At 43.5% G+C, this 576716-nt stretch overlaps 2 protein-coding genes across 3 annotated transcripts; one reads left to right on the top strand and one right to left on the bottom strand.

Annotated features, from left to right (window-relative positions):
• The first annotated feature begins 119910 nt into the window (after nt 1-119910).
• LOC143980535 (uncharacterized) lies at nt 119911-127561 on the top strand. Its single transcript, XM_077479010.1, has one exon. It carries the CDS (start codon nt 119946-119948, stop codon nt 123222-123224), a length of 3279 nt encoding a protein of 1092 aa, XP_077335136.1. The 5' UTR covers nt 119911-119945; the 3' UTR covers nt 123225-127561.
• Nucleotides 127562-179289: 51728 nt separating this feature from the next.
• On the bottom strand, nt 179290-391623 carry AVPR2 (arginine vasopressin receptor 2). 2 transcript variants are annotated; one of them, XM_077479008.1, is made up of 3 exons: nt 391396-391623; nt 203436-204312; nt 179290-186685 (listed from the first exon to the last, which is right to left on the bottom strand). In XM_077479008.1, the coding sequence occupies exons 1-3, from the start codon at nt 391606-391608 to the stop codon at nt 186483-186485; spliced, it is 1293 nt and encodes a 430-aa protein (XP_077335134.1). In that variant the 5' UTR covers nt 391609-391623; the 3' UTR covers nt 179290-186482. The 2 variants fall into 2 exon arrangements, with proteins under 2 accessions (XP_077335134.1, XP_077335135.1); XM_077479009.1 differs by lacking the exon at nt 391396-391623 and adding an exon at nt 391181-391360.
• Between the last annotated feature and the right edge of the window lie 185093 nt (nt 391624-576716).

Below are 576716 nucleotides of genomic sequence, written 5' to 3'. Positions count from 1 at the left end.
GCTCAGATGACTCTAATAATTCTCAAAGGATTCTGTGAGTACACTTACACATCTTTTTTTCTTACCTGAAAAATGACCATTACCTTTGTTTCCATTAATGCCAAAGGCCTCAACCACCCTGTGAAACGCTACTCGCTGTGGACAGAAGCTCAGAAATTGAAAGCAGATATTTTATGTGTACAGGAAACTCATTTTCAACAGGACAACCATCCTAAATGTACACATAAAAACTACCCACATATATTCCTGGCAAATAACCCGAATAAAAAAAGCGGAGGTGTCCTTCTTGCCATCCGTGACACGGTCTCCTTCCATCTCAAGAAATCCATCACAGCCGACAATGGTCGCTATATTATTCTTCAGGGTGATATTAATTCTAAACCGTACACCATTGTATCTTTATATGCTCCAAACACCCGACAGATTAGGTTTATAAATAGACTACTCCGTAAAATACAACCTATCCAATACGGCAGTCTCATTCTTTGTGGCGATTTTAACATCATTGTCGACCCACAACTTGACACTTCTAATGCTAAACGCAACAACACCTGCCTAAATACGATCCTGCACTCTGAAAAACTGTACGACGTCTGGCGATGCACACATGGCAACGAGAAAGACTTTACCTTCTTCTCCCATGTACATGGGTCTTATTCCAGAATAGACTTTTTTTTGTCCGATCAATGGACCTTACAAAATGTTTCATCCTCTGAGATACATGATATTACGTGGTCTGACCATTCTGCCATATCACTTTCTATTCATGAGAAGGGTGTCTCTCCCTCTTCACCCATCTGGCGCTGCAGTGTTAGATTACTACAGGACCCCGATACCAAAGAACTGATTTCTCAAAACCTTAAAACATATTTCCAACAAAATGAACATTCAGTAGAGAGTCCCTTCACACTCTGGAACGCCCACAAAGCGTTTATTAGAGGCGTCCTTATCCAGCTAGGAGCTAGAGCTAAAAAAAAGTATACTGCAACCATAGACTCCATTACTTCCGATATCCACAATTTAGAAACCCTCAACAAAGCATCTCCCTCTCACCAGCGGACTACCCAAATAACCTCTCTTAGAGAAAAATTGAGAGAGCACTTGGCCCAAAACTATGATTTCTACCTTAGACGCTTGAAGTTACGTACCTATGCCTGTGCGAATAGAGCAGGTAAATACCTTGCCAATAGGATTAGAGCAATACGCACCAAAACTAGGATTTCCCATCTGATACACCCTACATCCCTTCATAAAGTAATCAATCCTCAAGAAATCGCAAACCAATTTGCACAATATTATAGTGAGCTTTACAACCTTAACACCGACCCCCACACTCCTCAACCCACTGTTCCCAAAATCCAGCATTTTCTCAAAGATTTAGATCTCCCTAAACTCTCCGAATCACAGCTTGAATTGCTGAATTCACCATTCACAAACCATGAAATAACGTCAGTCATTACTTCACTCCCTCATGGGAAATCCCCAGGTCCTGATGGACTAAATAATGAATATTTTAAAACCTTTTCCACTATTCTTTCCACATATCTCCAAAAGATGTTCACACAGGCAGCACACTCAGCATCCTTTCCAAATGAAATGTTAAAAGCATACGTGACCACTATACCCAAACCTGGTAAAGATCCCACTACCCCTAGTAATTTTAGACCTATTTCTCTCCTGAACACAGATATAAAGATCTACGCCAAACTTATAGCCCTTAGACTATCAGAGTTTATGCCTTCTTTAATTAAAAGCGACCAGATGGGCTTCATCAGGGAGAGACAAACTTCTGATGCTACAAGACGTATTATTGACATTGTTCATTATGCTAATTTAACTAAAACTCCTTCTCTGCTGCTCTCCATAGACGCAGAGAAGGCGTTTGATAGGGTGGAGTGGTGTTATATGAAGGAAGTTCTACAAAAATTTGGCTTTCAAGGTTTTATCTCTAACGCAATGTTTGCTTTATATTCCAATCCATCCGCCCAAGTCTTAACAGCTGGAATGCTTTCTACACCTTTCCCTATTTCTAATGGCACTCGTCAGGGGTGTCCATTATCTCCAACAATTTTCAACCTTATGATAGAGCCTCTGGCGGAGGCCATTAGATCCCAGGCCGATATTGCTGGACACGTGTTAGGATCTCGTAACCACGTTATTAACCTGTTTGCCGATGACGTTGTACCGATGCTGACAAACCCGACCAGATCTCTCCCCTTAGTCCATGAAACTTTAAAAAACTTTGGTGAGATTTCGTACTATAAAGTTAACTTCGCCAAATCATTGATTCTAGATTTAGGAATTGACAAACGTATCAAACTCCAACTTCAAACCACTCTTCCATATGTATGGAAAGAAGATGGCATACCCTACTTAGGTATAACAATTACTAATTCCACGAAAACTCTAGTCTCCGTCAATATTAAGTCATTGCTTCTAAAGATAGATGAAACGCTCAAATGTATAGCCAAGACCGAATTATCCTGGATGGGCAGATTGGCAGCATGTAAGATGTTAGTTCTCCCTCTCATATTGTATATGTTCAGATCCATACCTATCCCAACCCATTTCCTTAAAACCTTGTCTACTACTCTGTGGAAATTCATATGGAATGGTAAAAAAGCTCGCTGCTCTCCTAGCAACCTGATTCCGCATAACCGAGTAGGTGGAGTAGGACTGATTGAAGTTTCTGATTATTTATGGGCATCTAGACTGGACCAACTCCAACACTGGTTCAAAACTATAGATTCACCACCTTGGGTTGAGCTGGAAAGGCATATAGCCCCAATACCAGATCTAGTGGCATTACTCGCGAGTGATGTCTGGAAACCCTGGGCTCTCCATTCCATGGCTCCCACCCTTATAGCCTCCCTACAAGCATGGAGGTTCTTCATACATCATACCCATAACTCTCAAAATGCTGTGGAATACAAATTTCCGCTTAGCCTGCTCGAGCATAAAATCCCTATGCTGTCCCTAAAACAGTTCCCCAACCACGGTATACATACCATCCAAGACCTATTGTCTAATGGTACAGCTCTTTCCAGCACACAGATTATGGCTCAATACAATCTCCCCAATAAGTACCAGTTTACATGTATCCAAGTGGCACATTTTCTAAAACGTAACCCTCCCCCTACTATAACAATGCCATCCAGTGCGTGGAACTTCTTAACTCGAGAACGCCCCACCAAGAAAGGCATTTTGCTTTTTTACTCCCTTCTACATGCTAAACAATCTTTTGTGAAAACAAAACCGATTGCTAAATGGGAGACGGATTTAGGGAAATCATTTACAGATGATCAGTGGACAACCACATTTCGAGAAATCCAAAAAGCCTCCCGTTCTATTAATCATTGGGCAATGACTATTAGAATAATTAACAGGTGGCAATACACACCGTGTAGACTGGCAACATTTTTTCCATCTGCCCAAAATACATGTTGGAGAAATTGTGGACAGCTAGGACATCTACTGCACATGTTTTGGGAGTGTCCCAACTTGGTTAGTTACTGGAATCAAGTTTTCCAACTTATAACATCGCTCACGGGTATTGTCACTCGCCCCAATCCATCCCTAGGAATTTTACATATGGGTATTGAACAATTTCCGCATGATATGCGGATTGTTATTTCCAACATCCTTCTTTCTGCTAGATCCATGATATTACAACATTGGAAAACTGCCATGACGGTAAACATCTCTGACCTGATTAGAAGAGTGAACCAACACCACACTATAGAGCGTGCTCTTGCCATAAATGCATTGAAGTGCGATCTATTTGATAAGCAATGGAAAATTTGGACCAACAAATATAAGAATTCTGTGAACTAGATCTTAACCCTGATAAGATGTATCCTGTGTAGTAACCAGTATTTGCATTATTGTTTATGTAACCACCTACTTACCCGTTTCTTTTTCACCCTTTCTTTCCCTTTCCCCTCTTCCCTCCCTCTATTACATTGACTGTTAATTACAATTGTAAAAGTCAACATGTCCTGTACCACTCACCTTTGTATATCCTTTATAAACTAATAAAAATTTATTGAAATAAAAAAAAATGTGCTGTATTTCCATCAGGGCGGAAATGTCAGTGTTGGGTCTCCTTACTGCATCTATCCCAGCGGTACAGTGGGCACGCCTCCACGCAAGGGATCTCCAGCAAGCAATTTTAAGAAATTGGTCATACGGAGAGTCCCTGGACAAATTTTTCAGAGTGCCTCCCCGGGTTCAGAGGAAGCTCTGGTGGTGGAGGAGCCGCTTGAACGTAGACAGGGGCCTACTGTGGTGTTTCCCCATAGACAGGAGGTTGACAACGGACACAAGCTCCTGGGGGTGGGGTGCCCACCTGGGGGGACAGATGGCTCAGGGAAACTGGACAGCCAAAAAGGCCAGGAGGTCCTCCAATTGGAGGGAACTAAGGGCGATCCAGTTGGGACTTTGGACCTTCGGGACACTGGTTCAGGGTCTCCATATTCAGGTCTTGTCAGACAATGCCACAGCAGTGTTTATATAAGACAGGGTGGCACAAGAAGCAGGGTTCTGCTCTCCCAAGCAGGCCAGATCCTGTCCTGGGCCGAAAGCAATCTGAAATCGCTGACAGCGACACACTTAAAGGGCGACCTGAATTCTGTAGCAGACTTGAGCAGGGAGAGGATTCTGGAGTCAGAGTGGAGCCTGAACCCCGTAATTTTCCAAAAATTAACAGAAAGGTGGGGATGTCCCCAGATAGACCTGTTTGCATCCCGCAAAAACACAAAAGTGGAAACCTTTTTTTCCCTAAACAGACTGGACTGCCATAGAATTAAATTCATAAATTAAATTCGACCACCATGCCATCTTTATAATGAAAAGACAATTTTTTTTTCCTTCCCTCTCCTTTTTTCTCTTTTTTTTTTAATCTATCGGAACTGATTGTATGACTTCAAATCACAGGTTTTTAGAGGTGATCTGTAGGTGACCCGGGGGGGGGGGGATAACTTCTGTTTGCTCTCCTGTGCCACTTCCCCTCCTGCCCATCCTGTCCCCCCTCTCACCTTTTCATATTTTCTTTTCCCCTTTCATAAGACAATATTAGATAAACTTGATATATTAGATGTTCAGGGAGGGGGGTGACCCAGGGGCGTACTAAGTGGGGGGGCGGGGAGGTGTGCCGCCCCGGGTGCCACACACTGGGGGGGTGTCAGGCCAGCGCCCCCCCCTCTCCGCAACTGAAGTGTCAGACAGCGCCGTGAGGAGCCCGAGGCACTGGCAGTGGGCAGCATTGCGGGGGGGGGGGGGTGCGAGCAGCACCCGAGTGGAGTGACATCTGCCGGCTCAGTGATCCGGGACCCAGCTCCCCTTCTCTCTGTGGTCGCGTCGCGCTGCCGTTCTGATCAGTCTCGGGCAGCGGCTGTCACTCACAGCCGAGCAGAGTGAAGCCGCCTCCCCCTCCTCCATGCACAGCACTGTGTAGACAAGGAGGGGGAGGCGGCTTCACTCTGCTCGGCTGTGAGTGACAGCCGCTGCCCGAGACTGATCCGGGTCCCGGATCACTGAGCCGACAGGTGACACTCCACTCGGGTGCTGCTCGCACCTCCCCCCTGCAATGCCGCTGCCTTGGGCTCCAGGTACACTAGGGGTTCTTTACTGTGGTGGGTCCTGCACTGTAGGGGGGGGTCCTGCACTGTAGGGGGGGTCCTGCACTGTGGGGGGGTCCTGCACTGTAGGGGGGTCCTGCACTGTAGGGGGTCTGCAGGGGGGTCCTGCACTGTAGGGGGGGTCCTGCACTGTAGGGGGGGTCCTGCACTGTAGGGGGGGGGTCCTGCACTGTAGGGGGGGGGTCCTGCACTGTAGAAGGGGTCCTGCACTGTAGAAGGGGGGTATGTACTGTAGGGGGGTATGTACTGTAGGGGAAGATTTTGCACTGTAGGGGGTCTGTACTGTAGGGGGTCTGTACTGTAGGGGGTCTGTACTGTGGGGGGTCTGTACTGTGGGGGGTCTGTACTGTAGGGGGGTCTGTACTGTAGGGGGGTCTGTACTGTAGGGGGGTCTGCGCTGTAGGGGGTGGGTCTGTACTGTAGGGGGGGGGTCTGCGCTATAGGGTGGAGGGGTCTGTACTGTAGGAGGGGATTCTGTACTGTAGGGGGGTCTACACTGTAGATGGGGGTCTGTATGGTAGGGAGGGGGGTCTGCACTGTAGGGGATCTGTGTAACATGCAGAGGGTCCAGAGCTGTGAGGGGCTGTGTAATGTAAAGGGGTGCAGAGGTGCAGGGTGCTGTGTAATGTAAAGGGGTCCAGAGGTACAAGGGCTGTGTAATGTAAAGGGGTCCAGAGGTTCAGGGTGCTGTGTAATGTAAAGAGGTCCTTAGGCGCAAGGTCCTGTGTAATGTAAAGGAGTCCAGAGGTGCAGGGCGCTGTGTAATGTAAAGGGGTCAGGAGGTTCAGGGTGCTATGTTATGTAAAGGGGTCCAGTGGTACAAGAGCTGTGTAATGTAAAGGGGCCCAGAGGTGCAGGCTGCTGTGTAATGTAAAGGGGCCCAGAGGTGCAGGCTGCTGTGTAATGTAAAGGGGTCCAGAGGTGCAGGCTGCTGTGTAATGTAAAGGGGTCCAGAGGTGCAGGGGATGTGTAATTTAAAGGGGTCCAGAGGTGCAGTTGTGGAGAGGGGGGTACACAGTAGTGACAAAAAGATATTGAAGGATGCAGAGGTATGCAGGGGACACGGTGGGTGTTTTTACATTTTATGGTGGGGGGGGGTGCCAGATATAGGATCCGCCCCGGGTGCCAAATGCTCTAGGTACGCCCCTGGGGTGACCTAACCATACCTGGAAAGTGTTTTTTCTCTAGTCTGTCTAGGACAGCACTAGAGGCTCTACCTCCAGAGGCAGGAAACACTATCACTCTTTAAAGGTCTTTTCCCCTTCAGTCTTTTGTGTTTCCTCCACTGGAGGAGGCTGGATTAAGAAGCTATCCTTCTCCTGACACTGGGAGAGCCCAGGAGAGATGGGGAAGGAGGTCTGTGTACCTGGCACAAGATGATGGACATTTGGGGTCCCCCAGTCGGGTTGCGTGCAGCTGTGAACCGGCATCCTCCTGGATAGCCTGGGGAGAGCTGGCATTTCCTGCCTGACGATCGGATTCGGATTTAGCACGAGTCAGGCATTTTGAAAGGGTCCGTTTGTGTGCCCCCCCCCTCCCCCTATTTTTTAAAACAGGATCCGGCTAGCGTGTCTTGTGAATCCTGTTAGTGGCTGGTGGGGTGCACATGGGTGTTTGAAGGCATCCTATTTTGCTAAGGTTATGCTGATGTTAGCTGGTCTGTGTTCCCCTTCCTTTTCTTCTCTCCTTCTCTTAGGCTCTGCCCAAAGAACCAGAGAGGTCAGGGGAGGAAGAAGAGATGTCCTACATGTATGAACAAATTTAAAGGATGGGTTAAGCCCCTTTTGCATAGATAAATTGGTCTATATGGAGGCTATGGCGGCTTGTAAGGAACTGATTTCTGGGGTATAGAAAAATGCAGTCCATCAAGACAATGCTAGCGAACCTTGAGACCCCAAAACCAGCCACAATCCCCCCTGCTTCCACCCCAAAGGGTGGTGACGAATCGGGGGAAGAGGAATTTGATTTTCTGGATGGCCTAAGTGAGGCAGCATCATCCAGAGATATTCCAACTCAAGGGACAAGCTCTCCCAGATACAGGCTCACTCGAGGAGGTTAAAGCCTTATTGGGGGTTATTTATGAGACGCTCGAGATTAAAGAGGAGCAGGTCTCTGTCCTTGCATGACTGGATGTATCAAACCCTGAAGGAAGATTCATCCAGGGTTTTTCTGGTTCACAGCACACTGTGGACTATATTAAGAGAGTGGGTGGAACCAGGGAAAACAATTTTTTTCTAAAAATATGAAGAGATTTCCTTCAGCGAGAATCCCACCTGTGTCTGGAACAAAGTACCTAAGGTGAACGCAGCCTTCTCCCAGTGCGCAAAATCAACAGACCTCGCCTTTGAGGACATGGGTGTCCTCAAGGAACCCATGGACATAAGGATGGAGGTGCGGTTAAAAAGGTCATGGGAAGTAACCATGAACAATTTAAAACCTGCAATGGCCACAACAATAGTGGTTCGCAACCTGGAGGTCTGGCTGGAACAATTGCAAGGGCATTTGGAAGGTGTGACCTCTAGGAAGGAAATCTTGGATTCCCTTCCTATGCTGCACAAAGCAGCAGGCTACATGGCAGATGCCTCTGCTGAGTCGGTCAAACTTTCAGCAAGGACCGCTGCCCTCGTAAATGCATCTTGCAGGGCACGATGGCTAAAATCCTGGTCGGGGGACCCAGCTTCAAAAGTGAGGTTATGTGGTATTCCCTTTGAAGGAGACCTCTTCGGGCAGGATCTAGAAAAGGTTCTGGATTGCACTGCGGACAAGAAGAAAGCCTTTCCTGTTATAACTAAAAAGGCACCAGGGAAACGCTTTTTTCGTCCTCGAAGACCAGAACAGTCGCAGGGACAGACCCCTAAGGGCTCAGCTCCTAAAAAAGTCAATGGGGGGGAAACGGAAAAATATTTTTTTTCCTCTTCTAAAAAAAACAGTAAGTCCCAGTGACTTGTTTCCTGTGGGGGGAAGACTGGGGCAGTCCCCCCCACAATGAGAAAAAACTACCCCAAATACTTTTATTCTGAGGAAAATAAGGGATTACCGAATACAGTTCAAACACACCACCTACGAATGGCGTTCCTGTCGCAAATAGGTGATTTGGTAGACCAGAGGGTTCTAGTACCAGTGCCAGACAGGAGATAAACCACGGTTTCTATGTGTTTGTAGTGAAGAAACTTTCAGGCAAATCCCGGTTAATTTTGAATTTAAAGTTGCTAAACAAGTGGGTAACATACAAAAAATTCCGGATGGAAACAATTTTTACAGTGAGGTCAATCCTTCCTCCAGATTTTCATCCTCCCTTGATTTAAGGGATGCCTACCTACACCTCCCCATTCACAAGGACAAGGAATTTTTGAGAATAGTGATTCAGTGGGGAAGGCAGACCCAATACTTCCAGTTCAGGGCCCTATCTTCCTCCCCCAGGATATTTACCAAGGTCCTGGCGGAAGCACTGGCTCCCCTGAGACTGAATGTCACGGTCATATCGTACTTGGACAACCTTTTACTCTTCGCCCCCTCCAAACTCCAACTGCAGGGAGACCTGAGGATAGCTATCTCCTGGCTAAAAAGACTGGGGTGGTTAATAAACAAAGAAAAATCGCACTTGACACTGACACAGGTCATACAGTATCTGGGTTTCCTGGTAGACTCTGTGACACACAAAATATTCCTCAAAAGGGGGAAAGCAGAAAGGGTGAAGGCGACGGCCATCTTTTTGCAAAACAATTGGGCAATTTCCCTCCGCTCAGCTATGTCAGGACGGCATGTTAGTGGCAACAATTCCTGCGATTCCTTGGGCAAGGGCCTGTTTCAGGTGCCTTCAGGCAGACAGCCTGAACAGCTGGGACGGAAAACCAGAATCCCTGGACAGGATGGTCCACCTATCCTCAAAGACCAGAAAGTCTCTATGGTGGTGGAGGAAAGAGAACCTAGTACAGGGTCTATGGTGGTCTCCTCCAGTGTCTGTCTGCATCACTACGGATGCCGGTGCTTGGGGCTGGGGAGCCCATTTTGGGTCAAAAATAGCCCAAGGACGCTGGGGGAAAGCACAGTCCCAAAGGTCCACCAATTGGAGAGAATTACAGGCAATCTGGGAAGCAGTCCATCTGAAAGGGGTGGACAACCACCTGGCGGGTTCAACACAGTGTGCGAATCAGAATGGTCCCTGAACAGGGAAATCTTTCAGCTGATAATGCAGAAATGGGTTTGCCAGAAGAACGAACACAAAGGTTCCAGTGTATTTCACACTAGAGGGAAGCGGGGGCAAAAGGGATAGATGCTTTTGCACAAAGTTGGGCGTTTTCGCACTTGCTACGCTTTTCTCCCATTCAAACTGATTCCTATAGTCCTGAGGGAATTTCTTCAGGAACAGACCACAATATTGGTGGTTCCATATTGGCCAAAGAGACCGTGGTTCTCAATGCTGCTGGGCCTGACAGGAGCCTCCCCTCATGCTGCCCGAGAGGGAAGATCTGCTGTCCCAGGGACCAGTTTTGTTGCCAGAAATAAACCCAGAAATTTATTGGCCTGGCGTCTGAGGAAAGTCTCTTGAAGTCTAAGGGGCTCTTAGACAGGGTGATAAGAACACTTCTTTCCAGTAGAAAGGTAACCCAAGCAATTTATGTTAAATTTTGGAAGGTTTTTTTTTCATGGTTAGACACTAAGTGTCTGTAGGTATCCCGGCAGTCTTGGCCCTTGTACACACGGTCGCACATTCCGACGGAAAATGTTCGATCGGACCGTGTTGGATACTCAGACTGTGTGTGGGCTCCATCGGACTGTTTCTGTCGGATAAAGTTTTAGAGCTGGGCTATAAAACTTTCCGATTGGACATTGTCCGATTGTAGAGAATGCCGATCGGACAAAGTGCCAAGCATACTCTGATCAAATTCCTAGACCAAAGCTATTGGCTACTAGCCTGAACGTGGTCCCGTCTTAACGAAATAACGTTGTCACGTTACGTACGATCGGATTTTCCCACAACTTTGTCCGACCGTGTGTATGCAACACAAGTTTCGGACAAAATCCGACGGATTTTGTTGTCGGAATGTCCGACCGTGTGTACAAGGGCTTAGAGTTCTTACAAGATGGCGTGGATAAAGGACTGGCCATTAGTACTTTGAAGGTACAAGTTGCAGTCCTGTCAGTGTTTCTAGAGCAACCTCTGGCATTCGACCCGCTAGTTAACAGGTTCTTTAATGGGTTAGCCAGAATTAAACCTGTTCCTTTTTAAAATTTTACCCATACTTGTAGCACAATTGACAGGTCTCATTTGGGTAAAATGGTCACAGGAAGAGTCCTCTTTAAAATGATCACGCTCAAAACAGTGTTCCTAGTAGCTATTTCCACAGCTAGACGCATTAGCGAGCTTCAGGTACTTTCTATGAAAGAGCCGTTTTTACAAGTTTTTGAAGACAGGCTGGTGCTATGCACAGACCCAGGATTTTTTGCCCAAGGTAGTGACAAAATTCCATAGAACACAAATTATTTTGCCTTCATTCTGTGGGTCCCCACCAATCCAAGGGAAGTAGAATTCCACCAACTGGATGCGAGAGCCTGTGTCTTACAGTATCTGGAGATGTCAAAGTATTAGAAAATCCAATGCTCTATTTTACATGCGGGTAAAAAAGTTGGGTCGCAAGCGTCAAAGAACACAATTGCAAGGTGGATAAAACGGGCTATTGTGGAAGTTTACAAAATTATCAAAACTGAATGTCCTTTTCCCCATGGCTCACTCCAAACGGGCACTATCGACCTTTTTGGCAGATCGAGCTGGAGTGACGCCCGAACAAATTTGTGGAGCAGCAACATGTTCAAACTACTCTACTTTCCTGAAGCACTATAGATTGGACCTTATCTCAGCGCAAGTCCAGGCGTTTGGGAGAAAAATCCTTCAAGCGGTTCCCCCCTAATCTGGTGAGTTCTAGTTGATCCTCTCTAATGCTGTCCTGGACAGACTAGAGAAAACTAGTTAGACTTACTGGTTACTCGGTTTCTAGGAATCGTCCAGGACAGCAGGGATTCCCTCCCTATATGCTGTTATGTTGGATAAGTGTTTTTGTTACAGAAGCCGCTGCAGGGAAGTTCTCGGTTACAAGACTGAAGGGGAAATGACGGAAGCAGCCCTTTAAAGATTGGTATGTTTCCTGCCTCTGGAGGTGGAGCCTATCTCTTTAGTGCCAAGTCTAACTCTAGTTTTTGTTTTTTTGATGCTGGTTAATATCATGTTTAATTATAAAGAGGGGGAGGGAAGGGAAATAAAAAACAGGAAGTAAGACCTATTTTTGGTCTGTTGTGCTGACATGTTTTTGACACCCCAGTATGTAGCTTAAATACGATCTGAGCACTTCTATTTTCCCCTGCATTGGTATTTTTTTGCCTCCCAGTGCTCTCCCTTCCTAGACTATTCTGGGCGGCGACCACAGGGGTGAGCAGGCTCTGAAAAGAGCCCCATTAGTTAACTACTGGCCCATTCACTTAGGGAAATCTCCCAGAGAAATGTCCCCTATATCTTATATCTAGGGAAATTGTAGAGGTCTTTTGAGAATACTATGTCCCTCTATATAATCTGCCGTCTAATTTTCTGATCGATCAGGGGCTTCAAAAGCGACAACTAATTGGGGATTAACTCTCCTCATCGGGATTACCGTCAATACCTGACAATGCGCCCCGAATTACTAAATGCTTTGATTTCAACCAATGAATACATGAGGTCGATTAAGCTGCTAAAACCCCAGGCCCAGGTGTGTACATGTTGGCCTATTATAATGCATTTACTCCGACTCTAGGTCCTAGATTTACAAAAGCATTTTCTTCTGTTAGAAGATCAACCTGTACAATGAAAGATACTCTAAGGGCATATATTAGTCATCCCTAAGGAGGGTAAGGACTATGCTCAATGTAACAACTACCGAACTATTACTGAACGTGGATCTAAAAATGTTAACACTGATATTAGCCTCAAGGTTACAACCTCACCTTCAAGAGATCATTCACCCTGATCAAGGAGGTTTTTATGCCTACTAAGAAGGCAAAGGACAACACTATTAGAGCCTTTGAGCGAAATGGATAATGTCTTTCTCATAAAATACCCTTGTGCTTGCTATCCTCTGCAGAAAAGGCTTTTGACAGGGTGGACTGGATATTTTTGAAGGAGACGTTGACCCATATTGGCATAGGGAAGGCGTTTTAGAGGCTATATATTCGGTCCCATCAGCAGCTGTAAGAATCAATGAGGTGACCTCTGTATTTTAATTTGAGTAATAGTACAAGACAGGGATGTCCTCTATACTCACTGATCTTTATATTCACTTCAGAACAATTTCCCCGACCATGTTTGAAGTACTGATATTCAAGGTTGCTGGATAAGTTGGATCATAAAACTGCGGCCTTTGCTGGAGACATATTCTTAATTACATAACCAGAAACCACATGGTCAAACTCACTTAATTTTGGCAGTTATACTTTCAAATTTTTAAAATTGACATCCAAAAATTGGAACTACTTATTACGCTGGCACCTGCACGAGTGCGAGCTCTTCAATTGTAATTCTTTCTCATGGGCATCTTCATACCTAGGAGTCAAATTGCGGGAACTCTCCTCCGATCTGGAAACATGGAATAAAGGTCTCTACACATGGATGGGTAGGAATACTATTCTTAAAATATTTACCAAGAGTATGGCATCTTTTTCAGACTATACTAATAGTCATCACATATTTCTTGCAATCACGACGTAGTGCTTTTATTAGATTTATCTGGGCAAAAAAGCATCCATGTTTGGGTTTTTGGAATTGCCAAATAGTGGTAGGACAGAGAGTTATTGCTTTTCCATACCCGATTAGATACTACAAGGCAGTGCACCTTGCTAGGGTAGTAGCTTGGTGAAGACAGGGGACAAAGCCTGGGTAGCCATCAAACAATTGTGTACAGAGGTCCCACTCCAATGTGTGCCACGGCTAAGGCCAAGGGTACTGGGAACATTAAGACATCATCCTCCTCATGGAGGCAACCCTGAGAGTAATTCAACAAAGCCATCTTTTTTTCAAAGATAGATGGGGTAATTACTCGGCTCCACCCAGTTGAGGGAAATCTGGCCTTCCCCCCCAGGCTATACAGATAGCTAAGATGAGGTAAATTTCGTCTAGGCGATTACCTTGAGGAATAAAGGTTGAAGACTAGGGCAGAAAGACAGTTGCTGTTTAATCTGTCATTTTGGATCTGTTGGATTCAACAGCCTACCCACTGTGAGTTCCTTTCTTCGGGGGGAGAGATCAGACCATTTAAACACACCATTGGATAAAATCCCCCTCTACCCATGGGTTATTTGAGGTGTACAAACTTAACAGATCTGCCTATGGGCTCTGTTCCTAGATTTCTCCTGAAATGGGAAACAGACTTGGATACTACATTCTCCAAAGGGTAACTGAATCATATTCTATATTTTGCCCATCACTCCTCAACAGCTAGTAAATATCAAGAGCTGTTATAAAATTCTTGCACAGTGGTATAAAGTTACATCATTACAAAACATTTATCTAGAAAAGGCGAATACTTGCTGGCGTTGTGGAGAGGTTGAGGGAAATATGCTAAATATCTTCTGGCCCTGTCAGAAACTAGAGGACTTCTGGTTTAAAGTGTTATAGGACAATTTTATACATCTTCATCTTTCAAAGCGTAAATACAGAAACCTTGATCGCTCAACTTCTGAACGCAGCTAAGGCCTGTGTCCCAGCTCTGTTAACAGGAATCGCTTCCCTCGATCTCGCTGTGGTCTAAATAGCCAACATATATTCCATGGAAAAAGCCACCGCAACCTTGTTCAGTAAAGAGGAGAAATTCAATAAAAAAAAAGGATAAAATGGTCTGTCTGTACTAGGGAATATGGCTGTGCATTTGTGGAGGGGGAACAGGAAAATTTAAAGTGAGGTTTTTTTATCATATTTGTATAGGATGGACGTGACGGTAAAACGTATATATGTCAAATTTCAAGACTGCCGTAAAGAGAATTGATCTATGTTAAGATATACTGATACACATGCAAATTAATTGTTTATGTAATAAAATGTGTTAAAGATTTAAAACTTTTTTAAATTCTATATTTTAAACAGCTAAAGAGTATTTTATTGAGGATTTCAGATACTGTAGGACTGAGTGGGTTGTATATCTCTTAGAATGACCTTGTCATATTCAATATGTAGGAAGGACCACTATGGAAAAGAATTAAGAACATACAAAGAATATTAAGTGGGTTTACAAAACATAGTTTATCCAGGCATTATGCCCATTATCCTAATAGGGATCCTTCCTCGCTTGTGTGGTATAGAAAAAACAAACACCACTGGAGGGGTGACAATAAAATTATTTAAAATCAGTCTGAATCTAGATGGAGCCACAAGTTACATTGACACCACTAAGGCATAACGTGGAATTTGATCTTGACCATTTTATATGTGATTTTTAATATTGATTTTATATATCTTTGGCTTATATATATATATATATATATATATATATATATATATATATATATATATATATATATATATATATATATATATTTTTTTTTTTATATTTCATGGTCTTCTAATTTTGATTACTACACCATGGAGCCCTGTTTTTATTGAATGTTAACTACATATGGGAAGGAAGAGCATGTTGAGGCATTTATAAGCGGTTATCCATCTAGCTGGGTGTCCCTGGAAAAAGGGTTAGATCATCGTAGAACCAGGAGTTTCATTTATACAGAGGCTTGACTCGACTTGTAGGGGTCTGTTCAAGGTGAGAGGCTGGGGCAAACCACTGGCGCACAACGGATGGTGGAGGCATTTGGACAGATGGGATTTTCCTGCTGTTTAGCACAAGCACTTTATTCATATGAACTTTATAATTGGGCACATTCACATTGATTCACTGTATCACTTCTGCAATTATTTTTTATTATTGAAGACAAAGTGTATCAGTGTTTGCACCTTTATTGAAGGAAAAGTTTCACATTTTATCATTATTTGTACTGTATTGTCTTCAGGTATTGGTTTTGGATTATTGCACTATATTGCATATGTAGGATTTATCTTAGTTGATACTATTTAATATTTGGAGACTTATATTCTTTTAGAGTGAGCGCCACGTTATTCATTTTACTATTAGCACTGTGTGGGTATGCCATTTGTTGGCAATCGCTGAATAGTTTTTATTAGGTTTGCGAATTGGTGCTTCTCATTTGTATAGCACATAAGTGTTCAGCAGAGCCAATTGAGATAAGTATTAGTATACCAGCGTCTGGCCTTATGGCCAAATAAGTACGGTGCCATCATCAGGTCATTGAAGTCTACCCCTCCCATGGGGGTTCGTGAGGGGCTTTTCAACACAAGTCGCCATTGGAATTTGAACTGTATCTGTGTAAATGGAGGACAGAACACAAACATTCTGTGTTCCTTTACTTCACTACAAGCAATTTATTACTTTAAAATAACAAAGTGAGTGCAGTGCTAATGTGAAATTGTTATGGCAATAGGTGATAAGGAATTGAATATTTTATATAAATGGTGAATTCATTGAAAAAAAGAACAAAAACCTAACCAAAAAGAAAAATATATTTAAAAGAAATAAAACTAAAGCAATGTCCCTTACAGATAATCGGTAAAAAAGTCTGAAAAGTTAACCTCCAGAAGAAAAAACTAATTGCAGGAAAAAGTTGACACCAATCTTCCCAAAAATCAAACGTTCAGGTCAACACCCAGGTGTAATGTAGCTTGCTTACCAAAGAATCATGACTGCTAAGTCTCACCTAGCACAGGGAATTTACAGTCTCTCCAAAATCATTAGGTATCCAGAACAGCCGTTGATTTAATGTTGCTCAAAGATAGAAAATAAAAACTCCCATGGTACAGTATATCAATTCAAATAAGTTTGCTCTTGCAGGAACGAAGTATGGTAACAGGCAGTTGTCATATGCGAGCCGCGGCGTTTCAACTTTTCCTTATTTACTATATTCGTCTCACCACTGCCGTGGAAGGATAGCGAAATGTTACCACCGGAGGCTCCACACCACACGTTTTGTCACAAATGGGTGTCTTCTGTGGATTGGCCGAATGGATGTGTCATCACTACGAATGGTTTTATATGCCTTCAGCGCCATTTTGACTAATGGCAGCCGGAGCTGCACAATAGACTAATATAGCGGCTCCTCCATTTTAAGTGTTGGCTGTTAATGGGAATAGGGGAATACAGAAACTAAATAGCACTGCCATCTAGTGGCAACATTTTTTTTATAACAGAGTGGATAACAAACGAAAGGAAAAGGGGGAATAGTGACGCTGTCTGCTTAATACAAACATGACAACATTAATGTAAACTGCCAGACAATGTTAGGTTCCTGATATAACAATATTTAATAAACATATATTAAAATGTTAAAATTACGTAAATAAAATTAAATCTATATATAAAATAAAGGGACACTGATTTCAAAATAGAGCAATACTAAAGAGACCAAAATTAAGAATTATAGGATAAAGCAATTTATGTCCCAATCAACACTGAGGCCAAAAGGTACAAAACTTTTCATTCTAAAAATCCATCTGGTCTCAAGTCTTTAAATGGATCTGACCATATTTGTTCCCCTCCAACGTGGGCAGATGTTATCAAGGGCCGTAAACAGTGTTCCTTATAATTTGTCCAGACATGATAAACATGACCTACAATTAAGTTTTTAAAACCTCATTTAATATTACCCACATGTTCAGCTAATCGTACATGTAATTGTCTTTTGGTGTGACCTATGTACTGTTTTGAACATGGGCATTGAAGCATGTAGACTACAAATTGTGTAGCGCAAGTTATGAATGATTCAATATCATACACTTGTCACAGTAGATTAAAAGGCCTCACATGTGCGCCCTCTAAAGGAATTAATCTGACAGATATTACATCTCTGGCAATGAAAAAACCTTTCATAGACTGAAAAAGACAGTCTTTGGAGGGTCTATAACATTAGGGGTGATATGTATCAAAGATGGAGCACCCCTATAAAGACCGGCCTTTCTGGAATAGTGCTAAGAACCCTATAGTTTTATAACATGCCCCAATGTTTCTTGAGAATTTTCCTTATGGAAAAATGCTGATTTAGAATATCGAGTAACCATTGCCCATACGAATTTATCAGGTATCAAATGGTTCTCTCCTCCCACTGAGCATGTTGCTGTTATCCATAGCTGCAACATTAGAGATTGTTTCATCAATTTCATATTCTTGATGACCCTTGTTTAAAAACCTGTGTTTCAGAACTGATGCCTGTACAATTCCGCCTGATACGCTGAAATTGTCCTTTAGTAACAGCAGCTAACAATGATTTATGATAACTGGTTAAAGGGATAAAAGCACTGTGATCAGTCTCTTTAAAGTAGGTGCTAGTAGTAAGATGACCATCTTTAACTGTAATATTCAAATCCAAAAAATGGATGAGTTTGGCTTACCTCATGTTGCAAAGAGATGCCTCTATCATATCATCTCTCATTCTGATTTAATTTCATAAGGAACACTTCAAGGGGGGGAAAACGAGGAAGATGCTGAATAAATATCAAAAGGTCAGACTTTTAAGGCATTGAAGCAAATAAGTAGCAAAAAGTTTATTAGAAAATATACAATGTCATAAGTGTTCAAAGCAATATAAAAATCATATAAAATGGTACAATTTGTACATTGAGCCCTTGTGCGTCGCATCTACACCTTTTTCGCTGTAAAGACTTCCTCAGGACATGGAAAAAGGTTCAGACTTGGCAAGAGAGCAAAAATCTCACTATCTAAAATGAGATAGATCAGAGTTAAAATTCAAAACGCATATATACATATACTTTGCATTGTATGTCACATTTGAAAAGCATGTGCTCAACTATCCAGAAAGTGGAGGCCAACATAATAAAAAAAACGATGGAAGAACAAAATTTGAAAAATGCCTTCAACTAGGCTGCACCTCAGGTAAAAATGTCATGGCAACACTGACAAATCCAAAGATATGGAGACAGTCAACCACTCTGTGAGAGTAGACAGCAAGTGGCACGTTCTGATGAGTACTAATGTAAAAGAAAAATAAATACAAAGACTGATAATAAATGCCATCTAACTTGGGTGTGTATATGTATGTAAGTGTGTGTGTGTATATATATATATATATATATATATATATATATATATATATATATATATATATATATATATATATATATATATATAATTTGGTTGTATGAACAGGATACCTACCAATCAAAAATTGGTAGTTGCTTATAGCCGGGGCAGGAAAGAAGTCTCATTCATTATTTTACCATCAATAGGGACAGCGAATAGAGGACACAATCCCATCCATATATAGCTTAGTAGATGCTGGTGACATAGTATAGTCAGGCAGCATATATAGAGGCTAAGGGTAAAAGCCTGCAATTGTGAAAAACAAAAAAGATGACCACCATATCAACCGCCATAGTGAAGTAGGTATAGTCCATATACAAGTACATTATTGTAGACCAGGGGTCCTCAAACTGCGGCCCGCGGAGCGCATTTACCCAGCCCGCCGGGTGTTTTAGCCTCAGGACATCCTTGTGTTCCGAAAGATGCTTTCGGAACACAAGGATGCCTCTGCGAAGTCCCTGCGGCCCGCGTTTACTTTAAAAACGCGGGGACCGCCGGGAGTAGGCGCACGCAGCGACGTCACTGACGTCCTATGCGTGCGCCCATGGAAACCGAGGCGGAGAAGCGGAGAAGAAAGGACGCGCGCTGGAGGTAAGTGTTTACCAGCGGCGCGTCCCTTCGGTGTTTTGACCACCGGTCCTGCTATGGCCGGAGCGGTGGTCAGAAGGAATGTCCCGATACCAGTATCGGGACTGATACCATGCCCGGTACATAAGCCCCGCCCCCGCCGTTACCTGCTGTCCGCTGCTCCGCTCCGGCTCCGACTCCCCTCTGTATAATGGCGGCGCATGGAGGAGCATGTGATATAGACGTCTATGTGACGTGTATGTCACATGCTCGCTCCTCCATGCGCCGCCATTATAAAGAGGGGAGTCTGAGCCGGAGTGTCTACTAAAGGGAGCACTGTCTACTAAAGGGAGCACTGTCTACTAAAGGGAGCACTGTCTACTAAAGGGGGGGGACTATACTGCACCTAATGTGGGGGAATGTTGCTGGTATATTGTTTTTATTGGTATTTTACTAATAGCAATTTGGAATCCCTAGGAAACAATGATGTCAAGAAAGAGAAAAATTGACTCTGAGTGTAGGATATTCAAAGAACAGTGGACTTATGATTACTTTTTCATACAGTACAAGGAAAGAGCTGTGTGTCTGATATGCCAGAATATAGTGTCCTTTTTTTAAAGAATACAATTTGCGTCGACACTATGAAACTCAAAATAAAGATAAATATGATTGGTCGGAGAAGTGAGAAAAGATAAAATATTAAAACTGAAAAATACATTGACAGCTCAGCAAAATACTTTTGTGAAGCAGAAGCAGCTAAATATTTCATCACTGAGAGAAAGTTTTCAAGTTGCCAAGCTAATGGCGCGCACTGGCAGACCATTCGCGGAGGGAGAATTTGTTAAAGAATGCCTTCTTTCTGTTGCCAAAGAGATGTGTCCAGAGAAGGCCGATTTATTTAGTACAGTGAGTCTTTCAGGACCTACAATTACACTGAGGATTGAAGAAATGGGAGACAATCTGTATCAGCATTTACAAAACCTGACAAAAAACTTTCCTATTTTTCCTTGGCACTTGACGAAAACAATGATGTTCGTGATTCTGCACAACTTTTAATTTTTATTCGTGGGACAAATGACAATTTCGAAGTCACAGAAGAGCTTGCTGCACTGCAAAGCATCAAAGGAACTACAGGAGAGGATATCTATGAAAAGGTTTGCCAAACTGAATGGTTTGGAGCTGGATTGGGCTAAACTAGCCAGTGTGACAACTGGATGGTGCTCCTAGCATGGTGGGGTCTAAGAAAGGAGTAATTGCTCGCATTAACCAAGAGATGGACAAACATAATTATTCTCATCCAATAGCCATACACTGCCTCATCCACCAACAAGCGCTGTGTAGTAAATCACTGAAGTTTGACTCTGTTATGACAATTGTGGTATCTTGTGTTAACTTCATTAGAGCTCATGCACTAAACCAAGCTAAATGCTGACTATGGAGATGTTCTGTACCACACAGAAGTCCATTGGCTGAGTCGAGGGAGAGTTTTGAAACGTTTCTATGACTGACTTCCACAGATTACAGCTTTTCTTCTTTCAAAAAACAAAGTACCAGAGCTCAAAGATGCAGAATGGAAATGGCTTTCTAACAGATGTAACAGAGCTACTCAACAGTTTCAATGTGCAACTTCAAGGAAAAGGGAAGCTTATCTGTGATATGCAATCACATGTCAAAGCATTTGAAGTAAAATTAGGCCTCCTCATCAAACAAGTGAAGGAGGAAAACTTCTGCCATCTACCCACAACTCAAAATCTGTTAGCGGAAAAACCATTGGTTGCATTCCCAAACAAAACATGTGTGGATTCACTAGAAAAATTGCAAAAGGAGTTCGAATTTAGATTTAAAGAGTAGTGATGGACGAACTTCCGACGGGACGTTTCGCGAACGCGAAACGCGAACGGACACAAACGTTCGCGAAAACGACCGTTCGCCGCGGGCTCCATTGACTTCAATGGGAGGCGAATTTCGCAAACCTTTAGGTCGAATTTGCGGCCACGGGGTAATTATTAGGGGGTAGCACGTAGTCCCACCACCTGGACAATAGCATAATACATGTATGAGGTGAATTTGGGATCGATAACTACAAGCATTTTTTTTTTATTTGGGAAATTGTTCTGACAATTCAGGACTATGGAGCTAATGAAGGCAATGGAGGAGAGGGAAGGTCAGGGACCAGGGTAGGCAAACAAGAGGGTGCAGGAGATACAGAGCACTGACAGCAGCACCGTAATACAGAGCACTGACATCAGCACCGTGACATACAGCGCTGACAGCAGCTCCGTGACATACAGCGCTGACAGCAGCTCCGTGACATACAGCGCTGACAGCAGCTCCGTGACATACAGCGCTGACAGCAGCTCCGTGACATACAGCGCTGACAGCAGCTCCGTGACATACAGCGCTGACAGCAGCACCGTGACATACAGCGCTGACAGCAGCTCCGTGACATACAGCGCTGACAGCAGCTCCGTGACATACAGCGCTGACAGCAGCTCCGTGACATACAGCACTGACAGCAGCTCCGTGACATACAGCGCTGACAGCAGCTCCGTGACATACAGCGCTGACAGCAGCACCGTGACATACAGCGCTGACAGCAGCTCCGTGACATACAGCGCTGACAGCAGCTCCGTGACATACAGCGCTGACAGCAGCTCCGTGACATACAGCGCTGACAGCAGCTCCGTGACATACAGCGCTGACAGCAGCTCCGTGACATACAGCGCTGACAGCAGCTCCGTGACATACAGCGCTGACAGCAGCTCCGTGACATACAGCGCTGACAGCAGCTCCGTGACATACAGCGCTGACAGCAGCTCCGTGACATACAGCGCTGACAGCAGCTCCGTGACATACAGCGCTGACAGCAGCACCGTAAGCAGCCCCAGGAGGAAGTCAGCACAGCACAGGGATGGTGTGATCCCCTCATAATAAGAACCCCCAGGAGGAAGTCAGCACAGCACAGGGATGGTGGGAGCCCCTCATAATAAGAACACCCAGGAGGAAGTCAGCACAGCACAGGGATGGTGGGAACCCCTCATAATAAGCAGCCCCAGTAGAAATATGACACCGCTCAACCTCTTCAAAGAGGAGGGTAGGGGCATATAGTACGGTGTGCTTTTTTGGGTCAGGGAAGTGAGCCAAATGAATTAAGAAGGTCTGTGTGCTTGATTCCAAAAATTGTTTATAGACATATACATGGTCTACTGATCACATGTGTTGAATTCCTCCGAGATCCATGCCTCATTCATTTTTAGAAATGTGAGGTAGTTAACACTGTGGTGAGCTAGGCGAGTACGCTTATCGGTCACAATCCCCCCTGCTGCGCTGAACGTCCTTTCGGACAGGACACTGGATGAGGGGCAAGCCAACAGTTCGATTGCAAATTGGGCAAGCTCTGGCCAGAGGTCAAGCCTGCCCACCCAGTAGTCTAGGGGTTCATCACTCCTCAGAGCGTCCACATCGGCCGTTAACCCAATGTAGTCGGACACCTGACGGTCTAGGCGTTCCCTGATGCTGGATCCGGATGACACCTGTCGATGGGTCGGCTGAAAGAATGACCTCATATCCGAAGTCACCAACACATCTTCAAACCGGCCTCTTCTTGCAGGCGCTGTTGGATTGGTACCCGCAAATCCTTCTCTGGGAGTGGGAATTGCTCCTCTGCCAGCGCACGCAAAAGCAGAATGCAGCATTTCTCGAAGCAAGGCCTGGAAGTGCTGCATTCTGACAGCCCTCTGCGACGGCGGTAACATTTCCGCCATTTTGTGTTTGTACCGGGGGTCTAAGTACGTTGCCACCCAGTACTGGTCCTTGACCCTCATGCTTTTTATACGGGGGTCCCTATTAAAACACTGGAGCATGAAGGCCCCCATTTGCACTAAAGTGGAAGCGGTGTGGTGGCCTGGCTCCTGCTCATCATCCAGGATAATGTCGTCCTCTTCATTCTCCTCTCCCCATCCTCGCACAACAGGGATCCCAGAAAGGTTTAAAGCATGCTCTTCTTGCTCCTGCTCATCCGCCCCGGCACCATCCTCCTCTGACTCCTCATCAGACTCCTGTTGTTGACTTGTCTCAGATAGAGTAGCCCCCCCTGGGAATTCATCCAGCATTGCGACTTCCTCATCTTCCCGCTCCTGCTCCTCCACAGCCTGATCAATGACACGACGCAATGCACGCTCCAGAAAGAAGGCATAAGGTACCATGTCACTGATGGCGCCATGGCTGCGACTGACCAGTTTGGTGATCTCCTCAAATGGCCGCAGAAGTCTGCATGTGTCGCGCATGAGCAGCCACTGGCGCGGTGAAAAAAAACCCAGCTCCCCAGAACCGTTTCTTTCGCAGAGTTCATACAGGTAGACGTTAACTGCACGTTTCTGCTGGAGCAGCCTATCAAGCATATAGAAGGTTGAGTTCCATCGCGTCGGGCAATCGCAAATAAGACGTCTGACCGGCAGATGGTGTCGCCGCTGAATGTCAGCAAGGCGAGCCATGGCCGTGTAAGATCTTCTGAAATGGGCCGAGATTTTCCTTGCCTGCCGCAAGATGTCCTGGACCCCAGGGTATTTGACAAGGAATCGCTGCACGACCAAGTTTAAGACGTGTGCCATGCACGGCACGTGCGTGATTTTGCCCTGTTTCAATGCGCTAAGCAGATTGGCACCGTTGTCACACACCACTTTACCAACTGTCAAATTGAGCGGTGTTAGCCACTCATCTGCCTGTGAACGCAAAGCTGAAAGGAGTGCCGGGCCAGTGTGGCTCTTTGCTTCCAGGCACAACAGACGCAGCACGGCATGGCAACGTCTCACCTGGCATGTGGAATAGGTTCTGGGGAGCTTGGGCGGTGCAGTGGAAGAGACGCTAGCAGCGGAAAAGGAGGAGGCAGCTGAGGAGGAGAGGGAGGAGGATGGAGTAGGAGGAGGAGAAGAAGAGTCAGGCCTGCATGCAATCCGTGGCGGTAAAACCAAATCTACACGGGTGCCACGGGTTACATGCTTGACGGCCGTCAGAAGGTTCACCCAGTGGGCAGTAAAACTGATATACCTTCCCTGCCCGTGTTTGCTAGACCACGTGTCTGTGGTCAGATGTATCTTGGCACCGACACTGTGTGCCAGAGATACATTCACTTGCCGCTGAACATGGCCATATAGCTCTGGGATGCCCTTCTCTGAGAAATACTTCCTTCCTGGGACCTTCCATTGTGGTGTTCCAATGGCCACAAATTTGCGAAAGGCCTCCGAGTCCACCAGTTTATATGGCAGTAGTTGGCGGGCTATGAGTTCTGACAAGCCAGCCGCCAACCGTTGGGCAAGAGGGTTATCCGGCGTCATCATTTTTTTACGCTCAAACATTAGGCCCACGGAAGCCTGCCTTTTTGCAGAAAAATGTGAGCTTGGCGTGATGGAAGGTGGAGTGGAGGACAATTGTGAGGAGAGAGGAGAAGGAGAAGTAGAAGACGAGGCTGGACGGTGAGAGCCTGCAGTGTGGCTTTGTGTGTTCCGTTGCTCCCACTGGGCTCGGTGATGGCTGCTCATGTGCCTTCTTAAGGCGGTCGTCCCTAGGTGAGTATTGGGCTTACCGCGACTAACGCGTTGACTGCAAAGATTGCAGATGGCAACGCTATTGTCAGCAGCGGACACGTTAAAAAAAGCCCACACTGCGGAGCCATGTGCCGGTGTCCTGGGAGCGCCAGATGTGACCGTACATGGTCGATGACTCGCTCCTGATACATTTGCAGTCTGCTTTGTCCCTGCTGTGCAATGTAAGTCATTGCTGCTTCTCCTCCCTATCTGCTGGTCCATATCTCCCTCTGAACTCCCCTCCTCTTCCTCTCTTGTGGGCACCCACGTGACATCACTAGACACGTCATCATCAACGTCACCTTCCCCACCGCTATAAGTAGAGTAGGCAGCAACACCGGGGACCAACCTCCTCCTTGGGCTGATCTGGGTACTGGCGTCAGACTGCTGAGTAGCGCTTGTTGCTACCTCCTCTTCCTGATCCAATACCAAGAGTGGCTGCGCATCAGAAATGTCCTCTTGATATGGATCGGAAAATAATTCCAGTGACTCAAGCGGAAGGTATGTGGTGGTGGTGGTGGTGGTCGTGTTGTTGGTGGTAGTGTCTTTGGGGGTGCACATAGCAGAGAGTGAAGAAGAGGGTGCAGATCGAGAGGATGAGGAGGGTGCAGAAGAGTAAGGCTGAGCGAGCCACTCAACCAAGTCTGGTGCATCCTTTAAAGTAATTGAACGCACCTTCTGCAACTTCCCACTTTGGCTCAAGCCTGTTGCTCCTGCCCTACCCCTACCACCCCTGCGGAAGGGCCTGCCTCTTCCTCTGCATGTCATTTTTTAAATGACCCTGTGACAAAACTCTTAGTCCCTATACCGCTGAAGGACTGCTGCAGTATAGGTGAGCGGTCAGCAGTGGTGCACGTCAACCCTATCTATTGTGGACCTATAGCGGTCCTTACAGAACAGCAGACTGTACCGCACTCAAGCCTATGTACCGTAGCACCCTATACCAAGTTACCAGTCCTTATAAGAACTTTTGTGGACCAAGCAGGTTGTGTATTAGTGTTTAGCAGACTGTACGTCAGTCCCTATACCGCTGAAGGACTGCTGCAGTATAGGGCAGCGGTCAGCAGTGGTGCACGTCAACCCTATCTATTGTGGACCGATAGCGGTCCTTACAGAACAGCAGACTGTACCGCACTCAAGCCTATGTACCGTAGCACCCTATACCAAGTTACCAGTCCTTATAAGAACTTTTGTGGACCAAGCAGGTTGTGTATTAGTGTTTAGCAGACTGTACGTCAGTCCCTATACCGCTGAAGGACTGCTGCAGTATAGGGCAGCGGTCAGCAGTGGTGCACGTCAACCCTATCTATTGTGGACCGATAGCGGTCCTTACAGAACAGCAGACTGTACCGCACTCAAGCCTATGTACCGTAGCACCCTATACCAAGTTACCAGTCCTTATAAGAACTTTTGTGGAACAAGCAGGTTGTGTGTTAGTGATTAGCAGACTGTACGTCAGTCCCTATACCGCTGAAGGACTGCTGCAGTATAGGTGAGCGGTCAGCAGTGGTGCACGTCAACCCTATCTATTGTGGACCGATAGCGGTCCTTACAGAACAGCAGACTGTACCGCACTCAAGCCTATGTACCGTAGCACCCTATACCAAGTTACCAGTCCTTATAAGAACTTTTGTGGAACAAGCAGGTTGTGTGTTAGTGATTAGCAGACTGTACGTCAGTCCCTATACCGCTGAAGGACTGCTGCAGTATAGGTGAGCGGTCAGCAGTGGTGCACGTCAACCCTATCTATTGTGGACCGATAGCGGTCCTTACAGAACAGCAGACTGTACCGCACTCAAGCCTATGTACCGTAGCACCCTATACCAAGTTACCAGTCCTTATAAGAACTTTTGTGGAACAAGCAGGTTGTGTGTTAGTGATTAGCAGACTGTACGTCAGTCCCTATACCGCTGAAGGACTGCTGCAGTATAGGGCAGCGGTCAGCAGTGGTGCACGTCAACCCTATCTATTGTGGACCGATAGCGGTCCTTACAGAACAGCAGACTGTACCGCACTCAAGCCTATGTACCGTAGCACCCTATACCAAGTTACCAGTCCTTATAAGAACTTTTGTGGAACAAGCAGGTTGTGTGTTAGTGATTAGCAGACTGTACGTCAGTCCCTATACCGCTGAAGGACTGCTGCAGTATAGGTGAGCGGTCAGCAGTGGTGCACGTCAACCCTATCTATTGTGGACCGATAGCGGTCCTTACAGAACAGCAGACTGTACCGCACTCAAGCCTATGTACCGTAGCACCCTATACCAAGTTACCAGTCCTTATAAGAACTTTTGTGGACCAAGCAGGTTGTGTATTAGTGTTTAGCAGACTGTACGTCAGTCCCTATACCGCTGAAGGACTGCTGCAGTATAGGGCAGCGGTCAGCAGTGGTGCACGTCAACCCTATCTATTGTGGACCGATAGCGGTCCTTACAGAACAGCAGACTGTACCGCACTCAAGCCTATGTACCGTAGCACCCTATACCAAGTTACCAGTCCTTATAAGAACTTTTGTGGAACAAGCAGGTTGTGTGTTAGTGATTAGCAGACTGTACGTCAGTCCCTATACCGCTGAAGGACTGCTGCAGTATAGGGCAGCGGTCAGCAGTGGTGCACGTCAACCCTATCTATTGTGGACCGATAGCGGTCCTTACAGAACAGCAGACTGTACCGCACTCAAGCCTATGTACCGTAGCACCCTATACCAAGTTACCAGTCCTTATAAGAACTTTTGTGGAACAAGCAGGTTGTGTGTTAGTGATTAGCAGACTGTACGTCAGTCCCTATACCGCTGAAGGACTGCTGCAGTATAGGTGAGCGGTCAGCAGTGGTGCACGTCAACCCTATCTATTGTGGACCGATAGCGGTCCTTACAGAACAGCAGACTGTACCGCACTCAAGCCTATGTACCGTAGCACCCTATACCAAGTTACCAGTCCTTATAAGAACTTTTGTGGACCAAGCAGGTTGTGTATTAGTGTTTAGCAGACTGTACGTCAGTCCCTATACCGCTGAAGGACTGCTGCAGTATAGGGCAGCGGTCAGCAGTGGTGCACGTCAACCCTATCTATTGTGGACCGATAGCGGTCCTTACAGAACAGCAGACTGTACCGCACTCAAGCCTATGTACCGTAGCACCCTATACCAAGTTACCAGTCCTTATAAGAACTTTTGTGGAACAAGCAGGTTGTGTGTTAGTGATTAGCAGACTGTACGTCAGTCCCTATACCGCTGAAGGACTGCTGCAGTATAGGGCAGCGGTCAGCAGTGGTGCACGTCAACCCTATCTATTGTGGACCGATAGCGGTCCTTACAGAACAGCAGACTGTACCGCACTCAAGCCTATGTACCGTAGCACCCTATACCAAGTTACCAGTCCTTATAAGAACTTTTGTGGAACAAGCAGGTTGTGTGTTAGTGATTAGCAGACTGTACGTCAGTCCCTATACCGCTGAAGGACTGCTGCAGTATAGGTGAGCGGTCAGCAGTGGTGCACGTCAACCCTATCTATTGTGGACCGATAGCGGTCCTTACAGAACAGCAGACTGTACCGCACTCAAGCCTATGTACCGTAGCACCCTATACCAAGTTACCAGTCCTTATAAGAACTTTTGTGGACCAAGCAGGTTGTGTATTAGTGTTTAGCAGACTGTACGTCAGTCCCTATACCGCTGAAGGACTGCTGCAGTATAGGGCAGCGGTCAGCAGTGGTGCACGTCAACCCTATCTATTGTGGACCGATAGCGGTCCTTACAGAACAGCAGACTGTACCGCACTCAAGCCTATGTACCGTAGCACCCTATACCAAGTTACCAGTCCTTATAAGAACTTTTGTGGACCAAGCAGGTTGTGTATTAGTGTTTAGCAGACTGTACGTCAGTCCCTATACCGCTGAAGGACTGCTGCAGTATAGGGCAGCGGTCAGCAGTGGTGCACGTCAACCCTATCTATTGTGGACCGATAGCGGTCCTTACAGAACAGCAGACTGTACCGCACTCAAGCCTATGTACCGTAGCACCCTATACCAAGTTACCAGTCCTTATAAGAACTTTTGTGGAACAAGCAGGTTGTGTGTTAGTGATTAGCAGACTGTACGTCAGTCCCTATACCGCTGAAGGACTGCTGCAGTATAGGGCAGCGGTCAGCAGTGGTGCACGTCAACCCTATCTATTGTGGACCGATAGCGGTCCTTACAGAACAGCAGACTGTACCGCACTCAAGCCTATGTACCGTAGCACCCTATACCAAGTTACCAGTCCTTATAAGAACTTTTGTGGACCAAGCAGGTTGTGTATTAGTGTTTAGCAGACTGTACGTCAGTCCCTATACCGCTGAAGGACTGCTGCAGTATAGGGCAGCGGTCAGCAGTGGTGCACGTCAACCCTATCTATTGTGGACCGATAGCGGTCCTTACAGAACAGCAGACTGTACCGCACTCAAGCCTATGTACCGTAGCACCCTATACCAAGTTACCAGTCCTTATAAGAACTTTTGTGGAACAAGCAGGTTGTGTGTTAGTGATTAGCAGACTGTACGTCAGTCCCTATACCGCTGAAGGACTGCTGCAGTATAGGGCAGCGGTCAGCAGTGGTGCACGTCAACCCTATCTATTGTGGACCGATAGCGGTCCTTACAGAACAGCAGACTGTACCGCACTCAAGCCTATGTACCGTAGCACCCTATACCAAGTTACCAGTCCTTATAAGAACTTTTGTGGAACAAGTGAGTTGTGAATGTTTAGCAGACTGCAGCAGAAGGGCAGCAGTCAAGTATAATATCCTTTCTATATTTGGAAGAAAGAATATTATACATGTACAAGCCTATTACTGTACCACTGATACCAGTCCTGAAAAGAACCTTTGTGGAACTAATAATAACAGCAAGTCTTTAAAATTACCCTCACTGCCTGACAACACTGCTTCCTTCCTGTCCCTATACAAATTGGCAAAAAAAGAGAACGATTAGTGGTTACTGGAACAGCTCTTTTGTGGACCTTGATAGTAACAGCTAATGATGATGATGATGATGATGATGATGAAAGACTAATCTGGCTGTCCCTGTAGCATACACCGTCCTTTCCCTTTCTCTAAACTAACAAAAGACACTCAGGCTGCTGCAAGAATCAGCAGCACAGCAAACCTATCAACACCTAACACCTATACCAGTCCTGAAAAGAACTTTTGTGTACCAAATAGCTAGTGGTTTATCTCTCCCTACTCCACACAGGAACCTGTCCCTATCTTAACAGAAGAAAGAATGTAAAATGGCCACCGGATCGGGTGTATTTATAGGTTAGGGGGAATGTACAAGTGTCCATGTGCTGTCATGTCTCAATTGGCTGTCCTGTATCACATGATAAACGTGTCACCAAAGGTTAAAGTTCTTGTATACATTAAACACGTAAGTCCGCCGCGGCGAACGACGGAAAAAGGCGTTCGAACGTGCGGACCGCGAATGTCGGAAATTCGCCGCGAAACGACCGCCGGGCGAACCGTTCGGCCATCACTATTAAAGAGCTTCATCTCCATGAACAGGACATACAGCTTTTCCGTAACCCATTTTCTATTGACATTGAAAATGTGGATACAATTTACCAAATGGAACTGGCTGAACTGCAGAATTGTGACTCTCTGAAAGACGCATTCAAGTCAAGCAGCCTTCATAGTTTCTATGCATCTCTCCCCTCTGAGACATATCCTCATCTCAGGAACCATGCACTCAAAATGGCAACCATCTTTGGCAGCACTTATGTCTGTGAACAGACTTTTCCAGAATGAAACATCTAAAAAACTCCAACCAGATCTAGACTAACAGATGAACACTTTCATTGTTACGACTAGCAGTGACAAATATGGAACCAGACATTGACCATCTCATTAGCCAAAAGCAGGCCCATAGTTCCCATTGAAATACTGGTAAGTTTGTTGATTTAACTTTACTTGTTCTTCATTTTAAATATTGTATTTATTCCCGTTTTGTTTCCTCACTTCAAAATAAGATATATGCAGTGTGCATATTTGTTCATAGTTTTTATTTTTTTTAACTATAGTCCGGCCCTCCAACGGTCTGAGGGACCGTGAACTGGCCCCCTGTTTAAAAAGTTTGAGGACCCCTGTTGTAGACAATAAAGGCATACCCCTGGGAGACAGCCCAACACTGTGCTCGCTTTGGGCTGCAAGTATGGAAAATTTATAGTAGGCGCCCACCTGTATCGTATGATGCGCACTAATCGGCGATCATACTGAGCAAAGTGAATTATGGGGATTGTAGGCCAAATCCAAAATGAACGCCACTCAAACCACGCATGCATGTCAAATATCAGCAGGGGAACCAGCCAGGTCACCAGAAGCATGTCATCCTATCAAAGCTGCATTATGGGGATTGTGGATAGAATATACAAGGGGCATGACAAACTTATGCGTGCACACAGACATACAAAGATAGAATGCCTTTGACAAAGAACACCCCCTGTTCATGGCAGCACAGTAAGCGCCGACATATACAAGCGCCACATAGAGCCAAATGGGCCACAGCCAATTCCCCTCCCATAGAATGATCACGTCATCAATATATCTTTTGCATAGGCATAGCTCTCGGGAGGTTAAGATCGATACATTTTTGTTCCTATCGGGCCATGAATAAAAATGCAGAAAAAAATCTCCACCAAACCCAAAGTAATTGTGGCTTGTTGCAAAATGCAGAAGTTCCATAACAATCTCTCTGCAAAGAGAAGAATAAATCTTGAAGATAATCTACCGCTTCAAAGCCATGTTGATGGGATATAATGGTGAATATGGAGGCTACATCAGCGAATGCTAGAATGCAGCCCTCCTTCCAGTTATCCATCCAATATGTTTAAAACCTGTGTAGTATCCCGCAAATAGGCAGGAGTGGTAGCTAACAATGGTTGAAGCTGTCCACATATTTGCCAAGCCTCGCAGTTATGGAGTTGATGCCGCTTATGATGGGGGTGCCAGAAGGTTTGGTAGGGTTTTTATGAATTTTAGGCAAGTAGATGACCGGTACCCTTGGGATAATGGGAATTACTTTTTCTTAAGGATTACTTGTTTGAAACAATATTCAATCAAGTTGGAGTTCTTTTCTAAATCTAACTGTAGGGTTAGAGGCAAGAGTATATGTAGGGCAGTCGGATAATCTGTCCATTTCCTCTACATATTGAGATTTGGTCAAAATGACAATACCTCTGGCTTTAGGTATCTTTAATGCTATCATTGTACCCTTGAGTACAAGCTCTTTGAATACCTGAAGTGAAAGGGCAATAAAAACCAGTGGCTTAAAAAGGGAAGCATTGCTAAAATTGGTATGTCGGATTGGGACATTAGCATCTCCTACTATACCATTCTGAGAGGTAGAACTAGCCACATGATTGGTAACAGATTGAATGGGTACCCCATGAACAATTTGGCTACGATTCCTGATAGGATTCAGAATAAAGTCTCTTAATCACTTTCCAAATGAATTTATGCACGTCAATAAATGTCTCAAATTGGTTAAGTCTGTGGAGGGGCAAACGTTAAACCTTGACTTAAATTTCTTTGCTCACCTTCAGATAGAAGTACCTAGCTCAAGTTAAATACACCACTGTCTAGTGGTTTCTTTCTTTTGGCCATGACTCCTTTTTGGTAAGCAAGCTACCTTACACTTGGGTGTTGACCTGAACACGTTTGATTTTTGGGAAGATTGGTGTCACTTTTGTCCTGCAATTCACCCTTAACTTTGCATTTACTTTTTTGCTGATCATTATCTGGATGGGATGTTGCTTTCGTTTTTTTTTTAACCACTTGAGCCCCAGAAGGATTTACTCCCTTCCTGACCAGAGCACTTTTTGCGATTTGGCACTGCGTCGCTTTAACAGACAATTGTGCACTTGTGCGATGTTGTACCCAAACAAAATTTGTTTTGTTTTTTCCCACAAAGAGCTTTCTTTTGGTGGTATTTGATCACCCATGTGGCTTTTATTTTTTGCACTATAAACAAAGCGTGCCAATTTTGAGAACCAAATTTTTTTACTTTTTTATATATCCCCAAAAAAATATATAAAACAATTTTTTTTTACTCAGTTTAGGCTGATACATATTCTGCGACATGTTTTTGGTAAAAATCACAAAAAGCACTTATTAATTGGTTTGCGCAAAAATTATAGTGTCTAAAAAATAGGGGATAGATTTATGGATTTTTTTTTTTTACTAGTAATGGTGCTGATCAGAGATTTTTATAGTGACTGAGACATTATGGTGGACACATCGGACAATTTTGACACATTTTTGGGACCATTGGCATTAATACACGATCTTTGCTATAAAATTGCATTGGTTACTGTAAAAATGGCACGCTTGTGTAATTGGTAAGTGGTACCCCTTTCTGAATAAGTGACACCAAGTTCCAAACAATCTTGCCGCTGCTCCCTATGTATTCTGGGCAGGTGGGGGGCTCCACGCTGCTCTTTTTTTCCCTTGTAAACCAGAAAACTAGCCTGTGGCCCTGTCAGAGCTTATACATTTTAACCCCATATCTGGCGCGCTTGCTGTGGAGAAACAGTTTGAAAGCATGGCAGCCGGAAAACGTAATCAGGGACTCAATGCAGATCAGGAACAAGGCTGCAAACTGCTGGTTGAAGTGGTTTGAGTGCCCTAATTTTGTGGAGCTTACATCCAGGGTCACCTCGAGGATTACCGTTGAAGTGCATGAACTGCAAGATTTGCTCATATCTAATCCTGGAAGCAGAGAACATAGGCATATGGTGAATTGGGTCAGTGGACCAATATAACTGCAACTCAGCCTTTTTAGTAATGCCCATGAGGAGCAATAGGCCCAGAAAGGTCTTAAATTCAGGAACAGTTGTATGTTTCCAGGCAAATTCACTGGCAAGGGTCAAATTTGGATTTGCGGCGATAAATTGACCGGTGTACAAATTGCTTTAGTCCACAATAGATCTTTACAGATCTGTGAAAAACCGATCATAAGAGTCAAGGGTACTAAAATCCGCCGTTTCCACCTGAATTCCGGGTTGGTCAGTGAATGTGGAACGTATGGTTGAAATAGAAGTGGTGGGCTGCCAATCAGGATTTGCAAATTCAGCGGGAAGGGCACTATGGTATGGGCTCTAGGGGCCTATCTTTGAATATTGGGTGGCATGCTGGGCATTACTTGTGCTAGCCCCCGCACCAGCTTGTACTGCACTTATGTGACTCTCCACATCAAGTGTTACTGCAGTGCTGGTTTGTCTACAGACAGGACATACTATGCTGCAGGTGCTCGCCAGTACACCAGACGTTTGAGTGCCACTAGTACTGGTTCTCTGCTGCATACGAGAACCATGCGGTTGTTGCATCTTGGCAACAGAAGAATGGGGTGGGTACATCTGACCTTAGCAGGGACCACTACTGTCAAAGCTATCTGGCATGGCTACCCGGCTCTCTATAGGTTTGTATACTGAGCCTGAATTTGACATGCTTCCCCTTCGCTCTCGGTGATGCTCAGCAATGTGTATGTCTCTTCACTACTGTACCTCTGGACATTTTGACCACTAAATTTTATAGGTACAGCTAGCGCGACTCACAGGTAAGAGCAACTGGTTGTCAGTGACTGCTTGAATTGCTATAAACTATAAAGCCTTGTACACACGATCGGAGTTTCAGACGACTGTTCATCTGTTTCTGAGCATGCCTAGTTTTGGTCTTACGATCTTTTCGAAAGAAAGCTGTACGAATTAAATCAAATGTTGAGTTCACGTCTGACAAATTTTATACACTACACATCCAGCTTTTGTCGGATAATAATATTATAATAGAATAATCTTAGTCGGCTGTCGAAAGTACCATACGAACAACACAAAATTGTCAGATTGGATGAAGTTTTACTTCAGATTTTCGTATTGTGTGTACTGGCCTTTAGTGTTAGCAGGGATCATACTTGACCCTAATGCTGCAATTTTGTGTGCTGTTTTGATCTTTGATCATTGATCTATTCATACTGCGCTTGGCTGGTGGGAAGGACTAAACGCAGGTATTGCCAGTTGTCTGGGCTGATCCTGCTAATGCATTTTTGGGAACACTATATACTACTGGGGACGCTAGTATAGATAAGATCAGAGCTTGATCCGTTCAAACACTATACTAGCAAGGGAGGGGGATGGTGTGTGCGTGTTAGCGCTACTGACAATCAAAGGGTTAAAATCTGATGCTGTCTGGAATTGACTCTAACTGACACTAATTGGCATCACCTGTGACACTAATAGTGACCAGAAAAAATATCTGTACACTGTACTGATGCCACAGTGACAGGGAGTTAGTGTTAACTGGGGGTGATCAGGGGTTAAACCTTTAGTAGGGACTATATAGTGGGTACCCTAAACCTATCTGGGACTACCACTAACTGCCCTAATGCTGATTAGTGTCACAAGTGACACCAGTAAAATGATCAGTGAAAACTACACTTGGTGGCACTGTGACAGGGAGTGAGTGTGAACTGGGGGGGGGTGAGAGAAGTGTACTGGTGTCAGTAGTGGTGTTATCACAATAGATGTCTTTTCCTTGCTCGCTGGAACCTAAAAATGGCTCCAAGAGGGGAGACAACATCCATTTTCTCTGCCTGTGTTTACATTACCCAGACAGAGGACAGGCTGTCATTCGCCAGAACCAATCAGCAGGTCCAGGCCAGAAATCATTGGCTCATTTCTTTAGCAAATCTGATCGTTGCGGGGATGGCGGGTGCCCGCCCGACTTACACCTACGGAGATTCATGCAGCCATGACAACCTGCCGTAATATGACGGCGGCTGGTTAACTGATGCATAGAATGCATTAAGATAATAAAAAGTTTCTGCCTTTACAACCTCTTTAACCTTGGCTTTTATGGTGAGCATTTTTCCCACTGTATTTTGAGGACTGTGGTGTTGCCTATAGGAAATGATTTAGGGGACAGGGTCTCTTATTGTATGGTTTAAAAACACTTTAACCAAATCTTAACTTCTTATTCCCCTTAGGGCTGGTAAATATACAGTGCCTTGCAAAAGTATTCATCCCCCTTTGGCATTTTTCGTGTTCTGTTGCCTCACAACCTGGAATTAACATGGATTGTTTGAGGATTTTTATCATTTAATTTACAGAACATGCCCACAACTTTGAAGGTTGTTTTATTATTGTGAAGAAAACAAATGGCACAAAATAACAGAAAAGGTCAATGTGCATAACTATAACCCCCCCCCCCCCTCCCAAGTCAATACTTTGTAGATCACCTTTTGCAGCCATCACAGCTTCAAATCGCTTTGGATAAGTCTCTATGAGCTTGCCACATCCTACCACTGGGATCTTTGGCCATTGCTCCTCGCAAAACTGTTCCAGCTCCTTCAAGTTGGTTTGTGCTTGTGAACAGCAATCTTTAAGTCTGACCACAGATTTTCTATTGGATTGAGGGTCTGGGCTTTGACTAGACCATTCCAACACATTTACTTGTTTCCCCTTAAACCATTCAAGCGTTGCTTTAGCAGTGTGGGGTCATTGTCTTGCTGGAAGGTGAATCTCCATCCTAGTCTCAAATCAGATTGGTACAGGCTATGCTCAACAATATCCCTATATTTAGCACCATCCATCTTTCCCTCAACTCTGACCAGTTTCCCAGCGAGGGCTGGTGCTCAATTTTTGAGGTGGCTCAACTGAAAAATCCAGAAAACCCATTAAATGTGGCGCCTGTGCACTCTCATGGACGCACTGCCACTGGGTGGTACATTGTTACTGTGGTCCGGGCAATTCAGTCACACACAGAGATCACTGCTGATGGCACAGGCAGGCTGCATATGACGGACACTGGTTAAGCTGCTGGGCCTTGGAAGGCTGCATGACAGGCACTGGTGGGGCTTCTGGGCACTGGCAGGGTGCATAAGACAGGCGCTGATAAGACTGCTGGGACACTATTGGGGTACAGCAACCCTCTCCTCATGTCTGACAGCCCCCCTGCTTGCGGCTCTGACATCTCCCCACAGGTGGTCTGGTAATTACCATCAGTCCTGAGTCCACCAGAGTAGCTGTGGCAGTGAGGATGCCTGTCCTTGTCTCCTCTGTGCCACCTCTTCCTAAGCGCCAGGCATCCAATAGGTAGCTAGATATGTGCCTCCTTGCCTGGTCTGTGTTTTGGTGTGTGGCCATCTCTTGGGAGGTTTGCTGTTGTGCCATGTGCTTTCCATTTGGTTATAATAGATTTGATGGTGCTCCTAGGGGTGATCAAAGATTTGGATATTTTATAACAACCCTGACTTGTACTTGTACTCAACATTGTTCCTTGTTTGGAGAGGTCCTTGGTCTTCATGGTAGAGTTTGGTTGGTGGTGCCTCTTGCTTAGGTGTTGCAGCCTCTGGGCCCTTTCAAAAAAGTGTGTATATGTAATGACAGATCATGTGACACTTAGATTGCACACAGGTGGACATAATTTCACTAATTATGTGACTTCTGAAGTTAATTGGTTGCACCAGAGCCTTTTATGGGCTTCATAACAAAGGGGGTGAATACATACGCACATGCCAATTATCAGTTTTTTTATTTCTGAAAAATAGTTTTATGTATATATATTTTTCTAATTTTACTTCACCAACTTAGACTATTGTGTTCTGATCCATCACATATAATTCAAATAAAAAAAGAAAATTGACCAAAAGACTAATGTAATAAAATGGGAACAAAGCCAAGGGGGTGAATACGTTTGCAAGGCACTGTATAATAGATTTTTTGAGCAGATAACTCTCAAACAAAAAACCTGTAGATCATGGCGAAAATTCAGTGTCTTGTATATAGTTGGAAAGGTTGATGTCCATAAAGTTTTAACGGATTGTGCATTTTGCCATTAACATTTTGCATATCCCTGTACATTGCACTTCCTAAAACTTTTTTTTTTTAAATGCATCTACATTCCCTGCTGAAAACACCAACTGTGGGAGGGGGGGGGGGGTCCACATCCTCTTGTGCATACCATGTTATCCCAAAGAGTAATTAATCTTCCTAGCTCTTTATCTTGGGACTACAGAATGATTGATTAATCTTTATGCTATTCAGGAGGATTGGGATAATTTGAGCAGTTGGGCAAAAGAAAACTGGGCAGGGCTGCCACCCCTTAGTTCAGAATACCGTGTGTTGTAGGCAAGCAACAGGATGTCAGTTCTGAGGTGCTTTTTCTGGAAGATCTGGTGGACACAGCATGGTGCCGATCCTGGGAGGACTTCATATGTCTGCCCAGGATAACTGCTGTCATCCACTTGGTCCGGGCACAGTGGATGAAAGATTAATGTACCGAACTGCAGATGGTACCACTATGACCAATCACCGCAGATTACATTGAAATTGTACACAATGGATGGCTTCTATTCATTGTGTACTATTGTGCTGATCTCCGATTGGTCACAGTGCTCACATGGTTCAGAGACAATCGCAGCCCATCTTTACCATGTGATTAGTTGTGGCAGTGCAGTATTACTATGGTAGCACTGTATAGAGTATGTGTAAAAAAAATCAAGGAGAAAATGGTATGCAAAATTGTTATAAATTTACATACAATCACTGAACCTGCCACACCTGTTATGATGATGCTGTACTGGTGACAATATGTAAAAAATATTCTTCCCAATTCATTTTCACAAAAAATGACATCAAACTTGCTTTGCCTCCAACTACCTTAGACTGTCTACTTTCCAAAAAGAGGTCATTTGTACTATCCTGGCATTTTTTGGCCTCAAGATATCAATTAGTGTCAATTTTCAGATGTATATCGGTTTGTTGACTCTTACAGACCTACAGTTCCTACAGACTAATATACACTGATTTTGGTGATCTTTACTAAACGTAGCAGTATACATTTTGGCCCAAATTTATAAAAGAATTTGTTATAAAATTTAGCAAATCAAGAAAAATGTTTTTCAAAACTTTGTCTGTTTACTTAGCAAAAAAATTCTGTATTGTATGAAAAAAATTATAAAAATGTAATTTGTGTACAATGTTGCATGACTGAGCAATTGTCCAAAGTGTTACAGCGCTAAAAGCTGAAAATTGGCCTTGGCAGGAAGGGGGTAAAAGTGCCTGGTATTGAAGTAGTTAAGCAGGTATTTTTGCACATGCCAACAGTGTATTGCACAAATGTACTGCATTTGTTTTGTTTTTCTTGTCCAAACATGTACTAAACTACCAATAAGGGTTGCCTATGGATCTGTGCAAATGGGTGCTTCAAAAATTTGAAAGGCAAAATGAAGGATGAAAGACCCAAGTTGGCCATTTTAGTAAATGCGCCATGTAGTAAAAGATGTGCATTTAAATCTTAGACTTTACTAATCGTGGCTCTAGCATGAGTTCATGGGGTGAACCAGCTAATGAAGAGCAGCAGACATTGAACATAAAAGGAAGAACGTGCTCAACACATTCAAAATTCCTCGGCATCCAAATATTTTTGAGTAAATTATCTTTGTGCTACTGTAGATCCGTTTTATGTGAAGATATGAAAATCCGCCTCCCCTGGTTGCTTTCCTGCCAGTTTCCAGGAAAATCTGAGAAGTCTGTCTATTAAACTCACCCAGATGTTGCCATCCATGGACATCTTCCACCCTTTATCTACCAGAGCTACTGAAACATATTAAACACATTTACTGTACCGATTCCTTGGTAGCTCATAGGTTAAGAGACTGAGATGAGACATCCAGCATGTTTCAATTAATAGGAATTAAGGCAACACGGGCACCTTCGTTTTACCCAGTAAAAATAAAAAACAAGTCATAAACATTCAAATTATTTTCCCCCCTTGAAAGTAAAGCAGGCCTAACAGAGCAGCCAGATGTTGAAATTATGTAATCTGTTTTCATTCTGTTTGACATGTGATATTGGTAGTTCTTATGTTGTCATCCACCATATTCATTCACGAAGCGTGCTACTCGTTTCCATTTCTCAAGAAGTATGCTTTGATGTGTGAAATGATCAAATTACACAACAGAGAGCCTTAAAGCCAGAAATTGACCTCATGTACCCATTGCTGAGAGACAGATGTTCTTTGTTAACAGGGGGCCTGAACATAACAATAGATCACTTAAGACTTTAGCGTTACAAACAGATATGCTGTTTGCCAGGCATTTCTTTGGTGCACATCACTTACATGGAATGGAAGCTCTTAGGCCGCGTACACACGCGCGGACTGTTCGCCCAACTTTGTCCGTCCAACAGTTTCAGCAAACAGTCCGCTCAAAATTAGCATGGACGGACATGCCCACACACGACGAACGAACAGTTTGCTGAAACCGTGCGCGATGACGTGAACAGCACGTACGACGGGACGAAAAATACGACGTCCTATACACTGCATTATAGCTTTCGGCGTGAAAATCCTTTCTGAGCATGCGCGCAACTTTGTTTGACGAACAAGCCTACACACGAGCGGGCTGTTCGCTGAAACAAGGTTTCAGCGGACAGTTTTTCGGAAATTCCGAAAAACCTTGTCCGTCCAACTGTCCGCTGAAACTGTCCGCTGAAAGCCCACACACGAGCGGACTGTCCGCCCAAACACTGTTCAGCGGACAAAGTTGGGCGAACAGTCCGCCCGTGTGTACGCGGCCTTAAAGTAAAATATGCAGTCTAGTCTATAGTATCCTGACATGATTGCCTTGTTATGGTTGGCTTGTCCCTCCAAGGACAATGAGCACCTGCTTATGAAAATTTCTTTATTCAACCTTAGAGGCTGGGGGCTGGTCAGGGTTGCAAAGGAACTCCCAATCTAGGTAATTCCTGCTACAACATGCAGCCTAATAAGAGCATGCAACTCTACTACTGTTTAGATCAGAGCTTACCCAGGCTTCAAAATGACATGCCTGCTTAGACGCATAAGCCTAAAGCCATACCAATATGCAGGGCTTTTTTTGTCAGAATACATGCTGAAACTCAACCTCCCCCAATAGAGTTCCCTACTCCCAACTCTCCCTACACTATCCACCCCCTCCCCCAGTACTGAGTTCCCCCTCCCCCATTTAGAGCTCTCCAATGGCCCCAGTATAGACCTCTCTCATCCTATTCACTCCCAGTATAGAACTCCTCCCTCAACACATCCTCCAGTATACAGCTTTTCCACCCCTCCCCCAGTATAAAGATCCCCCTCAAAGTTCCTCCAGTAGATGCCCCCCACCCATTCCAGAGTACAGAGCTTTCCCATATTCACACCATACAGAGCTGTCTTCCCCTCCATTTAGAGAACTCTACCCAATGTCCCCAGTACAGACCTCCCCTATACAATACTCCCCCAGTACTGAGCTCTCTCATACCTCTTCCAGTACAGAGATCCCCTCTCCAAGTTCACCCAAGTGCAGAGCTCTGCTCCAAACCTCCCATTCTCAAGTACAGAACTCTCCCTCAATACTCCACTTAGTACTAAGCTCTTCTCCCACTACCCCCTCAGTACAGAGCTCTCTAGTCAATACTGCCCAGTGTGGCAGAGATACTTCAGGTACTTACCAAGGGAAGTCCTCACTAGGGATGGGCGAACAATTCGGGCCGAACTTTGTTGTTCGGACGTTTTGCAAACAGCCAAACCAATGGTTTGTTCACCCCCCCCCCCCCCCCAAACTGACCACAATGCAAGCCCTGATTGGCTGAAGCAGTGAAAGCTTCAGCCAATCAGGGCACGGAGCAATGTCAGGCATTTTTGGACACTGTCTTGGACTTTGGACTTTATCCAATCATGGCTCATTCCTGCCCCACAGTATAAAAGTATTCTTTCAATGGCAGCCGTTTTCAGTGTGCTTTCGGTGTGGAGTGAGAGAGAACAGGGCTCTGTTCATTACTATTAGTTATATGTATGCTATTTTGCTTTTAATTGTCAATGCAGAAGATTGGTAAACATGTGCAATTTGTTTGGTAATGTATTAATTCGGCCGAATTTTGCATCTTTCGGACATTTTGGATGCATCCGAATAAAAAATAACATTTCAACTAATACGAAAGAAATTATAGCAGATATATAACGAATAACTTCGACATGATTCTGTAATTCGTTAAAGATCTAATGAAACAAAAGGTCAACTCAAAGTAAATCTTACGGTCCAATCAACTGATTTTATCCTGAAGGTTGGCTTACTGGCAAAGTGAATTCCTGAGAACTGAGTGAGAAAGGTATTGTATTTGAGCAGAGAAGAGATGTTGTTGTGTGTGTTAATAGATTCAATAGACAACTTTCCAAACTATGAATCATTATCACGAATATATATACATAAATAATGAATTTCAACTAATACAAAAGAAATGATAGCAGTTATAACAAATGCATTTGACATGATTCGATATACAGTTACGAATATCGACACACTACAGAAATTATCTGAAAATTAACGTAACATAAATATGACAGAACAAAATGTATGTATTTTACTAATGACAACGAAACAAAATTTTCCATTGTGCACAAGTCTAAATATTAGTATAGTGTGAGTGTAGTGAGGACTATCATTCAGCTTTGCATAGTGTGCAGCTAGAGTAGGGACAGTTCAGATAGTTCCACTGTAGTGTAGTGAGACCGTGCCATTCGGGCAGCTCAGATAGCTTGTGTAGTGAGACTGTCAGTAAACTTAAGATTAGTGCATAACTAGAGTAGGGACAGTTCAGCCAGCATCAGTGTAGTGACGGATGAACTTTGCATTACTGCCAGTTTAACACCATATAGTTTAGTGTTACTGCAAATTTAACGTCGTTTACGTCTGTGTGCATTATTGCAAGTTTAATGCCATATAGTGCTGTGCATCACTGTACGTTTGGAGCATTATATTGCAGTATATTATAGTGCAGTGATGGCGAACCTATGGCATACATGCTACAGCTGACATGCAGAGCCATCTCTTTGGGCACGTGAGTGGGTCCAGGTTTGCGGTGGAGAGATTGCGGCAGCAAGCAGTGGTGAGGTGCAGGAAACTGCTTGTGTGAGTGAGTGGGCGTCCCTGCAGCCTCTGCATGGAAGGCTACAGGCCTGACAGCACGGGAGGGAGAGAAGGGCTTCACCGCTTACTTGACGGCCGAAGAGGGGGGGGGCAGCAAGTGCAGCCCTAGTGCCTTCCGGAGCCTGGACTAATCAAGCCTCATCAAAGGTGAGGCCCAGGGAACAGGTTGACTGTGGGCCCGGAAGACTAGGACAAGTGGAAGGCGCAGGCTGTGAGGGAGCCACTGGAAGGAATGGAGTAGAGCTCTCCTGGATCAAGGACAGACAGGTACCAGGCACAATTATACACTGACTACATGCAGACACTGTGGCAGGCAGAGCAGGAACTGCAGAATAGGACAGAGCTAGGTGTCTCTCTCCTCTCTCAGCCCCCTCTTTTTCAGTGTCCCCCCTCTGTCCCCTTCCCTCTCTCACACCCCTGTCCCCCTCTGTCCCCTTCCCTCTCTCACACCCCTGTCCCCCTCTTTTTCAGTCCACCCTATTCCCTTCCCCCTCTCACACCCCTTTCTCTCGGTTCCTCCTCTGTCCCCTCTCCCACCCCTCCTCCCCCTATCTCTCAGCATCTTACATCCCGCTCTCCTGTCTCACTGTCTCCTCTCTCTCAGCCCCCTCTTTTTTTTCAGTCCCCCCTCTGTGTCCCTCTCTGTACCCTTCCCTCACACCTTTCTCTACCCCCCCTCTCTTAGCCCTCCTCCCTCTCCCTCTCTTATAAGCAACATCCTCTCCCAATGTCTGGGAAGACCACAAGGAGAGGCAGACATTACCTCAGCACTGTAATGGGGCCAGCAACAAATGTGTCCACAGGCAAAGTTGGACATGGTGGTCAGTCCTCAGGCAGAAAAGAAAGAGGGCGCACCAACCTAGTGCATTACCACTAGTAAAGCTTTATTCAATAAACAGCAGAGTGTATACTCACAAACGAGTATTGCTAGAAGGCATTATCAATAAAGCAAAATCCTCTATTCTGAGCATCGACAAGCCAGGACCTGATGAGTGGATCAAACAATACCTCAAGATGGCTGACACGTTTCAGGGGAGAACCCCTTTCTTCAGAGCCTAAATGGGCAATCGTATACACTTTGCTGTTTTTTATTGAATAAAGCTTTACTAGTGGTAATGCACTAGGTTGGTGTGCCCCTCCTTTTCTTTTTTGCTTTAGTATATGGATGCCCATTATTCAGAGGGCTGCAAGACATCAGGCATTACTATGTGAAGCTGGTTACACCACACATTGAGGAACTAGACACCAGAGCGCAGGAGATAGCATTTGTCTGTGCTATACAGCCTCAGCGTGCAGATGAAATGGTGGACTAGCTTACTAAGTTTTCCTCCTCATCCTCTGGCATGCAAGCAGAGACAAGGGTGCAGTCCCCTGTAGTTGCCAGAGTGGATAAACCTGCCTCCTTGTCCACATTTATTCCTGCCATAGCCCCAACATCAGCCATGCCCCTTGATGCCCAGCCATTACTGTATTCAGATGTTGCTTCTGAAGTTGAGGATGATGGGACATGAGTCGAGAGAGAGAACACTGGTAGACAAATTGGCATTCATGTTCCCCCAGCCACAGCGTATTGCCAAGTTGTCTCCAGTGGTGGTGATGGAGATGATATCACTGATATAACTTGTATGCCAGATGGAGCAGAGGAGGAAGATGAAGGTGAGGGGTCACAACCCCAAGGAGGCTGACATCAAGAGAGTAGCGAGCAGCCACCCTATTCAATCTGCAGCCATCTCCCGGCCAACTCCCCAAAGCTCAGCTGCCTGGGCCTTTTTCAGCACATTGCACTGTTGCCATCTACAAAAAGTGTCCCAGGCACATGAAATATGGCAAAAGCACGAGCCATTTGGGTACCACATGCTTAAAGCAGTTCTGCACTCGCTTTCAAAAGTTAGGCTTATTCGTTAGGAAACGCAGCAAAGAGTGCACAATGGCTTTTTTTTTTTTTTTTTTTTTTTTTACTTTTTTTCCATACCCTGCAGCTGTGGGCGGTGTTTATGCGGGTATCCGCATCATGTCCAGTGAATGCCGCACTGTCTCCTGGGATTACGCCACTGTAGTGTCACATCGTAGAATGCCCTGGAAGTGATGTTGCGGCCAGAAATTTTGCACTGCGCATGAGCGATGCGTTCCAACCCCTTGCGCCATGCGTTCCAAAGGATTTGCGGCAATGCAGTTCAGTGAAATTAAACTTTAGACAGAACGGAGAGCAGCAGAGAAAGAGAGCGAGTAACCGTGGCTTGGGGAGGGGATTATCTGACAGTTTCAGTGGTTTGCATTGCCGCAAATCCTTTGGAACGCATTTCGCATGCGCAGTGCGAAATTTCTGTCCAACGTCACTTCCTGAGCATTCTACGATGGGGAGCAAGATATGACACTACAACGGAACATGGAAGTGATTGCTTGTGGGCTTCAAATGCCCACAAGCAAGAAGACATCTGCAGTGCTCGATTTTATAAAGTGTCGATTATACCAAAAAACGGACCTGGATGCCGGGCATCAGCAGTACAAGTAAGTCTGGCATTAGAATGAAATGCTTTTTAAACAGTACAAGAAGAAAAAAAAAATCAGTGCAGAACCGCTTTAAGGCATTTAACGTCCAACCACTCGGCCCATTGGCAAGTGCACCTAAAAGTCATACAAAAGGGGCACAAATCTGTCCCCCCTCCTTCTCCTCACCCACTTCAGTCAATGCTATACTGAGTCATTACCTCTCAGCAGCCAACACTGGCAGAGATGATGGTATAGCACAGGGTGTCCTAGGTCCTAGCAGCACATCTGCCAGCAGCACACCACCAGCTGTAGACAGTAGCTGGCAAATTTCTCAGCCCCATCTGCCCCCAAAGTCTCTGCCACCCGCATGCCCAGCGTCTAAATGCAAGCTTGTCAAAGCTGTTGACTCTCCAACTTCTGCCTTTCAGCCTTTGGATTCTGACCCCTTCCGTGAATTCACACAATGTGCTGTACCACAGTGGCGGGTTCCCAGTCGCTACTTTTCACGTAAAGGCAGTTCAATCTCTCTACCATCTGTCAGGACTGGGCTCAGACCTTCCTTCCCAAAGCTGGCTGCTCATCTGTTGGCTAATTGCCAGCTCCTTTCTCTCCAGTGACTCACCTGTTGATGATATCCTGCTCGTCAGTCCTGCCTACTTAAGCCACCCAGATGATCTCTGCCTTCACCTTGGTCACATCTCTAGAGATGCTCTCTTGTGTTCCTGTTAAAGACCTCCATGGCTGACATTACTTCTGACTCCAGATCTTGCTTGCTGTTCTGCTACGCCCATATCTGGCTCCCTGACATTTTGGCTTGTCTGACTATCCATTCTGGTTCCTGAACCCTGCTTATGTTTTGACTACGTTTACTGTTCAACTTTTTTAATATTAAACAAGTGTGATTTAACTGTACTTCTGTCTGCCTGATTCAGGGTTTGATACCATCATATGGAAGGGAATGTTCTGGCATTGTTGGGCAAGGTAGTCGGCCTTAAAATCCACTTTACTGCTGACATGTAGTCTAGCAAGCATGGGCAGGGACTTTATATGTCATTCACAGCACACTGGGTAACGCTGCTTGCAATTCAAAAGGATACAGGACAGGGCTCTGTGCTTATCGTGCTTATGCAGTGATGTTAGCTCACCTTCTCCATGTTTCTCAAGAGGCCAGCCACTTCCACCTGGTGATTTTTATAACCCCTCTAAGCATGGCCCCATCCCAGGCCCTATCGGGGAACCCTACATTAACCTGTGCATTGCAAACCAGCAGGGCTGATCAACCATTGTGTATTCACTGTGTTTGGCTTTCTGGTTCCTGCTTGCTGTGTGCTCTACATTTGTCTGTTATCGACCTTGGTGTGTTCTTGACGATTCCTGTCTGCTTGTGACCTTGACCTTTTAGCATGTCCCCAACCATCCCTGTCTGCATGTGACCCTGAACCTTTGGCGTGTACTCTGTTCCTGTTTGCTAGTTGCCCTGACCTCTGCCTTATCCCTTTACTATCCTTGTTGTTCCAGCCTGCTTTTTCCTTCTGTAGTTTACCGTGAGCTGTGGGACCCTAGGGGCCGTGACCTGGAGCCAGATTGCAGTGAAGTTCATCCTCACCACTGGAGGCTCTAGTGAACACCTGGCTCTTAGACTCTGCACCATGGGGAATCTATGCTCTAGCTCCCACTGGGATCTGTGTTAATGATCCAGTAGACCTGCATCCTGAATCTCCCTGGGTACAATCCGCGTCAGTTCTAAGGTCCACTACCTTAACACTGCACTTCCGACTCCTACGGAGTGCATCTGTCACCTGGTCTCAGGTGACCTGACAGTGCTGCAGCTTGTTGTACCCCCACCTCAACATACAGCTGGTTGTGATGCCAGACCTGAGAGCTCAACCCCCTCCTCCGCCACCTCCATGCCCTCCTCTGCAGAATTTGAACATCAGGAACCCCCTAAGTGTTCAAAGGGCTATTCCCAGAGTCAGGCTGAAAGGTGCCATGCAATGCTTTAGCTGGTGTGTTTAGGGGACAGGAACCACACCAGAGCAGAGATTCTTGCAGCTCTGCAGGGACAGGCCCAGAGGTGGTTCACACCATGCCAGCTGGAGCAAAGAATGGTGATGTGCGATAATGGCTCAAACCTGTCTGCCCTTAGACGGAGAAAGCTGGCACATGTAAGTTTTGTGGTTATGTATCCAGGTTTGCAATATGTGCTAAAGCTGGCCAGAAGAGTCTGTAGCCATTTCAGGTGGTCAAACACAACCAGTGCTCGGTTGGCTGAAATTGAGCAGGAAATCTACCTGCCCATAAACTGATTTGTGACATGCCCACCAGGTGGAATGCAACTTTGTCAATGCTGCAGCAGCTATACATGCAGCAGAGGGCCATCAACTAGCTCCTGTGTGACTACAGCACATGACAGGCTCACTCCGCCTTTTTTTCCCCCCATGCCAATGTTTAAGGATGCATGCACTCTATTGTCACCATTTGAGGCCACAAGGATGGTGAGCCATGACAGTGCATGCATCAGTGACAGATCATGGGTATAGCAGATCATCCCTCAAAGCAAATAAAAATGCCAATGACAGTCCGCGAGACCTTATTGTTTCAGGGTGAGAAAGAAACCCCATCTCAACCTCAGGGCATTCGCCCTATTGCCAAATTCAACAACCAATCTGCAACTATCAAAAGAATTTTAAACACCCACTGGCTTATTCTAATGCCCTGTACACATGACTGGTTTTCCTGTCGGAATAAACACTGAAGGTTTTTCCGACAGAATTCCTCTGAAGCTGTCTTGCGTACACATGATCAGAAAGTCCTCCAGGTATAGGCCAGATGGATCTTTAAAGGCAATCCATCCTCCAGGAATGAATGATTCTATTAGCTACTCCCCTTTTCTGTAACTATGCAATTCGGATTGCCGCCTCCATCTATTTTTAATTTGGTAATGCCACCCATCTCCATGGTGGTTGAGATAAAGTATAATGCCCTGTACACACGATCGGAAGTTCCGCCAGCAAAAGTCCAATGTGAGGCTTTGGTCAGAAATTGCAACCGTGTATGCGCTCCATCAGACTTTTCCTTGCGGAATTCCCACCAGCAAAAGATTGAGAGCAGGTTCGTTATTCTTCCGACTGAAAAAGTTCCGATTGGAAATTCCGACCATCTGTATGTAATTTTGCCACGCAAAAAACGCATGCTCAGAATCGAGTATGAGACTGAATTGCTCGGTCTGGTAAAACTAGTGTTCGTAATGGAGATGGCACATTCGTCACGCCGTAAATTTTTGGATCTTTTGTTCCTTATAATGCTAGAAGAATGAAGTTTTGCTGCTGTTCAGTTCTGACACTTATTTCTTTAATATTTTGTTTTTAAAGCCATATCTCCATAATGTTTAGAATTGTTAGTTTTTTTATTTTTTCTTTTTTAGTTAAATCAAGACCTCCTTTTTTTTTTTTTTTTGATCATTTTAAAATTATTTTCTAGTCATCTACATCATTTTTTTTATGTGTCAAGTTAACACAACGTTATCTTGTATTTTTTAGCCTCAAGGAGGTTGGTGTCCCTTAATTTGACATTGTATTTTTGAAATGTACCTGCCTATTCACAAACTGGCCTTTTTTAATTAAAACACATAGGTAAGTATTTTTTTTAAAACAAAATTGCCATTTATTCTAGGTCATAACAGAGGGAATGTAATGCTGGAGAAACTGCAGAAATTTGCGAGGCCTTTGGACCCCAGGGCAGACATTAACTATTTGAAAAAAATAAATTGGTAGCCTGAGAAGTCCATACGATAGTGAGCACAATCTGGTCCTGGACTCAGATCAGGAACAGCAGCAGATGACATATGTCCCCAGGCTGTGGTACTACAACTGCCTGCATCTTCTGTCAGACCAGACTGTACCCAGGCCATCACTTTCTTGTCTTGGCTGTGTCTTAGTTCAAGTTGTGGCAGGAGGAGGAGGATGGACAAACTCGCAAAGGTGTGTATTTTCTCATTTGGGCACTCAACCCCTTATTTAGGGTCTGTAAAATTATGTTCTCACATAAGAGTCGTTATCCCTCCATTTCCTGCATTTTTGCTGCTACTTGCAGCCATAGCCCTCTTGAATGCCTGGGGCATTCTCTCAGGGTTGCATGAGCATCCCGAATGAGGGCAAGTGCTGCCTCCTCAATGTCCCTCCCCTTCCTGGGCTTTTGGGTGGAGGGGAGAGACTTAGGATTGGGTCAGTCCACTGGGCCCAGCCACCTCCCTGCTGCCACATTCCAGACCCTCATCCTGGCTGAGGCTTTCCTGTGTATAAAAAGGATGTAGTTTTAGTTTTTGCTTCATCAATCACAAACAATTTTCAGCTCATGACTGTTGCAAATTTAATGTTGTTAATAGAAAAGACAATCATTCTGACCCCAGCATTTTTCATTCTTGTCCCAATCATTTTTGGCCACTACGATCTATTGATATGTAAAACACTTTTTGTGCAATCATTCATTTCTTATAAATATCTAGTTAACATAATTTTAGGACAAGAAATATGTACAAAAATACTATACCTGCATCAAGCTGGGCTCCTCCACTTCCTGGCTGGAATACCCAGGTTGGTCCTCAGAAGCCTCAGCTGGGGTGGAAGGAAGTGTGAAAAGTGGTGATCTCACTTCAGTCTGGTCTTCCAGAAATCGCATTTAGTCATAGTACCACAGACTGGGTACATACACGTCCTCTGCTGCACCTGACCTCTGGGATGCCAGGGCCTTATTACACTCCTCCTTGTGCTCTTCAAGCTACCAATTTTCTTGTCCAAAAAATCACTGTCTGCGTTGGTGACCCCTGTCTTCATAAATTCCAACAGTTTCTCCAGCACTGCCTTCTTAGCTGGCCTGTTATGGTATAAATTATGTTTGACTTGCCACAAACTGGGCAGCTCCCTGTACCTATCTATAAACTGGCTCATAAACTCCAGCTTTTTGAAGGGATTGATAATTTCCGCAAGACAAAATCAAGAGAAAAATCCTAATGTCAGGCTAAACTCTCATAATTTTATTACAATATAGGCCTCAATCTAGAAGCAGTATAAGCCACTTATGCCCCAAGTTAAAATGTTACCTTTGTTCTCACCGATCGTACGTCTGAGGCTTTATATAAACTGCGCATGCTCACATTGCCCGCCCCTGACATTCTTTCTATATTACCCCCCCGTCTTTCGTCTGAGTGGGAGAGGAACATGGCGGAGATGCAGCAGGTGCGTAATAGCAGTAAAGAGGAGGAAAGCCCGGAACAAGAAACATCCCAATCCAGGAGGAGATTTAAGGGGTCAAATATGTCCTTTGGTGAGATGGTTGCCATCTTGAAGAGGAACGACTGATGGGAAGCATGGACCATACCTAAACCCAAAACTTAGAAAGGCCAAGATCATGACTAAAGTTGTGAAGAGTCTGCCAGAATTTTGGGGTACGACGATCCAAGGAGCAATTGAGAAACCGCTGGTCAGACCTGAATTTGAGGGAGCAGGATCAGTACAGAAGGATCAAGAAAGGGCTTCTAAAGTTTTTTCTGTGTGTTCGTGTTCCTATTATTGCATGCAGCTCCATGTGCTTTTCTTTACTGAATTAGTTTTAAATGGCTGCTTTCATGTTCGTGGACACAGTAATTGGTCGTAGGAAACATTGTTCATTTGCCAACTAAATACAATGTTTTTGGCAGATACAGGGTTAACTACACTTGGTCATGCTAATTTTTATGAAAAGACGTTTAGGACATTGTTTAGATGTCTTTGAAACTAGAATGAATTGCAAACTTGATTCAGTGAGGATAGGACTCTCAGCAGCTGTTTTCACATCTGGACTCACTGTGGGACACAGAGCAAAATTTTTAGGGTGACCCACACAGGTGCTCCAGTGGATAATTGGTGTTTCCATGTGTGAAACTTGTCCAAAAAAGGTAAGTATTCCAGCTTTGTTAAAAGAAAATCATGTCTTCAGCTTGGAACTCAAGCCAAAACAGACAATTATACCCCACTTCCAAGCAATGTTTCATATTCCTATTTCTGGCCTCAAATATCTGTGTGCTAAGTATATCTTTTGTATCATTCTAATAGGGGAGAAAAGACTCGGGACGTCGGAGGACAACAGGAACCCCTCACCTCCTGAAAGAAGGGGAACAGAGAACACCACAACCTCAGGCGGAAGGAGAGGTGGAAGAAGTGGTTGAAATTGACACCAACAGGTCAGTGTCAGACACCACAGATTCAGGTAATAATGTATGCCTGCATATTTATAATGTTTTTTTTTAATTTAGGTGATGTGCATGCTAATTCAGGAACTAATGGTGTGTAGTCGGGATTTAAATGACATAAAACAAAAAACAATGATGAACAAAAACTGAAGAACATGATTGATGTATTAGGGAGAATCTAAATAACTACATGACACCATTTTCTAAATATTTTTTTGGAGACTTTTCCTAAACTTTTTGTACATTTTAAAAGCCAAACTTCCAAAATGTCTTTCAGGACAGCACCCGAGCAATCATGGTTCCTCCTCACAGGAAATCCCTCATCAATCAAGTATTTAATAGGAGGCCTCTGCGCTGCTTTCTTCAGTTTTGTTTCCTCCAGCTGATGGGAGGCATGATCTCTCAGGGCTTTCCTGGGAGACACCGGTTCTAGTCTGTGAGTCTTTGTTAGAGTGATCCTTCCACTTGCCCCTTGATGGTCCCATGGGCTTCCTCTTCTGTGCTCAGAGAGCCGGTACGACTGTCAGTACTGTTCCCCCCTTTTTCCTCAGACAGGTGGCAGTTTTTTGTTTTACCCACCAACTCCTGTATCGTGGGATGGAGCAATAGTGGCCGCAATTGTTCTGGTGGCCGAGGAGAGCCTTGGTCGCGTCCTGAATAGGAAGGGGCAGTGCTCTCTGGGTCGGCGCGCAGCATAATTTCCAGCTGCAAGTACAGGGAGAGAGGGCAGGGGTCACCTGGTGCCTTTAAAATTCTGGTTCCAGGTCAGCGCAGTGGCGTTTTCAAAACTGGAACTGGCAATTCTCTTCACCATGCATCTGCAAACTGCTATGGATAGAGATGCAGCAGATAAGGGGGCAAGCCAAGGCACCAGTAAGGCTAAGGTAAGAGACTGTGATCTGTTAACCTGGGCCATTTTCTACCGTGGGGGGGGGTTACTCGCCCACCCCCCCACCCCCATCTCCCTGGGAAATATCTGCTGCAGTGCTAGTACTACATTTCTGATTAGAAATGGGGGACCTTAGTTGATGGCTTGCTGGGCACAGGGAAGTAAAGTGGTCTTTCCTAGTGCACTTGGGTATTTGCACTGTGTAGCATTATTTCAAGCGTGGTTCCTTTTTCCTGTTTGTCCAGGCCAAAAGTTCTGTCCAACCAGTTAAGAGAAGGTGCCCTGTCTGCAAAAAAAATTGGGCGAAGCTTGGACTAAAACACTCTGTGCAGTTTGCATTGCAAATGTGGTCAGGGAGGAGTCTCCATTTGTGACAATTTGGTTACAACCATAAAGGGTGAACTCTGGGCCACCTTTCAAGCATTTAGGTCAAACCTAAGAGGAACCAGGTCCCTGATGGTATCCTAGGGTTCCGCAGCCATCTTCTCAAACCCCAAGGTGGATCCCAGGACACTTCAAGTCTGTGTCCCTCTATCCAGATGAATTTGATTCTGAGGAGGAGGAAAATGACAGAGGCCGCTTCTAAGTACAAGATGTCGTTAGAAGAGGTGGGGGGACTCCTGAAAGTAATTCATGCTACTTTGGGGATAGAAGAGGAAAAGGCACTCTACCCTGCATGACTATGTACGCTGGTTTAGGAGATTTAAAAGGCCGTTCTTTCCCAGTCCATTCAATTATCACAGATATGATTGTTAGAAAAGTTTTAAATGTTTATTGTGTGACTATTAGAAAAACAATAGTCCTGAGACTGATTTGTTAAAAAGCTTACTTCTGAGCACATTATTGTATTAACTCATTGTATTGTTTTGTCTTAATTAACTCCATAGTAGGTAGGATGATTAGATTTAACTTAATATGAGCCTAAGAATGTACGGGAACATGAATAGCAAATAAAGTGCCATCCTGTGCCATGACAACGTTATTTATGTTCCCTCAGCCAATAGAAGCATAGAGGTGTTATTCTTGTAGGGTATGAGGAGAGAGAGAGATATTCTTTTGTTGGGACTTTTTTCTGCAGCTTGTCCTGTAAGCATGTCTCCCTGTTGTGGGCCACATCAGAAATAAATTGTTTGCTTCTCAAATACATCTGGAGTTTTGATTGATCACAAGGGAAGTTCCTAACATTTTTGGTCCTCTGAGCCGGAAGCAACACGCTGGTTTTCAGATCAGACTGCCCCGACAAAACTTCGGTGAGTATTGGACTTTGAAGCTCACCGAACGATTAAAGTCCCCCCATTCAATGTTATTGGTAAAAAAGGGGCGGGGGCAAAAGATCTGGATTCCACTGTCTGTTTCCGAACCTTGTGTGATCCAGTCCAGGTGTTTGAGAGGTAAGATAATTTAAATTATTCTTAATTCTTTCTAAGAGTGTTTTCTTCTCTTTCTCTTTGCTTCTGGTTTAATGTGTTGTAATTGCCGACATTGGTATTGATCCTATAATATTCTAGGTGGTCCAATGCTCATAGACAGAGACACTTGGGGACGTTGTCTAAGGTAAAAAATTACGTTGCCTGCTGTCCGGACAGATGACAAAAAGATTTGAGTTATACCGAATGTCAGAGGTTGAATGCCTGACTATTTAAGCGCTGTTTAGTTAAGTGATCTAAAAAGATCGCAAGGCTAACTTTCTTCTGTGTGTGTTTACTTTATCTTTGTTCATGTTTAACCCTTTTTGATTCTCTCGATAGTGTGGGGAGTGCTGATGTTTTTTCTCTTGTATTGCTTTGTTCGTTTACATGTTTTTGTGCTGCGTATTTCTAAGAAGAAGATAAGAAGCCAAGGCACTGAACTCTCTCCCCCTCCCCCTCCCCTCATGTAAGGATTGCTCCTGCCAGAAGTTGTAAAAGTTAACCCTTGATTAGCTATGACAATACAGAAGGGTTATATTGTAAATATTGAAACTTAGCATAAAAGAAAAAGAAGGTACACTGACAACACCAGGTTGCTTTATTATTTTAGCATGCCACGGTGTTACAGGAAGCAAGTGGCAGAAATTGTTTATAGTTTGAGTAGCTGGGAAAAGGTAGATTGCACTTTGGAGTGAATAGAATGTTGTAGAATTATCAGGTGGCTTGATGAATGTGAAAAGAAAAGAAAAAAAAGGCTGAGAATGTTTTCATTACTATGATGGTCAAGAAGCTGTTTCTCGGAAACAAGAAAATGCACATTGCCTGACAGAAGTCAATTTGTGCATCTGTGAAAATATTAGGACTTTTGGTGGGAAAGAAAGTCTGAATAATAGTCTTAAAGTAAATATTTATATTGGATTGGAGTTATTTTTAGAATTCACAGACTTTCAACTGTGAAGTGTTAATGATGCAATGCTGTTTATATTTGGGTACATTTATAAAGTCAAAAGGCTAAGTTCTGAATCAGAATACTAAAAAAAAAAAATTAAAAAGAAAGAAAGTTCTATTTTGGGGCCCTGTGGATAAGCTTAAATTGTCAGGACCCAAAGTTCAAAAAAGGTATGGGTTGGAAATGGCGGAGTATTGGCTTCAGCATGCTAGAATTAGGGTAGAAGGAAGAACAAAGGAAAAATGCCAAGCCCAATTGTCCCTAGTGGACAAAGAGGATGATCTCATCTGCTATACCCAGAGACCACCTCCTTATAATGGTCCTCCCCCTCAGGTGCAAGTAACTGCCCAGAGTAACACCTTCCCTGTGACATCCACCCCTGTCAAAGGAACCGCCTCTGAACAAAACCCCAACTCCACTTCCTCAATCTCTCCAGACAGTAGTTCAGTCCTGGAGATGAACAGATCGATCCTTGAAACATTAACTGACGCCATAACTCATGCACTAGGTGCCCCAGCAAATGCACAGGGACGGGGGGGATCCATTGCCTCCAGAAAGCCCAGATTTAGGGAACAGGTTGACTGCCTTACTGAACAGATGCCATCTTAGATGGGTACAACGGACTGATTGGCAAAAAATAAATATGACAGTACAAGAAGACAAGGAAAGTGTCAGTGACTACCTAAATAAATTACGAGAGATTTTTAGAGTGTTCTCCGGGCTCCCCGAAGCTGAGGATGTGTATAGTGCATATTAATAACAGCTAAAGATTGTTTTTTTTAAATGGATTGAAACAGGATCATAAGGATTACATTGTTAAAAACATGGTTACTTACCGAACTGCATCAGTTTTAGATGTTTTACAATATGCTAAGCATTCTGAGAAGTATTTGAAAACAAAGGCAAAAAAGAATGTGAAAGTAAAGGTTTTTGTGCAAGGTGATGAAGGAGAGGAGGATGCAGAAGAGTACACTGCTGAGGCAGAACCAGAGGGGTCTCATAGAGGAAGAGGCACAGGTGGTTTTAGAGGAAGGATTACTCTACAGAATTAGACAGTGCAACGAGAGTACTTCCACACTGTGTACAAGCACTGGTAGCATCAGCGGTGTAGTGGTTAGCACTCTCGCCTAGCAGTGAAGGGGGTCGCTGGTTCGAATCCCAATCATGGCGCTGCCTGCCTGGAGTTTGCATGTACTCCCTGTGCCTGCGTGGTTTCCTCCGGGTGCTCTGGTTTCCTCCCGCACTCCGGGGACATGCAGGTGGGTTGATTGGCTTCTGTCCCGGGTTGGCCCTGGTATATGAATGGGGACGTTGGATCCTTGGGGGTGGAGAACGATGTGGGTGTACAGGGGTAGGGGCTGGACACTCACTCAGGCTTAACCGGATGGACTGGTGTCTTTATTCAACTTTACTAACTGAAAAGGTACCACATGCAGTGTCTGTTATCCTGTTACAACAAAAGGTATCACATTTGAGCCCAGCACGACACTTTTCCTGCATGACAATACTCTTGACACAACCTCACTTAACAATACAGAGGTGTACTACATTAAAACCATCCACACTATTACTACTTCCTACTGATGGTCATAAAACATGACTGCGCTGCTGCCATCACTGAAAAGGTACTGCCACGAAGTGATCTGAAAGATGTACCATTATCTAACCCTGACATGATACTTTTTGTTGATGGTTCTAGTAAGAAAAATCCAGATGGCACAAATGCAACAGGATATGCAGTAGTGACACAGGATGAGATTTTGGAAGCGGGGCCACTACCAAAACATTATTCAGCACAAGTTGCAGAACTTGTAGAACTGACAAGAGCATGTATACTGTCAGAAGGAAAATCTGTAACCATATACACTGACAGTCAATATGGCTTTTCAACAGTACATGTTTTTGCACAACAATGGAAAAACAGGGGGATGGTCACCTCCAGTGGTAAACCATTTTCACATACGGACTTCATTTTAGAACTCCTAGATGCAATACAGTTACCAAAAAAGCTTGCAATCTGTAAATGTCAAGCACACACAAAATATACGGACCCCATCTCAAAGGGAAATAAAAGGGCAGATGAAGCTGCCAAAATAGCGGCACAAGAAACACATAAAATAATGACGAGAAATCATAGTGATAGATCATACAGTCCTTACTGATATGCAGCAAAATGCCCCCCCCCCCCGGGGAAAAACAATATTGGAAAACAAAGGGTTGCACAATAATTGATGACATTTACACATCACCTGAAGGGAAACCGATATTACCAAAATCTTTATTTAGGGATGCAGCAGTATTGACACATGGAGTAACGCATGTGTCAAACAGGGGGGTGACTGAGATGTTAAATAAAGTATGTACAGCCTATGGATTCACAAATTACTCAAACTTTTTGCTCTCAATGTCTTATATGTGCAAGACACAATGCTCAGGGAGGTATAAGACCACAGAAAGGGAAGTTCCCTATGCCACAATATCCATTCCAACACATTTGCATGGATTTTATTGAATTAGACAAATGTGAAAGGAAGAAATATTGTTTGGTACCTAGGCACCCTGACCAAATGGGTGGAGATATTCCCGACAGGAAGTGCAGATGCACAGACTGTAGCCAAAGCATTACTAAGAGATATTATTCCTAGATTTGGAATCCCTGAAAGGATTTACAGTGATAATGGACCCCATTTTGTAATTAAAAAATATACAACATTTGACAGAAGTGATGAGAATTAAAGGGAAATACCATTGTGCCTATCATTCCCAATCAGCTGGATTGGTAGAAAGACATAATGGCATTCTAAAAAGCAAACTGAGAAAAGCTATGGAAGAAATAGGTAAAAATAATTGGATGTATTGCCTACTAGTAGCTGTGACCAGTATGTATATCACACCCCCAAAAGAAGATGAAAAAGGTGCATGTGGGAGATTGGGTCTCAATAAAAAGTAATAAGAAAAAAGCAGTGGTACTCCCCAAGGTGGGATGGTCCTTTCAAAGTCCTTTTTAACTACCCCTACTGTGATAAGGATTGCAGAGAGGTCTACCTGGATTCACCAGTCCCATTGTAAAAAGGTTTTACAGGCAGAGTAGGGCCAGATGGCTACCAGAGGTTCAGAAAATCCGGCTACAAAGGGAGGTCTCACACAAGGTGGGACTTGTCTCAAACCGGTGAAGTCTCTCTCCCCTTCCAACTCCCCTATCCTATCCGCTGGAACTCTGTAGCTGGTTAGGATGAAAGGGACAGTAATTATCCTTGGGTTACTGGTGACTCTAGGAGAGGCATCCATAAGAGGGGTTATACATTATGGAAGAGTAGAGGAACCTTTGAATTAGGAAAGAACAGGAAAAGCATTAAATCTAAAACTTTATAGAGGGAATAACTAGCACTATACTGGTAGACTTCTGTCAGATTGCAGATTGTGGGGATACAACTGGGGCTAGAGGACTTCTATGGGCAGATAAATATATCTGCTGGCTCTGGAATAAGACAGGATGTCAAGCATGGGATCGGGCCCTGTGGACTACAGCACATCAAGATTGGGGGTATAATCAACCAGGGGCTAAAAAGAGTGGAATAAAGGAGAGACTCTTAATCACAAAAGCGGCCAACTCCCCCTGCACACATAGTAAGAACTGTAACCAACTATTAATAACATTAAAGGAGCCGAGGAAGGAAGATCAGCGGTTGTATTCCATGTGAGCATGGGTGTCAGGAACTGACCCCTCAGGAACATTTTTCCTTGAGGTATTACCACCTAATAAAACTAGACAACAGGAAAAGGTAGACTCAGAAGGGAAAGAAGAAGGCCATGCTAAAATAGAAGTTCTGAGTATAACTATAAGATTCACTAACAATAGAAGATGCCATAGCTTTGGAGACGGGCGACCAAGAATAAAAAATGAGTGGTTACAATGGTTGAGGTTAAAACTCTGAAAAAGGAAAACTGTTTAGTTTGTGCCGGAGCCAGACTACATTTAGCAACCGTTTCTTTTCCTCTAGATCACAATACAGATCCAGAAGGTTTAAAATGTATGTTGCAATTGTATAATAAGAGCTATAAACCTGAAGCAAATTCTACTTGTCACACATTGAGTTTGTTGTTTCCCCCAGTACAGAGACCTCAGATACCTCCAGCGGTTACCGCTTATCCGGGCAACTTTACTTGTTTTGCACTCCCAGGGACCCGTAGCGCGGTGGATCTTGGGTCACTGCCTGATGACTACTGTGTGGAGAGGATTAACACGGACAACGGTGATTGGGTTGGACATGACATTCAGAGAGCTGATGTCTGGTGGATGTGTGGGGATAAGAAACTGCGAGCTGGACTACCAGCCAATGCCCAAGGGGATTGCGCTATGGTCCAGCTGGCTATGCCCCTGAGAATCCTGTCAGAATACCCGTGGACTAAGAGTCACCGACAGTATCGTAGGGACACCTCTCCCTTGGGGTCATTTGACTCTCAGATCTACATAGATGAGATTGGGGTTCTTTGCGGGGTGCCGGACGAGTTTAAAGCCAGGAATCAGGTGACAGCTGGGTTTGAGTCTCTTCTCTGGTGGGTGACTATAAATAAAAATGTTGACTGGATTAATTATATATATTATAACCAACAACGATTTGTAAACTATACTAGGGATGCTGTGAAGGGCCTAGCAGAACAGTTAGCCCCCACATCTCTAATGGCCTGGTAGAACCGAATGGTTTTAGATATGGTCTTAGCTGAAAGAGGAGGGTATGCAAAATGTTTGGTAGCATGTGTTGTATCTTTATCCCTAACAATACAGCTCCTGGAGGGACCGTGACCAGAGCCTTGGAAGGACTGACTGCGCTATCGAATGAATTGGCGGAAAACTCGGGTATTAATGATCCATTCACAACTTGGCTTGAAGGATGGTTCGGTAAATGGACTGGATTTATCACATCATGTTTGATCTCAATCGCTGTGGCTTTGGCTGTTTTGGTTACTTGCGGATGCTGCTGCATTCCCTGTATTCGAGGACTTTCACAAAAACTCATTGCAGTCTCAAGAACAATGTATCAAACCCTCTCTACCTCTGAGGAGACCTATGTGGACATTGAAGCTCAACTTAATGACATACAGTCCGAAAGTGTATAACACAGGGACTTTCATCGAAATGTGTTGAGATAAAATAGTCACACAAAGAGGAGGGAATGTTAGAAAAGTTTTAAATGTTTATTGTGTGACTATTAGAAAAACAAAACAATAGTCCTGAGACTGATTTGTTAAAAAGCTTACTTCTGAGCACATTATTGTATTAACTCATTGTATTGTTTTGTCTTAATTAACATTGTCCTGTAAGCATGTCTCCCTGTTGTGGGCCACATCAGAAATAAATTGTTTGCTTCTCAAATACATCTGGAGTTTTGACTGATCACAAGGGAAGTTCCAAACAATGATTAAGAGTGGCTGGAACCTGAGAGACATTTTCCCAGGCTCACAAAAGATGATTTCCATTTGAAGATAATCCAGACTTTATATGGAACAAAGTTCCAAAATTGGACTCCGCCTTTTCTCAGGTCTCAATCTACAGACCTCGATTTTGAGGATATGGGCACTCTGAAGGAGCCCATGGATAAAAGGATGGACCTGCTTCTTAAAAGAGCCTGGAAATCTGTGATGAATAATCTAAAACTGGCAATGGCAACAACTTGTGTTGCAAGGAATTTAAGATCAAGGATCACTAGGTTAACCAGTTGAAGGCCCACATTACAGCAGATTCCCCAAAACAGGAGCCCATTCAAGCAACATTAATAACTAACAAGGTCAAACCCCTAAAGCGGTGACAAACCTCTTCATCTGGGTGGTTTGGGCAGGCAACTTTTCTGAAGGCTGATGTTCCTCAAGTCAGTAGCACATGCCTCAGCGTAGAATTTCTCTGGAGTTTAAGCCTCACCACTTAACTTCACTGTGTTAACTTCCCCTTTTTGGGCCATGTTTTCATCAGTCAAGGCTCCCTTTGACTAGGGGGAGGTTTAGGGCCATTCACTCTGCTGGAAAAAGGTTGAATGTTAATGTTATAGAGAAGTTAGCATTCAGTTTTATTGGGAAACATTAAGGTTTCAATTTTAGTTTTTTTATATTTTTTATGGCATCTTGAATGGTTTTTTTCTCATATCGTCTTCCAGGACAGCCTCTGAGATATAGGGCTCCTCCCTCCGGGACAGGAAACACGTCAACCCAATCAAATAAAAGGTGTGGTCCTCCAGGCCCTCCTCAGTTTTTGTGTTTCCTGCCGGACGGGAAGGAGCACGTTGGAACTAGTAAGGGGAGCTCCTTCTCAGGGGTTTGTCCTGGGGGGAGCACCTGGTGGACCTGACCCTTAGCACCCCTCGGTCCGTTCGGAGGGAGGAGAGGGTAGCTATCAGTCCCCGCTGCCATTTAAACGTTCGGAGAGAACGGGACCCCGATGGGCGGCAATCTCCCCCCTCTGTAGCGCTAACCGCTCGTACCTGGTCGGTCGGATGGTGGGCGAGAGACGTTCATTTCACCGGCTGGCGTTCAGGTACTGTGGAGCGGTGCGTTCGTAAGGAACGCACGGCGTTGGGGCGGAGTCTTTGCGTTCCGGCATCCGGAAGTGGGAGAGACGCACTTCCACCGGATTCGCGTCATCTGGGGGCGCCGCAGGACCTGTTCCAGTCCTTTGGGCGCGGCGGTGTGACTACAGGGTTGCCTGGAGCGGTGTGAAGGCTCAGAGACTGAGTGAGACACAGGAACCATGGAGGGTGCAGTTGTGCAGGTGGACTCCGGTTCAACAGGCTCCAGTACCTCTCAGGTAAGCTTGGTGAGGGCAGACCAGGACTTACACTGGGGGGTGGAGGGGTCACTCTGACCTTAGTACCTTCCCCGGGTGGAGAACCTGCTGGTGAAGGGGGGCACTTCCTAGGCAGACCCTAGAAGCACAGTGGTGTGGTCAGGGGTGGTATTGTAATGGGACCCTGTTTTTTCGTTGTTTTTTAGGTTAAACAGGACAGAGCTCAGATACCTTTGCCCAGAAGGAAATGTGCCGTGTGCGGGGCTAAGTTAGGCACCGGTTGGGAGAAGCTGCTTTGCCCGGATTGTGTCAGTAGCCTGGTGAAGGAGGACTCAGTGGCAGCTTGTCACAAGGTTTTGACGTCCGTAAAGGATGAGATAGCATCCACCTTCCAGTCATTTAAAAGCATGATGGATAGGGTGCAGGGTCCTTCTGTCTCTTTACCCAGGGCCGTGAGTATGCCCTCCTTATCCGAACCAAGTCAGGAGGAGGAGGTGGATAGGGAGAGGTTACCTAGGTCATTAGCCTCCTCTAGGACAGAATCTACTTCTGAGTCAGAGGGGGAGGAAGAATCCATTAGATCAGCCAGATACAAGCTGTCTTTGGACGATGTGGGTGACCTCCTCAAGGCTATATATGACACTTTGGAGATCAGGGAAGAACAGGTCCAGCTTTCAAAACATGACATGATGTATCAGGGGTCGAGTGTGCTGAAAGACAGGGGTATTCCCCGTCCATAAATCGCTGGTTGAGGCGATTCTGCTGGAGTGGGAACAACCGGAAAAAAGGCAATTTTTTTTCAGGTAGCCTTAAAAAGGAGGTTCCCTTTTGAGACGGATGCGGTGCATCCCTGGAACAAGGTTCCCAAATTGGATGCTCCCTTGGCTAAAGTCTCTAAGAAGACAGATTTGGCCTTTGATGATATGGGTTCACTCAGGGATCCTATGGATAAGAGGGGAGATGTGCTGCTTAAGAGAGCCTGGGATGCCTCTTCCATTGGGCTTAAACCAGCCTTAGCAGCTACCTGTGTGGCCAGAAACTTAGAGTGTTGGCTTACACAGTTACAATCGCATATTTCTGCGGGCACTTCTAGGCAACAGCTGTTGAAGTCCTTTCCGCTACTGTTCAAGGCAGTGGGGTTTTTGGCCGATGCCTCTGCAGAATCAGTCAAATTGGCTGCTAGATCTGCAGCACTAGTGAACGCTGCCAGAAGGGCCGTTTGGCTTAAAACCTGGTCAGGTGACGCAGCTTCAAAATTGAAGCTATGTGGATTACCCTTTTCAGGGGACCATTTGTTCGGGCCTGGCCTGCAAGAGGCGTTAGAGCGCACGCAGGATAGGAAGAAAGCTTTCCCAGAAAGGAAAAAGAGACCTGAAGGGAAGCGCCTTTTTCGAGGCCCTAGGCAGCAGAACCTGCAGGAAAGGGAGGTTCGCCCCAAAAAGCATTGGACGGGTCACAAGGGAAGGGGCAGAGGAGGAATCTTATTCAATCCTCCTCAACCCTCCCCTAAAACCCAGTGACTCCTGTGTCCCGGTGGGAGGAAGACTGGGGAAGTTCCTCCCACAATGGGATGCTTCAACCGAAAGTCCGTTCATTCGAGATGTAATAAGGAACGGCTACAGGTTGGAGTTTGGTTCAGTTCCCCTCCCAAATTTTCAAGTAACCAGGTTACCAAGGGACCAAGAGAAGGCAAAGGCTCTGGGTCTTCTCCTGGGGGATCTGGTGGACCAAGAAGTACTGGTGCAGGTGCCTCAGGAGAAGCAAGGCTTGGGGGTTTACTCCCACGTATTCGTGGTAAAGAAACCTTCGGGAAAGTTCAGGCTAATACTGAATCTCCGCCCCCTGAACAGATTCATAAAATACAAGCGGTTCCGGATGGAGTCAATCTTCTCGGTAACCAAGTTTCTGTTTCAGGGCTGTCACATGGCCACCGTGGATCCCAGGGAGGCATATTTGCATATCCCGATTCATCTGGAATCTCAGAGATTTCTCAGGTTGGCGGTGAGGTTGAACACGGGTGTGTTACACCTCCAGTTTCGAGCTCTCCCTTTCAGGCTTTCAGCCTCACCAAGGATTTTTACAAAGGTTCTGGCAGAGGCACTGGCCCCGTTAAGGCTCAAGGCTATAACAGTGATTCCATATCTGGACGATCTACTGTTCATAGCCCAGTCGGCCCAACAGCTGCAGAAGGATATACAGGAGGCCTTGGGTTTCCTGCGCTCACTGGGGTGGCTAATAAACCAGGAAAAATCCCAGTTGACCCCCTCACAGGAGGTCCTGTATTTAGGATACAGGATTTCTTCGGTGGAGATGAGGGTATTTCTTCCTGCGGAGAAGATCAGCAAGCTAGAACAGGCGGTAGCCCAGCTTCAATCAGGTCGGGAAGCCCAGATCAGGGCGGTTATGAGAGTCCTGGGGTTGATGACATCATGCTTTCCAGCGGTGGCCTGGGCAAGGCATCATCAGCGCCCTTTACAGAGACTCATGCTCCGTTGTTGGGATGGAAGGCAGCAGAGCCTGGATCAGGTTATGCCCCTATCCTCGGCAGTCAGGAGGTCTCTGTGGTGGTGGCGGGCCCAGGTCAACCTAGACAGGGGTCTTCCCTGGTCCCCACAAGCTACGGTGGTGGTCACGACCGATGCCAGTGCGCTGGGTTGGGGTGCCCACCTAGAGGGAACCTTAGCCCAAGGTACCTGGTCGAATCTAGAAACAGGTCGTTCCTCAAACCAGAAGGAGCTTCTGGCGGTTTGGAAGGCTATAGAAACCTTCCAGTCCCAGTTACAGAGCAGGGACCTGCAAGTTCGTTCAGACAATGTGGCAGCAGTAGCCTACCTGAACAAGCAAGGGGGAACCAGAAGCCCCGCGCTGCAGGTGATTGCGGACAGAATTTTCTGCTGGGCAGAGAAGAACTTGTCCTCAATATCAGCCATTCACCTGAAGGGAACTCAGAATTTGCTGGCCGACTTTCTCAGTCGCCAGAAGATGGCTCAGGACGAGTGGTCCCTCAACAAGGAAGTGTTCGAGGAGATTGTGTCATGCTGGGGAAGGCCAGAAATAGACCTATTTGCAACAGAAGGCAACAGGAAGGTGACGCAATTTTTTTCGGTTCACCCACAGGATCGGGCCAGGGGGATAGACGCCCTTGCCAATCCATGGCTGTTCGGCCTGTGTTATGCCTTTCCTCCTGTAAGGATGGTGGCGGAGGCCCTGCAGAAGTTCCGATCGGAAGCTACGGACCTCATTTTAGTGGCTCCTTTTTGGCCAAGGAGACCCTGGTTTGCCAGCATAAAGAGATTGGCTGTTCATCCTCCGCTGTTTCTACCAGTCAGGGAGGATTTACTTTCCCAGGGGCCGATCCTGTATCCTCAGATAGAGAGGCTCAAGCTTGCGGCCTGGTATCTGAGGAACAGATATTAAGATCACAAGGTTTTTCAGAAAGCGTGGTTAAGACCTTGTTAGAATGCCGTAAACCAGTTACTAGAGCAATTTACGCCAAGATAGGAAAGAGGTTTAATTCCTGGTTGCGAGAACAGGCGATTGCAAGTCCTGGGGTCCCGGCAGTCCTAGATTTTCTACAAGCAGGGGTAGAGCTGGGCCTATCTATCAGCACTCTAAAGGTACAGGTGGCGGCCTTAAGTGTTTTCCTTCAGTCCTCCCTTCAGCAGAATCCCTTTGTCAGGAACTTCTTCAAGGCTTTATCTAGATCCTGGCCTGTGAGAATGAAAACCTGTCCTACTTGGGATTTGGCCTTGGTTCTTAGGGCTTTGACCCAAGATCCATTTGAACCATTAGAGGGAGCATCACTTAAGTGGATGGTATTAAAGACTGTGTTTTTGATAGCGATCACGTCAGCTAGAAGGGTCAGTGATCTGCAGGCGCTCTCGGTCAGAGAGCCATTTTTGTTAATTTTAGAGGACAGGGTAGTACTTAAGACTGACCCTAGTTTTCTTCCTAAGGTTGTGTCCACTTTTCATAGGACACAGGATATTATTTTACCAACATTTTTCTCAACCTCAGGAGAGGAGGAGGCGAGATCTTTAAGTTTGTTAGACGTCAGGAGAAGTCTATTAATTTTTTTAGAAGCCACTAAGGTCTTCAGGAAGTCAGACTCACTTTTTGTTAATTTTTCGGGCGCCCGCAAGGGCTGCAAGGCGTCCAAATCGTCTATCGCCAGGTCGATACGAATGGCGATAGTTAAAGCCTATGAATTAGAGGGGAAGCAGGCACCCTTAGTTAAGGCACACTCTACAAGGGCGGTTTCCGCATCATGGGCAGAGAGGGCTGGAGCCTCTCCGGAGGAGATCTGCAAGGCAGCAACGTGGTCCAGCTACTCAACGTTTGCAAGACATTACCGTCTGGATTTATGGTCTGATAAAGAGCAGACTTTTGAACGTAAGGTCCTTCAGGCAGTGGTCCCGCCCTGACAAGGTGAGCTCCTTGCTTATCATCTCAGAGGCTGTCCTGGAAGACGATATGAGAAAACCGGAGTTAGACTTACCGGTAACTCTTTTTCTAGGAGTCTTCCAGGACAGCCTGGTTTCCCACCCAAAGTTGTTTAAGTTGGACTAAGTGGTGAGGATGTGTACTAACGTGATTGTAAGTGTGTTATGTCTTTCAGAGCCTTCCGGCGGTTCTTGGAGTAAAACTGAGGAGGGCCTGGAGGACCACACCTTTTATTTGATTGGGTTGACGTGTTTCCTGTCCCGGAGGGAGGAGCCCTATATCTCAGAGGCTGTCCTGGAAGACTCCTAGAAAAAGAGTTACCGGTAAGTCTAACTCTGGTTTTTTCACCCAAGATTAACCCACTGTCCTAATCAAATCTTATGTGAGCTTCAATTGTGTGACCGTTGACCTGAAAACATTGATGAATGGATCTCTTAATTGTTTGTTTTTCTTCTTGTTCAGAAAGCTCTGTAATGAGAACTACTGCTCCTGGTGCCAAAAACTAACCTTGTTTATGGTCTGCATGTCTCAACACTGCAAGAACACCTATGAGGGCTAGCTAAATGGCCCTATTGAACTAAACCTCCAAAATACATTTTACAGAATTTTGTGAGCCTGTGAAACTGGTCCTGCAGACACTTATGATCATAAGTCTTAAATTACAAAAATGAGTGCCAATTTTTTAAAATTATGTAATTACTTGTGCAACTAATCGTTTTTTCTGTAATGGGCAACGTGTCTTGATGGTGTGGACACAATAAAAATGTCAATTAGACACAATTTTGAATTATCAAAACCAAGTCCCATGTGCCATTTTAATTTTGCACTGGGTTCGGTGTTTTGTCCCAGTGCCATTTTAAACCCAACTAAGGGGGGGCCTTTTTTGAAGATAGTACGGTAGGAGTTTAAAACAAAAAAGCATCCCTGGCTACAATATCCATTTGCTCCCAGGTGTTTATCGCTCACAGCAACTTAATTCCACCACTGGATGTCTTCCAGGTTAGAAAGATCAATGACATTCTGTAAGTACAATCATGCCATAGACCCGTCGCATGAGGGACATCACCACAATGCCTTGTACTAGGAAATCTCTAGAATACTTGGCTCTATCAGCTGGTCATATGTTTAATTTCTGTTTTAAATCAATCATTTTGATTTCAATGGCACAGCATATAGTCTATTCACTTTAGTTTATTGCTCCATCTTCACAGAACAAATCTATGTGCACATTTCAATGGGAAAATGGCTATGCCAATTCTTTATAAGTCGATCACTGTGTGTAAATCTGTTTAAAAAAAAAAAACCTCTCCCAAATAAGTGATCGCATTAGGCTTGATGTTTTGAATGCTTTTAAGGGATTTGGGGTCATATAGACCCCAGATCTCTCCATAAAGAGTACCTGTCTCATATCTCTTGCTGTCACAAGGATGTTTTCCATTCCTTGTGACATCAATAAATGTGATGAAACCGAAAACGTAAAGCAACAGTGTAAAAAATCAAAAATCTAAAGTGAACGCTGTCAGTTCTGCACACATGGGAAAAAGATTGTCCCACACATGAGGTATCACCGCGAATGTCAGATCATGGGCAGTAATTCTAGCACTAGACTTCCTCTGTACTTCTAGAGTGGTAACCTGTAAAGGCTTTTAAAGGGTCACCTATGGATAGTACAATTTACGCAGTTTGTTGCCGTTGCACAGGGGTGTGCAATTTTACTTGGAGTAACATCATCATTGTGACCATACCCGGGAGAGGGGCTTTTGGAGAGGACTGAATTCTAGCCTATTGCCTTGCGATTATGGGCCCTGCCATTTTGGGGAATGGTGTCCATGTCCCCCAAGATGCATATTCTGGGAACCCTATATATATGCCCAAAGACTATTCTTGGTTGTTGATTCTGAACGCAACATGTTAATTGAGAGAGCTGATCGCATTGTCCTCTGTACAATGTAAGAGACGGGCCGACTCCTAGTGGAGCTCCTGCTATTGTGACAAAATGTCTTGTGGTTGTACTTATGATGACGTATAATCTACTGTGTGAAGCTCGTGACAACAAGTCTGACCTGTAGTGAAGATCTGATGGCCACAGAGTCACATTGGCTGCTTAAAGGGATTAGTTAATTGGCTCAAGTTAATTTGTTACAGGTGTATTAGAGTAATATGAGCAGGAGGGGGGACCGCCTCTTCTACTGTATAAAAAGACTGTATTCTGGTTCTAATAGTCTGTCAGCAGCTAAACAAGTCTTGTTTTGTGCTTGGGAACGGTTGGAATATCTATCTATATTCAGACTGGGAGGAAGTGGTAGATGATGAAAGCACTCAAGCAGAGTGTAGGGACATTTTGTCAATCATTTATATTTTACAAAAAATTGGGTTATGTTTTTTTTTACATTAAACTTAATAGTGTATTTTTCGAAAATTGCATTTAAAAAAACACTGCGCACATACCGCGTGACATAAAAAATTGGAAAGCCCATCAATTTTTTTTCCCTAGGGCCTCTGCTTTAAAAAATATATATATTTTTGGGGGTTCTAAGTAATACTGATCCATGTAAACAAAAAGTGCCAGAAAAAGGCCTCATCTGGAAGAGGATATACAGGAATAAATTCAACAAAACTGTTAAAATTTTGTAACGCAGCAATTGCCAAATGGGTGGTATATGGACAAATTCCTTCTGGTATGACAATGGAGAGACCTGTGGTTAATTTGAACAATGATTTTAGTTTACATTTTACCTTTTTAAAGGAGTTTCTAACATTAAATTATTGAATATCACTTGGATGGGGGATGTAAATGCAGGCATGGGAGGTTTACTCAAATCTGAGCACTCAGAATATAGTGCAGCTGTGCATGGCAGCCAATTGGCTTCTACTTTCAGCTTGTTCAATTAAAGGGGTTGTAAAGTCTGTTTTTTAGAATGCATTAAGGTGAAAAGCCTTTTGTGGTGAAGCTGCCCCCTTTGTACTTACCTGAACCCGATGTTTCCAGCAATGGGGTTGAGCACTGCATCTCCAGCCACTGCCTTGGATCTTCATTGGATAGATTTGAAAGCAGGAGCCATTGGTTCCTGCTATCAATCAAATCCAGTGACGTGGGGGTTGGGGCAGAGTCCTGCTGTCTGTCAAAGGACACAGCAGCAGGACTTGGGAGTGTGCCCTCACTCGAAGAGGAGGGTCCAGGACCACTGCCATGACACCCCAGAAGGAGTGTCGGAACCCTTGCACAGAAGAGGCAAGTCTGACTTTTTTTTTTTTTTTTTTATCAGAAAAAACCCAAACCTTTACAAATCACATTAAGCTTTGACAATAAAACCTGGAAGCTGATTGGTTTATATGCAGAGCTGCACCAGATTTTTCACACTCCAGTTTTAGTAAATCTCCCCCATAGTGTCCTCAGGAACGTGCTGAAAAACCTCTGGAAATGACTCTTGGAGCCATAAATTGTCACCCCTTCCACACAATTAAAGCTATATAGGTTGGTGAATATATAACAGCTGGAAGAAACTGTTCCGTTATCCTCTTTAAAGAAGAAATGGATCATCTAGACAGATGTCTTTACAAAAGAAGTTATGCCACTTGGTCCATCACAAACCCGGGGGTTGCATCAAGGAGCTTGAAGTAAGATCTACTGATGGAAGATGGAATGGCAAAAGGGAGAGGAAGATTTGTAGAAAAGGCATAGACCAGCGTTTGACTACATTTTTCTAAAGAATCAGATACTGAATATTAACGACAGTTTCCAGTTTTATACCCAGTTTGTATATCATACAATGCATCTGGTAAGTATTCACAGCCTTATTCCAAAATGGATTAAATTCTTTATTTTCCTCAATTCTACAAACAATACCCCATAAGGACAACGTGAAAGAAGTTTTTTTTTTTTTTTTATAAATTTGCAAAGATTTCAAACAAACACATTTACACAAGTATTTACAACCTTTGCTCAACTTTTGCACCAATTACAACTTCAAGTTTTTTTTTGAGTAGGATGCTACAAGCTCGGCACACCTATCTTTGGGCAGTTTCTCCCATTCTTATTTGCAGGACCTCTCAATCTCCATCAGGTTGGAGCTTTATTCAATCTGATTGAAGTCTGGGCTCTGGCTGGGCCACTCAAGGACATTCAGAGTTGTCTCATAGCCACTCCTTCATTGGTTTTCATCAAGGATGTCTCTGTACATTGCTGCATTCATCTTTCCTTAAATCCTCACCAGTCTCCCAGTTCCTGCCACTGAAAAACATCGCAACAGCATGATGCTGCCACCACTGTGCTTCACTGTAGGAATGGTATTGGCCAGGTGATGAGTGGAGACTGCTTTGCTTTCCTCCAGACATGACACTTGCCATTCAGGCCAAAGAGTACAATTTTTGTTTGAGACCAGAGAAATTTGTTTATCATCGTCAGAGTCCTTCGGGACTTTTGGCAAACTCTAGTCCGGCGGTCATGTGCCTTTTTACTGAGAAATGGCTTTCGTCTGGCCACTCTATATACTATACATGCCTGATTGGTGGAGTGCTGTAGAGATGATGATACTTCTGGAAGGTTCTCTTCTCTACAGAGAAACTCTAGAGTGCTGTCCGTGACTATTGGGTTCTTAGTCACCTGATTGCTCAATTTGGCTGGGGTGGCCCGCTATAGGAATAGTCCTGGTGGTTCCAAACTTAGTCCATTTATGAATGATGGAGGCCACAGCTCATTGGGACCTTCAATGCTGCAGACCTTTTCTGTACCCTTCCCCAGATCTGTGCCTCTGAGGTCTACAGACAATTCCTTGGACTTCATGGCTTGGTTTGAGCTCTGACATGCACTGTTAACTGTGGGACCTTATACTGGTGTGTGCCTTTCCAAATCCTGTCCAGTCAACTGAATTTACCACAGGTGGACTCCAAGTTGTAGAAACATCTCAAGGATGATCAATGGAAACAGGATAGGATATACCTGAGCTCAATGTCAACTCATGGCAAAGGCTGTGAGTACTTCTGTACATGTACATTTTTAATACTTGCAAAGATTTTAAAAACTATTTACATTGTCATTATAGGGTATTGTTTGTAGAATTTAGAGGGGAAAAAAATTTAATCCATTTTGGTATAAGACTAACATAACATTGTGGAAAAAGTGAAGCGTTGTACATGTTTTTTTCTAATATATAGTACATCCCCAAAGTATTCACAATTTTTCTAGGAGAGCCCCCACTTTAGGTTCTGTATTTCACCTAGTTTGAGTCTAAAGCAATTTGGAAAATATGGTTAACCACTGTGGGGTGCTATATACAGGTATGTGGGTTTAGAATGTGTAGATATTGCTAGGTACACACTAAGGAAGTTTGATTTTTCTATCATTGAGAGTTAGGATTGGGGAACACTGTAGTGGACAAAATCTGCGTCTCAAGATTCTAATGTCTGTAAGCATATTTTTGGCAGAACATTCGGGAGACGTGTCTTCATTCTCCTTTCATGGTTTTGAAAGATTGTTTAGTAGGGGAGATGAGCTATGCCAAAGGCTCCTAGAGTATGAGCAATACTGGATTTTTAGCTTATGCTCCAGGATGCCATCTGATGTAGATTAGCGCTGAGGTGTCAATTTACATGATAAAATTGTTTTGGTTATTTGGAATTATGTAATTCTGTATTTTAAATGTATCTGTTCACTAAATTTTATATGTTGTAAATTTATATAGAAATACTTTTACAATATTTCACTTGATTACTATTCCTCTCTCCTATGTGTTTTGTGTAGGTAGTTGGCTATAATTTGGGTCTCCCTGTAGACTGAAACATGTTAGTAGGGGGTGTGGTCTGGACATGGCAGAGTAAGGAAGTGCCTACGGAGCTCCTGGCCCTTTTCAGTCTAACCCAGCTTTTATCCTTCGGAATCCCCCAGCATGTACTCTGCCGGGAAGCAGAAGCGAAAAGACATTTAAGCCGCAAATGAGTGGAGATACAGCAATATTTCTCAAATACACAGGGAGCCCTCTTCAGTTACCAAAATGGCAGCGATGTTCAGCCACCACAAGGGCCTGTCATCTCAGGACACCTCTAATTCTCTGGTGGCCTTGAGGGCTTCATAGGCAAGCTTGGACAAACCAGCGGTGTTCCGATTGGACCAGGGTTCACAACACCTGCCTCTCACCCTAAGAGCTGTCACTGAGTTGCAGGTGCTGCTGCAGGCCTTACCTATGAGATCGCATATGAAGGCCCTCGTCGCAAAACTTAGTGTCCCACCGCAAAGAACAGCAGTTAAGGATGTGAAAGTACTCTTGGATCAGATGGGGTCGGATGAGTCCTCGGTGGCAGCTCTGGAGAGATGGATGCTTGTGGTGGAGGCCCAACAGCGCCGGCTTGAGGAATTTGAAGATCGCAGCTGGAGAAATAGTATGGATAAGAGGCCTCCCGGAAGCAAGGGTGACTGAAGACTTGGCAGCATCTACACTAGCCATCTTCTGTGACATAGCGGGGGGTGCCTTCCCTCCCACTATAACTCTTGATCGGATCCACAGGGCCCTAGACCCCCAATCCCCTGACATGGACAGGCCCCAAAATCTGCAGGGTTCATCATTACTCCCACAAAGGGCTCATCCTATGGGAAGACTGGGTGACAGGGACATAGACTTTGAAGGAGCTTCACTCCGGATCCTGCCTGATCGGTCTAGTGACCCTGCAATGGCATGCACTGGCGTACCCTTCCCTCTTCTAAGAAAAGGTGCCCTTTATGCAAGGCGTCCCTTAAGGTGACCTGGGCAAAGACTCTATGCAAAGACTATAACCGAAGTGATAAAACAGGAATGGCTAAATGGCCCCAAAGCTTGGATCTGTTGGTCTTCCTACAAAAGTTTACTGATAGGTTTCAATCCTTCCGCTCCCTTTTGGACAAGCACCCAGCACTCCAATCAGAGAGTCAGGCAAGTGTACCCTCCAGTCCTCTGCCATCCACTGCAGTATCCAGGGAAAAGAGTGATTCAGAGGAAGAGGATGTAAGCAGGGCCAGTTCCCCCCAAAGCCTCAGTGGATGAGGAACAGGGGGTTACAGAAAAGATTGTCTAGATCCAAATTATGCTTGGAGGAGGTGGATGATTTGATTAAAACCATTCATACCACCCATGGTATTCAGGAGGATAAGGTTGATTTATCCCTGCATGATAAAATGTTTGAGGGCCTTAGAGAAGCTAAACAAAGTTTTTCCAGTACATAAGGTCCTTTCAGAGGCTGTCGAATGACCCAGAGAGGGCTCCGTTTTTCTAAATCCCTTAAGCGGAGGTTTCCCTTTGAGGAAGACAAGTAGCATGTGTGGAACAAAAGGCCAACGTTAGATGCAGCTTTTTCCTAAGCTTCTCGCAATACTGACTTGGCTTTTTAGGACATGGTTTTCTTAAAGGATACCATGGATAAATGGGCCAACTTTCTTCACAATAAAAACATGTCAATGGCCAATCTCAAACCGGCTATGTCCGCCAGAACTTCGGCCCTGGTAAACGCGGCACAAAGGGCTCTCTGGTTAAAAACTTGGACCAGGGACTCCGCTTCCAAAGTGAAGCTCTGTCTCCCTTTTAATGGGGATCTGCTATTGGGCCCATACTTAGAGGCCATTTTGGATAGGACCACAGATAAGCAAGGCTTTTCTGGCAAAGAAAGACACCCCTAGTAAAAGAATTTTCATTCTTTTCCACAAACCCAGGCCTCTAAGGAAACAGGTTATAAGAAACCCTGTAGTGCACAAAGGAGGCAAGGCAGTGCTGGAGTTCTGTTCAGATGACCTGAGCAGGCAGCTAAAAGCCAGTGATGGTAGTCCTGCTGTGGGAGGGAGACTTCTAACCTCCTCCCTCAGTGGAAGTCCGTTGGTCCTGAATGTCATCTCCCAGGGATGTGGACTGGAGTTGTCGGAAAATCCTTTGAACAGTTATTTTGTAACCCAGAGCGCAGGACAAGGCCCTAACATTTAATGTTCCTTTTTAAAGGACCTGAGGCAGCAGGGAGTAATTATTCCAGTTCCCCAGGAAGAAGGGCTAGGGTTTAATTCTCACTTTTTTTCTAATAAAAAAAAATCCTTGGAAATTTCGGTTAATCTTGAACCTAAAACTGCTGAATTGATCCATCCGCTACAAGAAGTTTCAGACGTATATGATTTACTCCATAAGGAACCTTCTCACAGTGGGGTGTTTTATGGCTTCCATCGATCTTAGGGATTCCTACCTTCATGTCCCAAAGGTTTTTTGTATCTGGCAGTCAGCTCAAAGGGCACAATATCCCATCTGCAGTTCAGAGCCCTGCCCTTCGAGTTGTCCTTGGCTCAGAATTTTTACCAAAATCATGGCGGAAGCTTTGGCGCCTCTGAGGCTCCAGGGAATCATGGTAGTTCAGTATCTAGACAATCTTCTGTTTGCTTAATTCAGGAGGCAACCTAAGCTTTGCAAGTGGTGTTTTGTTCAAATTTGTCAGCAGCTGATCTTTTCAGCTGGCAAAGTCGAATCTAGTTCCTTCCCAAGAGAAGGTTTTTGGGTTACAGCATCGTCTAAATTCAGCAAAAGTCTCAAAGGCAAGTTCCTGAGGGTGGGGAGCATATCTGGAAGGTTGTTTTGCCCAAGGTGTCTGGTCAAGCTCAGATGCAAAAAGATCATCCAATTGGGTACTAAAGGCAATTATTCGTCATCAATCCGGCTCCAACTTTCTCTCATTGCAGTTACCAGATCAGCTTTGCAGATTGGAGCCTTGTCATGGACTTTAATTTCCACCATAGATTTTCAATTGGATTAATGTCCAGACTATTTGCAGGCCATACCATTGACTTGACATTATATGTCTTTCTTGAAAGAGTTTTCACTGCTTTTGCCCTATGGCAAGATGCATTATTCCTAAAAACGTCATCACCAAACATCCTTTCAATTGATGGAATAAGAGTATCCAAAAGCTCAAACTTGTGCATTTAACGGTCATCTCCCCATACCTGACATGCAACCACATCATGGATTGTGGAAATTCGTTTTCTTCAGGCAGTTGTCTTCATACATTTTATTGGAATGCAACCAAACAAACGTTTCCACAATCACCCTGCCAAATGCAGATTTGTGATTCCTTACTGAATATCACGTTCATCCATTCATCCAGTCCATGATTGCTTTTCTTTAGCCCACTGTAAACCTTGTTTTTTTAGTTTAGCTGTTATTGATGACTTTTGGTTTGACTTTTCTGTATGTAAATCCTATTTACTTTAGGCAATGTCTTAAGCCCCATACACACTGTCAGATTTTCTATGATTTTTGTCTTCATATTTACCAAAACCATGTAGTGGAGGGTCCTGCCTGATTGCATACAAATTGAAACTCCTAAGGTTTAACCTCATATTATATGGTTATGGTAAATCTGAAGACAAAAATCAGCAGAAAATCTGATAGTGTGTATGGAGCTTTACAGTTCGGTCAGACATTGACTCCAGTTATTGACCATTTGTTCCTCATTTTTGTGCATTTTCTGTTTTCAAGGCATAGTGCTTTGTTTTCTATATTGACGCTTTGTCTTCCTTGGTTTACCAATATGCTTCCCTCTAACAACCTTCCCATTTGATTTGTACTTGGTCCAGATTTTAGACACAGCTGACTGGGAACAACTACCTCTTTTGCAGCATTCCATGATAATTTACCACCTTGAAGTTTTATAATCCTCTCCTTTGTTTCATCTGACATCTCATGTTGGAGGCATGATTCATGATCGTCACTTTGGGTAGGGGGCCTGTGGATCCCAGAATCCCTTAGAGGTTGGGGAAACCCCTATTTCAGCTCCCCATGCACCTCTTATGTCTGTCACCCTGTGTCCGATAACCCCAGTCTGATCGGTACTAATCTGACTCTCTGTACAACCACACTGGAATGGTGTGTGTATGTGTCAGGAAATGTTCCATCCGCTGGTAGTATCTGTCTTTTGGCGTACGGTACTGAGGTCCACCAGCAGGTGTCTCCTGACAGTTTGGAACTGTCAGAGCTTTTCCCTGCTGATCTTATGTCATCTTTTGGGCTGCAGTACTGGCATCCACCAGTGGATGGATCCCTGGCAGTGTGGAGCAGACAGCACCTCCTGCAATCAGGTGTCACTTGAGGCCAATTACAGGCTTATAAATACCTGGCAAGCACTCACATGTTTGCCTGTTTTTGTCCTTGAGTCCCGACCTGCATCCTGTTACCCTGATCTTAAACCTTGATTCCTGAACCTGTTGTACCTGATCATGTCTATTCCTGCATCCCTGGAACCTTGTCCTGCAACCTGATCCCTTTCTCCTTGTCCCCCCATCTGCTGACCTCCTGTTTGACCATGGCTTGACTACGATTCAGGTATCCCCTTTGTTATATATACTGGTTTGTTTTCTCACTCTGTTTGGTATTGGTGCATTTATCTTAATAAAATCACTTACTTTCACCTACTTATGTTTGGTTTACTGTGTTGCAGTCAAATCTGGTTTGTGTGTGTGTGTGTGTGTGTGTGTATATATACACACACACACTTGTATATTGTCTCATGCTGTTGTGTACTCTTTGGGTCATTTGGCGTGTGGCCGTTTTCCATTGTTTCTGTCCACCTTGGGATGGGTATGCGTTTGCTGTGAGGAGGGAGGGGGGCGAATTCCTCCAACAGCTCTCCTTGCCGATTGGACAGTCTACCCTTCCCGGAATGCAAAAAAAAAAGGGGGGGGGGGGATTACGTTTCATGTTTAGCAGCCAAAACTAGTACTGCTTAGTTTGTGGTAGTCAGCGGAGCACTTGAGCGGAGTGTGGGACGTTTTGTTTTTAGCAGAAACCCTAAGGAATAAAATTGCAATTGCAATTTATGTCACATGGTATCTGCGCAGCGGTTTTTCAAACACAATTTTTAACATGTCACGCTTTAATCGCATGCACTCATGGAATGGCAACAAAATACAGTACTTAAAGAGGAAGTAAACCCTGATGAGTTTCATTCCCTGCAAAGGCAAAGCATAATGGACTACTATGCATCGCATAGTAGTCCATTATGTGTCACTTACCTGAAACAGGAGCCAGCGAAGTCACCGCTGTCCCCTGTAGTCCGCTGCATCCATCTTCTTGGTGGGGTCTCGCAGCTCCGCCACTGTCATTTGGCGAAGCTGCGATGACTTAACTCCCGCGCATGCGCACGGGAGCCGACACGCGCGGCAGCTCCGTCATTGAGAATGCCGCGCTCAGTGCGCCGCTGTCTACGGCGCATGCGCCGTAGACAGCGGTGCCTGTTTTCAGGCAAATATCTCCTAAACCATATAGGTTTAGGAGATATTTCTTGGACCTACAGGTAAGCCTTAATCTAGGCTTACATGTAGGTCAAAGTGGTTTGTAAGGGTTTACAACCACTTTAAAAATCTCCATAGGTAATGCTTTAAACATTTTTATAGGTTACCCATTTAGAGTTAGAGGAGGTCTAGCATTAGAATTATTGCTCTGGCTCTAACGTTTGTGGCAATACCTCATGTGTGGTACAAACAGTTTACATATGCATGCGCAACTTGCACATATGTTCGCTTTTGCATGCGAGTACAGGATGATGGGGGTACTTTTAAATTTTATTTTTTTATCAGTTTTATTCCTATTACAAGGAATGTAAACATCCCATGTAAAAGAAATAATAATGACCGGTCCAATTTATGGAGAGATTGTGTCAAAAAGACCCCAAATCTCTCCTTTACCTTTTAAAGGCAAAAGATCAAAGATTAAGAAAAACACTTGTTCACTTCTGCCCTAGGTCAGACATGAGGTAATGGCGTTGCTCCGGTCCTCAAAGGCCATAGAGGCAATCTGGTTTCTGTCCACCTCTGTAACCAGCCGGCAGCAGTCAGATAATGTCTCAGGCACGCCAGTAAAAACAGCCCGAGAAACATCAGTGACCCAGCAGCTGAGCTGCTCAAACCGCTTTCATGAGAGCCGGCTGTAAAAAATTGGAGTTATGGCTGATGGCTTCAGCCATAACCCCAGTAAACTACTTGCAAACGTACTGTGTGTGTGTATATATTTATTTAGTATGTATTGCTGTTGGCAAATGATTAATTGAAAAATGTTGACTGAACTGTGGTTACATCCTATCAGATGCAGTAACTCTTCCAGTATTCACGTAGCTGCAAGTTTCATGGCTGCTTGAATTCTTTAGCTGACAATAAAATGCAGTTTAGCATGGATGGAGAAATTAAGGTTTGTATGGCTAACCTTAGTCTACAGCAATGGATTGTGTGAAGCTGATGCCTAACATGGCTCAATGCACAAGTTTTGAAAAATATCCCCAAAAATATATTTAAAAAAGTTTTCCTCCTCAGTTTAGGCTATGTAGTCTACATCGCAATAAGTGTATAGTGATTGGTTTGCGCAAAACTTATCACATCTACAAAATCGAGTATAGATTTATAGCATCATTTTTTTTTTTTAACTAGTAATGATGATCTGCAATTTTTATTGTGACTGTGACATTATGGCGGACACGGACAATTTTCACACATTTTTTGGGACCATTGGCATTAATACAGCAATTGTTTAAAATTGCATTGATTACTGTAAAAATGTCACTGGCAGTGAAGAGGTTAACTGTTCCCTGGGAGGTGATTCTAACTGAAGGGGACTGACTAAAGGAAATGACAGATCGTGGTTCCTAACTAATAGACTATCTGTCACAACAGGGAAGTGTGTTTACACACACTCGTCCCTGTTCCGTCTCTCCTGCACAATCGCTCGTGGCTGGAAGCCATCGTAACCATCGGCCACGAGCATCAGCGATCTCGCAAGCCGACTTATAGCTACAACGGCTTGTGCAGGGAGCATAACTGTAGCGATTAAACTATTATAAGATATTTAAGCAAACCACTCCTTTCGTTATTACCTATAGCCAGAGCTTTCAATGGAATGTCAGCTTGGCCAAGTCTAAAAGCATCAACATAAAATTATAAATCGCATTCCTGATCAGAACAGGTTATTGACCAATGGGATAGATCTGATCCACCATGCTTTTTAGGTTTTTCATTGGCAGTCTGGTATGGGATGCACTACAGTTAGTTGCACTGTAACTTGGCCAGCTTGGTAAGTCACACTGTATTCATACACTTCATGTAGTTTTGACATTACAACTCAATCGGTTTTCTAAATGAGTCATTTAAGAATCTCTTGTAATGTTCATAATTTTGTGTATTTGTGGCTATTTTTAAATCATAGGTACAGATCTGCATAGACACTGTTTTTTTTTTTTTTTTTCCCCTTATTTGTTGCATTAAGAGAGGGAGACAGAGGTCCAAAGAAAACTCATGGCTATTGCACACCAGCTGTTGAGTTACAACACAGAGGATGGTGCAGTCCAGCGGTATTGCTGCAGTGGCAAAACAATCTTGGTGCATTACGCTATATATTTTTTCCATTTATTGGAAATGTCACATTTCAGTAAAGTGGATATAAACCCACCCTCATTTATAAATTACTTCCATAGTGCTGATCTATAAGGCTATACATGTATCCTTACCTGTTGAATATCTGCCCTTGGACTGTTTGGAGCCCTGCGGGTCTGTTGTCTAGAGCTTGTGGGCGGAGTCATGATGTCGGTAACTTCCCACCCACCTCCACACTCCCCTTGGCCAGGCATTGATATTTCTGAACTTCTGCTGGTCTTGTGCCTTATACCCCATGATCACAAACATCCAGTCAAAACCCAGGAAAGTTACCACATGACTTCAGCATGCCCAATCATGCTAAGGTGTGGAGCAGCCAATCCTGGGAGAGCTGGAGGGGATCTGAAGTACACAAAATTCCTGTCTCATAATCCTGCATGAGATAAGGAAATCACCTGTCGCTTACAACAAGGGGGAAGAAATTGACACCTATTTCTGTGTCTGTTTTTATCTATCTGAACAAAGATAAGAGGATTGTTCAGAGCTGGATTAATTCTTGGTGGCAAGACTGGCCACAGATGAAATTACATTCTCTGCTATAACCAATATGAATCTTAAATTAAAAATTTTTTTTGGCGGTTTACATACTTAAAGTTGAGGTGATGAATTGCCTTACACTGGACCCCCCCCCCCTCCAAAAAAAAAAATACTGCATGCAGTAGCCCTTTTTTCAGTACACACCACAACAGGGTGGTGTGAACCAGGCACACAGGATGAGGCATTTCACCTTCTCATGCAGTGGGGACTGCACAGGAACAGCCATCCAACATAGTCCCACCACACCTGGTGCGAGTGAACCCTAAACCAGTTGCATAAATAAGTTGCATCACTAGCAGAATGAATTTAAAAGAAGACGACCCACCCCACCCTACAATCTCAAATGAAATTGATCATTTTTAAACATTTTGACTGATCCACCACTCCTTGTTGGGATCATATTATTTAGGACATGGAATAAGTGATTATCCTCAAAGACTACACACATAGCACTAACATGTTAGACTCAAGATTTTTATTTGATACGTTTAAACAATACATTCAGCAAAAGAATAACTACAAATGCTTTAAAAAAATGCAACATAGCTTTTACTATATAATATATTCATAGTTTGGGACACCATAGTCTAGATGAAGGATATGTAATTAGCAGACCTCCAGTTACAGAACTTTGCAACAGCTGGAGGTCTGCTAACTGCATATCCCTGCTCTATATAGAAAGATTAGCATTACAAGCAAGTTATTTACCATAACGAATGTACTAAATAGCAGGGGTCCTAAGATTTTTATAAATTTTTTTTTTAAATAAACCGCTAATTCATTGACTACCAGAATGTTGGGTTCTAAATTGGCCAGGAGAAGAGTTTTAGTGAGAATAAAATTACCCTAAACTGGTAGTCAGGAAAAGTTCATGTCAGTGATCTGAGGGGGCAAAAAAATAGGATTTTTGTACTCACCGTAAAATCCTTTTCTCTGTAATTCACCGACCGACACAGCTCCTCTCTGTAACTAAATGAGTTTGTTAGCCTGCCATTAGGAGAACTAGGCTGTCAGGCTAGGTGCAGATAACAAGTAACAGTTCAGGTGTGCTGATTATACAAAGAGTTCAAAGCACATACCATGAGCAGGTCTAAGCAGAGCAGGTCAGCTGGGACTTGTAGTACACCGCTGCAGACGAAGGTAGGTGATTGCTGGACCTTGTGGTTCACTGCTGCAGATGTGGGTACTAGTAGAATCAGGCAAAGCGTAGTCTAGGCAAGCTGGGTCATACACAGGTAGATCAGAATCCAAACGGTACAGAATCAGAAGCAAGCAAGGAAGGTCAAACAAGCCGGGTCAAACAAGAAAGTCACAGAGCAAATATCAGCTGGATCAAACACAAGTGAACTCTAACACGAGCGCTGACTGAATGCTGATACAGGTGATTTAAACGTGAGCTGGCCAATCACTGTTGTTTCCCAGACACAGGCTGTGTCAGGTGAGTTGTGCTGGGTCCTAAAGGGATTCTAGTACTGACATAGGCAAAATCGGGTGCTGTCGGCCAGTGAATTACAGAGAAAAGCATTTTACAGTACAAAAATCAGATTCTCTAATATTCACCGACCGACACAGCTCCTCTCTGTAACTAAATGGGACGTCCCCAAGCAGTGCCAAACGAGGGGTGGGAAAAAACAGCATTAAATACTTCATCCACCATGGCAAGTGGGAACTAGTGAAACTAAACCCACAAAAGACAGCAGTGCATGGAAAAAAAACACACCGCTATATAACTGGGTATTCTCAATAGGAGAAATCCCCAACACCGCAAACTTTATGCGGAAGTAATGCAGCAGTGCATTAACAAACAGTACTGCGTTTTTATTGAAAAAAACAGGAGAAAAAAAATCTCAATTGCAACTACATGGCCGCCTGCAAAACCTTGCGCCAAAACAGGCATCAGCCGATACACTGACATCTACCTTGTAGAACTTGATAAATGTATACACAGACGACCAGGTCGCCGCCTTACACACCTGAGCGACCGACGCTTGGTGGCGGAAGGCCCAAGACGTTCCGATTGCCCTTGTAGAGTGGGCCGCGACCGGAAAGGGGGAACCTGCCCCTTCAAGGCATAGGCTTGTACTACAATCTGTCTGATCCACCTAGAAATGGTGGCAGACGAGACCGCCATACCCTTCTTTGGACCAGCCACTGAAAACAGCGAGTCTGACTTCCGAAAGGGCTGTGGCAGACAAATACACCTTTAGAGCCCTAAACACGTTGAGAGTGTAAAGGGCCACCTGTTTGGGGTGCTTTGGCTTAGGACACAACGATGGCAATACAATGTCCTCATTGATATGAAAGGACGAGTCCACCTTAGGTAGAAAGGACGGTTGTGGACGCAACACCAACTTATCCCTGTGGATGACCAGATAAGGCGACTTGCAGGACAAGGCCGCCAATTCCGAAACCTTCCTAGCCGATGTTATGGCCACTAGGAAAACCGCCTTCTGTGAAAGGGTCAACAAGGGAATTTCCCCGATCTTCTCAAACTGAGGCTTTTGAAGCGCCGACAACACAAGGTTCAAATCCCACGGAGGTAACGGTGGATGCACTGGAGGGACTACATGTCGTACCCCCTGAACAAAGGTACTCACTAATGAATGAGACGCTAGTGGTCGCTGAAAAAGACAGCCAGAAATTTGCCCCCTTAATGGTGCTCAACACCAACTTCTGGTCTACACCTTGCTGAAGAAACAGCAGGATCCTGGCTATAGAAAAGGAGCGCGGATGCCACCCTCTCTCCTCACACATGGAGATATTGGCCTTCCAGGTATCTTCCGTGAAGATTTCCACACCCTCAACATAGTCGGGATCACCGAGTCAGACAGACCCCGGTTCCTCAGCACCTGGCTCTCAATAGCCGTTAAAACCAGCGATGGTAAAGCAGGGTGAAACATTGGACCTTGAGATAGGAGGTTCTCTCGCAGTGGCAGCCGCAAGGGAGCGTCTGCCACCAAGATTACTGTGATCCCCTCGGCTTCCTTTAGCAGAGGAAAGATGTAGATCAGCTGGTACTGATCCCATGGAGCCACCAGCACGTCTGACGTGTCTGCCCACGGATCTCTTGTCCTGGACATGAATCTCGGCACCTTCCGATTGAGGAGGGAGGCCAATAGATCCACCTCTGGTGTGCCCCATTTCAGGCACAACTGCCTGAATATCTCCGGGATGCAATGCCCATTCTCCTGGGTCCAGGATCTGTTGACTCAGTCCGCCTGCCAATTTTCCCCCCCAGGATGTAAATGGCCGACAGGGCCAGAACGTGTTGCTCTGCCCACCGAAGTATGCGAGCAACCTCCCGAGCAGCGGCTGAGCTTCTTGTTCCCCCTTGGTGATTTATGTACGCCACAGCCGTAGCAGTCCTGACTGTATCCTGGTCGGACGCCCCTGAAGACACATTGACTATGTGTGGAGACACATCATGATCGCTCTCCATTCGAGCAGATTGATCGGTAACTTGGATTCTTCCATCGACCAGAGGCCCTGAGCCTACTGAATCCCCATCACTCCACCCCAGCCAGACAGACTGGCGTCCGTAGTGATCACGTCCATTTCAGAGGAAGGAACGATTTTCCAGACTGAATCACCGTGGACCTCAACCACCAGATCAAGGGAGTCCAGGTGGGCCAGCCAGTCAGGGATCTGCCAATCCAGGGCCAATGGGGATTTGTCCCATTTTTGTCAAGATCTCCTTCTGCAGGACTCTGGTGTGGAACTGGGTATAAGATACTGCCTCGAAGGAGGCTACCATGAGCCCCAGTACTCGCATGCAAAAGCGGAGCGATGACCACTTGCGGTTATTCAGTAGTCTGACTGCAGATCTGAGAGTCTGCAATTTGTCTGAAGGGAGAAAGATCCTTGCTTCCCTGGAGTCCAATAGTAAACTTAGGTACACCAGACACTGGGTCGGCACAATCACTGACAACTTTAGGTTCAACAGCCACCCAAATTCTCGCAGGGTATGCATGGTGATCACCATATCCTCTAATTCTGAGGCGGAAGATGCTCTCAGGAGAAGATTGCCTAGGTAACCCACGATCGCGATCCCGCGTTGGTGCAACAACACCAACACTGGAGCCAGTACTTTGGTAAAGACTCAGGGGGGCTGATGCCAGGCTAAAAGGGAGAGCCACAAATTGGTAGTGGGCTTCCCTGACTGCCAAACGCAGAAACTTTTGATGCCGAAGGCATATGGGTATGTGCAGGTACGCATCCTGGATGTCTAAGGATGCCAGGGAGTCCCCTTGATGGAGTGCGACTACTGAGCGAACTGATTCCATTCGAAACCGCTGCACTTTTACAAAGTGATTGAGGGCTTTTAAGTCCAAGTTCGGATGTACCCCTTCCTTCTTGGGAACCACAAACAGATTTGAGTAGAACCCCTGGAACCGTTCCGATTACGGAACTGGTACAATCACCCCCTGATTCAGCAAGTCCCTCACCGCCCCTAACAGGGCCTCCTGGCGAACCGGGTATGCTGGAGGGGCCAAGAGAGAAACTATCTTGTAGCTTATGGAAATCAGGTCGCAGACCCATTTGTCGGATAACCGGGAGGTCCACCGGGCTGCAAACTCCCGAAGGCGACCCCCCCCACCCGAGATAGGGGAGGGAGCAAACCTTCATGCAGTAGCACTTTTGTTCGCAGGCTTGCGGTTCCAGGGAAGCTTCTGACCATCCATGGACGTCCTGTCGGGTTGGGAACGTTTTGTCGAAGCAGCAGGCGGCCAAAAGCCGCTTGTGAACGGAAAGAAGGCCCTTGCCTGCGGCGTGGCTCCTTAGCCTTCCTGTCCTGTGGGAGTAATGTGCTCTTACCACCCACCCATGGCATTTTTAATAATGTCATCCAACAAAGCTCCAAAGAGTCGGTCACCAAGGAAGGGAAGATCCGTCAGGGCTTTCTTGGATGCCTGGTCAGCAGACCAGCATTTTAACCAAATCAGGTGCCTCAGCACAGCTGACACTGAAGCCCTGGATAACAGAGGAAGGTTATCCAGGGCCACGTCACAAACGTACTTAAGGCCTTGCACCAGTTGGTCTGCTACTTCCTGTTGCTCTCCCAATTCACGGTGCAAAAGTTTTGCCCACTGTCAGTGTCTGCGACACCAGTGTGGATGCCAGTACAGGTCGCACGGCTGACCCCACAACCGTAAACAAGGAACAAGCCTTGGCCTTCCTATCCGTAGGATCCTTTAATGCAGGAGTCCCCTCAACCGGGATCGTGGTTAGTTTATTTAACCTAGATACTGGGGGGGTCCACGACCGGAGGAGCCGACCACTTCTTGAAGGCTTTCCTCAAAGGGGTAACGCACCACCATGTTTTTGGGGACCGAATAGGTTCTTTGCGGCCGACCCCATTCCGTGTAGATGAACCTGTCAAAATAAGTCAAATACGGAAACACCTTAGGTGAACATGCTGGCTTGCAGGACCCAAAAGGGACCGATACCTCAGCAGAGGGATCCGCTGGCTCCTGGATCTTCAGGGTATCACGCACAGCTGTGATAAGTGCTCCAACAAGCTCTTTGTCGCACCCGGAAGGGGAATCACCCTCGCTGTCTGATAGGTCAGAGCAGGGGTCACCAGCGGCAGCAGGGCCGAGTCTGCATTAGAGCTCTCCCCAGAGGATGGGGGGGGGGCAGGGGCCTTTTTACACGCACCTTTCTTTCCATGCACCGCCTCTATTTCTGCAACAAAAGAGTTAAGGACCACCGTTGGGGTGTCTATGGGCACATCGCTATCCGCAGGTGACCCGGTTGCACTAGCCTGCATTTCAGGGGAAGAAACGCCAGTTTCTGAAGCCATGCTGACCCTACCTGCCACCTGAAAGAGGACTTGGGACAATGAAGGTCCCACCCTCCTGCTGCCGCCTGGGGTTGGGGGTTCCTAGCACCAGACTCTCCACCCAGGGGCGTTCTGTGATGGTTACTAGCCATGCCTGTAGTCCCCAGGTTACCTAGTTGCAGAGTGAAGAAACTGTCGGCAACAGCTGTAGAAAAGAGTGGTGAAACGATCTGCAGCTTGCACCAGCGTTCAGGGAATGGCCATCCGGCGTCCTGTATACACAGTGGACACAGGAAACCGCATGTGATAGCACATGGCATGCTGTCACAAGAGAACTGCAGTGAAAAGAGCGCTCGGGCTTCAAAAAAAAAAAGTCTGCCAATGCAACTAATAGGAAAATACCATAGAAAATGGCCGCTAAAGGCTCACAAGGGGAACCTGCTCTGCCCTCGGCCAAAATGGCCGCCGGACAGTGCCATGCAGTGACAAGAAAAATCCCAGAACAGCACTGCCTTCAACCAGCAAAAATACCTCCACAGACACCTTTTGGGACCCCCCACACCGGGACTAGGATCATCGCTAGCCGCACAGACCCCCCCTACAGGTGAGAGACCCAGCGATCCCCATACACACACTGCCCGCAGCACATGCAGCCAAGGTATGTCGTGGCCTGATAAGCCTTAGCTGCGACCTGCACACGCTCGATGGCTGGACTGGGGGACTACAAGGTTAACTCAACCAGCCTGTCACCCAGCCGGCAGTTGATGAAAGATCCTGGGATCTTCTATCTTGCGCAAAAGTATAAATCCTGCATCAAAAAAATGGACCAAAGGGCCTGCAGGGTTCCTAGGTAATTCTCCTTCACTAGGCAAAATAAAACTGGGTCTGCTGGGGCAGCAGGGAGGGTTGTTAGCACAGGGTCTGCCTCCTGGGCGGTACTGACAATTCTGTGTATTGTGTTACAATTTTGCCTAGTTCTCCTAGTGGCAGGCTAACAAAACCATTTAGTTAGAGATGAGCTGTGTCGGTCAGTTAATATAAGAGAAAAATACCCCATGTATTGGTCAGTCATAGTAAAAAAAAAAAATTAAGTGTTAAGGGTCCTTCACGCTTCCAAAGCCTCACTTCCATAACATCATATGTCCATCTGCAACATCAGGTTTTCCAGCAGGACAGGTATTAAACCCTTCCCACCACCTTAAGTGGATCCATATGCCCAGGAGGTGGGCAGAAGGACTAGCTGTCAGTGGCCACATAATCAAGAGCCGGTCTTGCTGACGCCTGATCATAACAAGGGACTGAGCAGTCGGAAAGCTTGGTCACTGTGCTGGGTGTGTACAGCAAATGTGCTCTCAGCACAGAAATCTTGGTTGTCCATGGACACATGTGGAAGCATTAAAGCCCACCCTCTTTGCACATAACAGTCGTGCTACTTACTTACCTCCATTGTTTACAGCCAGTCTGGCGAACCTCTTTTAGCACTGGTTTATTCCCTATAGTAAATCGAGTATATGGCTGTATTCAAGCCTTTGTTGTACCTGGGTGCAGGCACAGTTGGCTTTGAAGAGATTTTTGTCAGAATGATTGTTACTAACACAAGTAAATCAACACCTGACCGAATATTTACATGTCCAATATTCTAGAAAAGCAAAGCGAATGCTTTGAAAGGATTCCCAGACACAGATCTGGGCTGTATCCTGAAAGCTCATTTCCACACCTGGCATCAACACACCTAGCTGCCTCATGTTAGTGAGAGACCTAGTTTGTTTGGGTCAGCTTGGCGCAAATGAACTATATAAAGTGTATAAAAAGCTGGAATTGCGCTTTAGCTGAGCAGGACGACGATAGAATCTGGTTGCCATATGCAGCTGCACCAGATTCTGGCTGCTCCAGCTGATAAGTTGCCCCCAATGTATTGTAGGAACAAAATGCTTACCACTTTACAGTACATCCTGACCAAAGTGTTAAATGTCTCATCAACAGTTGCTAGTTTTTGACTATTCTATTGAAGTTCTTCCTTGGGCTTCATGTACAATAGCAATTCCTAAATTTAGGAGATTTTACAAAAACCTCAAACGCACCACCATAACAGCCTAGGTCAACGTACACATTTGCTTTCGGCAGAGTTTAAGAGCTGCTGTGGCTAAAAGCAGAAAAATCATGTTAAGGATAGAAATGTTTTGACAGCTGCCCGTGGTTAACGCAAAAACACAGCAAAATTGTGGCACAATTTTGCTACATTTTGCGTTTTCCCACAGTCATGGTAAATGACGGCCAAGTGCACATGAGAACACCTCTGATTTTCACATTTAACATTAAATGTGAAAATCAGAGGCGTTCTGTCACATTAGCAACCATGTAAGGTCAAGCAGGTTTGCTGCTTTTAAAATTTAACATTTAAACAGTCCGGATTTACAAATACTGTATTTTAAGCATATAAGCTCCGTTTTGTGTTGAATATAACTGAAATCTAAAACTCCAGTTGGTGTAACAAGATTTGTCTTTTTTTTTTTTTTGCTGATCCGATCCATGACACGATCTGATCAATGAGTTTTTTTATCTGTTCCACCCCTACTGTAAACGTGAAATTTTTATCATTTTCTTTGCACAAATAAAGCTTTCTTTTGGTGCTATTTAATCACTTTTTTTTTTTAGCAAAAAATAAACATTTTGAACATTTGACAGTAAATTTTGTAAATAAGTAATTTTTCTCCTTCGCTGATGGCTGGCACGAACATTGGGGAAATGGATGTAACTGAAGTGAATTTTAAATGTGTAGCTTTGCTTTTAAAACCAACTCCAAAAACTAAAAATTCTGGACTGCAGTGGGTCAGCTCCTGCACTGCAAAGACTAACCACTTTGAGATGGTTAAACACTTATGTACACAAATCCCTTACACTAGAGCAGTGCGCTTGCAGGACATTAGAAAAAAATCCCTCTACCCCAAACTCTCTCATCCATGGCTTTATGGACTTTGCTTTGTGCACTGAACTCATTTGGTGGAGGGGGGGGGGGGGGGGGGGGGGATTATGATATAGTGTTATGTTTAGCGGTCGACTGATATGGGTTTTTCTCTGGCCGATGCCGATATTTAGAAATCGCGGTGGCCGATATATGATGCCAATTTTATTTTATTTTTTTCTTTTGGGCTAAAAATAGTGCCTGTAAATTGCCTTCAAAAACGGCTCCCCTGCAGTCTGTGTGGAAGCCAGAGTGCTTTCACAATGAGGAGATGCGCTGGCAGGACGCTTAAAAAAAGAAATCCTGAAAGCTGCATCTTTGGAGCGGTGTAAACCGCTCCTCCACCACTCCTGCCCATTGAAATGAATGGGCACCGCTGCCGAAGCTCATGCAATGCGATTTGGCAGCAGCGCTTCACAAGCGCATTTAACCCCTTCCTTGGCCACTAGCTAGGTTATAAGTGCCCCACTAGCAGCCGAATAGCACCGTTAAAATGATGCCAAAACTAGCAGCGTTTTACCGTCAATGCCTGCCCACTCCAGTGTGAAAGCAGCCTTCAGTAATAAGTGATACAGAAAATGTCTTACATTTAAACATTTATTAAACAAAACAAACCTCCAATCAGTTCACGTGTATGTATAATTTAGATAAAAGGAGAAAAAAAATAAAAAATTAAATACACAAAAACAGGTACTCTAAACTTTTGGACGAAAAAAAAGGGCTAACTTTACTGTTTTCGTTTTTTTTTTTTTTAATCTCTATTTTTTTCCAAAAAAAATGTTTTTGAAAGACCTCTGCGCAAATACTGCGTCAGATAAAATATTACAACAACCGCTATTCTATTCCCTAGGGTCTCTGCTTAAAATATATAATTTTTGGGGATTCTAAGTGATTTTCTAGCAGAAAATACAGGATTTTTACTTGTAAGCAACAAGTGTCAGAAAAGATTTAGTCTTTAAATGAAACTGAGAACTCAGTTAAACTGAGAACTCAGTTAAACTGAGAACTCTACACAGGGAGTTCAGCCCATTGAAGAAACATTGTATCTCTTTGATCTTTTCTTGGCAGACTGCCCAGAGAGGAGGAAAGTCACTTCACTGATAAAAAAGCAAAAAAGTAACACTACTAGGAGGTTAGAGTGCTGCTCACCCCTAGGTTATGATTGAAAAAGGAAAAAGAAAAATATCCCCTGTAGTGGGGTTTTTTGGCAGCAACACAATATCTGTAATGGGGTAAAAAAGTATATTTATACAAAGTAGAGATTAAACTACTAATAAAAAAGGGGGATATGTACATCCAATTCTTATATTATGTTTTAACTGTCCAGTGGAGTTCAATTTTTGACTACTGTGTCACTTATATCTTTATACTTTCTTTTTTATATATTAATAAACATTTATAAAAAAAATAATACATTCACCTTTTTTTTTATTAGTAGTTTAATTTCTACTTTGTATAAATATACTTTTTTTACCCCATTACAGATATTGTGTTGCTGCCAAAAAACCTCACTACAGGGGATATTTTTCTTTTTTCTTTTTCAATCATAACCTAGGGGTGAGCAGCACTCTCTAACCTCCTAGTAGTGTGTTACTTTTTTGCTTTTTTGTTATAAATTCAGGTGGTTAAACACCCTTTCCCCTTTTTGGTAACACAAGAGAGTCAAAACATGAACTCAACTACACGTAATGATATGCAATACTGAATTGTGGCACTCTATTGTTGCATGCGGTTGAATTTTTTTCAAATATGAATACATTTCAGGGTGATGAATGGAATAATCTAATGTTGGGCTATGAGACAGAGTTTGAAAATGGTGATCGAGCAGAAACAGAGATTTCTACTCTCTCTACGAAATTCACTAAGGTGCTTGAGAAAAAATCAGCACTTTTTTGGCATATTAAATCATTTGACAGGTATATTGAAAACAAAATTAACCTTTTGGGCCTTCGGGTCCAGATCTTCCCCAATATGGACCTCATTGGGAGTGAATGTAAGGCTGAATGGGAAGACAATCTAAAAGTCTGTTCTCAACAAATGATGGCCATTCTCATTAGGGAATACAACAGACAAATAGCACTCCTTGATATCGAGATTGACAAGTTGGAAATGTCCCTCAAACCCTTTGCGCAGCATGTACGTTATTTGGATCTACAGGCCAAACTAGGTGATGGCCTGTCGACCTATAATCGGGACATCCTGCGCAAAAAGGAATCAAAATTTTGGAGGGATAAAACGACCTTTTCGGAAGGTCGTGCCTATAGATGGAATACAAACATACCCGGTCAGAAAGGTAGTAAAACTAACACTAAGGATATAAATGTACCCAAATCTAAAAATATAACTACTAGCCATCCAAAGCCCAATATACCAAATAAGGGACGAAGAAAACCAAAAAGGAATCGTAATAAGGATTCACCTGAACATGATACAAAGAAACGTATCATTGATACTGAGACTAAAGGGAAACTAGATAACAAACAAGCCTTGAGGACTAACACCAATGAGATAAGAACTCAGGATGAGCCCCAAAATGTGCAAGGAAACAGGTTGGTTACAACAGTTATTGCAAATTCAATGCATTCTGTGGATGACCAAAATATTGTAGTACATCCACCTGAGATACGACACAATACTTTAAATGCCATGCGGGGACTTTCCTCTCCCCTACTGAACAGGGGAACAGGAAATCTGGACGCTTTGTCACACGGATTCTACCGAATCCCTTAGTGTGATCAATTTGTCATCCAATGTAATGTCCCGGTAGAAATTAATGTCCTATCACGAGGTTTGACCTTCTGTCCACAGGAAGATTTTGACACCTTTGAGGTGATCACTGACATCCAACTTTTCACACGCAGACTCCTCCCGAAGAGTTTGTATGCAAAAGATAGTACAACTACGGATGTCTGATTGGCCGAAACTTAGTATGAAGGAATTTAGAGCCCTACGGGATCTAACACTTCTATTTGAAGAGAACAACACCTTAGATCTGATAGATCAAATAGACCTGGAATCCCTTTTGGATAATACCAATGATTCTACCAGATCCAAACTAGCTCTGAAAAAACCTTCTGGCCATTTCCCCCCCCCCATTAAGTCTTAATCCAAGTATTGAGATTTTTGTGAAACAAGTGTTGAGGGACATCCTGACAATCTAAGCGATGAAGAATATAAAGCCATTCAATCGTTATGCAATAATGTCAACATCATTATCAAACCTTCTGATAAGGGAGGCAATGTGGTTTTGATGGACAATGCTAATTATGCGAGTATGTGCCAGGACATATTGGATAATGCAGACTGGTACAGGACTATTCCAAGTAAACTAATACAATCTTACCACCAGAAATTCCATGAGCTTATTGAGAAAGCTCTGGAAACAGGTAGTATCACAAGAGACCAATATTTGTTTATTAACATCAAATTCCCAAGAGAGGCCACCTTCTACTGTCTTCCAAAAATTCACAAATGCTAATCCCGCCCACCGGGTCGACCTATCGTCTCAGGAAGGGGGGGGTAGCAGAGAACCTTAGCAAATTGATTCCTTTTTACAACCTCTTGTGGTGTCTATGCCTTCCTTTTTAAAGGATACTATACACCTGTTACAGATTCTCGATAACATGACTCTATCGACTAACGCTTTTTTGGTAGTGATTGATGTGGAAGCACTCTACAGCTCGATACCACATACCAAGGGAATCGAGACTGTACGAGCCACACTCCACCACAGTGGCAAATATGACCAGACACTGAACGACTTTATCGTTCATGGCCTGGAGTATATTTTACACCACAACTACTATGCATTTAACAACTCCCACTACCTCCAGGTGCAGGGCGTGGCCATGGGCACATGTTGTGCCCCGGCCTACGCCAACCTGTACCTGGGGGAGTGGGAGAAGTCCCTCCTGTATGACGAGGGTCTCGAGTATACGCGCCATATTTCATTATGGCGGCGGTACATCGATGACATCCTCGTCTCATGGGAGGGCCCGGAGGATCAATTGTTGAAATTCCTGTCCTATATCAATGTAAATGATTACAATTTAAAATTTACCATGTTATACGACTATCACCAAATTACATTCTTGGATGTACAAATTGGTCGTTCTTCTGCCAATCAAATTTTCACTACACTCTATCGCAAAAGTACTGCAGGCAACACTGTCCTTCATGCAGATAGCTTCCATCCTAAAAATTTGAAACGTTCCATTCCCTATGGGCAGTATCTGCGCTTGCGCAGAAACTGCTCAAACGATGTCCTCTTCAGAGAGGAGGCTGCCAAATTACAAGCGAGACTCCTAGCACATGGGTATAGTCGGGCATGTCTGCGAAGAGCATACAACAGGACGGCAGTACAATCTCGCCGTAACCTGTTGCTCCCTAAAGGGGCGAAGGACGGTTCTGGTTTTCAGGTAGCCAGGATCGTCCTCTGCTTTTCCAAACAACATACCACTATCCGCAACATTGGTCAATCTTAAGGGACGACCAAAAAATTGGAAGTCTCATTTCAGCACATTCGTCAATCACCTATAGATGTGCCACTTCATTTTATGACAAACTGGTCCAAAGCGAGTATAAAAACGAAGCAAAACAAGCCGGACATTGCTCGGTCCTCGGCTCCTTTCCCTGTGGTCACAGCTCTTCCTGTAGGTACATTAGAGACAGAATTTTTCACTTACCTAATGGTGCGATGTTTCGTCCTGCACATTTTGCTAACTGTCAAACACGGGGGGTCGTATATTTTATGGAATGTGAATGCGGTGCATACTACGTTGGGAAAATCAAATTGGAATTTCACAGAAGGATAGCCAAGCATATCTGTAGTATGGAGATTGGCAATTACTATCTGCCTATAGGGCGACATGTGGTCGCCGTACAAAATTATAAGATGCCCAGGGTATCTTTTGCCATACTCGACCGCATAAACATTCCTAATCGAGGAGGGGACTGGAATAAGACCCTCCTTCAACACAGAGATGGATGTTTAAACTAAATGCTACCATCTACCCTGGGTTGAACGAAGCTATTTCTTTCACCCCATTCTTAAAGGGATTCATCCCGGCAGGACACAATAGGGATCTTTCTGATATATGGCTTGCAATATATCTGTTAAGCCAGTATACTCATGCGTCTATATTTGGTTGCTTGCCAGAAAAATAACTCCTTATAATCATTTCGGCAATATTTCAATAGTTACGATTTGTTGTGTTCATGTACATTATCTGTACAATATAAGTACTAATTGGGTGAATTCTTATGAAGTTTGGCACACTTGTAACTAATTTCGCGCATTTCTCTCTTCCTGCCTCTAGATGGCGCCTCTGGCTTCTACTGCCGCTGTTCCAGGAAGGGTGGACTTCTCTGGTATGGCTTCCCGGCCAGGGGAGGGGACGGGCCTATGCGCGCGCGGGCTCCTTCCCTATGTCCCCATGGGTAGAGTGGGTAGGTACAGCCCGCTCAGTTGGGGAATGTCTCCTGGCCGGCGGTATTCCGGGACAGCTCCGGACGCTGCGCCTCACTGTGCATGCGCGAATCCCGGGGTGTGCGTGACGTCACGCTGGTGCGATGGAGCTGACGTCATTTCCGGAACGCCGGGGGGACCACATGCGGTCGGCCGTTATGGCAACCATACAGCGCTAATCAGCATTAGGCGGAGGGATGGGTGGGGCCCACCTGTGGCCGATTTTGGGCACAGATGCACCTAGGCGGGGGATATATACACTATATATACCCGGTATTTATTCCTCCGTCCATAGGAGACCATTTTTGCTGACTGTTCACTGCACTGGGGGTAAGTCACTTGTTTGTTTTTTTTTCTTTTCGAATTCAATAATTTTTATTGAAGATTTTCATCAGAACAATAAAGATGAACATTCCTTGAAACAGACAATATCCACCTTTGCATATATATATAGCCACTCTAGACAAACATAGACCTAGACTATAACATCACATAACAGGCCTGTAAAACAATCAGGCATTATATTGATACATCAATTGTATTGTCGTGCACCCCTATCATCTAGTCAAGTCCTCTAAAAGAAGTATGTCCAGTCAAAGCACACAGGCCCCAGTCCCCCGGCGCCCCAAATGGGATCAAGCTGCTGACCAGGGTTCGGGCCCGCCCACTAAAACCAGGGTACTCCCATCCCATCCCCACAGGGTTACACTACCTGGGGTGCCGATAGGTATTTTGGGCGACTAACTAGCCCATAGCATGGCTGCTGTCTTGCTTAGGACCCCATTAGGGACACATCACGGAACACCAAGGGAGGTGCCAAAGAAGGAAAGAGAGAAAATGTGTAAGGGAAGAGAAGAGAGAGTATAATATGCTATTCAAGTGCTACCTGCCTTGGAGGACAGATTACCAGGCTGCACCCCCGGAATAAGAAATATTACACATCCTTGCCCAAGGTTCCCAGATCAACCGAAATCTCTCCGTTTTGTCATTCCATTTGGCCACCACTTGTTCTTGCACCATAATCCAAGTTACCTTAGTTCTAAACATCTTAAAGGAAACCGTATGCTTCTTCCAGGCCTTGGCTATTGTAACTTTGGCCCCAAGAAAGATATAAAAAAAAGTGGCTGAAAATGTTTGGGTAGAGCCGGGATGATATGATTTAGTAAGGCCGTACTGGGGTGTGGAACTAAAGTGACCCCCGTAATGGAACTAGCCGTGCAAAAAACTTTCCGCCAAAAAGAGCGGATGCGTGGGCAAGACCACCAGACATGAAACATGTCCCCTTCCAGACCACAACCTCTGAAGCACACTGGCGAAGAGCCCGGAAAAATTCTAGCCAGCGTGGAAGGAACATAGTACCACCTAAATAAAACTTTGATACCTGCCTTGATCAGCGAAACATTAAGGATACCTTTGTGAGCTCCCATCGAGGCCCCAAACCATTGTTTCGACTCCCAGGTGCAGCCCAAGTCAGCTTCCCATGCCCGGGCATAAGGGGGCTTGTTATCTGTCTTCATAAGAGCTGTGTAGATCAAGGAGATGCCCCCCCTCTGGTCCGTAGCCTGTGCACACCATTGTTCATATTGCGTTATAGAAGGGGGAAGTGGCTTAGAGGTCCAAATGGAATTTAAATAGTGAGAAATTTGTGTAAATCTGTATAGTTCCGAATCAGGCATATCTAGTTTCTCCCTGCAGTGTGTTAAAGAAAGAGGGCCGGTATGGGAAAAGAAGTGTCCAATTCTGTATAACCCCTTGTCCGTCCACCATTTAAAGGCTTCTATATTTTCCCCCGGGGGGGGGAAATCCCCCATTATGAAAAATGTGTTAGCGGTCTCAGTGGGGAGATCAGCAAGTCCCGTTTTTAAATAGGTTGGAGCTCAGCACCATGGAGTGTGAAAGGGTGGGAGCCAGAATCGCAGGTCTACGTTTGGGGTCGCATCCCATCAGGAAATCTATTGTGTAGTGGGGAATAGACTGACGTTCCATCAATAACCAATCCGGTTTCACAAAACCAGAGAAAGCCATTGAGATCTGGGCCAATTGCGCTGCTTGATAATAACCCCCATAAGTTGGGAAGACCTAACCCCCCTTGAGATTTCAAACGATAAAGTGTGTCTGAGGAGCATCTATAACCTTTCTTCCCCCAAACAGGTAAGTCACTTCTTGATCTGCTAGGCACTTGTGATATATCTGAGGTTTAGATGTTCACTATTTACATCTATTCACAGATTAGGGCTTCTTGGTGCCCCATTGGATTTATATCGTATATGGGCGCAGGGTGGGTGTCCACAGGACCCCTGAGGCTTGGATTAGAGACATCACTTCCCCGTTCTTGTGTTTTTCCTTGGTTTACCTTCCAAGGAATCTTCATTCACTGAATGACCTATACAGGTAATAAACAAATTCACTTCCAATATTCCCTTTCACGTTCGGGTGACCATGCACTTTGATCTCTCCCTCACTTTTTTCCTATTCGTAGTGTGTTTTCCTGTTTTTTGTCCTTCCCCTCTATTGCATTTTCTTTTTATTTTACTCTGTTCAGCATTTTCACGTCTTTTTCGGGATGGTTGATGGGGGGGGTGTCTTCCTCCTTCTCTCTTCCCTTATTATTTACAAGCACACTATTGGACCCGGTGGCACACCCCCCATGTCAGCTGTTAGGCTCTAACTATATACATGTATCATAGCTGTGGGGCCCTCTCCGTTATTCATGGAGTGGGCAGCACTTAACTGGTTGTTTTGCGTCCAATTCTGCTGCAGGTGCGTCCTCACCATCTCTAGGCTGCTGATGCCTGTATCCCCTCCTGTGGATTATACTGGGGGTGGATTAATGCATGTGATCCCTCATAAGCCGCACCTTTGGACTCCGTTCCCTTCCCTTCCCTTCCTTTCCTGGTTTGGTTACAGCGACAGGTGTTAACTTCATGATCTGTGGCACATATATGCAGGGCGAGAGAAAAGTGGTTTGTACTACTTGTGTCCTTAAAAATATGATCCACAGGGGAGATCGTCTTTAATCGCTTGTGATGTACATCAATTGGTAATTATACTATGTTGTGATATCAGATACATGTCTTGTTTACAGTAAATTGTTTTCAGCACATTGTGATAAGTAACTCCTTGTATATCTATTCATAGATGTTTTTTTTCTTTCCATGGTAGACAAATCCTCTGAAGAAGACTCCTGTGAGGGTCGAAACGCATCAGTGTCACATCTCCACTGTGTATACAGGTGTACAGTGCTCATGTGATAGAACAATTTTGTCTATATATGTACATCCTATTCTTATATTATGTTTTAACTGCCCAGTGGAGTTCAATTTTTGACTACTGTGTCACTTATATCTTTATACTTTCTTATATACTAATAAACATTTATATAAAAAAATAAATTCCACTCTTTTTTTATTAGTAGTTTAATTTCTACTTTGTATAAATATACTTTTTTTTTGCCCCATTACAGATATTGTGTTGCTACCAAAAAACCCCACTACAGGGGATATTTTTCTTTTTCCTTTTTCAGTCGCTTCACTGATGAACTTCAAGCAACTTGCACTGACTTCTATTACAGAAGTCTTTTGTAAGTCGCGTTGAACCTATAATCGGCCTTTTTATCAGCACAATCGGGCCAATGCAGATTAATTAAAAAATGCCAAATATCAGCCGATATATCGGTCGACCTCTAGTTATGTTCCAGGGGTTGGGCTTGGCCCCTTCATTTTAGTGAAGGGAACTCCTAAGGTGCAAGTATACCAAGACATTTTGGACAATTTCATGCTCCCAACGTTGTGGGAAAAGTTTGGGGATGGCCCCTTCCTGTTCCAACATAACTGCTCACCAGTGCATAAAAGCAAGGTACATGAAGAAATTGATGAGTCACTTTGGGGTAGACTAACTTCACTGGCCTGCCACAGAGTCCTAACCTCAACCCAAAAGAACACAGTTGGGATGGATTGAAGACTAAGCCAGGCCTTCTCATCCACATCAGTGCCTGAACTCAAATGTTTCTGGAGAAATGGTAAAAAATTCCCATAGACACACTTCTAAACCTTGTGGACAACCTTCCCAGAAGAGTTGAAGCTGCAAATGGTGAGCTAAATCAATATTGAACTCTAACTAAGACGCTGTTAAAATTTGTATGTGTATAGGCAGGTGTCCCAATACCCCGCCCCCTCCAAGAAAGATAGGGACTTTTTTTCTTTTTTATTTTGTACTTTACATGCAAATCAAGGTGACCGCTGCCTGGCAAAGTCAGGCAGCCCAATACTTTTGGTAATATAGTGTATATGTGAACCTAGCCTAAGGCTGGCCATACATATTACAAGTTTCCTTTAGGTTTACCTTCAACTACATAGTGAAAGAGCCTGACTGCATGCAATTTGAAAGTGTTTAGGTTTGGCCTCATATTATATGGTTTTGGTAAATCTAAAGTAAAATTGTATAGTGTATGGCCAGCCTAAGGGTGTAGTGTAGTGAATTTTTTTTCCTGCATCAAAAACCCACAGAAAGTAGATTATATGGTTTTCAAACGTTGCATTTTTTCCTGCCCTGCAGCATGTCCAGACTGTGCTTCTATCGTGTAAACTTTTTTTTTTTTTAACCACTTAACCATACTTTAGGGCAGTGGTCATCAAACTTGTCCTCAGGGCCCACTAACAGGCCAGGTTTGCCAGATAACTGAGATACATCACTGGTGATTTTAATTTGCTGTTCAGTAATTGCAGTCTACATCTCCCCAGTGTAATACATCAAATCTGGCCTGTTAGCGGGCCTTGCGGCCAGGGTTGATGACCACTGCCATAAGGCGTCATATGAAGCCAGCGATTCTGTGCCCGATAAAAACGATCATAGCGACAGTTCCACCACTTGATTGTCCTTATAGGCAACGGCAGGGGACATTCCCCCACTTCGGCGGGGGCCCAGACAAAGAATCGGCCAGCGCTGGATGACGAGGATTGATTTTCATCTCTATGGCTGTCAGAGGCTCAGGCGCGAGGTTATGATGTCACGCCCAGGTTCCCGGAATTAAACAAAGCCGCTGGCATGAGAGCAGTGAATTATTTTTTGTTTTCCCGATCTCATGCTTTACAGCAGGAATATGCATTTAGCAGACCTCCAGCTGTTGCAAAACTACAAGCCCATCATGCCTCGGCCTCTGGTTGTCATGCTTGTGGCTGTCAGTCTTGCTATGCCTCATGGGACTTGTAGTTCTGCCACAGCTGGAGGTCCGCTAATTGCATATCCCTGCTTTACAGCCTGGAGGAGAGATGTGGGGATCTTATTAACCCCACATCTCTCCACAAAGGACTTGTCACAATAGATTACTATTACAAGGGATGTTTACATTCCTTGTAATAGGAATAAAAGTGATCCCAAAATTACACAAAAAAAAAAAACACGCCCCTGTCCCCGGTAGCTTGCTTTCTGATGCGGACGCATATGTAAACACTGTACAAACCAGGCATGTGAGGTATCGCTGCATGCATTAGAGCATGTGGAACAATGCTAGCCCTAGAACTCCTATGTAACACTAAATTGGTAACCTGTAAACATCTTCAAACGTCGCCTATGGAGATTTTTAAGTACCGAAGTTTGGCGCCATTCCATAAGCATGCGCAATTCTAAAGAGTGACATGTCAGGTATCTATTTACTTGGCGTAACATCATCTTTCACATTCTACAAAAAAAAAAAAAGTGGGTTAACTTTAACATTTTTTTTTTTTTTAATTCACGAAACCATTTTTTTTTTTCCCAAAGAAAGGCGTTAGAAAAATTATTGTGCAAATACCGTGCAAGATAAACAGTTGCAATGACTGCCATTTTAAGCCCTAGAGTGTCTGCTAAAAAAAATATATATACTGTTTGGGGGTACTGAGTAACTTTCTAGCACAAAACTGATGATTTTTACATGTAGGAGAGAAACGTCAGAATTGGCCTGGTATTGAAGTGGTTTAATGCTAGAGTCCAGCGTTTTTTGATGCATTTTGCTGCATTCCAGTGCAGAAAAAAAAAATGCAGCATGTTTTTTTTATTTTTTTTCCTGTAATTTAAAAAGCTTTGGACCTGATCACAGTGGTGTGAACTATGCCATTGGAAACCATATAACCTACTTTACATGTATATTGATGCAGAACAAAAATGCACCGGACTGCATGTGGTGTGAACTGGCCTTAAAGAGCATACTGTGTTTTTTCTTTTTGGTTTGTTTTAGCTGCACTTCACCATAGATGTCTGAGATCCTGCCGTTTCAGAACACTTTCAAAGCCATAGGTTTTATTTTTAGGAACTTTAATGACTGTAAAGCCCCATACACACGATCAGATTTTCTGCTGATTTTAGTCTTCAGATTTACCAAAACCATGTAGTGCAAGGGCCTGCCTGCTTACACATTGAAACTCCTAAGGTTTGACCTCATATTATATATGGTTTTGGAAAATCTGAAGGGGGAAAAAAAATCTGCAGAAAATCGGATAGTGTGTATGTGGCTTCATCTAATGTCCTCAGTCTTCCATTTGAGTGTGCTTTGCATTATTCAACCTGGAAAAATGACAACACCTTCTGGCTGAATAGAAGTACGGGGCTTTATATTACCTCTAGCCCAGAACCATTGTTCTAATGGCACCCACATAGACTGGAACCTACGGTGTCCCTGGAAGGGTGCAGGGAGCTTATACCTGTGTTTTCAGTGGAGACAGGAGCCTATGCGAATTAATTGGCTGCTGTGCCTGGGCAAATATGGTCACAGAGAGACTGCACAGCCGTGAACCGAAGAGAAGCCGCTCAGCAGAGGTCACCCTGTCCATCCCTCCCTATACACACACTGACACAAGATTCACACTGGAGCTCAGCCTTCCACCTGTGAGGAATGAATACAAATCATACCCTGGCACCTGAGAAGTCACCCTGCTATTTCGAACTACTTTCCTCCTGCATGTGGAGCAGGAGCAACTTCCAGGTTTCCGTGCGTCGCACACCAGTGACGTGATCACGCAGCGGCGGCCAAAGCTGCCGCGCACGCTAGTGACGTGGCAATGCAGGCCTGAGACCGGGCTGAGGGGAGCGTCGTCCGCCCGGAGAGCATGCAAGTATCTGTCCGGTGTGATAGAGGAGGACGGGGGGGGAGGGGATTTCTCAGCCTTTATATGGAGTGCAGAGCAGGCTGAGAGGGAGGAGGTTGCCGAGGACAGCTGTGTACATCAGGGAGAGAGTCATCAGTCTCCTCTCCCTTCATTCTCATCCCCCAACTCATTGCCTTCCCTGTATCCCCTCCCACATTTTGAATCTATATAATCTGTCATATACATTTTTTATATATATACACACACACACACACATATGCACCATTAACCCCTTCCTGCCCCGCTTCCCTTTACCATCGTCCGGTGCGTTTCTGGACTGCTGTTGTTTGAACGCACTCTCAGGGCCAAAACAGAGCGGGCACAGAAGGTTCACCGTCCAGACTACAGATCGGTAGATGCCGCGGTCACATTATTATTATACAGGATTTATATATCGCACCAACAGTTTACACAGCGCTTTACCATGCAAATAGGAGACGTTAGAGTTAAAATTTAAGAGGGCACTGCTCAGAAGAGCTTACAATCTGATAGATGATCACCGATCCTACCCCCACAAGCACCACAAGCTTTCCGAACTGTTTGAGGCTCTGGTAAAGCGGAGTTCCACCCAGAAATGGAACCAGCGCTGTCCGGATTCCTCCCACCCTCCGCTGTCACTTTCGGCACTTTTCAGGGGAAGCAGATGCCTGTCAAATCCAGGTATTTGCTCCCCCTTCCGGGGAAAATTGCTGCAATGCCAGGCAAATCCCCCCCCCCCCCCCCGCGCCTCTGTCTTCTGGGAGACACACAGGTCCCAGAAGACAGGAAGACAGCAGGGACCAATCAGAACTAGAGCTCCACCATTCTGGCTAAAATGAGAATCGCATTTTTATTTTTATTTTTATTTTTTTTCTTAGAATAAAGATCACGATTCTCGCTTTGTAATATCATATTTCACATTATACACACACAAAAAAAAAAAATGGGCTAACGTTACGGTTTATTTATTTTTTTTTTTTGATTCAGTGAAGTGTATTTTTTCCCTAGAAAAAAAATAATTGCATTTGAAGGACCACTGCGTGAATACAGTGCGACATAAAATATTGCAACAATCGCCTGTTTATTCTCTAGGGTATCAGCGATGTCGGCACTGCAGCTCATGTTTCCATCAGCTGTGGGGTGTTGCCACCGCATTGCAAGAAAGGAAGCCCAGCAGTGTAGCCTTATGGCTTCAGGCCGGGAACACTACTGCGAATGCACGAGGCCCCGCTCCTCTCTTCTACTTGGCCCAGTGACGTCATGGGCCACGGCACGGACTCCCGGACGTGGGAATAGGACCTTTCGGGGGGGGGGCAGGATACCTCAAAGACAGGTATCCTGTCGTCCGCCCCCCTCAAAAGGTGCCAATTGTGGCACCGTAGGGGGAGAAAAGACAAATGAGCGGAAGTTCCACTTGGGGTTGAACACCGCTTTAACTTTGTAAGAAGCAAGTGTCAGAAAAAGGTCTGGTCTTTAAAGTGGAGGGCCACCCTGGAAAAAAAAATACATTAAAATGTTGCAAAAAATTTTTTTTTTAAACTTACCAGAAATTACTATTGCTAGGCAGATCGTCCTAATCTGCCTCTTCCTACTCCACGGTGATCTTCAGTCTTCTCTCCTCCTCGCATTGTCTTCTGGGAAATGGGGAGCGATGTGTTCTGGGAACTGTGTGTCCCAAAACACAACGTGCCCCATTCACAAAGCGCTGCGCAACTCGCACATGCGCAGTAGGACCGGGCAGTGAAGCCACAAGGCTCCACTGCCTGTTTCCCTTAGATAGAATGGCGGCACTGGGACCTGGGAGCTGAGGGATGAGTCGGCTTGGGCAGCTGACTTTGCGGGCGCCCTGGCCAGGTAAGTGCGCTTATTGAAAGTCATCAGCTACAGTGTTTGTAGCTGCTGACTTTAAAAAAAAAAAAAAAATTCAGATGGCCCTTCCCTTTAAGTGGTTAAACTTCCCTCATTTACACACTGAAGTTCATCCCTTTTGATTTAAAAGTTACAATGTTTCTAGTTCTCTAAGAGAGCTGACAATATTGTGAAAAATTTGTCAGGCTGCCCGGATTTTTTTTTAACAGCCGAGTGGGCAGAGAACTCTCTATACTTGTTAGATGAATGAATCCAGAAGTTCTGCATAGAAATCGTGAGGGGGGTTGAATGGAGATTGCAATTTATTTTAAACGATTAATCGCGCAGCTCTAATCAGAACGCGCAGCGCGACTCGCACATTGTGCAGTAGGGATCTAGGAGGGAAGCGGAAAGTCTTCACTGCCAGGTTCCCTTACCAGGATTGGCAGCGGCAGCACCTGGGAGTTGATCCAAAGATCGGTTGGGGTGCCGACATCGTGGGCCCCTGAACAGGTAAGTGTCCATATATTAAAATTCAGTAGCTGCAGTATTTGTAAATGATGATTTTTTTTCTTTTCCGCCGGTAGAACTCCGCTTGAACAACTGCACATTCCAAGAATAACTTCCATAAACACATGACCCAGAGCACGTAAAAAAAACTCACTTTGCGGTGCAAATATCAGTTAATGGCACCCCTAACACACAGACAGCAAAACGCATGTTTTGTCACACAGAGCAAAAACAAAAACAAAACACCACAAAGCTCATTGGGGTCAGTTCACTAAGATAAATACCGTGTGCATTTTTGAGTTCATATAACTTGTACAGTATTTATCTCAGAACTAGTCAATTCACAAAAAAAATGCGTTATTTACCAAATGCGTTAAACATATTTATGCTTTGCAATATTTAGTGCCTTAAATTTGTGTTATTTTTGGTGTTCTTTTTTTTCACAATTTATTTTTATTTTTTTGCCAGGCTAACGGTGCACCAGAAGGCACTCAGCAATATTATGAAACTATGAAAATGTTCTAGGGTGCTTTTCATTCACAAAACAATCTCCCTTTGATGAAATATATTTTCATACCTGAGCTTGGAGGAGAATTTTTTTCAAACTGATGCATTGGGGGTTATTTACTAAAGTCAAATCCAGTTTGCACTACAAGTGCAAAGTGCACTTGGAAGTAAAGTCGCTGTAGATCCAAAGGGGGACATGCAAGGAAAATAAAAAACAACATTTTAGCTTGCACATGATTGGATGATAAAATCAGCAGAGCTTCCCCTCATTTCAGATCTTCCCCATAGATTTACAGCGACTGTACTTCCAAGTGAACTTTGCATTTGTAGTTTGCACTTGCAGTGCAAAGTGGATTTGCCTTTTGTAAATAACCCCCAATGTATACTTTAAATTTCCTGGCCAGTGCAGAGTTCCTCTAAGCCCTTGTACACACGGTCGGAGATTCAGACGGAATGCGTCCGATCGGACCGTTTTGTCGGATAATTCGATTGTGTGTGGTCTTCATCGGACTGTTTCCGTCGGAGTATCCGATGCACCAAGTTTTCCAACTCGTCGGTAAAATTTTCCGACAACATGATCCGATCGGACCTTGTCCGATCATGTGTAGAGAATTCTGTTCGGACAAAGTGCCACGCATGCTCAGATCAAATTCCTACACCAAAGCTATTGGCTACTAGCCTGAACGTAGTCCCGCCGTAACGAAATAACGTCATCACGCTCTGAACGATCAGATTTTCCGACATCTTTGTCTGACTGTGTGTATGCAACAGTTTCGGACAAAATCCGACGGATTTGGTTGTCGGAATGTCCGACCGTGTGTACAAGGGCTAAGGGCCTTTTTGACCTGTACAAAATCGTGGAAAAATCGCGTGACTTTCCGCCTGAAATGATACGTTCACGTGTGAATGCAGCCTAAGGCTGGCCATAGATTATACAATTTTCTTTAGATCTACTTTCAACTATGGTAGTGCTGTTTTAGTTTTGACCTCAAATATGGTTTTTAGTAAATCTAAAAGAAAATTGTACAAGATAATTGAACATATATGGCCAGCCTAAGGCAGTGGTTCTCAACTCCTGTCCTCAGGACCCACTAACGGACTAGATTTTGGGCTCCGCTCACATCTCTGCGGGCGGAATCGCCACGATTCTGCTTGCGAATAGCCATAACAGCGAATCGCGGGACGCTCATGTGTTTTTAATAGCACCCCAAACGCGGCATGATTTTTCCACGATTCGTCAGGCGACAATTGCAATAAAAAGGCGTGAACAGAATCACTGGATGCCTGTCACTCAAAAGAAGTACATGAGCTTCTTTTGGGCGACAGGCATCCTGTGATTCTACCACGATTGTCGCCCCCATACGCTTAGATGTGAATGGAGCCTTAGGCCTGATTCACACCTATGCAGTTTGCATTTTCCAGGTGCATTTTGCATGCTTTTGATCCATTGAAGTCTATGGAACCAAAAACCAGAAAAAAAGTCCCTGGCCATTTCCATAAGATGCACAGATGTGAACTACATCTATAGGAAGTCATGTTACATGGACTGTGGTGTGTTTCTGCAAAACTGAAAATGCACTAAAAAAAGGCATAGGTGTGAACCAGGTCTTAAGTATTACCTTGGGAAGATGCAGACTATAATAATGCAATCGCTGAGCAGCAAATTATATCACCTGTGATGTATTTCAGTTATCTTGCAAACCTGGCCTGTTACTTGGGCTTGAGGACAGGAGTTAAGATCCACTGATCTAAGGCCCCTTTCACAGGGACTGTCCGATCAGGTTCGCCTGTCGCTTTCTCAGGCGGACCTGATCAGACCCTCCATTCACCCTTATGGAGCGGTGGATGTCAGCAGTGACATATCCATCTGGGGGATCAGATCAGATGAAAACGAACAGGCGGTCCATTTTCACCTGATCTCCCGATAGAGGAGAACAGGACTGGATCCGTCTCTGCTCTGCACCATGAGGGGAGACATCCACCTGCTCAGCGGAGCGATCCCACGCTGAGCAAGCAGAGTCCGTCCAATGAAGGCACCCATTTGAAAGGGGCCCAATTGTTATTTTGTACATTTCTAAAATACTGACAAACACCAGATGATGAATAACTGTGTGTGCTTTTTAGTGAATTTACTTTTTTCTTAGATGCCCACCTAACCAATTGTCCCCTGGGTCCTGTTCCCTCACAACTACTATGGTCACCCTCTTATTCTATCCCAGTGTTTCTCAACTCCAGTCCTCAAGGTGCCCAACAGGTCATGTGTTTATGATTTCCCTCAGATTAAACGGCTGTGGTAATTACTAAGGCAGTGAAACTGATCAAATCACCTGTGCATAAAAATGGAAAGCCTGAAAACATGACCTGTTGGGGCAGCTTGAGGACTGGAGTTGAGAAACACAGTTCTAGGCTATGCTCCATCACTCACATCTTCAATCTCTCCCTATAGTGGCACCTTCCCCTTCCCTCGAAAACAGGGGTGCCCAACCTTTTGAAGAGCAAGGGCCACTTAAGCGACTTGGTAGCCGGTTGCGGGCCACAATGAGCAGAGCAGTCGGATGACAGGTCCATGCAGAGTGGACAAGGACACAGCCCACTATACTCTACGGGTCCTCCAATCCGATCCACCCTAACGGAAGGGGATTGATCCCCCTTCTTTTTAGGTAGACAGGTATAAAAGGACACAAATCTGTTTACATCTGGCGTTTCATAGAGGTGAATGGAGGGTTCCCATTGAGTTGGACCGATTGTGTGAAAGGGGCCTTTTACACTAATGCAGCGCAGTGCACCTGTGTCTTTCTTGCGGGTTAGCTACACTTTGCCATAGACTTCTATTATATCCTACAGGTGTGGTGCACTTTCTGAAAGCTCACCAAACCCGCAGGTAATAATAGAAGTCTATGCCTAAGTCAGGGGTTGACAAATTTGCTTGGAATCTAGGAGCCAGCTAAAAAAGTTAGGAGCCAGGTCCGTGACGGCGATCTGGACCTGTCCCTGGCCTGACATGGAGACGAGTGAGGGGAAGATAGCCCCCAGCCCCCCACCTGTCTCCAAGTCATTGCCCATAGCTCTTAGAGGGACATTTTTAAATTGCATTTTAGTGTAAATATGAGATGTGAGGTCTCTCTGACCCCAGATCTCATATATAAAAGAGGACCTGTCATGCTTTTTTCTATTACAATGGATTTTTACATTCCTTGTAATAGGAATAAAAGTGACACACATTTTTTTTTTTAAAAGAACAGTGAAAAAAATAAAAATAAAAGTTAAAATAAGAAAAAAAAATGTTTTAAATGCGCCCTGTCTCGCCAAGCTTGCGTGCAGAAGCGAACGCATATATGAAAGCGGTGTTCAAACCACACATGTGAGGTATCGCTGCGATCGGTAGAGTAAGAGCAATAATTCTAGCCCCAGACCTCCTCTGTAACTCAAAACGTGCAACCTATAGAATTTTTTAAACGTCGCCTATGGAGATTTTAAAGGGTAAAAGTTTGTCGCCATTCCATGAGCGGGCGCAATTTTGAAGCGTGACATGTTGGGTATCGATTTACTCGGCGTAACATTATCTTTCACAATATAAAAAAAAAAAAAAATTGGGCTAACTTTACTGTTGTCTTTTTTTTTTTATTAAATAAAAAAATTTTCCCCAAAAAAAGTGCGCTTGTAAGTCCGCTGTGCAAATACGGTGTGACAGACAGTATTGCAACGACCACCATTTTACTCTCTAGGGTGTTAGAATAAATAATAATAAAAAAATTATATATATATATAATATAATATAATTTTTTTTTTTTTTTTTTTTTGTTTAGGGGTTCTAAGTAAAGGGATGGAGAAAGAGACTGGCAGGCAATCCCATTAGCATTGTTGGTTGTAATTCCAACGGCCACCACAAGAGGGCGCCAGATTCCAGAAGGAACCATAGGATCACAGAAGGCCTCAAAGCCGGGGGCTCAATTACCGGCCGCCTGCGGCGCGGCCCGACGCGATCGCGCGCGCGGGGGGGGGGGTTCAAGGAGACGGGATACCCCCAGCTATGCTGCCCCAAGCGCAAGGTCGCTGATTCTAGTCGCCAATGCGACCTGGCGACCGGGTTTTGTCGAGCACTGGCCTAAGTGCAGGTAACCAGCAAATGAAATTCAAAATACTAACCACAACATACAAAGCCATTCACAACTCTGCCCGAGCTACATCACCAATATTGTCTCCAAATATCACCCAAACCGTTCTCTCCGCTCCTTTCAAGACCTGCTTTCAAGCTCCCTTGTCTCCTCCTCCCATGCTCCTCTCCAGGATTTCTCCAGAGCCTTTCCCATCTTCTGGAACTCTCTACCTAAACCTGTCTATCTCCTACTCTAGCTGCCTTCGCTTATTTGCCTCCTCCCCCTCCGCTGCCACATTTGGTTCCTTTTGGGGTGAGCGGGTACCTGGTTTTGAACTGTACCCACTTCTGAATATCTTCACCGTGGCGCACTTATCCAGAAATTCGTTCCCCTCCTCCTTCCCCCACCACTGGGCCATTCAAAAGTGCAGATCGCTTTGTGCATGCACTGTAGGGAACTGGCTGTCGAGCCGCAAGACTTCACTGCCGGTTTCCCTTATCCAAGATGGTGGTGGCAGGACCTGATAGCCAATTGAAAAATCAGCTCAGGTGAAGACATCGTTGACAGATAGATGTCCTAATGTTAAAGCGGAGTTCCACCCAAAAATGGAACTTCCGCTTTAAGGTAAAGGGACCCCCCAGGACATTCCACATTTAGCATGTAATTTTTTCGGGGGGGGGGGGGGGGGAGGAGCAGCTCCCACTTCCAACACACCCCAGCTCCAGATGCAAGTTAACCTCTCCCTTTCCGCAATCATCTGGGACACATCACAGGTCCTAGATGATTGCCCGGCCAGTCACAGCGCGCCATGCGGCTCGCATATGCACAGTGCGCGCCTGGCTGTGAAGCCGGGCGCTCACAGTGACAATGCTGGTGCCACAGGGAGGAGGGGAAGATGAAGCGGGCTTCGTTCGCCGCATTGCTGGACCATGGAACGGGTAAGTGTCTGATTATTAAGTCAGCAGCTGCAGTATTTGTAGCTGCTGACTTAAACATTTTTTTCTGAAGGAGCCTGGAGCTCCACTTTAACATGTATAAGCTGGCCTCAGCCTTGGACCGCTCCACACACCATGTTCTCTGACATGTTTCGCCCTATCCAGCGGGGGCTTAGTCTTAAAGGACCTCTATGACTAAGCCCCAATGCGTGGGGCTTAGTCATAGGCAAAAATGAATGCTTGAATTAGTGGAAGCTTCTTTTGGCATATTTGTAATGCATAGGGTAGCTTATTCAAGTGAATAGGCTGCACTATACATGTCGCTCAAAAACGCATGTTTGCGTGACACACAGATGTGAATGGGGCCTAAAGGACGCCAGGGTAAGTGGGAAGGTGTTAAACAGTTCTCAACACCTGGGGGGCAGAAAGGATGGACAATCATGTGACCACTGCGATAGCAGTCACATTATCAACAATCCTTCCCATCCTGTTTCCCAGGTGTTGGAAACCTGAGCTCAGATGATACAGAGGTGAAACAAATTCTCCTACATAATAAATATCCTACAACTATTCCAAGGGCAATATTCAACTTTAGTCAAAGCTGCACAGTTTGCTTTGAATGCAAAAAAATACAAGCAGGCAGGCTCTTTATTGCAGAAGAGACATGCAGTGCAGTTCATTTACTAGAACTGGAGTGCAAAATCTGGTACAGCTGTGCATGGTAGCCAATCTGCTCCAGCTTGTTCAATTAAGCTTTAACCAAAAAAACTGGATGCTGATTGGTTTTTATGCAGGGCTGCACCAGATTTTGCACTCCTTTTTAGTAAATAAACCCTAATGACTTTCCTGCAATAAAATAAACTTGGCTGGCTTACCTGTGTGCAATCCTCCCAAGAATGTAAGTGGAACTGCGCATGCATAGCTCCGTTTACATTTCCGACAGTGTCGGGATAAAGGACTCCCTCGGAAGTGATGTTGTCCCACACCAGCCAATCAGTACAGTTGAAGAACAGCACCCAAAATAAGCAGTGAAGAAGACTCTGGCATGGGACCTTGCGGGGTTTAAGACCCTTGGAGCAAAGATATTTCATGTTTAACCACTTGCCGCCTGCCCTATTACAAATTGACGGTGGCAAAGTGGTTTCATAATCCTGATCAGACGTCATATGACGTGATCAGGATTATGAGCCTCTGCGCGCCCCCAGGGGCGCGCATCGCGGCGATTGTTGTTGCGGGGTGTCAGTCTGACACCCTGCAACTACGATCTCGGTAAAGAGTCTCCGACGGAGACTCTTTACCACGTGATCAGCCGTGTCCAATCACGGCTGATCACAGTGTAAATAGGAAGAGCCGGTGATCGGCTTTTCCTCACTCGCGTCTGTCAGACGCGAGTAGAGGAGAGCCGATCGGCTGCTCCTCTGACAGGGGGGGCCTGTGCTGATCGATTATCAGCACAGCCCCCCGAGGATGCCCACACTGGACCACCAGGGACGCCACCAGACCACCAGGGATGCCCAGGATAAGGTATGCCACCCTAGACCACCCGGGATTCCAGTCAGTGCCACAATGGATGCCAATCAGTGCCCATAATGGGCATCACTGATTGGCATGCATTATTGTTTGGCACTGATTGGCATCCATTAGTACAGTATATTATAATACAATGCCGCCTATCAGTTCCCATCCATGCCCACCTGTGCCGACTACCCATGCCCACCCATGCCAGCTATCAGTGCCAATTTGTGCCACCTATCGGTGCCCATCAGTGCCGCCTTATCATTGCCCATCAGTGAAGGAGAAAATTTACTTATTTACAAAGTTTTGAAACTGAAACAAAAAAATAACTTTTTTTCAAAATTTTCGGTATTTTTTTATTTGTTTAGCAAAAAATAAAAACCGCAGAGGTGATCAAATACCACCAAAAGAAAGCTCTATTTGTGGGAAAAAAATGATAAAAATTTCATTTGGGTACAGTGTAGCATGACCGCGCAATTGTCATTCAAAATGCGACAGCGCTGAAAGCTCAAAATTGGCCTGGGCAGGAAGGTGTTTAAGTGCCCAGTATTGAAGTGGTTAAAGCAAACCTTCACCTCAGCTCTTGTGCTGCTCTGCCTTTTCCCCCCTCCCTCTCTTACCAATAGACATTTTTGTCCCCAGAATATACTTTATTCCTTGCCGAAAACAGCACGTCCACTTTTCTCCCCTAAACCAGATGTTCTCCTTGTGTGGGTGTTCAGATGTACCTCAGGCCTCAGCTTCCCAGAGAGTCCGGCAGCACATTTGTGCATGTCTGTCGGGTTCCCAGCCATTTGTGCACATTCAGGGTGTGGCACACGCACAAAGACTAGCAACAGTGAAATCCGAAACCTTTTCTGTCTTTGCGTGTGTGCGCATGCGCAGCTGAACCAACAGGCTCTCAGACCTACTGCAACTGGGAAGAGAACACACACAGGAAGGTTTGAATCGGCTGGGATGGTCATAGCAACATCTTAGCAATAAGGCAGGACAGGATGATGCTATCCCTGGGAGTTTTTCAGCCATACTTCAGGAGGTATGTAAATGGCCTACACCTATTGCAAGGGCATTATTTAATTTTGAACAAAGCTGCACAGTTAGATTTTACCCACAGCACCCCTTACCTACAAAGGCATTTTTTGGTGAAGGTAAACAAACCCTTTAAGCTTGCAATCACAGTAGAGGGTAGTCGTGGTGATTTTGAAGCGTTTTATTTTTCAGGTGTATTACAGGGGGCATAAAATCGTTGTATAGGAAAAGCATAAAAAAAGTATTTCCCCTTAAAGAGGGATTCCACCAAAAAAAAAAATATTAAAAGCCAGCAGCTGTAGTATTTATAGCTTTTAATAAATGGACACTCACCTGTCCCGGGTTCCAGCGATGCCGGCAGCCGAGGCCGATCGATCGCTCGGCCCTCGGCTGCTGCTGCCACCATTCTAGGTGAGGGAATCAGGAAGTGAAGCGAATCGGCTTCACTTCCCGGTTCCCTACTGCGCATGCGCGAGTAGCGCAGTGCAATAGGAATTCTCCGCGCTGTCACTGGGACCCGTGTGTGTCCCAGCAGACAGCGCGGCAGGACAGGAAATGGTGTAGACTCCCACGGGAGTCTATGCCCGGAAGTGAGTGTAAATACCTGTCTTTGACAGGTATCTCCACCCCCCTCCCCCCTGAAAGGTGCCAATTGTGACACCGGAGGGGGGGAGGGATCCGATCAGCGGAGGTTCCACTTTAGGGTGCAACCCCGCTTTAAAGTCTATCTGACCATAATGCCTGAATATGCTTAAAAAAACAAAAAAAATAAAACACTTGTGTACTTTGGGTGTAGGGTGTGGAGCATACAACAGAGACATTAAGAGGGCTTTCACACGAGCCGCCGCGGGCTATTTGCCCGCTAGTGGGGCGGTTTTAACCCCCCACTAGCGGCCGAAAAGGGGTTAAATCTGCCCCGTTTTGCCGGCGGTATCGCAGCGCTGCCCCATTGATTTAAATGGGGAGGAGCGTGCTCCAAAGAAGCTGCCGGCAGGACTTTTTCTGATGCCCTGCCAGCGCACCACTCCAGTGTGAAAGCCCTCGGGCTTTCACACTGGAGTTGAATGGAGCAGTAGCGCTGTATCGCCTGAAAAACGCTGTCAGCGCCTATCATTTTGCCATCTATGTCCCATTAGGAAGGTTTTATTTCACTTCCTGTCTCATAACCAAAGCAGGAAATGAGGGGAAATCCATTCAAAGTGAGGCAATCCCTTGTCACCAGAACTACCATTGGAAGACTTCCCATTTTTTCCTGTTATGGTGACAATCCAAAATGTAGGATTTTTTTTTTTAAGTCATCAGAACAGAGGTTGTCTCTTCCCAACAGGGACAGACAGCAATAAATAGTGACGGGTGTTCTAATGCCTCTTCACCCTTTCATAGTTGGACTCCTTTCACACTGGGCCCCTGTTCGTGGTAAAGTGCCGCTTATTTTAGTGGCACTTTACCGCTGTTTAAGTGGTGCTTTTTGACTGCTAGTGGGACACTTTTAACCCCAAAGAAGAGCTTCGGAAGAGCTACCCATTCATTCCAATGGGTAGGGCATTTTGGAAGCACTAAATACAACTATCTCAACACGTGGCAAATATGCTGCTTGCAGAACTTTTCAGAACGTCCCTCAAGCACACCGGCTGAGTGTGAAAAGTCAATTGAATGAGTGTAGGTTGAAAGTCACAAGTCCATCTAGTTCAAGTAATTAAAGAGGGGGGAGGGAATCATACAATCCCATATACACAATCTATACCCACAGTTGATCAGAGGAGGGTAAAAAAACCCCAGCAAAGTATGATCCAACAAAATTCCTTTCTGATCCCCCCCCCCCCCCCCCCCAGAGCCATTCAGATATTCCTTGGGTCAACTTTACCTATAAATGTTAGTACGCAGTTATATTATGTAAATTTAGGAAAAAATCCAGGCCTTTTTTAACCACTTCGCATCCAGGCCAATTCTGACATTTCTCTCCTACATGTAAAATTCATATATTTTTTTGCTAGAAAATTACACAGAACCCCCAAACATTATATATGTTTTTTTTAGCAAAGACCCTAGAGAATACAATGGCGATCGTTGCAACTTTTGATCTTGCACGGTATTTGCGCAGCAATTTTTCTACCACGTTTGTTCAGAAAAAAAAACGTTTCATGCTTTTAAAAAAAAAAAAAAACAGTAAAGTTAGCCCAATTTTTTTGCATAATGTGAAAGAGGAGGATACGCCGAGTAAATAGATACCCAACATGTCATGCTTCAAAATTGCACGCGCTCGTAGAATGGCGCCAAACGTTGGTATTTAAAAATCCCCATAGGCGACCTTTTCCATTTTTTTACTGGTTACATGTTTTGGGTTACAGAGGAAGTCTAGAGCTAGAATTACTGCTCTCGCTCTAACGTTCGCGGCGATACCTCACATGTGTGGTTTGAACACAGTTTTCATATGTGGGCGGGACTTACGTATGCGTTTGCTTCTGCGTACAAGCTCACAGGGACAGGGGCGCTTTACATTTTTTTTTTTATTGTTAATTTAATTTTTTTTTGTTTGACACTTTAAAAAAAAATTGATTACTTTTATTCCTATTACAAGGAATGTAAACATCCCTTGTAATACGAATATGGCATGATCAGTCCTATTTACAGTGAGATATGGGGTCAATAAGACCCCACATCTCACCTCTAGGCTGGGAAGCCTAAAATAAAAAATACATAAAAAACAATCCTGGCTTCCCAGCCAAAACGGCGCCAATTGTCAGCCTAAGGCTACTTTCACACTGAGGCGCTGGCGGTAAAGCGGCGCTATATTTAGCGGCGCTTTTTGGCCGCTAGCGGGGCAGTTTTAACCCCCGCTAGCGGCAGAAAAGGGGTTAAAACCGCCCGCAAAGCGCTGCTGCAGCGGCGCTTTGCAGGCGGGTTTGGAGTGCTGCCCCATTGTTTTCAATGGGAAGGGGCGTTTTAGGAGCGATAAACATACCGCTCCTACAGCGCTCCAAAGATGCGGCTTGCAGGACATTTTTCAGCGTCCTGCAAGCGCACCACTCCAGTGTGAAAGCCCTCTGGCTTTTACACTGGAGATACAGCAGCGGCTGTTTGAAGGCGTATTGCAGGCACTATTTTTAGCACTCTAGCGCCTGCAAAGAACCTCAGTGTCAAAGGGGCCTAAGGACCAGAGGTCTTTTTACAATTTCACACTGCACTGCTTTAACTGGTAATTGCGCGGTCATGCAATGTTGTACCCAACCGAAATTTGCGTCCTTTTCTTCCCACAAATAGAGCTTTCTTTTGATGGTATTTGATTGCCTCTGCGATTTTTATTTTTTACGATATAAAAGGAAAGACTGAAAATTTTGGAAAAAAAAATATATTTTCTACTTTTTGTTATAAGAAAAATCAAATAAACTCAATTTTAGTCATACATTTAGGCCAAAATTTATTCAGCCACGTCTTTAGTAAAAAAAAAAATGTCAATAAGCGTATATTTATTGGTTTGCGCAAAAGTTATAGCGTCTACAAACTAGAGTACATTTTCTGGAATTTACACAGCTTTTAATTTATGACTGCCTATCTCATTTCTTGAGGTGCTAAAATGTCAGGGCAGTACAAACCCCCCCCCCCAAATGACCCCATTTTGGAAAGTAGACACCCCAAGGAAATTGCTGAGGGGCATGTTGAGCCCATTGAATATTTTTTTGTCCCAAGTGATTGAATAATGACAAAAAAAAAAAAAAGTTTACAAAAAGTTGTCACTAAATTATATATTGCTCACACATGCCATAGTTATATGTGGAATTACACCCCAAAATATATTCTGCTGCTTCTCCTGAGTACGGGGATACCACATGTGTGGGACTTTTTGGGATCCTAACTGCGTACGGGACCCCGAAAACCAAGCACCGCCTTCAGGATTTAAATATAAAACAATACCAAAAAAAACTGTTAGCGATCGCAGGGATCAGGCCTGACTCTGCAAACGCTGGAGTTATGTGTTTAGTGTTTTGTGACAGTGATCGATCGATACTGCACTTGAGTGGGCTGGGCGAAAGGGCAAAACGCAGGTGCTAGCAGGTATCTGGGCTGATCCCGCTAACAATGCGTTTTTTTGGAACCATAAACTGCTGGGGACGCTAGTATAGGTCTGATCAGATATTGATCTGTTCAGATACTATACCACTACTGGAGGAGTATTCTTTGCGCGTGGGTGTTAGCGGTACTGGCACTAACCTAGCGCTGCCTGGGGCGACACAGACCCCATCTGACCCTAAAACCTAATTGATATCACCCGCCGGGTGATCAGGGGGTTAAACCTTTATTGGGTAATAAATGGTGGGTGCCCTGATGCTATAAAAAGCAAACTAACTAACCAGAGTCACCCGTAACACTTATATGGTGATCACTGGTGAAATGGTTAACTAGGGGCAATCAGGGGGTTAAAACCTTTATTAGGTAGTATATGGGGGTCCCTGACGCTATATAAAAACCTGACAGGGAACCTAAATAACTAACTGGCTAACCAGCATCACCAGTGACACTTATACGGTGATCACTGGTGAAAGGGTTAACTCTAGGGGCAATCAGGGGGTTAACATCTTTATTAGGTAGTATATGGGGGTACCTAATGCTATAAAAACCTGGCGGTGAACCTAAAAACTAAGTAGCTACCTAGCGGCACCAGTGACACTAATGCAGCGATCAGAAAAACTATTGCTTAGTGACACTGGCAAAAGGGGTTGAAAGGGTTAACTCTAGGGGCAATAAGGGGGTTAAAACCTTTATTGGGGGGTAGGGGGCTACCCTGGACCTAACACTAACTGCCCTGACAGTTTTTACAGTCACAACTGACACTAAATGCAGTGATCAGTAAATAAATGATCACTGCAATCAGTGTGACTGGGAGGGGCGGGGGGTGATCAGGGGGTGACAGTGTGCCTATGTGTACCTACATGTCAGTGTAGTGTTGGTGCACTTACTATGTCTTCTCTCCTCGCCGTCCGGTCAAAATGACTGCCCCGAGGAGAGTGACATCACTTCCTCTTGCCTGTGTTTACACTACACAGGCAGGTGAAGCTTCCCATTCGCCAGGAGAGATCGAGAGGGGATGGCCAGAAACCAACGGCCATCCCCTCATCCCGGATTGCTCCTGAAGCAAAAACGAACCGCCGCAGCCAGCGGGAGGGGATCCGATCGGACCCCCCACCCGCTGGAAGGCAGGCACGTACGGGTACATGATTGTGCCTTTCCGTGCCATTCTGCCGACGTATATTTACATGCGGCGGTCCAAATCGCAATCTTTTTCCCTTCCTGATCTTCAAAACAGCCTGTCACGATTCTTTCCAACAAGTGCAGAGCGTTCTCACAGCTGGGGAAAAAAAAATAAAAAATCCGGGCAGCTTGCTCGTTCTTTTATCAAAAGGAAAGAACTCCGGCGTGTAAATGAAGGAAGTTTAACTATTTAAAATTTGTTGCTTACAAGTAAAAATCATTATTACTATTTCTGCTAGAAAATGAATTGGAACACCCAAACCTGATGTTTGTTGCAGTATTTTATGTCACACCGTATTTGCGCAGCAGTCTTTCAAACGCAATTTTTTTTTAAAAATACACTTTAATGAATAAAAATAAAATAAAAATTTAAACCAGTAAATTGGCCCAATTTTTTTGTATAATGTGAAAGAAGGTGTTACATCGCGAGAATCTTTATCTTTATTCTAGGCAAAAAAAATGTGATTCCCATTTTAGCCAAAATCGTGCAGCTCTAGGTCTTTGTACAGGAGCAAAATATCTCTCTCTGGATCCTTATTGCAAGGAAGAATTTTGCTTGCTTTGGAAACCACAGCTTGGCATTGCATGCTATTTATTAACCACTTCAATACAGGGTACTTTCCCCCCTTCCTTTCCAGGCCAATTTTCAGCGCTGTCACACTTTGGGTACAGTGTTGCACGACTGCACATTTGTCATTCAAACATTTTTTTGCCACAAATAGAGCTTCCCTTTGGTAGTATTTGATCACCACTGGGATTTTTATTTTTTGCGCTCCAAATAAAAACGAAAAATTTTAAGAAAAAAAAGTTTTTCTTGATTTCTGTTACAAATCTTTGTAAATAAGTTTTCTCCTTCACTGATGAGGCAGTACTGATTAGCACTGATGATGAGACACTTATATGAAGCACTGATGGGCTCTGATGAGCGGCACCGATGGCACGCTTAGGCAGCACTGATCAGAAGGCACTGACAGGCATCCCTATTGGGCACTGATTGGCATACCTGTTGGTCATGGGTGGGCATTCCTTTGGTCCTGGGTGGACATCCTTAATGGGTCTGCACTGATAATCAATGCGCTGATTATCCACACAGACGCCCCCCCCCATCAGTGTGAGCGGAGGAAAAGCCAATAAATGGCTCTTCTTGTTTACACTGTGATTGGACACAGCTGATCACATGGTAAAGAGCCTACATCAGAGGCTCTTTATCGAGGTCGGTGTGTCAGACTGATACACCACACCAGTGATCGCCGCGTTGCAGGTGCGTGATCGGGGCTTATCCTGCTGTACATCATATGATGTCCAGTTAGGATAATTAAACCACTTTGCGCATGTTATATTGCTATATGGTGGGCAGGAAGTGGTTAAAATGGATGTAAACCCTCACATATACCCATTGAAGTGAACAGCCTCAGATGATACACAGAGATGAAACAAATCTCCCTACATAAGTTTTACATCTATATCTGCTGTCTTCATCTTTCTACATTATTTAGAAAATGCATATCATGTTAGAAATGATTCTTCCTGTTTTCAGCAGTGGGAGGGAAATCTGGGCATACACTGTGTGAGAGCTGATTGGAGGAAAGGCCCTCCCACATAGGCAGAAGAATGAAGAAACTCGCAGAGCTGTGTGGGGAGAGAGGGGATACATGCTGAACATGCTGAACATGTTGCATAACATGTTCAGAAAGGTGAAGTTAGCCTTTAAAGTGGACCTTCCAGCAGAAGCTTCCATAATTTAAGGATGTATTAATGATTACAGAGGTGTAATTATTTGTGTCTTTTTTTTATATATCTGTCTGGAGTTCAGCTTTAAAGTGGTTGTAAACCCTTACAAACCACAGGTAAGCCTAGATTAAAGGTAAGCCTAGATTAAGGCTTACCTGTAGGTCCAAGCAATATCTCCTAAACCTATATGGTTTAGGAGAGATTTGCCCGAAAACAGGCACCACTGTCTACGGCGCAGGCGCACTGAGCGCGGCATTCTCAGCGACGGAGCTGCCGCGCGCGTCGGCTCCCGTGCGCATGCGCGGGAGTGACGTCATCGTGGCTTCGCCGAATGACAGCGGCGGAGCTGCGAGACCCCACCAACAAGATGGATGCGGCGGACTACAGGGGACAGCGGCGACTTCGCTGGCTCCTGTGTCAGGTAAGTGACACATAATGGGCTACTATGCGATGCATAGTAGTCCATTATGCTTTGCCTTTGCAGGGAATGAAAGAGGAAGTAAACTCACCAGGGTTTACTTCCTCTTTAAAGTAGGGGTTGACCGATGTAGTTTTTTCAGGGCCGATACCGATTTTTCAGCTGCCTTTCAGGCCAATAGTTGATATCCGGTGCCGATATTTTGTTGATTTAAATTTTTACTTTTTTTTTTTTTTTTTTTTTACACTGTCCCTTGTGACAGTAATAGGTAGTGACAGGTACACTTTATGGAGGGATCTGGGGTCTATAAGACCTCGAACCCCTTCTTTGCACTTAAAAGTATTTAAAATACGTCAAGATCTGCGTTTTTTTTTTTTAAATACTTTCTATTTTTTTTTTAAACTGTCGCATTTAGGATGCTAGTAATCCAGAAGTGATGATATGACATTGCTTTCGGGTTACTAGATCCAAGACCCGCATCGGTTGTTATTGCAAGAAGGCTGACCATCCACTGTAAAGGATGGTACTGGGGTAATGCCTGCCACTACAAGCATCCCCCCAGTACAACTCCTTGAAGCAATATCGGTAAGTTTATGACCCATACCAATTCTTTAAAGTAGGGGTCGAAGATTATCGGTGCGGCCGATATTCACTTTTTTTAAGTTAATCATTTAGTCAGTGGAATCTAGAAAATAACCCCCATTTCTTGTCTTCGTTATCTCTTAGCAGATCCTTCAAAATGGTGGGTGCACAGGAACTGGAGGTACAGGCATCTTCTATACAACCACAACCCCTTGTGCAACCTGCAGAAGCTAGTAGCCATCAGTATGAGTGCCTGGAGTGTGGGAAAGTCTTTAAATGGTCTTCAAGATTAATACATCACCAAAGAACCCACACTGGAGAACGTCCTTATAAATGCTCAGAGTGTCCAAAAGCTTTTAAAGGCTCCTCAGCCCTCCTTTATCACCAGAGAAGCCATACTGGAGAAAGGCCTTACAAGTGTGGAGACTGTGGTAAAGCTTTTAAGCGCTCCTCTCTTCTGCAGATCCACCAGAGTGTGCACACTGGATATCGCTCGTTCAAATGCAGTGTGTGCGGAATGGCATTCAAGTGGTCCTCCCATTACCAGTACCACATGAGACAACATACAGGAGAGCGACCTTATAAATGCAACATCTGCGACAAAGCATTTAAGAATTCCTCCAGTTTGAGGAGGCACAGAAACATCCACACGGGAGAGCGTCCTTATGTGTGTACGGTGTGTGGAAAAGCCTTTACGCAGTCCACCAACTTAAAGCAACATGAGCGGATCCACACGGGTGAACGGCCTTACAAGTGCACTGAATGCGGTAAATCCTTCACCCATTCGTCTAACTTGCTTCTTCACCAGCGTACACACACCAGCGGGGCCACACACAAATGCGACCTGTGTGGAAAAGTGTTTATTTCAGACACTTTCCTGCAGAAGCACCTGCAAACTCACACCATTGAACAGACGTTTGTACAAGCAGACGCCGAAGTGTTCCTGACTACCACCAGCGAAATCGAGACTGTGGAGATGCTTTATAAGTGTGGCACTTGTGACTTGACCTTCAAGGGTGAGGAGATGCTTCTTGAGCACCAGCAGAGCCATGTCGAGGAGCAGAGCTATTCTTGTACATTATGCGATAAGACTTTTAAAAATGCCTCAGGGTTGTCCCGCCACCAATATACACACTCTAACGAAAGGCCTTATAAATGCTCCATCTGTGAAAAGACATTTGTGCAGCTCTCTAACCTCTTGATGCACCAGAGAACTCACACAGAAGAACAGCAGCTCATCCAGACAGAGGCAGAGGTGACCTGCCCACAGACCATTGAAATCATTCCTCCCTTTACCACCGCCACCCCTGCTGAGACCGTCGAACGGCCGTACAAATGTACAGACTGTAATAAAGCCTTCAAAGGATCCTCGGGACTGCGGTACCACATGAGGGACCATACTGGAGAGCGCCCTTATAAGTGTTCAGAGTGCGGAAAAGCTTTCAAGCGCTCTTCCCTTTTGTCTATACACCAGCGGGTTCACACGGGCGTCAGGGCATTCAAGTGTGCGGAGTGCGGCCTTACATTTAAGTGGTCCTCACATTATCAGTACCATTTACGGCTCCATACAGGGGAAAGGCCTTACAGTTGTACTGAGTGCGGAAAGTCCTTTAAAAACACTTCTTGCCTACGTCGCCATAGGCAGCTCCACACAGGGGAACGCCCATTTGCCTGCGTTATGTGCGGCAAGACCTTTACGCAGACTTCCAATCTACGTCAGCACGAGCGGACCCACACGGGAGAAAAGCCTTACAAATGTGAAAAATGTGACAAAACATTCACACACTCTTCGAATTTGCAGTTGCATCAACGCACACACTCCAGCGACCGACCTTACAGGTGCACCATTTGCGGCAAAGGTTTTGTGATGTCTTCTTATCTTCAGAGACATCTGCGCACCCATTCCATAAACAGCGGTGGAGATGGTGACTCTTCCGCACAAAGTCTAGCTCCTCAAAACGGGCAAGCTGTGCCAGCTAGTCAAAAGGTACAGCTTGTGCCCGACATACCAACCATGCTAAATGTTGAAGTCTGCAACCAACCCAGCACCTTAAATTCACAAACCTTTTTTTTGGTACAAGTCCCACAACAAAACCCTCCTAAGTTTATACTTGTGCCTTCTTCACAACTTTTGCAGCCTCAGCAGAAGGTTCCTGTAGCGTCCAGTACTTCGAACCTAGTTACAATACAAAGCAATGCTAGTCAAAGAGCTCCACAGAATAAGGTCTTGCGAAAGAAGCCCAAGGCGAAAGCTTCTAATGCGGTCACTAATTTCACTAGTCCTAACAAAAACATTCTTATCATGCCCAACACAAGCCAAACCGTTCCTAACCTGCAACCTCTTCAAATACAGACTATTCAAGGCTTTCCCAGAGCTCAAACACTACCCATGGGCCAAAATATAATTGTCTTACAAAATATGACGGATCGAAGTCATCTGCAGCTACCGACTATGCATATGAATGCTATTCCATCTGCAACGAAGACTGCAAACATACAGATCCAACAATTGCCCAGTACACAAAACATAACTATTCAAAGCTTGCCTGGTGCTGCTCAGGAAGTGTCCAATATTCAAATGAAAGCAGGGGAACTGCCCGGTATTCAAACTGTATCTAGCTCTCAAAACATTGCTAATATGCATATCCACCAAGAACTATCGAATGTGCACCTTCAAACAAGTCCAAACACCACTCATCTTTCAGATATTCACATTCAAACCCTTCCAGAGCCACAGAGCGTCTCTAGTTTGCAAGAAAGTCAGAACTTGATCGTTGTACAGAATTCTCCAGGAGAGGAACTCCTAAGCTCTGAGAGTGTAGAAAACTTGCAGTCAATAGAGGAAGTTCAGGATGTCCACTTTGAAACCCTTCAGACGGAAGAAGGTTTGCAGAACGTCCTCGTCTTGCAAAACGCGGATGGGGAGCAGACAAGATTGTGTGTGCAGGGAGTGGAAAATATTCAAGGCATACAAGATGTTCCTAATGTCCAAATCCAAACCATGTCTAATATACAAGAACCTGGTGCCACGGCTCCGGAATGTCAAAAGGTCTTTATTATCCAGAGTTCTCAAGGAGAACAGACGCTTCAAATGGTGGATAACTTCCAAAATGATCCGAATCTGCACGTGGTTGAAAATCTTCAAGGTTTGCAGGCCGGGCAGAACCAGCTTCAACTGTTACCTAGCATTCAGAGCCACAACACCGTCCAGCTACCACAGAACATGCAGCTGAGGACCGTACCTGCTAACCAAGGCCTGCAAACTGTTCAAAAGTTTCAGGGACTCCAGAATATACAAACGGTGGGTGCCGGGAACCAGAACGTTCAGACAATCCAGCTAGTCCAAAAGAATTCTGGTCAGGGATTACAGCATGTATTGCCATTAATTCAGATTGTCCAGGCCGCCCCAAAAGTACAGCTTGTCCATACATTTTAATGTAGAAATACGGCAGTGCCTATTCTTCCTGTTTATGAAGTAATCATGATCGGCTGCAGATATTAAAATTAGGACATCTGTGCTAGGTTATCATCTTTCTATCACATTATCAGTTACTTTTGTAATGGCACTGATTATTTCTTATTATAAAGGGTCAGTTAATTACAAATTCTCAGATTTTAAAATGTAAAGTGTATTTAAACTTAAAATCTAAAATGTAATCTATTGCTGTTTCCCAGTCCTTAGATATGATCGTTTCTATTTGTCAGTCTTGTTTCCCTCTATTTTCATTTGCATTGCCACCCAGGGCAAGACTTTAAATAAAAAGAAAAACTCCCCCTCTACTGTACCTTTGTTACAGTAGGGAGTTCTGTTATAAGGGGGTTGTGTAGTTCATAAAAAAATCATTTGGAAATTGTTTAGCAGTTCGGTACAGGATCAAAAGATATTGTATGTATTCGCAAAAAATATAAGTGTTATAATATACTTCAAATATATAAATATTGCAATGCAATAAAAAAAGGAAACTAATCGGAGCCACTGCATCTAAGGAATAGTAGGCAGCAATATATGACATTTGTTTTTGGATTTCCACATGCTTTCATTTTAAAATCTGTAGAGCAACAAGCTTTCCAAAGTCAGAAAAATTGAAAATGAAGTACAATACTTATTGTAACTTTCCTTTCCTGGTACCGAACCATGGCGCATACTTGTGGTAATATGCTACCCTTTTTGTCTGGAAAAAAGTTTATATAGTCCTTGCACCTTTTAAAAATTGGGCATGAATGTATTAATCAAGACAGGAACTTTTTGTGAGTGTTCTCCGCCATGACCTGCTATACGCTGGTATTCAGAAAAGAAAATAAGATCTGTCTTAGGGTCCTTTCACATGGGTGATCTGATTGGAAGGTCCTATGGATATGTGGGTGTAAACAGACTTGTGTCCATTTACTCCCGCCTACCTCTGGGTCTGATCCAATCCGCCACAAAAAAATGGAGGGGGGGGGTTATTTTAAATTGGAGGAGTTTGTTGCAGCGTGTAATACTTTAATTTTATCTTGATATAAATACCCTTTAGTAAATGTAAAAATAATTAAAATATCCGGAAGTGAAGTTGTGGGGATAGAAATAGAAGAGTTGCAAATGCTAGCTTTCCAAGGTGCAGGCATCCTAATCCTGGCTTTGAAACCTAGTGAAGTAATGACCTGGAACTAGCATGTACCCAATGAAGGCTGGAAAGTCAGAATGCCCATGCAACATACTTGTTCCAAGCCACTCAGATGGTAGTGAAGCTGAAAACCCAAAGCCAGCACTATTACAAATAAGTCATCAATGGCAGTTCCCATATGTCTGTCCTCTAAACAAAAACTCCACTAAGCACTAACTGTACATACTATCACCTCATTTTTATTGCTGTTACCTTTCAGCAAGGCTGAAAACCCTCTTTTTGCACATTATGTATGTTGTATTTTAGATTTACTGGTCCTTTAAAATTCAAATTGAGCAGAATGCATAAACAGAGGTTATCTTCAGTGATCTTATGATTTGTAGATTTAAAAATAGCTGAAGTAATATAAATATCTCATCCTTGTTGACCTTGGCCCCGGTCCTGCCACCCAAACCTTTTTATTTATTTTTTTGCCCATTTTTCATAATGGGTGAATTATTTGACCAGTGGGGAGGCTTTGGCAATGGAATGGATAGAACCAAGCTCAGAATTTACAGGATATTTTTACAAAAAATTCAGGCATCTGGATCGCCTGCCTGATCATTTTGGCATATGGTTTTTGCTGACAGTAATACTTGATTATGCATTTTTTTTTTCTTTTTCATAAAATGCTCAGTTTAAATGACTGACATTTGGGATGGCTTTCCTGGAAAGCCGTGTTAAAAGCAATTGTTACAATAATGAAACGTTAATAGCAATTGTGTCTAAAGAGAAACGTAAATACTTACCCCTCCTGCTGCCTGTACTGCTGACCCCTGCTCCAATGGAGGGGAACCTGCATTGCTGAACACTGCTCCAAGGGAGGGGATTCAATCCTGCACTGCTGCTGAACACCGCTTCAATGGAGAGGAACCTTCACTGCTGAACAACACTCCAATGTAGGGGAACCCGCACTGATGACAACCGATCCAATGGGGCGAAACCCGCTCTGCTGAACACCGCTCCAGTGGAGGGGAACCCGCTCTGCTGAACACCGCTCCAGTGGAGGGGAACCCGCGCTGCTGAACACCGCTCCAGTGGAGGGGAACCCGCGCTGCAGAACACCGCTCCAGTGGAGGGGAACCCGCGCTGCAGAACACCGCTCCAGTGGAGGGGAACCCGCGCTGCTGAACACCGCTCCAAGGGAGGGGAATCCACATCGCTGAACACCACTCCATTGGAGGGGAATTGCTTCCTGAAGTTTTATTCTGAAATCAACAAAACTAGTTTCAGAATAATGTTCAGGCAGCAATTCCTCCTCACTAGAGGTGTTCGGCAGCAAGAGAGTTAAGTATTTATGCTCTTTTTATAGGTAAGGCCTCATTTGCATGAGTGTACTACAGCATACACCGGTGTAAGGGCTGTTCGCCCACACGTGGATGCACAGGTGTTTCATGCATCCCTGTACAGGCAGTCTCATTGATGTCAGTTGGGACACAGAGGCTGCACTGACAGATGCTACTGGCAGTCTTGTTGTGGGAGTAGCACCTGCATCCCAGTTGACTTGAAAAGGACTGCCTGCACAGATCATCTGTACTTCCCCAAGTGGGCAAACACAGCTCTCACACAGGTGTACTGTAGTAAGCATGTGGTACATTTGCTATTTATAAGTAGTCTTGCTTAACAGTCACTTTAAGGCCTCATTCATAGGGCCTGGATCTATTTACGCAGGATCCTACTGAGCAAGATCCTGTGTAAAATCTCTGCAAACTACACATGTAAGGTTTGGCCTCCACTGCTTAGAGCTGGCATGTCAACAATGTGCAACCAGCGGTGCCTGTGCAGTTGCTGTTTACGTCGACCTTAAGTGAGTCATTTTTGCTTTACCGACCAACCTTCAGTCATTCATGAACGGCGAGCTGAGGTAATTCTTCCCATGCGCCCTCACCACATTAATGACAAAATATAAGCATCTATAGTGTTTATTTACAGGTTGAAACATTGATATTAATATTTCGGCCCTGAGCAGCTGCAGCAGCCAATAGGGTGCAGGTAAATGTTGACAAAAATGTTTACATGCATAAAATACTGTCCTGGACACATCTTTGTCCCCTTATTATGCCGCTCAACACACTGCAGCTGCCTCGATGGGCCCATAGCCTTCTATAGTGCTGTGTACAGATGCATACAACCGATAAGCTGTATGCAGTGTTGTTTACACCGGTGTGAATAGGTCCTAAGGAATGTGAAGTAAATTTGATTGGATCTACCAATGTTTTAAAAAAATATAGTGTATTGTGGGTAAAATATGAAGTAAGGCTATCCATGCTTAGCAGAAATCTGTTAGATACTACTACTGTGATTTGAGTATTTAGCAAAAATATTTTCTAGCACTTTCCTAGAGGAGGACGAACGCCTGTAGTCTCCTCTTTTCTTTTGATGTCATTTAATATGACTTCACATGCATGCACCTTTCTGTAAATATGGGAGTGTATATACTTCCAGCTTTAAAAAAAAAAAAAATCCAGCACTAAGCTGATTCTAGCAAGATGCTGACAACATTGGAATATTGCTTGCACTGACAGATTATATTTAAATTTCCAGGTCTGATTTGAATTTTCCCAGTGGGAAAAGTTATCTATTCTATGCACTTACGATACAGTGAAATGTGCTTTATGGGTTAAGAAGAGCAAATGTTTTACCTGTGTACGGTGTAAGCAGTCATCTTGTTTGCTGAACCAATTTTAACTACCGTAATTGGCTGATTAAAAAAAAGCTGACCCATGGATGCCCATTGTAAATGAGCATTTAACCCTTGGCATCTCGGTGGAACCTTGTTGCAAGTTGGTCTTTAAGGCTTTCTGTTCATTTTTTAATGGCTTGGCAGTGCCCCTTAATTCGACTTGGTGCCAACAAAAATTTAAAACCGAATAGATAAAATCCAGCCAAAAATGCACATGACCGCCATTTTGGTTATTGCCCGCTACTGCGTCAGTTTGTTGTGGTACCATTGTAAGGAAAAGGTACATTTTTATTAATTGAATGGTTCCTCACTGCAGTTCCTGCATTACAATATGTCATGGTAACTTGTGCTAAAGGATGGTGTTCTACCACACGTTTACTCCCATTGAATGCCATCTTCTGCAGCATTATCCTATCTGCCCAGGCCAATGTGATGACTCATGTCAAAGGAGTCCCACCCTAGTAAATGTTGACTGGGTGGGGAAGGGTGCTTGTAGTCAAAAGTAGAAAATAATACTTACACAGCCCAGATACAAAAAACAATCAACTATATACGTACAAATGAATGGTTAGGTGTGTTCCTCTGAATCAAATAGACATATAGAGAAAAAGGAATGGACCAAGGGCCCAAAAAGGTACTCTGCAGAAAGGAACAAATTGGTAGTAACAAAAATAGTTATCTCTATTGAAAACAATTCCAACAAAATATTTTTCAAAAGGAATGATCCACTTCCCCCTCCACCAGTTGTGGGGGATGTGTCCATGACAGTCTGTGCTCAGTAGAAGAGGACTGATAATGTCTGTGGTAGACATCGCTGTAGAAAAGGTAACTGTTGCAGAAAAAGCTGCATTGTTTTATGTCAGCAGGACTACCACAATCTTCTAAATATTTCTCAAATTGCGTTTCAGGACAACCCTGGAGAGAGCGCAACTTCGCCCATTTTAACAGGAAACACTTGCAGACCTTTAAATCTCTCCTCTTCCGCCGTGGCTTCAGTTATTGTGTTTCCTCTGTCATGGTGGAAGCACTTGTGGGAACCATGGGGCTGTGTCTCTCCAGGGTGGAGTTGAAAGGCCTTACCTCGGTGAGATGTTGTTTCGTACGACCATCCCAGCCCCCTCCCGGTACAATCGGAGGCTGCTCTGGAGCCTCCAACCTTTTCCAGCTCAGGGGAGCAATGGCCGCCAGGAGGTCGAGGTGTCCGGAGCTCTGGTTTTCGCGCGTTTGCGCTGGTAGGTTCCAGACGTTCCCTCTGGCGGGCGGATGATGCGGCGGCCAGTGACGTGGCTTCCTGTTCGGGCGGAACGACGAGTGGTTACAGTCGTTTGAAACGCAGGGGTTCGGAGGCGGGTCGGTGTTTCCGCTTCCGGGCAGCGTAGTGACATCAGACCCGGGAAGCCTAAAAGTTTGGCTGTTGATCTTAGTCCCTGCTGCGCTCTCTGCATGATGGAGGGTTCGTCAGCGTTGGTGGAGGCAGGCACCGATCAGGCCCAGGTAAGAGGGGCACAGTGGTACTCTTTATTCTTCTAATGGGCTGTATGTTTTTTGTCTTATGTTGCCTCCTTTTAGGGAGCCTGTCACTACAGTTTTCCAAGGTAATTTTTCTTGGATCTGTAGACTTCTAGTGGTGGCACTGGTGGCTTTGAGGGCTGGTGTTTTTCTTCCGTGTGCTGGTGATTGGGTAACACCATGGTTGGCGTTATTTTGCGGTTACAGTGGTAGTAAGACTTTGTTCATCTGTCTTTTAGGAAATTGTCTCCGGGAAACCGAAACGTTCAAACCTGCCAAGCCAGAAGAAATGCCCCTCATGCAAGAATCCACTGCATAAATCTTGTCAAAAAGCCTTATGCAGATCATGTATCAAGGAGCTGGTGGAGGTGGAATCCTCCCAACAGTACAAGGACCTGTTTTCCTCTGTTCAGGAGCTTGCAAGTTCCCTGAGCTCCGTTAAGACACTTCTGGTCCAGAACCCATCGGGTCCAGGCAGTAGTCAGCAATCACCACCAAGTCCCAGGGCTCATATGGGGAGGATTTGGACTTGGGACGAGGGGACAAGCACTCTTCCTTCCCTCAGGGATTCAGAGGATGAGGTGGAAGAGGAGGATGACAGCTGTAGTTCCAAATATAAATTGTCCTTGAAGGAAGTGGATGATCTTCTGAAAGAAATTTACACATTAAATATCCAAGAAGAGAAGGTCCAGATGTCAATTCATGACAAGATGTATCAGGGATTGGACGACACCAAGTCTAGGGTATTTCCAGTCCTTAGGGTACTGTCTGATACAGTCAAAAGGGAGTGGAAGGATCCGGAAAGAGCTCATTTTCTTTCCAAACCTTGAAAAGGCGGTTTCCTTTTGACGATAATGACTCAGAAGTTTGGAACAAAAAGCCACGGGTTGATGCCGCTTTTACGCAGGTGGCAAGCCGTACAGATTTAGCCTTTGAGGACATGGGGGTTCTCAAGGATGCAATGGACAAAACCCCTCTTGAAAAAGGCATGGGATTCCGCGTTAGCTAGCCTCAAACCAGCTATGGCGTCCACAGTGGTGGCTAGAAATCTTGAATGCTGGGTGGAGAGTCTTTTCTGTTGATTTTGAAGGCTGTAAAGTACATAGCTGACACTTCAGCCGAGTCCATCAAGATGGCAGCCAGATCTTCGGCCCTAGTAAATTCCGCTAGGCGGGCGGTCTGGCTTAAAACTTGGTCAGGTGATACAGCCTCTAAGGTTAGACTGTGCACCCTTCTCGGGGGTTTTCTTTTCGGTCCAGACCTAGAAACCATTGTAGATAGAACAGCGGACAAAAAGAAGGCTTTCCCTGCCAAAAAGAAGCAGGCAGCTAGGAAAAATTTTCGTACTGTTCAGCAGCCCCGAAAGGTTAGAGAGGACAGTAAAAGCCGTTGGGGCCCCCAAAAGGGTAAGGGTAGAGGAGGGGTTCTTTTCAGATCAACCTCCGAGCCACCTTCAAAAAGCAAATGACATTCCAGTTCCAGTAGGAGGGAGGTTGTCTGCTTTCCTCCTGCAGTGGAACAAAACATCTTCAAGCCAGTTTGTGAGGAACATTATTGCCTAGGGTTACAGTTTGGAGTTCCTGGAGCCCCCTTCAAACAGGTTTTATGTTACGGCCCTTTCGAAAGACCCAGACAAAGCCTCTGCAATGATGAACCTGTTACAGGATCTGATCCAGCAGGGGGTAGTTGTCCAGGTCCCAAGACATCAGGAAGGGCAAGGTTTTTACTCCCACATCTTCCTGGTGAAAAAACCCTCCGGAAAGTACCGGTTGATTCTGAACCTAAAGGTCTTGAACGGGTCAATCCGCTACAAACACTTTCGAATGGACACAATCCATTCGATAACAAAGTTGCTAACCCCAAACTGCTTCATGGCATCCCTAGACCTGAGGGATGCCTAACTACATGTCCCGATTGCCCAGGCCTCCCAGCGTTTCCTTCACCTGGCAGTCAACCTGGGGACGTTGATCTGGCACCTTCAGTTCAGTGCCTTGCCTTTCGGGCTCTTGTCATCCCCCAGGATCTTTACAAACATCATGGCGGAAGCTCTGGAGCCTAAGGATGAGAGGGATTCCTGTGATTCCGTATTTAGATGACCTTTTGTTTTTTGCATACTCCAGGAAGCAATTAACAAACCTGCAAGTAGCTCAGGTACGCCTCAGATTTAGGTTGGCTCCTCAACCTGGAGAAGTCAAACCTAGAACCGAGTCAGGAAGTGACCTTTCTGGGCTATGTAATAAATTCTGTCCTGCAGAAGGTTTTCTTACTGCAGACAAAGTTGGAAAAAGTCCTGATGGCAGTAAAACAGATTCAAACAAATAATGCGGTTTCAGTCTGCTTAGCCATGGCAGTGTTAGGGCTTCTCATGGCCTCAATTCCAGCAGTACAGTGGGCCAAGTTCCACTCCAGGCCACTTCAGTTGTGTATCTTATGAACTTGGTCTCACCAGATTTTGTTGGAGGAAAAGATCAAGCTTACCTCAAAGGTGAGACGAGCTCTGTGGTGGTGGAGGGATTCAGCCAATCTAACGAGAGGCCTCCCTGGGATGTTTCGGGTATACAAACGTCTAACAACGGACGCAAGCGCCTGGGGTTGGGGAGCCCATCTGGATGGACTAACGGCCCAGGGGACTTGGTCCAAGGCGGAGTGCCAGAGATCGTCAAACTGGCGAGAGCTCAAGGCCATTTTCCTAGCCCTTCTAGCTTTTCACCATCTGGTGAAGGGACATCATTTCCAGATCCTCTCGAACAATATGACTGCGGTGGCATATGTCCTTAAGCAGGGGGGAACCAGGAGCAGGGGTCTCATGGATCTAGCCAATCAGCTTTTCTGTTGGGCAGAACAGAATGTATCCTCCTTTTCGACAATTCACCTGAAGGGCTCCCAAAATCTGTTAGCCGATCTGCTCAGCAGAAGAAGACTGATAGAAGCAGAGTGGTGCTTGAATCAGGAGGTTTTTCTGATGATTACCACAAGGTGGGGGCTCCCTCAGGTAGACCTATTCGCCAGTCAACAGAACGCCAAGGTCCCCAGGTTCTTTTCTCTTCACCAAGAAGACCAGGCCTTAGGCATAGATGCTCTAGTGCATCCATGGTGTTACCGCCTGTGTTATACCTTTCTCCCCCTTCCTTCTAATCCTGTCGGTCTTAAGAAAGTTCAGGGAGGAGGAGACCAATTTGATCCTAATCACAGCGTTCTGGCCAAAAAGGCCTTGGTTTGCAACGCTACTAAACCTGGCCTCAGAGCTTCCTTGGAAACTACCGTTCAGGGAGGACCTTCTAATACAAGGATCAGTGGTTCATCCAGAGGCAGACCGTCTACACCTATCTGCTTGGCTTCTGAGGAAGATCTTCTAAAAGCTAAAGGTTTATCCGACAAGTTAAGAAAAACCCTACTCAAGCAGGAAAGAGGTGACTAGGGCCATATACCAGAAGGTGTGGAATAAGTTTAATTCCTATTGTGCTTCCAGGTGAAGAGTGTCATTTCGGCCCTCAAGCTTCTTCATGACGGAATGGAGAAAGGACTGGCAGCCAGCACCTTAAAAACTCTGGAGGCTCTTTCAGTTTATTTTGAAAAGACTCTATTCTAGAGAAGTTCTAATTTCAAGATTTTTTTAGAGCATTGGCAAGAAATAGGCCAGTATCTGTCAAAAGTTTTCCCAGTTGCGATTTATCGTTTTGCAGGTTCTCAAGGGGGTTCCGTTTGAACCCTTACAAGATGCTTGTCTGAAAAATTGAGTTCTTAAAACAATCTTTTTGGTGGTCAGCAAGGCGAATCAGTGAACTTCAGGCCTTGGCAATCACGGAGCCTTTTCTAAAAACCTTTCCAGACCGGGTAGTCCTTCAAACAAACCCAGCGTTCCTTCCCAAGGTCTCCTCAAATTTTCACCATTCTCAACAAATAGCGTTGCCATGTTCTCCTCGGCTCCTGCTAATGCAGATGAGGAAGCTTTCCATACCTTGGACATAAGGAGGTGCCTTCTTCAATTCTTGTCAGTCACCAAAGAGTTCAGAAAGTCAAACGCCCTGTTCATAGTCTTTTCTGGCCCTCGTAATGGTGAAAAAGCCTCCAAAAGCACTCTGGGTAGGTGGCTCAGAGGGGCAATTACAGAGGCCTACGGAGCTAAAGGAGTTATACCTCCCGCAGGGATTGCGGCTCATTCCAGAAGAGCAATGGCAGTATCCCGGGCCGAGAGGGCTGGTGCTACGCCAGATCAAATTTGCAAAATGGCCACGTGGTCAAGCTATTCGACCTTTCTCCAACACTACAGGGTTGGACTTATTGTCAGCTGCGGATCAGGCCTTTGACAGGAAGGTACTGCAGGCAGTAGTCCCACCCTAGGGTAAGCTTCACGGTTATCCTCTCCAGGGTTGTCCTCAAAGGCGATTTGAGAAAGACTTAGACTTACTGGTGACGGTATTTCTAAGAGCCTTTCAGGACAACCGCTAGTTTCCCTCCCTTTTTTCTAGCTTAGACTTATGTATCATGGTTGTTTTGTGTTTTTTTTTTCTGTGCTTTTCCAGTATGCCGGAGGCCACAATAACTGAAGCCATGGTGGAAGAGGAGGGATTTAAAGGTCTGCAAGTGTTTCCTATTAAAATGGGTGGAGCTGCGCTCTCTCTAGGGTTGTCCTGAAAGGCACTTAGACTTACCTGTGATGGTATTTCTAAGTCTTTTGCTACAAGTTTACTCCAGTTGGACGCCATCTTCTGCAGCATTCTCCTATCTGCCCAAGCAAAGTTGTTTCCAAAACTGGAGTTGGGCTTTGAACCACTATGGCAGTACAGCCCTTAAGCGCAAAATCACGTACCTGTACGTCATTTATTTTCTTTGGCTCCAGGGCACGCGCTCCTGCTGCAGACACAGCGGGAGCCTGAAACCGCCAATCATTCTGAGGAAGGCAGAACAGTAGTAAACAAGGCAGATCGTCATCCTGCCAGAGAAGAAAATGGAGATCTTATGTTTCAGCAGAAACACGGATCTCTGTTTTCCTTTACTTTAAAAGCTTCAACAAAGCCTACTGAAAGCTCTGCAAATGCATTGCCGAAGCTTGCTGTTCACACTGCTCTTATACAAGCTGAAGCTTGTGTGAAACGGACCTTGATTCATGAACTACAAGTTCTGACTTCTACCATGACAGACAGACTAGTATTTCTCAGTGGACTAGAAGTGCAGCAATCACCATGCTCATCTATTGACACTTCCTTCAGCTCTCAAAGCCTGTGGTATCAGGGAGCTGGAGGAATAGTCTGCAAGAGCCTGGCATTGCACCTGAGATGACTGCTAAGCTTTGCAAGCTCCTATGCAAAAAATAAATACAATTTATAAAATAAATACAAAAATATGAAACGTGCATTTCTTAGGTGAACTTTGCCTTTAATCTCTAAATACATGTTTTCTGTAATAACTTAACCAAAATCTGGAATGCAGACAGGGCAGAAAATTGGTGTTCAGGACAATCAAAGGCAGTGTAAAAAAAAAAAACGCATATTTTTGTGCCCTTGTATGGTACGTTACATGTTTCTTTCCTTGAGCAATGGAATTACCTCTTACTAAATGAATAGGATATTCCTCATAGGCATTGGTTCAGCTTACAAATTGGCTGCCGGCAGACTGGGTCCATGTAATCATGATCAGAAACCATCCCAGCTCCCTGATACCCAGGTATATGATAACCTCCTCTTTATATACATTTGTCAGGATGCCTTTTCAAATTGGATCAGTTATGGTTACAATGTTTTGTTTTTAATAATGTGCATTTCAGTCCTGTATCTCTGATCACACAGGCTTACTGATGCAATGTCAGTAGAACGTGTTTATAAAATAAATATTGCAATGTATTGATGTAAAGATTTGGTCAGATTGTGTAAGATTGTAATGCACAAAGTAACTTGTTTTGTTTAGGTATTACTATTAAAATATTAAGTGTTAAATATATATATATTTTTTTTTTGCAGATTACGTTTAGAAATCTAAGTAAAATCAGTAGTGGTATTCTACTAACCACTTCTGGACCGCCCACTGCACATATACTGCGTTAGGACGGCCCGGCTGCCCGAAACTATGTACCTGTATGTCGTTTCATGCATGAGATACTATGGGCACGCGAGCCCGCTGTACGCCGGGGGGTAGCATGCTCGTAGGTAGAGTCCGTCGGCCACCTGCGATCACTCCTCAGAGATGTAAAGAAGGCGGATCCCAATTCTGATCGGGGACAACACTGAGATCGGCTATTCCTAGTAATCAGGAACAGCAATCTCTGTGTTGTCTCAGTTAGCCCATCCCCCATACAGAACACACACTGAGGGAACAGTTAACCCTTTGATCGCCCCCAGTGTTAACCCCTTCCCTGCCAGTGTCCTTTATACATTGATCAGTGCAATTTTTTTTTTATCACTGATCACTGTATTGGTGTCACTGGTCGCCAAAAAGTGTCACTTAATGTCAGATTTGTCTGCCACAATGTCGCAGTCCTGCTAAAAATCACAGATTGCCCCCCACCGCAATAAAAACAATTTAAAGTCCCTTAATCTATTCCCTATTTTGTAGATGCTCTAACTTTTGGCAAACCAATCAATATATGCTTATTGGGATTTTTTTTAATCAAAAATATGTAGAAAAATGCATAGTGGCCTAAACCGATGAGAAAAAAATGTTTACATTTTTTTTTTTTGGGATATGTATTATAGCAGAAAGAAAAATATATATATTTTTTTCAAAATTGTCGGTCTTTTTGTTTATCGTGCAAAAAATAAAAACCGCAGAGGTGATCAAATACTACCAAACGAAAGCTCTATTTGTGGGGGGGAAAAAAAGACATCAATTTTGTTTGGGTGTAAGAATAGTATGTGACGCTGCCTACATTTCTATACTCATAAATAATGCCCAATAAAAATAAACATATAGTAATTCACATCAATATTACAGTGCAATCAATTATAAATAAGCAAACCTGATGTCTTAATAATGTGCAAAATAAGCTGAAACAACGTGCAAAACTGCATATGGATGTGCAAATTAATATAAATATTATATTTATATATAATTATATAAATATAATTATAGATAAATATTATGCAAAAAGCAAATAAAGTGCAAACAATTATTCAAATAATTTTTTTATTTGAATCATTTTATTTAAAAGTATTTATTTGAATAATTGCTTTTTGCACAATATTTATCTCATAGAATTTGCACATCCACATGCGGTTTTGCATGTTGTTTCAGCTTATTTTGCACATTATTAAGACATCAGGTTTGCTTATTTATAATTGATTGCACTGTAATATTGATGTGAATTACTATATATTTATTTTTATTGGGAATTATTTATGAGTATAGAAATATAGGTAGCGCCACATACTATTCTTACATATATTTCAGTCGTGCAGAGATCACTTTTTTATGTTGGTAGCTTCCCATATTAATTTGATATTGGTTATTAGTGACTATTTAGGTAGGTAGGTTTGGGTTGTGCGCATTAGTACCTTTCTTTTCATTTAATTTTGTTAGGGCATAGCGTCGCACGACCATGCAATTGTCAAATCAACACAGTGCCGTATTGAAAAAAAATGGCCTGGTCATTGAGGGGGTAAATCCTTCCATGGGACTGAAGTGGTTAAAGCTGCAGTCTTGCATAGTTTTACAGGCTCCTCTCCTACACTGAAATTGCTTACTGTGAGTTTTTACAGTGTGCATGAGAAGCTGCAGCAAGTCCGTCTTCTGTCATCTAGCTCTTTCCTTCACAGTCTGACTCTGCTTGGTTCACCCCTTTTACCGTATTTCAGTTCTTTTAATCATGGAGGCCCAGCATCATAAGTGGGTGTTACCTAGGACACTACGTGCAAACATAGCCTAGGAATGCCCACTTTGCTTCTCCAAACTGACATCCACCCATCAGGGCATTTTGTATATTGTGAAAACAGGTTTATTTTAAAAATGCCATCATTGTGTTGATTGGGGGGAGGCAGGAATCAGAGAAAGCACAATATAGGCACATTAACCTCCTCGCTGCCTACATAATGAATATGTATGGCTGCAATTTAACACCCATACGCCCCACATATGTGTCCATGTGGCAGATATTTCTGTGCTTGCTCCCTATGCACACCCAGCACAGAGAATGATCTATCAAAGACTGCTTCCATTCTCCAGTAATGAATGGGAGTTGGCAGGACTTGCTCTTGATCATGTGACTACTGTGACAGCCAATCACAGTGGTTAGGCAGACCCCCGGGCATAATAGCCCAGTTAAAGGGACACTGGGACAGGAAGGAGTTAAACTTTAATGAGTTTGACATTTTAAAGCTTTTCTTTGAGTGTGACTCTAGCTTTAGAGCCATGGATCACCAGAGATCACCCAATTCCTAAAGCCAGCCATAGATGGATTGGCTCTCGACCAGTTCAGAGCAGGCTGGTTGTATGAAGTGGTTCGATTGATCCACTTCAGTACAACCAGCCTGTCAGATTTTTTGCAAGCAATTACAACTATATAGTGTTCTGCCTGCAGGAAAGGCTCCCTGCTGAACACCATAGTGCTGCAGGATGGATTCCGCCCTGAATGTGTAGATGAGGAAATCAAGTGATTTTCTTTGGTTGCATAGTTATGTTGAAAAAAGACACAAGTCCATCCAGTTCAACCACAAAATAAATAAATATCATACAATCCCATATACCCAATTCTATACCCACGGTTGATCCAGAGGAAGGCAAAAAAAAACAGCAAAGCATGATCCAATTTGCTAAAGCAGGGAGAAAAATTCCTTATGGATCCCCCGAGAGGCAATCAGATTTTCCCTGGATCAACTTTACCTATAAATGTTAGTACCCAGTTATATTATATTGTGGGAAAGAAAATTGCATCATGTATGGTTTGCTTAAAGTGCGAGTAAACGCCCCTGGTTGATTTTTACCCATAGGTAAGCCTATAATGCACAGTTTAAGAGATATTTACTTGTGAATGCACCCGTGACTTCACCGGCACATCCACTCTGAACGAACGGCATAACCGTGCGCTGGAGTAACATCATTGTGGCTCATCCAAAGGACGGGAGCCCGCCAGCCCAGAAGGAAGAACGGGTGAAGATGACGGTGACAGTGCACTGCTGGAGGGCTTTGTTTTAAGGTAAGTTTAACCACTTCATCCCCGGAGGATTTTAGCCCCTTCCTGACCAGAGCGCTTTTTACAATTTGGCACTGCGTCGCTTTAACTGTTAATTGCGAGGTCATACGATTCTGTACCCAAATGAAATTTGCGTCCTTTTTTTCCCACAAATAGAGCTTTCTTTTGGTGGTATTTGATTGCCTCTGCGGCTTTTATTTTTTGCGCTATAAACAAAAAAAAGCGACAATTTAGGAAAAAAAAAGATTTTTTACTATATCCCCAAAAATGTTTTGTAAAAAAAAAAAAGAAAATCGCAATAAGCATATATTGGTTTGAGCTAAAGTTATAGCCTCTGCAAACTATGGAAAAGATTTATGGGTTTTTTATTTTTACTAGTAATGGCGACGAACTGCAATTTTTATCGTGATTGCAGCGGACGGATCTGACACATTTTTGGGACCATTGACATTTATACAGTGATAAATGCTCTAAAAATGCACTGATTACTGTGTACATTTCATTGGTAGGGAAGGGGGCGAGCAAGGGGTTAAATGTGTGTTCTAATTGTATGGGGATAGGACTGAGTAAGAGAGGAGACAGATTGTTGTTCCTATTTACTAGGAACAAACGACTTATCTCCTCTTCCCTGACAGCACATCAGGTCCCCCTCCGCACATCGTGCACCATCTGGCGGCTTTTAAGGGTCCAACGTACCCATGCAGGATTTTGGCACCCATGCCACTTTGCTGGCGTGAGTCGGTCAGCTAGTGGTTAACATAGTGTGTTAGCATGCAATGCAATAACGTTGCCTTGCAGGAGGAATTTTTCCTTCACCGAGTTTACTACAACTTTAACAGTTCCTACTGTTACCTGTTTGACCTCATGCACTTTATTTAAATTTCGAGAAGCACATAATATTAAATATTTGAGCACTATAGTTAAAGTAATGTGCTTAGTTGAAAAACGTGCAGTTACAGTGCATCCTGAAAGTATTCACAGCACTTCACTTTATCCACATTATGTTACAGCCTTGTTTCAAAATGGATTCAATTCATTATTTTCCTCAAAATTCTACAAATGATAGCCCATAATGACAACATGAAAGAAGTTTGAAATATTTGCAAATTTATAAAAAAAATAAATAAATCACATGCATTCACAGACTTTGCTCAATACTTTGTTGAAGCACTTTTGGCACCAATTACAGCCTCAAGTCTTTTTCAGTATGATGCTGCAAGCTTGGCACACCTATTTTTGGGCAGTTTCTCCCATTCTTCTTTACATGACCCCTCAAGCTTCCATCAGGCTGCATAGGGAGCGTCAGTGCACAGCTATTTTCAGATCTCTCCAGAGATATATCACATGCATGAGCGCCAGCACAGGGATTTGTGTGTAAACACACAAATCCCTGTGCTGTTAGGAGAGAAGACATGTTGTTTGTTCCTAGTAAGTAGGAATATGTCTCCTTGCCTACTCAGTCCTATCCCCATACAGTTAGAACACACATTTAACCCCTTGATCGCCCCCTAGTATTAACTTCTTTACCAGTGTCATTTACACAGTAATCAGTGCATTTTTATATCACTGATCACTGTATAAATGTCAATGGTCCCAAAAATGTGTCTGATTTGTCCGTCACAATACCGCTAAAAATTGCAGATCACCGCCATTACTAATAATAAAAATGCCATAAATCTTTCCCGTAGTTTGTAGACACTATAACTTGCGTAAACCAATCAATATACGCTTATTGCGATTATTATTTTTTAACCAAAAATATGTAGAAGAATATATAATGGCCCAAACTGATGAAGAAATGTTTTTTTTTTTAAAAAAACATTGGAGGATATTTATTATAGCAAAAAGTAAAAAAATATATTTTTTCAAAAGTGTTGCTTTTTTTGTGTATAACGCAAAAAATAAAAACCGCAGAGGTGATCAAATAGCATCAAAAGAAAGCTCTATTTGTGGGGGGAAAAAATTACGCAAATTTCGTTTGTGCGGTCATGCAATGCTGTACCCAATTATCCGTTATAGCGACGCAGTACCAAATTGTAAAAAGTACTCTGGTCAGGACGGGGGTAAAACCTTCCGGGGCTGAAGTGGTTAAATGATGGAAGTTACTGCTTCAGCTTACATCCAAGTTCTTGTATTTTGCAAAGCAACAGGAAAACCACCATAGGCCTAAATTGCCGCCCTAGGCATGGCTCCATTCCCACATCTTGGAAGGAGCATTTATACATAAAAAAAAATGAACTCCTAATAGAATGTGATACAATATTTACACTGATATGTAGAAAATAAATATCTTAGAAATATAAAGAAATTATACATTTTAACCACTTGAGACCCGCGCTATAGCCGAATGACGGCTACAGCACGGACCTTCTTTGCCTTTTGCATAAGCGGCCTGTGTGCTCGCCTGATCACCGATCCGAGCAAGGGCTCGATCCCGACCCCTTATCACGTGATCAACTGTCAGCCAATGACAGCTGATCATGTGATACAACGGAGTCGGTAATTGGCTATTATTCCTCCTCTCGCTGACAGCGCGAGGAGAAAAAAAAAGAGCCGATCACCGGCGGCCAGCCCTGCCAGTGCCCACCTCAATAAAAAGTGCCCCCGTCAGTGCCACCCAACAGTGCCCACAATCTGCCTCAACAAAGGTGCTGCACCCCAGTGCCCATCAGTCCCATCTATCAGTGCCACCCATCTGTGCCATCTTATCTGTGCCCATCTTTGCCCATCAGTGCCGCCTTAACTATGCCTATCAGTGCCCACCAATGCAGCCTATCAGTGCCGCCTCATCAGCGCACTTCAATGAAGGAGAAAAATGACCTGTTTGCAAAATTTTATAACAAACTATTAAACATGATTTTTTTTTATGCATCTTTTTTTGTTTGTTTAGCAAAAAGTAAAACTCCCAGCTGTAATTAAATACCACCAAAAGAAAGCTCTATTTGTGGGAAAAAAATAATAAAAATTTCATTTGGGTACAGTGTTGTATGCCCGCGCAATTGTCATTCAAAGTGCATAAGCGCTGAAAGCTGAAAATTGGTCTGGGCAGGAGGGGGGTTTAAGTGCCCAGTAAGCAAGTGGTTAAATAATCGAGTCTCACTGTCTGATTAGCAGACACCTGAGCAAAAGCTAATCTGTCCAGTGCTGACATTAGAAATTAAAACCATTCGAATTTTAGGATCTTAACCTCCCAACCATATAACGCGTATATGCAGCAGCAGGTATAGTGGGCCTCATAGCCCAGCTGCTGCACATATGTGTCCATGGCAGTCTGAGGTTGTGTGCTGAAAGTGTGCCCACTGCTTGCTCCCAGCACATTGACCGAGTTGTCTCTGACAGCTCACAGACACCGTTTCTGATAGGGAGCCAGTCACAGCAGTTGCGTGATCAGGAAGCTGCTTCTGCATTGAAGGCCACATAAAGAGCTGCCAGGATGCGGCATGAGGGTGTTAATTACCTTGTAATGTCAGCAGAAGATGGATAGCAGCATAGAAAATGGGGGGTAAAAAAGCCCAAGCATTAAACCAAAACATCATTTAGGCCTGGTTCACACATATGCGTTTTTCTGTGTATTGTCAGTTTTGCAGAAAAGCACTACATTCTTTTTAACATGGTTTCCTTTGGGTCACACATCTGTGTTTTCTACCAGTGCATTTTTTGCAAAGGGATCAGGGACTTTTTCTCCCGCAGCAGGTTTAGTGTTTGGTACCATAGACTTTAATGGAAACACAGTGGAAACGTGTCAAAAACACAGAGCGTGCATGTTTGCTGGTTTCCCCCGCATGACTACAGACACCTCCCAAGAAATAAAATAAAACAATATTGTGCTAGGAAAAAGAAAAAAGCTGCAACTAAAACACCATCAAATATCAATATGGAATCAAGATTAAAAAATATATAATGTTGCGCTAAATATGTGTGAATGCTGTGATGCAATCAAAATTAAAAATGATTCTAAAAAGATGGAGTGTGCATAAATCCTATGAACAGATTGTGAACTATCCCGTGCTGAAATCACACTAAAAATTTAAAAGTAGACTCATATTATATAAATTATTCAAAAAGGACAAATAAAGTGATACAAATGTGCAAAAAGTCTCAAAAAAATGTTCAATCTTTCTGGGTTAAGTAATGTTTTCAAATCCTGAACCGGTAACACAAATAGGTTGGACTCTTACCGCAGCTGATGGACTCCCAACATACAGAGTCGGTAACACCAGCAGAAATGACCCTCTGCAGGGATCAGCGTGTGTCTCCCAGGTGTGCGCTCCGCCACGGTCCCTCAAGCCAACAGAGCTTCCCCGTGTGCGAATTGCCCGGAAATTCCCGAACGTGGCCGAGACCTTCTGGAAAAAGCCGATCCTCCTCACGCATCTTTTTAGAATAATTTTTAATTTTGATTGCATCACAGCATTCACACATATTTAGCGCAACATTATATATTTTTTAACCTCCCAGAAAATGCATCAAATCCACATGTGAAATCTGGGGAAACACATCAACCGAAATCTATATAAGTGTGAGCCAGGCTTTAAACCACAGGTATAAAATAGTCGGCCCTCCAGCTGTTGCAGAACTACAAGTCCCATGAGGCATTGTAAGGCTGGCAGTTACAAGTATGACTCCCACAGGCAGAGGCATGATGGGACTTGTAGTTCCGCAACAGCTGGAGGGCCGCCAGCTTGCCCCCGCCCCCCCCTTAAATTGTGACCCACTGTCATATCTTTCCTGAAATCTGCTGTTCCATAAAACAATGGGGGTTATTCACTAAAGGAAAATCCACTTTGCACTGCAAGTGCACTTGGAAGTAAAGTCGCTGTAGATCCAAGAGGGACATGCAAGAAAAATAAAAAATAGCATTTTAGCTTGCACATGATTGGATGAGAAAATCAGCAGAGCTTCCACTCAATTCAGATCTACCCCTTAGATTTAGAGCAAGTGCACTTTTAGTGCAAAGAGGATTTGCCTTTCATAAATAACACCCGGTGTTATATAGGTTATAGTGACATATTATTAAAACTGTTCTGCAGTGTACATATGAAAAAAAAAAAAAATTGAAAAAATGTGAAATACAAAGGAAAAACTTTGCCAGATTTTAACATCTCTTTATAAATAGGCCTGTACAACTTCCATTATCTAAGGTGTAAAGTGGACCAGAGATCAAAATTTGCTGTTATATGGAGCATCTAGAAATGTAATGGGGGGGCGTGGCCGGGATGTGAACAAGAGCGGACGTGTGACTGCTGAGCTCCGCTCCACAGCTTATCCTGTCGACTTCCAGCGCTACTTTTTCATCGCACAGCCTCTCCCCCTGACACCCTGGGGCGGAAGAAAACCTCCGGTACCCCGCGGCCCTCTCCGCAGCCCCCGGGAAGGCTCCGTTCGTCCGCAGCAGGTGAGGCCCGGTCCGCGGCGGCCATCTTCCCCACGAGGTCCCCCGTCGCCACGATGTCTGTCGGCTCTCAGGCAGCTGCTGATCCTCCTCCATCCCAAGCAGACTCCCACGCTGAGCTCCTAGCAGCGATCAAGGAGGGCAGGGATTCGGTGATGGTGAAAATTGACCACCTGGTGGCCGATGTGAGCCTCATTAGGCATGACATGGACAAATTTAGGGCACGGTTTACAGAGGCTGAAGGCCGCATATCGCAGCTAGAGGACAACACCAGAGCTGACTCCCGGGACCTCCGTGCATTACAGTTGCAAGTTAAAACCTTACAGGAGAAGTCCATAGATACTGAGAATAGGCTCAGGAGGAACAATATCCGTGTCATCGGCCTCCCAGAGAAGGCAGAGGGTGCGAGGCCTGCTGAATTCACTGAGGCCTTCCTCAAGACGCTCCTGGATTTGCCTGATCTGCCTCCTACATTCATTGTGGAGAGGGCGCACCGACTCCCTCCTACTCCCCCTGTCCCTGGGGCTCCACCGCGGCCGTTTCTATTTAGGCTGTTAAACTACAGAGACCGGGATAGGGTCTTGATGGCGGCTAGAGAAAAGCGAGATCTACTCTTTAATGGGGCCAAGATAATGCTTTTTCCTGACTATTCCCCTGAAGTGCAGCACCGTAGGCGCTCCTTTACTGAGGTCAGGAAGCGCCTGCGCCATGAGGGCCTCAAGTATAGCCTCCTGTATCCCAGTAAACTTCGGGTGATTGCTGATGATCGTGCACACTTTTTCATGGACCCAGAGGCTGCCTTGTCCTGGTTGGATGGCCGCAGATGAGCTGCACCACACTACGGATGCCACCTGCACCTTTACAATGCTTGCCTGGTGCTCTACTCCTTCTTTGATTCCCCTGCTGGATCCTTGCCAGGTGGCCGTTGCACCTGCTGACTTTCATCTTCCATCCTGCCTGAACAAGAGGATCGGAGTGACTTGCTTCCTGGCCATGTGTCTTTGACCAGTGGAACTAGGGCGAACACTGACGGTGCAGGGTCCCAGTTGAAGACGCTTGCACCTGTTAGATAGGACTTTCTTTTGTTTGGGGACAAACTATTCCTGGACCCCCCCTCGTTTTTCTTTTTAGGGGGAGCGATGGGATATAGTAGGAAAGGCACTCTGTGCCTGGGTAGTTTGGAGCCTGTTTGGGCCTCCACAGTTCTATGTGCAACTGCATTTGTTTGTTTGTGTTTTATGTTATGTTTCAGTGCTGACGGTATTATCTGCAATGTAATTATGATCTTGCTGCTTACAGGGTGCCCCTGGATGGGCCTCCCCCGATTCTCCTGCTCCCCCTTCCTTTATATACCGAATGGCTAGCCAGGTCTCGGACTCATTTACTGTCCTCTCCTGGAATGTTAGAGGCCTGAACTCTAAATTTAAGAGAGCCCTGCTCTTCCAATATTTGAAAACCCATTCCCCCCAGCTTATCCTTCTCCAGGAAACTCACCTTTTAGGCAGCAAGGTCCTCACTCTCAAGAAACCCTGGATACAGCGGGGTATACATGCCACTTACTCCACTTACGCCAGGGGGGTGTCAATCCTTATTCACAGGAATTTTCCGTGTGTTATTGAAGAGGTCCGCACGGACCCCCTGGGGAAGTTTGTGATTTTAGTGTTTACCCTGTATTCTCAAAGATACATTTTTGTGAATCTCTACATTCCCCCCCCTTTCTCATCCACATTACTGTATGATGTTTTAGACAAAATTTCACCTTTCTGTCCTGGGCGGGTGCTGGTGATGGGGGACTTCAATGCCACCCTGTCTCCAGACCTGGACAGGCCTTTGCCTGCTAAGAGGCAGTGTTTGGAGCTCTCCGGATGGGCTCGGGCGGTTGGTTTGGAGGAGGTCTGGAGGTGGAGGCACCCTGACAAGAGGGCGTATTCTTGCTTTTCAGCCTCTTACAAGAAGGCATCCCGGATTGACTTGGCCTTCTCCAACCCCGCACTGTTAGCGGACGTGTTGGAGGCGTCATATCTCCCCAGTGGATTGTCTGACCATTGCCCGCTGGCGGTGGTGCTTCGCTCCCCGGCCTCCCGTAACGCGGCACTTTGGCGGCTGGGTGCACACTGGGTTTCGCATCCTGACCTGTCCGACAAATTGCCGGAACATCTGGCGGAGTTTTGGGAGGTGAATGTGGGGTCCTCTTCCCCTGCAACTGTTTGGGATGCTTTTAAGGCTTATGCCAGGGGCCAATATATTTCCTGTATTGCTGATATTAAGAAAAAACAGACGGGTATGACTCTCTCCTTACAACAAGCCGTTGATAATTGTAATGCCACATACACGGCGAACCCCGACCCTGTAAATTTTGACTTACTAATGGCAGCTCAGAGGGACTTGCAGCTACACTTGACGGAAATTACCAGACTTGACATGTATAAGGGGAAACAGCGGGTATTCGAACAGGGAGATAGGAATGGACGTCTGTTGGCGATGATGGCTCAACATGACCGACCCCTCACTCTGGTATCTGCCTTGCAGACTCCGGATGGAGACACCGTGACCTCCCCCTCGGACATACTGCGGACTTTCAGCGACTTTTATGAAAAGTTATACTCCTCAGGTCTCCCCACCGATTTTCGACCTGAGTCACTTCATACCTTATTGGACCAGCTGGCGCTGGGATGTCTCTCGGACTCGGAAAGGGAGACTCTGGTCCGACCTTTTACGGCGCTGGAGGTCCTGGGGGCTATTAGCTCTTTTCCCCCAGGTAAGGCTCCGGGGCCGGATGGACTTCCGATGGCCTTCTACAAGGCCCACGGGACTCTTCTAGTGCCCCTACTGGCTCAGCTCTATACTGCCTGTCTGACTGCTGGTGCATTGCCTGCCTCCATGTGTTAATAATGAATGCGGCGCTGCCAGCAAACTATACTATAATAATAAAGACACTAAATAAATAACCAGTGAAAAAAGTGAATCCACCTCACAAAGTGTTTCAATGTGCAATAAGAGCAATAAACTAGAAAACACTAAAAATAGTGCGTGTATAAAACAATCATGACAAAATAAATAAATAAATAAATAATCAAAAAAAATTAGAACGTGACTAAAAATAAAAAGTGCACATAAATACAATGAACAATGTAACGTGCCGACTTAATTATAAGTCCATAAAATTGCTTCGTGAGTATACAATCAAGTCCATGCAAGAAACGTGATTTCCAAATCAGTGATATTCCAGCAAACAACTTCAGTGCCAAACAGGTGCACCAAACCGTTTCCCCCAGCCTCTCACCTCAAAAGCTTAGTAAGCAGACTCTGAATAAAGCCCAAAGGCTATTCCTTTCTCTTCCATCCAGCAGATAGTAAATAGTTGCACATTCCTTTCCCAGACTCTTCCGTTATCTCCCAGTACAATGTACGGTACGTAGAGTATGAAATAAAGGACAGGGGGGGCTCTCATGTGTAGTAATTCACAAAAAAGATTTTAATGAAATAACTGATCACTTACATGAAGGCTAAGAATAGCAGATAGCGTCGAATCATTCGAACTTCCGGTCTCGGCCGCGACCGGAAGTGACACGTGTAGCACCACAGCTCCTTCCCTGACGCGTTGCGTAACTCCCTCGTGACTTTCTCAAAGGGTTATGGGTCCATGTACCATGCCCATTTAACATTGATTCACAAAGCCCCTAAAGACCCCACCTTGTGTGCTTCTTATAGGCCCATAGCCTTACTGAACTCTGACTTTAAAATATTGACCAAGCTTTTGGCCTGTAGACTTTACCCCATGCTCCCCTCGGTGATAGACTCTGACCAAACTGGTTTTATGCCCCGTAGGTCTACGGACATTAACCTCAGGAGACTCTTTACTAACATTCACGCCCACCATTTGAACGTGGGAACCCGAGTGGTGGCCTCCTTGGATGTCGAGAAGGCCTTCGACACGGTGGAATGGCCTTTTTTGTGGGGAACCCTGCGGAAAATGGGCTTCCCCTTGTTGTTTATCAATTGGCTTCAGGTGATTTATCGGAGCCCGACTTCGTCGGTCCAGTTGGGAGGGGCCCTTTCCGCCCCCTTCAGGCTTTTTAGGGGGACCAGGCAGGGATGCCCTCTCTCTCTGGCTTTGTTTGCCCTTGCGATTGAGCCTGTGGCTGAGGCACTGCGTGTTTCGCCCCAGGTGTCAGGTCTGCGTATTGGGCTGCTGGAGGAGAGGGTGGCCCTGTACGCTGATGACATGCTGCTCTTTCTTAATGATGCTGGTCCTGCACTGAGGGGGGTGTTAGATGTGCTGGATACGTATGCGAGGGTCACTGGTCTCAGGGTGAACTGGTCCAAATCCCTTCTGTTCCCGACTGATCAGGGGGCAAGGGCCACTTCGCTCTCGGACAATCCCCTGGTCTGGGTTGACTCATTTAAGTATCTGGGGGTTCAGGTTTCTCACTTGGCGTCGGATTACCTTACACTCAATCTTACCCCGTTTTTTTTTAGATATTCAGGCCAAGCTTAAATCATGGAGTAACCTGCCATTATCGCTCTGGGGGCGTATAAATCTCCTTAAGATGAAGGTCATCCCCAGACTTACTTACCTGTTTCGTCACTCCCCGCAGTGGTTGCCTAAGTCGTTTTTCAAAAAACTGAACCAGATTTTTTCCTCCCTTATTTGGGGCTCCTCATCACCCAGGTACCGCTTGACAACTCTGATGAGACCACGGACGCAGGGGGGCATGGCCTTCCCAGACTGTTACAAATACTATCTGTCCGCACAGCTAGTCACGGTTGCCTGGTGGCTGCAGCCGGACCAAACGAACTCCTCCACTGCTCTAGAGGCCTCGGTTCTGGGTTCGTTGGAGGCCCTCAGGCTCCTAATATACCGGGGCCCTCGGGCTCCTTTTTCTTTGACTCCCTCCATGGTCGCTACTCTACGAGCATGGCGGGCGGGGCTGGCCCTGGAGAGACGTGAACGTTCTGATGTGTCCCCAAATGCCCCACTGTGGCTGAATCCTGGCCTGTCTCACCTATACCAGATCCCTGACCCATACGCATGGACTAAGCTAGGGATTAAGCTTGTGTCGCATGTTGTGGAGCAGGGCTCTTTACTCCCATTTACCAGCCTAATTTCCAGGTACAATGTACCTGGACACTATCTATTCCGATACCTTCAATTGGTCCACGCGTTCACAGCACAGTTCCCGGATTCCTCCTGCAATCTGACACAATCGAAACTAGAACACACGCTTAGGACTGACTGTGACAGGAAACCTACTTCGGTTTTATACTCCCATCTCATAACTGTGTCAATGCCGGCTCTTGATAAACTTTGGGCCAGGTGGCAGACTGACATCCCCTCACTTGACACGGGTGACTGGGATGATGTGTGGGACCTTCCTTTCAACTCCCTGGTCTCTATTAGGGACCGTCTTGTGCAATTTAAAATTGTACACCGGGCCTACTATACCCCGTACGATGAACCCTGCGCACTCTCCGAGCTGTTGGCGATGTGGTGCCTCCCCTGGGGACTTTTCACATATTTTCTGGCTGTGCCCTAGGGTCCAGCAGTACTGGGAGTCAGTGTTACATCTGATCAACAAGGTCACCATGACTACGGTGCCTCTGGCCATGGAGGTCTGCATGCTGGGACTTATTGAGCCCGTGGTGCAGTCCACGGCCAAACGCACGATGATTGGTCTGCTACTCTTTTATGCTCGTAAAAATATTGCTATGCACTGGAAAAAGGCAGACCCCCCATCCGTGGTGCAATGGAAGCGCCTGGTGAATAACAGTCTTCCCCTTTACAAAGATACTTACCTGCATCGGGGATGTCCAAAGAAATACGATAAGGTCTGGCATGTTTGGGTAGCTGACCCCGAAACTGCTTAGCTGGGGATAGTGGTTGTGGTTGCGGGAGGGTATTGTTCCGTTTGTTCTATACTGCCATATATGTGCTCCCCTCCCCTTTTTGGGGGGAGCTGTCTTTTGTTTCTTGCTCTTATGGAACAAGATGAGGGACTGTATATGCTGACAGGAACTAGGGGGGCAGCCAGTGGAGTACCCTTTTTGCTTTTTACTATGACTATTGATGTATTAAGTTGCATTGACTATCTCTGTGTCATGAAACAGCTTTTGTATACTGTGAGCACTGTTGTTTTTCTATGTTGTTTGTTATGAAACTTTTAATAAACATACTTTTCAAAAAAAATAAAAAGAAATGTAATGGGATTGAGATTTGGGGATGTAACTACTGCTGCTTGCCGGAGAGGAAGCTGTACCTGAGAATGTACACTGCATGCATCTTCATTCTTCTTTATTTGTTCCATGGTTTTGTTTTCTTCTGCCGATTCTTGGATATCCCTCCACTAATTTTCAGACACCAGTTATCATGGGGACAGTTCTGAAATGCGAAGCAAAGTTCTCCACCCTTAAGAAGATAGCAGCATCCACACAGATACACAGGGGTATCCGTGCACAGTGCAAAATCTGGTGCACCTGTGCATGTTAGTCAATCAGCTTTTAACTTCAGGTTGTTCAATTAAGCTTTGACAAAAAACTTGGAAGTTGATTGGTTTCTATGCAGAGCTGCACCAATTTTTGCACACTCCAGTTTTAAGTAAATGTCCCCCACAGTGACATTTTAAGTCAGTAATGGGGAAACGTTCAGATGCACAAAGACCGCAATCAAAACTATTGACTAGTTCTTTGTCCTCTGCTTACCCGTTTGGGTACATCTTCCACAATTCAGTTTCCCTTTAAGGCTCTTTTTACATTGTTTCAGTGCATTATCGTGTATTAACCCTGTACAGTTTTTTGGACTCAATGTTTTGCTACACTAGGCTTTTTAAACTAATCACTTTCCACACCACCATCATCAGTTGGAGAGATGTAGGGTTAGTCCTGTGACTTCACGATAAAAGAAGCCCTACTATAGTAGGATGTACATACACTATATTACCAAAAGTTGAAATCCCTAATGAATCCCTTCATAAATTTAGGCCAACAGGTATTCTGCTACATACAATTTATTGCCAAGAGTATTGGGACGCCTGCCTTTACACGCACATGAACGTTAATGGCATCCCAGTCTTAGTCCGTAGGGTTCAATATTGAGTTGGCCCACCCTTTGCAGCTATAAAGTGTGTCTATGATAATGTTTGACCATTCTCCTAGAAACACATTTGTGAGGTCAGGCACTGACATTGGACGAGAAGCCCTGGCTCGTAGTCTCCACTCTAATTCTTCCCAAAGGTGTTCCATTGGGTTAAGGTCAGGACTCTGTGCAGGCCTATTAACCCCCCTGGCGGTGTTCCCGAGTCTGGCTCGGGGTGGAAGTTTTATACCGAAAGCGGTAACCCCCGAGCCAGACTCGGGACCGCATCGCTGTATGCAGGAGGAGGTTCACTTACCTTCTCCATTGGATCCAGTGATATCTCCCCGCTGTACGAGCGGCTCATCCTCCGCTCAATTCATCATGGAGCCGATCTCCGTTCCCTGCGAGCGTTGCGACGCACGGTGACGGAGATCGGCGCCAAATTCAAAAAGTGAAACACACACATTACATACAGTATAATGTAATCTTACAGATTACATTGCTGTATGTAATTATTTCACATCCCTTTGTCCCTAGTGTTCTTTCCAGTGTTCTGCATGGAGATTGTCCGTAGCAACCAAAACCTGTCCCTTTGCATCAAAAGTTTTAGACTAGCTAGAAAACAGCGATAAAAAATTGGAATCACTCGCAGAATTGAGGGATATCGATTTGTGGGGAGATCGTCATCAAATATTGAAAAGTAATGACAGGGACAATTCTGCAACTGAACAAATTTCTGTGTTTTTGATTTGATTACATTATTGAATAATTTTTTTTATTGTTATATTATTATTTGGTATAATTATTTATTAAATTATAATTTATGATTTCATTTTTCAAACTTTATCATACCCGGGATGTCTGCTAGACTCTGGTTTGGACAGATTTAAGAGAGTTATTCCTAAGAATTACAGGACTACAATATAAAACGCAAAATTTTCATGCAAAATAATTGTACCGCTTTCAGCACCTAAAATCCGAAATAATCATACCGCCAGGGAGGTTAAGTTCCTCCACCCCAAATTCACTCATCCATGTCTTTTATGGACCTTGCTTTGTGCACTGGTGCACAGTCATGTTGGAACAGAAAGGGTCATCCCAAAACTGTTCCCACAAAGTTGGGAGCATGAATTTGTCCAAAATGTCTTGGCATGCTAACGCCTTAAGAGTTCCCTTCACTGGAGCTAAGGGGCCAAGCCCAACCCCTGAAAAATAACCCCACATCATAACCCCCCCTCCACCAAATGATTTAGACCAGTGCACAAAGCAAGGTCCTTAAAAACATGGATGAGCGAGTTTGGGGTGAAGTTGAAGTTCATGTGCGTATAAAGGCAGACGTCCCAATACTGTTGACAATATATTGTACATGTACAGTATCTCACAACAGTGAGTACACCCCTCACATTTTGCAAATATTTTATTCTATCTTTTCATGTGACAACACTGAAGAAATTTCACTTTGTTACAACATAAAGTAGTGAGTGCACAGCAGTGTAAATTTGCTGTCCCATCAAAATAACTAAAAACACAGCCATTAATGTCTAAACCGCTGGCAACAAAAGTGAGTACACCCCTAAGTGAGAATGTGCAAATTGGGCCCAAAGTGTCAATATTTTGTGTGGCCACCATTATTTTCCAGCACTGCCTTAATCCTCTTGGGCATGGAGTTCACCAGAGCTTCACAGGTTGCCACTGGAGTCCTCTTTCACTCCTCCGTGATGACATCACAGAGCTGGTGGATGTTGGAGACCTTGCGTTACACCACCTTCCGTTTGAGGATGCCTCACAGATACTCAATAGGGTTTAGGTCTGGAGACATGCTTAGCTAGTCCATCACCTTTACCCTCAGCTATTTTAGTAAGGCAGTGGCCGTCTGGGAGGTGTGTTTGTGGTCGTTATCATGTTGGAATACTGCCCTGCGGCCCAGTCTCTGAAGGGAGCGGATCATGCTCTGCCTCAGTATGTCACAGTACATGTTGGCGTTCATGGTTCCCTCAATGAACTGTAGCTCCCCAGTGCTGGCAGCACTCATGCAGCCCCAGACCATGACACTCCCACCACCATGCTTGACTGTAGATAAGACACGCTTGTCTTTGTACTCCTCACCTGGTTGCCTCCACACATGCTTGACACCATCTGAATCAAATAAGTTTATCTTGGTCTCATCAGACCACAGGACATGGTTACAGTAATCCATGTCCTTAGTCTGCTTGTCTTCAGCAAACTGTTTGTAGGCTTTCATGTGCATCATCTTTAGAAGAGGCTTCCTTCTGGGGATGACAGCCATGCAGACCAATTTAATGCAGTGTGCAGCGTATGTTCTGAGCACTGACAGGCTGACCCACCACCCCTTCAACCTCTGCAGCAATGCTGGCAGCACTCATACATTTATTACCCAAAGACAACTTCTGGATATGACGCTGAGCACGTGCACTCTACTTCTTTGGTCAACCATGGTGAGGCCTGTTCTGTTAAACCGCTGTATGGTCTTGGCAACTGTGCTGCAGCTCAGTTTTAGGGTCTTGGCAATCTTCTTATAGCCTAGGTCATCTTTATATACGGTAACTATTCTTTTTTTTTCAGATCCTCAAAGAGTTCTTTGTTATGAGGTGCCATGCTGAATTTCCAGTGACCAGTATGATAGAGTGTGAGCGATAACACCAAATTTAACATACCTGCTCTTTGCTGCTAATTGGGTCGAATTAGGACATTTTCACTTAGGGGTGTACTCACTTTTGTTGCCAGTGGTTTAGACATTAATGGCTGTGTGTTATTTTGAAGGGTCAGCAAAATTACATTGTTATACAAGCTGTACACTCACTACTTTACATTGTAGCAAAGTGTCCTTTCTTCAGTGTTGTCACATGAAAAGATATAATAAAATATTTACAAAAATGTGAGGGGTGTACTCACTTTTGTGAGATACTGTATATCAGTCTTAAAGTGTATGTATGTATTTTCTTTTTGTGGTTGTTGATAAGGTTGGGAATAATTAGGTTGGGTTTTTAATATTATCCGGAAACAATTCTCTTATATATCATCCAGATGGCTGCAGTCAAAAAAAGGACTATCTTTATTAATGTATTAAAGCAACATAAGAACAGCCGAACACCATGGGGGAACCAAAGGAAAGTCAACATGTTCCATGCTATTTTAGCACTTAATCATGAGGTCATGATTAAGTGCTAAAGTAACGTGAAACACATTGACTTTCCTCTGATCCCCATGGGGTTCAGTTGTTTTTATGCATTGATAAATGAACCACTTTGCCTTCAAACGTTTTACCCCCTTCATGACAAGGGTGTGTTTTGCTATTCAGCACTGCACTACTTTTACTAGCAATTGCATGGTCATGCAAAACTGTACACAAAATAAAAATAAATGCATATACATTTTTTTCACACAAATAGAGCTTTCTTGTGATATTTGATTTTTTTTTTATCTTTTTTATTATTCAAACAGAAAGGACCAAACATTAAAAAAATATATATATTTTCTACTTTGTTATAAAACATATCCAATATGAAAATCAAAGCATCAGATTTCTTTATATATGTGGGCCAAAATGTATTCTGTTACATGTCTGGGGGGGGGGGGGGGGAATAAGCCAGCAGCTACATATACTGTAGCTGCTGACTTTTAATATATATAGACGCTTACTTCTTTCCAGGGAACCCGCCATGTCGGTTTTCGGATTGGCTATTGGATGCTGCTGCTGCCGGTCATCTTCAGGGAAACCGGCAGTTCCCTGCTGCGCTTTCTAATTGGCCCAGCGGTGGGGGAAGGAGGAGGGGGGCAAGCAGCGGAAGTTCCACTTTTGGATGGAACTTCGCTTTAACCACTTTCCGACTGTGCTGTAGCCATCATTTGGCTGACAAGTTCTGGTAGGGCGTCATATGACATCCTCCTGTGATTGCACACGCTGCGGTGCGCTTTGTGATCATTAAAACACAGCTGGTCTCAGATTGGGGTGAAGGGCCAATCACAGCAGCCCTTTACCACAAGATCAGCTGATCACGATATATATATATATATATATATATATATATATATATATATATACACACGCTGGTTATCGGCATTCATTTCCTCATGCTGACAGCGTGAAGAAATGAGAGCCAAAAAACAGCTTGTGTGATAGACATCTACACTGATGATCAGGGCGCTGATTATCAGTGTAGTCCCAACAGTGCTGCCAATTGATGCTTCCTCATGAGTGCCTACTACTGAAGGAGAAAAATTACCTGTTTACAAAATTTTATAACCAACTATGAAAAGGTTTTGTTTTTTTCTTCAAAATTTTCTGTCTTTTTTTTTTCATTTATTTGGCAAAAATAAAAAAACAGTGGTGATTAAATAGCACCAAAAGAAAGCTCTATTAGTGTGAAAAAAATGCACAAATTTAATCTGGGTACAGTATAGCATGACTGCGCAATTGTCATTCAAAGTGTGACAAAGCTGAAAATTAACCTGGGCAGGAAGGGGGTAAAAGTCCCAGTAGGCAAGTGGTTAATTGGTTTGTGCCAAAGTTATAACATCTACAAACTATGGTATATATATATATATATACCAGAATTTACAACATCTATAGACACTATACTATAATGGTGGTGATTAGAGACTTATACCATGACTGTGATATGGTGGCAGACAATCTGACGCTAGCAGACATGATTTGGGAGCATGACTGACGTTGTTAGTCAAGCAGCGTTGTCTTGATTATACAGATCATAATCTTACTAGACATGAAGTGAGGAAAAATCTCAGCAACATAGATATACATAACTTTTTTAGTAAGAGAAGGGAAGGCTACAACCCGTCAGGTTGTTTTTTTTTTTTTTTTGCTAATCAAAGGTCTAGATACAAGGTGCAGGATCCTGAGTGTTACCATTCATTATGTCTAATTGGTGGAACCCAATAAGTATTGGGTGGCTCCCCTTACACAAGTGCCTCTCAGGACCCCTAGAAGAAATATGAAGGATGTAACTGAAAGCCCCACAGCATGAATTTTAGAGTCCAAGTTGGTGACCTTTTATTTCATACAAGATGATACAAGATAAAACGGCCATAGTTCTTTGGGGGTCTGGATCACTCTCCCGTCATCGGGGCTTCTTGAATTGCTTGCGTAAGTAGAACTGTACTTTGACGCTTAAATTTTTTTAGTCAGCACATGACTTCTCTCTCAATGAACTCGGAGCCCAGTTGTATCCCTGATGACAGGGGCCTTTATTGACCCCTGAAAAATGTCTCCTTTCCCCTGTATCGGATCAATCAAATTCCAAGATTATCAACTTGGAAACTAAATCTAGTAGTATGGTGCCATCATTCCTTATCGTCTTTCGTTCATCCTTTTTATCATTTTTTTTTTTGCTGTGTGCCTGTTGCAAATTTCCCCTCACTTCCTCTCTGGTGAAACCCCTATAATAAAATGATAGTTGCCGGATTAATCAAGCTTAAGCTTCATGTCCACATCCCTAAGTCAATGTACAGGACCAAGAATATGGAAATATTGGACCTAAGTGGTACGATGCAGATGGTTATATACTGTATCTTTCGATGCATAAAAACATGCCTTCAACTTTATAAACATTATAATATTTTATTGCAAAATTATTTAAATTGTTTGCACCAACATATGACATGTTTGAACTCTATTAGTACCTCCCAGCCTCAGTTTGTTATTATGCAATGGTCCATATGTCTGTTAATGGAGACCAAAAGCTCCAGCTGAGAAGGTAAGGGAAGGGCCACATCTCTATGAATTTCTTGCATCAGCATTCATTTATCATCCAAATATTGAGACTCCATGTTTAGCTCCATTCAAGTCTATAGGAAAACAGTGTACAGAAACAGCTAGTACCGACTAGATTTTAACTTGGAGAGATGTTACCAACATTAGAGTCCGCATCTCTGGAACTGTTGGCCTCTGTAAACAGCTTGGTAGGGGGATATAAGCTGGCCATGCACAGTTCAAATTTTCATTGATTCCTGCTGAATGTGCCAAAATTTGAGCTGTGACTGTCTGTGGGCACCACTCGGCTCACCAAAAGCTGAAAAATATTTCTTCATACCTGGTTTTATTTGGATTAGCTGGATGGCAATCAGCCTGTATGTGTTAACTCTCCTCCCACGCTATGAAGGTGTTTGATGAGCAGCGTTCCCCTGATCCCCTGAAGACATCAGTATCTGGCGAAAAACGCGTTAGGAACGTGACCTGATTCTGATGATCTCATCATGCACTTAGGCTTTTGCTAATCTTCATTACGGACAGTTTAATTTCTTTGAAAAGTGCTTGGAAAATACTGTTTACATGCAAATAGTTTTCATTTATTTATTTTTTTCATATCTATTTTATATATGTACACTGAGAGTGGGATGCCTGACACCTGAAGTGCTGGACAGGAGTGAAGTTGGATGTTTTATTCTAAAATGGCTGATCTGTTACTGGGGGTCATAGCGTTTTGGTAAGCATTTTTTCATTTGGCCACTGCAGATCGCTTCACAGGGGGCAAGTGTGTCTTGCTGCTATAAGTGCATGTTGGATCTGCATCGTCACAGTATTGGAGGATTTTTTAGTTTTGTCACTTTTCACATATTTATTTGACTTATTTCATATTTTTTTCACATTGATTTGGTGTTTGTTATTTGATGCGTTGTATATTCACATGCGTGGCACTAAATGCACATCTGATTTGTTGCGCACTACTTTATTATTGTTCAACAATTTTATTATTGCATATCGATATGATTTACAATTGTGCACTTGTGTGAGAACTATTTAATTGCATATATATAATATATATATATACATTTTGACACACAACTTGCTCATTATCATATTGGATTTCCCTTGGCTTGTGAATCATCCGCTACTTCAATTTTAAGTACAGTGCCTTGCGAAAGTATTCGGCCCCCTTGAACTTTTCAACCTTTTGCCACATTTCAGGCTTCAAACAAAGATATAAAATTTTTATTTTTTGTGAAGAATCACCAACAAGTGGGACACAATTGTGAAGTGGAACGAAATCTATTGGATTTTTGAAACTTTTTTAACTAATAAAAAAATGAAAAGTGGGGCGTGCAAAATTATTCGGCCCCTTTACTTTCAGTGCAGCAAACTCAAAAGTGTAATAATAATAATACACTTCTTCACCTGTATGCTCAAGTCAACCAGGCCCTGGTGTGTGTCCATCTTAAAGGGGGTCACCTTCTTCCCCTGCTGTAGTCGAACATGCTATCTATGGAGGTATTCCTGACTTTGCAGAAGGTAAAAGGAGTTTGCAAAAGCATGAGAATTTATTGTTGCCTATCAAACTTATATACTAGGCACAGTTTGGCGCAGTAGCCCACAACCAGAGAAATCTGAAATCTTTGACTATTTCAACCCTGTAAAGCCCACACCACCATGGCACAACCGTGTGCATTGCCTCATTCATTTGAATGGGATGCATTTTGTGGTGGTACTGCCTGCTAAATGAAGGCCATCTCAGCCGCAGCTTATGTACAACGAAAGCGTAGCTTATTTGGCTATTTTTACTATCCCCTGACTGCAAGGGTAAGCCCTTAGTTTTTCAATGAAACTGAACACAATGAGAGTGGGAGACGCTGGCTGCAGTGAGAATAGGCTGAACTTCCACAATCTGAGAGGGAAACAGGCAAAGCAGAGTGTCAGTGGTGTGAATCGAGGACCCCCTCTGGTGGTGAGCGGTGTGGTGCTTTAAAGCAGAGGTGGTGGGAGTGAGGCTGTGTGAGTGGGGTGATCCCAGGACTGTATGTGACCTGGGAGCATTCTGAGAACTGGGTACTTTGACCCAGGGGCACTTGAGTACTCAGGTTTTGTGAGTGGGAGGAGAGGACACCAGGGGGCCAGGTTACCAGTAAGAAGGGTGGAGAGAACATTGGGAGCCAAATGACCTGCAAGCAGGGTGGAGGGGACACTGGAGGCTAGGTGATCAGTGAGCAGGAAGAACGAATCATGTGATCAGCGAGCAGGAGAAGAGGGCATCAGGGGCCAGGTGGACCAGAAAGCTGGAGGAGATGATGCCAGAGTGTCATAAACCATGAATCAGACCGAGACAGAAGTACAATTAAATCACACTTGTTTGTTAAATAAAAAGGTAAATAGAAAAAGTGTAATCTAGCATAGCCAGAGTCCAGTAACCGGATCGAGTAGTCAGCCAGGCCAGAGTTCAATAACCAGATCGGGTAATCAGCCAGGCCAGAAGTCAGGGATCCAAGTAGAGCAACAGCAAGCAGGATAAGGAGCAAGAAGGGATGTCAGCAAGCCAGTCTTTAAACAGAACCGCAGGAGATGGTTTCTTGTGATGTGACCAAGGCAAAGGCAGAGGTGAAGTGAGCTGGACAGCTTTAAGTAGGCAGGTCAGACAAGCATGATCCGGAACAGCTGGTAACTATGGAGAGATTTGAGAGCTGCCAATTAGCCGACAGCTGAGCAACCAGCCCAGAGAAGGAAGGGCTAAGCCAGCCCTGACACAGAGGCCGTGTGATCAGTGAATGGGAACATGGAGGGAACGCCGGGGGACAGTTGAAAAGGAGCTGGAGGCAAGGAAAACTGGAGGCTGTGTGACCAGAGAGCTGGAGCAGGAGGAGCAGAAGCCAAGGGCTGGGTAATCAGCCAGCGGCTAGAGGAGGAAAGGACACCAGAGGCTGTGTGATCACTAAGCGGAAGGTGAGGCTGCTAGTGTGCAGTGATCGGTAAAGGAGATGAGAAAGAAGAACACCAGAGACTGTGTGAGAAATGAACAGAACACTAAGGGCCATGTGATCAGTGAGCAATCAACTAGGGATCAGAACAGAATAAAGTTAGGAAGGAAGATTAAAAACAATATAAAATATACAGTAATTTCAAAATTTTACTAGATTATTCACATTTTGTTAATGGGTAACATACCCGATGGGAGTGGTGATGGAACTTTGTGCACAACCTGCACCATGTATATGTCCCTATTAGTGCACATGTCCGTATTAGTGTGGTGCGCTGGAAGCTCCTGCATATTGTAAGTACACTGTATATTTTAATAAACGCATGTTAAAGTGTTTTAAACAATTCAAGCACTATTGTAGTTTTTTTTCTCTGCATATACAGTATGCTGCTGACATACTGAGGAGGAGATCTTGGGAGATGTTTAGGAACCAATTGTGTTGGATATCTCACTGAATCCTGGGGTGGCTCACAGGTGTTTTTGACCCTGCTTAGTTGGGGGGGGGGGGGGGGTTGCAACTCCCAGAGGTGAGCCTATACCCATTGGGGGGAGCATGAGTGAGGTGATTCGTTCGTGGTCTGGAAGCTTTATATAGGATTTCACTATTTATTACATTTAGTTGTTCATCAATCAACATCCATTTGTGGAATTTTCACTGTTTTAATATGGACTTCTGTGCACTTTATTGTATGGACATTTAATTATGCACTTTATATGCTGTTTGATTCAATGATTGTTTATATTTCATGATTCAGCGCTGCACTTGATTTTTTAGTGCACATGCATATGGGGATGTGATCAGTGCTAGCATCTGGTCTTTTAAATACCTTTCACACACCTACACTGTTTCTAGTACATATATAATTAGTTTTGTCTTTTGGGTAGCTCGCAAAACTTTATCACATATATTGTCATAATGTTAGTCAACGGCATGTTTACAGTGATGTAGACTGAACTAAAATCAAATCTGAATTTTTGTCAATTGACAAAAACTTTGAAAATCAATACCGAGTGAACCTCCGTTTTATATATTGGCTAAATTTGTGTCTATAATTTGTTCAAATCCTAATACCATAAATAAGAACATGTTATTAGATTTTAACTTACCGTATATACTCGAGTATAGGCCGACCCGAATATAAGCCGAGGCCCCCAATTTACCCCCAAAAAACTGGAAAACTTATTGACTCGTGTATAAGCCGAGGGTGAGACATGGCTGTCCATCCCTGTGTGTCCGTCCATCCCTGTGTGTGTGTCCATCCATCCATCCATCCCTGTGTGTGTGTCCGTCCATCCATCCCTGTGTGTGTATCCATCCATCCATCCATCCCTGTGTGTGTGTGTGTATTCATCCATCCATCCATCCCTGTGTGTGTGTGTGTGTGTGTGTATCCATCCATCCATCCATCCATCCCTGTGTGTGTATCCATCCATCCATCCCTGTGTGTGTGTGTGTGTGTGTGTGTGTGTGTGTGTGTGTGTATTCATCCATCCATCCATCCCTGTGTGTGTGTGTGTGTGTATCCATCCATCCATCCATCCATCCCTGTGTGTGTGTGTGTGTGTGTGTGTGTGTGTGTGTGTGTCCGTGCAGCCTTGTGTGTGTGTCCAGCCTACCTGTGTCCCAAGCCTCCGTCCCGAGCCGCCGTCGTCCCGAGCCTCCTCCGTCCCGTGCCTCCTCCGTCCCGTGCCGTGCCGATGGATCGCCGCTCCAGGATCGCCGCTCTTCTCGGCGGCCATTCTACAATTCAAAAGCCGCGCCTCCGCCTCCGCCTGTGATAGGCGGAACACTCAATTTCCCAGCAGCCTGTGTTCCGCCTATCACGGACATCCTCTCATACTCGTCCGTAGTATGAGAATGAGCGGATGTCCGTGATAGGCGGAACACTGACTGCTGGGAAATTCAGTGTTCCGCCTATCACAGGCGGAGGCGGAGAAGGAGGCGCGGCTTTTGAATTTTAATGTCCGCCGTCTGTCTGCTCGATACGCTGATCGAGCAGTCAGACAGCGGTGACTCGAGTATAAGCCGAGGGGGCACTTTCAGCCTCAAAAAAGAGGCTGAAAATCTCGGCTTATACTCGAGTATATACGGTACACAGAAAAACATTCCTGCGCATAAGCGAACCACCAGACCAGCAATACAGAAACACAGGCCTTGCTGCCCTCAAGAGTGGGGGAACCCTAGAAGTCAGAAATGGAAAGAGAACAAAGAGTGCACACCAGCCATGCGCATTATCCTTGGGTTATGTTTATTAGAAAGATTAAAAAGAAAACTACTCACAAACGATAGTAAACATTCTTGCCATAAGAGTAGTCAACAAGTAGCAGCATCCAGTCACAGATGAATGAAACTCCTCAAAACGGCACAAAAAACACTCACAAGAGTCACTGCCACTGACGCGTTTCGAGGGGCACATCCCCTCTTCCTCAGAGCTCAGCAGTGAGCACCCCTTTAACCACTTAAGGACCAGGCCTCTTGGCGGGACTGCCCTTCCGGACCTGTTCCTTTATTACCTTGCATCACAGCTCTCCCACTTTTTTCACTTTCATCACACTGACAGGTCCCGATACACCGCCCTGGTATGTTCACAGGTCCCTGGCCCGCTGACCCACCCTTTTCAACTCTTATTTTGCGGCCCCCCCCTCCCCCTCACTTCAGGACACGGGCACTCTATGCTTTTGCATCACCGCAAGGTCTGGCACCTTGCCACACAGCTGAGCCAGGCCCCATCCCCCCACTCTCACACTCCCCTATGGGATAATCCTGATATGACAGAACTTGCCCTCATCCCGGATTCTGGGCTGTGGGCAAGTAGGGGGGTCATTTATCTCCATCAGGTGGTGTCCAATGGGATGGTTAAATTGTTCCAGGCCCTTAAAGACTAATTTGATCTCCCCAATTATATGTTATTCCGCTATCTCCAGCTCAGACACGCGCTCCACACCCAGTTCGCCAATCACGTCCCGAGACTTGGAACTCCGGTTTTGGTTGATACAGTATTGGGTCTGGAGCACGCACAGTTGATTTCACGGTTGTATACTTACCTGCTGACTCCCACTGCCTTGACTGTCGCCTCTCAGGTCCGTTCTCGGTGGGAGGGTGATCTTGGAGCAGTGTCGGCTGAGGATTGGGACGAGGCTTTGGCGAACCACAAAATGGTGTCGCCTAGGCTCTCGGACCGCCTCACCCACCTATATGTCCTACACAGGTCCTACCTCACGCCCCATCGTATAGCCAAGTACAGGCCTGATTATGATCCCCGTTGTCCCCGCTGTACTTCTTCAGACGCCTCCTTCTACCACCTAATTTGGGCATGCCCGATCATACAGGGATACTGGGCACAAGTTGTCCAGTTCCTTCATGATCGCATGGGCTCCCCGCTGTCGTTATGCCCTAGACAATGCCTTCTGGGGCTCCTCTCTCTATCTGAAAGCGATAAATACCTTAACATCTTTCTACAAGAAACCTTATTTCAGGCCAGAATGCAGATAGCCAGAACATGGTTAAGGGGCAACCCCCCTACTCTACAACAATGGATAAGAGCGATCAATGTTACTCTCCCCCATAAGAAAATGCTATACTCTCATAGAGGGTGCCCCTATAAATTTAATAAAATTTGGGATGGGTGGTTGGAAGACCCAGCCACTTGTAGCGTCGAGGACTAGGTGCTCCTCTCTTGCTGCGTCAGCGGATTTCCCGTAGGGTCTATATCTCTCTCCTTCATGCCAACCTTTATTGTACAGTTATCTCATTGCCCTGTGTCTCATGAATTAATCTTGCAACTGCCCAAATGTTTCCAACCCTTGTATGTGAAATGCACTTTTTTGTGTTTGTGGCGCCTGTTGCGCCAGGCGATGCTGTTATTAACTTGTCTCTTATGCTCAATAAAGCCGCATTTTGAAGTAAAAAAAAAAAAAAAGGACCAGGCCTCTTTTTCAGACTCTGTGTTTACATGTTTAAAACTGTTTTTTTTTGCTAGAAAATTACTTAGAACCCCCAAACATTATATATTGTTTTTTTTTCTTTTTTGGAAAAAATTAACTTTTTTTTGAATAAAAAAAATAAGACATCAGTAAAATTATCCCATTTTTTTTTATATTGTGAAAGATAATGTTACGTCACGTAAATTGATACCCAACATGTCATGCTTCAAAATTGCGCCCGCTCGTGGAATGGCGTCAAAAACTTTTACCCTCAAAAATCTCCATAAGCGGCATTTAAAAAATTCTACAGGTTGCATGTTTTGTGTTATGGCTAAAATTATTGTTCTCGCTGTACTGATCCTGGCAATACCTCACATGTGTGGTTTGACTACAGTTTTCATATGCGGGCACTACTCACGTATGCGTTCGCTTCTGCGCGCGAGCTTGTCGGGACAGGGTGTTTTAAAAAAAAAAATGTTTTCTTATTTATTTTACTTGATTTTATTTATTTTTACACTGTTATTACAAGGAATGTAAACATCCCTTGTAATAGAAAAAAGCATGACAGGTCCTCTTAAATATGAGTTCTGGGGTCAAAAAGTCCTCAGATCTCATATTTGGACTTAAATGCAATAATAAAAAAAAAATGTCATTTGAAAAAAATGTTCCTTTAAGAGGTATGGGGGGAAGTGACATTTTGATGTCGCTTCCACCCTCCTATGGTATAGAGACGAGTGGGGGCCATCTTAGCCTCACTCGTCTTCATATCCAGCAACGTGAAGGACCCGATTGCCGGAGGGCGCAGGAGAGCGGCAGGACGGGGGGTGGCACCTCTCCCGCCGCCGATAACTGCGATCTCGCGGCAAATCCGCCGCAGAGACCCCCATTATGGTAAACACGACCGCCTCCTGTAAAAATGTATATTTCAGTTGTGGCAGCAGGTAAATGTAGTAAATTAGCCAGTCAAAAATCCAAAGCCTAAAACCCCTCCCACTATGGGCTGCCCCCCCCAAAAAAACAGAACACTCAATAGACTGTTCAATACAAATGCTCAAATGGCACAAGGGCTCATACCGCCATTATGGGTTGCTAACAGGCGTCCTTTCCATATAACTGTGCAGTCACCACTATAAGTGCGTCCGCCAACCGAACACTACTTCCTGTATATTCACAGTGCCTGGAACGCATATCGCCATGTCTCCTCTCCAGGCTACAGTAAAGGGCGGGCCAAATGTCACTTCCCATGCATCAAAAACCACAACACTCAATGGACTGCTCAATAGAAATACTCAAATGGCACAAGTGCATTAAAGCTCATACCACCATTATGGGTTACTAATAGGCGTCCTTGCCATATATGTAAATGTGTTCCCCCCCCCCGTGACTGTACTGTCACTGCTATAAGCGTGTCCGCCAGCTGAACACTGCTTCCTGTTCATTCACAGTCCCTGGAATGCATACCGCCATGTCTGTGCTACAGGAAGGGGCGTGCCAAATGTCACTTCCCATGCGTCATCCGGCCCTCATAGATGACGTGGGCGGCCAGGAGATAATCACCTCCATGTTAGTGGAGACCAAAACACAGAGGCCAAAAGAAGTCCTGCCTCAATTTCACCATCATGAACCAGAGGGAAACAGATAAATAAAACAAAACAAATAACAAAGGGGGGGGGGGGGGGTATAAAAATTACATACAGTGCCTTGCGAAAGTATTCGGCCCCCTTGAACTTTTCAACCTTTTGCCACATTTCAGGCTTCAAACATAAAAGATATAAAAATTTTATTTTTTGTGAAGAATCACCAACAAGTGGGACACAATTGTGAAGTGGAACGAAATCTATTGGATTTTTGAAACTTTTTTAACTAAGAAAAAAATGGGGCGTGCAAAATTATTCGCCCCCTTGCGTTAATACTTTGTAGAGCCACCTTTTGCTGTGATTTACAGCTGCAAGTCGCTTGGGGTATGTCTCTATCGGTTTTGCACATCGAGAGACTGAAATTCTTGCCCATTCTTCCTTGCAAAACAGCTCGAGCTCAGTGAGGTTGGATGGAGAGCGTTTGTGAACAGCAGTTTTCAGCTCTTTCCACAGATTCTCGATTGGATTCAGGTCTGGACTTTGACTTGACCATTCTAAGCCCTTGTACACACGGTCAGAGAATCTGTCGTAATGAGTCTTATCGGACCGTGTCGTCAGATAATCCGACTGTGTGTGGTATGCATCGGACTGATTCTGTCCGAATCTCCGTCCGACCCAATTTTCCAACATGTTGGAAATATTTCCCGACCAACTGGGCCGGACAGACCTAATCCGATCATGTGTAGAGCATTTTCATCGGACCAAGTGCCACGCATGCTCAGATCAAATTCCTACATCAAAGCTATTGGCTACTAGCCTGAATGTAGTCCTATCATAACGAAATTACATCATCCGATCTTTCAGAACGTGATTTTTCACCAACTTGGCCCGACCATGTGTATGCAACAATTTCGGACACAATCCGTTGGACTAAATCAGACGGGCAAAATCCGACGGATTTGGTTGGCAAAATCTCCGACCGTGTGTACGTGGGCTAACACCTGGATACGTTTATTTGTGAACCATTCCTTTGTAGATTTTGCTGTATGTTTGGGATCATTGTCTTGTTGGAAGATAAATCTCCGTCCCAGTTTCAGGTCTTTTGCAGACTCCAACAGGTTTTCATCCAGAATGGTCCTGTATTTGGCTGCATCCATCTTCCCCTCAATTTTAACCATCTTCCCTGTCCCTGCTGAAGAAAAGCAGGCCCAAACCATGATGCTGCCACCACCATGTTTGACAGTGGGGATGGTGTGTTGAGGGTGATGAGCTGTGTTTTTTTTTACGCCAAACATATCGTTTTGCATTGTGGGCAAAAAGTTCGATTTTGGTTTCATCTGACCAGAGCACCTTCTTCCACATGTTTGGTGTGTCTCCCAGGTGACTTGTGGCAAACTTTAGACGAGACTTTTTATGGATATCTTTGAGAAATGGCTTTCTTCTTGCCACTCTTCCATAAAGGCCAGATTTGTGCAGTGTACGACTGATTGTTGTCTTATGGACAGACTCTCCCACCTCAGCTGTAGTTCTCTGCAGTTCATCCAGAGTGATCATGGGCCTCTTGGCTGCATCTCTGATCAGTCTTCTCCTTGTCTGAGCTGAAAGTTTAGAGGGACGGCCAGGTCTTGGTAGATTTGCAGTGGTCTGATACTTCTTCCATTTCAAAATGATAGCTTGCACAGTGCTCCTTGGGATGTTTAAAGCTTGGGAAATCTTTTTGTATCCAAATCCGGCTTTAAACTTCTCCACAACAGTATTAGGGACCTGCCTGGTGTGTTCCTTGGTCTTCATGATGCTCTCTGCGCTTTCAACAGAACCCTGAGACTATCACAGAGCAGGTGCATTTATACAGAGATTTGATTACACACAGATGGATTCTATTTATCACCATCGGTCATTTAGGACAACACTGGATCATTCAGAGATCCTCGCTGAACTTCTGGAGTGAGTTTGCTGCACTGAATGTAAAGGGGCCAAATAATTTTGCACGCACCACTTTTCAGTTTTTTATTTGCTAAAAAAGTTTAAATTATCCAATGGATTTCGTTCCACTTCACAATTGTGTCCCACTTGTTGGTGATTCTTCACAAAAAATGAAAATTTTATATCTTTATGTTTGAAGCCTGAAATGTGGCAAAAGGTTGAAAAGTTCAAGGGGGCCGAATACTTTCACAAGGCACTGTACCTGCAAAACTGACCGCGATGCCAAAAATATATGTGCATACACATGCCACTATTGAGTGGTGGCAGGAAAATATATATATGAAAAATATATATGTGAATCCCTGCATGAGTGTCATCAGACACACTCAACTTAAAAAGATGGTGGAAATATGCTGCATAAAACAATTGTAAAAATAATAGTAAAAAACAGATCACTCACAGGTATAATACGCTAAACTATGTACAGCATATGATTATAAATGTGACAATATCAAAAACAAAACAACAAAACATTCATAGAATTAATACTGTCTCATAGATTGTAGCACAGCAACAATGGAACAACCATCTATTATTAATAGAACATAAAATCACATAAACCTACATAAAGCTCCAGAAGACTGATAGAAATGGTGGCAAGGCAATGTTATCATGGGGGCTTCAATCATCTGGATATTGACTGGGCAGATGGAACTGTTTAGTTGTCTAAGGCAGACCATACACATACCATAGACCACAATTCCCCCATCAACAGAGACGGTGCTGATAGGGAAATCCCTCCTGCCAAGCTATTGTCTGCTCCCAGCAAGGGAAGCTGTCCCCGCCAAGAGAAGATATTGATTATTGCTAGAGGCTATAGCAGCCTCTATATAACCGCAAGAGGGTCCGGCAGGCTGGTTGTACCCAACTTGGGTACAACCAGCCTGCCGGATTCTCGGCCTGCCCATTAACGGTTCGAATTTTGGCCGTTCCTGCCGAGAATATAGCTGGCCTAAGGCTTGTCATCATTTCTTGGATGTCTTGCGGGAGCATTACATGTGTCAAATAGTGGATGCGCCAACTAGATACAAAAGGGAACACAAGGGGGTGGCAGACTAAGTGTAGCAGATCAAACAAATTGATTTATTTAAAAACCAATTGGCAACTTACATCAAGGATAAAATAAGTAGGCATATCTAGGGATCTGGCTAGTGTTACAAGGTTTCCCAGGCGTCATCAATGTAGGTGGTGGATGGTAGGGTACTCTTATGCCTGGTGTGCTTGTGGTGGAAAAGCAGAAAGCAGCAGGAAGCAGTCAATAACAAGCATGAAATGCAGGAACTGCTGAACCGGAAGTGATGTTAGCGATATCCAGCATTAAATGAGAGGATATTCTAGACAAAAAAAACACAGAGGAAAAGTGGGAGTACGTTACGTACATATTATGAGCATCTGTGTATTCCAATGGCCAACAAATATAAAGGAACGAAAGTCAAACCTTGGTGGTTAAATTTGAGCATAAAAAGACTTAACTACTTCAATACCAGGCACTTTTACCCCCTTCCTGCCCCGGCCAATTTTCAGCTTTCAGCTCTGTCACATTTTGAATGACAATTGCACAGTCATACAAGACTGTACCCGTAAGAAATTTTTATCATTCCTTTCACACAAATAGAGCTTTCTTTCAGCAGTATTTAATCACCACTGGGTTTTTTATTGAATTTATTTATTGCTAAGTAAAAGAGAAAAGACAGAAAAGTTTATAAAATAAAACATATTTTCTTTGTTATAAAATTTACTAATAAATAATCTTTCAATTTATGTCAAAATGTATTTTTCCAGTCATCCTCCAGGACGGCACACCTAAGATGATGAGTCCAACTTGACAGGAAACGCAATCGACAACAAGGTTTAAAAGGCCCCTCCCTTCCCTCTGTCCCTCAATTATTTATTGTGTTTCACACAGGATGGCAGCGAAACATTTCTTTTTTATTTTCTTTGCTTTTAAGACAAAGGTCTGGGACCGAGGTCTCCCCCTGGAAGTTTCCGTTTCAAGCAGTCATTGGGGACTGTAGAATCCAACTGAGCCTGGCTGATTCCATGGGGGATCATGCCCATATTTTTTTGGTCCAGGGAGGCAGGGCAGATAGAGAAATTTTTTCTCTCCTCCCTGAGATGCTGATGGCGGTGGGCACGGTGAAAGTCCCCACATCCTCAGGGACCTGGTATCCTGCTCTCCCCTCCTACCGGATGGTGGCAGATGGTCAGGAAGGGCTACTGCCATCATCCTGGATGGGCCTTTGTTTCCGCTGCAGGTGCAGCCTTGGATGGGGCGGCGCCGGCTCCCTAGACAGGAGAAGCGAGTCAGGCATGCCGCTGTGCATGTGGCATTCCTCGGGCTGGAATGCGCATGTCCGGAAGTGGACGCCGCGCACGTAGGATGTATTTTCCGATGGCTTCAGGCTTACCAAGATGGTGGCGCGCAGCAGAGGCCTGCGGCGAGCATAAAGGCCAGTACAGAGTGGGGGTCCACGGTCCAGCGTCCCCGCGAAGCATTTCCTGAAGGGATCCTGCTGGGGTGGCCGGTCTGCGCAAAGGAGAATGGAGGAGGATGGACCTAAAATAACGGCAACAGAGATCACTGCAGGGGGTGAGTGACTCTCCTCTTTGTTTTTCAGATACGGATTGTCCTGATCAGGGGTCAGCCACTAGATCTAAATAAGCCACAACTAAATCGAAACGTTGTGGTAATTGTAATGAAAAATTCCCGCCAGACCACGCTAAGCCTTTTTGCTACAGATGCATTAATAAGCTAGCAGGGAAAGAGTCTGCACAGACTATGAAGGAATGTCGGACGCTTCAGGCGGAGATGCTGGTGACCCTTCAGTCATTCAAAGCTTCTGTTGAATCACAAGAGAGACCCAGGGACAGGGTCTCTTCTGCTATGGAAAGTTCCCTGTTACAGGATGGTGCCTCCACAGGGTTTATGGAGGGGTCTCGGGGACTGAACCCCTATATGGATAAGGAAGAGGTGGAGGTCTCAGGCCAATCCTCTTATGAAGAGGGAGAGGACTCAGACTTGGATAGTCAGTCTGATGGTAGACCAGGGGGTCATCTCTTTGCTAAGTGAGGACATGGACTGTCTTCTCAAAGCTATCTATACCTCTGAGGGTAAGCCGCAGATGAAACCCTTTCCAGTACACCAGTCTCTCAAAGATTTAATTCTTAGAGAGAGTGGAAGGATCCAGAACACATGGTATGGAAATTAAAAGCCTGGAAGCATAGATGTCTGTTTAAAACAGAGGAGGAAAAGTTTTTGAAAATCCCTCATCTGGACACATCATTAGCACAAGTGTCTAAACGTTCAGATCACTCCTTTGAAGATTCCGGAAACATCCGGGATCAGAGAGACAAAGTCAGAAGTTTTGTTACGCAGAGCATGGGAGGCCAACGCTGCAGCTATGGCTCCAGCAGTAGCTTCCACCTGTGTCACCAGGAACGCGGAGGCCTGGGTCAATAGGTTACTAGACATGTGGCATGCAATAATAAATCCAAGGAAGTCTCAGATTCCTTGGAAGTTATTGGCATGGCGGTAGCCTACCTGGCCGATGCCGCGATCGAATCAGTTAGAACAACTGCAAAATCAGCGGCTCTTTTAAACTCTGCTAGAAGATTTCTTTGGGTAAAAACCTGGGATGGTGATTTTACTTCTAAATCACATCTTTGTGGGTTACCATTTGAAGGCTCCTTGCTCTTCGGTGCATGCTTTGAACAAGTCCTCAAGTCCTATCCCGATCTTCAGACAAGGGGCAAAAATTTCCATCAAAACCCAAACGAGATGGGAGGGGGGGGGGGGAGAAATTTTTCCGAAGCCCCCAGGCAAAAGACCACTTCAAAGGCAAGATGGAGCCTAGGAAGAAGTGGAGGCTTGAGAGGAGTAAAGGGAAAGGGAGAATCCTGTTTCCCGAATCGGTGTCCTCTAACAAGGAGTCCAAATGATGCCAACCTAAGGGTTGGTGGAAGGATCTCGTGGTTCCTTCCCCAATGGGGAGGGCATCACGCGGAGTCCTTACATTCTCAGTCTGATAAAGCAAGTTTACTGACTGGAGTTCTTGTCCACCCCTCCTTCAAACTTTACACTTGCCTATCTCCCAAGAGATCCGCTAAGGGCAGGGGGTCTGCAGAACAAGAAGTCATTGCTCCTCTTCCGATAGGTCAGATTGGCCAGGGGTTTTATTCCCACATTTTTTTCTCCCCAGGGTGTCCAACACTGGCAGTTCAGGGCACTCCCCTTCAGCCTGGCGGCCTGTCCCAGGATATTTACAAAGGTCCTGGCCGAGGTGGTGTCGTTTCTACACCTACAAGGGATAGCCTTAATCCCATACTTGGACGCCATTCTAAATTACAGCCCAACCCCAGAGCAGCTCTTGTCCGACTGAGACAGGGTACTGTCAACTTTGAAGTCTCTGGGTTGGTTGGTCAGCCAGGAGAAGTCCTCCTTGGAGCCAGCACAATCCAGGATCTTCCTGGGGTACCAGATAGACTTGGTGGTACAGAAAATCTTCCTTCCCCAGGTGAAGATTGTAAAGGTGCAGGGGGCTGTGGCCAGTCTTCAACAGAGAGGGGAGGCCTCTTTAAGGACCATCATGAGTATTCTGGGTCTGATGTCATCTTGCATCCCTGAGGTCCACTGGGCCCAGTTTCACTCCAGGGGTTACAGGGATTCCTTCTCTCCTCCAGGGACGGGAGAAGAGAGTCCCTGGACATAAGGGTTTCTCTGTCGAAGGAGGTAAAGAACTCCCTGGACTGGTGGCTCATTCCATCCAACCTGTAGGCAGGTTGAACTTGGAACCAGCAAGACCCACTAAATATAACTATGGACACAAGTACCTGGGGCTGGTGTGATCACCTAGGAGATCTTTTCGCCCAGGGTCCTTGGGATCAAGAGCAGGCAGTGGCATCCTCCAATTTCAGAGAACTGCTGGCGGTTGGAAAAGCTTTGAGCTTTTTCAGAGATTAAGTTCGAGGTTGAGAAGTGCAAATTTTCTCAGACAACGTAGTGGCCGTGTCCTATCTAAATCACTAGGGCGGAACAAGGTCCAGCAAGTTATTGAAGCTGACCCAGGAAATCCTAGGAGAAGTGGAGGATACAGTTCTCTCAATCTCGGCAGTACACACAAGAGGGTCCCTCAATGTGCGGGCAGACTTTCTCAGTCGGCAACCCATTCACCAAGGGGAGTGGGAGCTGAGTGACAAAGTATTCTCTCTAGTTTGCCAACGCTTTGGCAAGCCGTAGATGGACCTGTTCACCTCCAAGAAAAACAGGAAGGTAGAGAGGGAACAGGGCTCCGGGGGAATAGATGCGCTGGCTCAGAGATGGGATTTTGCCCTAGCCTATGTGTTCCCTCCCCTGGTGCTTATTCCACGGTTGCTACAAAAGCTATCCCAGTTGGTGGCTCCTCCATTCCATCTCCCATACAGTTACATGTAGATGTTTCTATCTGGACAACAATCTCCTCCACCAGTGAACAGTTTTACACCCAGATCCCGGCAGACGAGTCAACAGTTTCAGAGGAAGGAAGGCATAATTCAACTGGTACTGCTCCCATGGAGCCACCAACACATCTGACGCATTCCACCCTAGGATCTCTTGTCCTGGACACGAACCTCCACACCTTTCGATTGAGCCGAGAGGCCAGAAGATCCACATCTGGTGTGCCCCACCGCAGGTAAAGAAGCCTGAACACCTCCGGATGCAATGACCATTCTCCTGGGTCCAGCATCTGGCAACTTAGATAATCCATCTGCCAGTTTTCTACTCTCGGGATGTATATGGCCGACATGGCTGGTACGTGTCGCTCTGCACACTGCAGGATGTGCAGCCAAGCTCTTTGTTCCTCCTTGATGGTTGACATATTCCACCTTTGTGGCGTTGTCTGACTGGATCCTGATCGGACGCCCTCATAGCCTCATTGACTATGTGGAGAGACATAGCCTGATCGCTCAAAGCTCAAGCACATTGATCGGCAACTGGGATTCCTCCCTCTACCAGAGGCCCTGGGTCGACTGTACCCCCAGCACTCCACCCCAGCCGGTCAGGTTGGCGTCCATTGTGATCACCATCCAATGAAGAGGCAGGACGATTTCTGGGACCGAAGAGCCAGAGACCTCAGCCACCAGAGAAGAGAGTCCCTGACTAACTGGCTCACCCGAATTTGCAGATCCAGGGATAACGAAGATTTGTCCCATTTGGACAATATCTCCCTCTGGTGTGAAATTGGGCATACGGTACCGCCTCGAAGGAGGCAACCATGCTCCCCAGAACTCACATGCAGAAACGCAGCGATGACCACCTGCGGTTCATCAACCGCTTCACTGCGGCTCTGAGAGTCTGCAGTTTGTCTGAAGGGAGAAACACTCTCGCTTCCACTATCCAGCAGTAAGCCTAGGTACTCCAGGTGCTGAGTCGGCACTAGAACTGACTTTTTGAGGTTCAACACCCACCCAAATTCCTGCAGAGTTTGCATTGTGATCGCCACATCCTCCCTTAATTCTGAGGCAGAAGCTGCTCTCAGGAGGAGATCGTCCAGGTCACCGATTGCATTGCCACCTTGTCGCAACAATGACAAAATTGGAGCCAACACTTTTTAAAGACTCAGGGTGCTGAAGCCAGGCCAAAGGGGAGAGCCACAAACTGGTAGTGCTCTTCCCCCACTGCAAACCGCAGAAACCTCTGATGTCTAAGACATATGGGTATATGCAAGTATGCGTCCTGGATGTCCAAAGACACCAGGGAGTCCCCCTGATGGAGTGCAGCTTCAGTACCTTCACGAAGCAATTGAGAGCTTTTAGGTCCAGGATTGGACGTACCTCTTCCTTTTTGGGGACTACAAACAGATTGGAGTAAAATCCCTGAAACCTTTCCGGTTTTGGAACAGGCACTATCACCCCAAACAGGGCCTCCTGGCGAGCCGGGAGTAAGGGTATGCTGGGGGGAAAAAATCTGTATGTGGCCAAGATAGGAACTCTATCTTGTAGCCCGATTAAATCAGTTCGCAGACCCATTGGTTGGACAGCCGAGAGGCCCACCAAGCTGCAAACGACCCGAAAATACGGGTGAGGGCAAACCTTCATGTGGTAGTACTTTTGCTTGCAGGCAGCAGTCATCCTGTCGGACTGGGAGCGCTTACCTGAAGTCCCGGGTGGATAAAAAAGCCTCTTTCGAGCAGAAAAGGAGGGCCCTTCCTTGCGTCAGATTTCCTTACCCTTCCGGGACTGTGGGAGCAATGTGCTCTTCCCATCTGTAACATTCTTAATAATTTCATCCAGCGAAGCTCCAAATAGCCGCTCACCAAGGAAGGGCAAATCTGTCCGGGCTTTTTAAAATGCCTGGTCAGCTAGTTCTACTCAGACTGGAGGAGACTGCTGCTTCACCAATTCCTGGTGCAATAGTTTTGCCCACTCCGGCAGGGTCTGCAACACTAATGCCATGGCCAGTACTGGTCATAGTGCTGACCCCAGTACCATAAACATGGACCGGGCCACTGCCTCCGCCCTCCTGTCGATAGGGTCCTTAAATGCAGGAGCCCCTTCTACCGAGATTGTGGTTACTTTGTTTAGCCTGGATACTGGGGGTCCACGACCGGGGGAGCCGACCATTTTTTAAGGAGGCTCTCTTCAAAGGGGTACCGCACACCACTCTTTTTGGGACCGAAAAGGTCAGTTGCGGGCTTCCCCATTCCTTGTATATATACTTATCAAAATAAGTCAAATACGGAAACACCTTAGGTGTACGGGCTGGCTTATTGGACCCAAAAGGGACCGCCACCTCAGCAGAGGATCCTGCTGCATCCTGTATTTTCAGGGTATCGCGCACAGCGGTGATAAGTGCTCCAACTAGTGCTTTTTCCTGCGCGGACCCGGATTCATCCTCACTGTCCGATCGGTCCTGGTCAGCGACACATCAGAGCAGGGGCTGCCAGTCACTGCAGGGCCCGAGTCTGAATCGCTGTGTCCTATGTCAGCTCACAAGTGTCCAGGAACAAAAACCATGCTGTTCTAAGGCACAGGAGCCAGCAATGGGGAGAAAAAGGGCACTGAGGCTACAAGAAAATGGCCGCCGGCCGTCCTAGTATAGTAAAAAAAAACACAGGGAAAATGCCCGCCGGGCTCCGAGAAAATGGCCAACCACCATGCTTCTCACAGAGGCTAACAGAAAATGGTTGACGATCATGTTGTACACAGAGACTATACAGAAACCGGCAGCGGACAGCGATATGGCGGCAACACATGCAGAGCCCACAGACACCAGCAGAGAAACAGATGACAGCACATGGACACAGACAGTGAGTGCAGCCCCCAGTCAAGGATCAGAGCCCCCTGGAGGACCCCTGGCCAAAGTGCATACACCACACTACAGCCCAGTCATGCAGCATCCCCCACGGGGGAGGGAATACAGGGAAGGGAGTAGAGGGACCCCCTAATCGACCTCCCAGGGAATGCCCAGCTGCTCTGTCCTGCTGAGGCAGGGAGAGCTGTACTTGCCATCCGGCTGAGCTGGAGGCATCCCATCACAGACCCACACCCGAGCAGTACAGGGTGGCTGCTGGCCATAGCACACTGTGACAAAGACATCTGTAGTCCAGTCATATGTGTGCCACGGAGCATTGCGCTCACCGGCCGCCCCTGGAGCCTGAGGGGCATGTCGTGGCTGACCCAGCGTGCAGCTAGGGTCTGCACATGCTCGATGACCAGGCTGGGGAGACTACAACGATCCATATTATCCAGCCTGTCACCCAGGCGGCTGTTGATTGAAGATCACAGGATCAATATCTTGCACAAAAGGCAAAATCCATTAAAAAATCCCCAGGACTGATGGTCCCGGGACAGAGCCTAGGTCCTTCTCCTTCACTAGGCAGAAAAAAACTGAGCTGGAGGAAGCAGGCTGAGGGGTTATAGCCAGAGGGACCATCCCCTGGGCGGAACTGTACAGTTCTGTTGTTTTTACATGTTCTGCCTAGTCCTCTCCTGAAGGGGGCGTAATAAAACTATGGTCAAGATTAATGGAGTTGTGTCTGTCAATGAACAAAAGAGAAAAGATTTCTCTTCACTTTCACTATTCTATGGACTATTAGCGTGCACTGTTTTATGCATTTCATGTGTTTCACACCTGTGTTTTTTGTTTTCACATCATTTATTTTTATTGCATCTTAATAGATGTATGATTTAATTTCTCATTGTACACATTAGCACTACACAGTTTGATTTATGTTACCATAGTAACACTGTGCTACTCTGGGGAAGTGATCAAGATTTTATTTTAAACATTGATTGCTTTTACTTGTTAATTTAATTGGTATAAGCTATTTTTACTGAATAAAACTGGTTCATTCGGTGTCTTTTGTTGTGATTAGCTGTGATTGGTCAAAAGCTAATCACATGGTACAGATGGGCTGCGATTGCCCTGTCTGTACCATGTGATCACTGTGATCAATGACAGCTAGCAACACAATGGATAGCATTAAAGGAAGCCATCCATTGTTTGCAATTAAAGGAGAAAAAACTGCACTAATGAATCGCTAAAATAAAAAAAATCAAATAAGCAGCAGCTCAATGTGAGATATACACAAAAAAGAAAATAGGTAAGAAGAAGCAACGCTAATAAACATCTCTCATATGGCAAGAAGTGTGAAATGTTGATCATCAATTCTTCTAATATTAACACCACCGTGAGTTTGTTCAATAAGTGTGCCACCACCTTAAGAAAAGCTTGCTTACCAGATGGCAAGCAAAACTAGGCATGTGGCTATAGCCCAGCCAAGGCCTTTGCTTTCACAGAAGATCATAGGGAAAAGCTCTGAATGGATGATTGCTCAGATATATTCAAACACAGATGACACGCTCAGTCCAAGACCATTGATTCAGAAACTCACTTAGCAGTAACCTAGAAAGAGAACTGCCATAGTGTAATGTTGCCTAATGGTTATATATTAAAAAAGCAGCATTGCACTTACATTGTAGAAGTTTAAAAATCGGGCATAAAAATACAGAGCCGGGTGGCTGCAAACTCCCGTCCTCCTAGCGAGACAGCGTGGTGGCGTCAGCACATATTCTCCTCTAGACGCGTTTCATCATATGTGACATTGTCAATGCTGTTTTTATTAATAAATTAGGACACAAACTACAGGCCATTAGTAGTGACCAGCATGTTTTTTTTTTTTTTTTTAAAGATCATTATTGCCCAGACCAGCCTTTGAACATTCTATGAGGATGTAAGCTATATTTTGGATAGAGGAAGTTGAAGTCTGTTGATGTAGCTTCACTAAAGCATTTGATATAGTACCACATAAACGCTTAATTTACAAATCAAGATCTGTTGGCATTGATGATGGTATATGTACTTAGATAGAAAACTGGTTACAGGAGTGCCTCCAGAGGTTTGTGATAAATAGCGTATCTTCTGAATGGTCTAGAGTTGTAAGCAGGGTGTTATCCTGGGTCCAATTCTGTTCACCTTGTACATAAATGATATTGAATTTGAACTATTTATTTCAATCTCAGTGTTTGATGATACAAAACTAAGCAGGGTAACAACTTCACAACAGGATATAGCAACTTTACAAGAAGACCTCAATAAAATACAGGGGTGGGCAACTACATGTCAAAGCAAGTTTAACACTCACGAATCTAAGGTAACGCACTTGGGACTAAAAATATGGGAATCAAGGATGGAAAAGGATCTGGGGGTCCTAGTAGACCACAGGCTTGGCAATAGCATGCAATGCCAAGCTGCATCACACAAAGCCAGAAGACTAATAAGGTTGGATGAGAAGCTGTTTAATCACAAACGGCATATGGGGTTCTTTACTGTTAGAGTGGCAAGTTGCAACTTTTACAATTGGTGTCAGCAGGGAGAGTAAATAATTAAAAAAAAAACTCTTAGATGGGCATTTTATCAAAAGCAATGTACAAATAAATTACCAGTCTATAATTTTAATGGTAGGTTTATTTTAACAGTGTGAGAGACAGAATAACAACAAAAATATCCAGAAAAACACATAAAAAAAAAGTCAAAAATTGATTTGAATGAGTGAAAAAAGTATTTGATCCCCTAACAGCAAGATTTCTGGCTCCCATGTGTCTTCTATACAGGTAACAGGCTGAGATTAGGAGCACACCCTTAAAGGGAGTGCTCCTAATCTCAGCTTGCTACCTGTATAAAAGACACCTGTCCACTGAAGCAATCAATCAGATGCCAATCTCTCCACTATGGCCAAGACCAAAGAGCTGTTCAAGGATGTCAGGAACAAGATTGTAGACCTACAAGACAATCACCAAGCAGCTTGGTGAGTGGGTGACAAGAGTTGATGCGATTATTCGCAAACGGAAGAAACACAAAATAGCTGTCAAACTCCCTTGTTCTAGGCTCCATGCAAAATCTCACCTCGTGTAGTTTCAATGATCATGAGAACGGTAAGGAATCAGCCCAAAACTACACGGGAGAATCTCGTCAATGATCTCAAGGCAGCTGGGATTATAGTCACCAAGAAAACAATTGGTAACACTACACCGTGAAAGACTCAAATCTTGCAGTGCCCACAGGGTCCCTCTGCTCAAGAAAGCACATGTACAGGCCCATCTGAAGTTTGCTAATGAAGATCTGAATGATTCAGAGGATAACTGAGTGAAAGTGTTGTTCAGATGAGACCAAAATCGAGTTCTTTGGCATCAACTCAACTCACTGTGTTTGGAGGAGGACTGCTGCCTGTGACCCCAAGAACACCATCCCCACCATCAAACATGGAGGTGGAAACATTATGCTTGGGGGGTCTTTTTCTGCTAAGGGGACAGGACAACTTTACTGCATCAAAGGGATGATGAAAAGGGCCATGTATCATCAAATCTTGGGTGAGAACCTCCTTCCCTCAGCCAGGGCATTGAAAATGGGTCATGAATGGGTATTCCAGCATGACAATGACCCAAAAAACAGAGTGACTCAAGAAGAAACACATTAAGGTCCTGGAATGGCCTACCCAGTCGCCAAACCTTAATCCCATAGAATATATGTGAAGAGAGCTGAAGGTTCGAGTTACTAAACGTCATCGGATCTGCAAAGTGGAGAGGGACAAAATCCCTTCTGAGATGTATGCAAACCTGGTGGCCAACTACAAGAAACATCTGACCTCTGATTGCCAACAAAGGTTTTGCCACCAAGTACTAAGTCATGTTTTGTAAAGGGGTCAGATACTTATTTCACTCATTAAAATACAAATCAATTTAGAACTTTTTTGAAATGCATTTTTCTGGGGATTTTGTCTCTCTCTGTTGAAATAAACCTACCATTAAAATTATATACTGATCATTTCTTTGTCAGTGGGCAAACATACAAAATCAGCAGGGGATCAAATACTTTTTTTCCCTCACTGTACACCTATAATATACACCCACACCCAAACAGGTTGAATTGGATGGACTGATGTTTTTAAGTGACCTAACCCAGTGTTTCTCAACTCCAGTCCTCAAGGCACCCCAACAGGTCATGTTTTCAGGCTAACCATTATTTTGCACTGGTGTTTTGATCAGTTTCACTGCCTTAGTAATTGCCGCAGCTGTTTCATCTGAGGGAAATCCTGAAAACATGACCTGTTGGGGTGCCTTGAGGACTGGAGTTGAGAAACACTGACTTAACCAACTATATAATATAAAGTAGAGGGACTCCCCTGTGAATGGCAGTCATGGGTCAGGCTTGGGTCCTCTTCTAGAACAAAAAAAAAAGGAACATGACAAAGAACAATACACACTATGAAGCTGGTTTTTATACTAATTGATGCATCAACAGGATGGAAGGTTTGGTGACAGCATGTGAACAAAACTTATACCAATTTATTAGACATGCCCTTTAAAGCTCAATTAAAGTTTTTTTTTTTTATATATATATATTCGATTAGCTATATGTATTAAAGTAGAACTATAGGCAAAATTCTTTTTTTTTCCATTTTGGATAGAGCAAGGGTTATAACCTCCTGTCAAATTTTTTGCCATCTGTCTTATTTCTGAGATTTTCCTTCACTTCCTGCCTCCATAGCAAAACAGGAACTCAAAAGTCCCTGCAAAATTAAGGGATTACCTTGAGGACCCCCAGGTCACCAGAACTAGTGTTCCCATTGGAAGATCTCCTCTCTATTTCTGGGGACAAACCCAAATTTGGGATTTACTTTACTTTCGCCTTCAATGATGGTAAACAGAGCAAATAGAGAGAGTGAATCTCCCTAATGGGGACACAGACAGCAATAAAACCTGATAGGGGTTTTAATCCCCCTTCACTCTATCCAAAATGTAAAAAAACGTTTTGCCTTTAGTTATACTTCAAATATGCAAAAAGTTACAGAGAAAATGCCACAGTTATGGGTTTAATTGCTTCCCAGCCCCATCCCAAAATGCACGGCTGCAGAGAAGGGCCTTATGTTGGAGCGGTGGTCTTGCTGCAGTGATTCTGACATGCTTATTCAGAACTAGGGCTTTCCAATCAGAGAGCCCATGCTCCAAGTTTATTGCAGAGCCCAACTTTGCAAGAATTCTCAACAATCTGTATAATTCAGGTTACGACCATACCATGTGTCTTCTTGGTTTGCACACATTTTCTGACAACAACCCAAGCCATTCTGACAACCAGCAGTGTTCAATAGAATTTAATAAAATGTATTTTGAACATGATGGGTGCTGCATATTATGCATATTACATTCTGTGTTCTGTATTGTTAAATTAATGATTTATGAATAAATAAAACTTTGTGGGTGCCATTCATTCTTTAATCAGTAACAGCGTTTACATTGTATAAAGTCCATGTATTCTGAACATACACAGAGAGGGAGATTCACTAAAACTGGTGCACACAGAATTTGGTGCAGCTGTGCATAGTAACCAATCAGCTTCCAACGTGAGCTTGTTCAGATCAGCTTTGAAAAAAAACTAGAAGCGGATTAGTTACTATCCACTAGACCATACATGTCCGGCCCACGTTCCGGTAATTTGCATATATACCGTATTTAATGTGCGCTGCCTCAGAGGGGCATGATCCATGCCCTCTGAGGCTGCAGATGGGCATGGATCAGGCTGCACTGATGGTAATGAGAAAAGAGGCAGAATGATCCTCCAAAGCTCCAATAAATAAGGATCTGTCTGAAAATTCTTGTGATGAATTGGACCCTGCTGGGTTTAGTTTCACTCTAATAACAATCTTGCATGCAGGCAGTAAAACAGGCTATTGGCTGGGAAGAAGCCGAGGAACAACCTAAAAAAAAAGCTAAGTTATTTTCCTGTTTCCTTCTCATGGATGAGGTCAAAGGCTTCATTGAATTAGAGTGGAATAAAATCGAAAAGAGGTTTCCTGTAAATCGGTTTAATAAATTTCGGCAGTGATATTACGCTTAGCCAAGAATGTAATCTTACCCATTCAAGGACCCATTGGATAGACGTATTGATTGAACAATAAAAATGTAACCAAATTTTATGATTGTTAATGGGCATGAATACACCCAGGTTATTCTTTTTTTTTCCCTCCAGTGCAGCTTATGGACAGCATCGCCAAATTACATGAATACCTGAACTCAACTTTTTGGATGTGTGAGGTGTGCGGCACAGTGGTGTAGTGGATAGCACTCTCACCTAACAGTAAAAAAGGGTTGCTGGTTCAAATCCCAAACACGACACTACCTGCCTGGAGTTTGCATGCTCTCCCTGTGCCTGCGTGGGTTTCTTCCGGGTACCCTGGTTTCCTCCCACACTCCAAAGACAGGCAGGTAGGTTAATTGGCTTCTGTCCAAAAATTGGCCCTAGTATATGAATGGGGACCTTGGATTGTGGGCTCCTTGAGGGTAGGGACCGATGTGAGTGTGTGATGTACAGGGATAGAGACAATTGTAGACACTCACTCAAGTTGAACTGGATGGACTGGTGTCTTCAACTTTACTATGTATTTTTTTTTTTTTATGGTTGTGAAGGTTATTGATAGCTCTTCCATTTAACACATTTAGTGTCAGGAGGTGGGGGTATGTGTTCTAAAGTCTAACTGACTGAATATACTGTAATTTGGATGAATTGAATAGGGATGGGAGCAGGTTTAGGCTTAGTTTGTTTTTGACTGTAATTACATTTTAAGTAGAACATTGTCTAAGTTACGTTCCACCAACTGTCTCTTGCTGGATGTGTCCATAAAATGTACCTGTACTTCAGTTACCGAAGCAGACCTTTAAAGGAGAAATTTGGGGTCATTAAAAAAACAAACATACATGCTTACCTTTATGCTGTAGCATTGATGTGATGTTGCAGCTGTCCCCTGCTGGCTCTAAACCTGAGTGATCACATGACCACTGATTGTTCAGTTCAGTCTGCTTGGAACTCTGCTCCTCTAGCGCTCACTGGAGTGTCAGGCTGGGGAGGCGGCGGGTGTGGCCGGCTCAGGCTGTCAGAGGTACACTGAGAGGCTGAGCTGTCTGCTGATCAGGCAACTGGGTGGATTCCAACAATATGGTTGGGGGGTTCTTCCAGAGCTTGGAGCGGCTCTGTGAGATCAGACTTTAGCCTGCTGTTGGCTTATTCTGGGCCACAGGAGAAGACAAGTAAATGCAGTTCTGTGACCCAGAAGAGAAGTATGGGCGAAAAAGGTTTTACTTTTTTTTCTTTTTTTTTTTAGATTTCACTTATTGATTTTAGATGGGGAGGTGGAGGTCTAATCAATTTTTATCTAAAAGGCCTACTTTAAAATGTAGCTCCTTCACTGATGAAGGTTTTTTTGTTTGTTTTATTTTTGGGATGTGACATATTTAAAAGCTTTGTTCACTTTCAATTGTTTTTAATTTAACTATATAGTAATGTAATTCTATGTGCTGTGTTGGTTTTGCCTTGCCTTGTAATCATGGGCTCACATAAATTGGCTGCAGTTTGGAATGTCATGGCTAATCAATACTCCTATATCCATGTATTCATTCACCCAGCTTGTCCTTGTTCACTAAAAGGACAGGTAACTTCTTGTACACACTGTTGAACATTTATTTTCATTTTAAAAGAAACTTTGTTTAATAAACATTTATGTTTCTTTATCGTACATCACGGGACACAAAGCAGCCATATGCCACATATAGGTGAATGGACACTGGCACACCCAAAGACAGAAGTCCCCCCTTATTTAACCCCTCTCATATATTAAGTGCCTCAGTTTTTTCGCCATTGTCTCAAGGTGATGGTCACGGTGGATTGAAGTACTATAGACAGCCCCATTGGAGAAATCCTTGCCAGGATCAAGGGGCTATGCCAGTGATGGCGAACCTTGGAACCCCAGATGTTTTGGAACTACATTTTCTTTGATTCTCATGCACTCTGCCGTGTAGTTGAGCACCATGGGAAATGTAGTTCCAAAATATCTGGGGTTCCAAGGTTCGCCATCACTGGGCTATGCAGTTGGATCTATTCAGAGTGGCAATAGAAAGGCCAAAATGGATGGTACCCGTACCTCGAGGAAGAAGCAGCAAGGTTTTTGCTGTAATGCTCCTCTTTCGAGAGCTGGACCCTGGGATCCAGGCTCTTGGTTACATGACTAAACAAAAGGTTGTCCAGGCAGGGTGCTGTACAGGTCCAAGGGTGTGGACCCCAGTATGCAAGGGGGACCTGGTCACATCTCAGCCTTATCAGTATTTTTTCAAAGACCGCTTGCTTCACATTCTTTTATCTGGGCCTTTATACAAGGGCTAACTCGTATAACTCCGCTAGTCAGGCCGCCATTGTGCCCATGGGATTTTTATCTAGTTTTATTGGTCTTGCAAAGACAACCCTTTTGAGCCTTTACGCCATATTACCTTGATTCTTTTGATAAGGAAGTTGTTTTTTTGGGGTGCAGTAACGGCAAGGAGAGTGTCAGAGTTGGCAGCCTCTTCCTGTAAGAAGCCATACTTAATTATTCATAAAGACAAGCTGGTGTTGCGTCCTCGCCCAACCTTTTTGCCTAAGCTAGTGTCCAGTTTTCACATGAACCAATATGTTTCCCTGCCTTCTTTTTTCCCAGAACCTCGCTCTGCAGAAGAAAAATTGTTGCATTCTCTTGATGTGGTGAGAGCTGTCAGGATCTATCTAAAAGGTGACAGCTCAGATGCGGAAGACTGATACTTTGTTTTGTACTGCCAGGAGGGCCCAGAAAAGGACAGGCATCGTCAAATATTTCAGAGTGGATTCATCAGGTTGTAATTCAGGCTTATGGATTAAAAAGAAGGGTTCCACCGTTTAAAATTAGAGAGCACTCCATCAGGGGAGTGAGTGTTTCATGGGCAGTGTGTCACCAGGCCTCTATGGCTAAGATTTGCAAGGCCGTGACTTGGTCGCCAGTACATACATTTACTAAATTTTACCAGATGGATGTAAGGCAGCAGGAGAATGCTGCTTTTGGGCACAGTGTGCTGCAGGCAGCAGTATAGGTCCTCACGTCTGATGGCGGCCTGCTTTTATGTGTCTCCCTACCCTAAATGGGCATTGCTTTGGGACATCCCATATAGTAATTACTATGGCTGCCCTGTGTCCTGTGATGTACGATAAAGAAAATAGGATTTTTAATACAGCTTACCTGTAAAAAAATGTCTTTGAGTACATCACGGGCCACAGAGTTCCTCCCCTCTTTACTGGCATATTCATTGCTTTGCTACAAAACTGAAGTACTTCCTGTATGGTAGGGGTTATATAGAGGGGGGCTTCCTGTCTTTGGGTGTGCCAGTGTCCATTCACCTATAGGTGGCGTATAACCCACATAGAAATTACTATGGCTGCCCTGTGTCCCATGATGTACTCCAAGAAAAGGATTTTACAGGTAAGCTGTATTAAAAATCCTATTTTAATTTTAGCAAACCTACTGGATATTATTTTGGTACCTTTTAAAACTCCAGTCTGCTTCCTCTCAATTAAAAATGGTTTACTTATTGGGATGTGGTACTTTTTGACCTCTCATTGCCTAGTTCTAAAATATCTTGTGCACACTGTGACCAATACATGTCTTGCCATTTCCTCTCTGTTGCCTCACAAATTTAAGAGTGCTAATGTGATGAAAGACTGCATGGTGATCTCCTTTAATTGCTCTGCCTGCTTGGTCTGTGTCCCGATCTAATTACTACACCTGTACCAGTTATAGACTGAGAGATCCAGGTATTGTGGGATTTATTGTTTCTTTACAAGAAGTGTGAGTTCTTAGCCTACAGACAGAGGTCATGAATTAACTTGTGCAGTGCCATGCCACATGCCTCATATTTGAACACAAACAAACTTCTGATGCTGGAATGTGAAGATTTACTCTACTATAGGCTATGCATACAGAGCAACAAATGACACCATGAAATGACATGATCAATGTACATCTCATGCAGGTCAAAAAAAACAAAGTGCAGAAATGAAGCATTATAATGCCTTCTACAAGGCCTTCCCCTCTATGGCTGTCTAAGAAGAAATGACAAACTCCTCTGATATTTAGTATCTCTGCATTTGACATTATACACTTCTAGAGTCTAGTCTATACTAAGAGGATTAAGCTTAAAGCGGAGTTCTACCCAAAAGTGTAACTTCCGCTCATTTGTTTCCCTTCCCCCTTCTGGTGCCACAATTGGCAGGTATCCTTTTCCCACTTCAGGGAGCCACAGCTGCGGATATTGACGTTATGGCTTGGCTCCCTCCTCTTCCCCCTGTTGTCGGGGCAGTGGGAATGAGGAGCGGAGTTTCACACATGCACAGTAGGCTTCCCGGTGTAAAGCAGTAAGGCTACATGGCCAGGTTCCCTTACCCGCAATGGCAGCAGCAGTATCCAACAGCTGATGGAAACATCAGCTGCGGTGCCGACATCCAGGACAGCTAGGTGTCCTATTATTAAAAGCAAGCAGCTGCAGTATGTGTAGCTACTAATTTAACATTTTCACAGCAGTGGGCGGACCTCCACTTTAAGTATATGATATATAGGTTTTTATTCATACGATCAAGCTATAGAAATCCAGAAAGGAGCACCGGACCAAAACTGGATAAAAGAGTCCAAGATAATTTTAATTGTTACATATGACTTTTTTTTACTAAGATCAATTTAAATTCTCTTGGACTCTCATCTGGTTTTGGTCTGGAGCTCCTTTTTAAGTTTGCATGGTTTGAGATTTTGTCAGAAGCCCATTGAGGAAAGCCTTTTTGTGTGGGAGCCACTTTGCCAGAGCTATTGAGCTTATTTGAAGTTTTCCTTCATCTGATTACATGTGCAATTCTAAAAGCTCCCATGGCCTCTTTGAGTGTGTTGTTTTTGAATCCGAAGATAACACTTTTGAAAGCTTTGCTATCGCCTTTCTTTACAAGTTAATACTTTATCCAAACTAACGGGTACATATTATATTATTCAGTGAGTGAATGACTTCATAAACATAATCTTACTAACAAATAGAAATCATTTATACATTCATATTCTCTTATTTTACATAAATATTTAAGCAGATTTCGATTTTTACATTATAAGCAAGTCTAAAAAGTAGTAGACTCATCAATGAGCCTACTCAACTCATCTCCTGAACACAGGACTTAGGAACGCATAGTTATCGAAAATAGAAAACGGATGAAGAGGTTCATTCTGGCCTTTGAAAATAAAGAGTAATAACATTCTTGAGATGTCACTTAAGCAATTTGCTGTGCTGTGTCATCTTTAAACATGATCAGCATCCAATAGACCATTATTCAAAATAAATGTTGCTTGATAATTTGACATCGGTCCATCAATGTCCCATAAGAGATAAGTGTTGTTGCCAACAAGTATAGGTCCTTATCAAGCACCCTTATAGGTACCTACAGCATTTCAAAACAAATGCATTGTTGTTGCTTTCCTTGACTTCATAAGGTGCAGTTTGATCGAAGAGTCTAAAAAGAAAGAAGCTTGTTCTTATACACATAGTGGCTTATTCCTAATTTACTGTATCTTAGATATTTTCGTGACACGGTGACATCATTGATAAGTAGATCTGACTTTGTCACCTTTGTTTCCCCATTTATTGCCACAGATATTCTGCTTGTCCTTTTTTCTTTGGGACCTTGGACTGGCAGCTCCATCTCCTTGTGTGTCTATCACTTTGTGGTCAGTACAGGGACTCTTTGGGTAACGAGGTGGAACCAGTAAAACAGGAGTCTTCGGGCAGAGAGTTTTTGCGTTGTCTTTTTTTACAGACACAGCACAGGATGGCTTGGATGTCTTTGGAAACACTGCTGCTGAAGATGGTGTAGATCCATGGGTTGGTACAACTGTTCAGGCTAGCTAGGATCATCAAAATCCTGATAGAAACTGAAAACAAGAATAGAATATTATACTTTAGTATTACATTAGGACTCAATATTATCAATATGAACGGAATAGATATGTATGTGCTTTTTTAGAGTATACCAAACCCAAACTTTTTCTTTTTTTAAATTGTTGGTTGAGTGAGGATTAGAGTCCTTGTCAGGGTTGGATTGCTATCTAGGTTCAACCCTGTCTGTTTATCCTAGTGACCATTGTCACCAGAACATCAAATGGGGGTAAACCTGCCAGTGGGGACATCTCTCATTTCATGATGTGTCTTCATGAGAAGTGAAGGAAAATCCCCCCCAATTAAAAATAACCCCTTTTCTACTCTTATATCATAATAAAAACAGTTTGGGCTTTAATACACTTTAATTTGTATAATAAAACAAGGAAATAGTGCATTTTATCTGCACATTTAAAAATATATATATATATTAAAGCTTTGAAGACTCCCCTCATATGGATACATATTATTGGTTTTGGTGGGGATCCTACTGTGAATGATAAGCACTCCTAATGTCCTTTTTAGTATACCTTTTTAGTCAATTTTTTTTTTTGTTTGTTTTGGATAGAGTATGTAAATGTTGGAGCTCCCTTCAGGTTTGCATTGCTTTATAGGTCCCCTCTTGTCTATTTGTGATCTTTGTCATCAGAACGAGAAAATAGGGGGAATCTTCCAATGGGAACATTGGTTTCCTCTTTCTTCATTTGTGACTCCAGGATAGAAAGTGAAGAAAAATGTACCCCCAAAAATGTAACCATCAATATCAGGAGTCTCCAAAGTACTGGCCTGCAGTCCTCAGACTCACTGCAGGGTTGGTCTTTGCTCAAGCTATGTTAGGTTGCACACTCAACCCCTGGCAGAATGCAGCACAGGTTCTGCAACCCGACAAAGTTGCCAACCCCCCCCCCCCCCCCCACCTCACTGTGCTGTTGGTTGCTAGGAACACAAACCTGCTGCAACTCCGGTATCCCACTGCACTGTGTATCAGTGTCCTTTATCGCTCCATTTTTTGTAAACAACATGCCTCGCCAGGGAGCCAGGAGGTGCAGCAGATCTGCAAGCTGGTCAAAGCTGTGAAGGACACTGATGTAAATGAGAAACATATGTGGGAGAGACCACTGGTGATACAAATGGGCAGGAGTTGTGTTTCTCCACTGGGGACACAAATATGCAGTGAAGCTCTGATGTAGACACAAATGTGCGGTGGGGGCTCTGATGGGGACACAAATATGTGGGAGGGGACAATAAATTGTAGGTGAGATTCTGATGGGTGATGGGGACTTAAATGTATGGGAAACCCTGAAAGGGACACAAGTGTGTGTGTGTGTGTGTGTGTGTGTGGGGGGGGGGGCTCTGATGGGGACACCCAATGTGCAGAGGGGGGACTGATTGGGACACACATGCGTGAGGAGCTCTGATGGGGACAACAATTGTTGGGGAGATTCTGATGGGGACATAGCTGTATGGGGAGACTCTGATGGGAACCAAATGTAGGAGGGGGTTCTGACAGGAACACACATGTGAGGCCTCATGCACACTGGAAATTTAGACCCGTGTATAAGGCTCAGTCATTTAGGTGTGAGTGGCGCTGCCGCCAGCCAGTCAAATTCTATTCTTTTCTGTTGCTGCGGATTCATTTTTAAATAACTGATTTTTTTGGCCTGAGAATTTGTGTAAAATATACAATGTGGCCCTCAAAGAGAAAAGTTTGGAGACCTCTGATTTAAATCATACTAAAAAAAAAAAAAAAAAGTTTTGGCTTTAGATACACTTGCGTCTCATAAGCACAGTAGGAAAACACTAAATATTGCTTTTTATTTTTTCATTTAAAATTATATATATTTAAAGATATTTAAAGCATCTTCTTAGTTGGACACATTATCGGCTTTGGTTGGGTTCCTGCTCTGAACACGATGTTTCTCCTAATTATCTCTTGCGTGTTGGCTGCTGTTTCAAACATACTTGTTATATATTTACATGTTGACAGTAATTGATGAGATGTGAAACAGTACTCGCACAGCTAACCTGTCAAAATAAAAGTAAATCAGGGGTATTTGCAATCGTGTACCATTGAGTAGCCTTCCCTGCCTCAGTGTAATGTATATGACTAGCTAAAGCCCATGCAAATGATGTCCAGCAGCATATATAAATAGATATACTTTATATAACTGGTAAAGGACTTCATGTGTTCTCTGTACAGGCTCTTGGAATTTTAAGGGTCACTCAAGAGGTGTATGTGGGTTATTCTAAGAAGTTCAGAGTGAGTGTGCTGATGAAGCAAGTTACATAGTTTAGTCTTGTTGAAAAAAGTCCATCCAGTTCAACCAATAAAAGGAAAGAAAAAATCCTGAAAAAAATAAATAAATAATAATCATACAATCCAGCATGTAATAATAGCTGCTCGTAAACTCTAAGCCCCTGTACACACGGTCGGAGATTTCCACAACCAAATCCGTCGGATTTTGTCCGTCAGATTTAGTCTGACGGATTGTGTCCAAAACTGTTGCATACACACAGTCGGACTAAGTTGTCGAAAAATCAGATCTTTCAGAACGTGATGACGTAATTTCGTTATGATGGGACTAGATTCAGGCTAGTAGCCAATAGCTTTGATGTAGGAATTTGATCTGAGCATGCGAGGCACTTGGTCCGATCAAAATTCTCTACACATGATCGGATTACGTCCGACCGGCCCAGTTGGTCGGGAAATATTTCCAATATGTTGGAAAATTGGGTCCGAAGGAGATTTGGACGGAATCAGTCCGATGCATACCACACACAGTCGGAGTATCTGACGACACGGTCCGATAAGACGCATTCCAACGGATTCTCCGACCGTGTGTACGCGGCATAAGACTCCTAGAAAAATGTCTGAGAGGAGGCTATTCTGCTCAGTACATGGAATATATGTAAAATGAGTATTGACCAAAATAAGGGGCCTTTTGTATTGAAGTTTTCTTATTAAATATACATATATAAATACATTTCCACTCTGGGCAGTCTTCAACACTTGATGAAATGCATTTTAACCCCCTTTCTGTCTAGGCTATTTTTCAGTTTTTGGCACGGTCATACTTTGACAATTACTCTGGCACTACACCAAAGTGCATTTTATATAATTATAAATCATTTTTATTTTTTTAGATATAGCTGTTTTGGTTGTATTTAATAATCCCTGGATTTAATATTTTTTTTTACTATATAAAGGAAAATAGACGGAACATTTTGAAAAAAAAAACACAGCTTTTCTTATGTCGTGTACACACGACCGGACTTTTCTGGAGACTAGCTCCAACGGTCTTCCCGACGGACTTCCGGCAGATTTCCGATGGACTTTCCGAACGAACAGATTTGGGCACACACAATCACACCAAAGTCCGATGGATTTGATCGTGATCACGTACGACCGGACTAGAATAAGAAAGTTCATAGCCAGTTGCCAATAGCTGCCCTGGCGTCAGTTTTTAGTCTGTCGGACTAGCATACAGGCGAATGGATTTTTCGACCAGACTCGAGTCTGTCAGAAAGATTTGAAACATGTTCTAAATCTAAAGTCTGTCTGATTTTTCAACAGCAACGGATTTGTTCCGTTGGACCTTTGCTGTCAAAAAGTCCGGCCGTGTGTACACGGCATTCGTTTCTGTTTGAGGTGATTGTAGCCGTATTAGTGCACTCATTTTCTGTTAACACTTTGCAACCAAATGCTATTTCATCCTAAACTTGGGCCAATATGTATTCTGCTGTATCTTCTTTCCTAAGGCCCTAAAATACAGTACCTTGAAAAAGTATTCACTCCCTTGGCTTTTTACCTATTTTGATACATTACAGCCTTTACTTCAATGTTTTTTTAAATCTTAATTATATGTGATGGATCAGAACACAATAGTCTAAGTTGGGGAAGTAAAATTAGAAAAATATATACATAAAACTATCTTTCATAAATAAACTGATAATTGTCATGTGCGTATGTATTTACCCCCTTTATTATGAAGCCCATAAAAAGCAATTACCTTCAGAAGTCACATAATTAGTGAAATTATGTCCACCTGTGTGCAATCTAAGTGTCACATGACCTGTCATTACATATACACGCCTTTTTGAAAGGCCCCAGAGGCTGCAACAGCTAAGCAAGAGGCACCACTAACCAAACACTGCCATGAAGACCAAGGAACTCTCCAAACAAGTAAAGGACAATGTTGTTGAGAAGTACAAGTCAGGGTTAGGCTAGGCTAAAAAAAAAAAATTCAAATCTTTGATGATCTCTAGGAGCACCATCAAATCATAACCAAATGGATAGAACATGGCACAACAGAAAACCTGCCTAGAGATGGCCACACACCAAAACTCATGGACGGGGCAAGAAGGGCATTAATCAGAGAGGCAGCACAGATACCTAAGGTAACCCTGGAGGAGCTGCAGAGTTTCACAACAGAGACTGGAGTATCTGTACATAGGATGACAATAAGCCGTACGCTACATAGAGTTGGGCTTTATGGCAGAGTGGCCAGAAGAAAGCCATTACGTTCAGCAAAAAACAAAATGGCACGTTTTCAGTTTGCGAAAAGGCACGTGGGAGACTCCCAAAATGTATGGAGGAAGGTGCTCTGGTCTGATGATACTAAAATTTAACTTTCTGGCCATCAAAGAAAACGCAAGGTCTGGCACAAACGCCAACACATAACATCACCCAAAGAACACCATCCTCACAGTGAAACATGGTGGTGGCAGCATCATGCTGTGGGGATGTTTTTCAGAAGTCGAGACAGGGAAACTGGTCAGAGTTGAGGGAAAGATGAATAGTGCTAAATACAGGGATATTCTTGAGCAAAACCGGCACCACTCTGTGTGTGATTTGAGGCTAGGTCAGAGGTTCACCTTCCAGCAGGACAATGACCCCAAACACATTGTTAAAGCAACACTTGAGTGGTTTAAGGGGAAACATGTAAATGTGTTGGAATGGCCTAGTCAAAGCCCAGACCTCAATTCAATAGAAAATCTGTGGTCAGACTTAAAGATTACTGTTCACAAGTGCAAATCATCCAATTTGAAGGAGCTGGAGTAGATTTGGAAGGAGGACTGGGCAATAATCACAGTGGTAAGATGTGGCAAGCTCATAGAGACTTATCCAAAGCGAATTGGAGATGGGATAGCCGCAAAAAGGTGGCTCTACAAAGTATTGACTTTAGGGGGGAGGTGAATAGTTATGCACATTGACTTTTTCTGATATTTTGTACTATTTGTTTGCTTCACAATAAAATAAAAACAAGTTTTGGGCATGTTCTGTAAATTAAATGATGCAAATCCCTAAACAATCCATGTTAATTCCAGGCTGTGAAGCAATAAAACACAGTAAAATGCCAAGGGGGTGAATACTTTTGCAAGGCACTGTACCTGGACAGTAAAACACTTTTGAAATAATCCCTTTATGGAAAGTAAACAGTTCAAAGTATGGGGTTAGTTTTTTGAAGTTGTAATTTTATGCCACAATTTTTTGGAACGTAAATAAGTGTTTTTGTTTTTTCCACATAGTTGCCGTTTTAACAAGTTAACATATTTTACTACTCCTGAGACACCACACCTGTGGAACTTTTTTGCTGTTTAGATGCATAGGGGGCCCAACATCCAAGGAGCCCCTTCAAATCTTCTAGGGGCATAAATTGCAAATCTAATTTCCTGGCTACATATACAGTTTTTGGGAGACCCTGGAACACCATGTATTTTTTAAGAGGCATGTTGAGTCTTTTAAAGACTTCAATTTTGGAAAATGAAAATGTGGAAAGAAAATATTTTTTTTTTTACACAAAGTTAGCAAATGAATTAGATATTTCTCACACACAACATGGGGATACCACACGTGAGACTTTTTCAGTGTCTGGACTAATTATGCATCGGATATCTTGCGTATCACAAAAATTAATCAACACTTTCTCAAAAACCATGTACTGGAGTGGTTAGGGAAAATTAGCTTAGTGTAGCATCACCTATAGCAGTCCCCAGTCCTATAAGCCAAGCAAGCCTAGCCTAGTGTTGTGGCTGCCAGCAGGAATGCCGGCTTTACTGGCCAGGAAATACAGAAAGCCAAACAAAGCTTCTGTGATTCCAGGAGTGCAGTTGTCCGATGGGTGTCTTAGACTGGTGTCGCAAATGTAGTCAGTGGGACATGCAAATATGCTAGTTCAGGCAGTAGGCAGAGATGGGGTTAGCAAACAGAGAAAGTATCAGTCCAAGCAGTAGTGTGATCAATATACAGGCCAGGCTCAGTACATGTGGCAGGCAGAAGCAACACTGCACTGGTGTGGTGGTGATCATGAACACTGTTGCTGGCTGCACTGGTTCTTATGTTGAAGCCTGTTGAAGTTGTTGCCGATATAGAACAATAAAGAAGACTGCTCAAGAACCATTTGTGATACTTCTCTACATTTGACAACCAAGAAAAAAAGTTGATAACTTGACCTTATGCTGCTTCAAGGAATGTTCTACTTTAACAATATTCTCCTGTTTGCATCATGCTAATAAGCATCCAAAAAACACATCTCGGTTTTACCTTGCTATAGTAAAGGTACCAGAGTTTGCTCATCCCTGATTCATTATGGCATATAAATGGGCTGATGAGGAAATAACACACAAACTAACAAAATATATGATCATCCTTCGTCAATGCTTTTGTTGTTTGAGACTTGACCATTCATGGGATTTTACAGAAACATTTATGATCATTAGTAGCTTATTAGTGAACACCAGATATTCTTCTCAAAGAGAATTTCTGTTGGACTTCTTCCCAGTTCAAAAACATCTTATCACGCTAATGTTTTTTCTCTGTGACATCTCATAAATTTTTACAATGTCCTCCAGCAATGCCCTGGCAACAGACATCATCTCACAATCCCACACTACAACAGATATTATCAGTCCCTCTGCAAACATTCTTATGAACTGGACCATGACCATGAAGTCCCGCAATAACCTTTTGGAATTTTACAAACTGACTCATTAGAAGACTGGCTATTGGGCTAATTATTGTACTATATGTAAGCTGGCCTTACACTGTTCACATTTTGCATGGTTCCTGAAGTGGTCAAAATCCACATAGTAGATGACCCCGTTGGCCCTTTCCTGCTTAATGTTCTTTAATTAAAAAAAAAAAATCAAAGGAGCAGGGTGGAACATTTTTGGACGAACAGTGGCTGCATCCAATTACATGCAGGGTATTCTGACAGTTACCGGTGGCAGATATCACAGCACAATAGTCCTGCAGGCAAAGCTTTAACGTAACATTGACTGAGCTGGTCAATTTTTATTTACAGAACATAATGAGTAGTGATTGGGAGCTAGCGTTTGAATGCATCTGAAGCCAAATCCAAAGGAACCACTTGCTAAAGCTGGTCATGAAAAATCTCATCAGCACATCCAATAATGCCAAAAGAGACTTAATGAAGTGGCTTGAATGAAATTCATAAAACAAAACACAATTACGGATAGCAATTTATTTTTATTTTTTTTTAAAACATTTCTATTAGAAAAATTTACATTAGGTTTTGGATTGAATGGAATTTCCCCAACAAAAACACATTTACTGTTAGACATGTGTTTATTCAAGAAAAGTTTCCATCCTGCTCCTTCAAATTTTCTCATAACTACATTCCAAAAAAAATCACCAATTTTATTCTCCAAGACTAGAAAATTGAACGAATGCTACAAAAAAACGAAAATTTGCGAGCATTCTACTAATACACTGCCATGTGTTTGGCAAAGGAAATGCGTGTTTATTGGGTTTTTATTGAGTTTTAGTGGTTTAACCTTTGGTGTCAAAACATTCCCAGGTGTGTCTTATTCTGCATTGCTGGACACAACTTCCTTCCTATACGAAATGCACCCTTTCAGCCCAGATATATTAAAATAAGTCTCTAGCAGAGCCACTTTAAACGATTATAAAGTGGAGTGCTGGAACTAAGTGATTATAATAATCTAATGTGACCGTCATGCAGGCCTTACTTTTAGCACATTAGTACTTTGTTTTTAAAAATACAGGGAATATAATATGTTTTATACATTTTGAAAATACCCTGAACATATTTTTTATAACAAGCAGAGAAATCATCAGAAATGCAAAAAAAGGTGCAGTTTTTGTTCATAGTGCAACATTTTGTACATTATTATTATTTCAATCATTTTCATTAATCATTTTCTCATTTTCATCCCATTGTGCCACCTAGCAAAATTTTAATGGGGTGCCCCTAGGCCAGTGATGGCGAACCTTGGCACCCCAGATGTTTTGAAACTACATTTCCCATGATGCTGATGCTCTCTGCAGTGTAGCTGAGCATCATGGGAAATGTAGTTCCAAAACATCTGGGGTGCCAAGGTTCGCCATCACTGCCCTAGGCTAACGTTCTCTGTAGCAGCTTACACTGTCAACTGTGACAAGAAGGGGATGATTTACTAAAACGGGCACACTCAGAATCTGGTGCAGCTGTACATAGTAGCCAATCAGCTTCAAACTTTAGCTTGTTCATTTACGCTTTGGCAAGAAGGCCTGGTTCACACCTATGCATTATTTAGTGCGTTTCCAGTTTTGCAGAAACACACTAAAGTCCATTTAGGCTGGGCTCACACATGTGCGATGTGAATTCCAGCTCTGGTTTCTCTGCGAAGAGAAAAAGCAGCTGTTCAGCGGTTCCTCTCCGTTGTAGCTGCGGATCAGCTGACCTGGGAGAGGGAGGAGGTGTAGTGAGGAGGGGCAGAGAATTTGTGTTCAGAACAGAATGCATCTGCAATTCAGATGCAATCTCATAGAAGATTATGTGCCTGCAATTCACACCGCAATGCCTAGAAAACGTTTTTTGGACAATGTTGAGCAGAAATGCAATGCACATATGTGAACCAGATTTATTCAAACTAAAGGATTTAAAAATGTTTTGCAAATTGGTTGCAGTGTAAGCCAGATCCAATTTGCATAGGTGTGTACCGAGCCTGAACATTGTTTCCTATGAGTCACGTTCACATCTGTGCATTTTATGTAAAGGGGAAGGGACTTTTTTTCTGGTTTTTGATTCCATAGACTTCAGTGGATCAAAAATGTGTATTGAAAAATGCAAACTGCACCTGGAATATGCAAACTGCAACCTGCATAGGTGTGAACCAGGCCTAAAACCTGGAAGCTAATTTGGTTTCTATGCAGAGCTGTACCAGATTTGGCACTCTCCAGCTTTAGTAAATAACCCCCTAAATGTCATTCACATAAAGTATGCCTAAATCGGGATAATAGCAGGGGCAATCTCAGCATGGACTATACATTACAAGGGACCAGTGCTGTAGATAAGTTGTCATTCTATTGATAATAATAATATGCACTTTGATATCGTATAGGGTTTATTTCAGCCTATAGTAGAAGTTCAGTAGGTGGTAAATCTAGACAGCTAAAACAGCTACACAAACGCTTCCTTTTTCACGGGATATGTGACTAGGGATGATCCTCAGGACTACATCTCTTCTATATTTGAAACTAAAAGCTGGACTCTGAGAAATAGAAAAAAATACCCTTGCAGTGGGGCTCTCCCTCAACCCCAAGGCATAACTGCTCATTTTTTGCTTAGGGCAGCATTTCTTATCCTCTTTACCTCAGAGAAACTCTTGAAGTAATTTTCAGGTCTCAATGACACCCTTGCAGTCATGCCACTGGTTCTGACAAGTGATGCTGGACCTGTAACTATGTAACCACTATCAGATAGGTAGGCGGTTAGCCACAGCTCAAGGAACCCTCTCAACCAGGGTTCCACAGAACCCTGGTTGAGAATGACTGACCTAGAGCACCAAATTAAAGCACTTTTTTTTTACTTCCCTATTACCCCTCTTCCACAGGCTCCTTCTTTCACGCAACTGGTGGTCCCCAAAGCCTACTTCTCTTCAGCACTCTGGTCAGCGGTTACAGCTGTGGACATTTGAAGGACATTAGAGGAGCATCTCCATGGTCTTCGTTCCACTTGGGCACAAGTCCAGGAGGATTTGCGACATGCCAATGATAGGTACAGACTCTATGCAGACTGCAGATTCTTAACAGGTTGGGGACAGGGTCTGGCTATCATCTCGCAACCTCTGACTCCATGTTGAAGTTGGCACCTCGGTTTATTGGGCCTTTCCTTATTCTCTGCAGGATTAACCCAGTGGCTTACGCTTTAGACCTTCCTTCTAATGGCGTATCTCAAATGTATTCCATGTCTCCTTATTAAAGCCTTTGGTCTGCAACTGCTTTACCACCTCGGTGCCACATTTTCACCCAGTACAGGTTGAGAACCATGAGAAGTATATACAGTCCATTGTTGACCTCTGTAGGTTCCGTGGGCGCATACAGTACCTATTGCATTGAAAAGGGTACGGTCCGGAGAAACGCTCTTGGGTCTCATCCTCAGATGTACATGCCCCAGTCGTCCTCTGTGCTTTCCATAGACGTTTTCCCCTCAAACTTGGTGTTCCGCTCAGCTGTCAATTAATTGCCAGCTCCAATATTTTACACAGTGACTCACCTGATGATGATATCCCGTTGGTCAGTCTTGCTGGCTACTTAAGCTGTTCAGTTCAGTTCCTCTCTGCCTTCATCTTGGTCAACACATCCAGAGACTCTCTTCTGTGTACCTGTTGAAGGCTTTCTTGGTTGACGTCCCTTCTGGTTCCTGTTCCTGCTTGCTGTTCCACTACGCTGATTCTCTGGTTTTCTGATTTCTTGGCCTGTCCCGAAGTATGCTGATCTCTGGCTCCCTGACAACCTGGCTTGTCTATTTGTTCTGGTTACCGAACTCTGGCTATGATTTGACTATGTTTTATTATTATTATTATTATTATTAATGAACAATTGTGATTTTAACTGCACTTCTGTCTCGGTCTGATTCATGGTTTGTGACAAGGGCATCATGAATCCTGTGTAAGGTCTGACATTGAGTTCCACTAATTTTGGACTTCCAGATACATGTCACACAGGTGCAGCTTACTAATATTTGCTTCATCAGATCATTTGTTACAGCCTGCATTTGTCTCTATGATGAACGAAGATGTAATTGATCACTGCAGTAAAAACCAGTTGACATAAAATGCTCAAATATTACGATCTTGTACTTGATGCCCATTTGATAAATGCTATAATAATGAGTATTAGATCTGTTTATTATAAAGAAGGTCTGCTGTAAAATGCAGTCTGTTCAGGACTATGCTGTAGTTGTGTTGCTCCCGGGCACTTTGTTTCATTTTCCGAATAATTGTGGCAATTCTGCCATTTTGAGTTCTCCCAAGTTTATACAATAGAAGATAATGTTGAACCCCTGATATACTTTGGATGCTCTGTTAGCCTTTCTCAACCAGGGTTCCCCCAGGGGTACCTTGAGCAATAAGCAATTTCTACCTCTTCGATATGTAGCCACTAAAACCAATGATAATTCTCCTGCTCTACAAGACTCTGGTCCTGCCGCACCTAGAGTATGCTGTCCAGTTCTGGGCACCAGTCCTCAGGAAGGATGTACTGGAGATGGAGCGAGTAAAAAGAAGGGCAACAAAGCTAATAAAGGGTCTGGAGGATATTAGTTATGAAGAAAGGTTGCAAGCACTGAACTTATTCTCTCTGGAGAAGAGATGCTTGAGAGAGAATATGATTTCAATATAAAAAATACCCTACTGGTGACCCAATAATAGGGATAAATCATTTTCGTAGAAGGGAGTTTAACAAGACTTGTGGCCACTCATTAAAATTAGAAGAAAAGAGGTTTAACCTTAAACTGTAAAACCAATGGTCTTTTTAGCTTTTTGTATGGGGTCAATTCCTCCCACTGACAACCAATGTAAGAAGCATTCCTCTCAATGACCACCATAATAATGTATCATTAATTGTTGATATAGTGGTTTTTGGCAAGTGTTCTCCAAGACCTGAAAGTTGTTTTAAGGGTCGCTCTATATTGTCTTACTGAGTGAACACCAATATTAGACGTTTTTGGAGTTTGGATATATGGCTTCCAAACTTGAGGTCCTCCGTTTATAGCAGCAATCTGCATCCCCGCCACAGCTGTTGCACTGCACTAGAAATTGTCTGATTTTCTTTAATCGTAATTTATTGATTAGTTGAATTCAGCACCTCAGCTACACATATTCCAATAAAATGCACATTACAGTCCTGAAAAAAATTGGCAATAAGTTGTAACTGCCTTAAACAGTACTAGTAATAAATTATAAAAAAAAGCTATAAATAATATAGTTTAACTGAAAATACCATTGCATTACCATTAGTAAAAATTCAGTTACTCTCACATTCCTTCAGTTTTTCTAAAGCTTCTTTTTGGCTGTCTTCCTGTCACAGCTGTCAGTTTCCCAGAAGACAGCTAAGGACAGAGCTTCAGGAAGTGAGATGTTAAGAGTGAACAAAAGGTTATCTCACAAGCTATGGCAATCTCCCAGCATTCTCATCCCACTATGCGATCCCACCGCTTTGTGTCTTTGAATTCTATTTCTGTTTTTCGCTCTTTTGTTGCTCTGTTAAAAAGATCTTGTAGGCTTGACTGATTGACACAAGCTTATATGTGGTATAAGGACTACAGTCCTATCACCAATTTAGCATTTCACAAATGGGAAATGTGGCACACCAGGGTATTACAACAGATTTTAGCTGGCAATAGACATGGGTTGAGAGTCACCTGATACAACCTTTTGAGTAACAATTTCCTGTTTGGGTTTGTTTACAGGAGTGACATGCCACCACAAATCTCTTTTCAAAAGGTTGATAGAGTAGCAGCATTCGTTCCCAAATTATTTTTGGTGCCAAACAGGTATTTTTTAAATGGAAATACCATTGCAACTACAAGCATTTGGTTTGTGATTGCAGTGTTGCCCCATTTACTTGAGTGGATTTGCCTTTTGGCAGCAGTGTCTACTACCATAACCAACAGCCAACTTGCAGTTGGGCAGTCAAGAGGCAGCAAAACTGCAGCTCAACTGCCTATTTTGTCGCCTCCTGCCCACCCATGTAAACAGGGTTTTTATGGCTGCACAACTAACTGCATGGAACCCTTGGGTTCCTACAGATGCTGCTAGGGGTTCCTTGGTTTATGTGTTTGGGTCCCAGCAGAGGGGGTTTAGGGAGGCTGACCTACAGGCAGGGCTGGATAGTCAGCTGATCTGCCTAAGCTCTGATCTCTGATAATCATTTGATCAGATAGTGTACTGATACAGATGATTTATAAAAAAAAATTTTTTGCTGGGCACAAATTTTCCTTTGATCACCATAACTCAATAAGCTGATTCACCACTCATGTCGATCAGACAGGGTCTCCAGCTGGACTAGTCTGCAGGGGATCTAGTGATCTCCAAAGCCGGCCACAGCTGGAAATGACTGGACTATGCTCTTCTGGCACGGGGAATGTTCGAGAGGATGTTAGCGTAAAGTAGCAGGGTCATGAAGATGCTTAGTGGATTTTACATTTCCCTAATATATATATATATATATATATATATATATATATATATATATATATTCACACACACATACATACACACAGTATCTCACAAAAGTGAGTACACCCCTCACATTTCTGTAAATATTTTATTATATCTTTTCATGTGACAACTCTTAAGAAATGACACTTTGCTACAATGTAAAGTAGTGAGTGTGCAGCTTGTATAACAGTGTAAATTTGCTGTCCCCTCAAAATAACTCAACACAGCCATTAATGTCTAGACCGCTGGCAACAAAAGTGAGTACAAGGGAAAATGTCCAAATTGGGCCCAAAGGGTTAATATTTTGTATTGCCCCCATTATTTTCCAGCACTGCCTTAACCCTCCTCACCAGAGCTTCACAGGTCGCCACTGGAGTCCTCTTCCACTCCTCCATGACAACATCACGGAACTGGTGGATGTTAGAGACCTTGCACTCCTCCACCTTCCGTTTGAGGATGCCCCACAGATGCTCAATAGGGTTTAGATCTGGAGACATGCTTGGCCAGTCCATCACCTTTACCCTCAGCTTCTTTAGGCAGTGGTCATCTTGGAGGTATGTTTGGGGTCGTTATGTTGGAATACTGCCCTGCGGCCCAGTCTCCGAAGGGAGGGAATCATGCTTTGCTACAGTATGTGACAGTACATGTTGGCATTCATGGTCCCCGTAATGAATTGTAGTTTCCCAGTGCCGACTGCACTCATGCAGCCCCAGACCATGACACTCCCATCATCATTCTTGCCTGTAGATAAGACACACTTGTCTTTGTACTCCTCACCTGGTTGCCGTCACACACGTTTGACACCATCTGAACCAAATAAGTTTATCTTAGTCTCATCAGACCACAGGAAATGGTTCCAGTAATCCATGTCCTTAGTCTGCCTGTCTTCAGCAAACGGTTTGCAGGTTTATTGTGCATCATCTTTAGAAGAGGCTTCCTTCTAGGATGACAGTCACGCAGACCAATTTGATGCAGTGTGCAGTGTATGGTCTGAGCACTGACAGATTAACCCTCTACCCCTTCAACCTCTGCAGCAATGATGGCAACACCCACACGTCTATTTCCCAAAGACAACCTCTGGATATGACGCTGAGCACGTGCACTCAACTTCTTTGTTCGACCATGACGAGGCCTGTTCTGAGTGAAACCTGTCCTGTTAAACCACTGTATGGTCTTGGCCACCATGCTGCAGCTCAGGATCAGGGTCTTGGCAATTTTCTTATAGCCTAGGCCAGTGATGGCGAACCTTGGCACTCCAGATGTTTTGGAGCTACATTTCCCATGATGCTCCACTACACTGCAGTGTGCATGAGCATCATGGGAAATGTAGTTCCAAAACATCTGGGGTGCCAAGGTTCGCCATCACTGGCCTGGGCCATCTTTATGAAGAGCAACAATTCTTTTTTTCAGACCCTCAGAAAATTCTTTGCCTGAGGTGCCATGTTGAACTTCCAGTAACCAGTATGAAAGTATGAGAGAATGAGAGCGATAACACCAAATTTAACACGCCCGCTCCCCATTCACACTTGAGATGTTGTAACACTAATGAGTCACATGACATCGGGGAGGGAAAATGGCTAATTGGGCCCAATTTGGAAATTTTCACTTAGGGGTGTCATCACTTTTGTTGCGAGCGGTTTAGACATTTATGGCTGTGTGTTGAGTTATTTTGAGGGGACAGCACATTTACACTGTCATACAAGCTATACACTCATTCCTCTACAGGAGAGCAATGTATAATTTCTTCAGTGTTGTCACATGAAAAGCAATAATAAAATATTTACAAAAATGTGAGTACTTACTTTTGTGAGATACTGTCTATAGTGACACTGCTGTGCCCTACCATGGTAGAAAAATGAGTATATGTTACACAGGGTTCTTACTGATGCAGGTTGAGGGGCTCCAGAACAGTTATTCTGAGTGGGGAAATCTGGTTTTGCAGTTTTCTCTAGGACTGGTAATTCCTGCTTGGGTTCTGAAGTCCAGAGGCTTTGAAGAGTCTTGGGAGGGATGAAGCCTCTAAGGGTCCTTTCACACGGGGCGGATCAGTTCTGATCCGCCCCGTGGATATCCGTTTGCTCAGCGGGGATCACTCCGCCGATCCCCGCTGAGCAGGGAGATGACAGCTCCGTCTCTGCACACTGCGCAGGGACGGACCTGTCACAGCGCCGCTCTCCCCTATGGGAGATCGGATGACGACGGACCGCAGTGCCCGTCGTCATCCGATCCGATCCGCAGACGGATGGAAAAATAGCTTTTTCCTCCGTTACACTTTTTCGGATCGGAGCGGGTCGGATGTCAGCGGACATGTCACCGCTGACATCCGACGCTCCATAGACCTCTATGGAGCACCCGTTCAGGTCCGCCTAAAAAACTGACAGGCGGGCCTGAACGGGACGTCGGTGTGAAAGAGGCCTAACTCCGTGTGTTCATATTTTAAAAGAGACCAGCAGCCTGACTGTGCAGGTGTGCGCAGCCTTCACAATCAAGGGGCTGGCTATGATTCAGGGTTCCTCTGAAGACAAGCTGCTGCAGGAGCAGCATATGGGTGGGTAAGCAGTCTCTGGGAGAGTGTCTGTGCTAGCCTCAAGGAGAAGCCCTCTAACCAGACCATCTCCTGAGGGGAAAGACAGTGTGTCATTAGGCAGGAGCCTGTGCAGCCCAAGTTGGCATTTTGTATTTGAAAGAGCTCACTGAGACGGCATTGTGAGTCTGTGCGGAGGCTCAGGGATTATAAAGTCTAAATAGCCAGGAAGCTAGACAATTTATGTTGAAAACCCCTGTGAAGGTATCCTTGCAAGCGTTTCCCCCCCCCCCCCCCCCCGCTTTATGTTCTTTTAAATCAAAAGTGGGCTAAAAGCCCTAAAAAAGTATCTCTCTCTTGCTGGACTGGACCTGATGAAAGTCATTACAGCGAAACCCCGCGACAATATCACAATATGTAATAGGTTTTCTGATTATTCTGTGTCTTCAGCAAGTATAAGTACAGACGGCACTCCCCACACAGAGTTTGCATGTTCTCCCTGTACCTGCGTGGGTTTCCTCCGGGTAATACAGTTTCTTCCCACACTGCGAAAACATGCTGGTAGGTTGATTGGCTCCTGACTAAATTGGCCCTAGTTCGTGTATGTATGAATGTGAGTTATGGCCCTTAGATTGTAAGCTCCTTAAAAGCAGGGACTGATGTGAATGTATATGTAAAGTGCTTCGTAAATTGATGGCACTAAATAATAACCTGTAATAAATAAATAAATAGAATAAGATAAAATAATACCTTACCATTTGCACCTTCATTCCAGACATTCCACAGCTGAGCAATAAAGAATGGAGTCCAACATATCACGTAAATCAGTACAATGGCCAGGGTCATTCGCACCGTCTTGGACATGGCCTTTGTCACGCCGGAATCTGAAATTGGCGGCACTCCATTCGTCCCACTAACCAGTTTTCCTTTTCGTCTTGACCCCGGCGACCGTTCTGTCCCCAAGTGCATACTGTGGTGAATTTCTCTAAAAATCAGGACTTGGCATGTGGTGATAAACAAGGCTGGCAGAATGAGGACAGCCAATGTTATCCACGTCACATAAGCTTTGGGACCCCATGGCTGCACAAAATTTGCCCAGCAGTCATAGACTCCTGGGTGAACCTCTGTTCTTGAGAAAATAAAAATCTGTGGAAGGCCAAGAACTGCAGATGCCCCCCATGCCAAGCAGACAGGGATATTCCACCGAGCTGAACCCTTTTTAAATGTCATCATAGGTCGACAAATAGCTTGATGCCGATCAAATGTCATGGCCACAATCATGTAAGAAGATACGAACATCCCAACAACCTGAAGATATCTTACTGAGCGGCACAGGAAATCTGGACCTGGAAATCGGTCAATGATATCCCAGATAAGTTGTGGTAAAACCTGGAAAAATGCCACCACCAAGTCTGCCAGGCAGAGATGGATCATGAAGGTGTGCATGAGGGCATTGTGCTTCCGCCGCCTAAGAAGAGTGAAAAGAACCAGCGAGTTTCCAAAGGTGGCCAAAGCCAGGATGATGGTTAGGAGAGCAATGCTCCATTTTGTGATGTAAGGATTTAGCGTGTCCGCAGCTTCACCAGTGATGTTGGTACTGATATTGGCAAGGGAGCTCTCAGTTGCAGACATCTGTAAAAATGCAAAATATGAAGAGGAATTAATGAAAGAAAACCATGTCTACAATCAGTAAAGGCAGGTGTCTCAATACTTTTGTGTGTGTGTGTGTGTGTGTTATATATATAAAAATATATGACGAAGGGACACGTTTTTGAATGCAAAAATACTTTACTGAATCTTCAGATCATCAAAAATTTCTCAGGTAATGTACATCAACAGCAGCTACCGTATACAGTTACAAGCATCCCTGCTCTTCCTCAGGCTGTCTGGCTTTGTGTGAACTATGTGTCTCTCTCACACAGAGCCAGACAGCCTGAGGAAGAGCAGGGATGATTGTAACTGCATACGGTAGCTGTTGCTGATGTACATTACCTGAGAAATTTTTGATGATCTGAAGATTCAATAAAGTATTTTTGCATTTGGAGAACGTGTCCCTTCGTCCTATTTTAATGGATATTGATGGAAGACAGGGAGTCCACCTTGACATCGTTACAGTTTAACAATCAGGATTAGGGATGAGCTTCGAGTTCGAGTCGAACTCATGTTCTACTCGAACATTGCCTGTTCGCCTGTTCAGTGAACAGTGAACAATTTGGGCTGTTCGCAGCAAATTCGAAAAGCCGGAACACCCTATACAAGTCTATGGGAGAAATCTAAAGTGCTAATTTTAAAGGGTAATATGCAGGTTACTGTCCTAAAAAGTGTTTGGGGACCCGGGTCCTGCCCCAGGGGACATGGATCAATGCAAAAAAAAGTTTTAAAAACGGCCGTTTTTTCAGGAGCAGTGATTTTAATAATGATTAAAGTGAAACAATAAAAGTGTAATATTCCTTTAAATTTTGTAGCTGGGGGGTATCTATAGTATGCCTGTGAAGGGGCGCATGTTTCTGGTGCTTAGAACTGTCCCTGCACAAAGTGTCATTTGTGCAGGAAAAAAAGTCTTTTAAAATCACTTGCGGCTATTGTCGGGTCCCGTAATACAGAGAACACTCAATGAGTGTTCTCTGCATTAGCCGACAATTCATTCATTCATTGATAAAAAAAAAAAAGCGTGGGGGTTCCCCTAAATTCAATTACCAGGCCCTTCAGGTCTGACATGGATATTAAGGGGAACCCCGTGTCAAATTTAAAAAAAAAATTGACGTGGGGGTCCCCCTAAAAATCCATATCAGACCCTTTATCCGAGCACGCAACCTGGCAGGCCGCAGGAAAAGAGGGAGGGACGAGAGAGCGGCCCCCCCTCCCTCCTGAACCGTACCAGGCCACATACCCTCAACATTGGGAGGATGCTTTGGGGGTCTGTGACCCCTCAAAGCACCTTGTCCCCATGTTGATGAGGACAAGGGCCTCATCCTCACAACCCTGGCCGTTGGTTGTGAGGGTCTGCGGGCGGGGGGCTTATCAGAATCTGGAAGCCCCCTTTAACAAGGGGACCCCCAGATCCCGGCCCCCCCCTGTTTGAAATGGTAAGGGGGTACAAAAGTACCCCTACCATTTCACAAAGAAAGTGTCAAAATGGTTAAATAAGACAAACACACTTTTGAAAAATTCCTTTATTAAAAATAAAAAAAATTAAAAAAAGATTCCAGCGGTGCTAATCCACTCTTGCTATCCAGCGACGGGTCTCCGGGGTCCAGCGATGGATGATCATATCCAGCGACGGGGGATCTCTCAGTCCAGCGCTGTCCATACATCCTTCTTCTGTCTCCACTCCGGAGACACTGCAGAGATCCCAGCGCTGACGTTTCTTATAATAGGAGGGCGGGGCCACTCGTCACCTGACCCCGCCCCTCTGACGCAGGTTTCCGTTACATCAGAGGGGGCGGGGTCACCCACACGTCACTGGGGAACCCCTGGCTTCCCTCTCCAGCGTCAGAGGGGCGGGGTCAGGTGTCGGGTGGCCCCGCCCTCCTAATATAAGAAACGTCAGCGCTGGGATCTCTGCAGTGTCTCCGGAGTGGAGACAGAAGAAGGATGTATGGACAGCGCTGGACTGAGAGATCCCCCGTCGCTGGATATGATCATCCATCGCTGGACCCCGGAGACCCGTCGCTGGATAGCAAGAGTGGGTTAGCACCACTGGAATCTTTTTTTAATTTTTTTTATTTTTAATAAAGGAATTTTTCAAAAGTGTGTTTGTCTTATTTAACCATTTTGACACTTTCTTTGTGAAATGGTAGGGGTACTTTTGTACCCCCTTACCATTTCAAACAGGGGGGGGCCGGGATCTGGGGGTCCCCTTGTTAAAGGGGGCTTCCAGATTCTGATAAACCCCCCCCCCGCCCGCAGACCCTCACAACCAACGGCCAGGGTTGTGAGGATGAGGCCCTTGTCCTCATCAATATGGGGACAAGGTGCTTTGAGGGGTCACAGACCCCCAAAGCATCCTCCCAATGTTGAGGGTATGTGGCCTGGTATGGTTCAGGAGGGAGGGGGGCGCTCTCTCGTCCCCCCCTCTTTTCCTGCGGCCTGCCAGGTTGCGTGCTCGGATAAAGGGTCTGATATGGATTTTTAAGGGGACCCCCACGTCAATTTTTTTTTAATTTGATGCGGGGTTCCCCTTAATATCCATATCAGACCTGAAGGGTCTGGTTATGGATATTTAGGGGGACCCCCACGTCAATTTTTTTTTTTAATTTGACACGGGGTTCACCTTAATATCCATGTCAGACCTGAAGGGCCTGGTAATTGAATTTAGGGGAACCCCCACGCTTTATTTTTTTTATTTTTTATTTTTTTATCAATGAATGAATGAATTGTTGGCTAATGCAGAGAACACTCATTGAGTGTTCTCTGTATTACGGGACCCGACAATAGCCGCAAGTGATTTTAAAAGACTTTTTTTCCTGCACAAATGACACTTTGTGCAGGGACAGTTCTAAGCACCAGAAACATGCGCCACTTCACAGGCATACTATAGATACCCCCCAGCTACGAAATTTAAAGGAATATTACACTTTTATTGTTTCACTTTAATCATTATTAAAATCACCGCTCCTGAAAAATCGGCCGTTTTTAAAACTTTTTTTTGCATTGATCCATGTCCCCTGGGGCAGGACCCGGGTCCCCAAACACTTTTTAGGACAGTAACCTGCATATTACCCTTTAAAATTAGCACTTTAGATTGTGAACGTTCGAGTCCCATAGACTTTAATAGGGTTCTAAAGTTCACACGAAGTTTAGGTCTGTTCGCAGGTTCTGGTGCGAACCGAACAGGGGGGTGTTCGGCTCATCCCTAATCAGGATAAAGAAAAGGCAGTAACCCACCCAAAGTCTGTGTGTGTGTGTCCTGGTAGTAAGGGTTTGGAGGTTCTTCCCACCCAAATCTCTTTGAACCTCAAACACCGGGTCCCTAATAATACAGTATCAACTAAGAGTGCTGACAATCAGTCCTCTTTTAGACAGATCACCCTGGAACCCCTCACCCTGCATGGGGGAACACCCCTGATTACTCAGTCCAGTCTCTAAACTGTCACCCTTAAAGGGACCACAACTCAAATACTGGTGCAATATACCTGCAGAACAGGACACCCCCGATGTCCTGTACAGTACTCCTATATCTACATCTTTTTTTTGTAAGGAAAACCTGGAATATTGCATATTAATATTATCTTATCTTTTAACTATCCAGAAGGTGTCGCTCTAGAGTTACTGTGCTCTCTACCTATTGAATATTGAAAAAAGCCTGTGTACAGTGACAAATCAAGGTGAAAAAAACACACATAACTACAGGAGTCAGAGAAATTACTGTTCAGCACAAAGTTTCAATGAGAGACATCTATGTCTGAAAATGTGCTACTTCATCTTAGCTATCTTTTACTGGTGCTCTGGGAATCCTTTGTCTCCTTTATATAATAAACACTGGTATAAAAAGTTACAAGATAATTTTTTTAACTTAAGGCAAAACTTTTCTATTTAGTTTTGGATAGAATGGAGAGGGACTAGAACACCTGCCTGGTTTAATTGCTTTCTTTACACCCATTTGGTATACCCATCCTCTTTAGTCCTGTTTACCACCATCATCGTTTTGGGTTGATACCAGAGCAGTAACAGAGGGGATATATTCCAATGGAGGAACTAGTTCTGGGAATGCTGGTGACTCCCCAGGATTCCCTCACTTTGGGAGGCATCTCCTCTCATTTTCTGTTTTGGCTATGGGACAGGAAGTAAAGGGAAATCTCCCCTATGAGACACAGATGGCAAAAAAATCTGACAGAAGTTAAAACCCCTCCCTTACTCTATGAAAAAGAAGGAAGCTCTCGGGACTCACAGTGCCACAATGAACATGCAAAAAAAAAAAAAAAAAAAAACCTGACGTTGTTTTCATATTATGGCAACTCACATAAAATCACAATCAGATAAAGCGTTAGATACAGAATCATAACTATCATAATAACAAAATGTCCAAAGCTTATCTTATATCTTAGGAAAGATATAAACATGCACGAGTGATCTGAGATATATATATATATATATATATTTGCTATTACCTTCTGTGTTGCAAAGGCCAAGTAAATGCTATATGGTGTTTATACACCAATCGGCTATAACATTATGACCACACATCATAACCTGTTGAAGGATGGCAAACAATAGACCTATGAGTGTACCAAGCCATCAGAAGCAGATACTTTAAGTCCTGTAAGTCAGGAGGTGGGGCCTCCATAGACCAGACTTGTTTTTCTAGCACATCCCACAGATGCTCAATTGTTAAAACCTGGACAATTTGGAGGCCAAGTTAAAACCTCAAATGTGTTGCCGAGTTCCTCAAACCATTCTTGAATTTATCAGACCAGGCCACCTCTTTCCATTGCTCCATGGTCCAGTTCTGAGGGTCCCATGCTCATCGTAGGCAGTTCTGGTTGGGAACACGGGTCAGCATGGGCACCCTGACAGGTTTGCAGCTATCCATCCCCATACATAACAAACTGCGATTAAAGTGGTTGTAAACCCATGGGGGGGGGGAGGAAAAAAAAAAGCAACCTGCAAGGCAAAGGCATAATGAGTTAGTATGCATAGCATACTAGCTCATTATGAATAACTTACCTGAGAACGAACCCCCCGAAGCGGTCCTCCGTCTTCATGTCCGCCACTGCCATGGATACCGGAGTGACCGGAGTGGATTCCGGGCCTCGCTGCTCCGGCCCTGTGATTCACCGGAGCAGCGATGACGTCACTCCCGCGCATGCGCATGGGAGGCGACACTCGTGGCATATCGCCGCGATCTGCGGCCTGCCCAGTGCGCCTGCGCGCCGCTGTCTACGGCCGTAGACAGCGGTGGCTGTCTTTTTGAAAATATCTCCTAAACCGTATAGGTTTAGGAGATATTTCTTGGACCTACAGGTAAGCCTTAATCTAGGCTTACCTGTAGGTCAAAGTGGTTTGTAAGGGTTTACAACCACTTTAACTGTGTGTTCTGTTTTCTTTGTATCAGAGCCAGCTATAGTATCTCTTCTATTGGACTGGACTACACAGACTAATCTATACTCCCCATGTGCATCAATGAGCCTTGTCCACCCATGACCCTGTAAACAGTTCCCTGGTTTTCCTTCCTTGGAACGCTTATAGTAGGTCCTGGCCAGTGGAGAATGGGAACTTCCCACAAGAGCTGCAGTTTTGGAGTAGCTTTGACCTAGTCATCTAGGCATTACAATTGGGTACTTGTCAAAGTCGCCTATATCCTTGCATAGGTCATTCAAATTTCACATGCTGGTAGAGTAACTCTACCTCTATAGTAACTATTCTTCATTGCAGGTAAATAATGGATTCTCCAAACAGAAGCAATGTGCCATCATTGTGTTCTTGATAGAAGGGTTCAGGTTGTCTGACATCCACAGAAGGCTACAGAATCTTTACGGCGGAGGCACACTTAGGTAGAATAATGTCTTGTTATTGGAGACTCTTGTCAATGGTGTCATACCTGTAAAGATTCTGTGGCCTTTTGTGGATGTCTAACAGCCTGAACCACTCCTTCATGAAGAACTCAATGATAGCATGTTGTTTCTTCTTGAAATCAATTATTTACCTGCAATGAAAAAGAAGAGTAGTTACTATAGAAGAAAAGTTACTCTACCAAGATGTGAAATCTAAACAACCCATATAAGTTAATAAAAAAATGTATCCCCACTTTTCATTACTTTCGGCACAGCCCTCATATATCTTGTATGAATAAAAGAAAATATTCTGATTAACTTGATAAGTAAAAAGGCATGCTAAAGTGGCCCCTCAAGCAATATTATCACAAGCCACAGTATTGAGAGGCAGCATTAGAACCAGTGGAGCCTGGTGGTATATTTTTTTGGGGGGGAGAGATCTGCCCCCAACCAACCCCCCCCGGCAGTTGATTCCTGCACTTACCCCATCTAGGTCGCGGGCTTCCTCTGGGTGGTGGACCTCTACATTTCCTCCTTCCTTGGCTTCACAGCGGCATGGCCTGTGTCTCCTCCCTCCTCCTCAGTGGCCAATAGGGTCGTGTCTCCTCTTGGCCAATCGGGTCTCAGGACCCGCTTCCTGAGCCGGGAGGAGAAGCAGGAAGACAATAGCAAATATTAATTTGCTATTGTCACACAAGTGGGTGCACCTCAGACTCTAATCACGTGCTTCTGAAAAAATAAAACTCCCATTGGAATCCATGCGTCTGGCGCCCTGCATGTAAATTGGGGGACAGGCACATGGATTTGGGAGGTGGCACCCCTGTGCCCTGTATGGATGTTCACCAATGATTAGAACACCTTACGTGCTAGTTACCTCGATGGAACAGATTGTTGTTGCAGGAGTTATGTTGGGTGTCACTAGGTAGGATTAGCTGAATGTATAATTACCCAAGAATGAGGCATTTATTTTAGGAACCACCTAAGAACTGCACAGGTTATTATTAAATAAACTAATTTATATGGAGAGCATCCAAAACTGCATATCAGAAACAGGTGTAGTTCATCTGATTGCATAAGCAGTACAAAATAATTCATGTTCCCTGAATTCATTTCTATATTTGGATATGATAATTACTACCTGTCTTCGGTGTTTCAATGCAATTTCCAGGAATGCTTTGCAGTCAGGCAGCTGTATTTCCACTTTAAATAGTAGTACGCTGGGGTGAGATTTTACGAGAACATGGCTGGAGGAACAGGATATATACTGTAAATTATAACTTTGACATACAATGTTACAGCATATCCCACTGAGTGCAACTTAGTTTAAAGAGAATATATAGTCCTTTTGTAAATTTTTTATTAGGTGTAAGCCAAAAAATATATTTTTGAAATTTCTATTTTATTGGGTAAATATTAAATATTGCATAGAAATATTTAATATTTATTATATCCAGCCAGTTGGTAGCAAGGTGTTTTGCAGGAGTACCAGAATTCTAAAGGTTATGCACAGCTGTTGAGCTGAAACAGAATTGAGTAGGTAGGAGCGGAGGGATTGAGGCTGAATTGATTTCACCAAAAAAAATTTAACTTTTTGCCAATGAAGAAATGTTGTTAAAGTTTAAACTCTTAATTTTGCTAATTAACTGGTTCTTGACCAGCACACTCCGATGTACGTCAGCAGAATGGCACGGGCAGGCAAATTGGCGTACATGTACGTCCCTTTAAATTTGCCACCCTGCCATCGCGAGCGCGCCGGCGGCGCACTCTCTAGTGCTGGTCGGGACCCCCGTGAGTCCAGTCGCGGGTCCCGCGGACTCGATCGCCGCGGGCATACCCGCGATCGTCTCACAGGGCGGCTGAACGGAGAGATGCCGTTGTAAACAGCATCTTCCTGTTCTGCCTAGCAACTAGTGACACTGATCTCTGCTCCATGTGATTGGAGCAGAGATCAGTGTTCACTAAATGAAAGCCCAGCCCCCAACAGTTAGTAACACACCCCTAGGAACACTTAACCCCTACACTGCCACCCACTGGTTAACCTCTTCACTGCCAGTGTCATTTACACAGGAATCACTGCATTTATATAGCAGTGATTGCTGTATAAATGACAATGGTTCCAAAAATGTGTCAAAAATGTCCAATGTGTCCGCCATAATGTCGCAGTCACAATAAAAATCGCTGATCGCTGCCATTACTAGTAAAAAAAAATTATTAATTAAAATGCCATAAAACTATCCCCTATTTTGTAAACGCTATAACTTTTGCGAAAACCAATCAATAATCACTTATTGTAATTTTTTTTAACCAAAAATATGCAGAAGAATACGTATCGGTCTAAACTGAGGGAAATTTTTTTTTTATATATATTTTTGGGGGATATTTATTATAACAAAAAGTAAAAAATAATGCGTTCTTTTCAAAATTGTCGCTCTATTTTCGTTTATAGCGCAAAAAATAAAAACTGCAGGGCTGATCAAATACCACCAAAAGAAAGCCCTATTTGTGGTAAAAAAAAGGACGTCAATCTTGTTTGGGAGCCACGTTGCATGACCGCGCAATTGTCAGTTAAAGCGACGCAGTGCCAAATCGCAAAAAGTGGTCGGGTCTTTGGCCAGCCAAATGGTCCGGGGCATCAGAAATTAACAACCTTTGTTTATATATATATATATATATATATATATATATATATATATATATATATATATATATATATTAGTGGCCAAAATAATTATTTGATCCCCTGCAGATTTTGTAAGTTTGCCCATCTTGGTTGTCGCTTAGCAACTCAAAATTTTAGCTCCTTCCATAAATTTTCTATAGGATTAAGGTCTGACCTTATTGTGCATCTTCTTGAGCCACTCCTTTGTTGTCTTGGCGGTATGTTTTGGGTCATTGTCATGCTGGAAAATCCACCCATGACCCATGTTCAGTGTTCTGGCTGAGGAAAGAAGGTTCTCATCCAAGATTTTACATAACATGACCTCATCCATTGGCCCCTCAATGTGGCAAAGTTGGCCTGTACCTTTAGCAGAGAAGCAGCCCCAAAGTATCATGTTTTCACCTCTGTACTTGAGGGTAGGGATGGTGTTCTTGGGGCTATAGTCAGCATTTTTCTTCCTCCAAACACGGCGAGTCGAGTTAATGCCAAAGAGCTTAATTTTGGTCTTATCTGACCACAGCACTTTCTCCCAATTTTTCTCTGAATCATTTAGATGTTCATTGGCAAACTTTAGACGTGCCTGTACACGTGCCTTCTTGAGGAGGGGGACCTTGCACTTGCGGGAGCTGCAGGATTTTAATTCATGGTGACGTATTGTGTTACTAATGGTTTGTTTGTTGACTGTGGTTCCAACTGCCTTGAGATCATTCACAAGCTCCTCCCATGTATTTCTGGGCTTATCCCTCACTTTTCTCATGATCATCATTACCCCATGACGCAAATTCTTGCATGAAGATTCAGACCGATTGATGATTATTTTGTATTTCAGTTGTCTCCTTCTCACAAGCTTCTTGCTGATGGTCTTGTAGCACATTACTGCCTTGTGCAGGTCTACAATCTTGTCCCTGATGTCATTTGACAGCTCTTTGGTCTTGTTCATGATGGTGGGTTTGAATGGAAGAAAGCGATTCTGTAGACAGGTGTCTTTTATACATATGACGAGCTGTCATTAGGAGCACCTTCCTAAATTGGCAGGACTAATCTGTGTGCCATATGAGCACATACTGTAGCCGGTGTGTGGGAGACAGAATTATTGTTGGTTGGGGGATCACTTTATTTTACTCACTGAACTGCAACTCAATTTATAACATTTGTATCGTGTTTTTTTTTCTTTCTGGATTTTTGGTTGATATTCTGTCTCTATCATTGACAATACACCTATGATAAAAATTATAGACCCATCGTTACTTTGTAAGTGGACAAACTCACAAAATCTGCAGGGGACGGAATCTTATTTTCGCCACTGTAGGGCTTATACATGCTGGGTGTTTGAATATTTTCTCTGAACACCTTTTACTGCTGGTAGAAAAAAGCAGCTTAAAATACACACCTAAAGCCAGGTTGTGCATATACATTTTGGCATGTTTATACGCATTAGCGTGTTTGGCGTTAATGAACTCTACTGAGAAGAATAAATAATTTATTCTGGCGTTTAGAATGTATGAACATGCCTAAATGCTTCTAGTGCTTATTTATGTGTCTATTGTGTTTTTTCTGTTTAAAAGTTCCTCTCTTGAACATGCTGCTGATGAGTTTATTTCTCAGCCTGTAAATGCTCCTCTTCTAATACATCTGTAAATGCCTATTCTTGTGTATGGACACATAGCGATCACATGAACACAGTAGGTAGATCTTAAGAAAGCATTTTAACGTTTGCTTAAGCTGTATTTGCTGCACTTTTTTACATGTTCATGTCATCACTTTTTTTTATACCGTACCCATCTGACTTGATGTTGTGCTTTTTATTCAAATAAACCCCATCATTTTTGATCTATACCATGTGGAGGCTTTTTTCGCTTTCTTATCCCTGAACCACCGTCTGCACCACTGCTTGGAGAGTGTGGTTGGTGACTACTGGCATCCCTGTTTGCTACACCTGATGACCGCCAGAGAAGGACCTGGAGCGATTCCTCATCGAAGTTCGATACTTGCAATCCCGGTTTGCATCCATGCCTGTATGATTCACCGCCGCTGATATGTGGATCCACAACTCAGGGTAAGAGTACCGAATCCCCTTTATCCCTAGATGGTGGAGGCACAACCCCAGGTGTTGCTGAATAGGTTGAATGCTTTGATCACCAAACATCTGAATGAATCACTGCCATTTCACTTGAGACCACATTGTGAATATACTTTGGCGTTCCACATATATGGACTTATTACATTGCTCTCACTTTTTGGCTCTTCAATTTGTGGACTGATCTTTTCACACCTTATTATTTTGTGCAAAAGCATTTTTGCCTTTGGTTTGTGCACTAGATATTCTTCAAGTGGACTGTGTGTCCTCAACACTTATATGTGTGTTTCAGTTTGTATATTATCTGTATGTGCTTGGCATCAGCCACACGTCACCATGTGACTTAGATTGCCCATTTTTTATTTATTTTTTGCAGAGATTTGCTTTCCTTCTGATTCATTTAGAGTTTAGGATTGTACCATACCCGCCTGGTATCCTTCCAGGTTTTTCATGTTAACACTTTCAGCGCTACACATTTATCCACATACACTTTTACAATTAGTCTTATCGTTGTGTTGATCACTCCTTTTACAGAAAATACAAACATGCATGCTCGGAGTCAATGCTCACCAAACTAGCAGAAGGGGCCAAAAGGGTGGCGCTCAAGAGCTGAAATTCCTCATAGTATGTCACTACGTTCATGTTTGTGGCATGACAATTTGTGTAACGTTGGTATGCAAGACAAGATCCAGGCACACGCCCTTTTGACAAAAATCAGCTGCTTGGTTGACCAACAATCATACTGTGTGTACAAGGCTTTAGTCTAAATCTCTATGGACGCTTGTACATTTTACTACTTGCAGCAAGAATAAAGTATTTTTAGAAATATCGATAGGAGCCTCTAGAAAGAAGTAGAAAATCCCTGCATGACACCCCTGGGTTTATGAAGAATTGATAGGGATATTCTTGGTTTAAAGGCCATTTATGTAACAGCTTTAGGTCCTCTTTGTTAATGTTCCCCAAATGCTGATTTGGTAATCCTTGCTCTAAACCATTGGAAAGATGTATTCATGTCAAGTTTACTAGAGCTAGTAAAACCTGAGAGCCGGCATTGCTGTAATCCCAGTGTATATATAAGAGAAGGTTAGCGTCAGTGAACCGGTTTACAGAATACAGAAGATGAGGCAATAGACTTAAAGTGGCACTCAACTTGTGTAAAAAACAAATTTTGATTCAATTATGTGCTTTTAACTCAAAAAAGCCCCTTCTTTTGCTCTCAGCTTCTTCCAATTCTCCCTTTTTTATTTTCTTGATTTTTTTTTGCTGCTGTAGCCCAACATCCTGTTACAAGGGTGTCTACATTTGTTCTCCATGATCCCACTGTATGAAGGAACACAGCCGCCCTCTTTTGCCTGCTCCTGGGTTGGACGATGGGATTTATAGTTGTGCATAGAGCAGTACACATGATCGTAACTAACGTGCACTGCTCGCCGCAAAAAAACGAAAGTGATGTGGAATGGAAGAAGTTACAAGATGATAAAAAAAAAAAACACAGTATGAAACAAAATGAAAAATTGATTACTTGGCCATTGGGTAGTGTATGTGTATGGATTATTTTTGGATAATAAGGATATCATAGAGTGTCACTTTAACCACTTCAGCCCCGGAAGGATTTGGCACCTTAATGACTAGGCCATTTTTTGCGATACGGCACTGCAGCGATTTAACAGGCAATTGCACAGTCGTGCGACACTGTACCAAACAAAATTGACGTCCTTTTTTTACCCACAAATAGAGCTTTCTTTTCGTGGTATTTGACCACCTCTGCGGTTTCTATTTTTTGCTCTATTGCACTTTTACTTTGCTATAAAACATATCCATAACAAATATATATAAAAAACAAATGTATTTAACAGTTTAGGCCAATATATATTCTAATAGATATTTTTGGTAAATAAAATCATAATAGGCATATATTGATAGGTTTGCTCAAAAGTTATCGCATCTACAAACTATGCAATAGACTTAGGGACTTTTTTAAATTGTTTTTACCAGTAATGGTGGCGATCTGCGATTTTTAGCAGGACTGCGACATTGCGGTGGACAAATCTGACCCCAAATTACACTTTTTGGGGACCAGTGATATTACATTGATCAGTGCAGTAGGGGTTAATACCAATGCTGGACCTGTGACAGGCATTTGCCAAGTGTGACGACTATGCATGCTCTTTCTGCCCCACCCTCCACCATGCATAGAAGCTGTATTAATGCTTTCACTAATGAAAAGAGATCTATGAATGGAGAAGGTGGATCTTTCATTCATCTGTCCATTTTTTATTTATATCACTAGAAGATATCTATGTGTCTAAACATGTCTAAACTTGAAGGAGCCAAGCCAACACCCTGATCATACCCTACAACACCTTACTTAATCTACTCCCACCAGCTGTATAGTAAAATGATGGAGGATGGGATCCCTCTAGTTCTGGGACGACATCATATGATGTTGTGCCAATATCACTGCACTTACGCGCCTGCGGCGGTCATGGGCACGCTGTGTCCTAGGGACACAGCGCAACCCTGATCTCGGTAAAGAACCACTGATGCGACTCTTTACCCATGTGATCGGCTGTGGCCAATTACGGCCGATCATAAACACAGAAGTGCCGTTTATTGGCTCTCCTCGGTGAGGTATCTCTTTGCAGGGGAGACCTGTGCAGGTAATCAGGGCACTGATCATCAGTGCCCTGGTAATCAGTGCTGTGCCCATCAGTGACACCAATCAGTGCTGCATTTGAGTGCTGATCAGCACCTGCTCATCAGTGCAGGTGCTCATCCGTGCTGACTATCATTGCCCATAAGTGCCAGTTATCAGTGCCCATCATTGCAGCCTACCAGTGCCCTTCAGTTCCACCTCATCAGCGCACATGAGTGAAGGAGACAAATTATTTAAAAAAGGTTCTGATGGAAACTAAGAAAATCCTTTTTTTTTTCAAAATTTTCAGTCTTTTATTTTGTTTTGCAAAAAATAATACCAGCGATGATTAAATACCACCAAAAGAAAGGCGGCACAGTGGTGTAGTGGTTAGCCACTCTTGCCTAGCAGTAAAAAGGGTCTCTCGTTCTTATCCCAACTACAACACTACCTGCCTGGAGTTTGCATGTTCTCCCTGTGCCTGCGTGGGTTTCCTCCGGGTACTCCAGTTTCCTCCTACACTCCAAAGACATGCAGGTAGGTTAATTGGCTTCTGTCCCAAATTGGCCTTAGTATATGAATGGGGACCTTGGAATGTGGGCTCCTTGAGGGTAAGGACCAATGTGAGTGTGCAATGTACAGGTATAGGGACAATTGTAGACACTCAGGTTGAACTGGATGGACTGGTGTCTTTATTCAACCCTACTAACTATGCAACTAAAGCTTTATTTGTGGAAAAAAAAAAAAATATCATATTGGGACAATGTAGCATGACCGCGCAAAATGTCATTCAAACTGTGACAGTGCTGAAAATTAGTCTGGGCAGGAAGGGGGTATAAATGCCCTGTATTGAATTGGTTAGAGACCTTACTTGAAAATAAAAAATATAAGTGCAGCGCTAATTGATGATGAGAGAGATTAAAGTAAAAAATCCCTAATAAATGGCATATAACTAAAAATAATTCACACTTATACACTCAAAATAATGTTATATACTCTATTGTACAAATATAAATTGAAATTTAAAAAAATTCCGTCCGCCTACCAACTAAGACCCATCAATCTCCGGATATCAAACTTAATGACGTCACCACCACAAGAGGATTTCTTCTTATTTTTTTGGTGTCTGCTTTAGTCTTCTAAGAGATTTTTCACCATTACTCTTAGGCCGCGTACACACGGGCGGACTGTTCGCTCAACTTTGTCCGCTGAACAGTGTTTCAGCGGACAGTCCGCTCGTGTGTGGGGCTTCAGCGGACAGTTTCAGCGGACAGTTTGACGAACAAAGTTTTTCGGTAATTCCGAAAAACTGTCCGCTGAAACTTGGTTTGAGCGGACAGTCCGCCCGTGTGTAGGCCACTTTCGAAATGAGCAAACTGTTCCCGCTCGGAGGAAAGTCTGCTCATTTCGAGCGCGTCTCCAGGTAGGCGGGGCCCGCGAAGGAGACGTCGCGGGCCCCGCCGCCTGGTATGGACTTAAAGGGGAACCCCAACGCCGAAAAAAATCGGCGTGGGGGTCCCCCCAAAGTCCACAACAGACCCTTGTCCGAGCACGCTACCTGGCCGGCCAGGAAAGGGGGGCGGGCGAGCGCGCCCCCCCTCCCGAGCCGTACCAGGCCGCGTGCCCTCAACATGGGGGGTGCCTTGGGGAAGGGGGGGCCGCGCGGCCCCCCCACCCCAAAGCACCTTGTCCCCATGTTGATGAGGACAAGGGCCTCTTCCCGACAACCCTAGCCGTTGGTTGTCGGGGTCTGCGGGCGGGGGGCTTATCGGAATCCGGGAGCCCCCTTTAACAAGGGGGCCCCCGGATACCGGCCCCCCACCCTATGTGAATGAGTATGGGGTACTATGTACCCCTACCCATTCACCTGTAAAATAAAAGTACCCAAAAAAAAACACAACACACGAGATAAAATATTTTATTGCACAGCTCCGGGGGTCTTCCGTCTTCGGGGGTCTTCTCGCCGGACTCCTCCGCTATCTTCTTGTAGCTCTTTTGCTTTCTTCCTCCCCGCCGCCGGCCTCTTCTCCCGACTTCGGGGGTCTTGTCCCCCTCTTCGGTTCTTCTGCCGGGCCACCGCGCCTTCTTATAGCTCTTTTACAGGCGGTGGCCCGGTCTTCTGTCGCCGCCGCCTTCCGTTCTTCTGCCAGGCCAACGCGCCTTCTTATAGCTCTTTTAGAGGCGGTGGCCCGGTCTTCTGTCGCCGCTGTCGCCTTCCGGTCGCCTTCCGTTCTTCTTCTTGTTCTTCTTCTTCTTCTCCAGGAGATGTTGACACGTCGCTCTCTCCGGCCGGAATGCCAGAGCCGCGCTGCGCGGCCACTTATACCATGTGACACCGCCCCATTGTCACTATATATGTCACATAGGTTGGTCACATGGGTTGATGTCACATGGGGACTATGACATCGTAAGGGGGCGGGGTCACCATGTGACCAACCCATGTGACATATACCATGTGACACCGCCCCATTGTCACTATATAAGTGGCCGCACAGCGCGGCTCTGGCATTCCGGCCGGAGAGAGCGACGTGTCAACATCTCCTGGAGAAGAAGAAGAACAAGAAGAAGAACAGAAGGCGACCGGAAGGCGACAGCGGCCACAGAAGACCGGGCCACCGCCTCTAAAAGAGCTATAAGAAGGCGCGGTGGCTCGGCAGAAGAACCGAAGAGGGGGACAAGACCCCCGAAGTTGGGAGAAGAGGCCGGCGGCGGGGAGGAAGAAAGCCGGACTCCTCCGCTAGCAAAAGAGCTACAAGAAGATAGCGGAGGAGTCCGGTGAGAAGACCCCCGAAGACGGAAGACCCCCGGAGCTGTGCAATAAAATATTTTATCTCGTGTGTTGTGTTTTTTTTTGGGTACTTTTATTTTACAGGTGAATGGGTAGGGGTACATTGTACCCCATACTCATTCACATAGGGTGGGGGGCCGGTATCCGGGGGCCCCCTTGTTAAAGGGGGCTCCCGGATTCCGATAAGCCCCCCACCCGCAGACCCCGACAACCAACGGCCAGGGTTGTCGGGAAGAGGCCCTTGTCCTCATCAACATGGGGACAAGGTGCTTTGGGGTGGGGGGGGCCGTGCGGCCCCCCCCTTCCCCAAGGCACCCCCCATGTTGAGGGCACGCGGCCTGTTACGGCTCGGGAGGGGGGGCGCGCTCGCCCGCCCCCCTTTCCTGGCCGGCCGGGTAGCGTGCTCGGACAAGGGTCTGTTGTGGACTTTGGGGGGACCCCCACGCCGATTTTTTTTTCGGCGTTGGGGTTCCCCTTTAAGTACATTCCAGGCGGCGGAGCCCGCGACGTCTCCGCCGCGGGCCCCGCCTACCTGCACACGCGCTCGAAATGAGCGGACTGTTGCCTCGTGTGTGGGCGAGTCCGTTCATTTCAAAAGTTGCGCGGACTTAGTACGACGAACAAAGTTTGCCGTATTTGTCCGCTCAAAAAGTGCCGTGTGTGGGCGTGTTCGTTCATTCAAAAGTTTGAGCGGACTGTTTGACGAACTTAGTTTCGGCAGACAGTCCCCGCGTGTGTACGCGGCCTCAGTCTCATAAAAATAATTTTTTATAATTTTTTTATTATTATTAATTTCAATTTATATTTCTACAATAGAGTATATAACATTATTTTGAGTGTATAAGTGGTAATTATTTTGCCATTTATTAGGGATTTTTCACTTTAATCTCTCTTATCAATTAGCGCTGCATTTATATTTTTTATTTTCTATTTGGAGTTTGGCATCAGGCTTTACAGTGCTGGCAGCTTTTTACTAATTGACTGTTTTTTCTAGCGCAGCGTTTACTTCTTTGGTTTTATTCTATATTTGTTGTTAGAGACCTTACTTACCTATTGCTTATTGGGGACACCAGTCAGACATCTATAGTTCAGAGAGACTTAATTTTAAGTGTGCCAATGCCGAATTTGGGCCCCAACATACTGGCCAGCAGGGGAAGAGTTGCCAAATGCTGCCAGACCATTGTCCTAGTATTGCCTCTTAGACAGGATCTCCAATAATATAGGGATAAGGGATCAAAACACTGGTCTGCTGGTTTATTACCAAGTGTAGATGTTATTTTGCAACTGTTTCACATACTTGTTGAACTGCTTATTGCCATTCTCCATTTGATTGTTGAATTGTTGTGCATTGTTGTCTGAGAGCACAGTCCTGCTTGGAGAGTCATGGGTACTGAGAGCACGGGACCCTGCTCTCAGTGCCCATGACTCTCCAACAGGACTGTGTTAGGCAATCCTACATGGAGCTAAAAGCACTGTACTCTTTGCTATCTGTAACCTTTGAAAATCTTCTTTCAATAAAAGATATTGAACGAAGAAAAAAGGACCACAGGAAATAAACTTATTTATAGAAAAGGAATGAACAGCACAGAAAAAAAAAATGTATGTGTGAAAGAAATAAACCAAACGTTATGACCACTAGAACTGAGTTGAAAGAATTTTCAATTACTGACTTAAAATTTAATTAGCACCTGGAAGAAAAGCACACAGCCTGCAGGGGCTCCGTGGGGTGAAAAAAAGAAAAACAAACAAGAACCAAAAGGTCCACAGGCTGAGCTCCAGGACAACAAATTATTGCATTTCTTATTTCGAAAAGTAGCAGTGAAAAATTGGACTGCTGGGTTTAACCAATAAAGTTTTTGGGGTATTCTTCATGATCTACTTAACTGGTGCATGGTAGGGGTGTGCTTTTTTGTTAATATATACATATATATAATATATAATGATATAATATTTTAGTACCCTCTTTCCCATCTCAAACTTAAGAGGCATGCAACAAGTGCTGGACAGCAGACTCCTGATTTCTTCACCGGTTCAGTGTACATGTCAGTTCTGAGGCTACAGTAGAGTTGCTTTGCTTTTATTCCGGGGCAGTATTTTCTATTGAGATGTGTATGCACTGGTAGTCCCAGCTTTTTCTTGCATTATGTTTTCAAGTGCATGGGCTGTGTTCAAATACCAGAGGGAGCATTTGATAATATCAGCCATCTACATGAGCTTTAAGGTAGCTCCAAGCTACATGAGCTCCCCCCATGATAAATTCCCCCCCCCCCCCCCGTCGCATCCCCTTACTTTTCCATCAAGATAAATGGCACAACTACTACCCTGGACTCTGCTCAACTGTAAGTAGTTCAGTCACTTTAGATAATTTTGATTCTTTTCTTTTGTTTTCTCTGATTTAAAAGCCAAATTAATTTTGGATCAGTTGCAGTCTGAAACTCAGCCTGGCCTGGTGGGGATTCCACATAGCTCTATATACAAAGGGGATACATTTTTCTATCCAGTACAAGCTAGAAACCCCACAGTGGATGTTTTCCAGGCCATTGTTGAGAAGGAGGTACTTGATCTAAAACACCAATCTTCTATGTCACAAGTCTCTAACATCACTAGGCAAGAAGGTTTGGCCCTAAAAAAATTGAAGGAATCGAAGCAACTAATTATTAAATAAGCTGATAAGGGGGGTGCGGTTGTAATATTAACAAAAGATCAATACCATTCTGAGGCTATACGTCAACTCAGCGATCCTATGACTTATTCCCCCCTGCCAGGGAATCCTACAGCCAATTTTCATCCTTACTTGAACTAATACATGGAGGAAAAGAAATGGGGGTTTTGTCCCCCAAAACTGCAGAATACCTCTACATAGAGGATCCAATTATACCAGTGTTCCACCATCAGAGTATAGTATAGTAGCTGGTATCGGTTCTTTACGTGAACGCTTGGGAGAGTGGATAGATTATCATCTTCAGCCACTGGTATTGTTTTGTTGAATATAAAATCGGTTGTATGGACACCTGACTTTCTATGGGCCACATTGGATGTTCGGGCTCTGTATACCTCCATTCCCCACAGTGCTGGACTGAAGGCCATTGAGTATCATTTGAATAGATACAGCACCTATCACAGGAGTTGCAGCACTTTATTCTTGTGAGTGTGGAGTTTTTTTTAATCACACAATTATTCTCTTTTTGATGACTGCTTCTATGTTCAGTGCTGTGGGGCATCAATGGGGGCTAGATTCTCGCCTTCCATGGCTAATCTGTACATGGGGTGGTGGGAAGAAATGTGTTTGTTTTCCCCTAATAGTTTGCACATAACATCAGGTGGTATGGTCATTATATTGATGACCTGCTGATGTTGTGGGATGGGGGATGCCATATTGTTAAAGGATTTTGTTGATTGTTATTTAAATAATCAGTGTAATTTACATTTTACAGTTTGTCCTAGTTCTCTGAGCATTGACTTCTTGAATATAACCCTGATTGGGGATCCAAAGACAGGGGTCATACACACCAATACTTACAGGAAGCAATGCTCAGGAAATGCTACGAGCTGCCACAAATCCCATACCATCATCCCTATGGGGGAATTCTCTTGTGCCCGGAGGAATTGCTCTTCGGACACAGACAGCCTTTAAAAAATAATGTGATAACATTACTGACAGGCTGGTATTGTATGCGACGATTCACTGGGGAGCTTTAGATAACTCCAGGTATACAGGGAGATCGGCTGGCCACTTTGCTTTTCTTTACGGTGACCGAGAGGAGAAGCAGGATGTACAACGGTTTCCGGAACTCTTCGATCTAGGCTGGTTACCTTTGAATGATCCGCATCTATCCACGCCCTCAGTAGTACACCGGAACGGAATACACGCAAAAGAACCTTGCAGAGGGCTGTCTGCTCGCGCTAACGACTCCGCTGGTTTGGAGTCCACCCATGGCGGTAAGAGTCAAATCTTTTTCAGATCTGGATGTGATAGTGGCAAAGTCAGGAAGATTTCACTGAATTCTTTTTGGAACTAAGATTTCCTGATTACAAAAGACTCCTTTTTTTCTTGTTAGAACTTCACACAGGATGTTTTTTTGATTGATTTGTATTTTCTATGTGATTTGTATTGAGTTTTTCACTTCAACGTTCACGTATAATTAGAGCAACTTTATGTATAATTTTTTCTGATTTGATCCATATTTTGATATTAGATGGTTTTTAGTTGCAGCTCTCAGGTTTGCCCCAAGCGCAATATTTTTGTTTGTTTTTATGGTATTGTATGTCGCATGTAATTTGCAGTATGTGGGGTGCAATACATGTGCCCTACGCACTAGAATAGGGGAGCATTATTGCGACACTTTGAAATCCCAATGCTAAACACTTTTCAAATGCTTCATATTTCAGAAAATACCCTGCTGGGGATTTGTCCACCATTTGCCCAGGGGTGGAGATGGGGGTAGGACGACTTTTGAATAGAGAGGCGTGGTGGATTTTTAGGATTCAAACTAGAGTCCCACTGGGGCTGAACCTCAGGTGGGACATGGATTTACATTTACGCTAGTTATAATGCATTTATGTATGTGTGTGTGTATATATATAATTACCTTTTTTCTTCCACCACGTCTCATATTCTGTTGTCCTATCTTGTTCTCCCCTTGGCCATTTACATTATTGTTTTTCAAATTTTATGTTTTATTATTGTGAATTACATATAGTCTATCTTTATTTTTTATTGTGGATTGCTTTCTTCAATAACAACTTTCAATCCTCCTTTCCTTCTGGTCTCATTGCATCAATTTGGGGATTAAGAAGCTAATTGTAAGTCTCTGTGATCAATGAAGGGGGATCGCGGTGGGGAGTGTTTTTTACAAATATATATTTTGTATTTTTTTGTACATTAATGTTGTGAACAAGGTCGTTGCGGCAGAAACGTGTCTACCTCTGCTATGCTTTTATCTTTATGGAGATATAATAAATTTGGACTGATTTAAAGAGCAGGTATGGAGTTGCGGATTGTCCTTTATCAATCCATCACTTTGGCAGCTGAGCAACTGCACATCCTGCACCTGACTGCTCAGTTTCATTAATTTGAGGTAGTAGCACCTTTCTTCGTTGTTTATGGACAGTCACTGTCCAAATCCTGCCACCTTAACCTTCGTAACACTTGTGAAATTTGCCACTTCTGAAAAAGTGACACCACAAAGCTACCTGTTTGTAGACCATTCAGCTATTTTGAACATTTCGCCATGCAGAGATCATATTTCTATTCCCCTGACAATGTTTTAATCTTCTCTCCTCTGCATAAGGACAGAGACATCTTTTTTCAGGCATCACCCAAGTTCAACATCTACTTCCTGGACTGAGCGTGGAAAGAAAGAAAATTGCTTGATTCTCCCATCGACACAGCCAGTGTGAACGAGGGAATTCCTACCGCAGTGCTATTGTACCCTGCCGAAGTGGAGCGCAAGGAGTCTTCCCTGCCGGCAGAACACAATGAATACTGTTGCTGGCTTATAGTCAGTGGCACAAACTTTTCAGGCAAAAACAGACATGCACCAGGGTGCTCATACATGGATCACAATGTGGCCGGTCCCTACTGAACTGGCTGAATTTCAATCCATGTATGGCTAGCTTTACATCCTCGTTCATTTTTGGTGCAGCCTGCAGGCACAATGGCAGTTAAAAGGTTTCTACGGACAGTACAGTTATTCTTTACCTATACACAAACAGTATTTAGCCAACAAATGTTACAATGTAAAATATTTTGTACATTGCTCGTAAATGTAAGCTCTTGATCTGTTCCAGAATGGTGACTCAGAAACAGCTGAATCCAATGAGTCAGCATGGCAGCCATAAAAACAGTATTTTTAAAAGAAAGCTCAGCAGGAGAAGCTTTCATATGCGTCTCATCTTTTCTTTGAAATAAATATTCCCTGATAAAAATATGGTAATCAGTATTGTGGAATCCCCTTTGAAAAACCTAGAGGTCTGAATCAAGCAAATCTATCAAGAAAGTTATATCCAGTCTTTATCTGCAAACATGTTTTGGTACATGACAGTAAATCAGCATATTGGCATAAGCAATGAAGGTCTCCACCTTTCTCCCATGAAAGTTTTCATTTAAAATGTAATACTAAGAACAGCTTTTTTTATATGACGCTTTACAAGAACATGTAGACCCCACCTATTGAGAACATTAGAGAATGTCATACTACCAAAGGACGCCATTTTAATGTCATTAGATTTAAAATATATTCCCCAATTTCACATACATTTGTAGTGTTGGTGGTTGAACAAGTCTTTTTGAGGATTTTACCCTATGGAAACAGGGGCCTAATGAGTTTCTGTCTAAGGTATTAAGGTTTTTTTCTCAATTGTCTCTATATAGGGACCTACTTCCTTCAGGTTCAAGGCACCTTTAACCCCTTAGTGACCGCCCCACACACATACTGCGGCAGGGCCACCGCTCTTTGCCAGATCACGTACCTAGTGCGTGATCTGACACTTCCGGGTCTGGAGTGCACATGCCGCCAGCGGCCTGCTCCTGCTGTGATTGGACACATAGGGAGCCAGTCAGCGGATGTATTGTCTGCTAGGGCCCACCGATCATTTGTGAGACAGGCAGAACAGTGATAAGTGTGTAAACAAGGCAGATTGTCATTCTGCTAGTAGGAAAGAGATCCTGTGTCTCTGCTAAGCAGGACACACTGATTTCTGTCTTCCCACACTTAATGCACCCTCCACACAGTTAGAAAGCACTCCCTTGGGACACATTGCACCCTTTGATCGTCCCTGATGTTAACCCCTTCCCAGCCAGTATCATTAGTACAGTGAATATTTTTTAGCACTGATCACTGTATTAGTGTCACTGGTCCCCAAAAAGTGTCAAGTGTTTTGTCTGCTGCAATATCGCAGTCCCACTATAAGCCGCTGATCGCTGCCATTACTAGTATGAAAAAAAATAAAGAAAAAATTCCCATAGTTTGTAGATGCTATAACATTTGCGCAAACCCATCAATATACACTTATTGGGATTTTTTTACCAAAAATATGTAGCAAAATAAAATTGTCGGTCTTTTTTTGTTTATAATGCAAAAATAAAAAACGGCAGATGTGATCAAATACCACCAAAAGAAATCTCAATTTGTGGGAAAAAGGAAATACATTTTATTTGGGTACAGTGTTGCAGGACCGAGCAATTGTCAGTTAAAATAATGCAGTGCCGTATCGAAAAAATGGTCTGGTCATGAAGGGGGGGGGGGGGGGTAAACCTTCCAGAGCTGAAGTAGATAAAGAGGTATTTTTGTACTCCATTGTAAGAAAACCTGTACCTGGGGGAATGGGATAGAAAGTTGCTTGGGAATGAGGACTTGTTTATGTCCTTTGCCACATTATTTTATGGCTCAGGTACGTAGATGACATCTGTTTCCAAGTTCTTAATAGTAACCTGCAAAATTTGACATTCACCTTAAAGAAGAGTTCCGGTATGGATATTTTATACACAGTTACATTGGTCCAGCTTGGACCAATCTATATCTGGTCAATACCCCCTGAAGCTGTAAATCACTGAAATAGACAGCACTACCCCAGTGATTTCCACTTGCTTCCAGGTCACTTGCCAGGCAACTGCCCTTCTGCATTCTGAACACAGGAAGTCTGCTGCTCAGGACAGGGGCTATTCAGAGAATGAATGAATGCATAGCATTTTCTGATTGGACGAGGTGGAGAGCATGACATCACCGCCGCACCTCCCCACCTTGTCCAAGTGGAGACACTTGACATGAGACCCAGAACCAAGTGGAGGTCACTGGAGTAGCAGTGTGAATCCCAACTTACAGGGGCATCAGCCAGGTATAGTATATGCATAGCTACATTAGTTCAAGCTAGACTTGTAGCTATGTATAAAGTATCCATACCTGGAATTCTTATGCTGTGATGAGACAGAAATATTGTTTTTATATATTTCCATACATAAAGATCCATGTGGAAAGAACTTGTGGCAAGACACATGACAACTAGTCACTCAATTAAATCATTCCCAATATTTAATAGGTCATTATCTAAAAATCTTTTCATAACTGCACAGAATATGAAGATTTTAAAAGAGAGACAGATTTGCTCTGTCTACATTTAAGACTGAGAGGGCATAAAGATAAACATGTCATAAAAGATAACACAAGGGCCATTTAGCCTTGTGCGTAATAGCTTGGTTCCCATAAAATAACTTCAAAATAAATCCATTGAAGATAATACAACTAGATGAATCACCACTTCTTCTAATCCACAGTTCATAATAGTTTTTAAATGGCTGGATACGAAAAGATTAACTTTTTTCAAGCCATTCCTCTGTTCCATGTTTTATGTGCCCATATTTGGAATCTGGCTCGTTGATAGCTTATACCTAATGGACAAACATTGATGGCTCCCATTATGCTAATTGAGGACTATGGGCTCCATTCACAAAGCGGTATCTTACCGCATCCGCACAGAGTTTTTCAAAAAATGTTTTGGCATTCACTAAACAATGTTACTAAAATACAGCATGCTCTATTTTATTAAGTCATTTGGTATTTTATTAGTGAAAACCTGCAGTAATTTACCACAATGTAAATAGATGGTTGTTAAGGAATGGGCAGCTGCTGGTGTCCTCAACAACCATTAAACAACATGGTTTTTAAGCAGCGGGTTCCACGCTGACAGATGAATGTAAAAAGAATTTCCGACAATGGAAAAAAAAAAGGCATGCCCTGGCTGATGATGTCACAAGAGGGAGTGGGGCCACCCAATGATGTCAGTTTATTTAGAGGCGGGAGCAGAGCTTCTTTTTTTTTTTTTTTTTTAGGCTGGTGTTCATTGTGATTGAGGTTGGATCTACACCGGGGGACAATTTTTTTTATTTTATTTTTTTATATACTTGTCAAAAATTGCATCCTGTGTTTATTTACACTACACAAAGCATCTTGTCCCCATGTTGATGGCATGTAACCTGGTATGAATCAGGAGGGGGGGGCGCTCGCTCATCCCCCCGCCTTTCCTGACCTGCCAAACTACATGCTCGGATAAGGGTTTGGTATGGATTTTAAGGGGGGAATGCCATTTTTAAAAAAAAATGTTGGCGTGGGGATTCCTCTCAAAATCCATATCAGACAAGGATCTGGTATGGATTGGTGGGGACCCAAAGCCATCTTTTCTTCATTTTTTATTTAATTTTGCAATTATTTATATATTCCACCAATAGCTGATGACTCATTGGTTGTTAAAGACATTGGTTGTTTCCTTAAAAATCATGTTGTTTTCTGGTTATTATGGATACCGAGTCTGCTGATTCCTTAACTATCATCGGGACCAATACTTATTTATCGCATGCATTTATTTCCTTCTGTGAATTGAGTTTAACGCCTTTTCATGCAGTATTTACCAAACGTATAGTCAACTGACAGTTTCAAAATCACATGTGATATTTAGATAAAAGGTGTCCCGACACCTACATACCACATGTGATCTGGTTCTGTAAATGGAGCTCCTTGTAGCTATCTAATTGCAACATAGAGGAATTAGATTACCTTAATTAACGTGAATGTGATTGGTTTTATATTGTATATATGTGGCAGCACAATGGTTGGCTGTAATGTACAGCCAGTGCCGCTGTTTTGTGCTGAAAGAACGCTCACTTAGTGCTTTTTGCAGTGCGACTGTGCTGCCTCCTATGGCTCCCAAGCCTGGTTTACAATCAAAAGCCAGTTGAGAGACTCATTATTTACATGACCACTATGACAGTCAACCCGACATTTGGAAGTGGCTAACGTTCATATATCTGATCACATCTCAGATGTGGCATCAGGTAATTTAAGGAAGAACTGCAAGAGTGAATATTTTATGCATTGTTACATTGGTCTGGCTTGTACCAGTGTAAATATATATTTATTTAACCACTTGCTTACTGGGCACTTAAACCCCCCTTCTGCCCAGACCAATTTTCAGCTTTCAGCGCTGAAGCAATTTGAATGACAATTGCGCGGTCATACAACACTGTACCCAAATGAAATTTTTATCATTTTTTTCCCACAAATAGAGCTTTCTTTTGATGGTATTTAATTACAGCTGGTAGTTTTATTTTTTGCTAAACAAAAAAAAATGCAAAAAAAAAAAAAAAAATCATGTTTAATAGTTTAATAGTTAGTTATAAAATTTTGCAAACAGGTCATTTTTCTCCTTCATTGAAGTGCGCTGATGAGGCGGCACTGATAGGCTGCATGATAGGCATAGTTAAGGCGGCACTAATAGGCACAGATAAGGTGGCACCGATAGGCAAAGATAAGGCAGTACTGATGGGCACAGATAAGATGGCACGGATGGGTGGCACTAAGGGGCACTGATAGGTACCACTGATAGATGGGACTGATTGGCACTGATAGGTGGCTCTGATAGGTGGCACTGCTGGGCCCTGATGGGCGGCACTGATGGGCACTGGTAGATGACACTGATGGGCACGGATATGTGGCACTGGGGTGCAGCACCGTTGTTGAGGCAGATTGTGGGTGGCACTGTGGGCACTGATGGGTGGCACTGTGGGCACTGCTGGGTGGCACTTATTTATTCCTGAGGGGGGCAGGTGGGCACTGGTAAGCTGGCTGTGATCGACTCTTTTTTTCTCTCCTCGCACTGTCAGTGCGAGGAGGAAAAATAGCCGATTACCGGCTCCGTTGTATCACATGATCAGCTGTCATTGGCTGACAGCTGATCACCTGGTAAGGGGTCGGGATCGACCCCTTCCTCGGATCCGTGATCAGGCGAGTCTCATAGACTCGCCGATCACAGAGCGTGCCGCACGCGCCCCTCAGTCAATAGACGTAGTCCCGGCAAAGGAGGTCCGCGCTGTAGCCGTCATTTGGCTATAGCGCGGATCTCTAGTGGTTAAAGAAATTGGGGTTACTTCAAATGTTCCTCTGGTTCTCAATGTACAGATCAGTTTCAAGGTGGACTCCCAATATTCCACCAATATCCAATAGAAAAAAGTGGCATGACACGTTCTCCAATGCAAAGTGTATTTATTTTGAATGTTCTTCAAGGCCTAAAATTGTTACATGCTGTAAGCATGTAACAATTTTAGGCCTTGAAGAGCATTCGATATAAATACATTTTGCATTGGAGAACGTGTCCCATTTTATATATATATATATATATATATATATATACACACACACACACACACACACACACACACACACACACACACAGTGCCTTGAAAAAGTATTCATACCCTTTGAAATTGTCCACATTTTGTCATGAAACAACCAAAAACATAAATGTATTTTATTGGGATTTTTATTGGGATTTTATGTGATAGACCAACACAAAGTGTTACGTAATTGTAAAGTGGAAGGAAAATGATAAATGGTTTTCAAATTTTTTACAAATAAACATGTGAAAAGTGTGGCGCGTATTTGTATTCAGCCCCCTTTACTCTGATACTCCTAACTTAAATATAGTGGAACCAATTGCCTTCAGAAGTCACCTACTTAGTAAATAGAGTCCACCTCTGTGTATTTTAATCTCAGTATAAATGCAGCTGTTCTGTGAAGCCCTCAGAGGTTTGTTAGAAATCATTAGTGAAGAAACAGCATCATGAAGGCCAAGGAACACACCATACAGGTCAGGGATAAAGTTGTGGAGAAGTTTAAAGCAGAGTTAGGTTATAAAAAAAATATCCCAAGCTTTGAACATCTCGCAAAGCACTGTTCAATCTATTATCCGAAAATGGAATGAGTACGGCACAACTGCAAACCTACCAAGACGTGGCCGTCCACCTAAATTGACAGACTGGGTAAGGAGAGCATTAATAAGAGAATCAGTCAAGAGGCCCATGGTAACTCTTGAGGAACTGCAGAGATTCACAGCCCAGGTAGGAGAATCTGTCCACAGGACAACTATTAGTCGTGCTCTCCACAAATCTGGCCTTTATATGAGAGTGGCAAGAAGAAAGCCATTGTTTGAAGAAAGTCATAAGAAGTCCTGTTTGCAGTTTGCTGGAAGCCATGTGAGGAACACACATGCTGGTAACCCCCTTGTATTGAATTGTATTGTTGCTGTATTGTCTCCCTTTTTATTGTAAAGCGCTGCGCAAACTGTTGGCACTAGAAAAATCCTGTACAATAATGATAATAACTTGTTAAACTGACAGTTAGCAACCACTTCAACACTCCAGGAACCACCACATAAAACTGCTTAACAGAGCCCAAGACCTCCTAACACAGGAGGTCTAAAATCACTTTAGATCTTTACCAAAAGGATGGATGGCTTTCAATCAGCAGGATACTGTATGCACTAGGAACTTGCTCTCACATATAGAATGGAGGGAGAGGAAGCGACATAGTGTAGTATTTTTCCAACCATTTAATTCAAAAACAAATTATGTACTCCTAAAGGGCAAAGAAACAGCCGGGCATGAACAAGATTAGTGCCACCGCTCTGAACCAGCCTGATAATGCCACTGACTGACCCCACTCTTATGCATTTCATTGCAAGGAAAGTCATCCAAAAGATGCTGGAGTATTTAGATATTTCCTTAAAAATCATGCTAATATAAGTGTAATACATGCTAATTCTCATCATTAGAAGGGACCTCTTGCATGAGAAACAAACATTTTACACCTTTTGGAATAATCACTTACAATCCGCTATCTAGGAACTTAACTTTATATGAGACAATTTACATTCCAGGAGTTTACAATATACGGTTTCTGAACACTGAGTTCCCAATCTCTGGAAAGATGTTTTTAATTAATACCTTATTACAACTACCTGCATGGTGACATTCGAGGATAAAAGCATTCCAAAGCACAGAGTGTGGTGCTTTCACACTTGAACTTTCAGGCTATAATGTCTATATCAGCCATTCTAAACTAGGCTTTCATGGAACCCTAAGGTTGAGCTGTGCATGATTGTCCTGTTTGCATAGTTCCTGAGCCAAGGCCACTTGGCAAAGCCTGCATGCATAAAACCAATGATTTGTTTTGGTGCTCTGTAATGGTGGCAATCTTCCCACCAATTTAAAGGGGGGTATTCTTCCTACTGACCACCAATGTTAGGAGTATTATTTTCTTATTGACCCCCCAATTAACTGGTTTAATTGAGGGTTCCCCTTGTAAATTATTTTAGGGGTTAAACTGGGGGTAAAAAGTTTGAGAAAGGCTGGTCTATATGGAGTCACTAGTTCAAGATAGCTTGAGGTTTTGTTTGTCATGTAATTATATATATATACCATATTTATCGGCGTACAACACGCACTTTTTCCCCCTTAAAATCAGGGGAAAATCACGGGTGTGTGTTATACGCCGATACTTTGCGATTTTGGAACGATTTTTTGGGCTCTGGGAGGCTTTCAGCCAGCCTTCGGCCCTTCTCCGCGGCTTTCGGCCGCTCTCGGATCCTACATATATATACACATACATACACACACACACACACACACACACACACACACATATATATATATATATATACCCTCTGTGAAATATTTTTGAAAGTCTAGAGGTCTATAGCCTTTTAAATTGTGCACTTAGTAGTCATTCATTGTATTATATGATTTGGAGGTCTATTTTAATTTTACTATATTTTGTAATCAAATGAAACCCTATTACCTTTAATCACAATTTTAGCAATAAAAACCTGACATTTGTAACCGATCTCTATCCAAAAAAAAAAAAAAAACGTTTTGGTCTCAGATACGCTATAACTACAAATATATTTAGCGTTTTACAAAAGCATATAAAAAGAAAGACACTTTGTCCAGGCGGTCAATATGACAAATTGGAAAACTGCTGAATATTTTTTCTTTCACCAATAAAACAATTTAGAGAAAACATTGCTTCGATTTATATGAGCTAAAACAAATCATCCTGCATATACAGCATGCCCTGTAGCTGTACATAGAGATCTATTCTATTTTGTATTTTGTGATATCGTTCATAGACTGTTTGGCTGGTTTTTGAATCAATGCTCAGATACTTTTAGAGGTTGAACTTTTCTGACTCACCTTCCTTTGTCGTAAATCTCCAGTGCTCTAGATTCCTGAAGTGTGATTTCTCCATAGGAGCTCAGGATGCATTGCAAGTCCTTCTCTGACCTGTCTTATTAATGACTGTAGGTGGATGACAGGACAGGACAATATGTAACCTTTTCTCCTCCCATCCTGCTCACCAACCACTGAACTCGTTCTGCTGTCACGGCTACAAATTGATTTCTAACTCCTCTCTCAAACTTTTACACTGTTGTCCCATTTACCTGAAATGTCAAAGTTAGTTTTTTTTTTTTAGATACATCTCTACGCACATACATCTCCTTCTGCTTGGTCCTAATTGGATAGCCCTAAAGGCTTGGATAGTACATATCTGTGAAAAAGGCAGCACTTTTTTTTCTATGGCTATGAAGGCAGGTGTATTGTTTTCTATGGGTCTATGCATAAAGCAATGTAAAGATCAGTAAACCTGTGCTGTGTTCAGATCTGTAAAAAAAATAAATAGAAAAATCTGCGTCTGGGATTTGCATATGATGTATGCATGGAAATGTTTGTGCCGAGGGCCAACATTTACATTTATGAGCTCTGAGGAAGAGGGTATATCCCTTAAAAAGCACTAGAATTCTTACATTTGTTTGTGCCGTGTTCCCAAAGTCTTCCACATTTCTTATCTAGGACTTAGAGATCTGCCAAATAATTTATTACAAGCTTGTGAATTTATAACTTTTGTGAGTATCATTTTTTATTTTTATCATTAAATGGTGTCTTGAGATAATGCACTAGGCTGACTCACATTCTACGTTATTTTTCTTGCTTATGTACTCTAATGCAGGGGTCATCAACCCTGTGCTCAGGGCCCACTAACAGGCCAGGTTTGCAGGATAACTGAAATACATCGCAGGTGATATAATTTCATATCACTGCTCAGTGATTGCAGTATTCTAGTCTGCATCTCCCCAAGGTAATACATAAAACATGGCCTGTTAGTGAGCCCTGAGGACAGGGTTAATGACCACTGCTCTAATGCAACTGAAGGATGCTAGGTGGTAATAGCTGCCTGGGTCCTAGCAAACAGAAAATGCTAGATGGCTTCCTTGAGAATATGCCTACATCCTAGAAATTAACCATGAAAAGTTGCATGCATCCTAGCAGCAGAGGACGTTATATGGCTTATTTTGAGAAGCTGCTTGTATCATGGCAATTGTCAGGTAAATTGCCATAGAAGAACTGGCAATGTTGCCAATATCCATCATGGGCGCATCTGGTGAACTTCCGTACGCATTGGTGCACGAGGTGCGAATTGGTTCACGCAGATGAGCAATGGCGCAAACAGGCGTGACAGTTGCTGGCGCCCACTCGCATATTTAAACCTGCCACTGTGAGAACTACATTGCTGGATTATCATCAGCCCCCCTGTGTTTCCTGTGCTCCTGTATATTCTGAATCTTGAACCTGCCATTACCGACCCGGCTTGCCTTGACCTACTTATCCTAATCTCCTGGTTTGACCTCTGGCCTGTTCTGACTCTGCTCCTGTCTGCTCCATTGTGTTTGACCCTGGCTTGGCTCGCTGACTGCTACCAGTCTAACTGTGTATGACCCTGGCTTGTTCCAGTTTTTCTATCTAAATCCATCTCTGACTGATCTATTGTTTGACCCCTGGCCTGGCTCCTGGTTCTGTTCCCAGTCTGCTCCACTGCCAAGCGCACCTGCTCAACAGTGCATCCTGCCTATTCTAGCTACCCTCCAGTGATCAGCTCATCAGACCTCAGTAACTGCCAAACCATGCTTCTTTGGTCACTGTTATTCCCTGTACCAACCTTCAGGGGTGCACTGCCCTCACCTGCAAGGGGAGTCCTCTCAGCACCTCGGCCTTGCACCTGGTTGGTGGCAATAATGAAGAATGCTTGGTGGCTTCCTTGAGAAGCCGCTTGTGTTCTAGCAATGACTGATAGTTCCTTGAGAAGCTGACTGCATCCTAGCAACAGAGAATGCTAGGTGGCTTCCTTGAAAAGCCACCTGCATCATAGCAATAGAGCATGCTCAGTGACTTCCTTGAGAAGTCACCTGTATCATAGCACTGAATAATGTAGGAAGCTATCTTAAGGGTCCAAACAACAGGGCCATTTACATTGTAACTGTAACTACCCTAGCAATGGAGGATGGTAGGTTGCTTCTTTGAGAAGTCACCTGCACCTAGCAAAAGAGGACACCAGCCAGCTTCCTTGAGAAGCCCCTTACATCACAGGAACAGAGCATGCTCAGTGGCTTTCTTGAGGTGCTGTGTCCTAGCCATGGAGGACAAAAGGCAGATACCTTTAGAAGCTGCCTGCATCCTAGCAGAGGATTCTCTGTGGCTTCCTAAAAATCTGCCGGCATTTTAGCTACATAGCATGTTAGGTGGCTTCTTTGAGAAGCCACCTATGTTCTAGCAATGAAGATGAATCATCGGTAAACTCTCAGGATCATGCAACGAGTTAAATGCAACAACCACAGGCCAAACGAGTATAGAGAATGGAACAAAATCGCTCATTGCGCAATATCAAAACTGTACGTGCTTTATTAAAAACAATATTATACTCACAGGAGTGAAAAAAACATCAGGCATTCAATATGTACTGTCCTGTGCCACATCAGGCCTGCTGATGTCACCGCTATGTCCTCTGCCCAACATTTGTTTTGTCGTAAAAGACGTCACTGGAGCAACAGAGATAGCGGTACTGGCGCAGTACACATGCAAATGTTGCTCATATATTTCATTTGCAAAGCGTACAGAGCTGACAGCAAGATCCTGCATGCAAGTTGATTTATTTTAATACGGTCGTGTGCATAAGCCCTAAATGCTATGAAAGCTAAAATAATTTGTACGATTACTTGGAAAAGTAAAACCATTATAGAATACAAAAATGAAACAAAGAAAATAACCTACAATGAATGTATAGCTGCCATAAAAAAAAAAAAAGTAAAAATCTGTATAAAAACATTGTCCTGAATCTCTTTCCTTACAGTTCCTGGGTACAAATTCCACCTGAGATTCTATCCACATGGAGTCTGTCCATTCATCATGTTTGTGTGGGTTTTTTCCCCACAATCCAAAAACATACTGCCCATGTTGTCTAATGAGCGTTTTAGGGTTTTCAAATCGTGTAATTTGCTGCATGAAAGTATTCAAAAACTAGAAATAAATTTGTACATAGATCTACAATGACATTTAATTTCATACTATGTAACGTGTTATTACAATAGTGATAAATCATTTATTGTATGTAATTATTTGTTGCATATATAATTAAAGTAAATTTAAATTCTAACTGGATGACATTTAATTTCCCACACCAATGTGTGACATAAATATATTTCATGTTTTTCATGAAATACTGCTTCACCTTTTTTTTTGCATCTCAGTGCTGCAACAGCAGATAATTTTTTTCAATTTTTTTCAGATGTCTTCTGGCCAGTTATATAGTTACGTGACACATAGTGTCCTCTTCCCTTTAGTCAATTCTTTGGCAGTGGACAGTTCTCAACGATGCAAGAGTGGTGGTAAGGTCACTGTTATGACACCCTCTAAAGGAGTCAATGCCATGTCTAAAGGTGTCCATGACTCCTTGCACTCAGAATAAGTCCTCAGTCTTCCAGGTTGAATGATGCTGGGCTGTCCTTGATTGACACCCTTAACCAGGCCCGACTGGGACAAAAAATAGGCCTGGGCATTTTGGATTGAGCAGCCCATAACATGTTAACTGGTCCCTTCCCCACTCCCCACCCTGACGGATCCCTCAGGAGAGAGGGGGAACCTGGCAGAGGCATGGGGGGATGTGGAGAGCACAGGGGGGCTGGCGGAGAGCATGAGGGAATGTGGAGAGCACGGGGGGTGTGGTGGAGAGCATGGGGGGAGGGGAAGAGCACAGGGGTGGCAGCAGAGAGCATGGTGGAATGTGGAGAGCACAGGGGGGTGTGGCAGAGAGCATGGGGGGATGTGGAGTGCACAGGGTTGGCAGCAAAGAACATAGGGGGATGTGGAGAGCACAGGGAGGAGGCGGAGAGCGGGGGGGGGGGGCAGCAGAGAGAAGCAGGATAGGAGAAGCGGTGGGGGGTGGCTGCATATAGAAGAATCATTAACTCCATCTTCCTCCTGCAGTCTTGGAATGCCTGCTTCTCCTCCACCTCTGACAGGTATTCAGAGACTGCATGAGGAAGATGAAAAGAATGATTGTTCTATATGCAGCCGCCCCCACTGCTCCTCCTATCCAGGTTACAGGGGGGCTACACCCAGGTTTTCATGTTTGCTCCATGTGTCTGCTCTACCTCCTCCCCCCTTCGCAGTCACGCCCCCTGGCACCGACGACTGACCTATACGGGAGAGGCCGTAGGTGTCTCATCTAGCTTTTCCCCCTTCATGTTTCCGTCCACCTGGCATGGATGGCTGATCTTAACTGTCAGCCATGGAGAAGCTCGAAGCTGGGTGAGTGGCACGGGTTCAAAGAGCAGCCCAACTGCCTTGGGCACCGCAAGGATTGGTGGCCCCTGCCCACCGGGCTAGTGCCCGGTTTTCTCTATGGCCAGTCCAGGCCTGCCCTTAACTCATGGTAAACCCAGTGGCGGCTGGTGTTTTTTTGAGGGGGGGAAAACAATCCACCCGCTGCCAACCCCCCAGGCGGGTCACGGATGGCACCCCCCAGTCGGTCCCCCAATTGCAAGCCATGTGTCCAGCACCCTGCATGCAGATCAGGGGGCCGGATGTATAGATAAGGGAGGGAGTGCCCGTGCACCCCTAATGAACAGGCTGCTACTGGTAGAACCTTTGTTTTCCAAGTTGAATAATGCTGGACTTATAGCCAGGTGCAGTTAGCTTTTTTGCCACTTGGTGGTCCTGTACTTTTCCAAAGTAGTATCTCAATTTAGATAGTATGTGGCACATGTTCACCATTCTGTATCCACAGTACCACCCTGTGGTGATAAAATTTTTTCCAAGTATATGTACTAGAATAGTGTCTGGTTACAGCAGACAGTGTCATCAGGTGCTAAGTCCCTTTTAGTCACAGCCCTCATGCAGTGATGTCATGGATGACATTTTTTATTGGATATGTTTTAGAGCAGATAGTATTCAAGTTCTAAGTTTCAAAATACCACCTAACGAAAGCTCTATAATATAAAGTTTGTTTGTGTACAGAATTGCATGACTACGCAATCACCAGTTAAAGTAGCACAGTACCAAACTGCAAACTGCCTGGTCATGAAGGGCTAAATTGGTTAATAAAAAGTCATGCCTACTTTTGCATTACTTTTAGTACAGCCCTCACATGTTACATAGTTGATAAGGTTGAAAAAAGATGCCAGTCCATCCAGTTCAACCTATGATGTGTGTGTATGTGTTTATGTCAATAGTACACCCCTGTATGTTGTGGTCGGTGAGGTGCCCATCCAATAGTTTCTAACTATTGACATTCTCTGCTGATACCACTACTTGTGGAAGAGAATTCCTTACTGCTCTGGCAGTAAAGAACACTCTACGCAGTTTAAGGTTAACCACTTCTGGACCAGCTGCCATTGTTTTACTGCAGCAGGTTGGCTCAGCTGGGCAAATCGATGTTACCTTACGTCACTTTTCCTTTTGGCCACTAGGTGCGTGCGTACCCGCAGCGTGTGCCTGGAGCCGATGCGAATGCCCTGCGGGTGTGTCAAAAGTGTCCAATTTATCCGCCGCAAGATCGCAGTCCCAATAAAAATCGTTTTTTTTTAGATCGCCGCCATTACTAGCAAAAAAATTATAATAATAAAAATGACAAAAATCTATCCCCTATTTTGAAGACGCTATAACTTTTGCGCAAACCAATAAATATATGCTTATTGTGATTTTTTTTGATTTTTTTTTTTTTTTACTAAAAATGTGTAGAAGAATACATATTGGCCTAAACTGAGGAAAACATTTTTTTTATTTTTTTAAATGTGGGATATTTATTATAGCAAAAAGTAAAAGATAGTGTTTTTATTTTTTTTTTAAATTGTCACTCTTCTTTTGTTTATAGCGCAAGAGGAGATCAAATACCACCAAAAGAAAGAAAAAAGGACATACATTTTGTTTGGGTACAGCGTCGTATGACCACCCAATTGACAGTTAAAACGATGCAGTGACGTAATGCAAAAAATGGCCTGGTCATTGAGCAGCCAAATCTGCTGGGGCTGAAGTGGTTAAACCGCTTCTCTTCCAACTTTAGTCAATGGCCACATGTATTTTTAAATCCCCTTTCACTGAATAGATTTTTCTCTATGCTAGGGTCACCAGTACAGTGTTTGTACATTGATATCATATCCCCTCTAAAGCATCTCTTCTACAGAGAGAATAAGTTCAATGCTTGTAGTCTTTCTGCATAGCTGAGGTCCTCCATTCCCATTAAAGAGGAAGTAAACTCTCCCACTCTGATGTTTCTTTTCATTTAGTCCATTATAATAAGTAATTATCAGACTATAGTCACTGTAATCCAGCCCAAATCGCATATTACTTACTGTTTAAAGAAACTTTAAAAAACTTGTTTTCAGGGGTTAGGCAGTGCCATCTTAAGTATTGTTTTCTGAGTCCACAGTGGAGTGTATTTCCGCCCTTACATTGAGCACTTCCTGTACTGTTAACCAAGCCTCCTTCTCAAGCCAACATTTCTATGGCAACCCTGCTTCCCTGTTCATTGCTTACTTGTTTATTTCATAGTATTTACTTGTGCAATGTCTAATGTTTCCCTTTGTCAGACTTATCAGCTTCAGCAGTAATGGCTGCAGTTTAGACTGCATGTGAGGTCACATGGTCACATGGTGTGTAGGAGGAAGCTCTGAGTGATTAGCAGAGTCCTGTGTTGTGCCGTAGGAAGTCCTGATAACAGATATATAAGACATAGAGTGTGCCTTAAATCAGGGGAGATCTGGGCATGCTCAGTGACTTCATTCTACAGAACAACAAGGATTACAACAATACTAAGCAAGTAAGGAGATATCTACAAGCAGTGTTCATTAGGGTTTTTTTATGCTGATTTACATGGGACAAAGTTATGGGGGAGGGTTTACAACCACTTTAATAGTTTTGTTGCCCTTCTCTGTACTCTCTCCAGTCCAGCACATCCTTCTTGGGGACTGGTGCCCAGAACTGGACTGCATATTCAAGATGCGGCAGGACCAGAGTCTTGTAGAGTGGGAGAATTATTGTTTTATCTCTAGAGTTGACCCCCGTTTTAATGCATGCCAATATTCTGCTTGCTTTGGTAGCAGCAGCTTGGCATTGCATGCCATGGCTGAGCCTGTCATCTACTAGGACCCCCAGGTCCTTTTCCATCCTAGATTCCCCCAGAGGTTCTCCCCCTAGCCAGTAACTTGCAGTATTATTTTTGGCACCCAAATCCACTATCTTACATTTTTCAACATCAAACCTCATTTGCCATATAGTTGCCCACCCCATTATTTTGTTTAAGTCACCTTGCAAGGTGCACACATCCTGCATAGAAGTTATTACCCTGCTTAACTTGGTATCATCCGAAAATACTAAGATTGAGCTATTTATCCTATCCTCTAGATGGAATAAACCAAAAATCTGTCCCGGGACCAATCCTGTTTTAATTTATTCATAAACGGATCTAGAGCAGGGGTAGGCAACCTGGGGCCCTCCAGCTGTTGCAAAACTACAAGTCCCATCATGCCTCTGGGAGTAATTGTAACTCACAGCCTTTCAATGCCTCATGTGAAATGTAGTTCCACAACAGCTGAAGGGCCCCAGGTTGCCTACCCCTGCTCTAGATCATTTATCAATAAATTAAACAGGACTGGTCCCAGGACAGATCTTCTGGGGACCCCACTTTCCACTCCAGACCATTCCCACTACTCCCCATTTATCATCACCCTTTGGACTCTCTATTTTCCTATAACTTTGTCATTGGTACCCACGTGTACCATGACAGCTGAGTCCTCCTCAGCCCCACCCAAAACAATCTGTCAACCAGGTCCATAATGTGCCCAACCCGAGTGCCCGGTCAACAACATACAGTTCGGCACTTTGTGACAGATTGCCCTCTCTGTCCTTCTAATAATTGAGTGTATGTGAAATCTGTATGAGACATTTGTAGCTATTCAAAAAAAAATCTTTTTTTCTATAGGCAGTTCATCATCCTTCATGGGTCATTCAGGACAATAGCATTGCCTGCTATACATTCGAATACAGTTTTAGAATAAAGCACTTGGGAGTACTGATTAACTGTAAGCTAAATAGGACAATCCAATGACCAGGAGCAGCTGCAAGAGCAGATAGGATTTTTAGGCGTGTAAAGAGATATAAAAAAAATACTGATACCACATCTAGGATATCAGGTACAGATTTTGGCACCACATTGTAAACATGTTAATAAAGGGGAATGTTATAATGGAAGTTTAGAAACAATGGAAATACTAGATATGTTCTGCTTGGAAGAGATGTCAAAGAGTTGACATATAACATGCCCATTTAATTGGACATTGACGTTTATCAGGAAGAATTTTTTTCCCCATAGGAGCAAATTGGATCAAAGGGATTTTTGCCTTCCTCTGGATCAACTGTGGGTAAATAATTCTGTCTATGGAGGTTTTTCTATTTATTTTTCCTGTTGGTTGAACTAGATGGACTTTTTTTTTTCAACCTATGTAAATATATAACTATGTAAAGTAGCTCTGGGACAAAACCGGCCCCATACCACTTCTTAATTGTGCACGTGTTTTGAGTGAAAATCATCTCATCTACAATGCTTAATCTTTCACAAACCAGTGCGAAACTGTCCGATTTATGCTGAATTTTTGAAGTAATGCACTGATAAATGTCTCTCCATGTGTTGCCTAAACTAGTCCCTCGGATCATAAAACTTCTGACTTTTGGTATGACCTATCCATTACCCCAACAGGAGACCAAGTGGAAGTGAAGAATTTACTTCTCTGTTTCCTTATGTTTATACTTTCTTGACTGAAAGTGTGTTTGAACAATCTTAGAGCTGCTTTTATAGGGATAGAGAACAGCTGGTCCTCATCAGTCCAGATAAGAAAACTTAAAATCCATTCTGACTATGATTCCTGTTTGCCATCTTGTTTATATTGTTAATACCCATCTTCCACCTTTTCCTATTGAGGGCTTTTATAGGGTTATCATATCAAAGCAGAAAACAAAATACTTGGGAGGAAAAAAAAATGTTGTGATGTTAAAGGGGAAGCCCACCCTAACACTAAAATCTCTAAATCTACAGGCATCCACAATCTAAGACTAACCTATCTAGCCCCGTAAAGAAGAAATTGCTATACACACATTTTTTTGAAGCGTTTTGGCCTCCAGCGGTGGAAGCTCTGCAGAGAAGAAAGTGGACAATGGGTGGGAAATGAATGGGAAGTGACATCACCCATAGAGTTACTATGGGGCTTTTGTTGTAGGCTGCCTCCTCTGCATCCGCCTACACAGAGAAGCCGTGTATCGCCTTCAGAAAAGATGTGCATTGCGATTTCTTTTTTTTTTACAGGACTTCCCACTCATTTCCCACCCATTGTTGGCTGTCTCCTCTGCAGAGTTTCCACCGCTGGAGGCCAGACCGGAATAGCTTAAAAAAAAGGTATGTATAGCGATTTTTTCTTTACAGGGCTAGATAGGTTATTCTTAGATCATGGATGCCTGTAGATTTAAAGATTTTAAAGATTTTAGTGTTAGGGTGGACTTCCCCTTTAATAGTGATGGCCGAACGGTTCGCCCGGCGGTCGTTTCGCGGCGAATTTCCGACTTTCGCCGTCCGCGGGTTCGAACGCCTTTTTCCGTCGTTCGCCCCGGCGGACTTACGTGTTTAATGTATACAAGAACTTTAACCTTTCGTGACACGTTTATCATGTGTTACAGGACAACCAATTGAGACATGACAGCTCATGGACACTTGGACATTCCCCCTAACCTATAAATACACCCGATCCGGTGGCCATTTTACATTCTTTCTTCTGTCACTGTAGGGAAAGGATCCTGTGTGGAGTAGGGACAGAGAAAACGCTAGCTATTTGGTACACAAAAGTTCTTTTCAGGACTGGTATAGGTGTTAGGTCAGCAGCCTGAGTTTCTTTTGTCAGTTTAGATAAAGGGACAGAGCGCTGTATGCTGCTATTTTAGGGACAGCTCAGCCAGATTAGTCTTTCTTCATCATCATCATCATCATCATCATTAGCTGTTACTATCAGGTCCACAAAAGAGCTGTTCCAGCTAATCGTTCCAGCCTACTCTTTTTTGCCAATTTGTATAGGGACAGGCAGGAAGCAGTGTGTCAGGCAGTGAGGATAATTTTAAAGACTTGCTGTTACTATTAGTTCCACAAAGGTTCTTTTCAGGACTGGTATCAGTGGTACGGTAATAGGCTTGTACACGTATAATATTCTTTCTTCCAAATATAGAAAGAATATTATACTTGACTGCTGCCCTTCTGCTGCAGTCTGCTAATCATTCACAACTCACTTGTTCCACAAAGCTCTTTATCAGGACTGGTAACTTGGTCTGTCTAGGGTGCTACGGTACATAGGCTTGGGTGCGGTACAGTCTGCTGTTCTGTAAGGACCGCTATCGGTCCACAATACATAGGGTTGCCGTGCACTACTGCTGACCGCTGCCCTATACTGCAGCAGTCCTTCAGCGGTATAGGGACTGACGCACAGTCTGCTAAACACTAATACACAACCTGCTTGGTCCACAAAAGTTCTTATAAGGACTGGTAACTTGGTATAGGGTGCTACGGTACATAGGCCTGAGTGCAGTACAGTCTGCTGTTCTGTAAGGACCGCTATCGGTCCACAATACATAGGGTTGCCGTGCACTACTGCTGACCGCTGCCCTATACTGCAGCAGTCCTTCATTGGTATAGGGACTGACGTACAGTCTGCTAATCACTAACACACAACCTGCTTGGTCCACAAAAGTTCTTATAAGGACTGGTAACTTGGTATAGGGTGCTACGGTACATAGGCCTGAGTGCGTTACAGTCTGCTGTTCTGTAAGGACCGCTATCGGTCCACAATACATAGGGTTGCCGTGCACTACTGCTGACCGCTGCCCTATACTGCAGCAGTCCTTCATTGGTATAGGGACTGACGTACAGTCTGCTAATCACTAACACACAACCTGCTTGGTCCACAAAAGTTCTTATAAGGACTGGTAACTTGGTATAGGGTGCTACGGTACATAGGCCTGAGTGCGTTACAGTCTGCTGTTCTGTAAGGACCGCTATCAGTCCACAATACATAGGGTTGCCGTGCACTACTGCTGACCGCTGCCCTATACTGCAGCAGTCCTTCAGCGGTATAGGGACTGACGCACAGTCTGCTAAACACTAACACACAACCTGCTTGGTCCACAAAAGTTTTTATAAGGACTGGTAACTTGGTATAGGGTGCTACGGTACATAGGCCTGAGTGCAGTACAGTCTGCTGTTCTGTAAGGACCGCTATCGGTCCACAATACATAGGGTTGCCGTGCACTACTGCTGACCGCTGCCCTATACTGCAGCAGTCCTTCATTGGTATAGGGACTGACGTACAGTCTGCTAATCACTAACACACAACCTGCTTGGTCCACAAAAGTTCTTATAAGGACTGGTAACTTGGTATAGGGTGCTACGGTACATAGGCCTGAGTGCGTTACAGTCTGCTGTTCTGTAAGGACCGCTATCGGTCCACAATACATAGGGTTGCCGTGCACTACTGCTGACCGCTGCCCTATACTGCAGCAGTCCTTCATTGGTATAGGGACTGACGTACAGTCTGCTAATCACTAACACACAACCTGCTTGGTCCACAAAAGTTCTTATAAGGACTGGTAACTTGGTATAGGGTGCTACGGTACATAGGCCTGAGTGCGTTACAGTCTGCTGTTCTGTAAGGACCGCTATCGGTCCACAATACATAGGGTTGCCGTGCACTACTGCTGACCGCTGCCCTATACTGCAGCAGTCCTTCAGCGGTATAGGGACTGACGTACAGTCTGCTAAACACTAATACACAACCTGCTTGGTCCACAAAAGTTCTTATAAGGACTGGTAACTTGGTATAGGGTGCTACGGTACATAGGCTTGAGTGCGGTACAGTCTGCTGTTCTGTAAGGACCGCTATCGGTCCACAATAGATAGGGTTGACGTGCACCACTGCTGACCGCTCACCTATACTGCAGCAGTCCTTCAGCGGTATAGGGACTGACGTACAGTCTGCTAATCACTAACACACAACCTGCTTGGTCCACAAAAGTTCTTATAAGGACTGGTAACTTGGTATAGGGTGCTACGGTACATAGGCCTGAGTGCGTTACAGTCTGCTGTTCTGTAAGGACCGCTATCGGTCCACAATACATAGGGTTGCCGTGCACTACTGCTGACCGCTGCCCTATACTGCAGCAGTCCTTCATTGGTATAGGGACTGACGTACAGTCTGCTAATCACTAACACACAACCTGCTTGGTCCACAAAAGTTCTTATAAGGACTGGTAACTTGGTATAGGGTGCTACGGTACATAGGCCTGAGTGCGTTACAGTCTGCTGTTCTGTAAGGACCGCTATCGGTCCACAATACATAGGGTTGCCGTGCACTACTGCTGACCGCTGCCCTATACTGCAGCAGTCCTTCATTGGTATAGGGACTGACGTACAGTCTGCTAATCACTAACACACAACCTGCTTGGTCCACAAAAGTTCTTATAAGGACTGGTAACTTGGTATAGGGTGCTACGGTACATAGGCCTGAGTGCGTTACAGTCTGCTGTTCTGTAAGGACCGCTATCGGTCCACAATACATAGGGTTGCCGTGCACTACTGCTGACCGCTGCCCTATACTGCAGCAGTCCTTCAGCGGTATAGGGACTGACGCACAGTCTGCTAAACACTAACACACAACCTGCTTGGTCCACAAAAGTTTTTATAAGGACTGGTAACTTGGTATAGGGTGCTACGGTACATAGGCCTGAGTGCAGTACAGTCTGCTGTTCTGTAAGGACCGCTATCGGTCCACAATACATAGGGTTGCCGTGCACTACTGCTGACCGCTGCCCTATACTGCAGCAGTCCTTCATTGGTATAGGGACTGACGTACAGTCTGCTAATCACTAACACACAACCTGCTTGGTCCACAAAAGTTCTTATAAGGACTGGTAACTTGGTATAGGGTGCTACGGTACATAGGCCTGAGTGCGTTACAGTCTGCTGTTCTGTAAGGACCGCTATCGGTCCACAATACATAGGGTTGCCGTGCACTACTGCTGACCGCTGCCCTATACTGCAGCAGTCCTTCATTGGTATAGGGACTGACGTACAGTCTGCTAATCACTAACACACAACCTGCTTGGTCCACAAAAGTTCTTATAAGGACTGGTAACTTGGTATAGGGTGCTACGGTACATAGGCCTGAGTGCGTTACAGTCTGCTGTTCTGTAAGGACCGCTATCGGTCCACAATACATAGGGTTGCCGTGCACTACTGCTGACCGCTGCCCTATACTGCAGCAGTCCTTCATTGGTATAGGGACTGACGTACAGTCTGCTAATCACTAACACACAACCTGCTTGGTCCACAAAAGTTCTTATAAGGACTGGTAACTTGGTATAGGGTGCTACGGTACATAGGCCTGAGTGCGTTACAGTCTGCTGTTCTGTAAGGACCGCTATCGGTCCACAATACATAGGGTTGCCGTGCACTACTGCTGACCGCTGCCCTATACTGCAGCAGTCCTTCAGCGGTATAGGGACTGACGTACAGTCTGCTAAACACTAATACACAACCTGCTTGGTCCACAAAAGTTCTTATAAGGACTGGTAACTTGGTATAGGGTGCTACGGTACATAGGCTTGAGTGCGGTACAGTCTGCTGTTCTGTAAGGACCGCTATCGGTCCACAATAGATAGGGTTGACGTGCACCACTGCTGACCGCTGCCCTATACTGCAGCAGTCCTTCAGCGGTATAGGGACTGACGTACAGTCTGCTAAACACTAATACACAACCTGCTTGGTCCACAAAAGTTCTTATAAGGACTGGTAACTTGGTATAGGGTGCTACGGTACATAGGCTTGAGTGCGGTACAGTCTGCTGTTCTGTAAGGACCGCTATCGGTCCACAATAGATAGGGTTGACGTGCACCACTGCTGACCGCTGCCCTATACTGCAGCAGTCCTTCAGCGGTATAGGGACTGACGTACAGTCTGCTAAACACTAATACACAACCTGCTTGGTCCACAAAAGTTCTTATAAGGACTGGTAACTTGGTATAGGGTGCTACGGTACATAGGCTTGAGTGCGGTACAGTCTGCTGTTCTGTAAGGACCGCTATAGGTCCACAATAGATAGGGTTGACGTGCACCACTGCTGACCGCTCACCTATACTGCAGCAGTCCTTCAGCGGTATAGGGACTAAGAGTTTTGTCACAGGGTCATTTAAAAAATGACATGCAGAGGAAGAGGCAGGCCCTTCCGCAGGGGTGGTAGGGGTAGGGCAGGAGCAACAGGCTTGAGCCAAAGTGGGAAGTTGCAGAAGGTGCGTTCAATTACTTTAAAGGATGCACCAGACTTGGTTGAGTGGCTCGCTCAGCCTTACTCTTCTGCACCCTCCTCATCCTCTCGATCTGCACCCTCTTCTTCACTCTCTGCTATGTGCACCCCCAAAGACACTACCACCAACAACACGACCACCACCACCACCACCACATACCTTCCGCTTGAGTCACTGGAATTATTTTCCGATCCATATCAAGAGGACATTTCTGATGCGCAGCCACTCTTGGTATTGGATCAGGAAGAGGAGGTAGCAACAAGCGCTACTCAGCAGTCTGACGCCAGTACCCAGATCAGCCCAAGGAGGAGGTTGGTCCCCGGTGTTGCTGCCTACTCTACTTATAGCGGTGGGGAAGGTGACGTTGATGATGACGTGTCTAGTGATGTCACGTGGGTGCCCACAAGAGAGGAAGAGGAGGGGAGTTCAGAGGGAGATATGGACCAGCAGATAGGGAGGAGAAGCAGCAATGACTTACATTGCACAGCAGGGACAAAGCAGACTGCAAATGTATCAGGAGCGAGTCATCGACCATGTACGGTCACATCTGGCGCTCCCAGGACACCGGCACATGGCTCCGCAGTGTGGGCTTTTTTTAACGTGTCCGCTGCTGACAATAGCGTTGCCATCTGCAATCTTTGCAGTCAACGCGTTAGTCGCGGTAAGCCCAATACTCACCTAGGGACGACCGCCTTAAGAAGGCACATGAGCAGCCATCACCGAGCCCAGTGGGAGCAACGGAACACACAAAGCCACACTGCAGGCTCTCACCGTCCAGCCTCGTCTTCTACTTCTCCTTCTCCTCTCTCCTCACAATTGTCCTCCACTCCACCTTCCATCACGCCAAGCTCACATTTTTCTGCAAAAAGGCAGGCTTCCGTGGGCCTAATGTTTGAGCGTAAAAAAATGATGACGCCGGATAACCCTCTTGCCCAACGGTTGGCGGCTGGCTTGTCAGAACTCATAGCCCGCCAACTACTGCCATATAAACTGGTGGACTCGGAGGCCTTTCGCAAATTTGTGGCCATTGGAACACCACAATGGAAGGTCCCAGGAAGGAAGTATTTCTCAGAGAAGGGCATCCCAGAGCTATATGGCCATGTTCAGCGGCAAGTGAATGTATCTCTGGCACACAGTGTCGGTGCCAAGATACATCTGACCACAGACACGTGGTCTAGCAAACACGGGCAGGGAAGGTATATCAGTTTTACTGCCCACTGGGTGAACCTTCTGACGGCCGTCAAGCATGTAACCCGTGGCACCCGTGTAGATTTGGTTTTACCGCCACGGATTGCATGCAGGCCTGACTCTTCTTCTCCTCCTCCTACTCCATCCTCCTCCCTCTCCTCCTCAGCTGCCTCCTCCTTTTCCGCTGCTAGCGTCTCTTCCACTGCACCGCCCAAGCTCCCCAGAACCTATTCCACATGCCAGGTGAGACGTTGCCATGCCGTGCTGCGTCTGTTGTGCCTGGAAGCAAAGAGCCACACTGGCCCGGCACTCCTTTCAGCTTTGCGTTCACAGGCAGATGAGTGGCTAACACCGCTCAATTTGACAGTTGGTAAAGTGGTGTGTGACAACGGTGCCAATCTGCTTAGCGCATTGAAACAGGGCAAAATCACGCACGTGCCGTGCATGGCACACGTCTTAAACTTGGTCGTGCAGCGATTCCTTGTCAAATACCCTGGGGTCCAGGACATCTTGCGGCAGGCAAGGAAAATCTCGGCCCATTTCAGAAGATCTTACACGGCCATGGCTCGCCTTGCTGACATTCAGCGGCGACACCATCTGCCGGTCAGACGTCTTATTTGCGATTGCCCGACGCGATGGAACTCAACCTTCTATATGCTTGATAGGCTGCTCCAGCAGAAACGTGCAGTTAACGTCTACCTGTATGAACTCTGCGAAAGAAACGGTTCTGGGGAGCTGGGTTTTTTTTCACCGCGCCAGTGGCTGCTCATGCGCGACACATGCAGACTTCTGCGGCCATTTGAGGAGATCACCAAACTGGTCAGTCGCAGCCATGGCGCCATCAGTGACATGGTACCTTATGCCTTCTTTCTGGAGCGTGCATTGCGTCGTGTCATTGATCAGGCTGTGGAGGAGCAGGAGCGGGAAGATGAGGAAGTCGCAATGCTGGATGAATTCCCAGGGGGGGCTACTCTATCTGAGACAAGTCAACAACAGGAGTCTGATGAGGAGTCAGAGGAGGATGGTGCCGGGGCGGATGAGCAGGAGCAAGAAGAGCATGCTTTAAACCTTTCTGGGATCCCTGTTGTGCGAGGATGGGGAGAGGAGAATGAAGAGGACGACATTATCCTGGATGATGAGCAGGAGCCAGGCCACCACACCGCTTCCACTTTAGTGCAAATGGGGGCCTTCATGCTCCAGTGTTTTAATAGGGACCCCCGTATAAAAAGCATGAGGGTCAAGGACCAGTACTGGGTGGCAACGTACTTAGACCCCCGGTACAAACACAAAATGGCGGAAATGTTACCGCCGTCGCAGAGGGCTGTCAGAATGCAGCACTTCCAGGCCTTGCTTCGAGAAATGCTGCATTCTGCTTTTGCGTGCGCTGGCAGAGGAGCAATTCCCACTCCCAGAGAAGGATTTGCGGGTACCAATCCAACAGCGCCTGCAAGAAGAGGCCGGTTTGAAGATGTGTTGGTGACTTCGGATATGAGGTCATTCTTTCAGCCGACCCATCGACAGGTGTCATCCGGATCCAGCATCAGGGAACGCCTAGACCGTCAGGTGTCCGACTACATTGGGTTAACGGCCGATGTGGACGCTCTGAGGAGTGATGAACCCCTAGACTACTGGGTGGGCAGGCTTGACCTCTGGCCAGAGCTTGCCCAATTTGCAATCGAACTGTTGGCTTGCCCCTCATCCAGTGTCCTGTCCGAAAGGACGTTCAGCGCAGCAGGGGGGATTGTGACCGATAAGCGTACTCGCCTAGCTCACCACAGTGTTAACTACCTCACATTTCTAAAAATGAATGAGGCATGGATCTCGGAGGAATTCAACACATGTGATCAGTAGACCATGTATATGTCTATAAACAATTTTTGGAATCAAGCACACAGACCTTCTTAATTCATTTGGCTCACTTCCCTGACCCAAAAAAGCACACCGTACTATATGCCCCTACCCTCCTCTTTGAAGAGGTTGAGCGGTGTCATATTTCTACTGGGGCTGCTTATTATGAGGGGTTCCCACCATCCCTGTGCTGTGCTGACTTCCTCCTGGGTGTTCTTATTATGAGGGGCTCCCACCATCCCTGTGCTGTGCTGACTTCCTCCTGGGGGTTCTTATTATGAGGGGATCACACCATCCCTGTGCTGTGCTGACTTCCTCCTGGGGCTGCTTACGGTGCTGCTGTCAGCGCTGTATGTCACGGAGCTGCTGTCAGCGCTGTATGTCACGGAGCTGCTGTCAGCGCTGTATGTCACGGAGCTGCTGTCAGCGCTGTATGTCACGGAGCTGCTGTCAGCGCTGTATGTCACGGAGCTGCTGTCAGCGCTGTATGTCACGGAGCTGCTGTCAGCGCTGTATGTCACGGAGCTGCTGTCAGCGCTGTATGTCACGGAGCTGCTGTCAGCGCTGTATGTCACGGAGCTGCTGTCAGCGCTGTATGTCACGGTGCTGCTGTCAGCGCTGTATGTCACGGAGCTGCTGTCAGCGCTGTATGTCACGGAGCTGCTGTCAGTGCTGTATGTCACGGAGCTGCTGTCAGCGCTGTATGTCACGGAGCTGCTGTCAGCGCTGTATGTCACGGAGCTGCTGTCAGCGCTGTATGTCACGGTGCTGCTGTCAGCGCTGTATGTCACGGAGCTGCTGTCAGCGCTGTATGTCACGGAGCTGCTGTCAGCGCTGTATGTCACGGAGCTGCTGTCAGCGCTGTATGTCACGGAGCTGCTGTCAGCGCTGTATGTCACGGAGCTGCTGTCAGCGCTGTATGTCACGGTGCTGATGTCAGTGCTCTGTATTACGGTGCTGCTGTCAGTGCTCTGTATCTCCTGCACCCTCTTGTTTGCCTACCCTGGTCCCTGACCTTCCCTCTCCTCCATTGCCTTCATTAGCTCCATAGTCCTGAATTGTCAGAACAATTTCCCAAATAAAAAAAAAATGCTTGTAGTTATCGATCCCAAATTCACCTCATACATGTATTATGCTATTGTCCAGGTGGTGGGACTACGTGCTACCCCCTAATAATTACCCCGTGGCCGCAAATTCGACCTAAAGGTTTGCGAAATTCGCCTCCCATTGAAGTCAATGGAGCCCGCGGCGAACGGTCGTTTTCGCGAACGTTTGTGTCCGTTCGCGTTTCGCGTTCGCGAAACGTCCCGTCGGAAGTTCGTCCATCACTACCCTTTAAGGGTATTGATAAAATATTGCCTATTGTGTTTATTAGTGATGTTATTCATTTAAAGGCTGATGGTCAAGGAAGGTCATTTTTCTTTTTTATCTGGAAAGTGATTCTGGAATCTTTCATCTGGAAAGCGATTTTAAATTGCCTGCTAAATACTGCTTATTTAGAATATATTAATACTTTATCGTCCATGGTCTGGGCCCAGGTTCACTTTAAATTAGTATCATTGCAGTTAAAGTAAAGTTTTACTAAACCAACAACTGTAAAAGAAGTCTGTATATATAAGTATGCTTGATATACTCAACGTGGAACCTAAGTGGTTAATCCTCCGCATTGTGTAAAAAGGCTGTTTGATCCTGTTCTTCTCTGATCTTCCTCTTCTTCCACTGTCCCCTAACTATCTTCTGATAGAACAGAGCCTTGGGGTCACTCTGCTCATGCTCAGTTTGTTGTGTATTGCTAGAGAGTTTTTTTTCCTAGGGCGGGTGCATGTGGTCAGCACAGTCAGACAGAGGGCCAGGGGTCCTGCAGCCTTATAGGACAGTCAGAGAGGAATAAAAATTACTCCTACAAGCTTTAACCAGACACTCATAGAAATCATAAAACTGCTATATACTGCAGATTATAAAAAGGTTAAATACCTTTATATTTACTAAAATAATTGCATTTCCATGTTCTGTATACTCTGGAAGACCAGATATAGTGAATGCAGGGTCCTGGGTTTATTAACACTAATACATAAAGGGGTTGTAAATGCACTTACACTTGCATTTGGGAGCCATTAAAAGCATGCAGTTGATCCACATTTAAAAGCACCCCCGCCAACTGCTCTGCCTTAAAGGGGTTGTAAAGTCAGCAGCCCCCCCTAATTACCTGAACCCCAGCTCTATCCAGCGATGTCCGAGACTCTCCCTCCTGATTGGTTGGGACACAGCAGCGGTGCCATTGGCTCCCGCTGCTGTCAAAGTCAGTTAGCCAATCAGGAGAGAGAGGGGCGGGCCAAATCGAACTTTCATGTCTGAATGGGCAGCTGCTTGCTGTGGGGCACTTAACAGGAGGGAGGGACCAGGAGCAGTGAAGAGGGACCTGAAAAGAGGAGGATCTGGGCTACTCTGTGCAAATTTACTGCACAGAACAGGTATGTATAACATATTTGTTTTTGTTTTTTTAAAACAAGACTTTACAATCACTTTAAGGCCCCTTTCACACTAACGTCCCGTTCAGGCCCGCCTGTCAGTTTTTCAGGCGGACCTGAACGGGTGCTCCATAGAGCTCTATGGAGCGTCGGATGTCAGCGGTGACATGTCCGCTGACATCCGACCCGCTCCGATCCGAAAAAGTGTGACGGAGGAAAAAGCTATTTTTCCATCCGTCTGCGGATCGGATCGGATGACGACGGGCACTGCGGTCCGTCGTCATCCGATCTCCCATAGGGGAGAGCGGCGCTAGGACAGGTCCGTCCCTGCACAGTGTGCGGAGACAGACCTGTCATCTCCCTGCTCAGCGGGGATCGGCGGAGTGATCCCCGCTGAGCAAACGGACATCCACGGGGCGGATCAGAACTGATCCGCCCCGTGTGAAAGGACCCATAGTCAGAACTTCACCAAAAAGGGGAAGTTTTGCTTGTTTGTATCCTTCCCCCTTCCACTGCCACATTTGGCACTTTTTTGGTGGGAGGCGGAACCCTAGTTTTGACAGGTGCCCGCTCCCACTTCCAGTCAGATCGCTGTGGTGACATTTGGCCCTTCCTCCTTCCCTATGCTGCCTTCTGGGACATCACAGATTCCAGAAGACTGTGGGATCATTCACAAAACACAGCATGACTCGTGCATGCGCAGTAGGAAACCAATGAGGAAGCCGGTGCCTGCACCTAAAGCCAAGTGAAAAATCAGCTTGGGTGAGGACATCGCTGGATCCCAGGACAGGTAAGTGTCCTTACAGTGGGGCAAAAAAGTATTTAGTCAGCCACCAATTGTGCAAGTTCTCCCACATTTTTCCACATTTCGTCTCTCATAGTTGAGGTATACCTATAATGACAATTACAGGCCTCTCTCATCTTTTTAAGTGGGAGAACTTGCACAATTGGTGGCTGACTAAATACTTTTTTGCCCCACTGTTTACAAAAAGTTAGCAGCTACAGTATTTATAGCTGCTGACTTATTTTTTTGGGGAAGACTAGAGCTCCTCTTTAAGAAGAAACCCTAAGACATAGTAACCATTCAACTCAGTGGGCGTGAGAAGGAGAGGGGGCTGAATTCCTGGAGTTGGGTTTTAATTGATTGAAACAGGGAGAATCAAAGAATCAAGCAAATAGATGATAAAGTCAAAATGTTACCTTTCTTCAAGCTACAGCTGGGAAAATGCCATGTGTTTGTCAGGAACGAATAAACTTGTTAGTGCTTTGTGACAACTTTGGAAACAGTAGTTACCACCAGAGATACACCTGGTGCCAGTAGCACCTCCAAGATTTTCACTTTCGGAGAAGAAGTTTGTAATGATGTGTTTATTTCTAAAGGACTATGGTTTTTCAATACTAGCCAGTTACTCATCAATGAACAATAAATGCACAGAAGCCAAATCACTTTTTGTGACCTCATTTACATACTATTTTTTTTACTCTACAGTAAAGTAGATAATTAGGTGCAAAATTTGGGACTTTATATAAATCATGCAACCAGGGAGATGACACGACATAATGATATCTGGTAAGTAATACATGTTTGTGACCATTACTGTTGCATAGTAACAAAGTACGGTACATACAATAGAATAAGGTAAAAAAAAATATGGAAAAACTTTAATTCCAGAACATGATATATTTTATATAATAATACGTTGTAAAGTAAAAATATCATATCGTGTTTCCTATGATCAACTCTGTCAAGTGATCGCGATGTGGTATTTCATAATTCAAAGCAGACTTCTTATGAATGAAGAACTTCTGTCTTGGAGAGAAAATAGTCTACCATTTGATTTTGCTGACTTTTGCACACAACTAATGTACATGCAGTTTTACAGGATGAATATATCTTAACATTTTTAATAAAGACGCACCTAAGTATGAAATGAGAAAACTTGCTGACAACCACTATCGAGCAATGGATGCTAGCAAACCAATTGTCTATTTTGATGGTGATGACTTTATGGCAATGAAAGTATCTCCCAGTGAGCCCTGAGAGTAAATGCTTAGCACCCATATGCTCAGAAAATGTTGAGGGCTGTGCTCCTGCAGTCCTTTTTAAAGGGGTTGTGCCTGGTGAAAAAAACTGGCTGATTGGTGGAAAGCAAAACTGAACAGGCACTTTGAAGAAAGGAAGGGATATGCAAGTTAGCATGGGAGGAAACTGATTAACGACACCAGAAATTAAACTAAGTACAATCAATAAAATTGACATACATGGACTATGGATTATATTTATTCTTGCCGCTCTGGTGGCAGGGGAATGGTGCTGTCCCCATTTGTTGAATGTTTTTATACAACTTTTTACCAACAATTAAAATGATCTTGAACTCTTTCATTTGGTTTTGGTCTTGCAGGTCTTTCTGTATTTCTATGGTTTGAGATATGAGGGCTGCACGGAAAGTAATTCAAAAGTGGGCATTACATTTTTATTAACTTCGTAACTCCTCTTCTTTTTCCTTGCAGGTAAACAATGGACTTCAAGCAGAAGCAAAATGCCTTCATTGAGTTCTCAAAGAAGGAGCTATGCAGGTTGTCTAAGCCCTTGTACACACGATCAGAGATTCCGACGGAATGTGTCCGATCGGAGCGTTTTGTCGGATATTCCGTCTGTGTGTGGTCTGCATCGGACTGTTTCCGTTGGAAAATAGTCGGACCAAATTTTCCAACTTGCCGGAAATATTTTCAGACAAAATGCTCCGATCGGACATACTCCAATCATGTGTAGAGAATTCCGATTGAACAAAGTACCACGCATGCTCAGATCAAAATTCCTACATCAAAGCTATTGGCTACTAGCCTGACCATAGTCCCATCGTAATGAAATTACGTCATCACGTTCTGAAAGATCGGATTTTCCGACAACTTTGTCCGACCGTGTGTATGCAACAGTTTCGGACAAGATCCGTCAGACAAAATCCAATGGACAAAATCCGATGGATTTGGTTGTCGGAATCTCAGACCGTGTGTACAAGGGCTAAGGCTTCAGAATAGCCAGATGACACTATTGGCAAAAGTTTCCAATTATATGACACTGCTCCTGTCAATGGTGTCATCTCTGTATATATTCTGTAGCTTTCTGTGGATGTTGGACAACCTGCAACCCCCTCCTTCATCAAGGACTCAATGTTGCTTCTGCTTGGAATCCATTAAATAAAAATTGCAATTAAAAAGAAGAGGAGTTACTATAAAAAAAGGAAGCACTACTCCACTAACATGTGAAATTTTAATGGCCACTTTTCTATTACTTTCGGTGCAGCACTTGTACATACATGGATGTCTGTATATGGCTAGTCATGATCTAGGTGGACTTCTTTTTTGCTTTGTTAGTGAAAAAAGAAAACCATTTTAAGGACAATACAGTAGTGTGTCCTCATATGTCACCCAAAATTTACTAATATCCATATAATGTTGAGCAGAATCCATTATCCACCATGTAATGCAATAACTAGCATTTACTAAGAAGCTGTATAATCGGATTATTAAACAGAATTTTCCAAAGGCCACATGCAGATGAACTTTATGTTGTATCTTCAAAGCATAACAGTCATCTGTGGCTGGATAACCAATTGTGACCTTCAAAAGTTTGTGCATTAAGGGCAGTTTATTATTAATGGGTTTGTTTTTTCTGTCCAGACAGATGACTTATATGAGAGGCAACGTGGCAATGTAATCTACTCTTTAAAGGACAATTGGAAGCAGAACACATATTACAGTCATATATAGATACTCCTCGTTTAACGACTTACCTGTTTAAAAACCACTCAGACTCTTTCTACCCGAACTACGTTCTATATATCATTGTGTTGTACAGTACGGAATTTTTGTTTGTTCTGTACTTATGCAAATTAAAACAAGGTTATTGAGCTGGAGGTTTGTGTTTTAGACCTTTTTTTCACAATACAGTACAGTAGTTAAAGAGGAAGTAAACCCTGATGGGTTTACTTCCTCTTTTTTTCCCTGCAAAGGTAAAGCATAATGGACTACTATGCATCGCATAGTAGCTCATTATGTGTCACTTACCTGACACAGGAGCCAGCGAAGTCGCCGCTGTCCCCTGTAGTCCGCCGCATCCATGTTGCTGGTGGCGTCTCGCAGCTCCGACGAATCACAGCGGCGCAGCCGCGATGACGTCACTCCCGCGCATGCGCACGGGAGTCGCGTCTCGCAGCTCCGCCGCTGCCATACGGCGAAGCCGCGATGACGTCACTCCCACGCATGCGCACGGGAGTCGACAAATTAGGCAAATCCATTCTTGGATTTGCCGCATTTAGTGCGCCTGCGCGCCGCTGTCTACGGCGCATGCGCCGTAGACAGCGGTGCCCATTTTCGGGCAAATATCTCCTAAACCATATAGGTTTAGGAGATATTGCTTGGACCTACAGGTAAGCCTTAATCTAGGCTTACCTATAGGTCCAAGTTGTTTGGAAGGGTTTACTTCCTCTTTAAGAATGCTTAAAATATTGATTACTTGTGGCTCCTCATTTAACAACCAATTTGTTTAACGACCTGGTCTTGGAACAGAACCTGGTCGTTAAGTGAGGAGTACCTGTACGGTATTTATTTGTACAAATACTCAATAGTTATCTCCTCACTTTTTTTGTGAGAAAATATAGTTCCATACATTTTTCAGGATGTAAGAGTGGCTGGCAAATTTCAGCCCTCCAGCTGTTGCAAGAAATACAAATCCCATCCTTCCTCTGCCTCTGAGAGTCATGCTTGTGGCTGTCAGCCTTGCAATGCCTCAAGGGACTTGTAGTGCCATAGAGGGCTAGAGGGCCAAAGTTTGTCTATCCTTAAAGGGGTTGTAAACCTTGTTTTTTTAAAATAACAAACATGTCATACTTACATCCACTTTGCAGTTTGTTTTGCACAGAGTGGCCCCAATCATCCTCTTCTGGGGTCCCACGGAGGCACTGGTGGCTCCACCCCACCTTGAATGTCCACACTGGAGAAGCGCTCTCCTTAGTGGGTACCCATGTGGTGCTCTCCTGAGTCCCACAATGGCTGTGCTGCTAGCAATCTATCCAATCAGGACACGAGACACCAGCTACAGATGGTGTGCTTGTTCCCAGACAGAGGCTGACAGCATCTAGGTAAGTAAAACGGGGGCGCAGGGGGGCTGTAGAACTAAAAAAGATTTTTCATCTTAATGCATAGAATGCATTAAGGAGAAAAACCTCTTTAATGTAGAGGTTCCTTTGCTTGAATTGGATGTCCTGTTTTGTGAGGTCAGTACTCCAGCCTAAAATTGAAAGTTCTATGCAGAACCAACCCTCACTGATCATACGGGAGATGTACACTTAATTGCTGAAAGTCCATTAGTATTGTTTTTTCTGGTCTCTTTGTACTTCTCCAGATCACAGAAAAGAAAAGAAAAAGCAGGTCGACACAACCTTGTAATATGTAAACTTAGTGGTGAATACAGACTAAATGAAAGTCTTGTTACAGGAGCCCTGTCATGTGAGAAACATGGATTGAGATTGACAATTGCGCGGTCATGCAACATGGCTCCCAAACAAAATTGATGTCCCTTTTTTTCCCCACAAATAGAGCTTTATTTTGGTGGTATTTGATCACCTCTGTGGTTTTTATTTTTTGTGCTATAAACAAAAAAAGAGCGCCAATTTTGAAAAAACAAACGCAAACGTAAATGTGACTGGCAGTGAAGGGGTTACATAGTTAGTCAGGTGGAAAAAAGACACAAGTCCACCCAGTTCAACCACAAAAAAATAAAAAAATAAAAAATAAAAATAAATAAAAAATTAAATTTTATAATAAATATCATACCAGCCCATATACCCAATTCTATACCCACAGTTGATCCAGAGGAAGGCAAAAAACCCCAGCAAAGCATGATCCAATTTGCTAAAGCAGGGGAAAAAATTCCTTCCTGATCCCCCGAGAGGCAATCGGATTTTCCCCGGATCAACTTTACCTATAAATGTTAGTACCCAGTTATATTATGTACACTTAGGAAATAATCCAGGCCTTTCTTAAAGCAATCCACTGAGCTGGCCATAACCACCTCTGCAGGGAGTCTATTCCACATTTTCACAGCTCTTACTGTGAAGAAACCTTTCCGTATTTGGAGATGAAATCTCTTTTCCTCTAGACGTAAAGAGTGCCCCCTTGTCCTCTTTGTTGACTGTAAAGTGAATAACTCGACACCAAGTTCCCTATATGGACCCCTTATATATTTGTACATGTTCATGTTGATCATATCCCCCCTTAATCTCCTCTTATCAAGAGTGGATAAATTCAGTTCCTCTAATCTTTCCTCATAGCTGAGCTCCTCCATGCCTCTTATCAGTTTGGTTGCCCTTCTCTGCACTTTCTCCAGTTCACCGATATCCTTTTTTGAGAACCGGAGCCCAAAACTGAACTGCATATTCCAGATGAGGTCTTACTAATGATTTGAACAGGGGCAAAATGATATCTCTCTCTCTGGAGTACATACCTCTCTTAATACAGGAAAGGACTTTGCTCGCTTTGGAAACCGCAGCTTGGCATTACATGCTATTATTGAGCTTATGATCTACCAAAACCCCCAGATCCTTCTCCACTATGATTTCCCCCAGTTGTACTCCCCCTAGCATGTATGATGCATGCATATTCTTAGCCCCCAAGTGCATAACTTTACATTTCTCAACATTAAACCTCATCTGCCACATAGTCGCCCAATTAGACAGAGCATTGAGGTCGGCTTGTAACTTGGAGACATCCTGTAAGGGTTAACCAGGAGGGGGCGTTGCAGGGGTTAAGTGTGTCCTAGGGAGCGATTCTAACTGTGGGGGGGCTGTGTGTGACACGACACTGATCACCGCTCCCGATCACAGGGAGCTGTAACCAGTGACAGTGTCATTAAGCAGAACGGGGAAATGCTTATTTACATCAGCATTTCCCCATTTTTCTTCTTCGTGAGATGATCGCAGGTATCCCTGCAGACTTTGAGTCCGCAGGACCTGCAGTCACACTCACGGAGCTCGCGTGCTATCTAAGCCTCACGAGATAACGTTCCAAATAACGTGATTTCGCGCAGCTGAGCCAGCCTGCTGCAGTAAAACTGCAGCGGCTGGTCTGCACGCGGTTAAAAAAATATTTATTTATTTTTCTCAAAATAGCCTGTAAACTAAACGCGAGTTACCACATTTACCCGTTTTAAGAAGCGTTTGGCACTTGAAATGCCTCTAAACTCAGCTTCTGAACCCATTTTTTGCGTTCCAAAAAAAGCCTCTAAACTCAACTGCCTAGAAAGACTATAAACAACCCTGTGTACATGTACTGATAAGATAACAGAGGAGAGTTCAGGGGCAGCTGAAAAAAATGCCCAACTGCTCCTAAATGTCCATTTACCAGCAGCAGTGTACATGAAGTCTTATTACTTGGAAGTACGATTCATTTTATTTACTCTGATGGGCTGAATAGTGTCAGGGGAGCAAAGGCAAGTATTAGCTGCTAGGGGGGTTGCTATGTAAGTAAAAGGTAAAAAGGTAGTGGTGCGCGGTACTATGGTGAAGAATCTAGTTAAAACAGGTTTAATATATTCAATAGGTACTCAAAAGATTAGAAGATAAATGTAATATCGTCTCCACTACAGGTAATAAATGGGACGTAGAAGAAGAAAAGACAATATATGTATATAAAAAATATAAAAAATATATATATATGTATATATAGTGAGGGACACTCACTCCTATGCGTAGTAGTATTTTGAGTGGTAGACAAATGGATAAGAAAAACAATTAATGATAAATAAGACTGGTGGTCCCAATGCGATTTTTTAGGTAGCAGAGTTGCATAAAGTGGCAGTGCTGAATATAAAGAAAGTCCGTGAAAATAACTACTACTGTATTTGTTTCAGTGACTAAAGTACTATACATAAAATAGTGGACGAAATAAAAAATATATAAGGTGAATCACCATGCGATTTGTTAAAAATGACGAAAAACGCATACAAAGTGCTAGTGCTGAACAATAAATAAATCTGAAAAGAAGATCTGCTAAGTCAAAGTATATGTGTAACAGTGTACAAAAGTAATCATTAGCTAGATAAGGCAAAAGATGTAAGTAATGCTTGCCTTGTGACTAAAGAAATCGCATATGGTGTTAAAGCCAAGGGAGGGTTAAGCAAAGTGACTCTGTGCGGGTGTCTTTATACCATAGACTTAAATATCGGTGCAGTGCACTAAATTGAATCATACAATCAAAGAAAATAAATCAAATTGTTGAATCAAAACAAAAACGCATAAACGATCCAAGTGTTGGTGAGAGGGAAACAACCCTCTAGGAATAATCCAAAACAGAAGGAAAAAGGTGCACAGTGTTTGAAGCTATAAAAAATATAAAAAACAACAATGGAACAGTAATCCTAGTTGAAATTGTCCATTCAGCTGGTGCAACAACAAGTGGCGATTAGCCCAAAATCGCATGTAACAAGACAGTCGCCTGCAGTGCTGGTGCTTAAAATATATGTGCACTATAAGGTAGAGATTTAAACAGTGATAATGGTGATGGTGGATCTCTCCCACGTGGTCCTGTGTAATCAGAATATGGGTGTCCCCTTACCTTACAGCTGTAAGGTAACAGCATATGGTATATGTATCCTCAGGGTTCCTGGTGGTCCTTATCCCTCGAGGTCCTATTCACTTGTCCCCGGGTCCTGGCGTCTCCTGCCTACTGTGCCGTATTGGGCTCTGTAGGTGGTCCCTCAGCGGTACTTTAGCGTGGGGGGGGGGAATTGGTGGTATACCTCGGCGGTTTTATGCAAGGGGTTAAACAGATAAGGAGGAAGGGAGCCCCATAGTATAGTATTTTTCAACAGTATTGAAATTTATTTATAAAAACAGCTTTGAAACTCACAAACAGACAGAGTTTTTGTATGGTGTATAAACGAGCCTCGAGCTCGATTGCGTCACTTCCGGTAGCGTCCCGACTAGTGTTCGTCACGGTCACGTGACTTCATCAGGGGATGTCTAGTGCTCAGGGAAGTGTCTTTAAATAGAGCCATTAATTGCTTATTTGGCGGCCATTTTGGGGAAGACCCGGAAGTATCCCGGTGGCCATTTTGCGGTGTATCAGGTCGCCGGAAGTGTGCGGACGGCCATTTTTTTGGTGGTCACACCGGGTTTGTTGTATTGTTAGCCGGAAATAAACAAGTGGCCATTTTTTTGGAGGTATCTCAGACGGATTTGCATATGGATATCACCGCCCGACTTAAGCAGCATATTCACTCGTAGAGAAGGGAGAGGCAGGCGGAGTTAATCAGAATATGCAAACCGGATGAGTTATATGGCCTTGTGGTGGAGATACTTAATCCTCTGTTTAAAAATAAAACTAGTTAACGAAGATCTGAATAAATTGGATAATGATAACCATAATAATAAGTCTAGGACTCTGTAAAACGGGGCACTCATGGTTAATTGTATATGCAGTGGAAAATGGGGAAATATCCAACTGATGTATAAAATTGTATACTGGAATAATCTATCTAAAAAGATTACTATTTAATTATATATTTATTTACATATTAAAAATTACTATTTAATTATATATTTAATTCATATGGAGAGGAAAATGACAATAGTAAAATAAATTTGAATAATAAGTGGTAAGATCTTACTGATGAGGAAAGTTAATATAGCAAGATCCAAGAAAATTAAAAATTAAAAATAATTAGAATAATCTAAAATTCATTAGTATAAAAAATCAGTATAAAAAATTATATCGAGTACAATATATTAAAAATAGGAGAAAAGAGGGGAAAAAAACATCCCCATTACTCCCGGAAATGACGTTTAGAGCGGGGTTATTCAAACATATTCAAACATATTCCGAGTATTTTTTAAACACAAATACCAAAAATCCATAAACGGTGCATACATATGTGTGAGCCCATCCATATATAAATGTGTCGTATAAACATGCGACTAATGCGATTTGGTGACTCAGGTGATCATATTGCATGCAGATAGTCAGAGTATATGGTGTTTGGCTATTCTGAAAGAGTGGTTATAGTGCACCAAGGATCTAGTATATGGACTATAAAATATATATATATAAAATGGTCTAAAAATTATATGTAAAGAGGAGTTGACAGAGGTTTTGAAAAAAGGTTAAAAGTCGCTAATGAAACAATTCAAGTCAAATTCCACGTTAAGTCCCTTTGGCGAGAAAGTGTCTAATGTAAAAATCCATTTGGACTCGATTTGGCTGAGGGTTCTTACTCTATGACCCCCTCTCCAATGTTTAACATAGGGCTCGATTCCCCAGAATTTAAGTTGGGAGGGGTCTTTCTTGTGGTGTAGCGCGAAATGCCTAGATACGCTGTGCTTGTCGAATCCCTTCAGTATGTTCTTTACGTGTTCTTTTATGCGTACCTTGAGTGGTCTCTTGGTACGGCCTATGTACTGAAGGCCACAGCTGCATTCCAATGCGTATACCACACCAATCGTATTGCAGCAAATGAACTCTTTGATGCCATAGCTATTTCCTGTGCTGGTTGAGGTAAACTCATTTCTCTTTTCATTAGGACGCTTTGTCTTAGTGCATGCGTAGCATCGTTTGCAGGGGAAGAATCCTTTCCCTGTAAAAAAGGAAAAACCCCTACTTGGTGGATCTGGTATATTCTTTACCAGTTTATCCCTGATGGTTGGGGCTCGCCTGTACACAAATTTTGGGCGAGTAGGCAAAATATCTTTGAGGCATGTATCTGCGCGTAATATCTCCCAATTGCGTTTGATAATTTTTTCAACTTGTTTGAACTGCACATTAAAGTCTAAAATAATGGGAATGTTGTCCTGTGTAGTCACGTTGTGGGGTTTATTTTTTATAAGGTCTTTGCGATTTAAATTGGCGACTTCTGATATTTTCTTATTGATAAATCCTTCATCGTAGCCTTTTTCTATAAATTTTAATTTCATATTGCTAGCTTGATCAAGGAAATGCTCTTCTTGTGTACAATTGCGCCTCAGGTATATTGTACAGCCAATTCCTGTGATGGCAGCTTTCCAATGGTAAGTAGCTATTACGGTCTACGCTCTTAAAATGTGTTTTAGAAAGAAGTTTATTGTTGTCCTGTATTATTTCAAGATCCAGGAAAGTGATGGCTTCATTACTTATCTCCCATGATAGTTTAATGTTTCTGTTGTTTTTGTTCAATTTTTCTAGAAAAGTCGTCAGACTTGATTGTTCCCCCTTCCACAGTATGATGACATCATCAATGTATCTCTGATATGTGTGCAGTTCATTTGGGGGGTTGGCGAATACTTCTTCCTCCTCCCATTGGGCCATAAAAAGGCCTGCGACGCTGGGGGCGAATTTCGCTCCCATAGCTACGCCCGTCTTTTGGTGATAATAGTTCTTATTATACCAAAAGTAACTGTTTTTCAGACAGAAGTCGAGACACTTTATAAGGAATTTTCTCTGGGGGCAGGGGAGATCTGAGTACTTCCGTAGTCCCCATTTTGTTGCCTCGCAGGCTTGGTGGTGTAAGATGATTGTGTATAGTGAGGCTACATCTGCTGTAGCGAGCCACCAGGATCCTTCTTCTGTTGGTATTTCCTCTATAATTTGTAATATGTGCTTGGTGTCTCTCAGGTATGCTCGTGTTTTCTGTACTGCCGGCTGAAGATAATAATCTATATATTGTCCCATCCTCGCTGTCAGAGAGTCAATCCCATTGACTATTGGTCTGGGAGGTGGATTATCCCTATCTTTATGGATTTTTGGGAGTGAATAAATAATTGGTGTTCGACATGCCTCAGGTATTAAATATTTAGCTTCTTTTTTGTTAAGGATATCCTTCTTCAGGCCTAAATGTACCACTTGTTCAAGTGCTTTCCTGCATTTGAAAACTGGGTTACTCAACAGTTGGACATAAGTGTCTTTATCTTCAAGTAGGGAGTTCATGCTTGCATTATATTGATCTTTGGGTAGTATTACAATGCCTCCTCCTTTATCTGCTGGTCGTATGACCAGATCTTTTCTTTTTATTAGTTTACGAATACCGCTTTTAATGTGTTTCGGTTCATCGCGCTTCTTTATCTTTAGTCCTTTCACCTCCTCTAGGACAATCCGTTTGAATACTTCAATATGTTTGTTGTCTTTTGTTACTGGATTAAAAGTAGATTTGTTTCTTAGGGTACTATGCATAATTTCATTAGTGGATCTTGTGGACTTGGGTTTACATGGGTTGCTAATCAGGTACTTTTTAATGTTCAATTTCCTCACGAATTTCTGGATTCCGATATAGGTTTGAAATTTATCGAGATTTTTTGTAGGTGCGTATTTAAGACCCTTATCCAGAACCCCTATTTCTTCGTGAGAGAGTGGTTGTCCACTGAGGTTAAAAATTCCCTCTCCCTTCACTCTCTTTTTCTTTTGTGATCTCTTCCCCCCTCTGCATCCTCTCTTTCTGGTGTTCTTCTCATATTCCTTGGGTTTTCGTTCCTCCTTGCTGGATCGTTCTCTCGACCTCTCTCTAAAAAAGACCTCTCATATTCCATGTCAGATTGTCTGTGTCTATCCGCTCTGTCATCTTCCCATCTTTGCTCCAGGGGTGCGTAATAGTTACATGTCGGAATTGGGCTTCTCTCATATGTGTGGTATGGTGTTTGAGGAGGGGGGTTATGGTATGCCTCATCTCTTCTCTCATGTTGTCTATAGGGGCTCCTTCCCCTTGGTACTTGTGTGTCATAGGGGCGCCCTCTGTTATCATTATTTGCTCCTCTGTTATCTCTTTGTTGATGGTAATTTCTATTGTCATAATGAGGTCTTGGTCCGTTGTTCCTCCTGTTGTTCTTCCAAAAAGGTTTTTTCCAACCGTTTCTGGGTGTCCTGTCTTGATGGTACGGTCTCCTCTGGTTTCTGTAGGGTGTATGTCCTCTATCATTAGTTCGAGGGGTGTATTGGTGATGGTTGCCTTGTCTGTCTTCGTTCCTCATCGTATCGGATTTAGTTCGTTCATATGTATCGTAGGGCCCTAGTCGGGACGCTACCGGAAGTGACGCAATCGAGCTCGAGGCTCGTTTATACACCATACAAAAACTCTGTCTGTTTGTGAGTACCAAAGCTGTTTTTATAAATAAATTTCAATACTGTTGAAAAATACTATACTATGGGGCTCCCTTCCTCCTTATCTGTTTAACCCCTTGCATAAAACCGCCGAGGTATACCACCAATTCCCCCCCCCCACGCTGAAGTACCGCTGAGGGACCACCTACAGAGCCCAATACGGCACAGTAGGCAGGAGACGCCAGGACCCGGGGACAAGTGAATAGGACCTCGAGGGATAAGGACCACCAGGAACCCTGAGGATACATATACCATATGCTGTTACCTTACAGCTGTAAGGTAAGGGGACACCCATATTCTGATTACACAGGACCACGTGGGAGAGATCCACCATCACCATTATCACTGTTTAAATCTCTACCTTATAGTGCACATATATTTTAAGCACCAGCACTGCAGGCGACTGTCTTGTTACATGCGATTTTGGGCTAATCGCCACTTGTTGTTGCACCAGCTGAATGGACAATTTCAACTAGGATTACTGTTCCATTGTTGTTTTTTATATTTTTTATAGCTTCAAACACTGTGCACCTTTTTCCTTCGGTTTTGGATTATTCCTAGAGGGTTGTTTCCCTCTCACCAACACTTGGATCGTTTATGCGTTTTTGTTTTTATTCAACAATTTGATTTATTTTCTTTGATTGTATGATTCAATTTAGTGCACTGCACCGATATTTAAGTCTATGGTATAAAGACACCCGCACAGAGTCACTTTGCTTAACCCTCCCTTGGCTTTAACACCATATGCGATTTCTTTAGTCACAAGGCAAGCATTACTTACATCTTTTGCCTTATCTAGCAAATGATTACTTTTGTACACTGTTACACATATACTTTGACTTAGCAGATCTTCTTTTCAGATTTATTTATTGTTCAGCACTAGCACTTTGTATGCGTTTTTCGTCATTTTTAACAAATCGCATGGTGATTCACCTTATATATTTTTTATTTCGTCCACTATTTTATGTATAGTACTTTAGTCACTGAAACAAATACAGTAGTAGTTATTTTCACGGACTTTCTTTATATTCAGCACTGCCACTTTATGCAACTCTGCTACCTAAAAAATCGCATTGGGACCACCAGTCTTATTTAACATTAATTGTTTTTCTTATCCATTTGTCTACCACTCAAAATACTACTACGCATAGGAGTGAGTGTCCCTCACTATATATACATATATATATATTTTTTATATTTTTTTTATATACATATATTGTCTTTTCTTCTTCTACGTCCCATTTATTACCTGTAGTGGAGACGATATTACATTTATCTTCTAATCTTTTGAGTACCTATTGAATATATTAAACCTGTTTTAACTAGATTCTTCTTCATAGTACCGCGCACCACTACCTTTTTACCTTTTGTCTTCTCCAATTGGGGTTCAAGTACCCCATTTCAGTGTGTGCAGCGGTGCAACAATTAGATTACTCTTTGATTAGGCGCAGGAATATTCTCTTTTATACTTTGCTATGTAAGTAAACCTGCTACTTTGCTCTGTATATAGGCACAGGTTCACACTGAGGCTTAGGCACCATGAGCAGTTTTTATCTGGATCATTGGGTATTTGGTAATTCTACTAAAATCTGAAAAAAATCACACAATTGATCAAAAATGTAATGGTTTGTGTAATCTGTTTCTAGGTTTGGTTTCATTTCTGCAACCCCAAAAAATGATGTTGAATTTTTTTTTTGGTATTACATTTTACTTCCATTGGTTTTTACTTTATGAAAAAATGCAGATGCTCCAAAGGGAATATTTACTGTATATAGTGATGGTTTGTTAGTCATTTACCACTTGCCACTGCTGTAGTTATGAAGCATTCATTTGATGGCTTAAATCCTGTTTATAGCATATGTGAATTTCCTTTTCTTTAAAGTGGAGTTCCACCCAGAATTGGATTTTTTTATTTTTGTAATCTGTTCTTTTACACTGTATTAAAACATTAAATGCATGTAATTTAACATATCGCCACTCAATTACCATTTTTAAAATGATTTACTGTTTATTTTTGCTCTGCAGAGCGCTTTGATCTCTACTGTGGGCATCTGAAGCCTATGAGCAGTCTCTTCTATATGGTGGTGCTATATGCCCAGCTTGCACCTCTTGATCTCTCTTGCTTCGACCAGTTGTCCTGTCAGAAAGACACCACCAGAAAGACAGAATATGCAACCGAAGTGACGTTGCATCGCGCCCATCTTGGTACTCCCGCACTCATCCACAGTAAGCCTGGAGTTAGAAGTCGGTAAGCGGACATCTTTATACACCCACTGGAATCTTGCTTTTCACAGTTATTTTTAACAGTAAACTGTTAAAGATGACTGTGAAAAGTAAGACTCCAGTGAGCAGTTTGTGGCCTGTCCATAAAACTGCCCCTTTAAGAAAAAAAGAAATAAAAATAAAAAGTCCTTTAACTAAGTGCACTGTGTTCGAGGGTTGGACACAGTGCACTATGGGAAGCACCATGTCAATGCAATCACGAGATTGCAGACGTGACGCTTCATTTGCGGGCCTTTAACCCACCTTGCGGCGCAATACAAAGCGCTGAGTAGCTTCTGCTCGTAGAATCACTACGGGCGGGAGCATAGAATTAAATCTTAAATCTTGAAGTTACTTATATATAGACAAAAACCGGAAGTGACGTTGGCAGCTCTGTCCTTCGACCCGAGCGGAGCTGCTGGAAGCCAGGCAAGGTAATGAGATCTTGCGCACCATGCAGCATAAGGATCAATTCAGTTCTTAAGTTATTTAGGGGCTTAATTTTTTTTTTTTTTACTCCCTCCCCATGTATCTACAGCAGCCTCCACTTATCCGGGAAGGCTTCCGGCATGGTTTTGGATTTTATCTGTGGGCATTGCATTTTTAACCTTAGATACTGATGTTGGATATAAGGACTTGGTTCACAATTGGTGTTTTATTCCACCAAAAGGTGTTCAGTAAGGTTGAGGTTATGGATCTGGGCAGACCACTTTAATTTTTCTGTGTTGAACTCTTCAGATCATGGAGCTGGCCTTGTGGGTAGTCATGCTGGAATTTAAATTAGCCTTCACCAAACTTTTTGCACAAAGTTAGAAGTGTACAATTGATCAAAATAACTTAGCATGCATTTGGAAGGTATGCTGCATACACCACATATCAGCCATGACATTTGTTTAGTGCACTGACCTTCAGAAGTATAACCTTGGTTTCTAGGACTTATATTTGGTGTGTACATGTTTTATTTTCTGGATACTATGTACAAACATATATCTTTATTAGGGCCGGTTCACACTGGTGCGCTGTGCGAGATCACATTGCACGGCAGTGCAAATCACATGTGATATCCGTGCAGTGTGATTTCAGCCACACAGATAGTATGGCTGAAATCGCATCGCATTCAGACTGAACTCACACAGGAGCCTTTTTTTGGTCTGCACCAGAATCAGATAGCATGGGTGTTCACATCTATGCGACCTGATTAATGTCTGAACTGTCATTTCGCAGTGCGATATGCAAGCTGAAATGGGGGTGTCATTAACATTGTATGACACTCCCCAGCAGTTTGCATACGGCAGTGTGAACTGCCGTGCGAGTTGGGTGCGATGTAGGAACCCGCAGTGGATTCGCAGGGTTCCCGATCGCAGCAGTGTGAACCGGGCCTTAGTCTGCATTGTGAAAGGTCTGCACAAGGGTAGATTATAGTTTGATTGGCACACCCTTTCTTATCATTCATCCGCCATAAAGATAAAAAAAACAAAATTCTATAAGGGGTGTGGTTTATGAAAAGTGGGACGGTTCAAAAACAATGGGCGGGATCTGGCACCCCCCATCCAAAAACTTCCCCAGCCGCCACTGCCGGTGGGTGTAAGCCCTTGTACACACGGTCCGACATTCCGATGGACAATGTCCGATCGGACAGTGTTGTCGGATAATCCGACAGTGTGTGGGCTCCATCGGACGGTTTCCGTCGGAGTATCCGACGGACCAAGTTTTCCAGCTGGGCTATAACATTTTCCGACAACATGATCCGATCGGACTTTGTCTGATCGTGTGTAGAGAATTCCGATGGGACAAAGTGCCATGCATGCTCAGATCAAATTCCTAGACCAAAGCTATTGGCTACTAGCCTGAACGTAGTCCCGTCCTAACGAAATAATGTCATCACGTTAAGTACGATCGGATTTTCTGACAACTTTGTTCGACTGTGTGTATGCAACAGTTTCGGACAAAATCCGACGGATTTGGTTGTCGGAATGTCCGACCGTGTGTACAAGGGCTAAGAGATTGATACAAAAGACAGATTCTGGTACTTAAAAATAAATTTAAGGATATTTTACTAAATACATAACTGGGTTAAATGGTTGTATCTGACTACACTTCTGCTTTAACTCACAGTGATGCATTAAAATGCGACATGTCCAATTTTTTTTTCTTCTAACAGCTAGACTGTTAAATATAGATGTGAGCTATCCACACATCAATAAATAGGAATCTTACTTGAAAACGCATGTATTTTACTGTAGACCAACAGACAAGTATGAATTGGAATTTTGGAACTGGAACATCACATATCACACAGCAGTTGCACCATGACCAATAGTACATCATATGAACAGAAGGAGGGTGTTTAAAATAAATCTAAGAAAATGATAATTCTTAAAAGTGTTGAAGGGTGATTTTGTTAAAAAAAAAAAGGAGCTATCCTTTAAATCCGTAGTATGAAGCTATGAAATATTAGTATTCTGGATTCCCATGCCTTTTGCTCTTAATTCTTTACTCATTGAAGTATTTTCCCACATATTTACGTGAAATGAAATAGCAATATCAGTATTAATTTACAAATGAATGATGGGACATTGGCCATTAGATCATTTTCATAACATCTCTGTGGAATGTTCATTCACAACAGACCATTGGCTGACATTTCGTATATACAGGAACATTTCCAGTGTCAGCGCCTTTGGTTTATCAAAACCATTATATCCCTTTGGCTGCCAAAAGAACAAAGTGCACAAGTGCAATACCCTGCTCTTCCTTTCCTTCCAACTGACAGGACAACTGCAGGCCCCTTATGTAAAGAACTTGTATAGTAAAACAAATTTACTACTTATAGCAAAGGCTGGTGATATTGATTATAAGTTTCTCTTGGCCATCTCTTGGGTTAACCTTGGGTCCACCTTAAAGCCAACCCCCAAACATACTTGCTCAGCCCAGAAAGAGAAAATCCAGGCACTTATGTCATGTTGACATGTTTCACTTTGTTATTGTATGAAAAAGCCTAAAAACAATCAAAACCCTCCAGACAATGGCCATTTATCAAGCAAAGCACACGCTTTCTCAAGGTACTTGGATCCACAGATACTTATACCTACCATCACTTTGCTCCTCTGCTGCTCCAAGTGCCAGCATAAGTGAGAAAAGGAAGCCCTGTGCAAGTTCCAAAACACAACTTGGAGCTTATAATGGCCTGAAGATGCTCTACAACCCCATGGAACAGTGCTGTGTGCCTGGGTGGCCAATAGTCAAGCACCAGTGTGGGAGGAAAGGGAGTAAGTCACATTCTCCTCCATATTCTGAACGAGGTACGTAACTCTTTCTCGGGGAATGGAGTGTCAGTGAAGTGTTCAAGCAAAAAGGTTAGTTTAGCCAAGTGGACATTAAAAACACAAGGCAAAGTGAAAGTGTCTTCCGATAGCCCACCCCCCCAGAGAGGCATACTCACCAATCCATATTCCCTGCCACCTGTAGGAGTCAGCCCTGGGCAAGCTCCAGTGTTAGACAGTGTAAGAGCTTAGGTGGATAATGACAACCACCTGACAGTGTTCGTTCCTGGTGATTGCCTGCACTGGTCTGAGCCCTGTCACAACAGGGAGATCACATGCTCTCTAATACCCAGAACTATTGAAGAAGCTTGGATATGTGGGTATACCTTGCAGGTAGACATTTAATAGAAAAAATGACCGTGTTCTTTCAAAGTGAACCTGTTAAGCTGGCCATAGGTATTTTTGTTCTGTTCAGCCAGTAATGGATTTTTCTAACATTCCCATTTGACAAAGGTCAATATAAAGATCAACTTCTGTCAAACAGGAGCACCCACACAGCTTGTCTCTTCTGAATGGCCATCTTTATTTTCCAATATGAGATAATGACTCACATCGCTCAAATTCTCTTCCTTATTTTAAAGTAAGAATCTTATGGTGGCCATACATGCTTTGATAATTGATCAATTTCTTTTCTGATCAATAGAAATAATCAATATATCCACAATGATAAAAGTCCTAGACACAATATGTCATCAAATCTCATTCATCATTAGCAGCGCTATTATCACTCGTAAAATGATAAATTATATAATATATATCTCAATGTCCAATATAACATAAATAAAACAGCCTATTGAGACACTGAATGCTCAGCACTGGAAGCAGCATCAAATAGTAATAAAGGAGTGAGAGTCCAAATACGTTATGGTTAAAGCAATATTGTCTGAAGATAGTGCACCCTTCCACCAAATTGCTCCACATGTGCGTCACACTCCCCTGAGGGGTTCAAACTCACCACACTTCCGAAATCAATGGGCCTTAATTATAGCTCCCATGTCTCTGCATCCTTATGCCTTCCTTAGGTTCATCCGGAAGAAACTCCACATAGTCCAGTTCCGTTTATGAACTTTAATGAAAAAAAACTCTGCACATACATAGGCTTGTCCTCATAAAATAGAAACAGTCCTTGTTCCAATTTTGGCCAGATAGCAAGTTGTCATAAGCTATTTTTTAAAGCCACTCATTGAGGATAGGGGATGGCTCCGTAGGATGTCAAAACACTGCACCGCACGCTGCTCACTACCCCTTCCGGTTTCTTTCCTCAGGATCTTTGAAAGCAAGGAAGCCATGCGTCACTTCTGGTTGTCGATAGGTCATGCTCTGACACGTTTCGTCATCACGAATTTCTCAAAGGGCGGTATGTGCGGAGTTTTTTTCATTAAAGTTCATAAACGGAACTGGACTATGTGGAGTTTTTTTTCCCCATATGGTGAGTCCGGATGAACTGTTGGATAACTCTAAGGAAGGCATAAGGATGCAGAGACATGGGAGTTATAATTTAGGCCCATTGATTTCAGAAGTGTGGTGAGTTTGAACCCCTGAGAGGAGTGTGACGCACATGTGAAGCAGTTTGGTGGAAGGGTGCACTATCCTCAGACAATATTGCTTTCACCATCACGTATTTGGACTCTCACTCCTTTATCACTATTTGATACTGCTTCCAATGCTGAGTGTTCAGTGTCTCAATAGGCTGTTTTATTTATGTTATATTGGACATTGAGATATATATATTATATAATTTATCATTTTACAAGTGATAATAGCGCTGCTAATGATGACTGATATTTGATGACATATTGTGTCTATGAATTTTATTTATCATTGTGGAAATATTGTGTATTTTTTTTACGTTTAAGTGGCTGCTTATCATATGGTTTTAGGATAATAGGATAATATGTTTTATTTGATGTCTATTGTTTTTATTTTTAAGGAGTTTAGGAGATTGTTGCGTTTTTGTTTCTCTCCTTTATATATACAAATTTTGGTTTAATAGAAATAATCAGTCTATAGTCAACAACCCATTGAATCAATATGCCACACCCATGGAAATGGATTTTGATCTATAGTTAAGATATAATTGTAATTTATGATCATAAATTATCACATTTCTGTTTCCACCATCTCATAATCCGATTAATTAAAATCCACCGTTGGGCCCATGTACCCTATGCTCGATCTATTTACTTATGTTTGCATTTCCTCAATAAAAATATTTTGGAATTAAAAGCCAATCGTATTTATGAACAAAGTATTTCATTGTTGGTGATTGATGAAAATTAATCAATAGTATTCTGCCCCAGCAGATCGACTCAGTTTGATCGAAAACAAGTGAAATGGAGTCTAAATTGATCTGAAGGGAAGTTAGATTGTTTGCAGATTCAATCACTTTGATCAAATCACATAGCGATAGGATAAACGAAACAAAAAATCAATGTATGTATGGCCACCATTAGAAACCCTATAAAGAACAATTAATTATAATTTATTCATTGAAACCCATTAAAATGGAAACCTAATGATACAAACTTATTTTGTTAAAAAGCACAACAAGCAAAGTGCTAAAATTAAAGTCTTGCACCCATAGTAACCAATTACAATCTACCTTGTACAAGTCTTGAATTCTGATTGGCTGCTATAAGTTACTGTATTTGCCCCCCCTTTTTTTTTTCACACATGCTCACTGTTTATCTAACAAATCAATGATAAAAACAGACTCATTTGAAAAGAAAGTAAACAATTAACATTTTATATTTAAAATATTAAATACAAATAAAATTAAATAAAAAAAGATATATTATACATGCTCCAAAAATGTTCTTTTAAAATAAAATGAAGTTTTCTTTTTATCTGAAGTTACATATCTAAGACTGACAAAACCGGGTTATTCCAGGATAAGTGAATATGTATGTGGGTGGAAATTCTGAATATAAATCTGTTATCAGATGATACAGCGGGGGTGTCGAGTGTTACAGAAGTAACTTTCCACTTTGAAATCTTAGATAGAACCAGCAGATAGCAGCAGCGTCTAGGGAAAACAATGTGGCAACTTTTGCTCCTAACATAAAGACATAGCTATGTTACGTCAAAGAGCCACCACTAGAGAACAGCAGGGAGCTACACTGTATATTGTATTATTTGTTTCAGACGGCAGTACTTTTCCAAGTTCTCTTTTTGATCCGTTAGAGAGATTTAGTCAGTTTAGCTGTGTGTAGGTTAGTGTTCTCTAACCATAGAGCGAATCATCTCAGTCACATGCTGTCAGGGCCATTAGAAAACATAGGGCCCCATATGGCCTACCTGACAGCCCCCCCCCCCCCCTGTATTTACTCCCCTCAATCACTCTCCTCCACTGCCATTCAGTCATAAAGGGAGGCAGAGGTATGGAAAGGAACCTGCACTGGGTACGCTATTGGCAGCCCGTGAGCCATAAGACCCCCCCCCCCCCATGTCCATACACCTGGGCAAAAAGTCCCTTCTCTTAATTCTCCTGAGCAAAAAGTTGCCTCTCCCCATACATCTGAGCCACAAGTCACCCTGTCCATACACCTGAGCTATATTGACCCCTCTCTCCATACACCTGAGCCGTAAGTCCCCCTCTGTATATACACTAGACATGTGCATTCGTTTTCGTCCGAATGCATTTTCGTCCGAATTTCAGCTATTTTCGTTTTCGTTTTGACAAACGATAACGAAAGCACAAAATCCGAAAAACGAAAGATCCGACATAAATAAATGCTTTATTTTCGTTTTCATTGTTACAACAGTTCGATATAGAATAGGAGATTCGACATGACTCTGACAACAATCTGTGTCTATAGAACCTGTGTTCGAATGTGCCTAACCTTACCTCTATTAGTCCAAGATTATATAGAGAAAATATTCGACAGAGAAAAAAGATTTGACAGAGAGAAAAGATTCTGCAAGATACTGTCCTAAAAAGTGTTTGGGGACCCGGGTCCTGCCCCAGGGGACATGTATCAATGCAAAAAAAAGTTTTAAAAACGGCCGTTTTTTCGGGAGCAGTGATTTTAATAATGATTAAAGTGAAACAATAAAAGTGTAATATTCCTTTAAATTTCGTAGGGGGGGGTTGTCTATAGTATGCCTGTGAAGGGGCGCATGTTTCCTGTGCTTAGAATTGTCCCTGCACAAAGTGTCATTTATGCAGGAAAAAAAGTCCTTTAAAATCACTCGCAGCTATAATGAATTGTCGGCTCCGTAATACAGAGAACACTCATTGAAAGTCATTGATAAAAAAATAAATAAATAAATAATAAAAAAAAAAGCGTGGGGGTCCCCCAAATTCAATTACCAGGCCCTTCAGGTCTGGTATGGATATTAAGGGGAACCCTGCCTCAAATTTAAGAAAAAATTTGACGTGGGGTTCCCCCTAAATATCCATAACCAGACCCTTCAGGTCTGGTATGGATATTAAGGGGAACCCCGCATCAAATTTAAAAAAAAATTGACGTGGGGTTCCCCCTAAAAATCCATACCAGACCCTTTATCCGAGCACGCAACCTGGCAGGCCGCAGGAAAAGAGGGGGGGACGAGAGAGCGGCCCCCCCTCCCTCCTGAACCGTACCAGGCCACATGCCCTCAACATTGGGAGGATGCTTTGGGGGTCTGTGACCCCTCAAAGCACCTTGTCCCCATGTTGATGAGGACAAGGGCCTCATCCCCACAACCCTGGCCGGTGGTTGTGGAGGTCTGCGGGCGGGGTCTTATCAGAATCTGGAAGCCCCCTTTAATAAGGGGACCCCCAGATCCCGGCCCCCCCCCAGTTTGAAATGGTAAGGGGGTACAAAAGTACCCCTACCATTTCACAAAGAAAGTGTAAAAAATGTTTAAATAAAACAAACACACTTTTAAAAAATTCCTTTATTAAAAATAAAAAAATAAAAAAAAGATTCCAGCGGCGGTAATCCACTCTTGCTATCCATCGACGGACGGTCATCTCTCCAGCGATGTCTAATATCATCCAGCGCAGCGCAGCATCCTTCTTCTGTCTCCGTGGAGGAGACACTACAGGCATTCCGGCGGCTGACGTTTGTTATATACGGAGGGCGGGGCCACCCGTCACCTGACCCCGCCCCCCTCTGACGCAAGGGGAAACCCGGGGTTCCCTGTGACGTAGGGGTGACCCGCACCCCTCTGATGTAACACAGGCAGGTTTCCGTTACATCAGAGGGGGGCGGGGTCACCCCTACGTCACGGGGAACCCCGGGTTTCCCCTTGCGTCAGAGGGGGGCGGGGTCAGGTGACGGGTGGCCCCGCCCTCCGTATATAACAAACGTCAGCCGCCGGAATGTCTGTAGTGTCTCCTCCACGGAGACAGAAGAAGGATGCTGCGCTGCGCTGGATGACATGAGACATCGCTGGAGATATGACCGTCCGTCGATGGATAGCAAGAGTGGATTACCGCCGCTGGAATCTTTTTTTTATTTCTTTATTTTTAATAAAGGAATTTTTCAAAAGTGTGTTTGTTTTATTTAAACATTTTTTACACTTTCTTTGTGAAATGGTAGGGGTACTTTTGTACCCCCTTACCATTTCAAACAGGGGGGGGGCCGGGATCTGGGGGTCCCCTTGTTAAAGGGGGCTTCCAGATTCTGATAAGCCCCCCGCCCGCAGACCTCCACAACCACCGGCCAGGGTTGTGGGGATGAGGCCCTTGTCCTCATCAACATGGGGACAAGGTGCTTTGAGGGGTCACAGACCCCCAAAGCATCCTCCCAATGTTGAGGGCATGTGGCCTGGTACGGTTCAGGAGGGAGGGGGGGCCGCTCTCTCGTCCCCCCCTCTTTTCCTGCGGCCTGCCAGGTTGCGTGCTCGGATAAAGGGTCTGGTATGGATTTTTAGGGGGAACCCCACGTCAATTTTTTTTTAAATTTGACGCGGGGTTCCCCTTAATATCCATACCAGACCTGAAGGGTCTGGTTATGGATATTTAGGGGGAACCCCACGTCAAATTTTTTCTTAAATTTGAGGCAGGGTTCCCCTTAATATCCATACCAGACCTGAAGGGCCTGGTAATTGAATTTGGGGGACCCCCACGCTTTTTTTTTAATTTATTTATTTATTTTTTTATCAATGACTTTCAATGAGTGTTCTCTGTATTACGGGAGCCGACAATTCATTATAGCTGCGAGTGATTTTAAAGGACTTTTTTTCCTGCATAAATGACACTTTGTGCAGGGACAATTCTAAGCACGGGAAACATGCGCCCCTTCACAGGCATACTATAGACAACCCCCCCCCTACGAAATTTAAAGGAATATTACACTTTTATTGTTTCACTTTAATCATTATTAAAATCACTGCTCCCGAAAAAACGGCCGTTTTTAAAACTTTTTTTTGCATTGATCCATGTCCCCTGGGGCAGGACCCAGGTCCCCAAACACTTTTTAGGACAGTAACTTGCAAATTAGCCTTTAAAATGAGCACTTTAGATTTTGAACGTTGGAGTCCCATAGACTTTAATAGGGTTCTAAAGTATGCTATATACTAGCTCCGTCGAATCTTCTTTATACATTCGACAGACACCATAAGCCTTCAAAGACAGATTCGACCGTGATTCATGTGGATTTTCGGACGAATGCAATTTTTGAACGAAAAATGAAATAAATAAAAACGAATTTCGGGAGTAACTAAATAAATTAAGTTTTCAGACGAAAACGAAATTCCGAAACGAAATATTTTACTCTGCACATGTCTAATATACACCTGAGCCATAAGTCACCTTTCACCATACACCTCCTGAGCCATAAGTCTCCCCTGTCCATAAATCTGAGCTATAAGTCCCCTCTTTCCAGAAACCTAATCTATAAGTCCCACTCTCCACATACATGGGCAAAAGTCCCCCTTCTCCAAACACCTGAGCCATAAGTCCCTCATATCCCTATATCTTGGCAACAAGTCCCCCCTCTTCGTGCACATAAGCCATAAGTCCCACCTGTCCCAAAATATTGACCATCAGCCACCACTGCTCTCCTCCACTCGGTCATAGAGGGGGGCAGGGGTATGCAAAGGAAGCTGCACTGGGTATGATATTGCCAGCCCTTCCCCTCTTCATACACCTGAGCCATATGTCCCCCATATCCATACATCTTGGCAACAAGTCCCTCCCCTCCATACATCTGAGCCATAAGTCCCCCATAGCCATACACCCTGGCAACAAGTCCTCCCTCTCCATACACCTGAGCCATAAGTCCCCCTGTCCACACACCTGAGCCATAAGTTCCCTCTCTCCATATTCCTGAGCAATAACCCCCCCCCCCCCATCCCCGATACACCATAAGCTGCACTGGCCAAACACACATCAGAGGCCAGATGACACACTGCTGTCAAACCCTGTACACAATGGAAACACACATAACCACAGCCATGTCTGTCATTAAGGGCCCATTTGCACCCTCCTATCAAATTCTCTCCTCATGTAACTCTCATTCTGTGACTCCTATTAGCAATTTGACAGAAGAAACAAACAAGCAGCTAAGACCCAGCCAAAAAATAGGCCTTTAGCAAGCCAACTGGCTGGCCTTGGACATACAGTGAGGACAGCAGCTTGGATATCCACCCCTTGAACGACAGCCTGGGGAAAGAGGGGACACTCAGTTCAAGAGACACACCACCACCGTACAGCCAAATGCAGTACACTGCACCCTCATTACCCAGCCCCCCACCATGTCCCATCAGATCCTCTTGGGACTCCTTGATGACTCAATAGGACCCGGGCCTGGTACAGGAGGATTGTTTGTAATCCTGAATTGGTGGCCCTGCATGCTGTGTTGAGCTTGTTCCAGCAGTGTGTGCTAGAGATAACAAGTTGTGTTCCATGGTGCTACAGTAATTTGTGGCCATGGTTTAAGGGGGTGGTTGCCCCTTTCCCTGTTTGGGCATCAGGTGGCTCCCCTTCATAAGGTGTATATTTAGTTGTGTCAGGGTCCAAGGAACAGTAGAGAATTGTGTAGGTCCCCATAGGACTGGTTTGGGCCTGTCCTCAAGCCATGTAACTGCTCAGTATAAAGTATACAGTATAGTATATATACAGTATATCTAAATGTTGTCCATAGTAACACTTTAAGTTACTTTCAAATATAAGATAATGGCCAACAGTGAACACACAAACTGGCTACCAGATGACATTTTAAATGAAGATCTTTCTACAAACATGCCATTTGCCTACAAACACAGGAAAATTCTCAGATCCCAACTTTTCCGGCCAAATTGGGTGCATGGTCTCCAACATCTGCCAGCACCTTTATATAGAGTGTGCTCAAAATAGAAGCTAGCAAGCCGAAACCCTCTTTCAGTCAGTAACAAAAACCTTGTCTTTGGTAACACTATGGGGTGTATGTATTTAAAAAAATATATATATATTAAAAAAAAAAGAGAGAGCTTTTTTTCCTGTGAAACTGAATGTACTCTTGTTCTGTGTGAAAGGGAAGAGGCAATTTTAGGCAATTTTCTGTTCAAGTCGAATATTTTTCATAAGAATAGAGTGAGTTAGGACAATACCTCATTGTGGTAACTACATGGAGCGTATGATCACAGTAAATAAGTATTTCATCTGTTTGATCATCAGCTCCATCTAGTGACCATAATATTGTATTTTGCTAATGCATTTTATTATTTTGAAAGAAAAACAGTCAATTAAGCCCTTGTACACACGGTCGGAGATTCCGACAACCAAATCCGTCGGATTTTGTCTGACGGATTTTGTCCGAAACTGATGCATACACACGGTCGGACAAAGTTGTCAGAAAATCCGACGTGATTACGTTATGATGGGACTACGTTGACGCTAGTAGCCAATAGCTTTGGTGTAGGAATTTGATCTGAGCTTGCGTGGCACTTTGTCCGATCGGAATTCTCTACACATGATCGTAGTATTTCCGATCTGAGCATTTTGTCAGAAAATTTTACCAACAAGTTGGAAAAGTTGGTCCGTCGGATATTCTGACGGAAATAGTCCGATGTAGACCACACACAGTCGGAATATCCGACAAAACGGTCCGTTCGGACACATTCCGTCGGAATCTCCGACCATGTGTACAAGGGCTTAGAGAGAAAATAGTCAAATAACATTTGTTACATGCACTTTCACAGGAAGAATGAACCCTTGTGTGTACATGCACAGTTATTTTTCCTTTACGATATACGGTATATTTTCACTGATGACTCCCTAAAATAGGCTGAAATCAGGTGGTTAGACTGTGTAAAGTGCAATAACATACAGTATAAGTGATTTAATCTAAAGGGTGATTAAATAAATTAAAAAATAATAAGGCCTGACAGATCAAATATAGGTGGCAGGGTGAATATATGGAGAATGTGAAAGGCTGCTGTGCGATGACTTCAGGTACCTGTTACTGTAACATGAAGAGTTGATAATCCTATGAGCTATGTGTGTAATGTTAACCAGCTATATAGAAATTTGTAATTTTCTTTTTTTTTTACACTGGTTTTGCAATTACGCACTGACATTGACGCATTCCACACAACAGAGGAGTTTGATTGCAAACATGCTGTGGATGCTGACAAGTCACTCTCAGACAGAAGGTAGTGTTTTTCTATTACTAGAAATCAACTGAAATTTAGTATTTTTTTTTTTTATGGTCCGAAATAAAAAATAAAAAGTAAAAATCAACTTTGTTTTTATGTTGTGTTTCAGGTAAATAAGAAATGTTGCATATGAATGTATAGTCTCACAAGCATGCATCAGGTGGATCCCTTGAATCCTTTCAACACTTTTTTGTGTATCTCCTTACCACTCATACAAATCCTGTTGTTCTACAGAGTTCAACAACTCAAGCAGAAGTTTTACAAATGTAGGTGAATTAGTCAAAGGACTAACCCATTTCCTACCTGGAGGCTCTGTCAGCATTCCTAATGAATGAGCATATCTGAAAGGAAAATACTTTTGCTGTTCGTTAGCTAGGAACATGTAAATATTTACCCTCCGCTCCTCCCAGGACCTCCTGCTCTCTAACTCGCTTGTTACCTCCTCCCATGCTCGCCTTCAGGACTTCTGCAGAGCCTCTCCAATCCTCTGGAACTCTCTGCCCTGGTATATCCGATCAACCCCTACCCTGTCCACCAAATTCATGAAAACTCATTTATTCAGGGAAGCCTATCCCACACCCACCTAACAACTGTCCCTGAGGCACCCCATCATTCTCTGCAGCTATTACCTTTTGTACCACCACCCCCTCCCTTTAGAATGTAAGCTCTATGGGCAGGGCCCTCCTGTACCTTTTGTAATGAACTGTACTGTAATTATGTTGTCCTCCCTATACATTGTAAAGCGTTGCGTAAACTGTTGGTGCAATACAAATCATATATAATAATAATTTGAATGTCCAGAGCATAGAAACATAGAAAAGTGACGGCAGAAAAAGACCAACTGGTACATCGAGTCTGTTTTGTTTTTTTTGTTAACTTTTGTGTCTGCGTATAGATCTAGGTTTGTCTTAATCATGTTTGAAGCCACTTACTGTTCACTGATTATTCCAAGCATCAACTACCCTTGGCCACGTGATTGGCTGATCTTAGCCGCCCCATGGAGTTCAGAACTTTTAAAGGGACACTGGAGTGGGCGATAAAGGGTGAAGGTGACCTGTGTTTTGTTATTCGGCAAGGCCCCTTTTTTAGCTTTTGGTTGATGGTCATCATGCCTATGCTTGGAGACATATGGTAATTGCTTATTGTGGGTTTGTTCTCTTCTACCGAGGAGCTATTCAACTAACCCACATGACTACAGTCTCCCTTTACATCACTGGCAGACACATTGATATCTATATCACATCTATAATGTGATTGTACAGTATGCCATTCACATGTCAACCCAATGTTCAATATCACTGTAGAGTGATACTATTCTTCTGCTTTATTCATTACCCAATCTGAATGCTGATGTGTTTTTTCAGTTGCATTCCCCATAGTATATACTGAATTCTAATTAATTCAGCATTATTTTATACCAAATTAATGATATAAGGACTAATTTCCTAGCACATTGTGTCATAGTAAATGGTCTCCGGTGATTACATTGAGTGCGCAGAATCTTTTGCCAGTTGTTCATTCATGTGTTAAAGTTTTGTTCTAAGAACGTAAAGACCATTGTCTGCTACAACATCTGTTATATGGCCACCTGCATTGTGGAGCATAACAGCGTGAAAACTAAAAATCAGACTAATTTCATTTCGAATTAAAATGTCTATTACAGAAATTACTTTCTGAATTATAAAACATTTCCAAGAATAAAAGATCTTAGGAAAATGTCTTGTTGCTATGGAAACTAGTTCCTTTTCAGTTTAATTCTGCTTTCTTGAGTTTTTGTGGAAAGAATTAAGGCACACTCCAATCAAAATTAATAACTAAACCTTGAGTTGCCTACAGGGAAAAGACCCACCTGCTCAGTATTTCAGTTCTCCATTCAGACATTGCTGTAGAGCAGTGTTCTCCAAACTGTGGGCCGCAGGCCGAATGTGGAACTTGGCTTGCGTTTATCCGACACTTGGAGCATTACTTCTTCCGCTAATATAAGGCAATATTCCACCAATGATGGGGCACACTTCCTACCACTGACACCAAGGATGGAGCACTATTCTCCCTGCTGACACCAATTATGGGACATTATGCCTCTCACTGATGCCAGGGGATATTCCAGTTAAGCTGGCCATAGTCTAAACCCCCCCCCCCCCCCTAAGACTGAAGGACAGTAAAATGGCTTTATGTAGAAAGATTGTAGTCCCTGCTGAAGAACATCAGTCAATACCACTCCTTTTTGTCAAGCAATAGTAAGCACTCACACCATTCTGCACATCCATTGGCAATGGTCTTTATATTCTCATACACTGACTTGGACGACAGTCTACTGACCTACAACCCTGAATGAGATGGTCCTCTGCCCATGGACAGATGAGAAGAAGAAGACATGGCTGAGCAGACAGAAGGATCCTGTTCCATAGTGACGGAGGCATCTTGGTGCCTCTCTATTGTTCTATTAACATTACAGAACTAAATCTAGGATTTACTTTTCATATAACTTTCAGAATGCCCACATAATCCCAAAATGTGCTCTAACTTGGTCTTTTAGCTCCAATAAAGTAAGCCTGTGCTTGTCAGATCATAAAAAAAAATTGGAAAAAAGTTGTTATAAAACCCAACATGTTCCAGAATAAGAGAAGGATACATTAACACTATAACCCACTTGGGCAGCAAAATGCTTTCCTTCCCAGAAAATACATAAATGAACAATACTGAAAAAAACATGCCAAACCCACAAATAAGACTCCCTGATAAATGAACTTCAAATTCTCAAATAATTTTCTTCTCTTTGGTGCTTATTTTCTACTGTAGTCAGATGCATACAACGCCAATGGAACCAGTGCTGTCCTCCCCTAATGCTCAGATGTTCTCACTCAGGTCATGTCCTGTAACACCATCTTCTTTTTATACATTGCAGGGGGCCATCTATCTCTCCCTGCTTCTTTAACCTCCAGATCTCTCTATCTGCCGTCGCTGCCGATGCATGAGATATGCAGTGGGTCTTTTTACATTAATAGGAAGGGTTCTACTCCTGCAGCCTCCTGGGATATGTGATGTTGGTATCCTAGGAAGCAGCAGGCGAATACAATGTCATTCTTGCCAAGGTGAAAATTTTGGCAGAGGTGGGGCCCGCAGGAAAAAGAAAGGAAGTAAAATGTTAAATGAGAATGTTAAAAGGGAAGGGGGGAGGATTAGGATGGCCAAAGTTTCATTTCAGAATTATGGTCTACTTAGGCTTTCAAGGATGAGCAATAAAATATGATCTACCTGCAGCAAAGACTGGAGTGTGAACTAGACTTCAGCCATGATGTATATGATATGTGGGTCAGGACATGACTGTACTCCCTAAATGTTAGAACCAACAGTCAGTCAACCAGACCTTGCAGATGGCAGTGCCACCGGCAGGCACAGGGAGACTCACAGCTTAAAGATAAATTTACAGTGGCCTCCTAGTTGGAACTAAATGAGGCAATGGAAAGCCATCAAAGAGAGCATAAGGCTTTAAATAATGGTGTCTATACTCCATCCTAAAAGAGGACGGTGGCAGGTGTGCTCTGAAAAAAGGACAGCAGTTTAAAAAACCCAATGGCTAGCAACCCTAGTGTTGTTCCTTCAACCGAGTATTTGTTATTGGCTTTACAAGAACAAGCATCTGGTTGACATGATGTAATGTTATAAATTCAGTGAAGCACGACTGTGACTAACTGGAAGCATCATTACAAAAAATATATATTGATAAATACAAAATACTAAAGCGAGTAGAAATGTTTATATTTTAGGAGTTATGAGTTGCTGAAGGGTTAACCAAGCAGCATTTAAAAGGTAGGGGTGGAATGATCTGGCCATCTGGTGCCAAAGCTTGATCTGATAACCCATTCCTTGCAGCTTGCTTGGTTGCACAATCTATTTATCTGATAGATAAAGTATGCAGCCTGACCACTCTCATTCTGCCACCTGTCCCTTCAATGATTTTTCAATGACTAGCAATTTGGAAGTTGGCCCTTTAAGCACATCTGCTGACCATCGCTTCTTTGAAGTGATATGGCACTTGGCTCCAGTGCCCCCCAATATAATCCAATCATTGATTTGGAGAAATGTCACAAAATGTAATCTGGGGATCTCCTATGGAGTTGCTAGCATTTTATTTAATCCAAGCTGTGCTAGATTTCCCGAAATAAAAACTCAGAAGGCCTATAAAAACACATGACAACTATCATTTCTATCTCATATACACTTTTAAAGATTTGCAAACAAGTTTTACTGGTATTGTGATACTGGTCAGGTGAAGCTTTTATGGCTGAATTCAGGATTCTACATATTATAAAGAGCTTTATGTATAAACAGTGTTTGAAAGTAAATGTTGCAAAAACCACAAAAAAAAACCCCAAAAAGAACAAAAAGAAAAAAACTTACATTTCTAATTCACACACATAGAACAATGATAGCTAGAAATGTATCAGCTTCCTTTAAAAAACGTACTGGATTTATAGGAGCCATGGGGGGGTTACTAAAACTGGAGAGGGCAAAATCTGATACAGTTCTGCATTGAAACCAGCTTCCAGGTTTTATTCTCAAAGCTTAAAATGTTTGTAAAGTCAGTAAGTAAGTCAGTCAGATAAAAAGCCTTCTGCGTGCAGCAGTCCCCCAATACTTACCTAAGCCTCATCTCTACCCAACGATTGCCACGAGTGCCTTGTCAGCCTGGGACTCTCTCAGTTAGCCAATCAGGAGACAAGGGGCGGGGCTGAAGCTCTGGCTCAGGTGCCCCCATAGCAAGCTGCTTGCTGTGGGGGGCACTCAACAGGAGGGAGGGACCAGGAGCTCCAGCCAGGGACCCGAAAAGAGGAGGATCTGGGCTGCTCTGTGCAAAACCACTGCACAGAAGAGGTATGTGTAGCGGATGACATTTTGGACAAAGTGTCATTCATGTGTAAATTTCGATTTTGGGGTTCTGAGGGTTAATTATGTAGGTTAACTTTGTCATCAGTTTGGCTGGGCTGTGTTAGAGTTCTGCCTTTTCATGTGTACAGTGAGGTGCACATGACAGGCCAGAACCAGGCCTGGTTGGACGTTTTGGGTATCAGCTTCCTCTGAACCAATCAGTGGGTGTGCCGGGCCCTGCTGAGGAGTCTGGGGAGGGGTGTTTAAGATGTTGAGGTCACGTGTTACGTGTGGTTCGTTTGTGAGGCCCTAACGGTCTGTTCCTGTTTCCTGGACGGGGGTAGCCCCACGAGGGGTCCCGGTCATGGAGCGTTCGGCGCTCCGCAACATGCTTCTGTTGGTTACCCCCAATAGACCTGCCTGGTCTGGGGTAGGGATCGGTCTGTTCCCAAGTCTCGGAACCGGCTGGTCCGAGGCGCAGTAACTGAGGGAGTATTCAAGGCGTCCGGGTGTGCTCTCGGCTTGGAGAGGCACCACAGCTCGTGAAAGTGACCGGGAGAGGACTCTTTGGAGGAGGGCCAACAAGCTGGCATCCTGAGAAGTGCCTGGTTACTGAGTTGGGAAGGACGTTAACACATTTTTCCAGTACTTTCAAGGAGACAGAGAACGTTCCAGGTACTGAGGAAAAAGGTTCCTGTTCACTTTCAGTTACAACTTGTTCAAGGTCAGAGATTTTACAAGTCCTGAATCAAAGTGCTGACTGCCATAATCTCTGACTAGAGATTTGTTCAACCTTGAAGCACCCAGCTGTGAGTGGCTACTCTCTGGGTGGTACTAGAGACTTTGTTATGTCTGCAGTTCAAAGTGCCTGAGTTTTTCACCCTTGCCCTCTGTTCCCATATGAGACTGTGTTGTTGGATGTTACCCATGCAAAATAAAACCTTTCAAAAGGACTTTATTGGTGTCAGTGTCCAAAGTTGTTGGGTATCAACCCTGGGAACCCTAAAAGCCCTAAGCCCAAAAATGTAAGGCCGCCCTGCAAAGGGTTAATGCCGCTACATATGTATAACATGTTTGATTGAACAAGCTGAAGTTAGAAGATACTTGGCTTCCATGCACTGCTGCGCCAGATCCTGAGTGCTCCAGTTTTAGTAAATCTCCCACAGTATGCAAGACAGGGATTATAACTTTGTATCCCGAAGGAAGAAACCCCCCACCACAACCCTCAGAAGCACAGCTTAGATCTTTTAGTCCTAGGCTTCTGCGACTAAATGCCTAAGGGATCTATTCATAAAACATTTGTGAAACGTACCTGTACATCATTGGCTTCAAGTGGTTGTACTGGAATGATGACTGCAGCTGCAGGCATCACCCCAGTTCTATTTTTTAGAGCTGACAATCGGCTCTCTAGTGATGACAACATGCGGCTAAGCAAGCCGCCTTTCCGTCACTGGGCTGTCCCGTCCCATCAGGAGACCCGAGTGACCAGCCGGCAACGGCGCCAGTATTCAAAAACGCAGATCTTGGCACTTTGGAAACTTTCAAGTACAGAGGAGGAGTTGGGGTCTTATAAACCCCTGATCCCTCCATAAACAGTACCTGTCAATGCCTATTAGGGTTCTCACTGGCATTGAGAGCACGCCTTTGAGGGGCATTTTTAATGCCTGTCAATCGCCTCTGCACAAGATATAATAGACAGCACATTGTGCTGTTCACACTAAGCTTTAGCATCGCTTGCTACAAAATTGAAGCCTCATGTTGAGTCTGGAGGCATTTAAAGGCTTCAAAGGCCTCCCATTCAACTCTATGGTAACGCTCCGCAAACGTTCTGGCAGGTGTTTTCGGCATGGTTTTGGTGCGGTTGCGGCACGTTAAAATTTGTTTATTTCTGTCACTTTCCATTGTGGAGCAGTTTTCTTTCCATTTAAAAGGTTTTTATTGAGTACAACAGACAGGGCAAAAAAAGTGCAACAACATACATTTGTACATTAAGAATAAGCTGATGAGCACAACAAAAAGAACGTTGCAACCACTAATAGGGACCTAGCAAATCCGTGGTTGTTAGTATGGCTCCAACTCCCCTATGTGGGACTGAGTATAGATACATCAAAATAAGACTTTGTTATTGCCACAAGTTGTGGAGCAGTTTTAATGCTCATCAAATGCTACGAAAACCGCGCATAGGACGTTTACGGAGCGTTTTTATTGCTTGTAAAATGCCCCAATTCTAAAGCTAATTAACATCTGTCTGACGTCCATACTAATGCCACACAAACACTATAGGAACATTTGTCGAGCTTCAGAAATGTTGTCAAGTATGAACAAGTGCTTACTGTCACAAGGGATGTTTACATTGTTCCAAAAAAATAATAATTTTAACGGGAGAGTGTAAAAAAAATAAAAAATAAATAAAATAAATAAGAAATTTAATTTTGGGTTTTAAAGGCGACCAATTCCTCTGTGCTCGTGCACCAAAGCGAACACATAAGTGGTGCCTGCAAATGTAAGGTATCGCCACAATCGTTAGAGTAAGAGAAATAATTCCAGCACAATACCTTCTCTGTACCTCTTAACAGGTAACTGCTAAAAATGTTTAAAGCGTCGTCTATGGAGATTTTGAAGTTGCACACAATTTTAAAGTATGACATGTTAGGTATCTATTTAAAAATTGGGTGCTAACTTTACTGTTTCCTTTTTTTTTTTTTTTTTTTTTTATTCATTGAAGTGTATTTTTCCCCAAAATATTTTGGGAAAGTTTGAAAGACCGCCACGCAAATATAGTATGACATAAATTATTGCAAGGACCATCATGTTATTCTCTAGGTTCGCATACTAGCACATTATGTGAAATGTAATTTTTGCATATGCCTGCACGGTGTATTTGTGTTTACAATAGCACCAGTGTATATAGGAGAACAGCAAGGCACACCTATTCATGTCAATATGAGGCTGTAAGCTGCCCCTGGGCTGTCTGGTCAGAGAAAACATACTGGAAATCGTGTTGAACGAGTTCAGCCTGCCCATTTACAGAATCTTAAAGTGACTGTAAATCACTTTGTAAAACAACCCACTCAGTTTAAAAAAAAAGTAAAGGGCAAAACATTTTGTATAGATTAAAAAATAAATAAAAAATTACACATACCCTTTTCCCTTTTTTATAAGTGATCACATCCCTCTGTTCTCAGCTGCATAAGAGCTGGGGGGAGGAGAAGCAGCAGTACACTGAGCTTCCCAGTGAGTGGCTGTGCCATATATATATATAAATATAAAAGAGGTCCATATAGCGAACTTTACAGTCAACAAAGAGGACAAGGGGGCACTCTTTATGTCTAGAGGAAAAGAGATTTAATTTCCAAATTTGGAAAGGTTTCTTCACATTAAGAGCTGTGAAAATGTGGAATAGACTCCCTGCAGAGGTGGTTCTATCCATCTCAGTAGATTGCTTTAAGAAAAGCCTGGATTCTTTCCTAAATGTGTATAACTGGGTACTAACATTTATAGGTAAAGTTGATCCAGGGAAAATCCGATTGCCTCTTTGGGATCAGGAAGGATTTTTTTCCCCTGCTGTAGCAAATTGGATCATGCTTTGCTGGGGGGCTGGGGGGCTGGGGGGCGGGGGTTCACCTTCCTCTGGATCAACTGTGGGTATAGGAATGGGTATATGGGATTCTATGATATTTTTTATTTTTTTAATGGTTGAACTAGATGGAATTGTGTCTCTTTTCAATCTGACTATGTAACTATAATTGTGCAAGATTGTAATGTGAAAACAATTGAAAAAAAATAAACGCCGCAATAGTAAAAAATTTTTATGCCAAAATGTCCAAGATACAAAATTATAACAAGGGATAACATCACATAATACAATGTACACATGTAAAAATATATAAATCATTTATAATTTATATTTATAATTTATAATTAAATAATAATAATTAAAAGTTATATACTTCCTACTAACTTGTATGGCTTCTTGCTTTTTGTGCTTCCAAAAATAGAAATAGGCAAAAAAGGGCAAATTACATAAGAGTAGACTGTTAGGCTGCAATATTGTAAAATATGGATTTTATATGTAATTGGCTTATACACACATGGAAAAAGTTAGCAAAGCATCATAATGATAAACTCAAACTCCAGTATAACAGGAAAAATTAGTTTTCCTTCACATGATTAGACCGCACAAATATTTAATCAACCAATAATTTTCCCCTGCTGGACAAATTGGGCCATGCTTCATATGTTTTATTTTCCCTTTCTCTGGATATTCTGTGGGTATAGGGTTCGGTACATGGAGGTTTTCTTTATTTATTCTATTATTTTTTTTATTGGTTTAACAAGATGGACTTGGGTCTTTTTTTTTATCCTATTCAACTAAATTATGTAGCAGCAATGCAATAGCTAAAATCATGCAGATACAGATAAGTAACTTCAGTTACAAACACCAGAAAGGGGTAAGCGTGATCTCAGATTGTTGGTGCCAGACAGGCTGGTTTGAGTATTTCTGCAACTGCTGATCTCCTGTGATTTTCACGCACAGCAGTTATGTTGATGGACATGCCTTGTTATAATATAGGTCAGTGGAGAATTACCAGACTAGGTTGAGTTGACCAAAAAGCTGTTGTAACTCAGATAACTAACTGTGGTGAACAACAAAGCATCTCAGAATGCACAACCTGTCGTACCTTGTGGTGGATGGACTACAATAGCAGATAACCACATTGGGTTCCACTTATGTTATCTAAGAACAAAGCTGAGGTAACAGAGGGCCCATGCTCACCAGAACTAGACAGCTGAAGACTGGAAGAGTGTAGTCAGGTCTGATAAGTCTAAATTTCTCTTTTGGAACATAGTAGCCTTGAGATAGATGGACTACAACAACAGAGGACACCATGGGGTTACACTCATGTCTGCCAAAAACAAAGCTGAGCCTACAGTGGGCACAGGCTCACCACAACTAAAATATAGACCGTTGAAGACTGGAAGAATGTAGTCTGGTCTGATAAATCTAAATTTCTCTTTTAGAACATAGTTGCCTTGAGGTGAATGGACTACAACAACAGAAGACCATGTTGAATTCCATTCATGTTCATCAATAACAAAGTTGAGGCTACAGTGGGCACAGGCTCACCAGAACTTCAACATAGAGCGTTGAAGACTGGAAGAACTTAGTCTGGCCTAATAAATCTTGATTGTTACAATCCCTTTATCTGAATCCTATAGAGCAGTGGTCATCAACCCTGTGCTAAGGGCCCACTAACAGGCCAGGTTTGCAAGATAACTGAAATACAGCACAGGTGATATAATTTGCTGCTCAGTGATTGCAGTATTCTAGTCTGCATTTTCCCAAGGTAATACATAAAACCTGGCCTGATAGTGGGCCCTGAGTACAGGGCTGATGACCACTGCTATAGAGCACCTTTTAATGTATTAGAATGGTTGATTCCCATAATAAATGCAACTGATAAAGCTACAGAAATTGACTGCGGCTTTAGGGATCATTCTGTGAAGGGTGAAGGTGCTGATTCGTCATAAATGGCACACTGCAATGCTTACTTTTTTTCCAACTTTATTGAAATGTCACAAAGTCATATTTATTCATTTCTATGGGGTTCAATACCATGTACAGCATATCCTACCTTTTTCAGCAGACATGACTGTGTGACGTGAACTAATAGGACATTTGGCAAAAATTGCCTCATCTTTGCACTGGATCTTCATTGGGCAAGGCCAGGCGCAGATATATATATATATACACACACACATACACACTGAATATATACACACACATACACACGTAAAAAACACAAGTCCATCCAGTTCAACAAATAAATAAATAAATAGAAAAACTCTATATACACAAACTTATATCCACAGTTGATCCAGAGGAAAGCAAAACAGTCTATAAAGCATGATCCAAATTACTCCAGTGGGGCAAATAAAGTCCTTCCTGATCCCCAGGGAATATAAACAGATATTCTCTGGATCAACACTTTCTGGTTTTACATATTGTATATATGTATGTATTCACTTTAGGCATAGCTCCCAACTGTCCCTGATTTCCAGAGACTGTCCCTGATTTGGAACAAAGTCCCTCTGTCCCTCTTTCCTCCTCATTTGTCCTTCATTTTGGTCTGATATATATAGTTGCATATAAAATGCACTTTTTATCCTTCAAAAAAGTGTTTCCCAGTGCTAATAATTGCTAAAAGTTCTACATTGCTGCATTTGTAAATTTCAAAAGCCAGTACAAAGGAATAATAGAATAATAGTGCGCTTGTTCCAACCCAGGTACAAAAAACTTCTATAATACAAATGTGAAAAAATGCATATGCACAGTGTATCAAAGATATATTGCACAGAATCCCATCAGTAAAAACATTTACGAAATTATTATATAATAAATGCATGAATAACTAAATTAAGTCTTCTTCAATGGCCTAAGAGTGACCTGTTGAAGTGTTAATCAATGTGCTCATCCAACAAAACCAATTGTGAAAATTTTCAGTGACACCACCTCCATCACCAGGTGCAATGCCGGCTCACCTTAGGAAACGGCCCCAATGGGTCTAATCATGCTTTTAGAGATATCCCAATCTCAGAGGTGAACGTTTGGACTGTGCTGTGGTAACAGATATTTTTCCAAAGAAATCCTGGGTAAGGAGATAACAGCTGCTCTCTAACTTAGCTCAAAGCGAGAAAGATAAAAATTTAATCGCGCAAAATTGTATATAAAAAGTATGAACTTATTAAAAAAACAACAATGGTCCTACTCACAAGAATATCATCTTGTATAAAGCATGTCAAAACAGTGTATTCATCACATCAAAGAGGGGCGAGGCTTTCCTCCTCACCGCTATTGCCCGGTACAGAGACACAGGGAATGACATCATCAGCTCCTCCTGACGTGTTGCGACACAGATCACGTGACTTCTTCAAGGGATAAAAGTTATCCCTTGCAAAATTCACGTGATCTGTGACACAATGCTATTATGAGCTATTTGATTCTGTGTCCCTATGATTCAATTGATATCTGTCAGTATGTATAATTTTTGATATTAATTGTTTATAATCATGTGGCAACCCGTCTACATTGTATGTATAGATATACATTTTTATGAATTGTATCAGTTAGTATAATTGTATTGGACATACACTTACTCCTGATTATGCGTTTGTATGTTAATCTATATGATATACTGAATCCTTTATACCTACATGCTTTATTCAAAGTCCCAATCCCCTCTCCTCTCTTTTTTTTTTTTACATACAGATAGGGATAGGGGCAATTGACCTTACCAGGTCACTGCCTCATATAAAGTCCCAACTGTCTTTTTCTTATACAAACTTTTGATAATAGGTGTTCCTCATTCCCATCTCAAAAAGTTTAGAGGTATGACTTTAGGGATGTGTGGTGAGGTGAGTGGCTGGTGAGGCACTGGCTAGTATCAGAGCCACAGGTTACATACGTCACAAATGTTAGAGCGAGAGCAATAATTCTAGCACTAGACCTCCTCTGTAACGCTAAACATGTAACCTGTAAAACAAATTTAAAGCATCACCTATGGAGATTTATAAGTAATAAGTTCTAAGTATTTTTGCGCCATTCCACAAGTGTGGGATTTTAAAGCGTGACACATTAGGTATCTATTTATTCGGCGTAACATCATCTTTCACATTATACAAAAAAATACGGCAAATGTTAGTGTTTTTTTTTTATTCATGAAACAGTTTTTTTCCAAAAAAAGACCCGTTTAAAAAATTGCTGCACAAATACCGTATGACACATAAAACTATGTAACTGTGTGAGAAAAACATGGGATTGTGGGTAAATCTTATACACATAAACCCATGTTTTTTCCTAGTTAAGAGGGCTTGGCTGGAAGGGAGTGTGTGTCTTTTAGGCACATGCAGCATTTTTATTGGACAGCTGGGACCAATGGTACTTTACCATTGGTCCAAGATTCCAAGCTGTTCATTGAGCTCAGTGCCTCTGACAAGAAGTGAGAGGCGCTGTGAGCTCATCCTTTCAGTCTGCTGCAAACAGAGTGCGCCAGCTTGTATTTAAACTGGCCGCTCTGTATGTAGCTTCTGACAAGCGCAAGCAACCCTGTATCTCTGGAACCATAGGTCGTAGGAGCCCCAAATTTTGACCTGTGGTGTGGTAGGACTTCGACTACATACCCCCCAGGTCTGTGATCCCAGATTGCCGAGATACAACCCTCAAAGCTCTTTTTTTTTTTAAATGCTAATGGCAGGTGAGGCTCTGCGTCACATTAATTGCAGCCATTTGTATTTTATATCTTGTACCCTCCAGCTATACATATATAAAAGGCATGTAATAAAACATCATAGGTATGTATCAACTATATACGAGCCTGTGGCCCCAATCACATTCAACTATAAATACCATGACATTCACAAATCCATGAAAAGGTTAACGGTTTAAGCATTTAAATTGCCTTCATTGCTTAATTGAAGAATTGATTACAGATAAAAGGATACTGAATGCATGCTTATTTATTGCCGCAAAAATCTGTATATAGTAGTAAGCTGCATATTAGGCACTGGTAATGTTTTTTTTTTATTGTCACTACTTTACATTGCAGAATCCCCATGAGGACAATGAAAGACCCTCCCAGGATCAGCTGTAATAAGAGATGCTAGCGAGAGATAACCACAGCTGAGAAAGCATTTGTTTAAACAGGTCCAATGGCCTTGCCTGCCCACGCTTTCACTAAAGGTCTGCAATCTATGCCTGACAACTAGTCAGATACTCCAGGGAAAATAAAGTGTAACTATAGCCACTGATTTATAATTGAGATAAACCAGGATTTTAAAAACAAATATATATAATTAAAAAAAAAAAAAAAAAAAAAAAAAAAAGATTGCTGTATTTCATGGCTTCGGCACTCTCACCATTCTTCCCTGGTGCTCCATGTATATTACAGGGCTATTTACATTGCATTGAATGTGGAGAAAGCAAGCTCGTGATCATGACTGAGGCCGCGTACACACGCGGGGACTGTCTGCCGAAACTAAGTTCGTCAAACAGTCCGCTCAAACTTTTGAATGAACGAACACGCCCACACACGGCACTTTTTGAGCGGACAAATACGGCAAACTTTGTTCGTCGTACTAAGTCCGCGCAACTTTTGAAATGAACGGACTCGCCCACACACGAGGCAACAGTCCGCTCATTTCGAGCGCGTGTGCAGGTAGGCGGGGCCCGCGACGGAGACGTCGCGGGCTCCGCCGCCTGGAATGTACTTAAAGGGGAACCCCAACGCCAAAAAAAATCAGCGTGGGGGGTCCCCCCAAAGTCCACAACAGACCCTTGTCCGAGCACGCTACCCGGCCGGCCAGGAAAGGGGGGCGAGCGAGCGCGCCCCCCCTCCCGAGCCGTACCAGGCCGCGTGCCCTCAACATGGGGGGGTGCCTTGGGGAAGGGGGGGCCGCGCGGCCCCCCCACCCCAAAGCACCTTGTCCCCATGTTGATGAGGACAAGGGCCTCTTCCCGACAACCCTGGCCGTTGGTTGTCGGGGTCTGCGGGCGGGGGGGCTTATCGGAATCCGGGAGCCCTCTTTAATAAGGGGGCCCCCGGATACCAGCCCCCCACCCTATGTGAATGAGTATGGGGTACCATGTACCCCTACCCATTCACCTGTAAAATAAAAGTACCCAAAAAAAAAACACAACACACGAGATAAAATATTTTATTGCACAGCTCCGGGGGTCTTCCGTCTTCGGGGGTCTTCTCGCCGGACTCCTCCGCTATCTTCTTGTAGCTCTTTTGCTAGCGGAGGAGTCCGGCTTTCTTCCTCCCCGCCGCCGGCCTCTTCTCCCGACTTCGGGGGTCTTGTCCCCCTCTTCGGTTCTTCTGCCGGGCCACCGCGCCTTCTTATAGCTCTTTTACAGGCGGTGGCCCGGTCTTCTGTCGCCGCCGCCTTCCGTTCTTCTGCCGGGCCACCGCGCCTTCTTATAGCTCTTTTAGAGGCGGTGGCCCGGTCTTCTGTCGCCGCTGTCGCCTTCCGGTCGCCTTCCGTTCTTCTTCTTGTTCTTCTTCTTCTCCAGGAGATGTTGACACGTCGCTCTCTCCGGCCGGAATGCCAGAGCCACGCTGCGCGGCCACTTATATAGTGACAATGGGGCGGTGTCACATGGTATATGTCACATGGGTTGATGTCACATGGGGACTATGACATTGTAAGGGGGCGGGGTCACCATGTGACCAACCCATGTGACATATATAGTGACAATGGGGCGGTGTCACATGGTATATGTCACATGGGTTGGTCACATGGTGACCCCGCCCCCTTACGATGTCATAGTCCCCATGTGACATCAACCCATGTGACCAACCCATGTGACATATACCATGTGACACCGCCCCATTGTCACTATATAAGTGGCCGCGCAGCGCGGCTCTGGCATTCCGGCCGGAGAGAGCGACGTGTCAACATCTCCTGGAGAAGAAGAAGAAGAAGAACAAGAAGAAGAACGGAAGGCGACCAGAAGGCGACAGCGGCGACAGAAGACCGGGCCACCGCCTCTAAAAGAGCTATAAGAAGGCGCGGTGGCCCGGCAGAAGAACGGAAGGCGGCGGCGACAGAAGACCGGGCCACCGCCTGTAAAAGAGCTATAAGAAGGCGCGGTGGCCCGGCAGAAGAACCGAAGAGGGGGACAAGACCCCCGAAGTCGGGAGAAGAGGCCGGCGGCGGGGAGGAAGAAAGCCGGACTCCTCCGCTAGCAAAAGAGCTACAAGAAGATAGCGGAGGAGTCCGGCGAGAAGACCCCCGAAGACGGAAGACCCCCGGAGCTGTGCAATAAAATATTTTATCTCGTGTGTTGTGTTTTTTTTTGGGTACTTTTATTTTACAGGTGAATGGGTAGGGGTACATTGTACCCTATACTCATTCACATAGGGTGGGGGGCTGGTATCCGGGGGCCCCCTTATTAAAGGGGGCTCCCGGATTCCGATAAGCCCCCCGCCCGCAGACCCCGACAACCAACGGCCAGGGTTGTCGGGAAGAGGCCCTTGTCCTCATCAACATGGGGACAAGGTGCTTTGGGGTGGGGGGGCCGCGCGGCCCCCCCTTCCCCAAGGCACCCCCCCATGTTGAGGGCACGCGGCCTGGTACGGCTCGGGAGGGGGGGCGCGCTCGCTCGCCCCCCTTTCCTGGCCGGCCGGGTAGCGTGCTCGGACAAGGGTCTGTTGTGGACTTTGGGGGGACCCCCACGCCGATTTTTTTCGGCGTTGGGGTTCCCCTTTAAGTCCATACCAGGCGGCGGGGCCCGCGACGTCTCCCTCGCGGGCCCCGCCTACCTGGAGACGCGCTCGAAATGAGCAGACTTTCCTCCGAGCGGGAACAGTTTGCTCATTTCGAAAGTGGCCTACACACGGGCGGACTGTCCGCTCAAACCAAGTTTCAGCGGACAGTTTTTCGGAATTTCCGAAAAACTTTGTTCGTCAAACTGTCCGCTGAAACTGTCCGCTGAAGCCCCACACACGAGCGGACTGTCCGCTGAAACACTGTTCAGCGGACAAAGTTGAGCGAACAGTCCGCCCGTGTGTACGCGGCCTGAGAGGTGGTAATGCTGGGCCGGTTGCATGGATGGAGGAAGCCTACTGAAGCTTGCAATAAGGAATTTAATTGAAATAAAGAATTACTCCTAATTCCTGATATTAAAGCCTTGTTTTTTTTAAACAACAGACATATTATATTTACCGTACCTACTCTGTGTAATGGTTTTACACAGAGCAGCCCGGATCCTCCTATTCTCTCCCATGCTGGCACACCTGGCTCCTCCCTCCTGCAGAGTGCCCCCCCATAGCAAGTTGCTATGTGTGTCCATTCACACAGGGAGCAGTGGCTGGTTTCTGCCCCCTCCGTCTCCTGATTGGATTGTGGCAGAAGTGGGAGCCATTGGCTGTCATTCACAGCCAGTGAGCCAATCAGGAGTGCGAGTCTTCGGAGAGGCAAGGCTCTCGTGAACATTGCTGGATCGAGAGGGGGGGCTTAGGTAAGTATTAGTGGGGGCTGCTGCACACAGAATAGAATGCATGAAGGTAAAACACCTTGTGCCCTTTACAACCACTTTAGCAAGTATTTAAAGTGCAGAAATGATACCCCCTGTCATGTTTGGTGGGCACTACCGCCTGCCAAATGCGACCTATTCAATTTAATAAGCCTGCGCTGCAACTGCCCTGCAACCATGTGCAATGCATGTGGTTGCAGCACGGTAGTCTAGAATTTGAGGGTTAAAACAGCGGTTGTCAAATTATGAGCTAAAAGAGGCCTCAAATGCAGCCTCCGACATCACCAAAGGACCATACAATTTTTTTTTTTAACTTCTGTTTAATGGACCACAGATAATGTTTAATATATGTAATGCTTGGGGGGTCTGTCAGAGACTGCAGATCTAATAGAAGAAATGAGGGTCAGAGTGTGCACAGGCTACATTTTTGGCTGAGGATATGATACAGAAGACAATAAGAACCTGAGAAAATGCTACATGAAGTTAGAAGAGATCAATGCTATTACCCTGATCAATGTTCCCACTACAGACTGCTGAGGTCCAAGGGATGCACATCATATACCAAAGGGCCATGTACTGCCCTCAGGTCACAGGTTGGGCACCGGGGGTTACAACAAGTGGTAAGGAGTCTATAAATTGAATGTATTCCTTTTGTCCAATATGTCGTGACAATGTATTGGTCAAAACTATATAGCACACTTTCTGTTCACATTGTTACCTGTTCAGAGAAGAAAGGCATTATAAGAATTATGGACAACTCGCTGCAGGGAAACCTGCCAACTAAAAGATATTCATGGTATTTTCATTTTCAATAAATAAGCATAATAAACAAGAATGTCCAGAATGTCCTTTACCCTTGGCTTTTACAAGGAAATTAAAATTCTTGTTGTTTACAGTATATCGCACACCAAGTCAATGCTGTGCTGCCTTTTGTGCAGACTAATTGATCGCACTCTGGTCGTAGGATAATGAAGTGATCAGTCTTATTGGCATAAGAGATCCATATATTGTGATCACATGTATGTTTGCTTTGTAGAAAAATATCTATTCCACAATGATTTTACTACAGACCTGTAAGGAAACGTGCCTTGTGTTGGTTTTGTTTTATGAAAAGAACAATTTGATATTGCTCACACTACGTTGGTAGATGGGCCAAGCTCTAGCTGTTGGCCTCAACTAGAGAAACCATAGTAAATGAAGGGCAACCACAGTCTGAACAGTGGTTCCACCACACCACATTGCACCTCCAACATCCAGTCCCACACCACACCGCACCTCAACTTTCCAGCCCCACACCGCCCCTCAACATCTAGTCCCACACCACACCTCAACATTCAGCCCCGCATCACACCTCAACATCCAGCCCCGCACCACACCTCAACATTCCAGTCCCACACCGCACCTCAACATTCCAGTCCCACACCGCACCTCAACATTCCAGTCCCACACCGCACCTCAACATTCCAGTCCCACACCACATTTCAGCGTCCAGTACCACACCACACCACACCTCAACATCCAGTCCCACACCGCACTTCAACATCCAGTCATACACCTCACCACAATATCCAGTCCCACAGCACACCGCACATCAACATTCAGTCCCACACCACACTGTATCCCACACCGCACCTCAACATCCAATCCCACATCACACTGCACTTTAACACCTAATTCCACAACCATGAAATGAGGACTTAAGCCGACCATACACCAGTACAATTTAGTTTAAATGCCTGTACAGAATTTCAGAAAACAGGTTGTCAGAACATTCAAAAACACCATTATAGACTCCACAAAGCTTGTGTAAACACCCTGAAATTTTTCTTTTGATTGCCAATCCTCAATGTTTTGAAATTTGGGTTGCACATGTGCATAACAATAAGTAATTTTTTTCCCCAAACTATACCAGTTAGAATCTCACTGGTTTGAGAAAAGTTTTACGCCCTTCTCCTTCAAATTTAGTTTCTACGTTAAACTGTTCTTTCAACTGTTACTATGGTTGAAAATGATTATTGATTTGACCCATTACCTTTTATAATATCAAATAAATGGTCTAAAAAAATTATTTCATATGCATATCAACTGGGAAATACACTCCTTTAAAGTGGTTGTAATCCTTAAACATGAAATATGAACAAAGCATATTTCTCTATACTGTGTACTTGTCTCAAATAAGAGCTGTAAAGCCCCATACAGACTATTATGCTGTGTACACACGAGCGGAAAGTCAGACGGGAAGCTTTTCATCGTATATTTCAATCGTGTGTATGCACCATCAGACTTTTTACATTGAAAATTCTGATGGACCTAGAAACAGAACATGTTCTAAATATTTCCGACGGAACCAATTCCTATCGGGAAAACCGCTCGTCTGTATGCTGTTCTGACGGACCAAAACGATACATGATCTGAAGCAAGTACGAGACAGAAGCTATTGGCTACTGGCTATTGAACTTCCTTTTTCTAGTCCCGTCGTACGTGTTGTACGTCATCGCGTTCTTGACGGTCGGACTTTGGTGTGATCGTGTGTACGCAAGACAGTTTCAGAGGAATTCCGTTGGAACTCGGTTGGAAAAACCTTCAGAGTTTATACTGTCGGGAAAACCGGTCATGTATACACGGCATCAGATTTTCTTCAGATTTTTGTCTTCAGATTTACCAAAACCATGTAGTGTAAGGGCCTGCCTGATTGCATACAAATTCAAACTCCTAAGGTTTGACCTGATATTATATGTTTTTTATAAATAAAAAGGAAAAAAATCAGCAGAAAATCTGATTGTGTGTATGGGGCTTTAGTGTCATTTATGTCTCAGTTCCTCTGCTATTAGCATGAATCACTTCTGCCAAGTTTTCCTGACACCAAGAGAAAAAAGGTGACAGGGGAGGGAGCGCCAGCGCACAGCCTGTAATTTCCAGCCTCTACTCTGTTTCAGTGTGTTGTATGAAAGGGGGGGGGGTGTCCCTTCCCTTCCCTCCAATCAGCTCTTAGAGCTCTCCTCACTGAACACTGCTGTGTGTAATTTCAGCTTGTTTTCTTACAGCTAAAACAAGCTTTATAACTTATGTACTTTGAATGGATGTGGAGAAACAAAGACTGCAGATAAACAGGAACAAGTTATGTAGGTGGATTTGTTTCATCTCTATGTATTACCTAAGGCCCACTTCTTCTCTGGGTATATGTGAGGGTTTACAACCACTGTAGGAACTAGTTTTGACCAGCTCATTAGATTGTTTTAAAAAAGAGCTGAGTGCATTCCTTAATGCACAAAATCTACCGTAACTGGATAGTAACATTTATAAGTACTAACGCCAAAGATTGCTAATGCAAGGAAAATATCAAATTGTCTTCTGGGGGGAAGATTTTTTTTTTCTCTCAATGGAGCAAATTGGATCATGCTAGGGGTTTTTTTTGTCTTCCCGTGGATCAACTGTGGTATAGGGTTCTGTATATGGACATTTTCTATTTTTCTTTTTTTTTCTGATGGTTGAACTAGATGGTCTTTTTTCAACCTAACTATGTAACTGGTGTATGGCCAATTTTAGTATCCAGCTCAATACAAAATGTCAGACTTGATATTAATAAGGCACTTGATAGGAGTTAAAGGGGATTGTAAACCCTCATGTTTTGTCACCTTAATGCATCCTAAGGTGACAGCTATTGGCTCCCGATGCTGTCAATCAAATCCAATGACGCAGGCACGGGGCCAAATCCCGAATCCTGCATGGGGAAACTCGCTTTGATATATGAGTGCTTTGGATTACAAGCATTCTTCTGGAATGAATTATGCTCTAATCCAAGGTACCAGAGTATAACAGACAAATCATCGCAGCTCTGTAATCAATAATACTTTACTACAATATTCTAATTTTTTTTTTTCACTGCATACAGTGTAACTGCTTGCTGGCTGCCCACTGTAACTATACTCTGGCAGGTTGGCAACTCTGTGCTGGATCATGTACCTAGTTTGTAAAACGGGTATTTCTGGGTAGGGGGTATGCGTGTGCCGCTTGCACGGTGGCTGTGCTGTGATTTGACACAGCACAAGCCGCTCAGCGGGTTCCAGCCAATAAATGTCCACCGGCACCCACTGATCGTTCGGCAGAGACACAGAACAGTGCTCCACCTATGTAAATAAGGCAGAGTTCAGTTCTGACAGGAGGAAAGTGATGGATTTTATGTCCCTGCGGAGCAGGGAATAAAATCCATCACTTCCCTTAGTAAAAGCAGCACATAGTAAGCACAAACACTGGTTAGGCACACAGTTAACCCTTTGATTTAACCCCTTCCTAGCCAGTGCCATTTATACAGTGACAGTGAATACTTTTAACATTGATCACTGTACTAGTGTCACTGGTTCCCACAAAGTGTCAGTTAGTGTTAGACTGGTCGCTGCAATATTGCAGTCCCTCTATAAGTCACTGATCGCCGCCATTACTAGTATATAAAAAAAAAACAAAGAAATAAAATTTCCAGTATATACCTCAGTTTGTAGATGCTATAACTTTTGCTCAAACCAATCAATATATGTTTATTATGGGATTATTTTACCAAAAATATGTAACAAGATACATATTGTACAAAATTTATGAAATTTGATTTGTAAAATGTTTGTTTATGGGACATTTATAGCAAAGTAAAAAAATATTGTTTTTTATTTTTAAATTGTCTATTTTTAGAGTGAAAAAAACCCCCCCAAAAACTCAGTTACCACCAAAAGAAAGCTCTATTTGTGGGAAAGAAATGACAAGTAACGCAGTGACATATAGCAAAAAAATGGCCTGAAGGGGGGTAAATCTTCCAGAGTTCAAGTGCTTAATTGCCTGAATTTGACCCGGTCTCAGTCTTTTACAATTTCAATATAGCTGGCTGGAGTGTGAAAGGAAAAAGCAGCGCAGGGAGCCAATCAGTTCACCTGCTGACAAGAAGAATGCTGATAGGAAGAGAGAGCAGAGTGAGAGCGATGAACTCATCGCTGTGCGGCTTCTCCTTTCACTGGTAGGGGAAGATCCAGGCTCACCTGGGCTCAGGGAAGGTGGGTTCATGAATACTGACTATCATACTGGGCACATCTGGTGGCAGGAAAAAGTACTGCAGGGGGAAATCTCTGGATTTTGAAGGTGCCTATTGCAGCAAAAGTTTTTTTTTATTTTTATCTTTTATCAGTTCATTTTAATTTTTTATTGTCATTTTTGGTTGGTTTAGTTATGACAATGAAAAATAAGAACTTTTTATTTAAGCCACACAGTAATAATTCGTAAATCTCATGTCTAAAGCCTCAAAAGGGTGAAATCAGAAATGTAATCCCCTTAAGTCACAATGTCTGTACATCTTTTGGTCACACTAAATTATGTATGTCTCATATTTAAAATGATCACCTCTGCAGTGACCTTTATATATATTTTTTAAACTAATTGAATGTGAAGATACAACATTTCCAGAGCCTGGAGATCCATTTAGACATGAGTGATGGGCACTGGTGACTAATGTAGTCCAGATGACTTTATATTTTCAGGCTATTCAACGGTATAATGGAACCTCAGGTCATTTGTACCTTACACTGAGATGTACGCAAAGTATTTTGTATGGTTATATATAAACCTTTTGCCATATGACAAGGTATTTTCTCTATGGTACATAAAGAAATATTGATTTTACAGATGGAAAATATAGGAACTAGGATTATCTGGTGATTAGGAACGAGGTTAACGTAGGTTTAGTTCATGGGACGTTCAGCTATGAATGTTAAAAGGAAATCCCATTGAAGTCAATGGGACCAGAATTTTTAAAATCAAATATGACCATTTTCATATTCAAAAATTATATTTAGCAACACAGAAGCCATTATATGCAAAGTATATCTATTGCTAGTAAGGATTGGCTCCATGCTAGGAGAAATACAGACATATGACCATTTTCAAGGCTAATAGGCAATGGGTTGTCAAACTAATGGCATGGAGGGCTGGGCACTACCCGGGGGGGAACATGTCAACTGTGGGTTTAGGATTGTGCATATGGAAGTTTTCTCTTTATTTTTTTCTATTGGTTTGAATAGATGGACTTGAATAGAGTGGATAAAAAGCAATGATATTTTTTAAAAAATATATAAAAAAAAAATCTGATTTTTTTATTTCAATCAGATGATTTTTTTTGTTTTTTATTAAATTTTAGTAAAATGCTTTTGGAGTAAAAATCTAAAGATATATTTCTATTTAAGATACACTAATAATTTAGTTTATTTAGCATGGAAGTTTAGTTATGTAGCATGAGGCTGTATATTCTGCAATATTCACATTTTTGTTAAACTCATTCAATGAATCCAAGCTCTGCAAGCTGAGATAACATGCACTGCATTGATGCATTCACATAATTTCACAGTAATCATGATAAAACAAAACAAAGTTCAGGAATATTCCATTGTTTTGAAAATCGATATACACTACAAACTGTATGATTGAATCGGTTCTGATATCACTGTTTTACTAACCTGACAGCTTATTATTCTAAATAGGAAACCTTCATTTTGCAAATATTAAAGATTCTAACTCCCAGTGAGAACTTATTCTTTTATTTGCAAACCAAATGAAGGTTTCCTATTTAGAATAATAAGCTATCAGGTTAGTAAAATAGCAATATCAGGTTAGTAAAATAGCAATATCAGAACCGTTTGAATCAATCATACAGTTTGTTTGTATGTCCTTACATTTAAAGAGCACCTGTCATTTCAGATACATCATGGCAGCGCCTGTTAGCGGGCATCCACTTACCTGCTGCCGCCACGTCCCTCACCTTGTTGTGTCACTGCCACATCACCAGCCGTCCCATTAAAGTGAATGGGACCGCCGCTGAGCCAACAGTGGGTCAGAGGAGGAGCCTCTGCGTGACAGAGATGACAGTTCCTCTTTAAAAATTATGATTTAAATCGAGTTGATTTAAATCAATCCTTTTTACTAGTGGTTTAAATCGTGATTTAAATCAACTTGATTTAAATCAAATCCACCCTGGATGGATTTGTGTATTTTTTCAACCTATGCTGTCAGCTCCCCCACCCTGAGCGAGGGAGGAAATTAGGATTTTGGGGAGGAACCCCACGTAAACAAAAAATAAAATAAAAGCACAAGGTCCCTCCCAAAATTCATACCCAACCCAAACCTTCATCTATGCATGCAGCTATTCTTAGATATGGCCAATGATGCCACTCACCATCCCTGCCCCTTTGCTTACATTCAGTTGGCAGCTGCCCTCAGCGGGGAGCTGTCACATCTGGGCAGCCATAGCAATATTGCTAAATGTTTAATTTTCTGCTACAGCTACAGGTTCAGGAAGGTCAGCGGGTGGGCAAACACCCCATTTAGTTTGTCTGTTCACTGAACTCTGAATAGGCAAATTTTGGACCGAATTTAAAGTGGAGTTCCACCCAAAAATTGAACTTCCGCTTTAAACACTCCTCGCCCCCTTACATGCAACATCTGGCATGTAATTTTTTTTGGGGGGGGTGGGGGCTTAATTAGAAGGGGACTTCCTGTCCCACTTCCTCCTTCTACCCAGGGACCACCAAGGCAACTCCTCCTTTTGCCTTAGGTGGCCTCTCCGTCTAGGCGATCTCCTGGGACACATGACAGGTCCCAGGAGATCGCCTGTCCACTCCGGGAGCGCTGCGAGACTCATGCATGAAGCTGAAAGCTGTCACGGCCGGGTGCCCAGAGTGGCAATGGAGGCGCCGGCAGAGAGGAGCGAAATTTATTTCGGCCGCATCGATGGACCGTGGAACAGGTAAGTGTCTGTTTATTAAAAGTCAGCAACTACACTTTTTGTAGCTGCTGACTTTTTAATAAAAAGCCTGGGACTGCAGAAACCGTGAGTAACATTGCACGAGTCACCGCTTTATATTTCCCTCCCCCAACATAACAAGGGGGAAGGCATACTCTAGCGACTTATGGCAGGGAGCAGCGACCGGTAGACCCTACGGACACTATTTAATATATCTTGACTGCACCTTCTTTACGCATAACCCAGGCAACCAACAGTGAAGCTCCTCCTCCCTAACCCGCTTAGACTTATCTTGCTTTGGGACTGTGAGAATGGGCTGGATCTTATATGGGAAGAAAACCAAACTGTGTCTTACTGTGGAAATAGACACACCTGTTAATGATCTTGTGGCTCCCCTACTTGATGTGGGAAACTCACCGTCCTTGCATAGAGATTAAAATGCCTCCAGGGTACACGGAGGCATCCGGTCCTCAGTATGCAATACGGAGAGGTGAAAGTCAAATGCTCAGGATTTGGGTTAAAAGTTTAAAGTTTTTTAAGCTAGTATTTGTTATATAGCCTGGCGCCTAGGCCATCGTTTCTTTTGTACGGTTTATACTGTGTTTGTAATGTTAATCTCTTCTGCGAACTGGTTAATGGCAACTCGCACACCCCCTTCCCCTCTCTCCCCCCCATTACTCAAGTCTACTGTAGCTTATAATAGTTGCTAATAGATGGTCTCAGTTACCTTACCTACAGATAACCTCTTGATGAGGCCTAGAACCGGAAACTGTGCCGGTGTCCTCCACTGGTCACCTTCATCACTGCCACAGCGCAGTCCAAAGAAACAGTCGTTGCTAGACTGCTTGTTGATCACCTCCCACTCTCCCCCAAAGGGAAAGTACTAACACATACGCACGTTAGTTAAATCCCAAACTGACCCACCACCAACTGGTGGCTGGTGGGTATTCCTCTTCCTATATCCTAACCACTTACGTCCCTTTCCCTCCTTTCCCCCCTCACCTTACTCCCCCTCCTCCCCACTCCCACCCCCCCCCTTCTTACCCCCACGCACGTTCGCATTTTCCTTCTTAAACCCAAAGCATCGTATCCTAACACACTCTGTGTCACTAACATCTTTTGTGAAAACCATTCACAGACGCAGCTTCTCCAGAACCCGCCCATCCTAGATTAAAAGCCAGGATGGCATATGCTTTCTTAGGGAAAACACCAACTCTCATCTCACATAATGTAAATGGTCTGAATACTCCTGAAAAACGGTCTAAATTGTTTAGAGAACTTAAAAAAGTACGCGCCTTCGTGGTATTTCTACAAGAAACCCACTTCAAACATAAGAGTATTCCTAAACTCACTGACAACGTATACACAAAAGTTTACCACTCTACCAACCCCCATACTAAAACAAAGGGAGTGTCCATCCTTTTGAACAAAGACACGCCCTTTGACCTGAAGCACCAACTTATTGACCCTGAGGGAAGGTATTTGTTTCTGAAGGGCACATGGGAGGGATCCCCTATAACACTTGCTAACGTGTACTTCCCGAATACATCCCATGTGCCATTCTGTAGCAAAATAATTGAAGAACTTAAATGGTTTGCAGAGGGGTGTGTTCTTCTGGGAGGGGACTTTAACATTCCTCTTTCCCCCCTCAGGGATACCTCTTCTGGACACACCCACGTCAGTTACAGGCTTCTCAAACGAATGAAATCACTGCTGCAGTCTCTGTCTCTGGTTGATGCATGGCGATCCGTCCATCCATCGGAGAAGGACTTTACTTTCTTCTCCGCACCTCACAAACGATACTCAAGAATTGACATGATCTTCATCTCACAAAGGGACCTGGGCAATTTACTTGCAGCCGAGATAGGCATTATTGCCCTTTCTGACCATGCACCCACGGCTATCTCAATAGAACTGGGTGCACACCACAAACCTGCATTTAATTGGAGACTCAACCCTACACTCCTCACTGACCAAATAGTGAGAGATGACATCCACGACACGATTAGTGCATACTTCCACAACAACACTGACAATGATACAAACCCGCTAAACAATTGGGAAGCCCACAAATCAGTGGTGAGGGGTGAACTGATAAAATGGGGCGCCAGGAAGAAAAGGGAAAGAGAGGGAGAAATCACAAAACTATCCCAGCAAATAGCTAAATTGGAATTGCAACATAAACAATCTCACTCTCTCCGGGTAGAAGAGCAACTGACCGAATGCAGAAAGGCACTACGCCTTTTACTAGATCTCAAAATTAAAAGATCCCTGTTTTTCAAAAAAAATATTTTCTACGAACAAGGAGACAAGAGCGGGAAACAACTAGCTAAGGCCCTGAAAGAAGCAACACTATCAAGTCATATACACGCCATAAGGGACAAAGAGGGCACTCTGAAATATAAGTCTAAAGAAATGGCAGACCTGTTTCACAATTATTGTGCCAAACTATACGATCTGCCGGCCCAACACAAACCATCCCACATAACTCAAACAAAACAAGAAGCAATCAAAGACTTTTTGGGAAATAGCAATTTACCTTCCCTGGCCAGCGAGGACGCACACAGACTGGATGACCCTATAACTATATCAGAAATCTCAGACGCAATATTAGATTTAAACACAGGAAAGAGCCCTGGCCCTGATGGTTTTACATCACAATACTATAAGACTTACACAATCTCCCTCTTGAAACCCCTCCAGTCTGCTTTTAACTTTCTAGCAAAAAACAGAAACAACTCCAAATCATTCCTAATGGCACACATAGCTGTGATCCCCAAACCGAACAAGGACCACTCCGACTGCGCAAACTTCAGACCCATCTCACTCCTAAATGTTGATCTCAAGATCCTGGCCAAAATACTTGCCAATAGATTAAAACCCCTTCTGGCAAAGATCATAGGCCCGGAACAAGTGGGATTCATGCCAGGTAGGGAAGCTCGTGACAACACTACTAAAGCACTGAATCTAATCCACTTTGCTCAAACCTCTAAAACAGCTGGAATATTGCTTTCCACCGACGCAGAAAAGGCTTTCGATAGGGTCTCCTGGGATTACATGATGGACACCTGTATCCCTATTGGACTAAGGGAAAACATGCTATCATGGATCTCGGCCCTCTATCGAAACCCCCAGGCCCAAATTAAAGTAAATAATATACTCTCTGAACCCATCTCGATCCACAATGGAACACGCCAAGGATGTCCTCTATCACCACTCCTCTTCATCCTCACCTTAGAACCCCTAATAAGAACAATCAATTTACACAGAGATATTCAGGGCTTCATAGTAAAAGATAAAGAATACAAAATAGCCGCATATGCGGATGACCTTTTACTCTTCATCACCAACCCACATATATCCTTACCAAACCTTCAAAAAGTGTTTCAAACCTTTGGGTTTATTTCTAATTTTAAAGTGAATCAATCAAAATCTGAAGCACTCAACCTTACCCTACCACCTGATCAACTTAAGAGACTGAAAGACAACTACCCTTATAAATGGGAACAGACCGCACTCAAATACTTAGGAATAAACTTAACTAGCAACATCGATGCTTTATACAACTCCAACTTCAAGCCTCTATTGTCCACAATAACGAAAGACCTGCTGCGATGGCAACCGAAAAAATTCTCATGGTTTGGCAGGGCGTCTATTTTGAAGATGACGATACTGCCTAGACTATTGTACCTATTCAATGCTCTACCCATAAAAATTCCGGAAACCTTTTTTAGCACTCTTCTTAAAGCACAGAGAAGCTTCCTCTGGACCGACAGAAAACCCAGAATCAATTTCACTTTACTAACGCTTCCCAAAAGTAAGGGGGGTATGGGTCTTCCTCTACTTTCAGGCTGCACATATCACCAGACTCATAGACTGGCACTGCCATGGCCACAATAAAGATTGGGTCCAATTAGAAAGCAACCTAACTTTACATAAAACGCTATACTATCCATGGTCCATACACTCCAAAAAGGACAGGCAGATAGGACACCCACTGATCGAAAACACAATCAATGTTTGGCATAAAATAGCGAGTCTATACAAAATAGCATCCATCCCGGGCCCATTGACACCGCTTGCTAATAACCCTGATTTCCCGCTGGGTATACATCACAAACTGCCATATGACCTTCTCGTTCACCACTGCATGACAAACTCGAAAATTAAAACATTTGACGCACTTAGCTCCGAGGTGGGCAGGACATTCCCTGGCATGTGGTTTTATATGCAATTACGGGACTTTGTGGTAAACAGTAAGCACAAATCCAAATTTAAACTCCCGTTGACGCACCTGGAATCCATATGCTTAAAAAGATCGCCAGTAGCTCACACCACGTCCCTTGCCTACTCATGGCTAATTTGTACGCCACACGCGGATAACAATAAACACAAAAAGAAGTGGGAACATGACCTTAAAATGAAAATCTCTGAAAAACAATGGGAAAAGGTGTGTATTTTGACACACAAATGCTCGTTAAGCACCAAATACCAAGAGATTTCCTATAAGGTCCTCACTCGGTGGTATATGACACCACAAAATGCTGGGAGATGGTTTCGCCCCACCTCGGATAAATGTTGGAGATGTAAAACTTGTATAGGCTCATTTATACATATTTGGTGGGAATGCCCCCTCATCAGCACCTACTGGGATGAAATTAAGACATGGATAAAACGTATAACGGAAACTAATCTCGAACTAAACGCAGCCGCATGCCTGATCAATTTAGTCCCAACTACCTTAAGTCGGTACAAAAAATCACTCTAGACACCTACTCGTTGCTGCGAAAACACTCATACCTATCTAATGGAAAACCACCACAGTCCCAGCAGTTAAGGACTGGTTAAACAGAGTGCAATACATTTTCAAGATGGAGGAAATAGTGGCAATGAAAAAAGAGAACAGCACATCCTTTAACAAAACCTGGCAGCCTTGGCTGGCTTTTACCCTCTCTCCTGATTACCAATTACTTACTGGTTGAATTTCCCTTCCCTATTTCTCTACGGAGGAAAAGGAAATAGAAAGGAGAAAACAGACTGATTGAGTTATATTAGACACACACCTAACCTAAAGAAATGAACCCTAGTGCGATGGCACCCCCCCTTGGCCTCCAATCTCCTTTACCCTGTACCCTCTCCCACCCTTCCCCAAATACATATCCTATCCTATGGTATCACTAGTTTCTATCTTCTCTATACGATTTGGTTTTAACTTCTGTTCTAATTGAGATAAATGGTTACAACATACATGATACCTAATTGTATCAATGCTTGTATACATGCCTTTGTTGACAATATCTATAATTCCCTGCTAATTGTAAACCTGAATATATTTTCAATAAAACCTTTTTTGATTGTGAAAAAAAAAAAAAAAGCCTGGAACTCCGCTTTAACTTCAGTACAAACTCAAAATTCATCTCTACTAGTGAAAAACAGAACGGAATTGATGACATATGTGCCATTGCAAGACAGTAACTAGGAATAATGATCTATCTTGGGCTGATATCATAATTGAATAGGTTAGTAGTAATGTTGTTACATAGTGATCATTCAGGTATATCTAATAGTTTTTTGAAATTATACATTCCATCCGCTGAAACCACCGCCTGTGGAAGAGAATTCCACATCCTAACCGCTTTTACAGTAAAGAACCCTCTACACAGTTTAAGGTTAATACGCTTTTCTTCTCATTTTAGTGAATGGCTGTGTGTCTTATTAAATTCCCTTTCATGGAAAAGCTTTATCCCTATTGTGGGGGTCACCAGTACGGTATTTGTACATTGAAATCAGATTCCCTTGTTTGTCTACAACTAGGCACAAGACCATGCTTCAACACCCTAAATATGAAATCAAGCATACTCTACAGTTGGGTCAGATGTCTTAATGTCATTGCCATTAGGCGGGAGCTCCAAAATGGGAAAATGCGAAAATATAATTTTCAAGGAAACTTAAATCGAGTGTATTCCATGCCAATTAAAACATACCATCATTTTTATTTTTCAATCTTCTCATAGAAGTAGCAAAGAAGGCTCCTTTAATTGAGGGGGAGCAAAAAAAAAAAAAAAAATCAGGCACTTGGGTATAATTGACAACAATGATACAGCAAATTTTCACAGTGGAACAATTAGCATAGGTTCCAAAAGCGATACAGAGGTATAGCATAAGATATACGTAAGAAGTGTGGAGCTGAACAGAATCAAAGTCATATTTTACAAGCCATATTCTCGTCTATCGTCTTGTATTGTACATGTGAAATGTAACATTGTCGCCATAGGAGGGAAAAGCGAAGGGAGGGAGCTAAAGAAGTCCCCAGTTCGCACTACACTCTCTCACGATATCGGTTGCCAGGTTTTGTCAAATTTCGACTGGGTGTTGTCAAGGATGCATGAAAATTGTATTTCTGATGAACATAGTCAAACAATATCACCAGCTGGTTCCAACATCTAGCTATGGCGATTCTAGCCACCAAAATAATATAAGTTATCAGCATTTTTTTTTTAGGTACAGTGCCTTGAAAAAGTATTCACTCCCCTTGAAATTTTCCACATTTTTTAATGTTATAACAAAAACCTGTGTGTAATTTAATCTCAGTAATAAATACAGCTTTTCTGTAAAGCCCTCAGAGGTATGATAGAGAGTCTTAGTGAACAAACAACATCATGAATGTCAAGGAACACACCAGACAGGTCAGGGATAAAGTTGTGGGGAAGTTTAAAGCAGCGTTAGGAAGTATGGCACAACTGCAAACCTACCAAGACATGGCCATCCACCTAAACGGAGAGGCCGGGCAAGGAGAGCATTCATCTGAGAAGCAGCCAAGAGGCTCATGTTAACTCTGGAGGAGCTGCAGAGATCCACAGCTCAGGTAGGAGAATCTGTCAACGATTAGTCATGCACTCCACAAATCTGGCCTTTATGAAAGAGTGGCAAGAAGAAAGCCAATGTGGAAAGAAAGCCAAAGGAAGTCCCATTTGCAGTTTGCGAAAAGCCATGTGGGGGACACAGCAAACATGTGGAAGAAGGTGCTCTGGTCAGATGAGACCAAACTTGAACTTTTTGGCCTAAAAACAAAAGGCTATGTGTGGCGGAAAACGAACACTGCACATCACCCTGAACACACCATCCCCACCGTGAAACATGGTGGTGGCAGCATCATATTGTGCAGATGCTTTTCTTCAGTGAGGACAGGGAAGCTGGTCAGAGTTGATGGGAAGATGGATGGAGCCAAATGCAGGGCAATCTTAGAAGAAAACCTGTTAGCCCTTGTACACACGGTCGGAGATTCCGACTGTGTGTGGTCTCCATCGGACTGTTTTCCAACTTGTTGGTAAAATTTTCAGACAAAATGCTCCGATCGGACATACTCCGATCATTTGTAGTGAATTCCGATCGGACAAAGTGCCACGCATGCTCAGATCAAATTCCTACATCAAAGCTATTGGCTACTAGCCTGATGATAGTCCCGTTGTAACGAAATAACGTCATCACGTTCTGAACGATCGGATTTTCCAACAACTTTGTCCGACCGTGTGTATGCAACAGTTTCGGACAAAATCTGTTGGATTTGGTTGTCGGAATCTACGACCGTGTGTACAAGGGCTTAGTCTGCAAAAGACTTGAGACTGGGGCAGAGGTTTGCCTTCCAGCAGGACAACAACCCTAAACATACAACCTACAATGGATTGGTTTAGATCAAAGCATATTCATGTGTTAGAATAGCCCAATCAAAGTCCAGACCTAAATCCAATTGAGAATCTGTGGCAAGACTTGAAAATTGCTGTTCACAGACACTCTCCATCCATACTGATAGAACTTTAGATATTTTGCAGAGAAGAATGTGCAAAAATGTCACTCTCTATATGTGCAAAGCTGGTAGAGAAATCCCCAAAAAGACTGCAGCTGTAATTGCAGTGAAAGGTGAAAGTACTGACTCAGGGGGGCTGAATACAAATGCACTATCTAATAATAACTATTAAATTATAGGTATTGGAATATCCTTTCAAATTTGGCAGTTAGTGAACGCAACGAATACAAATGTATCCAAAGTTACGAATTATCCAAAATAACAAATGTTGCATCTAAACGAATGGAACATAACTAATAATAATAATAAAACGTTATTATTTATTACTATTAATTCACTACATTCCATTCATTTAGATGTGGCATTTGTTATTTCGGTTTAATTAGTAACTTTGGATAAATTCGTATTCGTTACGTTCACTAACAGCCAAATTTGAAAGGAAATTTCAATACATAGAATTTAATAGTTAGTAATAGTTATTAGTTTGAATTTTCAGATTTTCATTCTTATTTTCGCATTTTCGTTCTTTTGAACTTTCGCATTTTCAGTCTTATTTTTGGATTTTCGCATTTCCATTTTTGGAAAACAATGTTAAATAGGTTTTCGTTAATTAGAATATTTCCAAATTAATGAATTTGTCAAATTTAGTCTAAAAACAAATTTGGAAAGAAACAAATTGCACATATCTAATTTCAGGAGTTCTCGGGATATTTGCAAGTTTTGGGGCATTACTGCCAAATATAGAAAAATATATTCTTGGCCACAGCACCTAAAACAAGAAGAAGCTTGTGGACATTTTCACCAACTCTGGTAGGAACCAAATACCACCTTAATAGTGCTTTATAATTGGATTCCACCTGGGTGGTGTTACGGGACACTTTTGCCAGGTTATTGGCCACTGTCTTCCATTCTTAAAGCTCACCATCTCTTTTTAGCTGGTCATAAACTTGTACAATTGGAATGGAATCTTTTTTTTTTTTTAAACAAATGAAATTCTAACTGAATGTGGCTTTTGTTTAGGAAAAATCATACATACTATAATGAAACCTGTTTATTATCTCTGGGATCTCATTAAAATAGCAGGTCTGGATGAAATTTTAAGATCCAACAAAATTAGTTAGATGAACAATTTTTCAGATCTTAGTATGAACTTTTGAAGAAAAAAAAAAAAAAAAAAATCGAACATATACTGTATGGCCAACTTTAGACACTGCTTTTTTGCCATGGATGGATCATTCCTTCTGCCTTCAGTCTCATACTTGTGGGAAGGTAAAACAGAGCAAGGCCTATGGCAGAAAGTTTTTTGAAGGTTGATTTTTAAAGCCAAATCTTAATATTTTAATTTTGGATTTTTATTGCTGCCTGCATCTTTACTAGGGTGACTTACCTTCTTTATTTGTTTGGTTGTCTCCAGTACAAAAATAGAAGGGGAAAATCTCGCACATGGTGGTCCATGGCCTGTGGAGGAAGACCCCTCCAGGTTCTGGGTCATGCTGACCATGTATAAATATAGTATAAATGGTACATATAGTGAATTTGTTCTAGAGTTACTATTCAGTTTAAGTACAGAGGACAAGGGGGCAAATTATGTCTGGAGAAAAAAAAAGATTTATCTTCCACATATGGACAGGCGTCTTCACAGTAAGCCCTTGTACACACGGTCGGACATTCCGACAACAAAATCCGTCGGATTTTGTCCAAAACTTGTGTTGCATACACAAGGTCGGACAAAGTTATCGGAAAATCCGATCGTACGCAACGTGATGATGTAATTTCGTTACGACGGGACTACGTTCAGGCTAGTAGCCAATAGCTTTGGTCTAGGAATTTGATCTGAGCACGCATGGCACTTTGTCCGATCGGAATTCTCTACACACAATCAGACAAAGTCCGATCGGATCATGTTGTCGGAAAGATTATCCGACAACACGGTCCGATTGGACATTTTCCGTCGTAATGTCCGACCATGTGTACAAGAACTTAGACCTGTGAAAACTCCCTCAACAACTAGTTATTGCCATCTTAGTAGATTGTATTAAAAAAGGTCTGGGTGCATTCCTGAACGCACAAAATATAACTGGATAATAATATTTTGAGGTAACAACTCAAAGGATAGTTGATCCAGGGAATATTTGATTGCCTGTGGGGGGGATCAGGAAGGAATTTCTTTTTACCATTCTGAAGAAAATTGGATCATGCTTTATAGGTTTGTTTTTTGCCTTCCTCTGGATCAACTGTGGGTATAGGATTGTGTATATGGTGGTTTTCTATATCCATCAGCCAGAATCTAATTTTCCGCAAATATTTTTCTTACTAAAGGAAGTTATCAACTTGAAGATTTTGTGTCTGCAGAACTCTGGCCAGGTCTGGTATATCACTATCGTATGGTTTATCTGGTTTGGTATATCGGTATTGAATGGTACATCTCGTCTGGTATATTAGTATCATATGGTATAGGTTATATCATCCGGTCTGGTATATCAGTATCATATTGTATATCCAGTCTGGAATAGTATTACCATTTGGTACATTAAATATCTGATCTGGGTATATAACTATCAAATGATATATGGTATAGTCTGTTATACTACTATCATCCTGTCTGGTATATCAGTATCATATGGCATATCGGGTCTGGTATATTAGTATCATATGGTATATCTGCTCTGGTATATCACTGTCGTCTGGGATATCAGTATCATATTGTAACTCCAGTCTGGTGTATCAGTATCATATGGTATATGTTATATCTGAGCTGGTATATAATGATATTTGTCTAGTGCCGGCTCCTGAAGAGCATGCGCTATGTGTTTTTCTCCATTTAACATTCCGGAAACCACTGTTTGGTTTTAGGGTTTCAGTACCAGTCTGGCTGGATTGCACTGTGTTCTGCTTGGCCATGGGTGGCGCTGTCATCTTCGGGGGTCTGAGAATGCAGTTCAGCTGGGTGCATTGAGTGCCGCTTTTTCTCAGAACAGCCCAGTGGGAGTGTCGTCTTGCTGTGCATTCTAGGAGAGGGTACTTAAGGTACTGACATCACGTGCTTCTGGGTTCCGGTCCAGAAGAGCTTTCTGTCTGTTTGGTCCTAGTCCTCCTGACAAGCCCCCACAGCTCTCATGGCCTGGGGTGTGGATCCATCCATTTCTGAGTTTTGTGGCTTGCTAGCCCGAGGCCAAGTAACTGGAGGGAGGATTCTGAGGTGGACAGGTGCAGTCTCATCTTTGGAGAGGCCCAGCAACTGAAGAAGCAACCTGGGGAGGACTCTTCGGGAGAAGGCCACACTGAAGGCTGGCTTCTCAGAAAGAGCCTGGAGGCTTAGTTGAAAGACCCCAAGTGAATCTACACTCGTACGGTATCGCCAGGCCGGCTGCAAGATACTGGTACCGTATGAGGGCTCTCTAAATTGGTCTATATCCTTCAGTTACTACAAGTGTTCTACAACAAGTCTGTGTGCAGAGACTTTATTCAACTGTTCCATATGCAAGTCTGTGGCAGAGGGTTTACTTTATCTCAACACTATTGGCTGCTAGGCCTAGTGAGAGAAGGTCTATCCAATAGTGGTGAGGATTCAGTAGCGAATGGCTATTCTCTGGATTGTTATAGTGAGAGACTACCTGGTTTGACTAAGTTCCAAGAGTACCTGAACTTTCTTTTACAAAAGTTTTATTAACAAATAAAACATAACAAGAATATCCAAATGGTTGCTGGTTACAATAAATCTCCATACAGAGAGGAAAAAAGAAAAAACAAATAAAAAATAAAAAAAATTCCCAACAGCTGAATATTACATGTTTAGCATGGTGTACAGCAACATGAGTACTAAGAAACGATGTAAAACAAACGCACCCAGAATGAACAATCACATAAAAGTAAATCAAAAGGCCGTTAATGAAAATATAGTGCAATCTGTCGGGTTTGACTATTACCAACCATCATAACCAGCAAGACAAATGTGGGTCCTTCCCAAACTAAGTCAAAGGAAGGAAAGCACATATAGACAAGAGAAAAGAAGAAGTAGGTTAGAAGCAAAAGACAGAAGAAGAGTAAAGACGACGGATAGAAAAGACCAAGAAGAAAAAGAGGAGAGAGAGTCCGTTCCACGAAGGGAGGGGGGGGGGGGGCGCACAGAACCCTTAGATTGACATCAAGCGACCATCAAACCTGGAGGTCGGGTTACAAGATATCCAGGGACTCCAGGTTCTAAGAAATTTGTCGTGTGTATCAGAGGTTAAAGACGTTAGTTTCTCATTAACCATGATGTCGTTCATGCGATTCTTAACTGCTTCAAAACTGAGTACAGGAGTTTTCCAAGAGCGGGCAATGGTCAATTTTGTTGCATTAAAAAGATGTTGGGCTAATTGACGCTCTGAGCGAAGAAGTTCTTGGATAGGTTTACAAAGCAGGGCTTCATATGGTACCTGAACTTTCTACCTGAAACCCTCTAACCCTTATCGAGAGACTGTGTTTTGTCTACTTTTTTGCAAACAAAAATCCCTAAAGCAGATCCAGTGTCAGTTTCTACAATTCTTTGGGTCATCAACCTCTGGAAACCCCTAGGTCAAGAAGGTAATGGTAAGCCCAATAAAATCAGCAGCTCCTTCGGGGGTCAGTGCTACATATTGTATATCTGTTCTGGGATATCAGTATCATATTGTATGGCCAGTCTGGTATATCATTACAATATGATATATGAAATATCTGATTCGGTATATAACTATCAAATGATATATGGTATATCTGGTCCTTTATATCACTATCATCTGGTCTGGTATATCAGTATCATATGGTATATGTCATATCTGGTCTGGAATATCAGTATCATATGGTATATCTGGTCTGGAATATCAGTATCATATGTTATATCTGGTCTGGTATATCACTATAATCCAGTCTGGTATATCAGTATCATATGGTATATCTAGTCTGGTCATCTCATATAGCATATGTTATATCTGGTCTGGTATATCAGTATCATATGGTATATTATCTGGTCTGGTATATCGATATATGCAGTATACTCCAGCGTTATCACTTCTAATAGAGGTAATGCTAATTGAAAAGAGCAAGCTGCTGCAGGCACCTGATAGCTTACCCACAGCTAATAAAGTGCATAAATTATATAATAAATGGTGCTGAACTGCTAAAATATGTGCAAAAAAAATCACTATAAATATTGCGCAAAACCAGATACTGCACATATTTAGTATCTGGTGTTGCATGATATTTATAGTGATTTTTTGCACATATTGAAGCAGTGCAGCACCATTTATTAGATCTATGGAATATGCATTATCTGAACTAATATATCATTATCACCTGGTATATCAGGACTTATAGCAGTATCAAAAAGAAAAATATTTATTTGCTACACATGGGACCATCACTCCGTATACAGCATGGTCATTTTAATAAACTCAAGACAGTTTACATTACAAAGACTCCACAAATCATTTCCACAATGGGAACCCCAATGCTTTCAGTGTATACTATAATGTGGAGATAAAGGGTTGTCGATCTTATTGTATTGCTCTTTTCATAATTCAGATATGTTGATGCAGATATTGATTAAAGTAGATCGTCTTGGGTCACGCAACCCTTGAGTTACGCAAACTCGGGAGTACCTAAACAGGAGTGGACTCATCATGGCTATTAAAATGCTTAGCTGTTAGCCAGCTGAATCAATCTATTGATCTCATCTCTCCGTCCATGAAACTTACCACTTACAATATATACTGATAAAAAAGGAAAGACAATATTGCTCTGTGCATTCACAATGGTTTGGTGCTCATTGCTCATCTGCACACAAAGTGCTGAATGATTACCATTTGTATTTTACTATCTGGCTTTTGCTGTGCATTGGGCAATATCCAATACTTTACATACATGGGCTGATAGATGCATTGGGCACAGATTCAGCATCCTGCATGATCTTTTCTCTCCATGATTTCTGCTATAACCTGTATTCCTTAATCATGGCAGTCTGCATTTACAACTAAAGTCAATACACTACGTAGACATACAGTTAGGGCCATAAATATTTGGACAGTGACACAAGTTTTGTTATTTTAGCTGTTTACAAAAACATGTTCAGAAATACAATTATATATATAATATGGGCTGAAAGTGCACACTCCCAGCTGCAATATGAGAGTTTCCACATCCAAATCGGAGAAAGGGTTTAGAAATCATAGCTCTGTAATGCATAGCCTCCTCTTTTTCAAGGGACCAAAAGTAATTGGACAATGGACTCTAAGGGCTGCAATTAACTCTGAAGGCGTCTCCCTCGTTAACCTGTAATCAATGAAGTAGTTAAAAGGTCTGGGGTTGATTCCAGGTGTGTGGTTTTGCATTTGGAAGCTGTTGCTGTGACCAGACAACATGCGGTCAAAGGAACTCTCAATTGAGGTGAAGCAGAACATCCTGAGGCTGAAAAAAAAGAAAAAATCCATCAGAGAGATAGCAGACATGCTTGGAGTAGCAAAATCAACAGTCGGGTACATTCTGAGAAAAAAGGAATTGACTGGTGAGCTTGGGAACTCAAAAAGGGCTGGGCGTCCACGGAAGACAACAGTGGTGGATGATCGCCGCATACTTTCTTTGGTGAAGAAGAACCCGTTCACAACATCAACTGAAGTCCAGAACACTCTCAGGGAAGTAGGTGTATCTGTCTCTAAGTCAACAGTAAAGAGAAGACTCCATGAAAGTAAAAACAAAGGGTTCACATGTAGATGCAAACCATTCATCAATTCCAAAAATAGACAGGCCAGAGTTAAATTTGCCCAAAAACACCTCAAGAAGCCAGCTCAGTTCTAGAAAAGTATTCTATGGACAGATGAGACAAAGATCAACCTGTACCAGAATGATGGGAAGAAAAAAGTTTGGAGAAGAAAGGGAACGGCACATGATCCAAGGCACACCACATCCTCTGTAAAACATGGTGGAGGCAACGTGATGGCATGGGCATGCATGGCTTTCAATGGCACTGGGTCACTTGTGTTTATTGATGACATAACAGCAGACAAGAGTAGCCGGATGAATTCTGAAGTGTACCGGGATATACTTTCAGCCCAGATTCAGCCAAATGGTGCAAAGTTGATCGGACGGCGCTTCATAGTACAGATGGACAATGACCCCAAGCATACAGCCAAAGCTACCCAGGAGTTCATGAGTGCAAAAAAGTGGAACATTCTGCAATGGCCAAGTCAATCACCAGATCTTAACCCAATTGAGCATGCATTTCACTTGCTCAAATTCAGACTTAAGACGGAAAGACCCACAAACAAGCAAGACCTGAAGGCTGCGGCTGGAAAGGCCTGGCAAAGCATTAAGAAGGAGGAAACCCAGCGTTTGGTGATGTCCATGGGTTCCAGACTTAAGACAGTGATTGCCTCCAAAGGATTTGCAACAAAATATTGAATAAATAAATATTTTGTTTGGGTTATGTTTATTTGTCCAATTACTTTTGAGTTCCTAAAATGTGGAGTGTTTGTAAAGAAATGTGTACAATTCCTACATTTTCTATCAGGTATTTTTGTTCAACCCTTCAAATTAAACGTTACAATCTGCACTTGAATTCTGTTGTAGAGGTTTCATTTCAAATCCAATGCGGTGGCATGCAGAGCCCAACTTGCGAAAATTGTGTCACTGTCCAAATATTTATGGCCCTAACTGTATGGGAAGTTGCATCTATGTGCCGTAGCAGTGAACAATTCCCTATGGATGCACGCTCGCCATTAGAACTCACCCACCCAGCGACCCCATATACAGTATCTCACAAAAGTGAATACACCCCTCACATTTTTGTAAATATTTGATTCTATCTTTTCACGTGACAACACTGAAGAAATGACACGTTGCTACAATGTAAAGTAGTGAATGTACAGCTTGTATAACAGTGTAAATTTGCTGTCCCTTCAAAATAACTCAACACACAGCTATTAATGTCTAAACGGCTGGAAACAAAAGTGAGTACCCCCCTAAGTGAAAATGTCCAAATTGGCCATTTTCTCTCCCCGGGGTCATGTGACTCATTAGTGATACAAGGTTTCAGGTGTGAATGGGGAGCAGGTGTGTTAAATTTGGGGTTACCACTCTTACTCTCTCATACTGGTCAGTGGAAGTTCAACATGGCACCTCATGGCAAAGAACTCTCTCAGGATCTGAAAAAATAATTGTTGCTCTACATAAAGATGGCCTAGGCTATAAGAAGATTGCCAAGACCCTGAAACTGAACTGACGCATGGTGGCCAAGAGTATATAGCAGTTTAAAAGGACAGGCCTCACCATGGTTGACCAAAGTTGAGTGCACATGCTCAGCATCATATCCAGAGGTTGTCTTTGGGAAATAGATGTATGAGTGCTGCCAGCATTGGTTGAAGGGGTTTTAAGGGGTGGGGGGTCAGTCTGTCAGTGCTCAGATCATACGCCGCACACTGCATCAAATTGGTCTGCATGGCTGTCATCCCAGAAGGAAGCCTCTTCTAAAGAAGAAAGAAGAAAGGCCGCAAACAGTTTGCTGAAGACAAGCAGACTAAGGACATGGATTACAGGAGCCGTGTCCTGTGGTCTGATGAGACCAAGATAAATGTATTTGGTTTAGATGGTGTCAAGCGTGTGTGGTGGCAATCCAAAGACATGCAGGTAGGTTAATTGGCTTCTGTCCAAAATTGGCCCTAGTATATGAATGGGGACCTTGGATTGTGGGCTCCTTGGGGTAGGGACCAATGTAAGTGTACAATGTACAGGGATAGGGACAATTGTAGACACTCACTCAGGTTGAACTGGATGGACTGGTGTCTTTATTCAACCTTACTAACTATGAAACTATGAACCTAGGTGAGGAGCACAAAGTGAAGTGTGTCTTGCCTACAGTCAAGCATGGTGGTGGGAGTGTCATGGTCTGGTGCTGCATGAGTGCTGCTGGCACTGGGGAGCTACAGTTCATTGAGGGAACCATGAATGTCAACATGTACTGTGACATACTGAAGCAGAGCATGATCCCCTCCCTTCAGAGACTGGGCCACACGGCAATATTCCAACATAACAACCCCAAACACACCTCCAACACGACCACTGCCTTGCTAAAATAGCTGAGGGTAAAGGTGATGGACTGGCCAAGCATGTCTCCAGACCGAAACACTATTGAGCATCTGTGGGGCATCATCAAACAGAAGGTGGATTAGCGCAAGCTCCGTGATGTTGTCATGGAGAAGTGGAAGAGGACTCCAGTGGCAATCTGTCAAACTCTAGTCAACTCCACGCCCAAGAGAGTTAAGGCTGTTCTGGAAAATTATGGTGGTCACACAAAATATTGACAAAATATTAACACTTTGGGCCCAATTTGGACATTTTCCCTTTGTTGCCAGCGGTTTAGACATTAATGGCTGTGTTTTGAGTTATTTTGAGGGGACAGCAAATTTACTTTATACAAGCTGTACACTCTCTACATTGTAGCAGAGTGTCATTTCTTCAGTGTTGACACATGAAAAGATATAATAAAATATCTTCAAAAATGTGAAGGGTGTACTCACTTTTGTAAGATACTGTATGTGTATGCTTGTCAGGAACTGGTTAAAGGATAATTGGTCAGGTTAAAGGACAAATATTTAGCAATCCAACATTTGATCTTACAACTGCACCATAATTGCACTCAGTGGGTAACAATAGATAATGAAGTGGAAGCACAGTCTAAACAACATATACTTAAAGACTTTGAAGGTGTTGCAATATTTTGCAACATTTTATTGGCCCTTTCACACCACAACACTGTGAGCAATGCACATGTTGTCATACTTTCACGTGTTTTGTTTTGTTTTAACCAGCCTATCACTCCAATACCCCTGGGTGGCAAATGCGTACATCAATGTCTGTTAACCGTATCATCATTGTTTGGCTCTATTCACAGTGTATAGAGCCATTCTGAGCAGCTCTGTACCACGTGATCACTTTGTTTGTCACAACAGTCACATGATATAAACAGTGTAGGATTCACATCTGTGAACCCGCACCTTCCCCTTATAATGGAGGCAGGGGAAGGAGAAAAAACAAATAAATGATTCACTCTTCTTTTAGTTCCCGATCAGTGGCTACTAAGGATGAGCTCAGGCGTGTTCCCATGGTCCGCGTGCAGAGCCCGCCAGGAAGTCGGCACAGCTCTGTGCTAATCACAGGCAGTGACACATTGCCCCGATTCGCAGCTGCAGAGATCGTGCAATGTCTCACTGCCTGTGATTAGCGCAGTGCAGCGCTGCGCCGACTTCGTGGAGGGCTCTGCACGTGGACCATGCAAACATGTCTGAGCTCATCCATAGCGGCTACAGCTGCTGTAGGGAACAGATGTTAACCCTTTTACCCCCCTCTCCTTTTCTGCATATGTCAGCACTGTCTGTATAGTATCCCCTTCACCTCCCTTAAGCTTAACATCTGAACATTAAACCCCTTTACCTCCTCCTCCCTCTGTGTATGACCTGAACATATAATGTATCTAGTGCACCATTACCAAGCTCCATATATTAACCTCCTCAATACCAGCATGTTTTTAATTTCCAAAGAATGAAGGCAAAAAATTAGATCAACTTGTAGTGTACTTACTTTCGTGAATGGGGTAATTTCAGGGGTGTTCATACTGTCTTGGCAATTATATTTGATATGTGTTATAACAGGATGAAAGGTAGTTCAATCTTAAAAAGCATAAGGGGTTCTTTACTGTTAGAGCAGTAAGTATGTGGAACTCCTTTCCACATCTGGAAGTTTAAGCAGGAAGTGTAAATAAATTTAAATACCATACTGGTGACCCCACAATAGGGATAAAAAAAATTCGCAGAAGGGAGTTTAAAGAGGAAGTAAACTCTCCCACTCTGATGCTTCTTTTCATTTCGTCCATTATAATAAGTAATTATCTAACTATAGCCACTGTAATCCAGCCCAAATCGCATATTACTTACTGTTTAAAGAAACTTTAAAAAGACTTGTTTCCAGGGGTTAGGCAGCACCATCTTAAGTATTGTTTTCGGAGTCCACAGTAGAGTGTATTTCCGCCCTTACATTGAGCACTTATTGTACTGTTAACCAAACCTCCTTCTCAATCCAATGTTTCTATGGCAACCATGCTTCCCTGCTCATAGCTGACTTGTTTTATTTCATAGTATTTACTTGTGCCCATTATCTAGTGTGTGCCTATGTCAGTCTTATCAGCTTCAGCTGATAAGACTGCAGTAATGCTGTCCGATGCCCTGGTTTACACTGCATGTGAGGTCACATGGGGTGTAGTAGGAAGCTCTGAGTGATTATGAAGTCTCCTGGGATTTCAGTGTTGTGATGTAAGAAGTCCTGATAATAGACAGCCAAGCTGTCAGGGAAATAGCCGCAATCTCACGAGGTACTTCGCGTTAGCGCGCGTCAGCGCCTACGTAAGCGCAAAGTAGTTTCAAGACGAACGACCGACGCTACGTCTAACCGGGCGGGCATACGCGGTGATGCTACGAATACACAACGTACTCGATGTAGCCGTACGATCGCCCCGACGCGCTCACGACGTGACCCGGTCATCTCGCCTATTTAAACGTTCGCCTGACAGTGCCGCATCACTGGATTATCGTCAGCTCTCCTGTGAACCTGTACCCGTGTTTCCTGTTATCCGACCTCCTGTCTACCGACCCGGCTTGCTTGACCTGCTCCTGTTATTCTCCTGGCTCTGACTCCTGGCTTGTACCCGACGCTCCTGATCTGCTTCCTGCACCTGATCCCGGCCTGTCTTGACTACTCTCTGGACTTCCGCTGCCCACTCTCGGACTTCCTAGCACAGTTGCCCCTAGAGGCTTGCTTACCGGGTACCTGACCTCTGCTGCTACTACCTGGCAACCTGTGCTACTGTGGGCACTGCATCCCTGTGTCAACTTCAGGGTTGCGCTGCACTCGGCCGCAAGGGGAGCCCTCTCAGCATCTCGGCCTCACTCCTGACCGTGACACAAGCACACAGAGTGTGCCGTAAATCAGAGGACGTCATTTTAAAGAAAAAATGTATTACAACAATACTAAGCAAGTAAGGAGATATCTATAAGCAGTGTTCATTATGTTTTTTTATGCTGATTTACATGGGGCAAAGTTGTGGGAGAGAGTTTACAACCACTTTAACAAAACTTGTGGCCACTCATTTAAAATGAAAAGAGTTTTAACCTTAAACTACATAGTGTGTTCTTTACTGTTAGAGCAGCAATTCCCTTCCACAGGCAGTGGTCTCAGCGGGGGGCATCAATAGTTTCAAAAAACTAGATAAGATTATAGGTTAGATGTAATACTGACATATAATCACACACATAGGTTGGACTTGATGGACTTGTGTCTTTTTTGACCTCACCTACTATGTAACTATTTAACCAAAAGAAACCTGTTAACATTTTTTAGAATTAATTGGGTACATTGTTGCATGACTGAGTAATTGTCAGTCAAAATATCAAAGAACCAAAGCTATAAAAATGGCCTAGTAATGAAGGGGTACCGTATTTAATCGGTGTATAACACGTGCCAGCTTATAACATGCACCCCAAGTTTAGGAGGGAATTTAAAAGAAAAAAACTTTTAGGAGGGAAGTTTAAGGAAAAAAATTTACATTTAAATGCCCATCAATGCAGCCTTGTCAGTGTCATTTGCAGCCTTGTCAGTCATTTGCAGCCTTCCATTGCAGCCTTGCATTACAGCCTTCCATTGCAGCCTTGTCAGTCATTTGCAGGCTTGTCGTTGTCATTTTAAAAATGGCGCCACCGAGATACAGAGTGGATGTTCTGTGTATCTTGGCGGCGCTCGTTCTCGGCCGTTCTCGGCGGCTTTCGGGTATTTTCGGCCGCACTCGCCCATTCTCGGCTATTTTCGGCCGCACTCGGCCATTCTCAGCGGCTTTCCGAAAGCTTCCGAGAACTGCTGAATGCGGCCGAAAATAGCCGAGAACGCCCGAATAAACCTGAAAGCCGTCAAGAGTGGCACAGAAGGTTAGGAAAGGAGGGGGATCAGCATATAACATGCACCCCTGATTTCCCCCTGATTTTAGGGGGAAAAAAGTGCGTGTTGTACGCAGATAAATACGGTATATACAGGCTGGTACTCAAGTGGTTAAACAGCTGATTAAAAATGAATGGGTTTTAATGCACAGCAAAGTATATAAAATGGAACAGCTGCATTTCATTGCACCACAAGGCACAGTCTTGTGTTGCATGCACACATGTATTTTATAGCCAGGATTCCATTTACAATAAATGGCACCACAACTCACCAACACATGCATTGCAGATGGTGTGATCAGACCCTTAGGGACTGATAAAAGCTACTTAGATGCTCTGGAATGCCACACAGCAAAGAGAAGACACGATGCTTAAATAACACATTTGGCTGTATATATATATATATATCCCATTGTCACAACTCTCTGAGATGGAAATGTGCCAACATTTTAGAGTCTGGAGGAGTGCATGTAGACAGGAATTGGCTGAAAGAGGCTGAAGATGCAATGCAGAGGGTGACACGTTTTTTGTATAGAAAAAATGTTTATGGTGCTCCGTGTTTTAGCATGCTAAATAACACCCAGTATGGGTTTGAATCCATAGTATAAGTCCAAGAGCAAGACCATCCAAAAGTGATATTTTAGATATAGGCATAGCTCCCAACTGTCCCTGATTTGGAAGGACTTTATCTGATTTGGAGCAATGTCCCTCTGTCCCTCTTATTTGTCCCTCATTTTGGTCTGATCCATATAGTTGTATATAAAATGCACTTTTTATCTTTCAAAAAGTGTTTCCCAGCGCTAAACCTTTCATCTAATTTCTAAATTGCTGCATTTGCAAATTTTAAAAGCCAATATAAAGGAATTCAATATAAAGCATTCCCGTCTCCAAATGTTGGGAGGTATGTATAGGTGGAGTCCGGTGGGTTGGGTCACCCCTGGCTTCTTGTATGTTTTGGGTACTCCAGCAGTAAACTCTCCATGCCGTAGTTTCCCATTCTTTTCCCGCCCACCTGAGGTTTTGTGGTGCTCCCACCTACCTTTGTGTTTTCAACATCTTCTACTGCAAGCTAAATAATATACAGATATTGAAATAATTCAACAGGGAGAGCAGGACCCCTCATAGGAGCAGCTGGGCAGACCCAGACACTGAGGCACTGCCATACTGTAAATCAATTATTATGTTTCAGATGCCGCTTTGTGCATTGCCATACCTCCACAGACTCAGTCTGTCTGGACAGTATGACCTGATGACTTGGCACCATCCACAGGCAGCTTAACTCTTTTTGTCGACCTCATCTACTATGTAACTCTTATTTTTGGGGGGAGTGGCTCCTTAAGAGTAAAGCTGCACAGTGCTCTTTTGTAGTGTAACAGATAGTATTCCATCCTTGTATGTGCACAGCAAACTGGGGTTTTGAGGTTGACCACTTTTTATTTATCTCACTAGGATATGTGCCTATAACCATTTCATTGCTACTTGTTTTGATTGACGCTTTTATTTTAGGCTCTAAATGACCTCTCCTAAACACGAAGGACCTTGACCATTACAAGTCTTCAAAGGAATCCTTTGAGGATTGAACTACTTGGAAACAAAAAATAATTTAGCTTTTCCTTCCTAACTGTTGTTCATATCCCACCATGAGGTCACATTTTCCGCATGATTAGTAGAAGCATTCTGTACGGTCCAGAGGCTTGTGCTGCTAGTAAATAATAAATCTTCCCTAAAATGCTTTTAATCATTTACATGATATTAATGTACTAAAATCATTAAAAAATGTAATCGGCCCCAAGCCAGGGTACAAAATATAGTTCAGGCTCCAATTATCACTTTCACAGTGAATGAGCCCCCTGCAGTACTTCTTTTTGAACACAATGCGGTTGATTTACTGAAACTGGAGAGTGCAAAATCTGGCGCAGCTCTGCTTGATAGTCAATCAGCTTCTAAAGTCAGCATGTTCCATTAAGTTTTGACAAAAATGCTGGAAGCCGATTGGTTTCAATGCAAAGCTGTACTAGATTTTGCACTCTCCAGTTTGAGCAATTCAAACCCAAGAGGCCCTTGATCGTTCATTTTGAATTATGCCCATTGTCATTCAACTGAGAAAACTGAGGACATACTAAGGGGTTGATTTACTAAAGGCAAATAGACTGTGCACTTTGAAAAGTGTAGTTGTCCTCTGCAAGTGCAGTTGCTCCAGAGTTTAGTAAAATAGATAAGGCTTAACTTTGCAAAGAGTACCCAATCACGTGCAAGAAAAATAAAAAAAAAGCATTTTTGCTTGCACATGATTGGATGATGGAAGTCAGTAGAGCGTCTGCACATTTACTAAGCTCTGGAGCAACTGCACATACAAAATGCAAATGCACTTTGCAAAGTGCACAGTCTTTTTGCCTTTAGTAAATCAACCCCTATAAATTAATGGATGTCACCATGTTGTCCTTCATTGATGTTGGATTGAAGCAGAAATGAGCACTGACATCAGCACTGAGCTAACCGGAGCACATGTTGGAAATATGAAATACTGAGTATGCCCTCTCACAGTGATGGGTGCAAATGCTCTGTTGCCATCTTCTCCGTCACTTTTCCCGCAACCAACTTCTTCTTCCTTCAACCTCAGGGCAGCAGTGATTATGTTACTTTAACAAATGTGTGTTGGATTTGACATAACGCAGCATTAAGCTAAACTCTCATGTGCTGTATCTAGTGTAAAAGGACCAGTTTTGTAGTCCAGCAGGGACTCCCACTGTAAAAGTGGTTGTAAAGGCTCAAGGTTTTTTACCTTTATGCACAAAGGTAAAAAACCATCAGTGTGCAACAGCCCCCAAATACTTACCTGAGCCTTATCTCAATCAAGCGATGTACACGAGAGCAGCAGCTCTCCAGGGTCTTTTTCTCCTCACTGGCTGGGACAGAAGCAGGAGCCACTGGCTCCTGCTACTATCAATCACAGGCAGTGAGCCAATGAGGAAAGAAAGGGGACAGGGCCAAGCTGTGCTCTGTGTTTGAATTGACAGACAGAGCAGCAGCTTGGGAGTGAGCCTGCTTGGGTTCTTGGCAGGAGGGAGGGGCCAGGAGTGCTGGCCAGGGACCTCAGAAGAAAATGATCAGGGTTGCCATGTGCAAAACCACTTTAAAAAGACGTTTGTTATTTAAAATAAAAACTAAAAACAGCCATTAATATCACTTTAACAAAACTGACACACCCAACATTTGGTGTGCCATGCTTCTATTCTACCCACCCCCTGTTCCGACCCCTTTCCCACCCCCAATAAAAAGTGGGCAAGGTCAGTAAGGTGTCCCCACGTTTATTTTTAAAATGTGGTACTTTTCGGTTCCCATTTAAAAAAATAGACCTTTGCAACTGGATGAGATATCCCAGTTGGAAGATCTCTCCCTTTTTTAATATCAGGCAAAGTAGACTTTTTCTTTACTTCCAATCCCAGTGAAGTAAAATGAAGAGGGTAACTCTCGCCATTAGGAACATAGAGATCAATAAACCTGATAGAGTTTGCAACCCTTCCCCACTATATTCAAAAATAACGTTTTTGGCTTTTCTGACAGGTTCCTATTGGTCATTGCATTCCACCGCACCATACATTATTTTTAGACACGCATATGTCTGGAAAATAGGTTTGCAGAAACTGTGGCAAATATTTTCCTTTCAGTTATTTCTTCTTCACTCTTCTGAGCCAAACATTATTGACTAGCGTACTGTATTTCTATGAACAGATACGCCTCCAACCATTAATAACAAATCATTCATTGTGTGGTCCGTCTTCCTCTTCCTCTCCTCTCACAGGTTCTCCAGTCTGAGAAAAACATTTGGTGGGAAATGACTTAACATACCATAAATCACTAATATGTTCTGGTTGCCAACCCTAACTTATACAACAAGTTCAGGAAGACTTTGCTATTTAAAATGCCCTAAATTCCCACTTTAGCAAAACATTACTAAGATTGCACATACGACTGGTTATAAACTTAGGCAATTTTCAATTTTAAACTTGTGCCTAAAAAATTACTTCCCACCATCACCCCACATTCCCACCTCCAACCATATTCATATGCCCAATTTTTCTAAAAAATTATAAAAAAAAGCTATGGTCCTTGCATATTGTCGGGTGGAAATTGGCCATCATCATAGCTGAAGGCATCACAAACAATCCTAATTTCATAAGGAACAGAAACGCAGGATTGATGCAGTTCATGATTCACAAGACAGATGAAATACTTTCGTTTTTAGGAAACTTCACAATGTTACAAATTGAAAGCCACAGATTTCTTCCAAACACAGGGAACAAACTTCTTACAGAAGCAGAAAGATGGTCTTTTTTTACATTTCTGATCCAATGTCTATTTTTTTATTGAGTAAAATGAACTCAAGCCAAATCCACCCCAGTTGGCAAATTCCCCCATGCTCTTGCTAGTGCTATTCATCTAGCAAAATTGTTAACACCTTAAGCAGCCATAACTGCTAAGGCGCTATGGCCACCCGTACATGCCTACAACCAACCTTCAACTCCTCATCACTTGATGCCTCTACACAAAACAAAAGCCTCACCTGTGGCTTCTTATTAACCACTTGAGATCCGCGCTATTGCCAAATGACGGCATTAGCGCGGATCTACTTTTCCGGGACTACGTCTATTGACGTCGTCCCGGTTACGAGCGGCCTGCGCGCCCCCTGAGGGGCGTGCGCGGCGTGCTCTGTGATCGGCGAGTCCATGAGACTAAGGGGTCGATCCCGACCCCTTATCACGTGATCAGCTGTCAGCCAATGACAGCTGATCATGTGACAGAACGGAGCCGGTAATCGGCTATTATTCCTCCTCGCGCTGACAGCGCGAGGAGAGAAAAAAAAAGCCGATCACCGGCAATACAGCTGACCACCTGCCCCCTGCCAGTGCCCACCTGCCCACCGCAGTGCCATCCTGAATGAAAGTAAGTGCCCCCCATCAGTGCCACCCAGCAGTGCCCATAGTGCCCACAGCACCACCCACAGTGCCACCCACAGTGCCACCCACAATGCCACCCACAGTGCCACCAACAGTGCCACCCACAGTGCCCACAATCTGCCGCAAAGGTGCTGCACCCCAGTGCCGCCCATCAGTGCCCAGCAGTGCCGCCCATCAGTGCCCAGCAGTGCTGCCCAGCAGTGCCCAGCAGTGCCACCTATCAGAGCCACCTATCAGTGCCACCTATCAGTGCCCATCAGTCCCATCTATCAGTGGTACCTATCAGTGCCCATCCGTGCCACTTATCCGTGCCACCCATCCATGCCATCTTATCTGTGCCCATCTTTGCCCATCAGTGCCACCTTATCTGTGCCGATCGGTGCCGCCTTATCTGTGCCTATTAGTGCCGCCTTAACTATGCCTATCAGTGCCCACCAGTGCAGCCTATCAGTGCCCACCAATGCAGCCTATCAGTGCCCACCAATGCAGCCCATCAGTGCCCACCAATGCAGCCATCAGTGCCGCCTAATCAGCGCACTTCAATGAAGGAGAAAAATGACCCGTTTGCAAAATTGTATAACAAACTATTAAAACATGATTTTTTTTTTTTTTTTTTTTGCATCTTTTTTTGTTTGTTTAGCAAAAAATAAAACTCCGAGCTGTAACTAAATACCACCAAAAGAAAGCTCTATTTGTGGGAAAAAAATGATAAAAATTTCATTTGGGTACAGTGTTGTATGACCGCGCAATTGTCATTCAAAGTGCATCAGCGTTGAAAGCTGAAAATTGGTCTGGGACTGAGGGGGGTTTAAGTGCCCAGTAAGCAAGTGGTTAATCACACCAACTTATCTACTCAATTTCCAGCCTTACCATATACACCACTTTTACCTGGCAAGATTATTTTATTAAGACAGATTTTTGAAGAATAGATAACAGGATAACCATGAAGAATGTACTTGTAATTACAAAATTTATTTCAAATATTAATGAAAACCAGAGGTGAAGAGCTGTAGGTAGCAAGTAAACAAATCACAATGTTAGCCAAAGAAAGGGGTCATAGCACATTCAACAAGGATATGTAATTCAGTATATATTTTTCTGAAGATACACACCCCACAAACCCTTTACCTAGTGTATCGTCACAGCGCTCAAATGACCCAAATTCTACACCTTAGCTGCCACTTACCATAAACTATCAAATATATAAAGGTGCATACAAAACTAGTACTAAAGTTACAGTTGACTAATTGGTTGCACCTGAAATATTATTCATTGTCACTGTCCCATGCGGGAGAATCTGTATACCCATAAGGAATTGCTAATCAATCCAATAAATTGAATGCAAATACTGAATAGTAGGTATATATAAATGTATCATAATATATAATACATGGATCATGCAACAAGAAGCATAATTAATTATAGTAATAATCATATTGACATATTTAATGTATATAATGGATAGACATAATTGGTACAAGCAATCACAATTAAACAAATTGAATGGACATACAGAACAGGTGAACATGGTTATCCTAATAAATATAACAATAAATTAATAAAAGAAATTCATGATTGTAGCAAACTTGGCTTGGCATCCCTGAGTATGGACTCTACGCGTTTCATGGCGATTTCAGCCAATCATCACTTACTACTTAGTTTATTTCATTTTATATACACTCACCTATTTGTAATGTTTATCACCTAGTCACTTCTTGATAGGTATTTAAGCCTAGGTGGACAGTGTTGTTTTTTGCAACTCCTCTTACTTCACACATATTTTATAACACGGGTTTGTGTTTTTTATTTTTTTTTTTTTCTCCCTTTAAAACATCACTATTCATCATAGCTTTTATCATCCAATTTTCATTTTATTTCACTACATTTATTTTTTCATTCATTTTATTTATTTATTCTTTTAGATTCTGATCTGTGGCCCATATGTGCATACCTCATACTCTGGCATTGTGGTGTGGCTGTTCGCTTCTCCCGTTGGCCGCTGTTTCCCACTGCCCCTTCTCCATTCCTCCAGGTTCCTTGGAGAGCTATGGCTTAGGGTGAGGGGGATGTGTCCCCGCCTCAACCCCGGGGGAGACGGTTCATTCAGTGCCACCATCCTATTCCCTTTTTGGGTCTGCTGGGTGATTTATCTGAACGTGGCCAAAGGTAATGCATTTACATTCAACACCTGCTCTCTTTTAGAAAGCAATAATTTTTCATTTGAGACTGTGACCGACCAATTTACTCATTTATTTCATCTCTCTATTTAGCGATTTTTTTGATGCATCCCACTCCTGATGATTGGCTGAAATCGCCATGAAACGCGTAGAGTCCATACTCAGGGATGCCAAGCCAAGTTTGCTACAATCATGAATTTCTTTTATTAATTTATTGTTATATTTATTAGGATAACCATGTTCACCTGTTCTGTATGTCCATTCAATTTGTTTAATTGTGATTGCTTGTACCAATTATGTCTATCCATTATATACATTAAATATGTCAATATGATTATTACTATAATTAATTATGCTTCTTGTTGCATGATCCATGTATTATATATTATGATACATTATATATACCTACTATTCAGTATTTGCATTCAATTTATTGGATTGATTAGCAATTCCTTATGGGTATACAGATTCTCCCGCATGGGGCAGTGACAATGAATAATATTTCAGGTATCCCAGACCATGTCAAATACATATCCATGCCTCATTTAAAGTCCCACAATCCACTTTCATTTTTCTTTTATCATTATAGGGATGGAGGCATGCTTATGTTGCATTGGGGTCCAAACAGGTCACGCGCTTTTTAATTGGTTGCACGTGGCGCTATTACCTGTGTACCTTTCAGTAAACGTAACCTCACCTCCTCAGTGATCCTATCTCAAACCATAAAATGTGTGGTAAATAACAAACAAATTATTATATAAATACTTATCACTCAGTGAATACCCAAATTTACATTTAGATTATATATACAGTGACAAATATAAGCAGATGTGAATATAGTCCATCCACCAAACAATATTAAAAATATCCAGATTACAGAAAGTCTTTCTATAAATGCGTGAACAAATCTCCAGTGTTTAAATTCCTTTTTACAAGTGACTCCTTCACCACACCATCCGTGCTTTATGATCCCCCCTTCGTGAAAACACTCACCGACTGATAAGCCTTACACTCTCGTGTGAGGCCAAAAGGGCTTTCAAAAAATCTCTCAAGATGTAATTCAGACACCAGCACATCCGATTTGATCTTCTCCACTTACGCACTTCAATGTATATATATATACCTCAAAGAGAAATCACAGAGGGAGACCCCAATAGTGTAATACTGCAATCACTTTTTAATGTTAAAAAATCTCACTCTTTATGCACTCACATGAACTTAAAAAAGTAAAATCACTTCAAAAGAGTAAAAAGACTCGCTTCACAATTCCACTCCACAGTACTATTCTGAATACGTCGGGGCATTGGTGGTCACAGCGGACTCATTAGATACGGTACTGGATCGCTTAATCTCACCCCTCCTCGTGCGTCCCGCCTGGTCCCACACAGCAGGTCCGTTCGAAAAGGGCGCCTTCAAGTCAAATGATTCAGTCCTCTTAGTCCTGTACCTCCTTCCCAGCTCCGTGTATGTCAGCTCAATATTCACCAGATAGCCACGCCCCCGACATGTTTCGTCATATCAGACTTAATCATGGGATTGGCTATCTGGTCTAGCATCCCACCTTATATTCCCCCATCGTCCAATCAACTTACTTCACTATCCATCTCTCACACCCATATTAATGGAGTGTGTACTAGCGTCCACAATACGCGCCGAAACCAGATCCCTGATTTGCGCATGCTCAAATCACAGCATTCGATATCCCCCTTTCGAAAACTGGTATTCGATATTAAATATTCGATTTGAAAATTCGCTGCGGTCTCCGGTGCGTGTGTCGAGATTTATTATGTGCGTCGAAACATTCGACCTTAGATGTTGCATTCGATATTATGTAGATTCCGCTCTGGTCTCAAAAATTTACACAGGCTGCGTACTTATAGGTCTCGCGTACGCCGAGATCGAGACTGCGTGTCCCCATCTCCACAATAATCAAGTGTTGGATTCCGTGTCCCCATATTCTGTCACCAAAAAATGTAGAACCATTAGCGCACTCCCTCTGGTGATGTCAATCCCCATCAGTAGTGTCTCTCCATCTAAGCGAGCGGTATCTTTCTACATTGTACACTATACTCAGTCAACTAATATTTCACTTAGTCAATGTGCCCCTACACAGTATGTAATCCAGTATGTTCACACCTATAAACTGGTACATTACTCTGCCGCCGTGTCACCAATGCGCCAACGTTTACAATGATGATTATCATACATCTTAAATTAACCAATTGGTGCACGTATTCATTACTATACTGGAGCATTCCAAATGCAAATCTAATTAAATCCAAATGAAAATGCATATATATCTAAAGCAACATCTATGGTGCAGATAAACTGATATATAAACATAACTCCAAATAAAAATTCTAAAAAATCTAAAATCACATAAAAAGTATATATTGCCAAACATGGATACTCATAATGAATAAAAAAATAAAGATAAAAACATGAGAAAGGAGAGAGAGAAAAAAAAAGGGAGAGAAAATGAAAGAAAGAGACATAGAGCCCTGACAACCAAACCGCTAGCCAGAGCCAGATTCATCCTCCTCTATGTGGTTGAACTTAAACAAGGACCTAGGGGGGCAGGGGGTCGATCAGTGAGGGGGATTTTCCAGATATTCCCATAGTTCCCCAACCCAATTATGTTTATTCGGGGAGTTGTTAAGGGAAGCAGTGAGGTATTCCATCCTCTTTACATCCTGGATTCTTTCGTGGAGTTTCATCAGGGAAGAGGGCTCTGTACATTTCCATTTGAAGGAAAACAGGCATCTAGCTGCCCTTAGTATATGCATTATAAATCTTTTGAAAGATTTGGAGAATGTATGGGGAGTAAACCCCAAGAAAAATGTTTTGAGAGAAAAGGGAATTCAAGACCCAAAGGGGGAATGTATAAGAGAATGGACAGCTTGTCAATAGGGGGTAAAGAGGGGACAACCCCAGTATATACGCTGTAAAGTACCCAATTCATAAATTGCCAACATCACTTATCTGCAGTCGGGTATATTGACCTGAGGAGTGCTGGGGTTATATACCAATGGAAAAGTATTTTGAACTGGGTTACCTTAAATAAAGTGCATATGGAGCTTTTGTAAGCCTGAGGCCATACGGCTTTCCTGGTTGGAAGAGGTAATTTACCTAGCAAGATTTAATTGCCGCCCCCTCAACTTCAACACCTGGTTAAACCTGGCCTTCAACTTGCTCAAACTGCTCCACAGTTACCCTCAACAGAAACACCAGCCACACCTGGCAAGTCTCCAAAACACTCTGACCACCACCCACACCTGGCAAGGTCCTGAACACTTCAATCACCATGCTAGGTTATTTTGCCATCCCTAAACACGCAACAACCCACACATAATGTTACTCTTTCTATCACTACATGCTATTTGTGGCAAGGCCCTCAACTACTCTTCCATGGGCACCATAACTATTGGTCCCATGTAGCAATCCCTCCATAAAAACAATGTTACCTGTGCAAAACAATTCCAAATGTGAAAGACTCTGTCCCCCACTGCTGCCTGTCACTTCAACCATTGTATACCTCAGGACGCACACTGAAACCTGCTATTACTTTCACAATTACCCTGAATGTATCTGTGTAATTCCTGGTATTGTAATCTTCTGCCATTGTACCCAATGAAAACAAATATATTCCATTGCTGCTTAGCTATATGTAACCAAGTACTACCACACTCATTAACCTTGAAATCAGGGTTTCAAAATCATGACCATACCATTGTCATGTCAGTACCCTACCCACTAAGCCACAGACAGAGATACGTTTTTAGTTTTCATGAAACAGGGTGAAACCTGGTACAACAGACAGACCACTGCAGACAGCTAGTCTCAATCCCTTGGCTTCACTGCTTTATTCAACTACTTGCTTAACCAACTGAACCACAGACAGACATAACCTACCCTGGGCAAAAATCCATGAATTGCAAAAGGTTTGAAATCTTTGTTAATCTTTGCTATAAGTGCATGGCAGTATTTGACTCCAAGCCTTCAAAAACTGCAATTGCAGGGCAATGGGATATGTCTAAGTAGACAGTTGATTACGGGTGTCAAAGTGTTGGTACTCACATACAAAGCCGTTGATGTTTTTCAAATTATGGATTCTCATATGAGCAGCTACAAACAGGTTTTAGTGGTTGGAAGAAAATTCCACTTGTTGCATTAACCAGATTCTCTCAATTGAATAAACAAAAAGTTTGAGACTCAAAATCAAGTTAGAATTTATACTTTAAAGTGACACTAAACAATATCATTATTCTCCAAAAAGAATCAAGACACATTCATTACTCATTGGCCCTGTAATTTAATTTACATAAAATTTTTGGTTTTTTTCTGCCTCCTTGTAAAACCCTCCATGAGCTTTTGAACCTCTCCATCACATCGTATTGTTTTGGAATAAGCAATTCACATTCGTTGTGGTCATGTGCGCTACTCTGAGCACACTACAAATCTCATAGTCCATTCTCAGGAGCCAGTAAGTGAGGGTGGCTACATACAGTGGGACAATGGAGAACAAATGAGGCCATGATCTAACAGGAAGTCATATCAGCAGCAAAAAAAAAGGAATTTGGAGGAGGCTGAAAGCAATAGATGGTACGTTACTAAGTTTAACATACCGTATATACTCGAGTATAGGCCGACCCGAATATAAGCCGAGGCCCCCAATTTACCCCCAAAAAACTGGAAAACTTATTGACTCGTGTATAAGCCGAGGGTGAGACATGGCTGTCCATCCCTGTGTGTCCGTCCATCCCTGTGTGTGTGTCCGTCCATCCATCCCTGTGTGTGTGTCCATCCATCCATCCATCCATCCATCCCTGTGTGTGTGTCCGTCCATCCATCCCTGTGTGTGTATCCATCCATCCATCCATCCCTGTGTGTGTGTGTGTGTGTGTGTGTGTGTATTCATCCATCCATCCATCCCTGTGTGTGTGTGTGTGTGTGTGTGTGTATTCATCCATCCATCCATCCCTGTGTGTGTGTGTGTGTGTGTGTGTGTGTGTATCCATCCATCCATCCCTGTGTGTGTGTGTGTGTGTGTGTGTGTATCCATCCATCCATCCATCCATCCCTCCCTGTGTGTGTGTGTGTGTGTGTGTGTGTGTGTGTGTGTGTGTGTCCAGCCTACCTGTGTCCCAAGCCTCCGTCCCGAGCCGCCGTCGTCCCGAGCCTCCTCTGTCCTGTGCCTCCTCCGTCCCGTGTCGTGCCGATGGATCGCCGCTCCAGGATCGCCGCTCTTCTCGGCGGCCATTCTACAATTCAAAAGCCGCGCCTCCGCCTCCGCCTGTGATAGGCGGAACACTCAATTTCCCAGCAGCCTGTGTTCCGCCTATCACGGACATCCTCTCATACTCGTCCGTAGTATGAGAATGAGCGGATGTCCGTGATAGGCGGAACACTGACTGCTGGGAAATTCAGTGTTCCGCCTATCACAGGCGGAGGCGGAGAAGGAGGCGCGGCTTTTGAATTTTAATGTCCGCCGTCTGTCTGCTCGATACGCTGATCGAGCAGTCAGACAGCGGTGACTCGAGTATAAGCCGAGGGGGCACTTTCAGCCTCAAAAAAGAGGCTGAAAATCTCGGCTTATACTCGAGTATATACGGTACATACTTTTAAGTTTAACATTATACAATAAATTCATACATTACTCATAATCTCATTCATAAAATTCCAATTCCAGTCCACCCCCTATCCCCCTCCACCTACTTTTACCCTCTCTCCTTTACTTATATCCTGCCTTTCTACTTCTACTCCCTTCCTTCATCTTCTCCTCTCCTTATTCTCACACCTTCACTATCCCAGAATATTTCCTTGTATTCTTAAATTCCATCCAACTTTTCTATGCCTTTGCAAACTTCCCTTTTCTATCTTCTTCACAATGATATAATTCTGCCAAATTAGATATAAAATCTACCCTTCTAAACCATTCTTTTAATGTTGGACTTTCCGATGCTTGCCAATGTTTTGTTATCAGGTATTTTGCTGCATTTATTAAATGAGGTATCACTTTTTCTTATATCGTTTTATTGCAAGGTTATTGCTATGAAATAAAAAAGGTTCTGGATTTTTAGGCATACGCACTCCTGTTATTTCTGAATCAATTGTATCACCTCTTGCCAAAATTTCTGTATTTTTAAACATCCCCATCATATGTGCCCAGTTGTTCCTTTCATCCCACAACCTCTCCAACAGAGCAGTGATTTCCCTGATTGATATTTATGTATTTACTAGGTGTTTTGTACCATCTTGTTAGACACTTATAATTCATTCCTATCATATTTACATCTATTGCTGTCTATAATTTCAGCATTTTCTCTTTCTCGCTCCAGTGTGCACCGAGTTCCACTTCCCATTTTCCTAGAAAAGTCGGTCTCATTTGTTCCACCATTGAATTAAGGATCTTGTATATCTGACATATACAGCAATAGATTTTCCCCTGACCTTATTGGGTATGGCAATGTTTTTTTTTAAAATGCCTATGCTGAAAATATCTTAACTCACATCAATCACTCATAATTTACTTTGATGTCTTAATTCCTGAATTGTGCATAGCTCTCCCTCTTTCATAATATCTTCTAATTGTGCATTTTTATCTTTTATCCATACTTCAAATAGCATCTCATTCCCTGGTAAAAAATAATTGGTCCTTGAAAGTGGAATTGGTGGTGATATATATTCCCATTTCTTTTGCTTGTGCATTCAATCCCAAATCCTAACTACATTCATTGTTAACACTTGTATCTTTATAAAAATTACGAAATCACCTTATGCAATAGTGTCTTACCCAATGTATTTTCTATTTTAACCCAACTTTTTCCTTGTGCATTAAATGTCCAATCTATAATTTGTGATAGAAAAAATGCATAATAATATCTTTTAAAATCTGGTAAAGCTAATCCTCCACGTCTGCGTTTTTTTTAACCATGTGATCCGCTGCGTCCAACACAGCTGGTCAAATGTAAACACGGAGATGCCGGTAATCGGCATTCCTTGCCTCACACTGACAGAGTGTGTGGCGAGGAGAGCCGATCAGCGACATTTCCACAAAGGAGGACATCTACACATGTAACCAGGGCACTGATCATCAGTGCCCTGATTACAATATAGCGCCAACTGTGTCACCAAACAGTGCCCACCATTGTCCACCAGTGCCAGCAATCAGTGCCCACCACTGCCCACAAGTGCCACCAATCAGTGCCCATTAGCGATGCCAGTCAGTTCTGGCTATCAGTGCTGCCTATCAATGCCCATCACTGCTGTTGATCAATGCCCATCAGTGCTCATCAGTACCGCCTATCAGTGCCCACCAGTGCCACCTATCAGTGCCCATAAGTGCAGAATATTAGTGCCTCATCAGTGCCACCTCAGTGCCCATAAGTGCCACTTCAATGCCCACCAGTTCAGCCTATCAGTGCCCACCAGTGCCACCTATCAGTGCCCATAAGTGCAGAATATTAGTGCCTCCTCATCAGTGCCACCTCAGTGCCCATAAGTGCCACTTCATCAATGCCCACCAGTTCAGCCTATCAGTGCCCATCAGTGTCGTCTCATAAGCACACATCAGGCAAGGAGAAACGTTACAAAATTTACAGACAGAAAGTAAAAAAAAAAAAAAAGTTTTTTTTGTAAAAATATTTAAAAAAACAGCAGTGATTAAATACCACCAAAAGAAAGCTCAATTTGTGTGAAGAAAAATTATAAAAAAATGTGTTTGGGTACAGTGTAGCATGACCGCGCAATTGTCATTCAAATTGCAACAGCGCTAAAAGCTGTAAAATGGCCTGGGCAGGAAGGGGGTGTAAGTGCCCTGTAGGCAAGTGGTTAAGTATTCTTGTGGGAAGTATATATACTGGGGGGCATCTGAAACTTATAAAGCATCTTTGGTAGGATTCCCATCTTAGTGATGTTTATACCTATCCAAGAGAGTGGCCTCATTGAGATTTTCCTTATTTCTTCTTTTATCTCATTTAATAATGAAATATAATTTTCTTGGTATATATCTTTAACCGTACTGTTAACATTATTCCTAAATATCTTATATCTGCCATGTAAATGGGAATTCTCCTTTAGGTTTTGTTTTTCTTTCCTATCCATATTGATATTTAACATTTCCGATTTGTAGGATTAACTTTTAGATTTGATAGTTCTCTGTAATACTTAAGTACTTTGAATATAATTCTTTTTAAATCAGAGTTAAGTGGCACTTTAAAGCCCAACTAAGTTTTCCATTTACATTGGCTAAATATATTCCAAGTGCATAAAAAACAAAAAAGGTATGCAGTTTGTTTTCCTTAGAAAGAAATCACAGTAGAAAAGTCCATCCCCTGCCAGCATTCTTGTGTGAAAACAGTTGTTTCTCTGAAGAGGTCCAGCACACCAACCCACCCACACCCAACGCATTTACTCAAGAGCTAAATCTATAATTCTACCACTTTACCAAACTCTGGTATGGCCGCATCTTGAGTATATGCCATCAATTTCTGGGCCCGAGTTCTCAGGAAGGATGTGCTGGAATTGGAGGAAGTCCAGAGAAGAGAAACCAAACTAATAAGGGGCTGGGGGACCTCCGTTATGAGGAAAGGCGACACACATTAAGCTTGTTTTCCCTGGAGAAAGGACATGATCACACAATATATAAATATCTAAATAATGATTCTAGCATAAGGAGAAAACTATTCAGTCACTGGTTGTTCAATGAAGTTGGATGTGAAGCTGTTTAAATTTAACCACTTAAGCCTCAGAAGGTTTATCCCCCTTCATGACCAGGCCATTTTTTGCGATACGGCACTGTGCTAATTTAACTGACAATTGTGCAGTCGTGTGACGCTGTACCCAAATACAACTGTCCTTTTTTTCCCACAAATAGAGCTTTCTTTTGGTGGTATTTGATCACCTCTGCGGTTTTTATTTTTTGCGCTATAACCCAAAAAATATATATTTTAAAATATATTTTTACTTTATACTATAAAACATACCCAATACAAAAATGTAAAAAATCTAATTTCTTCATCAATTTAGGCCAATATGTATTCTTCTGCATACTTTTGGCAAATAAAAAAAAACAATAAGTGTATGACACTGGCAGGGAAGGGGTTAACTAGGGAGTGCCTTCTAACTGCGTGGAATGGCTTAACTGGAGGAAAACAGAGATCAGTGTTTATTAATATTATTATACAGGATTTATATAGCACCAACAACTTGCGCAGTGCTTAACAAAATGAAGGCAAACATTACAGTTACAGTACATTACAATTTGGTACAAGAGGAATCAGAAGGCCTTAGCAGAAACACAAGTTCTCCATCTTCCTCTCTGACAGACCCTGTGCACAAAATTACGTACAGGTACATCTTAGCGTAACCAATATACAGGAATATGGGAAGTTTTAGAGACATAAATGCATACGCACAGCCACACAGGTGAAATCGTCTTTCTGCAACCTTACCAACTATGCAACTAACTACCATATCTTTCAGACCATAAAAGATGCACCTTTCCCCCCCCAAAAAATATGGGGGGAAAATGTCTCTGCGTCTTATGGTCCGAAAACAGAATGGCCACCCCCCCCCCATTTAACATACCGGGCCAGCGGCAGGCAGCCGCTGCCATAAGCTTGACCTCACGGGGGGTCAGACTGGTCCGCGGCGGCATTTTTTTCCCAGGAGCACTCCCGCACATATCATACAGCAAGGGAAGGGGGGCCCTTGTAGAATTAGCCCGGGAAGCTTTGCAGCAGGTCCAGTGCACACAACGTCATTACGTGTTGCTCCACGCACTCGGCCTGTGTTCTGTCATATTTTCCACAACCTTGGCCACTGCGCATGCGTGAGCGCATCCACAAGAACTTCAATCTGAATCACATCGTCTTTCAGATTGTCGTCTTACTTCACACTGTGCCTGCGGAGCCTTTCATTAACACGCTAATCCCCTGAATGCATTAAATACCTGTACATTAACACCATTAGCTGCTGCACTACTCCTGTGAAGAATGAAATTCAAAACAAAGCAATGCACGGTACACTAAGCAATGTGTGTCACCTACAAAATTCAAAACAATGCATACAAAACAATTCACAGTACACTAAGTAATGCACGTTATACAAAGTAAACCATTTGGGTCCGAATATTTTTTTTCTCCTCTAAAACCAAGGTATGTCTTATGGTCAGGTGCGTCCTATGGTCTGAAAAAGAACACCCACTGCTGAATCAGAGTTAGAGGCTCTCCAATCAGCCTGAAGCATAAGCTGTGCTGCAAATTTATAAGCCTGACTCGGCAGGGATGTGTGCCATACATCTGCAGAGAGACCACTGCTTATACACAGAGAGCCTGGGTCTTTTCTAGATAGATAATAGTGTAATACCCCGTACACACGATCGGACTTTCCGACAACAAAACCGTGGATTTTTGTTCGAAGGATGTTGGCTCCAACTTGTCTTGCATATACACGGTCACACAAATGTTGGCCAACAATTACAAATGTGGGAACGTGGTGACGTACAAGACATACGATGAGACGAGAAAAAGGAAGTTCAATAGCCAGTGCAGCTCCTTCTGCTTGATTACGAGCATGCGTGAACTTTTGTGCGTCAGACTTGTTTACACACGATCGGAAAATCCGACAACAACGTTTTGTTGGCGGAAAAGTTGAGAACCTGCTAGCAAACATTTGTTGCCGGAAAGTCCAACACCAAATGTTTGATGGAGCATACACACGGTCGGATGTTCAGCCAACAAGCTCACATCCAACATTTGTTGTCGGAAAATCCGTCGTGTGTATGGGGCATTAGAGTTTGCACACCTTTTTTTATGCACCTTCAATGTATTTAGGTAACGTAAACTGAAAGTGCAATTGGGATTTTACATAATTTCTTACATGCAAATACAAAATGAGCATGCATGGATCATGCATTCAAAAATATTATCAAAGAGGACGTGTAGCCTTTGCAACATATACATGCAAAACTATCAGCTAAAAGTAAATGATGTGTCAAAGGTTTTAAAAATGTATAGTATTCTTTATTTATATCTTGTAATTATATGTATACTTGTGGACCTCTTCTCAAGTTAATAGAAGGTTTCTTTATCCTCACCCATGGGCATAGCAGTGTACATGGATGACAATTCCTGGAAAACACTCTGAGACCCCTTCTGCGTATGGATGGAATTTTAGCCAGATCTCTTCTTGCACTTAGTGAGATTGTTTACCCTATAATGAGTATAATGAATTTACCACTATAATGATTTCTGTGTGACTGCAAGCTATAGACTTTTTACAGTTATCGTTTCAAAGACCAACATGATAGCCAAAGACAAGGTCATCTTTGTACTGGTAATTTGGTAATACTCCCATGTACCTTATTGATTCATGTGAATTGGGATTTTGTAATCATAGGTTCCAATTTAATCGGAAACCAAACTCACTAAGTGCAAGAAGAGATCTGGCAAAAATTCTATCCATATGCAGAAGGGGTCTCGGAGTGTTTTCCAGGAATTGTTGTCTATGTACACCGTTATGCCCATGGGTGAGGATAAAGAAATCTTCTAATTACCTTGGGAAGAGGTCATGCATTGAAATGTGTCAGTATTATCCCAAAGCAGAGAAGATGTGATCTTGATGGCAGCTAACGATCCCAGCCCTTTCCATCTTCAGTGCCTGTGTCAGGGTCCAGATCTGAACCTGAGACATGTGTGGTGTCTGGCTGTGATGAGATGCTGGACGGCTCCCTGGCTGATCTCTGAGGACAATCTTGCCTTGTCTCTTGTTTCTGGTGAACCTTGAACTCTTTGCTCCACTCATGAACTTCCTGATTTAAACCAGGTTTCTGCACTTCTTGTTTGCCGGATTATTGTGCTCTCTCCAGCAGATATCTTGCTCCTTTGCATACCTGCAGCTGTTCTCATCTCCACTACCATTTGTTATCGATTTTTGGCTTGTTCCTCGACTAAACTTTCTCTTAATCCCAGCCTGCAACCACTTGTTACTGAATTTGGCTTGTTTACTGACTATGCTTTTACTTGATCCCTACCTGCTACATCTGCTACTGGACTGCGACCTGGTACTAACACATGGTAAAACTTATCTCTATCATCAGGAGCTCTGGTGAGTATCGGTTAGTGCTTAGACCTCACAACTCAGGTGAGCCCATGTCATCTGCCAGATGATGTGCTTGTGTGCTCATCTTTTTGGTCAGTGGGAGCCTCTCTATTGCTATAGCTACTGGTCTCCAAGCCTGACTCCTGACCTAGTGAGCCTGTTTGGACATCCTTAACTTCCTGTGCTGTTCAGAAAGATGGCAAAATGTATGTGAAGAGACTTCTCTATACCTGCTGCTCAGTCAGTATAGTTTAACCACTAATCCTTTCTGTTGCTTACTCATGTGAATGTTACATTAGGTTACAGAACAAAAGTGATATACAAGCAAAGCAACAATCTCCTGCACTCGAGGTATCCAGCTGGTTGCTCCAGCAATGGAGGACCTTAGATGTTTGACAACTTGAAGCTGGGCAAGCCTTTGCATCTCCCTGAGGACTGGGGAAGCTCCGGGGAAGACTGGGAAGGCTATGAAGAAGAGGTTACCTACTCTTGAAATGTGTCAGCCATTGCAAGTGTCTTCCCTATATCAGAGAGTGTGAGTCACTATGGATATTGATGAGCTTCATATCATATGCTGTTTGTAAATACACATCTGTTGCATTTCTTTCATAAAATTTATTTTTAAGGTAATACGCAAGGCTGATGCGCCCTCTGGTTTTGTTTTTTGCAGCACAGAACAAAAGTGCCTACATGCCATTGCATATCAATAATTGCTGGTGCTTTTAGGAAAAAAATGTTGATTTTTGTAAGGTACAGCAAAGACACAATCAAACTTAGAACTGTATATAGTAAAAATAGGATAGATCTTTACTTTTATATATAATTAGTAATATGTAAATTTCTTCTTCCAGAGGCAGAAGTATTTGTAACTTTGTATGCCATTATATGCTTATTTTTGTGTTCATATAGCTGCAACAGCAGCAGAACAACACTGAAGGGTTTGCATGAATTAAAATCTTATGAAAAACAGCGGGTGTTACTGGAATAATGATTTAGCGGAGGTTTTATGCAAATTACAGTTCAATTAACTAAAATACATTCTGTTCCATAGAAAAAAGATATGTAAACTGTTACACAAGAGCCTCTTCATTGAAAATAAGGTGGAAGGAAAATGGTTTGTGAGTACCTGCAATAAATCTGACGGCGGGTTATCCAGCACATGGCACAGATTAACTGATCAGCGTAAGCAATGAATTTTTAGTGGATTACACTCCAATTGGGTTTTTTGTTATTGGTGAATAATGTTACCATCAATAAATCATAGTTGACAGCAGACAGTTTTACATTTTGAAATTTAAATGGTCATGTACCCATTAGTAATCTTTCAAATTATTGGCATTTCCATTGCAACTTTTTGGTTCTTAATATTTTTTAAGAAATTAAAGATCCAGGGGAGTGGACCCTTTTCGTTAATTACTGTGGCCAGTGTGTATACATGGCAACTCAAATGTATAGATTTAATTCTCTATCTTTCAATGAGATATTCTTTTTTAAGTTTGGAAACAAAAAGGAATACATTTTTTTTTAAATTGATGGATTTTTATCAGCTGATATAACTTCAGGTAAAATGGAAACTTTAAAGGGTCTTGTAACCATTAGTTATCCTTCAATGAATATACATGTATTGGTTTTTCCATTTCAACTTTTCAGTTCCAAATAATATTAATGGAAATAAAGATCCAGTAGAACAACGGGCACTTCATGTTACTACTGCTGCTGGTTTGCAGACTTGGTGACTCGGCTGGTTTTTAGAGATCTTGATTTTCCAATTTTGAAAAATAAAATAATAAAAAATGATCGATATCAAGTGATTAAAAATCAGAGTCATCCACTGGAACTCTTGAAACTCAAGGAATAAAATAAACTAGATTTCTGCCTGTTGTACTCACAAACTTGCCATTTTCACACAGTTAAAGAGGAAGTAAAGCCTCTTAAAAAAAAGAAAAATACACCCTGCAAGGCAAAGGTATAATGAACTAGTATGTATAGCATACTAGCTCATTGTGAATTACTTACCTGAGACTGAAGCCCTGGCATCGGCCCTCGTTCGTCTCCTCCAACATCTATCCAGGAGTGACTTCTGGGTATCGTGGCTCCAGCACTGTGACTGGCTGGAACCGCGATGACGTCACTCCCGTGCATGCGCGCTGGTGCCACCATTAACAGCATGATCACCGTTAGAAACGGCATGCTCAGTGCGCCTGCATCCGATGTGCTACGGCGCATGCGCCGTAGACATTGGTGCTGTTATTCTTGCAAATATCTCCTAAACCTTCTAGGTTTGGGAGATATTTCTTGCACCTACAGGTAAGCCTTAATCTAGGCTTACCTGTAGGTTAAATTGGTTGTAATGGGTTTACAACCACTTTAATAATTAGGGATGCGCCAATACCATTTTTTTTACGAGTACGAGTACCGATAGTACTTGCCGATACCTATTACCGATACCTGTGTTGTTTTCACTTCAGGTACAAAGCATTGAAAATTTATTTACAAATGAAATTAATTGATTTTTTGTTTTTCATTTTTCCCTTTTTCAATGTGAAATGTGTAAATATATGTTAATATATATGTGCAAAAATATTCACTAATAAAGCAAACAAAAAAAAAAGTTTTAATTATTTATCACTTATAAAATAGCCGTGAACAAAAAAAAAGCAGGAAATAATAATTAAATGGAGGAGAGTAGGGAGTAAATTAAGGCTGATTAGAGTAAATTGAGGGTTAATAAGGGGTTAAACAGAGGAACATTTGTTCATCCCTTTGATCTGCAGATGAAGAAACAGAAAGATACAAAAAGAAACAATGTTCTTTCTTTTTTAGTGTTTCAGCGGCTGAGCAATGTTGTTAATAAACATTGCCAGCTGCTTTTTTTTTTCACAGCTCCAATTACCGGACTTCTTTAACACTTTAGCTGTCAACAGGGGAGACCCACTGACAGCTCAAAGAACCGAGCCCCAAAGTATCGGTTTCAGGTATCGGTGCATTTGCATGAGTACAGATACTTGTGCAAATACTCGGTATTAGTATCGGTGCAACCCTATTAATAACCCTATTAATAATCATAAAGAAGGACATTAAATACATTTATATATACAGTATTTAGCCTCATCTACCATGGTATCCTTTTGAGAACTATCTATTTTTCCTCAAAGCAACCTATCGGACGCAAGCCTGTATAATACAAGTTAGATCATACAAACTCTTTTTTCTGTGGAAAAATACAGAAACGTTCTTATCCCAAAAAAGAGGCCTCCAGAAAAATAATGACTAAAATCATATGAACAAAAGCCATCAACTTATTGAATGAAGAAGTGGTCCAAAGACCCATAGAAACATATAGACAGATATAAAAATATAAATATATTACAGCTATAAATTCACCAATCCAGAAAATGACCTTGTGCTATGACCTCCAGAGATCAGACCCAAAGAAAAAAGACCAAAAAGGCAGCTGAGGGTTCAGCCAGTGCTACTGGTACCTGAAGCTTTGGGCCCCACTCACACCTGAGTTTTGTAGCTCAAAGCTCCAAAATGTTCAACTTCCAAAATACCATGTATATCAAAGGCGACTGTTCCCATAGGAGTCTGAAGCTCCATGATCTACTTTTGTGCAGATTTGGGCATTTCAGGCATTTTTAAAGTGGTTGTAAAGTCAGTTTTGATTCATCTTAATGCATTCTATGCATTAAGATAAAAAAACCTTCTGTGTGCAGCAGCCCCCCCAATACTTACCTGAGCCCATATCCATCCAGCGATGCTGCAGGAGTGTCTGGGCTGTCATTGGCGGAGATGGAAGAGTGGTTCTATTGGTTCCCGCTGCTGTCATAGTAAGTGAGCCAATGAGGAGAGAGAGGGGTGGGGCCAAACTGCGTCTCAGTGTCTGAATGGACACACAGAGCAGCAGCTCAGCTCATGCGCCACCATAGCAAGCTGCTTACTGTGGGGGGCACTTGGCAGGAGGCAGGGGCCAGGAGTGTCGGTGAGGGACCCAAGAAGAGGAGGATCTGGGCTTCTCTGTGCAAAACCATTGCATAGAGGAGGAATTTTCCACATTTTGTCATGTTACAACCAAAAAACATAAATGTATTTTATAGAGATTTTATGTAATAGCACGGGGGGGGGGGGAATCTGTCCACAGGGCAACTATTAGTCGTGCACAAATCTGGCCTTTGTGGAAGAGCAGCAAGAAGAAAGCCATTGTTGAAAAAGTACCATTTGTAGGTTGCGAGAAGCCATGTGGGGACACAGCAAACATCTGGAAGTAGGTGCTCGGGTCAGATGAGACCAAAATTTTACATTTTGACTGTTGCACTTTGAATGACAGTTGCGCAGTCATGCAACACTGATCTTACATGACATTTTTTATCATTTTTTGATACAGATAGAGCTTTCTTTTGGTGGTATCTAAATTACCGTTTTTTTTTTTTTTTGGTAAACAAATGGAAAAAGACTGAAAATTTTGAAAAAATATGTTTTTCTTAGCTTCTTTTATAACATTTTGCAAATAAGTCATTTTCTTCCTCACCAATGTGCACTGATGAGGTTGCCTTAATGGGCACTGATGAGGCTGCACTGGTGTGACTGCACTGATGGGCACTGATGAGGTGGCATTAATGAGGCTGCACTGATGGACACTGATGAGGCGGCACTGATGGGCTGCAATGATAATCAGGACACTGATGACTGGGAGGGTGTCTATGGATGCCCTCCCAGAACTATAGTACCGAGCTGTAGCCGTCTTTTGGCTATAGTGCTGTGCTAAAGTGGTTAAATATTAGTACAGACCTTTTTCCTTTAGTATTGCATAGAGTGGACAGGGATGCGATCACTTGTCAGGTTTTTATTGCTGTCTGTGCCCCTGTTAGGGAGATCCATCCTCTAATTGCCCTTTATTGATATCATGAAGTGAAAGTGAAGGTGAAAGAAATTCCCAAATGTCTGGTTGTCACCAGAACATTAATTGAGCGGAAATCTTCCTATGGGGACACTAGTTCTGATGACCCCCCAAGCTGGGTTCACACTTAAAACGGAGGTCCACCCTAAAGTGGACCTTCCGCTCATCGGAACCCGCCCCCCCCCCCTCCGGCGCCACAATTGGCACCTTTCAGGGGGGAGGGGGGTGCAGATATCTGTACAGTACAGGTATCTGCACCCACTTCCGGGATAGCTCTCTGCGGAAAGGGGCGTAGATTACGCCCCTTTCCGCAAGTGCCCGCCCCTTTCCGCAAGTGCCCCGCTGCCTGCTGGGAAACACACAGATCCCAGAGGCAGCGGGGACCGTCCTTATTGCGCAGCGCGACTCGCGCATGCGCAGTAGGGAACCGGGAAATGAAGCCGAAAGGCTCCATTTCCTGATTCCCATACCCAAGATGGCGGCGGCAGCACCAGAGAGACGATCTAGAGATCGGCTTCGGGTGCCGACATCGCGGGCGCGCTGGACAGGTAAGTGTCACTATTTTAAAAGTCAGCAGCTGCAGTATTTGTAGCTGCTGGTTTAAAAAAAAAAAAAAAACGCGGAGTCCCGGCGGACTCCCGCTTTAAATGTGATGTTTCTCACAGCAGAAGTCCGATGCGTCCCTGTTCTCCATTTCAGGGATGAATCAGGCCCAAATTTTTGCTTGAATTCAGACCTGAAATGGAGCCAAAGACGCACAGGACCCCTGTGCATTCCCCTCTGCAGCCACCAAGGAGAAATGTGAACCGGCTCCAATTCACATGATCTCCTGTTATGATCCTGTCGCATGATTGCTGTGTCCAATTCGCACTAATGAGAAGCCAGCCTAACTTTGTAGGGATTGTTTGGTGAGACAGGAAGTGAAGGGAAATCTCCCTATGGGACACAGATGAAAAAAAAAATGGGATCATACCCCTCCCTTTTTTTATCCAAAATGAAAAAAAAAAGTTTTGTGTTTAGTTCTACTTTAACCACTTTCAGACCGCCCACTGTAAATTTACTGCAGCAGGGTGACCCAGCTGCATGAAACAATGTACCTGTATGTAATTAGACACAGTAGGAGCCAATCAGCAGGTCCGGCGGATTCGATATTCGCTGGCCATCCAGTGATCTCTCCAGAGCGAGGCAGAATGGCAGTCTGTTTATGTAAACAAGGCAGATCCCTATTCTGACAGGGGGAAAAGATAGAGATCTTGTGTTTTTGCTAAGCAGGAACACAGATTTTTCTCTTCCCCCAGTGAAAGCATGAACCACACAGTTAGCAAGCACTCCCAGGTAACACATTTAACCCTTTGATCTACCCTGATGTTAACCCCTACCCTGCTAGTGTCATTAGTACCGTGACAGTGCATTTTTTTGGTTCCCCAAAAAAGCGCTACTTAGTATCAGATTTGTCCTGCTAAAAATTGCTGATTACTAGTAAAAATAAAAATAAAAATGCCATAAATATATCCCATCATTTGTAGACGCGATAACTTTTGCACAAACCAATATACGCTTATTGGGATTTTTTAAACAATAACATGTAGCAGAATACATATTGGCCTAAATTGATGAGGACATTTGATTTATTTTTATTTTTTTAAGTTTTGGATGTGTTTTATAGTAGAAAGTAAAAAATATTCAAAATTGTCGCTCTTGTTTATAGCGCAAAAAATTAAAAACTGCAGAGGTGATCAAATACCACCAAAAGAAAGCTCTATTTGTGAGGGGAAAAAAAGCACATACATTTTGTATAGGTACAGTGTTGCATAAACGCGCAATTACCAGTTAAAATAGCGCAGTGCCAAATTGCAAAAAAATGCTCTGGTCAGGAAGGGGGTGAAACCTTCCAGGGCTGAAGTGGTAACCTGGCCATAGATAGACAGATTGAAATTCGCCCAGTTTAGCAGGAATCAGCTGAATTTCAATCCATGTATGGCTGTTCCTGCTTGACAGAAGTCAATCTAATGATTGAGGTCTGTCAAATAAGAGTGTTGGAAAACTTTCGTCGATCAGGGACTGCAGCCAATAGGCTACAGCGCTGATCCGTGTATTTTGACAGTGGTTTAGTTCCGCTGTCAGAGTACTATGGCACAGGTGGAAGATTCCTCCATTTACTCTTATTGTGTGGATTAGGGAATCTGTTTATATTTTCTCAATCAGCCTGCTGGCTAATTGAAAAAATTTAAATAAGTCATCTATGGCCAGCCTTAGCTTCACACAACTGAATTCATCAAAATAGACCTTTCCATAAATAAAGACATCATTGCTGACCACCATGGACCTTGTATAGGATCAGCTTTCACTAAAAGTAATGGATGATGTATTCTTAGATTGGTGGGATGAGTTAGGCTGGACACTCATCTGTTACATTATCTTGACATTTAAACCAGTGACAGTATTTCGGGAAGTGGTGTGGCTTGTCTGGGTCAATCTAACGTCAATATCCCAGCAGAGGACACGTTTTTTTTCTTTGAACCCCTGACCTTTGACCTATGAATAATGGAGAATTTTTGAGGTGACCTCCAACACTGCTTATTTCTGCCCATATAAAGATAACTGTGCAGATAGACCAGTTAATTAAAAGCTATTGTACTGTATTGGACCAACGTTCCCCAGTATTATGGATTAACAGCTTGGCATTATTATTATTAAGGATATCAATATTAGAAATTAATAGATTGGCATTATTACATCATTATTATAGATTAATAAATAGATATAGATTCGATTAGATATAGATTAATAGATTGACATTATTATTTCCAAGGATGTCATTATTAGAGATTAATAGGTTGACATTATTATTTCTAAATATATCATTATTATAAATTAATAGGTTGACATTTTAATTTCCAAAGGTATCATTATTAGAGATTAATAGATTAATAATGATATCCTTAGAAATAATAATGCCAATCTATTAATTTCTAATAATAATATCCTTAGAAATAATAGTGCCAAAATCAATCTCTAGCATTATTATTTCTAAGGATATCATTATTAGAGATTAATAGATTAAAAATTATATCCTTAGAAATAATAATGTCAATCTATTAACCTCTAATAATGATATCCTTAGTAATATCCTTAGATATCCTTAATAATAGTGCCAGAGCTTAATAGATTGACATTGTTATTTCTAAGGATATCATTATTAATCTCTGGCATTATTATTTCTAAGGATATCATTATTAGAGATTAATAGATTGACATTAATCTCTAGTAAGGATATCCTAAGCCCTTGTACACACGGTCGGAGAATCTGCCGGAATGAGTCTTATCGGACCGTGTCGTCAGATAATCCGACTTTGTGTGGTATGCATCGAACTGATTCCGTCCGAATCTCCGTCCGACCCAATTTTCCAACATGTTGGAAATATTTCCCGACCAACTGGGCCGGACGGACCTAATCCGATCATGTGTAGAGCATTTTCATTGGACCAAGTGCCACGCATGCTCAGATCAAATTCCTACATCAAAGCTATTGGCTACTAGCCTGAATGTAGTCCCATCGTAACGAAATTACATCATCACGTTCTGAAAGATCGGATTTTTCGCCAACTTGACCCGACCGTGTGTATGCAACAGTTTCGGACACAATCCGTCGGATTTAGTCCGACGGATTTGGTTGGCAAAATCTCCGACCGTGTGTACGTGGGTTTAGAAATAATGGTACCAAAATCAATCTCTGGCATTATTATTTTTAAGGATATCATTATTAGAGATTAATAGATTGGCATTATTATTTTTAAGGATATCATTATTAATCTATAAATCTCTGGCATTATTATTTCTAAGGATACCATTATTAGATATTAAAAGATTAATAATGATATAATTAGAAATAATAATGCCAATCTTTTAATCTCTAATAATGATATCCTTAGAAATAATAATGCCAGAGATTAATAATGATATCCTTAGAAATAATAATGTCAATCTATTAAGCTCTGGCACTATTATTAAGGATATCTAAGGATATTACTAAGGATACCATTATTAGAGGTTAATAGATTAAAAATGATATCCTTAGAAATAATAATGTCAATCTATTAATCTCTGGCATTATTATTTCTAAGGATATTATTATTATAGATTTAACGATTAATAATGATATCCTTATAAATAATAATGCCAATCTGTTAATCTCTAATAATGATATTATATATTTGGGAAAAAATAATAAAAATAATAATAAAAACTAACCAGGAAAGTTAGCCCATTTTTTTTGTATAATGTGAAAGATTTTACGCCTCGAGAATCGTCAGAGAATCGTGAGCTTTTTATTCTAAGCCAAAAAATTGTGATTCTTATTTTGGCCAGAATCGTTCAGCTCTACAATTTGCGCGATCTTACAATACTGCTCCCCCAAAAAAAGTTAGCATTTTTTTCACACAAATAGAGCTTTCTTATGGTGGTATTTAATCACCACTGGGTTTTTTACTTTTTGCTAAACAAATGAAAAAAAGATCAAACATTTTGAAAAAAAATATATAAACTTTTCATAGTTTTAAAATTTTGCAAATAGGTAATTTTTCTCCTTCAATGATGGGCACTGATGAGGGACACTGGTGCGCTCTGATGAGGCTGCACTGATAGGCGACACTGGTAGGTGGCACTGATGGGCACTGGTAGGTGGTACTGATTGCCGACACTGATGAGGAGGCACTGCTTGGCAGCACTGGTGGGCACAAATTGGCAGCACTGGTGTGCACTGTTGGGACTGCACTGAGAATCAGAACACTGATAATCAGTGCCCTGATTCTCAGTGCAGATATCCCGATTATCGTCTCTCTTCTCCCTTCCTCATGCTTTCAGCATGAGGAAAGGAGTTCCGATAACCAGATTCTATTTACATTATTTCACATTTACATCCGATTGGACACAGCTGATCACATGATAAAGACCTGCTGATTGGATGTTTACCTCAATCTGTGATCAGCAGTGTCCTCTGTACACTGTGATCACAGAGTGCGCCACCTGCACCCCACAGCGGGCATGATCATGGGAGGCTGTCAAATGATGATGTCATCGATGGCCTCTCAGGGCTAGCCGTTCACGCTGTAGCCGTCATTCGGGTATAGCGCAGTTGGCAAGTGGTTAATCTGGTTCTCATCACCTATTAGATTGTAAGCTTGCAGGACCCCTAATCCTCTTGTACTGAATTGTATTGTTGCTGTATTGACTAAATCCTATATAATAATAATGCAGTATGTTTAGTCTATGGTAGAAACAATGGGTCAAACTAGCCAGCCAATCATCTTGCCCAGAGCCAGGACAAGCCTGTAATATGGGATACAGAGTCTATGCTTCTTCAGCAAGTAATTGTGCATGCAAAGGTTCAGAGCTTGGGACTATTCATAAAACTAGCTGAAGGTTGTCCCTGGTCACAAAATCAATGGGGCACAACCATGGAGAATATTCAACCAATTTTTCATATGTCATTATTGATTTTTATGTTCTATACAATTTAGCACATATTATCATGATGCAGCACTAACTCCATGACCATACTGCAGTAGAAGGACTGCAGACTAGAGGCTTTCACTTTTAACGTCAAAACCCCAGAGAGCAACAGATTTAACCCTTTTGCTGCCAGCGTCATTTTTTGCACTGTCTCGGATGTGTATGAAATCATTTTAAGCCTGAAGATTACAAAACACCTCCGAAACATTCTCCAGCAGAGGGCCTAGAAAATAAAATAGTGGTAGCTCCAATTGCTTTTTGGGCACACAATATTAGAGCAATGGTTAATCAAGAGCAACATTTCAGTAAAAATTACTCCAAAATTTATTTTAGGGCACATAAACGCAATATATTACCCAATGTTCTGGTAAATTATAAGGTTGGGGAGAGTAAATAGATACCCAACATGTCAAGTCTTAAAACTACATTTAATATGAATGACAAAATACAAAATGTAGGAACAAAAACACATTAAATATCATCAAGCAGGACAAAAAAAACAAAACAAAACAAAAACATAATTAATCTCCTGTATCAGCCAAAATGTACATGTCAAGGTCCCCAGCTGCTTCTACACCGCCTTTAGGGACAATTAAAGCCCTTCACACCAATCTGCGGGGAGCATCGGCGGTAAAGCAGCACTATTTTTAGTGCCGCTTTACTGTCATTTTAGCTGCGTTATTCGCCGCTGAAACGGATCAGCGTTTTGCTGCCGGTTTCACAGCGCTGCCCATTGATTTCAATGGGGAGCAGCGGTGGAGGAGTGGCGAGTTCACTGCTCTTTCACCGCTCCAAAGAAGCTTCTGGCAGGACTTTTTGTGTCACCCCGCCAGTGCAGCACTCCAGTGCGACAGCCCTCGGGCTGTCGCACTGGAGTGAAAGGAGACGCTTTTTCCAGGCACTATTTTTAGTGCTGTAGCACCTGAAAATCACTGGCAGTGTGAAAGAGGTCCTACTACCAACGTGCCCCAGATACAGTTTAACCACTTAAGGACCGAGCCTCTTTTTGTGATGTGTTGTTTACAAGTTAAAAACTTGTTTTTTTGCTAGAAAATTACTTAGAACCCCCAAACAATATAGATCAGACCAAAATGAGGGACAAATGAAGAGGAATGAGGGACCGGGGGAAATGGTTCCGAACTAGGGACAGACCCTTGAAATCAGGAACAGTTGGAAGCTATGCTATCATTGTTAAAACCTTCATACCAGCAATACCTTCAAATACCGAGACCCCTGCCAGCTTCCAAGACTGTGAAAATTAAAACAAGATAAATCCTGTAAATCAAAGTTATTGTAAACAACAAAAAGAAACTTGGAAAAGAAAAAGAGTAGGGCTTCAGGGATCGCTAGAGGTCCGATGACCGCTATATAACAGTTACTGAGACATCTAAAGATAGTAGGCAAACAACCGTGAATAACCCCATCCGGCTATACAATAATCCCAACTGAGGCCCTCCCATGGGCGGTTTCCAACAATGAGTCTACTCGCCCCAATCTATTGCCGCCTTATCTCACAACAACCTAGAGCCTCTAAAGCCCTTGTACACACGGTCGGACATTCTGCCGAAAAATGTCCGATCAGACCATGTTGACGGATAATCCGACTGTGTGTGGGCTCCATCGGACTGTTTCCGTCAGAATATCCGACAAAGTTTTAGAACTGGGCTATAAAACTTTCCGACAACATGATCCAATCGGACTTTTGTCCGATTGTGTGTAGAGAATTCCGATCGGACAAAGTGCCACGCATGCTCAGATCAAATTCCTAGACCAAAGCTATTGGCTACTAGCCTGAATGTAGTCCCGTTGTAACAAAATAACGTCATCACGTTACGTACGACAACTTTTTCCGACAACTTTGTCCAACCGTGTGAATGTAACAAGTTTCGGACAAAATCAGTCGGACAAAATCCAATGGATTTTGTTGTCGGTATGTCCGACCTTGTGTACAAGGGCTAATAGGCATAGGGCTGGCGGACTCGCATCAAGCGACCGGGAACCTCACAGAGACCACGGTATTCCCCCTAGAGCATGTCAAGGTGTTGATTTAAAGACAACTCATTCCAATTGGGGAACCCGTGATAACGACTACTCCATCTGGTTACTCAAAAGGATAACTACCCTTATTGAGATTTGATTATTGTAAGTTTATGATTTCATCAAAATGATACTTTCATCAACACATCTATACATTGTTTATGATAATATACTTATTCATTGTTTCTCTCATTCTGTACCAGTACGGTAATGTACTCCCTTAATACTCTTGTGCTGTATTGATCATGTTAATTTCTACGTGAATATTCAATAAACTTTGATTTGGAAAAAAAAATAACACCTAAACACCATTACCCCATATATGACTCAATGACTCAACTAGCTGTGTAGAGATGTTTCGGCATGCTATGTATCTATATATGCCCTGTTCAAATCTGCCTGTATAACTTCTTCATCAGGCTAATGGAGCCACTTCTGCCTATGTTATGTGTAAAAAAAAAAAATGTTCTACTCAATAAAGTCTTTATGGAGAAAAAAGAAAAAAAGAGTAGGGAGGAGGAGAAAAGAAGAAGTTAGAGGAGGGAGTGTGTGACACTGGCAAAGCTATGACTGACCCTTAGGATCCATGCACATTGGGGGGCTTAAAAAAAAAAAAAAACACCAGTTCTCTTGGCAGAATTTTTTTTTATCACATAGGAGTATTTAGTGTTTTTTTTTTTTTTTTTTACTCTCCGAAATAGGCAGAAAAACATATGCCTATAAATGTTCTAATGTGCATGGGCACATAGGATGGCACTGGCTGTCACCCTGAGTGCCCATAGCTGCTTCTACAGGAAAAACAGAACTCTTGTAGAAGAAGCCTTTTTTAAGCCAGTGTGCATGGACACTAGAATAGAAATCTATCTCCCACCAGTATACCATGATTTCTCTCCTTCCACCCCCAACCTCATTATACAGTGGGATTTTTGAAAAAAAATATTATAAAATACCTGTCATGGTTATGCAATAGAATTGGTCTGCTTACCTGTTTCCATGTGTTCATCTCTAGAGACCAGCCGACCCTCACCTGACTGCTTTTGTAATCCATCCTCTGGCATAACTCCACCCTAGCTCCTATCAGAGAACTCTATATTAACCTGTAGGCAGCCAACCCTGCTGATCAACCATTGTGTATTCCTTTGTGTGTTTAGCTTCCTGTTACCTGCCGTGCGCGCTTCTGTTGTTCCGTTACCGACTTTGGCGTGTCCTTGACTATCCCTGTTTGCCTGTGATCCTGACCTATTGGTGTGTCCCTGACTATTCCTGTCTGCTTGTGGCCCCGACCTTGGCTTTATCCGTCACTATCCCTGTCCTCCTGTTGCCTACTGTGGGTGCGAGCTGGGGGACCCTGGGGGTCGTGACCTGGAGCCAGTTGCAGCCAAGTCCATCCTCACCACTAGAGGCTCTGGTGAACACCTGCTGGCTCTTAGACTCCGTGCCCCAGGGAACCTTACGTTCTAACCTCGGTGGGATCTGCCTCCCGTCTGCAGCAGTCAGCCTTAGGGTCCACAACCTTGCGGTGCACTCCTGTTTGCATCTGTCACCTCGCCTCAAGGTGACCTGACAATACCTTTCTTTTTTTTTTCTTACTACAAGATCTGGCTTTGCAAATCTGGCTTTCTGGCCTCAGCAGCAATGATGTTTTCACCACCTGTCCGATGCCTCCTGGGATATTCACATCCTGCATCCCAGGAGGCATCGGGACTATCTACACAACACTGCATATGCCAGGCAATCTCCACCATACTGCACATCATCAGGGGGGCAGCTGCTATGACTAGGAAGAGACAGCCGGCCCCTTGATAACCTATGAAGAGATTGTGGCGTGCAGTGGGGGATTGGCAAATGAAACCAGACAATGCTGGATTCTCTAGCCATAGGAGTATATTTAAGAAAGAAAAAAATAAAATAAAATAAAATACAGTGGTAGTAAAATTCCTCTTTAAAATTTAAATCAGAGGACCCAAATAGAAAAATTATTGCTGTAATAAGGCCTGAGAAAAGAATTATTACCAAAATAATATAAAGATTTACAAAGACAAATAACGATGGCCATATAATAAAAGAAAAATGATAAAACAAAACACACACACAATAAATGTATTTGTTGCCATTAGTTCCTAACGTTGTAAAGCGCTGCACAAATTGTTGGGGCTATATAAATATATAAATCCTGTATAATAATAATAAATAATAATAATAATAATAATGTTTTCTTATTTGTAGAGCAGAAAATGAAAAGAAAATATATCAATAAAGTCATAATTAAAGTTCGAAACAGAAAATAGATTTATGAGCATCTTTGCAATATAATACTGCTACATGCAGTATACAAATACTATTTAAAGGGGAACTCCAAGCAGAACTTAAAAGACATAATTAAATGCTGCTTTGTATTCATAATTAATACATCAGGAACAGTTTTTAATGTTTTTTTAGTGCCTGGATCTGACATGGTATCAGCCTCTTGCAGCCCCTGTACAGCTGTGTAATTCTCTCTCCCCAGCCTGACACGTGCTCCAGTCCCCCATATGTGTCTGTGTTGTCAATCATAGTCTGTGTGTTTTATGACTCACCACCGATCTTGCTCTTGGAAAACCTAGGCTAGGTAGTGGATTGCCAATCCATTACAAACATAATATATTTATATACCGTATGTATGTATTTATTTATTTTCCCCTTTTTTATCTTATATTATTTTTTTTTATACTTATTTGAGTATTTATTTTTATGTATTTTTTTTCTTATTTATTTATATTTTATATTCTTGTTGTGTATTTATTTTTATACTTATTTGTGTATTGTATGTATAATATGTAATTATACTTTATTTATATCTTTTTCCTCGTGTATTCTTTCCTTATTTATTTTTTATACTTATTTGTTTATTTATTACCTATTTATTTCTTTCTTCTTATTTATTTCATTATTCTGTGTTTATATCTTTTTTTCCTTATTTATGTTTTATTCTTTTTTATTTACTTCTATTTATTTATTTTATTTACTTATTTATTTAGGTTGAACAAGATGTATTTGTGTCTTCTTCAACCTGACTAACTATGTAACTTTGTAACAAATAATTCCTAACCCAGGGGGTACGCAACCTTTTGAGCACAGTGTGCTGAAAATGTTTTCAAAGAAATTGAGAGTGCCGATTTTATAAACAAAAAAATTTAAACTTCACACCCTCAATCACAAAAAAGATTTTTTATAAAGTAAATGCTGAATACTACTTGAGTAGTAGTGAGAAATTAACACCTTGCACGCTCATGCCTCCGATTAGCCCCAATTCCTGAACCTTCACACGTCAGATCAGCCCCAATTCCCCTGTTCATCTGTCCCATCACTGTACCCCCCTGCTCATCTGTCCTACCACTGTACCCCCTCTGCTCATCTGTCCCACCGCTGTTACCCCCCCTTGCTCATCTGTCCCACCACTGTACCTCCCTGCACATCTGTCCCACATCTGTACCCCCCCGCTCATCATCTGTCCCACCACTGTAACCCCCTGTACACCTGCCCCACTACTGTACCACCCTGCTCTTCTGTCCCACCACTGTAAGCCCCTGCTCATCTGCCCCACCCCACTGCAACCCCTTGCTCATCGTCTCCACCACTGTAACCCCCTGCACATCTGCCCCACCACTGTATTATCCTGTGCATCTGCCCCACCATTGTAACCCCCTGCTCATCTGCCCCACCAATGTTCCCCCATTCTCATCTGCTCCACTGTCATACCCCATGCTCGTCTGTCTCACTGCTAAACCATATTCTCATCTGTCCTAACACTGAACTTATCTGCTCATCTGCCCCACCACTGTACCCTCCTGCACATGTTGTTGAAATTATTCCTGAAACTTTGCGTCACTTACTACTGAACCCCAGAACTCTGTGTCCCTTTAAGCCACAGGCAGTATTCATTGCAATGAAAATCACACCCAACTTTTGCTCCTCCTCTGTTCCCCCTGCTCTTCTGCCCCACCACTGTAAACCCCTGCTCATGTGTTTCACCTATGTACCTCCTTTCTCCTCTGTACCCCTCTGCACATCTGCCCCACCTTTGTACTACCCCTACTCATCTGTCCCACCAATGTACCTCCTTTCTTCTCTTCCCCGCCACTGTACATCTGCCCCACCTCTGTACCCTTTGCTCTCCTGCCCAACCATTGTAACCCGCCTGCTCATCTGTCCCACCAATGCACTTCCTTTCACATTTACCCCACCGCTGTACCCCCATGCTCTTCTGTCCCTCCAATAAACCCCCTTCTAATCCAGCCCATCACTGTAACTCCTGCACATCTGCCCCAGCACTGTAACCTTCCTGCTCATCTGCCCCAACAATGTACCCCTTTTCTCATCTACCCCACCACTGTACCTCCCTACACATCTGCTCCACCACCGTATCCCCATGCTCTTCTGTCTCACTAACGAATAACCTGCTCATCTGTCCTAACACTGAACCCATCTGCTCCTCTACCCCACCACTGTAACCCGCTTTCTCATCTGCCCCACCAATGTACCTCCTGCACATCTGTCTCACATCTGTTTCGCCTGCTCTCCTGCCCCACCACTGTAAACCCCTGCTCATTTGTCCCACCTTACACCCCCTTTCACATCTGCCCCACTGCTCTACCCCCCTGCTTTTCTGTCCCACCACTAAACCGCCTTCTCATCTGGCCCACCACTCTAACCTCCCTGCTCATCTGCCCCATAATTGTACCCCCTTGCTGAACCCCCTTCTCATCTCTACCATCTCTGTACTTCCCTGCACATTTGCCCCCCCCCCTCCCCAACGCTGTACCCTCCTTCTCTTCTGTCCCACCTCTGAACCCCTCCTGCACATTTTCCCCACCGCTGTACTCTCCTGCTCCATGCGTGATATGCAGAGTGGTGAAAAGAAGCAAAGATGAGACACATCTATCTGTCCTAGCACACCCATTCTGCTGATCCAACGCTCACATCCAGCCTACGTGTTTGTATGGGATGTATGTGATGTATGGGATGTCACATACAAGCATCTGGAATGGACGCGCAATATTATGTTTAGGTCAGGGGCATTTTCTGAAAGCAGTGGGCCTGTGTGCAGGATCATAAGTTGGGCCCCCGCAGCTGAGGAAAAGTGTGGCACTAAGCGTCACAGCAAAAGTTGGGTGTGATTTTCATTGCGCTGAATACTGGCGGTGGCTTAAAGGGACACAGAGTGCCGGGGTTCAGTAGTAAGTGATGCAAAGGTTCAGGAATAATTTCAACAAAATTCCCAGAAGCTCAACAGTAATTCCACAAACTGTCACCTGATTGGGGTTTTCTCAATCACAGTGAAATCCCTTCTTTCTGAGATTGGTAGTGGCAACCAAGCGAGTCATCTTTCTCCAGATGGTGGGCGGGGCTAGCAGTGGCCAATGACAGTTCTCCTCCTCCTGGAAACAGGGACCGCCCCCTCCTAGCAGAACTGCACCCAATCTCTTCCCCATCACAAAAACTGACGATCGCAGCTACAGCAAAGTTAGAGAACCAAACAGTGTTTCCCATCTTTTACAATGTGTGGGGACACAGTGCCTCCCCCTCAGTATAGGTGTGTTGTGGGAAATTCTGATATTGGAATGCATTCGTGTCTCACTGACACTTCCCTGCACTGCTCTGCTCATGGGGAGGGAGTCGAGTGCCAGCAAAAGAGGCTTTGAGTGCCACTTGTGGCACCTGTGTCGGGGGTTGCCTACCCCTGTCCTAACTAACCCGTGGTTTAAAAATACTGGTGTCAAGCAGTAGGCACAAAACAAACTTAGGAAAAAATTTGTGTAGCGCTTCAATATTAATAAGTGTAATCAACATAGATTATAGAATAATCAAATACAAAAATTCATATAATTAATAATTTGAGAAAAGAGTCCATAAGATGGGCACCAATTTCACAATGAAGCTGGTATGGAGATGACTGGACCGTCATAAAGCAAAAACAGGTCACTAGGCAGATATATTCATGTAGGCCAGCTTGTCTGTAAACGTCAAAAGAGGGTAGATAAATACTTCTTACCGGCTCTGTTGGACTCACAAAGTCATATGACAGTTGAGTCTGAAAAGGCTTGAGGTCTCACTCTGGGACCAGAGAGTATATGGAGGGAGGTCCGTTAGACTGGTGGAGGAACTTCAAACAGCTGTGTACTCAATGGCGTGTTTCACAAATGGAACATGGAGGTAGTTTGGAATCCAGCTCAGACACGGTCCATTACACCAATACTCCAATCACCCCAAGTGGGGAGGGAAATGTTTGGGGGTTTAAACCACACAGAAGGAAAAAAAGAAAAAAGAGCTCCACATGGTGCGGGTCAAACGATATAAAATGCGGATTTATTGAAGTCAAAAAGTTATTAATGACTTAGTGATCACAAAAGTAGAGTAAAATAAAGTTAAAAGCAATGTAGGGTGCCAACAGCTAGCCCAACGCGTTTCGACATAAATGTCTCCGACAGGGGCATGTTGGAGCCCGCCACATTGCTAACAAATATATAAGGGGTCAGAGACAGTTCCGCCTACAAAGGGGCGGAGACTCCTGTCACGGACCGCCTTTCACAAATACAATGAACAATTAGATCAGGTCAAGATAAATATGTTCAAACGCAATAATCAAGTACACATATCATCTAATATAACCCTTCTGTTCACATAAGTAGTTAGTTTAGATTTAGTGATGGTGGAGGATGGATCAAATAACCTATATACCAAGTAAATCAGTTGCATATATTGATCTAGGCCTCTTCCAAAGGAGTTTGATATAACCACAGGGCATGTGCAGAAATATATCTAACACTAATATGAAGTTATTAGCCATACAACATTACCTCAATATAGATTATGTTATACCATCGCCTGGGAGAACTGATTCACATTTATATTGTGTCACAGATGTAACTGAGGGAATCAAGAAGGAGGTATCTCATGATGATCGGTCGTTATGTAAGTTAGATGTTTCTTGCTTATTTGTTGGCGGTGTGCAGACGAGAATTGTATATTCGTAACCATGGTAACTGGTATTACGTATTATTTCATAGGCCAGAGATTCCGATCAGGTGACCGGAAAACGTCATGGCGTGCAGTGTAGCGGAGAAACCTCCACCAATCACTCGATGTACATATCACATGACAGGATGTGGGAGTGATTGTGGAGGGCGGCCGTCCGCAGAATAGGGGCGTATGCGTGTAAACGTCAGCTGGTCCATCGCCATGTAGGCATGCGAGAGCGGGGAGGGGCGTCCAAAATTGGCGCCATTTCCCCCTAGTGTACGTCACACGCCGCGGGGCATGGCGAACGGCGCCGGAGCGAATCTCAGCGTTCAAATGTGTGACGACATTACGCATGCGTCATGGCTTGTGACGTAACTACGTCACGTTATGCGCCGTGATGTGCAGAGAGTCCTATGCATCCGGGACAAGCGAAAAAATATGTATACAAAGGGCGCAGTTACGTCAAGCCGAACCAAATGACAGGTCACGGCGTAACCATGGCGACCAAAAAACGTCCTGCATTTTAAAAGGCAGAATATAATAGAGTGAAAAAACAAAATTAAAGAAAAACAAAAGGGGACTCAGACTTCTTACCAAGATTAGCATGGAGCACTAATGATAGATAAATATAAAAGGTTTAAAAAATATTATGGGTCAGATATTATGCGTTTGAAATACGCACCACTTAGTAAGACAGACCCTGGGGCATCTCAGTCCCTAGGTTGGACTTGGAATGTAATAAATGTAGTATATACACAGATCATACCAAATAAACAGTTAAGAGAACCAGGTGTGAATATATGTTTCACAGAGGATGTATACCCCTGTCATTTGGTTCGGCTTGACGTAACTGCGCCCTTTGTATACATATTTTTTCGCTTGTCCCGGATGCATAGGACTCTCTGCACATCACGGCGCATAACGTGACGTAGTTACGTCACAAGCCATGACGCATGCGTAATGTCGTCACACATTTGAACGCTGAGATTCGCTCCGGCGCCGTTCGCCATGCCCCGCGGCGTGTGACGTACACTAGGGGGAAATGGCGCCAATTTTGGACGCCCCTCCCCGCTCTCACATGCCTACATGGCGATGGACCAGCTGACGTTTACACGCATACGCCCCTATTCTGCGGACGGCCGCCCTCCACAATCACTCCCACATCCTGTCATGTGATATGTACATCGAGTGATTGGTGGAGGTTTCTCCGCTACACTGCACGCCATGACGTTTTCCGGTCACCTGATCGGAATCTCTGGCCTATGAAATAATACATAATACCAGTTACCATGGTTACGAATATACAATTCTCGTCTGCACACCGCCAACAAATAAGCAAGAAACATCTAACTTACATAACGACCGATCATCATGAGATACCTCCTTCTTGATTCCCTCAGTTACATCTGTGACACAATATAAATGTGAATCAGTTCTCCCAGGCGATGGTATAACATAATCTATATTGAGGTAATGTTGTATGGCTAATAACTTCATATTAGTGTTAGATGTATTTCTGCACATGCCCTGTGGTTATATCAGACTCCTTTGGAAGAGGCCTAGATCAATATATGCAACTGATTTACTTGGTATATAGGTTATTTGATCCATCCTCCACCATCACTAAATCTAAACTAACTACTTATGTGAACAGAAGGGTTATATTAGATGATATGTGTACTTGATTATTGCGTTTGAACATATTTATCTTGACCTGATCTAATTGTTCATTGTATTTGTGAAAGGCGGTCCGTGACAGGAGTCTCCGCCCCTTTGTAGGCGGAACTGTCTCTGACCCCTTATATATTTGTTAGCAATGTGGCGGGCTCCAACATGCCCCTGTCGAAGACATTTATGTCGAAACGCGTTGGGCTAGCTGTTGGCACCCTACATTGCTTTTAACTTTATTTTACTCTACTTTTGTGATCACTAAGTCATTAATAACTTTTTGACTTCAATAAATCCGCATTTTATATCGTTTGACCCGCACCATGTGGAGCTCTTTTTTCTTTTTTTCCTTCTGTGTGGTTTAAACCCCCAAACATTTCCCTCCCCACTTGGGGTGATTGGAGTATTGGTGTAATGGACCGTGTCTGAGCTGGATTCCAAACTACCTCGATGTTCCATTTGTGAAACACGCCATTGAGTACACAGCTGTTTGAAGTTCCTCCACCAGTCTAACGGACCTCCCTCCATATACTCTCTGGTCCCAGAGTGAGACCTCAAGCCTTTTCAGACTCAACTGTCATATGACTTTGTGAGTCCAACAGAGCCGGTAAGAAGTATTTATCTACCCTCTTTTGACGTTTACAGACAAGCTGGCCTACATGAATATATCTGCCTAGTGACCTGTTTTTGCTTTATGACGGTCCAGTCATCTCCATACCAGCTTCATTGTGAAATTGGTGCCCATCTTATGGACTCTTTTCTCAAATTATTAATTATATGAATTTTTGTATTTGATTATTCTATAATCTATGTTGATTACACTTATTAATATTGAAGCGCTACACAAATTTTTTCCTTTGTATGCTGAACTTTGTTTGTTTTTAGTGTTAGCTGCTGTTTTTGGCTATTGAGGCCGCTTTGTTATATGTTTAACTTTAGCGCAGTGTTTTCCCCTTAACTTTACAAAACAAACTTACATTACATAAAAAAAAAAAAAAACACACCCACATCCTCCATATATACTCAATAACTCAATTCAATTCAATTCAAGTTATGACCCTGTAAACACTGCCATGTATTTTTTTTATCTTTTTCTTTTGTGATCTCATGCTTCCCAGCCTAGACGCGGGATGTTTGGTCCTATAGACCCCACATCACTCCATAAAGAGGTCCTATCATGCCCTATTCCTATCACAAGGGATGTTTAGATTCCTTGTAATAGGAATAAAAGTGATAAAAAAAAAAAATTAAGGGAAAGTGTAAAAATAAAAATAAAATTAACAAAAACAAAATTTTTTAAAGTGCCCCCATCCCCGCGTGCGTGCAGGCAGAAGCAAACGCATACGTACGTCACACCCACATATGTAAACGGCGTTCAAACCACACATGTGAGGTATCACCAGGGACGTTAGAGAGCAAGAGCAACAATTCTAGTGCAAGACCTCCTGTGTAAAAAAAAAATGTAAAGCATTGCCTATAAAGATTTTTAAGTACTGAAGTTTGGCACCATTCCATTAGCGTGTGCAATTTTAAAGCATGACATGGTAGATATCTATTTACTCAGCATAACATCATCTTACACATTATATAAAAAAATTGTTCTAACTTTAGTGTTTTTTTGTTTTTTTTTAATTCATGAAATTTCCCCCCCCAAAAAAACGCATAAGAAAAATAGCTGCGCAAATACTGCGTAACATAAAAAGTTGCAATGAACGCCATTTTATTCCCTAAGGTTTCATATATAGTGTTTGGGGGTTCTGAGTAATTTTCTAGCAAACAAATCATGATTTTTACATGTAGGAGAGGAGTGCCAGAATTGGCCGGTATGGAAGTGGACATCTTGATAATACCAAACATTAAACATCTTCCAGGTTTTAGCACAATGCATGGCATAGATAGGCATTGTTTTAATTTTTCTTCAGTGTGCATTAGCTATTACAGTAGCTTGAGTGCTCTGTTTTTTAGGTTTATTTAAGGTTTGTCTGTTTTTTTTATCCTCTACACAGATACAGCAAACCTTTTAAAAAAAAGTAATAACCGCGATAGTAACAGTAAATTAACAAAATAGTTTTTACTGCTATTTGTATTCCGCTGTGAAACACACGACAGCAATTCCAGCGTTGTGTAATATATCAAAAGAGACAAAATCTGATTTCTGAATAAAAGCTCACCGCAAACGGAAGATAGGTTCTTATTTTTAGACGGAGGTCAGCTGTTATGTTAACACAGGGGCGAAGCTGGAGTAGGCAGTAAGTTACATGCATAACCTTTATCAGTAGGACATGGGGGAATAATTTGTCGGTTCTCAACAGTTGGAAAAGATTATATAGAGCATGTGCACATACGTGCACACATATGTACACATTTTTTCTTCTTAAGAGAGCACCGTAGTAAAAAAAAAAAAAAAAAAAAATTTAAACAAGATAATGTAGTCACTGCCTTCCTTGAATTTATTTTTTCAGCATAATTAGCCTTTAGTTGTCTTTGTGCAGTGCGACTTCAGAATCCTTTGTACGCCAAAACTAGAAGCATTTCTCAGGGGAGCCCCAATTCTGCCTTCTAAATGTACCTAAACTCTGCCTGACCTCATGTGCTGTATTAATAGTTGCAGCATCCAGAGCCAGTGCATGACATAAATTTTATGCTGCCACTATCCCCTAAATACTGATTGCCTGGTTGTCTTTTTTACGAGTCACTGGTAACTAAAATCAAAGTCAAGTCAATACTCTTGATCTGTGTTTTTTTTTTTTTTGTTCATTGAATTAGAAAGTATTGATGCCAAAGACAGCCGGACAATTTTTAGAAGGAGGTCAGCAATGGCAACTTTCTCTCAGCATGTTTCGACGATGCAAGCAAAAAATCCCATCAAGCGCTGGTGTGGTAGAGGCACTCGTGATATCTTCTTGTGATATTTATGGAGCGGTGGCTAAAACTGCCACTTACTCAATGTATTCATGTATCTACAGTAAAACCTTAGAGTGTGAACATAATTTGTTCCAGAAACATGCTTGTAATCCAAAGCACTTGTATATCAAAGCGAATTTCCCCATAAAAAATAACGGAAACTCCAATGATTCGTTCCACAACCATTTATTCATAAGTCTTTTAGTTTTGTGTTGTTTAGTCCATATAAAAAGATCATAGCAATGTGATAAGTTGTGCAACCATAAAATGTCCATTTACAAATGGCAACCTCCAGGGTGATTAGAAGCAAAATCCAGGACTCTCTCACCTTTTTTGAAGGCTATCAATTTACAGACACTTCTCCTAGCAGAGGTTTTCCTATTCGAACTATATACATTGCAATTTAACACAGAAAATTCCATAGACAAGAGGAAATACATTTTCAATATGAACATATATAACCAATGACCCCTGCACGCTATCTAAAATGTTGTGTATTGTATAGTTTATTGTCCTAATTGTTGTGTAGATCCCAACTATTTTATTTTTCCAACTGTACACTGTACTTATGCGAAGATCAGCAGGCAGATCCGTTGAAAGCCGGGTTGAACCCATTAAAGCTGAGTTGAGTGTCAGAGATTGGCACTCCCAGGAGTGTCATTTTTTTTTTTTTTTTATAGCAGATCTTGGCAGGAACAAGGCATAATAGCATGGGCAGTAGAAAAGCGTAAAAAGATCTGATGCCTTGGTGTCCTGAAGCAGAAGGTGTGTATGAATCATTACAGAATTAATGCTCATGGAAAATGTTCACTGAGGGGTTTACACATGTACACTGGTGACTGGTCATTGAGGGATTAATGTTTCATTAGAACAGTGGTCTCCAAACTGTGACCTGGGGTCCAGATTGCTTTTATCTGGCCCTTGGGACACTATTCCTTTCACTGATACGAGGCATTATTCCTTCTACCGACATCAATAATGGGGCAGTATTCCTCCTACTGACACCAGTGATGGGGCACTATTCCTCCCACTGACACCAGGGATGGGGGCACTATTCCTCCCACTGACACCAATAATCGGGCACTATTCCTTCTACTGACATCAATAATGGGGCACTATTCTTCTCACTGACATCAATAATCGGGCACTATTCCTCTCACTGATACCAATGATGAGGCACCAATCATCCCACTGACAGCAATGATAGGGCAGTATTCCTCCTACTGACACTAATAAAGGGCCACTATTCTTCTTACTGACACCAATGATGGGGGCACTATTCTTCTCACTGACATCAATGATAGGGCACTATTCTTTTCACTGACACCAATGCTCAGCCACTGCTCCCCTTACTGACACCAATCTTGGGGCACTATTTCTCCCAATGATACCAATGATGGGGCACTATTCCTTACACGAATACCAACTATGAGACACAATTCCTACCACTAACACTAATGATGGGGCTCTATTCCTCCCACTAATATCACTAATGAGGCAATATTTTGCCTACTAACCACAGTGGTGCAACATATTTTTCTTTTTTACTTCCACTGATCACCAAGCTTGAGGAAATATCTACTCCCACTGGTCACAGCCCCCCCAAAAGTCAGCCCTTTATTTAGAAGATTTGGAGACCCTTGGATTAGATTATTTTTTAGATGAAACCACTTATTCCCCTTTGGTGAGCCATCGCCACGATCAGCCACCAATTTCCCATGCCTTTGAGAAAAAGAAAATACACTTCCATGTGGTCTAGTAGCCTCTGAACAATTGTATAAACTAACCGAAGATACATCCTGATTCTGTTCATTATCAATTCACTGCAGATCCCAATGAAAGGATGTCATCATACCCAAGATGAATACCTAACCATTTCTTGTCTTCACCATACAGCCTTCAAAGACCCTGCAATTACAAGCTGCCATAATCAGGTATATGCTACATCCAGAAGGAAACCTGCCCCCTGCCAATCCAAGTTGGGGATTGGTCAGGGCTCCTCAAAACAGACAGCTCCACCCTTCTTCCCCACCTTCCTTCTAGAAGCCTCTAAAAGCAGAAGGGAGGTAACCAAAAGATAAAACTAGCTGTGAGTCACCAGCCTACTTCTTCAGGCCACTCCAAGCCCACAGATCAAAACAAACAGACCTAGCTTTTAGCTAGGCCTGCCTAAATTTACCTGCCCTACGGAAAAATCTCACTCTAGCACCTACACTAGGTAGAGGGTGCTACACATCCATGCCACAGCCTTCCAATATCATAAATGCCTTTTACCTAACCCCCCTTTAGTCATTAAACCCATTAACCAATTAAGGTCTGAGCCTCTTGTTGTTTACAAGTGTAGCGGATGACATTTTGGACAAAATGTCATTACGCATGTAAATTTAGTTTTTGCTTCACAACAGTAGGGGTTCTGAGGGTTAATTACGTAGGTTGACCTTGACATCAGTCTGGCCGGGCTGTGTTGGAAGTTCTGCCTGGTCATGTGAGCAGTGACATGCACATGACAGGCTAGAACCAGGCCTGGTTGGACGTTTTGAGTATCAACCTTCTCTGAACCAATCAGTGGGAGTGCTGGGCCCCGCTGGGGTGTCTGGGAAGGGATACTTAAGATGTGTGGGTCACATGTTGAGGGGAGAGGAGTTTGTGAGGCCCGTGTGGTCTGTTCTGGTTCCAGGACTGGGGTAGCCCCGTGAGGGGTCCCAGTCACGGGGTGTTCAACATCCTGCAACATGTTCCTGTTAGAGGCCCCTAACAGACCTCCCTGGTCTGGGGTAGGGATCCGTCTGTTCCCGAGTCTTGGAACCTGATAAGGCCTCCCTGCAAGGGTTATGGCCGCTACACAAGTTAAAAACAATTTTTTTTTGCTAGAAAATTACCTAGAACCCCCAAAAATTATACATATTTTTTTCTACCACCCTAGACAATAAAACGGTGGTCGTTGCAATGCTTTGTCACACCATATTTGCGCAGCGGTCAAACACACTTTTTTTGAAAAGAACACACTTTTTTTGAAAAGAACACACTTTTTTTGAAAAGAACACACTTTTTTGAATAAAAAAATAAAACAGTAAAGTTAGCCCAATTGTTTTATATTGTGAAAGATAATGTTACGCTGAGTAAATTGATACCCAACATGTCACGCTTCAAAATTGCACCCGCTTGTGGAATGGCGACAAACTTTTATCCTTAAAAATCACGTATGCGTTCGCTTCTGCATGCGAGTTGGTCAGGAGGGGGCGCGTTTAAAAAAACAATTTTTTTTCTTATTTATTTTACCTTTTATTTTTACACTGTTTTGAAAAAAGAAATTGTCACTTTTATTCCTATAACAATGAATGTAAACATCCCTTGTAATAGAAAATAGCATGACAGGACCTCTTAAATATGAGATCTGGGTTCAAAAAGACCCCAGATCTCATATTTAGACTAAAAAAAAAACGTATTTAAATTTTATTTTTTTTTTTAAATGGCCCTTTAAGAGCTGTGGGCGGAAGTGACGTTTTGACGTCGCTTCCGCCCAGCAATTGTATGGACACAGGTGGGGGCCATCTTCCCCGTCACTCGTCTCCAAACTCAGCTAATGACAGGACGCGATCGCCTCCGCTGCTGCCGACGGCTCCGGTAAGCAGTGGAGGGCATTGGATCATGGCTGGAGGTGGGGGCCCTCTCCTGCCACTGATAAAGTGATCTTGAGGCGAATCCGCCACAGAGACCACTTTTATCTTGTAGCGGACCGCCTGCTGAAGAAGGGGATACCGGGGTTATGGCAGCTAGCTGCTGCCATAACGATATCCTCCTTCAAAAAGCCGACGTGAAACTGCGGTGGGCGGTCCATAAGTGGTTAAAAAAACAATTATAACAATTATAAATCATGTGAGTTGCTAAATGTTGTACCTTCAATAAATGTAACCATATTGCTACACTTAGAGGCGCCTCTCTTCTCTTTTATGCTCTGAAGCTCCTGCTGGATTTTGCTTCTATACCCCTTGTGGGGGCTTCAATTTGTGGATGGACATTTTATGGTTACACAACCTGGTCACATTGTTATAATTGTTTTATATGGACTATAAACTGAAAGACTTATGAATAAATGGTTGTGGAACAAATGATTTGAGTTTCCATGATTTCTTTTGGGAAAATTCACTTGGATATAAAGGTGCTTTGGATTACAAGCATGTTTCTGGAACGAATAATGCTCGCAATCTAAGTGATGGATGGTCCGGATGTGTCAGCGTTCGAATGTGGCCCCTTGAGGGCATACACTGTTTTCTGGGACAGGTGAGCGTAGCCTTTATAAAGGCAAAATGATAGGTGTAGTTTAACCTCAAAACTATCCATACAGCTCGAACTTAAAATATTTGGGTCAGAGTTTTTTACTGATATCTACAGCGTATTAATCTGTATTCTCCAAATTATCACAGAACATAATTATAATGTACCGACTTTTGCTGCAGTGAATCATTTTGTTTCCTATGGGTGATCTGGTTTCCTCTCTCTGTTCTAAGAAGTACTGCTAATTAGCTGTTAAATAATGGTGAGTCCAAAATTGTGTGCGTGTGTCAGGAAATTCGATAATGATCTTTTGGGAGAGGGATTGGTAATAGATAAATAGATAGATAGATAGATAGATAGATAGATAGATAGATAGATAGATAGATAGAGATGAAAAAACGTAAATTTATTTTATTGGGATTTTATGTGATAGACAACACAAAGTGGCACATAATTGTGAAGTGAAGTGGAAGAAAAATGATAAATAGTTTTCAACATTGTTTACAAATAAAGATCAGAATAGTGTGGCGTGCATTTGTATTCAGCCCCCTTTACTCTGATACCCCTAACTAAAATCTAGTGGAAATAATTGCCTTCAGAAGTCGCCTAATTAGTAAATAGAGTAGACCCGTGTGTAATTTAATCTCAGTATAAATACAGCTTTTCTGTAAAGCCCTCAAAGGTTTGTTAGAGAACCTTATTAAACAAACAGCATCAATGAAGGCCAAGGAACACACCAGACAGGTCAGGGATAATGTTGTGGAGAAGTTTAAAGCAGGGTTAGGTTATGAAAAAATATCCCAAGCTCTGAACATCTTACGGATCACCATTCAATCCATCATCTGAAAATGAAAAGAGTATGGCACAACTGCAAACCTACCAAGACAAGGTTGTCCACCTAAACTAACAGGCTAGGCAAGGAGAGCATTAATCAGAGAAGCATTTGAGAGGCCCATGGGAACTCTGGAGGAGCTGCAGAGATCCACAGCTCAGGTGGGAGAATCTATCCGTACGACAACTATTAGTTGTGCACTCCACAAATCTGACCTTTGTGGAAAGAAGAATGCCATTGTTGGTAGAAAGCCATAAGAAAGTCCCATTTATCGTTTGAAAGAAGCCTCTGGAGAACACAGTTAACATGTGGAAGAAGGTGCTCTGGTCAGATGAGTCCAAAATTGAAAATTTTTTGGCCTAAAAGCAAATGTGTGGTGAAAAACTAACACTGCACATCACCCTGAACACATCATCCCCACCATGAAACATGGCAGCATCATGTCATGGGAATTATTTTATTCAGTAGGGACAGAGAAGCTGGTCAGAGATGATGGGAAGATGGATGGCGCCCAATACAGGGCAATCTTAGAAGAAAACCTGTTATGCCGCGTACACACCATCGGAATTTTGGTCGGAAAAAGCTCTGATGGTTTTTCCGACGGAATTCCGATGGGATTTCGCTCAAGCTGTCTTGCATACACACGGTCACACCAATTTCCAACCATCAAGAAGGCGGTGACGTACAACATGTATTACGGGACTAGAAAAAGGAAGTTCAATAGCCAGTAGCCAACAGCTTCCATCTCGTAGTTCAATCTGAGCATGCGTGAGTTTTTGCGTGTTGAAATTGCATACACACGATTGGAATTTCCAATAGAAACTTTTTCCGTCTGAAAAATTGAGAACCTGCTCTCAGTCTTTTGCTGGCATAATTTCGGCCAGCAAAATTCCGATGGAGCATACATACGGTTCCTTTTTCTGACGAAAAGCTGTCATCTGTCTTTTGCTGGCCGAAATTCCGACCATGTGTGCGCATTAGAGTCGGCAAAAGACTTGAGACTGGGGCAGAAGTTCACCTTCCAAAAGGACAACGACCCTAAACATACAACCAGAGCTACAATGGAATGGTTTAGAATGATCAAAGCAAATTAATGTGTTAGAATAGCCCAGTCAAAGTCCAGACCTAAATCCAATTGAGAATCTGTGGCAAGACTTGAAAATTGCTGTTCACAGATGCTCTCCTTCCAATCTGACAGAGCTTGAGCTATTTTGTAAAGAAGAATGTGCAAAAATGTAATCTGTAGATGTGCAAAGCTGGTAGACATACCGAAAAAGACTTGCAGCTGTAATTGCAGGAAATGGTAGTTCTACAAAGTATTGACTCAGGGGGGTCTGAGTACAAATGAATGCCACACTTTTCACAAGTGCAATCACCCTTATCAATCAATGAAAATTAATCTCTGACCTCCTGCCTATAGTCAACTGAAAACTGATTGGGTGTTGAAAGTTTCAGATGCATTATTTTAAAAAAATGCCTTTCCCACTGACATTAATCACTTTTATGCAACCTCATGAACATGGGAATGAAAAAGATGTTGCATGAAAGGTTTAATTTTAAAGCATTCATTTTATTTTTAGCATCTAAATCATAATTAATAAATGTGTAGTACTTTACTCCATGTTCCAAACCCTATGGATAAATAATCTACTAGATTAGCCTCTCTCAACTTTTCAACCCAGAGGAACCCTACAAACATTTATTGGGGTCAGTGGGAAGAATGCAACACTTACAGTGGTGGTAAGGATGCCTCCATTACAAACAGGTAAAAAAAAAAGGTAACTGGTGTCATGCAGCTGGCTCTGCCAAGTGGTGTTGGACCTGAAACTACCCAGGCCTTCAGATGGAAGGTCAAGGAACCCCCTAGCAACCTCTGGAGGAACCTTAGGATTCCACAGAACCCTGGTTGAGAATGGCTGTACTAGATATAATAATAGCATAAAAGGGCATGTCATCTTTCAGGTGACATACACACACATATAGTTTATGATACTCAAACTTTTAGGCATAGCTAAAATGCAGTGATCGATCAGGTCACCAGTCATAATCACTTGTTTGCTGGTGAATGCCCATTAGACCTTGCCATTTTTATATAGGGTATTTGTTGAATCAAATCACATTCACTACATATCTTGAATGCTCATTCTTTATTGTCTCATTAGCATAATAGCCATATTTATACTAAGATGGTTACAATGACTGGCCATATATCGCAAATGATTCCTACTGAAGACCCACCAAGCTCACCCTGCTTGCCTACCTATTGTGAAACATGTGTACATTATATCCCCCCGTCCGCTGACATTTTACACCATTTTCTCCAATATATCCAGTCAGCTGACTACAAACAAATGTAACAGACTTCTCTCCCCAGCACTCCCCACTCCTCTCCTACACATACTTGCATATACTTACATAGTTAGGTTGAAGAAAGACACATCTAGTTCAACCAATAAGTACTAACTCATACCCTCCACACTTTTCTGCAGATATTAGCAACTGTTATACCCTCCGCATTCCTCTAGACATATGCCCATTGCCATACCCTTCACATTTCTGTTGTACAGCTACAGTGTGCCCATTGGTATACCCTTTGCATCCTCTCTTGCACATACTGCCCACTGTCATACCTTCTGCACACCTCTCCTGCACATAATGTTTACTCTCATACCTTTTGCTCTCCTCTCCTGCACATACTGCCCACCGTTATGCTCTCTGCGCTCCTCTCCTGCACATACTGCCCACCGTTATGCTCTCTGCACTCCTCTCCTGCACATACTGCCCATCGTTATGCTCTCTGCGCTCCTCTCCTGCACATACTGCCCACCGTTATGCTCTCTGAACTCCCCTCCTGCACATACTGCCCACCATTATGCTCTCTGCGCTCCTCTCCTGCATCTCGTCTTCTGTCATGCCCTTCACACTCCTCTTCTGCACACCTGTCTTGTACATACTGCCCTCTGTCATAACCTCCATACCCCTCTACTGCACATTATGCCCAATGTTATACCATTCTAACTGCTCTCCTGCACATACTACCCACTGTCATACCCTTCATATTCTTTTCCTGTACATATTTTCTGCTGTCAGACCCTCCACATTCCTCTCCTATGCACACTGCCCATTTTCATACCATATGAACTCTTTTTCACATAGTGCCCAATGGTATACTCGCTGCACATCTCTCCCGCACCTAATGATCAATGTTATGCCCTCCATACTCTACTGCACATTCTGCCCATTGTTATGCCTCTCCTGCATATACTTCCTGTCATAACCTCTACACTCACTCCTGCACATTGTGCCCTTTGCTATACCCTCAGCACTCCACTCTTACCACATAGTGCCCATTGTTATACATCTTCATTTCTCTCCTGCGCATAATTTCTCTTTAACATTCTTTGCAACAACCCTAACTTTGCCCGTTTTAGAATGGGCAAACTGTTTCTATTTTTATTTTTTTTAATATGCCACTAGATATTAATAACATTTCAAAATTACAAAAGTCAAGGACTTGGTTTAAAAGAAAGTCAGCCTTCAAGAGCAGGAGATGATGATTTTGTTGTGCACATATTATACATCTGTTCACACAGTAGGAGCCCACACTGTCTGATCATTTGAAGAGTAATTATTGCATGGTAATGGCTCCCCATTATTAATGAGATGTCTGCTGTGCATTTTCCAATACATACAGAAAACAAAATGGATTGGAATGCTGCCTGAAAAGTAGCATATTTATATTATTTCAGACTTTGCCGGGTAGAAAACTATTAAAAAAATACACAACTCGGCATGTGGGGTATATATATAAAAATCTCACTTCACTGAGAACTTCTGTTACATAAATAATCAGCTTTCCCCAGGGAACAGTGTGATGTATTTGCATATACTGTACAATCTGGAACAGCATTAGTTCAAGAAATTGGAGCGGATTTAAAAAAATAAAAATAGAAGGGCATGTTATATAAGATTATTACTACAAAAAAACGATCTATTTAGAAAAAATTATAGTGAAAGAATAATAACAACTGCCCACCAATAATTGTTACAAAATGTGCATCAGCTGAAATCTGTCTGTGATTGTTATTTGGTTATTATTGTAGTCATTATTTCTGTATACTAAATATATGGTTAAAAGTCATTAATTTTCCAGCATGCTGGATACTTTGTCACCACTGCTAACAATGTTCTTGTTATTACTTGTTTGCCAAGTCATTCACTTCTGAACTTTGGTCAGAGACAGGTGAACCCACTGCAAACTTTATTAACCACTTGCTTACTGGGCAATTAAACCCCCCTCCTGCCCAGAACAATTTTCAGCTTTCAGGGCTGTCACTCTTTGAATGAAAATTGCGCAGTCATGCAACGCTGTACCCAAATTAAATTTTTATCATTTTTTTCACACAAATAGAGCTTTCTTTTGGTGGTATTTAATCACCACTGGTGTTTTTATGTTTTGCTAAACAAACAAAAAAATACGGAAAATTTTGAAAAAAAATAAAAATAATCATGTTTCATAGTTTGTTCTAAAATTTTGCAAACAGGTAATTTTTCTCCTTCATTGATATGCACTGATGAGGCGGCACTGATGGGCACAGATGAGGCGGCACTGATGGGCACAGATAAGGCGTTACTGATAGGCACCAATGGGGACAGATAAGGCGGCACTGATAAGATGGCACTGAAGGGCAGCACTGATTAGTGACATTGATAGGTGGCACTGTGGGCACTGGTAGACAGCACTGTTGTGCACTGGTAGGTGGCAATGGCAGGTGGCACAGGTGGGAATAAATGAGCTGTTGGCTGCTCTCCTTGATTGGGACGAATGACCCTTCTTTTTTTTCTCCTCATGCTATAACCGATTACGGGCTCTGTTTATATCACATGATCAGCTGTCAGCTGATCACGTGGTAAGGGGTCGGGATCGACCCCTACTCTAATCTGTGATCAGCCGAGTCTCATAGACTCACTGATCACAGAGCGTCCCGGAAGGGGGCGCACAGGTTGCTCGAGCGCAGGAGGACGTCAATTGATATAATCAGCATTGTCAGTCTAGGGGAGAGGGTAACATTAGATGGACTAGCAGATGTAAATGGACTTGACTAGCAAACAAAGCTTATCTCCAGCTAACAATTTTTAGCAGTTACAGCATTTTTTTTCCTTTTCTGATAAAGATTTTACATCAAGCTGACCATTGTCAGTGGTAAATGTTTGTCCCAACCCTCCAACTTCCACTTTTGCTGGAAAGCTTGGTCTGTTGAAGGAAGTTGAAAAATAACAGATTTACCAGGTGAAAATAAAGCAAAAAAAAAAAAAAAAAGAAACCTAATGCAGCCACCACATCTAAGAACCGGCAAACTGCAATATATTACGTTTTTGCTTTGAGGTTTAAATACACTTAAATTTTTGCCTTCATTGACATGACTTTTGATTACTTGATAATTGTCGTTTTAAAGTGTTTAAAAATGTAATTTGCTTTCAACATTAGATTTTGAAACAGCAAATGCTATTGTTCACGCAAGAAAATTTTCCATCCTGCTCCTTCAAATTTACTCGTCGCTGCGGTCAAAAATGAGCGTCAATGTGACCCCACAAATGATTTGATGATTGAATGAATGTTCTTAAAACAAAAAACTTTTGAACAAAATTTTATTAGTGAATGGTCGTTTTTATTTTTAAATAATCAGTTCTAGTTAGGGGTGCACCAAATGGAAATTTTGGTGCTGGTGCCGAAACCGATACCGAAAATGAAGGATGCACTAGGGCGAAAACCGATACCGAAAATTACAGTTTTTAATAAATATTTATAATATGTTTATATATAATTGTATTCAACTTTCTAATTAATATCAATTTAAATTAATATGAATTTATTGTTTGTCATATTGGCACCTTTACTTAAACTAATGCAGGCCATACATGGTCGAATTTCGAATGAATTTTCTCTTCAAAATCAGATGAAAATTTTTGTGAACTGATTATGCCACCATTGATTTTCGAAATTCGGCCGACCAAGCCTACAATGTCACCTCATGTTGCTACAGAAAATAACTTTCTTGGCCGGGAATCTTCTTTTCTCTCCGTAAATTTTCTTTTATCTCCATAAATTTTCTTTTCTTATTACATTTCTCGCACGATTCTCCCATCATTGATTATAAAATCGTTTGTTTTTCAAAAAACTTCCAACATGTCCGATTCCTCAAATTTTATTTCCGCACGAAAATCGGCTGTTGCTGCAGCCCACTAAAGGTGCGAAATTCATACGAAAATTCTTATATACGATTTTCGAAAGAAAATTCTTTTGAAATTCGAACCGTGTATGGCTGGCATTAAACACGTTGCTAATAGTATTAGCAAAATTTCCATTTGATGAACCTCTAGCATATATGATACAGAAGATGGTGAGAGACTGCAGATATGATACAGAAGATGTTCAGAGATTGCAGACAAGATACAGGAGACGGTTAAAGAGACTGCAGACAAGATACAGGAGATGGTCAGAGACTGCAGACATGATACAGGAGATGTTTAGAGACTGCAGACATGATACTGGAGATGGTCAGAGACTGCTGACATGATACCGAAGATGGTGAGCCACTGCAGACATGATGCCGGAAATCGTCAGAGACTGCAGACATGACACCGGAGATGGCTGAATGAAAAAACACAGTTTTTTGACAACCATTTTTGGTTGCACCACTAGTTTTAGTACAAACCTAAGAGTTCTTCCTTCTTGTCTATGAATGGCCACCAGTGCCAACTTGTAAGGACTCCTTGTTTATCATTCTTTTCTCTGATTCATTTTGTGACTTATGTACTTATGAAGCTTAAATAGTCAAAATTGTTGTCCTGGGCCCCGTCACACGGAATCCCCCCATCAGTTTTTCAGGTGGACTTGATTGGAAACCCCATGCTGGTGTATGAGCACTTGCCTGCCTGCTCCCGAGTGCACATTTTTTTTTTGTGTTTCCAGACCTAAATGTGAAGGATCAGAGGGTGCCTGATGTTCATTTACATCTGGCAGCCCATAGATTCAACACAGGTCCACTATCAAAATGTGGACAAAAAAAAAACCGGAATGTGCATGGATATCACAAAAGTGATATTAATCCAGTTCTTTTCCAAATCAGTAGGCTCCCATGCTGGGCGGAGTGGAGTGCATGTACGTGAAAGTACATACCAGTCATACATGGTGCCTGATATACCGCAAGAATCGTGAGAGAATCGTGATCTATCTTCTAAGCAAAAAAAATGTGATTCTCATTTTAGCTAGAATACTGCAGCTCTACTCCATCTTACTTCTACATTTTTTGATTCATGTAACATTTACTTCCTGGAATACATCTGCCCTTAGCTTAAGCATGCATGCAGGGAGTGTGCTTAGCTGAGAAACCCCCCCCCCCCCCCGAAGACTCCTGCCATGTATGACATCATTTGCCTAGGCAAGAAACCAGAAACCAGCAGAGAAATCTGTAAGGTGAATTTACACAGGACCCCCACCTCATCGAACGCGCCCCCCCCCCCCCCCCCCCAAGTCCCGCTGACCTGAATGGTGGTGATCGCCTGTTCTGAGCCCCAGTATAGCCGCCTCATGGCTCCGGGGATCTTAGAAATCATCTCAGCTCCCTCTTCTTCTTCCTCCCCACTGAGAGGATGGGCTACGCAGCTTCCGTGCCGCCCATGTGACGGGTGACGGCGCTGACCAATTAGAATGCTCCTAAATGTACCTCCAGACAGGGTACGTTTAGGAGATTAAGCTCCGGGTATTTCTAAGCTGCGAAGTGGCAATACCAGGGCTCAGAATGGGCAATTACCACCTTTCAGGTAAGCGGGACTGGGGGGGGGGGGCAAGGTGGGGGTACTGTGTAAGTTCACCTTAAAAAAAAAAACTTTCTGCAAAGGTGAACTTACCCTTTAAGAAATGTAAAAAAAAAAAAAGTCGAAAAAACAAGTAAACATGATATACTTTCTTATCTATTTAGTAAAGCTAGCAGCATGGGGATTAAAAATAATAAATGTTGATTGGGAGAATGGATTTCCACTTTAAGTACCTGCAACAAGTCATGTTTAGGGAACTTCCCTTAGGCCGCGTACACACGCGCGGACTGTTCGCCCAACTTTGTCCGCTGAACAGTGTTTGGGCGGACAGTCCGCTCGTGTGTGGGCTTTCAGCGGACAGTTTCAGCGGACAGTTTGACGAACAAGGTTTTTCGGAAATTCCGTAAAACTGTCCGCTGAAACCTTGTTTCAGCGAACAGTCCGCCCGTGTGTAGGCTTGTTCATCAAACTAAGTTCCGCGCATGCTCAAAGGATTTACACGCCGAAAGTTATAATGCAGTGTATAGGACGTCGTATTTTTCGTCCCGTCGTACGTGCCGTTCACGTCATCGCGCACGGTTTCAGCAAACTGTTCGTTCGTCGTGTGTGGCCATGTCCGTCCATGCTAATTTTGAGCGGACTGTTTGCCGAAACTGTTGGACGGACAAAGTTGGGCGAACAGTCCGCGCGTGTGTACGCGGCCTTAGATAAAATAGCTCTGATAAATACAGAGCCAGTGCCATTGATTTAAAGCATCTCAGAATAGTGAAGGAAATCCTAAAACCATGATTTTTAGGGTAATTGAGAACTGATGATGGAAACCACTTAGTGTTATCTGATGGCACACCCCAAAGAGATGGTTCCTTGGCACCTGGAGCTCCCAAGAAACTCGCATTTTAAATGTATTGAAAGCAGTCCTTGCCCTCAAACAGCCTACAATCTAAGCTCCCTATCACATATGCAATTAGACAGCCAATTAACCTACCAGCATGTTTTTGGAGTGTGGAAGAAAACCCATAGAAAACCCACGCAAGCACAGAGAGAATATGCAAACTCCATGCTGATTGTCTCCTGGCCAGGACTCAGTCAAAAAGAAGGGGAATTAACTTATCAGAATCTGGAGTTGGCCTCTTAGCCATCCATAGACAATTGATGGCTGTCACCAGACATGTACAGCTTCTCGAGTTCTGCCTGGTATCTCTGCATTGTGTCAACAGACAGCTCCAGACAACTTGTCTAAGAGGAAAAACCCATCAAACCACATGATAGGCTTTCGTTCCCCTGGGGTATGTGTGGCTCCTGGCATGTTTGCTGTCTGCAAATTCCTAAACCCCCCAACAATAATCCTAATCTCCTCTTCCATAATACTGATCATTGATCATTGCAGTCAGCTCTAGTATGATCTACAGATTATTTCTTTATTACAGCTGTTTATATAATGCCGACAGTTTACACAGCACTTTAGGCTAAGTTTAGACTTGTGTCTGAACTAACGCATCTCTGAACAGCGAACGCATTCAGATTACTTTTCAGAGGCATTTGACAGGCAGTAAGGAGGCATTATGGCACCTCCTAACTGCTTGTTTTAATACCCTAAATATCACACCAATTTGTAATCAATTGTTTTACAATTGTCCTAAGAATGTTCATTTGAAAATCTAGTGGATGGCCAGCTTGAGGTCCCTCACACTAACACATACAGTGCCTTGAAAAAGTATTCATATCCCTTAAAATTTTCAACATTTTGTCATGTTACAATCAAAAACGTAAAGGTATTTTATTGGGATTGTATGTGATAGACCAAAAAAGAGTGGCACATAATTGTGAAGTGGAAGGAAAAATAAATGATTTCAACATTTTTTACAAATAAATATTTGAAAAGCGTGGGGTGCATTTGTATTCAGCCCCCTTGACTCTAATACCCCTAACTAAAATCTAGTGGAAATAATTGCCATCAGAAGTCGCCTAATTAGTAAATAGAGTCCACTCATGTGTAATTTAATCTCAGTATAAATACAGCTGTTCTGTAAAGCCCTCAGAGGTTTGTTAGAGAGCCTTAGTGAACAAACAGCATTATGAAGACCAAGGGACACACCAGACAGGATAAAGTTATGGAGAAGTTTAAAAGCAGGGTTAGGTTATAAAAAAAATATTCCAAGCTTTGAACATCTCACAGAGCACTGTTCAATCCATAATCCGAAAATGGAAAGAATATGGCACAAATGCCAATCTATCACCTAAACTGACAGGCCGGGCAAAGAGCATTAATCAGAGAAGCAGTCAAGAGGCTCATGGGAACTCTGGAGGAGCTGCACAGATCCACAGCACAGGTGATTGAATCTGTCCACAGGACAACTGTTAGCCGTGCACTCCACAAATCTGACCTTTATGGAAGAGTGGTAAGAAGAAAGCCATTGTTGAAAGAAAGCCATAAGAATTCCTGTTTGGAGTTTGCAAGCGTGGTCACGTGGGGAACACAGCAAAGAAGTTGTAAGAAGGTGCTCTGGTCAGATGAGACCAAATTTGAACTGTTTGGCCTAAAAGTAAAACGTTATGTGGCAGAAAACTAACACTGCACATCACCCTGAACACACCTTCCCCACCGTGAAACATGGTGGTGGCAGCATCATGTTGTGGGGATGCTTTTCCTCAGCAAGGACAGTGAAGCTGGTCAGAGTTGATGGGAAGATGAATGGAGCCAAATACAGGACAATCTTAGAAGAAAGCCTATTAGAGTTTGCAAAAAGACTTGAGACTGGGGAGGAGGAGGTTCACCTTAGAGCAGGACAACGACACTAAACATACAGCCAGAGCTACAATGGAATGGTTCAGATCAAAGCATATTTATGTGTTAGAGTGGCCAGTCAATGTGCAGACCTAAATCTGTGACAAGCCTTGGAAATTGCTGTTTACAGACGCTCTCCATCAAATCTGACAGAGCTTCAGCTATTTTGCAAAGAAGAAGGGGCAAAAAATGTCATTCTCTAGATGTGCAAAGCTGGTAGAGACATCCCCAAGAAGACTTGCAGCTGTAATTGCAGTGAAAGGAGGTTCTGCAAAGTATTGACTCAGGGGGGGCTGAATACAAATGCATGCCACACTTTTCACATATTTATTTGTAAAAATATTTTGAAAACCATTTATCATTTTCCTTTCACTTCACAATTATGCGTCACTTTGTGTTGGTCTATGACATAAAATCCCAATAAAACACATTTATGTTTTTGGTTGTAATATGACAAAATGTGGAAATCTTCAAGGGGCATGAATACTTTTTTCAAGTCACTGTAAATACACATAATATGGCCAATATAGACAGGATCCAGTTATCCTAGTGGCATGTCTTTAGAGTGTGAAGAAACCCATACAAGCACAGGGTGAATAAGCAACCTCCATGCCAGGGGTGGCCCGCCCATTAAGCAGGACGCCGGATACATGAATTCCAATGGGGGGGGAGGGGGTTTTGAAGGGCGCAATTAGAGCCAGAGGCTCTAATAGGCTTCAAAGAAGGGTAGGCTTGGGGCGCAGAGCACTGCGAACAGAGTCCACCCAGTTGTGTGACAATCCGTGATGCCCATGGAGGAGAGCAGGGGAAGGGAAAGCTGCCCGCCGCCCATGATGCCCGCTGCCCTGGTGAACCGCTGCCCACCATAGATGGGGTAAGTGCTCCGGACCCAACTAGGCTGGGGGGGGGGGGGGGGGTGAATGTGGGTGCGCTGTTTGCCGCAGATAGTGACAACCTGGGACCCCAGTGCTACAAGGCAGCATACAGAAGATTAACCTTTGGGTTAATGGGGATCACAGAATTACAGGTGAACTCCAGGGAAAGGAGAAACGAAGTCTGCCTCCGCACTACAAGGGTTAAATGCTTAGGTTACCCAGCAACTTCTAATACATACATAGTACATACACATAAGAGGGGACAATTTTACCAGAATCCAATCAACCTACAGGCATGTCTTTTGGCATGTGAGAGGAAACCGGAAAAAACCCACGCAAGCACAGAGAGAACATGCACACTCCATGCAGACAGCATCATACTGGGAGCCTAGTGCTACAAAGCTGCACACTGAAGAATAACCTCTGGGGTAATGTTTTACACATTCAAATTCTGGATGAAGAAGTGGCATCATATATTAGGGGAAGGTCCAAGGCACAGGGATCACGTGATAAAAGCTGAACTCCGGGGAAAAGAAAAATGGAGGCTAGCCCTGCATTGAAAGGGTTAAATGTTGGTCTAGGTTGGTCTAGGTTAGTTGGCCATTTCTAAAGCATAACTACACATACTAGGGCCAGTTTAGACAGGATCTAATTAACCTACTGGCATGTCTTTGGAAGAAAGTCATGCAAGCACAGGGAGAGCATGCAAACTCCATGCAGATAGCATCCTGGCCAGGCTTCGAATAGGGAACCTTGTTTCTGCAAGGCAGGCATGCTAACCACTATGCCACTGTGCTGCCCTAGTATTAGCATGCTACCCTAGTACTTTACAATATAAGGGCCAGTTCACACTACATGCAGTCTAGTGCATTTTTTTTTCTGCATCAAAAATGCATGGAAAGTAGGTTATATGGTTTTCAATGGCTTAGGTCAAACCAGTGCGGTCAGTTCCAATGTGTTCCAGTTCCTAAAAAAAAAAAAAAAAGTAGAACATGCTGCATTTTTCCTCCACGGGAGTGTACTGGAATGCAGTAAAACATATAAAAACGCAGTGAAACGCATCAGAAACGCATTGGACCCTAGTATAGTGGGAAGAAAAAAAAACTGAAAAAAAGAAGAAAAGCACCTGCAATACATGCGGAAACATATCAAAAGCGCGCTAAAATTCTCTTGCAAAAATGCATCTGGTGTGTGTTTTTGTGGTGTGACCGAGCCCTAAATGGAGACAGTATTGTTACAAGACTAGAAGGTTAGTAGGACCCTGGTCATAAGAGCTTACAATTTACAAATAAAAGGGAGTCAGTACCATTGCAATACAAGACAAGAGGTTTAGTAGGACCATGGTCATAATAGCTTACACTCTAAAAGTGAGCTAATACGTTAATAGCATTTCTGTCTTTACGGCGGCTCGGGAAGAATGCTTGTGGAGGTGCAGGACTTAAGTTTAAATGCTCTATAGTATACTATTACAATACAAGGCAAGAGGGTTAGTAGGACCCTGGTCATAGGAGCTCACACTTTGCAATATAAAGAAAGACAGTACTGTTATGCTTTGTACACACGGTCGGACATTCCGACCACAAAATCCGTCTGATTTTTTCCGAAGGATTTTGTCCTAAACTAGTGTTGCATACACAGACATGGTCAGACAAAGTTGTAGGAAAATCTGAACGTTCAGAACAAGGTGACGTTCGTTCATTACAACGGGACTAGGTTAAGGCTAGTAGCCAATAGCTTTAGTCTCGTAATTTGATCTGAACATGCGTGGCACTTTGTCCGATTGGAATTCTCTACAAACGATCGGAAAAAGTCCAATCGGATTTTTTTGTCGGAAAATTTTGAATCCTGCAATATAATCCGATCTGACCTTTTCCATCGGAATTTCTGACCATGTGTGCATGGCATAATAAGAGAAAGGGGCTAGTGAGACCCTGGTCATAAGAGCTTGCACTTTACAATATAACGGGAGACAAGCACTGTTGCAAGACAAGAGGTTTAGCAGGACCCTGGTCACCAGAGCTTGCACTTTACAATATAAAAGGGAGACAGTACTGTTACAAGACGAGGTGGTTAGTAGGACCCTGGTCATAGGAGCTCACACTTTACAATATAAAGTAAGACAGTACAGTTATAAGAGAAAAGGGCTAGAGAGACCCTGGTCATAATAGCTTGCACTTTAAAATATAACAGGAGACAAGCACTGTTGCAAGACAACAGGGTTAGTAGGATCCTGGTCATAAGAGTTTACAATCTGAAAGTGAGCTAATACGTAATAGTGTTTCTGTCTTCACGGCGGCTTGGGAATGATGTTCGTGTAGGTGTAGGACTTAAGTCTGATCGCTCTCTAGCATTACAATACAAGAGAAGCGGGTTAATAAGACCCTGGTCACAAGAGCTTACAATTTACAATATAAAGAGCGACAGTTTTTTTTTTTACAAGACTAGAGGGTTCCAACCGGACCCTGGTCAAAACAGCTTACAATTTACAATATAAAGGGACTAAGGGAGACAGTACTGTTACAAGACAAGAGGGTTAGTAAGACCCTGGTCATAGGAGCTTGCAATTTACAACATAGAGACAGTACCATTGCAATGCAACACAAGAGGGTTAGTAGGACCCTGGTCACAAGAGCTTACAACTTACAATATAGATGGAGATAGTGCTATTACGAGACAAGAGCGTTACTAGGACCTGGGTCACAAGAGCTTACAATTTACAATATAAATGGAGACAGTGCTACTACAAGACAAGAGGGTTACTAGGACCCTGGTCACAAGAGCTTACAAGGGAGACAGTACTGTTACAAGACAGGAGAGTTAGAAGGTCCCTGGTCATAGGCGCTTGCAATTTACAACATAAAGGGAGACAGTATTATTACAAGACAAGCGCATTAGTAAGACCTTGGTCATAGGAGCTTGCAATTTACTATATAAAAAGGGAGACAGTGCTGTTACAAGACAAAAGGGTTAATAGGACCCTGGACACAAAAGCTTGCAAGTCACAATATAAGAGGAGACAGTACTGTTACAAGACAAGGAGGTTAGTAGGACTCTGGTCAAAAGAGCTTACAATCTAAAAGTGAGCTAATACATTAATAGCATTCCCGTCTTTGTTGTGACTCAGGAAAAACGCTTGTGTAGGTAATTAAGTTGCCCTCTAGTAAAACTTTATTTTCTCCCAATTAATACCAAATTATACTGACAAAACACACTCACCCCTCTGGCTGTAGGATCTATTAGTGTTCTGGAGGAGCAATACAATGTCACACCAATCCAATCTCTGACCTCAGGCACACACTGACACATTTCCATTTAAACTTTTAAAGCAAGCCATTGTATTTCTGCAGCAAGTTTTCATCCTTATCTGTCCAAGTGTTTGCCTTGCACAGATAGTCTATCAGTTGTGTTGACAGCAGAACAATTCCCCTTACCTTCCCAATGTGAATGGAGAGGATTAGGTCCTCTGTTCTGGCATCTGTGTATGTAAATCCAAGAATTAGGAGAAGCTTTGTAGATCCAGAGCAGGTAAAAGGGAAAGGCTGATCTGCCCGGGGTCTGGTGTAGTTGTGTGTTTGACAGCAGAGTGACGCTCTATTACTGGGAGCTGCATGAAGGGTGGAAGGGGAGGAGGAGGGCTGGTGCATTGTACAGGGGCTGGCAGATACATCGCATAGCTCACCATTTGCTTTGCACAGTTCTTGGCTTTTCACAACTCCTTTAAATGGTTTTAACGCAGAAAAGAAAAACATAAATAAAAAACAAAAATAAACATTTTTTAAATGTGTATATATATATATATATATATATATATATATATATATATATATAGTGAGAGACTGATTGATCTCTATATATATATATATATATATATATATATATATATAAAAAAGTTACATTGATGTTTAAACCAATCACATCAATATTAATCTGTACAATAAATCAGTATTAATCCCAAAAAAAGAAAAATGTAATATATTGCAACTTGATTATCCTTAACCCCTTTCTTCCCAGCCCCCCTTTAAAATGTTTTTTGCACCCAGGGGGCGGGAAGAGCTACCCAATGGCAGGATTACTGTGATTGGCTGTCGCAGTGGTTTCATAATCAGAAACCAGTCAGTTTTCATTAATGCGGGTGGGAGGGGTTTAAAAGATCAAAGGTACCTAAAGAGGAAGTAAACCCTAATGGGTTTACTTCCTCTTTTTTTCCCTGCAAAGGTAAAGCATAATGGACTACTATGCATTGCATAGTAGCTCATTATGTGTCACTTACCTGACACAGGAGCCAGCGAAGTCGCCGCTGATCCCTGTAGTCCGCCGCGTCCATCTTGCTGGTGGCGTCTCGCAGCTCCGACCAATGACAGCGGCGAAGCCGCGATGACGTCACTCCCGCGCATGCGCACGGGAGTCGCGTCTCGCAGCTCCGACGCTGCCATTCGGCGAAGCCGCGATGACGTCACTCCCGCGCATGCGCACGGGCGTCGACAAATTAGGCAAATCCATTCTTGGACTTGCCGCATTTAGTGCGCCTGCGCGCCGCTGTCTACGGCGCATGCGCCGTAGACAGCGGTGCCCATTTTCGGGCAAATATCTCCTAAACCATATAGGTTTAGGAGATATTGCTTGGACCTACAGGTAAGCCTTAATCTAGGCTTACCTGTAGGTCAAAGTGGTTTGAAGGGGTTTACTTCCTCTTTAAAGCAAAATTTGTTTCATTTGTGATTTTTTATATCTACATGGAGGTAGCGTACATGGTTAAATGTGTGTTTATACATTTGTAAAAAATAAATAAATAAATCATTCATTAAAACATTCAATCTTTCCATCATTGTGTCAACTAATTTTGTAAAAAAAAAAAAAAAAAAAACACATTCACAGTAAGGCATTTTACAACCTCTCCTGTACAATTTATCTTGACAGATTGTAAGCGACGTTTACATGCCGCGTTTGTGTTTAGAAGCGCATTTTCTTTTTCAAATAGTAAAAAAATAAAGACACCTGTAAACGAAACGTCACAAAACACGACATACCGCGTTTAGCAGCATTTACAAGCTCTTATATGCGTTTGGTGTTTCAAATGCCTCTGAACATCCGTTCTGAGTGCATTTTTTTGCTTTCCAAAAAATGCTTCTAAACGCAACTGCCTAGAAACAACCCTTTGTATATGTACTGATAAGATAACAGAGGAGAGTTCAGGGGTAGCTGAAAAAAACGCCCAACTGCTCCTAAACGTCCGTTTACCAGCAGCAGCGTACATGAAGCCTTGACACAAAGTAGTCTTTTGTTTCTCTGTTATTTCTTTCCTTGTGTTTGTTTGCTTTGTTTTGGGTGTGTTTGATCACTGTTTGTGTACTGTTGTTTTTGTTTTTTTATTTTACTTTTATCACTCTCTGTGTTTTTAGGCTTCATTCATGCCACAGGAATGGCTTTAGCCGCTGGCAGTAATCGCACGATAAAAACCCAGACATCACTGCCTGACCTCACAAATGCGCTTCTAGAAGAATGGTCAAACATTCCCATAGACAATCCTAAACCTGGTGGACAGCCTTCCCAGAAGAGTTGAAGCTGTTATAGCTGCAAAGGGTGCGCCAACTCAATATTGAACCCTACAGACTTGGGTCTTGTTCACACCTATGCATTTTTTAGTGTATTTTCAGTTTTGCAGAAATGCACTACAGTCCATTTACCATGGTTTTTTATGGGTCACGTTCACATCTGTGGATTTTATGGAAAGGGCCCGGGACTTTTTTTCTGGTTCCATAGACTTCAATGGATCAAAAACGTGTTTCGAAAAGGTCATGAGTAGAAAGAAAAGATCTAAGTGCTCACTGCTTAAGTATAAGATTAAATTTTTGTGTTCAAACACAAACTACTCACATAAAGATGATAAAAACACAGCATTTAAAGCCGGCAATCGTGTTAGTTCCGTAGGGCAGCAGTGGGTGACGTCATGTGTAGCTCCTCCCCCGTACGCGTTACGTTCAATCAGAACTTCAACATCACTGGACTCCTCCTGTCCGGGGATGTTGATGTCTGTGATGCCACTGGATAACCGACGGAACTCCCTGAAGACCCACAAGCCGGTGGAGAGGTGAGTACCGATCAACAGAAGTTTGATCGATTAATCAAGGAATTAATCTTTGATTTTCACAGCCCCAATAAATTATATATTATATATCACGTGCTACACTTGAGCTAAATAACCCCCAATATTACAATATATGCACACACACACTATATTGTCAAATGAATATAGATCGAGATAGATATATATTTGAAAAAATTTAGATATATCTTCTATTTTGTTTTATCCAGCTGTATTTACTCAATGCAGCTTATAACATCCAAGTAAAAGATATAACACCAACATGTGAGAATAAAAAAAAGAAAAAAAAAAAAAAAAAAAGAATGTTGAGGTGCCCATCTTGGTAAGAACAGGGTTTTGCTTCCTCATGTCAGAGCCTCCAGCAAGGAGATCTCACATTGCGTATATTCAACTATGAGGCTCTAGGCACACTTACATTCTGTGTCGAGGAAGTGAAATGCTATTTTTCAGAAGACAAAAGGTCAAATTTTTCAGTTTCCTCCAACACTCCAAAGACATAGTGGTAGGTTAATTGACTTCTGTCTAAATTGGCCCTAAGGCTGTTCAGGTCCACCTGTCAGTTTTTTTTACGTGGACCTGAATGGACACTCCATAGACCTCTATGGAGTGTCTGATGTCAGCGGTGACATGTCCGCTGACATCCGACCCGCTCCGATCCGAAAAAGTGTGATGGAGCAAAAACCTACTTTTCCATCCGTCTGCGGATCGGATCGGGTGACGACGGAATCTACAGTCCGTCCTCATCCAATATCCCATAGGGGAAAGCAGCGCTCTAACAGGTCGATCCCTGCACAGTGTGCAGAGACGGACCTGTCATCTTCCTGCTCAGCGGGGATCGACGGAGTGATCCCCCGCTGAGCAGAGCGTGCTCCGTGCACAGACACATCCATGTGAAAGAGCCCTTAGTATGAATGTGAGTTAGAGACCTTATATTGTAAGCTCCTTGAGGGCAGGGACTGATGCAAATCTATGTTAAATATGTAAAATGCTGTGTAAATTGACGGCGTTATATAAATACTATATTACTATAGTAATAAATATTGACAACATACAGGATTTTTTTTTGACTGAATGGTGTCAGCCATGCCCAGTGTCTTTTGCTAAGCTACTTAATACCTCCCACAGTACTCATCTCCACAACATATGGTCCAATTGTTCTGCAGTCCAAGATAAGAACTGGGAGGGTGACAAAAACTCCAAGAGAACACATGAAGCATGCACAGTACAGCCCTGGATTTCTGACACGATTAACAGGTATTTTTTTGCATGTATAAAAAACAGACACTTTTCAAATGTAAAAAAAACAAAAAAAACAGACACAACAAAAAGATTTTAATGGTATTAGAAAAGTTATCAAACATGCCCTTTCCTTTTCAATCTGCAGCACTGTAATTTTCTGTAAAATGCAATATAGCAACCTGATAACTTGTGTACACAGGTGGTGTATAGAACACGCCCCAGCCCCAGAAATGTAATTTCCTGTTTGTGTGATTGGCTCACTGATTTTCCCTGAAGTCTGCACCAAGATATCAGATTTTGGGAATCCTCTGCAACAAAAGTTACATTTTTGGTGAGATCCTTACAGGCTTACACTTTACAATATAAAAGGAAGACAAGTACTGTTACAAGAGAAGAGGGCTAGTGGGACCCTGGTCGTAAGAGCTTGCACTTTACAATATAGCAGGAGACAAGCACTGTTAGAAGACAAGAGGGTTAGTAGGACCCTGGTCTCCAGAGCTTGCACTTTACAATAAAAAGGGAGTCAGTACTGTTACAAGACAAGAAGGTTAGTAGGACCCTGGTCATAAGAGCTTACAATCTAAAAGTGAGCTAATACGTCAATAGCGTTTCTGTCTTCACAGCGGCTCAGGAAAAACGTTTGTGTAGGTGCAGGACTTAAGTCTGATCGCTCTAGCATACAATACAAGAGAAGAGGGTTAGTGGGATCCTGGTCAAAAGAGCTTACTATTTACAATATAAAGGGAGACATTACTGTTACAAGACAAGAGGGTTAGCATGACACTGATCATAGGAGCTTACAATTTACAAATTAAAGAGCCAGTACCATTGCAATACAACACAAGAGGGTTAGTAGGACCCTGGTCACAAGAGCTTACAATTTACAATATAAATGGAGACAGTGCTATTACGAGACAAGAGGGTTAGTAGGACCCTGGTCACAAGAGCTTACAATTTACAATATAAAGGGAGACAGTACTGTTACAAGACAAGAGGGTTAGAAGGACCCTAGTCATAGGAGCTTACAATTTACAATATAAAAAGGGAGACAAGTACTATTATAGCCATTAGGGTTAGCAGGACCCTGGTCACAAGAGCTTGCAAGGGAGACAGTACTGTTACAAGACTGGAAAGTTAGTAAGACCTTGGTCATAGGAGCTTGCAATTTACTATATAAAAAGGGAGACAGTGCTGTTACAGGACAAGAGGTTAGTAGGACTCTGCTCAAAAGAGCTTACAATCCAAAAGTGAGCTAATACATTAATAGCATTCCTGTCTTTGTTGTGGCTCGGGAAAAACGCTTGTGTAGGTAATTAAGTTGCCCTCTAGTAAAGCTTTCTTTTCTCCCAATTAATACCAAATTATACATACAAAACACACTCACCCCTCTGGCTGTAGGATCTATTAGTGTTCTGGAGGAGCAATACAATGTCACCAATCCAATCCAATCTCTGACCTCAGGCACACACTGACACATTTCCATTTAAACTTTTAAAGCAAGCCATTGTATTTCTGCAGCAAGTTTTCATCCTTATCTGTCCAAGTGTTTGCCTTGCACAGATAGTCTATCAGTTGTTGACAGCAGAACAATTCCCCTTACCTTCCCAATGTGAATGGAGAGGATTAGGTCCTCTGTTCTGGCATCTGTGTATGTAAATCCAAGAATTAGGAGAAGCTTTGTAGATCCAGAGCAGGTAAAAGGGAAAGGCTGATCTGCCCGGGGTCTGGTGTAGTTGTGTGTTTGACAGCAGAGTGACGCTCTATTACTGGGAGCTGCATGAAGGGTGGAAGGGGAGGAGGAGGGCTGGTGCATTGTACAGGGGCTGGCAGATACATCGCATAGCTCACCATTTGCTTTGCACAGATCTTGGCTTTTGACAACTCCTTTAAATGGTTTTAACACAGAAAAGAAAAACATAAATAATAAACATTATATAATTAAAAAATAAAAATAAAATTATATAATAGACATTGTTGTTACCTATTTTTAGTCTCCAATGCCACTTACTGTGATAGCCAGCTATAGTGGAGGGCGGTGGCAAGTTTTTGTTATATATATATAATAAAAAGTAACTTTAATGTTTAAACCGATCACATCAATATTAATCTGCACATTAAATCAATATTAAACCCAAAAATTAAAAATGTAATATACTGCAACTTAATCCTTAACCCCTTCCTTCCCAGCCCCAACACAGGGTTTTCCCACCCGGGGGGGGGGGGGTGAGGCGGCAAGAGCTACCCGATCGCAGGATTACTGTGATTGGCTGTCACAGTGGTTGCATAATCAGAAACCGGTCAATTTTTTTTTTTTAACGTGGGTGGGAGTTTAAAAGATCAAAGGGCATTTCCCATCCCAGCCATCGTCAAATGACATCCGCAGGAAGGATCTCCCATCCTGAGCGAGCGTCTTACGACATCCTCGGCTTCCCGGATCTCCGGGGGGGGGGGCGCCAACGTGTCACTCGGAAGCTGATAACAGAGCAGGACTGTGGATCTGTGTGTGTAAACACACAGATCCACGTCCTGTCAGGTGAGAGAAGAACGAAGGTGTGTTTCCAGTATTGAGGAACACCGATCGGTATCCTCCCCTTGTGAGTCCCCTCCCCCTACAGTTAGAATCACTCCCTAGGTAACGCATTTAACCCCTTGATCTCCCCCTAGCGTTAAACTCTTCCCTGCCATTTACACAGTAATCAGTGCATTTTTATAGCTCTGATCGCTGTATAGAGGTCAATAGTCCCAAAATAGTGTCCGATATGTCCACCGCAATGTCACAGTCACAATAAAAATCACAGATTGCCGCCATTACTAGTAAAAAAAAAAAATGCCATAAAACTAGAACTAGCCCCTATTTTGTAGACTCTATAACGTTTGCTCAGACCAATCATTATACGCTTTTGTGATTTTTCCTACCAAAAATATGTATACGAATACAAATTGGTCCATGGTAGAATGATAGTAAAATGTAAGTCTTAACAAGTCTTAACACGTTTTGCGCCCTTATAGCCGCTCATCAGAAGCATAAACCATGGAAAATATCTAAAAACAAAAAATATTCATTATAAATGGTCAAAAAGATAATTGATTTAGTTTAGTAAAAAAATTGTATAAGAAGGTTTGTTACCAGGTTGCATATTGAACCTACATCTCCATTTGCACAGGTGCAACCCTGCAGGTGCAGCAGCTGGTTGATAATTATAAAGTCGCTCCCATTCACATTTACTTTGCTTCAGAATAACAAAAAGGTAGGAATCTGCAACAAAGTTTGTTACAGTCCTTGCAATGTACACACATCAGCCAGAGGGAATGATTTTTACAATCAAAAGTGGAGTTACTCTTTAAGCCCTATCTTTAAAAAGGGCTTTACACAGCCATGCCTCTGTTATACCTTTGTGATTTTTTTTTTTTTTAAATCAGCATTACACCGTGTGTAAAAAAAAAATGAAATTACCATTTTAACCACTTCCCGACCAGCGCACGACGATGTACGTCGACAGAATGGCACGGGCAGGCATATTGGCGTACATGTACGTCCAATATTCGTTGCCGCCGTGCCATCGGGAGCGCGCCGCCGGCGGCGCGCTCCCGCGCTGGTCGGAACCCCCGTGAGTCCGGTCGCGGGACCCGCGGACTCGATCGCCGCGGGAATCCCCGCGATCGTCTCACGGAGCGGCCGAATGGAGGAAATGCTGTATAAACAACATTTTTCCATTCTGCCTAGCAACTAGTGACGCTGATCTCTGCTCCATGTGATTGGAGCAGAGATCAGTGTACACTAAATGAAAGCCCAACCCCCCCACAGTTAGTAACACACCCCTAGGAACACTTAACCCCTACACTGCCACCCACTGGTTAACCCTTTCACTGCCAGTGTCATTTACACAGGAATCACTGCATTTATATAGCAGTGATTACTGTATAAATGACAATGGTCCCAAAAATGTGTCAAAAATGTCCGATGGGTCCCCCACAATGTCGCAGTCACAATAAAAATCGCAGATCACCGCCATTACTAGTAAAAAAAAAAAATAATAAAAAATTATTAATAAAAATGCTATAAAACTATCCCTATTTTGTAAACCCTATAACTTTTGCGCAAACCAATCAATAATCACTTATTGCGATTTTTTTTACCAAAAATATGTAGAAGAATACGTATCGGCCTAAACTGAGGGAAAAAAATGTTTTTTTATATATTTTTGGGGGATATTTATTACAAAAAGTAAAAAATAATGCGTTTTTTTCAAAATTATCGCTCTATTTTTGTTTATAGCGCAAAAAATAAAAACCGCAGGGGTGATCAAATACCACCAAAAGAAAGCTCTATTTGTGGGAAAAAAAGGACGTTAATTTTGTTTGGGAGCCACGTTGCACGACCGCGCAATTGTCAGTTAAAACGACGCAGTGCCGAATCGCAAAAAGTGGTCTGGTCTTTGACCAGCAAATTGGTCCGGTCTGAAAGTGGTTAATGTAACAATTGGTCTAAAGGTATAAGAGGATAGAATAGTAAGAGGATTTAACTACTTTAGTTGCATACTCCTTACAGACTTGAGCAATATATACATTCAACCACTTCCTGACCATACGTTGCAGTTGTACTGTGGCAGGTTGGCTCCCCTGTGCGAGCCGTCGTAGCTATACGTCGGCTCGCGGGGTCGGGATAGCAAGCACGCGCCCGCTGCACAGCAGGGGTCCGATGCTCGTGGCTGATGGTCACAATGACCGACGGCCACGAGCGTTCATGACAAGGGGACACAAAGCAGGCACGAGTGTGAGTAAACACACACTTCCCTGTTTTGACAGGAGTGACAGATCGTGTTCCTAATAGCTAGGAACCAAGATCCGGCACTTCCTCCAGTCAGTCTCCTCCCCCTTCAGTTAGAATCACCTCCTAGGGAACACAGTCAACCCCTCGAGCACCCCCTAGTGTTAACCCCTTTACTGCCAGTGAAATTTTTACAGTAATCAATGCATTTTTATAGTATTGATCGCTGTATTAATGCCAATGGTCCCAAAAATGTGTCAATATTGTCCGATGTGTCCGCCATAATGTCACAGTCACGATAAAAATCACAGATCACCGCCATTACTAGTAAAAAAAAAAATTGTAAAAACACTAACTTTTGTGCAAACCAATTAATATATGCTTATTGCGATTTATTTTTATACCAAAAATATATAGATGATTACATACTAAACTGAGAAAAAAATAGCTTTTTAAAAATAAAAATAAAAAATGGGGATATTTTAATAGCAAAAAGTACAAAATAACGAGTTTTTTTTCAAAATTGTCACTTTTTCTGTTTATTGTGCAAAAAATAAAAACTGCAGAGGTGATTAACCACTTGCTTACTGGGCACTTAAACCCCCCTCAGTCCCAGACCAATTTTCAGCTTTCAGCGCTGATGCACTTTGAATGACAATTGCGCGGGCATACAACACTGTACCCAAATGAAATTTTTATCATTTTTTTCCCACAAATAGAGCTTTCTTTTGGTGGTATTTAGTTACAGCTCGGAGTTTTATTTTTTGCTAAACAAACAAAAAAAGATGCAAAAAAAAAAAAAAAAAAAATCATGTTTTAATAGTTTGTTATAAAATTTTGCAAACGGGTCATTTTTCTCCTTCATTGAAGTGCGCTGATTAGGCGGCACTGATAGGCTGCATTGGTGGGCACTGATGGGCTGCATTGGTGGGCACTGATGGGCTGCATTGGTGGGCACTGATAGGCTGCACTGGTGGGCACTGATAGGCATAGTTAAGGCGGCACTAATAGGCACAGATAAGGCGGCACCGATGAGCACAGATAAGGCGGCACTGATGGGCAAAGATGGGCACAGATAAGATGGCACGGATGGGTGGCACGGATAAGTGGCACGGATGGGTGGAACGGATGGGCACTGATAGGTACCACAGATAGATGGGACTGATGGGCACTGATAGGTGGCACTGATAGGTGGCTCTGATAGGTGGCACTGCTGGGCACTGATGGGCGGCACTGCTGGGCACTGATGGGTGGCACTGATGGGCGGCACTGGGGTGCAGCACCTTTGAGGCAGATTTTGGGTGGCACTGTGGGTGGCACTGTGGGTGGCACTGTGGGCACTGCTGGGTGGCACTGTGGGCACTGCTGGGTGGCACTGTGGGCACTATGGGCACTGCTGGGTGGCACTGACAGGGGGGCACTTACTTTATTTCAGGATGGCACTGCGGGTGGCAGGTGGGCACTGGCAGGGGGCAGGTGTCCGTTGAATTGCTGGCCGTGATCGGGACTGATGTCCCGAACACGGCCGCCGGCGATCGGCTTTTTTTTTTTCTCCTCGCGCTGTCAGCGCGAGGAGGAATACTAGCCGATTACCGGCTCCGTTTTATCACATGATCAGCTGTCATTGGCTGACAGCTGATCACGTGATAAGGGGTCGGGATCGACCCCTTACACGGATCGGTGATCAGGCGAGTCTCACGGACTCGCCGATCACAGAGCGCGCCGCGTGCGCCCCTCAGGGGGCGCGCAGGCCGCTCGTAACCGGGACTACGTCAATAGACGTAGTCCCGGCAATCTAGGTCCGCGCTAATGCCGTCATTCGGCAATAGCGCGGATCCCAAGTGGTTAAATACCACCAAAAGAAAGCTCTATTTGTGGGGAAAAAAAGGACGTCAATTTTGTTTGGGTGCAACAATTGTCAGTTAAATCGACGCAGTGCCGAATCTCAAAAAGAGCTCTGGTCAGGAAGGGGGTAAATTCTTCCAGGGCTGAAGTGGTTAAGCTATAACCTTGTAATTACTTATGTGTATTTCTGAAAAAAATTAGAGAGCTATTCGTATTGTGAAACTGTATGTACATTTGTTCTGTGCAAAATCAGATGTTATTTGACTGATTTCTCTTCAGGTCGAATGTTCTTCATGGAGTGAATAGTGAAAATACTGCATAATGGTCACTAGATGGAGATAGTGACAATAATGCTGTTATTTTCCTAATTCACTTTATTTTGTATGAATAAAGAACATTTAACCTGGAGAGAAAATAACTGAATGACATTTGATTTTGCTACAGTTGTACAAAACAAATGTATATGCATTCTCAGGCCGGGTTCACACTTGTACGACAAACTGCAAAACACTCCGGCTTTTGGGGCTCATGTCGCATGATGTGTGAAAATCAATAATTCCCTATGGGAACCGTCTTAACTGGTCTGACACAAGTCGGTCCGACTTTGAAAATGCTCCCTACACTACTGTGGTCCAACTTTGATCCTACTTCAGCTCATTGAATATCACTGAAGTCAGTTCAAAGTCAGATGGCTGTCTTAACTGTAACTTATGCTCTGATGATCTGGAAGGGCAACTCGAAGCCAAAAAAAACGGCATGGGTTCCTCCTCGAAGAGCACATCAGGCCCTTTCGTCTGGTATGGATTTTAAGGGGAAGCCCCAAAATGGCATAGGGTCCCCCCAGAATCCATACCAGACCCTTATCCGAGCACACAGCCCGACAGATCAGGAAAGATGATGAGGATAAGCGAGCGCCCCCCTCCCTCCTGAACTGTACCAGGCTGCATGCCCTCAACATAGGGGGGTGGGTGCTTTGGGGCAGGGGGGGACCTGCCCCTCCACCCCAAAGCACCTTGTCCTGATGTTGATGAGGACAAGGGCCTCTTCCTGACAACCCTGGCCATCAGTTGTCGGGGTCTGCGGGCGGGGGGCTTATCAGAATTTGGAAGCCCCCTTTAACAAGTGGGCCCCCAGATCCAGGTCCCCTACCCTATGTGAATAAATATGGGGTACACTGTACCCCTACCCATTCACCCAAAAAAAGTGTAAAAAATAAAACCCAGTACACAGGTTTTTAAAGTAATTTATTAAGGCAGCTCCCACGTCTCTTCCGACTTCTTCTTTCCTCTCCGGCTCTTCTGCCTCCTCCGCTGATGACTTCTAGCCCTCTCTGGTTCTTCTCCCTCTGTCCGCTGTCTTCTGCCTCTGCCGGGTCTTCTCCGCAATCTTCTTGCTCTTTTGCCAGGTCTTCTCTGCTCCCTCTGTTCTTCTTCTGATGTTGACTCGACGCTTTCTCCCGCTCTAATTCTGGGTGCGTGGTGGGCCACTACTTATATTGGCATGGGGCGGGGTCAAACGGTGACGTCATCTGAAGGTCTGCCCCTTATGTCATCTCCTGGGGCATGATGGGCAGTGATGTCATAAAGGGCGGGCCTCCGGGGACCTTACCCCATGCCAATATAAGTAGTGGCCCACCACGCACCCAACATTAGAGCAGGAGAGAGCATCGAGTCAACATAGGAAGAACAATAGAGGGAGAAGACCCAGCAAAAGAGCGAGAAGACAGCGGACACAGAGGGAGAAGAACCGGAAAGGGCTAGAAGACAATAGCGGAGAAGACCCAGAGAGGGAAGAAGAACCAGTAGAGGCAGAAAACACAAGTGTAGGAGGCAGAAGAGCTGAAGAGGCGGAGAAGAAGTTGGAAGAGATGCCAGAGCTGCCTTAATAAATTTCTTTAAAAACCTGTGTACTGTGTTTTATTTTTTTTTATTATTTTTTTTAGGTGAATGGGTTGGGGTACAATGTACCCCATACTCACTCACATAGGGTGGAGGGGCCCCCTTGTTAAAGGAATCTGGAAGCCCCCAATAAGCCCCCGCCCGCAGCCCCCGACAACCAACAGCCAGGGTTGTTCGGAAAGAGGCCCTTGTCCGTCATCAACATGGGGACAAGGTGCTTTGGGGTGGGGGGCACAAGGCTCCCCGCCCCAAAGCACCCACCCCCCATGTTGAGGGCATGCGGCCTGGTATGGTTCAGTAGCCCCCACCCCCCCTTCCTGACCAGGCTATGTGCTTGTATAAGGGCCTGGTATGGATTGGGGGGCCACCACGCCTTTTTTTGGCGTGAAGGTTCCCTTTAAAATCCATACCAGACTTTAGGGCCTGGAATGCTCTTGGAGGGAGAACCCATGCCATTTTCTTTTAAATTTTGCGTGGAATTCCCCCTAAACATTCATACCAGACACAGTGCCTGGTATTGTCGAGGATCAAAGTCGGGTGCATGTCGGACTTCAAGTCGTAGGGCAAAGTCGGATCCAGAGTGGTACGACTGCCGCGTCGTACCAATGTCAACTCGGCCTCAGAGGTCGAATAGCTCTGCAAGTTTTTCTTTTTTTAATAAATATATATTTTACATAACATCTCAAGATGGCTATTAACAGATTGCTTAATCAATGTCTATCAAAAGGGACGTATTGGAAAATTTTCCATCAACAGGAAAGGAATGGAGGAGTCAGTTTTTTTTAATTATTAATATTTATCTCAATTTTTAATGGTAAATGCAGATGGGAAGCCGGATTTCTCATGCACACTATTAAACAGTGTTGGTGGAGGTAGAAAGGACAGAACACCACATTTAGGGTTGAAAATATATTTATTATATATTTATTATCAATTTCACATATAACACAGTGAAAAACACGAAAAATAACAATCCAGAGACAGTCGCACGTAAACATGGGTAATAAGTCAGCCCAATGGCTATCGACCACAGCTTGACTCCTATTCTCAAACATTGTTGCGTTAGGGTGCAAGACCATCCTCTGTTACAAGGAACAAGTCTGGCTAATGAGCCTTGATGTTCATAATGAAAAACAACACATGTAAGTTTTAGAAAATAAAAAGGGAAAACCAAGTCAGAGAAAATAGAGAAACAAAGGCAGAGAAAAGAAAAAAAGGAGGGGAAGAGGTGACCCAGAGGGGTGCGTGAAGAGAGAGAGAGAGAAATAAAGAAGGGGGGAGGGAGAAAGTCACAATGGAGCGAAAGGGCTGCTTAGGAGACATTTGCTTAGAGATGTAGATGTTAGGATAGAGGGTGGGGGACTAGTGGGTATGTGCACCCCGTGGTTAGGATGTGCGTTAGGATAACCCTGATGGGTTTGACAGAATGTTCGTGGGGGTATCTGAGGCAAAGACGTGGAGCCAAATAGACCACAGCAGCTTCTACGTATCATAAGTGTCAATATCAAAAGCCAACATCTCCTCCATTCTCATGGTGTCATTCATAATTGAGACCCAACGTGACAAGCGGGGAGTGGTGGTTGTCTTCCAATGTGATGGAATGAGCTGTCTCGCTGAAGACAAAGAATCGTAGGAGGTTCCATTTCTGTGCTGTTATAGAGCTGGATTGTATGGAAAGGAGAGCAATCTTTGAGGAGGTCGATAGCGTTTCTTCATAAATTTTATTAAAACACCTGAGTCCAGAAGGGGCAGATCCTTTCACATTCCTACAAGACGTGTAGACAGGTCCCAGTGGAGGAGTTACATCTCCAACAGGAATCTGGACAGGATGGTAAAATTGTGTAATGTGGAGGGGTCCCTGTACCACATGGACAGAATCTTGTAGTTCTTTTCCTGACAGTTGCAGGATACTGTTGACTTGTGAGTAAAATAGAATGAGGTCTGCCAGTCTGGTCTGGAGATGTCCTCTCCCAAGTCCGCAAACCACATCCTGGTGTACAGAACACGACTTTTACATCATTCCACTGATCTCGTGCAGATACAGCAATATGCTGTCAGACAAAAGGTCTGTGGGTGGAGCTACAAATGGCTATTTACTGAAAAGGCTCCCATTGGTGCAAACATCTGTGACAACACAGCAGTGATTTCACTGCAAAAGCAAGAACGTTGTCACTCATTCAAGGAAGCGTCTAATGCTTTTACTGTCAGGATCAACAAAATGTTCCAGGGGTACTCACACGATAAAGCACAGCCTTACTGATACGGCCAGCCTAAATAACATACGGTAAGTGATTTTATAGTTTGATCATAGTTATGATATAAAGTAACAAATACATATAATATAGTTTTTTCCTTGGACTTTCTTTTGTGTTGCAAAATAATTTTTTCTATTTGATTTAAATCTATAGCCAAAAAAGATAACACAAAATAACAGCAAAAAAAAAATAAAAAATAAATCGTTTTAAAACAACTAGTGTTACTGTATTCTAGAATTTGTCCTGTTTATGAAAAAAAGAAGAGTGGGGAAAGTGTGTGGGCGGAGTTAAACAGCAGTCCCATTCTTGTTGAGTTAAAAAAAATGTACATTGCAGATATTTTTACAAACATTGTCAGATAGTCTGGTTGAAAAAAAGTCCATCTAGTTCAACCAAAAAAAAAATTATACAATCCCATATACACAATACTATTGCCACAGTTGATCCAGAGGAAAGCGAAAACCCCCAGGAAAGCATGATCCAATTTGCTACAGCAGAGGAAAAAAATTCCTTCCTGATTCCCCGAGAGGCAATCCAATTTTCCCTGGATCAACTTTACCTATAAATGTTACGACCCAGTTATGTTATATACATTAAGGCTTGGTTCACACCTATCCATTTTTTTGGGCGTTTTTTGTTTTGCAGAAACCAACTACAGTCCATTTAACATGGTTCCCTATGGGTCATGTTCACATCTATGCATTTTATGGAAAGGGCCAGGGAGTCCGGACTTGTTTTTGGTTCCATAGACTTCAATGGCTCAAAAATGTGTATTTAACCACTTTCAGACCGGACCATTTTGCTGGTCAATGACCAGAGGTCTTTTTACAATTTGGCACTGCGCTGCTTTAACTGGTAATTGCGCGGTCATGCAATGTTGTACCCAAACAAAATTTGCGTCCTTTTCTTCCCACAAATAGAGCTTTCTTTTGATGGTATTTGATTGCCTCTGCGATTTTTATTTTTTGCGATATAAACGTAAAAAGACTGCAAATTTTGAAAAAAAATGATATTTTCTACTTTTTGTTATTAGAAAAATCCAATAAACTCAATTTTAGTCATACATTTAGGCCAAAATGTATTCAGCCACATGTCTTTGGTAAAAAAAAAAGTCAATAACTGTATATTTATTGGTTTGCGCAAAAGTTGTCACATCTACAAAGGTACGTTTTCTGGAATTTACGCAGCTTTTAGTTTACGACTGCCTATCTCATTTCTTGAGGTGCTAAAATGGCAGGGCAGTACAAAACCCCCCCCAAATGACCCCATTTTGGAAAGTAGACCCCCTAAGGAAATTGATAAGAGGCATGTTGAGCCCATTGAATATTTTATTTTTTTGCCTCAAGCGATTGAATAATGACAAAAAAATTTTTTTTTTACACAAAGTTGTCACTAAATGATATATTGCTCCCACATGCTATGGGCATATGTGAAATGACACCCCAAAATAAATTCTGCTGCTTCTCCTGAGTACGGGGATACCACATGTGTGGGATTTTTTGGGAGCCTAGCCGCGTACGGGGCCCCGAAAGCCAAGAACCGCCTTCAGGTTTTCTAAGGGCGTAAATATTTGACTTCACTCCTCACTACCTATTACAGTTTTGAAGGCCATAAAATGCCAAGATGGCACAAAACCCCCACAAATGACCCCATTTTAGAAAGTAGACACCCCAAGCTATTTGCTGAGAGGCATGTTGAGTCCATGGAATATTTTATATTTGGCACAAGTTGCGGGAAAATTACAAACTTTTATTTTTTTAAATTTTTTTTTCACAAAGTTGTCACTAAATGATATATTGCTCACACATGCTATGGGCATATGTGAAATGACACCCCAAAATAAATTCTGCTGCTTCTCCTGAGTACGGGGATACCACATATGTGGGACTTTTTGGGAGCCTAGCCGTGCACGGGGCCCCGAAAACCAAGCACCACCTTCAGGCTTTCTAAGGGCGTAAATTTTTGACTTCACTCCTCACTACCTATTACAGTTTTGAAGGCCATAAAATGCCAAGATGGCACCCCCCCCCCAAATGACCCCATTTTGGAAAGTAGACACCCCTAAATTTAGGGGTACACTAGTGAGACTCACAGGTAAAAAAGCACCTAGGCTGTCAGCGACTGTATCAAAACGCTACAAGAAAAACTGTTAGCGAACGCAGGGATCAGGCCTGACTCTGCGAACGCTGCAGTTATGTGTGTTGTGTTTTGTAAGTGACAGTGATCGATCGATACTGCACTTGGGTGGGCTGGTCTGGGCTTGGCGGAGGGGCTAAACGCAGGTGCTAGCAGGTATCTGGGCTGATCCCGCTAACAATGCGTTTTGGGAAACCTAAACTGCTGGCGACGCTAATATAGATCTGATCAGATACTATATTACTAAGGGAGGTGTATGCTTTGTGCGTGGGTGTTAGCGGTACTGACACTAACCTGACGCTGCCTGGGGCGACACAGACCTTATCTGACCCTCAAACTTATATCACCCGCCGGGTGATCAGGGGGTTAAACCTTTATTAGGTAATAAATGGCGGGTGCCCTGAAACTATAAAAAAATAACTAACCAACCAGCGTCACCTGTAACAGTTATATGGTGATCACTGGTGAAAGGATTAACTAGGGGGCAATCAGGGGGCTTTATGCGGTAGTATATGGGGGTCCCTGGCGCTATAAAAAGCTGCGGCGAACCTAAATACCTACCTGCCTAACTAGCGTCACCTGTGACACTAATACAGCGATCAGAAAAACGATCGCTTATTAGGCTGGGTTCACACTGGAGCGATGCGGGAACGCCACGAATCCGCGGCGGGTTCCCGCATCGCATGCCTCCCGGCGGCAGTTCACACTGCCCTATGCGAACTGCTGGGAGTGTCAGTGAAATGTTAATGACACCCCCAGATCAGTTTGCATATCGCAGTGCGATCTGCAAACTCGGATCGCATGGTGTGAACACCCATGCGATCCGATTCTGCTGCAGACCAAAAAAAGGGTCCCGTGCGAGTTTGCGGCAGGTGCGGCGGGTGCGACGCGAATTCAGCCATACTATCTGTATGGCTGAACTTGAATCGCACAGAGATCGGATGTGATTTGCACTGCAGTGCGAATCACATCCGTTCTCATAAACCGCTGCAATGTGAACCCAGCCTTAGTGACACTGGCGACGGGGGGTGATCACGGGGTTAAACCTTTATTGGGGGGGTTAGGGGGGTACCTTAGAACTAAAGGGGGCTAACCCTAACTGCCCTAACAGTTATTACAGTCACAAATGACACCAATGCAAAAAAAAAAAAAAAATGCAATTGGTGTCACTGTGACTGGGGGGGGCAGGGGTAATTGGGGGGGATGATCGGGGGGTGAAGGGGGGTGTGAGTGTGCCTGGCATGTTCTACTGTGTAGTGTCGTGTTGGTGCAACTCACCGATCCTCTCTCCTCGGTGCCGGAACGAAAAATACCGACATGGAGGAGAGATTACATCACTTCCTCTGCCTGTGTTTACATTACAGGAGAGGAAGTGATGTCACGCCTCACTTCCATTCGTCAGGAGCGATCGCGAGGGTGTGGCCATGAACGAATGCCTGCCCCCTCATCCCGGATCGCTCCTGAACAGATACAGACTGTCGCTGGCACCGATCGGGCCCCCCACCCTCGGGAAGGCAGGGACGTATATATACGCCCATATGCCTGCCCGTGCCATTCTGTCGACGTATATCGTCGTGCGGTGGTCGGCAAGTGGTTAAAAATGCAAAATGCACCTGGAACATATAAACTGCAACCTGCATAGCTGTGAACCAGGCCTTAGGAAAGAATCCAGGCCTTTTTTAACCAGTTCCCGACCAGCGCATGCCGATGTACGTCGGCAGAATGGCACGGGCAGGCATATTGGCGTACAGGTACGTCCAATCTTCAATGCCGACTTGCCATCGCGGGCGCGCTCGCGTGCTGGTCGGGAGCCCCGTGAGTCCGGTCGCCACGGGCATACCCGTGATCATCTCACGGGACGGCTGAATGGAGAAATGCAGTTGTAAACAGCATTTCTCCATTCTGCCTAGCAACTAGTGACGCTGATCTCTTCTCCATGTGATTGGAGCAGAGATCAGTGTTCACTAAATGAAAGCCCAGCCCCCAACAGTTAGTAACACACCCCTAGGAACACTTAACCCCTACACTGCCACCCACTGGTTAACCCCTTCACTGCCAGTGTCATTTACACAGGAATCACTGCATTTATATAGCAGTGATTGCTGTATAAATGACAGTGGTCCCAAAAATGGGTCAAAAATGTCCGATGTATCCGCCATAATGTCGCAGTCACAATAAAAATCTCTGATCGCCGCCATTACTAGTAAAAAAAAAAATTATTAATAAAAATGCCATAAAACTATCCCCTATTTTGTAAACGCTATAACTTTTGCGCAAACCAATCAATAATCGCTTATTGCGATTTTTTTTACCAAAAATATGTAGAAGAATACGTATCGGCCTAAACTGAGGGAAAAAAATGTTTTTTTATATATTTTTGGGGGATATTTATTATAACAAAAAGTAAAAAAATAATGCGTTACGTAACATTAAAAATGATCTCACCAAGTGGTCTACTGGAGTCTTTTCCTGGTTTGGCAGAGCTGCTATTATGAAGATGAACATCCTACCTAGAATATTATACCTTTTTCAAACGATTCCAATTAAATTACCAAACTCATTTTTTACTACCTATCGCAAATTGTGTTCAGATTTTATTTGGGGAACAACGAAACCTAGATTAAACTATGAGAGACTTACCACCCCCAAACTCAAGGGGGGTTTGGGTATGCCAGATATTAAAAAATACTACCAGGCATGTCAACTGACTAGAATTATAGATTGGAATGTTCATTCTGCACAAAAAGCATGGGTTAAAGTTGAAAATTCACTATCCTCAATACCAATAGCCCAATCTCCTTGGTTACTCAGGAAACACATCCCTCCAGTATACGTAAATCATCCAATTATATCCCCGACATTGAACACCTTCCGACAACTCTGTGACAAATTCAACCTTTCTTCTATCATGGGACCCTTGACTCCGCTTAAGATGAATCCTGCATTCGCACCCGGTATTCAACCCTCTTTTCTACCAGATTGGCCACACAACACGATCCGGGCTGAACATTTTTTTGACACCAACCGCCCAATTTCTTATGCCACCCTTTTGCTTAAGCTGAATGCCTCTAATTTTTCATCACAGACATATCAACAAATTAGACATTTTCTAAACATAAACGCCAAAACCTATGAATGGACGAGACCTAAAACCCCCTTTGAAATAATGTGTCTGAAAAACGAACCGCAAAGGCACCTTATTTCTTTCTCTTATAATCTTCTATTCCCTACCCAAACCAGTTCTGAGAATTGGGTCTTAGATAAATGGCAAAAAGATCTTTCCATTAAGCTTACGGAGAAAAATTGGACGCATATCTATACAGTGATACATAAAGGATCTATGAATGTTTATGCTCAAGAGAATGCATTCAAGTTATTGTCTCGATGGTATAGAACACCATCTAAATTGCATCACATGTACCCAACCACTTCCCCACTCTGCTGGAGATGCAATATAGAGGTTGGATCTTTGATTCACATATGGTGGGCATGTCCCAAAATCCAACCATTTTGGAAGGAAGTACATAACATTACCCAAAAAGTAACTACATTTTCTCTTGAATACTCCCCGGCACAGATGTTATTACACTTCCCATCTCCCACACGATCATACCTCAGATCCTTGACCATGCACATGATCATGGCAGCGAATATGTGTATACCCAACAGATGGAAATCCACTGAACCTCCATCCCTCAAAGAATGGTTCATACGCATAAATAAAACAGCTGAAATGGAGGAACTTATCCACCAGGCGAAAGAAACACAACCTAAATTTACGCAAACATGGACCTGCTGGTTACAGTTCCGTACAACAGCGACATATACTAGGATCCTCACATGAATACTCACTATGATATCTTGATAATATACAGATGCATTTTAATTGACCTTAATTTTCCCTTATCCTTTTAGTATTCTATAATTTGATTACTTAAACTACTTTTTTTTTTTAGCTATATGATTTTTGCATCCACAGATACTTATATAGTTTATGAAAGTAACATAACCAGACATACTGTGCTCATTTCAACATTATATATTGTTTAATATATCTTTTAACTATGTCTTATAACAATTGGATGTATTTTCTACTATTGATCTTTCTCTGTTATGTATTTTCAAAAATTTCAATAAAATGTTATACGATAAAAAAAAATAATGCGTTTTTTTCAAAATTGTCGCTCTATTTTTGTTTATAGCGCAAAAAATAAAAACCTCAGGGGTGATCAAATACCACCAAAAGAAAGCTCTATTTGTGGGAAAAAAAAGGACATAAATTTTGTTTGGGAGCCATGTCGAACGACCAAGCAATTGTCAGTTAAAGCGACGCAGTGCCGAATCGCAAAAATGATTTGAACAGGGGCAAAATAATCTCTGTCTCTCTGGAGTCCATACCTCTCTTAATACAAGAAAGGACTTTGCTGGCTTTGGAAACTGCAAGTTGGCATTGCATGTTATTATTAAGGCAATGATCTACCAAAACCCCCAGATCATTTTACACTATGGATCCCCCCAGTTGTACTCCCCCTAGGATTATATGATGCATGCATATTCTTAGCCCCCAATTGCATAACTTTTACATTTATCAACATTAAACCTCATTTGCCACTTGGTTGCCCAATTAGAGGTCGGCTTGTAAGTTGGAGACATCCTGTAAGGACGTTATTCCACTGCATAGCTTGGTGCATCTGCAATGGTGTTGCTCTGAATAAAAAGCTGTGTCTTCCACTATGTGTTTTGGATGCTGGTATTGAATGGGAGTGACTAATTTGAATCAGCTGGTGCTCTAATGAGAAAAGCTGTTTGTGTTCCTTTAGAAATGATTAACCCTTAGGGCCAGTTCACACCACAGAAACGTGCATGCCCACAGTGGAGTGCATGGTACAAAAGTACCATGCAATCCGGGTGCAGTGCATTCATAAAAGTTTTGGTGCAGTGCAGTTTCAACCCATTCAAAATGAATGGGGCTGAAATTCGCACTGCACAGGACTGCATGTGAATCGCACAGGAATCCATAGTGCATTTCTGTGTGGGTATGGTATGAACTGGCCCTTCCAGAGTATCGCACCAAAAATGTAATTTTTGTTGCAAAGGATGTCTAAAACCTGACATTTATCTTAGTGCTGAGTTCTTCACAAAAGCAGGAAATTATATTTCTGGAGGCGTTCTGAACACAAACTAGAGTAAGCCTCCAGAAGCCATGCTGCATTGAATTTTTTACAGCTCTGCAGTTTAAGGAGTATCTTGTGTGTACTGGTCATGGGTGTGTGAGTAAGGAGCAGTGATGGCTGGTGCTCAATATTTGGTGGGGGTGCGGCAAACAAACCTGCCCCCCTCACTCGCACATACCGCCACCCCTCCATGCACAGGCCAGCCTCCTCACTCTCCGTACCAGCTCCCGCTCATCCTCCCATCTGCAATCAGGACAAGCCATACGCTCTGTCTCTTCCCTCCCGGCCAGCTCTCGTTACAGGCATTGCTTCTCCTCCCAGATGAACAGGAAGTGGGCCCTGAGACCAGATTGGCCTGGTCTCAGGACTGGGTGGGCTGGGGGCGCAGTGGTCTGTGCCACCAGCCCACCCTTTCTTGATGCCAATTAGAGCCTCAGGCTCTAATCATCTGGTATGGATTTGGAGGGGACACCCCCAGGCCAAAATAAAAAAAATTATGTGGGGTCCCCCCCAAAATCCATACCAGACCCTTATCCAAGCATACAGCCTGGCAGGTCAGGAAAGGGAGGGGATGAGCAAGCAACCCCCCTCCTGAACCATACCAGGCCGAATGGCCTCAACATGGTGGGGGGGCTCTGCTGCCCCCCACCTCAAAGCACCTTGTCCCCATGTTGATGGGGGCAAGGGCCTCTTCCCCACAACTCTGGAAGGTGGCTTTTTTTTTTTTTTAAAGGGACAGTGTAAAAAAAAAAAAAAACAATCTTTAACACGCCCCGTCCCCATGTGCTTGTGCGCAGAAGCAAGGGCATATGTAACTTGTGCCCGCATATGTAAACGGTGTTCAAACCACACGTGAGGTATTGCCATGATCGTTAGAGTTAGAGCAATAATTCCAGCAAAAGACCTCCTCTGTAACTCTAAACTGGTAACCTGTAGAAATTTTTAAATTGTTAAATTTTTAAATGTCGCCTATGGAGATGTCAAATTTTGTCGCCATTCCACAAGCTTGTACAATTTTGAAGCATGACATGGGTATCAATTTATAAAATTGGACTAACTTCACTGTTCTCTTATTTTTTTATTTAAAAAAAAGTGTATTCTTTCCAAAAAAAAATGCATTTGTAAGACTGCTGTGCAAATTCGCTGTGACAAAGTATTGCAAGGACCGCCATTTTATGCTCTAGGGCAGGGGTGCCGAACCTTTTAAAGAGCGAGGGCCACTTAAGCGACTTAGTAACCAGTCGCGGGCCATAATGAGTGGAGCGGGCGGATGACAGGTCCATGTCCACCCTACATATGTACATATATATGACATGGCTCACTCTACTCTGTGGGCCGTCAGATCTGATCTGCCATGATGGAATGGGACGGATCCCCCTTCTGTTTTTCTTTAGTGGATCGGATTGGAGGTAGGTGGGTTTATACAGCCACAAGTGCTTTTACATCTGTGGCTCAATAGAGGTGAATGGAGGGTCCGATTCGGTCAGACCATTCATGCCAAGGGGCCTAATGCTGCTTTCACACTGACACGCTGCGGTTTACCTGCACTGCAGGTGCAGTGCAGTACACCTGTGGCTTTCCTGCGGGTTATCTGCACTTTGCCTTAGACTTCTATTATATCTTATATATTCTATTATATCCTGCAGGTGTGGTGAACTTTCTGAAAGTGCACCAAACCCACAGGTGATAACCGAAGTTTATGGCTCAGTGCAGGTAACCCACAGGTGTTCTGTGCTGCACCTGCGGATCAGTTTGAAAGCAGCCCAGTAACCACTGCAGAAGGGATATGCCCATATATACACTGTGATTTAAGTAATAAACTTACCTTTAATAACAATCTTCCTTTCAGGTATCACCGGCTGTTGCTGTCCCAGGCAGAGTGCATTTGGTATCACTCCGCCTGTGCCAGGAGGCAACGATATACAGGAAACATTGGTTTATGCAGCTCTGTAGCCACTTACTTTCTCTACTGCCAGCTTCATTAACCACACTGATGCTCTGGGATGGCGGGTCGGCAACCCACAATTTGGGCTTGCCAACCCACCATTCCAGAGCAGGAGGTCGCGGGCCACATCAGAGGGCTCCGCGGGCCACTGGTTGGGCAACCCTGCTCTAGGGTATCTGAAAAAAAAATAATAATAATGTTTGAGGGTTCTAAGTAATTATCTAGCAAAAAAAAACAAAAACAGATTTTAACGTGAGAAAGTTTAATCTTTTAAAGGTCCATACACCTATATACAGTACCTTGAAGAAATAGTCATACCCCTTGAAGTTTTCTACATTTTGTCATGTTACAACCAAAAACCTAAAATTTCTTTTATTGGGATTTAATGTGATAAACCAACACAAAGTGGCAAATAATTGTGACGTGGAAAGAAAATGAAAAATTGCTTTCAATTTTTTTTAAAAATAAATATCTGAAAAGTGTGGTGTGCATTTATTTTCAGCCCCCCTGAGTCAATACTATGTAGAACCACCTTTCACTGCAATTACAACTGAAGTCTTTTGGGGATGTCTCTACCAGCTTTACACATTTAGAGAGTGACATTTTTGCCCATTCTTTTTTGCAAAATAGGTCAAGATCTGCCATATTGGATGGAGAGTCTGTCAACAGCAATTTTCAAGTCTTGCCACAGATTCTCAATTGGATTTAGGTCTGGACTTTGACTGGGCCATTCTAACATATGAATATACTTTCATGTAAACCATTCCATTGTGGCTCTGGCTGTATGTTTAGGGTTGTGGTCCTACTGGAAGGTGAACCTCTGTCCTGTCTCAATTCTTTTGCAGACTTCCCTGTCCCTGCTGGAGAAAAGCATCCCTGCAACATGATGCTGCCACCACCATGTTTCATGGTGGGGATGGTGTGTTCAGGGTAATGTGCAGTGTTAGATTTCCGCTAAACATACCGTTTTGCTTACATGCCACATGTTTGCTGTGTCCCCCACATGGCTTCTCAAAAACTGCAAAAGGGACTTCTTATGGCTGTCTTTCTTCTTGCCACTCTTCCATAAAGGCCAGATTTGTGGAGTGCATGACTATTAGTTGTCCTGTGGACAGATTCTCCCACCTGAGCTGTGGATCTCTGCAGCTCCTCCAGAGTTACCATGGGCCTCTTGGCTGCTTCTCTGATTAATGCTCTACTTGCCTGGCCTGTCAGTTTAGATATACAGCTATGCCTTGGTAGGTTTGCAGTTGTGCCATACTCTTTCCATTTTCGGATGGTGGATTGAACAGTGCCTTGTGAGATGTTCAAAGCCTGAGATATTTTTTTTTTTTAGAACCTAACCCTGCTTTAAACTTCTCCGCAACTTTATCCCTGACCTATCTGGTGTGTTCCTTGGCATTCATGATGCTGTTTGTTCACTAAGGTTCTCTAACAAACCTCTGAAGGCTTCACAGACCAGCTGTATTTATATAGAAATTAAATTACACAGGTGGACTCTATTTACTAATTAGATGACTTTTGAAGGCAATTGGTTCCACGATTTTAGTTAGGGGTATCAGAGTAAAGGGGGCCGAATAGAAATGCAAGCCACACTTTCACATATTTATTTGTAAAAAAAGTTGAAAACTGTTTTCCTTCCACTTTGCTATTATGTGCCACTTTGTGTTGGTCTATCACATAAAATCCCAATAAAATACATTTATGTTTTTGGTTGTAACATGACATAATATGGAACATTTCAAAGGGTATGAATACTTTTTCAAGGCACTGTATGTGGTAGCACCATAAGGGAAGAGGCAATTCAAGTGAGGCTTTAACCAAGTGGAACCAAAAAGCAGCCCCAAAGTGGGAAAAGCATTAATTGACCTGTTACTTGGCAGGACCACCATTTGAGGTAAGCGCTGATGAACAGTGATGAGAATCACTATGCATGATATTATATAAAACAGAAGAGGTGGAATACAAGTAGTGATGGGTGCAGAGAATTATATATTTTTTTATTTATATTTTCCTACTATGAAGAGACTAGGATTATTATATGGGGACATTTTAACTTGGATATACATTGGTGCAAGTTAACATTGTGATATTTGTATATTGACACAATAACTATATTGTTCACTTGTATTTTGATTGCTTTATAAGTTATTGTACATGGTATTGAGCTAGAGTGTATATTTTGTCATTATAATAGTTTAGGTTCATGTATTAGTGTTGTAGTTTATATATGCATAGGCATTGTGATTGAAGGCATTCCTTGGCATTGGTATAGGCGCTGCATTGCAATATATACACATAATATATATATATATATATATATATTTATTTATTTTTTGTACCAGTTGTGAGCCCCAAGAAGTAGTAACAAAGTTACTTCTAGCTGAGTCTGAGTCTTTCTCAACCTTTCTACCCCAGATTAACCTGCATAGATTACACATCCCAAAAAGACTTAATCAGTGACATTGGCATCAGGGGCTTCATAGCTGGTAATCCAGGACGGTTTCATTTTTATAAAAGTCAAACGGTCCATGGAGTCTCTGGACAGATGCATTCTATGATCAGTAACGAAACTTCCTGCAGCACTAAATGCCCATTCTGAAAGCACGCTGGATGCAGGGCAGCCCAACAACTCAATAGCATACTGGGCAAGTTCTGGCCAGTGATGTATTCTCATAACCCAGTAAGTCAGTGGATCAACAGCTGGAAAGCTCTGCATCATTGTTTTGGCCCAGAGGTAATCACTCACTATGTGATGCAGATGCTGCCAGCCCTGGGCGGCGAGGACTAAAAACAATTCAGAAATGGCTCACTTAGGCGGACGCCTTCTCCAACGCTCCTCTCTTTACCAAATGAAGACTCAAAACAACGTTTTCCACAACACTGTAACCTATTGGAGTCAGGAAAAACATTCAATAAAATCATCTTTAACGCGTCTTCAAACGTTTTTATCTTCTGCACTCTCTGTAGGGATGGGATGAGTTCTGAGACCTTCCCTTTATAACAGTGGTCAAGGAGGGTTGCCAGCCAGTAATCATCCTTCTCCTTTATGCCACATATTCTTGGGTCCGTCGCAGGATTTGAAGCATGAGTTTGGCCATGCACCTCAAATTTGCTGAGGCTTGAGAAGCAGACTCCTCGGGGTCACTGAGGATGACAGCACCTGGAACTTCCTCCTCCCAGCCACATACTACTCCCAAGTGTCCTGGTGTTGGAAAGCCATTGCTTACAGACTGACGCATGTCTTCCTCTTCTTCCAAGCCTATGAAAGTGCCAGAATCCTCCTCATCCTCCTCCCCTCTCTCCTCCTGTGTGTTCTGTGAGATAGGAATGATGGTGTCTTGATAAAATGGGCCTTGAGAGGAAAGGAAGTCATCCTCTTGCTCCTGCTGCTCTGCCTCAAGTTCCCTGTCCATAATGCCATGCAGAGTCTGCTCCAGCAGGAACACAACAGGGATTATGTCACTGATGCATGCACTGTCATGGCTCACCATCCTTGTGGCCTCCTCAAATAGTGACTATTCAGTGCATGCTTCTTTACTCGTTGACGGCCCTCTCCTGCACGTATAGCCCCTGCAGCATTCTCAAAGTTGAGTTCCACCTGGTGGACATGTCACAAATCAGATGGTATACGGGCAGGTGGAATTCCCACTGAATTTCAGCCAATCGAGCACAGGCTGTGTATCACTGCCTGAAATGGCTACAGACTCTTCTGGCATGCTTTATTACATCTTGCAACCCTGGGTACGTACTTCGGAAATGCTGCACCACCAAATTGAGGACATATGCCAGGCATGGCACATGTGTCAACTTTCCCTGTCTAAGTGCGGACAGGAGGTTTGAGCCATTATTGGATACAACCATTCCTGGCTCCACCTGGCCTGGTGTGAACCACCTCTGGGCCTGTCTCTGCAGAACTGCAAGAATCTCTGCTCCGGTGTGGTTTCTGTCCCCTAAACACACCAGCTGAAGCACTGCATGGCACCTTTTAGCCTGACTCTGGGAATAGCCCTTTGAATGCTTAGTGGGTGCCTGATATTCATAGAACAATTCTGCAGAGGAGGGCATGGATATGGCGATGGAGGAGAGGGTAGAGCTCACAGGTCTCGCATCATCACCACCAGCTGTATGGAGATGTGGTGGCACAACAAGTTGCAGCACCAAGCCCTGTCCTGCATTCTTTCAAGTTGCAAGCAGCGTTACCCAGTGTGCTGTGAACAAAATATATATCGTCCCTGCCCATGCTTGCTGGTGTCAGCAGTAAGGTGGATTTTACGGCTGACTGCCTTGCCAAAACTATATGATGCTAAACTGGCAGTAACGCACACAAAACTATATGGCGTTAAACTGGCGGTAACGCACACAGAATTATATGGCGTTAAACTGGCAGTAACGCAATCAAATAGACTGTGTTCAACCGTCACTACACTGATGCTATCTGAACTGTCCCTATTCTAGCTATACACTAACGTAAAAATTACTGACACTGTCTCACTACACTACAGTGAAACTATCTGAGCTGTCCCTACTCTAGATGCACACTATGCAAAGCTGAACGATGGTCCTCCTCACTACACTCACATTAACCCTAGACTGACAGTAAACTAATATTCTACACTGACAATTGAAGCAAAATAGCACAGTATAGCACTGAACAGAGCCCTGTTTCATCTCTCTCCCCACGCTAAAATCATACAGAAAATGGCTGCCATTGAAAGAATACTTTTATACTGTTGGGTGGGAATGAGCCATGATTGGATAAAGTCATGACGACAGTGTCCAATCATGACTCTGACAGTGCTCTGTGCTCTGATTGGCTGAAGCTTTCACTGCTTCAGCCAATCAGGGCTTGCAATGCACTGTTCACTGCCACAATGCATTGTGGTCAGTTTGGGGGTGCGATCAAATGGTCGAACTTTTGTTGTTCAGCAAACAGCTGAACAAACGGGACGTTCGACCGTTTGATCGGCTGTTCAGCAAACGACCGAACAACAAAAGTTTGGTCCGAATTTATGCTCGGGCCAAACCAATCACCCATCCCTATTCCTCAGAACCTGGTTGAGAATGGCTGCTCCAGCTGATGAGTTCCTCTGTTTCTTTATTCCTACAGTATGTAGAATAATTCAGAAAAGTGTGACACCAGCATAGAATTTGGCAATGGCCTTGGTTGCAAGGACATGAAACTGATGGTAAAAGATTACTTTCATTGGAATTCCCAGGGAATATGGGAAGACAGCTTATGGTTTAACTTCAAAGCAACTACATAAAAACTCAAGAATCAGAGTTGTGTTTTTATATGCACTTTTTATTTGGATGGAGTTCTTTCATCTAGGATGTTTTTGACCACATTGAAAGTCACAGATGTTTCCTGTACTTGGTGAAATAGAACACCACCATGTTGCAACCCCTTGTCCTAGGCTTCCAGCCACCTGCAGATCCCCTATCCTCCCACAGCGCCTCCCATCTCTCGTAGTGCCACCCAAGCTTCCATAGTGATCCACGTCCACCATACCCCTCAACCACCCACATTGCCCCCAACCTCCCATAGTGAGCCCCCAGCCCTCTGCAGTGCCCCCTTCAATTGCTCCAAAGCCTCCAGCCCCCCCCCCAATAGTGCCACCAACACTCTCACAGTGCCCCCAGTCTCTACCCACAGCTTTCTTCAGAGACCCCACCCCTATCACATTTGCACCTAGTGTTTTTTTTATTATTGAGGCGTGGAAGGTTTTTAAAGCAGAGTTCCACCCAAAAGTGGAACTTCTGCTCATTGAGGGTGTGGGTGATATAGGACAAGCATTTTTATCTATTATATTTTGTTTTGTTTATGTGATTGTTCATTTGTTAACACACCAGGAGGACACTGTTCGGCCTAGATGTCCCTCTGGTGGTGATATGTAAATTTTGTAATTTATAATAAAAAATTGTGTATTATTTTGTGTACTTGTGTCTGGTGTTGATGGTCCTTCAAAATCCCACCCATTTTACCGTATATACTCGAGTATAAGCCGAGATTTTCAGCCTCTTTTTTGAGGCTGAAAGTGCCCCCCTCGGCTTATACTCGAGTCATCGCTGTCTGCCCGCTCGATCAGCGTGTCGAGCAGACAGACAGCGGCCATTCTGATTCAAAAGCCGCGCCTCCGGCTCCGCCTTCGCCTGTGATAGGCGGAACACTGAATTTCCCAGCAGCCTGTGTTCCGCCTATCACGGGCATCCGCTCATCCTCGTACTACGGACGAGGATGATACGACGTCCGTGATAGGCGGAACACAGGCTGCTGGGAAATTCAGTGTTCCGCCTATCACAGGCGAAGGAGGAGGCGCGGCTTTTGAATTTTACAATGGCCGCCGACGAAGAGGGCACGGGACGGAGGCAAGGCAACGCACGGCACGGGACGGGACGAAGGCAAGGCACGACACGGGACGGAGGCTCGGGACAAAGGCTCGGGACACAGGTAGGCTGGACACACACACACACACACACACACACACACACACACGGATGGAGACACACACACACGGATGGATGGATGGATGGAGACACACACACACACAGGGATGGATGGATGGATGGATACACACACACACAGGGATGGATGGATGGATGGAGACACACACACACAGGGATGGATGGATGGATGGATGGAGACACACACACACAGGGATGGATGGATGGATGGAGACACACACACACAGGGATGGATGGATGGATGGACACACACACACACAGGGATGGATGGATGGATGGACACACACACACACAGGGAGGGATGGACGGACACACAGGGATGGACGGACACACAGGGATGGACGGACACACACACAGGGATGGACAGGCATGTCTCACCCTCGGCTTATACACGAGTCAATAAGTTTGCCAGTTTTTTTGGGGGTAAATTGGGGGCCTCGGCTTATATTCGGGTCGGCCTATACTCGAGTATATACGGTACTTTTTTTGTAAAATTTAACTGGGATCGGACCACTTCGCCGAAATTTGACCCATTGGTAGTTCCTTTCTCTGTCCATAACTTCTGCTCATCTGTCTCCTCTCCCCCCTCCGGTGCCACAGTTGGCACCTTTACGGGGGAGGGGGGACAGGATACCTGTCTTTGACAGGTATCCTGTTCCCAATTTCAGGGGATCCAGATTGTGAAGAGAGAGTGGGGCCTCACGCACGTGCAGTAGGGTTCCCGGCGTAAAGCCGTAAGGCTACACTGCTGGGTACCCTTAGCGGCAGCAGCACTCAAAACTGATGGAAACATCAGCATCAGTGCCGAAATCGCTGGGCTCCAGGACAGGTAAGTGTCCTATTGTTAAAAGCCAGCAGCTGCAGTATGTGTAGCTGCTGGCTTTTATTTTAGATTTTTTTGGGCGGAACACCGCTTTAAAGACTTTATCAGGCCCTGGTCTCCATCAGGTAGAGAACTGCTGAACTAAAACAAAGACAAGCACATTCTAATATCACAAATAAGATCTGCATATCTATGGAGTATCTCATAGGAGCTGCACTAAGACATCTTGAATGGAAAATGTTCAAACTCCTGATCCTGATTACAGATTTATGCAGCAATGTTTATCATTCCATTATAGTTTGCACTGATATCACTGCATCTCCCCAACCACCAGTTCTGCTAGCGTTCCAAACAATTCTGTGTTACTGATTTAAAAAGAAAAAAAAAAACATTTCCGGAGAGAAAAATAAACAGCATGACAAAATGCACTTAAAATTCTGAATATATTGAAGTATCTAATGTCTGGGAGCAAATATGTTGCCAGATAAGGTCATGTTTTTTGTGGCCAGCTCCTGGCACAATTCAAATAACAACTCTCAATGGCCTCTATCCATAAGTCCTCTCTAAGGACAGAATCTGTGACCCTGTCAATTTTTCTCTTTCTTTTAAATCCCAGTATGAACTACAGTGACGTACGGGGAAGGTCAATTTTCCTTGTGTAGAACTGATAAGAGTTTATGTAATAGTTATAGAGTGGGGTGCCATGTCCTGCAGCAATCGTTCAGAAATTCGCTTTAGTTCATCTCTCTATTTTAAGTTGCTAAAAAATGTTTTATGATTGGTAGGTAGAGTGCCTGACTGCTTACATGACCATAAGTACAGGGGGCCAATGGGCTGTGCATTAATGGCAGGCACTGTTCAGGGGCCCCGGGGTTGCAAAGTTGTTATGGATTGAAAACCAAAATGGAACGGGCGGGGTTGGGGTGTTACCACATGATTAAACCAGCATCATGTAGCTATAATGAGGATGCTAAAGGAGCAAGACATTCATTAACCAATTCAGGTCCTTAGGACATTTTAAGACATCTTGGACCTGAAATGGCTAAAACAAGCTCATGGCTCTACAGTCACTTTTGCAGTAGTGAGAAAGGACACCAGACCTGATGAGCTTGATTAACTGCAGAGGATAGTGGAGACATCAGGGGTCTGCCAGATCCCCCCCCCACCTAATGCCCTAAACCCTTCTACTGCTACCGACATATGTCGATTTGCCACCTCATCCCTTTAAACCCAAATACATATTGATTACACCCGTTCTGAGGCTAATTTACTGGAGATAAGGCACCAATTGAGTTTGATTACCACCTTAATCAGTCACAGAACCTGTAATTAACATGTGTTTGGGTTTAAAGGGAGGAGGTGCTGCAGCAGCCGAATGTGTGTGTTTACTCAACGTAATTTCTGATTTCAGGTGTCCCTTTCCAGGACCACTTTGGCCAGGGAAGAAAATAATGAAGTGCCATGTGCATGCTATTAGCTTTAATGGAGGGCAGTTGAAAAAGACCCCTTTACTTCCTGTCCCATAGCCAAAACAGGAAGTGAGAGGAAATCCCTCCGAAGTGAGCAAATCACCATTGAACATTTCATCTCTATTCCTATTCTAGGGATTCTGGGATCTTCTCACATTTTTACTTAAACAGAAAAAAAGGACAAATGGAAGGGGAGAATCTCCCTAAGGCCGCGTACACACGGGCGGACTGTTCGCCCAACCTTGTTCGGCAAACAGTTTCATCAAACAGTCCGCTCAAAATTTGCATGAGCGGACTTGCCCACACACGAGCGGACTGTTTGACGAACAAGGTTGGGCAAACAGTTCGCTCAACTTTTGAAATGAACGGACTCGCCCACGTAAGGAGGAGGCAAATCCGCCCATTTCGAGCGCGTGTACAGGTAGGCGGGGCCCGCGAAGGAGACGTCGCGGGCTCCGCCGCCTGGAATGGGCTTAAAGGGGAACCCCAACGCCGAAAAAAATCGGCGTGGGGGTTCCCCCCAAGTCCACACCAGACCCTTGTCCGAGCACGCTACCCGGCCGGCCAGGAAAGGGGGGCGAGCGAGCGCGCCCCCCCTCCTTAGCCGTACCAGGCCGCGTGCCCTCAACATGGGGGGTGCCTTGGGGAAGGGGGGGCCCCGCGGCCCCCCCACCCCAAAGCACCTTGTCCCCATGTTGATGAGGACAAGGGTCTCTTCCCGACAACCCTGGCCGTTGGTTGTCGGGGTCTGCGGGCGGGGGGCTTATCGGAATCCGGGAGCCCCCTTTAAGAAGGGGGCCCCCGGATACCGGCCCCCCACCCTATGTGAATGAGTATGGGGTACAATGTACCCCTACCCATTCACCTGTGAAATAAAGTACAAATAAAAACACAACACAGGGGAAAAAAATATTTTATTGCACAGCCGGGGGTCTTCCGTCTTCGGGGGTCTTCTCGCCGGACTCCTCCGCTATGTGTGTGTAGCTCTTTTGCCAGCGGAGGAGTCCGGCTTTCTTCCTCCCCGCCGCCGGCCTCTTCTCCCGACTTCGGGGGTCTTGTCCCCCTCTTCGGTTCTTCTGCCGGGCCACCGCGCCTGGTCCGGTGGCCCGGTCTTCTGTCGCCGTCTTCCGTTCTTCTGTCGCCGCCTTCGGTTCTTCTGCCGGGCCACCGCGCCTTCTTGTAGCTCTTTTACAGGCGGTGGCCCGGTCTTCTGTCGCCGCTGTCGCCGCTGTCGCCTTCCGTTCTTCTTCTTGTTCTTCTCCAGGAGATGTTGACACGTCGCTCCCTCCGGCCGGAATGCCAGAGCCGCCCTGCGCTGTGACTTATATAGTGACAATGGGGCGGTGTCACATGGTATATGTCACATGGGTTGGTCACATGGTGACCCCGCCCCCTTACGATGTCATAGTCCCCATGTGACATCAACCCATGTGACCAACCCATGTGACATATACCATGTGACACCGCCCCATTGTCACTATATAAGTCACAGCGCAGGGCGGCTCTGGCATTCCGGCCGGAGGGAGCGACGTGTCAACATCTCCTGGAGAAGAACAAGAAGAACAAGAAGAACAAGAAGAAGAACGGAAGGCGACAGCGGCGACAGAAGACCGGGCCACCGCCTGTAAAAGAGCTACAAGAAGGCGCGGTGGCCCGGCAGAAGAACCGAAGGCGGCGACAGAAGAACGGAAGACGGCGACAGAAGACCGGGCCACCGGACCAGGCGCGGTGGCCCGGCAGAAGAACCGAAGAGGGGGACAAGACCCCCGAAGTCGGGAGAAGAGGCCGGCGGCGGGGAGGAAGAAAGCCGGGCTCCTCCGCTGACAAAAGAGCTACACACACATAGCGGAGGAGTCCGGCGAGAAGACCCCCGAAGACGGAAGACCCCCGGCTGTGCAATAAAATATTTTTTTCCCCTGTGTTGTGTTTTTATTTGTACTTTATTTCACAGGTGAATGGGTAGGGGTACATTGTACACCATACTCATTCACATAGGGTGGGGGGCCGGTATCCGGGGGCCCCCTTCTTAAAGGGAGCTCCCGGATTCCGATAAGCCCCCCGCCCGCAGACCCCGACAACCAACGGCCAGGGTTGTCGGGAAGAGGCCCTTGTCCTCATCAACACGGGGACAAGGTGCTTTGGGGTGGGGGGGCCGCGCGGCCCCCCTTCCCCAAGGCACCCCCCATGTTGAGGGCACGCGGCCTGGTACGGCTCGGGAGGGGGGGGCGCGCTCGCTCGCCCCCTTTCCTGGCCGGCCGGGTAGCGTGCTCGGACAAGGGTCTGGTGTGGACTTTGGGGGAACCCCCACGCCGATTTTTTTCGGCGTTGGTGTTCCCCTTTAAGCCCATTCCAGGCGGCGGAGCCCGCGACGTCTCCTTCGCGGGCCCCGCCTACCTGTACACGCGCTCGAAATGGGCGGACTTTCCGAGCGGGAACAGTCCGCTCATTTCGAAAGTACAGCGGACAGGCCCACACACGGGCGGACTGTTCGCTCAAACACAGTTTCAGCGGACAGTTTTTCGGAATTTCCGAAAGACCTTGTCCGTCCAACTGTCCGCTGAAACTGTCCGCTGAAAGCCCACACACGAGCGGACTGTCCGCCCAAACACTGTTCAGCGGACAAGGTTGGGCGAACAGTCCGCCCGTGTGTACGCGGCCTAACGGGAACACAGACAGCAATAAACATCCACCAAGTGTTCTAAACCTTCTCCCCTCTATCCAAAACTAAAAAAAAGTTTTGCCTTTAAAGTATAAGTAAACCCTTCTATTGTTTTCAGCCAAGAAAGCTGCCATCTTTGCCTCTGTTTAATCTGCAGCTGCCATGATGCTGCACATGTGATCAGTTATGACACCAGCCATTGGATGGTTTGACAGTTTGGTTGAGAGCACAAACAATGGGAGTGTTACATTTCCGACACATGCCGGAAATGAAACTGTTTTTTGGATGGGTTTTACTTCCGCTTTAAGTGATTGTAAAGTCTTGTTCTTTTTTTTTACTTAAAAATAACAAACATGTTATACTTACCTGCTCTGTGCAATGTTTTTGCACAGAGCAGCCCTGATCCTCCTCTTCTCGGGTCCCTCGTCATTGCTCCTGGCTCCTCCCTCCTGCTGAGAGCCCCCACAGCAAGAAGCTAGCTATAGGGCCACTCGAGTTGAGTCACATCTCCTCGTGTCCATTCAGACACAGAGCCATGGCCCACCCCTGCCCCCTTTCTCTTCTCGTTGGCTGACTGACTTTGACAAGAGCCAATGGCACTGCACTCTCAGCCAATGAGGAGGGGAGCCCAAGGCAGTTGAGACATTGCTGCAACATCACTGGACCTAGAGGGTGCTCAGGCAAATATTAGGGGGGGGGGGGGGGGTGCTGCACACAGAAGGTTTTTTATCTTATTGCATAGAATGCGTTAGGATAAAAAAACTTCTGCCTTTACAACCACTTTTAGGCTAAGTTAAATGTATAACTAAATTGCTGCTCCTCTGAAAATCATTCAGATTGCTTTTCAGAGCTGTTTGACAGGCAGTGAGGAAGCGATTCGACACCTTCCCACCACCGGTCTTAACCCTTTCGCGCCGAGCGTACGCATATATTCGGCCTCAGCTTTTAGGGGTTATACCGGGACGATGCCCGCAGCTGCAGGCATCATCCCGGTACCATTTTTTAGAGTGGGCAATCGGCTTTCCAGGGATAACAACCAATGCAGCTAAAAGCTGCTTGATTATTATCTTGGGGGAGCGGGAGGGGACACCTCCCGCCACTCTTACCGAGCCTCCCGTCCCACCGGTAGACCCGATCTGTGATGCGCCACTTCCGGCACCTAGAAACAGACTGGAATGAAGCCATAAATGGCTTCGTTCCACTCTCCTGAATGTAAATACGGAAGTGACGTGACAACGTCACTTCCTGTTTACTGGAATGCCAATGGTGCCGGATATAAAAAAAATATACAGTATTCAGAATACTTTGAAGTGCAAAGGAGGGAATGGAGGTATTTTAGACCCCTGATCCCGCCATAAAGAGTACCAGTCACCACCTATTACTTTCACAAGGGATGTTTACATTCTTTGTGACAGCAATAAAAGTGATCACTTTTTTTTTTAAACACAATTTAATAATATAAAAATTAAATAAATAAAATTTATTTTTACATTTTTTTTTATTTTTTATTTAAAGCGCCCCCGTCCCTGTGAGCTCGCACAGCTAAGAAACGGCTTATGGAAGTCACGCCCGCATAGGTAAACGGTGTTTAAATCACGCATGTGATGTATCACCTCAATCATCAGAGCGAAAGCAATAATTCTAGCACTAGACCTCCTCTGCAACTTGGTAACCGTAAAAAAAAAAAAAGAAAAGAAAAAAGAAAAAAAACTTAAAGCGTCCCCATGGAGATTTTTAGGTACCGTAGTTTGTTGTCATTCCACGAGTGCGTGCAATTATAAAGCGTAACATGCTTGGTATATATTTACTCGGTATAACATCATCTTTCACATTATACAAAAAAATTGGGCTAGCTTTACTGTTTTTTTTTTTTAATTCATGAAAGTGTCCCTTTTCCGAGTTGCGTTTAAAACCCTGCTGCACAAATACCTTGTGACATAAAATTAAACTAAAGCATTGCTTCCGAGGCCTGTGAACACCCCAGTCTGCTGCCTTTGCAGCTTAACAACTTGACAACTGGGCACTTAAACCCCCCTCGTGACCATACCAATTTTCAGCTTTCAGCGCTCTCACACTTTGAATGACAATTTTCTCAGTCATGTAACACTGTACCCAAAATGATTTTTTGTCCTTTTTCATACAAATAGAGCTTTCTTTTGGTGGTATTTGATCACCTCTGGGGTTTTTTATTTTTTGCTCTATAAAAGAAAAAAGACCGAAAATTTGGAAAAAAAACTAAATTTTTCTTTGTTTCTGTGATAACATTTTGCAAATTATAAATTTTTCTTTATAAATTTTGGCCACGATTTAGTTTGCTACATATCCTTGGTAAAAATAACCCAAATTAGTGGATATTATTTGGTCTTTGTGAAAGTTAGAGAGTCCACAAGTTGTGGTGCAAATCATACAAAATTGATCACATATGATGTACTGTGGTCTAATTTCTTGAGACCCGAACAAGCCAGGACAGTACAAATAACCCCCAAATGACCCCTTTTTGGAAAGTAGACATTCCAAGGTATTTAGTAAGAGGCATGGTGAGGTTTTTGATGTTGTCATTTTTTCCCGCAATTCTTTGCAAAATGAAGATTTTTTTTCCCACAAAATTGTCATTGTAATAGGTTATTTCTCTCACATGGCATGTGTATACCACAAATAATGCCCCAAAATACATTCTGCTACTCCTCCTGAGTATAACGATACCACATGCGTGGGACTTTTCCACAGCCTAGCCACATAGAAAGGCCCAACATGCAGGGAGCGCCATCACGTGGTCTAGGAGCATAAATTACACATCTAACTTCTTGACTTCCTACTGTATTACACTTTTGAAGGCCCTGGAGCACCAGGAAAATGACATGTGGCACTGATGACAGATGGCACTGATAACGTGACACTGATGACACATGGCACTAATACGTGGCACTGATGACAGATAGCATTAATACGTGGCACTGATGACACGTGATACTGATGACAGATGGCACTGATACGCGGCACAGATGGCACGTGACACTGACGACACGTGACACAGATAACAGATGGCACATGACACTGACAGGTGGCACTGATGACAGATGGCACTGATATGTGCCACTGATGACAGATGGCACTGATGTGGCACTGACGACAGGTGGCACTGGGGACAGATGGCAGTGAGGGCAGATGGCACTTTATTTTTCACTAACCGCTGCAGCGGTTCATCTCTCCCCCCTCACACGATGCCTCTGTGTGGGGAGGGAGAGCCGGCGATGAGAGATGATCTTATATGTTTACATATGAAATCATCTCTCATTGGACACGCCGATCGAGCTAAATGGCCGCTGTGATTGGCCATTTACAGCGATCTGTGACTGGCTGTGTCCAAGGGACACGGCCAGCACAGAACTTCCCCGATGCGCACTTGTGGGAGAGCGCATTGCAGAAGTAAACAGGAGGATGTCCAGGGATGGCCTCCTGGCAATAGGCGTCTGCGTTGCAGCCATCTTTCGGCTATAGCACGCACGCCTAGTGGTTAAAGGGGTTGTAAAGCTTGGTTTATTTATTTTCTAAATAGGTTCCTTTAAGCTAATGCATTGTTGGTTCACTTACCTTTTCCTTCGATTTCCCTTCTAAATGTTTTTTTTCTTTGTCTGAATTTCTCACTTCCTATTTCTCCTCTGTAAACTTCACACCATCATCAGAGCGGTGTTTAGTCAGCCAGAACAGCTTACTGAACTGCAAGTGAGAAATTCAGACAAAGAAAACAAAGAATAAAAACATTTAGAAGGCAAATTGAAGGAAAAGGTAAGTGAACCAACAATGCACTAGCTTAAAAGGAACCTAGTTAGAAAATAAAAAAACAAACCTTTACAACCCCTTTATTGGAGGGGTTTAAGGGTGCTAACACGGCTCAGCCATGTGTTTTTAACATCCCCCAACCACAAGTTTAAATGTGCCCTTCGTTTTATTTTAACCACCTCAATACCTGACACTTTCACCCCCTTCCTGCCCAGGTCATTTTCAGATTTCAGCACTGTCACACTTTGACAATTACATAGTCGGGAAACATTGTATCTTTTGAGACTGATAGATTTTTTTTGGTGGTATTTAACCACTTCAATACTGAATTTAGGATTTCTTGCCCATTTTCCAGAGAATATGAATGATAACACAAAAACTTTTTTCACTCAAGGTTAGTTTTTGGCTGAAGCCATTTATTATCAATCATCTGTGTTTACTATTTTTAAATCATAATCACAACTGAAACTACCCAAATGACCCTAATCCAAAGTTAACATAACCCAGTTCTTAGTACCGTGTATTGCCCCCTTTAACATAACTGACAGCTTGAAGTCTTTTGTGGCATTTGTGGATGAGTTTCTTTATCTTCTCAGATGGTAAAGCTGCCCATTATTCTTGGCAAAAAGCCTCCAGCTCCTGTAAATTCTTGGGCTGTGTTGCATGAACTGCACATTTGAGATCTCCCCAGAGTGGCTCAATGATATTGAGGTCAGGAGATTGGCTGGCTACTCCAGAACCTTCACTTTATTCTGCTGTAGTTAATAACAGGTCGATTTATCCTTGTGTTTTGGATCCTCGCCATGTTGGAATGTCCATGTCCCATGCGCAGCTTCCTGGCTGATAAATACAAATGTACCTCCAATATTTTTTGATAACATACTGCATTCATCTTGCCATCAATTTTGACCAAATTTCCAGTGCCTTTGTAGCTCACACATCCCCAAAAGATCAGCGATCCACCTTTGTGTTTCACAGTAGGAATGATGTACCTTTTATCATAGACCTTGTTGACGCCTGTCCAAATGAAGAGTTTATGGTTGTGGCCAAAAAGCTACATTTTGGTCTCGTAATTCCAAATGATTTTGTGCCAGAAGGTCTGAGGCTTGTCTCTGTGCTGTTTGGTGTATTGTAAGCGGGATACTTTGTGGCATTTGCATAGTAATGGCTTTCTTCTGGTGACTCGACCATGCAGCCCATCTTTTTGTGCATCTTGAAACAGCCACACCACATGTTTTCAGAGAATCCTGTATTTCACCTAAAGTTATTTGTGGCTTTTTCTTTGCATCCTGAACAATTGGGCAGTGGCTGCAGTATTGGAAACATGTTACACCCTAAAAATGGTTGGAACACGAAACATGTTCTCAAAGGTGAACTTATTCTTTTAGGAAAGACTTTAGTACTTCAGGGTGATGCCACCCCCTTGAAGTATATTGAAGAGCAGTACCAAACAGGAATTCCTCAACAGGAATACAGCCTTGAGTGTACAAAATAATGGCTGCTAATCTCCCAGAGGAGCAAGGAATGTCCTTAGGTCCAGAGGACTGGTACTCACTGTCTCATGATCTCCAGGCAGCTATGTACAGGGTCAGCAGTACTTTAGCAGCCTATATCCTGGGTCTTTGAGAGGCTTTCTGAGAATGCTCCAGGGGTATAGAACAGAGTTTCCCCAGCCCAAACTGCAGCTGCATCCTTACAAATGTTCTTGCAGTCCCAGGTGGATCTCCCCAGGATGCCACAGCCCTCAGGCTAGGTCATACTCCCCCAGGAACAATAAACTTTCTGCTCTGGACTTTGGCCTATTTATACCTCACTCAGCCTCCTGCTGGTCACCTGCCATATTGACCAGGGATTGGCTGGGGAGATATCAACATGCAGGCTTGGGTCTTGATTTTCTTACCCACTATGTCCCAGGATGCCCTAGAACAGTGGTTCTCAACCTCAGTCCTCAAGTACATAGGACATGTTTTGGGAATTTTTCTATAGATAAAATAGCTGTCCAAAATACCAATGCCATTGACTCTGATTTAAAGCACCTATGCAAGATAAAGGAAAACCTGCAGACATGACCTGCTGGGGGGTACTTGAGGACCAAGGTTGAGAATCACTGCCCTAGGAGACAAGATGAAGTAAATGAGCCCATGTCTCTAGAGCCCAGAGCAGACCTGACTAATCAAACAATGCCTCACTGATTACAAGAATGCCAAAAATGAAATTTAGAACAGTAGCTCTGTGGGGCACTCCACCTCTTTTCATCAGATCTCACCCTGCAGTTAATGTAGCAACACGGGCAGACAAAATTACATGACAACCTTTACTTTGACTGGGAATATGGATTGCCTGTTGCATTACATTTCAGTCTGGGTAGAGTTCTCGTCTGGGTGCCTTTCTTGGAGAGTAAAATATCTCTAGCAGGTTGTAATTTAATCTCTATTTGGGAACAGTGTGACCCAGCAGTACTGTGTACAATAAATTAGTTGTCACTCACTGTGACAACTTGAGGAAGCTGTATGCTAAACCTGTTTTTTTGTTTTTCTAGTAGTAATGCTGTGTAAAGGAATTCACTTGCCCCAAGTAAAACATCTGGAGTGCTAGTTCTATCAGTATGATTGATATGGAGGTGACTTTGATTATGCTGTTTGATGCCCATATCTGGGACAAATGAAATCACTAAAACGATATAAATATCTCCCTCAGTACTATCCCTTAGTCTAAAGCCTCATACACTCAATCGGATTTTCAGAGGGGAATTGTGTGATGACAGGCTGTTGGTGGAAAATCAGACCATTTGTACACTCCATTGGACAATTGTTGGCCAACGTTCCCTGGACAAATGTTGGATGGCAGGTTTATAAATTTTCCACAGACAAATGTCTGTTGTCAGATTTCCCGAGCCTGTGTACACAAGTGCGTCGGATAAAAGTCCAAAGTACAAACCCGCATGCTCAGAAGTAAGGACGATCCAGAAGCGGTCGGTCTTGTAAACTAGCGTTCGTAATGGAGAATTAACTTTGTGGCGCGGCAAATTATGAACTGTAGAAATGCAGTGCACAATTCTTTTTTTTTAAATGGGATAATAATGAAGTTGCTTTGCTGGTGATACTGATGGAGTTCTGCCAAGCGTATTTTGAAAGGCCTTTTTTTTTCTAGTGATATCAAGCATAATATTATTATGCTTGTTTTTTTTTTTTTTTTTTTTTTTTTTTTTTTTGGGCAACAACACCATTATTATACACTGTAGTTTTTAAGATCAAAGATACAACTATTTTGGTGTCCTTTGTTAATTTTACATTGTATTTTTTAAAATGTAACTGCCTACTCCCAAACTGTCATTTGACGTAAAAAACCCGTAGCCAAGTATCATTCTCCGCAATTTTTTTTATTGTGCATTAAAAAAAAGAAAACAAATAAAATTAGACATGCTATCTGCCAATAGAACGTAACCAAAAAGTGCATTCTATGCATCCAAAAATATAGAAAATATACTAAATAAAATCCATATTATTTAACCAAAAAATAAAATAAATGTCTCATGCACGTGTCCAGCTTCTTAATATAGGGGGTCAGCAATGCCAAGAGTTGGTGAAAGCAGGGGCCCGTCATCCGGAGATAATTTCGAAAATCATCATCTGGATTATTCCCACAGCAAAGGCATATGACATAATTGGTCACAATTAATAAAGTAACCAATTTTTGGTCCAAGAAATCCTCCTCCTCCTGTTCCTGGCATGGACTTGGGTCAAAGCAATAACTTCAAGGCCAATAATAAATAAGACGATATCTCCTCCGATTCCGCAGTATGTCTGGTTGACGAACGTCCATTCAGAAACTAAAGCCCCGTACACACTATCAGATTGTCTGCTGAGTTTTTCCTTCAGATTTACCAAAACCATATAATATGAGGTCAAACCTTAGGGGTTTCAATGTGTATGCAATCAGGCAGGCCCTTCTACTACATGGTTTTGGTAAATCTGAAGGAAAAACTCAGCAGACAATCTAATAGTGTGTACGGGGCTTAACTGAAAAGCGCTAAATCAGGGGTGTCCAAACTTTTTTCAAAGAGGGCCAGATTTGATGAAGTGAACATGCTCGAGGGCCGACCATTTTGCCTGACATTCTTTGAACCATTGAAAATTCGGTCTAAGTGTGTCCATCCGAGCGCTAATACACGGCCCAACAAGAATTCTCTTGCCTTTGTCTCACTCTTTCCCAACACACAGACGAATGCTCTGCACTTTAGGGGGTACCATTAATTCTTAATGTTACCCCACACATTGGAAAATGTAGGGTGCTTTTGGTGCAGTGCAATTTAAAAAAAAAAAAAGCTTGGGAACTTCTTTCCCTGCATTTTTGTGAGTAGGGAAGTCCATTGAAATTAATGGGCTGCCCTACACACAGTACGCAGCCACACAGATGTTGCATTTACGGGCTTAAAACAGGTGGTGAGGAGGCAACATAATGCCTCTTTACCGCCATTCAAATGCCTCTGAAAAGAGATCTGTGCATGGATTGCTTTTCAGAGGAGCAGTAGTCCTGGCTAATATCACACCAAGCCCTACAAAAGCAGTTTTGATGGTATAAGAATGGGGGGGGGGGGTCAGGATTAAAAGTAACATACACACAGACGCAAGCACACACATGCAGACACACATACAGACAAATGCACGCCGCACACACATACAGACACATGCATACACATACATGCAGACATACATGCACACACATACAGACATACGGACACATGTGCACACACACATACAGACACATACAGACACATGTGTGTACACGCACACATACATACAGACATACATACAGACACACATACAGACACATGTGCACACACAGATACAGACATACATACACACACATACAGACATACAGACACGTACACACACACACACACATACACATACAGACATACATACAGACACACGCACATGCACACACACACACAGACACATGTGAACACACACATACATACAGACATACATACAGACACACGCACATGCACACAGACACATGTGAACACACACATACATACAGACATACATACAGACACACGCACATGCACACAGACACATGTGCACGCACAAAGACATACATACAGACACATGTGCACATACACATACAGACACATGTGCACACACACACGTACAGACACATGTGCACACACATACAGACACGTGCACACACACACATGTACACACACACACGCACACGCAGACACACACATACAGGCACATGTGCATACACACACAGACACATGTGCACACACACACACACACACACACACATACATACAGACACATGTGCACACACACACACACACACACACATACAGACACATGTGCACACACACACATACAGACACATGTGCACACACACACATACAGACACATGTGCACACACACACACATACAGACACATGTGCACACACACACACATACAGGCACATGTGCACACACACACATACAGACACATGTGCACACACACACACATACAGACACATGTGCACACACACACACATACAGACACATGTGCACACACACACACATACATGCGCACACACACACATACAGACATACATGCACACACATACACACAAGAATAAAGCCCTTTTTAACACTAATTTAGCTTGTAGCACAGTACAGTACCTTTGCAGCTTCCTCATTCAGCCGGGTACTGCACTGTAGGGGGAAGCAGAGAGCACAGCACACTCCTCTGCACTTTACTTTCACTTTTGAAGCTCACGGAGCTTCTCACAGTGTCGGGGATCGGCTCATCTGACAGCCCTGATCCCGCGGCACACTAAATAGAGAGAGACCAGGCGGGCCGTTCAAAACCGGACCGCGGGCCGCAATTGGCCCGCGGGCCGGACTTTGGACATGCCTGCGCTAAATGAAAAGCTCAAAATGAAAAGCTCAAATCAACACCAAACTTCTGCTAACACAAAATGAGCAGAAGGAGCCCAAAGGGTGGCGCTAAGGAGCTGAAAAACACATAGTACGTCACTATGCTCATATTTGTTGGCCGACAATTCCTTGCAGTTTGTATGCAAGACAAAATCTAGGCACATGCCTTCAGACAAAATTCCAAGGTTTTGTCTGCGGAAAATCAGATTTTGTGTACAAGGCTTAAAGTAGCTACAATCTTCCCCATACACTAAACTTACCAATATGACCCTCCTCCTAAATTGCTCATAACAGCTCTAATTAATCTTTCTAAGACCACAGTTCTCATTTCTTAGTTCTCAGTCCTATACTACTACCCAGACAGGCTCCTTTAAAAACTATGGGAATTAAAGAGGTTGTAAACCTCTGATTGTGACTTTTACCTATAGGTAAGCCTAGAATAAGGCTTACCTATAGTTAATGTAAATATCTCCTAAATGTGCGCAGTTTAGGAGACATTTGCTGTACACTGAACTGATGATGTCATCAGTGCATCCGCTGCAAGTGCCGTGACTGAAAGCTCCCGCGCATGCGTACGGAGTGATGTCACGTGGCTCCAGCCAGTCATGGAGCCAGTGTCCGTGGCCCCAGAAGGAAGAGGGGGCGAAGATGGATGTGGCCACCAGCGAGGGCAGCGCTGGCTTCATTTTCAGGTAAGTGTCACATAATGGGCTAGTATGTGATGCATACTAGCCCATTATGCTTTTACTTTGCAGGGGAACAAAGAGGAAGTAAAACCCATCATGTGGGGGGGGGGGTGATGTCCCCGCCCATTATGATGTCACAGTCCCAGCATCCTCTGGGACTGTGACGGCGGACTGTGGTCCCGCCATAGTGCGGCGGACCTAGTCCGGTTGTGTGTGGGCAGGTCCGCTCGTTCGGAAAGACCGGTGGACTTTCGAGCGTTTTGTCCGCCGGATAGTCTGATCGTGTGTACTCGGCATAAGTAGTCAGTTGTCAGTGACAGCTGCACAAGGAAGACTGGAACAGTCTTTAGGTTCACAGCTGGAGACCATGAAGTAGGACTGAACACAAGTAAAGGTAGACTGGAAGAGTCTACAGGTTCATGGCTGGGGACCATGAAGTAGGACTGAACACAAGTAAAATTAAACTGGAAGCCCTTGTGCACACGGTCGGACATTCCGACGGAAAATGTCCGATCGGACCGTGTTTCCAGATAATACCCCCGTGTGGGGGCTTCACCTGACTTTTTCTGTCGGAATGTCCGACCAACAACGTTTGAGAGCTGGATATAAAATTTTACAACAACATGATCCGATTGGACTTTGTCCGATCGTTTGTAGAGAATTCCGGTCGGACAAAGTGCCACGCATGCTCAGATCAAATTTCTAGACCAAAGCTATTGGCTACTAGCCTGAACATAGTCCCGTCGTAACTAAATAACGCCATCACATTAAGAACGATCAGATTTTCCGACAACTTTGTCCGACCGCGTGTATGCAACATCAGTTTCGGACAAAATCCAATGGATTTTGTTGTCGGAATGTCCGACCGTATGTACAAGGGCCAATAGTTTATAGGTTCATGACTTTGGACCATGAAGTAGGACTAAATACAAGTAAAGGTAGACTGTAACAGTCTACAGGTTCACAACTGAGGACCATGAAGTAGGACTAAACACAAGTAAAGGTAGACTGTAACAGTCTACAGGTTCACAACTGGGGACCATGAAAGAGGATTAGGCACAAGTAAATGTAGAATGGAACAGTCTATAGGTTCATGGCTGCTGACCATGAAGTAGATTTGAGCACAAGTAAAGGTGCAGCCTCTTAAAAAGTAATCTAGCATTCAGTCCAAAGGGCTCCAGGGGCAAGCAGCCATTCTCCTTCCATTCCACCCAGGGAAAACAATCTACTCAGGGCTCCAGACTCTTTAACAGCATCCCAGCCACTATCTGGGTACACCTCTTGAGATGTTGGCTAGGTCCTGCTCAATATTCAAGCTGAACATTTGAATTATAACAAAAGATGAAAAACAAATATACAAACGTGTATTTATAATATAATCCACATTTGGATACCTTCATGATAAATATGTGGACTGACATTAAAGGGTTAATTGCACATATGGATGAAGTTTGCGGTGTTTCTGAAGGGTGTTTTCTCTCAGAAGTTTGCTGTGCCGACAGGCCTAGATAAGTGTGGGTTGAACAGTTGGAGATCATCATGTGTAATTATATGCATATGAGGTTGTGCAGAGCCCATTGGTTGATAAGAAAGGAGGAGGATATTTTAACTTAGTTACCGAGTCACATGACCAAGTCGGAAGGGACATATCTAGTACTATGTTGCAAAAGGCTGGTTTGAACGATATTTGATGTACGTGCAATATTTATTTTAAATACATCAATATCTCAAATGATTTTACACTATTGGAGGCTCCATTTCTCCTTCTATTTTCTACATCTGGCGTCTAATCCGGGCATGTGAATGGAGTGTGGCGTTTTACAGCAGCTGTTACAAATAATCTTTGAGCTTGTCTGCCAAACACGAGAGTGAATGGCAACATCATCTGGTGAGCTTGTTTCTAGTGGGAATTGATCTTACATTCGTCACTTTGGTGGAGGAATTGGTGTCGTCATTATACATATTGCTTTTGCGCGCTTCCATTTTGGTGTAGATTTATAAGACTATTTCACTCTTTTTATATGTATATATTTTTTCACCATATATTTATATATACATTTTTCATCATTATTATCATTTTTTTTTTTTTTGTCTTTTTTAGACACATTTAAGAGCACTACTGTGGATTATATTATATATACACGGTTATATATTTATGTTTTTCATCTTTTGTTATGTTTATGTTATTTACGCAGCGGCATTTTTTTTTTTGGATTGTTTGCATTCTAAAGTGCACTTTTTTTTAAATATTTATAACATTTGAATTATTCCCCCCAGCAGCTACACAAACATTTAAGAAGGGAGGTGAACAGAGGGGTGAATGAGCTGGACTAGCACAGATGGTAATTAGACACCCCCAGAAGAGGAAAGGGCTATGATGTGCAAGGAAGGAGGGGTTGTGCTAGGAAATTGACTCTCTTGGAGTAGTACATTTTTCTGGCCTGTTCAAATGTGCATTGCAATTGAATAAAATATCAGTTTTTGAATGGAAGAACACTGTAAGTAAGCTATCTTATTCCACAGTCCCTCATGCTGATTCCCATGAACCTTACTCTCTTGCTGGTCTCCAACTTCCAATTAGTACAATGCAGGACCAGCGACACAGTGCTTGGTGGTGTTAGAGGACTCGTCTAGTTTCTATGAAGAAAGAGGACCAGAGCACTGGCTGCCACAGGACCATGAAGGAAAATAAGTTTAGCCCTGTTAGATCACCCCTTGACAAAATGAGGATTAACGTGATATTAAAGAGGAAGTAAACCCTGATGGGTTTGCTTTTTCTTTGTCTCCCTGCAAACGGTGAAGCATAATGCATAATAGCCCATTATGTGTCACTTACCTGACACAGGAGCCAGCGATGTCACCGCTGTCCTCTGTAGCATGGAGCGTCCATCTTCTTCTGGGTATCGCTGCTCCGGCCACTCACAGCACCGGAGCAGCGATGACGTCTCTTGGGAGCTTCTAACGGCGATGGTGCGCCTGCGCGCCGCTGTCTATGGCGCATGCGCCTTAGACAGAGGTGCCTGTCTTTTTGTAAATATCCCCTAAACCATGTAGGTTTAGTAGATATGTCTTGGACCTACAGGTAAGCCTTAATCTAGTCTTATCTGTAGGTCAAAGTGGTTTGTAAGGTTTTACAACCACTTTAAATCCTTTGTTTAAGCTTTTTAAATCACTTCCTGAGTATGCAGTCTCTTTATCGATTAATCCTTGCCTACGTACCAGTTTAAGCTGGTGCCACAATCATCCCCGTAGGTTTCCTGTTTCTGGGTGGCTCCTTTCTCTTGCAGCATGCTTTAGAGACACTCTTGTATCCAGGGACTAGAGCTGTGTCTCCCTACACGCTGTGCGTCAATAGAAACACACAGACCCATAGCCTAGGATGGCAAGCCACTCCCCTGTTCCCCCCCACATCCCTTCTGCACACTAACAGACTAACCTAAGACTGCATTGTCCACTGTTACCCCGTTTCTATCAAGACTGAAAGTTCAGGGAAGCAGCACTATGAGAGTAGGAGCTAGCACCCCTGAAAACTTTAAACTGCAAGTGCTGGAATAAGAATTTTGACAAATAATTATGTGCATTAAGCAAAACAATCCTGAGGGTTTAATACTACTTTAAGTCATAATGTACAGGTGAGTGGAGTGAGCGAGCGCTAGCTCCTACACTGTTATCACCAGATTCCTCAATCAGAGTCCATCCAAACGCTGGACCTGTCCAATCAGGGCTGTTTCCTGGTCATATAACCCTTGCCCTATTACAGCCCACATTAGGCCTGAGGAAGGAGCATAGCCCCGCAAACGCGTCGCCTATCCGCCCTAGTACCCGGAAGTGACGTCATTCTCCTGGTTGTCGGCGTGCGCTCCACTGACCGGAAGTGTCAGCAGTGAATGTTTCAGCTTGCTCCACCGATCACCGCCATCTTCCAGCTTTCAGAATGAATTCACTCCATGGACGCCTGGCAGATCTTGCCTACATGCTTGTTGCTAGTGTACTTTTGCGAGTACCTAATTTTAAGCTTTTATTAAAGTACCATTTTAATACTGCACTTAGAGTGGCGCCTCTGTTTCCATTTCCAGTTAAATCATAATGCAAATGTGGAGAAAAATATGTATGTTTTCTTACAGTAGTAGTCTTTCAAACTGCTAACATCTGAAAGTATCTACTTGGCAACGTGATGTTTTATGTATGAGTGTACTAATTGTATATATGTTACATGAGTGCTCGTGTTCATACATGTGTATATTTCTTATATGTATACTTGAGTTTTTAGGGATTTTCACACTGTATTATTTTCTAGGGGTTATCATGTTGAAGTATTCTTGGGTCCTTAATATGGCTTTTTGTAGGCCCAAGGAATAAGTGAATAATCACCATTCCCCCCAGGGTAATAAACTCCCCTTCCTTATACAGTATATGGCAAGTGGTTGACACTCACTTCTAGGCTGATGACAGCATACCTCCCAACTTTGAGATGGGAATGAGGGACATCTATCAGCAAAAGTATGCAGGCATAGGACACACCCCTTGCCACGCACCCTTAAAAGAGAATTGTACAAGAAAAAACAAGATTTGTTAAACCCACAAGTGCTTTTTTTACCACTACTTTTCCTTTATATTGGCTTTTGGAATTTACAAAGCAATTTAGGAATCAGATGAAAGGTTTAGCTCTGGAAAACACTTTTTGATAGATAAAAATTTGCATTTTATATACATCTATATAGATCAGACCAAAATGAGGGACAAATGAGGAGGAATGAGGGACAGAGGGACATTGCTCCAAATCAGGGACAGTTGGGAGCTATGTGACAGGTTCACTATATGTAGACATCAGAGGTCTAAAGCAACCTTACCCAACTAGGGTTCCTCCAAAGAATGCTAGATGTTCCTAGAGAAATAAGCAATGTCTACCTCTTAGATAAGTAACCACTGAAACCAATGATGTTTTTAGATATCTGTAATGGGGATTCTTCCTACTGACCACAAATGTATGGTGCATGATTTGCACTGACCATTACAGTAATGTACATGAGCTGTAGATATAGTAATTATTAATAGGGTTTCCCTGCAACCAAAATGTTATTTCAAGGGTTCCTTTTTGTTATAAATATTGAGAAAGGCTTGTCTTAGCCCTTGTACACACGGTCGGAGAATCCGTCGGAATGTGTCCTATCGGACCGTGTCCTATCGGACCGTGTCGTCGGATAATCCGACTGTGTGTGGTATGCATCGGACTGATTCCGTCGGAATATCCGTCGGACCCAATTTTCCAACATGTTGGAAATATTTCCCGACCAACTGGGCCGGTCGCACATACTCCGATCATGTGTAGCGAATTTTGATCGGACCAAGTGCCACGCATGCTCAGATCAAATTCCTACATCAAAGCTATTGGCTACTAGCCTGAATGTAGTCCCATCGTAACGAAATTACGTCATCACATTCTGAAAGATCGGATTTTTCGACAACTTAGTCCGACCGTGTGTATGCAATAGTTTCGGACAAGATCCGACGGACAAAATCTGACGGAAAAAATCCGATGGATTTGGTTGTCGAAATCTTCGACCGTGTGTACAGGGGCTTAATATGTTACTGTTGCCTCCACTTTGTGCTAAATGGATATTGAATGGAATATTCTCATTAAACGTGTTCCTGGAGATGGCTTGAAGTAATGGATGCTGCACTAGTGACTACCAGCTGGGAACCAGTATCAACACAATTCAAAACATATATTGCCAACACACCATGCATCCTAAGATTAGCATCCAAAAATGTATTTATTTCTTTATTACAGGTACTTATATAGCGCCATTAATTTATGCAGCGTTTTACAAATATTTCACAATCACATCAGTGACTGCCCTCAATCTATGGTCCCTAACTCACATTCATACATACAATTTATTACCAAAAGTATTGGGACATCTGCCTTTACACGCACATGAAATTTAATGGCATCCCAGTCTTAGCCTGTACGGTTCAATATTGAGTTGGCCCACCCTTTGCAGCTATAATAGCTTCAACTCTTCTGGGAAGGCTGTCCACAAGGTTTAGGAGTGTTTCTATGGCAGGCATGTCCAAAGTCCGGCCCGCGTTCCGGTTTTGAACGGCCTGCCTGGTTATTTGGACATATATATCTTTTGTGGCCCCCGACGATCTCCCAGCGCCGGGGCCACAAAAGATGTATATGCCTTAGAAGGGACAGGGAGGAGGCGGGACCGAGCGGCGTACATACACAGGAGAATTTCCTGTTTATTGGGCAGCCTGTATAATAGGAAGTCCCGTCTCCGGCGCTGCCATTGGACCACTGTTCTGTCCATCAAAGGAGGCGTGACTTTCTATTAAAGAGGCCGCCGTGTAAACAGGAGATTCTCCTGTAGATAATCTTTGGCGCTTGTCAGTGCATTCCTGGCAATGGTGGGGGCATTCCTCGCTATGGTGAGTGCATTCCTGGCTATGGTGAGTGCGTTCCTGGCAATGGTGGGTTTTGCATTCCTGGCAATGGTGAGACTAGATTCATGGCAATGCTGGGTCTGCAGATTGGCACTGACCATTATTTTGCTTCACAGTTCTTTATTTGAAAATTAAATATTTTTTTCTGAAACTTCCCTCTTAAAGTGAAGGTGCGTGTTATAGGCCCATAAATACGGTATATCCAAATAATACGCCCAAGCTCATCTCTTTGCCACACAAAGCCACAAAGGCAAGAGAATTCTTGTTGGGCAGTGTATTAGTGCTTGAACAAAGAATGACAGGCAAAATGGTCGGCCCTCACACATGTTCACTTCATCAAATCTGGCCCTCTTTGAAAAAAGTTTGGACACCCCTGGTCTATGGGAATGTTTAACCATTCTTCCAGAAGCGCATTTGTGAGGTCAGGACCTGATGTTGAATGAGAAGGCCTGGCTCGCAGTCTCTGCTCTAATTCGTCCGAAAGGTGTTCTGTCGGGTTAAGGTCAGGACTCTGTGCAGGCCAGTGAACCTCCACCCCAAACTTGCTCATCCATGTCTTTCTGGACCTTGCTTTATTTTTCATGGCCACTTAGTTCCAGTAAAGGGAACTCTTAGCCCTTGTACACACGGTCAGACATTCCGACAACAAAATCCGTCGGATTTTGTCCAAAACTGGTGTTGCATACGCACGGTCGGACAAAGTTGTCGGAAAATCCGATTGTTCGGAATGTGATGACGCTGCTTAGTTATGACGGGACTATGTTCAGACTAGTAGCCAATAGCTTTGGTCTAGGCATTTGATCTGAGCATGAGCAATTCTCTACAAACAATCCGACAAAGTCCGATCGGATCATGTTGTCGGAAAATTTTTATATCCAGCTCTCAAACTTTGTTGGTCGGACATTCCGACGGAAAAAGTCAGATGAAGCCCACAACCGGTCGGATTATCCGACAACACAGTCCGATCAGACATTTTCCGTCGGAAGGTCCGACCGTGTGTACAAGAGCTTAAGGTGTCAGCATACCAAGACATTTTGGACAATTTTGTGGGAAGAGTTTGGGGATGGCCCCTTCCTATTCTAACATGACTGTGCACAAACAAGGTCAATAAAGACATGGATGAGTGAGCTTGGGGTGGAGGAACTTGACCGGCCTGCACAGAGTTCTGACCCAAACCCAATAGAAAACCTTTTGGATGAACTAGAGCAGAGTTTGCAAGCCAGGCCTCCTCATCCACATCAGTGCCTGACCTCACAAATGCGCTTCTGAAAGAATGGTCAAACATTCCCATAGACAGACACACTCCTAAACCTTGTGGACAGCCTTCCCAGAAGAGTTGAAGCTGTTATAGCTGCAAGGGTGGGCCAACTCAATATTGAACCCTACGGACTAAGACTGAGATGCCATTAAAGTTCATATGCATGTAAAGGCAGGCGTCACAATACTTTTGGTAATATAGTGTACAACATGCTAAGGCCAATTTAGATAGGAGCCTATTAATCCACCAGCATCTCTTTAAAGTGTGGGAGGAAAAACCAAAGTAACCAGAGGAAACCTCCATAGGGGAAACATACAAATTCTAGGCAGGTAGTGCCGTGGTTGGGATTCAAACTGACAGCCCTAGTGCTTCCATGCAGAAGTGCTAACGACTTGTCCCCATGCTACCCATGTATTAAAGTGATCACATCACAGTGGAACATTGTGATGCTTCAGGGCCACCCAGGATCCCTTTGTCAGTAATGATTAAGGGGTCCTGCATGGTCCAGAAACTTCACAATTTACCTCTGTGATGTGATCAGTTTAATAAACTTTTGGATGCCATTCTGAAGATCCATGGTATGCTGGTGAAACATGCTTCAACGTTATTACATTAGATTTTATTAGATCTTGAGGACAGAGAATCTGCAATCTCCTCCTTCCCCATTTAAATAGGACACTAAATATGAACCAATAAGTACTTAGTAATTGGAGCCTCTTGGATCGGTGACTGCAGGAGATACTAGTGATAAGGCGGCCCCCCTGGCTTCTATCCTGATCATATGATTATAAATTCAATGTGAAAATTCCCAGCTCCCCAGCAACCTTGACATCATATTGCCTGCAGGCATTCCCACATCCTGGATATTGATAGGATGCAGCCAGTAACTAGTTCAGGGTCAATGACTAAAAAAAACTGTATAGCCAGCGTGTCTTCATAACGGACAGGCAGCTAAAATGTTCACAAGAAGGCCCCTATAGTTCTTTTAGGAGAGGTTTACTTTAAGGGCCATTGCTGATAGGATTTTGTTTTCTTCCAAATTGTTCCCCCCATACAAGCCTATGGGAATTCAAAAGAAGCTAAAGTGGTTCAAATGCATGCCAACCACAAGTCTAATGCAATGTATTCTGAATGATCTTATAAGCATCTCAAATTTACATCAAAGAAAAGCTGCATTAGCCCATTATTACAGGACCCCTAAAGCATTTTTAATAGATATAATGTCACTGGTAGTGGACCCCATTGTGATGTTTTTAATACAAAAGACTGCACAGGGACATACAATTTAGAAGCAAGGATACAAGTATGTAGCTATACCAGCTGCACTCAGGGATTAGGATTATTTTTTAAAGGCCACCTTTAGTAAAAGAGAAGTCATCCTTTAAACACCCTCATGGCAAAGGAGTTGTCACCTACATCAGAGTAAGTGAACTTATACCTGGTTTGACAGTGCTGGGCCCTGCCATGGTGTAAAAGGATGTAAATGGCAGAGAGGGTTACAGAGTATCAGTATCAAGGATACAGAATTAGAAGCTCTGGAATATCTATTGTGAATAGAAAATAGTGGATTTTCATTTTTCTCTGGGTTTTGTAACTCCCAGATTGGGTTGGGTCCTTACAAGAGCCCTTCGGCCCTTCACCCGGGAAGACATAAGTTGATCTGCCCAGAGGCCAGGGTGTGGGCCAGTACAGCAGGGAGCTGCGAGAGAGTAGAGAGAGAGACACACACAGATGCAGAGTCTAAAGTTTGTTGGGATGGTCTGGAGGACCAGGCAGAAGCCTAGAGTGGGAGGCCAGAGAAGCAACACTGCCAGAGTGTCAGAAACCATGAAACAGACTGAGACAGAAGTACAATCAAATCACACTTGTTTATTAATAAAAATAAAAAGGTAAATAGAAAAAAGTGTAGTCAAGCATAGCCAGAGTCCAGTAGCCAGATCGGGTAGTCAGCCAATCCAAAGTTCATTAACCAGATTGGGTAATCAGCCAGGCCAGAAGTCAGGGATCCAAGGAGAGCAACTGCAAGCAGGATAAGAAGCCAGGAGGGATGTCAGCAAGCCAGTCTTGAAACAAACAGCAGGAGATGGTTCCTTGTGATGTGACCAACGCGAAGGCAAAGGAAAAAGTGAGCTGGAAGGCATTAAATAGGCAGGTCAGATGAGCATCATCGGGAACAGCTGGTAACTGTGGAAAGAGAAGAGAGCTGGCAATTAGCCGACAGCTGAGCGGCCAGCCCAGAGGAGGAAGGGCTAAGCCAGCCCTGACACAGAGCAAGTCAGGTGGTAAAGAATTGAGAAACTAATACTGAACACCCTGTGAGGGTAATATTTTTGTTGCGTTGGAATTTAACTTTTTTTTTTTTAATGTTAAATAAAAGTGGGCCAACAAGTCCTGAACCATATTTCCTGGCTGAAGATGACTTTAATGACAGAAGCTCTACAGTTGAGTAAAATTAACCCTCCAGATATCACACTGCCCAATTGATATTGAGGCTCCTTAAGAACCAATTTAAAGAACTAGGCTTCAATTTGAAGGGAAGGACTTCCAAGGTGATATTCTCTGAAATACTGCCTGTACCATGCACAACACAGGAAAGACAGAGGTAGATTAGAGAACTGAATACATGGCTGAAGACCTGATGTAAGAAGGAGGGATTTGGGATTGTAAAGCACTGGGCTGACTTTTCATTTAATTTACCTATATGCTAAAGATGGTTTGCACCTAAAAGGAAGGGGATCAACTGTGCTGGGGGAGAGGTTCATGGGAAGGCTGGAGGAGTATTTAAACTAGTATGGGGGGGGGGGGTGAATTAGATTATAATAGGACAGATATGTCAGACGGGGTCAACCCCTATTGGTGGGTGGAATAGGGAAAGATGGGGGGGGGGGGGGCTATGGCAGGTGATAATGTGGTTTTCATGTTACAAACAACCGTTAGAAACGGTACTATTTGTACAAGAAAATAAAAATATGCAACATAAGTGTGCAAAATGTTTTAATGAATTAAAGTGTTTGTTCACCAATGCCAGAAGTCTGCCTATCAAAATAGATGAGCTTGAAGCTCTGGTGCACGAGGAGAACTATGGTTTAACTGCTTCAGCCCTGGAAGATTTAACCCCTTCCTGACCAGAGCACTTTTTGCGATTCGGCACTGCGTCACATTTAACTGACAATTGCACAGTCATGTAACGTTGCACCCAAACAAAATTGACATCCTTTTTTTTCCATACAAATAGAGCTTTCTTTTGGTGGTATTTGATCACCTCTGTGGTTTTTATTTGTTGTGCTATAAACAAAAAAAGAAAGTATATTAAAGAGGGATAGGGTTTGCGCTATGGGGACAAAGGATTTTAGGAAAAAAAGGCCAAAAATTACTTAAATCGCTTAAAGTCGCTTGAAATTAATTAAGTCGCATGAAAGAGGCTGCCACTACCAAAAAATCCCAACCTAAAGGGTTGGAAAAAAAACTATGGGTATCAAGGTGGTAGTTATGGTGCTCTCCTATGACAGTGCAAAAAATTGCATACTAAAATAATTATTTCAAGGTGCTAGTAGTGCATGTTCTAAATAATGTGTTGGATCACAATTCAAAATACTAAAAATATAAAGAAAACATTTAACAATGAATAAAATTGATAACTGTGCAAAAAAGTGCTTACGTGCTATAGTGCAAAATACGTGCATCTAGAGCCTATGCAGTTTATATCATCTTCCTGCCAACAACTATTTCAAAAACCAGAAATACATTTAGAAAATATCTTTAAAAATCCAAAATGCAAAAAACAAAAAAAACAAAACAAAACAAGACAGAAATCCTCAGGAGAAATTTCGTGCTAAAAAATAGTTTTTTCTAAAGAATTTGCAAAAGTTCAATAAAGGTGACTTGTGCCCAGTGCCTTGTGTATTCTGAATCTCAACCGGTGCGTTTTCCGTGCGTAAAGCAAATTGCCGCACTCACCAGCTCCCCTGCCCCTGCAGGGGTTAACTCGCATCCACAGTGTAAGCCCCTGTGCCGCTGTATAAAGCTGGTCCGGTTAGTATTCAGTTCCTCATTTTCTGCATGTCGGGAAGCGATGTGTCCGCTCTCGGTGTCCGGGTGCTGTCGGTGTGGTGCCCGGGCTCCTGTGCCGCCCATGGCTCGGTCTCGTCGTTGGTATAGCCGGCTCTCAGCAGTGTCCTCCTCTGCTCTCTGCGGTGGGGGTCGGTGACGCCGTCACGTCATTTCCGGCGGAACTGCGTTATCCCTGTGTGCCGAGACTTCCGGTTCTGGGTCTATGAAGGCACAGGGAGGAAGAGGAAAGCCCGCGCTGTGCCTGTACGATCCTGCCAGCGTCCAGCTGCACCGGACTAGCGGCGGGATCCGGATCTCAAGGGGGACCATGGAGGCTAATCCCCAGGAGGAAGGCACCAGTCAAAACCAGGTAGGCTGCTGGGCACGTCATTACACTGGTGGTTGGTGGTAGTGCTAAGGCTGGGACTTGTAGTACACCAGGGCGGTGTTCACTTAACAGGTCGGGTGATTGTGTGCGGTGGTGGTACAGCACAGGTGTTCCCTAGCGTATTAAGTCTAATTACTAAGGATGCCCTCCTTCTTGTTTCAGACTAAGGAAGCCGTAAGGGAAGATAAATCTGGCCGCAAAAAATGTCCAAACTGTGGAAATAGGTTATCTTCGGGTTCTGGTAAAGCCTTATGCAAACAGTGTATTGCAGGCATTCTCAAAACAGAGGCAGATTCCCCCTTGGCTAAGTTTCTTGGCTCCTTTAAAGAGGAAATGGCTTCAACTTTTAAATCCCTTCGTGATTTGATTACGGACGTAGGTACAGCTGTTTCCACCACTAAGGCAACCACAATCTCTTACGACACCTAGTTCCGGGCAGCCCCGTATAGTCAGGGAGCATAGCCCCACATTAGTTAGTCCTGAATACTCTGACGTTGATTCGGATCAGGATGAGGATCAGGCTGTAGCTAACAAAGGCGCAAAGTATAAGCTTTCTCTTGAGGAGGTAGAGGAGCTTTTGAGCGCCATTTATGATACGCTGGAAATTGATGAAAGAGAGACTCAATTATCCAGGCATGATTTAATGTATGAGGCTCTGGGGAAGAGGAAGACGAAAGTTTTTCCCATACATACTTTCTGATCTGGTCCTTAACCACTACAATACAGGGCACTTTCACCCCCTTCCTTCCCAGCCCAATTTTCAGCTTTCAGCGCTCTAGCGCTTTCAGTGACAATTGCGCGGTCATGCTACACTGTACCCAAATGAAATTGTTATCATTTTGTTCGCACAAATAGAGCTTTATTTTGGTGTTATTTATTCACGACTCCGTTTTTTTTCTTTTGCGATATAAGCGCAAAAATAGCGGAAATTTGGAAAAAAAACAATATTTTCTTTTTTCTATTTGAAAAGAAATCCAATAAAATCAAATTTTGTCATAAATTTAAGCCAAAATGTATTCTGCTACATGTTTTTGGTAAAAAAAATTCCGTTAAGTGTATAATAATTGGTTTGTGTGATCACGGACATATGTACGCAAATGATCATGTACATATGTGTGCAGGTGATCACGTACATATGTGTGCAGATAATCATTGGGACATGTGATTTTAGTGGGACATATGTGGGGGACATGTTTTTATTATTAGGGACATGTGTTTTTATTATTTGGGGGCATGTATGTTTTGGGGACATGTGTGTTTTGGGGACATATGTGGGGACTGTGTTTGTACTGTGTGGTGTGTTGTGTGTTTACACTACACTGATGATCAATGAGTAAAAAGCTGTAAAAAGCAGCCCATACTCACTGATCATCAGCCGGCTGCAGCGTTCTGCTCTCCTCTCCTCAGCGGAGACTTCCGTGTGAGGAGAGGAGAGCCGATTGCCTAGCAACCGGCTGTTTGTTTACATCACATGACGGCCGTGATTGGACATGGCCGTCATGTGATCAGGAGGGCCAATCACAGAGCCCTCCTGCCGATCTGAGATGTGCCGTGTCCGGATGACACGAGCACATCGGGATCGCGCCGCTGCGCGAGCGCGCGCGCGTACGATCCCGCTACTCCTGAAGGACGTTCCTGAACGGCCTATCAGGAGTAGACGGCTCCCACCCGGCTGTATATATGCATTGGCCGGGTGGGAAGTGGTTAAGGAGTGGTCTGAACCAGACAAAAAAGTCTTCTTTCCCAACTCCTTAAAAAGAAGATTCCCTTTTGACGAGAGCCCAGAGGCGGTCTGGAATAAAAATCCAAAACTAGACGCACCTCTTTCCAAGGTCTCAAAGCAATCTGACTTAGCCTTCGAAGACATGGGTCACCTAAAGGATCCAATGGATAGAAGGACAGATGTGGTCCTAAAGAGGGCCTAGGATGCCTCCATGGCCGGGTTAAAACCGGCTCTAGCCACATCTTGTGTGGCTAGAAATTTGGAGTTCTGGCTATCACAGCTGCAAGAGCATCTAAAAGCAGGCACTCCTAGGGCTGAGCTATTAAAGACCTTTCCTATGCTCCCTTAAGGCCACGAGTTTTATCTCTGATGCCTCCACTGATTCAGTGAAATTTACGGCTAAAACAGCCGCACTTTCAGTGGCAGCTAGAAGAGCGGTATGGATGAAGACATGGGGTGGTGACACGGCGTCCAAATTTCGCTTGTGTAGTGTCCCTTTTACAGGGGATTTGGACTTTGTCCCTGAATTAGATACCGCCTTAGAAAGGACGGCAGACAGGAAGAAAGATTTTTCAAGAAAATTTTTTCGTCCCTTTAAGGAACCCGCCAAAAGGGAGGAGTTCAAGCCTAAAAAGCACTGGACAGGTCAAAAAGGGTAGGGAAAAGGGGGTTTACTTTTTAGCCGCCCCAGTCAGGCCTCTAAGCCCCAGTGACATCAGGCTCCCTGTGGGGGGAAGGTTATCGAGCTTTCTTCCACAATGGGAGAAGATAACCTCAAACAAGTTTGTTTTAAACATAATAAAGAGAGGGTATGTGCTAGAGTTTCACAGCAGCCCACCCTCAAAATTTCTTTTAACAAAGCTCCTGAGCCATTCAGAGAAGGCCAGGGCTTTACCTTTGTTGTTAGGGGAAATGGTGGATCAAGAGGTATTGACACCAGTCCCCATTCAGGAGCAGGGGGACAGTTTGTACTCTCATATATTTGTGGTAAAAAAGCCGTCCGGGAAGTTCAGACTGATTATGAACCTCTGCCCTCTGAATCTCTCCATCCGGTACAAGAAGTTTCAGATGCAGTCGATCTATTCAATAAAGAATCTCCCCCAGAAGGGGGTATTTATGGCTACCCTGGATTTAAGGGACGCCTATCTGCATATACCTATAAGGAAGGAATGCCAGAGATTTCTTCGCATTGCTATCCAGATAGATGCAAAGATTTATCATTTTCAGTGCAGAGCTCTTCCATTCGGACTGTTAGCCTCCCAGAGAATCTTTACCAAAGTTCTCGGGGAAGCACTCGTTCCGTTAAGGCTTCAGTCGGTCTCGATCATTCCATATCTAGACGACTTACTGCTGATGGCCCACTCGGAGAAAAAGTTCTCTCAGGACTTACAGTTAACACAGCTCAGTCTAGGACAGCTGGGATGGATTATCAATCAGGAAAAATTCAAGACTGTTCCTACTCAGGAGATCCTATACCTAGGCTACAAAGTCAGTTCAGTGGAACAAAAGATAGTACTACCGGAGGAAAAGATTTTGAACCTATGGCGCAGAATCTCTTTTCTCCAAACCTCTTCCAAGTGCACAGTAAGAGAGATCATGTCAGTGCTAGGCCTCATGATGGCAGCCATTCCAGCTGTGCAATGGGCCAGGCTCCATCAAAGAGACCTCTAGGGTTTCTTACTAGATCACTTGAAGGGCAAGGAGTTGGAGGAGAGGTATCAATTCCCAGAAGAGTAAAGCAGTCCCTCTGGGGGTGGAAGGACGCAGGGAACCTAAACAAGGGGGTGCTCTGGGTCTTGCCCATCACCTCTACTCTGACCACAGATGCGAGCAGTTGGGGTTGGGGAGCTCATCTCAACTCAGACTGGGCCCAGGGCCGGTGGACTCAGGAGGAGAGGCTTCTCTCCTCCAATTGGAAGGAGTTAGCGGCAATCCTCAGGGCTATGTTGGCCTTCCAGACCTTGCTACAGGGTCATCATCTACAGGTCCGCTCAGACAATATGACGGCTGTAGCATATCTAAACAAACAAGGAGGTACCAGAAGTCCTTGTTTAATATCAGTGGACAGGCACATTTTTCTGTGGGCAGAGTCCAATCTAAAATCCATTTCTGCCTAAGCGTGTACTTAGAAAGACGATTTCAGAAAGATCCTTTCATTTCTAGGTTTTGTAAAGTAATCTCTAGACGTAAATCAGTCAGAGTCAACCAAACTCCTTCCTGGGATTTAGCTGTCGTTCTGAAAGCTTTCTTAGGATCTCCTTTCGAACCTATATCAGAGTCCTCTCTAAGATTGGTCACATTCAAGACAGTCCTGTTGGTAGCAATCACTTCAGCCCGTAGTGTTAGTGAGATGCAAGCTTTTTCTATAAGAGAACCGTTCCTACAGATCTTGGAAGATAGAGTGATTCTAAAGACAGACCCTGGGTTCTTGCCAAAAGTGGCATCTAAGTTTCACAGGTCGCAGGACATCGTCCTTCCTTCTTTCTGTCAGAATGCATCAGATAAGAAGGAGGAAACCTTTCATTTGTTGGATGTTAAACGTTGTATTTTAGAATACCTTAAAGTAACAAGTCCGTTTAGAATCTCAGATTCCCTCTTTGTCCTCTTTTCAGGTCAACACAAAGGACAGAAGGCCTCAAAAGCCACCATAGCTAGGTAGATCAGGTTAGCTATAGCAGAGGGTTATAGAGCAATGAACTAAGACCCTCTTGGGGGTGTTAGGGCCCATTCCACAAGGGCATTGGCGGCTTCCTGGGCAGAAAGGGCTGGTGCTACCCCAGAGCAAATTTGTAAGGCGGCCACGTGGTCAAGCTTTTCCACCTTTACAAAACATAATCTGGTGAGTACTTGGGGATCCTCTCAAGGGCTGTCCTGGAAGACAACTGGGGAAAACTGGAGTTAGTACTCACCAGTATCTCCTTTTCCAGTGGTCTTCCAGGACAGCATGATCCCACCCTTTATTTATTTTTTTCATAAGTTTAATACAATAATGATATTGTTTGTTATGGTTATGTTGTTGTTTTTAACAGTTCCATCCTTCGGTTTTTGGTAAATGACTGACCAGGGACCTGAAGGTCCGCCTTTTGAACTGATTGGCAATGTGTTTCCTGTGACGATGGGAGGGACTCCATCTCTCAAGGGCTGTCCTGGAAGACCACTGGAAAAGGAGTTACCGATGAGTACTAACTCCAGTTTTTATTATTATTATTATTAAACAAGTGTTATTTAACTGTACTTCTGTCTCAGTCTGATTCATAGTTTCTGACATTATCAATATTCATATAAAAGAACATCTGGGTAGCAGAAACCATAACACAATTTCATTTAATGTTAGCTGTAAGCATCAAACACATATGGGAAAGATATAAACACTTAAAGTGGAAGTAAACTCCCCTATCATTTGCAGCCAAGGAAGCTGCCATCTTTGCCTCTGTTTAATCTTCAACTGCTATGGTGCTGCACATGTGATTCGTTATGACACCAGCCATTGGATGGTTTGATAGTTTGGCTGAGAGCACAGCCAATGTGCAGTTAGCATTCCCGGCATGCCTTTTTTTTTTAACTGTTTAAATCCATGGGTTTACTTCCATAACTTTAAGAGAGCAAATTTTCCAAGGATGAGAGCTGCTCTCAAAGACCTAGACTGGGAGAGAATATTGGCATCGATGAACACAGGACAAAAATGTGAATTTTTCAAAAAGACTGTCTGCAAACTCACTGAAAAGTATATTCCCACAGGCAATAGGTTTTATTTTTAGCCTTTTAAACATATGTGGCTCCCAGCCAAAGTTAAAAAAGCTATAACAAATAAGAAAAGAGCTTTTAAAAAATATAAACATTAAGGAACACTATCATTGTTTACATGTTACAAAGAATATAATAGAATATGTAAAAAGGAAATCAAGGATGCAGCAATTCAATATAAATGACAGATTGCAAATGATAGTAGGACAAACCCCCAAAAATTCTTCAAATATATCAATAGTAAAATGGTCAGATCTGACCATAAAGGACCTTTACAAAATAATCTGGAGTGGGTGAATGGGGACAAAGAGAAGGCAAACTTATTAAATACTTTATTCAGCTCTGTGTATACAAAGGAGCATGGAGCTCAAGTCCATAATGGGGATGGTATTGACACATCCTCAATGATCCACAATGGCTCAAAAGTGATATGGTCCAGAAAAATTTAGACAGAATAAAGATGGATAAAACACCTGGACCAGATCCACCCGCAGATCCTAAAAGAATTAAGCTCTGTAATTTAAAAGCCATTGTTTCTAATTTTTAGGGACTCTTTAACCACTTCAGCCCTGGAAGGTTTTACCCACTTCCTGACCAGGCCATTTTTTGAGATATGGCATTGAGTCTGTTTAACTGACAATTGCTCAGTCATGCGACGCTGTACACAAATAAAATTGATGTCCTTTTTCCCCACAAATAGAGCTTTCTTTTGGTGGTATTTGATCACCTCTGTGGTTTTTATTTTTTGCGCTGTAAACAAAAAAATAACAAAAAACAGATGATTTTGAAAAATCATATCCCAAAATATTTTGTAAAAAAATAAAATAAAAAAAGTCTTCATCAATTTAGGCCAATATGTAGCCTACTACATATTTTTGGTAAAAAAAACAAAAACAAAATCCCAATAAGGGAATAAGGGTATATTGATTGGTTTGCGCAAAAGTTATAGCGTCTACAAAATAGGGGATAGATTTAGGGACTTTTAATATTTTTTATTTCTTTTACTGGTAATGGTGGCAATTTTTAGCAGGACTGTGACATTGCAGCCAACAAATCTAACCCTAAGTGACACTTATTGAGGACCAGTGACAAATTTTTACAGTGATCAGTGTTAAAAAAAAAATGCACTGATCCCTGTATAAATGACACTGGCAGGGAAGGGGTTAACACCAGGGGCGACCAAGGGGTTAAATGTGTTCCTTGGGAGGTATTTATAACTGGGGGGGGGGGGGGGGTGGATTCACTGGAGGAAAAGAGAGATCGTGATTCAGCGATCTCCTTCTTTTCCTCTTTGACAGATCAGCGGTGTGCTTTGTTTACATTGGCACAATGATGCTCTGTCTCTCCTGGGAATGATCAGTGTCACGCACGCATCCCCTAAACCACGTACACGAATACACGCACAGGTACGTGATTTTGCACACCCGGGCCGCCCTGACACAGTAAATGCATGTGGGGTGCTCCGGAAGCAGTTAATGACTGAAATAGTACCACTAGATTGGCGTAGGGCCAATGTGGTGCCTATATTCAAAAAGGGATCAAAGTCTTTACCAAGTAACTATAGACCTGTTAGTTTTACTTCTATTATCAGGAAGATACTGTCAAGTTTAATAAAAGACCACATAGATGAGTTCTTGCTGGGAAAAAAAGCAACAGACAGCATGGATTCATGAAAGACAGAGGTTGTCAGACAAATCTGATTTCTTTTTATGAGGAGGTAAGTTAAACCTTGGACAGATAGTTGGCTTGGACGTGGTATACTTGAATTTTGCAAAAGCGTTTGACACAGTTCCCCATACACAACCAATGCGTAAGGTAAAGTCTACAGGCTTGAAAAAAACTATTTGTAAATTGAAAACTGGCTAAAAGACAGAATTCAGAGAGTAATGGTTAATAAGTCTTACTCTAAATGGTCTAAGGTTATCAGTGGTGTACCCCAAGGTTCAGTGTTTAGACCCTTACTTTTTAACATCTTTATAAATGATATAGTGTCTGAGATTAAAAGTACCATTTCAGTCATTGCAGAGGACACCAAGCTATGCAGTGGAATGACGTCTTTGCAGGATGTCTCCAAATTACAAGCCGACCTCAATGCTCTGTTTAATTGGGCAAATATGTGGCAAATGATGTTTAAGGTTGATAAAAGTTTTGCACTTGGGGGCTAAGAACATGCATGCATCATACATACTGGGGGGAGCACAACCAGGCAAAAGCAATGGTGGAGAAAGATCTGGGAGTTTTGGTAGATCATAAGCTTAATAATAGCATGCAATGCCAAACTGCGATTTCCAAAGCGAGCAAAGTCCTTTCTTGTATTAAGAGAGGTATGGACTCCAGAGAGTGAGAGATCATTTTGTCCCTGTACAAATAATTAGTAAGACTTTATCTGGAATATACAGTTCAGTTTTGGGCACCAGTACTTAAAAATGATAACAGGGAACTGGAGAAAGTGCAGAGAAGGGCAACCAAACTGATAAGAGGCATGGAGGAGCTCAGCTATGAGGAAGGATGAGAGGAACTGAATTTATTCCCTCTTAAGAAAAGGAGATTAAGGGGGGATATGACCAACATTTACAAATACATAAAGGGGTCCATATAGTGAACTTGGTGTTGAGTTATTATTCCGTATTTTTATCAGATAACTCTGCAGCTATGCGAGTTTTAAAACAAAACATGCCGTCTGGAATCTTTCCCTACCGCTATTGCTGTGCCTACCCGACCCATACGCTGAATGTGCACCAGATCCAGGAGCCAGGGTCTTAAATAGACTCTGCCAGACCCAAGATGGCTGCCAGGGTCCAACTAGTTTGCTGCCCCAGTGACCATGTTCCTTCCTGACTTCCTTTGCCTCTGCACTGCCGCTGTGGTTGAATGCCACTAGCAAGGGAGAAAACAGACGGCACCTGCCTATACCCTATGACATCATAGTCCTCAGCCCTTTATTTCATCTCAGGGTCCTCAGCTCCCCATTCACAACAGTGTCTCCCATTTTTCTCCCATTCACATCAGAGTCCTCAGCTTCCTCCTTTCACAGAGCAGAGCAGTTTTAGATAAAGGTGGACTTTTGTCCCCTTCTGAATGCTGAGACTAACCTGAATGCTGCCCACTCTGTATTAGCATCATGCATTGCCACAGTGCTGGCTCACCTGCACCATGGTAACATGTCAGGACATACTGGATCTGCACCCCTGAGAAACCGAGATGGTACCCTAGAATGCTATGACACCTCAAAATGCTGCTCTAAAGGATGAACCAATATACAGAGACTGTTAGCTTGTTGTATGTTACATAGTTACATAGTCACATAGTTAGAGTCAGGTTGGAAAAAGACACATCCATCTAGTTCAACCAATAAAAAAAAAAAAATCATACAACCAACTATACCAAAATCCTATACCCTCAGTTGATCCAGAGGACGGCGAAAAACCCCAGCAAAGCACTCTCTGACTGCCTCTTGTATCATGTCCGCACACTCTCTCACCATCTTCCTTTCTCTCTTTTTCTCTCTCCCCCTTTCTCCCTCTTTCTTTCTCCCTCCACACCCCTTTAAGCCACGCCCACTTTTTGGCACAGGCCTCTTCCTACTTCCTCTTCCTTATATATATATATATATATATATATATATATATATATATATATATATATATATATATATATATATATATATATATATATATATATATATATATATATATAATCTCATGTTAGCACCAGTAGGTGGGTGTCAGAGAACATTTATAGGTAATGATAGAGATGGTTGACCCAAATTGCCTACTGAGGGATGCTTTATATAGGTTTTCCTTCCTCTGGATTGATTGTAGGTATAGTACTGTGTATATGGAGGTTTTCTACTTATTTATTTTCTATTGTTGAACTAGATGGACTTGAATTTTTGTTTCAATATAACTTTGCAATTACAACCTGACGTAACATATTGCAGTACAAAGTGTATCAAATGGGCGCTTCTCTCAGGACTACCAAGTTCATTAAGTTTACATACACCTCAGTTTTTCTTATAAAAATGTAGAGCTGGTTCCTACTTGTGTTTTTATCTGACTTTTGTGATTGTCTATTTATATTTGGGGGGATTATTTTATTGGTTTCTCTGATGAGGACATTATCAACAAAAGCAAAAGATAGAAATCTAATGCAGGACTGCCCAGCCCAACAATGTGTAACTATAAAGCTACCTTTACTTTTTCTAAGAAACTTGTACTGAGAAAGTATATGGGCTGCTGTTGCTTACCACCCATGGCAAATGTAACTCCCCAGCCCTTGTCTCCCATCAATTCACAATTTAGTTTTTAAAAAAAGACTGGGCCTATTGCTGTCTGGTCTACTTTCCACCCCTCATGGTGATGTTAACATGCCACTGCAGTCTTCTGGCGCCTAAGAGGACCCACAATGTTGGTGTAGCGCCCTGGGGTTTAGTCAGGTAGCTCCTCGCCAAATTCCTTGTCAGGAGTAGCTACTGTAGTTAATTACTAGGGATCCATTGGCTTCTCCCTAAGTTTAGCCTGGTGTACTTTCCTCTTCTACCACCAGGTGTCCGGACACTTGGAGGTATTAGATTAAGAAGGACAACTCAAGGTCAGGTTATGGGTATATGGGGTATTTCAGCCAATGGGCAGGGATTTTGTTGAATCCCTTGGCCTGCTATGAGAGCCTATATATTCGGGTGAGGTCAGGTGATCAGGTGTTCTTGTCTGCCACCCAGACCGCCATCTGGGCGGATGTGTGTCATCTGCCCCAGTCTGCTAGGCCAGAGATTGGGCCTATCTCGGGGGCCATCAGACTGTGCGAGGGCCTATCCAGAAGTAAGAGGGAAGAGCAGGGTTGGGACTGCAGCTTGCAGTCCAAACAAAAGTCACGGTTCTGCCGGCCGGAGAACCTGTCGTGGTCGGAGGTAGAAGGGAAGCTATCACCACTAAGGGACCATCTTTACCACCTTTACTGGCCTTGAAGGTTCTCATTAGACTGGAAGAGGTCAGAGATTCTGCTACACTGGATAGCCAATGGGAAGCATTCATGCCACCCAGAGATTGATGTGGGCTCACAAGGAGGAATTATCTCCCTGTGCAGACCAGAAGATTCCAGGCCCAGCATGTCATGTGATAGTGGATTCAGGTAATTAAATTAGACATTTTAAAAATGAATTCTGGTAAATAGAGGGGGGTGGGGGGTAAATGGAGAAATGGAGGACAATGAGGGCCAGGGGGAGGTAGAAATAAAATACACAAAAAAAGAAGGAAAAACAAATGATTGCATACTGTCATTTTAAGCGTTTTTTTTTTTGTCTTTTTTTCATATCTGTGAAAAAACTAATTTCTAAATGCTGAAGGATTGTTACCTTCATGCATTCTATGCATGAAAGTAACAGACCTTCTGTGTGCAAGCGTCTCCCTCTCCTCAGCCCTCCCAATCCTTATCTGAGCCCCCTCTGATCTAGCATGTTCACGATAGCCTCGGCTGTATGGGGACTCTCCCTCCTCATTGGCTTGCATTAGAATTTGTTGGCAATGGACTCTTGAAGTTTCTGATGTTACATTCTTGTGTTTCATCAGATAAGTAGTTGTGTAACTTATTTATTTATTAAAATGCTTAACCTACACAGTCTTACCCAAATGCCTCAATGTGCAAAACAAAAGACATTGACATTAAAAGACCTTAGGAGAGCCAACATACCAACATGACAACATACAAACCTGGAATAATTATCAATGAATGCCAGTAGATATCTGTTCCCGCCTGACGTGGGAATTTTCATTGGACCGCATACGTCACTGTGTATGAGTTACAGGGGGTGGGTAGTTTTTATTTGAGATGCCTGTGGAAGGGGAGCACATGTAGCTTTTGCTTCGATACAGCACTTGCATTTCATGAGCACTTTGCAAGGGGCTATTGTTAAATCTTCTGATAAACCTCTTTTTATAATATCCTGTATTAGCTTCCGGACTTCTGTGCCCCAACCGCCTGTGTCATAAGTAAATACATTTGCGTGTGCGTCATTAGAGACTATATTGGCTTGCTGTTCTGCGGTGATGAGCTTCTACAGGTGATAATCAAGTTTTCCTTATGCGAGAAATCGCGTATTATTGTGCATTCATCACCCTGGAACTGGAACTGTGAGATTGTTGTTTGCAATTTTCACTGATAGAAGGCTGCCTTCTAGATCTGGAACATACAGCCTTGTAGTGTAATTCAGTTCAGGAAGCCCTGGCCTTTATCTTCTGAGGTGATGCTTTTTCCATTTGCTAGGAAAACTTTGTCTTTTGCACTGTCATCAATGTTTGTGAAGAAGGTCTCATCGCTAGTCATGTGGCTTGTTGCACTGTAGTCTATGTACCAGCCACGTGGCTTGCTGCTCTGTGGCACTCCATGATGTGTCTGCAGTTTTCTTTGTGATTGCTTTGACGCTTTCTTTTGTGGATAGCTCTAGCTTTTGCTGCTCAGCTTTCCAGATAGAACAGTTCTTTTTTAAGTGACCGGTCTTTTTAGAGCGAAAACAGGCTCTGCTTTCTTTGTTGAGCTTTGTCATCGTGGTGCGCATTTTCTTTCCTTCTGTCATATACATTAATTAATTTCCCTTTGACATATGCTAGCATCAGCTGCTGCTTGGGTCTGGTTTCTAAAGCATTTATAAGAGCAGTATAGCTTTCATGTGGTCACACATATGCTGGCTTTCTTCTAGTCCCATTTTATTTAGCTGGCTTAGCAGAAAGAGCTTGCTGTTTAGACTTGAATGTTCATGCAATTTTTGTAATGAAGTCCACATACCTTTGGCTGTTTTCTCTGTTCTTATGCGGATAAGCTGGTCATCTTCCACTAGTAAGCTTATAGTCGATTTTGCCTGTCTGTCTGTCTTTCCTGTCCCATTCCTTCATCTCCATTTGTGGGTCTCTCTGTATTTAGCACTTGCCACAAGTCATCCATGCTAAAAATCATTTTTAGTTTAATCTTCCACGGCTGGTAATTGGCATTGTTCAGCTTTACAATTGCAAACGTCACATCTGAACTGCTTACCATCTTTCAGCAGCTTGTATACAGTACTCACTGACTCACTGAGTTGCAGAGTTCTCTTTGCAGTGCCTGAGTGCTGCTGGGTGCCTGCCGGCCCAAAACCTGTTGTCAGAGTATTGAAATCATGTGCTGGAAGCTTCTTGTATACAGCAATATGCTTTACTTTCATGGAGGATTGAAAAACATGTCTTACAGCATTAGAAACATGAAACAGGAACAAGCAGGATACAACTACATACACTGAGAGAGTGTCAGAAACCATGATACAGACTGAGACAGAAGTACAGTTAAATCACACTTGTTTAGGCTGCTTTCACACTGGGGCGGGAGCGGCGTCGGCGGTAAAACTCCGCTATTTTTAGCGGTGCTTTACCGTCGTTTTAGCGGCGGTCTGCGGGCGCTAGCGGGGTGGTTTTAACCCCCGCTAGCGGGCGAAAAAGGGTTAAACCTGCCCGCAAAGCGCCGCTGCAGCGGCGCTTTGCCGGCGGTATTGCCGCGGTGTCCCATTGATTTCAATGGGTAGGAGCGGTATAGGAGCGGTGAATACACCGCTCCAAAGATGCGGCTAGCAGGACTTTTTTCACCGTCCTGCCAGCGCATCGCTCCAGTGTGAAAGCCCTCCGGCTTTCACACTGAAGGGAAAGGGGCCGATTTTTTTCAGGCGCTACACAGGCGCTATTTTTAGCGCTGTAACGCCTGAATACCGCCCCAGTGTGAAAGGGGCCTTAATAATAAAAAAGTAAACAGATTAAACATAGTCAAAACATAGCCAGACAAGCCAAAAATGTCAGTGAGCCAGAGATGAGCATAGTAGAAAAGCAAGTAGGATCTGGAGCCAGAAGGAATGTCAGCCAAGCAAGTCTTTAACAGGAACACAGGAGAGCGTCTCTAGAGATGTGAGCAAGGTGAAAGCAGAGATCATCTGGGCAGGATGGCTTAAGTAAGCAGGATTTGTGAGCACGATATCTTCAACAGGTGAGTCACTGTGGAGAGAAAGGAGCTGGCAATTAGCCGACAGCTGAGCGGCCAGCTTTGAGAAGGAAGGGCTGAGCCCAGCCCTGACAGAGAGATACCACTTCCTCTGTTTACATTACAATAGATACACTACACACTACAGTGCCACCTGCTAGATAGATAGGTATAATGTATACAGTATATACAGTAGTTCACAGTACTTTACATTACATGCTGTTTTCCCAAGAAGTCATAGTTGCTACTTTGCTTGAGTCCCCATTCTGCCGTAAGCTGGCCATATACCAGAAGACTTTCAAATAAACATTTGGAAGAAAATTCTCAGTACATGTAATGATTTGACGAGCGTCATTATATATTTTCGCATACTTTTTTTGTGTAAGCACAAAAAATGTATTGACACAGTATCAATTGTGATCTAGGATAGTTGCTTTGAAGTAAATCGATATCACGACTATAGGAATTTGATGCATTTTGATCTATCATGTGAATACCTCTGGGGAAAAGAATATTTAAATTACTCAACTTATGTAACTCATTTGTGTCGGTGTAGGCGATTACAGCACAATCTATTCCGAGCATGCACACATTTTCCCACTATTTCACCTGTTTTGACCACTGATTGCAGGTTTTGATGGAGCACAGTAATTATCTTGGAACATTATGACAGAACACTCAGTCACTCAGTCAGGGGAAGTACAGATACAATTTAGGAAAAAATGTTCAAAATTGGGGGAGCTATTAAGTATTTTATTTGTATATATATAGCAACATATCTAATTCTCATATATTATAGAAGGTCTGCAGTTCTTTCAATGCAAAAATACATTTTCTTTTATGGTGTCCCAAGTCTACAGGTACATTCGAAGGAAACTCAAAAAATATACCTGCATCCCCAGCAACAATAGACCACCCCCTTGTGAAAATAAATGCCGTCCAGGAATAATAGATTCCCCCAGCAGCTAGAATCAATAGACACTGTAGAACAACCCTGCACCCCTTGACGTCACATACATTAGTTGCTGGAGGTGCCGGAAATGCGTTCCCCCGTGTTCCTGCTGAAAAAAGCCCTGGTAATGTGGCATGTGGTAAAATAGTACCAATAGTTGTGATTCACTTCAGTGAATATATATATATATATATATATATATATATATATATATATATATATATATATATATATATATATATATATATATATATAATCTCTTTTACGCCTAATTTATGGTCTGAAGCACTTTAACCGCTTGTCGACCAGCCACCGCATTTATACTGCGGCAGGTTGGCTCGGTTGCGCGAATCGGAGTTGGTGTCCGTTGGGCTCATACACAGCATTCTATAGGTGCACACGCACATACCATTTGGCCAGCGGGGGAGCCAATCAGTGGGCCCGGTGGACTCTATGCCCCCGGCCTCCTGCAATCGTTCCCCACAGAGACAGAACGGGGATCTGTCAAAGTAAACAAGGCACATCTCTGTTCTGTCAAGGGATGACACAGATATCCTGTCTTTCTGCTATGCAGGAAGATGGATCTGTATGTTGTCCCAGGCAGCCTATCCCCCATACAGTTAGTAAACGCACCCAGGGAACACATTTAACACTTTGATGCCCCTGATGTTAACCCCTTCCCTGTCAGTACCAGTACAACGTGCATGCATATTATTAGCACCGGTCACTGTAATAATGTCATTGGTTCCCGAAAAAAGTGTCAAAAATGTCAGTTAGGTGTCCGATCTGTCCGCCACAATGTTACAGTCTTGCTAAAAATCGCAGATCACCGCCATTACTAGTAAAAATTAAACAATAAAAATGCCATAAATCTATCCCCTGTTTTGTGGACGCTATAACTTTTGCGCAAACTAATGTGCTTATTATGTGCTTATTGCTTTTTTTTTTTTTTACCATAAATATTTAACAGAATACGAATTGGCCTAAATTGATGAAGAAATTTGATTTTTTTTTTTTTATTGGATATGTTTTATAGCAGAAAATACAAAAATATTGTTTTTTATTTTTTCAAAATTGTATTTTTCTTGTTAATAGCGCAAAAGATAAAAGCTGCAGAAGTGATCAAATACCACCAAAAGAAAGCTCTATTTGTGGGAAAAATAGAACATCAATTTTATTTGGGTGTCACATGGCTGCACAATTGTCAACTAAAGTAACGAATGCCGTATCGCAAAAAATCCTTCCAGGGTTGCAGTGGTTAAATACTGATGAATTTTGCTACATATGAATTGTTTAATTTATGGTCTGAAGCACTTTAAAGAGCACCTGTCACTTTGATTTGAATTTTTTTTTTCTTTTTTCTAATGGTCGTTCAGGCAAAATTTGCACACAGTTATTAACTTATTTTATATTATATGTATGATTGTTTAGCAATATCTAGTGCAGTGATGGCGAACCTTGGCACCCCAGATGTTTTGGAACTACATTTCCCAGAATGCCCATGAACTCTGCAGTGTAGTAGAGCGGCATGGGAAATGTAGTTCCAAAACATCCGGGGGGTGCCAAGGTTCGCCATCACTGATCTAGTGGTTGCACTGGTTGCTATTGAGTTGGATTTATTATCATATAGAAACTCACTGAGGCTATCTTAATTTCCACTTATTTGATTTGCAAACATTATCTCACAAAGCAGTGCCGCACCCACTATTCATTCTTTCAAAACTGTCCTTGTGTTAGTGGTGTCACTGGAAGGAAAAAATTACCCTGCATTAGTGGTGTCACTGGAAGGAAAGAATGCCCTTGCGTCAGTAGTGTCGTTGAAGGAAAAAAATTTCCCTGTGCCAGTGGCGTCACTGGAAAGAAAAAATGCCCCTGTGTTAGTGGTTTCACTGGAAAGAAAAAATGCCCCTGTGTTAGTGGTTTCACTGGAAAGAAAAAATGCCCCTGTGTCAGTGGTTTCACTGGAAAGAAAAAATGCCCCTGTGTCAGTGGTGTCCCTGGAAAGAAAAAAGATCCCTGTATCATGGGGTCACTGGAAGGAAAAAATGCACCTAGGTCAGTGATATCACTATATGGAAAAAAATGGCCCTGCATCAGTGGTGTCACTGGAAGTAAAAATAATCTCCTACGTTATTGGTGTCACAAGAAGGAAAAATGCTCCTAGGTCAGTGGTGTCATTGGAAGGAAAAATGCCCCTGCATCAATGGTGTCACTGTTAGGTAAAAATACTCTTGCAAAAGTGGTGTCACTCAAAAGAAAAAAAAAATGGACCTGATGAGTGGTGGCACCAGAAGGAAAAAATGTATCTGAATCAGTGGTGTCAATGAAAGTTAAAAATGTCATAAGAAGGAAGAAATGTCCCTGCCTCAGTGTTTTTTTTTTGGAAGGAAAAAATGTCTCTGCGTCAGTGGCATCAAAGGAGGACTGCTTTGGCATCTAGGTCAGCGGGATAAAGGAGGGGAAGTGGGCTCTTTGGGTTGCATGGAACTAAAAGGATCTGGAGGGGAAGGGGGGCTAAAGGGCTCTAAGGGAGCGAGGGGCTTTTGGGAGTTGTGAGGAGGAGAGGGAACGTCTACGGCTGGGCTGTCTCTTCGACCGATGTGTACTCACTCATTTTTAGACCTCCTAAGTGTGGCACCCACCAAGAATAAAGGCAGCTTCCCATCTTGGGTCATGTCACATGACAAAGAGAGACAGGAAAGAAGGCAATCTGCTCTCACTCTGCTGTGACACTGAGCCCCCCAGCAGTTGTTGAGGTGCCTGCTCCTTCTGACAGGAGTGACAATTTTTGTGCTGCCCTTGGGCCCCTTCAGACACCAATCTGTGTAATGCCCTGGTATAGCAGTGATATCCAGCAGTCTCATATTGTGATTTAATCTTGTAATTTGTTTCCAACAACTGCTATATCATGTTCACAGTCTCTGACAGTCTCCTGCAGCATGTCTGCAATCACTATCTCTTGTATCATGCCCTTAGTCTCTGACCATTTCCTGTATCATGCCCATAGTCTCTGATCTCTCTTCTATCATATCTGCAGTCTTCAACCATCTCTTGCACCGTGCCCATATTCTTTGACTGTTTCTTGTATCATGGTCTTACTCTCTGACTATATCCTGTTGTGTGGCTGCTGTCTCAGAGACTGAATATTCGCCTAATTTTATGTGTGGCCCCTTGACGATGTGGGGGGGGGGGGGGGGGGCACCCATATCAAGAAATTTGACCACCACTGAAATAGTATGTTCCTCGACTAAAAGCGATAGGTCTGCTGACATCACATCCAAGATGGTGGTACGGTCTGTAGCACCCTGGTATTAGGCAGGGTTGCTAACAAATTTAGTTATGCTAAGTGGTAATTAACCTGGCTAATTGGTAGTCGTATCTACTGTACTATATAGCACTGATATTTGGGTTATGGTCCCTTTTAAGGGAAGTGTGGTAGTATTCAGGGGGTCACCCAGAATGGGTGAGGAATTCCCAGAAATAGCCTTAGTCAGGGGAGGACTGAATCACAGTTCTCTCTGTGTTAATAGAGAGCTATTTGTGACCCAGAATTTCGAAGGCTCTGAAGTGATATTTGGGTGGAAAAGAGCCTCCACCCCTGACTACACACAGGGTTAAGAGCCTCCTGGAAGCAGCTCTTAAAGGACAGGAAGTAGTTCTAGGTGTGGTAGTGAGGAGGAAATGGTGAATACACCTGTCTTGAAGAGTTGTGAGTCTGCTGGAGGCTGCAAAAAAGATCCAACAAGGACTGTGAAACCCTTGAGACAAAAACCCATCCATGAACTGTATGTGTCTTTTTACTTTTACTTTGTGCTTGTGTGCTGCTGGAAGCCTTATTTTGATTTGCTTGCTGAAAATAAAAGCTTTTTTGTTTAAAGTTTACCGGCTTTGCACTCGGTCCTGTGGAGCTACGATCCCCCCGAACCTTAAAACCGGTGGAGAATGCAGGCAGAAGTGCATTTGCAGCTGCAAAAGCTGTTTAAAACTGAAAGCTGACATTTAAAGAGACAGTATACCTATGGCATGTCTTGGGTGAAATCACTTAGACACTGTAAACAGCAGGAAAAGGTCATCAAGGCATTGGGCGCAAGCCACCGTGACCCAACAGCAAGCCTCAGCAGAGGCAAGCCGTTGTCATGAGAAAGCGATGGCTCAGCAGCAGCAGGCCCTGGCACAGGCTGTAGCTGCACAATGGCTGTTAGCCATCCAGTTTACTGCCCAGCAGGAGTCCAATCAGGCACAAGTGGCTGCTTTACAGAAGGCAGTGCAGCGCCTGGCTCAAAGCCGAGAGCAAGCGGTCAACGCCGCTGGCAACCAAGTATCTGTGAGGGCCAGCCATTTCTTGCAAAACCTGATACCCAGTGACGATATAGAGACCTTTCTCACTACCTTTCAGAGGATAGTGGAGACAGAGGGGTGGCTCTATGACCAATGGGCTGGCATTATCTCCCCTTTCCTTACTGGTGACCCGCAAAAGGCCTACTTGAGCATCTGAAGGCAGAGATCCTGGCCTGCCTGGGAGTGACCACAGCCATCCGGGCTCCGAGGGTGCATCGCTGGAGGTACAAACCTGACCAACCACCCAGGTTCCAAATGCACGACCTGGTACAGCTGGTCAAAAAATGGCTGCAACCAGAAAGGTTAACAGGAGAGCAAATGGTGGAATGAGTGGTGATGGACCGATACCTACGGTCGCTGCCAGATGACCTACAGAGCTGGGTAAGCCATAAAGACCCTGCAACTGCTGACCAGCTGGTAGAATTGGTCAAAAGATACAGCATGATGGAGGACCTGCTCGGGCCTGCTAAGCATCGGGAACCCATACCAAGGGCAGCCAGACCGGGCCACAGTACCTAGGAGGGAAGCCCTGGTAAACGCTGGAACTCACAAACCTGCATCATCTTCCGCAGAACCACGGAGGTTGGTTCCTGTCACAAGGATGGCAGACATACAGTGTTGGCGATGTCGGTCCTGGGGGCATACCCGGGCACAATGCCCACTTCAGGAGGAGCCGGTGGATTGTGGGACTGGTCAGAGAAGCTTCTTCTTTGTCCAAAGAGCTTGTGCCACTTATCTTGATCTGGCTGCAGGGCGGTTTGAGTGTGAAGTATTTGTGTACCACCTTCCTGCATAGGCTCTACTGGACTCTGGCAGCATAGTGACACTGGTACATGCCAGGGTGATCGGGAGACACGGCCCAGTAAGAAAGACTTTACGGGGAGTGTGTATCCATGGGATCACCAGGGAGTACCCCCTAGTTCCAGTGACTGTTTCCTGTGGCTGTACTTCAGTGACACAAGAGGTTGGGGTGGTAAGAAGTTTGATACGCGATATCATAGTGAGGCGTGACTGCCCATTGTTTGTTGAACTATGGAACCAAGTACAGACGGGCTGCCAGGACAGCCAGGAAAACTGGGGACACTGAGCCTTTTGCGGCCAAACCTTGAGGGGTCTGGTCCAGAACCACCCGCTACACACACACATACATCATGTCGATGTACCTATTGCTGATAATGACACTGCAGAAAATATGAATATAGTTGATAATGCTCATCTCTCAGGTCTCAAAGCCGAGTTGACCTGAGGGGGGGGGGGGGGAATCTCTGGGGGAGGACGAAGAGGAATCTTCCTCATTGCAGACCTTGATTGAGGAGGATGAGCCTCTAGTCTAGTGCACCAAAATGTATGGGGTGTCCAGGGGTGTGTTTGGCACCACGCAGTTACAGGACCCCACTTTGGTCAATGCTCAGGAGCAGGTATCGTTTATTAGTGGAGTCCCGCAAGTGCCCGATGCCGAACAAAGATTTTCTCATTTTGCATTGAACGGGGACTTTATAGAATAGCTGAAAGCCATGGGGAAACTGTGGAGCAGTTGCTGGATCCCCTGTCATAGAGGCGGATGCTTCTTGATTTAGCCCACAACGATGCACTGGGGGTACAGGATAACTGACAGGTTTTACTGGCCAGGGGTGAAAGCCAAGGTAAAGAGGTACTGTACGTCCTGCCCCACTTGTCAGTTAACCGCCCCAATGTCCCACCACAGAAACCCACTGATACACCTGCTCATAATTGAGGTGCAGTTTGAACAGATTACTAAGAGCCCCACCAGATCCATAGCAAAGTCAGCCAGGGGACACCAATACTGTATATATTAGTAGTCCTGGATTATGCAACTAGGTATCCTGAAGCTGTCCCTTTAAGGAAAACTTCCTCTAAGGCCTATTCCAGGGAGTTGTGTCAAATGTTCTCACGAACTGGGTTCCCCAAGGAGATACTGATGGACCAGGGCACCCCTTTCATGTCGAAGGTGATGGCGGACTTGTGCAGGCTGTTTCAGATCAAGCAGTTGTGGACGTCTGTCTATTACCCGTAGATAGATGGCCTCATTGAGAGGTTTCATAAGACCTTAAACTCAATGTTAAAAAGAGTGGTCCAGTAGGATGGGAAGGACTGGGACATGTTGCTCCCTGCCCTGTTATTTGTCATCCGAGAGGTTCCACAGGCATTCACTGGCTTCTCGCCGTTTGAACTGGTGAACACCCCGTGGACTGCTGGATCTAGTGAAGGAAACCTGGGAAAGGGAGTCCTCACCACACAAAATGGTTGTAGAATATATCACTCAAATGCAGGAGAGGGTGGCTAGAGTGATGCCATTAGTGAGGGAGCATCTCCAGAAGGCCCAAGATGCCCAAAGGAGGGTGTACATCAGGTCCGCTAACATCAGGCAGTTTCAAGAGGGAGACCGGATGGCTGTTCTGATTCCCACAGTAGAAAGCACATTTTTAGCCAAATGGCAGGGTCCATTTGAGGTGGTGGAAAAAGTGGGTGAGGTGAACTACAGGTGCACCAACCTGGGAAAAGGAAACCGTACCAACTTTATCACATCAATTTCTTAAAACCGTGGAGAGACCGAGAACAGGTGTCCGCTGTGGTAGGTGCCAATGTAGGGTACCCTGCCGGAGTTCACCTGTGCAGGTTGCTGCTATCCTCTCTAAGCCTCTAACCCAACAAACAAAGGAGTTTTTGCAGAGAAAAGAGCAATATTTTCAGGGTTACCTAGTCTCACCAATTTTTATTGAACATAACATTATAACAGAACCCAATGTAAGAGTCCGATTAAAACCATATCGCATTCCAGAAGCTCATAGGAAGGCAGTGTCCGAAGAGGTAAGAAGGATGCTTGAATTTGACGTCATTGAAGAATCGCAGAGTGAATGGTCGAGTCCAATCGTTTTGGTACTGAAACCCAACGGCACCCTATACCTCTGTAATGACTTTAGGAAACTTAACGAAGTGTCCAAATTTGATGACTATCCGTTGCCCGGGTAGACGAGTTAATTGAGAGTTTGGGTCCCTCCCGGTACATCACCACATTGGACCTCGCAAAAGGGTACTGGCAGATTCCCCTCACCAAGGAAGCCAGAGAGAAAACTGCTTTTGCCACTTCCAGTATAAGAGGATGCCATTTAGCTTACACTCTGCCCCTGCCACATTCTGAAGGTCAATGGACAAAAAATTACACCCCCAGCGACAATACACCTGTCTATACCTGGATAATATTGTCAGTTTTAGCACGGATTTGGAGTCCCATCTTCCCCGGGGTAATTTCGGAAATTTCTGAAAAGCATAGCAATAAATGAGGAAACTGATGATATTTTTCTCCATTGGCTAATAAAAAACGCCAAAGCTCAAAAACGCTTTAAAAATGTACAAAAATGCGCCTTAAAACATGCATTAAAATGCCAGAAAAAAATGAAAAATTTGACATGTGTGACTGCAGCCTTCCTGGTGACTACAGTTGAGTCAACTGAGTTGACCCTACTGACATACACTCTGCTGGCATGGTCTACTGTTGTCACAATCGGGAAGCTGGTATACAGAAATGCTGATGCTGGAACAAGTGTATGTTGACAGGAAACAGCGAACGCAAGCTGGAGGCGATCATCAGCATTAAAATGCATAAAAAAAAAAAAAATATTATGAAGGTGAAAACAAGTATTTTATTTAAAGTCAAGCTCTAGAAAAAATAAAGAATACATTTTTGTAGTGGGTAGGAGTGCGCATGTACTGTACAAGGGACTCCATAATTCAAGGGGGAACAGTGGGCAGGCATTGAACAAGGAGTTTGTCCGAGCAGCGGGGGACACTTTAAAAAGTAGATTCAGAAGAGCAAATTTATTGAAAAAAAAAAAATACACGTAAGCTTTTTTATTAAAAAAAATAAAAATAAAATTTACTTTAATGTAAGTTTAACCATTTCCCGACCAGCAAACGCCGAAGTACGTCGGCAGAATGGCACGGGCAGGCATATTGGCGTACAGGTACGTCCAATGTTTAATGCTGCCCTGCCATCGTGAGCGCGCCGCTCGCGTGCTGGTCGGGATGCGGGTCCCGCGGACTCGATCGCTGCGGGCATACCCACAATCGTCTCACGAGGCACCTGAATGGAGAGATGCCGTTGTAAACAGCATCTCCCCGTTCTGCCTAGCAACAAGTGATGCTGATCTCAGCTCCATGTGATTGGAGCAGAGATCAGTGTTCACTAAAAGAAAGCCCAGCCCCCAACAGTTAGTAACACACCCCTAGGAACACTTAACCCCTACACTGCCACCCACTGGTTAACCCCTTCACTGCCAGTGTCATTTACACAGCAATCACTGCATTTGTATAGCAGTGATTGCTGTATAAATGACAATGGTCCCAAAAATGTGTCAAAAATGTCCGATGTGTCCGCCATAATGTTACAGTCACAATAAAAATCGCTGATCGCCGCCATTACTAGTAAAAAAAAAATTAATAAAAATGCCATAAAACTATCCCCTATTTTGTAAACGCTATAACTTTTGCGCAAACCAATCAATAATCACTTATTGTGATTTTTTTTTTACCAAAAATCTGTAGAAGAATACGTATCGGCCTAAACTGAGGGAAATTTTTTTTATATATTTTTGGGGGATATTTATTATAACAAAAAGTAAAAAATTATGCGTTTTTTTTCAAAATTGTTGCTCTATTTTTGTTTATAGCGCAAAAAATAAAAACCGTAGGGGTAATCAAATATCACCAAAAGAAAGCTCTATTTGTGGGAAAAATAAGGATGTCAATTTTGTTTGGGAGCCACGTCGCACGACCGCGCAATTGTCAGTTAAAGCAACGAAGTGCCCAATCGCTAAAAAAATGGTCTGGTCTTTGGCCAGCAAAATGGTCCGGGGCTGAAGTGGTTAAAGAGGAATTCCACCCAAAAGTATAACTTCCGCTTTAAGGAGTCCTAACCCCCTGACATGCCACTTTTTTTTTGGGGGGGGGGGGAGTGAGTACCTAGTTTTGACAGGTACCCAGCAGCTCCCGCTTCTGGTCGCTCCACCTAGGCGACGCCTCCTCTCCCCCCTCTCTGCGATCTTCGGCTGCATTGCCGGGCCGTGGGACAGGTGAGTGTGTGTTTGTTAAAAGTCAGCAGCAACACTTTTTGTAAAACGACTGGAACTCCGCTTTAAGTAGTGGATGCAGATGCATTATTTTTGGAGAAAAAAAAAAGAATATTGTTTAGTGTCACTTTATTTTGTTAGTCAAGCCCATCTAAATCTGCTAGTCCAGGGGTGTCCAAACTACGGCCCTCCAGTTGTTCAGGAACTACAATCCCCATCATGCCTAGTCATGTCTTTGAATGTCAGAGTTTTACAATGCCTCATGGGATGTGTAGTTCTGCAACAGCTGGAGGGCCGTAGTTTGGACACCCCTGTGCTAGTCCATCTCACACTACTCTCTCCCCGGTCTGACAATGTAAAGCATACCTCCCAACTTTTTGATATGGGAATGAGGGACACCTATCAGCAAAAATATACAGGCATAGGACACACCCTTTACCACGCCCCCTTAAGTAAGAATTGTACAAAAAAAAACAAGATTGGTCAAACCCACTATTGCTTTTTTTTACCACTACTATTCCTTTATATTGTCTTTTGGAATTTACAAATGCAGCAATTTAAAGATCAGATGAAAGATTTAGTGCTGGAAAAGGCTTTTTGATAGATAAAAAGTGCATTTTATATTCAACTCTATAGATCAGACCAAAATGAGGGACAAATGAGGAGGAATGAGGGACAAAGGGACATTGCTCCAAATCAGGGACGGTTGGGAGCCATGAGTAAAGTGTCTCCACTGTTCTTCCATGCAGAGTGAAGACACCCTAAAACAGGAAGTGTGTCACTGGCCAAATCATCAAGTTAAAATTAAGGAAAAAAAACTTAATAAAAGAAAAAGAATGCAGCCATCAAATGTAAAGATTATAAACTGCAATATATTGTATTTTTGAGTTTAATGCAGTTTTAAGGTTTACATCTATTTTATTAAAGAGGAAGTAAACCCTGATGAGTTTACTTCCTCTTTCATTCCCTGCAAAGGCAAAGCATAATGGACTACTATGCATCGCATAGTAGTCCATTATGTGTCACTTACCTGACACAGGAGCCAGCTGTCCCCTGTAGTCCGGCACATCCATCTTCTCGGTGGGGTCTCGCAGCTCCCCCGCGCATGCGCGCGGGAGCCGACACGCGTGGCATCTTCGTCATTGACGATGCCGCGCTCAGTGCGCCTGCGTGCCGTAGACAGCGGTGCCTGTCTTCGGGCAAATATCTCCTAAACCGTATAGGTTTAGGAGATATTTCTTGGACCTACAGGTAAGCCTTAATCTAGGCTTACCTGTAGGTAAAAGTTTGTTGTAAGGGTTTACAACCAATTTAAAATAAATAACATATTGTGGAAGAACATCATCTAAAAATGATTAGAATGGCAGAATAGGTAACACTTCTTTTCAGGAGTGCATGTCACACATAACAATAACATTTCAATAACCAAAAACATAATCATAACAAATATGAAAAGAACATACAGTTCCTACAATACAGTACATATAAACATAACATGAAACTTTCCTGAAGGATTGGCCAAAATTAAAGTAGATTTAAACGTCAGCCCAACGGATACACATTAGAGCAGAACCTGAGAACCTAAATCACTGAAAGTTTTCTAAAATCCCAGGTAGAGGCAAAGGGTGACATTTCATCTCTCAAAGGCTAAGTCCAACTTTGTTCACCTTTCTTTTTCCCTTCTAAACTTCAGCTCCCCTATGTACCAATGTAGCATGAATTTACTTATTTTGCAAAAATAAAACCGTTTTCCATTAATTCTACATACACTTACCTCACTGTCTTCATAGCTGTTTAATCACTTCAGCCCCGGAAGGATTTCCCCACTTCCTGACCAGGCACTGAGTCTCTTTAACTGATAATTGCACAGTCGTGCAACGTTGTACCCAAACAAAAATGGCGTTCTTATTTTCCCACAAATAGAGCTTTCTTTTGGTTGTATTTAATCACCTCTGTGGTTTTATTTTTTGCGCTATAAACATGTATTATAATTTTTTTTTAACTTTCCGCTATAAAAAAGTTTTTAAAAAAAATGTAAAAAAAAAAATGTATTCATCAGTTTAGGCCAATATGTATTCTGCTCCATATATTTGGTAGAAAAATCCCAATAAGCCTATATTGATTGGTTTGTGCAAAAGTCATCGTGTCTACAAAATAGGGGATAGATTTATGGCATTTTAATTTTTTATTAGTAATGTCAGCGGACAGATCAGACACCTGAATTCATGTGATAAAAATCCGCAAAATAGCTAAAATCATAAATCATCAGTGTGTAAAAGATAAATACAAAAAAAATTATTAAGCAGGTGATAACTACAATGAATATCACAGTGATCAAAATATAATTCGTGAAAATGAAAGTTAAGTGAATAAATAGATAAAAATTATAACAATTAACCACTTCAATACAGGGCATTTATACAGCTTCCTTACCAGACCAATTTCTAGCTTTCAGCACTCTCACATTTTGAATGCCAGTTACTCAGTCATGCAACAGTGTACCCAAACAAAATTTTTATCATTTTTTTCATACAAATAGAGCTTTCTTTTGGTGGTATTTAATCACCACAGGGTTGTTTATTTTTTGCGGCATAAGTGAAAAATAGCGAAAAAAAACACTTTTTTTTTTGTTTCTATGATAAAATTTTGCAAATAAGTCATTTTTGTTCATAAATTTGAGCCGAAATTTATAGGGCTACATCTCTTTGGTAAAAATAAACCAAATTAGTGGATATTATTTAGTCTCTTTGAAAGTTATGGAGTCTACAAGCTATGGTGCAAATCATTGAAAATTGATCACATCTGATCACACCTGATGCAATGACAGCCTATCTCATTTCTTGAGGCTCTGAAATGTCAGGAAAGTACAAATACCCCCCAAATGACCCATTTTTGAAAATTAGACAGTCCAAGGTTTTTAGTAAGAGGCATGGTGAGTTTTTTGAAGTTGTAATTTTTTCCCACAATTCTTGGGAAAAAGAAGGTCTTTTTTTTTTTACAAAATTGTAATAACAAGTTATTTCTCATACACAGCATATGCATACTTCCAATTACACCCTAAAATACATTCTGCAACTCTTCCTGAGTATGGTGATACCACATGTGTGGGACTTTTACACTTTTACACAGGCTGGCCACACAGAGGTCCAACATGCAGGGAACACCATAAGGGCTGTCGGCGCTCTGCACTAAACCCCAAAAAAATGTAAATCCTAAGCATATTGAGGAAGGAATAAAAAATCTCGAATTTAGAAAGGGACTAGTAATTAGACCTGCCAATAAAGGTGGAGGGGTTGTGGTTATGCCTAAACAAAAATATATTGACCAACTAACAGAACTCTTATCAGATGAGGAAATTTATCAGAGACTAGAAGGTGACCCCACTAACCAATATAGAAAGGAATTAGAAGTATTGATAGATGGTGGGTATCGAGCTTATGTTTTGACAATAAAAGAAAAAAAGTACTTAGCTCCTAGCTACAGTAGGTTACCTACCATTTATACCCTTCCGAAAATACGCAAAGACCCTCAGGACCCTCCACCGAGACCCATTGTGAATGGGATTGGGTCGGTTTCAGCTAGACTGGGTGAATATTTAGATACCTTTTTACAGGCTAGTGTAACATCAACTAAGGCCTATTTGAAAGATACTAAAAATCTGTTACAAAATCTACAGGGTATCTCTCTAAGTAATGAAGAAGTCTATCTTGTTACATCCGATGTAGCAAGTCTTTACACTATAATTCAACACGAAGATGCGCTACTGGCCCTTAACTGGGCACTTAGAAAGTAAGTTTGGGTCACAACTATTTTTGGTTTGGGGGTAACTTCTATACTCAGAAGAGGGGCGTGGCTATGGGCGCAAAATTTGCGCCCAGCCTCGCAAACCTCTTCATGAGTGAATGGGAGGATAAGGTTGTGTTCCATAATAGGAGAGTAGAGTTGTTGTTTTATAAACGATACATTGATGACCTGATCCTTATATGGGCAGGTACTGAAATATCATTAATCTCCTATTTGGAACAGTTGAATAGGAATACAAATAACATTAAGTTATCCAATGTGTGGACTAAGGAATATATTAATTTCTTGGATGTTACTATCTTCCGGGTGGGGGACCAATTGCAGACGAAAGTCTACTTTAAAACTACTGATAGGAACAGCTACCTCCCTATACATAGGGGCCATCACCCCCTCTGGCTGAGGAATATTCCTAAGGGGCAGATGATGAGGGTGAGGAGGAACTGTTGTACTTTAGAGGACTTTGATAAGCAAGTCACTGTGTTGAAAAATAGGTTTTTGGATAAAAGGTATAAGAGCTCCCATCTTGACACTGTAATGTAGGAGGTTAGATTAACCCCCTCGTGAGACTTGTCTGAGAAATGCACCAAATAATATGAAAAATAATGACCATGAGTGGGGTTTTATTATGTCCTTCCATTCACAGTACAGACAGGTGGAAAATATTTTTAGGAGCCACTGGCATGTACTGTGTATGGATAGGACATTAAGTCAGGTGCTAAATTTATTTACCGAAAAGCACCAAGTTATGGGGATTCTGTGATAAAGAAAGTACTAGACCCTCCTGAACGGTTACCGTCCTTTTGGGATAAGGATGGGTTTACGCCTGTAGAAAGTGTAAACTCTGCAGGGAACTAGGCTAACGATCGGACGTTCTATATTAAACATTTTATTACATGTAATACCACACATGTGGTATATGCATTAACCTGCCCGTGTGGTTTAATGTATATAGGGCGAACCAAACAGGTACTAAAAATCAGAATAGCTGAACATGTACATAACATTCGTATCGGGTACAAAGACCGCAATGTCTCTCTCCACTTTAAATTACATCATGACCAAGATCCATCCGGTCTAAAATTCTGGGGGATTGACCATGTGGGACCTAATTGGAGGGGTTCCAATATGGTCAGGGAATTATCCAAGAAGGAAACCCAATGGATTTATTTAACTGAAAGTTTTGTACCCCGGGGTTAAATATTGATTTAGATCTGAATTTCTTTATTAGTGATGAATAAATATGATTGATTGTATAATGATCTAATTTTAATTTTAGTTTTAGCTTTAGCTTAATTTTTACTTTAATTTATTTTTAATTTTTATTTTATTTTTTTATTTTATTTTTATTTTTATTTATTTTTTCAGTTTATTTTTTGTATTTTATTTTAAGCAGTATATTACGTTTAAAGAGTAGTATGGTAAGATGCAGGTTGGGTAGCAGTATAGTCACTTCATTGGTGAGTGTGACAGGCAGGAGGAGGATAAGGTGCAGTTTAATTGTGGTCGGATTTGTGGTCATTTCAAGACTGCTTCGTTATTTAACTGCCCTTATGAATATTTCCCCTTTCTGGCTGTGTTTCACCTGTGGTGATTATACACTGGTATTTTTTAATTATATTATAGTTTTACTATTGTGACTGTTGATGTTTTCTAGATGGCTCTTACTATCATTCAAAAAAATGAAGGAAACATTGTATATTAAAACATGCGCTCTATATTTAAACTGCATGGGGAGCGGATGTTCTCCGTGCAGAGGATCCATAGCCTGACGGCTGACACTGTCCCCGCCCACCCTCGTATCCGATAGGTTGGAGGGTTTGGGATAAGTGATTGGTTAGGTGCTAGCTAGAGGACGGGACTAATTGATGTTTTAATCCGGGACGCCGCGCTGTTAAGCCACGCCCCTTTGACAAAGTCGTAGTGACGAAACCGGTCAGGGATTGGCTTCACGGCGACCGGAAGTGAGGCCTATGCATGCTGAGACCCGGACAAACACAGCTATGGAATAGAAGCCCTGCTGCAAGCTAAATATCGATTCAGGTATTTGCCGGATTAGTGCAATAGATAACTTAAGTGGAGCAGGGCTGGCGGACATTACTGTACGCTATCTGGCTATGTGATCTGATGTGGGATCCGCTGTGCTTGGCAATTTTAACTGTGTAACGATTCATTGGCTATGTTAAGTGCCTACTGCATTTGCCAAATAAGAAACTATTTTGAATAAGAATAAATTGAAACAAAAAAGATCTACTCAATGTGGAGCTTATTTTTTTCTATGTGCTGCTGCTATTGCTGATTAACGGAGGTATAAATCTGGAGTGGAAGCGTGGGTTCAACACACACACAACTATCTTCTGTTTATTACCGGAGGACGGAAATGTAAATCTGAAGTGATTCTGATGACAGTTGGAGTAAGGCTCATTATACATGAATTTCTGGTGAGTTTAACCCCTTGTGGGAGTGTGGAGCACCGTGTGGAGGAGTTTGTATGAAGTGCACTTATTTTCCATCTATACCCACTGGAGTCACCCACTACGGCCCTTTTATGGACTTGTTGACCTTCTCAGCTTTTGCTTTACTCTGAGCATAGGAATTGTTTGAGTAATTTCTAGCAACAGCAATTGATTTGACTTATTCTTATTTATGTGTTTTTGTAATTTTTAGGAGATTTATGTGAGAATATATATGAATCAACTATGTGAATATGTAGAGTTGATGGGAGCACTGCTTAGATTATTTTGAATGAATTTTTTTACTTAAGTAGATTGATAAGTTCTTATAATCTGTTTATTTATACCTATTATTATGATTGGATATAGTGAAGAGATAAAGGGGTGCGCCACTTCCACTAAATGGAGAATGTCTCCACTGGTGCCCCAGGTTGCTTTCAGTGGGTTTCTAGGCCAGAACAATATCTCAACAAAAGCTGGGAGGTTCTGAGTCATGGAGCAGTGTTTGGGCTTCTTTGTAGGGGCAATTAAAGGGCACCTCTGGGAAAAGCCCTAGAGCAGTGGTCATCAACCCTGTCCTCAGGGCCCACTAACAGGCCAGATTTTATGTATTACCTTGGGGAGATGCAGACTACAATACTGCAATCACTGAGCAGCAAATGATATCACCTGGTGATGTATTTCAGTTATCTTGCAAACCTGGCCCTGTTAGTGGACCCTGAGGACAGGGACGATAACCACTGCCCGAGAGTGTTTAACCCCTTTCTATTCTACCCAACATGTAACAAAAAAAAAGGTTTTGACTATACATCCCCTTTAAGCCCCACCTCCAATATTCGCAAGCTCCACTTCAGTTTGATGCTGTTTCACTGCAATTTTAGTCCTGCATGAGCTTTATACATCACATATGTCACTATGTTGTAATCTCTGTCCTCTGCCTGGTCTAACAATGTGCTCATCCCTCTTTATCTTATGTTTCTACAGGTCTTGCAAAAAATCGATTATTTCAGCATGGTTGACGATTTCATCCCTTGGAGTAATAGTATATGAGATGGCATTTGACAAACATCCCTTCATCACCAGTAAGGACAACTGGGAACAAATAAAGAAGAAAATTATTGAAATGGAGCCTAATTGTGAGGAGAGTATGGACCCTTACCTCCATAGCCTCTTAGCCCTTGTACATATGGTCGGCCATTCCGACCACAAAATCCGTCTGATTTTTTCCAACAAATTTTGTCCGAAACTGGTGTTTCATACACGCGGTCGAACAAAGTTGTCGGAAAATCCGATCGTTCAGAACGTGATGACGTTCGTTCATTACGACGGGACTACGTTCAGGCTAGTAGTCAATAGCTTTGGTCTCGTAATTTGATCTGAGCATGCTTGGCACTTTGGCCGATCGGAATTCTCTACAAAAGATCGGACAAAGTCCGATCAGATCATGTTGTCGGAAAATTTTATATCCAGCTCTCAAATTTTGTTGGTCGGACATTCCGATAGAAAAAGTCTGATTGAGCCCACACACGGTCAGATTATCTGACAACACGGTCTGATCGGACATTTTCCGTCGGAATTTCCGACCGTGTGTACAAGGACTTAGGGTAAGTTACAGAGCCTTAGCTTCTCTATTGCTCAGATATTGTTATTGGTAATGAATCGTCTCATATTTCATTCTCATATATTTCATTCTTCATTACAGCTTCTGTGGAAAGACCAAGAGGGCCAAAACCATCTAGTCAGTGACATCAGGAGCTAATCGTTCCTCAAGACCATCAACTGGGCAGAGTTAGAAGGAAGAAAGTCAGGCATGCCATCTGAATCCAAACCAGTAAGTATAGGATAATAGAGTCCAAACACATTAGAGGAGGAAGGGAGATTTTCAGCAACAGGCGCTTCACCATCTAAGACATGTGTTTTAACAGACTTTTCAGAACTGTCTATGAATTTGTGATCACTACACAATCATACGGCCTTGTCTGAATGATTTCTGTTTATTATTGGAGATGATTATTGTGTATGTCATCTGACCGTTCGAGGGAGATAGGGTGAAAAGGAGCCTGCTTGGTGAAATCTGCTGCTCCTCAGGGGTGGGGTTCAACATACTTCGTTACCATTCTTTGTATCAATTAGAAAGTGTAATGAACGTCTCTTTCTAGATTTGTGAGGAACCATCAAATAACAGCATGCAATTTAATTAATTTATCAACTACCTGGAGGCTCCAATATCACCAAAGCAGGAGTATTTCACAGGCTTTTCATACATGAGCGACAGTTTGATGATGTCACCAATGGACTTATTTTCATCTCCACCATCATTAAAGAACCAGGAGGCTCAAACTGGAAGAGTCAGAGAAGAAACCTCATTTTGCTGACTGTAGTGATGAGAGTGAGCGTCAGAAGGTGGAAACAATGGGCTGGTCTTCACTATTACCACTAAACAACCAGTACCGACTCCAATGGAGAACCATTATAAGGAAGCTCTTCAACAATTGGCAGAGTAAATGGTCTTTTTTTAGCCACCACCAGCAGTCAGACAGGAGAATCTCTTTACACCCTGGCTGATGTATCATGAAGAGGCTCATTAAAAACTTAAAGAGACAAAAGGAGCAGAATTATTTCAATGACTTTTGCTATAATAGCGTTAATCAGATTCCGCAGCCACCACATGACTTCTTTCCAATGGCATACAGCCAGGAGAATCTCTTTACACTGTGGCCGATGTATCATGAAGAGGCTCATCAGACCCTAAACAGGACCAGAGGAGCAGAATAATTTCAATGACTGTTGCTTCAAGAGCAGCGAGAGTCAGATGCTGCAGCCACAGGACTTTTTCCCATCAGCGGACAACCAGGAGAATCTCTTCACACCCTGGCCAATTGTACCATGAAGAGGCTCATAACAATCTAATAGAGCCAGAGGTGCAGAAATACTTGGGCAACATTTCTACCAGAGAGACAGGACAATGGACTTACACCCTGGCCCATATATTTTGAGGAGGCTCATGACAACATCATAGAGCCAAATGTTCAGTTTTTTCCAATTGCCTACATTTAGTGCACAGCACCTCTTCTGGGCGCACATGGGCCAGTTTTTATCAGCGTGCTTTTCTTATATTAGTGTACGTTTCCTATATTAGTGTGATTTTCTTATATTCCTGTGCGTTTCTTATATTCGTGTTTCTTATATCCGGGTGTGTAGCAGTGTAGCATTCATGTAAAAGCGAGAAATCACATGAAGTAAGGGAATTCTGCTAAGGAGAGTATATGGCGGTCATAGAGGTTTGTCAAGGAAAATGTAAAAGAATCCACTTTTGTGAAAGGTGCCCAAAGCTCAGGTTTCATCTGATTCAGAAGGTATTTCCCAAAATGTATTCTGTATGGCTAGCTTTAGACCATGGAAGAAGCAGGCAGAGAGACAAGGGGCGCAAACAGTGTACACTATATTACCAAAAGTATTGGGATGCATTGGTGACAGGGAGAAGTCTCCGGGATATAAAGTTTACTACTGGTATCTCTCCCCAGGCTCTGGGAGTCATTATTTCCGAGACATGTAGAGCCATCATCCAAGTCCTGCATAAGGACTATATTAGTGTACGTTTTTTGCTTTAATTTCCCCTTCATGTTTTCTAATGTATTTTATATTGTTTGTATTCCATCCTTCTCATTTTTGTAATATGCTGTGAATGAATTTCCTCTTTGTCCTCATGCATACTGTAACCTTTTTCGTGGCCTACATGCATATTTTCCTTCACTAACCTCCCCAGCATGCTACCCTGGGCCTATACACACCTAGCCTAGTAACTTAACACTGTTTTTTTATGCTTCATTTTTATGTTTACCCTAAACACCCCCTAAAATGTGTCACAATCTTATTGTTGTCCTCAAATTCATGCAGTGTGCAAGAGTCCCTTTTTTGTGGTGCAACCACTTATTTGGAAACCCCCCCCCCCCCCCCCCCGCTCTCCAAAATGCAGAGTCAACCGATACAACTACTCTATCTGCTGACTTTGCAAAACACATACATTTATTTATTGAGTTAAGATTTCTACATGCATTCTCCAAAGCATGTAGTGCAAGGGCCTGCCTGATTACCTTCAAAATTATTTTTTGTTCTCCCTATTATCTTAATGGTAAGTTATATATGTCAAAATGTGTATAGATTTGGAGAGTGTGTATTCTTATTTTTGGATTATGCCACTTCTTATCTGTACACTGGGCTGCCAATCTTGTAAAGATTGAGGGGCTGGCCAAATTAACCTTCATTTTTAATGCATTTAGCTCTCATGGAAGTGTAGAGGTTTACCTGTCCAAAACATCTACCCATTCAACTCCCCCCCATAACATTTTTAGAATGTGCCACCAGAGGGGGTGAGGGAGCATATAATTATAAAAAACTTACCCTTTTATTTGTAAATACACATTTAAATGTTCTAAATGTATGTTGCCCAACAATGTTTGTGTTTAATTTTATGTACTCAAGTATTAATTATTTTTTTTGTTGACTCCACAGTTTCCTTCAAACACCCAGCAATGGCAGGATGTGGTGGTCCAGTTTGCCAATTTGTGGAATTTCCCCAACTGTGGGGGTTCCATTGATGGGAAGCATGTGAGGATTGTCAAACCACACAACTTAGAATCCTATTTTAATTAAAGCCCCTTTTGCCCTGCCTTAAAGATGGCCCTGATTGATACCATATGATGGGAGATAGCACATGTTGTCACAGTGGGGGTTATTTACATAATGGAAATCCATTTTGCACTATAGGTGCACTTTCCCCTGCACTTATAGTGCACTTGTAGTGCAAAGTTGATTGACCTTTATTAAATAACATCCACTGTGTGTTTGTTGGCTTTTGCTAATTACATGTATGGAAAATAACATAATTTAGACATGTGATCATGCGTAAGATGTAATGTTTGTGGTCCAATTTGTGTGCTTCTTCCAATTGTGGCTTTTCTTATACAAAAGCACATCAAGTAAAAAAAAAGATTATACTTATTAGGGCAGTGTTTCTCAACTCTCCTTCTCCAGATGCATTACCAGGTCCTATTTTCTCGACAAGTAAAGTGGTCCTATTTGTGCCAAATAATTGACAGTCTTTTTTATAATGCCGAAAATTAAGAAAACAGGACATGGTTATGCACTTAGAGAAGGGGAGTGGAGAAACACTGACCTCACACAATCAAAAAGCACAGGTTCACATTTTTTTCGATTTTACATGCGATTTGAAAGGTCAAATCGCATGACAAGTCACAGCCTATTTTAGGCAATGGCAGTGTTCCTTGCTACTTTGAAATTGTGTTAGTTCTAAAAGGAAGTAGCATCAATCTGAGCTTTAAATTATTACAAAAAGATGTACAAATACAGGAGGCAAAAATGTGAAGAAAAATTAAGGTCTGACATAATCCTAGCATCATTCTGTAAAGCAGTGGCAGCCTCCTTATCTCGAGTTCAATCATTGCCTGTTAGACATGTGCGCCATCAATAAAAAAAAAATTTCCGTTCCATATTAGCCGTTCATTTTTGTTACAATTATGAATGCTCGTTATGATACATTTATCATAATCATAACAAATAATCATAGTTAACGAAAGTTCTTATTTTGTCCGATTCTGAATCTCCCATCGACCACCAGTACCAGTCTTCCACTCGCATATTTATATTTCGGATCCTCCCGTATGTACGAATTTATGGAAATTCGTCTGAATTTTCGATTCGTATGAAACTAATTGCACATGTCTATTGCCTACAGAATATCATCACTGATAAGACCAATAGTGCATCTTGGTAGTTCGTGGCCTTGGAAGAAGAGAAAAAAAATATTGAATAGGAATGATGGGCAAGTGGATGAGGCCCTACATAGTTAATTATGGTCACATTATTATTATAGCCCGATCAATATATCGTCCTTTATTTTTTGCTTTGGTTAAACTGGGCAGAATAGAACACGAATGCTCAATGTATATCAATCCAGAACGAGTGTGCGTTGCAACGGACGTCGCAATGTTCCATATAAGCGCAAGATAAACACAAGCCGAAAGTAGCCACGAAAAAAAGTTAAGTTTCTAAATTCTATCACCGTTGATTAGTGGCATATACTGCTTACTAGGGATGGGCCGAACACCCCCCCCCCCCCCCCCTGTTCGTTTCACAGCATAACATGCGAACAGGCCAAAAAAAAAACAAGAAATGTTCGAACACGCGAACACCGTTAAAGTCTATGGGACATGAATGTGAAAAAATCATAAGTGCTAATTTTAAGGGTTAATATGCAAGTTATTGTCATAAAAAGTGTTTGGGGACCTGGGTCCTCGCCCAGGGGACATGTATCAATGTCACCTCAGGAAACCTACCCAACCCAGCAATCTCAACCACCCCAGCAAGCCTACCCACCCCAGCAGCATGGTGGTCAGTGGCCAAATCAGCCCAAGGATCCACAACAAGGTCAGTGGTCTGGGGAGTTTAGGTGCTACTAATTTAGAATGTTGTATTTTTTATTTGAGTAGGATTTTCTAGGTTATACTTTTTTATTTTTCTGTGTATCATTTCCTCTTTTGGTTTATAATTTTGAATTTGGATGACAGAGAATATGTCTACTAATTAATTGATTGTATTTATGTTGTGAATGCACAATAAAACAAAATGGACTCAGCTGATGTGTAAAGAAGTGTGGAGAGCAATGTGCGTGGTTTGGTCTGGTCACACAGCCTGTTGTAGTACCACAGCCTGGGGACACATGTGTCATCTGCTGCTGCTCACAATCTCTTGGAGTCCATGACCTTCTTGTGCTCCTTATTGTATGTACTCCTCAGGTTCCCAGTTTAGTTCTTCACAAAATATATGTCTGCCCTGGGGTACAGATGCTTCACCAATTCCACCAGTTGATCCATTGCTGCCTACCTGTTGATTTTGATATGGCATTCTTGTGCGTTCTATTCTAACAATATAACATTTAACTAAAAATATAGATTATGTGTTGAACTTCTAATGACAGCTTGGGAGTAGACAGGCACTTTTCTAAAATTAGGGACAAGGGACATAAATAGAGTTGGAGCTTTGAGCTTAAAAACTACTTTGGGATAATGGTGCTGTGCTAACTCTACAAAAAAACAAAAAAAATTGTATTGATATCACTAGAACACAAATCCTTTGTAAATATGTTTGTTAGTACTCAGTCAGTATCACCAGCAAAGCAGCTTTATTATTAAGCCATTAGAAAGAAGAAGAGAATGTGCGCTGCATTTCGAAATTTCATAATTTGCCGTGTCACGAATGTGCTATCTTCATTACGAACCCTTGTTTTACAAGACACACCACTTTTGGATGGTCCTTGCTTCCGAGCACGAGTGTTTACTATTTGGGCTATAGTCCGATGTTTTTCTGTACATGCGATCGAACTTTACTCCATCTGACTTTTGTTGCCGAAAAGTTTGTTTGTTTACAGTCCGATGAAAACCGAAAAAGTTTGTCTGATGAAGCGTACACATGGTCTGATGTTGCCTTAAAACAGCTAATTTGCATGTTTGTTGTCAAAAAGTCAGATTGTGTGTACGAGGCTTAAGAGTGCAGAGCTGAATCATGAAATATAAACAAATCTCAAAAAAATCAGTGAATCAAACAGCATATAAAGTGCATAATTAAATGTCCATACATTAAAGCGGAGGTCCACCCTAAAGTGGACCTTCTGCTCATTGGAATCCTCCCCCCCTCCGGCGCCACAATTGGCACCTTTCAGGGGGGAGGGGGGTGCAGGTACCTGTACAGTACAGGTATCTGCACCCACTTCCGGGATAGCTCTCTGCGGAAAGGGGCGTAGATTACGCCCCTTTCCAAAAGTCCCCTGCTGCCTGCTGGGAAACACACAGATCCCAGAGGCAGCGGGTCCATCCTTATTGCGCAGCGCGACTCGCGCATGCGCAGTAGGGAACTTCCCGATTCCCATACCCAAGATGGCGGCGGCAGCACCCGAGAGACGATCGAGAGATCGGCTTCGGGTGCCGACATCGCGGGCACGCTGGGCGGGTAAGTGTCCTTATTTTAAAAGTCAGCAGCTGCAGTATTTGTAGCTGCTGGCTTTTAAAAAAAAAAAAAGGCAGACTCCCGCTTTAAAGTGCAAAAAAGTCCATATTTTAACAGTGAAAATTCCGCAAGTGACTGTTGATTTATGAACAACTAAATGTAATTGTGAAATCTTATATATAAAGCTTCCAGACCACCAACAAATCACCTTACTCATGCTCCCCCCAATGGGTATAGGCTCACCTCTGGTAGTGCGACCCCCCCCCCCCAACTAAGCAGGGTCAAAAACGCCTGTGAACCACCCCAGGACTCAGTGAGATATCTAACACAGCTGGTTGCTAAATTTCCCCCAAGATCTCCTCCTCAGTATGTTAGCAGCAGAGAAATAATGCTTGAATTGTTTAAAACACTTTAACATGTTTATTAAAATATACAGCGCACCCCACTAGTATGGACATTGGTTTAAAATCATAACACAGAGCCACACATCCAAAATCTCGATCAGCTCCTCAAATCGCTATAGAGCCCGGGTGCCTCCACTGTCCTAGCCCCTCCCCGCATTCGACACAGGGTCACGTGTCTTCCTCAGGTAGATCTCTCAAGCATATACACACTTTTTCCAGTTGGCCAGTTTCTGATGAACTGACTGACATTCGAGCGGCGGTGGGTGGTCACAGCATACACTTCACATTATAATATCAACATTGTAATAACAATATAAATAGCTATTTTTGATACTCCAATAAAACAGGGGTCTCCTAAGGGGGGGGGGGGGGTGTGAGGAGGAGGACTAGTGCCCCATTGTCTGTGTCAGTGGGAGGAATAGTGCACCATCATTGGTAATAGTGGGAGGTTATAGTGCCCCATCATTGGTGTGAGTGGGAGGAATAGTGCCCCCCACCCAGCATTGGAGCACAGGTGTGTCAGGAGGAAGGTGTCTCCGAAGCTGCTGCAGGTGATCTGAGTGAGAGGGGAGTGGTGGTGAAATCTCTCCCAGCTCCCCTGGCCCCTTTCTGGGGAAGCCATGGAGGCCAGCAGGGCCTCTCCTTCTGGAAGCTTTCAGCCATCTCTTGGGAGGTCGGGTGACATGCTTACCCACGTACAAGCCATGGGGAAGATGAAGGCTCAGAGGTAATTTGGGAGCGAGTGGTGGCTGGGATTAAAGTCCTGAATAGGGAGAGACAAGCTCTACAAACTGAGAGCAGGGCTGAAGAGCTTGCAAAAGCAGCGTGAGGGCTTGCATAGTCAGAAATGTGGATCCATGAATTCGGAAATCCAACTGGCCAAGGTCCAGGTGGAACACCAGGAGACCATTGTATCCATGATGGAGGGCAGAGATGGGCCCTTCAAAGAAAAATTCTGAACATTTATTCTGAACATGGATTTGTAATCCTTTGATTTCTGTTGAAGTTTTGTTTTTTACTTTTGTATAAAATTGGTTGCTTGATTTTATTCAATAAAATATCAATAGTGCCCCATCATTTGTGTCAGTGGGAGGAATAGTGCCCCACCCATCATTGGAGCACAGGTGCGTCTCATCTGCAGTGATTCTGAAGCTGCTGTAGGTGATCTGTGTGAGAGTAGAGTGTGGTGAAATCTCTCCCAGCCCTCCTGGCCCCTTCCTGGGGAAGCCATGGGGGCCAGAGGGGCCTCTCCTGCTGGAAGCTCACAGCCACCCCCTGGTCTAATGGGTCGCATGCCTGCCACTATACAAACCATGGATGGGGATCTCTCTGCCTCTTGCTTGATTTTTTTCAATAAAATATCAATAGTGCCCCATCATTGGTGGTAGTGGGAGGAATAGTGCCCCATCATTGGCATCAGTGGGAGAAATAGTTCCCCATCACTGGTGTCAGTGGGAGGTTTAGCGCCCCATCATTAGTGTTAGGAGTAATAGTGCCCCATCATTGGCGTCAGTGCGAGGAATAGTGCCCCATAATTAGTGTCAGTGGGAGGAATAGTGCCCCATAATTGGTGTCTGGAGGAATAGCGCCCCATCATTGGTGTCAGAGGGAGGAATAGTGCCCCATCATTGGCGTCAGTGAGAAGAATGGTGCCCCATAATTGGCGTCAGTGGGAGGAATGGTGCCCCATCATTGGCGTCAGTGGGAGGAATAGTGCCCCATCATTGGCGTCAGTGGGAGGAATAGTGCCCCATCATTGGCGTCAGTGGGAGGAATAGTGCCCCATCATTGGCGTCAGTGGGAGGAATAGTGCCCCATCATTGGCGTCAGTGGGAGGAATAGTGCCCCATCATTGGCGTCAGTGGGAGGAATAGTGCCCCACCCATCATTGGAGCACAAGTATGTCAGGAGAAATGCGTCTCATCTGCTGTGATTCTGAGGCTGCTCCAGGTGATCTGTGTGAGAGGAGAGTGTGGTGAAATCTCTCCCAGCCCTCCTGGCCCCTTCCTGGGGAAGCCATGGGGGCCAGAGGGGCCTCTCCTGCTGGAAGCTCACAGCCACCCCCTGGTCTAATGGGTCGCATGCCTGCCACTATACAAACCATGGATGGGGATCTCTCTGCCTCTTGCTTGATTTTTTTCAATAAAATATCAATAGTGCCCCATCATTGGTGGTAGTGGGAGGAATAGTGCCCCATCATTGGCATCAGTGGGAGAAATAGTTCCCCATCACTGGTGTCAGTGGGAGGTTTAGCGCCCCATCATTAGTGTTAGGAGTAATAGTGCCCCATCATTGGCATCAGTGCGAGGAATAGTGCCCCATAATTAGTGTCAGTGGGAGGAATAGTGCCCCATAATTGGTGTCTGGAGGAATAGCGCCCCATCATTGGTGTCAGAGGGAGGAATAGTGCCCCATCATTGGCGTCAGTGAGAAGAATGGTGCCCCATCATTGGCGTCAGTGGGAGGAATGGTGCCCCATCATTGGCGTCAGTGGGAGGAATAGTGCCCCATCATTGGCGTCAGTGGGAGGAATAGTGCCCCATCATTGGCGTCAGTGGGAGGAATAGTGCCCCATCATTGGCGTCAGTGGGAGGAATAGTGCCCCATCATTGGCGTCAGTGGGAGGAATAGTGCCCCATCATTGGCGTCAGTGGGAGGAATAGTGCCCCACCCATCATTGGAGCACAAGTATGTCAGGAGAAATGCGTCTCATCTGCTGTGATTCTGAGGCTGCTCCAGGTGATCTGTGTGAGAGGAGAGTGTGGTGAAATCTCTCCCAGCCCTCCTGGCCCCTTCCTGGGGAAGCCATGGAGGCCAGCGGGGCCTCTTCTGCTGGAAGCTCGCAGCCACCCCCTGGTCTAATGGGTGGCATGCCTGCCACTATACAAGCCATGGATGGTGATCTCTCTGCCCCTGGTGAGGATGAAGGCTCGGAGACCATTCAGGAGCGAGTGGTGGCTGGGGTTAAAGTCCTGAATAGAGAGACAAGCTCTACAAGTTCAGAGCAGAGCTGAAACTTTTGTAGAAGCAGCGTGAGGGCTTGTACAGCCAGAAACGTGGTTCCATGGATTCAGAGATTCAACTGGCTAAAGTCCGAGTGGAACACCAGGAGATCATTGTGTCCATGATAGAAGGCAGAGATGGGCCCTTCAAGGAGAAGTTTGGCAATGACTGAAGGTTTGCAAAGATGACAAAGGTGGGAGAAGGAGACCCCCAGTTCAGACCCCTGCCCTCTCAGGGAGAGGTAAGCAGCCTCATGCCTTCCCAGGAATCAGGAGGCATGTTAAGAGAGTGATTAGGGCAATGGAGTCTCTTATCCAGAGGGAATCAGCTGTTAAATGTTAAATGATGAGGACATAACAGATGATGTGCCTGACAAGGTAAAGCCTGTCAAGTCCCATGTGGTGGATAAAACAGTTTTTGTGCCATTCAACACCGTGACTGATGCTGACAGTATGCAAATGATGATCGAGCTGCTAATCCTGTGTGCAGCAATGCTATACCTGCTGATTCTGCAGTGCAGCAAAGGTTATATTTAAAAAATGTCATTCCTGCAGAGGAACCACAAGCATCAGCCCAACCTATTAACCCTCCTTTAGCTGAGTCCAAAGTTGGTTGCCCCACAGCTGCTGAACAAGACTCTACAGTGCAACTTCAGGAGACAGCTGGTATTGAAGCAGAAACTGTGACTGTACCTGATGGGAAATTGAATATTTGTGTGACTGATAACAATCCCCTAAGTAGAAATGTGATGGACAATTGTCCCGCTACAGATGTGATGAGCAATCCTACCACTAAATGTGTGGGAATCCTGCCAACTCAGTTCAAGCAGTTGATAATAATAGTAATATACTGGCTAATGCTACATCAGTGTGGGTCCTTGGCCCTGATAAGCCTACGTTTGCTTGTAGGTGGTACGGTCCTGGTAACTCCACTTCCAAGCGGGTTTTCCCCCTACAAGCTACCACTTTACAAAAAAGCTGTTTGCCCCACAGCTGCTGAAGACTCTACAGCGCAGCTTCAGGAGACAGCTGGTAGTGCAGCAGAAATTGTGTCTATTCCTCATGGGAAATTGAATGTTTGTGTGAAGGATAGCAATTGTTCCAGTATAAGTGTAATTGACAAATCACCCGAACTCAGTCTAAGCAATTAATAATAATAATATACAGACTACTGTGACATCAGTGTGGGGCCTTGGCCCTGATAAGCCTACATTTGCTTAGGTAACTCTACTTCCAAGTGGGTTTTTCCCCTGCAAGCTACCAATTTGAGCACCCCAGGATCTGGTCTTGGGTTTCTGGCTTCTGCTGGGGGTCTGAGACAAAATATAGTTATTCTTAAATGGGAAGGTGGTGCAATCCCTCCAGCACAGCGTGCAGTGGTGGAAATTATTTTGGAGATGGGTTTTGTGCAATCCCTCCAGCACAGCGTGCAGTGGTGGAAATTATTTTGGAGATGGGTTTTGGGGCAAACGGCCTCTATGCACCCTGGGAGCTGGGAATATACTATTCGCTTCACCAGGCCAGAGGGTGTTGACCTGCTCTGGGAGCGATATGAGGCTCGGTGCAGGTCAAGACCCGAATGGGAAGGTCTGGCCCCAGTTGCAGTTTTACAGAGGTCAACAGTGAAACAGATAACCATCATACTCACTAATGAGAGGGTTCCTGCTTGGGACCTAGAGGTCTGGTTAAGGAATTATGATGAGGTTTGTACTAAGCCCGATAAAATCCTTGATGAATGTAGCATCTGGACTGGGGGTTGGTCGGTAACAGTCAGGTTGGCCAGGGATGGGAATGTTGTCCGTCACCTGCTGTCACGATCGTCCTGGCGTCTCGTTTGCGCACGAGAGACTTACCCACAGAAGTTTGTTGTCAAGGACCCGTCGTGCTCCGTTAACGCGCGCTAGAGCAATCGGACGCACTCGCGTCCCCTTGAACGAACGCACGCGTGCACGTGGGGGCATGAACGGGCGCACGTCCACTCGCGCACGCTGACTCGTCGTGCGACCGTTTGGCGCCCTACAGCCTTCTTAAGGCACTTGCTCCCTTCCACTCGTGCTGACCAGTCTACAGCGCGTTCGGAGATCCTACTACCCTATACCTGTATCTGCTACCTTAGTTCCTGTTACCCGGCTTGACCTTGACCCTGATCCGTTGCTGCCTGCCTACGACCTCCTGCTTGTCTGACTACGCCTCTGCCTCATCCCTCTTGTACCACGTTGACCGCTACCTGCTGACCCGGCCTGTACCCGACTCTGCTGTTCCTACCTACCTGGTTGGATATCCTGTGACTGCTGTACCCGCTGACGCCCGTCTGCCAGCCAGTCTACCACTTGTGCCTGCCTACACCAGTCTCTTGTCTTCAGCTTCATCTGCTCGCTGTTGGTGTCCTGCTGCCCATCCGGACCAGCATCTACCCGCCAGGCACTTGTGCCCCCTGAACTGTTGAGCTTCTGTTACCATCTCCAGGGGTTCTTTAGCCAGGGGCTACGAGGGGCCGCTTCCTGCATTCCGGGCTCGCCTACTAGGTACGTGACAGTACTGGTCAGCCATGTCCGAGCCTGCGCAGGGAGCCTCCCCCATGGACGAACTGTGCCGCCATTTGGCTGGCCTTACCCAGGCAGTAAAGAGCCTACAGGAAGGCTACGGCAGACTGGAAGAGCAAGTCCAAGCACTATCTGCTTCTCCGCCCGTTGTTCCAGGGGGCCACACCCCGCCTTCAGTGGTGATGATGCCACCTGAGCCCAGAGTACCAACCCCCGAGCGGTTCACTGGTGACCGGAACAAGTTTAGAGCCTTCCGTAACTCTTGTGAGCTCTACTTCGCCCTGCAACCGAGGACCTTCTCCCTCGAGGCGACCAAGGTGGGGTTCGTTATCTCCCTCCTAACGAGCGAACCCCAAGCCTGGGCACATCGCCTACTGGAACGCAAGGATCCATCCTTAGACACCTTAGACACCTTTTTTATGGCAATGTCAAGACTCTATGAGGATCCCCAACTTGCAACAACTGCAGAGGCAGCCCTACACGTTCTGCAGCAAGGTCGCAGGCCTGTGGAGGACTACGTGTCGGAGTTCCGTCGATGGAGCGCTGACACGGACTGGAATAACGCCGCCCTGCGATACCAGTTCCGCATGGGCCTGTCCGAGCCTTTGAAGGATGAGTTGGCACGTGTTGGCATCCCCGAAACCCTGGAGGGCCTGATAGACATTTCCGTTCAGATTGATAGGCGCTTGAGGGAACGCCGCCAAGAACGTTCCTCTTCAGCCGCACGCCCTGTCTGGATGTTGCCACGGGTACCTAGTTCCGCTCACCCAGCTCCTTCAGTTCCTGCCACAGCCACGCTGGATCCCCCAGAACCGATGCAGTTAGGGCTACTCCGTCCATCACTGACCCCAGAGGAACGCCAACGACGCCGGGTCAACAACCTCTGTATGTACTGTGGAGAATCAGGACACTTTGTTCGCTCCTGCCCAGCCAAGATACGTAAGTGCCTACCTGTTCCACCTGTTCCTTCGTCAGTGCTGTCTGAAAACTCCTCTCACCTGGCTGTTCCTGTTCTTTTGCAGCTTCCAGGAAGGACTATTTCAACCCACGCAGTTATTGATTCGGGGGCATGCAGTGGGTTTATGGACGTATCCTTTGCCCTGAAGAACAAGATTCCCCTTAGACCGAGAGAGAAGGGACTCTCGGTATACCTGGCCGATGGGTCCGCTCTAGAATCAGGACCGGTGACTCAGGAGACTAGTCCCCTCTCTGCTGTCATCGCCGGGACTCACCAAGAATTTCTGTGCCTAGACGTCATCAAATCTCCCCTGTTCCCCATCATTCTAGGCATGCCTTGGTTGAAGGCACATAATCCACGTATCAACTGGGCCACCGGAAAGATTGAATTCCCTTCGGACTACTGCCTCCAGCATTGCTATCCAGCAATTAACGGGGACTCTCCGGCCCTCCTCTGTTTGGAAGCAGATGATGACACCCGGCAAGCTGTGCCTAGAGAATACCACGACTTCCTAGACGTGTTCAGTAAAAAAGGGGCTGAAACCCTACCACCTCATAGGACCTATGACTGCCCTATCGAACTACTCCCGGGGGCCGAGATTCCCTTTGGAAGAATTTTCCCTCTGTCTGAATCTGAACTTAGCATTCTGAAAACCTACTTGGATGAAAATCTTGAAAAGGGATTTATCCGACCCTCTACTTCCCCAGCTGGTGCGGGGATTTTCTTTGTGGAAAAAAAAGACCACTCTCTACGCCCATGTGTGGACTATCGGGCGTTGAACAAAATCACGATCAAGAACCGCTACCCTTTGCCATTGGTTCCCGAACTGTTTCAGAGACTAGGTTCCGCTAAAATATTCTCTAAGCTGGATCTTCGGGGGGCTTACAACCTCGTCCGCATTAGGAAAGGGGACGAGTGGAAGACTGCCTTTCGTACCAGTTTCGGGCACTTTGAATACCGAGTGATGCCGTTCGGGCTGTGTAACGCTCCTGCCACGTTCCAGCACTTTGTCAATGACATTTTTAGAGATTACCTTGACCTGTTTGTAATTGTCTACCTTGATGACATTCTGATTTTCTCCCCCTCTCTAACAGATCACCGGGTACACGTTAAAAAGGTCCTGACCCGTCTCCGTCTTCACGGTCTATACGCTAAGCCCGAGAAATGTGTTTTTGAACAATCGAGCATCCAGTTCCTCGGCCTGATTATCTCGGTAAAGGGAATTGAGATGGATCCCCAGAAAATCTCCGCAATTCAGGACTGGCCTGCCCCCTCCGATAAGAAAGGAGTTCAGCGATTTGTGGGGTTTGCGAACTTCTACCGCAAGTTCATTAAGGGCTTCTCTGCAATTATCGCCCCCCATCACCGGACTAACGAAGCAGTCTCGGAAGTTTCATTGGACTCCCGAAGCACAAGAGGCCTTCAAAACCTTAAAAGATTTGTTTATATCCGCTTCTGTCCTGAAACATCCCAATCCTGCTCTACCATACATCCTCGAGGTCGACGCTTCGGAGATTGCAGTAGGAGCGATACTTTCCCAGAGGCAGGGGGCCAAGTCCTTACTCCACCCAGTTGCTTTTTTTTCCCGTAAGTTGTCGGAGGCGGAGAGAAACTACGACGTCGGGGATCGTGAGTTACTGGCGATAAAATCCGCACTCGAAGAGTGGCGCTACCTGCTGGAGGGAGCCACCCACCCGATCCTGGTCTATACGGACCACAAAAATTTGGAGTACCTGAAAACCGCAAAGAGATTGAGGCCCCGTCAAGCCAGGTGGGCACTCTTCTTCTCCAGATTTTCATTTCACATTACCTACCGTCCCGGATCCAAGAATACCAAACCAGATGCTCTCTCCCCGCATGTACAACCAATCGGAGAGCTCGCCATCCACAGATACTATCCTCTCTACGGGGAACTTCCTTCTGCTCCAGGGGGATGTGCTATCCCAAATTAAGCAGGCTTCCGTAGGCCTAACACCTCCACCCGGTATCCCGTTGTCCTCCAGCGATGACCTTTTGTGGCATGGGAATCAGATCTTTGTTCCCCAAGAAGTTCGGACCCCAGTCCTGGCCGCCTGTCACGATCACCCACTGGCCGGCCACTTTGGGGTATTCAAGACTCTGGAACTACTCCAACGCACATTCTGGTGGCCTCGCATGAAGGACGACTGTAAGAGGTACGTGGAAACCTGTGTCATCTGCACCCGAAGCAAAGGCAGCAAGTCAAGAGCCTGGGGCCTGCTAAGACCGCTGCCTGTTCCTGATAGACCATGGAGGATGATCTCCATGGATTTCATCGTTGAACTCCCCCCGTCAGAGAACTATTCTACGATTTTCGTTATAGTCGATAGACTTACCAAAATGGCTCACTTCCTGCCCATGAAGGGCACTCCCTCAGCTACAGAGACAGCCAACACCTTTATCAAAGAAATCGTAAGACTCCACGGCATTCCCGTTAACATCACATCAGACAGGGGGGTGCAATTCACCTCGAGATTTTGGAGAGCGCTCTGCGGAGCCTTAAAGATCGATCTTTGTCTGTCCTCAGCCTACCATCCACAGACCAACGGCCAGACTGAGAGGACGAACCAGACCCTGGAGCAGTACCTCCGTTGTTTCTCCTCCTTCTCCCAGGACGACTGGGCCTCTCTCCTGCCTATGGCCGAATTCGCCTACAACAACACGGTCCACTCTGCCACCAAACAGTCCCCCTTCTACGCGAACTTCGGCTTCCACCCAGTGTTCTTGCCTGGCACCTTCCCTGAATGTTCGGTACCAGCAGTACAGGATCGTCTTAACTTCCTTGAATCAAACAACAAGCTTCTACAAGAGACCCTGACCAAGTCCCAAGAGCACAACAAGGAAGTTTTTGACAGGAAAAGGAGGGGGGAGCTGGATCTCAAGATTGGGGACCAGGTCTGGTTGTCTACCTTGAACCTCAGATTGTCCTGCCCCTCTAAGAAGTTGGGTCCGAAATTTGTGGGCCCCTTTCCGATCAAAAGGAAACTGAATAACGTGGCTTTCGAACTTAAGCTTCCCGAGTCCTTCCGGATCCATCCAGTCTTTCACGTGTCACTACTCAAACCCGCAGTCCCGGACCCCTTCGTTGACAGGATGACCGGCCCTCCAGAACCCGTGATGATCAATGGAGAAATTGAATTTGAGATCGAATCCATACTGGATTGCAGGAAAAGGCGGAACCAGACCCAATTTCTGGTCAAGTGGAAGGGGTACGGCCCGGAGGAGAATTCTTGGGAGCCAGAATCTAATATTCACGCTAAAAGACTCATCCGTGCTTTTAAGAACTCCCATCCGAGTAAGATGGCTCGGTTGGGCATCCGGAGGCTGCCCTTTGGGGGGGGGCAGTGTCACGATCGTCCTGGCGTCTCGTTTGCGCACGAGAGACTTACCCACAGAAGTTTGTTGTCAAGGACCCGTCGTGCTCCGTTAACGCGCGCTAGAGCGATCGGACGCACTCGCGTCGCCTTGAACGAACGCACGCGTGCACGTGGGGGCATGAACGGGCGCACGTCCACTCGCGCACGCTGACTCGTCGTGCGACCGTTTGGCGCCCTACAGCCTTCTTTTTTTAATACAAACGTTTTTATTGGGTAAGAAACAGAATACACAGTAGTGCACATATACACAACTTGCAGTAGCATTGTACAGAGTTACATTAACGCTCCGATGAAATAATGAGGAACAATATCCAGAGAAAACATACAAAAAAAAAAATAGAACAGGGCTATAGAGCCAGTTAAACGTAAACTGTCATCAGAGAGGTCGTATGTAACTGTTCTAGAAGTACCATGCTAAGACCTTTAGGGTGACTGTGTAGGTTAAGGTAAAAACACATTAAATATACCATAATAACAACAACTGACCGTAGCAGAGAAAAGAAAAAAAATCTCTTCTTTCATAGACTTCAGCCCCATAACGACTGGTATAGGATCAATCTCAGAAAATAGAAAATGTGCGGAGATTTGGTGGACTAGGTAACCAGAACAGGGTCCTTAAAACTGCTATGTCCCAAAAGCAAGGCCCAGTGCTATCTCATCTCAGGGATCCACCTGCGGGGGAAGGGGAGGAAGTACCAACCCCTCCGCCCCCAAACCGAGCGGCCAAGTTGCCCACTTGGCAGTGTGAATGTGCATAGAGTCCAGTAGCGTATGGAGGATCCGTTCCATAAGACGGATAGATTCCATCCTTCGAATTACCTGAGCCCAGGGAACCGAGGGTGAGCGCCAATGTAGCGCCACCGCCCATTGAATGGCGCTAAATAGGGTATTAATCAAACTCTGGGAGGATCTGGTAGTCCCCGGGAGGGATGCAAAAAGTAGACAGTGTGCTGCCGTCAGTTCAACGTTAGCCCCCACTATGGTAGTGACTAATGTCGAGGCTCGATCCCAGACAGGTCGAAGTAGGGGACAGCTCCAGAATATATGGAGTAGTGTGCCAGGCTCCAGGCAACCCCTAAAGCACCCGTCAGAGACCGAGGGAAAAAATTTATGTACCTTCACTGGGGTGAGGTACCAACGTGTGTGTAATTTCACTACCGTGTCCTTAATAGCCATGGAACGGGAACATCTATGCATATTCCGGAGCATGTCCTGCCAATCCTCTTGAGAGAATTCGGTGGACAGGTCTGCTTCCCACAATCCCATGGCTCTAGATTTCTCAGGTAGTTGAGCTTCTAATAGGAGCTTATATATCATAGAGATAGTGCCTCTATCTCTGGAATGTCGATAACATAGTGATTCAAATTGCACCCTAGAGGGGTCACTAGCTACACAATAGTGCGATTGGAAAAAATGGCGAATTTGCAGGTATTTATAGAATTCCCCCCTCGGAATCTCATGGCTCCTCTGGAGCTGCAAAAAGGATGTAAAGCGTGGGCTATCATTGCAGAGAGCTCGGAGGGTAACCAGCGACTTCCGAATCCACCAGCTGAAAGAGCCGGGGGACTCGAATGCCAGGGGGAATCTCCTATCGCCCAGAAAGGAGGCCAACCGGGGTCTGCTAGGTAGCAATCTAAATTTAGAGTGATAGAGTGACCACAGATAAAGGGAGCGGCTAACTATAGTGTTCAGGGGGGCTAGAACCCCTGGTCTCATCTCCCCCTGCCACAGGATGCCCGGGAGAAAATACGGGCGTATGGACTGGGTTTCAAAAATCAGCCATGGCACCCCACAATCAGTAGCGTGCCATTGGGCCGTTTGGGCCAACCTTGCTGCCAGGTAATATAACCAGATATCTGGTAAACCCAGTCCCCCCTGGGGCAGGGGTCGATGTAACAGAAGTTTCCCAAACCTGGGCCTCTTATTCTGCCATATAAAAGCATTAATGTCGCGTTGCAACAATGCGAGAGCTCGGCGTGGGACATACAGGGGGAGGGCCCTAAAAAAATAAAGTAATTTGGGCAGAATAGACATCTTAACCGCGACCACTCTCCCCATCAAGGGGATATGATAAGTGGACCACAGTTTTAGCCATCTCCTAACAGACGAAAAGGCCACAGGAAAATTAGCATTATAGGTGTCCGATAGAGTGGTGGCAAGATGGATCCCTAGATAATTCAGTGTATGTTTAGATACTAGGAGGCCAAATGTGTTTTGGAGATGTAAAACTTCGGGGGGGGTGAAATTAACAGGAAGGGCCGAACATTTGGACAGGTTCACTGCCAACCCTGAAAGTTTCCGAAATGAGTCCAGGGTGTCGATGAGGTTGGGTAGCGAAATTAGAGGGTTGGGTAAAAACAAAAGGACATCATCCGCATATAGGCTAAGCTTGTATTCCCCCTCCCCCTTCAGGTACCCCCCTATATTCGGGTTAGCAATAAGTGCCCTGGCCAGGGGTTCCAAAGCCAGGGCAAATATTAAAGGGGACAGCGGGCAACCCTGTCTGGTGCCCCTGCCCAAGGGGAACAGCTCCGAGGAACAGCCCGGGATCTTCACTCTAGATTGGGGGTGCAGATATAAAGCCTTAAATCCGTTGACAAAAGCTCCAGTAAACCCAAACTTATGTAAAACTCTGTCAATGTAGGGCCATAAAACACTATCAAAGGCTTTATGTATATCCAGTCCCAGGATCAGGACTTTTTTGGAGAAAAGGTTGGCGTCCTGTACAACATTCAAGGCTAATCTAATGTTGTCAGTGATTTGCCTATTTGGTATAAATCCCGTTTGTTCCGGGCCCACCAGAGTACCAACTATAGGGGCTAGTCTGTTTGCTAATAATTTTCCTAAAATTTTGACATCATTATTCAATACCGAAATGGGCCTATAATTTTGGGGCAGGGTGTGATCCTTATTTGGTTTGGGGATTAACGTCATATTGGCATGAAGCATTTCATCTGGGATAGCATGACCTTGTAAAATCTGGTTAAAAAGCTTCGTCAACTTGGGGGCCAGGACTTGGGTACATTTTTTATAATATAATGAGGTAAATCCATCCGGGCCAGGGGCCGTGGAGGATTTAAGGGATTTCATAGTGGCTATAACCTCTTGTTCGGAAAAGGGGGCATTTAAGGCTTGAAGTTGTGAGTCTGACAGTGATGGGAGGTTCACAGAATCTAACCACTGGTCCACATCCGGGGAGACAGGTTGGGAAGGAGGAGATAACAACTTCAGGTAGAATGTTTTAAATATTTGAAGTACTTCTGTAGGGTGGGTGACTATGTGACCTGAATCGTTTCTTAATTTGTAAACATGGGGAGGCTGTAGGGATTGATGAAGTTTGCGAGAGAACATACTGGAGGCCGTATTACTATGTAAGAGAAATTTAGCCTTAGACCAACGCAGTGCCTTTTCAGTATGACCCGAAAGGATTGTGTCCAACTCGGCTCTCTTTTGGTTGATTAACTGCATAGTGTCTAGCGAATGGGAAACAGAATGGGATTGGTATAATAGCTGTAAGTCATGGGTAAGGGAACGGATCTGCTCACCCCTCTGTCTTTTTTTGGAGACTGCGATCTCAATTAAGTGGCCCCGAAGGACCGCTTTATGAGCCGTCCAGAGTGTTTGAGGGGAGATATCCCCAGTATCATTAATTTGGAAGTACTCCTCTAGGAGGCCCAACACACGAGTGTAAATCTCCGGGTCCGTCAACAATGAGTCATTAAGCCTCCAAGAGGCTGCCTTGGGGGAAAGGCCAATGTGGGAGGTGTGGAATAAAACCACCTGGTGATCAGACCAGGGGCACGGATGTATAGATGCGAGAGCCGAGTTAGCCAGCAATATAGGGGAAGTGTATATGTAATCTAGTCTAGCATAGCTATCGTGGGGGTGGGAATAATGGGTATATTCCCTTACGCCAATATTCAGTGCCCTCCACGAATCTATAAGTTGTAATCTATCTAACGAACGGCTCAGTAGTTTCGGAAAGGCCTTAGCACAATGAGTGGGTTTACTGCGGTCTAACGCGGGGTTGGCCACTAAATTAAAATCTCCCCCCACAATCAGATGAGGGGAGATATATCTGTCTAAAATTTTTAAGAATTGTTGGTAGAAAGTACCTTGTGCAGAGTTTGGAGCGTATAAATTAGCTACAGTCACCGCCTTACCCTGTATCAACCCTTGCAACACAATGAACCTACTATTTGGGTCCTTATACACATGTGATGGTTCGAACTGCAAAGTATTGCGGATAAAAATCGCAACTCCCCTGGCCCTGGACTCAAAGGTGGTATAGTAATGCAATTTGTACGACTTGTCAAAGAATTTAGGACAAGACGAAGAGGAGAAGTGAGTCTCCTGTAAAAGTATTATATCAGCTCCCAAATGCCTATATTGACGGAAAGCCTTCCTTCTCTTTTGGGGAGAATTAAAGCCCCTCACATTATGTGAGATAATCCGGAGACCCATGTCATGTGGTGTATATGCACGCTATTCTGTATACCCCACCAAAGAAGCGTTGTACCCCATGCCAGAGTCCAGTGCCATGGGAGCCACCCTCACATATATTAGAAAAAATCATGAACCGAAGGCAATTAGGGCCATCTGTCCACCAATTAGAGAAGTCAAAAATAGCAAACCAAGTTATCCATAGATCAGGGCAAGTGTTACGGTCAGTATAACCTAAGAACAAATAAACTGAGATAAAAACAAAAACAAAATAACTGTGGAGTCTGGGTGGAAAATCCAGCCAGACCAAAAAAATGTACACCTGGGACCCTAAGGCCCCAACATCCACCTGCTCCATTCACTCCCCGCCAACGAACAGTCCAAACAGGGAGTGGAGGACCAGTGTGGAGGGGGGAGAATCACAGCGCCAGAAAAAAAAGAGAGAAAATTATCCAGCGAAGGAACTATGGAACACACAAAAACAAAAAAAAAAATTCGGCAAACATCTCCGGGGACAGGGAGACACCAGAGTCATATAGCAATTATCTTCGGACAGCTTGCTCAAAGAATGGGGAAAGGGGGAGGGATTCAAAGTATCCAGGTAGGATAGCTGAGGGAACCTGGACATATGCTCCATTGAAAACTGTCAAAATCCGTGCAGGACAAACTGGGCAAATCCAGGAAAACCAAAAAGTGATCACTCCTCAGGAAGCGGCTGGAGCCTGCGAGAGCGCCTGTCCCTATGGGGCGATGGAGTGGCCCAAATGGGAGATGGACGAGGAGACGGTGGGTGCCTTGGTGTTTGTTGTCTTTCCAACAGGCCCAACTTCATCAGGACTTCTCTACCCTCCACAACCGTGGTGGCAACATGCATGGAGCCATTATGCGGGATAATCAACTTAAACGGAAACCCCCAGCGATAACGCACCTGAGCTGTTTGTAGCGCAGAGGTAATTTCCTTCATCTGTCGCCGCTTTTCCAGCGTGGCCGGGGCGATGTCAGGGAAAATTTGCACAGCAATCCCATCCAGAAGGATACGTGGGGTGTTGCGGGAGGCCCTGAGGATTTCCTCCTTAATCAGGAAGTCCTTAAGGCACATAACAATGTCCCGTGGGGGCTTCTCTGGGGGCGGTTTAGGCCTCAAAGCCCTGTGCAGTCTGTCGCATATGAAGGATTCCTTAGGCTGGGTAGGAAGAAGCAGTTGAAAAAGCTTGGTGATCGCGGCCGGGAGATCCGTCACTGACTCAGTGATCCCCCGCACCCTCACATTGTTCCTCCTATTTCGGTTGTCCAGGTCTTCCAAATGATTCTGGAGCTGGACAACTGTGTCCCCCAACATCTCATGGTCCCTCCGTAGATCCGCATAAGCTAAATGGAGCTCATCATGCTTTACTTCCAGGAGGTCTGTCCTGTTCCCCAGGGCCGCTAACTCCTGCGAGAGTGTGCTAGTCGACTTCTGTAATTCCGCCTGGAATTTCCTGGCTAGCCTATCGTACATGTGGGCAAGGCTGTCTTCTAGGTCAGCTTTTGTCAGCTGAGAGTCCCCCGTACCTGCCTGTGAGCCCGCTGCGCGCGGAGTCTCTGCATCCACGGAGGCCTGGGCGCCATCTTGGGACATCTCCTGCTTCTCACTGACTCGAAGAAGATAGTTGGTCAAGGAGCGCTGAGCGGTTTTCCGCTTGCCCTTCTTAGCCGTCGGCATGCACGATTGGTCCCTCGGGCCGATGGGCTAGCTGTGGTAGCGATCGGCGAGCAAATTCGGCCCTGGGAGTGCTTTAGTATCTCCGCTGTCCCCGGAGCTCCTGTGACTAGCGACCTGCTCGCTCCGCGCCGCGCATGCGCCCCCCCCGCCCTACAGCCTTCTTAAGGCACTTGCTCCCTTCCACTCGTGCTGACCAGTCTACAGCGCGTTCGGAGATCCTACTACCCTATACCTGTATCTGCTACCTTAGTTCCTGTTACCCGGCTTGACCTTGACCCTGATCCGTTGCTGCCTGCCTACGACCTCCTGCTTGTCTGACTACGCCTCTGCCTCATCCCTCTTGTACCACGTTGACCGCTACCTGCTGACCCGGCCTGTACCCGACTCTGCTGTTCCTACCTACCTGGTTGGATATCCTGTGACTGCTGTACCCGCTGACGCCCGTCTGCCAGCCAGTCTACCACTTGTGCCTGCCTACACCAGTCTCTTGTCTTCAGCTTCATCTGCTCGCTGTTGGTGTCCTGCTGCCCATCCGGACCAGCATCTACCCGCCAGGCACTTGTGCCCCCTGAACTGTTGAGCTTCTGTTACCATCTCCAGGGGTTCTTTAGCCAGGGGCTACGAGGGGCCGCTTCCTGCATTCCGGGCTCGCCTACTAGGTACGTGACACCTGCCCTCTTCAGCTTTTATAGGGAGGAATAGGATGACTATTTTCTACTCTGGTCAGCTGAAGCTGTGTCACCGCTGTGAAGAAAAGGGGCATTTGAGCTCCTCCTGTTCAGCCAAGATATGTTCAGTGTGTAGGAGTCAGAGTCATATGGCCAAGGACTGCACCCAGATGATCAGGTGCAACCTGTGCCTTGGCCACCCCTACAGCAGATGCCCTGAAGCCTGGCACAATATGGAGAAGGAGGTAATAGATGACTTGTTGAGGCTGGACAGGTTGGAGGGTGAGGCCCCTGGCGTGCCATCCTCCTCTGTGGGGACTGACTCCCCTGGTCCTGTTCAGGATCCCTCCCCAGTTCCTGTGGCCACCCCTCCTGTGTCTGCAAGTATTCCTTCTGTGTCTGTCTCTGTGTCCCCCCAACCTACTGTACCCACTCGTCTTGTGTCAGAACATTCCAAGTCTGTACCCCCCCAAGTCAGTCATCCCCTAAAAGTCTTCCCCTCCTAAGTCTGACATAAAGGAAGGTCGTACCCCCACCAGGAGTGGTAGAGTATTAAAAAGAGTGCTTCTTCTTCCTTTGTAAAGAAGTCTTCTGTTAAAATTTCAAAGAAAAAAGCAAGGGATGAGAGCATCTCTGAATCTGACCTGCAGTACCTGGAGGAGAGAAGGAAGATTGGGTGGCACAAGAGGCAGGCGGTGAGGATGAAATAGGGAAGGGAAGCTCCAGTGCCTCCAACCATCATAGGGCCTCCAAGTTAGATATTTCCTCATCTGGCGTTTCTTTGGAACAAAGTTTAGATTCATAAATGGAGTTGGAGGAGGCCTCAAGAAAGAGAGAGGCTTCTGGTGATGAGCAACAGAGGGGAGCTAGGAAGCAATCCAAGAGAGAGTGGAGATATGGTCCATCTTACTGGTTTCTTGCGGCCAAGCCTTACGGCGGTGTGGCAGTGTTGTTTAAAACTGGCATGGTAACTGTCCAGTGTTAGACATCCTTGTGGGAGGGCAGGACCTGCGCCTAATTAATGTTTATGGGCCACACGCGAAGTGGGACAGGAAATGCCGGGATGTAAAAAGAAATGGCTTGATCCTTGTAAAAAGGCAAGTACTCTTTGGAGGTGACTAATACAATAACTAGGCTCAAGGACAGGAAGGACTTCAAGGACAGGCTGGGATATTGTGGAAAAATGCAACACAGTAATACAGTTAAGGACTGTTCCCTAGGTACTGGTTCGGAAACACATTTTGGGAAGCGACACGCGTTAAGACATATATGGACTGTTCAATAGGAGCCTTGTCTGAAGAATGGTGATATGCGCCCTTTAGGCACACAGTGGTTAATGTTGGACGTTTAAATCGTCCAATGTCATATTTCTGAATTTTCTACGTATCTGTTTTTATTCCCAAAATCAGCCAGGCTTCCATAGTTTTTGAAAGGATTAAGGTATTCACACTCCATGGAGGACAGGATGCCCCTCCCCAAGTTGAGTTTATAGCCAATTAAGCCTCTAACTGTGCATGACAATACTGACTCCGATCTGTCTATGAGAATTCCTGATTACTGCTCTGCAAGTGAGCTTCAAAGAGAGCTTGACTGGCAGAGATAATTGATGAGTTGGGATACAGAAGATCAAAGACCCAGATATCTATGAAGCTTTGACCCAGGTCGGACAGTGGTAAATCATGGACAAGCGCTGCCCCCTAGTGGACAATACAGCATGCTTCCTGGAGAATGATAGATATTAGGAATACCTCTTGGCAATATCTATGGGGAGGAGGCAAGTGGGGGTGGCTACGAGTGGGCATGTATGTTTGAGTAAAAAGGAGCACACACAGACAATTTGTTCTCTTCATTTTGGATCATGGCTTGGGCCTAAGCCTCATGGCTTTGGCCCTCTCTTTAACATCTGAGCATAGCTGATGATACAAAGCCTCGCGGAGGGCCTTGTGATAAGTATCCTTGATGTTCTTATATATGTTCTGATTATAAGCTTGGTAATATCTTTGTCTAGCATTTTATGTTAGCCTTCTTATTTCCGTGGGAAATAAATAAGACTTTACTACTAGGGATGAGCCGAACACCCCCCTGTTCGGTTCGCACCAGAACCTGCGAACAGACCTAAACTTTGTGTGAACTTTAGAACCCTATTAAAGTCTATGGGACTCGAACGTTCACAATCTAAAGTGCTCATTTTAAAGGGTAATATGCAGGTTACTGTCCTAAAAAGTGTTTGGGGACCTGGGTCCTGCCCCAGGGGACATGGATCAATGCAAAAAAAAGTTTTAAAAACGGCCGTTTTTTCAGGAGCAGTGATTTTAATAATGATTAAAGTGAAACAATAAAAGTGTAATATTCCTTTAAATTTCGTAGCTGGGGGGTATCTATAGTATGCCTGTGAAGGGGCGCATGTTTCTGGTGCTTAGAACTGTCCCTGCACAAAGTGTCATTTGTGCAGGAAAAAAAGTCTTTTAAAATCACTTGTGGCTAAATTGTCGGGTCTCCGTAATACAGAGAACACTCAATGAGTGTTCTCTGTATTAGCCGACAATTCATTCATTCATTGATTAAAAAAAAAAAAAAAAAAGTGTGGGGGTTCCCCTTAATTCAATTACCAGGCCCTTCAGGTCTGACATGGATATTAAGGGGAACCCCGTGTCAAATTAAAAAAAAAAATTGACGTGGGGGTCCCCCCAAATATCCATACTAGACCCTTCAGGTCTGATATGGATATTAAGGGGAACCCCGCATCAAATTTTTAAAAAAAATTGACGTGGGGGTCCCCCTAAAAATCCATATCAGACCCTTTATCCGAGCACGCAACCTGGCAGGCCGCAGAAAAAGAGGGGGGGACGAGAGAGCGGCCCCCCCTCCCTCCTGAACCGTACCAGGCCACATACCCTCAACATTGGGAGGATGCTTTGGGGGTCTGTGACCCCTCAAAGCACCTTGTCCCCATGTTGATAAGGACAAGGGCCTCATCCTCACAACCCTGGCCGTTGGTTGTGAGGGTCTGCGGGTGGGGGGCTTATCAGAATCTGGAAGCCCCCTTTAACAAGGGGACCCCCAGATCCCGGCCCCCCCCTGTTTGAAATGGTAAGGGGGTACAAAAGTACCCCTACCATTTCACAAAGAAAGTGTCAAAATGGTTAAATAAGACAAACACACTTTTGAAAAATTCCTTTATTAAAAATGAAAAAAATAAAAAAAAGATTCCAGCGGTGCTAATCCACTCTTGCTATCCAGCGACGGATCTCCGGGGTCCAGCGATGGATGATCATATCCAGCGACGGGGGATCTCTCAGTCCAGCGCTGTCCATACATCCTTCTTCTGTCTCCACTCCGGAGACACTGCAGAGAGCCCAGCGCTGACGTTTCTTATATTAGGAGGGCGGGGCCACCCGTCACCTGACCCCGCCCCTCTGACGCTGGAGAGGGAAGCCAGGGGTTCCCCAGTGACGTGTGGGTGACCTCGCCCCCTCTGATGTAACGCAGGTTTCCGTTACATCAGAGGGGGTGGGGTCACCCACACGTCACTGGGGAACCCCTGGCTCCCTTCACCAGCGTCAGAGGGGGCGGGGTCAGGTGACGGGTGGCCCCACCCTCCTAATATAAGAAACGTCAGCGCTGGGCTCTCTGCAGTGTCTCCGGAGTGGAGACAGAAGAAGGATGTATGGACAGCGCTGGACAGAGATCCCCCGTCGCTGGATATGATCATCCATCGCTGGACCCCGGAGATCCGTCGCTGGATAGCAAGAGTGGATTAGCACCGCTGGAATCTTTTTTTTATTTTTTTCATTTTTAATAAAAGGAATTTTTCAAAAGTGTGTTTGTCTTATTTAATCATTTTGACACTTTCTTTGTGAAATGGTAGGGGTACTTTTGTACCCCCTTACCATTTCAAACAGGGGGGGGGGGCGGGATCTGGGGGTCCCCTTGTTAAAGGGGGCTTCCAGATTCTGATAAGCCCCCCGCCCGCAGACCCTCACAACCAACGGACAGGGTTGTGAGGATGAGGCCCTTGTCCTTTTCAACATGGGGACAAGGTGCTTTGAGGGCTCACAGACCCCCAAAGCATCCTCCCAATGTTGAGGGTATGTGGCCTGGTACGGTTCAGGAGGGAGGGGGGGCCGCTCTCTCGTCCCCCCTCTTTTCCTGCGGCCTGCCAGGTTGCGTGCTCGGATAAAGGGTCTGATATGGATTTTTAGGGGGACCCCCACGTCAATTTTTTTTAAAAATTTGATGCGGGGTTCCCCTTAATATCCATATCAGACCTGAAGGGCCTGGTAATTGAATTTAGGGGAACCCCCACACTTTTTTTTTTTTTTTTTTTTTTTTAATCAATGAATGAATGAATTGTCGGCTAATACAGAGAACACTCATTGAGTGTTCTCTGTATTACGGAGACCCGACAATTTAGCCGCAAGTGATTTTAAAAGACTTTTTTTCCTGCACAAATGACACTTTGTGCAGGGACAGTTCTAAGCACCAGAAACATGCGCCCCTTCACAGGCATACTATAGATACCCCCCCAGCTACGAAATTTAAAGGAATATTACACTTTTATTGTTTCACTTTAATCATTATTAAAATCACTGCTCCTGAAAAAACGGCAGTTTTTAAAACTTTTTTTTGCATTGATCCATGTCCCCTGGGGCAGGACCCGGGTCCCCAAACACTTTTTAGGACAGTAACCTGCATATTACCCTTTAAAATGAGCACTTTAGATTTCTCCCATAGACTTGTATAGGGTGTTCCGGCTTTTCGAATTTGCTGCGAATAGCCCAAATTGTTCACTGTTCGCTGAACAGGCGAACAGGCAATGTTCGAGTCGAACATGAGTTCGACTCGAACTCGAAGCTCATCCCTATTTACTACTTATAAACCATGTGTTTGGATTCATAGATAACCTTGTATTATTGTGATATCATCAGTGACATGTGGTCAGTTTCTATAGACTAGCTAACTATAGGGATTAGACAAATTAATATATAGGTACAATAGTATTTATTGTATCATTATTACTTCAGATATGATAGCGTTTTTTTAAACATTATAGTTAGGGATGCTGGTCTTGTGGATGTGCACATTAAGCACCTCCCAGATGACACTGGGTTCACCTTTCATCGAAGTAGTAGTCAGAGTAGGATAGCTAGGTTTTTCTTTTTGAAAGAGACCTCTGCTTTCTTGCCCCCAGTGGTGCAGGCAGTAGAGTTCTCTGATCACTGTATGCTATCTGTGGTCTCGAATGCTTCAGACGCCCCTCAGAGAGGCAAGGGCATCTGGAAATTGAATTTGACTCTACTCAAGGAAGAACATGTTTCAGGCACAGATGACCATCCTGAACTTTTGTAGCAGCAAGGCTGACCAAAAAGAAGATAGCTGGATTCTTCAGGGACCTAGCCAGTAGAAAACATTTTTAAAAATACATGACCTACCAACATTTACGGAGGAAGCTGGATATTCATGTCTGGAGAGGAGGAGATCCTGGGGCAATCTCTGAAGTGAAACTCCTTCTCAGGAAGTGTCATTATGACCAGCATGCCTCTTTGGTTCTGGAGAGGGACTAAGGGAAGTACCCCTCGCCTGACCCTTACCAGAACTGCAAACAAGGTGTAGCTGTTAAAACGGTTGTTGGCCTTAAGGACAGTACAGGTTCCTTGACAAAGTCCAGGTCAGGGATTCTGGAGGTCATGAGGTCCTTTTATGCTGACCTTCTTGGGAGGAAAAAGCTTGACCGTGACAAGATGGAAAGCTTTTTGAACTCTACTCCAGGTCTAAATGGTGGAGATGTTCCATTGATGAATTTGACACAGGAGATCACAGTTGAAGAGGTGATGAGGGCAACTGAACAGCTTGCCATCAAAAAGTCACCAGGACTGGATGGCTTAATGGCTGAGTTTTACAAAGCCTTTAAGTCTATTCTGGCCCCACATTTGGTAGAGATTTTTAACAGTTGCCTTGCTGAGAGGGTGCTTTCCCCTTCCACGATGCACATGGCTGTGTGGCTGTGATTCTTCTTGGCTCCCCGTTAGCCTTCTCAACGTGGATAGAAAGATACCGGCAAAGATATTTTCTTGATCATACATCACGGGACACAGGAGCTTCATTACATAGTGGGTTATATAGGCACCTCTGATGATTGGACACTGGCTAACCCCCAATTAAGGAGAATTCCTCCCATATATAACCCCTCCCATATGGGAGGCACCTCAGTTTTTTCGCCAGTGTCTAAGGTGGTTGGTCATGTAAAACATGTGCTATGAAGAAAGCTCTGTGCAGGTCCCTGCGGGGGTCTAAGGGCTATGATAACCGCATCCATATCTCGGGGCGACATTTGACTCCCAAGATAATATGGTACCCGGGCCTCGTCATCCGAAGAAACAAAGTTTTGCCTGTAAGTCCTCTCCTTTTGGAAGACTGGGCTCTGGGAAAACCAAACTTGGTGTACTATTTACATAGTGGCACGAAAGTTTCTGGCAGAGTCTTTTACAAGGTCCAGGTAAGAGGTTCCTCTGAGAAGGAGTCCAAAAAATCCTGAAGGTTGGCACAACTCTGCCCACCATGATGGGTGAAGGCTGGAATCTGTCTGTTTTCAGCAATTCCTGCGGCGGGGACAGGTAAGAGAAGTTAATCCTATATAAATCATATTTTATGGATTTCTTCATGTGAGTAGTTGTATGACTTACCTGGTTTCCACCACTAGAGGGAGTAAGAGCAGCCTGATGCATACTTACATGCCTTTCAGATATACACGCTCAGTGAAGCCAGTCTCGATCGGCTGTCCCCATGCGCATGCGCGCTGGGCGCGCTCCCATACTAATGGAAGGGGGGGTGTGGTTGCGGGTCGTGCACGCCAGCGTGCACGGCGCTTTACTGCGCAGGCGCCAAAGTGGCAATTTTAAAAAGCCCAGAATGCCAGGGGGCTGTAAGTGGAGGACACAGAGCAGTAAGCATCCTAAGGGATTGGATCCAGGCAAACCTAAGACACTTACTCAGCATCAGGTTGTGCAGTTTAAGCATATATGTTTATTGTGAGACTTGTAGCACAACAGTGATTGCACTTTGTACTAGTACCTCTGCTTTGTAGCTTAGGACTATGTCTCCTCGTAAGAGGGTCTCAGGGGGAGGTAACAAGGGCACTGCTAAGTCAGGCCTAGAAATAAATTTGTCCGTAAGCACTATCAAGGTGCAGATTTTGGCCTTGTCAGTGTTTTTCCAGAATCCACTTGCATCACATTCCCTAGTGCGAGCTTTCATCCAGGGGGCTATGCGGTTAAGGCCACCAGACAAACCTCCGGGATGCCCATGGGATCTGGATCTGGTTCTCTCGGCATTGCAAGGGCAACCATTTGAACCTTTGCATCATGCTTCATTAGTTCTTTTGACTAAAAAATAGGTTTTCCTGATAGCCATATCCTCGGCTAGAAGGGTGTCAGAGCTGGCAGCTCTCTCGAGCAAGGAACCTTATCTAATTATTCAGAAGAAATTGGGGGAAAACACTGCGCTGTAGCTAAAGTGGGGATCACCTCCAGTGGGACATCGCATTCTTGGAACAATACATCAAAGAAAAAATGGTCCCACAAGGACTTTGTTGGGAAGTTTATTCGCAACAAGGCGAATTGGACTTTGATGTATGGTTTAATTATTTCAATGAGGCTGGGATTAAACTCTTAGGCTTTTTGGTAGAAAGAAAACAAGCGAGATTACCTGCTATATATATATATATATATATATAAAGAGATTAAAGATTTGAAAGAAAAACTGACTCTCTCGTTAGGTACATCAGAGTATATTAAATTATCTACAAATCTAAAAAATCACCTTGAGAAAGGAGGAGAAAGAGCAGCGAAGTAAGAAACAAAAAAGTATAATCGCGATATTAACGATTATAAAACCAATTTCGTTTTCAATTGGCAGAAAAAGATTGCTACCGAACTAGGGAGTGTTTTGTCGATGGAAACCGCAGAACTTGGGGTCCCAAATACAGATAGGAGGTTATTTTATGAACCCCCCCAGGCCCTGTAGATGTTGGGGAATATGTTCACACACCACGGAATAAGGCTCAGTACTCCAATTCTCAGGGAAATGGTCCAAAAGGCAGGTACCAATCCCGAAATAGAGGTAGAGGTAACCACAACCGTGGCAGAGATAATCATCATGGTGAAACCAATAATGGATATCACCATGAGGCCCCCCGAGATAACACAAGATCTTGGCGTGATGATAGATTTAATAATAGGAGGGACAATTATTCATATAGCACCCCTATACATACACACAATCGCTATATGCCCCTCAGGGATGAAGGCCCATATGATACCTATCGCGACCCCTACTCCTATATGAACCGTGAGGATGAACAAATCCCCAGGACTCCATATAATTATAATCATAGCTATCCTGGACCATCACAATACCAGGATTTTCACAGGCCCACCCCCAACCACACAGGAAATACAAAATCAAACGAGGCTCCAGAGGGGGGTGGCGCATCCAACGGAAAAAGAAAGCGAACACAATAGGAGCTGGCATTTTCAATCTCAGTACAGTGACTCTGTCTGAAAGTGAAAAACGCATTCTCGATAAAGGCCTCAAATTTATCCCACCTAGGAAGTTGAACAAATTCACCACGTTTATAGATGTGCAAAAATTCATTCGTAAACTCAATATTCAAAGGCATTTTCTATCTATGCCAACTGTGAACACTGTAGTCTCAGATCGGAACACCGATAGGCATTCAGGATTAACAAATCCTTCCTTATTTAACCCTCCGGGTAACATAGCTCCATCGATTAATGTTTTCCGCAATCTTGTGTTGAATGATTTCGAGAAACTGTCCAATAAAAGAATCCATCAAGATCCAGCCATACAGGCGGGCCTCAAATCCCTCTGTGAAAAAAAGGATCTCATTATCCGTCCCGCCGACAAGGGGGGCGGGATAGTAATATTGGACAAAGAATGTTATATTCAGGAAATGAATAGGTTACTAGAAGATCGCACCACTTATAGCCCCTTACCTGGGGATCCCACTTCAAAATACAAGAAAGCACTTATTGAAATTGTAAACAAAGGTTTTGCCCTCAACATACTTAACCAAAAAGAAAAAGAGTTTATGATTCCATTGGCACCACGTATCCCTATTTACCAATTACCCAAAATACACAAAGACCCTGTCAACCCGCCTGGACATCCAATAGTTAGTGGCATCGATTTGGTGACTTCCCGAATTGGCAAATATATCGATTTCCATCTCCAGCCCCTAGTGAGACGCATTCCATCATATTTACAAGATACTAGAGATACGATCAGACTTTTAGAGAGGGTTCAATATCATGACGATCTAATCTTGGTTACGGCTGATGTATCTGCCCTGTATACCTGCATCCCACATCATTTGGGTCTTAATGCAGTAGAATGTTTTCTCTCTAGAGATTCTACGCTCCCTTTCATTCACAGGAATTTTGTTATGGAACTTTTGAAATTTGCCACAAGACATAATTATTTTTGGTTTCAGGGTACCTTTTACTCACAGATTAAGGGGGTTGCCATGGGAGCCAAATACGCTCCAAGTTTGGCCAATTTGTTTATGGCCCAATAAGAGGAGGATGTCGTCTATGCCCTAAACAGGCCTGAGCTGGTCCTGTGGGCTAGATATATAGACGACATCCTCCTCCTATGGAAAGGGAGCAGGTCCTCCCTAGACTCCTTCATGGCAACCCTTAATGATAATGATCGTGGCATTATTTTAAATTTTGAAGCCAGTACCACCAGTATACATTTTCTGGATTTGGAAATCACTGTCATTCAGAAACGTGTTGAGCTTAAAACCTTTTTCAAACCAACCGATAGGAATGGCTACATCCCTGTGGATAGTTGCCATCACCATCAATGGCTAAAATCGGTTCCACGTGGATTGTACTAATGACAGTGATTTCAAATCTCAAGCCTACATTATCAGGCAGAGATTTATTGATAAGGGATATAAACCATATGATCTGGATGCCGAAATAACATCAGCCCTACAAACTGATAGAACCTCGCTTCTTGAAACAAAATCCAAAACCAATAAAAATGACAAATTCAAATGGTCATTTTTCACGACCTTCTCCATTCAACATAATGAAAAAAAGAAAATTTTCAATAAACATTGGAAAATACTCCGTAACGATAAAATCATTGGAAGTCTGATCCCGGAGAAAGCAGGGGTCATCTATAGGGGGGCACGCTCTATTCAGGGTGATATTGCCCCCAATGCGATTGATATTCCGAAACCTATTCAATTCTTTCCACAATGTAAGGGTTTCTTCCCACGTAGAAAATGCAACGTGTGTATACACAATGCTCTAGGGAGAAGAAAGAGTGACACCTTTACATCCACGGGCACGCAGCGAGTATATTCTATGAAGCATTTTACTACCTGCACAACCAAATTCATAGTATACCTTATTACGTGCCCGTGTAAAAAACAGTACGTGGGCCGCACTATCAGAAATTTCTCGATCAGGGTTAATGAACATCTCGCAAAAATAAAAAAGGGTTGTGACAAACACACCGTCCCCCGGCATTATTTGGAACACCATGGTAGAGACCCGACGGGTACCCAGTTCCAAATTATTGACAGATTCATTCCTAATTGGAGAGGTGATTCATGCCTACGGGGTGTATCGCGCCTTGAAACTTTTTGAATACATGAGTTGAGGTGCTACTCACCCCACGGCATGAACACCGACTGGGACATAAACTGTTTTATTAACCAAGCATAAGTTAGTATTCAAAAGAGATACATACTTTTCATTAGATGAATATACTCTTTACATATTTTTATTATATTTTTCTATTTTTTTGAGGACCCGCGGGCTATATGCCGTTGGCACTAACCCGTGGGGACATACAACGTGTGTTTTTAAAACTTCTATTAACATAAGTTTAATATGATACTACACAAATCTAGATTGATTGTATACAGTTATTGCTGCGACGCTCTTTGCGTTTCGCAACGCAAACATCATCACGTTGATATACACTTTTTTTTTTTATATTGAATTTTTGTACATATTATTTTCACACCCCAATTTTTCCATATTGGATGCTATCCACTGTATTTTCATCCCCTTTTTCTTTTTCCTTTGGCTACATTCATTATTACGTTTCATTTTTTATGCAGAGTGACATTTCGCTATAAGTATAGAGGTTTATCCAGCTCCTTTTTCTGTGCCACTCCATTGTATATTATAGGCAAGATATACTATATTTTAGGCCACCATTTGTATAATTTTTATTTTAATTCACTGGTTTCTTCCCTCATATGCTGTGTGATCCAGTTCCGTTTGTTTACAGTTATACATGGGGACACAGGCTGTGGTGACACCCACTTCACTATCAGTGATGATGTGTGCAGAGCGCCTGTGCTCAATACGCAGAACGCTGACGTCGGGAGTCATGTGTCTCAGAACAAGGAAGTGCTTGCTCAGCGTCCTGCACATTGCCATGGCAACGGTGAAAACACATGTCACGGACGCCGTAGGATCCATACAGCGATATCTACCTAATGAGGTAAGATTACCGCTGACTTAGTGAAGGCTGTCCGCTGTGACATACATGGGGAGCGTCCAACCCCTGTGTGAAAGGGGTCTGGACGGCTGTATTACATTCCCAGCACCTGGCTTGTCAGATCTGGATCAGCTGATGAACTGATCACTCATACGCCCGCAACTCTCCATGTTCTTTCATGCTCCGATGGATGATGCACAACCCCACTGGCAGACACATCCTTTGGGATATACGATGTGGGTGAGATGTGGGATCTCTGGCTTAGCCGTGAGTGTTGTGTCCCAACCTTATCCCTTGAGACCGTGGTGTTTATATTTTCCACAATGTATGGGGCTCATCTGTGTTTGAACGGAGGGAATGTGGGATCGTTGGCCTGACACCCACGGGTTATGATGTGCAGGGTTGACCATCCATTGTTTTTTTTTATATGCACCCATTGATTCTAATTTTGGCTCCGCCCCTTAATAGGCGGACCTGATACAGGTTAGTTTATAAATTTAGTAGCAGTATGGAGGGTCACAATATGCCCCTGTTGAAGACCTTTTGTTGTCGAAACGCATCGGGCTCGCATTTTGCACCCCACATTGCTCTTTTATGTCCTATTTTACTTTGTGATCACTTATTGCTTTTATGTTATGGTTTTTATGACCTTTTCTTAATAAACCCATTGGTTACCGTCTGACCTGTACCATTTGGAGCCTTCTTCCTTTTTGAACCCCTTTTTTACGATCCACCTTACTTGGGATGGCACCCCAATATGAATAATTGGACCCTGCTGACCCGGGAGACGCACGTTACAGCCGCTGATATCGGGAGTCTGTGAAATCCGGAGACAGTGCAGTGATTTATGTGAATCTACCACCGACATACAACACCTGATTGACATCACCTGAGATAACAAGCGCAGTTGACCCACTGTCATACGACAGATTTGTCCATTTTCTCTGGTAAGAGTATTTATTTCTCTCTGAAATCACTCCAGACAAGTCGCTGTTCCCAGTCCAACTGAATTGTGTGGTTGTCTGATCTTTTTACTGGAAATACCAACACTGGCACTTTTCCATTATCCAATATATGTGGACTGTTTTGTTGGGACTTATGCTCCAGCCACTGATATCCATTAAGATTTATGTGCACCTATATATATACTGTGTATCCACATATTTAGCGAATTAATATTTGCATCTTGTTTTTACGCATTTTTGCACATTTTGTTACATGTATGTGTTATAGTATTAGTTTTATTATTTTCACTTCTCAACATACAATTTTTTGAGTTATTTTTCAATTCACTCACTAGCGCTACACCACTTTTTCCCTAATTATTCATAAGGTCCTTTCTGCCAGGTAGTTTCAGGATTCCATTTGAATCAAGATGTAATCCTACCATCCTTTTTTCTGGATCCACAGTCTGCAGAAGAGTCTTTGCACACTTTAGATGTAGTAAGGGCAATCAGTGTCTATCTCCAGGCAACTGCTCAGATAAGAAAGACTGATTGCTTATTTATTTTGCCGGAAGGCCCTAGGAAGGGCCAAGCGGCATCAAAATCCACTCTCTCAAGATGGACTAGACAGGTTATTCTTCAGGCCTATAGTGTAAAGGGGAAGAGTCCTCCTTTTCAAGTGAAAGCACACTCAACTAGGGCTGTAAGTGCTTCTTGGGGAGTACATCACCAGGCCTCCCTGGCTCAGATCTGTAAGGCTGCAACTTGGTCATCAATCCACACATTCACCAGACTTTATCAGGTGGATGTCAGAGGGCAAGAGGATACCGCCTTTGGGCGTGGTGTACTGCAGGCTGCAGCTTAGATCCTCTGGTCCATGGCGGTCTATATTTCTGATCTGTCTTCCTCCCCTCAAACTGAGCATTGCTTTGGGACATCCCACTATGTAATGAAGCTCCTGTGTCCCGTGATGTATGATCAAGAAAATAGGATTTTTATATACAGCTTACCTGTAAAATCCTTTTCTTGAGAGTACATCACGGGACTCAGAGCTCCCGTCCTTCTTGGGGTTTTACGTGGTTTCTTATTGCTTTGCTACAAAACTGAGGTGCTGTCATGGTTATGCAATAGAGTTCGTCTGCTTACCTGTCTCCATGTGTTCATCTCTAGAGACCAGCCGACCCTCACCTGACTGTTTTTGTAATCCATCCTCTGGCATGGCTCCACTCTAGCTCCTATCAGAGAACTCTATATTAACCTGTGCACTGCAGACCAACCCTGCTGATCAACCTGTGTGTGTTAGCTTCCTGTTACCTGCCGTGTGCTCTTCTGTTTTTTTCCGTTACCGACTTTGACGTGTCCTTGACTATCCCTGTTTGCCTGTGATCCTGACCTTTTGAGTGTCCCTGACTATTCCTGTCTGATTGTGGCCCCGACCTTGGCTTTGTCCCTCACCATCCCTATCCTCCTGTTGCCTACTGTGGGTGTGAACTGGGGGACCCTGGGGGTCGCGACCTGGAGCCAATTGCAGCCAAGTCCATCCTCACCACTAGAGGCTCTGGTGAACACCTGCTGGTTCTTGGACTCTGCGCCCCAGGGAATTTTACGCTCTAACCCCGGTGGGATCCATCTTGGTGTTCTGGCAGCCCTGCCTTCCTATCACCTTGAACCCCGGTCCGCAGCAGTCAGCCGTAGGGTCCACAACCTTGCAGTGCACTCCTGATCCCTACGGTGTGCATCTGTCACCTGGCCTCAAGGTGACCTGACAGGTGCCTCCCATATGGGAGGGGTTATATAGGGGAAGAATGCTCCTTAATTCAGGGTTAGCCAGTGACCAATCACCAGAGGTGCCTATATAACCCACTATGTAATGAAGCTCCTGTGTCCCGTGATGTACTCTCAAGAAAAGGATTTTACAGGTAAGCTGTATATAAAAATCCTATTTTTCTGGTGCTTATCGCTAGTAGCAGAGTCTTTGCTTTCTCACCTTTAGCACTGTTCGGTTCAGGGCAGGTACACCTTCACAACGGTTTTAGCTGCCCAGGAGGCCTTGGAGCAGTGCAGGGCTGCCGGCTGGGGAACGCATTTGCTAAAATTGGATCAGACAAAGGCTTTTGATTGTGTTAACCATGAGTACATGTGGTTTCTCCTTAGTAAGTACGGTCTGCCGGGTGGTTTTGTTGATTGGTTGAAAGTCTTGTATAAGGGGGCAGAAATCTTTCCTTTTGTTAATGCTTGGATAGGGCAGTCTTAAGGTTGGCTCCGGGGTGTGCCCGGGTTGTCCCCTGCTCTATGTGTTTGCAATTGACCCCTTCATCAGGAGGCTAGAGAGCGGCATGTTGCGTGGGGTACCAGTGGGGCTCCCGGGTGATCCACCATTGAGGGTTGTTGCCTATGCGGACAATGTGTTGGTGATTGTCACTGGGACCGATGAAGCATAAGAGGTGGTCTCTCTGACATCATGGTGTTCTGAAGCATCAGGCTCCAAGATTAATCGGGGAAAAGAGTGACGTTTTCTGGATGGGAAAGGAAGGGGAGGGGTTTGATCTCCCAGACACCTTTCCAGTGTCCCAAGAAAAAATTAAGATACTAGGCATTGAATTCGGACCTGGCGACTATGGCCTCTAAAACTCTAAAAGGCAGACTGGAAATTGCCAATACTAAGGTGGTCAGCTGGAAGAGATGGAACTTATCCCTGAGGGAAAAGGTTGATCTGATTAAGACTGATCTGATTCCGATCTTCTTGTATGCCTGCTTTGTCTGCATCTTGCCAGTGTCTCTTTATGCTAGGGTCAGTAGTGTGTTCTTCCAGATGCTGTGGGGGAACAGACTGAACCCCATCAAGAGGAATGTAACCTATCTATCCAGGAGGGAGGGAGGGTGGCTTAGGTATGATCAACCCAGTTCTTTTCGCTGCTTTTTCTCAAGTTTAACATGGTATGCTTGCAGTGGAACCTCCTGGATGGGTAGGCATATTTAGATCTTGGTTTAGATCTTTTCTACGACTTTGGGAAGAAGGTGGCCAAGTGAAGAATCTCAGGGATCATGTTGCTCCGTGCCTTAAGTTACTGCAGCAGTGGTGATTGTCGGCTAAAGATCTCAGATCGGTTCCAAGGAAAGTCCTTATGAGTCGAGTCTTGAGCGAAGTCTTTCATGACCCACTGGCCTTTAGGGGTTGCAGAGGCCCAATTTTGAGGGCAGGGTTAAGACTGATTCATTCATTTGGATAGAGTCAAAAATTAGTAAATTTAGGGATCTGGCCTGATTGTGCTTCCATGGGAAGCTCTATATGTTTGGGGCAATTTGAAATTTCGCAGTGAGAAGGATAATTGCAGCTGTCCTCAGAGGAGTGTGCTGGTGAAGAGGAGACTATGGACCATTTTCTGCTTCATTGCCCTTTTAACATAGAGGTGTACAAACAGGAAAACTGAACTTTCCAGACTGGGTTATGCTGAGTGGGTGTACGGAACATTCAATACTGATGGGGTTTTTTGTTTGGATACACTTTTTTAGTTAGCCTAGGAGTCCGTTATTTCACCTGGAACACACGGTGTCAGGTCAGCACTCGGCATAAAATCCTTCCTGTTATATGCACCCTTATCAGCCAATCATTGCATAGAACATGGGTGTGGTTAATACAGAGGCGTACATTACATATCATTAATTATGTCATCTGCTTCTGAATCACAGTCATGGGATATGTAGCCCAGACATATTGTGACACAATTTCTTTATTTAGACAGTACAGAATAAAACTGCTTATGCAAGCTATATTTTCTTATATGCATGTCTACAGAAAAACTGCCATAGTCTGCAAATACAGGAGTTTAAGCTAACTAGTAAAGTTAACCAAAGTTAATCTTATATGAACTTACAAAGATGGAGTCACTCTGGTTCAGCCATATCACAACAGTGGTGTATGACATTTTGCATGAAGTGGGGAAGATTCAGGTGCTTGAGAGAGACAAGCGGGGTCAGGGCAGGGGGCTTGATTGAAGGTGTGGAGGGGTTTCAAGCCTCCCTGACTGCCAGGCATCTCTTAATTTACGATTAATTTTTGATAAATGGTTGCATACATAGGGGATAGGGTGTGCCTCTTGGGCCCTCTCTGCTGCTTTATGTAAATAGTTTTCTAAAATTGTTTTGGTAGTAGACTGTGTATATATTGTATATATTCTGAACGGATGTGTATTCCTTTGATTTCTGTTATTTCAAGTATTGTACTATGGTTTTGTTTTTTTACTTTTGTATAAAATTGGTTGCTTGATTCTTTTCAATAAAAGGTCAATAGTGTCCCATCATTGGTGTCAGTTGGAGGAAGAGTGCCCCATCATTGGTGTCAGTGGAAGAAATAGTTCCCCATCATTAGTATCAGTGAGAATAATAGTGCCTCATCATTGGTTTCAGTGGGAGGAATAGTGTCCCGTCATTGGCATCAGTTGGGGGAATAGTGCCTGAAATTGTTACCCATCACTGGTGTCAGTGGGAGAAATAGTTTCACATCATTGGTATCAGTGGGAGGAATAATGAACCATCTTTGGCATCAGTGGGGAGGAATAGAGCCCCATCATTGGTATCAGTGAGAAGAATAGTGCTCCATCATTGGTGTCAGTGGCAGAAATAGTTCCCCATCATTAGTGTCAGTAGGAGGAATAGTGCCCCATCATTGGTATCAGTGGGAGGAATAGTGCCAATGATAGCTGATCACATGATATAAACAAAAGTCGGTAATCAGCTTTTTTTCCCTCATGCTAACAGCATGAGTAGAAATTAATAAGCCGATTACCGGCTCACGTAAAAGGGACATCGGTCCCACACACTTACAGCCATGGCTGCTAAGCAGTGCCTACCAGTGTCCACTATCAGTGTCGCCTATCAGTGTCCATCAGTGGAGCTTCATCAGTGTAGATCAGTCAAGGAGAAAAATTACTGGTTTGCATAATTTTATAACAAACTATGAAAACTTTTCTTTTTTTTTAAAAAGAATTCTGTCTTTGTTAGCAAAAAGTAAAACAATAAGTGGTGATTAAATGCTACCAAAGGGAAAAGGGACATCGGTCCCACACACCAACAGCCACGTCTGATAAGCAGTGCCCACCAGTGCCACCAATTAGTGCTTATCAGTGCCTCATGATCAGCGCTGCCTCATCGGTGCCACCCATTAGTGCCGCCTATCAGTGTCACCTATCAGTTAAGCCCCATCAGTCCCCATTGGAGCTGCCTATCAGTGCCCACTAGTGCTCCCTCATCAGTGTCCATGAGTGCTGCCTTATCAGTGCAGTCTCATCAGTGCCACCTACCAGAGTCCATTAGCGCCACCAATCGGTGCCTCATCATCAGTGCCACTCATCAATGCCACCTATTAGTGCAGCCTCATCAGTGCCTCATGATCAGTGTTGCCTCATCAGTGCCACCCATCTGTCCCCCCTATCAGTTCAGCCTCATCAGTGCCACTTACTAGAGCTCATCAGTGCCACCTGGCACACCCTAATCACTGCAAGGGGTGCTGATTCCCCCCATTGCCTGGGCTTCCCCCCGTGCTGCATACCCAGAATGGAGAATGGGGGGAAGAGGCTAGTAAATATATTAGTTACTGGCCCCTTCCTTTTCTAAATGAGCACAGTGAACACACTCACTCACTGGGTTCATTCATAACAGAAGCATAGTAAATCGTCTTTATTATGCTTCAGTTTGTGAATGAACAGGAAGCCGCACAGCACAGAGCACTTCCCATTCATGCCCAGTGCAGCTGAGGCTGCAGAGAAAGGCGTGTGTGTTTGAGCTTTGGGGTGCACACCCTAATGTAATAAGCTGCGCACACCTATGAGTGCCACCTATCAGTGCAGCTTCATCAGTGCCTCATTAGTGTAGCCTCATCAGTGCCACCTATCAGTGCAGCCTCATGAGCAGTGCCCATCAGTGCCACCTATTAGTGAAGACTCATCAGCGCAGCCTCATCAGTGCCTCTTGATCAGTGCCCACCAATGCTGCCTTATCAATGCTCATCAGTGCAGTGTGATCAGTGCCCCCAACAGAGCCCATCAGTGCTACCCACCAGTGCCTCCTTATCAGTGTTCACCAGTGCAGCCTATTTGTGCCCATCAATGAAGGAGAAAAATTACCTGTTTGCAATATTTCATAACTATGAAAACTTTTTTTTTTCAATATTTTCTGTCACAGATGTCACTATACTATATTTATTTATATCTGCTCACTTTATTGCTAAAATTAATCTGAAATTCAAGACGTAGCTGGGTGTAGTAAGATGTCCGCTGCTGACTGCAGGTGTTGTCAGGTTCTGGTAGCAGTGGAACACGCATGCACTGCTGACAGAACATCACTTATGCTACCTAATCTGATGGGTTCGCTATTCTGACAGAACACCAGCTGCCATACAAAGTGTTGCGTGCGGGAACGAAGACACCCCGCACAAGCCGCAGGCATTCTGGGCCCCCGTTCAGGAAATGGATCATATTCCAGGACAATCCTGACCAATCAGGGAGGTTGAGGAATGGGCAAATTAGGCAGCCACGAGGCCCCTGGGAGCGTGAGGCCTTAGGCGACCACCTAATGTGCCTAATTAGAGAGCTGCCTTGGCCAGCAATGTCTCCTCTCTACTTCCTCCTGACTCACCTCTCACTGTCACTTCCTTGTTTCTATTACTTTAAAGCAGCGGTCTCCGAACTTTCTAAACAAAGGGCCAGCTTTCTGTCCTACAGACTTTACGGGGGCCGGAATGTGGACATAGGGAGTAGAAATTATCCTGGCACAAGTGGGATTAAACAATGCATCCTTGGTATTAGGAGAAGGAATAGCGCCCTATTGTTGGTGTCAGTGGGATGAATAGTGTCCCATCATTGGTGTCAGTGGGAGGAATAGTGTCCCATCATTGGTGTCAGTGGGAGGAATAGTGTCCCATCCATCATTGGAGCACAGGTGTGTCAGGAGGAAGGTATCTCTCCTGCTGTGATTCTGAAGCTGCTGCAGGTGATCTGTGTGAGAGGGGAGTGTGGTGGTGAAATCTCTCCCAGCCCTCCTGGCCCCTTTCTGGGGAAGCCATGGAGGCCAGCAGGGCCTCTCCTGCTGGAAACTTGCAGCAATCTACTGGGCCATCGGGTGACATATCTGCCCCTGTACAAGCCATGGCTGGTGATCTCTCTTCCCCTGGTGAGGATGAAGGCTCGCTGGTCATTTGGGAGGGAGTGGTGGCCGGGATTAAGGTCCTGAATAGGAAGAGAGACCAGCTCTACAAACTGAGAGCAGAGCTGAAGCAGAGTTAGCCAACTGGCCAAAGTCCGGGCAGAACACCAGGAGACCATTGTGTCCACAATGGAAGGAAGAAATGGGCCTTTCCTTTCAAGGAGAAGTTTGGCAATGAGCAAAGGTTTGCAAGGATGGTAAAGGTGGATGTGGAGGAGACCGCCTGTTCTAACGCCCTGCCCCCTCAGGGAAAGGTAAGCAGCCCCATGCCTTCCCCGGATTCAGGAGGCATGCTGAGGGCCATCCAGGCAATGGAGTCTGCTATGCAGGGGATCAGCTGGTGTTTGGTGAGGAAGACATTACTGATGATGTTCTTGATAATGTAAAGATAAAACTGTTTTTGTGCCATCTAACACCATGAGTAATGTTGAAAGTGTGCCCAGTGACAATTGGGTTGCTAGTCCTGTGTGTAGAAATGTTGTACCTGATGATGCTGCAGTGCAGCAAACATTGCATTAAAAAAAAAAATGACATTCCTGCAAAGGAACTACAAGTGTCAGCTCAGCCTGTTAACTCTCCTTTAGCTGAGTCTAAAGCGGTTTGCCCCACAGCTGCTGAAGACTCTACAGCGCAGCTTCAGGAGACAGCTGGTATCGCAGCAGAAATTGTGACTATTCCTAATGGGAAAATGAATGTGTGTGTGACTAATAGCAATTGTCCCAGTACAAGTGTGATGGACAAATCATCCCAGCTCAGTCCAAGCAATTAATAATAATAATAATAATAATAATATACAGACTACTGTGACATCAGTGTGGGGCCTTGGCCCTGATAAGCCTACATTTGCTCAGGAAACTCAGAGGCGAAATGTAGTCAGTCATTCTTAAATGGGAAGGTGGTGCAATCCCTCCAGCATGACATATGGTGGGGGATATGATTTTGGAGATGGGTTTTGGGGAAAACGACCTGTATGCCCTAATATGTGTAGCAGGGAGCCCGGAGTATACTATTAGCTTCACCAGGCCAGAGGGTCTTGACCTGTTCTGGGAGCGATATGAGCCTCGGTGCAGGTCAAGGCCCAAATGGGAAGGCCTGGCCCCAGTTGCATTTTCACAAAGGTCAAAAGTGAAAAAAGATCACAATTATTCTCACTAATGAGAGTGTTCCTGCTCGAGATTTAGAGGTCTGGTTAAGGAATTATGGTGAGGTTTTGACTAGGCCCAATAAAATCCTTGATGAACGTAACATCTGGACTGGGGGCTGGTCGGTAACAGTCAGGTTGGCCAGGGATGGGAATGTTGTTCGTCACCTGCCCTCCTCAGCTTTTATAGGGAGGGATAGGATGACTATTTTCTACCCTGGTCAGCTGAAGCTGTGTCACCACTGTGAGAAAAAGGACATTTGAGCTCCTCCTCTTCAGCCTTGATATGTTCAGTGTGTTGGGGTCAGGGTCAAATGGCCAAGGACTGCATCCAAATGATCAGGTGCAACCTGTGCCTGCTTCATGGCCACCCCTACAGCCGATGTCCTGATGCCTGGCACAATATATAGAAGAAGATAATAGATGACTTGTCGAGGCTGGACAGGTTGGAGGCCCCTGGTGTACCATCCTCCTCTGTGGTGACAGACTCCCCTGGTCCTGTTCAGGATCCCTCCCAAATTCCTGTGGCAACCCCTCCTGTGTCTGCAAGTATTCCTTCTGTATCTGTCTCTGTGTCCCCCCAGCCTACTGTACCCACAACTTTTGTGTCAGAACCTTCCAAGTCTGTGCCCCCCGAGTCAGTTAGCCCCCATGAGTCTTTCCCTCCTAAGTCTGACTTAAAGGTAGCCCCCCCCCCCCCACCAGGACTGGTAGCGAGTACTAAAAAGTGTGCTTCTTCTTCCTCTATAAAGAAGTCTTCTGTGAAGAAGAAAAAAAGCAAGAGATGCAGTACCTGGAGGAGAGAAGGAAGATTGGGCAGCACAAGAGGCAGGCGGTGAGGACAGAATGGGGACGGGACGTGCCAGTGCCTGTTTCCAATCGCCATAGGTCCTCTAAGTTAGTTATTTCCCCATCTGGAGCTTCTTTGGAGCAAAGTACTGATTCAGAAATGGAGTTGGAGGCAGCCTCAAGAAAGAGAGAGGCTTCTGGTGATGAGCAGCAGTGGGGAGCTAAGAAGCAACCCACCAAATAACCCAAATGGCGGTTTCCCCCTCTGTTAAAAGTGGTGACAATAAATGTCGCCAGCATTAAGTCAGTAAGAGCTCATTCTATGGCCTTCTTTTTGTTCAGCCAATTAGATTCTGAAATTTTATTTTTGCAAGAGACTAGGCTCACCTCTTTGGCAGATATTCAGATGGCTAAGAGAGAGTGGAAGTGTGGTCCATCTTACTGGTCTCTTGCCGCTGAGCCTTACAGCAGTGTGGTGGTGTTTAAAACCGGAATGGTAACTGTCCGTTACTGAGGTGGAGATTGGGAGATGTATGGTCTTAGACGTCCTTATGGGAGGGCAGGAACTGTGCCCAATTAATGTTTATGGGCCACACACAAAGTGGTACAGGAATTACCTGTTTACAAGGATCAAGCCATTTCTTTTTACATCCCAGCAAGTGGTCTTTGGAGGTGACTTTAATACAATAACTAGGCCCAAGGGCAGGAAGGACTTCAAGGACAAGCTGGGATATGATGGCGTTTTTTAAAATAGTATGGTTAGGGATGCTGGTCTTATGTATGTGCACATTAAGCACCTCCCAGATGACTCCGGGTTCACCTTTCATCGAGGTAGTAGTCAGAGTAGGATAGATCGTTTTTTTTTTTTTGAGGGAGACCTCTGCTTTCTCACCCCCAGTGGTGCAGGCAGTAGAGTTCTCTGATCACTGTATGCTATGTGTGGTCCTGAATGCTTCAGACGCCTCTCAGAGGGACAAGGGCATCTGGAGATTGAATTTAACTCTACTCAAGGAAGAACATATTAGACAATCCTTTGATGAATTCTTTCAGGCACAGATATAAAGAGCTTGGAGGTGGGGGACTTAGCGGTACCAATTACAAGCATATAGCACATTACAACCCATTAAAATAAAAAATTATATTTAAACATTATAAAAACACAGACCTATGGAACCTGCAATTATTTCTGTTCCTTTCAGTCTATACATATAGTCTACTACAAGGAGACAAACAACACAGCATTCCAACATATAAAAAAGCATTATGTTCTCCGTCCCGATTTATTCGACATGTTTAGCCTAAGCAGCTTCTTCAGGAACAAGGGACACGGAGTGTTCAATCCAAATAGAGAGAAACATATTGCATTCTAAATATATATACAAAGGAAAATCCAACAATTAGTAAAGTATATTACATACAATATTAAAGAGATATAAAGAGCGTGTCTGCAAACATGTGGCTCAAAACCCCATACACAAAAGGGCCGGACAGAAACCCACCCCCTGCTTTTAGACAAAGCAAAATATTGCATATTCGCCTTACCTCCAAAAAAGGGGAGATAAACAACAAAGGGGTCAATTCCCAACAACACAGTTCCCCATCAGAAATCAAGAGGTTTATTGTGGGGGTATTGGAGTAGCCATTCACGCTAACTTCCTATAACCAACCCAGACCAATAAATGGTGTTTGGACTATACCGGTACTTTATATATAAAAAGGAAGAGATAATAATAAGAATTAACAAATGTTTAATAAATACAAAAGAAAAAGAACAAAATACAAAACATCATGAATAAAAGTTCCCCATCACTCTCATCCCCCGTCGTGCCAAAAGTGGTCCAGTAGAAGGCCATAAAACCCGTAGAGAGGGATAAAGCTCACAGGGTCGCCAAAGGTCGACCAAGGTAGTGAATAAGGACAAGAAAACACGACCTAAACAGACAAAAAACATGACGACAACCCCCAATACAACTTTGAGGGGGGATAGTCTAAATCACTCTACATTATCTTTGAACGCACCTATCAGAAATATTGATTCTGTGTCAAAGATAGAAGGATCCATGGGCCAACAAGGACAAACACTAGGTCCGTCAGTACCAGGTCCATCTATGGACCTGCGAACAGCACCTATTTTTGCTTCAAATGTCAATGACTCGAAGTGGACTTTGATTAATACACCCACTCCTTTAAGGAAAACAAACCAGCCTTTAAAGTAATTGATCCCGACCCCGTAGATATCGGGAGTCAGGAACTTTTTGACATCATTAATAAGAAGGCCGGCCGCAGGAGGAGTTGGGGGGTATTTAAACCCACCTTCCTCCTCCTTGCTCCTGTCGGCGTATCATTGGATATGTATTTCTTCCAGGGGGGGGGGTTTGGGCAGGGGGGCTGTTTCTGGCCAAGCATGTTTTGGTAGGGAGGGGGTCTTGATGTTCATGTTTTTTGTTTCTGATGATTGGTCTTGTCATGGGGGGGGGTGTCCTTGTTACAGGGGCAAGGGGAGCCGCAGGCGCTTCACTGAGCGCTGTTTTTTTAGATCCGCCTGGTCAGGTGGGGAAGGGGGGTCAGGTTCTTGCGCAGCCTATGTTTGTGGTTGGTTTTTGTATAACTTGTATTTTCTCTGCAGGTGGGATTCTTACGTCCGTCAGTTCTCGTTGCCGGGGCGCCTGGTCAAGGTTTCCTTGTTTCCTGTTAATCTATTTTGCCCCCTGTGGCAGTAAGTGTCGGGGGGTGGGTCACCCACGTTTGGGGTTTCGAGTGTTTTGTCACGTCAGGAGCTCGCAGGGTGCGGGGTTTCAGTTTCTTCGGGGGGGGGGGGGGGTGTTGTGGGATGAGGTTTCCCGGTCAGTTTACTCAGGCCAAGGGTTGGTTGGGGGTGGGTTGTCACGCCACTGCAGGGTCATCCACCACGTCTGTGGGTGTCATATGGTTTGAGATGTTCGTTTTTAATTGTCTTGAGCAGTGGCAAGTCTCCTTAGCCGTTTAGTCACGTCAGGGCACGTTCATGTATTGGCGGGTAGGTTTCGTTTATTACCTGACACATTTTCAGGTTCGTAGGTTGGGTCACATAGTTTCATCTGTTTTACGTTTCATGCTCGTTTTTAAAGTCTGTCATGGTTTCAGTTCCATTCATATTTCATTGTAGGACAGGCATCAGGGGCCAGTTGCAAGCCTTGTTTCTGTCTGGGTTGGAGGTGCTCAAAGGTAAGTCAAGTTTTGGGTTGTCGTTCCTCTTGGTTTCTCGTTTTCCTCCTTTGGTGGGTTTCACTGCTGCGCCATGTTTCTATCTCATGGTTAGGTTTAGCGGGTGGAGAGGTTCGTTTTTAAATGGGCTTGGGCAGGTGGCAAGTCTCCTCACCCGTTATTTTTTCCAGCAAGTAAGGGAGTTCAGGTCTTGGGAGGCTGCGTTTGGGGGGGGGGGGGGGTTCTTGGGCTCAGATGGTGGTCGGTGGAGGGATCGATAGGTGGTTGTTGTTTTCATGCTTGTTCATTTAGGATATGTTTTTGTTCATTTAGGATATGTCGCAGGCTGCAGATATCAGTGATTTTGCTTCCATTTCCTCTTCCCCTGCCAGGGGTTCAGATCAGGGCAGCTCGCCTTCAATGAGGACCTGGACTGTCCCGAGATTGATGGCGGAATTGCGTCTTAGGGGGATCTCTTCCTCGGCTTCAGCCCGCAAGGCGGAACTTTTTAGACTATTATTTCCTACCTCTTCAGGTTCTGGCGTGGAGCAGGCCACCCTGCGTACGGTGTCATCTTCCCTTTCTCAGATCCAGGCTACCCTTAGCTCATTGGCGGGTTCTTTTCAGGAGTTACGGGCCAGGGTGGAGGTGCTGGAGTCCAATCCTAGTCCGACCCCTGTGGATCTGGCAGCTTCTGGGGTTGCGGCAGGAACTGATGTTCCCGTGGTGTCATGGCTGTCACAGGTGGCTCAGGTACTAGTTCTGATGTCCCTTCGGTCACCCCGGCCCACTTTATCCCGGGGAATGTCAGGAGGGATATTTTGGAGGGCAAGGATGTCAATCTGGCTTCCTTGTTGATTGCTGCTCATGATGTTGCTGACAATAAGTCTTATGCTTGCGGCAATGTGTCAGTTATCATCAAGTCCAGGGACCATAGGTTGAACCGCAAGCTCTCTATCCCTGAGTTTGTGCTGGCTTTCAGTATGTTCAGGGATATTGTTTGCTCCATGAGTCCCCACAGGAGGGAGAAGTTGGATCATTACTTGTATGCGGTGGTAGAGTTGGGTCACAAATTTGGGGAAACGGCTTTTTATGACTATCACCGTTCATTTTCCGCTAAATCTGCGGCCATGTTTTCTCAGCATCGGGTGGTCACTAACTGGAGTAGTGTGGACACTGAGCTCTTTTGCCGGAATTTTGCCGGTTTGAGGTCTCCTGTCTGCGCCACTTGCCAGTCATCATCTCACACAGCCTTCTGGTGCCCCAACACTGAGTTCCCTGTTCTCCCGGGCACTTCCAGGGGTTTCCCCAGTGCTCTGTCAGCTCCGGCTCAGACTGCCACTGTTGACAAGCTGGGTTGGCCTGTTCAGTACCCGGGGAAGTCACAGATATGTAGCAATTTTAATTATGGAGTTTGTAATTACAGCCAATGTCAATTGTTGCATATTTGCTCTGGTTGTTTCAGGGCCCATCCTAAATCAGCCTGCTCTCTCAGGCAGGACAAGCACAGCTGACTGAGCCGGGTCAATGTGGATCTGTTGGAGTTTTGTTTGGTCGCTCACCCTTCTCCTACATCAAGGGTTTTTTTGGGGGGTGGGTTTACGGAAGGTTTCCATACGGGTTTTGCTACTCTGCCTACTGGTACGTTTGAGAGTCCCAATCTCAGGTCCTCTATGGTGGATTTGGGGGCGGTAGACACCTTGCTGCAGTCCGAGCTGGACAAGGGCGTCATTGGTCGTTTTCTAATAAATTACGTTTAATTTACGATTTGTCTGCCCCCTCATTGCTCCACGGTGCCTAGTTTAAACTCTTTAATCCCATCAGAGGAATTCTCTTTGAAATATGCGTCAGTAGATCAGGCCATCCAGCGGATCATCGAGGTGGGGAGGGGCGCCTGGCTGTCCAAAGCAGATATTGCGGACGCTTTCAAACTCCTTCCAATCATGCCATAGCTCTGGCAGTGGCATGGGGTGAAGTGGAGGGGGCTGTACTATTTCGCTACCAAGCTCACCTTTGGTTCGAAAAGCAGTCCTTGGTTGTTTGATGCGTTTGCACAGGCACTGGTTTGGATTCTCATTCATGTGGAGGGTTGTCACGAGGTCATCCATTACCTTTATGATTTCCTCCTCACTGAGAGTCCTGGGCCAGCTCCTGTAGATCTGCATAAGTTGTGCTCTGTTTTCATGGCTCTCAATGTCCCAACTTCTTGACAGCCAGCGGAAGGCCTGGCTACGGGATTGACCTTTTTAGGGATCTTGCTGGACTCCAAGGCTTTGCAGGCAGGCCTCCCGGCGGACAAGCTGGTCAGGATTAGAGAATGTATTCATACCTTCTCGAACTCGCAGTCTTGTTCCAGGGTGGAGTTGTTATTATTGGGCATGTTAAACTTTGCGATGAGAATTATTCCGCAAGGAAGAACTTTCATTTCAAGGTTGTTGGCGTTATTACCGTAACCCCCAGATTCGGACTCCCGTATCAAGCTGGATACTGCCGCGCTTGCGGACCTGCGCATGTGGGATCATTTCCTCCGGCATTGGAATGGGATTGCCATGTTCATTCTGGCGGCATCCTTTTCCTCTCCTCAGGTGGGGTCGGATGTGGCTGCCACGGTGGTTTATGCTGCCATTTTTGGCACCCATTGGTTGGCCGGAGGAAATTTTGGCCATACCAGGGTTCACAGATTCTTCTGCCTTGTTTGAGATCTTCCCCATAGTGGAGGCGGCCCAGGTGTGGGGTGGGTCTTGGACGGGCCAGACGGTGGTTTTGTCCACTGACAATTTGGTGGCCCTGGAGATTATCAACAAGGGCAGGTCCAGATCTTTGATCATTATGTCCTTTGTGCGTAGATTAATTTGGTTGTCCTTACAGTACCATTTCCATATTCATTGTGAATTCATCAGTGGGGTGGAGAACGTTGCGGCAGATGCTTTGTCTCGGCTCAACTTCCCACTATTTTTCCAACAGGTCCCAGATGCAGATGTTTACGCCACACCTTCCCCGGAGCCATCACTTCTGAGGTTGGACTGAATTCCCATTTGCTGGACGCTGCAGCTCTGATTAATGTGTCATTATCTGCTAACACCAGGAAGGCGTATGTCTTGGCCTGGAATACTTTCCAGATTTTCCGGTCTCGATTCCCGTTTTTCGATGGGTATGATGTACGTGTTCTGCTGGCATTTGTGGCTTACTGCCACTCCCAGTTGAAGTTGTCACATGGCACTATCAAGACTTATTTGGCAGGGGTTCAGCACCACCTGTCCCTGCAGGATCCAAATAGGTCATCCATCTTTTCGGCGCATGCTGTTAAGGCCATTCTGAGGGGCGTCCTGAGGAGTAGCCCCCCTACTTCGGTCAGGAGATTACCGGTCACATGGCCTATTTTCCGGGGCATGTCAGAGCTACTGGACAGGCTGCCTTTTGGGAGGTTCCTCAGTTTGGTCCTTAAAGCTGCCATCTATTTGGCGGTTTTTGGGTTCCTTAGGCCAGGTCAGTTAACCCGTACTGGCCCGGGTTCATGGGTACTCACTGTAGGTCTTTTGGTTAGGCATCCAGACCATTACAGGTTGCATTTGTCTGTGTGTAAAACTCAGCAGTTTGGGGCTGGTACAGATGTGAGGTAGTTTAGTACCGGCAGTGCTTGGTGCCCTGTAGCAGTCTTAGATCAACTCGGGATGTTGGTTGCAGGCAAGCCGAGGGATAGTCTGTTGCTACACTTTCCTCACGCTCCCCTCACTATGGCACAGTTCACCGAGCATTGCCGGATGTTATGGTCTAATCTAGGCTTGAACCCGGCAGATCTTTCAGGCCATTCATTCAGGATAGGGGCGGCTTCCGCTGCTTCTCGTCAGGGGATTCCGGCCCATGTAATTAAGAAGTTGGGGAGGTGGAACTTATACATGTTTCACTAGATACATCCCGGATCCGCATGTTGAGATGACTCAGGCTTTCAGACATTTAACTGACTGATGTTATATTATGGTTAATAAACTTGTTTGTTAAACTACCCTATTGTTTTCTTTTTGCCCCCTTTAGGTATACTGACCACGTGACCTTTTGGCACACCCCAGGTCTTTTCCCTTGTGTTCTTTCATTTTATTCTCTTGTGATTTTTCGTTGAGACTCCTAGTACAAATAAGAAGGCCGGCCGCAGGCGGGTCTGAGTTTGTAGGAGGAGTCGGGGGGTATTTAAACCCACCCTCCTCCTCCTTGCTCCTGTCGGCGTGTTCGGTGTTTCCCACCCTCCCGTCCCCCTTTTTATTCTTATTTTTCCTTTCCATTTCATATTTGGGTATGCCCCCTTTAAGTATACTGACCACGGGACCTTTTGGCACACCCCAGGTCTTTTCCCTTGTGCTCTTTCATATCATTCTCTCGTGATTTTTCATTGAGACTCCTAGTACAAATCTTTCTTCTTATTGTCTCTCAGAAACTGAGACTGCAGTATTACAACTGGGTTTAACTTTTTGCCCAGATCAGAATGCCAATAAATTTGAGCTGGTAAAGGATTTGCACCTCTTTGCCAGATGGCAAAGGGTAAGCTTTGAGGATTTATGGGCTCTGCATGATCTGATGAAGTTATGGGACGAGAGCAACCCAGGAGGAGGACGGATGGACCTTCCATGCAAATAGTGGAATGGATGGGGCTTCCAACACTCAGCCATCCACCCGCTGTCGCCGACCATCCATCACATCCAGGGGCGGACTGACAACTCATGGGGCCCCCGGGCAATAGGAGATTATGGGGCCCCCAGGCAATCAGAGATTATGGGGCCACACAGTATACACAAACACACACACACACAGTATACAATCACACAGTATACACAGACATGTTTCTATTGGCTGAGAAGGTACTGGAGAGGTGGGCAGCTATAATCTCTGGATTTTTAGACCAAAAGGATGTCGGTAAGGGACATTTGAGAGACAGATATAAAAAAAAACACAAATTTTTACATATTGTCCCTGGTTTTACTGAGGCTGGCAACCCTGATGGGGCCCCCTAGTGGCATGGGGCCCTCGGGCAGTGCCCGAGTGGCCCAATGGTCAGTCCGCCCCTGATCACATCATGCAGACCTAGTTTTGGCCCCCCCGAGGATCTATAAGCCAAAATATAAGTCGTCCCCCGTCCTTCGGGGAAATTCAAATATCTGGGCATTTGTGAGCCAGGTCACCAAGGAAATAGAACTAACAAATTGGAGAAATTGACCACAATCTATCAAAAGATCACAGGGAGGCACTCCGCAAACTTAGTTTTAATAAATAAATCATAATCAAGCCATCAGATAAAGGCATCAATCTGGTCATACTGGATGTGAACCAGTATGAAAACATGTACTATGACATCATTTTGAATAGTACATGGTACAGACCAGTCCCAGCGTCACCTGTTACCTACTACAGTGGTGTGAAAAAGTGTTTGCCCCCTTCCTCATTTCCTGTTCCTTTGCATGTTTGTCACACTTAAGTGTTTCGGAACATCAAACCAATTTAAACAATAGTCAAGGACAACACAAGTAAACACAAAATGCAATTTGTAAATGAAGGTGTTTATTATTAAAGGTGAAAAAAATCATCATCCAAATCATCATGGCCCTGTGTGAAAAAGTGATTGCCCCCCTTGTTAAAACATACTATAAACTGTGGTTGTCCACACCTGAGTTCAATTTCTATAGCCACACCCAGGCCTGATTATTGCCACACCTGTTCACAATCAAGGCATCACTTAAATAGGAGCTGCTTGACACAGTAAGGTCCACCAGAAGATCCTTAAAAGCTACACATCATGCCGAGACACAAAGAAATTCAGGAACAATTGAGAAAGAAAGTAATTGAGATCTATCAGTCTGGAAAGGGTTATAAAGCCATTTCCAAAGCTTTGGGAATCCAGCGAACCACAGTGAGAGCCATTATCCACAAATGGCGAAGACATGGAACAGTGGTGAACCTTCCCAGGAGTGGCCGGCCGCCCAAAATTACCCCAAGAGCGCAGCGACGACTCATCCAAGAGGTCACAAAAGACCCCACAACAACGTCCAAGGAACTGCAGGCCTCACTTGCCTCAGTTAAGGTCAGCGTTCATGCCTCCACCATCAGGAAAAGACTGGGCAAAAATGGCCTGCATGGCAGAGTTCCAAGGAGAAAACCACTGCTGAGCAAAAAGAACATCAAAGCTCGTCTCAATTTCTCCACAACACATCTTGATGATCCCCAAGACTTTTGGGACAACATTCTGTGGACCGATGAGACAAAAGTGGAACTCTTTGGAAGGTGCGTGTCCAAGTATATCTGGCGTAGAAGGAACACTGCATTTCATAAAAAGAACATTATACCAACAGTAAAATATGGTGGTGGTAGTGTGATGGTCTGGGGCTGTTTTGCTGCTTCAGGACCTGGAAGACTTGCCGTGATAAAAGGAACTATGAATTCTGCTGTCTACCAAGAGATCCTGAAGGAGAATGTCCGACCATCTGTTCATGTACTCAAGCTGAAACGAACTTGGGTTCTGCAGCAGGACAATGATCCTAAACACACCAGCAAGTCCACCACCGAATGGCTGAAGAAAAACAAAATGAAGACTTTGGAGTGGCCTAGCCAAAGTCCTGACCTGAATCCTATTGAGATGTTGTGGTATGACCTTAAAAAGGCCGTTCATGCTCGAAAACCCTCTAATGTAACTGAATTAGGACAATTCTGCAAAGATGAGTGGGCCAAAATTCCTCCAGGACGCTGTAAAAGCCTCATTGCACGTTATCGCAAACGCTTGGTTGCAGTTGTTGCTGCTAAGGGTGGCCCAACCAGTTATTAGGTTTAGGGGGCAATCACTTTTTCACACAGGGCCATGATGGTTTGGATTTTTTTTCACCTTTAATAATAAACACCTTCATTTACAAATTGCATTTTGTGTTTACTTGTGTTGTCCTTGACTATTGTTTAAATTGGTTTTGATGTTCCGAAACACTTAAGTGTGACAAACATGCAAAGGAACAGGAAATGAGGAAGGGGGCAAACACTTTTTCACACCACTGTATTTACATAAATATAAAAGGAATTATAGCAAGAGCACGCATAAGTGGTATTATTGACGTGAAAACCTTTGAGTATCTGGATATGACTGAGTTTACCACCTGACCTTTTATGCACTTACTAAAGTGCATAAAAGTCTGGTGTGCCCTTCGGGGCACCCTATAATTTCAGGGTGTGGCTCACTGACTGAGAAGGCTAGCGAACTCATAGATGAGTATTTGTAGCCACACGTAAAGGGGTTGTCCTCCTATGTAAAGGATACTATTGAGCTGTTAAAAATCACGGACGGCTTGCAGATACCAGAGAATGCTTGGTTAGTTGTGATTGATATAGAGGCATTGTACAATTCTTTAACACATAAAAAGGGTGTGGAGGTTGTGCGTGGATTTTTGAGCAAGCGAGATCTCGACTCTTGGAAGTATAAGGAGTTTGTTCTGGAGATGCTTAGTTTCATACTGACACACAATATTTTCATGTTCAAGGATCCCACTAACTCCAGGTGCAGGGGGTTGCTATGGGGGCGAAATGTGCGCCCTCCTACGCAAACTGTTCCTGGGGGGGGGGGGGAAGGGACTTGTTCTCGGACGAGTCAAGGATGATGAACCTGGCCCATGTAATTTCATGGAATCATTATATTGACGATGTCCTGATAATATGGACAGGACCATGGGAGGACTTGGTAAGCTTTTTGGATGGACTTCAAACTAATTAGTTCAATTTAAAATTCACTTATAATTTTGATCAAAAAAGAATTACTTTCCTTGATGTAGAGCTGTTTGTGGATGAGAGGGGGGCATTGTGTTCTACTCTGTACAGGAAGACGTCAGCAGGGAACAACCTGTTACATGCCAGTAGCTCGCATCCGGATAATTTAATTAAGAGCATCCCATACAGCCAATTCTTACGTATTAAACGTGATTGCACACATGAGGATTTCCAAAGGGAGGCTAAGTCTCTACAAGATCGCCTCTTGGCTAGGGTGTATAGTAGGACTTGCCTTACAATGAGGTTAGGGGTTTGGACAGGCAATTCTTGCTGTACAAACCTAGACAAAACAAGTCATCGACCTCAACATGGATTATTATTATTATTGATTTATATAGCGCCAACAGTTTACGCAAAGCTTTACAATGTATAGGGGAGACAACACATATACAGTACAATACAAAAGGTACAGGAGGGCCCTGCTCATAGAGCTTACATTCTAAAGGAAGGGGGTGGTGGTACAAAAGGTAATAGCTAATAATAATAATTAATAATAATTATAAAGGTAAAAGGTAATAGCTCCAGAGAATGATTTGATGCAGAGAATGATTTGATGGATCATAACCAAGTTCAATCAGCAACACAATAAATTGCGAAATATCTATAAAAAATGTTGGCACCTTTTAACAGTGGACCAGAGGATCTCCAAGTTCATTAAGTCCTATCCGGAGATCACATATAAAAGGTCACGCTCGCTAAGAGACAGTTTGGTTTCAAGCCACTTTACAAGTGGAGGTGCAACTGGAATTACCACACCGATGTGGTAAATGTGAATTTTGTTGCTTTATTCTGGAGGGGAGAAATGTGGTGCTCCCGAATGGCAATGTGTGGACTCCTAAACAGAGGACCAATTGCCAGTCGGTAGGCTCTGTCTACTTTATGTGGAGCCTTCTGTGTGGGCAAAACAAAGCGTCCTCTTTTCTGCAGAATAAGGGATCATGTCTCCTTGATATCAAAACGTAAGATGGAGACTTTGATAAGTTGCCATGTGGGGTTGTATCACAACTTTAACCTCAAATCCATTGACTTTTTCAGCCAGGACACCTGCCCTCACAGGGTCGGGCGGGGACCTGGATAAAAAACTATTACAATTAGAAACTAAACGGATCTACTCATTGCAAGCGACCCGTTTTTCAAGGCTCAATGAGGGGATCAGTTATGAGCCATTTTTATAGTGGGCTAGCATAGTGTGGACTTTGCTCTTAAGCATCTTTTGAACAAAGTATATTGCAGGTCCCTTCCCCCACCAGGTTAGGATCTCTGTTGGGTTGTATGTTGGGTGGTATGGGTGATGACCCGAGCGTTTGCTGCCTTCACCTCCTCAAGGGCTATGTTGTTGCTTTATATAATGCAACATGTGTAATTTGCATGTGGCCGCAGCCTCTATGTGGGGCTTAGTGTGCGGTGCATGCTATATTGGTTTGGATTTCGTGTGTTTATGTATATTGTCTTGTGATGCAACTGTGTGGCTCAATATAAAATAACTATTAACCCCCTTTTTCTTTCTCTTTTTTCTCTCTCGAACCCCATGCCTAGTGGTCTTTAGGCTATTAGATGCCTGTACGAACACCCGAGGGTCCATTGGGGGGTACTGTTCCTCGTTTCTGGGGATGGTGTGCCTCTCTATGGGCCCGCTTTGGATGTTCCCTATTAGGGATGGCCGAACGGTGCACCCGGCGGTCAGTTTGCGGCGAATTTCGGCTGTTCGCGGTCCGCCCGATCGGCGGACTATTGCCGCTGTTCGCCTGGCGGACTTACGTGTTTACTGTGTAAAAGAACTTTGACCTATGATGACACATCCATCATATGGTACAGGAAAGCCAATTGAGACATTACAGCACATGGACACTTGGACATTCCCCCTAACTTATAAATAGACCCGATCCGGCGGCCATTTTACATTCTTTCGTATGTCACTATAGGGAGAGGTTGCTGTGTGGAGCAGGGAGAGACTGCAGTGACCCAAATCGCTAGGTATTAGGTCCACAAAAGTTCTTATAAGGACTGGTATGGTATAGGTGTAGTTCAGGATATAGGTTTGAGGCACTGCTATTCAAGTCGTTGTTGCAGCAGCCTGTCTTTTGTCAGCGCAGAGAGGGACAGGACACTGTGTGCAGCAGGGACAGTCAGTTTAATCATTAGCTGTTTCTATTAGGTCCACAAAAGTCCTTTTCAGGACTGGTATGGTAAAGTAGTACAGGATATAGTTTTGAGTTGTTGTGAATTCATTAAGAAAAAATAATAATAATACATTTAATGTTTTCTGTCAGAGAGCCTGGTAACATTTAAATCAGCAAACCAAAGGACCACTTTCCCCTCCCATCAGAATTAGGTGACCAATTTATATGACCCCTTGAAAAGATGGGATGCGACAAACAAAAGTCTCAAGCTGACTCAGACTGGAGCCACGATAACTTTTAAGTCAAGGAAAGTTTAAATAAATAAACCCATTGTATTAGAGAGTGAACAGATATCCTAAAGTCAACCTCAATATGGACTCAGATGTCAATGAGACAATGACTAAACATACGAAATGAAGATCTTCCCAACGAGACAAATAAGACACCTATATTAGAAAGTAAATAGTGGAATGGTATCCTGAAGGCCATTGAAGACACTACAAGAAAACATTGAAAATTGTGTGCATTTTTACATCATAATATACGTATATGAGAAGCCGGGATATGATATCTTACTATAGAGTTCATCTCAAAACCTGCTGTAAGATTCATATACCAGTATCATCTATATTTTTCTAAGCCATTTAAATTCTACATAGGTCACAACTGAGATTATCATTTTAGTATCTAATGATCTAAAGAACTTGGTCACAAAGAAATTATATATGAAAGTATGATTATAAGTAGAAGTGTTTTAGCAACAAATTAGTATTATAAAAAACATATAATCATGATTAGAATTGTATAAGAATGTAACCTATGTTTAGATAAACAAATATTGATTGGATACCCAAATTATACATGGATCCATATAGATAATAATTGTATGTGATATTGTTTGTGATATATCTAACCTGTGTCCTTTCTAAACGGACTAAAGAATAACAGATATACATTGATATACATATATATCAACAATTTATGCAAGTGATTATTGAACTTTATGTTAAAGAGTATTTTATATTATGACATAATTCGTGAACACTCAAAATATATTCGTTAGAACATATATAAATAACGAGCGCACATTACAGAAATAGGAAATATTAACTTAAAGAAATAAAACACCAAACACAGGTGAAGACACCTGGTGGTGGAAGGTGCTATTACCTTAAAATCACGAGACTCCCGGGAAAGCTAACCATTAAGTCTGTCGGCCAATGAGGGGGGAACACATACCCTCTGGGCAGAACTTAGTATAATTTTATAATCCTTTTGTTGAAGAGGATATTTAAGAAACTAGATATGAAAAAAAGGAGGAAGGAGGAAGCTCTGAGGAGAGCTGGGGGGAGAGAGTCAGGGGGAAGCTTAGGGACCCCCCCTGAGAAGGGACACTGGAAGACATGCATGAATACACATTTTACATTCATGAAGATCCCTGCTCCTTGGAATGTTGAAGCCACGGCAGCCATCTTAAAATTCCTGGTAACTAATACTCCACACTAATAGCCATATTGGAAATGGGTAAATATATGTTTATCATCTATTTTATGTTCTCTTAAATATTGATGTTTTTGAATACTCTATTATTGAAATACTTCTCCCGAATCAATAACCGCCTTTTAGATTTTTCTCTAAATTAAATTTTTTATAAATTTCTTTTTGCATAGATGCCAATTTTATTGACAAACAAATGTCTAATTTATTTCACATTGTTAACCACTTACTTACCTGCAGTATAGTAACGGTTGGATGTGTGAAATACAGACATTCTGTTTAATTGTCAATTATCAAAAGGTTATTGATTCTACCGAGAAATGATAATGGTGATAATTGTGTCCAAGGTACTACTACGCCCAGTTTTAGGGTGTTCCCAGTAATTGTCAAAATGATCGAGTAATGTAATCTGTATTTTAATATTTCATGCAAATATTTGTTTTCTGTCAACCAATAAATGTAGCTATTTTGTATGATCACTCGTCTCCGTGAATAAGTTTCACATATATAGACTGTGTCATATAGACTGATTCTGTATCTTAAAAATATCTTCGTTAAAAATTACTTAGGAAATATTGTGCGGGAAAATTTCCTTAAAAAGCACAACAGAGTGCTATTCAAGTTATTGTTGCAGCAGCCTGTGTTTTGTCAGTTTAAATAGGGACAGACAGGAAGCTGTGTGTGGCAGTGAGGGACAGTCAGTTTAATCAGTAGCTGTTACTATTAGGTCCACAAAGGTTCTTTTCAGGACTGGTATCTAACTAAACAGGATTAATCCCGGGACATCGCCCTGGAGTGATTGTTATATTCGATACTGTTTTTTTGTTTTGCCTGGGACAGAGAGTCATTAACGTGTTTTCCAGAGTTTGATTCTATTACATATTTTATATATATTTTTTATCTTGTTTTTTCTGGACTGCCACCGGAGAATTGGATTAATAATCTATGGAGTCTATGTAAAGTAGATCTCTTGGTGGATTGTGTTTCCACATTTTTTATTATATGAAATTTGTTTTTTGTTTTTGTATTTTTTGTGGAAATAAATAGTTTTTATATGGATTACACTATGGAGACTATAATTTCTTTCCTATGAGGATATAATTGGAATCTCCTTCTGGATACGAATGATCACAAAATACACGGGTCAAGGAGCTGGATATCGTCAGATTTGGTTTAAAGGCGAATTACCCCTGCAGGGGTGTATTCTTCTGGTGAGTGGGGTACCTTGTGGGGGAGCACGGAAGTCACTTTAAAGATTGCACAAGAAGCACTAAAGTCACTTTATGAACATTTCATGTTGGATTTGCACCACTGAAGACTTTTTTGGATAATTGGACACTATACCTTCACTTTTATTGTTATTTTTATTTTTATTAATTTTATTTTTATATTTTGAGGGTCATTATTATATATATATATATATATATATATATATATATATATATATATATAATAATGACCCTCAAAATATAAAAATAAAATTATAAAAATAAAATCCATACTGCTAAGGGTGGCCCAACCAGTTATTAGGTTTAGGGGGCAATCACTTTTTCACACAGGGCCATGATGGTTTGGATTTTTTTTCACCTTTAATAATAAACACCTTCATTTACAAATTGCATTTTGTGTTTACTTGTGTTGTCCTTGACTATTGTTTAAATTGGTTTTGATGTTCCGAAACACTTAAGTGTGACAAACATGCAAAGGAACAGGAAATGAGGAAGGGGGCAAACACTTTTTCACACCACTGTATTTACATAAATATAAAAGGAATTATAGCAAGAGCACGCATAAGTGGTATTATTGACGTGAAAACCTTTGAGTATCTGGATATGACTGAGTTTACCACCTGACCTTTTATGCACTTACTAAAGTGCATAAAAGTCTGGTGTGCCCTTCGGGGCACCCTATAATTTCAGGGTGTGGCTCACTGACTGAGAAGGCTAGCGAACTCATAGATGAGTATTTGTAGCCACACGTAAAGGGGTTGTCCTCCTATGTAAAGGATACTATTGAGCTGTTAAAAATCACGGACGGCTTGCAGATACCAGAGAATGCTTGGTTAGTTGTGATTGATATAGAGGCATTGTACAATTCTTTAACACATAAAAAGGGTGTGGAGGTTGTGCGTGGATTTTTGAGCAAGCGAGATCTCGACTCTTGGAAGTATAAGGAGTTTGTTCTGGAGATGCTTAGTTTCATACTGACACACAATATTTTCATGTTCAAGGATCCCACTAACTCCAGGTGCAGGGGGTTGCTATGGGGGCGAAATGTGCGCCCTCCTACGCAAACTGTTCCTGGGGGGGGGGGGGAAGGGACTTGTTCTCGGACGAGTCAAGGATGATGAACCTGGCCCATGTAATTTCATGGAATCATTATATTGACGATGTCCTGATAATATGGACAGGACCATGGGAGGACTTGGTAAGCTTTTTGGATGGACTTCAAACTAATTAGTTCAATTTAAAATTCACTTATAATTTTGATCAAAAAAGAATTACTTTCCTTGATGTAGAGCTGTTTGTGGATGAGAGGGGGGCATTGTGTTCTACTCTGTACAGGAAGACGTCAGCAGGGAACAACCTGTTACATGCCAGTAGCTCGCATCCGGATAATTTAATTAAGAGCATCCCATACAGCCAATTCTTACGTATTAAACGTGATTGCACACATGAGGATTTCCAAAGGGAGGCTAAGTCTCTACAAGATCGCCTCTTGGCTAGGGTGTATAGTAGGACTTGCCTTACAATGAGGTTAGGGGTTTGGACAGGCAATTCTTGCTGTACAAACCTAGACAAAACAAGTCATCGACCTCAACATGGATTATTATTATTATTGATTTATATAGCGCCAACAGTTTACGCAAAGCTTTACAATGTATAGGGGAGACAACACATATACAGTACAATACAAAAGGTACAGGAGGGCCCTGCTCATAGAGCTTACATTCTAAAGGAAGGGGGTGGTGGTACAAAAGGTAATAGCTAATAATAATAATTAATAATAATTATAAAGGTAAAAGGTAATAGCTCCAGAGAATGATTTGATGCAGAGAATGATTTGATGGATCATAACCAAGTTCAATCAGCAACACAATAAATTGCGAAATATCTATAAAAAATGTTGGCACCTTTTAACAGTGGACCAGAGGATCTCCAAGTTCATTAAGTCCTATCCGGAGATCACATATAAAAGGTCACGCTCGCTAAGAGACAGTTTGGTTTCAAGCCACTTTACAAGTGGAGGTGCAACTGGAATTACCACACCGATGTGGTAAATGTGAATTTTGTTGCTTTATTCTGGAGGGGAGAAATGTGGTGCTCCCGAATGGCAATGTGTGGACTCCTAAACAGAGGACCAATTGCCAGTCGGTAGGCTCTGTCTACTTTATGTGGAGCCTTCTGTGTGGGCAAAACAAAGCGTCCTCTTTTCTGCAGAATAAGGGATCATGTCTCCTTGATATCAAAACGTAAGATGGAGACTTTGATAAGTTGCCATGTGGGGTTGTATCACAACTTTAACCTCAAATCCATTGACTTTTTCAGCCAGGACACCTGCCCTCACAGGGTCGGGCGGGGACCTGGATAAAAAACTATTACAATTAGAAACTAAACGGATCTACTCATTGCAAGCGACCCGTTTTTCAAGGCTCAATGAGGGGATCAGTTATGAGCCATTTTTATAGTGGGCTAGCATAGTGTGGACTTTGCTCTTAAGCATCTTTTGAACAAAGTATATTGCAGGTCCCTTCCCCCACCAGGTTAGGATCTCTGTTGGGTTGTATGTTGGGTGGTATGGGTGATGACCCGAGCGTTTGCTGCCTTCACCTCCTCAAGGGCTATGTTGTTGCTTTATATAATGCAACATGTGTAATTTGCATGTGGCCGCAGCCTCTATGTGGGGCTTAGTGTGCGGTGCATGCTATATTGGTTTGGATTTCGTGTGTTTATGTATATTGTCTTGTGATGCAACTGTGTGGCTCAATATAAAATAACTATTAACCCCCTTTTTCTTTCTCTTTTTTCTCTCTCGAACCCCATGCCTAGTGGTCTTTAGGCTATTAGATGCCTGTACGAACACCCGAGGGTCCATTGGGGGGTACTGTTCCTCGTTTCTGGGGATGGTGTGCCTCTCTATGGGCCCGCTTTGGATGTTCCCTATTAGGGATGGCCGAACGGTGCACCCGGCGGTCAGTTTGCGGCGAATTTCGGCTGTTCGCGGTCCGCCCGATCGGCGGACTATTGCCGCTGTTCGCCTGGCGGACTTACGTGTTTACTGTGTAAAAGAACTTTGACCTATGATGACACATCCATCATATGGTACAGGAAAGCCAATTGAGACATTACAGCACATGGACACTTGGACATTCCCCCTAACTTATAAATAGACCCGATCCGGCGGCCATTTTACATTCTTTCGTATGTCACTATAGGGAGAGGTTGCTGTGTGGAGCAGGGAGAGACTGCAGTGACCCAAATCGCTAGGTATTAGGTCCACAAAAGTTCTTATAAGGACTGGTATGGTATAGGTGTAGTTCAGGATATAGGTTTGAGGCACTGCTATTCAAGTCGTTGTTGCAGCAGCCTGTCTTTTGTCAGCGCAGAGAGGGACAGGACACTGTGTGCAGCAGGGACAGTCAGTTTAATCATTAGCTGTTTCTATTAGGTCCACAAAAGTCCTTTTCAGGACTGGTATGGTAAAGTAGTACAGGATATAGTTTTGAGTTGTTGTGAATTCATTAAGAAAAAATAATAATAATACATTTAATGTTTTCTGTCAGAGAGCCTGGTAACATTTAAATCAGCAAACCAAAGGACCACTTTCCCCTCCCATCAGAATTAGGTGACCAATTTATATGACCCCTTGAAAAGATGGGATGCGACAAACAAAAGTCTCAAGCTGACTCAGACTGGAGCCACGATAACTTTTAAGTCAAGGAAAGTTTAAATAAATAAACCCATTGTATTAGAGAGTGAACAGATATCCTAAAGTCAACCTCAATATGGACTCAGATGTCAATGAGACAATGACTAAACATACGAAATGAAGATCTTCCCAACGAGACAAATAAGACACCTATATTAGAAAGTAAATAGTGGAATGGTATCCTGAAGGCCATTGAAGACACTACAAGAAAACATTGAAAATTGTGTGCATTTTTACATCATAATATACGTATATGAGAAGCCGGGATATGATATCTTACTATAGAGTTCATCTCAAAACCTGCTGTAAGATTCATATACCAGTATCATCTATATTTTTCTAAGCCATTTAAATTCTACATAGGTCACAACTGAGATTATCATTTTAGTATCTAAATTCGTGTGTTTATGTATATTGTCTTGTGATGCAACTGTGTGGCTCAATATAAAATAACTATTAACCCCCTTTTTCTTTCTCTTTTTTCTCTCTCGAACCCCATGCCTAGTGGTCTTTAGGCTATTAGATGCCTGTACGAACACCCGAGGGTCCATTGGGGGGTACTGTTCCTCGTTTCTGGGGATGGTGTGCCTCTCTATGGGCCCGCTTTGGATGTTCCCTATTAGGGATGGCCGAACGGTGCACCCGGCGGTCAGTTTGCGGCGAATTTCGGCTGTTCGCGGTCCGCCCGATCGGCGGACTATTGCCGCTGTTCGCCTGGCGGACTTACGTGTTTACTGTGTAAAAGAACTTTGACCTATGATGACACATCCATCATATGGTACAGGAAAGCCAATTGAGACATTACAGCACATGGACACTTGGACATTCCCCCTAACTTATAAATAGACCCGATCCGGCGGCCATTTTACATTCTTTCGTATGTCACTATAGGGAGAGGTTGCTGTGTGGAGCAGGGAGAGACTGCAGTGACCCAAATCGCTAGGTATTAGGTCCACAAAAGTTCTTATAAGGACTGGTATGGTATAGGTGTAGTTCAGGATATAGGTTTGAGGCACTGCTATTCAAGTCGTTGTTGCAGCAGCCTGTCTTTTGTCAGCGCAGAGAGGGACAGGACACTGTGTGCAGCAGGGACAGTCAGTTTAATCATTAGCTGTTTCTATTAGGTCCACAAAAGTCCTTTTCAGGACTGGTATGGTAAAGTAGTACAGGATATAGTTTTGAGTTGTTGTGAATTCATTAAGAAAAAATAATAATAATACATTTAATGTTTTCTGTCAGAGAGCCTGGTAACATTTAAATCAGCAAACCAAAGGACCACTTTCCCCTCCCATCAGAATTAGGTGACCAATTTATATGACCCCTTGAAAAGATGGGATGCGACAAACAAAAGTCTCAAGCTGACTCAGACTGGAGCCACGATAACTTTTAAGTCAAGGAAAGTTTAAATAAATAAACCCATTGTATTAGAGAGTGAACAGATATCCTAAAGTCAACCTCAATATGGACTCAGATGTCAATGAGACAATGACTAAACATACGAAATGAAGATCTTCCCAACGAGACAAATAAGACACCTATATTAGAAAGTAAATAGTGGAATGGTATCCTGAAGGCCATTGAAGACACTACAAGAAAACATTGAAAATTGTGTGCATTTTTACATCATAATATACGTATATGAGAAGCCGGGATATGATATCTTACTATAGAGTTCATCTCAAAACCTGCTGTAAGATTCATATACCAGTATCATCTATATTTTTCTAAGCCATTTAAATTCTACATAGGTCACAACTGAGATTATCATTTTAGTATCTAATGATCTAAAGAACTTGGTCACAAAGAAATTATATATGAAAGTATGATTATAAGTAGAAGTGTTTTAGCAACAAATTAGTATTATAAAAAACATATAATCATGATTAGAATTGTATAAGAATGTAACCTATGTTTAGATAAACAAATATTGATTGGATACCCAAATTATACATGGATCCATATAGATAATAATTGTATGTGATATTGTTTGTGATATATCTAACCTGTGTCCTTTCTAAACGGACTAAAGAATAACAGATATACATTGATATACATATATATCAACAATTTATGCAAGTGATTATTGAACTTTATGTTAAAGAGTATTTTATATTATGACATAATTCGTGAACACTCAAAATATATTCGTTAGAACATATATAAATAACGAGCGCACATTACAGAAATAGGAAATATTAACTTAAAGAAATAAAACACCAAACACAGGTGAAGACACCTGGTGGTGGAAGGTGCTATTACCTTAAAATCACGAGACTCCCGGGAAAGCTAACCATTAAGTCTGTCGGCCAATGAGGGGGGAACACATACCCTCTGGGCAGAACTTAGTATAATTTTATAATCCTTTTGTTGAAGAGGATATTTAAGAAACTAGATATGAAAAAAAGGAGGAAGGAGGAAGCTCTGAGGAGAGCTGGGGGGAGAGAGTCAGGGGGAAGCTTAGGGACCCCCCCTGAGAAGGGACACTGGAAGACATGCATGAATACACATTTTACATTCATGAAGATCCCTGCTCCTTGGAATGTTGAAGCCACGGCAGCCATCTTAAAATTCCTGGTAACTAATACTCCACACTAATAGCCATATTGGAAATGGGTAAATATATGTTTATCATCTATTTTATGTTCTCTTAAATATTGATGTTTTTGAATACTCTATTATTGAAATACTTCTCCCGAATCAATAACCGCCTTTTAGATTTTTCTCTAAATTAAATTTTTTATAAATTTCTTTTTGCATAGATGCCAATTTTATTGACAAACAAATGTCTAATTTATTTCACATTGTTAACCACTTACTTACCTGCAGTATAGTAACGGTTGGATGTGTGAAATACAGACATTCTGTTTAATTGTCAATTATCAAAAGGTTATTGATTCTACCGAGAAATGATAATGGTGATAATTGTGTCCAAGGTACTACTACGCCCAGTTTTAGGGTGTTCCCAGTAATTGTCAAAATGATCGAGTAATGTAATCTGTATTTTAATATTTCATGCAAATATTTGTTTTCTGTCAACCAATAAATGTAGCTATTTTGTATGATCACTCGTCTCCGTGAATAAGTTTCACATATATAGACTGTGTCATATAGACTGATTCTGTATCTTAAAAATATCTTCGTTAAAAATTACTTAGGAAATATTGTGCGGGAAAATTTCCTTAAAAAGCACAACAGAGTGCTATTCAAGTTATTGTTGCAGCAGCCTGTGTTTTGTCAGTTTAAATAGGGACAGACAGGAAGCTGTGTGTGGCAGTGAGGGACAGTCAGTTTAATCAGTAGCTGTTACTATTAGGTCCACAAAGGTTCTTTTCAGGACTGGTATCTAACTAAACAGGATTAATCCCGGGACATCGCCCTGGAGTGATTGTTATATTCGATACTGTTTTTTTGTTTTGCCTGGGACAGAGAGTCATTAACGTGTTTTCCAGAGTTTGATTCTATTACATATTTTATATATATTTTTTATCTTGTTTTTTCTGGACTGCCACCGGAGAATTGGATTAATAATCTATGGAGTCTATGTAAAGTAGATCTCTTGGTGGATTGTGTTTCCACATTTTTTATTATATGAAATTTGTTTTTTGTTTTTGTATTTTTTGTGGAAATAAATAGTTTTTATATGGATTACACTATGGAGACTATAATTTCTTTCCTATGAGGATATAATTGGAATCTCCTTCTGGATACGAATGATCACAAAATACACGGGTCAAGGAGCTGGATATCGTCAGATTTGGTTTAAAGGCGAATTACCCCTGCAGGGGTGTATTCTTCTGGTGAGTGGGGTACCTTGTGGGGGAGCACGGAAGTCACTTTAAAGATTGCACAAGAAGCACTAAAGTCACTTTATGAACATTTCATGTTGGATTTGCACCACTGAAGACTTTTTTGGATAATTGGACACTATACCTTCACTTTTATTGTTATTTTTATTTTTATTAATTTTATTTTTATATTTTGAGGGTCATTATTATATATATATATATATATATATATATATATATATATATATATATATATATATATATATATATATATATTTTTTTTTTTTTTTTTTTTCCCACAGGTGTATTTTTTAGTACATATATATTGTTTAGGCCTTGTGATTTTGGGTACGAGTTGTGTTATATAATTCATTTTTTCTTTATATACTTTTTGTTTTTCCACTTGCACTTTTTTATGCACTTTTATATATATATATATATATATATATATATAGATTCTTTAATAGAATTTGTATTTTCATACTTATTTTCACATATATTAATTGAGTTGTATTTTCACAACCATTATCTTAGTTGATAGAATGTTGGTATAATTACACTTTAGCACTGATGCGACTTTAAGGTAAAGTCGCACCAAGCACTATCTTTCATTATTTAGTTTTTTCTACAGGATTTATGTATGGTTTTTTCTAGATTATATTGAGTCGCATTAGGTAACCTGTGCGACTGCATACAATTCTGGCAGAAGCTGTTTTTGTGTTCTTTCTTGGTTTTGGACTGAAATTAGTGGGTTCTAAAGGATTTATTGCCTTCCATAAGGAGTAATTATCTTTATTTAGTTGTAATTGGATATATGAAAACTATTAGGTGTGAAATAGGTCGGTCTTATTGAATCTGCTGGCATTTTTTGACTCTTTCCTCTAAAAATACATCCTTCTCAGTATTGAGAATTAACATCTGTTTGTGCTAAATAGGTAGCGCCAGTTACCCCGGCTGTTAAATTGTATTTATTGTTGGAAGAAACCCCAATTGGGGATTTTCTTTTTGTGGGGGGGCTGCAACCTATAATTATACATATACATACATATACATATACATACATATATATACATACATACATACATACATACATACATACATACATACACACTTTTTTCTGAGCCCACTGCCCCCTTTTTTGTCTATCCAATACCTAGGGTTGATTAGCGCGGTTTACTCTACTTCTATGGTCATAGGCTTGTACACGTATAATATTCTTTCTTCCAAATATAGAAAGAATATTATACTTGACTGCTGCCCTTCTGCTGCAGTAGTCCTTTATGAGTATAGGGACTGAGGTACAGTCTGCTAATCACAACCTACTAGTTGCACAAAGGTCCTTCTAAGGACTGGTAAGGTATAGCGTACTAGAGTTTATAGGGTTGAGTGAGGCACAGTCTGCTAATCCTTAAGGGCTGGTATAGGTCCACAATATATAGGGTTGAGGTGCACTACTGCTGACTGCTGCCCTATTCTGCAGCAGTCCTTTATCAGTATAGGGACTGAGGTACAGTCTGCTAATCCTTAAGGACTGGTATATCATGGTGCAGGTGTCAGTGCTCTATATCACGGTGCTGGTGATGATCATCATCTCCTGCACCCTCTCCTTTGCCTACCCTGACCTTCCCTCACCTCCATTGTCTGAAGAGTCCTGAATTTTCAGAATTTCACATATAAAAAAAGAATGCTTGTAGTTGTCGATCCCAGATTCACCTCATACATGTGTTATGTCATTGGCCATGTGGTGGGACTATGTGTGCACAGCTAGTAATTATTTTGTGGCTGCAAATATGACCTGTAGGTTTGTAAAGTGCCCCATCCCTGTGCTGTGCTGACTTCCTCCTGGGGCTGTACCTCTGCTGTGCATATTATGAGGGGCTCCCACCATCCCTGTGCTATGCTTATTATGAGGGGCTCCTACCATCCCTGTGCTGTGCTGACTTCCTCCTGGGGCTGCTTATTATGAGGGGCTCCCACCATCCCTGTGCTGTGCTGACTTCCTCCTGGGGCTGTACCTCTGCTGTGCATATTATGAGGGGCTCGCACTATCCCTGTGCTATGCTCATTATGAGGGGCTCGCACCATCCCTGTGCTATGCTCATTATGAGGGGCTCGCACCATCCCTGTGCTATGCTCATTATGAGGGGCTCCCGCCATCCCTGTGCTGTGCTGACTTCCTCCTGGGGCTGCTTATTATGAGGGGCTCCCACCATCCCTGTGCTGTGCTGACTTCCTCCTGGGGCTGTACCTCTGCTGTGCATATTATGAGGGGCTCCCACCATCCCTGTGCTGTGCTGACTTCCTCCTGGGGCTGCTTATTATGAGGGGCTCCCACCATCCCTGTGCTATGCTGACTTACTCCTGGGGCTGTACCTCTGCTGTGCATATTATGAGGGGCTCCCACCATCCCTGTGCTATGCTCATTATGAGGGGCTCCCACCATCCCTGTGCTATGCTGACTTCCTCCTGGGGCTGCTTACGGTGCAGGTGTCAGTGCTGTATATCACGGTGCAGGTGTCATTGCTGTATGTCACGCTGCTGATGTCAGTGCTCTCTATCACGGTGTGGTTGATAATCTCCTGCACCCTCTTTTTTGCCTACCCTGACCTTCCCTCTCCTCCATTGCCTTCATGCGCTCCACAGTCCTAAATTGTCACAATTTCACATATAAAAAAAGAATGCTTGTAGTTGTCGATCCCAGATTCACCTCATACATGTGTTATGTCATTGGCCATGTGGTGGGACTATGTGTGCACAGCTAGTAATTATTTTGTGGCTGCAAATTTGACCTGTAGGTTTGTAAAGTTCGCCTCCCATTGAAGTCAATGGGGCCCGCCGCGAACGCTATGGTTCGCGAACTATCGGCCGCGTTCGCGGTTCGCGTTCGCGAAACGTCCCGTCGGAAGTTCGTCCATCACTATTCCCTATGGGACATAATCCTCTGGAGCCTGTGCGCAGCCTCGGTAGTGATATTCCCCGCCTTCTGGTCTATCTTTTTCTGTCTAGGAGGTGTCAGCAGGGAGATGGTTTTCTCCTTGTGGACTGGGCAGGCGCACCGGAAGTGACGTCCACTTCAGGTTCCGTTGGGTAAATCTATGCCTCGTGGATGTACGTTCTTTGCGTCCACATGGCGTCATCACGCTGTAATGTCATACATCACATTTTGGCACCATGGAGAGGGTTATTTTAACCCGATTTGCCATGTGCTAAGCTGGGAGTGCTTTGGAGCTCGGGGTATGCGTGCGTATATACTTACAGGTAAAAATTTGTTTTGATCTTGGTCCTCTTTTATCTTTAATTGGTCAGCTGCCCATTTCAATATCCTTATCTGTCTCAATTATTGTTGTTTAAATTCAGGTATGTATACTGGATTGTCGGTTTGGGGTTGCTTGGTGCCTTATGCCTGTTTCCCTTGGGGGTGTGTGTGGCCGTTTAGGCGGGGCAGATCCCCTTCTAGGAAGCTCTGAGGCATACTGTGTTAGCAACTCAGCGTTTTTACAGGTGAGAGGTTATATTTTTGGTGTTCTTTGGGATATTTTTTGTATACTGGAGGAATATTCAGGACGCTGTGTTTGCCTTGTATGGTTCCTTGCGGGGCTTAACTTCAACATGTGCATTCTTTTTACTTTTTGACAAGTTTTATTTGATTATTTTTTTTATTTTTTTATTTCTTTGTCTATAGATTCTGGTGCCAATTATTAACTTTAGGCTTTAACCCTTTACCCAAGCTCCTGGATTTAACTTCTTGCCAAGCTCTTAGAGTGGGAGGTAGGTGCAGTCCCTGAGTTTAAACCTGGTTTGGGGTTCTCTCTTGCTTCCTTCTCTCTATCTATTTACTTTAATATGGACTTTTGGTCATTTGATGTTGTTCCAGGTATGAATTTATATCTTTCAGAGATACATTTAGCAACTTTACCCCTCTCTACGGTTTATCTGGCCTTCTACTGGACCACTTTTGGCACTACGGAGGATGAGAGTGATGGGGAACTGTGTTGATGGCAATTGACCCCTTTTTTGTTTATCTCCCCTTTTTGGAGGTAAGGGGAATATGCCATATTTTGCTTTGTCTAAAAGCAGAGGGTGGGTTTCTGTCCATAAGGCCCTTTTGTGTATGGGGTTTTGAGCCACATGTTTGCAGACATGCTCTTTATATTTCTTTATATCTCTTTAATATTGTATGTAATATACTTTACTAATTGTTGGATTTTCCTTTGTATGTATATTTAGAATGCAATATGTTTCTCTCTATTTGGATTGAACACTTCGTGTCCCTTGTTCCTGAAGAAGCCGCTTAGGTGAAACATGTCGAATAAAATCGGGACGGAGAACATAATGCTTTTTCATATGTTGGAATGCTGTGTTTGTCTCCTTGTAGCAGGCTATATGTATAGACTGAAAGGAACAGAAATAATTGCAGGTTCCATAGGTCTGTGTTTTTATAATGTTTAAATAAATATAATTTTTTATTTTAATGGGTTGTAATGTGCTATATGCTTGTAATTGGTACAGAAAAGTCCCCCACCTCTAAGCTCTTTATATCTGTGCCTGAAAGAATTAATCAAATAATTGTCTAACATGTTCTTCCTTGAGTAGAGTCAAATTCAATCTCCAGATGCCTTTGCCCCTCTAAGAGGCATCTGAAGCATTCAGGACCACAGATAGCATACAGTGATCAGAGAACTCTACTGCCTGCACCACTGGGGGTGAGAAAGCAGAGGTCTCCTTCAAAAAAAAAAAAAAACGAACAATCCTACTCTGACTACTATCTCGATGAAAGGTGAACCCGGAGTCATCTGGGAGTTGCTTAATGTGCACATCCACAAGACCAGCATCCCTAGGGAAATGGGGGAATGACTGTACAGGTGGGGATAATGTGAGCGACATCCGGTACAAAGATCTTTTCTAAGAAGCAAGCGATCTTTAAGTTCATGCCCTGGACATTCCAATATGGTAGCCTAACCTCACTTGTTATTGACATAGGGTAATACATATAAAGAGTACTGGATCTTGGGGTATGGATTTCCAATAGGGAAAGTATGAGAGGACTTGATGATTAAGATCATTAAGTTCCTGGCAGCATAGACAGGCCATTGCGCTGAGTAATGCTATGGCTGGCAGGCATAGACCAGTGGAAGCAGGGTATAGCAAAATAAAACAAAGAAGCACAAAAACGTAACAATCTCAGCTATCGAAAGGATTTACCCCCTTCATTACTTGGCCATTTTTTGCCATTTAGCACTGTGCTATTTTTAACTTAATTTCGTGGTCATACAACACTGTACCCAAACTAAATTTATAATTTTTTTCACACAAATAGAGTTTTATTTTGGTGGTATTTGATCACCACATGTTTTTTTCTATTTTTTATTATGCAAACGAAAATATAATTTTTTTTTTAAATGTTTTACTTTCCGCTATAAAAGATATCCAATAATAAAAAATAAAAAAAATGAATTTATTCTTAAATTTTGGCCAAAATGTATTCTACCACATGTGTTTTGTATAAAAAAAATAATCCCAATAGTGTACATTGATTGGTTATAGCATCTACAACTATGGTATATATATATATATATATATATATATAATATATATATATATATATATATATATATATATATATATATATATATACACACACACACACACACGTACGTATGTAAAGTTTGGACCAGCTTTTAAACAGAGAGTCCCGAAGAAGCAGTCATGCATCTTTTTTTATACTGGCCATACAAGGGTAGCAGTAGTTATTGGGTACTAGTAGTTAGATTTCTGAAAGTTTGTTTGATTTTCTAATAGTTAATGGGGTCAAACCATATTTAATGGGGTCGACTGTGGTGAGGAAAAAAATAAATAACAAAATTAAATGAGCAGCATGGAACCTTTTGCTTGAACCAGCAAATTTCCAGCATGCCCCGAGACTTGACGTCATAAGGGGTGAGGTCACCGTGTGACATCACCCGGTGACCACGCCTCATACCTATATAAGTCGCCATGCACGTCGCACAAGACATTACAGCGGAAGAGAGCATCATGTCAACATCGGAAGAAAGAAAGAAGAGAGAAGAAGGAAGAAGGATGGAGGAGACCGGGCTCCTCTGCTAGTAAAAGAGCTGCAAGAAGATAGCGGAGGAGCCAGGGAGAAGATGCCGGAGAGCGGGAGAAGAGGCTGAACAGAGTGGAGAAGTCATAAGAAGACCCCCGACATTGGAAGAAGACCCCCAGAGCTGATTAATTTATCGTGACTGCGACATTATGGCGGACACAGACAATTTTGACACATTTTTGGGACCAGTCATTTTTACAGCGATCAGTGCTATAAAATTGCACTGATTACTGTAAAAATGACACTGGCAGTAAAGGGGTTAACTACTAGCAGGCTAGGAAGGGGTTAAGTGTGTCCTAGGAAGTAATTCTAACTTTTAGGGGGTGTGGCTACGTGTGACACTTCACTGATCGTAGCTCCCGATCACAGGGAGCAGAGATCAGTGACACTGTCACTAGGCAGAACGGGGAGATGCTTGTTTACATTAGCTTACATTAACGTTTTTCCTCTGTGTGAGATGATCGTGGGTATCCCTGCAAAAATTGAGTCTGCGGGACCCATCATCCTACTCACGGAGCTTGCGGCAGGGGCGTGCACGCAACCACACGGCAGTATATTTAAAGGGACATACAGGTACGTCCATTTGCCCAGCCATGCCATGCCATTCTGCCGACAAGTGGTTAATGAACACAGGAAGTCACTTGCTCAGCATGGGTGCCAAATAATGATTTGCATTGTTTTTATTGCTCTCTGATTGAATGAGGTGGAGATTGGTGATGCCATCACCTCCTGTGGGCTCACTCGAGGTGCAGGGTCTAATTACTAGCCAGTTTTCACCAAAGCACCTCACAGTGTACATGCTTTGGAAGAATTGGTTGGAATTTAGACAGTCTCCGACTTATCTGGGAATTATGGGGGGTGGAGAGAGCGCCTAGGGGTTTGTCGCTGGACGCTCCCTCTTCATTACCCATGTTTTTTGGGGAGGGCGGGGATTGGGGGGAAGGGGGGTAAGAAAAGGGGAGGGGGGACGGATATTCTTTTTATTAGATCTCTCTTTATTAGAGATAATATTCACATACATTTATGGAGGATGGTAGTGGGGATAGAGGGAGAGGAATCCCCACCTTATAAATACTGAAATTAAGAAAAATAGTCACAGGTAAGAGGGAAATAGTAAGGTCAAGATAGGATTTATAAGGTGATAATGTAGGTCACAGGGGTGTAGAAAACGTGTCCCCCCCCCCCCCCCCCCTTTTCTTTTCTCTCCTTTTTTTTCTCTTTTTATTCAGGAGAATTAAGAGGATAGGTCGTAGTGTGGATATATTTAAAGGGGAAAGTTCTTTCACTGTAGAGGGTACCCAATGTAAACCCTTTTTCTTTTTGTATTTATATGAATATTGAAAACACTGAATATCATTATGAATGTTATGTAAAGTGGTTTGTAAAAGTATGTACAAGAGACTTCACCAGATCTCTACTTTAATTCGTTCTCTGGGGCACTCTAAACTCAACCCCCTGACGATCACGGCATATGAGGAGTGGTGTGGTCAAGCCATGGAGCAGCGGGGAGGGATAACGGTGATATACCGATCACTTGCTTCGGCTCATTCCAAAACTCTCTACATGATGGAATGGGAAAAGGACCTGGGCCGAAGCTGGAGTCTGAGGGTATGGCATAACTCTTCATCCTCTGCATACAAGGGCTTATTGAACATAACACTGATTGAGGCTAATCTGAAAGTCCTGATGAGGTGGTATCTAGTCCCACTAAGAATAGCAAAAATTTACCCGAACGCCTCTCCACTGTGCTTCTGTAATTGCGGACATGTGGGGTTGATGCTACACACCTGGTATGAGTGCCCCAAACTTAGAGGCCTCTGGACCAAGGTTTTCCAAATCATTAGGAAACTTACGTACAGACCCATTACCCAGACTCCTCACATAGCTCTTCTTAACTTCCATTACCCTGGCACACCGAAACTAAAACAATGCCTCATTATGTTCATCCTACTTGGTACCAAATTGACCATCGCTTGGGCCTGGAAGCGTCCTTCCGTCTCTTTCACATTGGTTAAAAGGAAAATATCTTGGATAATGGCGCAGGAAAAGACAACTAGCATCCTTTTGGACATGGTTGCCAAACATGAGGCCATTTGGGAAGCCCGGCTTCAATACATTTTCTCGGCTTCTTCTACCTCCACTTACTCGGGTGCTGTGTAGGGGAGTGGGTATTGTATCACCACTAAAGATCTTCTTCTTGCCTCTTCTTTTCTTCTCCTTTTCTGTCTGTTCCTACTCCTTTTTCATCTATACTCTCTAGTCTCCTTGGGTCTTCTTCTTGACCTGGGGGGGGTTCTCTTGTCTGTGTCCTGGTACTGTTTTGTTTTCTCTGATGCGAGTTCTCATAGTTGATGCACAGGATTTTTATTTTATTTACAAACGAAGGATGTGGTCATAGCCATATCCCCTGTCTGTTGGGAGCAGTGGAGGCTCTACGGACGGGTCACTCACTGCGACCGCTAACTAACTACTGCATTGATTTTCAGTTTGACATCCTTGGACCCGTAGTGGTTCATGCATATCACCTCCCCTGGCTCGCAGTGGATAATGGGGGTATTTGAACAACGACACTGCACATGGTGTACCTATGTCAATTGCAAGTAGGCAGTTACCAAAATGCTTCTGGTTTACACTACATTACCCGCCAGAGCTGACTTTAACATATATCAGATCTTCTGATCTGATTCTGAAACGTTCGGTTTCACTATCTTCCAGCACACAGTACAATTTATTAAGGTTCGATTACAGCTTTGGCCTGACTCATGTCCGCATCTACCCTCTTGCTCAGTTCTACTCCCTTAGGGGGGTGGCCCTCTTCACCGGCACAGATAGATCCCATTAGGGGCGTCAGGGGAGGGCTTCACCACCTTTCTCACCCGTGATTTGGATATGGATGGGGGGTGTCTCTGAGTCAGATGGGGGTCCACGGTATAATGCTGACTGTCTGGTAAATACTACTAGCATTTTTTAAGCTTAATGCTTAAAAGAAATCACAAAAGAAATTGTTACTAAAAAAATATATACATTTTTTGTTTGAATTTGTTTATTTAGTATTATTAATAATAATAATGTATTTAATATTTTTTTAAGGTTGGAGGTTAATTAATGTACTATAAAAAAAAATTTTTTAGTTATTTTTATTTATTTACTCATATATTACTATTTTATTTTTAAAATTTTTAATTTGAGTAGAAAATGGTGCAACAAAGCACGAATGGCGCGTTTCCATTCATCCCTATGAGAATAAAAAAACGTAACCAACAACAGTTCCAGAACTTGTTTGAGCTTCAGGCAAATTGGAGTGGAGATGTGAACCATCTCCATAGAGAATCTTAATCCCCCCCCCCCAGTGTTTTGGGGCTTTAAAGCAGAGTTCCACCCAAAAATGGAACTTCCACTTTAAGAGATGTGACCCCCTGACATGCCACATTTGGCATGTCATTTTTTTGGTGGGGGGGGGGGGGGGAGCGGATACCTTCTTTTTAGAGGGTCCCAGCTCCCACTTCCTCCCGGTGCACCGAAAGGGAGATCACCTCTTCCCCCCTCCCTCTCGACAATCTTCTGGGAGACGTCACAGGTCCCAGATAATTGCCCGGCCAGTCATGGCTCTCGCATTAAGCCACAGCCAGGGCACCCACAGTTACAATGCCGATGCTGCAGAGAGGAGGGGGAGACGAGCTGGGCTTGGACCCCCCACATTGCTGGACCCTGGGACAGGTAAGTGTCTGATTATTAAATGTCAGCAGCTGCAGTATTTGTAGCTGCTGACTTTTATTTATTTATTTCTTTTTTAAGCAGAACTCCGCTTTAAGCTCCAAAACGCTGATGTGTGAATGCAGTCTCAGGGAGAAAAGAGGAAATGCCCCTGGTCAGCTTGGTGGGAGCTGGCGGTGAATCAGGACTGCCAACAAAGAGAGCAGTCACACAGTCCAGGTCAGCAATGAAGAATTCAGAAGACAAGAGAAGGGTCAGACAATCCAGGTCACCCAGGGCTAGTTTACACTAACATTAGCCCTCTGAAGAGCTACCTGTTGTGGATCTCTTTTCAGAGGGCACATGACAGGCTGTGAGGAAGCGATATGTGACCTGATCACTACCTAATTTAACCCATAAAAGCCCACACCACTATGCTGCAACTGTGTCACTTGAATGGGTCACATTCAGCGGGCACCACTGCCTGCCGAACGCAATTCCTGCGATGGCATCGAAGAAACTTTGCAGCCACAGTATGTAATGTAATATTGACATAAAAGTACAAAACACACACAGCTTGGACTTGATGGATTTGTGTCTATTTCAATCTCACCTACTATGTAACTACATATGTAACTATGTGAGCTCACTGCGCAGCTTAACCACTTAAAGACCGAGCCTCTTTTTGAGATTTGCTGTTTACAAGTTAAAAACATTTTTTTTTTTTGCTAGAAAATTACTTAGACCCTCCGAACGTTATACATTTTTTTTTCTAACACCCTAGAGAATAAAATGATGGTCATTGCAATACTTTCTGTTACACCGTATTTGTGCAGTGGTCTTACAAGCGCACTTTTTTTGGGGGGAAAAAGTACTTTTTGAATTAAAAAATAAAATAGTAAAGTTAGCCCAGTTTTTTCTTTTTTATATTGTGAAAGATAATCAGGGCAATACCTCATATGTGTGGTTTGAACACCGTTTTCATATGCTGGTGCTACTCATGTATGTGTTTCGCTTATGCACACAGGCTTGGCAGAGCATGTTTAAACATTTTTTTTTTTCTTATTTTACCTTTTATTTTTACGCTGTCCTTTTGAAAAAATAAAAAATAAAAAAAAATTGTGTCACTTTTATTTCTATTACAAGGAATGTAAACATCCCTTGTAATAGAAAAAAAAAAAAACAAACAAAAAAAACAAACAAAAAAAAAAAAAACAAAAAAAAAAAAAAAAAAAAAAACTACAAGATCTCTTAAATATGAGATCTGGGGTCAAAAGAACCTCAGATCTCATATTTACACTAAAACGCAATAAAAAAATAAAAAATTGTCATTTAAAAACTATTTAAATCAAGGCTCTTTAAGAGCTATGGGCGGAAGTGACGTTTTGACATCAAGGGGAAATATCCAATGTCTTTGGTCAGCGATGGAGGGCACCGGAGTGCGGCGGGAGGGAAGGGTGCCCCTTTCCCGCTACCAATAAAAGTGATCAGAAAGCGGACCACCGGCCAAAGAAGCGGATACTGGGGTTATGGCAGCTAGCAGCTGCCGTGACAACGATATTCCTCTTCAATGTTAGGACATATATTGATCCATAAGTGGTTAAGCAGTTGCTAAAGTTAGCTCAGCTACATGTTTTAACACCCCAAACAAGACACAGGCTTCAGTATCATTGATTTTCAATCTCAAGTAGCTGGTTTGGAGACATAGCACCACCTTGTTCAGAGGCTTGTCCTTAAATGCCCTCCAGGTCATTCCCAGCATCGTTAGCGTGCGCTGCGCATGTTGGAAAATCCGGACTGAACTGTAGGAAGTGTAATAAGGAAATCCTGGGCTGTAGAGCAGGATGAGCTGAAATGAGGCTGGAAATAAACAAGGGCTGGACAGAGCAGTAATGAGCAGTGCTTCAGTGTTTCTCAACTCCAATCCTCAAGGCGTCCCAACAGGCCATGTTTTCAGGCTTCCCATTATTTTGCACAGGTGATTTGATCAGTCTCACTGCCATAGTAATTCTCACAGCCGTTTCATCTGAGGGAAATCCTGAAAACATGACCTGTTGGAGCGCCTTGAGGACTGGAGTTGAGAAACATTGGCTTGAGCAGAGCTGCAAATAAGCAAGGTCTGCACAGAGCTGTATGGACCCCCTGCAAGTGCAAATAATAGTGCTTGCGATTAGCTGTAGGAGACCCAGTGGGTTTTTCTGCAATTGGCTACGGATATCCCATTAAAAGCAATGGAAGGCTGACAGCTCCTGCAGCTTTTTGCAGCCATTCGCCCGTAATCACTCAAGCAATGATTTCCTGCGAATAATCAGATCTGGACACATGCGCCAGGGCCAATCATTCGCAGGTAATCGCTGCATAATTTATCAGCCTCCCATTGCTTTCAGTGGGGTTTCCCACCTACAGCTAATTGCAGGGAACCCCCCACCGGGTCTCCCATTGCTAAATTGCTAAATGCAAATGGACCTATTCACAAGTGTGAATGTGGTCTTAGGCTGGCCATAGACTGATTAAAGTTAGGCCAGTTCAGCAGCAACCAGAAGAATTTTGATCCATCTCAGGGCCGTCTTTAATATTGATTGGACCCTGGGCAAAACTTTTCTTGGTGCCCCCCCCCCATGCAGTTTTGCTCTCCACCTGCTCTGAGACATACATATCGGGACACAGCACAGGACTAAAACCTCAAGGGATGAGGGAATTTAAACTGGGATAGTTGGCAAATATGAGGCAGCTGCTTTGGGCCCCACAATAATCACAGGGCCCAGGGCAGCTGCCCCTTTTGCCCTGCCTTAAAAAAGACCCTGATCCATCTAGGGCAATGGTGGCAAACCTTGGCACCCCAGATGTTTTGGAACTACATTTCCCATGACGCTTATCTACACATGTGAGCATCATGGGAAATGTAGTTCCAAAACATCTGGGGTGCCAAAGTTGGCCATCATTGATCTGCAGTATAGTGGAGAATGATGGGAAATGTAGTTCCAAAACATCTGAGATGCCAAGGTTCGCCATCACTGATCTAGGGGAAGGCTGGTTGTACTAGAGTTAATCTATTGATCGACTTCAGTACAACCAGCCCGACAGATCTCTTTTCTTTTTTTACTGCTGATTGCTATAGCCACTAGCAGTTACATTGTTAGGTTAAAAAAAGACACACGTCCATCTAGTTTAACCAATAAAAAATAAAAACATATCCTACAATCCCATATACAGAATCCTTCACCCACAGTTGATCCAGAGGAAGGCAAAAAAAAAACCCAGCAAAGCATGATCCAATTTGCTACAGCAGGGAAAAAAAAATTCCTTCCTGATCCCTGAGAGACAATCAGATATTCCCTGGATCAACTTTACCTAGAAATGTCAGTACCCAGTTAAAATATGTACATTTAGGCTCAGTTCACACTTGTGTGATGCCAGACATCGCATGTGATTTGCACCGCATTGCTGTGCAGATCACATGTGATGTGTGTGCAATGCGAATTCTGAATTCGCATCCGAACCAAAATGGTGCAGGACCCTTTTTTTGGTCCATACTGGAATCGGATCACAACCTTTTTTTAAAAGCAATCTACTGAGCTGGCCACCTCTGCAGGGAGTCTATTCCACATTTTCACAACTCTTACTGTGAAGAAACCTTTCTGTATTTGGAGATTAAATCACTTTTCCAGTGATCATTGTATTCTGACAGCAAGGAAACCTCCCCCATCAACACTAACTGCGTTGATGGGGAAATTGGGCAATTTCCTTTCCTCCAACCTGTGGTTGAGGCTGGGTTCATGCCATCGCTGCATGCAGCACATAGCAGGGTTCCAGTGCGTCCCTGTTCAATGCTTCAGGTCCGATTTTAGCCTGAATTTTTGGCTGAATTCGAACCTGAAATGGACCAAAAGACGCACAAAGCTCCTGTGCAAATTCGTATTGGAGCCGCAGCGAACATGTGTGAACTGGCTCCATAGAGAGCCAGTCAAAATCTCCTGCTATGCGAAATGGATGGGGGGGAACCCAGCCTGAAGGAAAGAAAATTGCAGTGTCTATGGCCAGCCTTAATGTGGTAGTAAACTCTGTTACACCACTTTTACTTGTAGTTACTTGTAGGTAACCACCTGAAGTTTACTACTGCTTTAATTTGGATCAAAATTCAGCTGGTTCAGCAGGAGCCAGCCAAATTTTGATCCATGTATGGACAGACTGGTTATACTGAAGTTGATCCATCAATCGACATCAGTGGCTGCTTTTTTTTTTACCCAATTACTGCCAGCAGCTATAGCCATCAGCAGTGATCATTGTATTCTGCCGGTGGGAAAGGTTCCTTGCACTGCCCATTGGAAGAAAAACAATAGTGCTGCGGGAAGGATCCCCCTATTAACACTGACTGTGTTGATGGGGAAATGAAGCAATTCTTTCCTTCAACCCATGGTTGAAAGAAAGAAAATTGCATAATGTATGGCTAGCCTTCGGCTGCATTCACACAGGCGATTAGCACACCCTGCGATTTCCAGTGACACAAATCTGTGGATACCTGCATCTGTAATGACAGGTGTGTGCAAAGAGCTGCGGCTGCACACTTCTTACAATATTTTAACTTTGGATAGTAATTTTTTGTTTTTTTCTGCCAGTAAATACCTTATACAGCCCACTTCCTGCTTCTTGTCTGGTCATTAGCCTAGGCTTATGACATTATGGACAGCTCTCTTGCGCTTGTGAGAATTTTCCAGGAAAGGAGGAGGGGTGATGAGCCATAAGAGGGCCAATGAGAGCTGCAGAGCTGGAGGGGTACCTCTGTGTAAATCCAGGAAGTGAACAGGCAGCAGGTTCAGCTTCCCACAGTTAAAATGTCTGCAGCCAGACTTAGTGGAGGGAGATTTTTGCAGCAAGTACAGAATCACAGTATATAGAAAATAATATGCAAAGTGGTTGGAGGGAAGCTTCAGAATAGCAAATATGTTTTTATTACAAATTATCTGAGCGGACTGCAGTTCCTTTTTAATGATGTTAAGGATGACTACTTTAACTGCTGCCCGCTATATATACTAATGATGGCAGAGCGGGGCGGCTCTTGTTCTGGGACGACATCATATGACGGCGCCCAGTTTAGCTGCGATCGCACACCCATTTCTGCGAAAAGCCGCAGCTCTTTACACATGTCATTGGCTGTGACCAATCACAGCCGGTCACATGTAAACAAGGAGATGCCGTTGATTGGCTCTCCTCGCCTTACGCTGATAGAGTGTGAGGCGAAGAGAGGCAATCAACGGCATCTCCTCACAAGGAAGATGTGTATAGGTAATCAGGGCACTGATCTTCATTACAATGCAGCCCCAAAAGTCCCCTTCAGTTACGCCAATCGGTGCCACCTATCAGTGCTCACCATTGCTGTATATCAGTGCCACATGTTCGGGACACCTCATCAGTGCGGCCTTACCAGCGCACATCAGTGAAGGAAAAAATTACTGATTTACAAAATTTTCTGACAGAAACTAAGGAAAAACTTCCCCCCCCCCCCCCAAAATTGTTTTAAAAAAAAAATCATTTTTAGCAAAAATAAAAAACCCAGCTGTGATTAACCGCTTCAGCCTCGGAAGATTTTACCCCCTTCCCGACCAAAGCACTTTTTGTGATACGGCACTGCGTCGCTTTAACTGACCATTGCGTGGTCATGCGATGTTCAACCCAACCAAAATTTACGTCCTTTTTTTCCCACAAATAGAGCTTTATTTGGGGGGTATGTGATCACCTCCACGGTTTTTATTTTTTGGGCTATAAACAGAAAAACAGTGACAATTTTGAAAAAAACGCAATATTTTTTACTTTTTTTCTATAATAAATATCCCCCAAAAATATAGAAAAAAAAATTGTTTTCCTTCAGTTTAGGCCGATACGTATTCTTCTACATATTTTTGGTTAAAAAAAAAAATCACAATAATCGTATATTGATTAGTTTGCGCAAAAGTAATAGCGTCTACAAAATAGGGGATCATTTTATGGCATTTTTATTATTTTTTATTATTAATGGCGGCGATCTGCACATTTTATCGTGACTGAGACATTATGGCGGACACATCAGACACTTTTGGCTCTAGTTTGGGACCACTGTCATTAATACAGCGATCAGTGCTATAAAAATGCACTGATTACTGTGCAAATTACAGTGGCAGAGAAGGGGTTAAACACTAGGGAGCGATCAAGGGATTAAGTGTGTCCTAGGGAGTGATTCTAACTGTGGGGGGGGGGGGGGGGGGAATAAGCTACTACTCACATGACAGCGATCACTGCTCCCGATGACAGGGACCACTCTCTCATGTCACTAGGCAGAACGGGGAAATGCCTTGTTTACATAGGCATCTTCCCGATCTGCGGATATGTGACATCAAGTCCGTGGGCATGGTCACGCTGTATGTGGCACGCACGCTAGCCACGCCAGTTAAAGGGGATGTACAGGTGTTCCCCCATTTGCCCACCGCTGCCATGGTGCTGGCGTATATCAGCGTGTAGTGGTTGGCAAGTGGTTAAATACCACCAAATGAAAGCTCTATTGGGTTCAGCGCTGCATGACTACGCAATTGCCATTCAAAGTGCAACAGCGCTGAAAGCTGAAAATTGACCTGGGCAGGAAGGGGCGAAGGTACCCGGTGTTGAAGTGGTTAAACAGTACAGTTTTTAGCTGATACTAAAGAGTTAAACCTAAGACTATAATACTACAACTCATTGTATTCCTCCAGCTGCCCAATTACATATGCCAAAAGTAACACAACAGACAAGGCACAAACACAGCACTTCAATAAAAGGGGGAAAAAAAAAACCCTTTCCATCCCCTGCAGATCACACTTCTGAGTGATTACTTTCCTAGAGGAATATCTAATAATTCTCAGAACCACACAGATAAAAATTCCTTTTAATGCAATATGATTAGGTTCATGCTGATGTAAGAATGTGGCAAGTCTTCCAACCCAGACCTATATACAGCTGTCTGACATCAACACACCTAGAGTTGTATAAGACTTCACTAACGATGTAGATTAACCCTTTCATGCCTAAGCCTATTTCTGACATTTTCCGCTTACAAGTTAAAATCCTTATTTTTTGGTAGCAAATTACTTAGAACCCCCAAACATTATATGTATATTTTAGAAGCGACCCTAGAGAATAAAACAGCGATTATAGCAATATTTTATGTCACACGGTATTTGCGCAGCGATCTTTCAAATGCAATTTTTTTGGGGAAAAAATACATTTTCATGAATTTAAGAAAAACTAAACAGTAAAGTTAGCTCAATTGTTTTTGTATAATGTAAAAGATGATCATACGCCAAGTAAATAGATACCTAACATGTCATGCTTTGAAATTGCTCACACTCGTGGAATGGCGACAAACTTCGGTACCTAAAAATCTCCATATGCGATGCTTTAAAAAAAATTACGGTTACCAGGTTAGCATTACAGAGGAGGACTTTTGGTAGAATTACTGCTCTCATGCTGGCGATACCTCACATGTGTGGTTTGAACACTGTTTACATTTGCGGACACGACTTGCGTATGCATTTTCTTTGTTGTGTGGGGAAGAGGGCGCTTTAAAAATAGTTTTTTTTTTCTTCTTTTTTTTTTTTTTAACATTGTCCATAAAAAAAAAAAAAAATTAATTCTGATCACTTTTAGTACTGTCACAAGGAATGTAAGCTCTAACGAGCAGGGCCCTCTGATCCCTCCTGTATTGATTTTTATTGTAAGTGTACTGTCTGCCCTCATATTGGAAAGCGCTGCGCAAACTGTTGGCGCTATATAAATCCTGAATAATAATAATGTAAACATCCCTTGTGACAGTATTAGGTGGTGACAGGTACTCTTTATGGAGGGATTGGGGGTCTAAAAGACCCTAAATCCCTCCTTTGCACTTAAAAGTGATCAGATTGCCAAAATCGTCAATTCTGAATACGTGACGGCTGGTGGCTCGGGAAGGGTGGCGGGAGGGGGGGGGGGCTTCCCCTCCCGCTCTTTAGGACAACAGGCGAGCGGCTTTTAGCTTCATTGGTTGTTATCACTAAATAGCCAACCACTGGCTCTAAAGCATGGTACTGGGGTGGTGCCTGCAGCTGCGGTTTACCCCTTCAAGCCATGAACGCAAATACATATTAGAGCTACCTTTTAACCCCTTTTGCGCTGACCTTATGCAAAGGGGTTAATAAGTAGCTCTAATATGCATGCCCTATACTGATAGATTTTTATTTGAACATTCATGCAAAATTCTAAAAAAACATTTGACAATGCGTCAGGATGCCATCATTGAATCAACTAATTTCATCAAGACCTACTACTTCAATGGATTCCCAGACATACTTAAAGTGGTTGTAAACCCTTACAGACCACTTTGACCTACAGGTAAGGCTTACCTGTAGGTCCATGAAATATCTCCTAAACCTACACGGTTTAGGAGATATTTGCAAAAAGACAGGCACCGCTGTCTACAGCGCATGTGCCGTAGACAGCGGCGCGCAGGCGCACTGAGCATACCACTGCTAACGGCAATATGCCGTTAGTGGCGGCTCCCATGCACATGCGCAGGAGTGACGTCATCGCTGCTCTGGCGCTGTGAGTGAACGGAGCAGCGATACCCGGAAGAAGATGGATGGTTCGTGCTACAGGGCACAGCGGTGACATCGCTGGCTCCTGTGTCAGGTAAGTGACACATAATGGGCTACTATGCGATTCATAGTAGCCCATTATGCTTTACCTTTGCAGGGAGACAAAGAGGAAGTAAACCCATCAGGTTTTTTTTTTTTTTTATGGAAAGCAAAAGTTTATTTTACGTAATAAAAAAATCAGGTAATCGAGTTGTAGTGAAAAAAAATTATATAATGTATGTGTGTGTATATATATATTGACACGGCGAAGCTCTGTCACTGTTGAACCTGTCTAAAAATGGACAAAGAGTTTGCATGTCTGCTGACTGCAAGGCTACAGAATGTAGAATTTAAATGGAAAAAACTGCCAAAATTTCCTATTTCTGTATGGGGTTCTGTAGTTTGGCAATTCCTAAAGGTGCTTTCACACTAAGGCTGTCAGCGCTCCACTACTTTTAGTGGCACTGTGCCGTTGTTTTTGTGGAGGTTTTTAGCCACTAGCGGGGTGCCTACACCGCTCCAAAAATGCTGCTTGCAGGACTTTTTTTTTTTAACGTTCTGCCAGCGCATCTCCCCGGTGTGAAAGCACTCAAGCTTTCACACTGAGACTGCGGGGGAGTGGTTTGATTTTTTAAGGCACTATTTTTAGCCCAAAAGCGCCTGCAAAATGCCACAGTAGGAAAGGGGTCTAAGACTTGCGCTGGCAGGATGCAAAAAAAAAGTCCTGCTAGCAGCATCTTTGGAGCGGTGTATACACCGCTTCTGCCCACTGAAATCAATGGGGCAGCATGGCTACACCAGCTGCATAGCGCTGCTTTTAACCCTTTGTCGGCAGCTAGCATGGGGTAAAAGCGCCCTGCTAGGGGCCTAATAGTGCCGCAATATTGGCTGTAAATCGCCGCTAAAATTAGCAGCATTTTACCGCCGGCGCACCACGCGCCCCAGTGTGAGAGGGGCCTATTAGTCTTGGGTGGGATGGAATCTCCAACCCTGTGTCGTGGTTTTGTGGACAGCCAGCAGGGTGTGTGCCCAGGTGCACACAGCCCATATATAATGATGGGCTGGTGAGAACAGGAGGTGGTGGAAGTTAGAGTGTGAGTAGGGGTTGCTATTATGATTCAGAGCACCCGGTTGTCTCTGTCTGAGACTACATCACTGGTGAGGGGGACTTCTTGTCTGAAGGACTAGGAAGGTCGGGGTGGCTAGGAGACCAGGAGAGGGTCTGGGAGGGCCGAGGTGGCTAGCAAGTCCAAGGGGGCTGGAGGAAGTCCTGAAGTCTTGGGGGCAGTGAGCAAACCCAGAGAATCCTATTACGGCCAGGAGTGGGCCTGGGCAGCAAGGAACTGTAAATCGAGGAAGAGTGAACTAGGTGGCTTGGCATTTTTTGTGTTGTAGAAGAACCCGTGTGGGCAATCTTGTGTACAATCTTTTATTTTGATTCCCTTTAATAAAAATGGGCTGCCACGCCCTTAATACCTGATACCTGACTGCTGTGGACTTACTGAAAAAAAAAATGCATCTATCACTGAGTTAAACGCCCCTCAATATTAATACATGATGTGTGTTTGTATATACACACACACACACACACACACACACACACACACACACACACACACACACACACACACTGTGTGTGTATATACACATATTCAGTGCTATGCTAAATTTTAGGCAGGTATGAAAAATGCTGTATATGTAGGCTACTTTCACACTGGGTCGTTGCGGGTGCTGGCGGTAAAACAGCGCTTTACCGTTGTTTTAGCGACGCTTTGCAGCCTCTAGCGGGGCAGTTTTAACCCTAGCGGCTGAAAAGGGGTTTAAACCGCCCACAGCGGGTTTGCAGGGCTGATCCATTGTTTTCATTGGGAAGGGGCGCTTTAGGAGCGGTGAATACACCGCTCCTACAGCGCTCCAAAGATGCAGCTTGCAGGACTTTTTTGACCGCCCCTGCAAGCGCACCACTCCAGGGTGAAAGCCCTCGGGGCTTTCACACTGGAGACACAGCAGCAGCTGTTTCAGGGCGCTTTGCAGTTGCTATTTTTAGCACTTTAGAGCATGCAAAACACCAGTGTGAAAGCAGCCTAAGAATGCTGTCAGAAATAGAATTGTTAACAATTTATTTTTATCAATCAACAAAATGGAAAGTAAACAGAAGAGAAATCCAAAGCAATATTTGGCGTGACTACTCTTCTCCAAAGCAGCATCAATTCTTAATTTCTTCTAGGTACACTTGCCGACAGTTTTTTTTTTTTTTTTTTTTTAAGGAACTTGTCAGGTAGGTTGTTCCAAATGTTTGGAGAACTAACCACAGATCTTCTGTGGATGTAAGCTGCCTCAACTCCTTCTGTCTCTTAAATCCCAGACAGACTGGATGATATTGCGATCAGGGCTCTGTGGGGGCCAAACCATCCCTTTCAGGACTCCTTGTTCTTCTTTACACTGAAGATAGTTCTTAACCACTTCCCGCTCGGCCTATAGCAGAATAACGGCCGGACAGTGGTTCAGCTATCCTGACTGGGCGTCATATGACGTCCAGTAAACGGCATTCCTCAGTTCACGCTGACAGGGAGAGCCGATCGGCAGCTCTCCCCGTCAGGGGGGGCTGTGCTGATAATCAGATGTGCCACCACAGCTGCCAAAGAGGTGCCCATCAGCTGCCAGTGTCCCATCAGAAACGGCTGTAGGTGCCCATCACAGTGCCAATCAGTGCCCATCACAGTACCAATAAGTGCCCTACAGTATCACCTGTCAGTACCTCATCGTCAGTGCCCATCACAGTTGCCTGTCAGTGCCCATCACAGCAGCTTGTCAGTGCCCATTAGTTCCACCTATCAGTGCTACATATCAGTGCACCCTACTGGTGCCCATCCGTGCCGCCTCCTCAGTGCCCATCAGTGAAGGAGAAAATTAAAACTTTTTAACCAAAATAAAGAAAAACGTATTTTTTTTCAAAAATGTCTTTTTTAGTTTTTTAAGAAAAAAAGAAAAACCCCAGTGGTGATCAAATACCACCAAAAGAAAGTTCTATTTGTGGAAGGAAAATGATAAAAATTTAGTTTGGATGTAGTGTTGCATATGCGCGCAATTGTCATTCGAAGTGCGACAGCACTGAAAGCTAAAAATTGTCCTGAGCAGGAAAGGGGTGAAAGTGCCTGGTATTGAAATGGTTAATGACATTGGCTGTATGTTTGGCCTCATTGTCCTGCTGCAGGATAAATTTGAGGCCAAACGCCTCCCTGAAGATATGGCATGATGGATAAGTATCTGCCTGTATTTCTCAGAATTGAGGACACCATAAATCCTGACCAAATCTCCAACTCCATTTGCAGAAATGCAGCCCCAAACTTGCAAGGAACTTCCACCATGCTTCGCTGTTGCCAATAGACAGTCATTGTACCGCTTTCTGGCCCTTCGGCTTAGCCTTGTTTCCACATTCTTTGCATCCTTTGTACATCTTATATACAATGCCTTAAAAAAGTATTCATACCGCTTAAAATGTTCCACATTTTGTCATGTTACAACTAAACACGTAAATGCCTTTTTGGGGATTTTATGTGATAGACCAACACAAAGTGGTACATAATTGTAAAGTGGAAGGAAAATTATAAATTGCTTTCATTTTTTTTGTACAAATAAATAAATATCTGAAAAGTGTGGCATACAATTGTATTTAGCCACCTTTACTCTGATATCCCTAAGAGCCGGTTCACACAGGGTTGACTCGTCAGGCGACTTAGCTGCCTGACAAGTTGCTCCGACTTAGAAAAAGGTTCCTGTACGAGTTTTGGGGCGACCTGAGGCGACTTGCATTGACTTCTATACAGAAGTAGTTTTGCAAGTTGCCGCAGTGGTCGCGTTCAGGTCATCTGAGGCAGTCGCCCTGTAAGTCGTGCTGCCTCAGTGTGAACCGGACCTAACTAAAATCTAGTGGAACCAATTGTCTTAGGCCGCGTACACACGGGCGGACTGTTCGCCCAACTTAGTTTGTCAAACAATCCGACAAACAGTCCGCTCAAAATTTGCATGAGCGGACTTGACCACACACGATGAACGAACAGTCCGCTGAAAGCGTGCGCGATGACGTGAACGGCACGTACGACGGGACGAGAAATTCGACGTCCAATACACTGCAATGCAATCTTCACCGTGTAAATCCTTTCTGAGCATGCGCGAAACTTAGTTTGTCGAACAAGCCTACACACGAGCGGACTGTCCGCTGAAACCAAGTTTCAGCGGACTGTCTTACGGAAATTCCGAAAAACTTTGTTCGCTGAAACTGTCCGCTGAAGCCCACACACGAGCGGACTGTCCGCTGAAACACTGTTCAGCGGACAAAGTTGGGCGAACAGTCCATGTGTATGCGGCCTTAGAGTCCACCTGTGTGTAATTTAATCTCAGTATAAATACACTGTTCTGTGAAGCCCTCAGAGGCATTGTTAGTAAACTTTAGTGAACAAACAGCATCATGAAGGCCAAAAAACACACCAGACAGGTTAGGGATAACGTTTTAGAGAAGTTTAAAGTAGGGTCAGGTTATAAAAAAATATCCCAACCTTTGAACATCTCACGGAGCACTGTTCAATCCATCATCTAAAAATGGAAAGAGTATGGCACAACTGCAAACCTACCAAGACATTGCCATCCACCTAAACTGACAGGAGAGCATTAATCAGAGAAGTAACCAAGAGGCCCATGGTAACCCTGGAGAAGCTGCAGAGATCCACAGCTCAGGTGGGACAATAAATCTACAGGATAACTATTAGTCATGCACTCCACAAATCTGGCCTTTATGGAAGAGTGGCAAGAGGAAAGCCATGGGAAGTCCCGTTTGCAGTTTGCGAGAAGCCATGTGGGGGATCAGCAAATGTGGAAGAAGGTGCTCTGGTCAGATGAGACCAAAATTTATCTTTTTGGCCTAAAAGCTAACACTGCACATCACCCTGAACACACCATCCCCACTGTTAAACATGGTGGTGGCAGCATCATGTTGTGGGGATGCATTTCTTCAGCAGGGACAGGGAAGCTGGTCAGAGTTGATGTAAAGATGGATGGAGCCAAACACAGGGCAAACTTAGAAGAAAACCTGTTATGCCGTGTACACATGATCGGACATTCCGACAACAAAATCAATGGGATTTTTTCAGATGGATGTTGGCTCAAACTTGTCTTGCATACAAATGGTCACACACTGTTGTGGGAAATTCCGAACATCAAGAACGCGGTGATGTAAAATTAGCCGAGAAAATTGAAGTTCAATGGACAGTGTAGCTCTTCTGCTTGATTCTGAGCATGCGTAGAACTTTGTGTGTCGGAATTGTGTACACATAATCGGAATTTCCACCAAAGAATTTTGTTGTCAGAAAATTTGAGATCCAGATTGGAAATTCTGATGGAAAATGTCCGATGGAGCCTACACACAGTCAGAATTTCCAACAAAAAGATCCCATCGAACATTTTACGTCAGAAAATCCGACCGTGTGTATGGGGCATTAGAGTCTGCAAAAGACTCGAGACTGTGGTTCACCATCCAGTAGGACAATGACCCTAAAAAGAGCTACAATGGAATTGTTTGGATCAATGCATATTCATGTGTTAGAATGACCGATGTGTTTGGCGTAAAAGCAACACAGCTCATCACCCTCAACACACCATCCCCACTGTCAAACATGGTGGTGGCAGCATCATGGTTTGGGCCTGCTTTTCTTCAGCAGGGACAGGGAAGATGGTTAAAATTGAGGGGAAGATGGATGCAGCCAAATACAGAACCATTCTGGATGAAAACCTGTTGGAGTCTGCAAAAGACCTGAAACTGGGACGGAGATTTATCTTCCAACAAGACAATTATCCCAAACATACAGCAAAATCTACAAATAAACGTATCCAGGTGTTAGAATGGCCAAGTCAAAGTCCAGACCTAAATCCAATTGAGAATCTGTGGCAAGACTTGAACATTTCTGTTCACAGATGCACTCCATCAAATCTGACAGAGCTTTAGCTATTTTGCAAAGAAGAATGGGTAAAAATGTCACTCTCTAGATGTGCAAAGCTGGTAGAGACCTCCCCAAAAAGATTAGCAGCTGTAATTGCAGTGAAAGGTGGTTCTACAAAGTATTGACTCAGGGGGGCTGAATACAAATGCACGCCTCACTTTTCACATATTTATTTGTTAAACATTTTTAAAATCATTTATCATTTTCCTTCCATTTCATGATTAGGTGCCACTTTATGTTTGTCTATCACATTTGGTGTCCATTTATGATCAGTGGAAACTATCCACTGCTCAGTTCTCCAGCATTCACAGTGGAGATTGTTCTCCTCTGAGTGCTGGTTTATGAAGCCTTGTAGAACGGTCCTCCTTTTGTAAAGTGTAGTTATCTACAAACGCTTCGAACAGTGGAGAACGCCTCCTGATACTGGAATCTTGTGAGACATAGCGAGATTACAGTACCAGAAATTCACTGAAAGACTTGAGGTGTCCGTTTATTAAGCAGTGATAAATTATCACTGCTCAGTACACGGACATTCTCAAAGGAGACCACCCACCTTAGTTAATAAGAGAATTAGTCCCCGTTTATATATATATATATAATATATATATATATATATATATATATATATATATATAATTTATTTATTTATTTATTATATAGCGGTACCCCCGTGAGGCCTGCTAATATACTCTGTACCCCACTGAGTACCTCGACTTTGCAAATCCTTACCTCTGAAACCCTGGGTTCCATCATCTCACCAACTGTAGTAGTAAATAAAGTAAATACTCACACAGTATTAACCACTTGCCGACCGCCGCACACCGATATACATCGGCAGAATGTCACGCGTATGCAAAAGGGTGTAACCATACGTCCTTTCGTAATTCCTGCCTAGCGGGCCACGCACACCGCGGGAGTGTGCCTGCGAGTCTCGCAAACTCGATGTTCACCGGTGGCCTGCAATTGCAAGGAGGAGAGGCAGAGCAGGGAGATGCCTATGTAAACAAGGCATTTCCCTGTTCTGCCTAGCAAAATGACAGAGATCTTCTGCTCCCAGTGACCGGGAGCAGTGATCTCTGTCCTGTTATAGTGAGCCCCCCCCCCCCCCTGCAGAATATACTGAGGAAACACATTTAACCCCTTGACCGCCCCCTAGTATTTAACCCCTTCCCTTCCAGTGACATCTATACAGTAATCAGTGTCTATTTTTAGCTCTGATCGCTGTAGAAAATGTCAGTGGTCCCAAAATAGTGTCAAAGTGTCCAATCTGTCCATCGCAATGTCTCAATCTCAATAAAAATCGCAGATTGCCGCCATTACTAGTAAGAAAAAAAAAGTTGTATAAAAAAAAATGCCACAAATCTATCCCCTATTTTGTAGACACTATAACTTTTGCGCAAACCAATCAATATACACTTATTGCAATTTTTTTTACCAAAAACAGTAGAAGAATACATATTAGCCTAAACTGTGTAAGGCCGCGTACACACGGGCGGACTGTCTGACGGACTTGGTCCGCTGAAACGTGTTTCAGCGGACAATCCGCTCGTGTGTGGGCTTCAGCTGACTTTTTCAGCGGACAGTCTGGCGGACTAAGTCTTTCGGAATTTCCGTAATATTGTCCATCCAAACTTGGTTTCAGCGGACAGTCCGCTCGTGAGTAGGCTAGTTCGACGGACTAAGTATGGTGCATGCTCAGAAAGGATTTACACGGCCGAAGGTTGCATTGCAGTGTATTGGACGTCGAATTTCTAGTCCCATCGTACGTGCCGTACACGTCATCGCGCAAGCTTTCAGCGGACTGTCTGTTCGTCGTGTGTGGTCAAGTCCGTTCATTCAAAAGTAGGACGGACTGTCTGTCGGATTGTCTGACGGACTTAGTTGGACGGATAGTCCGCCCGTGTGTACGCGGCCTAAGAGAGAGAATTGATTTTTGTGCCCTGGGGTGGCAATCAAACACCCCGAGTATACATGTGCCGCATTCCTAATAAATTGAGAAATTAATAATAGGGAAAAATTGACTTTAATGGCACGTATAAAAAAATAGCAAATTTTTAATGCTTCACATAAATTACAGACATATACAGTACACAGTTAATAAAACACATAGTTTATACATAGAAAAAGGACCCATTAATTGGCCCAAGGGGAATACCACTTGTATACTTCCTGTGGGGATATACTATTTGTATCAGAAAAAGCCCGCACTGAGATACGGCATTGACTGTTGGGTATTCAAAAGAAGTTAAAGAAATAAGCTTCAATTAGAATAAGATATAGATAATAGAATGTAGAGTTATTGTGATGCATACACACATGCATAACCATATACTTAAAATATACAAACTCACCACGACTGGTGCTAAAGAGGATTTGAATGCTCACCCATATCGGTAAGACACAGCAGCTGAACAACCACCTCTAAACTGTGGAAGAAATACATTTTTTACATATTTTTGGAGGATATTTATTATAGCAAAAAGTAAAAAATATTCCTTTTTTTCCAAAATAGATTTTTGTTTATAGCGCAAAAAATAAAAACAGCAGAGGGGGAAAAATACCACCAAAAGAAAGCTCTATTTGTGGGGGAAAAAGAGCATCAATTTTGCTTGGGTAAAATGTCGCAAGACTGCGCAATTGTCAGCTAAAGCGATGCAGTGCCGAATCGCAAAAAATGCTCTGGTCAGGAAGGGGGTAAATCCTTCTGGGGCTGAAGTAGTTAAAGAGACAGTTCAAATATGTTTACTGTATTAACAAAACACAAGATATATACAATGCCTTGCGAAAGTATTCGGCCCCCTTGAACTTTTCAACCTTTTGCCACATTTCAGGCTTCAAACATAAAGATATAACATTTTAATTTTTTGTGAAGAATCACCAACAAGTGGGACACAA

This window comes from Lithobates pipiens, unplaced genomic scaffold (assembly GCF_037356315.1).
Source record: "Lithobates pipiens isolate NorthernLeopardFrog02 unplaced genomic scaffold, aLitPip1_a1.2 Scaffold_1, whole genome shotgun sequence".
Taxonomy (NCBI): domain Eukaryota; kingdom Metazoa; phylum Chordata; class Amphibia; order Anura; family Ranidae; genus Lithobates; species Lithobates pipiens.
This window is presented reverse-complemented; position numbering and strand designations above follow the sequence as displayed.

Excerpts from the sequence above, each read along its gene's own strand:
- AVPR2 (XM_077479008.1), bottom strand. The coding sequence starts at position 391,608 with ATGCACCAGCCCTCCTCCTCCCCTTCCACCCTTCATGCAGCTCCCAGT. Across the intron at positions 204,313-391,395 it reads TCTCCATTCACATTGGGAAG|ATGTCTGCAACTGAGAGCTC; the intron begins GTAAGGGGAATT and ends GCATTTTTACAG. Across the intron at positions 186,686-203,435 it reads CTGGAATGAAGGTGCAAATG|TTTCTATCAGGATTTTGATG; the intron begins GTAAGGTATTAT and ends TCTTGTTTTCAG.
- LOC143980535 (XM_077479010.1), top strand. The coding sequence starts at position 119,946 with ATGGTGGGTGCACAGGAACTGGAGGTACAGGCATCTTCTATACAACCA.